This window comes from Pogoniulus pusillus, chromosome 6 (genome assembly GCF_015220805.1).
Source record: "Pogoniulus pusillus isolate bPogPus1 chromosome 6, bPogPus1.pri, whole genome shotgun sequence".
NCBI classification, from domain to species: Eukaryota; Metazoa; Chordata; class Aves; order Piciformes; family Lybiidae; genus Pogoniulus; species Pogoniulus pusillus.
This window is the reverse complement of record NC_087269.1, coordinates 28195679-28670906: the sequence shown is the minus strand read 5'-3', so window position 1 is coordinate 28670906 and position 475228 is coordinate 28195679. Positions and strand designations below refer to the sequence as shown.

The 475228-nt window shown below is 51.9% G+C and overlaps 13 protein-coding genes and 1 non-coding gene across 22 annotated transcripts; 8 read left to right on the top strand and 6 right to left on the bottom strand.

The window, feature by feature from the left end:
* Nucleotides 1–26615: 26615 nt before the first annotated feature.
* On the bottom strand, nt 26616–74774 carry PALD1 (phosphatase domain containing paladin 1). 2 transcript variants are annotated; one of them, XM_064145051.1, is made up of 20 exons: nt 74648–74774; nt 56447–56644; nt 56208–56310; nt 55337–55516; nt 55099–55263; nt 52589–52749; nt 52364–52439; nt 50512–50660; nt 50329–50425; nt 50126–50230; nt 42132–42227; nt 41801–41935; nt 40155–40271; nt 39887–40066; nt 38347–38544; nt 37871–38011; nt 37405–37476; nt 37087–37227; nt 34230–34385; nt 26616–26970 (listed from the first exon to the last, which is right to left on the bottom strand). In XM_064145051.1, the coding sequence occupies exons 2-20, from the start codon at nt 56632–56634 to the stop codon at nt 26821–26823; spliced, it is 2610 nt and encodes an 869-aa protein (XP_064001121.1). In that variant the 5' UTR covers nt 56635–56644; nt 74648–74774; the 3' UTR covers nt 26616–26820. The 2 variants fall into 2 exon arrangements, with proteins under 2 accessions (XP_064001121.1, XP_064001122.1); XM_064145052.1 differs by lacking the exon at nt 74648–74774 and adding an exon at nt 68423–68442.
* A 6169-nt stretch (nt 74775–80943) lies between these two features.
* On the bottom strand, nt 80944–85048 carry EIF4EBP2 (eukaryotic translation initiation factor 4E binding protein 2). The gene is made up of 3 exons (XM_064145050.1): nt 84874–85048; nt 83966–84142; nt 80944–83873 (listed from the first exon to the last, which is right to left on the bottom strand). The coding sequence occupies exons 1-3, from the start codon at nt 85010–85012 to the stop codon at nt 83842–83844; spliced, it is 348 nt and encodes a 115-aa protein (XP_064001120.1). The 5' UTR covers nt 85013–85048; the 3' UTR covers nt 80944–83841.
* Nucleotides 85049–85183: 135 nt separating this feature from the next.
* Nucleotides 85184–85255, top strand: TRNAE-UUC (transfer RNA glutamic acid (anticodon UUC)). Its single transcript has one exon. It is a non-coding gene; the product is annotated as a tRNA-Glu (tRNA).
* Nucleotides 85256–87310: 2055 nt separating this feature from the next.
* LRRC20 (leucine rich repeat containing 20) lies at nt 87311–101109 on the top strand. 3 transcript variants are annotated; one of them, XM_064145659.1, is made up of 4 exons: nt 87311–87455; nt 88156–88305; nt 91783–91950; nt 100882–101109. In XM_064145659.1, exons 1-4 carry the CDS (start codon nt 87374–87376, stop codon nt 101031–101033), a joined length of 552 nt encoding a protein of 183 aa, XP_064001729.1. In that variant the 5' UTR covers nt 87311–87373; the 3' UTR covers nt 101034–101109. The 3 variants fall into 3 exon arrangements, with proteins under 3 accessions (XP_064001729.1, XP_064001730.1, XP_064001731.1); XM_064145660.1 differs by lacking the exon at nt 88156–88305 and having other exon boundaries at nt 87336–87455; XM_064145661.1 differs by lacking the exon at nt 91783–91950 and having other exon boundaries at nt 87336–87455.
* Nucleotides 101110–103080: 1971 nt separating this feature from the next.
* Nucleotides 103081–109025, top strand: NPFFR1 (neuropeptide FF receptor 1). The gene is made up of 4 exons (XM_064145658.1): nt 103081–103247; nt 105937–106233; nt 107688–107787; nt 108136–109025. The coding sequence occupies exons 1-4, from the start codon at nt 103205–103207 to the stop codon at nt 108929–108931; spliced, it is 1236 nt and encodes a 411-aa protein (XP_064001728.1). The 5' UTR covers nt 103081–103204; the 3' UTR covers nt 108932–109025.
* Nucleotides 109026–110616: 1591 nt separating this feature from the next.
* On the top strand, nt 110617–126595 carry PPA1 (inorganic pyrophosphatase 1). Its single transcript, XM_064145049.1, has 11 exons — nt 110617–110725; nt 110912–110976; nt 114474–114527; nt 115679–115798; nt 118846–118932; nt 119220–119346; nt 120792–120919; nt 123417–123502; nt 124187–124256; nt 125238–125277; nt 126275–126595. The coding sequence occupies exons 1-11, from the start codon at nt 110662–110664 to the stop codon at nt 126304–126306; spliced, it is 873 nt and encodes a 290-aa protein (XP_064001119.1). The 5' UTR covers nt 110617–110661; the 3' UTR covers nt 126307–126595.
* Nucleotides 126596–127756: 1161 nt separating this feature from the next.
* On the top strand, nt 127757–135511 carry SAR1A (secretion associated Ras related GTPase 1A). The gene is made up of 7 exons (XM_064145048.1): nt 127757–127863; nt 128341–128415; nt 129524–129643; nt 130301–130366; nt 132247–132350; nt 132968–133099; nt 134320–135511. Exons 2-7 carry the CDS (start codon nt 128358–128360, stop codon nt 134434–134436), a joined length of 597 nt encoding a protein of 198 aa, XP_064001118.1. The 5' UTR covers nt 127757–127863; nt 128341–128357; the 3' UTR covers nt 134437–135511.
* A 1056-nt stretch (nt 135512–136567) lies between these two features.
* TYSND1 (trypsin like peroxisomal matrix peptidase 1) lies at nt 136568–138755 on the top strand. Its single transcript, XM_064145045.1, has 4 exons — nt 136568–137768; nt 137851–137984; nt 138062–138247; nt 138342–138755. The coding sequence occupies exons 1-4, from the start codon at nt 136744–136746 to the stop codon at nt 138551–138553; spliced, it is 1557 nt and encodes a 518-aa protein (XP_064001115.1). The 5' UTR covers nt 136568–136743; the 3' UTR covers nt 138554–138755.
* Nucleotides 138756–139593: 838 nt separating this feature from the next.
* Nucleotides 139594–146242, bottom strand: SPOCK2 (SPARC (osteonectin), cwcv and kazal like domains proteoglycan 2). Of its 2 annotated transcripts, XM_064145046.1 has the most exons (11): nt 145984–146242; nt 143880–143888; nt 143705–143750; nt 143302–143416; nt 143112–143214; nt 142913–143021; nt 142716–142835; nt 142409–142627; nt 140629–140691; nt 140348–140485; nt 139594–140253 (listed from the first exon to the last, which is right to left on the bottom strand). In XM_064145046.1, exons 1-11 carry the CDS (start codon nt 146182–146184, stop codon nt 140108–140110), a joined length of 1269 nt encoding a protein of 422 aa, XP_064001116.1. In that variant the 5' UTR covers nt 146185–146242; the 3' UTR covers nt 139594–140107. The 2 variants fall into 2 exon arrangements, with proteins under 2 accessions (XP_064001116.1, XP_064001117.1); XM_064145047.1 differs by lacking the exon at nt 143880–143888.
* A 2556-nt stretch (nt 146243–148798) lies between these two features.
* ASCC1 (activating signal cointegrator 1 complex subunit 1) lies at nt 148799–220586 on the bottom strand. 2 transcript variants are annotated; one of them, XM_064145042.1, is made up of 10 exons: nt 220509–220586; nt 216643–216758; nt 213324–213426; nt 210456–210553; nt 207140–207318; nt 197726–197862; nt 189991–190110; nt 186068–186192; nt 181101–181180; nt 148799–149402 (listed from the first exon to the last, which is right to left on the bottom strand). In XM_064145042.1, exons 2-10 carry the CDS (start codon nt 216746–216748, stop codon nt 149286–149288), a joined length of 1065 nt encoding a protein of 354 aa, XP_064001112.1. In that variant the 5' UTR covers nt 216749–216758; nt 220509–220586; the 3' UTR covers nt 148799–149285. The 2 variants fall into 2 exon arrangements, with proteins under 2 accessions (XP_064001112.1, XP_064001113.1); XM_064145043.1 differs by having other exon boundaries at nt 213324–213423.
* On the top strand, nt 220290–227289 carry ANAPC16 (anaphase promoting complex subunit 16). Its single transcript, XM_064145044.1, has 4 exons — nt 220290–220387; nt 222352–222509; nt 224617–224691; nt 226507–227289. Exons 1-4 carry the CDS (start codon nt 220332–220334, stop codon nt 226620–226622), a joined length of 405 nt encoding a protein of 134 aa, XP_064001114.1. The 5' UTR covers nt 220290–220331; the 3' UTR covers nt 226623–227289.
* A 5755-nt stretch (nt 227290–233044) lies between these two features.
* Nucleotides 233045–234689, top strand: DDIT4 (DNA damage inducible transcript 4). Its single transcript, XM_064145040.1, has 2 exons — nt 233045–233181; nt 233519–234689. The coding sequence occupies exons 1-2, from the start codon at nt 233085–233087 to the stop codon at nt 233992–233994; spliced, it is 573 nt and encodes a 190-aa protein (XP_064001110.1). The 5' UTR covers nt 233045–233084; the 3' UTR covers nt 233995–234689.
* Nucleotides 234690–238424: 3735 nt separating this feature from the next.
* Nucleotides 238425–269523, bottom strand: DNAJB12 (DnaJ heat shock protein family (Hsp40) member B12). Of its 2 annotated transcripts, none has more exons than XM_064145038.1 (9): nt 269370–269523; nt 260083–260257; nt 258680–258825; nt 253692–253877; nt 249472–249551; nt 247850–247959; nt 244043–244215; nt 241981–242132; nt 238425–240375 (listed from the first exon to the last, which is right to left on the bottom strand). In XM_064145038.1, exons 1-8 carry the CDS (start codon nt 269500–269502, stop codon nt 242011–242013), a joined length of 1125 nt encoding a protein of 374 aa, XP_064001108.1. In that variant the 5' UTR covers nt 269503–269523; the 3' UTR covers nt 238425–240375; nt 241981–242010. The 2 variants fall into 2 exon arrangements, with proteins under 2 accessions (XP_064001108.1, XP_064001109.1); XM_064145039.1 differs by lacking the exon at nt 269370–269523 and adding an exon at nt 262301–262321.
* A 6979-nt stretch (nt 269524–276502) lies between these two features.
* Nucleotides 276503–474398, bottom strand: MICU1 (mitochondrial calcium uptake 1). Of its 3 annotated transcripts, none has more exons than XM_064145034.1 (13): nt 474220–474398; nt 453390–453554; nt 428002–428185; nt 409276–409438; nt 387060–387103; nt 366434–366499; nt 364971–365085; nt 342434–342516; nt 335895–336092; nt 307861–307998; nt 292540–292648; nt 283151–283240; nt 276503–277383 (listed from the first exon to the last, which is right to left on the bottom strand). In XM_064145034.1, exons 2-13 carry the CDS (start codon nt 453551–453553, stop codon nt 277223–277225), a joined length of 1515 nt encoding a protein of 504 aa, XP_064001104.1. In that variant the 5' UTR covers nt 453554; nt 474220–474398; the 3' UTR covers nt 276503–277222. The 3 variants fall into 3 exon arrangements, with proteins under 3 accessions (XP_064001104.1, XP_064001105.1, XP_064001106.1); XM_064145035.1 differs by lacking the exon at nt 474220–474398 and adding an exon at nt 453744–453821; XM_064145036.1 differs by lacking the exon at nt 366434–366499 and having other exon boundaries at nt 474220–474397.
* Between the last annotated feature and the right edge of the window lie 830 nt (nt 474399–475228).

Sequence of the window (475228 nt, the reverse complement as noted above, 5' to 3'; positions counted from 1 at the left end):
ACCAGTAATATCAGTTTCATAGAATCAAGCAGGTTGAAAAAGACCTCCAAGCTCAGCCAGTCCAACCTAGCACCCAGCCCTGTCCAATCAACCAGACCATGGCACTAAGTGCCTCAGCCAGGCTTTGCTTCAACACCTCCAGGGATAGCGACTCCACCACCTCCCTGGGCAGCCCATTCCAATGCCAATCACTCTCTCTGCCAACAACTTCCTCCTAACATCCAGCCCAGACCTCCCCCAGCACAACTTCAGACTGTGTCCCCTTATTCTGTTGCTGCTTGCCTGTCAGAAGAGACCAACCCCACCTGGCTACAGCCTCCCTTCAGGGAGTTGTAGGCAGCAATGAGGTCAGCCCTGAGCCTCCTCTTCTCCAGGCTGCACACCCCCAGCTCCCTCAGCCTCTCCTCTCAGGGCTGTGCTCCAGGCCCCTCACCAGCTTCCTTGCCCTGCTCTGGACACATTCCAGTATCTCAACATCTCTCTTGCATTGAGGAGCCAAGTCCTGTTCTTCAGAATGGGTGCTGCCAAAACTTTGTCCTGGAGCTGCAGAGGAGGGTGAAGATCTGTGTGGCAGGGTTAGCTTTTGGAGAGAGAGGGGGAGACTGAGGTCTTGTTGATCAATAATTCCCTGTAGATAAAGCCACGAGATGTCTCCAGCCAGAAAAAGAGATGAATAAGCTTACTTCAACTAGAGGAAAAGAAATTCAAGTTGGAGAAACACATTTCTCTGTTTCAGCCCTTGCATGCTTCTGTTGCTTGGTGCAACATGTAATTAATCACAAGAAGTGATCTGCAAGAGATTCTTTGCACAGAAGATAGAAGAAGAATTTGTGCTCCAAGCATTTTAGGTGATTTGGGTAGGTATGCACCCATTGGAACATTAAAGCTGGAACAAGTCCTTGTTATGACTAAATAAACGCGTGGCAAATAAAGAGCATGCTTTAGAGAATCACAGAGCAGCAGGGGTTAGAAGGGACCTCCAGAGATCATCCAGTCCAACCCCCCTGCCAGAGCAGGATGCCCTAGAGTAGGTCACACAGGAAGACATCCAGGTAGAGTTTGTATGTTTCCAGAGAAGGAGACTCAGCAACCTCTCTGTGCAGCCTGTTCCAGGGCTGCAGCACCCTCACACTGAAAATGTTTTTCCCTGTGTTCATGTGGAAGTTTGAATCATAGAATCAGCCAGGGTTGGAAGGGACCACAAGGATCAGCCAGTTCCAACCCCCCTGCCATGGGCAGGGACACCCTACCCTAGAGCAGGCTGCACACAGCTTCAGCCAGCCTGGCCTTAAACACCTCCAGCCATGTGGCCTCAACCACCTCCCTGGGCAACCCATTCCAGCCTCTCACCACTCTCATGATCAACAACTTCCTCCTCACCTCCAGTCTGAACCTCTTCACCTCCAGCTTTGCTCCATTCCCCCTAGTCCTGGCACTCCCTCACAGACGAAAAAGTCCCTCCCCAGCTTTTTTGGAGGCCTCCTTCAGATACTGGAAGGCCCCAAGAAGGTGACCTGGAAGCCTCCTCTTCCCCAGGCTGAACAGCCCCAACTCTTTCACTCTGTCCTCACAGCAGAGCTACTGCAGCCCTCTCAGCATCTTCCTGGCCCTTCTCTGGACACACTCCAGTATGGCCACATCCCTCTTGTAAGTTCCTGTGCTTCAGCTTGCACCCCTTGTCCCTTGCTCTATCATTGGGCATCACTAAGCAGAGTTTGATACTGTCCTCCCAACACTGCCTTTCACATCTTTACAAACACGAATGAGGTTGCCCCTCAGTCTCCTCCAAGCTAAAGAGCAGCCCCAGCTCCCTCAGCCTTTCCTCAGCTGGGAGATGTTCCACTGCCTTCACCATCTTTGTGTCTCTGCTCTGAACTCCTTCAAGTACTTCCCTGAGATTCTTTTTGAACTGAGGGGCCCAGAACCTGACACAATATTCCAGATGTGCCTCACCAGGGCAGAGTAGAAGGGGAGAAGAACCTCCCTCAACCTGCTAACCACTTCTAATCCACCTCAGGATGCCATTGGCTGTCTTGGGCACATTGCTGGCTCACAGTCATCCTTCTGGCCATTAGGAGCCCACAGGTGCCTCTCCTCTGCACTGTTCTCTGACTTGTGAAGAACACTTTCACAAAACATCACTTAATTACTTTTCTGCTGAGACAAGCCTGCTTCTTCACCCACATGATGCATGAACTCACCCAGACCCTCCAGACCATTAGTGCTCTCCCAGTCTTGACGAAGAGTTGGCTTCAGTGGTGTCAGTCTGGCCAAAGGATGATGGCCATGAGCTAACATGCAGCTCCCCACCGTGTTGACCTTCCAAAAATAATGAAGGGACAAGGTGCAGTAGGCACAAACTAGAGCTCAGGAGGTTCTCTCTGAGCAGAGAGGGAAATTCTTTGGTGTGATGGTGCTGGAGCCCTGGAGCAGGCTGCCCAGATAGGTTGTGGATTCTCCTTCTCTGGAGAGATTCCAAACGTACCTGGACATTGTGATCCTGAGCAAGCTGCTGTGGGTGACCCTGCTTTAGTATGAGGTGTTAGACTAGATGATCTCCAGAGGTCCTTTCCAGCCCTCACAGTCCTGGTGATGCTGTGATGCTGTAACACCACCCCAAGTGGGGCAGAACCTACATAGAAGAGACCTGGGGCTGACACACACACCCCACCCCTGCCTAGGCTGCAGGGCGGGCACCCTGACATCCCAGCTTCCTCCCCCCATCAACACATCCACTTGTGCTGCTCAGGAGCCCCTCAGCACTCCTTCTCTACTGCAGCTGAGGTGGACAACTCAAGCAGCCACCTGCAACCCCTCTGCTCCTGCTGTGGTCCTTGCCCTCCCATCCTTCCCCATTGCTTTGGCCCTTCTGTTCTCATCTCTGTCTCCTTCCCGCTCCTAGTCTTTAACTCTGCTTGACCCTTCTCCTTGACTTTAGGCTTAACCTCTTCTTTTCCATTTGGAGCCTTTTTTTCCTGTTTGGCTTTCCTTCAGTGCTGTTTTATCTCCAGCCCCCATTTGTTTCATCAACAATATACTTAGCAATTCCACGGTGTGCTTCAACAGGCTCTTCAGCCCTGAAGTCATCAGTGACAGTTGTTTCAGGGACATTCCTATTTGTTAGGTGACCTCTAGGTCTGGGAAGGAGCAGCTTTTCTTTCTAGCTTCTAGAGAAGAAAGCTGCCAACAACTTTTAACCCCCCCCCCCCCCAAATCAGATTGTTTTCCCTCTGGAAGACTCCAGTCTGTCTTACTAAAGCCTGGTGGTAACCAACCTCTGCCCATCTGGAACTTAGTGTGATCAATTTCTACTCTTCCCAGACAGAATCTTGAATTTGAAGGCTGGGAAAATCTTCACACTAGGCTGGAAGGATTTTTTTCAATAGAAAAAAATACTTAATTGGGTCTAATTTTTGTGTCTTTGTAGGCACTGGTGGTTTTGCTCAGCTGTGTGAACCTCCTGGAGGGGAGGGCAAGGAGGTCTAATAGAATCATAGGAAACACCACCAATTACCTAAATTGACTTTTTTCCCTACCCATAATATCCTGAGTTTAGGGGCCAGGAGCTCAGGATCTATTGGAGCAAGAAGAAAGGATGTGTTTCCAGCCATCAGTCAGCACATTTCTTCTTCTTCTTACTTGTTAATCATAGAATCAACCAGGTTGGAGGACACCTCTAAGCTCATCCAGGCCAACCTAGCACCCAGCCCTGTCCAATCAATCAGACCATGGCACTAAGTGCCTCAGCCAGGCTTGGCTTCAACACCTCCAGGCACAGCAACTCCACCACCTCCCTGGGCAGCCCATTCCAATGCCAATCACTCTCTCTGACAACAACTTCCTCCTAACATCCAGCCTAGACCTCCCCTGGCACAACTTCAGACTCTGTCCCCTTCTTCTGTTGCTGCTTGCCTGGCAGAAGAGACCAACCCCACCTGGCTACAGCCTCCCTGCAGGGAGTTGTAGGCAGCAATGAGGTCAGCCCTGAGCCTCCTCTTCTGCAGGCTGCACACCCCCAGCTCCCTCAGCCTCTCCTCACAGGGCTGTGCTCCAGGCCCCTCATCAGCTTTGGTGCCCTTCTCTGGACACATTCCAGCACCTCAACATCTCTCTTGAAGTGAGGTGGATGAGCATTCCAGGCACAGATAAGATGGGCATCAAGGAACAGCCAGGGTTCTACCCCTGCCTATCCCAGGTGCAACACCCATGCACGCATGGAGAAGGGGGAAGGTCTGCAGTGGTGCTTGGTGGTGAAAGAGAAGCCCAAAGTCTCTCGCAGGGAGCTCAATCCTACTCACCTCCAGCTGCCCATCAGTCCCTCAGCATCTCTGCTGAATCGAGGAGCCCAGAGCTGGGCACAGCACTCCAGGTGTGGGCTGAGCAGTGCTGAGTACAGGGCCAGCATAACCCAAAGCCCCTCACAGGGAGCACAATCCCACCCACCTCCAGCTCCCCGAAGCAGAGGCAGCAGCCAGCTGTGGGTGAGTGAGCATGACCTCATCCCTCAGACACGCAGAGCTGCCATCAGATTAAGCCAGAAAACAGCTTCTGCCACCACGGTGGAGGCAAAGGGAAGAGAAAAGCCCACTGGGCATCTTCCTCTCCCTCCCCAAAGTAGGCTTCAGCTTCATCTCCTGGCCCAAGCAGCGAAACACACATACAGAGACACACACACAGAGCCCTTTTTCCAGGATTTCAGCTCTTTCCAAGGATATTTATAGACTTGCTGCTGGAAGACCACCAAGGAAGGTCACAAAGATACTGTGCTCACCCGGGAGAAGAGGAAGAGAAGCAGAAGCCCTGCTCTTAGAGGCAGAGAGCTGACAAGCACATCATCTGGTCTCCGGCTGCCCCAAGGCAGGATCATTCCTGCCAGATCTCTCCCTAATCCAAGCTTTAAGACCTCCAAAGAAGGAGGGAGCCTCCACGAGCCCTCAGGACATTGGTTGGGTGGGGTTTTTTTTTTGGTTGTTTGGGTTGGGTTTTTTGCTTTTCTTATCTTGGAAAGTTTTTCCTCCTGTTTAATCCGAGAATTTCTTGCAGCTGCTTACACCGAGGCGGTTTTGTGCTGCTTACTGGGGTTTTCCTGCCCTTCCTACAGCCTTTTCCCTACACAAAGGTAGCTGCTGTGCCCCTCCATAGCTTCCTCTGTTCTCCTCTGACCTCCCCTCATTCAGGTCAGCCCTTTCCTGAGCTACTGGTGCACCCTGAACAGCCAATTAGCTATTCTAATCCTACACAAAGGTCTGGGGATATGACTTAGAAGTTTCTGGTCTCTTCCTCCAGAAGTGTGAAAGCAAAGCCCTGCTTGTCTGCTTTGCACACTCTTTGGGTTCCTTTGCACACATCCTGGGTTTTGTGCACACCCCTTGGGTCCCACCTGCACTGCTGGGACCAGCTCTGGAGTCCGCAGCACAGGAGTGACATGGGCCTGGAGCAGGGCCAATGGAGGCCACAACAATGATCATAGAATCATAGAATCAAGCAGGTTGGAAGAGACCTCCAAGCTCAGCCAGTCCAACCTAGCACCCAGCCCTGGACAATCAACCAGACCATGGCACTAAGTGCCTCAGCCAGGCTTTGCTTCAACACCTCCAGGCACAGCAACTCCACCACCTCCCTGGGCAGCCCATTCCAATGCCAATCACTCTCTCTGACAACAACTTCCTCCTAACATCCAGCCTAGACCTCCCCTGGCATAACTTGAGACTCTGTCCCCTTGTTCTGTTGCTGGCTGCCTGGCAGAAGAGACCAACCCCACCTGGCTACAGCCTCCCTTCAGCAATGATGGGAGGGCTGGAAGCCCTCTGCTGCCAGGGCAGGCTGAGAGATTTGGGGTTGTCCATCCTGCAGAAGAGAAGGTTTCAGGGAGACTTTCTGGGGGCCTTTCAGGACTTAGAGGGGCAGATCAGAAAACTGGGGACAGACTTTTGAGCAGGACAAGGGGTGATGGTTTCAAACTAAAGGGGAGATTCAGGCTAGAGAGAAGGGAGATTTTTTTTCCACTGAGGGTGGTGAGACACTGTCTCAGGTTCCTCAGAGAGGTGGTAGATGTCCCCCATTCCTGGAACCATTACAGGTCAGATTGTTTGGGGCTGTGAGCAACCTGCTCTGGTTGTGATGTCCCTGCTGGCTGCAGGGGCATTGGACTAGGTGACCTTCAGAGATCTCTTCCAACCCAAAACAGCCTGAGATACTTTGAACTGCCCCAATAGGAGGTCCTGTCCTCTTCCCATCACTAGCCACTTTGCAGCACTCAAAGACTGCCAGCCTCATTGCTTCCTCAAGCAAGGCCACCATCCCATGAGCACATGGCATGAGGCCATTCCCCCACAGTCAGGGATCCCTGGAAGCAGCTGGACAGTGCAGCAAGTTGGGGAAAGTTCATGAAGCATGACAACAAGAACCCTCTGAAGGGCAACAGATTCCCACACAGAAGCAAGATGGGAGCTGAACCCAAACCCTGCCGGGGTATAGATCCTCCTGGTGGCACCCAGGCAGCTTTCACTGAAATCAGAGCCCTGCACCCAGCCTGTTTCAAGGGGAAGCATCTCCTACTCATCCCACCTAACTTCTTGCACCTTCAAGAATGGCTTCTACCCTGAGCTGGCCTTCAGGCACATCTCCTTGCAGAGCACTCCATTGCAGCTGCATCTCCAACTCATCCCACCTAACTTCTTGCACCTTCAAGAATGGCTTCTACCCTGAGCTGGCCTTCAGGCACATCTCCTTGCAGAGCACTCCATTGCAGCTGCATCTCCAAACTCCTGCAAGGTATCTGCCTTGGCAACCCGACTGGGAGGTTTTCAGGGGCTGGGAGCCCCTCCTCAGCCCCCTGCCCACCCAGGGTTCAAGAGGCAAGCTTGGGAAATGAAACTGTAAAGCTGAAAAAGGAATAAATGAGCCAGAAAGTGGAAGTCGACACCGGGCTGATGGGAGACACTGAACTGCAAGTGAAACAAGGTCAGGGAGATTTATACCGACAGCCTTGGACAGCTTCCAGCCCCTACTGTCGGCGGCAAAGGCTTGGAAAAGAGGAGGGAAAAAGTTGCTCTCCTTCTAAGAACCTCACAGAGAAAGCTCCACTGGCATGGTGGGGTCCTGGCAGTAGGAAAGCAACAAGTAACTCCCCTAAAATCTTTCTCTTCTATGTGCAGTGCAACCTGGAGCCCAGCTGTGGCAGATGTTGACCTCTGGGGCAGCAGGACCAGGGGGGAGTTCAGGCATTCAGCATCACCTCAGTTTAAACCAGGCAGCTGCCCCCAGGCAAACCAGACACGTGGGTGAGGCAGAAAGCTATTGAACTGCTCCTCCCCAAAACCCCTGTGCCTAGAGGCTGCTGGAACACTGATGTGTTTCCAAGAGAAGCACATATCCCATGTCCTCGGGACCTAGCTGGCCACTAAAGCCTCTCCATGCCAGCATGTGGCCATGCTTGCACCACCCACCACCAGGGAGGCACAATGCTGGTGGCATCATCACCTGCATCTCACCAGCATCAGGAGATCATCCTGTCCTCCTAAGGCTCATCACTGGGGATCAGTGAAGGAGTTGAGCTGTGCCTGCCAAAATTACACACGCTTCATTCACCCATCCATGCATCCAGACAGACAACCCCTGCCTGCTCTCTTGCCATCCCCATCCCTTCCCCTTTATTGACAGCCCTATTAAGGCCCAACACAGACTAGGTTAGCTTTGTCCAGCCTCCCTCCAGATATGTCTTGCCCTCTCTGCACATTGACTACCTTATTCATGTCTAATTCATCCTCTTGCTAGAATTAAGCTTATTGGTGTGGAAACCCCAAATCTCTACCTTTTTTTTTTTTTGCCTCTTCATAGAGTCAGAATCAGAGAATCAAGCAGGATAGTAGAGACCTCCAAGCTCAGCCAGTCCAACCTAGCACCCAGCCCTGGCCAATCAACCAGACCATGGCACTAAGTGCCTCAGCCAGGCTTTGCTTCAACACCTCCAGGCACAGCAACTCCACCACCTCCCTGGGCAGCCCATTCCAATGCCAATCACTCTCTCTGACAACAACTTCCTCCTAACATCCAGCCTAGACCTCCCCTGGCACAACTTGAGACTGTGTCCCCTTGTTCTGTTGCTGCTTGCCTGGGAGAAGAGACCAACCCCACCTGGCTGCAGCCTCCCTTCAGGGAGCTGTAGGCAGCAATGAGGTCAGCCCTGAGCCTCCTCTTCTGCAGGCTGCACACCCCCAGCTCCCTCAGCCTCTCCTCACAGGGCTCTGCTCCAGGCCCCTCACCAGCTTCCTTGCCCTTCTCTGGACATGCTCCAGCACCTCAACATCTCTCCTGAATTGAGCAGCCCAGAACTGGACACAGCACTCAAGCTGTGGCCTGAGCAGTGCTGAGCACAGGGGCAGAAGAACCTCCCTTGTCCTGCTGGCCACACTCTTCCTGAGCCAGCCCAGGATGCCATTGGCTCTCCTGCCCACCTGGGCACACTGCTGCCTCATCTTCAGCTGCTATCTACCAGCACTCCCAGGTCCCTCTCTGCCTGGCTGCTCTCAGCCACTCTGTCCCCAGCCTGTAGTGCTGCTTGGGCTTGTTATGGCCAAAGTGTAGAACCCTGCACTTGGCCTTGTTCAATCTCATCCCGTTGGCCTCTGCCCACCCATCCAGCCTGGCCAGGTCCCTCTTCAGGGCTCTCCTACCCTCCAACAGCTCCACACCTGCTCCTAGTTTGGTGTCATCTGCAAACTTTCTGAAGCTGGACTCAATCCCCTGGTCCAGACCATCAGTAAAGACATTCAGCTGAGCTGCTGAGCACTTCCCAGTTCCCCTGGGCCATGCTCATCCCTTCAGCCAATGCTTATCATTCCGGCATGACCCTGGCAAGCCTGCAAGCACTTTAAAGCGAATCCCACTGAGCCCCAGCTCCTCTTTCAGCACTTTCAGCTTGAGTTGGCAAGAATTAATTTTTCATTTGTGTAGGGCCAGAAGCACCTCGAGCTCACAGAGGGATGGTAAAAAAAAAAAAAATCAAAAAGAAGAGAGAGAAATTCAAAGCCCAGATTGTTTGTTTGTTATTCTTGCAATATTCAAGCAGTCAAATGTGAGAAAGAATAAAGTAATTTCAAGCCTGGGGGACCATAGTTTGCTTATGCTTTTGGTTGGACTTGATGATCTTGATGGCCACACCCAAAGAGTGGCTGTCAGTGGCTCCATGCCCAAGTGGAGGCCAGGGACAAGCAGAGTCCCTCAGGGATCAGTCCTGGGAACAGTCTTGGTCAACATCTTTGTGGGTGCCATGGACAGAGGCATTGAGTGCAGCCTCAGCAAGTTTGCTCATGACACCAAGCTGTGTGGTGCAGCAGACAGGCAGGAGGGCAGGGATCCATCCAGAGGGACCTGCACAGGCTGCAGAGGTGGGCACAAGCCAACCTCAGGAGCTTCAACAAGACCAAGGGCAAGGTCCTGCAGCTGGGTGGAGGCAATGCCAAGCACAAATGCAGGCTGGCAGGGAGTGGCTGGAGAGCAGCCCTGAGGAGAGGGACTTGGGGGTGCTGCTGGGTGAGAAGCTCAACAGGAGCCAGCAGTGTGCACTTGCAGCCCAGAAAGCCAAGCAGAGCCTGGGCTGTAGCAGCAGAAGTGTGGCCAGCAGGGCCAGGGAGGTGATTCTCCCTCTCTACTCTGCTCTGCTGAGACCCCACCTGGAGTACTGCATCCAGTTCTGGAGCTCCCATTGCAAGAGGGATGTGGAGATGCTGGAGTGTGTCCAGAGAAGGGCCAGGAGGATGCTGAGAGGGCTGCAGCAGCTCTGCTGTGAGGACAGACTGAAAGAGTTGGGGCTGTTGAGTCTGCAGAAGAGGAGGCTCTGAGGTGACCTTCTTGTGGCCTTCCAGGATCTGAAGGAGGCCTCCAAAAGAGCTGGGGAGGGACTTTTTAGGCTGTGAGGGAGTGCCAGGAGTAGGGGGAATGGAGCAAAGCTGGAGGTGGGGAGATTGAGCCTGGACATGAGAAGGAAGTTGTTGAGCATGAGAGTGGTGAGAGGCTGGAATGGGTTTCCCAGGGAGGTGGCTGAGGCCCCATGGCTGGAGGTGTTGAAGGCCAGGCTGGCTGAGGCTGTGTGCAGCCTGCTCTAGGGTAGGGTGTCCCTGCCCATGGCAGAGGGGTTGGAACTGTCTGATCCTTGTGGTCCCTTCCAACCCTGACTGATTCCATGATCTTAGAGCTCTTCTCCAACCATAATGATTCTGTGATCCTATATATAAAAGATGCTTTGCATGACACATGAGACCTGATGGGGCTGGGAGGGCAAGAATCAGGGGGCGTGGGGGAAAGAAAGATTTATGGTTCTTGGAGGTCTGGTATTGAGCCTATATGCCTTTTATTTTTAGTTTTCCAAGCCCTTGGCTCTGCAGAAGCATCTTAATTACTGTTCTTCAGCTCTAAAATGTAACACAGATGCTCTCTCTTCGCAGAGGTCCAACCATTTCCTCAGCAAGGGGGGGTTCTGCTCAAGGGGTACATCATAGAAAGAAAAACATGGAAATAATAACAGTAATAAGAACAAGAATAGTTATTATTATTGTTGTTATTATTATTATTAAGAGCCATTATTTCAGAACTATTTGTGGTGGCCCTTGCCAGCACATGCCTCCCCAGCACTGCTTTCACCCCAAGCTCAGTTTCTTCCCATGCACCTTCTCCTGCTTATAGAACCATAGGATAAGTCAGGGTTGGAAGGGAGCACAAGGATCAGCCAGTTCCAACCCCCCTGCCATGCCCAGGGACACCCTACCCTAGAGCAGGCTGCACACAGCCTCATCCAGCCTGGCCTTGAACACCTCCAGCCATGAGGCCTCAACCACCTCCCTGGGCAACCCGTTCCAGCCTCTCACCACTCTCATGATCAACAACTTCCTCCTCATGGCCAGCCTGAACCTCCCCACATTCAGCTTTGCTCCATTCCCCTGGAGAACCTAATAAGTCCCTCTCCAGCTTTTTTGTAGCCCCCTTCAAATACTGCAAGGCCACAAGAAGGTCCCCTGGGAGCCTCCTCTTCTGCAGACTCAACAGCCCCAACTCTTTCAGTCTGCCCTCACAGCAGAGCTGCTGCAGCCCTCTCAGCATCCTCCTGGCCCTGCTCTGGACACACTCCAGCATCTCCACATCCCTCTTGCAATGGGGGCTCCAGAACTGGATGCAGTACTCCAGGTGGGGTCTCAGCAGAGCACAGCAGAGGGGGAGAATCACCTCCCTGGCCCTGCTGGCCACACTTCTGCTGCTGCAGCCCAGGCTCTGCTTGGCCTTCTGGGCTGCAAGTGCACACTGCTGGCTCCTGTTGAGCTTCTGGTCCAGCAGCACCCCCAAGTCCCTCTCCTCAGGGCTGCTCTCCAGCCACTCCCTGCCCAGCCTGCATTTGTGCTTGGCATTGCTTCACCAAATATAAACCCTCTCATGCCCCCAGCCCCAAAACACTCCATTTTCACTGACAGTTAGGGGGATACTCTTGAGCTGGTGCATGGCAAACTGATGTCTGTAGGACTTGGGTACATCTGACATTTTCTATTAAGCAGAGCTGGCACTGCTGGGTGGAGAAAATAAGAGAGGAAAAAAAGGGGTTTTAAAGTAAAACACAGCACTGAAGCTTCTTGATGGTGTGGGGCTGTGGCAGGTCCCATGTGCCAGCGGAATATTGGCTCCTGGGCGCATTTTCCCCTTATCCCCTGGATGAAAAGCCGTCAAGACACGTGAATTTAAGCTTCCAAGCATTTCTGCTCACCCAGAAGAGGAGGGAGGGGGGAAAAATAAACCCTTGGCAAGGTAAGAGGAGCCTTGTTCGCTTTCCCTCTGCGCAGCCCAAAGAGGGGTCCCTTTGCCGGGGCCTCCCTCTGATGGAAAGAGGCAGAACTAGAGAATCTGGCTGGGAAGAGTTGTAACTGCTGCACATTTTGGAGTCAAAACTCCAAATCTATCAATAATCTTAACGAGACCATAAAATCACCTGGTTGGAAAAGACCCTGAGATCATCAAGTCCAACCATAACCTAACACAAGGAAGAAATTCTTTACGGTGAGGGGGTGGTGAGACAGTGGAACAGGTTGCCCAGGGAGGCTGTGGATGCCCCCTCCTTTAGAGGTCATAGAGTAATAGAATCAACCAGGTTGGAAGAGACCTCCAAGATCATCCAGTCCAACCTATCATCACAGAAGCAGCCAGGTTGGAAGAGACCCCCCCCAAGATCATCCACTCCAACCTATCATCATAGAATCAACCAAGTTGGAAGAGACCTCCAGGGTCACTGAATCCAATCTATCAGCATAGATTCAACCAGGTTGGAAGAGACCTCCAGGGTCACTGAATCCAATCTATCATCATAGATTCAACCAGGTTGGAAGAGACCTCCAGGGTCACTGAATCCAATCTATCAGCATAGATTCAACCAGGTTGGAAGAGAGCCCCCAAGATCATCCAGCCCAACCTATCATCATAGAATCAAGCAGGTTGGAAGTAACCTCCAAGCTCATCCAGTCCAACCTAGCACTCAGCCCTGGCCAATCAACCAGACCATGGCACTAAGTGCCTCAGCCAGGCTTGGCTTCAACAGCTCCAGGCACAGTGACTCCACCACCTCCCTGGGCAGCCCATTCCAATGCCAATCACTCTCTCTGCCAACAACCTCCTCTAACAGCCAGCCAGCCTAGACCTCCAGTGGCACAACTTGACACAGGTGTTCAAGGCCAGGCTGGATGAGACCTTGAGCAACCTGGTGCAGTGGAAGGTGTCTCTGCCCATGGCAGTGGGGTGGGAACCAGGTGATCTTTGCAGTGCCTTCCAACCCAAACCATTCTGTGAGTCTATGGACCTCCCTGTACATGGGCCATGAAATAAAGGGGTCTCACCAGTTGGCTTATTCAGAGGGAGCTCCCCAAGGGGATTGTGGAGATGGGATGTGGTCCTTGACCACTTTGTCACACACACAGCCCCAGCCACTAGGCAGTGAATTAGTGCATTTGTTTCTCATATAGATTTATATTACTGTTCTGAAAGGAGCTAGTTTGGCTTACTCTGGAGGGAAGCAACTGCTCTAAGGGTCCCTGTGGATGAACATGATACAGTTCTCTGCCAAAATACTGCTCATGAGAGGGAAGCTCCATCCCAAAGCAAAGGCTGATCATGGAATCACAGAATGGTCTGGGTTGGAAGACACCTTTAAAGGTTGTATAAATCACAGAATCACAGAATGTTAGGGGTTGGGAGGGACCTTGAAAGATTATCTAGTCCAGCCCCTTGAAAGATCATCTAGTCCAGCCCCAAAGATGACAAAGTCAGCTTGTCCAACCTCCCTTGAAGCACGCAGGGACATCCTACCTGAGGGGTGGTTGTGGCCAGGGGGAGGTTGCTCTCTTCTCTCAGGTGGCCAGCACCAGAACAAGAGGACACAGCCTCAGGCTGCGCCAGGGGAGATTTAGGCTGGAGGTGAGGAGAAAGTTCTTCACTGAGAGAGTCATTGGACACTGGAATGGGCTGCCCGGGGAGGTGGTGGAGTCGCCGTCCCTGGGGCTGTTCAAGGCAGGATTGGACGTGGCACTTGGTGCCATGGTCTAGCCTTGAGCTCTGTGGTAAAGGGTTGGACTTGATGATCTGTGAGGTCTCTTCCAACCCTGATGATACTGTGATACTGTGGTACTGTAAAGATCCTCAACTGGATCAGGTTGCTCAGAGCTTCATCAAGCCTGATCTTTAATGTCTCCAAAGATAGGGCTTCTGCCAGCTTCCTGAGCAACCTTTTACACTGTTTAAAAGAGAGGTGTCAGGGCCACGAGGATGCTGAGAGGGCTGCAGCAGCTCTGCTGTGAGGACAGACTGAAAGAGTTGGGGCTGTTGAGTCTGGAGAAGAGGAGGCTCCCAGGTGACCTTCTTGTGGCCTTCCAGCATCTGAAGGGGGCCTAGAAATAAGCTGGGGAGGGACTTTCTAGGCTGTGAGGGAGTGCCAGGACTGAGGGGAATGGAGCAAAGCTGGAGGTGGGTAGGTTCATCCTGGCTATGAGGAGGAAGTTGTTGAGCATGAGAGTGGTGAGAGGCTGGAATGGGTTGCCCAGGGAGGTGGTTGAGGCCCCATGGCTGGAGGTGTTTAAGGCCAGGCTGGCTGAGGCTGTGTGCATCCTGCTGTAGGGTAGGGTGTCCCTGGGCATGGCAGGGGGGTTGGAAGTGGCTGATCCTTGTGCTGCCTTCCAACCCTGACTGATTCTATGATTCTAACTTTTATCCTTGTTTGGATGGCATCCTTTATAAATGCAAACAATCACAGGTTAATTACATCTCATGTCTTACCTCTCCTACCAGGACAGGCTGAAGGAGCTGGGGTTGTGCAGCCTGGAGAAGCCAAAGCTCCACAGAGACCTACCAGTGGCCTCCCAGTACTTGAAGGGGACCTGCAAGAAGGCTGGGGGGGGGGACTGTTTACAAAGGCCTGCAGTGATAGGACGAAGAACAATGGTTTGAAACCAGAGGAGATTTAGATCAGATGTTAGGAACAAGCTCTGCACCACGAGGGTGGAGGAACACTGCAACAGGTCGCCCAGGGAGGTGGTGGCTGAGCAAAGAACCCCCATGCAGCACATCTACTGCAGAGAAAAACCTGAGAAAGGGGACAAGCAGCATCTACCAGACCCTCAGAGATGGGCAGCCAAATAGAAGCATTTAAACACCACCCCCTCCCCAAGCTCATCCACTGAAAAACCAAATCTCATTAGCCAGTAGCAGAGCACAGCTACAAAAATGGCCATTGCCACGTTACCCTCACACTGCAGCCAAAAAAAGAGGGGAGGGGGGGGGAGAAAAGCCATAAAATCACTCACTTACTTTTACAACCATGGAGCTCGACTCCCAAACTGCCAAAAAAAAAAAAACCAACCCAAACCCCAAAGTTCTTTGATGAGAAGCCAGAGTATTTTGGCACGCAGGAGCAAGTGTCTCCTTCGCTCTGTGCTCAAGGCTTCCTGAGCAGCGCAGACAGAAACAGGAGCAGAGCTGCAAGCAAAAGGTGCTCCCAAGCTTGGATGGGGGAAGGGGAAGGCAAACATCACCTGGGAACAATTTGCCACTGATGCCCTTAGAGCTACAGGTCCCAGTGAGAAGGGAATAACTTGGGGGGGGGGGGGTGTGAGGGTGGAGGACCCTGATTTCCCTGAGAAAATGATGTGGCCCAGCCTGGTGCAGCCTTTAAATTCACTCCTACAGGAATACAGCTATAAAATAGAGATGTGTTTGCCTTGGCACAGATAAGAGACCTGTAAGGACTGCGTGTTGAGGCAGCTGGGGGCACCTTTTCACAGAAGCAGACAATCCCAGCATGGATCACAGGATGTCAGGGGTTGGAAGGGACCCAAAGAGATCCCTGAGTCCAACCCCCCTGCCAGAGCAGAACCATACAGGATCACAGAATGTCAGGGGTTGGAAGGGACCCAAAGAGATCACTGAGTCCAACCCCCCTGCCAGAGCAGAACCATACAGGATCACAGAATGTCAGGGGTTGGAAGGGACCCAAAGAGATCACTGAGTCCAACCCCCCTGCCAGAGCAGGACCATACAGGATCACAGGATGTCAGGGGTTGGAAGGGACCCAAAGAGATCACTGAGTCCAACCCCCCTGCCAGAGCAGAACCATACAGGATCACAGAATGTCAGGGGTTGGAAGGGACCCAAAGAGATCACTGAGTCCAACCCCCCTGCCAGAGCAGGACCATACAGGATCACAGGATGTCAGGGGTTGGAAGGGACACAAAGAGATCACTGAGTCCAACCCCCCTGCCAGAGCAGGACCATACAGGATCACAGGATGTCAGGGGTTGGAAGGGACCCAAAGAGATCACTGAGTCCAACCCCACTGCCAGAGCAGAACCATACAGGATCACAGGATCACAAGACATTAGGGGTTGGAAGGGACCTAAGGAGATCATCAAGTCCAACCTCTCAACCAGAGCAGGACCATGGAGGATCACAGGATATTAGGGATTGGAAGAGACCCAAGGAGATCACTGGGTCCAACCCCCCTACCAGAGCAGGAACATAATCTAGCTCAGGTCACAGGGGAACACATCCAGACAGGCCTTGAAAGTCTCCAGACTCCACAGCCTCTCTGGGCAGCCTGTGCCAGTGCTCTGTGACCCTTGCACTAAAGAAGTTCCCCCTTGTGTTGAGGTGGAACCTCCTGTGCTGCAGAGGATCAGAAGGGACCTCTGTAGATCATCTAGACCAACTCCCCTGCTAAAGCAGGGGCACCCACAGCAGGGTGTGACCAGGGTCACAAAGTCCAAATGGACTGGGGCTCTCTCCAGGCAAGTAGACTCCACAGTCTCTTAGGGTAACATGCTCCAGGGCTCCAGCACCCCCAACAGCAAAGAATTTTTTTACTTCTGTTCAGGTGGAACCTCCTGGGCTCCACTTTGTGCCCATTGCTCATTGCCCTGTCTCTGGGCACTACTGAAAAGAGCCTAACCCCTTCCTATTGCCCTCACCCTTCAGCTCTTAGAATCATAGAATCAGCCAGGTTGGAAGAGACCTCCAAGCTCATCCAGTCCAACCTAGCACCCAGCCCTGGCCAATCAACCAGACCATGGCACTAAGTGCCTCAGCCAGGCTTTGCTTCAACACCTCTAGGCACAGCAACTCCACCACCTCCCTGGGCAGCCCATTCCAATGCCAATCACTCTCTCTGACAACAACTTCCTCCTAACATCCAGCCTAGACCTCCCCAGCCACAACTTGAGACTCTGTCCCCTTCTTCTGTTGCTGCTTGCCTGGCAGAAGAGACCAACCCCACCTGGCTACAGCCTCCCTGCAGGTACTTGTAGACAGCAATGAGGTCAGCCCTGAGCCTCCTCTTCTCCAGGCTGCACACCCCCAGCTCCCTCAGCCTCTCCTCACAGGGCTGTGCTCCAGGCCCCTCACCAGCTTCCTTGCCCTTCTCTGGACACCTTCCAGCACCTCAACATCTCTCTTGAATTGAGGGGCCCAGAACTGGACACAGCACTCAAGCTGTGGCCTGAGCAGTGCTGAGCACAGGGGCAGAAGAACCTCCCTTGTCCTGCTGCCCACACTCTTCCTGAGCCAGCCCAGGATGCCATTGGCTCTCCTGCCCACCTGGGCACACTGCTGCCTCATCTTCAGCTGCTATCTACCAGCACTCCCAGGTCCCTCTCTGCCTGGCTGCTCTCAGCCACTCTGTTCCCAGCCTGTAGTGCTGCTTGGGGTTGTTGTAGAACCCTGCACTTGGCCTTGTTCAATCTCATCCCATTGGCCTCTGCCCACCCATCCAGCCTGGCAAGGTCCCTCTGCAGGGCTCTCCTACCCTCCAACAGATCCACATCTGCTCCTAGCTTGGTGTCATCTGCAAACTTTGTGAAGCTGGACTCAATCCCCTGGTCCAGATCATCAATAAAGATATTGGACAGGCCTGGGTGCTAGGTTGGACTGGATGATCTTGGAGGTCTCTTACACCCTAGTTGATTCTATGATTATGATTATGATTCTATTCCTGTGCTCAAAGCCCTGAATGAGAGCAAGAGGAGAGAAACTGAATTCTAAGACTGCCAACTAAGGGGTCAGAAACCTGTAGAAAATGAGTTTTCAGGAAAATCACTGAAATCCATCAAGGCAGGTTCCTTCCATGGATTTTCCTCAGCCAACCAAAGCTGGGCTAAATAGAAGCAATCAAGAGGTGAAAATAATGAAGTCTTGTTTCACTCCCTGAACCTCACACTAAGCAATTTCCAGGGAAAAGGGTCAACTAGCAAACCCAGGCAATGGAAAACAGTATGTGTATATATATATATATATATATATGTATAAAAACACCTTTGAGTTTCTTTTTCCATCAGCATTTGTGTCCATAGACCCCCTTGTTGATCCCTCCCCTGCTGCTCCTGGCAGAGAACATAGCCCAGTGAGGCTGGAGGGTAGCTCATTAACCCTAGCTTAACTAATAGCTACTTCTAAAATATACCTTCATATGTATACTTTATACAGACTGTGTATTCTGTAACTATACTGCATCCAGTTCTGCAGCCCCCATTACAAGAGGGATGTGGAGATGCTGGAGTGTGTCCAGAGCAGGGCCAGGAGGATGCTGAGAGGGCTGGAGCAGCTCTGCTGTGAGGACAGACTGAAAGAGTTGGGGCTGTTGAGTCTGGAGAAGAGGAGGCTCCCAGGTGACCTTCTTGTGGCCTTCCAGGATCTGAAGGGGGCCTCCAAAAAAGCTGGGGAGGGACTTCTGAGGCTGTGAGGGAGTGCCAGGACTAGGGGGAATGGAGCAAAGCTGGAGGTGGGGAGATTCAGCCTGGCTGTGAGGAGGAAGTTGTTGAGCATGGGAGTGGTGAGAGGCTGGAATGGGTTGCCCAGGGAGGTGGTTGAGGCCCCATGGCTGGAGGTGTTTAAGGCCAGGCTGGCTGAGGCTGTGGGCAGCCTGCTCTAGGGTAGGGTGTCCCTGGGCATGGCAGGGGGTTGGAACTGGCTGATCCTTGTGTTCCCTTCCAACCCTGTCTGATTCTTTGATTCTAACTTTTATCCTTGTATGGATGGCATCATTTACTACTGCAAACAGTCACAGGTTAATTACATCTCATGTCAACCCTGGTTCTGTGATTCTGTGTTTCTAACATGCATGTATATATCTATATATTCTATATGATATACTCTATGTAATGTACTTGTCATGCCCAATGAACTTGGTGGCTTTCTGCAATGCTGTTATAGCATCAGTGGACAAGGGAAGAGCAACTGATGTCCTCTACCTGGATTGAGCAAAGGTTTGACACTGTCCTGCATGACATCCTGGTCCCCACATTGCAAAAGTATGGCCTTGAGGGGTGGACCACTCACTGGAAAAGGAACAACCCCCAGGGAGTTGTGATTGACAGGTCAATGTCCAAGTGGAGACCAGTGGCAAGTGGCACCCCTCAGGAGCTGGTACTGGGACCAGTGCTGTTTGACATCTTTGTGGACAGTGGGATGGAGGCACCCTCAGCAAGTTTGGTGATGACACCAAGCTGTGTGGTTTGCTTGACACACTGGAGGGAAGGAATCCATCCAGAGGGACTTGGACAGGCTGCAGAGGTGGTCTCAAGCCAACCTCATGACTTTGCCTTTGGGGGCAAGGTCCTGCACCTGGATCTGAGAAATCCCAAGCACAAATACAGGCTGTGAGAGGAGTGGTTCAAGAGCAGTTTGGAAGAGAACAATTGGGGGTGTTCAGTTGATGATGAACTGACCATGAGCCAGCAATGGTCCCTGGCAGCCCAAAAGGCAGCTGTGTGCTAGGCTGCATCCAAAACAATGAGAGCAGCAAGACAGGGAGGGGATTCTGCCCCTCTGCTCTGCTGACATCCCACCTGGAGCACTGAATCCATTTCTGGTGCCCCCAGCATAAGAGGGACATGGAACTGCTGGAGTAGATCCAGAGGAGGACCACGAAGATGAAGAAAGGGCTGGAACACCTCAGCTATGGGGACAGGCTGAGAAAGTTGGGACTGTTCAGCGTGGAGAAGAGAAGGTTCCAGGGAGACCTTAGAGCAGCCTTCCAGTACCTGAAGGGGCCTACAAGAAAGCTGTGGAGGGACTTTTTACAAGGAGTTGTAGTGACAGAATGAGAGGGAATGGATTGAAGCTTGAGGAGGGCAGACTTAGACTGGACATGAGGAAGAAATTCTTTCCAGTGAGGGTGGGGAGACATTGGAACAGGTTGCCCAGGGAGGTTGTGGATGCTCCCTCCTTGAAGGTGTTCAGTGCCAGACTGGATGAGGCCTTGAGCAGCTTGGTCTAGCCCATTCCAATGCCAATCACTCTCTCTGACAACAACTTCCTCCTAACATCCAGCCTAGACCTCCCCTGACACAACTTGAGACTCTGTCCCCTTCTTCTCTTGCTGCTTGCCTGGCAGAAGAGACCAACCCCACCTGGCTACAGCCTCCCTTCAGGGAGTTGTAGACAGCAATGAGGTCAGCCCTGACAGGTTTCATTTCTTGTGTGTCGGAGAGAATGAAGTTTCTGCCTTCCTGTGCCCCATGTCCCAGCTTCTTCCCTCACATTGGGACCCACCCTGGGCTCTCTCCTGCCTTGCACTGAGAACTCCATCTGGAGGAAATGCCTCCCACAGCCACTCAGAGACAGAATCATAGAATCAACCAGGTTGGAAGAGACCTCCAAGCTCAGCCAGGCCAACCTAGCACCCAGCCCTGCCCAATCAACCAGACCATGGCACTAAGTGCCTCAGCCAGGCTTTGCTTCAACACCTCCAGGCACAGCAACTCCACCACCTCCCTGGGCAGCCCATTCCAATGCCAATCACTCTCTCTGACAACAACTTCCTCCTAACAGCCAGCCTAGACCTCCCCTGGCACAACTTGACACTGTGTCCCCTTGTTCTCTTGCTGCTTGCCTGGCAGAAGAGACCAACCCCACCTGGCTACAGCCTCCCTGCAGGTACTTGTAGACAGCAATGAGGTCAGCCCTGACAGGTTTCATTTCTCGTACATGAGAGGGACTGAAGTTTCTGCCTTCCTGTGCCCCATGTCCCAGCTTTTCCCCTCACATTGGGACCCACCCTGGGCTCTCTCCTGCCTTGCACTGAGCACTCCATCTGGAGGAAACGCCTCCCACAGCCACTCAGAGACAGGTTTCATTTCTTGTGTGTGAGAGGGAGTGAAGTTTCTGCCTTCCCAGCCTGGAGAAACAAAGACATAAATACAGCTTGGTTGATTTTTTTCATGTTCAAACACATTCCCATCTCCAAGGCTTCCTTTTTTATATCTCCAGGCAATTGCTTTTGCCCTGTGCTGCAAATCACTTGTTAGGATGGTGGGAAAGTGGAAAGAAGTCTTTGAGCCCCTCGGTCCAAGGGATGCAAAGCTCCAGCCTTCATTACAAGGATTAAAGGAGCTGGGATTGCCTAAGCAATTAAAATCCCTGCCTAATTAAATCGGCTCTATTAGGGAGGGCTTCCAAGGGCTGCTGCTGGAGGCAGGAGAAGGGGATGGGACAGAAAGCAAAGGAACCTGAAGGCTGCAACAAGAGAGTGGTCAAGACCTGGAAGAAGTTGCCTGGGGCAGTGCTGGAGCCTTCATAGGATCAATTGTCAGGGTTGGAAAGGACTTCAAGTATCAGTCAGTTCCAGCCCCTGCTATGGGCAGGGGCACCTCACACTAGATCAGGTTGCTCAGAGCCCCATCCAGCCTGGCCTTAAATACATCTAGGGATGAGGCTTCCACCACCTCCCTGGGCAACCTGTTCCAGGGTCTCACCACCCTTATGGTGAAGAACTTCTTCCTAACAGCCATTCTGGATCTACCCACTTCTGGTTTTGCTCCATTTATCATAGCAGGGAGTTAGAAGCTGTATAGACCTGGCAGTGCTGGGCTAACCTGATGGCCTGAAAGGTCTTTTTTTCCAACCACAAGAAGACTCTTTGATGTCTTTAGTAGGGCAGAAGAAATGGAGAGGCACTGATGGGAAGAAGCAGGTGCTCCTTTCAAAAAGGAGAGTTAAAACCACCATCCACAGGCTCTGGCAGTGTGTTGGTTGGGCTTACTGCCAAAGTCTGAGCTGTTGACAATAACATGGCAGGCAGCCAAAGCACAGCTCCTGCTCTTCGAGTCTCTGCTGTTCCTTCACCTAGTTCAAATCCAGCAGCCTCTAAAGCCAGATTCAGCCTCTCAGGCATCAAGTCAGACCCTCAATGATTCAGACTTGCTAGAAGGTACTTCCAAAGCCTTTTTGGCCCCAGCGAAGGCACAGGCTAGGATGAAGCATTTGGTAAAGAGTGATTCAAAAGAGGATTTAGGGGAGGGAGCCTCTGGTACACAAGAGAAAGAGGAGGAGAAATACAGCCTGAAAGACTTTGCCAACATACTCAGTTCTCAATACTCTGATGAGAAAAGCTTTGTGAGATTGGCTGCCAAGAAGGAGGATGGCTCCAAGGAGTTTAAGAGTGCACTTAGGAAAGTTCTGTTTCTAGGCCAGGGACAAGCAGGACAACCAGAGGAAGAGGAGGAGGATGATAATCAGGATTCCAGTGATCCCCTCAAAGAGGTCAGGGAAGTTAGAAAGGAATACTCAAGGGAATCAGGAGAGCAAATCCTATACTGGCTGGTAAGATGCTGTACTATTGGTGCAAATGCCCCACAGACAGCAGACAAGTCTGCAAGGCAGTTAGGGTCACTCACCAAGGAGAGTGGAGTGGACAAATACCTAGCAAGTCCTCTTGGCAAGGTTAGCTTGTGGACAGTCTTCCTGTTGGCTGTGGCTATGAGATATCCTTCCCGAGATGTCTCTTTAAGAGAGATGTTGAGATGCTGGAAGGTGTCCAGAGAAGGGCAAGGAAGCTGGTGAGGGGCCTGGAGCACAGCCCTGTGAGGAGAGGCTGAGGGAGCTGGGAGTGTGCAGCCTGCAGAAGAGGAGGCTCAGGGCTGACCTCATTGCTGTCTACAACTACCTGAAGGGAGGCTGTAGCCAGGTGGGGTTGGTCTCTTCTGCCAGGCAAGCAGCAACAGAATAAGGGGACACAGTCTCAAGTTGTGGCAGGGGAGGTCTAGGCTGGATGTGAGGAGGAAGTTGTTGTCAGAGAGAGTGATTGGCATTGGAATGGGCTGCCCAGGGAGGTGGTGGAGTCACTGTGCCTGGAGGTGTTGAAGCAAAGCCTGGCTGAGGCACTTAGTGCCATGGTCTGGTTGACTGGACAGGGCTGGGTGCTAGGTTGGGCTGGCTGAGCTTGGAGGTCTCTTCCAACCTGGTTGATTCTATGATTCTATTCTATGAAACACAGCAAGCCTCCCATAAACAGGAGATGATCTGCCATGGGCAGCTAAGAAGTGGAACACAACTGAGCAGAGAATTAAGCTTCTGAAGGAGTTTGCTGTGAAGGAAGTGCTTTATGGAGATCATGGCACACATGAGGCTGATGACATCCCTCTTGGAACAGGTCTCACAAAGAAGCTTATTAAGCTTGCTCCTTCATCCTATGCTACCATCTTGGCCAGCAGGTCTCTATCAAGGAGTGATAACAGAAGGGCTCTCAGTGCTGGTGAATTCACTGACCAGCTGAAGCAGGCAGAGCTTGTCACATTCTGCCCTGGTCTCTGCTGTAAAAACGGTGATTTGCAGATTGCCAAGTCAACCATCCCACTGCAGCAGCAGCAGCAGCAGCAGACTGTCCCAACACTGAAACACTCAAGGCAGGGACAAAACATTCGGGCAGGCATTTCTGCAGTCAAAACACCACACCAAAGCCCATGGGCAAGTGAAAAGGAAAATGAGTGAGGGACACCCCTTGGGAACCTGCCGTCTGCTGCAGGAGCTGCCCCAACGTGGAAGGAAAAGCAAGCTTGGCCATTTCAAAAGGGGGAAGGAAAAGGAAAAAAAAGGGGGGAAAACAGAGCTTTTTGAGCTTTTCTTGCCTTTTTTTTTTTTCTCTCCTTTCCACCCTCCAGAGCTGAATTCCTGCCCGCCTGTGCCTCTGCCTGCTGGCAGCGGATGAAAGCAGCTGCTGGGACAGACAGAATGTGCGCTCTCGCTTTTGTGTTCCCATCCCAGCTGATCCAGCTGGCTTACCAGCCAGCCCAGGCTTGGCTCTCCAATCCACACCAGCCAGGCCCCCTCACCCCCTGTCCATCCCCCCTGCACACCACGAGGGAAGGAGGGCACTGGAGCCCTCGTTTGCATCTTGCTTGCATTATGACTTTTGACATTTCCTCCTTTCCCTTAAAAATAAAAACAAACAACATTAAACAAATCACAGAGTCCCAGCACGGTGGGGGTTGGAAGGGGACCCCTGGAGATCATAGAATCAGCTAGGGTTGGAAGGCACCACAAGGATCAGCCACTTCCCACCCCCCTGCCATGGGCAGCCTGGCCACAGCCTCATCCAGCCTGGCCTCAAACACCTCCAGCCATGGGGCCTCAACCACCTCCCTGGGCAACCCATTCCAGCCTCTCACTGCTCTCATGCTCAACAACTTCCTCCTCACAGCCAAACTGAACCTACCCACCTCCAGCTTTGCTCCATTCCCCCTAGTCCTGGCACCCCTGGAGAACCTAAAAAGTCCCTCCCCAGCTTTTCTGGAGGCCTCCTTCAGATCCTGGAAGGCCACAAGAAGGTCACCTGGGAGCCTCCTCTTCTGCAGACTCAACAGCCCCAACTCCTTCAGTCTGTCCTCACAGCAGAGCTACTGCAGCCCTCTCAGCATCCTCCTGGCCCTTCTCTGGACACACTCCAGCATCTCCACATCCCTCTTGCAATGGGGGCTCCAGAACTGGATGCAGTACTTCAGGTGGGATCTCAGCAGAGTGGAGCAGAGGGGGAGAATCACCTCCCTGGCCCTGCTGGCCACTCTTCTCCTGCTGCAGCCCAGGCTCTGCTTGGCTTTCTGGGCTGCAAGTGCACACTGCTGGCTCAAAAGAGATCATCCACTCTAACCACCCCCTCCCCCTTTCTAAAGCAGAGGCACCCACAGCACTGTCCAAATGGGGTTGGAATCTCATCCAGAGAAGGATTTGTGTAGCCTGGGCATTGCCTGAATGGGCTTTTAATTAAGGTGTGTTTGGTGCTTGGAGAGATGGAGGGGTGAAGGCAAGGAAGGAAAAGGAACTCTGGTACTTCCTTAGGGTGATTCCCACTCCTCCTACCCTTAACCAGGAGGCAAAAGAGGAGACAGTAAGAAAGCAATAAATAAGAGAAGAATTACAGGAGTCTGTAATGATGAAGCAGAGGCTGCCCAGGGAGGTGGTGGAGTGCCCAGCCCTGGAGGTGCTCCCAAAACGTGTGGCCCTGGCACCTGAGGGCAGAGTTTAATGGCTGTGGTGGGGTTAGGTTGATGGCTGGAGTCAGTGGCCTTGGAGGTCTGCTCCAGCTGAAACAGTGCTAGGATTCTCTGACTGGGTGCAGGAGCTGCCTGTAGGCTGTGCTCCTGGAGCAGAAGCCACAGGCCTCTCCTCTGCTTTCTTGCTCTCTCCAGGGCAAGTCGGGCAGGGATGGGAAGGAGAGGCAGACGCTGCACCTGAGGAGCCTGCAGTACCTGGAGCGCTACATCTACCTGATCCTCTTCAATGCCTACCTGCACCTGGAGAAGAAGGACTCCTGGCAGCGGCCCTTCAGCCTCTGGATGCGTGAGGTGAGGCTCTCCCTGCAGCTCCTGCCTCCCCCTCGTGTTTGCAGGGTGCAGGAGAGCACACACCTGCAGGACGGCAGGGCTGGAAAGGAACCTCTGCAGATCATCCAGTCCAGCCCTGCCAGCTAAAGCAGGGGCACCCACAGCACAGTGGCCAGGTGGAGCTGCAGTCTCTGCAGAGAAGGACACTCCACCACCTCTCTGAGCAGCCTGCTCCAGGCCTCCAGCACCTGCACACCAAAGGGTTCCCTCCTCTTCAGGTGGAACCTCCTGGGTTCCAGTTTCTGCTCACTCTGCCTTGTCCTCTCACTGGGCACCGCTGAAAAGGGTCTGGCCCCATCCTCTTGCCCCCCGCACTCCAGCTGGTGATCAGCACTGATCAGATCCCCCTGGAGCTGCCCTTCCTCAGGCTAAACAGCCCCAGGATGCTCAGCATTTCCTCCTCACAGAGGCGCTCCAGGCCCCTCAGCATCTTTGTAGCCTCCACTGGGCTCTCTCCAGTAGTTCCCTGAGGAGCCCAGAACTGGACCCAGCGCTCCAGGACTGGCCTCTCTAGGGCACAGTAGAGGGACAGGAGAACCTCCCTCGACCTGCTGGCCACACTCTCAAATGCACTCCAGGATCTCATTGGCCTTGTTGGCCATGAGGACACATTGCTGGCTCATGGGGAATTTGTCCACCAGCACTCCAAGGTCCTTTTCTGTGAAGCTGCTCCCACATGTGGCTCTCACAGGAAGCCAGGTGGCTTTCCACTGGAGATGAGTGCTCCCCCCTACCCCAAACCTGCTCTTTTTTCCTCTCTGAAGTTCCCCAGGGTTTTACTTGGGTCTGCTGGCTGTGTCTGCAGCGTCAGGGCTTAGGAGGCCACCATCCAACCTCAGTAGGCCCCTCTGCCTGGACTGGTGAGCTTGGCTAGCTGTTTAGCCTGGAGAAGAGGAGGCTCAGGGGTGATCTCTTTGCTGTCTGCAATGAACTTGCTGTTCACCTACAATTGCAGGCCCTTCTCTGCAGCGCTGCTTTCCAGCAGGTGACCCTCTCCTCTGTACTGGTGCAGGGGGCTGCTCCTCCCGAGGAACAGGACTAGAGCATGACTGCTCTTGTTGAACTTCACGAGGTTCCCCCCTCCCCAGCTCTTCATCCTGTCCAGGTCTCCCTGAGTGGCAGGGCAGCCTGACAGGTTGTCATCTGCTCCTCCCAGCAAACTGGTTGAGGAGGATACAGAGCTCTGGCTCCAGCTGTGCAGAGAGCAGCAGACACAGAGCCCTGTGTGTGCACAGGGCCTGCTGGGGTAACAGCCATACACTGGATGATTGTTTTTGGGGGTGTTTCTGCTCTAGGTTTAGGGAGAGAGTGAGGAAGGTCTCAAGAAATCCATCCCAATAATTCCATGCACCTGCCAAACCCAGGCATTGGCATCCCAGCATTCCAGAGCAGCTTCCCCCATCCCAAGTCCCCCCCTTCACGACTCTGCACCTGTCTCAAAGGATCCACTTTGTAACTTACAAGACTTTTATTGCATCCCAAAGATTCCCAGACATTCCCAGGCTCCGAGGCAGTTCCAGGGCTTGCCCCTCCCTCCCCACACCCTCCCCTCCCACCAAACATTTTTGGGCAAACAGTCTTTGTCCTCTCTCCCCTCCCCACCCCCACCCCAGCAGGAGAAGGCAGCAGGGAGGCTCTCAGCACCCCCACCCTACCCAAAGTCCCCGCGGAATGGGCGGGAGGTGCCAGCCTGCGCTTGCCAGCGGCCCCGCAGCGTGCTCAACTCCTTGCCCTCCAGGCTCTCCAGTTCTGGGAAGCCCAACTGGTTGAGGACTTCATAGATGCCAGCCACTGCAGCCACCTGAAAAGAGAGGGACATGATTTAATTCCCCCCCCCACCAGGCTCCATCATTCTCCTGGGTAAAGATCTTGGAGTCGTGTTGGTGGGAAGAGACCTTTCGGATCATCTAGTCCAGCTGTTAGGTCAGCACTGTCAGGTCACCACCAGACACAACGTGAAGGACTCAGGTTGGGAGAGACCTCAGACATTAACCCACCCCAACTCCCCTGCCATGGGCAGGGACACCTCTCAGCTAGACTTGGTTGCCCAAGACCTCATCCGATCTGGCCTTGAAGATCTCCAGGGAAGAGGCATCCACAAGCACTCTGGGCAACCTATTCCAGAGTGTCCCCACTAAAGAACTTCTCCATGAGCTTCAGTCTGAACCTACTCTCCCTCAGCACATCTACACAGCTTCTAAATCCAGGGCTGGGGACTTCACCACTGTCCTGGGCAGCCTGGTCCAGTACTTGGCCACTCTTTCAGTAAAGAAATTTTTCCTGCCATTCAACCTAAACCTCTCCTGATGCAACTTAAAGCCATTTCCTCTTGCCCTATCACTTGCTCACTGGGAGAAGAGACCAACCCCCACCTGGCTGCAGCCTTCTTTCAGGTAGCTGTGGAGAGTCAGCCTCCTTTTCTCCAGGCTAAACAGTCCCAGCTCCCTTAGCTGCTCCTCACCAGCCCTGTTCTCCAGGCTCTTCACATGCTCCAGCACCTCAATGTCCTTGGAGTGAGGAGCCCAAAACTAAACCCAGTATTTGAGGTGTAGCCCTACCAGTGCAGAGTACAGGGGGCAATCACTGCCCTATTCCTTCTGGCCACACTATTGCTGATCCAGCCCAGGATGCTGTTGGCCTTCTTGGCCACCTGGGCACACTCTGGCTAATCTTCATCTGCTGGCGACCAACACCCCCACATCCATTTCTGCCAGACATTTTCCAGCCACTCTGCCCCAAGCCTGGAGTGCTCATGGGGTTGTTGTGACCCAAGTCTGCACTCACTTGGCCTTGTTGAAGCTCATCCAGTTCCCTGCGTAAAGCCTCCCTACATTCAAGCAGAGAGATGCTTCCACCCAACTTGGTGCCACCTGCAAGTTTACCTCGTGGGTTCCTCAATCTCCTCATCCAGATCATTGATAAAGACATTAAAGAGAACATGACACAGTGGGAATCATAGAATCAGTCAGGGTTGGAAGGGACCACAAGGATCAGCCAGTTCCAACCCCCCTGCCATGGGCAGGGACACCCTACCCTAGAGCAGGCTGCCCACAGCCTCATCCAGCCTGGCCTTAAACACCTCCAGCCATGGGGCCTCAACCACCTCCCTGGGAAACTCGTGCCAGCCTCTCACCACTCTCATGCTCAACAACTTCCTCCTCACCTCCAGGCTGAATCTCCCCACCTCCAGCTTTGCTCCATTCCCCCCAGTCCTGCCACTCCCTCACAGCCTCAAAAGTCCCTCCCCAGATTTTTTGGAGGCCCCTTCAGATCCTGGAAGGCCACAAGAAGGTCACCTGGGAGCATCCTCTTCTGCAGACTGCACAGCCCCAACTCTTTCAGTCTGTCCTCACAGCAGAGCTGCTCCAGCCCTCTCAGCATCCTCCTGGCCCTTCTCTGGACACACTCCAGCATCTCCACATCCCTCTTGCAATGGGGGCTCCAGAACTGGATGCAGGACTCCAGGTGGGGTCTCAGCAGAGCAGAGTAGAGAGGGAGAATCACCTCCCTGGCCCTGCTGGCCACACTTCTGCTGCTGCAGCCCAGGCTCTGCTTGGCTTTCTGGGCTGCAAGTGCACACTGCTGGCTCATGTTGAGCTTCTGGTCCAGCAGCACCCCCAAGTCCCTCTCCTCAGGGCTGCTCTCCAGCCACTCACTGCCCAGCCTGCATTTGTGCTTGGCATTGCCTCCACCCAGCTGCAGGTCCTCAGCTTCTCCCTACACCCAGGTACCCACTGGCAGCACCCCCAGCTCCCCTCCAGCCAGGGTTTATTCATGTTCTAAGCTGCTTCCTCACTCCTGGGGTCAGCCGGCGCGGGGTTTGTTGGCTTTGGCACCCTCCTGCCAAAAAGCTACAATGCTGCCTTGTCTGAGCTGCAAGCGCCAGGATTATGCGGCGGGAAGGGGCGCTCCGGGGGTCAAAGGCTCCTTGTATCCAGGGGCTGGGCACGCTTCCCCCAGCTCCAGCTAACGGGGAGGAGGGCCCAGGGGCTGGATGGAAACCCGAGCTGCAAAGATGCAGGAGGGAGGGAGCTCCATCTAAAGATGCTCTGTCGAATGGAACTGCATTGAGGGGCTGGCACCTAAAGGGGGCTCCACCTGCAGGGGCTCACGTCTAAGGGGGCTCCATCTGCGGGGGCTCACATCTAAGGGGGCTCCATCTGTGGGAGCTCCATCTGCAGGGACTCACATCTAAGGGGGCTCCATCTGCAGGGACTCACATCTAAGGGGGCTCCATCTGCGGGGGCTCACGTCTAAGGGGGCTCCATCTGCAGGGGCTCACATCTAATGGGGCTCCGTCTGCAGGGGCTGGCATCTAAGGGGGATCCATCTGCCTGAGCTCACATCTAAGGGGGCTCCATCTGCAGGGGCTCACATCTAAGGGGGCTCCATCTGCAGGGGCTCACATCTAATGGGGCTCCATCTGCAGTGGCTCACATCTAAGGGGGCTCCATCTGCAGGGGCTCACATCTAAGGGGGCTCCATCTGTGGGAGCTCACATCTAAGGGGGCTCCATCTGCGGGGGCTCACATCTGCGGGGGCTCACATCTGTGGGGGCTCCATCTGCAGGGGCTCACATTTAAGGTGGCTCCATTTGTGGGAGCTCGCATCTAAGGGGGCTCCATCTGCAGGAGCTCACATCTAAGGGGGCTCCATCTGCAGGGGCTGGCATCTTAGGGGGATCCATCTGCCTGAGCTCACATCTAAGGAGGCTCCATCTGTGGGAGCTCACATCTAAGTGGGCTCCATCTGCAGGGGCTCGCATCTAAGGAGGCTCCATCTGCAGGGGCTCACATCTAAGGGGGCTCCATCTGTGGGAGCTCACATCTAAGGGGGCTCCATCTGCAGGGGTTCACATCTAAGGGGGCTCCATCTGCAGGGGCTCACATCTAAGGGGGCTCCATCTGCCTGAGCTCACATCTAAGGGGGCTCCATCTGTGGGAGCTCACATCTAAGGGGGCTCCATCTGCAGGGGTTCACATCTAAGGGGGCTCCATCTGCCTGAGCTCACATCTAAGGGGGCTCCATCTGTGGGAGCTCACATCTAAGGGGGCTCCATCTGCAGGGGCTCACATCTAAGGGGGCTCCATCTGCCTGAGCTCACATCTAAGGGGGCTCCATCTGTGGGAGCTCACATCTAAGGGGGCTCCATCTGCAGGGGCTCACATCTAAGGGGGCTCCATCTGCAGGGGCTCACATTTAAGGTGGCTCCATTTGTGGGAGCTTGCATCTAAGGGGGCTCCATCTGCAGGAGCTCACATCTAAGGGGGCTCCATCTGCAGGAGCTCACATTTAAGGTGGCTCCATTTGTGGGAGCTCGCATCTAAGGGGGCTCCATCTGCAGGGGCTCACATCTAATGGGGCTCCATCTGCAGGGGCTGGCATCTAAGGGGGCTCCATCTGCAGGGGCTGGCATCTAAGGGGGATCCATCTGCCTGAGCTCACATCTAAGGGGGCTCCATCTGCAGGAGCTCACATTTAAGGTGGCTCCATTTGTGGGAGCTCGCATCTAAGGGGGCTCCATCTGCAGGGGCTCACATCTAATGGGGCTCCATCTGCAGGGGCTGGCATCTAAGGGGGCTCCATCTGCAGGGGCTGGCATCTAAGGGGGATCCATCTGCCTGAGCTCACATCTAAGGGGGCTCCATCTGCAGGGGCTCACATCTAAGGGGGCTCCATCTGCAGGGGCTCACATCTAAGGGGGCTCCATCTGTGGAGGCTCACATCTAAGGGGGTTCCATCTGCGGGGGCTCACATCTGCGGGGGCTCACATCTGTGGGGGCTCCATCTGCAGGGGCTCACATTTAAGGTGGCTCCATTTGTGGGAGCTCGCATCTAAGGGGGCTCCATCTGCAGGAGCTCACATCTAAGGGGGCTCCATCTGCAGGGGCTGGCATCTTAGGGGGATCCATCTGCCTGAGCTCACATCTAAGGAGGCTCCATCTGTGGGAGCTCACATCTAAGTGGGCTCCATCTGCAGGGGCTCGCATCTAAGGAGGCTCCATCTGCAGGGACTCACATCTAAGGGGGCTCCATCTGCCTGAGCTCACATCTAAGGGGGCTCCATCTGTGGGAGCTCACATCTAAGGGGGCTCCATCTGCAGGGGTTCACATCTAAGGGGGCTCCATCTGCAGGGGCTCGCATCTAAGGGGGCTCCATCTGCCTGAGCTCACATCTAAGGGGGCTCCATCTGTGGGAGCTCACATCTAAGGGGGCTCCATCTGCAGGGGTTCACATCTAAGGGGGCTCCATCTGCAGGGGCTCACATCTAAGGGGGCTCCATCTGCCTGAGCTCACATCTAAGGGGGCTCCATCTGTGGGAGCTCACATCTAAGGGGGCTCCATCTGCAGGGGCTCACATCTAAGGGGGCTCCATCTGCAGGAGCTCACATCTAAGGGGGCTCCATCTGCAGGGGCTGGCATCTTAGGGGGATCCATCTGCCTGAGCTCACATCTAAGGAGGCTCCATCTGTGGGAGCTCACATCTAAGTGGGCTCCATCTGCAGGGGCTCGCATCTAAGGGGGCTCCATCTGCAGGGACTCACATCTAAGGGGGCTCCATCTGCCTGAGCTCACATCTAAGGGGGCTCCATCTGCAGGGACTCACATCTAAGGGGGCTCCATCTGCGGGAGCTCACATCTAAGCGGGCTCCATCTGTGGGAGCTCACATCTAAGGGGGCTCCATCTGTGGGAGCTCACATCTAAGCGGGCTCCATCTGTGGGAGCTCACATCTAAGGGGGCTCCATCTGCAGGAGCTCACATCTAAGGGGGCTCCATCTGCAGGGGCTCACATTTAAGGTGGCTCCATTTGTGGGAGCTCGCATCTAAGGGGGCTCCATCTGCAGGGGCTCACATCTAAGGGGGCTCCATCTGCAGGGGCTCGCATCTAAGGGGGCTCCATCTGCAGGGACTCACATCTAAGGGGGACCCATCTGCCTGAGCTCACATCTAAGAGGGCTCCATCTGTGGGGGCTCGCATCTAAGGGGGCTCCATCTGCGGGGACTCACATCTAAGGGGGCTCCATCTGCAGGGGCTCACATCTAAGGGGGCTCCATCTGCAGGGGCTCACATCTAAGGGGGCTCCATCTGCAGGGGCTCACATCTAAGGGGGCTCCATCTGCAGGGGCTCGCATCTAAGGGGGCTCCATCTGCAGGGGCTCGCATCTAAGGGGGCTCCATATGCAGGGGCTGGCATCTAAGGGGGCTCCACCTGTGGGAGCTCACATCTACACAAGCTCCATCTAAGGTCACTGGCACCTATAGGGGCTGCATCTACAGGGCTTGCATTTAAGGGGCCTCATATCTGCGGGGGCTCCATCTGTGGGGGCTCACATCTAAGGGGACTCATATCTACACGAGCTCCATCTAAGGTCACTAGCACCTATGAGGGCTTCATCTACAGGGCTTGCATTTAAGGGGCCTCATATCTGCGGGGGCTCCATCTGTGGGCCTCACATCTAAGGGGACTCATATCTACACGAGCTCCATCTAAGGTCACTAGCACCTATGAGGGCTTCATCTACAGGGCTTGCATTTAAGGGGGCTCACATCTAAGGGGGTTCTACCTATAGGGCTTGCACCTATGGAGGGGCTCCATCTACAGGGCTCCAATCTAGGGGTTTGCATCTAAGGGATTTCCTTCTAAGTGGTTTGCATCCAAGAGGTCTCCATCTAAGAGAGTTCCTTGTAAGGGGGCTCCATCTAAGGGCTTGCATCTGTAGGGGCTTCACCTACAGGTTTGCATCTAAAGGAGTTCCTTCCAAGGGGCTTGCATCTAAGGAGGCTCCATCTCAGACACAACATTTAAACCCATGCACCTCACATCCAGCCACCAGCAAGCACCACACATCCCCATCAACTCCCTGCCCGTGCTGCTGGGCAATGTAAACACTGACATAACTGAGATGCCAGGACAGGACAGGCACTGGCCACCCCCTCGCCCTCACTGCAGCCCCTCCCCGGGGAGATGGGGCAGAGGGAACAGGGAGCAGAGCTGGTGGCCACCTCTTTCATCTCCTGCCCAGCAGCTCAAACACGCCAGGATGAATTAGTGGCGCTGGTGGAGGCGGGTGAAGGGATGAATATTTTCCCACACAGGCAAAATCCAGGGTGAGAAAAACTCATCTCTGCAGAATAACAACTACAAAAACAATAGAAAGCAGGAAACTGGGGCAAATATGGGGTCTCACAACAACCTCCAGTTCCATTTTTCAGCTGGTGCCTAATTCTCTCAGTCACCCAGCACCAGCATTTTTATCCTCCTGTGCACTCCAGCCCCTGTGCCACCCACCCCAGCAAGATAAGGCAAAGCAGGGCTGCTTTTAATTCTTCTTGTCTTTCCCTGCCCTGTTTGGCCATGATGTGGTATTTTTAATATGCTGCCAGGAGACCAAAGGTGGATGGGATTGGGTGGAAGGAATCATAGAATCAACCAGGTTGGAAGAAGCCTCCAAGACCTCAGCCAGCAGGTCGAGGGAGGTTCTCCTGACCCTCTACTGTGCCCTAGAGAGGCCAGTCCTGGAGCGCTGGGTCCAGTTCTGGGCTCCTCAGGGAACTACTGGAGAGAGCCCAGTGGAGGCTACAAAGATGCTGAGGGGCCTGGAGCGCCTCTGTGAGGAGGAAATGCTGAGCATCCTGGGGCTGTTTAGCCTGAGGAAGGGCAGCTCCAGAGGGGATCTGATCAGTGCTGATCACCAGCTGGAGTGCAGGGGGCAAGAGGATGGGGCCAGACCCTTTGCAGCGGTGCCCAGTGAGAGGACAAGGCAGAGTGAGCAGAAACTGGAACCCAGGAGGTTCCACCTGAAGAGGAGGGAACCCTTTGGTGTGCAGGTGCTGGAGGCCTGGAGCAGGCTGCTCAGAGAGGTGGTGGAGTGTCCTTCTCTGCAGAGACTGCAGCTCCACCTGGCCACTGTGCTGTGGGTGCCCCTGCTTTAGCTGGCAGGGCTGGACTGGATGATCTGCAGAGGTTCCTTTCCAGCCCTGCCGTCCTGCAGGTGTGTGCTCTCCTGCACCCTGCAAACACGAGGGGGAGGCAGGAGCTGCAGGGAGAGCCTCACCTCACGCATCCAGAGGCTGAAGGGCCGCTGCCAGGAGTCCTTCTTCTCCAGGTGCAGGTAGGCATTGAAGAGGATCAGGTAGATGTAGCGCTCCAGGTACTGCAGGCTCCTCAGGTGCAGCGTCTGCCTCTCCTTCCCATCCCTGCCCGACTTGCCCTGGAGAGAGCAAGAAAGCAGAGGAGAGGCCTGTGGCTTCTGCTCCAGGAGCACAGCCTACAGGCAGCTCCTGCACCCAGTCAGAGAATCCTAGCACTGTTTCAGCTGGAGCAGACCTCCAAGGCCACTGACTCCAGCCATCAACCTAACCCCACCACAGCCATTAAACTCTGCCCCCAGGTGCCAGGGCCACACGTTTTGGGAGCACCTCCAGGGCTGGGCACTCCACCACCTCCCTGGGCAGCCTCTGCTTCATCATTACAGACTCCTGTAATTCTCCTCTTATTTATTGCTTTCTTACTGTCTCCTCTTTTGCCTCCTGGTTAAGGGTAGGAGGAGTGGGAATCACCCTAAGGAAGTACCAGAGTTCCTTTTCCTTCCTTGCCTTCACCCCTCCATCTCTCCAAGCACCAAACACACCTTAATTAAAAGCCCATTCAGGCAATGCCCAGGCTACACAAGTTCTCTTCTCCCAGCTTCTCATCACTGAGAGAAGCATGCAGTTATATCAAAATCACCCATTCCAATGGGATGGATGGAGCAGGCAAGTGGGATATATGAACTGCTGGCAGTGATCAGAGACTGCTCTTCAGGCAGGAGGTGTGGGGATAGGTGTGGGGAGAGCAGAGAATTCCCTCCTTATCCTGCCAGTGTGAGGTGGATAGACCCAACCCAGAAACAGGATATGGTCCAGGAACACCCATGGGCTGGTCCTGAGCACCAAGCACCAGGAAGAGGGACGAGGAGGTCATGGGATTTGTACTGCAATGCAAACCACAGCAGGAGCAGCTGCTGAGACTCCTTGGTCAAGGTCATCCTTCTGGGACCCACAAGGCTGAGCATCACTAGGGTGGGAGAGCCACCAGGGAGCAGAATTAAATCTATGATCAGGCAGCAAGGGAGGTTTTAACTCCAGAGTACCAAAGGATGCAACCAAGGAGCTGAAACTTTCCACCAGCCACGTGGCCACCTCCCAGCAATGCACAAGAAAGGTGGGGAGGAATAAAATAACAAGATTTATCCCAAACAATGTCAGTTCCCAGCACCTCATCCCATGGATTTCAGTTCCAAAAGCCCTCTGACAATCCCATAAATCAGGAGGGAAAGTCCAGGAAGATGTGGATGCTACCAGGCGATTAAGTGATTTTGGGCTATCAGATAGTGCCAGGACTAGGGGGAATGGAGCAAAGCTGGAGGTGGGGAGATTCAGCCTGGCTGTGAGGAGGAAGTTGTTGAGCATGAGAGTGGTGAGAGGCTGGAATGGGTTGCCCAGGGAGGTGGTTGAGGCCCCATGGCTGGAGGTGTTTAAGGCCAGGCTGGCTGAGGCTGTGTGCAGCCTGCTCTAGGGTAGGGTGTCCCTGCCCATGGCAGGGGGTTTGGAACTGGCTGATCCTTGTGGTCCTTTCCAACCCTGACTGATTCTATGATTCTACATGCTTTGGGTTTCCTTCTCCCAGTCAATCAATTATGGCCATTAACTGAAAACAGAGGTTGGTGGCAGTTGTGGGCAAGACTGGTGGAGATGTGGAGGGATGCCAGCCTGGGCATAGAAGATGCCAAGCCCCAAGCTCAGCTCTTCCAGGGCCCAAATCAAAAAGCTGCATAGCTTCAGAAAACCCAAATTGACTAAGAATTCCCCTTGCTTCCCTGCATTGACTCCACAGAAGCTGTCACAGAAAACACAGCTGAAGCCCACAGGCTCAGCTGGCTTTGGGGATGTCTCCTGCATGGGCACGGGTGAGTGTCCTTGTGAGGGTAAATCCCTTTCCCAAGCTCAGAGGAGCTGGAGAAGTCTTCAGGGCTTGAAGTGCAGCAGCATGGACCAGGACTGCCCTCTGCTGGCTGAGCACGGCTGGATGGGCAGGATATGAGATGGGATTTGGGATGCCGAATGGTGCCAGATGGGCATGATGCTGGGTAGGATGCAGGATGGGGGAGTGAGATGCAGGATGGTACCAGACAAATGGGATGCTGGGCGGGAAGCAGGACGATGGCAGGTGGGCAGGATGCTGAGTGGGATACAGGATGGTACCAGATGAGCAGGATGCTTGGTGGGAGGCAGGATGGTGTGGGATACTGTGCGGGGTGCAGGACAGTGCCAGATGGCAAAATCCAGGATGGCACCAGGCAGGTGGGGTGTTAGGTGGGATGCAGGATGCCAGCAGATGAGCAGGATGCTTGGTGGGATGCAGGATGGTGTGGGATACTGGGTGGGATGTAGGACAGTGCCAGATGGGCGAGATCCAGGATGGCACCAGGCAGATGGGGTGTTAGGTGGAATGCAGGATGCCAGAAGATGAGCAGGATGCTTGGTGGGATGCAGGATGGTGTAGGATACTGGGTGGGATGTAGGACAGTGCCAGATGGGCGAGATCCAGGATGGCACTAAATGGGCGGGATGTTGGGTGAGATCCAGGATGGCACCAAACAGGAAGATGGTGGATGGCATCAGGCAGCTGGGACACAGGATGCTGAGTGGGATGTGGGATGGCACTAGACAGGCAGGATGGTGGTTGGGATGCAGGATGGCACAGGATGCAAGGCAGCAATGGATGACCAGAACCCAAAGAGGCCTGGTACCTCTGAGGTAGCATGCCAGAAAGCTTCAGCCCAGGAACCCATCCAGCTCCAGCAGGGCTTGTCCTGGCTGCCAGCTGCATGCCTGGTGGCCCCGAGGCAGCGAGGGAAGGGCCCTGCTCACCTGGCGGTAGGTGCAGATGATGATTTCTCGGAGGTGGTAGTGCATGGGTGTCATGGTCTCACTGACTGTGTCCAGGGCCATGTCCACCTCCTTCTTCATCCGGTGACCCTCAGGCAGGAGCTGGACCACCTTCATCACCACCTACAGCACAGGCAGAAGCAGCAGGGGCTTTACCAGGTGCCTTCACATCTCAACTCCATTGTTCTGTCATTGCTCAGCAGAGGACTCAGCCCCACCAAACAAGCATCTGTGGCTGAGGTATGGAGGAGCAGGCTTGGAGTGGGACCCAACAGAACAGAATCAGGCCCATGGACTTACCTCAAACTCCCCTTTGGTATACTTGGCATCAGGCACGCTCACAATTTCCTCCTCGCTCATCTCAGGGAAGCTCTGGGATGGTCAGAGAGGATAATGCTGTGAGGGGCTGGACAACCCTGTCCCCACTGCCCTACAGCTGAGCTGAAAGGCAGAGCCCAACCCCAACCCACCAGGACACAAAGCATCCTCCAACCTTCTCCCTGCATGGGCAGAGAAGGCCCAAATGTTATGCCCATCTGCTCTGCATGGAGGTTCATCCCTTTAACCTCTTGGTCCTAGGGTAGGACCTTGTGAGGACAAGGTAAAGACCCACCAGGGATGCACCCACAGTGCTCCTGGAGCTTGTTGAGGGCTAGGCACAGCAAGAAGCCAACAAAGAGATGCCCACAGCCCACTCTGGTCCTCCCCACACTCCTTCTAGCTCTCCCACAAATCCTCAGGCAGAGCTGCAGACCCTGGTACCCACATTGAAGTGCCAGAGGGTGAGGACTGCAATGACCATGGCCGTGGTGGTCCTGCCCCGACCGCTGGAGCAGTTGAAGACAAAGGCAGCCCTTGAGTCCTCAGCCAAGGCACTCTTCATCGCCTCCAGCAGCCAGTCAAAGTCCTGCCAAGAGGGAAGCCAGTGAGTTCTTATGGGTTCAGCCCACCATGGGTCAGCACAGGCTGCCCACCTCCCATCCCCAGCCTACAGCCTCCTGGCTAGACTCCCCACTTCCTTGCCACTGGATCCAACCCAGCAGCTTCCTCTCCACTCCTACCAGGCTGGAGGTACCCAGGGTCTCCAAGCAGCATCTCCCTGGGGACCTTCTTTGCCCCAGCAAGCACCAGTCCTGGACACACCACCACAGTCCCAGGGAGGGGTGGCACCCCAAGCACCCAAGTGACATTGGAGGGATGGCTTGGGAAGGAGGCAGCAGCAGCATCCCACCCCCAGGGTACCTGCTCCTTGGGAGCGCAGAAGTCAGGGATGGGGATGCGGCGATAGGTCAGCCCCTGGTAGGAGTTCTTCTGCTGGCTGAAGATCTCCTGTGTGGTCAGGCAGCTCTTGAACATCTTCATCTGCTTCTCTGATTCCAGGTACACCTCCAGCCACTTCTGGCACTTCAGCAGGTCACCCTTCAGGGTGGCCTCTAGTTTCTGCGGAGGATGGAGAAATCCTCACCATAAGACCATGTCCCTCAGCACCACATCTACAAGGCTCTGGAATCCCTCTAGGAATGGGGAACTCCACCACAGCCTGGTCCAGAGCTTGATAACACTTTTGGGGAACATTTCTTTCCTCAAGCACCCCTGGTACAACCTGAGGCCATTTCCTCTTGCCCTGTATCACTTGTTATTTGGCAGAAGAGGCTGATCCCCATCTGGGACTTGTAGAGACCAGAATGTCTCCCCTCAGCCTCCTTTCCTCCAGACTAAACAGCTGTCCCTCACAAGTTGTGTGCTCTAGAACTTGGCCAGCTTCACTGTCCTTCTTTGGACATACTCCAGCACCTCAATGTCCCTCTCAAACACTTTGCAGCCCACTCAAAACCTTACTTCAGGTCTTGGCCACCACTTCTGCCTAGCACCCCAGTCCCCAGTGTGCTTGATGGGAGCCTGAAGAGCATCATCTCCCACCACACCAGGCAGCTCCTTCACGCACTTATTGGCAGCCAAGCTCCTCCACCACTTACATCCTCTGGAAACCCAGCTGGGAACATCTGCTCTCCTTTCCCCGGGTGCCTTTTCCCCTCCCTTTGAAGCTATCAGTTCTCCAGGGGACAATGTCCCCTTTGGTCTGCTTTTGCAACCTCTCACACAGTGACAGCCAAGTCAAGAGGACTCCTGGATGTTTGCAGTGTGAGAAGAGCAGGTCAGCCATTTCACAGTATCACAGTATCATCAGGGTTGGAAGAGACCTCACAGATCATCAAGTCCAACCCTTTACCACAGAGCTCAAGGCTAGACCATGGCACCAAGTGCCACGTCCAACCTTGCCTTGAACAGCCCCAGGGACGGCGACTCCACCACCTCCCCGGGCAGCCCATTCCAGTGTCCAATGACTCTCTCAGTGCAGAACTTTCTCCTCACCTCCAGCCTAAATTTCCCCTGGCACAGCCTGAGGCTGTGTCCTCTTGTTCTGGTGCTGGCCACCTGAGAGAAGAGAGCAACCTCCTCCTGGCCACAACCACCCCTCAGGTAGCTGTAGACAGCAATAAGGTCACCCCTGAGCCTCCTCTTCTCCAGGCTAAACAATCCCAGCTCCCTCAGCCTCTCCTCATAGGGCTGTGCTCAAGGCCTCTCACCAGCCTCGTCGCCCTTCTCTGGACACGCTCAAGCATCTGAGCCAAGCACAGCATCTGAGACAACCATGGTGCCTGACTGACCAAAGAGAATAGAACCACCCAAAGCAGCTCCAGGGCACGAGTGACTACCAAAGCCTGTGGACACCACTCATGCAGGTTCCCAGCAGGGAAGACCTTGATGGGCAGGAGCTCACCTCCAGCTGCTGGGGTGAGGCAGCAGGCACAGGGATTAGCTCCTCCAGGTGCCCAGGCTCTCTCAGGGTATAGATCTGCTCGTTGGCTTCCAGGACAGCTTCTTCCCTCAGGCTGATCCAGACGATGCGGGAGTGCTTCCTCTTGGCGTCCGTCAGGTAGCGCAGCACGCTCCCCAGGCTCTAGGGGAAGGGGTGGGCCAGGGTGATGGGAGAGCACAGGGAGCCCCCTGCGGGTGACCTTGCCCACCACAGGGTGCCTGCCCCTCACCTTGGAGCTGGGCTGCGCCGTCCCATAGATGGGCATCTTGGGCACGCGTCGGAAGTTGGCCACGCTCATCTCCTTGGCGGTGCTCAGCACGTCTGGGCAGAAGCGCTCGTCCGCCACCTGCCGCGGGGCAAAGGCTGGGCGAGGGCTGCACCCCACGGCGTGGCACCTGCCCCCTCCCACCCACTCTGGCTTTGCGAGAGGGTTCCCGGCACGCCGCAACCTCTCGACCACGGCCCCCACAGAGGAGACCCTTACAACATAGGATCATAGAACTGCTTTCATAGAAGCAACCAGGCTGGAAGAGACCTCCAAGCTCAGCCAGGCCAACCTAGCACCCAGCCCTGGCCAATCAACCAGACCATGGCACTAAGTGCCTCAGCCAGGATTTGCTTCAACACCTCCAGGGACAGCCACTCCACCACCTCCCTGGGCAGCCCATTCCAATGCCAATCACTCTCTCTGACAACAACTTCCTCCTAACAGCCAGCCTACACCTCCCCTGCCACAACTTCAGACTCTGTCCCCTTCTGTTGCTGCTTGCCTGGCACAAGAGACCAACCCCACCTGGCTACAGCCTCCCTTCAGGGAGTTGCAGACAGCAATGAGCCCTAAGCCTCCTCTTCTGCAGGCTGCACACCCCCAGCTCCCTCAGCCTCTCCTCACAGGGCTGTGCTCCAGGCCCCTCACCAGCTTCATTGCCCTTCTCTGGACACCTTCCAGTATCTCAACATCTCTCTTGAATTGAGCAGCCCAGAACTGGACACAGCACTCAAGGTGTGGCCTGAGCAGTGCTGAGCACAGGGGCAGAAGATCCTCCCTTGTCCTACTGGCCACACTCTTCTTGAGCCAGGCCAGGATGCCATTGGCTTTCTTGCCCACCTGGGCACACTGCTGGCTCATGTTCATTTTAGTTTCAAACCATCACCCCTTGTCCTGTCACAACAGGCCCTGCACAAGAGATGGTCTCCACCTTTCTTAATGTCCACTATAGAACCCCACAAGAGATGGTCCCCAATTTCTTAGTGTCCACTGTAGAACCCCACAAGAGATGGTCTCCACCTTTCTTAATGTCCACTATAGAACCCCACAAGAGATGGTCCCCAATTTCTTAGTGTCCACTATAGAACCCCACAAGAGATGGTCTCCACCTTTATTGATGTCCACTATACAACCCCATAAGAGATGGTCCCCATTTTCTTAGTGTCCACTATAGAACCCCACAAGAGATGGTCCCCACCTTTATTGATGTCCACTATACAACCCCATAAGAGATGGTCCCCACCTTTCTTAGTGTCCACTATAGAACCCCACGTGCCCATCCTTGCAGAGGATGCCAGCAAGACACAAACCTAAGACCCCAGCAGGGTCCTGCAGACCAGAAGACTCAGCATCTGTCCTACAACAAGGAAACTTCTGTGTTCCCCCACCCCACCAAACCATTTTGAGGGTGAGCATGCCAGAAAGGTACCATTCCCAGCCCTTATCAAAAGTTGCTCTCCAGCTCTCCTGGAGCCCCTTCAGCTACTGGAAGTCTGCTCTGAGGTCTCCCTGGAGCCTGCTCTTCTCCAAGCCCAGCAGCCCCAACTCTCCCAGCCTGTCTCCAAGGAGCCCCCAGCCCTATCCCTGCACCCAGGATGGGTACTCACCAGCACCCGCGTCCCCTTGGCGACGAGGTCCCCGGTGACGGTGAGCTCTGAGGAGTTCATCTCCGCCTGCAGCCGGTAGAGCTCCGGGTGCCGGCACATCCACCTGCTGAAGCTGAGGGCAAAGCCCAGGGGGTACTGCCGGCGGGGGGCCGGGGTGGGGGACGTGCCGTCAGCTTGGGCTCGCACCCCCTGCCTGGACACAAGCCATCACCCCACCACAAAACACCTCTGGAAACACGAGAGATGGACCCCCCCTCCCCTCCCGCTGCCTGAGGAAAAGCCAAGTGCCAGAGCCGAGGAGGAGCTCGGGGTCGGTGGGGATGGTTTTTACCTGCTCGTGAAGGTAGTAGTTAAAAGCAATCAAGTAGAAGTAGCGCTGGAGGCTCTGCAAAGTCCTCTGCAGGAAGTACTCTTTGGTGCTGCTGCCCTGAAAGCAAAAGCAGGCGAGATGTGTGGGGACAGAATCACAGATCGCATTGGGTTGGAAGGGACCCTTGAAGTTCATCTTGTCCTGCCATCAGCAGGCACAGGACCCTTGAAGTTCATCTTGTCCTGCCGTCAGCAGGCACAGGACCCTTGAAGTTCATCTTGTCCTGCCATCAGCAGGCACAGGACCCTTGAAATTCATCTTGTCCTGCCATCAGCAGGCACAGGACCCTTGAAGTTCATCTTGTCCTGCCATCAGCAGGCACAGGACCCTTGAAGTTCATCTTGTCCTGCCATCAGCAGGCACAGGACCCTTAAAGTTCATCTTGTCCTGCCATCAGCAGGCACAGGACCCTTGAAGTTCATCTTGTCCTGCCATCAGCAGGCACAGGACCCTTGAAGTTCATCTTGTCCTGCCATCAGCAGGCACAGGACCCTTAAAGTTCATCTTGTCCTGCCATCAGCAGGCACAGGACCCATGAAGTTCATCTTGTCCTGCCATCAGCAGGCACAGGACCCTTAAAGTTCATCTTGTCCTGCCACCAGCAGGCACAGGACCCTCAAAGTTCATCTTGTCCTGCCATCAGCAGGCACAGGACCTTTGAAGTTCATCTTATCCTGTCATCAGCAGGCACAGGACCTTTGAAGTTCATCTTATCCTGTCATCAGCAGGGACAGGACCCTTGAAGTTAGAATCATAGAACCAGTCAGGGTTGGAAGGGACCACAAGGATCATCTCATTCCAATCCCCCTGCCATGGGCAGGGAGACCCTATCCTAGATCAAGTTCATCTTGTACTGCAATTAGCAGAGATATTTCCAACTAGATCAGGTTGCTCAAGGCCCCATCAAATATGACCTTGACTGTACCCAGGGATGAGGCCTCCACCATGTTCCTGAGCAACCTGTTCCAGTATTCTACCACTCCCATTGCAAAGAGCTTCCTCCTGATGTCCAATCTAAATCTGCCTTGCTCCAGTTTCAAACCATTGTCCCTCACCCTACCACTCTGAGCCCTATAAACAGTCCCTCCCCAGCCTTCCTGTAGGTCCCCTTCACACATGGAATTGCAGCTCTAAGGTCTCCCTGGAACCTTCTCTTCTCCAGGCTGACCAGCCCCAGCTCTCTCAGCCTGTCATCATTGCAGAGGTGCTCCCTCTGATCATCTTTGTGGCCCTCCTCTGGACCCAGTCGAGCAGGTCCATGTCACTGTTGCTGTTGGGGACCCTAGAGCTGGACACAGTACTCCAGGGGAGGTCTCATCAGAGCAGAGCAGAGTGGCAGAATCACCTCCATCAAACTGCTGGTCACACTTCTTTGGATGCAGCCCAGGATGCCACTGGCCTGCTTGGCTGCAAGTGCCCATTGCTGGCTCAAGTTCAGCTTCTCACCCACCAGCACCCCTGAGCCCTTCTCTGCAGAGCTGCTCTTAACCTCCTCATTCCCCAGCCTGGATTGATATTGAGGGTTGCCTAGACTTAGGTGCAGGATCTTGTTGAGCCTCATGAGGTTCTCCTTAGCCCACTTCTCCAGCCTGTCCAGGTCCTTCTGGATGGCACCCAGCCTCTCAGCCATGCCAACCACACCACTCAGCTTGGTATCCTCAGCAACCTTGCTGGAAGGTGCCCTCAGTCTTGCTGTTTGTATCATTGGTGAAGGTATGACCAACACCAACTGGCCCCACAGCCCCCAGCAGCCCAGGATGCTGGAGGACAGCCCTGCACATACTTGTTTGGGGATGACTTAGAAGAGACAGTCTTTTTTGTCTTCTTTTATGGAGCAATCTCTGGGGAGAAAGAGGCTCAGAAATGCCACTTCAGTCCCTCAAAAGCTTTTTGCTAACTTCACCAACTTGTTTGACTGAGAAGAAACCACTTCAGACGAGAAGTAGAGAAAGACCTCCAAATCCCAAGCTGGAATAAAGGTTTTTGGGTGCTTTGGGGTTGTTTTGTTGTTGTTTTAATGAAACATTGCAAGTTTTCTATATTAAATGATGCTTCAAGACATAAATTTGCCTTTCAGCTCAAACAAAACCTTCCCTTTAGCCCAAGGACACACTGGGAGCAGTTCCAACCAGACCCAAGGAGCATTGGAGGGTTTATCTTGCTGTCCCCTGGAGATACAACGTCCAGATGCTTCCGGCCGACTCAAACCCAAGGGGACAGAGTTGGTTAACTCCAGGTCCTGCCCTCACTCCAGCCATCTTCAAGATGCTGGGGTGGTGGCATCCCTGGGGAGAGAGGTTCCTGTGGCAGCAATGCAAGGAGCTGGCTGGATACATGACCTCTCAGCCCCACGCTGTGGGTGACACAAGGAGTGGCCAAGAACCTCTCAGAAACCTCCTCATCTGCCTTCAAAGCTTAGTGGGACCCTCAGGACCCACTCCAGTGGCAGCATCTCAAGGAGGGTGGCAGACCCTGTGATGATGGATGATCAAATAATATCAAGATGAGCTTACTGAACAGAGACACAAGGCACATGCCCTGTAATAGTCTGCATTTCCAGGTGTCTCCTCTTTTCCCTCATCCCCAGGAGCATCATTTACATTAGATGCTAGGAAAAGGTTTGAGGATAGTGAGACACTGAAACAGTTGCCCACAGAGGTGGCAGAAGCCTCATCCCTGGAAATATCCTAGGTCAGGCTGGACAGGCCTCTGAGCAACCTCCTCTAGTTGCAGATGAACCTGCTGACTGCTGCAGGGGTTCAGAACGTGCCTGGATGACATCCTGGGCAACTTTCTCTAGGTGAACATGCTCTGGCAAGGGGGCTGCACAGACAATCCCCAGAAGTCCCTTCCAAACTCTATAACCCTATGATTCTGTGGCTAGATCACTTTTAAACAGTCCCATCCAACCCAAACCACTCTTTGATTTTGTCATCATGACCCTTCTGTACTGGCTTCAAGATCACAGAATCATGGAATCAGTCAGGGTTGGAAGGGACCACAAGGATCAGCCAGTTCCAACCCCCCTGCCATGCCCAGGGACACCCTACCCTAGAGCAGGCTGCACACAGCCTCAGCCAGCCTGGCCTTAAACACCTCCAGCCATGGGGCCTCAACCACCTCCCTGGGCAACCCAGTCCAGCCTCTCACCACTCTCATGCTCAACAACTTCCTCCTCACAGCCACTCTCAATCTCCCCACCTCCAGCTTTGCTCCATTCCCCCTAGTCCTGGCACTCCCTGGCAGCCTACAAAGTCCTTCCCCAGCTTTTTTGCAGGCCCCCTTCAGATCCTGGAAGGCCACAAGAAGGTCACCTGGGAGCCTCCTCTTCTCCACACTGCACAGCCCCCCTCTGAGCATCCTCCTGACCCTTCTCTGGACACATTCCAGCATCTCCACATCCCTCTTGCAATGGAGGCTCCAGAACTGGATGCAGTACTGCAGGTGGGGTCTCAGCAGAGCAGAGTAGAGGGGGAGAATCACCTCCCTGGCCCTGCTGGCCACACTTCTCCTGCTGCAGCCCAGGCTCTGCTTGGCTTTCTGGGCTGCAAGTGCACACTGCTGGCTCATGCTGAGCTTCTCACCCAGCAGCACCCCCAGGTCCCTCTCCTCAGGGCTGCTCTCCAGCCACTCCCTGCCCAGCCTGCATTTGTGCTTGGCATTGCCTCCACCCAGCTGCAGGACCTTGCCCTTGGTCTTGTTGAAGCTCCTGAGGTTGGCTTGTGCCCACCTCTGCAGCCTGTCCAGGGCCCTCTGGATGGATCCCTGCCCTCCAGCCTGTCTGCTGCAGCACACAGCTTGGTGTGGTCAGCAAACTTGCTGAGGCTGCATTCAGTGCCTCTGTCCATGGCATCCACAAAGAAGTTCTCCTCCTCATCATCATCACCATCATTTCTATGATGCTATCTCTTCCCAAGGATGCAAGCTTGAAGCTCCAGGATTTTCCATCGTTCACAAACCACTCCAACCCTGCCTTGGGACACAGGCTTGTACATCTGAGCATTCCATTCAACCAGTGAACCCACAACACCAGCACCACTGTAGGAGCATCCAGCACAGGATCCATGAGCATCGCCAGAGGGACCATCAGGACCCCTCCCTAGGGTGTCATGGAAAATCCTATAGGATAGAGATGGATAGATAGAATCATAGATTAACCCACGTTGGAACAGACCCCTAAAGGCCATCTATTCCAGTTCCCCTCCAGTGAGGAGGGACATCTTCAACTAGATCAGGACACCCAGAGCCCCATGGAACCTCACCTTGAACATCTCCAGGGTGGGGGCCTCAGCCACCTCCCTCTGCAACCTGTTCCAGTGTTGCACTACCCTCATAGTGAAGAGCATAGAAGCAGAGAACCATTTTGCTGGCAAAGACCTTAAGATCATCGAGTCCAACCTTAAATGAACATCTCCCTGTACACAGCTGTCAGACCACATCCCTCAGCCCCTCAGCCAAGCATCTTCTAAACACCTCCAGGGGTGGTGCCTCCACTGCTCCCCGTTCAGTTTGCCCTCAGTCTCGTAGAGCTGTGGACATGTAAGGATGAGCCTGGGCAAGGAGGGGTTTGCACATCTCTGGCACTCTGTGGCTGACTCAGGAATGTTTACTTCTCCTCCGTGAGAGAAATCCGGCCCCTGCTCATTCATCACCAGGCAGCACAGAGGGCTTGGCTCCAGCAACTCAAAACAAAGCCTGAGAAGATGGAGCTGTCCTGGGGGCTCTTCTTCCTGAGGGATTGAGTTCCTGCTGTGCAAACCAGTCCTAAGCTCCCACCTGAGGCCTTCCCCAGAAATAGGGTTTCGATGATCATAGAATCACAGAATCAGTCAGGGTTGGAAGGGACCACAAGGATCAGCCAGTTCCAACCCCCCTGCCATGCCCAGGGACACCCTACCCTAGAGCAGGCTGCACACAGCCTCAGCCAGCCTGGCCTTAAACACCTCCAGCCATGGGGCCTCAAACACCTCCCTGGGCAACCCATTCCAGCCTCTCACCACTCTCATGATCAACAACTTCCTCCTCACAGCCAACCTGAACCTACCCACCTCCACCTTTGCTCCATTCCCCCTAGTCCTGGCACTCCCTCACAGCCTAAAAACTCTCTCCCCAGCTTTTTTGGAGGCCCCCTTCAGATGCTGGAAGGCCACAAGAAGGTCACCTGGGAGCCTCCTCTTCTGCAGACTGCACAGCCCAAACTCTTTCAGTCTGTCCTCACAGCAGAGCTGCTCCAGCCCTCTCAGCATCCTCCTGGCCCTTCTCTGGACACGCTCCAGCATCTCCACATCCCCCTTGCAATGGGGGCTCCAGAACTGGATGCAGTACTCCAGGTGGGGTCTCAGCAGAGCACAGTAGAGGGGGAGAATCACCTCCCTGGCCCTGCTGGCCACACTTCTCCTGCTGCAGCCCAGGCTCTGCTTGGCTTTCTGGGCTGCAAGTGCACACTGCTGGCTCACGTTGAGCTTCTCATCCAGCAGCACCCCCAAGTCTCTCTCCTCCAGTTCTTTATCCATCTAATGGCCCACCCATCAAACCCATGTGTCACCAGCTTGGAGATCAGGATATGATGTGGGACAGTGATGAGTGATCTGCTGGCATTTGAGCCATGGAGAGTTGGGGTCTGTGAGGCTCCAGCTCAGCATCCCCTGCCAGGATGCACATACCCCACATCACCACCACTCAGGAACTTCCATGTCCAATTTTCCTCCCCACCACAGGGCAGAAGCCCATACTCCACCATGACTTCATTCCTCCATGCCCAGAAAAGTTCATCCTTCCCCACTAAAAAAATCCCATTAGGGAGAGCTCCACCAGCTCACCCAGCAAAGCCCCCTCAGCACCACCTGCAGCCCCTCCAGCCCTAAACAAGTCAAGGTTACTTTTTGTATCCAAGGCTAAGCATCAGCCTCTCTCCCCTCCTCATCCTCTCCTCCTCCAGGAGATTTTCCTGGCCCCTGGCCATTGTTTAACCTGCTCTCGCTCCACAAAGACTTCAAATAAACTCTTCCCATTGCTAAGTTACCTCAGTCCCACAGCCATTTGTTTCCCCACCATCCTGGATGACACACAGCTGCTTTCCTCAGCCAGGAAAAATCAGGGAGAGGCTTCAAGGCAGTGGGGTAATCCCCCTACCCCACAACCAAACTTTCCCCTCTCTGTGCAAAAAAAATACCTGCCAGGGTATGAGCAGCACCAAATATACCCCAATTCACCCTAAAATGGGACAGAGAGGGTAAAATGTGGGATCAAACACCCAAAAAAGTGACAGTAAACACTTTCTTTGCCCATCACTGAATCATTTTCGTGGTGCTTTCCTGTTCCACCTGGTACCATTATCACCATCCCAGCATCTCCACTCCACACATTCAGTGGTTAACTGGGAAAATGAATCCTCAAAGAGGTTGGGAATTACAGAATCATAGAATTGTCAGGGCTGGAAGGACTTCAAGGATGAGCCAGTTCCAACCCCCCCCCTGCTATGGGCATGGACACCTCACACTGGACCAGGTTGCTCAGAGCCCACATCCAGCCTGGCCTTAAACACCTCCAGGGATGAGGCTTCCACCACATCCCTGGGCAACCTGTTCCAGCGTCTCACCACCCTCATGGTGAAGAACTTCTTCCTTACAGCCAACCTGAGCCTACCCACTTCTAATTTTGCTCCACTCCCCCCAGTCCTATCACTACTCGACCCAGGTGCAGGGTCAGTACTTCCACCTGAGCACACACACCTCCTTCTGAGCATCCAGACCTCCATCTGAGCTTCCACACCTCCATACCTCCATCCACCCACCCACACATCATCTGGTGAGAAGCTGCTCAGCTGGGACAGAGAAAACTATATCTTTCCAGCATGGAAAACCATCCTGATGGCGTCTCAAATCAAAGAGGAGTGGGTAAAAATAGTCCTACAGACAGAAAAACCTGACTTTGAGTGACTGTATTTGCAGGAAAGCCTCCAAGCAACAATCCCCCTCCCAGCTCCCAAGGACTGGTATGGATTTTCCAGTTGTAGAGCTGACAAAACCAGGGCATGGCATATTTTTTCCCCTAAAGTCAAAGACAAGAATCATAGAATCAATCATAGAATCAGTCAGGTTGGGAGAGACCTCCAAGCTCATCCAGTCCAACCTAGCACCCAGCCCTGGACAATCAACCAGACCATGGCACTAAGTGCCTCAGCCAGGCTTTGCTTCAACACCTCCAGGCACAGCGACTCCACCACCTCCCTGGGCAGCCCATTCCAATGCCAATCACTCTCTCTGACAACAAATTCCTCCTAACAGCCAGCCTAGACCTCCCACAGCACAACTTCAGACTCTGTCCCCTTCTTCTCTTGCTGCTTGCCTGGCAGAAGAGACCAACCCCACCTGGCTACAGCCTCCCTTCAGGGAGTTGTAGACAGCAATGAGGTCAGCCCTGAGCCTCCTCTTCTGCAGGCTGCACACCCCCAGCTCCCTCAGCCTCTCCTCACAGGGCTGTGCTCCAGGCCCCTCACCAGCTTCCTTGCCCTTCTCTGGACACCTTCCAGCACCTCAACATCTCTCTTGAATTGAGGAGCCCAGAACTGGACACAGCACTCAAGCTGTGGCCTGAGCGGTGCTGAGCACAGGGGCAGAAGAACCTTCACAGAAGAAGTGGTGAAGCCCAAAGCAGACAGATTCCTCCCTGCAAACCTCAGCCTGCTCAATGTTAAGGCTCTTCAAGGGGAAAACAAACAGCTCCACAGGCTTCCAGGTGTCAGGTCTCTGGGAAATTTCCAGTTCTCAGGAAGCTTTGGATTTGCAGAATTTACATTCCTCTCCTGCCCGTGAGAAAACAGCTCAAGAAATGAACTCACCACAGAGGGGGTGGACGAGATGACCTTTAAAGGTCTCTTCCAACCCAACCCATTCCATGATCCTGTGACCCCAGGCAGGCAGCTTGCATCCAAATGGATCCTCTGATTAACCTACCTGGATCTGATAGTCCTCCCCGATCCCTTCCAGCTTCTTCTTGTACTCGTAGATGGCTTCCTTCATGTCGTGCATCTCCGAGCAGGAGGCGATGGCACTGTCCACCTTGTGAGGACCCAGTGGAAAGCCACTCAGTAAACCCCAAATCAAGCAGGGGACCGACTTCATCCCATTTCACTCACCCCATTAGCAGCCCCCCTTACCTCCTCAACTATCTGCTGGCCTTTGGGGACCACCTCAGTGAAGGTCTGGATGACCCGAAGCCTGTCCCTGGGAGATGACTTGGGCAGGTGGGAGAGGCTAGGATGGGAGAAGAAGAAGATGAAGATCAAAACGGCCACAGTGGTACAGACATCTCGCCCTAACTCAGAGGATGCCTCACGTACTCAGGCTTCTGTGTGGCTCCTCGGTGGTGGTGAAGGACAAGTGTGCCCATGGCCATGGCCAGATTGGTCCTCCCCACGCCAGTCTGGCAGCCAAAGAGCAGCGCCGGCGGAGGTCTGTTGGGATCCCGCAGCAGCAGGCTGGGGCTCTCCTAGGAGGAAAAGACAGAGGGATGAGCATCCTAGGAGAGACAGGCCTGCCACTGGATCGGGGTAGAGGTAGTAGCCTTGCCAACGTGCCATGTGGGAGGGTGGCATCTCCCTTTTTCTCAGGGGACAGGGTGGATGAAGCAGGACAGCACAACTGGCAGTCCATCCATTGCATCCTCCTGTTCCTTGCCCACTCCACCTGCCAGCAGCTGCCCACCCTAGCAGAGGGCCCAGGACTTCAGGAGAGGGGAGAGCCAGGCTTACTCTATTCAAGATGTTCCCACCAGCAGTCTGCAAGCTGTTGAGATTTCATCTCCCAGGCTAAAAAACGAGGCCCTTCCATCAAAAGCCTGTGTGCCAAGTCCACATGATTTCAGGATCCTAAGGAACCTGATCTGGTTGCAGATGTTCCTGCTCACTGCAAGGGGTTGGACTAGATGACCTTTAAAGGTCCTTTCCAACCTAAATCACTCTGTGATTTCTCCCAAAATCATTTAGGGAAGTGAAACTTCCACAGGGATAATGGGAAGTGGGGAGTGATGGTCACCTCCAGCCAGGAGTAGGGACAAGTCATTGGATAACTCTCAGGGAGGTGGTGGAAGCCTCATCCCTGGATGTTTTTAAGGCCAGGCTGGACGTGGCTCTGGGCAACCTGATCTAGTGGAGGGTGTCCCTGCCCACAGCAAGGGGGTTGGGACTAGATGATGCTTGGGGTCCTTTCCAAGCCTGACAATTCTGTGATTCTGTGAATTCTCCAGCAGGGTCTTCAGAGATGGGAATGGGATGCATCCAGAGGCACAGGCATGCTCTAACTGGCAGCGTGAAGCCAAAGCAGGATCATAGAATCACAGAATCAACCAGGTTGGAAGAGACCTCCAAGCTCACCCAGTCCAGCCTAGCACCCAGCGTTGTCCAGTCAAACAGACCATGGCACTAAATGCCTCAGCCAGGCTTTGCTTCAACACCTCCAGGCACAGCGACTCCACCTCCCTGGGCAGCCCATTCCAATGCCAATCACTCTCTCTGACAACAACTTCCTCCTAACATCCAGCCTAGACCTCCCCCGGCACAACTTGAGACTCTGTCCCCTTGTTCTGTGGCTGCTTGTCTGGCAGAAGAGACCAACCCCACCTGGCTACAGCCTCCCTCAGCCTCTCCTCACAGGGCTGTGCTCCAGGCCCCTCACCAGCTTCCTTGCCCTTCCTGGACACCTTCCAGCACCTCAACATCTCTCTTGAATTGAGGAGCCCAGAACTGGACACAGCACTCAAGCTGTGGCCTGAGCAGTGCTGAGTACAGGGGTGGGCAGAAGAACCTCCCTTGTCCTGCTGGCCACACTCTTCCTGAGCCAGCCCAGGATGCCACTGGCTCTGCTGCCCACCTGGGCACACTGCTGCCTCATCTTCAGCTACTCTCTACCAGCACCCCCAGGTCCCTCTCTGCCTGGCTGCTCTCAGTCACTCTGTCTCCAGCCTGTCGTGCTGCTTGGGGTTGTTGTGGCCAAAGTGCAGAACCCTGCACTTGGCCTTGTTCAATCTCATCCCCTTGGCCTCTGCCCACCCATCCAGCCTGGCAAGGTCCCTGTGAAGTTTCCCTCAGAAGATGCTGATGGGAAAGTCACACTCCCCTATGTGACAGACTCATGAACAGGAGCAAATCCCAACCCAACGTGGCTTCACAGATTGGATGCTTTTCCTCCTCTCACCCTGAGGAAGTGGATGAAGGCATCAAACTGGTCCTCCAGCGGTGCTCCCTCAGCAGGCAGGGGCAGCCGGTGGTACCTGCCAGGCACAGGGACAGTCCATGTGAGGAGGACAGGGCCACAGCAGGGGCTTTGTCCCCACCACAGCAGAGGACACAGGGCTTAAGAGCATATCAAGAGCCCAGCTTGCAAAAGCAAAGCCACTTGGGGAGGAAGAAGAGGCAGCACCTGTAGGCGGGCAGGAGGAAGATAGGTCTGCGGTAGACCTCCTCCGTCACCTGGATGTCCTCCTCACACTGCACCCGCACGGTGTGGGGCTCGTCCCGCAGGCGCTCAATGTCGTTGTAGATGTAGTAGACTCTCTCGCTCAGCTGAGCGAAGTCATGGATCTACGTGGAGATGGGGAACTCCCATCACAACCCATGGAGCGCCCGCAACCAAAACCCATGGAGTGCCCGCCACCAAAACCCATGGAGTGCCCGCCACCAAAACCCATGGAGTGCCCACCACCAAAATCCATGGGGTGCCCAACACCAAAACCCATGGAGCGCCCGCCATCAAAACCCATGGAGCGCCCGCCATCACAACCCATGGAGTGCCCGCCACCAAAACCCATGGAGTGCCCGCCATCAAAACCCATGGAGTGCCCGCCACCAAAACCCATGGAGTGCCCGCCACCAAAACCCATGGAGTGCCCGCCACCAAAACCCATGGAGTGCCCGCTCCAAAACCCATGGAGTGCCCGCCACCAAAACCCATGGAGTGCCCGCCACCAAAACCCATGGAGTGCCCGCTCCAAAACCCATGGAGTGCCCGCCATCAAAACCCATGGAGTGCCCGCCATCAAAACCCATGGAGTGCCCGCTCCAAAACCCATGGAGTGCCCGCCACCAAAACCCATGGAGTGCCCGCTCCAAAACCCATGGAGTGCCCGCCATCAAAACCCATGGAGTGCCCGCCATCAAAACCCATGGAGTGCCCGCTCCAAAACCCATGGAGTGCCCGCCACCAAAACCCATGGAGCGCCCGCCACCAAAACCCATGGAGCGCCCGCCACCAAAACCCATGGAGCGCCCGCCACCAAAACCCATGGAGCGCCCGCCATCACAACCCATGGAGCGCCCGCCATCACAACCCATCGAGCGCCCGCCATCACAACCCATGGAGTGCCCGCCATCACAACCCATGGAGTGCCCGCCACCAAAATCCATGGGGTGCCCAACACCAAAACCCATGGAGCGCCCGCCATCAAAACCCATGGAGTGCCCGCTCCAAAACCCATGGAGTGCCCGCCACCAAAACCCATGGAGTGCCCGCTCCAAAACCCATGGAGTGCCCGCCACCAAAACCCATGGAGTGCCCGCTCCAAAACCCATGGAGTGCCCGCCACCAAAACCCATGGAGTGCCCGCCACCAAAACCCATGGAGTGCCCGCTCCAAAACCCATGGAGTGCCCGCCACCAAAACCCATGGAGTGCCCGCTCCAAAACCCATGGAGTGCCCGCCACCAAAACCCATGGAGTGCCCGCTCCAAAACCCATGGAGTGCCCGCCACCAAAACCCATGGAGTGCCCGCTCCAAAACCCATGGAGTGCCCGCCACCAAAACCCATGGAGTGCCCGCCACCAAAATCCATGGAGTGCCCGCCACCAAAACCCATGGAGCGCCCGCCACCAAAACCCATGGAGTGCCCGCCACCAAAACCCATGGAGCGCCCGCCACCAAAACCCATGGAGCGCCCGCCACCAAAACCCATGGAGCGCCCGCCATCACAACCCATGGAGCGCCCGCCATCACAACCCATGGAGCGCCCGCCATCACAACCCATGGAGTGCCCGCCACCAAAATCCATGGGGTGCCCAACACCAAAACCCATGGAGCGCCCGCCATCAAAACCCATGGAGTGCCCGCTCCAAAACCCATGGAGTGCCCGCCACCAAAACCCATGGAGTGCCCGCTCCAAAACCCATGGAGTGCCCGCCACCAAAACCCATGGAGTGCCCGCTCCAAAACCCATGGAGTGCCCGCCACCAAAACCCATGGAGTGCCCGCCATCAAAACCCATGGAGTGCCCGCTCCAAAACCCATGGAGTGCCCGCCATCAAAACCCATGGAGTGCCCGCTCCAAAACCCATGGAGTGCCCGCCACCAAAACCCATGGAGTGCCCGCTCCAAAACCCATGGAGTGCCCGCCACCAAAACCCATGGAGTGCCCGCCATCAAAACCCATGGAGTGCCCGCCACCAAAATCCATGGAGTGCCCGCCATCACAACCCATGGAGTGCCCGCTCCAAAACCCATGGAGTGCCTGCCACCAAAACCCATGGAGTGCCCGCCATCAAAACCCATGGAGTGCCCGCCACCAAAACCCATGGAGTGCCCGCCACCAAAACCCATGGAGTGCCCGCTCCAAAACCCATGGAGCGCCCGCCACCAAAACCCATGGAGCGCCCGCCACCAAAACCCATGGAGCGCCCGCCACCAAAACCCATGGAGCGCCCGCTCCAAAACCCATGGAGTGCCCGCCATCAAAATCCATGGAGTGCCCGCCACCAAAACCCATGGAGTGCCCGCCATCAAAATCCATGGAGTGCCCGCCACCAAAACCCATGGAGTGCCCGCCACCAAAACCCATGGAGTGCCCGCCACCTCACAAGCCCTCCAGCCACCTTTGACCGAGAGGGACGTGTGCGCCTCGGGTGGCGCTGGGGTGATGACCGTCCCCCATCCCACCTCACCTCTTTACGGATGGCCAGCTCCAGGCTCTCTGCCCGCACTCCCTGCTGCAGGCACTGCAGGTTCTCATGAAGGTTCTCCTTGCCCCGAGGGGTGTAGGGCACAAAGTCCCCCTCCAGCCGCAGGAAGACCACAGGCTCCTCGCGGACACAGAAGAAAACGCATTCCTGCCAAGACAGGGGGAGGCTGTGCCAAAGCTCTTCGACCTTTTTCCACCCCAATTACCACCTTCCCACCAACCTTGTGGCCTTCTCTCTGCAGCTTCTGCAGCACAAGCTTGAAGCCATTGAGGCTGGGTTGTCCCATTCCGAACACAGCGTAACCTCCTTTGGCTTGTCGGAAGTTGGGAGCCCCACAGCTGCCAGTAGTGTTCAGCACATCCAACTTGCCATACACGTCCCTGACCATGAAATATTTCCCCTGCAAAGCAGGACAACAAGAGACAAGATAGGAAAGAAGTGGACTCGGGCAAGTAGGTGCAGCCATGAAGAAGAAGTGGCTTTTTTTTAGCTCCAAAGAAACAGAAGGAACCCAAAGCCCAGGGGGAAATGCGTTCAGCGTGGAGTGGCAGCGGCAATCACAGAACCACTGCATGGGGGAGGTTGGAAGGGACCTCTGGAGAACTCCCACTCCCATTCCTTCTGCTAAAGCAAGGTCACCCACGGAAGGATCACAATGTCCAGCTGGGTCTAGAATCTCTCCAGAGAAGAACACTCCACAACCCCTTTGGGCAGCCTGCTCCAAAGCTGCAGCACCCTCATACCAAACCATTTTCTCCTTCTGGTCAGACGTAACCTCTTGGGTTCCACTTTGTGCCCACTGCCCCTTGTCCTGTCACTGGGGTCACCACTGAAACGAGTTTGGCTCCATCCTCTTGCCCCCCATACTTTAGCTATCGATCAGCATTGATCAGATCCCCTCTCAGGCTGCTCTTCTCCCAGCTCAACAGTCTGAGGGCTCTCAGCCTTTGCTCCTCACAGAGATGCTCCAGGCCCCTCAGCACCTTTGCAGCCTCCACTGGCCTCTCTCCAGTAATGCCCTGACTCTCTTGAACTGGAGAGCCCAGAACTGGTCGCACTACTCTAGATGTGGCCTGAGTGGTGCTGCTCACCTGCACAAGGTAGTGTTCTAGCGTGGCCTCAGAAATGCGTCCCACCGTGTAGTTGGCCTTCAGCAGGTCATCGTGGATCTGAAACTCCTCTCTGCAATTGTACCTGCCAAAGGACAAAATAACAACTTGGGTAAGGAAAAAACAGAAACCTAGGTAAGGATTAAAACCTCCCCAATGTTTAGGGAAGAGGGTGCAGAAAAGCAGAGGTCTGGAGCCACAAGTGCTCGCCAAGGACTTACGTGATGACCACAGGCGCCACTTTGTTGGTGATGATGGACTTGGCCTTGCTGTTGTGAAGCCCCAGGGTCTGGAAGGAGTGGATGCTGAGAGAGTGCTGGTCCTCCATGCTGCTGTCTGCTGGTGCCCCACTCTCTGGAGGGGATGCTGAGACTGCCTGCTGTGCCGCGCTGGCCGTCGTACCCATCATCTGCGGGCGGCTGCGGCACGACGGGGAGGGCGGTGGCGAGCAAGGGGGGCAAAACAAAGCAAGGAGAGAAAGAGAGGGCTGAGGGGTTGGCTTTGCAGCCACTCCTTTTTTAGGAAGGAAAAAGCCCAGGCAGGCCCCCACCCCACCACTGGCAGCTAGGGAAGAGACAGAGGGGTTTGAACTAGATGATCTTTGAGGTCCTTTCCAACTCAGACCATTCTATGGTTCCAAACTCTCTGCACTTCCCCTCCTGGCTCCTGCAAAGGGTTTTCTTCCTGCCTGCCTGTCATGTGGCTCACTCCATTCAGGAGGGAGCAGCCAAAAATGGAAGTGAGAAAAAGGAGGGGGGGGGGTGGGGGGGTGGGAAAAGGCAGAAATTTGGATCCAGCCCCTCCGAATCTGCTGAGTCAGCAGGTGGCACTGTGGAGGGACACTGTTGGCCTCACCCTCTGCTTTCCCAGTGCCCATAAACCACTCCAGCGGCCCTCCCTGTGTGGAACACACTTGAACAATGAGTAAATACTGCTAAATATTTACTAATTTAGTAAGGCAGGAGCTGCCCTGTGTGCCTGGGGAAGCCAGAGAGGCTCCAGGAGGTTGCTCCCAGGTCCAGGCTGCACACACATGCCAAGGAGGAACAACTGGGGGAGAGGTGAAGCACCCACATATGATTTCATGGCTTCAGAGGTTCAAGGAGGGAAAGTGTCCCCCAGGCAGCAATAAATAACCCTGCAGAGCTCAGGAACCCCCTTAGAGGCAGATCAGGAGCTTGAAAGCAGCAGGATGGGGAATCTCCTCCAGCTATTAATGAGCAAATCCAGAAAGTGGATTAAAGCAACCACCTATTCCCATGCTGGAATTCCCCTCTACCTTACTGCAGGTGGAGGATCCCAAAAGCAAACCCACTCTCCCCAACCCCCAGGGAGCTCCTCCCTAAACAAGGATGAAAAGCTGAAGGGTCAGCTCAGGGCACAGGGGGGATGGCAGCAGCCAGGAGCACCCCACCACACTCCATTGGTCCAGGACAATGTGGTGACTGTCTGCTGGATCCTGGTAACCTAACAAAGCAAGAGATGGCAAAGGGGTAAGGGGAAAAGAAAAACCCTCAGCCTAACCCCCTGCTGAGACAGTCCCCAGTAAAATCTCCTTTGTATTGGTGCTGGACTGGGAATAACCTGGCAGCACACAAAGGCAGACGGTACCTGCTCGACGGCGATGCTCAGTGCTGGGAAGCTCAGGGTGGCTTGAGCCCAGCCCTCCAAATTTCTTTCTGCTGCCTCACAAACAGCCCAGGAGTGCAATCCCAGGGAATGCCATGCCCCCAGCAGCTGCAAATGCTTCCAGCCAGGGGGAAAAGCCTCCGGAAAATGTGCTATTTCGAGACGGCCGTGCCCAGGCACAGATTTTTCTTTCCCCTCCTCCCCATCTCCCTTCCCTGCTCTGCAGAGGACTTGTTGCTCTGGCGTGAATTTTCTGCACCATTAGGCAGCCTGGTTTCTTTTAGAGGCAAGAAAAGGGGCAGTGATAGGGGGGGAGGGAAATAAAACTGACTCAGCTGTCTCATGGCAGTGCCATTTCTTCCAAGTCCTTTAAGGCTTTTGTTGCACATAAACACTGTCGGGGCAAAAATAAAGCAGAGGAAAAAAATAGAGAGAGAGAATCACAGAATGGTTTGGGTGGGAAGGAACCTTGAAGCTCACCTAGTTTCAACTCCCCTGTTGTTGTCAGGGACATCTCCCTCTAGACCAGGTTGCTCCAAAGCTTCATCCAACCTGGCCTTGAACACCTCCAGGGAGGGAGCATCCACACCCTCTCTGGGCAACCTGTTCCAGCGTCTCACCACAGGCTCACAGGATGTTAGGGGTTGGGAGGGACCCAAGGAGATCATCCAGTCCAACCCCCCTGCCAGAACAAGACCATACAGGGTCACAGGATGTTAGAGGTTGGAATGGACCCAAGGAGATCATCCAGACCAATCCCCCTGCCAGAGCAGGACAATACTATCTAACACAGAGCACAGAGGAACACATCCAGACAGGCCTTGAAAGGCTCCAGAGAAGGAGACTCCACAACCTCTCTGGGGAGCCTGTGCCAGTGCTCTGTGACCCTTACAGTAAAGAAGTTCCCCCTTGTGTTGAGGCTCTAAAGAATTTCTTCCTAATCTCCAGTCTAAATCTGCCCTCTTCCAGCTCAAAGCCTCTGCCCCTCATCCCAGCACTACAAGCCCTTGTAAGTAGTCCCTCCCCAGCTTTCTTGTGTTTCAGAGCAGACACTCTTGCCTTTGGAGAGCTCAACCTGTGAACAGGAGCCAGGAGGCTTTTTTTTCCCCTCTCCTTTATTTTGCCCAGAATTGGTGCATCTGTTCCAAAGCAGCCATGTGAGCTGCACTGATCCCACTGGCTCTGCTCCAGCATCCCCATGCTGGGGGGGATGGAGGCTCATGCAGGCACCCCAAATTTTTAGGCAGCCTTCTGTATTTCTTTCATCCTTGTCCCCACCATCAGCAATCTTTACCCTAAATCCCCCAGGGATTATTTTCTCTGCCCCAAAACCACATCACAAATAAGAAGGCATAAAAGAGGCTGGAGAGATTTGGAAAGGGGCCTTTCAAAACCACAAAATGAATGGAGAGAGGAAATGGCCTTTCAGCTTCTTTCCCTGTCTCTGGGCTGGGCAGCAAAAGCAAGAAAAGTCCCCAAATTCCCCCAAATGAGTGCTCTGGGTGACCATGGTAACTGCTCTGAAAAGCCATGGGGAAAAGGGGGAGCTTCAGTGTTACCAAGTTTGGGGAGCAGCTGCTTACTGATACTGCTGCATCTGAAGGGAGCATGGGGGGCTTGAACCCTCTCAGTGCCTGACCTGAGAGCTGGCACATAAAACAGGATGAGTGGAGAAGCAAAACCCTACCCGAAGAAGCAGACAAAATGATCTTGCCTGGAAATTCTTCGGAGCCCTGCAGAGGGACCTTGCCAGGCTGGATGGGTGGGCAGAGGCCAATGGATGAGATTGAACAAGGCCAAGTGCAGGGTTCTGCACTCTGGCCACAACAACCCCAAGCAGCACCACAGGCTGGGGACAGAGTGGCTGAGAGCAGCCAGGCAGAGAGGGACCTGGGGGTGCTGGTAGAGAGTAGCTGAAGATAAGGCAGCAGTGTGCCCAGGTGGGCAGGAGAGCCAATGGCATCCTGGGCTGGCTCAGGAAGAGTGTGGGCAGCAGGAAAAGGGAGGTTCTTCTGCCCCTGTGCTCAGCACTGCTCAGGCCACAGCTTGAGTGCTGTGTCCAGTTCTGGGCTGCTCAATTCAAGAGAGATGTTGAGGTGCTGGAAGGTGTCCAGAGAAGGGCAATGAAGCTGGTGAGGGGCCTGGAGCACAGCCCTGTGAGGAGAGGCTGAGGGAGCTGGGGGTGTGCAGCCTGCAGAAGAGGAGGCTCAGGGCAGACCTCATTGCTGTCTCCAGCTCCCTGAAGGGAGGCTGTAGCCAGGTGGGATTGGTCTCTTCTGCCAGGCAAGCAGCAACAGAAGGGGACACAGTCTCAAGTTGTGCTACGGAAGGTCTAGGCTGGCTGTTAGGAGGAAGTTGTTGTCAGAGAGAGTGATTGGCATTGGAATGGGCTGCCCAGGGAGGTGGTGGAGTTGCTGTGCCTGGAGGTGTTGAAGCAAAGCCATGGTCTGGTTGATTGGACAGGGTTGGGTGACAGATTGGGCTGGATGAGCTTGGAGGTCTCGTCCACCTATGATTCCAGTCAACTAGACCATGGCACTAAGTGCCTCATCCATCCAGAATCATTTCCTTAGGAGAAGAGACCTTTAAGGTCATTGTCTCCAGCCATTCTGCTACTTTACCAAGGCTGCTGCTAAATGATGTCCCTCAGCACCACATCTCTGCAGCACTGAAACACCTCCAGGGATGGGCATCCAACCACTTCCCTGGGAAGTTTCTCCCAGTGCTTGAGAACCTTTTCAGGGAAGAAGTTTCTTCTAACAGCCAACCTAAACCTCCCCTGGTGCAACTTGAAGCCATTTCTTGTCCTGTCAATTGTAGCTAAGAGGATCCTGACCTCCACCTCGCTCCAGCTTCATCTCCAGGAGTTGCAGGGAGCCATAAGGTCTCCCCTAAGCTCCCTTTTCTCCAGACTAAACCACCCCTGTCCCCTGAGACACAGGACTTGTGCTCTAGATCCTTGACCCTTCACTGACCTTCCCTGGATCCACCTCAGCACCTCCATGCCTCTCAATGAGGACCCCAAAACTACACCCACTACTCAAGGTGTGGCCTCCCCAGTGCTGAGTACAGAAGGACAATCCCTGGTCCTTCTGGGCACACTCAGCCAAGGGGAGCTGAGTTTACCTGAGGGCAGACAAGTCAGTGCTGAAATCCCAACCAGCAGTCCCAAGGGATTGATTGTCAGGCTGGAAATGCACAGCCCTGGCTGGTTTCCAGCCACACTACTCCAGTGGTGCAGCATCCACCCACAGAGCAGATGTGCAACATCTCCCTGTTGTCCTGGCTCTACACCTCGTTTCCACAGGGGATCCCTGTGGAAAGGAGGTCCAGGGAGGTTCTCCCCCTCTACTCTGCCCTGGTGAGACCACACTTGGACCACAGTGTGCCCACTTTTGGGCTCCTCAGTTCAAGAGAGACAGAGACCTGCTGGAGAAAGTCCAACAGAGAGCTACAAGGATGACTGGGAGACTTGAACATCTCTGCTGTGAAGAAAGGCTGAGAGACTTGGGGCTGCTTAGCCTTGAGAGGAGAAGACTAAGAGGGAAACTTGTTGATGTCAGGATATCAGGGAGTGACAGGACTGGGGGGAATGGAGCAAAGCTGGAGGTGGGGAGGAAGTTGTTGAGCATGAGAGTGGTGAGAGGCTGGAATGGGTTGCCCAGGGAGGTGGTTGAGGCCCCATGGATGGAGGTGTTTAAGGCCAGGCTGGATGAGGCTGTGTGCAGCCTGCTCTAGGGTAGGGTGTCCCTGCCCATGGCAGGGGAGTTGGAAATGGCTGATCCTTGTAGTCCCTTCCAACCCTGACTGATTCTGTGATCTTATGATTCCACATGAGGAGTGGGTGCCAAGAGGAAGCTGCCAGCCTCTTTTCAGTGGTGCCCTGTTACAGTACCATGGGCACAAGCTGGAACACAGCAGGTTCCACCATCCCCTGACATCACACTGCTTCACTCATGTCTGCACACACAGGATGAGGTGGGTGGGGGAAACTCTTAACATCAGGTGGAAAATGATTCTGCCTGTGGAAAAGTTGTTTGTGGTGTTGAAAGTGTTCTTGGTGGCACCAGCCTTGATGGAATTTGAAAGGGATGAGATGTGAGGCTGCAGCATCTCTCTTAAGAGGAGAGGCTGAGAGCCCTGGGGCTGTTCAGCCTGGAGAAGAGCAGACTGAGAGGTAGTCTGATCAGTGCTTAGCAAGAGGAACTTTAGGAGGAAGTTCTTCACAGAGAGAGTGATTGGCATTGGAATGGGCTGCCCAGGGAGGTGGTGGAGTTGCTGTGCCTGGAGGTGTTGAAGCAAAGCCTGGCTGAGGCACTTAGTGCCATGGTCTGGTTGATTGGACAGGGCTGGGTGCTAGGTTGGACTGGCTGAGCTTGGAGGTCTCTTCCAACCTGCTTGATTCTATGATTGTCTCCCAAACAGAGACACAACAGAGCATTCAGCTCCGAGAAGTGACCAGGCAAGTGAGATAGGAGCCCCAGGAATCAGTCTGACAGTCCATTGAGGGGCTCAGGATTAGCCCATAAAATCATGTTTGTTTCCCAGCAGTTGAACATAGCTAGGAAAGACTCAGCAAATGCTTAGGCAGGCAGCTTACCCTTATACAGAAAACCAGTAATTTTCTTATTTGACTTAAAAGAACTTTGCTGCATCCAATGTCTGCCTGGCATGTTAAAATTGGAGTCATTCCCCAAAAAATCAACAAGGCTGCTGGGGTTTGGCTTTGTTTCGCTGCCACTACGAGAAGTCAGGAGGCTCAGATTCAACCCACGTGGATTTTATGATGGAGTGAGCTGGGACAGCTTTACTATGAGGGGGGTGAGACACTGGAACAGGTCGCCCAGAGAAGTTGTGGATGGCCTGTGCCTGCAAGTGTTTAGACCAGGCTGGATGAGGCTTTGAGCAACGTGGGCTAGTGGGAAGTGTCCCTGCCCACGGCAGGAAGGCTGGAACTAGATAACATTTAAGGTCCTTCCCATCTCAAGCCATTCTAGTATTCTGTGATTCCACAACAAGTGAGTTTTCATGGAGTTTCATAGAACATTTCATAGCATGACCAGTTGGAAGAGACCTCCAAGCTCAGCCACTCCAACCTAGCACCCAGCCCTGTCCAATCAACCAGACCATGGCACTAAGTGCCTCAGCCAGGCTTTGCTTCAACACCTCCAGGCACAGTGACTCCACCACCTCCCTGGGCAGCCCATTCCAATGCCAATCACTCTCTCTGACAACAACTTCCTCTTAACAGCCAGCCTACACCTCCACTGGCACAACTTCAGACTCTGTCCCCTTCTTCTCTTGCTGCTTGCCTGGCAGAAGAGACCAACCCCACCTGGCTACAGCTCCCTTCAGGTACTTGTAGACAGCAATGAGGTCTGCCCTGAGCCTCCTCTTCTGCAGGCTGCACACCCCCAGCTCCCTCAGCCTCTCCTCACAGGGCTGTGCTCCAGGCCCCTCACCAGCTTCCTTGCCCTTCTCTGGACACCTTCCAGCACCTCAACATCTCTCTTGAATTGAGGAGCCCAGAACTGGACACAGCACTCAAGCTGTGGCCTGAGCAGTGCTGAGCACAGGGGCAGAAGAACCTCCCTTGTCCTGCTGGCCACACTCTTCCTGAGCCAGCCCAGGATGCCATTGGCTCTCCTGCCCACCTGGGCACTCTGCTGCCTCATCTTCAGCTACTCTCTACCAGCATCTCCAGGTCCCTCTCTGCCTGGCTGCTCTCAGCCACTCTGTCCCCAGCCTGTAGTGCTGCTTGGGCTTGTTGTGGCCAAAGTGTAGAACCCTGCACTTGGCCTTGTTCAATCTCATCCCACTGGCCTCTGCCAGGCACTGATCCTTGGGGAACACCACTGGCAGCACTTCCCTTGCAAGATGTTCCATTTAGGAGTTTCCTTGCCTGCATGCAGAGACAACCTCCCCTGCACAGCACAGAATCATAGAATGGTTTGAGTTAGAAACATCCCCAAACAGGTCAGGCTGCTCAGAACCCCAACAAACCTGATTTTGAATGTTCCAGGGGATGAGGCTTCCATCACCTCCCTGGGCAATCTGTTCCAGTGTGTTCCATCCCTGCCCCCTCCCTGCATCTTCTCCCCAGGGCACAGAGAGACCCCTCCAGAGATACTCACCAAGCCAGCCCATCCCCTTGCCATCACTCATAGCCCTAAGCTCAGGGACTTAAAAATCAAGCCTGGAACAAGTGTGGCTTGCTAACAAAGAGCCCATTTTCTCCCAAGCCACAAACACCAGAGACACCCAGCAAGGGCATATGCCACCAGAACAAGCCACCACTGTTCTTCTCCAGGTGTTTTGCCTAAATTCAAAGCTCCAGTAAGCAGCTGGTTAATTGTTCCTAACGAGGAAGCAGAGTCTATGGGCATGCAATAGATAAATGCTTCCCTTCCTATGCCCATCCCCCTTGGTCAGGCACTGGAACGCTCTGCCGTGGGAGGTGGTGGAGTTATGGTCCCTGAAGGTGTCCAAGAAGCTTGTGGATGTGGCTCTTTGGGATATGGCTTAACAGCCACGATGGTCTTAGGCTGACAGTTGGACTTAGAATCATAGAATCAAGCAGGTTGGAAGAGACCTCCAAGCTCAGCCAGTCCAACCTAGCACCCAGCCCTGGCCAATCAACCAGACCATGGCACTAAGTGCCTCAGCCAGGCTTTTCTTGAGCACCTGATGTTGACTTGATGATCTTAGAGGTATCTTCCAACCACAGCCATTATTCTTTGTCCCACCAAGCCCAAGGGTGGATGGGGAACTCCAGACTGCACCAGAGTGCTGCTCAAGCATCCCAAGAGACAGCATGCAAGCTTTGTGGCCTCTCCCACGTAAATCACAGCAACATCCAGTGCTCAGCCCCCCCCCCCCACCTCCTCGCCTCCCAGAGCTGCTCCTCTCCCTCGCCATGCAGCACAAGGGTTATTCCCGTGGCCAAGGACCTGGCAAGGACTCAAAGCCAGAGCAAACAATGGACTAAATATAGAGGGAAGCAGCCGGGCTGCAGCTGCAGGATGCATCTGCCCCAGCTGCTGTGATGAGGAGGAAGCCTGCACTTGCCTGACCGCCTCATTGTCAGCAGGAAATCAATCCAAGAAATCTCCCTCTGTGCATCCCCAGGTGATGTTATCTGGGGCTTTCTCCTATGTCTTTATATGTTTGGTTGCACTTTATAAGAATCACAGAATCACCTGCTTGGGAAAGACCTCCATGTCCAACCATAAGCTAACACCTCCCAGCACACAATGGTCAGACCACGTCCTGCAGCACCTCATCCAACTGTCTTTTTAACACCTCCAGGAGCTCCATCACTTCCCTGGGCAGCCTGTTCCAGTGCCTGGTGCCAAGACTAGGGGGAATGGAGCAAAGCTGGAGGTGGGGAGATTCAGGCTGGACATGAGGAGGAAGTTTTTCAGCATGAGAGTGGTGAGAGGCTGGAATGGGTTGCCCAGGGAGGTGGTTGAGGCCCCATGGCTGAAGGTGTTTAAGGCCAGGCTGGATGAGGCTGTGGCCAAGCTGGTCTAGGGTAGGGTGCCCCTGCCCACGGCAGGGGGGTTGGAACTAGATGATCCTTGTGGTCCCTTCCAACCCTGACTGATTCTATGATTCTATGACCCTTTGAGTGAAGAAATCTTTCCTGATATCCAGCCTAAACCTCCCCTGGTGCAACATGAGGCCATTTCCTCTCATCCTGTCACTCATTACATGGGAGAAGAGACCAACCCATCTAAGCTACAACCTCCTTTCAGGTAGTTGTAAAGAGATACAAGTGGCAGAGAGTTGTAATGCAAAGCCCTTTGGGGAGCAGCAGCAGCAGTCACAACACCCTCCAAACGCATCCATCCCTTCCTCAGCTGCAGGGCAGCTTTTGGCACCCAGCCAGCACGGATGCATCCATGAGGATCCAGGGGGGGGCAGGAAACACCAGAGCAAGCCGGCAGGAAGCCTCAGCGCTGCCAGAGGGGCATCAGGGAAGCCTGGAGGAAGCGCTGGAGCTGAGCTCTCCTGCTCCAGCATGCTCTTTAACCTTCTTTTTCTAAACCCAGTGAGAATACAAATCAGACAAAACCAACAGCAGAGCTGGAGATATCCCAGAGCTGAGGCTGCGTGGGAAGCAGGCTCCTGTTGTTCCAGGTGATGCTGGGAGGAAGCAGCTCAACCTATCAAAAAAAAAACAAACCCAACTCTCTATACTAAAACAAAAAGGAAAGATGAGAAGAAATGTGTAGAATGGTTTGAAACACATCCTTCACCCACCAAGGGTGAAAGAAGGCCAGGGAGCAATGCCACCCAAAATCACAGAATCACAGGATGCTTCAGGTTGGAAGGGACCCTCAAAGGTCACCTTGTCCAACTCACCTGCAGTGAGCAGGGACATCTCCAACTATATGAAGTTGTCCTGGGCCTCATCAAGTGTGACCTTGAATGTATGGGACCTCCACCTCATCCCCAGGCAACCTATTCCAGTATTTAACTACCCTCACTGCAAAGAGATTCTTCCTGATGTCCAACCTAAATCTGCCCTGCCCCAGCTTCAAAGCATTGTCCCTCATCCTATCACTACAAGCCCTTCAAAACAGTCCCTCCCCAGCCTTCCTATAGATCCCCTTCAGATACTGAAGGCCATGATAAGGTCTCTCTGGAGAGCCTTCTCTTCTCCAGGCTGAACAACCTCACCTCTCCCAGCCTGTCTTCATGATACTTTAAAACATACCTTAAAAAACAGAATTGCTTTGGTTTGAGAAGACCTCTAAGATCATCAAGTCCAACCATCAACCTCACACCACCATAGCCATTAAACCATGTCCCAAAGGGCCACACATGCACATCTCTTCAATACCTCCAGGGACAGTGACTCCACTACCTCCCTGGGCAGCCTGTTCCAATGCCTGACCACCCTTTCAGCAAAGAATTTTTTTCTGATCTCCAACCTAACCCTCCCCTGGCACAATTTCAGGTCATTTCCTCTCATTCTATCACTTGGTACTAGGGAGAAGAGACCAAGCCCCACCTCACTGCAACCTCCCATCAGGGAGCTATAGAGAGCTATGAGGTCTCCTCACAGCCTCCTTAAAACCAACCCCAAAGCACTTTGCAACGGGGAGGAAAAGGCTCTGGAAAAGGCATTGCGAAGCCAACTTTGATTCTCCAAGCCTTGATTGGTTTATGATGACTTTTAAAGGTACAAAAAAAATCCTCAGTGTTGATGGCCAAAACTACAACTAACTACACAGCATTTCCTAGAGAGGTATTTCCCAATGGGACTGAGATCCCTGCTGTCCAGCCTCTGTGCTTCACACAGCATAGAATCATGGAATCAACCAGGCTGAAAGAGACCTCCAAGCTCATCCAGTCCAACCTAGCACCCAGCCCTATCCAAGCAAATAGATCATGGCACAGAATCGTAGAACCACAGAATCAATCAGGTTGGAAGAGACCTCCAAGCTCATCCAGTCCAACCTAGCACCCAGCCCTATCCAAGCAAATAGATCATGGCACAGAATCATAGAACCACAGAATCAACCAGGTTGGAAGAGACCTCAAAGCTCAGCCAGTCCAAACTAGCACCCAGCCCTATCCAAGCAAATAGATCATGGCACAGAATCGTAGAACCACAGAATCAACCAGGTTGGAAGAGACCTCAAAGCTCAGCCAGTCCAGCATAGCACCCAGCCCTATCCAAGCAAATAGATCATGGCACAGAATCATAGAAACACAGAATCAACCAGGTTGGAAGAGACCTCAAAGCTCAGCCAGTCCAACCTATGACCTTTAGTCACTTGATTCAAAAGTCCTTAAACCCAGGGAAAGCTGCTGGAGCCATGGATATGGGGGAGAGAAATGCAACATCCAGGCATCTGGCTGTAAGCTGGAAGAGGAGAGATTTAGATTGGATACAAGAAATTCTTTAGAGTGAGGGTGGTGAGACACTGGGACAGGTTGCCCAGGGAGGGTGTAGATGCCTCCTCCCTGGAGGTGTTCAAGACCAAGCTGGATGGGACCTTGAGCAATCTGGTCTACTGGAAGGTGTCCCTGCCCATGGCAGTGGGGTTGGAACCAGATGACCTTCGAGGTCCCCTCCAAGCCAAACCACTCTATGTCACCCCAAAAAGGTGAGTGTGACTCTACACCCCACCACAAAGGTGGCCACCAACAGGGAGTATGCAAGTGCTGGGTGGGAGGTACCAGAGTGGCACCAGGGCTGCCACCACACCTGTTTTCTAGTGCATTAATCGGCAGTGTTAAATTTTCCTCATTAGGCAAAGCCTGGGGGATGCAGTGCAAGAATTCATAGAATCACAGTATCAGTCAGGGTTGGAAGGGACCACAAGGAGCAGACAGTTCCAGCCCCCCTGCCATAGGCAGGGACGCCCTACCCTAGAGCAGGCTGCCCACAGCCTCATCCAGCCTGGCCTTAAACACCTCCAGCCATGGGGCCCCAACCACCTCCCTGGGCAACCCATTCCAGCCTCTCACCACTCTCATGCTCAACAACTTCCTCCTCACGGCCAGCCTGAATTAAGATACAAACTCAAGCGTCTCATTAGCAGGATACAAACCGGAGGACACTTCTTGGGCTGAGCCACCTCAGCTTTGCCCAGAGACCACCTGCAGCTGCTAACAACAGCCCAGGTGCAGTTTGACCTTTTTATGAGCATCTACCACACCCACCTTCTGCCCCACCCCCAAAGAAAACCTAAAACCTAACCTGCTCCTTTACTGCATAAAGACAGAGACAGACTGACTTGCTAGTCACAGGCTCACAGGAGGTTAGGGATTGGAAGGGACCCAAGGGGTCTGAGTCCAACCCAACCCCCCTGACAGAGCAGGACCACACAATCTAACACAGAGGAACACATCCATACATGCCTCGAAAGGCTCCAGAGAAGCAGACCCCACAACCTCTCCGGGGAGCCTGTGCCAGTACTCTGTGACCCTTACAGTAAAGAAGTTCCCCCTTGTGTTGAGGCAGAACCTCCTGTGCTGCAGCTTACACCCATTGCTCCTTGTCCTATCCCAGGGAGCAGTGAGCAGAGCCTGTCCCCTCTCCTGGCCAGCTCTCAGGTACTTATAAACAGTTATCAAATCCCCTCTCAGTCTTCTCTCCTCCAGACTAAGCAGCCCCAGGTCCCTCAGCCTCTCCTCATCAGGCAGTGCCCCCCAGTCCACTCATCATCCTCGTAGCTCTCCATTGGACCCTCTCCAGCAGATCCCTGTCCCTCTTCAACTGGGGAGCCCAAAACTGAACACAGTATTCAAGATGGGGTCTACACCAGGGCAGAGCAGAGGGGGAGGAGAACCTCCCTTGCTCTGCTGGACACACTCTTCCTAACACACCCCAGGATCCCATTGGCCTTCTTGGCCACAAGGGCACATTGCTGTGCCATGGATGTTATCCACCAGGACCCCCAGGTCCCTCTCCACAGGGCTGCTCTCCAGCAGATCACCTCCCAGCCTCTACTGGTGGAGTTTATTATTCCTCCCCAGTCCCCTGGGTGCTGCTTGGCAAGGCCAGGAAGTGGCCGAGGGACAGGCAGGAGATGCTCAGGCTGGCCAAGCAAGGGATGTTATGGGTGGCATTCAGCAGGAAGAGGAACAAAGCCCTAATTTGCAAGCTCCAGCGCTGCGGGCTGTGCCGGCAGCCTGCTGCCAGCGGTTTCAAGGTCTGCGAGCATGCTTACTGAGGAGTTTCCTTTCAGGCGTGCAAAGAGACAAACAAAAAGCCATAAAGGATGGAGATAAAGGCCGGGGTCATCTCCACAGAGACGCCCATCCTGTAGAGGAACCTTCCTGCAACACCAGGTCCTCCCCTCCTCATTGCGGCCCCACGCCCAAACCCTCTCCGCCAAATGTTCACTCACACACACACGCATCACTCCCACGCACACACACACGCATCACTCCCGCACACACACGCATCACTCCCACGCACACACGCATCACTCACACACACACACACACGCATCACTCACACACACACACACATCACTCCTACACACACACGCATCACTCCCACGCACACACGCATCACTCACACACACACACACACGCATCACTCACACACACACACACATCACTCCTACACACACACAGGCATCACTCCCACGCACACACGCATCACTCACACACACACACACGCATCACTCACACACACACACACACGCATCACTCCCACGCACACACACACGCATCACTCCTACACACACACGCATCACTCACACACACACACACACGCATCACTCACACACACACGCATCACTCACACACACACACGCATCACTCTCATACACACACACGCATCACTCCCACGCACACACGCATCACTCTTACACACACACGCATCACTCACACACACACACACATCACTCCTACACACACACGCATCACTCCCACGCACACACACATCACTCTTACACACACACGCATCACTCACACACACACACGCATCACTCACACACACACATGCATCACTCCCACACACACACACACACGCATCACTCACACACACGCATCACTCACACACACACACACGCATCACTCACACACACACACGCATCACTCGCACACACACACGCATCACTCACACACACACACATCACTCACACACACACGCATCACTCACACACACACACATCACTCGCACACACAAACGCATCACTCACACACACACACGCATCACTCACACACACACACACATCACTCTCACACACACACGCATCACTCGCACACACACACGCATCACTCACACACACACACACACATCACTCTTACACACACACGCATCACTCACACACACACACGCATCACTCTTACACACACACGCATCACTCACACACACACACGCATCACTCACACACACACATGCATCACTCCCACACACACACACACACGCATCACTCACACACACGCATCACTCACACACACACACACGCATCACTCACACACACACACGCATCACTCGCACACACACACGCATCACTCACACACACACACATCACTCACACACACACGCATCACTCACACACACACACATCACTCGCACACACACACGCATCACTCACACACACACACGCATCACTCACACACACACACACATCACTCTCACACACACACGCATCACTCGCACACACACACGCATCACTCACACACACACACACACATCACTCTTACACACACACGCATCACTCACACACACACGCATCACTCACACACACACATGCATCACTCCCACACACACACACACACGCATCACTCACACACACACACACGCATCACTCACACACACACACGCATCACTCGCACACACACACGCATCACTCACACACACACACATCACTCACACACACACACATCACTCACACACACACGCATCACTCACACACACACACATCACTCGCACACACAAACGCATCACTCACACACACACACGCATCACTCACACACACACACACATCACTCTCACACACACACGCATCACTCGCACACACACACGCATCACTCACACACACACACACACATCACTCTTACACACACACGCATCACTCACACACACACACGCATCACTCTTACACACACACGCATCACTCACACACACACACGCATCACTCACACACACACATGCATCACTCCCACACACACACACACACGCATCACTCACACACACGCATCACTCACACACACACACACGCATCACTCACACACACACACGCATCACTCGCACACACACACGCATCACTCACACACACACACATCACTCACACACACACGCATCACTCACACACACACACATCACTCGCACACACACACGCATCACTCACACACACACACGCATCACTCACACACACACACACATCACTCTCACACACACACGCATCACTCGCACACACACACGCATCACTCACACACACACACACACATCACTCTTACACACACATGCATCACTCACACACACACACATCACTCGCACACACACACGCATCACTCACACACACACACGCATCACTCACACACACACACACGCATCACTCACACACACGCATCACTCCCACGCACACACACAGGCATTACTCCCACACACACACGCATCACTCACACACACACACACAGGCATCACTCCCACGCACACACGCATCACTCACACACACACACAGGCATCACTCCCACGCACACACGCATCACTCACACACACACACACATCACTCACACACACACACACACGCATCACTCACACACACACGCATCACTCCCACGCACACACGCATCACTTTCACCTCCTCCTCGCAGGTTTCGTGCTCCGATGCCACCAAATTTCACAGCCTCTCACGCCACTTCCACCTCCTCCTCACAGGAGGTTTTGTGGTATCACCCCAGCAAATTCCACCCCCACCCATACCACTTCCATCTCCTCCTGACAGAAGGCTTCACGGTGTGACCCCCATAAAATTTCACACCACTCCCACGCCACTTCCATCTCCTCCTGACAGAAGGCTTCATGGTGTGACCCCAACAAATTCCTCCCCCTCCACGCCACTTCCATCTCCTTCTGACAGAAGGCTTAATGGTGTCACTCCAGCAAATTCCACCCCCCACCCATACCACTTCCATCTCCTCCTGACAGAAGGCTTCACGGTGTGACCCCCATCAAGTTTCACACCACCCCCACGCCACTGCCACCTCCTCCTCACAGGCGGCTTCACGGTGTGAGCCCCACCAAATTTCCCCCCGTGCTACTTCCACCCCCGGCGGCCCGGCCTGAGGCTAAGCAGCAGCCAGGGGTGCCCCCGGGTGGGGGTGCTGGGGCGGCAGCCGCACCGCAGCGTCCCCGCTCGCACGCCGGGGCGGCTGGGTGCCAGGAGGAGCTGGGGCAGGGCGCTCCGGGGGAAGGCGAGGGCTGTGATTTTGTGCTATTCATAGCTAACCACCAGCCCGCTTCCCGCCGGGAACGCCGGTGGAGCGGCGGGACGGCTCCATTTCCAAGGGCGGGGGCTGAGCCTCAAAGCCCTGCTTCTGCAGACCGCACCTTCTCGGCGAGACAAGCAGCACCTCGCAGCTCACCGAGCACCCACCGGGCACGCTTCGCCCCTGGCACGCCTGGGCAGCCCCAGGCTCGCTCTGCCGGGGCTCTCCTTCTGCCCCCAGCCCCCAGCTTTAAATCAAAGCCAAATCAAGCAAGTCCCAGGAGGGGATCTGCTCACAACCAGAGACCTGCCGGATATTTTTAGGCTCGGTGTCATTCGTGCAAAGACATAATCACTTCCTGCCTCTCAGGAAGGAAATGTCCCACCGCCGCTGCCTGCACGCCTGCCTGCCTGCCTGCCTGCCCGCCCGCTCCCTCCTCGGGCAGTGCCTGCCTGCCCCCTGCTCAGCACCCACCCGTCTTGGCAGGCAAAGGGTAGGAAACAGGACATAGCGTGGGATGGCCACAGTGCCAGGGAGAAGTGGTGTTCGTGCCAGAGAGAAGAGGTGTTCGTGCCAGAGAATTGATGCACCAGGGAAAGGGTTAGAGGAAGAGGTCCGGAAAAGTCCAGCAGCCATAGGAAATGCAGCCTGGATGCAGCTTCTGGAAGTTTTCAGCTCCAGCAGGGCAGGAGCTCAGCAAGAGCAGGCAACCTTTCCAGCTAGGGCATGCTCTTCATCCCAGGTGGCCTGGCACTGAGAATGACCATGTCCTACACAGGGCATGGATGTGCCAGTGCAGGTTTCCTTCTCCTTCTGGGCTCCCCAGACTGGAGAGACTCCAGAGCTAAACTCCAAACCCCAGCATGCAACCCAAGCATGGGTAGCTCCTCATCTTCTTCCACCTTCATCCTCCACAGGGAGCCACATCCTGCAGCTCCCTTTTGCACAACCAGCTTCCCAAATTACTTTCGGGGGTGTAAGGGAGGTAGCCAAGGGATGCAAACCTCAAAACTCACTTTGAGGCACTCAAGCCACAGCAAACATTCTGGCTCAGACCCTGCAGGGCTAGCTTCCAGGCAGCAAGAGAGACAGAAAAGTTCCTTTCAATAGGAAAAGGGACTGCAAAGGCACAGAAGTTGTTGGGGGGACGAGGATGCTGGGCCCCAAAAGTAGTTCTCTCTTTTCTAGAGGTCTGAAGTGCAGCACTGGCTGCAGATAAGACACACACACACAGGGTTTTCAGCACCTCATGGCCGTGCTGTGCACAGGGTTTGTGTTCCTGGGACAAAATAAAGCTTCATTCCCATCACCTTCCCCCACTTTGGCTTGGGGTGAGAGGACCTCTGCCCAAAAAAGCACCCCATGGGAGGGAAGCTGCTTCCATCAGCAGCACCTTCCCCCCCGGGAAGGGAAGGGCACCCCCGAGGTACCACCCAGCTCCATCCCCTTCTTCACTCATCCACCTGGGAAATGAACTCTCCCCACACCCGGGGAGGGGAAGAGCAAGGCATGGTTTGTCCCGGGATAGGAGGAGTGGAGTGCTTGGTCCCAGAGGGTCGAAATTCCCGTTCCGCGGTCGAGGGGGAATGCTCGGGCAGGGGTGGAGCATGCTTGGTCCTAGCGAGGGGGAAATGCCCGGGGCGGAGGGGATGCCGGGCCGTGGGGGAGGGTGATGCTCGGTGCCGGGGGGTGGGGTTGCCCGATGCGGGGGATGCCCGGTCCCGGAGGAGGGGATGCTTGCTTTCGAGGAGGGAGGATACACGGTCCCGGGGCGGGGGGTGGGAGGGTGGGGGGGACGCTCCGTCTCAGGGTGGGGGTGCTTGGCTCCGGGGAGCTGGGATGCCCGGTCCCCGGGGGTGTTGGTGAGGATGGAGAGAGGTCAGTACCTTGAGTGGGCTCCAGACTCAGCTCCCACGCCGGGCTGGCCGCGTCGTGGGTCGGTCCATGGGGGCGGCGGGAGCAAAGCCCCGCGGCCGCCCCGACCGCCGGAGCTTCGGCGGGGGAAGAGGCGGAGGTGGAGCCGGAGGAGGGGCAGCTCTGCCGCCCGGCCCCACCACGCCGTGCCCGCCCCGCACCGCCCCTCGCACCGTCCAGCCCCCCTGGCCAGAGCACTGGCCCCCGCAGGGTCCTTCTGGCTCGCAGCAGCCAGCACCCACAGCACCCTTCCCGTTGAAGCCCACCCTCACTACAGCACCCATCCGCCTGGGGACCCTCTGGCACGTAGCATCCCCCAGCCACAGCGCTCATCCCCTTAGGGACCCTCTGGCATGCAGCGGCCCCCACCCCGTTGAAGCCCACCGCCAGTCACAGCAGGACCACCATGGACCTCCCAGAGGAGGGAGGGATGTCTGTGGTAGGAGCCAAGATGAAGGATGCTGCTGCGTCCGGTGTGAAATGGTCTCTGGGGAACCCCTGATTCCCTTCTTTGTGGTGTCAAGGGTGATCACAGTACCACAGTATCACAGTATCACCGAGGTTGGAAGAGACCTCACAGATCATCAAGTCCAACCCTTTACCACAGAGCTCAAGGCCAGACCATGGCACCAAGTGCCACGTCCAATCCTGCCTTGAACAGCTCCAGGGACGGCGACTCCACCACCTCCCCGGGCAGCCCATTCCAGTGTCCAATGACTCTCTCAGTGAAGAACTTTCTCCTCACCTCCAGCCTAAATCTCCCTGGCGCAGCCTGAGGCTGTGTCCTCTTGTTCTGGTGCTGGCCACCTGAGAGAAGAGAGCAACCTCCTCCTGGCCACAACCACCCCTCAGGTAGTTGTAGACAGCAATAAGGTCACCCCTGAGCCTCCTCTTCTCCAGGCTAAACAATCCCAGCTCCCTCAGCCTCTCCTCGTAGGGCTGTGCTCAAGGCCTCTCACCAGCCTCGTCACCCTTCTCTGGACACGCTCAAGCATCTCAATGTCCCTCCTAAACTGGGGGGCCCAGAACTGAACACAGTACTCAAGGTGTGGTCTAACCAGTGCAGAGTACAGGGGCGGAATGACCTCCCTGCTCCTGCTGACCACACCATTCCTGATGCAGGCCAGGATGCCACTGGCTCTCTTGGCCACCTGGGCACACTGCTGGCTCATGTTCAGGCGGGTATCAATCAGCACCCCCAGATCTCTCTCTGTTTGGCTGCTCTCCAGCCACTCCGACCCCAGCCTGTATCTCTGCATGGGGTTGTTGTGGCCAAAGTGCAGCACCCTGCACTTGGAGCTATTGAATGCCATCCCATTGGACTCTGCCCATGGAAAGCTAAGGTCCAGGACTTGCTTCTGCAAGTGCTCAGCATGACTTTGAAAAGCAGACAGAACTGAAGCTCACAGAGGAATACACACTTTCTGCAGTCTTGGTGGGCATGGTGGAGAGGGTATAGATAGACCTGGCATCTGAAACATCAGCATAGCTCCAGCCCTCCAGGTCTCTTTGCAGTTCCCCTCCCCAGCTTGGGCCACTCAGAACCTGCTGCCCACTCATGCAAGGTCACAGAATCACAGAATTGTCGGGGTTGCAAGGGACCTCAAGGGTCAAGTGCCTGCCATGGGCACTTTCCACTAGATCAGGTTGCCCGAAACCACATCCAGCCTGGCCTTAAAAACTTCCAGGGATGGAGCTTCCACCACCTCTTTGGGTGACCTGTTCCAGTGTTTCACCACCCTTATGGTGAAGAGCCATGGCGGGTTCCTGTGATGGCTCTTCCTGCGATGGCTCTGCCAGTACCAGCATCAAGGTCTGCTCACCTTCTGCTGGTTTCCATCACAGCACAGAGCAAAGCCATGAGATGACTGCAGGCTTCCCTCACTGCCAACAGTCATTGCACTTACTCTGCTGCCATGAAAAGATGCTGGTTTAACTAAAAATCCATAAACCCCCAAATCTTTCAGCTCCTAACCACCTTTGCCCATTCCATTTGAGTTGACCTCTGCACCTTCAGAGGGCTCCATCTAGGAGGACCCACGTCCGAGACCTCCAACTCCCCAGCACTACAACCTTACTCATACCCAGCATCATCCCAGGGAGGCACCACCAAGGAAAGGTTTATGAGACCCCACCAGATGGAGAAAAAAGTGGATGAGGGTGTTGAGACATTCACCAGAGCCAGGAAGGAGAGCCAGGAATGTAAACGGAGCCTGGAGGCTGTCCGAAAATGGTAAGGGCTGGAAAGCAGTGCTGTAAAGTTTGTTCAGTGGGATCCTAGATACTAGCCAGGCTCCCAGCCTTCAGCTCAGCCAAAATATCCTTTCCTGCACTGTGCTGCTTGATCCTGCAGTCCAACATCCCAAGGCAGAGCCCAGCAGCTTCTGGTGTTTAAACTCCACCGTGAAACTCAAAATCGAGACCTAAAAATCCACCCAAGGCTTCACTCATTCCACTGCACATGTAATTCTCCTGGGTTAGCTCTTTTGCCTCTGGCCAAAGGGACATCTAGAAACTCCTCCTGCCTGAAGGAACACACCAAAATTCAAGGTTCTGCATGCACCCTCACCTTGCTCCACAAGCTTTACAAGCCAGGATTAAGAAAACCAAAAGCAGCACATAAGTTCAGGAGGAAACCAGTTGCTGCTCCCTGAAACTCAGCTGGACTTGGACTTGATAGCTGGACACCAATGATCTTGGAGGTCTTTTCCGTCTGAAATGATGCTGTGATTCTATGAGCCAGTGGGCGAAGAAGAGAGGACCTCCCCAATGCTCCAGCAGCATAGTTCTCTCTATCATGCACCTCTCCTCTGTTCATACACTTCAGAATCCACTAACATTTCAGAGTGAAACCACAGAAACCCATCACACACTGCACTGAGACAGAAATCCCAAGAAATCCTTCTCCTCTCCCTTTCCCTTTCCTCCCCATCTCTCCTGTCCCTTTTCCCCTCCTCTCCTCTCCTCTCCTCTCCTCTCCTCTCCTCTCCTCTCCTCTCCTCTCCTCTCCTCTCCTCTCCTCTCCTCTCCTCTCCTCTCCTCTCCTCTCCTCTCCTCTCTTCTCCCTCTCCCGCTCAATTTTCTTTTTTAACTCCACAGTCTTTGGGGTGCTCCTGAATAGAGACTTTGGGTAAGGAATGAGCCAGAATTTGAGGAGAAAATCCAGGACAGAGCAGCCATGTAACATGTTCAATATTGTTATTGATGATCCAGACCAGGAGATTGAGTCCAGCATTTGCACGTTTGCAGATGACACCAAGCTAGGAGCAGCTGTGGAGCTGTTGGAGGGTAGGAGGGACCTGGGCAGGTTGGATGGGTGGGCAGAGGTCAATAGGATGAGACTGAACAAGTGCAGGGTTCTGCACTTCGGCCACAACAACCCCAAGCAGCACTACAGGCTGGGGACAGAGTGGCTGAGAGCAGCCAGGCAGAAAGGGACCTGGGGGTGCTGGTAGAGAGTAGCTGAAGATGAGGCAGCAGTGTGCCCAGGTGGGCAGGAGAGCCAATGGCATCCTGGGCTGGCTCAGGAGCAGTGTGGCCAGCAGGACAAGGGAGGTTCTTCTGCCCCTGTACTCAGCACTGCTCAGGCCACACCTTGAGTGCTGTGTCCAGTTCTGGGCTACTCAATTCAAGAGAGATGTTGAGGTGCTGGAAGGTGTCCAGAGAAGGGCAAGGAAGCTGGTGAGGGTCCTGGAGCACAGCCCTGTGAGGAGAGGCTGAGGGAGCTGGGGGTGTTTGGCCTGCAGAAGAGGAGGCTCAGGGCTGACCTCATTGCTGTCTACAACTGACTGAAGGGAGGCTGTAGCCAGGTGGGGTTGGTCTCTTCTGCCAGGCAAGCAGCAAGAGAAGAAGGGGACAGAGTCTGAAGTTGTGGCAGGGGAGGTGTAGGCTGGATGTTAGGAGGAAGTTGTTGTCAGAGAGAGTGATTGGCATTGGAATGGGCTGCCCAGGGAGGTGGTGGAGTTGCTGCCCATGGCAGTGTTGAAGCCAAGCCTGGCTGAGGCACTTAGTGCCATGGTCTGGTTGATTGGATAGGGCTAGGTGATAGGCTGGACTGGATGATCTTGGAGGTCTCTTCCAACCTGGTTGATTCTATGATTCTATGTGTGCCTAGTCCAAAGGAGAAGGTTCCCTCACTGCCTTCTGCATCCCTCCTCCTAAATTCCACTTTTTCTCTCAGGATCATCCTGGAGAGGTGCATAAGGAACAAGAGAAGAGTTATCATCATCATCAGGTCAACAGCAGAGCTGCTGCTGCAGTATGCACCCATATTCATGGATGGTGACAGCAGGACCATGCCAAGTACATCCAAGCTAGGAGTGTGTAATGGGACCCCAAAACTCAGATCCCAGCTTCACCCATGGGACTTGACATGAACATGGATGGTTTGGGAATGTGGAGCACTGCTGTGGTATTTCGCAGCTGGAGCCTGCATCCTGTAGTTCTGAGCACATCAGGGGTGGGTTTATAGAATCACACACTAGTTTCAATTGGAAGAGACCTCTAAAGGTCATCCAGTCCAACCCCCCTGCAGTCAGCAGGAACATCTGCAACAGGAGGAGGTGGCTCACAGCTTCAAACAACCTGACCTGGCATGGTTCCAGGGATGGCACATCTACCACCTCTCTGGGCAACTTGGGACAAGATCTCACCACCCTCAGTGTAAAACATTTCTTCCCTCTCTCCACTCTGAATCTCTCTCTTTCAGTTTAAACAAGGGGATGATCTCCCCTTGTCCTATCTCAACAGGCCCTGCTAAAAAGTCTGTCACCAGCTTTCTGACTATCTCCTTTAAGCACTGAAAGGCCACCAGAAGGTCTGCTTTGAGCCTTAGGATCCTCACAGCAGCAGGCTTCCAGCACTTGCATCACTGCTGTAACCTTCTCTGACCCTGTTCCAACAGATCCATGTCTTTCTTGTGCTAAGGATTCCAGAGCTGACCCCAGCACTGCAGGTGGGGTCTCAGCAGAGCAGAGAAGCAGAATGCCTTCCCTCCACCTGCTGCCCACACTGCTGGGTATCAGCCCAGGACACAGCTGTCTCTGGGCTCTGGGAACCCAGTGCCAGCTCATGTCCAGATTTTCCTCCACCAGCATCCCCAAGTCCTTCTTCTCAGGGGGCTGCTCTCCAGCTGTTCATCCCCCAGCCTGTGCTGATGTGGTGGAAGGTCAGTTGATATCAGGGATTGTTCCAACCTAGGTGCAGAACGTTGCCTTGTTGAACTTCATGAGGTTACACCAATCCAACTTCTCCAGTTTATCCAAATGCTGGCATTTTGCTGAGACTCCTACCAAAACTGGACCTCTGCAGGCAGGTGGAGGGGACACCCTGCTCCCCCTCAACTTCCTCCTATGGTGGAAAAGGCTTTTGAGGCTCGGCCCCTTCCCATGGAGTGGAGAGTGTAAAACCAGGGGAGGTCTAGGCTGGATGTTAGGAGGAAGTTGTTGTCAGAGAGTGATTGGCATTGGAATGGGCTGCCCAGGGAGGTGGTGGAGTCGTCGTTCCTGAAGGTGTTGAAGCAAAGCCTGGCTGAGGCACTTAGTGCCATGGTCTGGTTGATTGGATAGGGCTGGGTGCTAGGTTGGACTGGATGATCTTGGAGGTCTCTTCCAACCTGGTTGATTCTATGATTCTACCAGGCTGAACTTGCTATTTGGTTTAAAATTCAAGTGACAACTGCCCTGGACCAAGACAATTTGTGACAACTCATGTGGGAAATTGTTGGGGGGGGTGTTGTGAATTAACCTCAGCTTAACCTCAGGGGTTTATTTAGAGTCTGGCATGGACATGTGCCATGGTCTAGTTGACTGGACAGGGCTGATAGGTTGGAACTGGATGAGCTTGGAGGTCTCTCCCAACCTGGTCAATTCTATGATTCTATGTCTGAAGCAGAACCTTCTTTAGCACCTCTTCACTTTGATGCCCAGGCCTATAAAACAGATCTTCCTGCCCAGGAAATTTTGCAATAGAGTCAGCCCCTTAACCCAGGGTGGTTGGTTCTGCTTCTGTCTGTTCTCTGGTCTTTATAACACCAACTTCTGCCAGGCAAGAGGCGAGGGCTTGCTCCCAATTTAGAGTCCTGGCTCTGGAGTTATTTTTTTACCAGCTTGGGAATTTGGAATGTATCTAACCTAAAGAATTTAGTAAAGGAAAAAGTGAAAAATAACTAAAAGAGAGAGTTGGCCATGTGGGGGGTGAAGCCCAGAAAAGATAGGATTGGAGAATGCACTTTGTGCCCCAAAGTCAGTCAGAAGAAACCTCCAGCAACTTAATAGAACCAAGATCTTTATTATCTCACTGTAACAGCAACCACCGGCGAGAGCTTTTCTCCTCCCAAACACCTGTTTGAAGACGGTGAAACAAACCCAATTCTGTACCCTGACTAGCAGAGGAGCTGCCCCAGCAAGGCCAGGCACTCCCTCCCTGCTCTTCAACCCCGAGCCCTGTTAGAAAACTGGGAGAAAGTGGCTGGGATGGGGAACGGAGGCAAAAGATCAGGAAAGGGGGCACGGAGGGAAATAAACAACAAACCCACAAAAACCAAACAGGTGGTTTCCTTCCAGCTCCTGTCCCTAAGTTGCATTGTCCTTAGGTATTTTCTTCACTTTCTGGCTCGCAGAGCAGGTTTCCCACAAACCAAGTTGGCCGCATCCGAAGGTCCCCTGCACCTGCGGTGGTCATCCCTGCTCCACAAAGGATATCCTCACCCCCTCGCCCTCCATCTGAGGGCCTCGCAGACCTCCTAGGATCTTTCAGCTTTAAAGGAAAATATATTTATTTCTATATAAGATATATCTCTGTCTACCACCCACCCACCCACCCACGCACGCACACACACGCTTCGACTGGCACTCACTCGTGCGCCTAGGACAGCCGGCTACGTCTTCACGTCGCATCCCACCCAGCGCTGCTCGTCCCAGGGGGAAAGCTGGGAGAAACACCTCCCTCCATTGGTTGTTTTCTGGGTTGTTTGGGGGTTTTTTGCCTTTTCCTCCTAAAACGAGCAGCAACCACCTAGCACCACTCCTTGTTGTTGGCAGATGGGCGCTCACACCCAGCTGACCTGCGCCTGACGCACCTAGAGGAATAAATTACCGGACAGAAAGTGCACAAAGCCTGCGCTACGGATGCTGATGCGGGGCGGATCCATCCCTGGCATGCAGAGCCATCACCCCAGCATGCAACGGGTCCCCAGGGCTGGGTACCAACCCTGGTGAGGGGGAGCAGGCACTCAGGTGGGAGCTTGATAAAATGGCACTTGAGAAGGTCATAAAAGGTGTTGATGGCACTCAATAGGTAGTAAAAGAGATGTAAGGTGGGGGAGGTGGTGGGTTTGAGGCGCACAGCATGGCACTGCTGCGGTGTCCCCAACCAGGCACTCCCTCACCAGATGTTCCTCTTTAAGAAGAGTCACACCAAAAGTAGCGGGGGGAGGGTTGAGATACAGGATGGCAGTGACATGCCAGGCTGGCAAAACTGCCAGCAGCAGGAAATTTATCCACAGCAGCATAACCCAGCAGAGAAAGCTGGTGGATGATGGCACTGATGCCAGCATCCTGCAAGCAGAGTGACCCAAAGAGCAAGCAGGCACTGGCACCCTTGCAACTGGAGCACCTTGGAAAACAAGTGGATGATGGCACCAGTGCTGGCACCCTGCAGCTGGAGCACTCCAAAAAGCACATGGATGACAGTACCAGTGCTGGGACCCTGCAACTAGAGTGCCCTGAAAAGCACGTGGAAGACAGCACAGGCACCCTGCAACTGAAGCACCTTGAAAAAGAAGTGGATGACAGCACCAGTGCTGGTACCCTGCAAGTGGAGCAACCCAAAGAGCAAGTGGCACCAACACTGGGACCCCACAAGCAGAGCACCCTGAACAGCAAGCTCACAACGACACTGATGGCAGCATCCTGCAACTGTAGCGCCCTGAAGAGCAAAGGGACAATAGCACCAACGCTGGGACCTTGCAAGCAAAGCACCCTGAAGAGCAGGTGGATGACGGACACTGACAGCAGCACCCTGCAACCAGAGCACCCTGAAGAGCAAGTAGACTATGGCACCAACGCTGGCACCTTGCAAGCAAAGCACCCTGAAGAGCAGGTGGATGACAGGCACCGACAGCAGCACCCTGCAACCAGAGCACCCTGAAGAGCAAGTGGACAATGGCACAAAAAACAGGATCCTGCAAGTGGAGCACACCAAGAGATGCTCCCACCTGCAGCACCACATCCCTGCAGCATCCTGCATTCCCCCCTGGGCTATTCCTGAGACATCCGATGGTGCCAAGGGATTTTGCTCCTGCATTATTCACATTTTAAAAGGCGAGGGGGTGGGAGAAGGTTTAAAAAACAAAGCACTTTCCCAGAGATGCTTGTCCCCAGCCCCAGAAAAATAAAGAAGCATTGTGGGTAAAGTGCCCCATTTTAGTACCAACAGCAAAATAAAAACAAGGGTGGGGGTTTTTTTTGTAACCTATGGCTCCAAGTCCTGGCTGGTGGGTCAGGGATACATCCCCTGGTTGAAAGGCCACAACGGAATAAATCCGGGTAGGAGAGACGCAGAAGCACTGCCCGACGCTGTTAGGGACCAACACAGAGCCCCAGAGCACCAAAGGGAAGGGGCTGCCAAATCATCCTCCACCAAATGCCAGCAGGTTCTGGAGGATCTGACCTCCCCAGGGTGCAAACGGGCACTTGGAGTTTAGAAGTGACCCCTTCTCCCTCCTCCCAAGGGGCTGCCTGAATTTTCCAGGAGAAGGGGTGAACAGGGGGGATGCAGCTCTGGATCACCAAGCTGCCAGCTAGAGGAGGTTTGGGGGAATGGCAGGGGCGTTTGTGGAGCTTGGAGGGAGCGTGAGGCATCAAAAGAGGCAAAGGGATGTTTTAAGAAGCCTGGTGGAGATCAGGCTGCTGGTGGGTGGAGGAGGAGGAGGAATAGGGCTGGATCTGGAAGGGCTCCTATGGTCGGCACGCGCTGGGACCAGTCACCCATTAGAGAGGGAGTGAAGCCAGAGCCACACTCCCCAGAAAAAGTGGAGGGGATGCAGGTAGGGAGGAGGGTGTGGTGGGGACTGCTGCCACCTCCGCCTCGCCAGGACGGCTCCTGCTAAGCCGAATGGGGGGTGCACAGGTCTGGGGAGTCGCCACTGCCGCTCCGTGGTTCCCGCTCAGATGTCCATCTCGAACTGAGCATCGTCCCCTAGCAAGGAGGAGAGAAGTGTTAGGAGGAGAGGATCAACCCCCCCACCCCAATTCCCTGCCCCCATCCCAACTCCGGCAGAGGTCCCTTACCCACGGACGGCTTCCCCTCCTGGTGGTTCAAGCTGTTGGCGTCTGCTTTGGGCTCATCACCAGCCGAGCCGGGGCTGGTGACGCCAGGTATATCGGGGAGGTGACAAGGCGGTGTCTGAGCCATGGGCGAGTTGCGACGGTCCAGCAGGAACTTGCGGTCGTAGATGATCCGAGTGCCTGGAAGCAGGGTACAGAGGCGAGAAGGATGCAGCCTGGCGGCACGTGTTTTCCCAAGAGAGTCTCCCAATCACCCTGGCCAAGGACCCATGCTGCAGCCCCAAGGATAAGCGGCCGGGGGTGGGGAGGGTTGTGTGAACCGCCACCGCCACGCTGCCTGCTCTTATCTGGGCACAGCGGGCGATAGTTCGGCGCTGGATAAACACCCCCAGCGGCACCTGGCTACCAGCTGCCCACGGGCTGGGCAAAACTCATGGTAGGGATGGGGACGCATCCCGGAGGCGCCACCCCGAAGTCTTCCCCATGTCCCTGCACCCCCCGGCCACGACTGAGCAATGCTCCCACCCGGAGGGGTCAACGCAGGATGGTGTAGAGTCCCCCTGCCCTTCGTCACCAATATCTCCAGAGGCATCCAGCCGCGCCGGTGTCACCCCGCTGCCACCCCGGGACTCGCTGTCTCTTGCCCTCCCCGGGACTCGCTGTACCCCCCGTTACACCCCGGGAACCCCCTAAACCCTTCCCCAAACGTCCACTTTGAGGACAACAAACAGGAGGCGCTTTCTGTACACCACAGACAGACACGATCTGGTCGCGACCGAGGAGCGAGAGTAGCGATACCCCCGCGACAGGCGGAGTTCAACGACCCGTACGGGCGGTTGGAGAGAATATCCCCAGCGCGGCCCCGCGGCCACCGCCCCGCCAAGGCCTCGGTTCCGGCTCCGGGCTCTTACCTCCCGGTGTGGTGGAGAAGAGGGTGCCGCCGGGGGTGGTGCAGTAATCCGAGGGGAGCTGCGCCGCGTCGCTGAGGGTGACGGTGCGGGTGGGGATAGCCCGGCTCTGGCTGGGCTGGCGACCGCCGGCGGACGACATGGCCCCGCGCTATTGTCCCCGCGGAGGCGGTGCAGAGCAGGCACCGCCCCCGTCCCGTCCCCGCCGTGGTTCCGCCACCTCCCACCGGCCACCCCCCGCGCCACCGCCGCGCAACCCCTGACGCGGCGGCCGCCAGCAGGGGGCGGGCGAGAGGCGCCCTGCCTGCGCCTTTCCCACGTGGTCTAGGGGTGAGGATTCCTGGCTTTCACCCAGGCGGCCCGGGTTCGAGTCCCGGCGTGGGAAGAACCCTTTTGGGAAGCGGCGGGACGTGCAGCGGGAAGAGTACTTTTGGGAGGAGGAGGAGGAGACGGGATACACACACACGAGCGGTGCAGGAAGTGGGCTGTGTTAAATGGCCTCTCCACCAAAATCTTTTGCCTGAGTGGGCAGGGAAAGAATGTGGATGTATCCCCATACCCCCAGAACCTTGGGAATCACGAACCCCCAAGGCTTCGCCATCCTCAGACAACTAGGCTGCTCCCCTTGTGATAAAGTACCAGTTAAGAAGGCTGGGGATCCTGTGCACTGAAGGCCATCAGGAAAAGGGCATGTATACTCCTATTCCAAACAAATCATCAGGGAAAGATGGGAAACTCACCCAGAGGGCCACGCCAGACCCAGATCACTGGGGAAAGAGGATCACTGCAAAAAGGATGCATCCCCATGTCCCACATCAGGAAAGGGGATGCATCCCCATATCCCACATCAGGAAAGGGGATGCATCCCCATATCCCACATCAGGAAAGGGGATGCATCCCCATATCCCACATCAGGAAAGTGGATGCATCCCCATGTCCCACATCAGGAAAGGGGATGCATCCCCATATTCCAAATATAGCATCCTGGAAAGTTGGGAATCCTGTGCCCTGAGATCCACACTAATGAAAGGGAAAGTGTGAAATCAAAGCATACAGGTGAAGGACCCCTAAAGTTGCACAAACACAGGGCCCCAAAGGCCAGATGTGCATTCTTCATTAAGGAGCAATAAGGTATGTCTGCCATAAGCAGCTCCTGGCCAAGCTGGCAGCTCATGGCTTGGACAGATTCCCTCTGATATGGGTCAAGAACTGGCTAGAGAGCTGGGCCCAAAGAGTGGTGGTGAATGGTGCCACATCCAGCTGGCAGCTGTCACTAGTGGTGTGCCCCAGGGATCAGTGCTGTGCCCAGTCCTGTTTGATACCTTTATTGATGATCTGGAGCAGGGGATTGAGTCCAGCATCAGTAAGTTTGCAGATGACACCAAGCTAGGTGCAGGTGTGGAGTTGTTGGAGGGTAGGAGAGCCCTGCAGAGGGACCTAGACAGGATGGATGGGTGGGCAGAGGCCAAAGGGATGAGATTGAACAAGGCCAAGTGCAGGGTTCTACACTTTGGCCACAACAACCCCAAGCAGCACTACAGGCTGGGGACAGAGTGGCTGAGAGCAGACAGGAGGAAAGGGAGCTGGGGGTACTGGTAGATAGTAGCTGAAGATGAGGCAGCAGTGTGCCCAGGTGGGCAGGAGAGCCAATGGCATCCTGGCCTGGCTCAGGAGCAGTGTGGCCAGCAGGACAAGGGAGGTTATTCTGCCGTCCCTGTGCTCAGCACTGCTCAGGCCACACCTTAAGTGCTGTGTCCAGTTCTGGGCTCCTCAATTCAAGAGAGATGTTGAGGTGCTGGAAGGTGTCCAGAGAAGGGCAGGGAAGCTGGTGAGGGGCCTGGAGCACAGCCCTGTGAGGAGAGGCTGAGGGAGCTGAGGGTGTGCAGCCTGCAGAAGAGGAGGCTCAGGGCTGACCTCATTGCTGTCTCCAGCTCCCTGAAGGGAGGCTGTAGCCAGGTGGGGTTGGTCTCATGTGCCAGGCAAGCAGCCACAGAACAAGGGGACAGAGTCTCAAGTTGTGGCAGGGGAGGTCTAGGCTGGCTGTTAGGAGGAAGTTGTTGTCAGAGAGAGTGACTGGCATTGGAATGGGCTGCCCAGGGAGGTGGTGGAGTTGCTGTGCCTGGAGGTGTTGAAGCAGAGCCTGTCTGAGGCACTTAGTGCCATGGTCTGGTTGACTGGCCAGGGCTGGGTGCTAGGTTGGACTGGATGACCTTGGAGACCTCTTCCATCCTGGTTGATTCTGATTCTATGATCCTTTAGGTCCCTTCCAACTCCAATAATTCTATGCTTCTACAATCCCCCATATCCTAAGTGAAAAGTTGGGAGTCACACAGCTGAAGAGCCACGGCAGCCCTGGCACAGCCTCCCTCTGTCCCTCCCTGGGGAATGCTGATGGCTATTTTTAGCATCCCTCTCCAGAGAGGCCAGAGCAGACAGACGGTTCCCCCTCGCAGCCGTGGATCCCCCTGGCCCAAGCGTGTCCCCGGTGGGACCGGCTGCCCGCATGCAGAGGAGGATGGGTGAGGCGGTGGCCCGGGTGGCCAGGAAGGTGAACGAGACAGTGGAGAACAAAGCAGATTCCCTGGGTAAGCTCAGCGCTGCGGCGTGGCTCCTGCTGGGGGCCTGGAGAAGGATCAGGTGTCTGGGAGCAGGGCTCTGAGTTTCAGTGCTCTGGCTCTTAGCAGAACCAGACCTCCGGCTGTTGGTTACCCCTCTGGGCACTGCACCCAAGGCTCCTGCGCCCCTGGGGATGGCTCTCAGCTCCTCAAAGGCGTCTCAGACACACCAAAGTTTGAGTGGGCTCCCAGCAGGAATCCTGTGGGATACGCCCCAGGGACAAAGTCCTTCTTTGCAAGTAACCACAGGAGCTTGATTTCTCAGGCTGCCTGGTTGGATCTCTGGGTTTCTGCAGTTTCCTTGTTTCTAGCTAACATCCAAGATCCATCAACAGCAGGAGGTGAAAGTGGCTCATTTCCATCCCAGACCTTGGGTATCAACCAGCTTAGGCAGAGGCAGAGCTTCAGTACTCAGCTTCTCAGTGTCCTCCTGAGTGAGCTCTGGGCAGGTTGGAGAGCTGAGTGGAAGAGAACCCCATGAAGTCCAGCAAGGACATGTCTAAAGTCTTGCACCTAGGGAGGAATAGCTCCCTGCACCCGTACAGGTGAGGGGCTGACCTGATGGAAAGCAGCCTCAGAGAAATCACTAAGGGGTGGAAACCGAGATGGAAAGCACTGCTCCATCCCAGCCTGGGTACATCCTGTGGTGCTTTGGTCTCTCTGGGAGCAGATCTGGCCAACTGCAAGCTGATGACCTTCCCTGTTGGCATCTACAAAGCCATGCGGAGCGTCACCGAGGGCATCCACCGCATCTCCCTGGCAAACAACGAGCTGAAGTCTATCACTAGCAGATTCATCGCCACCTTCAGCCAGCTGAGAGGTAAGGGACAGCCCCACAGCTTCACAATAACCACTCCCAAACCCTTTGGGGCCCAGCAAAGGCCCCTCCAGGTTACTGCAGAGGAGACAGCACCAAAGAACCTCCTCATCACAATTCTGGCTCCTCTGTGCACATACTTCATTCCAAGCACTAGGTTCAGCCCCCCAAAATTCACTTTTCTTTACCCTTGCTGAAAAAGGACACTGGTTTTGCACTCCCCCATCTGCCCAAAGCCATACCACCTTTCAGCAGTGCAGGACCTCTCATCATTCTTCAGCTCCCTCCAAGGATGGAGTTGGGGAAGAAAGGGGGCTGGCGAGGCAGCAGTAGTGTTTAAGGCTGCAGATGGCACACTGGCTCACTGCTGGCTAACTAGCTCCACATCATAGGGCCGTCAGTGAGAGTTGCTCATCACTTCCCATTCCCTGCAGATGGGGACAGTGAGAGTTGCTCACTTCCCATTGATGGCAGGAGATGGGGACAGTCATCGGTCCATGGCTGGTGCCACTGGGATACAGCCCCGTGGAGACCAGCAAGTAACAAGCCACAAGACAAGAGGAAATGGCCTCAGGCTAGACCAGGGGGAGATTTAGATGGGACATTAGGGAATATTTATTTCCAGGCTGTTCAGGGCAAAAGTGAAATCTCCACCCTGGAGAAATTTCAAAGCTATGTGGATGTGGTGCTGAGGGAAATGGTTTAGTGGTGACCTGGCAGTGCTGGATTAGTGGTTGGACTGGATAATAGAATCAATCAGGGTTGGACTGCTTGGCTCTCCTGGCTGCAAGTGCACATTGCTGGCTCATGTTGAGCTTCTTGGCCACCAGCACCCCCAAGTTCCTCTCCTCAGGACTGCTCTCCAGCCACTCACTGCCCAGCCTGGATTTGTGCTTGGCATTGCCTCCACCCCAATGCAGGACCTTGCGCTTGTTGAAGCTCCTGAGGCTGGCTTGTGCCCACCTCTGCAGCCTGGTCAGGTCTTAAAGGTCTTTTCCATCTAGAATGATTCTAAGGTTCTGTGGCTAAAAGATGCTAAAAACATGGTCATGTCATACTCCAGTAAGGTGGCTTTGAACACTGGGAACTGCATCAGGGCTTTGCCTGCTTGCAGCAACATCTGGAGCTCTGGCAGGTTTTAAAAGCTTGTATGTTTAAGAAACACCACCACCTGACTCTGGTTCTTCAGATCTGCCTTTTGCAATTTCCTTATGGGTGATAAAATGCTTCTTGTTAAAACAAGAGCAGCTTGATTAGCAGTGACTGAAGAGTCAGCATGTGCCCAGGTGGCCAAGAAAGCCAACAGCATCCTACCTTTCAGACAGTGTGGCCAGCAGGACCAAGGAGGTGAGCATCCCCCTCAACAGGGTACTGGTGACACCACACCTCAGATCCTGCCCTTCACTCCAGGCAGGACAGTGAGGTCCTGGAGCATGTCCAGAGAAGGGCAGCTGTGATGGTTTGGGTGTTACCCACCCACACTTAAGAAAATCACCCAGACTAGACTCAGCTGAGATGGAAATTAGAATGGAGCTTTATATTTACAGCTTAGCACAACATGCAGGCAGCTATACACAAATACATACAGTCATATACAAATTAAAGTAACACAGAAACACAACAGCCCTCCCAGAAATCATAGTCCCACACTTCCACCTCCTTTCCACCCCTCTGCCTTACCCCAGACTTTGCTTTATGTTCAAGGTGAGTTTGGAGAATTGGCCAGGGAGGTTAGGAAGCAGAAGGATTAGATAGCAGGTTAGAAAGAGAAGGAAGGCAGCCAGAGCCAGAGAGCAACTCAACTGTGTTATCTATGTTTGTGTTCTTGTTTTTATCCATCTCAGCAAGCCTATGAGTGCAGTAGCCATTACCACTATTTCCTTTTCACAGCTTATCATCTAATTCTTCTCACCAAAATATTCCAGCTGGCTTCAAATTAGCACAGCAACAAAGCTGGTGAAGGGTCTGGAGCACAAGTCTTATGAGGGAAGTGGGGTTGTTCACCCTGGAGAAAAGGAGACTGAGGAGAGACCTTCTGGCTCTCTAACTCCTTGACAGGAGACTGAAGCCAGGTTGGTTCCAGTGTCTTCTCCCAAAGAATAAGCAACAGGACAAGAAGAATCGGCCTCAAGTAGCATTGAGGGAGGTTTAGGTTGCACATCAGAAGAAACTTCTTCACTGAAGGGGTTCTCAAACACTGCAACAAGCTGCAGAGGGAGGTGGTTGAATCACCAAACCTGAAGGTGTTTAAAAGCCTCAGACACTTGGTGCTGAGTGATATGGTTTAGCACCAGCTTTGGCAGAGAGAGATAACTGCTGTACTGAATGAACTCAAAAGGTCTTGTCCCATCAAAATGATTGTGATTCTTCACTGAAAGGGTGTCTGGGGAGGCTTCTGCTATTGTGCTGAAGCTGGAACATCATCCTTAAAACTCCCTCGGGCTGGAGAAAAGAAACATGTGGAGCAAAAGAAGCTCTGAGGGTTAAAAGGTCTCTTTTTCCCAGCCAGGGCTTTGTTGCAGCAGTGAGAAAAACCACTGTGGTGATGAACATGCTGAGCCTCAGCAGGGCTATTCAAAAGGAAGAGATGCCCCAGGGCTGGGGACAGCCTTGGTCTCTTTTCCCAGCAAGGGATTTGTTGCAGCAGTGAGAAAAAAAAACACTCTGGTGATGAATGTGTTGAGCCTCAGCAGGGCTATTCAAGAGGAAGAGAGGAAGAGATGGCTCAGTGCTGGGGACAGCCCTGGTCTCTTTTCTTAGCAAGGGCTTTGTTGCAGCAGTGAGAAAAACCATTTTAGTGACGAACTTGCTGAGCCTCAGCAGGGCTGTTCAAGAGGAAGAGATGCCCCAGAGCTGGGGACAGCCTTGCACCAGCCTGAAAGAGGCAAGACCTATAAATACCAGGTATTAGCAGGGACAGGTCAGCTTGCAGAGGTATTTATAGAGCAGAAAGCCCTGTGTCACTGGAGAAGGACACTGGGAGAGCTGGATTTGGGTTCCCATTCCCAAGGCTAACAGCCATTTGTGCAGGAATGTGGAGCTGATTTCTGGAGTGGGAAAAAAAAGCATTACAGAGGTATTTTTACCACGCTGGCTATTCCTCAGAAGGGGTTCAGGCACATGAAGATAGAACTTTAAGCCACAACAAATATCCACTGCACCAATTTCACTATGAAATACTGCTTCTTTCTACAGCTTGCAAAATGCTGCCCAGGTTCCATTAGGAAATCCCAAGGAAGCCAGGAAACATCTTGCTCCAAAAAGCCATATTCACAGCAACCAAAAGACCGATGGAGATGAGCAAAACCACCAAAAATCCCAATTTTGGGAGCAGAAATCCCAATCTGGGGAGCTGAAATCCTATTGCTGGGACCTATCACCTCACGGGGGGAGGCAGACTGTAAGCTAAGCTGTGTGTTGGTTTCATATACAGAGCACACTTAAGTCGTTCTTAACTGTGATTATTTATTTTCCCATCAGAGCTCAATCTGTCAGGCAACTACCTGCACCGCCTGCCTGAGGAGGTCACCTCCCTGCTGCACCTCCAGGCCATCAACCTCTCCCGAAACAGATTCCGACGTTTCCCTGAGCCCCTGGCGGCTGTCACCACCCTGGAGACCATCGACCTGGAAGAGAATGAGATCACAGGTGAGAAGGATCTTTGTCGGTGAAGGGAAGAACACCTTTGTGGGTGCCATGGACAGAGGCATTGAGTGCAGCCTCAGCAAGTTTGCTGCCCACACCAAGCTGTGTGGTGTAGCAGACAGGCTGGAGGGCAGGGATCCATTCAGAGGGACCTGCACAGGCTGCAGAGGTGGGCACAAGCCAACCTCAGGAGCTTCAACAAGACCAAGGGCAAGGTCCTGCAGCTGGGTGGAGGCAATGCCAAGCACAAATGCAGGCTGGGCAGTGAGTGTCTGGAGAGCAGCCCTGAGGAGAGGGACTTGGGGGTGCTGCTGGACCAGAAGCTCAACAGGAGCCAGCAGTGTGCAGTTGCAGCCCAGAAAGCCAACCAGATCCTGGGCTGCAGCAGCAGAAGTGTGGCCAGCAGGGCCAGGGAGGTGATTCTCCCCCTCTACTGTGCTCTGCTGAGACCCCACCTGCAGTACTGCATCCAGTTCTGGAGCCCCCATTGCAAGAGGGATGTGGAGATGCTGGAGTGTGTCCAGAGCAGGGCCAGGAGGATGCTGAGAGGGCTGGAGCAGCTCTGCTGTGAGGACAGAGTGAAAGAGTTGGGGCTGTTGAGTCTGCAGAAGAGGAGGCTCCCAGGTGACCTTCTTGTGGCCTTCCAGCATCTGAAGGGGACATCCAAAAAAGCTGGGGAGGGACTTTTGAGGCTGTGAGGGAGTGCCAGGACTAGGGGGAATGGAGCAATGCTGGGGGTGGGAAGATTGAGAGTGGCTGTGAGGAGGAAGTTGTTGAGCCTGAGAGTGGTGAGAGGCTGGAATGAGTTTCCCAGGGAGGAGGTTGAGGCCCCATGGCTGGAGGTGTTTAAGGCCAGGCTGGATGAGGCTGTGTGCAGCCTGCTCTAGGGTAGGGTGTCCCTGCCTGTGGCAAGGGCTTGGAACTAGATTCAGACCTGACTGCAGATATGAGGCCCAAGGATGCTGGGTTGAGATATCTGCTGCCTACCTGAACATTTCTGAGAGCAAATAGGTGCCATAGCACTAAGAAATCCCCTAAAAAGAATGAGATCAAAGGAATGATAGAAGCTACTCATCCCTCAACCCAGCAGCAGGTGGAAACTTTTTGATGCACAAAGCTGAAGCCTTTGGAGTCTCCCAAGAGCTGGGCTCAAAGGACAGCTGCTGCACGTAGACAAAAGGGGACTTGTTTAAAAGCAAGCTTTCAAGAAGGCCAGGCTGGAGCATCCCACAGCCCACACAGATCCCCAGGGAAGCCAACATCAAGTCCACACAATTTTGTCTTTTTTATCTGGGATAGCTTCAGCTGCTGCTGGGAAAGCTGCTCCCTGTAACACAAGTTTTATTAACAGAATCAGCTGTTCCCTCTCTCTGCCTGTAAAAACACAAGAGATTAAACACCACTTCCATGAGGGAAGAGCAAAAAGACATGGGTCTTCCTCATCCCTTTTTTTCCTCTCCCACTGTCCAGACAGAGCTTAGATCCCTCCATCATTTTTTGAGCTGAACTGGACAGCTTCAGCCAGACCTGGTCTCCCAACCAGCATATTTCCCACTCACTCACTCCATCAGAGAAAGGAATAAGCTTTTATTACTGTTTCCTCCCCACTCCAATTCAGAAAGGAAAAGCTGCACCAAGGGTTGTGCCCAAATGGGTTAGCCCTGGGTGGGGAAGGGGTGGCTGGAGAAACACAGCTGTTAGGCTTGGTCACCTCCCACCCAGCTCCCTCCAGCTGCTCGTATCAGACTCAGGAAAAGCACTGACAAGGTAGAAATCAACAGTTTTGAGCTGCTCAAATGTTTTAGGGACATAATGCAGCAATGACCACAATGCTGGCTGGCTGCAGAAATTTCCAAGGTGAGCTTACTTGAGGAATTTTCAGGAAAGGGGAAAGACAGAGAGAGTGGGAAATCAGGAGAGTCACAACCCATTTTGCTAAGGAAGCAGAAGTCTGGGCAATCACAGCTCTTCCCAAATACCTCCCAAGTTCACCTGCACAGCAGATTGCATTTATTATCATAGAATCAACCACGTTGGAAGAGACCTCCAAGCTCATCCAGTCCAACCTAGCACCCAGCCCTATCCAATCAACCAGACCATGGCACTAATTGCCTCAGCCAGGCTTTGCTTCAACACCTCCAGGCACAGCGACTCCACCACCTCCCTGGGCAGCCCATTCCAATGCCAATCACTCTCTCTGACAACAACTTCCTCCTGACATCCAGCCTAGACCTCCCCTGCCACAACTTGAGACTCTGTCCCCTTGTTGTGTTGCTGCTTGCCTGGCAGCAGAGACCAACCCCACCTGGCTACAGCCTCCCTTCAGGGAGTTGTAGACAGCAATGAGGTCAGCCCTGAGCCTCCTCTTCTGCAGGCCAAACACCCCCAGCTCCCTCAGCCTCTCCTCATAGGTATTGCAACCCATTTTGCCAAGGAAGCAGAAGTCTGGACAATCACAGCTCTTCCCAAATACCTCCCAAGTTCACCTGCAATGGAGCTTGCATTTTTATCCATATGGGGTTTTGTACATATTGATTTATCAGTATGCTTTTATTTATCCTCCCACCACTGGGGAATGAAAGTTAAGGAGAGTTCAACAGCTTGAATTTAACTGGCACCAATGTAGCTTGCCCTTAACAACTGAAACAGGATTTGAGACCTTCATACCTTTTTCCACCCAAGAGACCTTAGCCCAGGCTGTAAGAATCACAGAATCAGTCAGGGTTGGAAGGGACCACAAGGATCAGTCCTGCTGGGACCAGCTCAGTGCCCCAACAAGCCTCCTTCTCCTCCTTTGCTTAGGCAGCCCAAGGCACTGCAGTACGTTAGCTTAATTATTATTTTATGCCATTATTGTTCTATGCCATTGTTATCATGGAATCATGGAATCAGTCAGGGTTGGAAGGGACCACAAGGATCAGCCAGTTCCAATCTCCCTGCCATGGGCAGGGACACCCTACCCTAGAGCAGCCTGGCCACAGCCTCAGCCAGCCTGACCTTAAACACCTCCAGCCATGGGGCCTCAACCACCTCCCTGGGAAACCCATTCCAGCCTCTCACCACTCTCATGATCAAAAACTTCTTCCTCATGGCCAGTCTCAATCTCCCCACCTCCAGCTTTGCTCCACTTCCCCTAGTCCTGGCACTCCCTGACAGCCTCAAAAGTCCCTCCCCAGCTTTTTTGGAGGCCTCCTTCAGATCCTGGAAGGCCACAAGAAAGTCACCTGGGAGCCTCCTCTTCTGCAGACTCAACAGCCCCAACTCTTTCAGTCTGTCCTCACAGCAGAGCTGCTCCAGCCCTCTCAGCATCCTCCTGGCCCTTCTCTGGACACACTCCAGCATCTCCACATCCCTCTTGCAATGGGGGCTCCAGAACTGGATGCAGGACTCCAGATGGGGTCTCAGCAGAGCACAGTAGAGAGGGAGAATCACCTCCCTGGCCCTGCTGGCCACACTTCTCCTGCTGCAGCCCAGGCTCTGCTTGGCTTTCTGGGCTGCAAGTGCACACTGCTGGCTCCTGTTGAGCTTCTGGTCCAGCAGCACCCCCACGTCCCTCTCCTCAGGGCTGCTCTCCAGCCAGTGCATTTTCTTTTTTCCTTCCCTCTCCATGCATACAACTCACCCACTAGAGCTGGCTAAGGAGCCTGTTTCAGCAGCAGAGTCACAGGAGAAGCAACAAAATCTCATAGGGAGCAGCTACTATGTTCTGGGAGAAGCTCTTGAGATATGCTATCTCCAGAGGGAGCTGAAATCTCATCCAGATGCTCTTCTCCAACATCAAGCCAGCACACTAAGAACCCACCTCCCTAATGCCAGAGCTGCATTTTGCTGCCTTTTATAGTTTAGGGCCCAGGTTGCCCCACTTAGCCCAGTAAGGAGTTGAGAATCTGCTCCAGATAGAAGACCAGCAGATGAGAGAAGGATATTCTCCAAGTTATAGGTGGGTAGACAGAGGTTGGGGGTGAACTGAGGCTGTCTCAAGCAGTATGAAGCTGGTTTCTGATGCTGTTATGGCCATGTACCATTCCTGGTTCTGCCTGCCCTCTTCTGCCCCATCAGTGATGCTGAGGGAGTTGATTGCAGAGCTGCAAAGCAGATTTCAAAGCACCTCCTGAAAGAGAACTGAGTCACCTAGCACAGTGCATTGAACTGGAGATGGTAGATAATGTTTTCCAGCCAAAGGGAAACAAGAGTAAAAGGAGATTAATTAATGCCAGCCTGGAGTCTGTGGGCTCTGAGAAAGGAGACATTTAGTGCCAGGAGATGCCCTCTTCATCTCAAGTAGCTCCTAACTCTGGAGTGTAATTATCTGCATGTTAATGTCAGTGCTTTTAACTCTTTTGCTGATGATTAGAGTTAGCTCAAATTAGAATTTTCAGCTCCCAAGTCCAGGGGGATTTATTGGTGCCTGAAGCTTCAGTTTCTCTTTCCTTTATTCCTGGATCAGTGGTTTAATGCAAAAAGGGTGAAACAACATTGGGGACCACAAGAAAGGCTGACAAAGTCACTACTGGGTTGATTTTTGTCCTTCTGAGAGCCGGAGAAGCACTCCTAATTTGGGCTAGCAGCATGGAAAATGCATCTCTGTTAACAGCTGCAGAGGAGCCAGCCCCTGGGCTTCCACCAGGAGGTTTGCAGGAGGCTGGCAGGAGCTGGTGGCCACTAAAGGCTGCGAGTCATGCTAAAAGCTGACTGGCAAATGGCTCTGTTGAGCTGAGCAGGGTCCTTCCTGATTCAGGCTGCTGTGGCTTCAAGACCCTCAGGGCTGTTAGGGTCCATTAACCCCAGCTCCTCAGATGCCTCATCAGACATGAAAATCTGTCTCCTCAGATGCCTCCTGATACCCTGGCAGCTGTTTCATCTGGAGGAACTGAGCTTTCCACTCGTTATCAGATCCTCGGTTGAGAGAATTGCTCTTTGCTGCTTTAATTATGAAAAAGCTTCTTTTTATTCCTTCCTTTTGTTTTTCCTGGCTTCACTGGCAAAGCCAGCATGGATAATTCAGGCTGAAATGTGACTGCCTGATCCTTTGGGTTGCTTCTAGAAGAGTCTGTGACTTCCATGACATGTCCCTCTAGGTGTAGACTGCACTGCTTATCTCTTTGTGCTGCCAGCGAGTCACTGCTCCTCACCTGGACACAGCTGCAGAGCTGAACTCTTCTCACCCTGGGCAAGGCTTGGTCCCTAAAATACTCTTCCTTAGCTCCCTAGGAAGTGTAAGCCAGGGGGGTTTCATGACTATGCATAGCCTTAGGAGATCATTACACAGGAAGATCTACCAAAAAGGAGTCACTTTTGTGCATCGAGGCTGAGGGGTGGGGAATAAAATGTAAAATGACAGAGGGGAGGGAGTGGCAGTGACAAACCCACCACAGACAGCAGCATGAACAAAAACCCACGGGAAGCTCAGCCTGGTGAGAGGCCTGCTGTTCAGAATCATAGAATCATAGAATCAAGCAGGTTGGAAGAGACCTCCAAGCTCAGCCAGTCCAACCTAGCACCCAGCCCTGGCCAATCAACCAGACCATGGCACTAAGTGCCTCAGCCAGGCTTGGCTTCAACACCTCCAGGCACAGCAACTCCACCACCTCCCTGGGCAGCCCATTCCAATGCCAATCACTCTCTCTGCCAACAACTTCCTCCTAACAGCCAGCTCAGACCTCCCACAGCACAACTTCAGACTCTGTCCCCTTCTTCTGTTGCTGCTTGCCTGGCACAAGAGACCAACCCCACCTGGCTACAGCCTCCCTGCAGGGAGTTGCAGACAGCAATGAGCTCAGCCCTGAGCCTCCTCTTCTGCAGGCTGCACACCCCCAGCTCCCTCAGCCTCTCCTCACAGGGCTGTGCTCCAGGACCCTCACCACCTTCATTGCCCTTCTCTGGACACCTTCCAGCACCTCAACATCTCTCTTGAATTGAGCAGCCCAGAACTGGACACAGCACTCAAGCTGTGGCCTGAGCAGTGCTGAGTACAGGAGCAGAAGAACCTCCCTTGTCCTTCTGGCCACACTCTTCCTGAGCCAGCCCAGGATGCCATTGGCTCTGCTGCCCACCTGGGCACACTGCTGCCTCATCTTCAGCTGCTATTTACCAGCACTCCCAGGTCCCTCTCTGCCTGGCTGCTTTCCAGCCACTGTGTCCTCATCCTGTAGTGCTGCTTGGGGTTGTTGTGGCCAAAGTGCAGAACCCTGCACTTGGCCTTGTTCAGTCTCATCCCATTGGCCTCTGCCCACCCATCCAGCCTGGCAAGGTCCCTCTGCAGGGCTCTCCTACCCTCCAACAGCTCCACACCTGCTCCTAGCTTGGTGTCATCTGCAAACTTAGTGATGCTGGACTCAATCACCTTGTCCAGATCATCAAGATGTTTTCTTTGGAAGAGACCTCAGGGGTCATTGAGCCCAACCATTAACCCCAATGCTGCCAACTCACCACTAAACCATGTCCCTCAGCACCACATCTCCAGAAAAAAAAGAGGAAAAGTAATATGAGTCTTGTAGAACCATGAGCATGGCAGAAAACAGCACTGCTTTCTGGAGGGCAAAGCAAGAAGCCATAGAGGTGTTGGGAGGCTTTTCATGCTTTCATGGTTTAAAATCACAGCATCATCTGCCCAGCTGTAAGTGTATGACCACAACTCTGCTCCAAATACTGTCAGAAGAAATCAGAGCTGGGGATAGTAAAAGTGTGTTTGGTTTTTGGTTTTTTTTTTTTGGGGGGGGGGGATCATTTTGGTGGCCAAATTAAAACAAAACTGTTTTTGGTAAGCTCAGGCAGGTGGGTTTGTCAAGCCCAAAATAGTGTGATTTGCAACAAAAAGCTAAATCTGTCATCTTTTAGTGGTCTTAATGGTTAGGCTTTCTCATCAGTCTCACAGACTCATCTTGGTTGGGAAAGACCAACCAAGCCCCAACTATCATCTAACTACCGAGCCTGATGCTAAACCATGTCCCTCAGCACCACATCTCTGTGTCTTTTAGACACCTCCAAGTTTGGTGACTCAACCACCTCCCTGGGAAGCCTGTTCTAGGGTCTGGGAAGCCTGTTCTAGGGTTTGAGAACCCTTGCAGTGAAGAAGTTTCTTCTGCTGTCCAACCTAAAACTCCCCTGGTGCAACTTGAGGCCGTTTCTTTTCGTTCCTCTGCTCCTGGTGGTGTCACATTGGGACCATTCAGCAGCCTTGTGCTGTTTTCCAATGTAAATGTTTTCCTTTAGAAATCCTTCCTGGAGGAAAACATCTGAATTCATGGAAATTGCAACAGAGGAGGCATGCCCATTGGTGGCTAAGAGCCATCTGGCAGCCTGTCCAACAAGGGCAAAGAGCATGTGCTCTCTCATTGCTCTGGTGAGGAGGGCTCCTGGGCATTGCAACACTGGGAATAAAACAAGGGGATCACAGGCTCACAGGATGTCAGGAGTTGGAAGGGACCCAAGGAGATCAGTCCAACCCCCCTGCCAGAGCAGGACCTCACAGGATCACAGGATATTGGGGGTTGGAAGGGATCCAAAGAGATCATCAAATCCAACCCCCCTGCCAGAGCAGGACCTCACAGGCTCACAGGATGTTAGGGGTTGGAAGGGACCCAAGGAGATCATCGAGTCCAACCCCCCCTGCCAGAGCAGGACCACACAATCTAACACAGAGCACAGAGGAACACATCCAGACAAGCCTGGAAAGTCTCCAGGGAAGAAGACCTCACAACCTCTCTGGGGAGCCTGTTCTGTGATCTGGGACCCTTACAGTAAAGAAGTTCCCCCTTGTGTTGAGGCAGAACCTCTTTTGCTGCAGCTTATACCCATTGCTCCTTGTCCCATCCCAGGGAGCAGTGAGCAGAGCCTGTCCCCCCTCTGTGTCCCTCCCCTGCCCCGAGCAGCCCTCAGGTGTTTATATACACTTATCAAATCCCCTCTAAGTCTTCTCTTCTCCAGACTAAGCAGCCCCAGGTCCCTTAGCCTCTCCTCATCAGGCAGTGCCCTCCAGTCCCCTCATCATCCTTGTATCCCTCTGCTGGACTCTCTCCAGCAGATCCCTGTCCCTCTTAAAAGGGGGAGCCCAAAACTGAATGCAGTACTCAAGATGAGATCTCGCCAGGGCCTTTGAATTCCAGTATACACTCCAGCAGGGGTTTGGTAGTACTGGGAGAACTGGAGGGCAGTGTCTCTCACACTGTTTGCACATTGCCAAGACATCTTCTTCAGTAGTTGTATTATATAATCTGCTGTGATGATGATGATGATGATGATGATGATGATGATGATGATGATGAGGGGCAGGAGTGAGGTTTGCCCTGGGCTGCCCATCAAGCCATGGTTTTCAACCCTTTTTGCTGTTATGAATTCCCCAGCAGCAAATGTTAGGAGGGAAAAAGGGAGGAAAAGGGGAAAGGGGAAAGGAGGGAGAGAGGAAGGGCAGAACTACAGAATCATAGAATTGTTTAGGTTAGAAAAGACCTCTAACATCATTGAGTGCAGCTCTCAACCTACCACCACCATGGCCATTAAACCATGTCCCAGAGCTGCAGAGTGTAAGAAAGTCTCTCCTCAGCCTCCTCTTCCCCAGCCTAAACAACCCCAGTTCCCAAGCTGCTCCTCACAACCCTTTGCCAGCTTTATTGCCCTTCTCTGGGCACACTCCAGCACCTCAACATCTTTCTTGTAGTGAGGACACTGGAATGGGCTGCCCGGGGATGTGGTGGAGTCGCCATCCCTGGGGCAGTTCAAGGCAAGGTTGGACGTGGCACTTGGTGCCATGGTCTAGCCTTGAGCTCTGTGGTAAAGGGTTGGACTTGATGATCTGTGAGGTCTCTTCCAACCCTGATGATACTGTGATACTGTGATACTGTGAGGGGCCCCAAACTGACCCCAGTGTTTGAAGCTCAAGCTGCCCAGTGCCGAGTGGAGGGATGGATGCTCACCCTTGGGTGCTCTCTTTTGCAGAGGTGCCAGTGGAGAAGCTGGCCACCATGACAGCACTGAGGAGCCTCAACCTCCAGGCAAACCCCGTCGCTCCCGAGCTGCGGCTGCTCGTCCGACCCCTTGTCCCCTTCGACCTGCTGCTGTCACCAGAGAAGCCCATCCCCAAAGCCTGAGAGGCTCTTGGGGTGCCGGGGCGAGCTCTGCTGAGGGATGGCTACCTCTGAGAGTGGTTTGGCTTGGGGCAGCCTCTGCTGTGCTGCTGTCTTTGGCCCAAACGTGCAGTGATGCATCCAGTCCCTTTACTTTTTTTCCCTAATAAAAAGCAAGCAGCAGAATTCCTCTGCAAAGGGATGGCTCCACCAGCCCCTGAGCCGGGGAATCATCGCATGGGGAGGAAGCAGAGCTGCCATGCTTGGGTAAAAGTGTGGGAGCTGGATGCTCAGCTGCATTCCACCTGCCTGGGCCCTGCAGGGGAGCTTGAAGAAAGAAGGCAGAGGGACCTAGACAGGCTGGATGGGTGGGCAGAAGCCAATGGGATGAGACTGAACAAGGCCAAGTGCAGGGTTCTACACTCTGGCTGCAGCAACCCCAAGCAGCACTACAGGCTGGGGACAGAGTGGCTGAGAGCAGCCAGGAGGAAAGGGACCTGGGGGTGCTGGTAGATAGCAGCTGAAGATGAGGCAGCAGTGTGCCCAGGTGGGCAGGAGAGCCAATGGCATCCTGGCCTGGCTCAGGAAGTGCAGCCAGTAGGATAAGGGAGGTTCTTCTGCCCCTGTACTCAGCACTGCTCAGGCCACAGCTTGAGTGCTGTGTCCAGTTCTGGGCTGCTCAATTCAAGAGAGATGTTGAGGTACTGGAAGGTGTCCAGAGAAGGACACTGAAGCTGGTGAGGGGCCTGGAGCACAGCCCTGTGAGGAGAGGCTGAGGGAGCTGGGGGTGTGCATCATCCAGGCTTTGCTTCAACACCTCCAGATACAGCAACTCCACCACCTCCCTGGGCAGCTCATTCCAATGCCAATCACTCTCTCTGACAACAACTTCCTCCTAACAGCCAGCCTACACCTCCCCTGGCACAACCTGAGACTGTGTCCCCTTCTTCTCTTGCTGCTTGCCTGGCAGAAGAGACCAACCCCACCTGGCTACAGCCTCCCTTCAGGGAGTTGTAGGCAGCAGTGAGGTCAGCCCTGAGCCTCCTCTTCTCCAAGCCAAACACCCCCAGCTCCCTCAGCCTCTCCTCACAGGGCTGTGCTCCAGGCCCCTCACCACCTTCCTTGCCCTTCTCTGGACACATTCCAGTACCTCAACATTTCTCTTGAATTGAGGAGCCCAGAACTGGACACAGCACTCAAGGTGTGGCCTGAGCAGTGCTGAGTACAGGGGCAGAAGAACCTCCCTTGTCCTGCTGGCCACACTGTTCCTGAGCCAGCCCAGGATGCCATTGGCTCTCTTGGCCATGGATGTCCCCAGAAGCATTCACCCACTTCCTGGATGCTGTGGGTCTGGAATACCTGTTGCTTTCTCTTTCAGGCTGGAGAGCTCAGGATGGGGGCCAAGGAAGGATGCTGGCTTCTTGGTGGCAGGGAGGCCACTAGTGGGTGTGCTGGTGCCCCTCGGCAGCTGCCTGCCTGCAGAACGAGTCCTGGGAGAAACCGCAGGCGTTATCTCCAACTGCCTTGGTTAAACACCTCCTGTGTTTGCTCCTTCGTGGTGTGGGCTGGCTGGGGGCTGCCAGAATTTGTTGATCCTGGAAATATTTGACTTCTAGATTTGCCCAAGCCCTACTTTGGGAAAAGATCATGGTGAAAGGGGGACTGCTGATGTTGGCACGGGTGGAGGAGCTGAAGCCAGAGCCACTTTGGCCTCGGACCAGCACCCCTAAGGACCGTGCTGCTTTCCTCCAACGCCTCGGGGGGGAATGTGTGTCCTCGCCACTTGTACTGGGGCTCTCGGCAGGTCTGCGCACACGGGACGGGCAGGAGCACTGCTGGGGACACCAGCCATCAGCCAGCAAGTGCCGGCATCGGTGCGTGGACCTTAGGGGTGACAAGGAGTATGCAGAGCCCTACCCTCCCCAGAGACCACACCCACTCCGGCTCTGCCCTTGCCTCCCGTGGGTTGTTCCTCCCCCACACCCCCCGTGCAGCCTCGGTACCCCGGTATCCATGGCGATGGGAGGATGTGTTCCCCCCCCCACCCCGTCATCCCCCTCCTCCTCACCGCTGCAGCCGCCAAGCAGCCGCAACCAGCGCGGCAGCACCGCTATAGCGGCACCGGGGCTTAGCCCTGTGCTGGGGGGCACCGGGGGAGGACCGGGGACGAACTCCCCCCGCACGCCTCCCCCCTCATGCCAGCGATGCAGTCCCTGGAGCCAGCCCGGGCTAGCGGAGGTGAGTACCAAGACCTGATTTATTTCATTTCACCCTCAAATAAAGGCGTTCAGCTCCCCCCCCTCGGACCCCTATTCCACCAGCCCAGCCTCACCCTGAGGTGGCTTCCCACAGCCAGGCAAGGTGGACTCCCATCTCCTTGTCATCCACATCTGGTCCCCCACTGTCCACTCGTCACCGCAGCCGAGACGTACCGAAGATGCCTCGCTCCATCCATTCACCCACCCGGCACTGACCCAGGCACTCGGCAGCCCCTTCTTTTCCTTTCCTCCTTGAAACCGCCTGGAATTCTTCATCCTCAGGACACCCACCTCCCACTAATGCCGCAAGATGTTGCAGCCCAAAGTCCGCCAAAGTTTCGGGTTTAATAACGCAGGGTTTGGGCAATCTCATGAGAGCCTTTGTTACCACTTCTGCTAACGCAGCCAGTTCGTGTGAGCGGACCTGATGCCAAGCGGCTGGAGCATCGTATCCCAGCAGCTCCGAGCTTTCTTGCCTCTTCCAGAGGCTCCTTCTCCGGTGTTGGCTCTGCGAACCCTCCCCAACAGCTTTCTGAAGCCCTGCTGGGAATGTGTGGGCCGAATCCTGCACCCAGGACAGGGCTGTAGCCTCGGGGAAGCTGGTGGTCCCAGCACCTGGAAAGAACAGCTCAGCTGAGCGTTTTAGCTGAGAACATCCCCCCGACTCTGTGCTGGGGGGGGGCGACACTGCCGCCCACCACCAGGTGGCTTTGCAGTGCTTTCTCCAAGCAGGGCTGACCCACAGGCAGTTAAGCGGAGCCTTAAAGACAGAAATTGCCTTTTCTTGCCTTCAACCTGCAGCTTGGCTTTGACCAGAGTAAGTCCTGTCACCACTGCGGGCATTCTCCCGTATCCCTGCTAGCATAAAGGCAGGAGAATCCTGACTGCTGCTCAGACCTGCTACCCTCACTAAATCGCTGGTGACAAAATGCCACCTCCGCCTCCATCAGGAGCTCTTAGGCTCTCAGGTATCATAACTGCATCTAATTATTGCTTCAGAGCTAAGAGGAGGGAAAGGTCTCCTCTTCACAAACCCATCTCCCTCAGGTCCTGTAGCTTTGTTGGGCTGAAGAAGATTTTAGGGCATGCAAAACAGCAAAGGAGAAGCAGCAGCAGACACCCAGGAGCTGGGATGCTCCCAGACTGGCCATGCCAGGGATCACACAGGTACAGCTCCCACACAGCTGGAGCATGGTGATGTCAAATTGTGGATTTGTCTTGCTTGCTTCATCCTTAAAACCAAATTCCACGAGGACAGGAGGTCTTCTGGGCTCCTTTAATTCCTCACAGAAATCATGACAGGAATAAGAATGCTATAAAGTAACAATGGTATGGAACAATATTGGAGGCATAAAACAATAATTGTGTATAATAACAACTGTATATAATATTAATAATGGTATGAAATGATAATACAGGTCACAACATGAATAGGTGAGGGGTCAGCAACTGATGTCATTTACCTGGACCTGAGCAAGGCCTTTGGCACTGTTCCACACCACATCCTGGTCTCCAAGCTGGTGGCACATGGGTTTGATGGGTGGAGCACTGATGGATAAAGAACTGGATTGATGGACACACCCAAAGAGTGGCTGTCAATGACTATGTGGCAAAGTAGAGGCCAGTGACAAGCAAAGTCCCTCAAGGATCAGTCCTGGGAACAGTCTTGTTCAACATCTATGTCAGTGCCATGGACAGAGGCTGGGCAGGGAGTGGCTGTAGAGCAGCCCTGAGGAGAGGGACTTGGGGGTGCTGCTGGGTGAGAAGCTCAACAGGAGCCAGCAGTGTGCACTTGCAGCCCAGAAAGCCAAGCAGAGCCTGGGCTGCATCAAGAGAAGTGTGGCCAGCAGGGCCAGGGAGGTGATTCTCCCCCTCTGCTGTGCTCTGCTGAGACCCCACCTGCAGTACTGCATCCAGTTCTGGAGCCCCCATTGCAAAAGGGATGTGGAGATGCTGGAGTGTGTCCAGAGAAGGGCCAGGAGGATGCTGAGAGGGCTGGAGCAGCTCTGCTGTGAGGACAGACTTGGAAGAGTTGGGGCTGTTGAGTCTGCAGAAGAGGAGGCTCCCAGGTGACTTTCTTGTGGCCTTCCAGGATCTGAAGGAGGCCTCCAAAAAAGCTGGGGAGGGACTTTTTAGGCTGTGAGGGAGTGCCAGGACTAGGGGGAATGAAGCAAAGCTGGAGGTGGGGAGACTGAGGCTGGCCATGAGGAAGAAGTTGTTGAGCATGAGAGTGGTGAGAGGCTGGAATGGGTTGCCCAGGGAGGTGGTTGAGGCCCCACAGCTGGAGGTGTTTAAGGCCAGGCTGGCTGAGGCTGTGTGCAGCCTGCTCTAGGGTAGGGTGTCCCTGCCTGTGGCAAGGGTGTTGGAACTGGCTGATCCTTGTGGTCCCTTCCAACCCTGACTGATTCCATGATTCCATGATAACAATGGCATAGAACAATAATGGCATAAAATAATAATTGAGCCAACGTACTGCAGTGCCTTGGGCTGCCTAACCCGAGGAGGATAAGGAGGCTTGTTGGGGCACTGAGCTGGTCCCAGCAGGACACATCCAGGCCAGGCTGGGCACTGACATAAATATGAAACCTCACCTCTGAGGGCATTCAGAAGCAAAGAGAATAATCACTTTATCTTCTCCCAACTCTGTTCTCCTGCCTTCCCTTCTCCAGGTCCTTCCAACAGCAGCTGGCCCAATTCCACTACAAGTGAGAACAGTCTCCTGAGGGAGAACTACACCTTCTCAGCTTACTACCAGCACTCCTCCCCTGTGGCTGCCATGTTCATCTTGGCTTACACCTTCATCTTCCTCATGTGCATGATCGGCAACTTCCTGGTGTGTTTCATCGTGGTGAAGAACCGCCAGATGCGCACAGTCACCAACATGTTCATCCTCAACCTGGCCATCAGTGACCTGCTGGTGGGCATCTTCTGCATGCCCACCACCTTGGTGGACAACCTCATCACAGGTGAGTAGGGTAGCGGAGAGGCAAGATGCAAGGTGGGCAGAGAAGGAAGTGGGGAGCATCACCCACCTTCTGCCCTCCATACATGAGGCCATCCCATGGGTACTGAGGATGAGGAGGGCAGGTGGTGGCCACTCAACCACATCTGATGGAAGGTATCAGTTCATTCAAAACTAGTATTTGGGGAGGGGAAAGGGAGGGTAAATCCTTTTTCAATCGAGGTTTTGGACATTCTAGGCAAAATGAGTATGATCTTAATGCTGCATTTACATATTAATTTGAAGTTCAGCCATTCCCCACCAAACAGCACTGGGAAAAACTCTCCTTCTTTCATTGATCTTCTCCCATGCTGGCTCAGCTCTGCCCATTGACCTTCCAGAAGATAAAAGACAACATTGACGTGGTTGGCAGAGCTTAGGTGTGGTGGTAGCTGAGGTGGGGGGCAGAGTCTGTATTATTTATTTATTATGGGGTGTAGTTTATTTATTGCCCTCCCTCAGCACTGGAGTCAAGAAAGAGGGTGAAAGTCCTTCTGACTGAGGAGCCCAAAGTTGATAACATCTCAAGCCCTGCATAAAAATAGGAGAAATTACAACCACCATGCTACTTGAGTGTCTAATATTACAAATTTGGGGGCTTTTCCTCAAGCATCTGTGCTGCTAAAGGCCATCTTAGAATCACAGAAGCATAGAATCAACCAGGTTGGAAGAGACCTCCACACTCAGCCAGTCCAACCTATCCCCCAGCCCTATCCAGTCAACCAGACCATGGCACTAAGTGCCTCAGCCAGGCTTTGCTTCAACACCTCCAGGCACGGTGACTCCACCACCTCCCTGGGCAGCCCATTCCAATGCCAATCACTCTCTCTGACAACAACTTCCTCCTAACAGCCAGCCTATACTTTCCCCGGCACAACCTGAGACTGTGTCCCCTTGCTCTGTTGCTGGTTGCCTGGGAGAAGAGGCCAACCCCCACCTGGCTACAATGTCCCTTCAGGTAGTTGTAGACAGCAATGAGGTCACCCCTGAGCCTCCTCTTCTCCAGCCTAAACACCCCCAGCTCCCTCAGTCTCTCCTCATAGGGTTTATGTTCCAGGCCCCTCACCAGCTTCCTTGCCCTTCTCTGGACACCTTCCAGCACCTCAACATCTCTCTTGAATTGAGGAGCCCAGAACTGGACACAGCACTCAAGGTGTGGCCTGACCAGTGCTGAGTACAGGGGAAGAATAACCTCCCTTGTCCTACTGGCCACACTGTTTGTGATGCAGGCCAGGGTGCCATTGGCGCTCTTGGCCACCTGGGCACACTGCTGCCTAATCTTCATATAAGCCAGAAATGCAGACACTCTTAGGAGCCCCCTCAAACCAACAACATGGTAGATGGAGACATCTAGAGGAAGCTGCTGATGGACCCAGCCGAGCAAAAAGCACCTCCAATCTCCATGGTGTCTCCTTGCAGGTTGGCCCTTTGACAATGTCATGTGCAAAATGAGCGGCTTGGTGCAGGGCATGTCCGTCTCTGCCTCCGTTTTCACGCTGGTGGCCATCGCCATGGAGAGGTACAGTGGTGTGGGGATGAATGGATGTGGGGACAAAGCCTTCTCCATCATGTTCACTTGTCCTGTGTGGTGTTCCATCATGAGGAAATCTCCTAGGGGCATCATGAGCATGACCCATCTCTCCAGGAGGATCACTGACCTGTCCATAGAGCATCCCAGCAAGGTGCCCTTTGCCACCCCAGGCTGCAAACATCAAAGCAGGAGAGACCCCAACCTATCTCTGCCACGAAAAGTCTTATGTAAAAAGCAACCCACCCTACTCTCCCTTCCCACCCTTGGGTCCTGGTCACCCTCCCTCTCCAGAGATGTCCCACCAGGTGCTTGAAGCTAGGTTCTGCTTCCCTACAGGTTTCGATGCATTGTCCACCCCTTCCGGCAGAAGCTGACATTGAAGAAAGCCCTGGTGACCATCACTATCATCTGGGTGCTGGCCCTGCTCATCATGTGCCCTGCTGCCATCACCCTGACTGTCACCAAGGAGGAGCACCACTTCATGGTAGACACCTACAACAACTCCTACCCCCTCTACTCCTGTTGGGAAGCCTGGCCTGAGACAGGGATGAGGAAGATATACACCACTGTCCTCTTCTCCCACATCTACGTGGCCCCCCTCGCCCTCATTGTCATCATGTATGCCCGCATTGCCTTCAAGCTCTTCAAGTCAGCAGCACCTGCCCGTGGTCCAGAGGAGCAGGAGGGGAGGAAAGTCTCCCGGAGGAAGGCCAAGGTCATCAACATGCTCATCATTGTCGCGCTCTTCTTTACCCTGTCCTGGCTGCCCCTATGGACATTGATGCTGCTGATGGACTACGGACAGCTGAGTGAGGGCCAGCTCCACCTGGTCACTGTCTACGTCTTCCCCTTTGCTCACTGGCTGGCCTTCTTTAACAGCAGTGCCAACCCCATCATCTATGGCTACTTCAACGAGAACTTCAGGCGGGGCTTTCAGGAGGCCTTCAGGGCCCCTTTCTGCTCACCCCACCACCACCGCCAGCCCTACGCCCCCAGGAGCCATGGCCGCAGCATCCTCTTCGCCACCCGCAACCGCGTCTTTGCCCAGGCCCGGACCAGCGACTCTCCACCCGCTTCCGAGTCGGGGCTGCTGGCCCCACGCCACACCAGTGTCCACGCGTGGGATGGCTGAGCTGCCGCTGTCGCGAGCGGCCACCTCGACGTGGGCTTGTGGGATGGGGAAGGGGGAAGGGTTTGCCATGAGGCACTCAAATAAAGGCTTGGACAGGTGTACTTTGTGCTGCTAAAACATTGGCTGAATGGCCAAGCCCAGGCTGGTGGCGAACGGAGCTAACTCCAGTCGGTGACCAGTCACAGGCGGTGTCCCCAGGGCTCAGTGCTGGGGCCAGCTCTCTTAAGCATCTTTATCAATGATCTGGAGGAGGGGATGGAGGCAGCCTCAAGTTAAGTTTGCAGATAACACCAAGTTGGGTGAAATTGCTTGGGGGGTAGGAAGGCTCTACAGAAGGATCTGGCCAAATCCAACAGGATGAGGTTCAACAAGGCCAAGTGCTGGGTCCTGTGCTTGGGTCATGACAACACTCAGGAACGCTCCAGGCTTGGGGCAATGCGGCTGGAAAGCTGATCAGTGGAAAAGGACCTGGGGCTGTTTGACAACAGCAGTCTGAAGACGAGCCAGCAGGTGCCCAGGTGGCCAAGAGGGCCAACAGCATCCAGACCTGGCTCAACAACAGAGCAGGGATTGTTCCCCTGTACTCACCACTGGTGGGGTCACACCCTGAATGCTGGCTTGTTTGGGGCCACTCACTATAGGATCTCATTGCTGTCTACAACTCCCTGAAGGGAGGCTGTAGTCAGGTGGGGTTGGTCTCTTCTGCCAGGCAAGCAGCAACACAACAAGGGGACAGAGTCTAAAGTTGTGGTGGGGGAGGTCTAGGCTGGATGTTAGGAGGAAGTTGTTGTCAGAGAGAGTGATTGGCATTGGAATGGGCTGCCCAGGGAGGTGGTGGAGTTGCTGTGCCTGGAGGTGTTGAAGCCAAGCCTGGCTGAGGCACTTAGTGCCGTGGTCTGGTTGATTGGAGCAGGGTGAGTGCTAGGTTAGAGTGGCTGAGCTTGGAGGTCTCTTCCAGCCTGATTGATTCTATGAAGGACATTGAGTTTCTAAGGTAGGTCTAGAGAGGGGCAGTGAAGTGCCTGGCACACAGATCTGGCGAAGAGCAGCTGAAGGACCTGAGGTCGTTCACCCTGGAGAAAAGGTGACTGAGGGGACACCTTCTGGCTCTGTAAGTCCCTGCCAAGAGGCTGGGGCCAGCTTAGTGTCAGCATCTTCTCCCAAAGAGTAAGCAGCAGGACAAGAAGAATCTGCCTCGCTAGCACCAGAGGAGGTGCAGGCTGGAGAGCAGGAAAAATCACTTTACTGCAGGAGTGGCCAGACCCTGAAGCAGGCTGCCCCGGGGCAGAGACGGAGTCCCCGGCCCTGGAGCGATTTCAAAGCCGGGTAGAGGAGGCTCTGGAGGACACGGTTCAGTGGCGTCCCGGCAGTGGTGGCTCAGCGCTTGGACTCGACGATCTCAGAGGGCTCTCCCAACCCAAACGTCTCGGTGACTCGGGCGGCGCTGCCGCGGCGCCATCTTGCTGAGGTGGCAGCCCCACGCCGCGGGAGCCAGCGCCCACGTGGCGGTCACAGCCCCACGGCCGCCCCGGCAGCGGCGGCAGCAGCTACAGCGCCTGCGCAGTGCGCCCCCCAGAGGCTGCAGGGGGTGTGGCGCCGCGCCTGCGCAGTGCGCCCCCCGGCGGCTGCAGGGGGCGGGTAGCGCCGCGCCTGCGCAGTGCGCCCCCCGGCGGCTGCAGGGGGCGGGTAGCGCCGCGCCTGCGCAGTGCGGCAGCCGGCGGGCAGCAGGCATGGCGGGGTACAGCGTGGAGGAGCGCGCCGCGCCGCACAGCCTGGAGTACCGGCTCTTCTTCAGTGAGTGCCTGCCGCCCGCCCTCGGCCTCCTCGGCCTCTGGGAGACTGAGGGAGGGGAGGGGAGGCTTTTCCAGGGGAGCGGTTTGAGGTGCGGCTCCTCCCAGCCTCACCTGGGCTGCCCCTCAGGTAGGGCCTGGAGGGTGTCGCACTCAGGGAGGGTCTGACTCTGTGCCTCTTGCCTTGCAGAGGATGCCGCCGGCCGCTACATCTCCCCTTTCCACGATATCCCTATCTACGCGGATGCCAGCAAGGTGAGAGGGCAGAAGGACCAGTACGGCAGGTGGCTGATGTAGTCTCTCAGGAGGTCTGGGCCATGAGCATGAGTGTTGGGTCAGTGGCTCTGTAGGCCCGGGCTGCCCGGGGGAGGCTCCCGGTGCCTTGCGCCGGCCCGGGCTGCCCGGGGGAGGCTCCCGGTGCCTTGCGCCGGCCCGGGCTGCCCGGGGGAGGCTCCCGGTGCCTTGCGCCGGCCCGGGCTGCCCGGGGGAGGCTCCCGGTGCCTTGCGCCGGCCCGGGCTGCCCGGGGGAGGCTCCCGGTGCCTTGCGCCGGCCCGGGCTGCCCGGGGGAGGCTCCCGGTGCCTTGCGTTTCCTCTCAGCAGGAGCACCTAAAACATTGCCAGGTCTTGCAAAGAATTGATTCCCTTTCCTCTTAGTCCCAGCCTCAGGAAGAATGATGTAGGAGAAAAGGATGGACCATCCCATTCTCATATTCGTGTTTGAGATACAAGTGGCTCTCTGGAACTGCCTGTGAGGTCATATGAAAGGGTTTTGGGTTAAAAGAATCAACTGAACCATTCAGTGAAATATCTATATCCACTCCTATTTCTGTGCTTCATGGTATTTCAGGCTTAGGTTTTGACTGCAGTGAGGCTACTTTATGCTTGCAGAATCAGCAGCTGCTGACCAGAGGATATTAAATTCTGGCCGTGGCAGCTCCTGGGAACCTCTGGCCTCGGGAGAAGTGCAGATGGGGAACCTGCCACAGGCAGTGCTGCAGGGCTTTCGCATCCTTCCAGCAGCTAGTCAAATTAGGCTGCTCTGAATCACTGTCTGAAATACCCCACGAAACCAAAGCAGCTCTACTTCAGTTTTCACTGTGTGCTTTTGCAGTGGAAGCTTAGGCTTTGTGACTCTTCCTGACCTTTGTGGCTTGTCTCTCTTTTTCTTTAACACATACTAAAAAGCTCTTCAGCTTGAGAAATGTAGTGGTGAACTGTTTGAATGTTCATGCTGCTGTTAACCGGGAGGTGGAGAGTGGATATGGGAAAGGAAAAATGAAGGGGAAAAAAAGTATGTGAAATTGAAAGCTGAACGTCTGAAAAGTAGCTGATGGAGCTTTGAAGTGTCAGAATATGCCCTGGGAAGTCTGAGATGGCTTTTGCTTGCTCAGATGGGGACAGATGGACTGTAATGATCGAGGACAGCAGCAAAGCAGTTTCTGCAGCTGAGTGGGAAAGCGGATCTCAAAAGCAGGTGTCTGAAAGGTAACTGGGTCGAGTAAAATCCAGCTAAGACTGTGCTTTGCAAACACTGACACGACAGGAGAGGAAAGAGCAGAAGAGTGTGTATAGGGGTGAGGAGGGTTTCCATGGAGTGGGAATGATAAACAAGGGAGATTTGGCTACTGGTGTGCCTTCGGGCACTCAGTGCTGCTTGCTGGAGTCCCTCTGGGGCTAATGCTGTTGGGCAGGTCATTAAGACAAGCAAGTAACCACTGAAGGTCACAGCCCCTGAAGTTACACAATAGTGCTGATCACATTTAGACCTCTGTCTGTGGCTGGAGTGTCTGCCTGCAGAGATTTTGCTCCTTTTTTAGCTGGTTTGTTACCAGCTGTGGTAGGGAGCCCAGTTTGGAGCAAAAGGTTATCTTACTCTGTCTAGGCTCCTTGATCTTTATCCTTAAGACACTGAGAGGATTGCAGGGTGGTGTTTTTTTGTTTGCTTGGGCGTTTTTTTCAGTCTAGGACTGGAGTGTGCTGACCTTATCTGTACCTGTGCGTCTTGGTATGGCAAAGGAGTGACCTTGAGCTACCTGCTGGATGTCTCGGGCTGTCGGTGGCTGTGGTGGTTTGGGGGTTTTCCCCCCACACCTCAAACCAGCACTGCAGGGAAAATGCAAGCCTTGGGTGCACCCCCAAGTCACCTTTCCTTACCTGCAAAGCAAGCTCTGATTGCCTCAGTCCTTTCCTCGAGCTACTTATAAGTGAAATCAGTGTTTTTATCTCTAGACTAGAAATGAAAGGTGAGCCGCTGCAATTAAAGGGATGTAATAAGCTTCTGTTAGGGCAGGGTATGGGCAAAGTCAGTGATGTAACAGCACACGTTGCAGAAGAGCAATCCAATTATGGTGCAATACAGGTACAAGGGATTTTTGCAGTGTAATGCTGCTTAAGGTGGGGATTAGAAACCTTGTTGAGGCTAAGGAGCATGGTTTGACTTGCCATTGTGTCTTCAAACACCAAATGTTAGGGTTTGAGCATAGAAAAGATCAAAGAGGAGACTGGCATTGAGCTCTCAAGAGTCCTCTCAGCCCAGCTGGAGTCAACAGGAGATGTTTTCAAGCATCACCTGTAATCTGAAGAATTAAAGACGTGGTTTTATGTTTCTCTCCCAGACTCACACCGTGCTGCTGAGGTCTGTTTTGATAGGAGTGTCAGCTTGGAGGAGCTTGAGCATCTTTCCTTGCTTCAAGAGAGACTGGAATACTTGGGAGGGATGTTCTGGGTTGTTCAGGGCAGTTACCCACTTTATTAAATAGGTGGCTTACTCCTGTAAGCCTTGGCCCTTCCATATTGCCAGGGTGGCTGTTCCTGGAGCATTACATTCTTTGTGTTTTAATAAATATAACTTAACACCTAATTTACATCCAAGATGTCTTTGGTTCACTTAAAGCTGGGAATGTGATGGAGATGTTCCTAGGTGGCAGCTGCTAGAGTGTGGGTAACCTCAATCTAGCTTCTGCTGGTGTCTTTCATGTAACTCAGCTTTCAGTTGACATGGAACTGTCTGCAAGGCCAATGGCAGCCTGGGGTGCATCAAGAAGAGTGTGGCAAGTAGTTCAAGGGATGTTCTTCTCCCCCTCTGCTCTGCCCTGATGAGGCTACATCTGGAGTACTGCATTCAGTTCTGGGCTCCCTTGTTACAGAAAGACAGAGATTTGCTGGAGGGGGTAGAGCAAAGGGCTACAAAAATAGTGAAGGGACTGGAACATCTCACTTATGAGGAGCTTTTTGTAGTCTGGGAATGAGCAGATTGAGTGGAGATCTTGTCAGTGCTATAAATGCTTAAAGGGTAAGTGTCAGGAGGATGGGGCTTTCAGTGGTGCCCAAGGACAGGAGAAGGGGCAATGGGCACAAATTTGAACATAAGAAGTTCCATCTAAACATGAGGAGAAACTTCTGTAATTTTAGGGTGCCAGAGCCCTGGGACAGGCCACACAGAGAAGGGGTGGAGTCTCCATCACTGGAGACATTCAAAACTCATCTAGGGTAGGGTGTCCCTGCCCATGGCAGGGGGGTTGGAACTAGATGATCCTTGTGGTCCCTTCCAACCCTGACTGATTATATGATTCTAACTCCTACTGTTCTGTGACTTCTATCAGCTAAACAAAAACTGGTACTGGAAAAAGAAAAAAAAACAAAGGAAAAATGCTATGAAGTGTCTGTATTTCCTGTCTAATTATTTGTGTTTCCCAGTTTCAAATGTGGTCTTGAGATTCCTTCCTGTTCACTGCTGTTTTGCTTTCTTCAGAACGTGTTCAACATGGTTGTGGAAGTACCACGATGGACAAATGCTAAAATGGAGGTAACAATACAACATTTCTTAGCTTATGTGCTTGAGCTGCCTGCTCTGCTAATGCTTGGCTTTGCTGGTTCTCTCCTCACCCCCACCACCTAAAGCAGAGTGGTTTCTAACTTGTCCTGTAAATACCTGCTTAATGATAAGGCCCTAGTGTGGAGGCTGAGACTTGCAGCAGTTGGAATATCTCCATATTTATGGAGTCGTCATAGAATGGCTTGGATTGGAAGGGACCTTAAAAGTCATCTAGTCCAACCCTTCTGCCATGGGCAGGGACACCTTCCACTAGATCAGGTTACACTGAGCCAGCAGTGTGCCCAGAAAGCCAAGCAGATCCTGGGCTGCAGCAGGAGAAGTGTGGCCAGCAGGGCCAGGGAGGTGATTCTCCCCCTCTGCTGTGCTCTGCTGAGACCCCACCTGCAGTACTGCATCCAGTTCTGGAGCCCCCATTGCAAAAGGGATGTGGAGATGCTGGAGTGTGTCCAGAGAAGGGCCAGGAGGATGCTGAGAGGGCTGGAGCAGCTCTGCTGTGAGGACAGACAGAAAGAGTTGGGGCTGTGCAGTCTGCAGAAGAGGAGGCTCCCAGGTGACCTTCTTGTGGCCTTCCAGTATCTGAAAGGGGCCTCCAAAAAAGCTGGGGAGGGACTTTTGAGGCTGTGAGGGAGTGCCAGGACTAGGGGGAATGGAGCAAAGCTGGAGGTGGGGAGATTGAGAGTGGCTGTGAGAAGGAAGTTGTTGATCATGAGAGTGGTGAGAGGCTGGAATGAGTTTCCCAGGGAGGTGTTTGAGGCCCCATGGCTGGAGGTGTTTAAGGCCAGGCTGGCTGAGGCTGTTTGCAGCCAGTCTGATCTAGGCTGGCGTGTCCCTGCCTGTGGCAAGGGTGTTGGAAGTGGCTGATCCCTGTGGTCCCTTCCAATCCTGACTGATTTTATGGAAGTCTCTTCCCACCTGGTCTTGAACGACTCCAGGAAGGAGGATTACTGAAACTATATCCCAGGAGGTGGCAATGGAACAGGAAATAGAGTTGTCCAATATCTGCTGTTAGCCCCAGGTCAGCTCCTGACCTCCTGCTTTGTCAGCCAGCAGCTAGTTTTGTTACCTACATAAACAATATTTCTTTTTCATATTGACATAAGACTGTGTAACTTTTCTTTCAGATTGCAACAAAGGATCCCTTGAACCCCATCAAGCAAGACGTGAAGAAAGGAAAGCTGCGCTTCGTAGCCAACGTGTTTCCCCATAAGGGTTATATCTGGAATTACGGCGCTATCCCACAGGTAACTGCTCCTGGGGGCTCATCCTCTCGGCTGGGGAGGAAGCAAGCTTTTGGCTTTGAAGCAGAGAGAGACTTGTAGCTAATGCTGTGCCCAGGGAGGATGAGCAGTTGCTGCTGGTAAGGTACCTGCTGTGTCGCTCCTGTCTTTGGCCTCTCAGCACTTTGGTGGGATAGTAGCTGGCAGGTCCCTGTCTTTGGTTAGTGGAAGGTGTCACCACAGAAGGAAGATGAATCATAGAAGCAGTCAGGGTTGGAAGGGATCACAAGGATCATCTTGTTCAACCCCCCTGACATGGTCAGGGACATCCTACCCTAGAGCAGGCTGGCCAGAGCCCCATCCAGCCTGGCCTTAAATACCTCCAGCCATGGGGCCTCAACCACCTCCCTGGGCAACCCATTTCAGGCTGTCATCAAGGTTGATGAAAGTTCATCACAGTAGGCAACTAGCAATGCAATGCCTTCAGTTCCTTCTTGGTGAAGGATCCTATGAAGATCATCTCGTTCAGACTCTCTTGCTGTGGGCAGGGACACCTTCTGCTAGACTAGGTTGCTCAAGGCCTTGTCCAGCCTGGCTTTGTGTGGTGGTTTGGGTGTTACCTGCCCCCCCCACACTTACGTAAAATCACCCAAACTAGACTCAGCCACTGGAAATTGAATGAAGTTTTGTACTTACAGCTTAGCACAATATACAAGCAGATATTTACAATCTATACAGCTATAGACAGAAATGTACAAGTTAAAAAGTAGTGCAGAAACACAACAGTCCTAGAAAACAGAGTCCCCAGGAGGGGCTCTCAACCTCCTTTCCACCTTCTTCCCACCTCTCTACCTTACCCCAGACTTTGCCTTAGGTTCAAGGTGAGTTTGGAGAGTTGGCCAGGGGAGTTAGGAAGCAGGATTAGTCACACAGATGGCAAGTTAGAGAGAGAGAGAGCAGTGCAGCCCCAAAGACAGGCAGAGACTCTGTTATTTATGTTTGTGTTCTTGTTTTTACACATCTCAGCAAGCCTGTGAGTGCAGTAGCCATCACCATTGTTTTGTTTTCACAGCCTATCATCTAATTCTTCTCACCAAAATATCCCAGCTAGGCTCAAACTAGCACACCTTGAACACCTGCAGGGAGGAGGCAGGATTTTGGGGTACAGCCCTCAGGCTGAATCTTCACAGAAGATTCTTTTAAGTTGTTGTAGACTCTAGATTTGGACAACGACGATCTAAAGAGATCTGAAGAATTTACCTTTCCCATTTCTGCCTATCCTACTGTTTATGGTCTAAACAACACAACTAGACTAAGGCATAGACCTTCTGGATGATGGTAGATACCCTGACCTCAGTGATGGCTTTGAGAAGGGCTCTCAGCCGTCCAGAGACTGTGTGAGGCATGTGTCTGCATCTGCACAGGCACAATTTGTCTGAAGCAGCTGGTGTGCTAGGGACAACAGGCAGTGACACCTGGACATGTGTCTGGATACATCATGAGATCTTGACTGTCCTAGTGGTGTCCTGGCACGCATAGATTTGGGAAGAGCATTCTTTCTTTTGCTATCTCACCATCCTTAGAGGGAGATGCTCCTTAGGTGCTCATAGGCACAGTGTCATAGAATCAAGCAGGTTAGAAGAGACCTCCAAGATCATCCAGTCCAGCCTATCACCCAGCCCTATCCAGTCAACTAGACCATGGCACTAAGTGCCACATCCAGTCTTTTCTTGAAGACCCCCAGGGATGGCGACTCCACCACCTCCCTGGGCAGCCCATTCCAATGCCAATCACTCTCTAGGAAGAAATTCCTTTTAACATCCAGCCCAGACCTCCCACAGCACAACTTGAGACTGTGTCCTTTCACTCTTGACCAGAAGCTTGTTTCAAGCAGCTTACTGTTTTTGGAGACATAGCTCAAGTGTTTTCTAGAATCCTGTCTTTCATCATCTTCTCCCCACTCTAGGTGAGAAGCACAGTGACTCTGCATGCTTGTCACTGTTCTAGCATGACAGCATGTCTTGAATTCCTTAATTAAACGGAAACAATACACCCTGTCTTGTCTCCACCTCTGTCAGGCTGCTATCTGGAATTCAGGAAGTGTCTGTTAAGCCATGACTGAGGAGAGGAACAGGCAGGCAGCCAAATTACTAAGTGTTCTTTATAGATGTGAACTTCACCTTTATGTAGCCGTGTGCCAGAAGAGGAAGTCTGGAAAGCTCTTGGGAAATGTGGTGTTGGTGGGAAGGAGAAGCATAGCCTTGGCAGGAGAAGACCTTTCAGCTTGAATTCGAGCCACATTTGCAGGTACATAAAGACCTGAAAGCCAGCATCCAAGTGAGCCATCATCAGTATCATGGAGGCATCTGTGTGCCTGAAATCATAGAATTAAGAAGGTTGGGACAGACCTCCAAGCTCAGCCAGTCCAACCTAGCACCCAACCCTGGCCAATCAACCAGACCATGGCACTAAGTGCCTCAGCCAGGCTTTGCTTCAACACCTCCAGGCACAGCGACTCCACCACCTCCCTGGGCAGCCCATTCCAATGCCAATCACTCTCTCTGCCAACAACTTCCTCCTAACATCCAGCCTAGACCTCCCCAGCCACAACTTGAGATTGTGTCCCCTTGCTGTGTTGCTGCTTGCCTGACAGAAGAGACCAACCCCACCTGGCTACAACCTCCCTGAAGGTAGTTGTAGACAGCTATGAGGTCAGCCCTGAGCCTCCTCTTCTCCAGGCCAAACACCCCCAGCTCCTTCAGCCTCTCCTCATAGGGTGTGTGTTCCAGGCCTTTCACCAGCTTCATTACCCTTCTCTGAACATGTTCCAGTACCTCAACATCTCTCTTGAATTGAGGAGCCCAGAACTGGACACAGCACTCGAGATGTGGCCTGAGCAGTGCTGAGCACAGGGGCAGAAGAACCTCCCTCGTTGTACTGGCCACACTCTTCCTGATACAGGCCAGGTTGGAAAAGACCCCTGAGATCATCAAGTTCAACTGTCAATAAAGCTGCTTTTTGTTTCCTCTTGAGAGCTCTTAGCCTTGTGCGTGGGGTTTGGTGTTTTGCAGACTTGGGAGGACCCAGGTCACAAAGATGAGAACACTGGCTGCTGTGGAGATAACGATCCCATCGACGTGTGCGAGATTGGAAGCAAGGTAACACACTCCCAGGGCTAACTCTCTTTGGAAAGAGAATTGATATCTCTGCAGTCACTTATCCTGAGGAATGATTCACTTCCCACCTCCTCTGCCTTAAGAAGGTGATGGCTCCCTCTGCTACTTGCTGAGGTGGTTGATGATTTCTTGCAGCAGAAGCCAAGGCTGATAAACAGCAGCTAATTCTGTGGTAGCCCACTGCTCCTGAACTCTCACAGCTTGTGCCCTTTCTTGTTGTGCGTTCCTGCGATGCAGCAGCACAGACAAGAAGGTCTTTGTCCTTACAGGTCTGCTCTCGAGGAGAAGTCATCAAAGTGAAGGTGCTGGGTACACTGGCACTGATTGATGAGGGAGAGACTGACTGGAAGGTAATTGCTATCAACGTTGAAGATCCTGAAGCAGGCAACTATAATGGTAAGTACCAGGAGTGAGGAGCAGGCTTTTAGTGCTCCTCTTTCTCCTTTGAGAGCCTGCAGGAAACTTTTGAGTCAGGATATGGACTTGTTCCTTCTGTGCCAGGGCATTAATTCCTGGAAGAACAGCAGGACAGGGTGTTACCAGTCCCACAGCAAAACATTTTACTGCTCATTATCCCAAATTGTCAGTCCTCTCCCAAATTGTCAGTCCTCTCCACTGCCTGGCATCTCAAAGAAAGTGGCTGTACAGCCTGTCCTCTTGAGTAGAAGGAAAGAGTTTGCCCAGTGAGTCTAATCTAAGCTGTCTCAACATGTCCATGCTCATGGGGATGCTTGGGATATATTTGGAAGATGGAAAACTGACTTTCCTGTCCAGGTATCGACTCTGTGTCTTAGAATCATAGAATCAACCAGTTTGGAAGAGACCTCCAAGATCATCCAGTCCAACTTGCTGCCCAAGGAGGTGGTAGAGTCACTGTCCCTGGAGATGTTTAAAAGGAGGCTGGGTGAGGCACTTAGTGCCACGGTTTAGCTAATTAGAAGGTGTTAGGTGATAAGTTAGTCAGGGCTGGAAGGGACCACAAGGATCAGCCAGTTCCAACCCCCCTGCCATGCCCAGGGACACCCTACCCTAGATCAGCCTGGCCAGAGCCCCATCCAGCCTGGCCTTAAACACCTCCAGCAATGGGGCCTCAACTACCTCTCTGGGCAACCCATTCCAGCCTCACCACTCTCATGCTGAACAACTTCTTCCTCACCTCCAGGCTGAACTTACCCACCTCCAGCTTCACTCCGTTCCCCCTAGTCCTGTTGCTCCCTGATATCCTGAAACGTCCTTTCCTAGCATTTTTATAGGCCCTTTCAGATCCTGGAAGGCCACAAGGTCGTCACCTGGGAGCCTCCTCTTCTGCAGACTCAACAGCCCCAACTCTTTCAGTGTGTCCTCACAGTAGAGGTGCTTAGGAGATGTTGGACTTGATGATCTTGAAGGTCATATTTCTGTGACAAGGGGCAATCGTTTGAAACTGGAGCAGGGTAGATTCAGGTTGGACATCAGGAGAAAGCTCTTCAGAATGAGAGTGGTGAAATACTGGACAGCCAAAGACGTGGTGGAGGCCCCATCCCTGGACACATTCAAGGTCAGACTTGATGAGTCTCTTAGCAACCTGATCTAGTTGGAAATGTCCCTGCTGACTGCAAGGGGTTTGGATGAGATGACCTTTGAGGGTCCTTTCCAACCTGATGCATTTTGTGATTCTGTGATCGAGTTCATTAACCCTTCCCTACCAAGCCCACCACTGAGCCATATTCCCTGGCACCACATCTGCAGGGCTTATAAACACATCCAGGGATGGTGACTCTACCACTGTGGACAGCCTGTCCAGTGCCTGAGGAACTTCTCTTACTTGATCTGGCTAACAAACCTTTTTTTCACTTGTCTAGATATCAATGATGTCAGAAGATTGAAGCCTGGATATTTAGAAGCTACGGTGGACTGGTTCAAAAGGTACAAAGTGCCTGATGGAAAGCCAGAAAACCAGTTTGCTTTTAATGGCGAGTTTAAGGACAAGGTAGGATGGTTTTGCTCATTATTGTCAGCAAATAAGTAAAGGCACCCTGCCTGAAAACTGAGTTCAAGGTGTATGGGGACATGAGTGAGTGGTGGATTTCTGTGGGGTTGCTGAGAGCTGTTTTCATTCTTTCTGCTCCTTTCAATTCTGCCTGCTTCCAGTTCAGGTATACAAGAAGGAAAAGCACAGGGCAGTAGTCCTGCTGCTCTTGGATACCTGGAGGTGTTCAAGGCCAGGTTGGATGAAGCCTTGAGCAACCTGGTTTAGTGGGAGGTGTTCCTGACCAAAAAAGAATCCTGTCCCGGGTTTGGGCTGATCCCTCCCCCGGGAAGAAAATTCACAACACAAAACCCCCTTCTTTTTGAAAGTCAGGGAAAGATGAAATTGTATTTTCTTATAGTATAACAATGTAAAGAGAGATAATAACTAGAGAAGGAAGGAAGGAAAAAAAACCAATACAATAACCTTAAGGGAGATGGGGGAGGGGTCGAGCAGCGGCGAAGCAGCAGAAGCAGCAGTAGCCAAAACAGCAGCCGGGGAAGATAGGCGAAGCTGCAGCAGCAGAAGCCAGCGGGAGAAGGGGCAGAACAAACTGTGCTTCTAGACATTAAGTTCTTGATGCTCCAATGAAATTATATTAATTTATCTATTGTTGCCATTTATGTGGCCTATCCCTGGAATGTTCATCTCTCCCCTATGTCTGAGCTAGAGGATCAGCTCAAACGGCCACACCATGGCAGAGGGATTGAAATTGGATGATTTTTAGGGTCCCTTCCAACCCAAACTATTCTGTGGCCTCCATGTGGGATCACTTCAGGATTGGGAGCATCCATATCAGTCAGGATGGGAAACACCATGTTTATTTGTTCCTACACTGGAGTAAACAGTGCTTGGCATTGCTGTTTGCTTACTGGTTTTGTTCAAGTTCATCCTGGTAAGCCAAAGTCAACTGCAGGAGTTAAAGAGCTTCTTCCCTCAGGTATAAAGTGTTTCCTCACACCCTTTGAGCAAGGCTTTGCCTTGGCAGTTATTCCTCCTCTTCTCTGGAATGGGTCAGGTAACTTGCTGCTTCTGAACAACTTAAACTCTTCTGCTGCACCTTCCTTCTGCCAGTCCTGGTGGGCCTGGAGTGAGTCTGTGAGTAGACTCAACTCCATGGCTCCAGAACTGGTGCAGAGGAGGAAAAAGAAGGGGTAAAGTGGGCTAAATTGGAAGTCATGGAACTTGTCCCATGTGGTCAGATGGGCTGTCCCTCAGGTTGGGTGAAACCAGAATCAAGGCCATGGTGGAAAACGAGGACAAAGAACCTTGGACATGTTCCTACAGTATTTTATTTGGCTCCATGCAGGATATCTATTGCTGCTGCTCCTGCAGCTTCCTTCTCCAGTTGGCAGGTGAAGGTCTGAACATGCACTGCTGCTTTCTTAAGGGAAAAAAAAAACACTACAGGCTTGAAAGCAGCTGCACTGTGAAGTGAGAGGCTAGACTGGGTGTGTGTCCCTGTTGATCTTGCTGAATGATTAGCTTGTAGTGGAAGAAAGCTCACAGCTGGGTTGAAATCAGCTCACTGCTGGAGACAAACTGAGTGGAAGGAGCAGCAGGGTGGAGGTGCTTTTACAAGATAGCACTGGCCCAAGACCAGAGTATCTGTGTTTGATTTCTTTTGGCCTTGATGGGTGACCTTGGTGTGCCCTCCCATCTCAAAACTAAAGCTGATGTGACCAGCAGGACCAGGGCAGTGATTGTTCCCCTGTGCACAGCACTGGTGTGGCCACACCTTGAGCGCTGGGTTTGGTTTTGGAACTTTCCCTATATAAGAAAGACATTGAGGTGATGAAGCATGTCCAGAGAAATTCAATACAGCTGGTGAAGGGGGAAGAAAAGGTCTGGTGAGGATCAGCTGAGGGACCTGGGGTTGTTTACTCTGGAGAAATAAACTGAGGGGAGACCTGGCTCTCTACCACTACCTGTTAGGAGGCTGGAGTGAGGTAGGGGCTGGTCTCTTTTCCCTGGTGACAAGTGATAGGACAAGAGGGAATGGCCCCAAATTGCACCAGGGCAGGTTTAGATTGGATATTAGAAGAAACAACTTCACTGAAAAAGTTCTCCAAGACTGGAACAGGTGCCCCAGGGAAGTGGTTGAATCCCTATCCCTGTTTAAAAGCCACAGAGATACTGTGCTGAGGAACATTGTTTAGCACCAGACTTGGTAGAGTTAGAATGCTTGGGTTTGATGGTCTTAAAGGTCTTGTCTAACCAAAACAATTCTGTGATGCTAAACCAGTTTGTGTTGTAAAATCCTCTGTTGTGCACTGGGAGGTTGCTGCTGTTCCCAAAAGAATCGGTGGTGGAAGAGGTCTCTGAGTCCCTTCCCAGGCCAGACACTGTTTAAAATCAGCTTCAAACACAAGCCTGTGTTTGCAGGGAGCTGATGGTGTGGAGCAGGTGTTCTGGTGCTTACACATAATGTGATGCTTGTCCTTGTCTTCTGCTGCAGGATTTTGCTGTGAGCGTCATCAAAAGCACTCACGAGCACTGGAAAGCTTTAATAGCAAAGAAGACTGATGGAGGGGAGATCAACTGGTGGGTTCATGGCTGTGGTGGAGGCTGCATGGTCCTTTCCCCAAAACAAATTGCCCTGAAGTCCCTTTTCCTCAGTGCTGCTATGCTTTCTGTTAGCTGATGGCTGTCTCCTCCCACCTTTCCCCTTTGACTGGAAGGTCTCCAGAGAAGGGCCACGAGGATGATCAGAGGGCTGGAGCACCTCCTCCTACGAGGACAGGCTGGGATTGTTTAGTCTGGAGAAAAGAAAGCTCTGAGGGGACTTTATTGTGGCCTTCCAATATCTGAAGGGGCCTGCAAGAAAGCTGGGGAGAAACTTTTTAGGCTGTTGAGTAGTGACAGGACTAGGGAGAACAAATCCAAGCTAGAGGAGAGTAGATTTAGATTAGGCATTAGGAAGAAGTTCTTTACCATGAGGGCGGTTGAGACACTGAACAGGTTGCCCAGGGAGGTGGTGGAAGCCTCATCCTTGGAAGATTTTAAGGACAGGCTGGGTGAGGCTCTGAGCAATCTGATCTAGTGAAAAGTGTCCCTGTCCGTGGCAGGGAGGTTGGAACTAGATGATCCTTGATGTTCCTTCCCAACCCTGACAAATCTGTGATTCTGTGACTTGGCAAGTAGATCTGTGATTCTTGTCATTCCATGATTTGATGCTCTTGGGGGAGAGGTTTGTCTTTCACCTCACACACAGCCCCTCTCTTGTAGCACAAACCTGACGGTGTCTGACAGCCCTTTCTGCTGCAGTCAAGAGTGTGCAAAAGCTACTGTGGATGCAGTAAGTACAAACTGAGTGTCCAACCCCCAACCTTTAGTGTGTCCCAACCCCCAGGATGATTTGTGTGGTACCAAAAAATGCCCTCACTGTGTGAACACAGAATGTTTGGGGTGACTGAGCACAGCACCTGTTTCTGCTTAAATAGGATGGATGTGGAGCCAGCCAAGTGTGCCTCAAGAGGCTTCTCCTTGCCTTAAGTCATCTAGGAGGTGGAATCCAAAAGAGAGTTTGCATGAAGAGCTAAACTTCTGAGCCCCACCTTGGCTGTCAGCTGTCCAGTGTTTTAACTATTTGGCCTTCCAAGAGCTTCACAGCTCTCTCTGAGATGAGAAGGTCTTAATTCCTGAGAGTCTTGCAGCCAAGTACCATGCGTCCTCTGCGGTGAGAAGCTCCAAGTTCCTAGTGTAGTCCTCCTATCCACTCTGAGGACTTAACTGTGTCTCTCTAAGCTTGTGAAGTACCAGTGTCTTGGTTTTAAAAGTGCTTGAATCCTCTGGTGGTAACCAAATTGCTTTAGGTTTTGAAAGCACAGCTCTTAAGGGAGGATATCACCCACTGAGGACCCTTCTCTGCCTTTGATTGTTAAACATCAACTGAAAAGCTCCTCAGAGGAGTTTTCAAGAGTCCTTTGTTCTTTTCTGCCATCAGACTACAAGTTTAAATAAATCAAGCTGCCTACAGCAAGGCAGAGGCTGGAGTGGTAACTGCTTGTGGTGAGAAGCAGGTGGCACTGCAGCCTGTCCTTGGAGCAGAATACCTCTGGCATGTAGGACGTCTGTGGAATGAGGATATCAGGACTTGTGCTGCTTGTGGAATTGTTTATTCCCTCACAGCTGACTAGTGGTGGCTGCCACAGACCAATTTATGCTGATTAGATCTTAAACTCTGCCTAGGAAACACTGGTGCAGCTCTAAATGAGCTTCAGGTGTAAGGTTAACCTCCATCAGCTGCTCCTCCCTCCTAATACACCTCTCGTTTCAGGCACCACCCTGTAAAGCTGCCAACCCCATCCCACCTGAAGGTAAGTCTCAAACCCCATGTTTAGGTTCCAATATTGAGCAAAGGCTTCCTTGTAGGAATTCCCAGTAGGAAAATGGGGGTCTTAGCTGATAGTTATGGCTCTATCACTAGGAGAAACAATGGGCCTTGTTGGATCTTAAGTTGTGTCAGTGCTGCAGTTGGGTTCCTGAAGAACTTCTGTTGTGGCCATGCTTCCCTGAGGCAAGTAAGCGAAAGATGTCCTTGTCCATGGCATGGTGGTTGGAACTAGATGATCTTTAAGGTCTGTTCCAATCCAAACCATGCTATGGTGCTCTAGTGGTAGGTCCCATAGTTCACTCTAGAAGAGATTTGTAGCAGAACCTGAAAGAGCAGCACTGCAGAGGACTGAAGTGCAGTGATAGGAGGAGTACCGGTTTAGTTCCTCCAAAACGGGTTCCACAGTGTCCTCACAGGCAGCAGTCAGTCGCATGCTCAATGTTTCATTTGTTTGCTGACCCACCTGTAGGAGATCTGTCACTGAATAAGTGTCCACTGAGAGCTGGTAATGAGCCTTCGGATGCCTTACCTGGCTGCTTTCCTTCCACGTGAGGTGGCAACAAGCACACAGAGTTTATACACTGCTGTGATAGGGACAAGACCCAAGAGTAAGGTAGCAGTGATGATGAGAACCCATAGAGGTGTGACAAAGAGGAGCTAGGCTGCCACTTCCAATCTTCTCATGGATAATAAACCTGCAGAGAAGTTCACATCTTCTGTGTAGGCATGGAAGTTGGAGGTAAAATGACCTCAGCCAGTGGAGCTAGCTCTGACCTGTTGTCCGTGCCTGAGCTGAGTCACGCGTGGTGACTTCTTCAGGAAGACAAACATGTAGACAGCCCCACAGGAACCTGTTGAGTTGTTACAGGAGTGGGAGGATGCCCCTGCAGTGGAGGTGATGTGTGCAGTGCCCTATGACTACTTAGTGAGTGGCTAACAGAGGACTAACCCCCTCTGGCACTTTGTTCTGCCTCACACAGTTGACAAGTGGTTCTACTACCAGAAGAACTAAGGCAGTGAGGCAGCTGTGACCTGCCCACCAAGGAGTAACCAGAATAGACCAGAAGATTTAGCTTCAGTGTCAACCAGAAGACCTTGCCTGCAACTTTGCCGATACAGAATTCCTTGTCTAGCAGTGATGTGTCTGCTGCATCGAGGTCTGGTGGAGCCTAGAAGACTTAACTTATCAAGTGGAAGCACCCTGCTCATGCGTGGCTGCGTGGTGTGCTTTGTAAGTGTGGCAGAAGGTCGCTCACCTGGTACGTGTCTGGATGCTAGAAATAAAAACTACTGACACCAAAGGCTGTGGGGCTGCCTGTCCTCCCCCTCCCCACTAAGGGATGGATGTGGACCCTCAGGTGGAGCTCTGCTGGGGGGTAGGGAAAAGATTTGGTTTTGCTTAGGAAGTGTGAATTGACAGTGAGGTGAACTGGGCAAAGGACAGCTCAGAGTGACAGTGACGTTCTGGTTGGAGGCCTAGTGGTGTCTCCCAAAGGTCAGAACTGGATCCAGTCTTGGTCAGAATCTTCCATCAATGACCTGGATGAAGTGTCCCCTCAACCAGTTTGCTGGTGATACCAAACTGTCAGGAGAGGCTGACACACTGTCATGCTGTGCTGCAGTTCAACCCGATCTGGAGAGCTGGGCAGAGACAAAGTGCAGAGTCTTGCACATGGGGAGGAATGACCCCCTGCACCAGTACAGGTGAGGGGTGACCTGCTGGAAAGCAGCTTTGCAGAAGGACCTTAGCGTGCTGGTGGACAAGTTCCTCATGAGCCAACAGTGTGCTCTTGTGGCCAAGAAGGCCATTGGTCTTTGGGTGCATTCAGAAGAGGGTGGCCAGTCAGGTTACATTTCAAGTACTGAGACCAGTTCTGGGCTCCCCAGTTCATGAGAGACAAGGAAGTGGTGCAGGGAGCTGAAAGGAGCACTTTTGCAGGGGCCTGGAGCATCTCTGAGGAGGAAAGGCTAAGAGCCCTGGGGCTGTGGAGCCTGGAGAGGAGCAGCCTGAGAGGGGATCTGATCAGTGCTCAGCCAGAGCTAAAGGGTGGGGGGCAAAAGGATGGGGCCAGATTCTTTCCAGTGGTGCCCAGTGCCAGGACAAGGGGCAATGGACACGAATGGAACCAAGGTAGTTCTGTCTGAACAGGAGCAAATACTTGCTCTGAGGGTGCTGGAGCAGGCTGTCCAGAGAGCCTGTGCAGTCTGCTCTGTAGAGATTCCAGCCCCGCTTAGCCCTCGCAGCGCTGTGCAGCCTGCTGTGGGTGAGTGCTTTAGCAGAGCGGTGGGGCTGGATGATCCCTGCGGGTCCTTTCCCAGCCGCCCTGCCTCGATGCCGGCCCGCCCGGGGCCGCTGTTCCACACCGGCGCCGCTGGGGGGCGCGCTCGGGGCGGGGCGCGGCCTCGCGCCGTGCTGGCGTCAGACGCATGCGTGACGTCAGGAGCCAGCGCGGCGAGGCCGCCGGGCCGGAAGTGGGCGGTGTGCGGAGGGCGACGTATTTCCGGCGGGGAGCTGGCGGCTGCCGCGGCGGGGAGTCGGTGTCGCGGCGGCCCGGGAACGGCGGCGGTGGTGAGCGGCGGCGGGGAGCGGCCGGCCCCTGGAGTGAGGCCGGGCGGGGCCGGGCCGGGCGATGGGCGGGGGCGGGGAGGGCCGGTGACACGCAGGCAGGGCGGGGGCTAGGCCGCACCGCCCGCCCTTGAGGCCGCAGCCGGGACCGCCGGGACCTGGGCCCCTCTCGCTGCCGCGGGCCCCTCGCCGCTCTCCCGGGCGGGAAGTGGGCTGGAGGAAGCTCTGCTGCTGACGCCGCGGAGGGCTGGCGTGGTCCCGCGGTTGCCGCCTCCCCTGTTCGCCACCGGGGAGCTCGCCCGAGGGGCGTTAGCCACAGCCCGGCGGAAAGCCTCTGCCTCCTGCCCCTCTGCGTTCGGTTTGTCAGCCAGGAGAAGGGAGTGGGACCCGCGCGTGAGTGGCAGCGTCCCACGGAGGGGGGCACATGTAGCAGGCTTCTCTCAAGCACGGGCGCTTGTAACTCTGGCTTTGTCCCCGCAGGCGACCAATCTTCAGCGATGTCGTTCATTTTCGAATGGCTCTACAACAGCTTCAGCAGTGTGCTGCAGTTCCTAGGTAATGCTGCTCCTTAACAGCTCAGCTCAGGCCACGGCAGCTGCCCTCGGGTCAGTTTTGCTTGTGCTAGTTGCCAGGATCTCTTAAACGTCAGCGATTAAAGCCTGTCTCTTTTTGAACATGTGATGGCTCTGATCGATATAAAGTTTGGTGGGAAGGCTGCAAACCAATGAAGGGATTTTTACACTGAGAGGAGAAACGATGAGAATCACTTGGAGGTGTTTGGCACCTCCTCAACCTTTCTCTTGATGTTTAGAAGCATGAGAGCAGCTGGGTTGATTCCAAGGCCTTCTTTAGAGCAGCACCCTGCCCTGGGTAGACAAGCTGCCCAGCCAGGGAGGGAATCACATCCTCCTATTGCTACCTGGGCTCCCCACCTTCACCAGCAACTGGCTGGCTTGCTTCTCCCCAAATTATCCTTTCCTGCACCATGCTGCTCACTGTGGCATGCCTGGGGCCCTGCTGGCAATCCAGGTTGAGGGCTCTGTGGAAGTCTTGGCCAAACCACTGCTTGGTTGAGGGCAACCTCACCAGCAGCCAGCAGACCTTGACTAAGGTGTGAGTGATAGCAAACCTCCTCCTGCCAGTGAAGGCCCTTGTTGAGTGTGGGGTGCTCTCTGTCCAGGGATCCTCGTGATGGGTAGAGAAGGATGAGGAAAAGGCATGCTGGAAAGCATAGTGAACTTCCCTATGGCAGATGTGTGCTTGGAAGGCTTTATCTACAGCAAATGATAACATTGTGTCATGCTTTGCTCTTTTTCTTCAACACCTTGTTGCTGTCCTTGATGAATATCCCATTTCCACATTAAAATACTCCTTAGGGGTGACAGACTGATCCATAACCCCTTGCACACTCTTCTGCTGAGGTGTATCTGAGGAAAGAAATAGGAGCTTAGAAACGGTCTGCTCTTGTAGATATCACCTTGTGTTGCCTGGGTAAAAACCAGTTCAGACTGTGCTGTCTTTTTTCCCTGCAGTTCTGTATCTGTGCTGGAACTCCTTTAGCCACCCAGGTGGCAGCATGGCTCTGGGAGAGAGGTTCCTGTTTGACTTCTCCTGCCAAGATAACCCTGCTGGAGTTTTTCTTGCCTCTTTGTTTTCCTTCCAGGTTTATACAAGAAGTCTGGCAAACTCGTGTTCCTGGGCTTGGATAATGCTGGCAAAACCACTCTGCTGCATATGCTCAAAGACGACAGGCTGGGCCAGCATGTCCCCACACTACATCCCAGTAAGTCTGCTGCTGACCAAGCCCCACCTGCCTCCTGGTGGGGGTTTTCCTTCCTTGACTTTGGAAACAAAGTGTCTTTTGAAAGACTCCACCATGATGCTGGTAGGGTTTGGTGATAGCTCTGTGGTGGGGTTTAAGAGTCTTAAATCTTAAACTCTTTAATAAGATTAATTAATAATGTTTATATTATTAATTATATAATAATAATGTTATTAATAATAACATTAATTAATAATATTACTGAAAAATCCATGGACTTTTAAGAGTCTTAAAACTGACTCTGAGGGTGCAGCTGCCCATCTGTTACCCAAGCTGAAGTATATTTATGTTTGCTCCTCAAATATAAAATGGAGAGCCCCAAAAGTGGTGTGGTTAATTAATATCATGTGTCTGTCTCGGGGAGGAAGTGAGTTCCTAATTCCAAGTGTTACAAAAATTGGAGAGTAATGAGCTTCTGCTCAAGTGGGGAGGTGGGAGAAATTCTTTTCTCCCTCTTAGGCAGCTGTTTCAGTGAGCAAATGCTAAAGGCAGTTCCCAAGATCTTCAGCCTGCCTTGCACGATGACCTTGTGTGACCATAACGTGAGCCCACCAGAAGTTGTGGCCATGGTGATGTCCTCATTTCCCTGTCCCACAGCCTGTGTTTTTGCTTTTACAGCATCAGAGGAGCTGACAATTGCTGGAATGACCTTCACAACTTTTGATCTGGGTGGACATGAACAAGGTAAATGTGAAGTTGCAGAACCAAATGGAGTTCCTTTTTTTTGATTCCTTGCCATCTTCTCCAGCCACCTTAAAGAGATCCATCAAGAAAAAGGATACTGAACAATGACAGCAATTGGCAGTACCTAATTATTTGCTGGCTCAGATGAGTTACAGAGTGGTATGAGGAAACAAACGTCCTGGCTCTGGCATTCCAGTACTTAAACACTTGAGCTTTGTTTTGGCAGCTGAGAAACAAAAGTGCTGCCAGTTCCTGTTCTGCCACCTGAAATATTTTTGGCTGTGGAAGTCTTGAGGGTTGTAGAATGATGGCTGGATTTTTAGGTTTAGACTTTCTAGGAGATAGAATATTTTTTTCTGCCTTTTTGATTATGATTATTAATACACAAAAACAGTGGAAGACAAAGATGGAGGCTTTCTGAATTACCCAACTTGTGGCCTCAGGCAGACCCTTCCCCAGGCCTTGCACTGCCATGAGGAGATCATAACCAAGAGAGTGGCTCCTTTTTTTGGGGTGGACTTTTCCTCTTGCTCCAGATAATGTTTTCTGTGTGGCTTCTGTAGATTTGAAGTGACACAGACCTGTTGGGGTGGGTTCAGAGGAGGCTGTAAAAATTATCTGAGGGCTGAAACTCCTGTGCTGTCAGGATAGGCTGAAAGAGTTGTTCAACCTGAAGAAGAAAAGGCTCACATGAGACCTTCCTGTGCCCTTCCAGTACTTAAAGAGGTCCATAGGGATCTTGACAGGCTGCAGAGGTGGGCACAAGCCAACCTCAGGAGCTTCAACAAGACCAAGTGCAGGGTCCTGCATCTGGGTCGAGGCAATGCCAAGCACAAATGCAGGCTGGGCAGGGAGTGGCTGGAGAGCAGCCCTGAGGAGAGGGACTTGGGGATGCTGCTGGATGAGAAGCTCAACAGGAGCCAGCAGTGTGCACTTGCAGCCCAGAAAGCCAAGCAGAGCCTGGGCTGCATCAGGAGAAGTGTGGCCAGCAGGGCCAGGGAGGTGATTCTTCCCCTCTACTCCATTTTGCTGAGACCCCACCTGGAGTACTGCATCCAGTTCTGGAGCCCCCATTGCAAGAGGGATGTGGAGATGCTGGAGTGTGTCCAGAGAAGGGCCAGGAGGATGCTCAGAGGGCTGGAACAGCTCTGCTGTGAGGACAGACTGAAAGAGTTGGGGCTGTGCAGTCTGGAAAAGAGGAAGCTTCCAGGTGACCTTCTTGTGGCCTTCCAGGATCTGAAGGAGGCCTCCAAAAAATCTGGGGAGGGACTTTTGAGGCTGTCAGGGATTGACAGAACTACGGGGAATGGAGCAAAGCTGGGGGTGGGGAGATTGAGCCTGAAGATGAGGAGGAAGTTGTTGATCCTGAGAGTGGTGAGAGGCTGGAATGGGTTTCCCAGGGAGGTGGTTGAGGCCCCATGGCTGGAGGTGTTTAAGGCCAGGCTGGCTGAGGCTGTGTGCAGGCTGCTGTAGGGTAGGGTATCCCTGCCCATGGCAGTGGGTTTGGAACTGGCTGATCCTTGTGGTCCCTGCCAACCCTGACTGATTCTATGATTCTAGGCCTAAAAGAAGGGTGGGGTCAGACTTTTTAGCAGGGCCTGTTGTGACAGGACAAGGGGCGATGGTTTGAAACTAGAAGAGGGAGGTTCAGACTGGATAGAAGAAAGACATTTTTCATGCCAGTGGTGGTGAGATGCTGATCCAGATTGCACAGAGGTGGTAGGTGCCCCATCCTTGGAAGCATTCCAGATCAGGTTGTTTGGAGCTGTGAATAACCTGCAGTAGTTGTAGATGTCCCTGCTAACTGCAGGGGCTTGGACTAGGTGACTTCTAGAGGTCCCTTCCAACTCAAAACCAGTCTGTGATTCCATGTGTTCCAGCTCGCCGGGTCTGGAAGAACTACCTGCCGGCCATCAACGGGATCGTCTTCCTGGTGGACTGCGCAGATCACTCACGTCTTATGGAATCCAAAGTGGAGCTTAACGTAAATACACTTTTTTCCTCCCCTTTCCCAAGACCTCTGAAGAGCTAAACTTTGAATCGTGTTGTTCTTTCTTTTTGAAAGCCTTGGTGCTTTGGATTTCCACTCCCAGTGCACCATTTGTGGTAGTGATGTGGTGTCCAAAGTGTGTGCTCAGAGGAATTTGCACATCATAGAATCAACTGGGTTGGAAGAGACCTCCAAGATCATCCAGTCCAACCTAGCCCTGTCGAATCAACCAGACCATGGCACTAAGTGCCTCATCCAGACTTTTCTTGAGCACCTTCAGGGACGGTGACTCCACCACCTCCCTGGACAGCCCATTCCAATGCCAATCACTCTCTCTGGCAAGAATCTCCTCCTGACATCCAGCCTGTACTTCCCATGGCACAACTTGAGACTCTTCTAGAATTGGAGAAGCCTTTGCTGTGGGTGGGGTGTGGGGCTCTTGAGCAGCCTTTAAAGAAGACTTTTAACAGCCCATGGATTTAGCTTAGAGAGACCTCTCCAGAGAGACTCCTCTTCCATAGTCCTTGTGGGTCACAGGACTGAAACAAAAAGGTTTTATTGAAGTTATGAATGTCTGCCTTGTTCTAACTCTTCTCCCACCTTTCCTGCAGGCACTAATGACAGATGAAACAATATCCAATGTGCCAATCCTTATCCTGGGTAACAAAATCGACAGACCAGAGGCCATCAGCGAGGAGAAACTGCGGGAGATCTTTGGGCTCTACGGACAGACCACGGGAAAGGTGGGGAGGTGTCCAAGTCTTGGGTTGTGTTGCTAGGGCTTGGTTTGCAGAATGAGGCTTTGTCTGGAAATGAGCTGAGCTGTTACAGAGAGTTTGGCTGCTATACTGTCCAAGCTGAATCTTCAGTAGCCATGATACTTGGGTGAGGCTTGATACTGCCAGAATTGTGGAGAACATAGAACCTCTACAGCAGTTGGGGACTTAAGTGTTGAGCTGGTATCTGGCTCTTCTGGCTCCATTCCTCTCCATTTCCATTTAGTTACCCATCAGATCATCTTTTCAGTGGTTAAAAACAGCACAGTGAAGAGAGAACTGATTAGAAAAGTGCTGGATGATGGTTGTCAGACACCACGAGGCCACTCTTGGCAGGCACTGGCAGTTGCTTCTTGTGTCAGGCTGCCAAACCTTGCAAGTACATTGGGTTGTGCCTCCAAAGTGATTTGTGTTGGTGTTCTGAGGGACTAGTGTTCCCAGCATCTGTTCTCCTGCTCTGCTGGTCCTGAACATCCCACGGGATGGGCAGTTCCTTGGATAAGAGGAGCTTCCTTGGCTGAGGGGTGCTCTGGGGCAAGAGGAGCTTCCCTGGCTGAGAGGTGCTCTGGGGCAAGAGGAGCTTCCCCGGCTGAGAGGTGCTCTGGGGCAAGAGGAGCTTCCCTGGCCGAGGGATACCCTTAGGCAAGAGGAGCTTCCCTGGCTGATGGGTGCCCTGGGGCAAGAGGAGCTTCCCTGGCTGAGGGGTGCTCTGGGGCAAGAGGAGCTTCCCTGGCTGAGGGGTGCTCTTGGGCAAGAGGAGCTTCCCTGGCCGAGGGATACCCTTAGGCAAGAGGAGCTTCCCTGGCTGAGGGGTGCTCTTGGGCAAGAGGAGCTTCCCTGGCTGATGGGTGCCCTGGGGCAAGAGGAGCTTCCCTGGCTGATGGATGCCCTGGGGCAAGAGGAGCTTCCCTGGCTGAGGGATACCCTTAGGCAAGAGGAGCTTCCCTGGCTGATGGATGCCCTGGGGCAAGAGGAGCTTCCCTGGCTGATGGGTGCCCTGGGGCAAGAGGAGCTTCCCTGGCTGAGGGGTGCCCTGGGGCAAGAGGAGCTTCCCTAGCTGAGGGGTGCCCTGGGGCAAGAGGAGCTTCCCTGGCTGAGGGATTTCCTTGGCTGCAGGGTATGGGTGCGGGTGACTCTCCCCAAGGCTGTCAGGACCAAGACCTTGACTCCTCTTTGGGTTCCCCTAGGGCAACGTGCCGCTGAAGGACCTGAACGCGCGTCCCATGGAGGTGTTCATGTGCAGCGTGCTGAAGAGGCAAGGCTACGGCGAGGGCTTCCGCTGGCTATCGCAGTACATTGACTGACACCTGGACGGACACAAAAGGGTTTTACTTCTGGACTGATCCCGCTCGCAGCTTCCTACGGACTTTTCTATTAGGACACGGAAGGTTTTCCGACCGCGTTGACCAAGAGACTCCTGTTTTTTTTGGGCTGCCCTCTGGCACAGTGGTGACACAACTCTTTTCCGCAGGGGCAAGGGGGGAGACCGCCGCCGCCCCACACACAACGGAGGGGCGCGGAATCCCCGCGTCCCCTTCGGTTCGGTTACGGCGGGGCCGGGGGGGAGTCAAACTCCGCGCCGCGACAGCTGAAAAAGAGAGCCCGTCTCACCACTGTGGTCAATTGACTTCAAAACTAAAAGGAACAACAGCAACAACAGCAACAAAAAGCAATTATATTTTTTAAAAGAAAGTCTTCATGTAAACGGTGTCCCTTTAACTTTTTAGTTTAACATCCATCATCTCCTTGAGTCCAGGGTAAGGGTTTGTCGTTGGTTTTTTTTTGGTTTGTTGTTTGGTTTGGTTGTTTTGGGTTGTTTTTTTTTTTTTTAAGGACATATTTAACGATATTTAGGTATTTCACAAACGATTGAACCCAGCTATCACCATATTTAGAGAGTCCTCCAGAAAAAAAAAACGTAAGCCTTGGGGCTTTTGCCCAGCCGGCCGGTGGGCAGCTTGCACTGTGCTACGCTGACCGATGCGGCGGCGGCGCCCGAGGCTGCCGTCGGGACTGACGCGTGGCCATCCCGGCTTCCGCGGGGGTCTTGGGGATGAGTCGGAGAGGAAACGTGCCTCTGCTCTCAGCACCAGCAGGTGGTGACCGGTGCTTGTCCCCAGTAGGATGGGTTTGGTCCCTTCCCTGCACTGCTGGGCTGGACCCCTCCGGTGAGAGCGTGGAATCTTCTCGCTTGTGAGAACCACGAAGCTGTTCTGGTGGTTGTGGCATGGCGGTGTTTGGCGTGTGAATATCATGAGGCTGTTGATTAGACTGAACTGGTTTCTTTTATACTCAGATCTATTTTTTCTTTTGTCTGAAGTTTCATTACTGTCTGGCACTCATTTTCAGTTAAATAAAGACCTGACTTTCTCCTCCCAAGGAGTCCCAATCCTCACTCGTAAGTATTGATGGCAACGTTGTGTGGGTGCCGTGGCTTCAGGACAGACCTGACTACCAGGGTTCTTCACTGAGGTGGGCTTGTAGGGCAGCTGGCTTTAGGACTAAGCCTTCCCACCTCCCTCGCTCGTAGCCAGTGGGTGGAGGGAGGGAGTCCTGTGCCTCTGCTCTGCTGTGACCCCAGCTGCAATGCTGAGAACTCAAGTTCTCAGCACAGGAGTGACATGAACCTGTTGGAGTGGGGCCAGAGGAGGCCACAGTGATGCTGAAAGGGCTGGAAGCTCTCTGCTGTGAGGCCAGGCTGAGAGAATTGGAGTTGTTCAGCCTGGAGAAGAGGGCTCTAGGGGCACCTGATGGCAGCTGTCCTTCACTTTAAAGGGAGCAATTGGAAACCTGGGGACAGACCTTTTAGCAAGGCCTGTTGTGACAGGACAAGGGGTTTGAAACTGAGAGAGGGGGATGCAGATAGGAGAGAAAGGAAATGTTTTCTACTCAGGGTGGTGAGACACTGGCCCAGAGTACCACCAGAGAAGTGGTCCCGTTCCAGGCGAGGCTCCCCGGAGCTCTGAGCAACCTGCTCTCGTTGGAAAGGCCCCCACTGGCTGCAGGAGTGTTGCACTGGGTGACCTTCGGTGAGCCCTTCCAACCCGAACCAGTCTGAGAGTTTGCGAATCCCGCATCGGGGACCCTGATCCAAGACTGTCACTCCGTCGACACCCCCCTGTGGCCGTTGGCGGGGCTGTTCCCTGCGGAAGCGTGAAGGCAGCCGGGGAGGAAGCCGAGCCGGGACGAAGGGCTCGCCGGCAGCGTGCTGAGGGGCAGGCGAAGCCTGTAGCCTTCGGGAGGCGCTAGGCACACCGCGCCCGCCACGTCGCTCTTCCTTCGCCGCCCACGGTGAGGGCTCCGCCACTCCTGCCGCAGCCAATGGGTTGTGCGCGACATCCCTCGGCAGCCAATGGGGGGGAGGGAGGGGTCAAAACAGGCGGCGCTAGCCAATGGGTGAAGGGGGGCGTGGAGAGAGGCGGGCGGGCGGCAGGCCGGGGGTCGCCGTGCCGGGCGGTGCGGGGCGGCTGTGCTGCGCGTCGCGGTGCGTGGGTTCGCTGCGGCGCGCATCGCTGGCGCCCTGCGTTACGCTGCGCTGCCTTAAGCCGCGCCGGGTTAAACTGCGCCGGCCCCGCGCTGCCCCGCATGCAGCCCGCCCCGCAAGTGCCGCCATGGCGGAGGAGGAGCAGGCCTGCTGCGTGGTCAGCGTCTCCGGCCCGCCCGACGCCCCCGAAGCGGCAGCCGGGCCCTGGAGCTGCAGCGGGGTGATCCTGAGCCGTGGCCCCGGGTTGGTGCTGTGCCAGGGTGCTGTCTTCGCTCCCTTCCTGCGGGACGGCCCCGCCGCCTGGGCCCGGCCCCACGCCCTCCTGCCCGACGTCCTCCAGCCCGGCCTGCGCCTCCTGGTCCTGCAGCCCCCGGCCCTCGACGCCCCGACGGCACCGCGGGACCCGTCCGACCGCTTGCAGCAGTACGAAGCCCGGCTGCTGGCCCTGGTGCCCTGCGAAGCCTTTCAGCGGGCCCTGGCACGGGCCTTCGGCACAGCAGAGCCGTGGCATTTCGGCGGCGGGGAGGAGGCAGGGGACGAGCGGGCTGCCCTGCACTGGTTCGCCTGGTTGCGGGTGCCCGGCCTCGATACCCCCGGGGGCAGCTGGACAGCGCGGGCCAGTGCTAGCTGCCTGCGGAAAGGCGAGGGGCTGCTGGCCTGCGGCTCACCCTTCGGCGTGCTCTGCCCCGACCTCTTCCTCAACACCCTGAGCAGAGGGGTGGTGAGCAACCTGTCTGGGGAAGAGAACGCCCTCGTCCTCACTGATGCCCGATGCCTGCCGGGCACCGAGGGCGGTGGGGCCTTCCTGCCCTCGCCCGACGGGCCCCGTTTGGTGGCCGTCATCGCTGCGTCCTTCTGCTGGAAGGGTGCCGAGTGGGTGGGGCTCACCCTGCTCTGCTCCCTCGCCGCCATCCTACATAGCAGCGCCGGTGCCCTGGGCGAAGCTGGCATTGCGGTGCCGCCGTTGCCAGCGCAGGTGGCTGCAGTGCAGGCAGGAAGCGGGCAGGACCCCCTGGGCTGGGTGGTGTTGGTGGAGTGTGGGACGACTTGGGGCTCGGGGGTGCTGTTGGCCCCGCGGCTGCTCCTCACCTGCCGGCATGTGGTGGAGGCGAATTCCCCGCTCCGTGTGACGCTGGCAGCCAGTCCTGGCCGGTGAGTGCGGCTGCCTGTCCCTCCCACCTCGTCCCCTACCCTGCATCGCCCCGCTGTGACCTCTCACAACCTATGTCCTTAGGGCTGCCACTGCCCTCAAGGGCCGCGTGGTGTTCACCACCGAGGAGACGTCGCCCTTCGATGTGGCGGTGGTGGAGCTGGAGGAGAGCGTGCCGGGGCTCCTTCCCCCGCGCCCAGCGGACACCTTCCTCCCCGGTAAGCGCACTCGGGGGCCTGTGAAGTGATAGGGTAGGCGGCTCACCCCCTCACACCCACCTTCCTCCTTCACCCAGGAGAAGAGGTGAGCGTGGTGGGCTTTGGGGCGCTGGGGCGGGCATGCGGCCCCTCGGTGACGTCGGGGATCCTCTCGGCGGTGGTGGCGGTGGCCGGGCGCCCCGTCATGCTGCAGACCACCTGTGCTGTCCACGGCGGCTCCAGCGGTGGCCCCCTTGTCTCCTCCCGCAGCGGACGCCTCCTGGGTAAGCCAGAGGTTCCCCCGTGGGTGGGGTGGGTCCCCCTGAATGTCCTCAGAGCCAGCCCTGCTGACCGAGGTGATGTTCCTCTCCCCTCCAGGGATCGTGGCCAGCAACACCCGGGACACCAGCGTGGGAGCCACCTACCCCCACCTCAACTTCTGCATCCCAGTCACCGTCTTGCAGCCGCCCGTGGCGCGCTACCGCCGCACCGGCGACCCCACCGCCTTCGCCACGCTCAACTGGGCAGGCGAGGGGGTGCGGGCAGCATGGCGGCTCCAGCGGCAGCCAGGACCCCCCAGCAAGCTCTGACCCACGTCCTGGGGGGCTCGCACCCTGGACAGACCTGCCACATCCCTGCTGGTGTGAAGGCCAAGCACCTGTACCCCACAGGTACAGGGGTGGAGGGCATGGCACAGTGCCTTTGCCAGCTGCTGCTGACCCTGAACTGGCGAGGTTTGGGGTGTTTGCTTTATTTCGTTTGCTCCCTGGAGCCATAAATGCTATGAGGTGAGGTCCTGGTGTCCAGTGGTGCCAAGCAGCTAGGGTGGCAAGGAGGTATTTGCCCTGTGTTCCCCCTCCCTGGGGCAAGGGGGTGTCTGAAAGTCAGTTTTGGGGTGAACCTGTGTGTGAGAGGCAGCTGCACACTGCTTGTGGAGAGGAGGAGTGTCAGACCTGTTTGGGGTGGAGTGGGTTGTGGGGAAGGAATGCTCTGGATCAGTGTAACACATCAGGAGGGGGTCATGGGGTGGGGGTGTCCAGACAGGGGTAGGGGTTGATGGGTCTGGGGTAAGGAGAGGGCAGGGTTGATACCAGAGCCTTCAGTCAGGTTGCAAGGGTGTGGTGGTTAGGGTCAGGGTCTTAGGAAGGGTCATATGGGGTGGGGGCAAGGGGAAGTGTGCCTGAGAAGAGCCTGGATTGGGTGTGGGTTGGATTTTGCTGGAGCAGAGAGAGAAGGAGACTGTAAGGGATGAGCTGGACCAGGGCTAGCATTGGGGTCCTGCTTAGGGAGTGTGGATGGGGACAGGTCAGGTCTGTCCTGCTACACAGCGGTCTTGGCAGAGGCAGGAGCATGTGAAGGGTCTCATTTGCAGGTTGGAGTCCTGGAGAGCAGGGGCATAGTTGGGGCTAGGACCTATTTCAGGGTTGGGAGGGGGAATATGACAGCTCCAGCCCTCAGGTCAGTCGTGGGGGAGTGTGTGTGTGTGTGTGCGCAAACCAGCACACCCCTGCCCTCCCTTGGGGGACCAACAGCCACAGGGCACTGCCAGCCCCTCCCAGCACCCCGTGCAGGGCCAGTGGGTGCAGGTGGAGCAGAGTGGGGCGATGGGGGGGGAGGGGCAGGAACGAGCTTTTGACACAGCACTGGGTATTTATTTCACAGCCGCTACACAACGCCGGGGGCCGGGGCGGCCGCGCAAGCACAGCACAGAGATGGGGGGCGGGGAGGGGGATGCGGGAGGGGGTCGGGGGGTAGCTTATCTAGATGGGGGGGGGACGACTTTTAGTTTTGTTTTCCTTTTTTTTCGTTTTCCCACTTTTATTAGCGCCGTTTGCCCGGCTGAAGACCAGGCAGCAGCAGCAGCACACTAAGGCCTACACGGCTCTACCCCAAAGAAAAAGAAAACCCAAGCTCAAATTGGCACAAGCGCGGCCCCCCCCTCCACCCCCTCAACCTCCCCAGCCCCACTTGTCCCCTCCCGGGGTGAGCATCCCAATGCCCTGTCCCCCACGGGGCCGGGATGGGGATGCACCCACCCCCTGCCCTGCCACACGGGCAGCAAGGGTGGGTCACGGGCACCCCTAGCCTGGAGGGGGAGCGGGGCTGCTGCCTGGCCGTGCCACTCGCCGGGCGCTCCTGCTGCTCTACCAGATGTAGCCGCCGTCGTCACCCTCGCCCGCTTCGCCCTCCTCTTCCTCGCCTTCCTCGCCCGCCTCCTCCGGCTCCTTCTCCTCCTCATCCTCCCAGCCCACGCTGCTCCCGAAGTCACCCGAGAACCCCGTCGCCTCCTCTGTGGGGGTGAGGGGCAGAGGTTGGTGGGTGGCTGCTGAGGCTGTGACCCCCCCTCCCCAGCTGTGGGCGGCTCCCCCTTGCCAGCCGCTCACCGCAGTCGGGACTGCCATGGCTGCGTGTGCCTGTCAGCTCCACGCCGTGTTGGTCCACACACCAGCACTCCCCGCCGCCCGGCTCGCACTGTGCCCGCCGGTAGTACCCATCCTCATCACAGCTGGGGATGAAGGTGCCTGTGGGGAAGCGATGACACCCCCAAAAAAAAAAAACAAACCCATGCAGTGCAAGAGACCCCCAAGAACTCCCCACCCTCAGCCCAGCCATGCAGGGTGTGGCTGGCGACAGGGGGTCCCAGGACCCCCCCCCCTCCACTCACCTGGCTTTTTTTTGGTTGCTTCTTGGATCTGAATCTTCTCCAGCTCCCTCAGACAGGGTGGCTCTGCAGCAACACCCGCCCCGTGCTCTTAGAGTGGATGAACAGCCCCTCCATGGCAGCCAGCCCCTGCTCCCATCGCGTCCACACCTCCCTCCGCGCCCCGGACCCTGTATCATGCCTCTCCCCACAGTGCGTTCTCCAAAATCCGTGGTGAGCAGCTCCCTGGCACTATGATGTGCATCCCCCCCAGACCCTGCAGCATGCATGCCCTATGGTGTGCACCTCACCCCATCCCATGGTGAGCAGCCCCATGACCCCACCCCTCGCTCCAGTGTGCCATCTCTTCCTGAACCCCCACAGTGACCCCAGTGTGACTCCTCCCAAGTCCCACAGTCTCCGTCCCTCCCAGCGGTGTGGACCACCCCCTTAACCCTGCAGTGTCCTCCCATGGCAAGTATCCCGTCCTCACTCTGACACTTCCCTCTTGATGGTGTACAGCCCTGAACCCTGTGGGGCACATCCTATGGCATGCACCACCCCCACCATGATCCAACAGTATGCAGCCACTGTTACCCCTCATCATGTACACACACACACCCCACCCGTCCTATGGTTTGCTTCCCCTTGACCCCCCCCAGTCTGCATCCCCACCCAGACTCAGTGCACAACCCACGGCATGCAGCCCTCCCTAATGTTTGCAGCCCTCACCATATCCCATGGCGTAGAGCCCATGGCAAACGTTCCCCATCCCAGCCCCACAGCATGGATTCCCTGTGCCCCTATGGCATGCATCCCACCCCACCATCAGATCCCATGGTATCCACTAGCGTGCGCCTCCTCCAAGCTGCTGTGCACCTCCTGTGCACCCCATGGCATGCAGCCCTCCCCGCCCCATGGCATGCATCCCCATGCCCCATGGCGTGCACATCCCCAACCCCATGGCATGCATCAACCCATGTGCATCCCTGTGTCCCCATGTGTACACATCCCCAACCCATCCTCATGATCCTATGGCATGCATCCCTGCACCCCCATAGTGTGTACACCCCCTCAAGCCCATGATGTGCATCCCCATGATCCCATGGCACACATCCCTGCGCCCCCATGGTGTGCATCCCCGTGATCCCATGGCACACATCCCTGCACCCCCATGGTGTGCATCCCCGTGATCCCATGGCACACATCCCTGCACCCCCATGGTGTGCATCCCTGTGATCCCATGGCATGCATCCCTGCACCCCCACGGTGTGCACACCCCCTCTAGCCCATGGTGTGCATCCCCATGATCCCATGGCATGCATCCCTGTGCCCCCATGGTGTGCATCCCTGTGATCCCATGGCATGCATCCCTGCACCCCCACGGTGTGCACACCCCCTCTAGCCCATGGTGTGCATCCCCGTGATCCCATGGCATGCATCCCTGTGCCCCCATGGTGTGCATCCCCGTGATCCCATGGCATGCATCCCTGCACCCCCATGGTGTGCACACCCCCTCAAGCCCATGATGTGCATCCCCATGATCCCATAGCACGCATCCCTGCACCCCCATGGTGTGCATCCCGTGATCCCATGGCACGTACACCTGTGCCCCCATGGTGTGTGCCCCTCTGACCTCATGCTGTGCATCTCCATGACCTCATGGCACGCGTCCCTCACAGCGTGCATTCTCCCCACCATGGTGTCCCCAGTCCTCTGTTGTCCACTCCCTGACACCCCCCTCCCCCGCCCCGGCAGGTCCCCCAGGCCCTTGGGGTGCCCGCAGCACCGCGCCCTGACGCACTTTCCCTCCAGAAGCAGAAGCACCACTCGGGCGCAGAGACGCGGCCGTCCCTGGAGGTGTCGCAGGAGTTGAAGAAGGCGCGGATGCAGACCTCGTACTTGTCCAGGTTGATGGCCGCCAGCTCAGCTGCCTCCAGGAAGAGGTCCCCACTCGTGTCCAGCCGGGCAAACATCCATCCCACCGCCTCCTTGCAGCTGGCCGCCACGCTCCTCTCCAGTGCTGCAGGGCAGGATAAGACCCGTGGGTGCCCGCCCTGCCCTGGGGACAGCACCCTCTGTGCCCTGGTCGCTGTGGTAAGGGCACATACCAGTGGTGGGGCTGGCAGGGAGGCCGCCGGAGCCGTTCTGCTTGGCGTTCTCCCGCAGGAGCTGGAACCAGTCACGCAGGCGGTCGCCCAGGTCAGCCAAGTCCTGCCCAGTGCATGGCTCTGGGAGATCCAGAGAGGGTGGCGTCAGGTCAGGCAGAGCTGAAAGACACCTTCCTGGTGTCCCTCATTCCTCTCACCTTGCTTTGCATCACTGGTGGGACCGTGGGGGGTTGGACAGGGGCATTGCCCCTCGCACCTCACTGTTAGCTGCTTGCTGGCCAGGCACGCCTGCTGCTCCAGCTTGCACTGTGGCAAGGTGGCAGCAGGACGTTGGCAAGGAGGGGGACACACAGCACCATGTCCCCCGTCCCCACATCAAGATGCCACCATCCTTACCGCCGAGCTGTAGGTGTGGCCATCAGAGCCACAGACGGCAGCGAGTGGGGTGGCGTGGCAGGGCTTGCAGCTCCCGTGGCCCTTGGTGCCCAGTGGCTTGATCCTGTGCAGGGGGACAGCACTTAAGACCCCAGCCGAGTGTGTGCCCCCCCACGCCACCAGCTCGGTCCTGGCCCCACCACCCTCCTACCTGTGCTCCAGCTTCTTGCGGCTGATGCACATGGCGCGCTGGTAGCCCTGCGCCACGCACACCTTGTGCCGGCTGCACTTCACTTTCTGGCAGGGGTCCTTGGTGGTGTCCAGGGCTGGGGGAGGGCAGAGAAGGGCCGGGGCAGGTGGGGGGGCAGACAGGGAGCCCCCAGGGGACCCCTGGCAGCGCTGGCCACCAGCCGGCCCGGCACAAAGCAGCATTGAGGCTGCAGCTGGGCCACTGCCCCGGCAGCAGCTGCCGCTTCCCGGCACTGTCCCCAGCCGGAAGGAAAAAGCCGGGGGGGGAGTGGGGGGGAGGGGGCGTGCGGGCAGAAAGTGTCCTCCCTCCATGCCAGCTGGCACCGAGCCCCCTGTGCCCTATCCCAGCTCTGTCTCAGTGGTACCTTCATCCCCAGGCTGGTTGTCCTCCCAGCTCTTGATGTAGTCATCCTGCAAAGTGGGAAGAGCCTGGATGAGCAGAGCGGGCAGGAGAGGTGACACCGGGCCAAGTGTGCCACCACCCAGCTCGGGGTCACCCAAAGCAGGGTGAGGCAGCCCTGGCAACCTCTCAATGCTCACCTCCACCTCCTGGAAGCATGACAGTGAGATGGCCCGGCCGACATCGAAAAAGAGAGAGAGAGAAAAAGAGAGCAAGAGTACCCACCATCAGCTCCAGGGCAGCCCAAAGCCGCCAGCCCACCCCGACCTTTGGAGGTGCCCAAAGCTCTTGTCACCAGTCCTAGATGTCACTGGTGCCCACCACCAGTTTGACTCTAGACCCGTGATCCTGCAGAGCCTTTACACAGGAGAAACCCTCCCCCACTGTCTCTCGGCTGCCTGGGAAAGGCAGAACAGAGGGACAGGAAGAGGCGTTGGGTGGAGAAGCCCGCGGGAAGCCCAGCAAGGTCCCGCCGGGATGCCCGTGGGGTGATGCTGCTGGTGCTGCTGCCCCAGTTTTCCAACAGCGAGCCCAGAAGGAGCAGGCTAAGATGGATGTCACTGCCTGGGGAGGCAGAGCTGCTCCCCCGAGGGCCCCGAAAGCATCCTGAGGGTGGGAGGGAGCAGCAAGCACCGGCTCCCTGTCGGCAGGCAGCATCGCTCGCCCCGCAGGATGCTCTGGGATGGGTGTCGGGGTCAGGCCACCGCGGGGAGTCGGGAAGGGGTTTTAAAGGGCGGCAGCGGGACGGTGCCCGCGGCTCCGGTGCCCGCGGCTCCGGCGCGGCGGCGTTCACACCGCAGTCCATAGCCCGCGTGCCCGTGCCGTGACTAGCAACACTGCGGCGCCCGGCGGCTCCCTGCGGCGCGGCTCCCGGCGGGGCCACCGGCCCCCTCCCGCCGCACGGCGGGTCCTGCCGTGTCCCTGCGCCTGCCCCCCCACCCCCAAACCCCACAAATCCATGGGATTTGCTTATTAATCCGCACTAGCCGCCGGCAGGGCCGCAGCCCTCCTCACCGCCCCCATCCCCGAGGCTGGCAGCCCTGGCACAGCTGGGTGGGCCCCACGCGTGTTGTTAGCACCCAGGGATGGAAGTCTCTTGACCCTGAACCCCCTCACCAAAGATGTCCAGAATGGTGGGGGGCACATCTGCACGCGCTCCCTGCTTGGCTCTCCGCAGCTGGCTGAGGTCCCAGGTGCCCAGGCTGGCACTGGCCAGCCGGGTATGCTGCCGGTGGGGGCGTCTCCAGGGAGGTGTTTACCCCATTCCTTAAGCTCTCACTCATGCTCTGCCCCTCTAACTGGTTTATTTGGGTGCCCCTCTACCTCCCGCCCTGCCCCGCGATGGGGCACATCTGGCAGCACATTGCTGCTGCCAAGGAAAACCTGAGCACGCCTCGGAACAAAGACCAGAGGGACTGACTCGGGGTGGAGTGGAGGTGGCTCGGGGTGTGCCCACTCCCTGCAAGTCCCCCAGACCCACCCAGGGTTGGGGCTGCAGCGCTGTGCCCCGGCCCTGGGCGACAAGAGTTGGGGGTAACGAGGACGCGCTATGAAATCGAGGGTTGGCACTAAGTGCCATCGAGGCCATCATTAGGGGCTATGTAAGAGCGAAGGCTTGGAGGATGCTGAGCCCAGCGCGCCAGTCACCTGCCACTGCTCCGGCGCCGTCTGCGTTCTCGTCCTCCCTGCCTTGAGTGTCCCCATCCCTAGGGACCACCACCCCACCGGTCCCACAGGGCTCAGGATGGTGCCTGTGCCCCGACCTGCGCGGAGCTGTCGCTAAGGGGCTGAGGCCGTGGCACAGGCCCTGATGCGGTGCACAGGGTGAGGGTGCAGGGGACAACACCCCCAGGTGCCCTAGCCGAGGCTGGCATCAGAGCCAGGCTGCTGACCACCGTGGCTTTGGCATCAGCCGCACCAGCTCTGGTGAGAGGCGGGGTGGCATCAGGAATGGTGGCGTCGAGCGTGGTGGCACGGGGCACGGTGGTGTCGGTCACGGTGGCCTTGGCTGGTCGTAGTGACCAGCCCCCGGGGACCGGGACCTGCAGCCGCCCTGGGCGGGTGGCAGCGGAGCGCGGGCAGCACCGAGCATCCCCGGCCTCCTGCCACGGGATCGGCAGCCGGGGGCCGGGACGGAGGGAGGGTCGCGCTGCGGCAGCCGCAGCGGTGGGGCGGGGAGGGGTGTTCTCGGTGCCCGTCGGCGCGTCCCGCGTTTCCCCCGACCCCAGCCCGCCGCAGACTCACGTCTCGGAAGCGATTCCAGTGCTTGATCCTGCCGCCGTACTGGGAGATGGAGGAGAGCCACTGCTCGTCCTCCATAAAATTTCCGGGGCTCTCCCCCGCCGCGGCGGGCCCGGGGCCGGTGGCGGGGCCGGTGGCGGCGGCGGCGGGCAGGAGCAGGGCCAGGAGGGCCAGCAAGGCGCGGCGCCCGCCGCAGCCCCGCATGCTGCCGCAGCGCCAGGGGGGAGCGGAGCGGGCCGGTGCGGAGCGGTGCGGTGCGGCGCGCACGGGGAGGCGCCGGCGGCGAGTGCGGCCGCGGGGCGGCACCGGGCGGCACCGGCGGGAGGGCTCGGGGCGGGGCCTCCGCCGCGCCCGCCGCACCTGCGCGCCGGCACTGGGGCGGGGGTGCTGCCAGCACCGTGCCGCACGGCACCGCACGGCACGACAGCAGCCCCGCGCCACCCGTCCCCATCCCGCATCCTCGGCCGCTGCCCTGTCCACATCTTTCGTCCCCTCTCCCCATCCCGCAACCTTCATTCCGCAGCTCTGGTCCACCGCCGTTCTCCATCCTGCATCCCTCACCCCGCAGCCTTGGTCCGTGTCCTGTCTCCATCCTGTATCTCTGGTACATCCCCTGTCCCCACTCCTCTTCCCTCACTCCACATCTCTGGTGTCTACTTGTCCTACATCACTCATCCTGCATACCACAGCCCCTGACACACCCCCATCCTGCACTCCTCATCCCCGATGAATCCCCCGTTCCCATCCTGCATCCCTGGTCCCTGCCGTATCCTCTTCCCGTATTCTGCATCCCGCATTCCCTGTCCCAGCAGTCCTCCCTATCCTGCACCCCTAATCCTGCACCCCTGGTGCCCACCTTGTCCCTATCCTGCATCCTCCATCTCTGCCACATCCATTTTCTACCTTCCCCCAACAGCTTGCATTCCCAGTCCCAACCACATTCCCATCTCTGCCCCTGTCCCCAGCCTGATCCTGAATCCTTGGTCCTTACCCTGCGTCCATCCTGCACCCCTGGTCCCTGCTGTGTTCCCATCCCATAGGCTCCACTCCTGCCATGCCTCCAACTTTCATCCCTCACCCCACCAAATCCCGGCATCTTTGCTCCCTATCTCCCAAACCTTCCATTCAGGACATCTCCAGCTGCTTAGGTTTGGTGATGGTGACAACTCACCCCAGCTGCAGCTGTGAAGGGGCAGCAGTTCAACACCTCTGCAGTCAGCAGGGACATCTGCAACTGGAGCAGGTTGCTCACAGCCCCTAACAACCTGATCTGTAATGGTTCCACAGATGCAGCTTCTACCACCTCTCTGGGCAACCTGGGCCAGGGTTGCTTCTCCTGTCTCAATCCCCTTCTTTTAGTCTAAACCATCACCCCAGGCCCTAACTACAGTCTGTCCCCAGCTTTCTGACTGTCCTCTTTAAGCACTGGAAGACCACAAGAAGGTCTCCCTGGAGCCTTCTCTTTTCCAGGATGAACAACTCCAACTCTCTCACGCTGACCTCACAGCAGAGGGCTTCCAGCTTTCCCCTCATTGCTGTGGCCTCCTTTGGCCCCAGTCCAACAGGTCCATCTCTCTCCTCTGCTGAGGAGTCCTGCAGGTAAGGTCTCAGCAGAGTGAAGCAGAGGGGCAGAATCCCCTCTCTCATCGTGTTGGCCACACACCAGGGAGTTGGTGAGGGCTCAGTCGTGAAACCAGGTGTGCTATGGTGCCCACCTTAGTGAAGAACTCAGAATTGTAGGTGACAGAGGAGGAAAGCAGGTATGACAGATGAGCCACCCATGACCTGTTACGGGAAACTTGATGGAAAACCCAAGTGCCAACAGCACCCCAGGACCTGTAGCACTCAAAGCAGAAGCCTTCCGAGGTGCATCCCCTCCTTCCTGCTGCTGACAGCATGGCTGGCAGCCATGTGAGCAGCTCTTGGGTCAGTTCTTCAGGCAGCTGAGATTTGCCAAGTACCTCTTCAGATGGTAGAAAGATGACAGCAACCGGTGTGAAGTGCTCTCAGCACCTCCCTGCACTGGGCTGCTCTGTTCACCCAGCAAACCCTCCCCCTCCTCCTCCTCCACTTGGAGAGCACAAAAATGCATGACTGCAAGGAAATGCAGACAAAAAGCTCAGTGGTTGGAACTGGGTACAAGTGCGGGCTCCAGGGTAAAGGGCAACTGGGAAAAGCACCGAGGAGTTTGATTTCCTGGCAGGCTTGAAAGCAGAGAGGGGCAATTTGGTCTTGGAAAGAAACGTGGCATTGGATCGGGGGGGAAAAAGGGAAGGCACTCTGGATCCTGCCCATCTCCCACCGCTGTCAGCACACAGCCACGCAGCCAGCTCGCTCTGGAAGCAGGGAAGGGGATGAAAACCTCTGAAGAATGATTGTCAGTCGAAGTGGATGCTGCTGAAGCAGCCCCATCCCTAGCTAACAGGCTCTCCACCTCGATGGCAGCACGATTCCACCTTCACAGGAGCAACCAGCAACGGCAGCCACCACCACCTCCACACTGCTGCAAACCAGCTAGGCACAGGCATCATCCCTCTTTCAAAGTGTTTATCCTGGGGTGAGTTGAAAGCCCATGGGGCTATTCCTACCAAAGGTGGAGACTTCCAAGATAAACCAGTTGTCTTCAGATCTCTGAAGGCTTCACAATGGTATCAAAAGAGTTCTGTGCTTCCTTTCATGGAGAAACCACCCACGAGGCTGATGATTTTTGACAAGCTCCAAACTGGTCACTGGAATAGACTCCTTCCCATAAACATTTTCTTGGTTGGGTGCTGGAGGTTTAATTACAGGAAGTAGCAATACAACAGGAGATAAATGCTTTGCTTTTGAAGGGGAATTAATTTATTTGGAGCTCTACATCACAGAGGAACGCTGCTGGAGATCCAAGCAATGCCTGACCTCACTATCGTTAAATCATGCTCCGGGAGGCTCCTGTGGATTTTCTTTGTTTTAAGACCTTCTTCCTCCTGAAACAAAGCCAAGCTTCAACACTGGTGATGCCCCCCCCCCCAAAAAAAAAAAAGCCACCTGCACCAGTTCTTCTAGTTGTTTTCTTGGAAAACAAACAGGCCACAGGCATCAAACAGGCAATTTGGTGACATTTTGGTTGCCAACAGTAAAAGGAGGCAGAAGGAGCTGCGTGTAGGAAGAGCCACAAGAGAATGGCACCGTTCTTGGCTGCTGTCAAGGAGTCACAAGGCATCCCTGCTTGGAGTCCCCAGGTTGCCATACAAACTTCCTGTTCTATAAACACATCTCACTGGCAAATCAGGTGTTTCTGCTGGCAGAATGGACCTGCTGTGGCCTCAGGAGAAGGTCAGCTGCCCAGATGTCGCATAGTAGCCAGAGGCATCCGAGGAGAACCTCTGGGAAAGATGTACCGAGTCCAGCTGCACCTCTCCAAAGTAGAAGTTCTCAAAGAGCTGAAAGAGAAGAGAAACCATTTGAGTGACACCTAGAGATACATAGCAGCTGGTCCACAGGTTTCTCTCATGAGCTGGCTCTGCAAAAAGCCTTTCATGATACTGCTCTTTATGTGATTTTTGGCCCTGGAGCACTTCCCTGTCTCTGCAACTGGGGAGCACACAGCTGGACCCAGCACTCCAGAGGTGGCCTCAGCAGGGCACAGCACAGGGGCAGCAGAAACTCCCTTGCCCTGCTGCCCACACCCCCAGGACACCACTGGGGCCTTTTTGGCCACCAGACCACATTGGTGGCTCCTGGGCAACTTGTCCCCCAGCACGGCCAGTTCCTTCTCCTCAGAGCTACTCCCTGTCCATCACCTGGTGCTGCACTGGCTCAGTTTTGGGGGCTGAGAGGGGCACAGAGAAGCTGATGGCATCCATGAAGTGATGCTGTTGATAGCTCCATGAGGACATCCTCACTTCCCACTTTTCCAAGCACTGGAACCAGCCCAAACACCCCAAAACTGTAGATGCGTCAGCACTTAGCCTTTAGAGCACGCAGGGTATATCAGCACCTCACTGTATCTACAGCAGTAGCTGCTCAAACCACCCCTTCCTTGCTTTGTGACTATGTCTTTTAGGGAGCTCAGGGAGGCTTTGCATCACTCAGGGGTGGCTCTTGAGGTGGCAAAGAGCAAGGGCTGAGGCCAGGTTGTTTCTCACCAATTCAGGCCACAGGATGTATGACTTAACAGTGCAGGCTCAGTCCTAATTCCAACAAGCAGGCTGGAGGCTCGAGGTTCTTCATCCCAGCGCTGACCCAGCTTTGCTCAACAAACCCTTCTTTGTTCTGCAAAGACTTGAGTGCGAATTAATGACAGCAAGCCAACTCTGGGTCCCCGAGGGCCTGGCTTTGCTGATTAATCCAATCCATGAAGCAGACCCAAAAAAATGACATCAGAATTTCTTCCAGGGAGGTCGAGCAATAATGCTGGACATGACCGAGAGTGTAAAGTGCTCCTCACGTTCCATTAAGAGGCAGGAAATTGCTCCACCTGGAAGCATCAATTGTGCCCTAGGAAAAAGCTTTTTGATGCTAATTTCGAATGAGAGCACTGCGAGACACCGAGGGCCTGAGCAGTGACATCTCTCCACCGCGGAGATGGCCAAAATGTCCACTCCATCTGCCTCCTATTGAATTCCCTCTCTATCCCTGCAGGCATCGGCTCAAGACAGTCTCTCAAACCCTCTCCTGCTGCCGATGGATGGATTAATTACAACGTGTCCTCCTAGAGCCAATGGTGCATCAGCTCCTCCATCCAAAGCCTAAAGACCTAGTTAGCATCTGAAAGGCTGCCCTTCACCTCTTCCAAAAGGCATTTGGCTCTGCCTGGCACCGGTTTGGGCGCGTCTGCTCTTTTGTTGGTTCTCCCAAGGGTATTCCGCTTTGCAAATAACCCTTTCTCACCAGGGCAGCAGGCAGGTTTCTTTCAGGAGAACCGTTGAATTCCCAAAGGTCGGGACTGGACTCGACCTTGTTCATCATCTTCATCACTGAGCCGGATGAGGTGTGCCTTCAGTTTGCTGATGATACCGAAGTGGGAGTAGCTAACACTCCCACTGCTGGATGTGTTCCTCTGTGCTCTGTGTTCGATAGTGTTGTCCTGCTCTGGCAGGGGGATTGGACTCGATGATCTCCTTGGGTCTCTTCCAACCCCTAACGTTCTGTGAGCCTGTGACACTCCACCAGGCTGTGCTGCCATTCTGCAGGACCTGGGCAGGCTGGGGAATTCAGCAGAGCAGAACCTCATGAAGCTCAACCAGGGCAAGTACAGTGTCCTGCACCTGGGGAGGAACAGCCCCCAGCACCAGTACAGGTGAGAAAAGCAGCTCTGCAGAGAAGGACCTGGGAGTCCTGGGGGACAACAAGTACACCTTGAGCCAGCAATGTGCCCTGTGCCCTCACCGCCAAAGCAACCAATGGGCTCCTGAGGTGCATTCAGGAGAGTGTGGCCAAGAGAGTCAAAGGAGGATCTCCTCCCCTTCTGATCTGCCCTACAAATGCCACATCTGGAGTATTGGGTCTAGCCCTGGACTCCTCAGTCCAAAAGAGACAGGGAACTATCAGAGCAAAGAGGCTACGAAGATGCTAAGGGGCCTGGAGCATCTCTGTGAGGGGGAAAGGCTGAGAGACTTGGGGCTGCTGAGCCTGGACAACAGCAGACTGAGGGCAGATCTGATTGGTGTTCAGCAAGGGCCAAAGGATAGGAAGCAAGAGGATGGGGCCAGTGCCCAGTGACAGGACGAGGGGCAGCAGGCAATGGAATCCAGGAAGTTCTATCTTAAGAAATGTCTTTGCTGTGAGGGTGCTGGAGCCCTGGAGCAGGCTTCTCAGAGAGGCTGTGGGGTCTCCTTCTCTGGAGAGATTCCAAACCTGCCTGGACATTGTGCTCCTGGGCAACCTGCTGTGGGTGACCCTGCATTAGCAGGGAGATTGAATGCAGAGGTCCCTTCCAACCCCCACCACTTTGTGATTCTCTGCTTCTGGTTTCACTGTCACTCCTCCAGAAAGGAGAAGTTCCTTAGGGAGTGCACTTCACTCCCTATCTTCGAAGATGAGCAAGCAGGGCTTCACCCAGTGAGTACCACCGAGTGCTACACGCCACAGACCAGCCCCCAGGATGAATTCAGGCCCAGCTCCAGGCTGCCAGCTCATCCGGGCTGCTCTCCACTCAGGATTTGGCTGAGGCCAGCAATTCCTCATCAACAGATGACAGTCAGAACAGCACCTCGGAAGAGAAGGGGTATTTGTGTGCGCCGAGCCAGCTCTCAGCCCTGGCTGGTTTGCTCTGAAAAGGCTGCAGCTGCAGCTGCAGCCCACCTGCCAGGGACCACCTCCTCTTCCCCAGACCTGCCAACGCGGCAGCACAGGCAGCTGACCCCCAAGATGCTTCTGCCAAAAAGCATCTGGGTGAGCCCAAACGTCACCGAGACCTGGGTTTCTCTGCACCAGACCATTCAAGCCACAGAGCGCCTGCCTTGGGGCAGCTCATCTGCACCTCCCTGCAGCTCGCCCTGCCTTTGGGGTGCCTTTGTCCCTCGAGACTTCAGCACAAGGACTTACTTTGCACAGGGCCTGAAATAATTAACTGCTAATCACTCAGTCTCATACTCAGCCACAAGAGAGGTCAGGCAGGTCCCCATCACGGCAAGAGGCCCCTCCACAGCAGCCTGGCTTCAAGGGACACGCAGCTGCTGGAAAGAAGCTGTTGTAAAGGAGCATCTCAAAGATGGAGAGCAGGAAAAGAGAGCAGAGAAATGACTGGGGCCATCCAAACTCCATTTTATACAATTAAAGATTTATACAATGAAAGATTAATTACATTCCTGAAAGCCTGTGTAGCTCATGTTAGAGGACTTAGGATAAAATGCCTCATTAATAAGAGATGGTAGTAAAAAGGGCTTGGTCTCCTCTCTTGCTTTTGGCTGATCTGAGAAGGAAGGGTGATTTCTAGCGCTCCAGGGCTTGCTGCAGTGCCTGCCACCAGCGTGTCCACCCACTCCAAGCTCTAACACACATCTGTGTCAAAAGGGACACTCCTGTCCTCCGCAGAGCGCTCTCCACCCAGGAGGAATGGAAATCCCCTCCATTTCTAACCAGGGAGTGGGAGGTACACCAGGCAGTATGAAGATACTGGGACTTGAAGAGGATTTCTCAAAGGAGAAGGGAGATGAGATGCATTTATTGCTGTAGAAGGAATCACAGAATCACAGAATCCTAGGCTGGAAGAGACCTCAAGGATCATAGAATCATAGAATCAACCAGATTGGAAGAGACCTCAAGATCATCCACTCCAACCTAGCACGCAGCCCTGGCCAACCAACCAGACCATGGCACTAAGTGCCTCAGCCAGGCTCTGCTTCAACACCTCCAGGCACAGCGACTCCACCACCTCCCTGGGCAGCCCATTCCAATGCCAATCACTCTCTTCTGCCGACAACTTCCTCCTAACATCCAGCCTAGACCTCCCCTGACACAACTTCAGACTCTGTCCCCTTGTTCTGTTGCTGCTTGCCTGGCAGAAGAGACCAACCCCACCTGGCTACAGCCTCCCTTCAGGCAGTTGGAGACAGCAATGAGGTCAGCCCTGAGCCTCCTCTTCTGCAGGCTGCACACCCCCAGCTCCCTCAGCCTCTCCTCACAGGGCTGTGCTCCAGGCCCCTCACCACCTTCCTTGCCCTTCTCTGGACACCTTCCAGCACCTCAACATTTCTCTTGAATTGAGGAGCCCAGAACTGGACACAGCACTCAAGCTGTGGCCTGAGCAGTGCTGAGCACAGGGGCAGAAGAACCTCCCTTGTCCTACTGGCCACACTCTTCCTGAGCCAGCCCAGGATGCCATTGGCTCTCCTGCCCACCTGGGCACACTGCTGCCTCCTCTTCAGCTACTCTCTACCAGCACCCCCAGCTCCCTCTCTGCCTGGCTGCTCTCAGCCACTCTGTACCCAGCCTGTGGTGCTGCTTGTGGTTATTGTGGCCAAAGCGTAGAATCCTGCACTTGGTCTTATTCAACTTCATCCCATTGGCCTCTGCCCACCCATCCAGCCTGGCCAGTCCTTCTGCAGGGCTCTCCTACCCTCCAACAGCTCCACAGCTGCTTCTAGCTTGGTGTCATCTGCAAACTTACTGATGCTGGACTCAATCCCCTCATCCAGATCATCAGTAAAGATATTGAACAGGGCTGTGCCCAGCACTGATCCCTGGGGCACACCACTAGTGACAGCTGCCAACTGCATGTGGCACCATTCACCACCACTCTCTGGGCCCAGGTCATCAGCCAGTTCTTGATCCATATCATGATGATACAAAACTGGTTGGGGTGGTCAATAACCTCATCAGGCTGTGCAGCCACCCAACGAGATCTGGACAGGCTGGAGAGCTGTGTGAAGGCAAACCACAAGAAGTTCAGTAAGGACAAGTGCAGAGTCCTGCATCCCAGGAGGAGCAACAACAGGCACCAGTACTGGTTAGGGGCTGCCCTGCTGGAAAGCAGCTCCGTGGAGAAAGACCTTGGAGTGCTGGTGGACATCAAGTTCTCCATGGGACAGCAATGTGCCCTTGTGGCCAAGAGAGCCAATGGCATCCTGGGGTGCATCAGGAAAAGTGTGTCCAGCAGGTCTAGGGACGTTCTTCTGCCCCTCTACTCTGCCCTGGTGAGATCACACCTGGAATATTGTGTCCAATTTTGAGCTCCCCAGTTCAAGAGAGACAGGGGCCTGCTGGATAGAGTCCAGTGGAGAGCCACAAGTATGACAGGAAGACTTGACCATCTTCCCTACAAAGAGAAGCTGAGAAACCTGGAGCTGTTTAGTCTGGAGAAGACTGAGAGGAGATCTGATCAATGTCTATAAATATCTGAGGGATGGGTGTCAAGTGGCTGGGGACAATCTCTTCTTGGTGGTCATCAGCAATAAGACAAGGAACAATGGATACAAACTGGAACATAGAAGGTTTCACCTCAACATGAGAAGAAATTTTTTCACAGTGAGCGTGACAGAGCACTGGAACAGGCTGCCCAGAGAAGTTGTGGAGCAGCAGCTGGTAGGAGCAGACTGCTGGATGTTAGGAGGAAGTTGTTGGCAGAGAGAGTGATTGGCATTGGAATGGGCTGCCCAGGGAGGTGGTGGAGTTGCTGCGCGTGGAGGTGTTGAAGCAAAGCCTGGCTGAGGCACTTAGTGCCATGGTCTGGTTGACTGGACAGGGCTGGGTGCTAGGTTGGACTGGCTGAGCTTGGAGGTCTCTTCCAACCTGATTGATTCTATGACTGTTCCCATTGGGATGAGGAGCAGTCAGTTCAGGTCTGTGCTCTGCTTTCCATTTAGGAATGCCACCCTCACAGGTGGAGCACCCACACTGCCAATGACTGCTCCTGCCCTCTGCCCAGGGCTCTGCACAGACACCTGCCTGCCTGTGGGCTGAAATGCTCGCAAGGGCAGAGCAGCACAAACGCAACTACTCCGAGCTGCAGGCTGAGTGAACACCATGGGAGTCTTCTCAGAGAACAGGAACTCAGCCCTGTGCAGGGCTTCATCCTGACCAAGCCTGCCCAGCAGCTGTTCAGTGCCTGCTATCAAAAAGTCTCTTCCACTTCTCTGGAGACTTTCAACCCCCACCTGGATGCGTTCCTGTGTGAACTACCCTAGGGGATCCTGCTCGGGCAGCCTGCCCATCAGCCCCTCTTGCCTCGCACAGCTTCATGCACATTGGACCAGAAGGTCAATCAGAAGGTCCCAGCAGACACTGCCTGGGTCAGGGGCCCTCCATTTGCACGCTGCTAGAAGCCAAGCTAAAGCCCTTATACCAAAGCACTTTGTATTCCCTTGGCTTTTTAAGTCCTACCACCCGTCGTGTGTCCGAGGCTCTGTGTGTTTCCCAGGGAGAATGCTGCTAGAACTATTGATTTTTGGTAATGTAGCTGTACTTTCTGAGAGTAAACATGCTACAAGATTTAGAGGACAACCACTGCCTCTTTTTTATTTTCCTCTGCTCTTGTTTCAAGCCAGCTTCTTTATCAATGCTTCTTTGCTCCCTGAGGCTTTCCACGGCAGAAGCCACCCAATGCCAGGCATGGAGATAACAGATCTGCCACTGTACAGCAGAGATTTCCCTGGGGCAGTGAGGAAGGAGACCCTTCAAACATCCTCCTGCCAGACCCCTGCAACACCAGGAGCTGGCTTCCCATCCGGCACTCAAATCCCCTGAGGGCTCAGGAAGAGATTTCAACAGGCCAAGCTTCTACTTTTGACTTTCACTTCTATTTATCTTGGGGAGAAGCCAAGCAGAACCAAGGAAGATATAAATATCTCTCCCCTCTCCCCAGCCACCTCAGAAACGCTCTGGTTTTGGAGCAGGCCTGTAGCACAGCTGATGAAATGCCTCCTAGAACAGCTTTTCAGCAGTTTCTTTTATTCTGGGCCAGGAGGTTGTTCTGCTTCACACACAAATGCTGGTAACACTATGACCTGCCTAGTGATGCTATCATAGAATGGGTTGGGTTGGAAGGGACCTTAAAGATCATCCATGAAGAAAGGTTGAGAGACCTGGGGATGTTTAGTCTTAAGAGGAGAAGTCTGAGAGGAGATCTTCTTGATGTCTATGTGAGGGCTGAGTGTCAAGATGAAGGTGCCAGGCTCTATTTGGTGATGCCCAGCGAGAGGACAAGGAACAACAGGTACAAGCTGGAACACAGGAGGCTCCACCTTAAAACAAGAACATGCTTCTTTACAGCGAGGGTTCTGGAGCACTGGAGCAGGCTGCCCAGAGAGATTGTGAAGTCTCCTTCTCTGGAGACTTTTAAAACATGTCCAGAGAAGGGTCACAAGGATGATCAGGGCTGCACCAGGAGGTGTGGCCAGCAGGGCGAGGGAGGTGATTCTCCTCCTCTGCTCTGCTCTGCAGTACTGCATCCAGTTCTGGAGCCCCCATTGCAAGAGGGATGTGGAGATGCTGGAGTGTGTCCAGAGAAGGGCCAGGAGGATGCTGAGAGGGCTGGAGCAGCTCTGCTGTGAGGACAGAGTGAAAGAGTTGGGGCTGTTCAGTCTGCAGAAGAGGAGGATCCCAGGTGACCTTCTTGTGGCCTTCTAGGATCTGAAGGAGGCCTCCAAAAAAGCTGGGGAGGGACTTTTGAGGCTGTGAAGGAGTGCCAGGACTAGGGGGAATGAAGCAAAGCTGGAGGTGGGGAGATTGAGAGTGGCTGTGAGGAGGAAGTTGTTGAGCATGAGAGTGGTGAGAGGCTGGAATGGGTTTCCCAGGAAGGTGGTTGAGGCCCCATGGCTGGAGGTGTTTCAGGCCAGGCTGGAAGAGGCTGTGTGCAGCCTGCTCTAGGGTAGGGTGTCCCTGGGCATGGCAGGGGGGTTGGAACTGGCTGATCCTTGTGGTCCCTTCCAACCCTGACTGATTCTGATCCTATGAAAACCCACCTGGATGTGTTCCTGTGCAGCCTGCCCGAGGTGATCCTGCTTTGGCAGAGGACTTGGATTTGATGATCTCTAGAGGTCCCTTCCAACCACTGACATTTTATGATTCTATAATTCCAACCCCAGTGCCATGGGCAAGGACACCTCCCACTAGACCAGGCTCCTCAAGGCCTCATCCAGCCTGGCTTCAAACACCTCGAGGGATGGGGCAGGAGGCACCCACGATCTCCCTTGGCAACCTGCTCCAGTGCTTCATTGCTCCTGTCCTTCCCACAAGGTCCCACCTTCCCCCAAAACACATGGAGGGAGCACAAGAAGGCAGGGCTCAGAAGACCAGCAGCAGTGAGGAGGGAGGTGGCAGGAGGAGGAACACGATGCCCTGCAGGGGGACCGAAAGCTGTGTCATTTGATTGGAGCAGGACGTCAGGCTCAGCAACAGCCCAGTAATTCCACAAATCCAAACACACTGAAGGATTTACATCCCCACTGCCTAAAGAATAAATAAAAGGCTGGGGGTTGGGACTTGTAGTGTTGGTTTGGGTTTGTTTGGGTGTTTTTTTTCCCCCTTTTTAAGTATTATACATGAAAATGAAGCCGATGGAGGTAAAGGTCAGCTCAGGAAGCCAAGCTGTGCAAGTGACTGACTCCCACCATGGGAATAGCACTTACCAGGCTAAGTGCCCTCTGTCTTCCCTGCTGCCTTCCCAAATTGAATTAGCACTGAATGAGGAAAGAGCATTGTTAACTCTTAACCCCAGAGCCAGTACCTCTAAGCAAACCTGCCAGAGACGTGCTCTGCCTTTCGAAGCACAGCCAAAGGTGCAGGGAGTGCTCAGTGAAGATGTGCAGGACATGGCAGCTGCCATGGGCAGGACATGGGCGCCTAAAGAGCAATTCCTCATGGGAATCACAGATTCATTTTGGTTGGAAGAGACCTTTAAGATCACCAAGTACAACTGATAACACAGCACTGCCAAGTGTACCCCTAAACCACATCCCTCAGCACCACATCTACACGGCTTTGAAATCCCTGCAGGGATGGGGAGTCCACCACTGCCCTGGGCAGCCTGGGCCAGAGCTTCCCAACCTTTCAGGGAACAAACTGTTCCTAATGGTCAAACTAATCTTCAGGTTGTGGCAGGGGTGATTATCACAGAATGTCTTAGATTGGAGAAGCCCTTCAAGCTCATCCAGTCCAATCATTAGTTTCACACTGACAAGTCCTTGACCAAACCAAAGCCCTCAGCACAACATCTCATCACTAGGAATTGCTATGCTTGGAAAGGACCACCAGCATCAGCCAGTCCAACCTGCATCCCAGTATCCTTAATCACTAGACCACAGCCTCTTGTCCCATCACTTATTACTGGGGAGAAGAGATCAACCCTCACCTTACTACAACTTCCTTCCAGGGAGTCATATATCTGCCCTCAGTCTTCTCTTTGCCAAGCCAAACACCCCAGCTCCCTCAGCTGCTCCTCACCAGACCTCTTCTCCAGACTCTTCACCAGCTTTGTTGCCCTTCTCTGGACATGTTCCAGCACCTCAATGTCCTTCTTGTAGTGAGAGGCTCAGAACAGAGCACAGTATTTGAGGTGTGGCCTCATCAGTGCCCAGTCCAGGGGGACAATCCCCACCCTAGCCCTGCTGGCCTCACTATTGCTGTTATAATGCAGGGAGCTGCATTCCAGCACCTGCAGAGGACGACAGGGACTGCAGCCTTCTCCAAAAGCCACGAGTGGGATATGGAGATATGGATTAACCCATATTTCACATGGCAGCCTGCAAATTACTGTGGGTTCATGTGTACGCAGGATCCTCCTTCCTCTCCCTTCTGGAGGGCCAGGTGCAAGGGCACAACGTTGCAGGTAAGAGGCAGGCAGCCTTGTGGTAGCTCCCACAGCTTTTCTCCATTTCTCCCCCAAAAAATCACTTATTCTGAGCCAGGAAAAGGCAGCAGCACACCTGTCATTTCTAACACCCTAATTTCTCTCATTTAAGACAATTCTGCTCAGGTGCTGGAAACCCTTCTTCTTCCCAGCTCCCTTCCCCTCTATTAGCCACAAATTACACAGCAGGGGTGTGACAATCATTTTTCTGGAGGCTGAAGACTTGTTTGGGGGAGAGGAAAAAAAATCATACATCAAACCACTCACTTCTTGCAAACCTGAGCCACATAGCATAGAATCACAGAATGGTCTGGGTTGGAAGGGACCTTAATGATCATCCAGTTTCAACTCCTCCTGCCATGGGATTGGAACTAGATGATCTTTAAGGTGCTCATCCACAGAAATGCTCATCCAAACTTCAGCTCCCAGAACTAAAATGACTTTTTACCATAGGCAGAATATGAGATCAAACACTCTGATCTGCTTTTCCCCACTCCACTTTTTGACTCAGCCTGTAGAACCATTGAATCATGGAATGGTAGGAGTTGGAAGGTACCCCTGGAGAATCCAATCACTCCCTGACAAAGCAGGATCACCTAGTGCACAGGAACACAACCAGGCAGGTCTTGAAAGTCTCAGGAGGAGGAAGGGGAGGATAGAAGGAGAAGGAAGGGGAGGAAGGAAGGGAAAGGAAGGGGAGGAGGAGGAAGAGAGGGAGGGAGGGAGGAATGGGGAGGAGGGGGAGGAAGGAAAAGGAGAGGAAGGAAGGGGAAGAGGAGGAGGAAGAGAGGGAGGGAGGGAGAGAGGAAGGAATGGGGAGGAGGGGGAGGAAGGAAAAGGAGAGGAAGGAAGGGGAAGAGGAGGAGGAAGGGAGGGAGGGAGGAAGGAAGGGGAAGGAAGTGGGGAAGGAGAGGAATGATGGAAGGGGAAAGAGAGGGGGAAGGAGGGGAGAGGGAGCGAGAGAGAGAGAGGGAAGGAGAGGGGGTGAGAGAGAGAGGGGGGAGGAGGGGAAAGAGAGGGAAGGAGAGAAAGAAGGGGTGAGGGGGGAAAAGGGGGAAGAGAGAAGGAGGGGGAGAGAGAAGGAGAAGGAAGGAGAAGGAAAGAGGCAGGAGGCGAGAGAAGGAGAAGTGCTTCAGTTTTACTGCTGTGCTGTAGAAAGAAACGCAAAGGAGGCCAGTTCCTGGAGGAAGCAGTCAAAACGTGCGTCTAAGCGAAGCTGTGCTCCTGAGTGAGAGCATTTGTCAAGCAGCCATCCCTGGGGGACTCGCTTCCCACAGCCGAAGTCCCCCTCCAGAGTGAGGCAGCTCCTTTGCGCTCAACGCCGGACCTAGGAGCAATCAATCAGGCTGCTAAGCCAGGGCTCGCTGAGCCCCGGTGCCCAAGAGCAAAGACAAGCTGCTGCGGCTAGATCGCCCGCCACGGGCTCAGCAAGCGTGCAGGAGCAGTCACGGATTCGCCCGGAGATGCGCTGGGCAGCGGCAGGGCAAAACCAGCCCAGGCAAGGGAAGGGAGGGAGTCAGAGGTGTTTAACACCTCCTTCACGTAAGCGCTGGCTTGTGCTCAACGCTGCCTTGGCCTGCACTTTGCCGCTACCATCGGGATTATTGATCGGCTCCTTCAAGCCTTATGCCATCTACGGTAGCCAGCCAAGAAAAAAGGACCCACCCTGAATCCCTAACAACCTCTAGCAGCGCTCAGAAACACGGGGGTGAGCACTGGTGCCTCACGATGAGACAGCATCGCCAAAGCGCAGCGTTACCGGAGGATGCAACGCACAAACCTACACAGAGCGTCTGTGGGGACCTTGCTTGAGAGTAGAATCGTTGAGTCAGTCAGGGTTCAGGATGTGCCTGGATGCCATCCTGGGCAACCTGCTCTAGGTAAACCTGCTCTGGCGAGGAGGCTGCACTAGATGACCTCCAGAAGTCCCTTCCAACCTCTATAACCCTATGGTTTTGTGGGTCGATGACCTTGAAACGGTCCCATCCAACCCAAACCACTCTACAGTTCTGTGATTGAGATGTAGCTGGCTTCAAGATCATAAAATCAGTCAGGGTTGGAAGGGACCACAAGGATCAGCCAGTTCCAACCACCCTGCCATGCCCAGGGACACCCTACCCTAGAGCAGGCTGCACACAGCCTCAGCCAGCCTGGCCTTAAACACCTCCAGCCATGGGGCCTCAACCACCTCCCTGGGAAACCCATTCCAGCCTCTCACCACTCTCATGATCAACAACTCACCTCCAGGCTCAATCTCCCCATCTCCAGCTTTGCTCCATTCCCCCTAATCCTGGCACTCCCTGGTACCCTAAAAAATCCTTCTCCAGCTTATTTGTAGTCCCCCTTCAGATCCTGTAAGGCCTCAAGAAGGTCACCTGGGAGCCTCCTCTTCTGCAGACTCAACAGCCCCAACTCTTTCAGTCTGCCCTCAGAGCAGAGCTGCTCCAGCCCTCTCAGCATCCTCCTGGCCCTTCTCTGGACACACTCCAGCACATCCACATCCCTCTTGCAATGGAGGCTCCAGAACTGGATGCAGTATTCCAAGTAGGGTCTCCTACCCAGGTGAGCTCCTGCCTTAGGGTAGGGCTGTTAGAGATCCACAGGACAAAAGTGACCCTGCTGAAGCAGCACTGAGAAGGAGGGTGAGCAGAGGCATGGCCTGGCAGCAGCCTGTGACCAATCAGTGTGAGAAACCCAACAGGGGCTCCTGTTTTCCATATCTAGAACGAGCATGGGAATTAGTAACAGGATCACAGGACATTAGGGGTTGGAAAGGACCTCCAGAGATCACTGAGTCCAATCCCCCTCCCAGACCAGGACCATAGAATTTAGGGCAGGTCACACAGGAACACAAACAGACAAGTCTTGAAAGTCTCCAGAGAGGAAGAGTCCACAACCTCCCTGGGCAGCCTGTTGCAGTGCTCCATGACTGCTAGTTTGAAGCTAGCTGGAATGTTTTGGTGAGAAGAATTAGATGACAGGCTGTGAAAAGCAAACAATGGTGATGTCTGCTGCACTCACAGGCTTGCTGAGATGGATAAAAACATGAATATAGATAACAGAGCTGCTCTCTGGGTCCCAGCCCTTTTCTCCCTAACCTGCTGTCTAACTAAGCCTTCTGCTTTCTGATTCCCCATGTCGATTCTCCAAACTCACCTTGCACATAAGGCAAAGTCTGCGATAAGGTAGAGGGGTGGAAAGGAGGTGGAAGGGTGGTTGGGAGTCTCTCCTGGGGACTCTGGTTCCTGGGAGGGCTGTTGTGTGTCTGTATAATCTTTTTAACTTGTCTATTGATGTCTATAGCTGTATAGATTGTAAGTACCTGCTTGGATATTGTGCTAAGCTGTAAACATAAAGCTCCATTCTAATTTCCAGCTCTGCTGCATCCAGTCTGGGTGATTTTCTTAAGTGTGTGTGTGGGAGGGGAGCAGTTAATGCCCAAAACATCACAATGACCCTTATAGTAAAGAAATTCCTCCTCACGTTGAGGTGGAACTTCCTGTGTTGTAGTTTATACCTCCTGCTCCTTGTCCTACCACAGGGTGCAACTGAGAAGAGCCTGTCCCCTCTCCTCCTGACCCCCAACCCTCAGATATTTACAATACATTGATCAGATCCCCCCAAAGTCTTCTTTTCATCAGACCAAAAAGCCCCAGGTCCCTGAGGTAGGGATCTTCTGGTGGATAAACCTGAGTTGTGGGAAGGACAGCTGGGGATGAGATTGCTGTCACTCCTGCTGTGCACCAGCAATCCCCTCTCCTCTGTTCATCTCGGGTTGAAGGTGTTTATCCACCAGAAGATCCCTTCCAGGAAGCATGTGAATGGGCTGAGCACCACTTGTCCCTTCTTCCACGGGAGGCAGGAAGATCACTTCTAACTGTGACCTGTCCTGTGGTAGGATGTCCTGTTAAAGGACAAGGAGCAACAGATACAACCAATAGAGCAAGGGGACACAGTCTCAGGTTGTGCCGGGGGAAGTATAGGCTGGATGTGAGGAGGAAGTTGTTGGCAGAGAGAGTGATTGGCATTGGAATGGGCTGCCCAGGGAGGTGGTGGAGTTGCTGTGTCTGGAGGTGTTGAAGCAAAGCCTGGCTGAGGCACTTAGTGCTATGGCCTGGTTGATTGGCCAGGGCTGGGTGCTAGGTTGGACTGGATGATCTTGGAGGTCTCTTCCAACCTGGTTGATTCTATGATTCCATGAATCTGGAACACAAGAAGCTCCACCTCAGCATGAGGAAAAACTTCTTTTCTGTAAGGGTTCAGGAACGCTGGAGCAGGCTGCCCAGAAAGATTGTGGAGACTCCTTCTCCAGCAACTTTCAAGACGCATCTGGATGCATTCCTGTGTGACCTGCCCTGGGTGATCCTGCTTGGGCAGGGAGGTTGGACTCAAGGCTCTCCGGCAGTGCCCCCTCACGCCTGCCGTTCCGTGGTTGTGTGCCAGGTGACCCAGCGCTGTGGCCGTGCAAGATCCCACCGGGAATCGGTGTGCAGCGGCAGCCAGCAGCGCGGAGAGAGCTGAGAGCAGGAGATTAAACTGAAGCTTCAGAGGAGCCGCAGGCTTCACAGCTTCATCTGCTCTGCACGCAGCGACAGCAGTCACCAGCTCAGCCGGTGGCAGCCGCTACCCCCGGCGTGGCCTGATCGGGAGCAGCCGTGAATGAAGGAACGAACTGGGAGAGCCGGTAGGGATGGGAGGTTGTTTTCCGTGGGAAATCAGCATGTTACGGTGCTGTGATCCCCTGCAGGGAAGGAAAGAAGCAAACAAAATCCCTGGAACCTGCTGACAAGAAAAATTAAGTGGTGCTCCTGGAGAGATGCCTCAACACGGAGCGATGAAACCTGTTTGTTTGCAGACTCTCTGCACCTGCCCCTGGACATGGAGCAAAGCTGGAGGTGGGTAGGTTCAGACTGGAGGTGAGGAGGAAGTTCTTCATCATGGGAGTGGTGAGAGGCTGGAATGGGTTGCCCAAGGAGGTGGCTGAGGCCCCATGGCTGGAGGTGTTTAAGGCCAGGCTGGCTGAGGCTGTGAGCAGGCTGCTCTAGGGTAGGGTGTCCCTGCCCATGGCAGGGGGGTTGGAACTGGCTGATCCTTGTGGTCCCTTCTAACCCTGACTGATTCTGTGATTCTATCTATATTCCTGGTGGGACTCACAGCAGAGCATGACCTCAGCACCCCAAATCCTACCTGCACTACGCAGGAGGGTTGGAACTAGGTGATCCTTGTGATCCCTTCCAACCCTGACTGATTCTATGGTTCTATATTCCTGGTGGGACTTGCAGCAGAGCATGACCTGCACTACGCAGGAGGGGCGGAGTCCAGACAGGACCAGAGACCACGCTCCAGTAAACATCAGGCTCTTTTTCCATCTCATAAGGGATTATACATTTGAATTCATGCTTGTACAACGTGTCCACAGCTTGGGATGGAAAATGCCACAGAAGAGCAGAGAACAACTGCTCTTCCAAATCATCTGGCCAAAGCACAACTGCGGTACGCATGCCAGCTACAGCAGGGAAGGGACCAGCTATTCAGCAAGCTGCTCTGTTACAGAGCAGATACCAGCCACAAGCAAAAGGGATAAGGCACTGACAGCACAAAACATGGATGAATTAAAGAATAAAAAGATGCATAAATGTGAAAGTAATCCTCAGAAACACTGAGAGAGTCTTCTTGGGAGTCCAGTGAACTTCAGCAAACTCTCTCCATCAGATCTCTTCTGATTAACCTCCTTTGCTGCATGAACCACAGCCTCTTGGGATCCCATCTATCTGCTTACCATGCCTCAATCCTGTGGCCTCCCACACAGACCTGCCAGAGCCTCTGAGGTCTGGGGAGCATCTCTCTTGTTCCTCAGCAGGCTGGCTTGTGCTTGCAAGTCAGCAATGGAAAGCTGACAGTAAAAGTTTGTCCAGTTTTGGGCTTCTCAATACAAGAGAGATGTTGCGATGCTGGAACATGTCCAGAGAAGGGCACTGAAGCTGGTGAGGGGCCTGGAGCACAGCCCTGTGAGGAGAGGCTGAGGGAGCTGGGGGTGTGCAGCCTGCAGAAGAGGAGGCTCAGGGCTCATTGCTGTCTCCAACTGCCTGAAGGGAGGCTGTAGCCAGGTGGGGTTGGTCTCTTCTGCCAGGCAAGCAGCAACAGAAGAAGGGGACACAGTCTCAAGTTATGCCAGGGGAGGTCTAGGCTGGATGTCAGGAGGAAGTTCTTCACAGAGAGAGTGATTGGCATTGGAATGGGCTGCCCAGGGAGGTGGTGGAGTCGCTGTCCCTGGAGATGTTCAAGAAAAGCCTGGCTGAGGCACTTAGTGCCATGGTCTGGTTGACTGGATAGAGCTGGGTGCTAGGTTGGACTGGATGATCTTGGAGGTCTCTTCCAACCTGGCTGATCCTATGAAAAGAAGGACCTCAAGGGCCAGGCTGACTGTGCCCCATTTCAGCAGTGCAGATTCATTCTACCAACACCTCCCTGTTGACCACTGCGATGGTCCACAGCAGGCTGTTACCTCCACAGAAGCTGCTCCAGTTCACAGGCTGGAGCAGGAGCTGGCAGAGCTCCTCCTTCCTTATGCTGAGAAATGCATCAAAACATTTTCCATTTACAACCTAAACTCCCCCCAAACTACGACAGACAATCTCTAAACCTAACCCCTTGGTGGCTCCCAGAAGATGAGATACAACTGGGCAGCATGTCAAGATCTGTGGAGCTTGGTCAATAGATTCCCCCCCACCTCCCTTTTCCATTCTATTTTCAACATTCAAAATATGTTTTCTGGAACAATTTGGTGCCAAAAAAGAAATCTCTGATTCCTGTATTATTCAGTCTGGACACCACTCTGCCAATGATTATCTGTCAGAGGTTTAATTGTGCTTGAAAGTTTGCCAGCAATAAAGCAGGAGAAGGGGAGGAAAAGCAGGTAGACAGGCACTCATCCAGAGAGGTGGCTCCTTCCTGGCATTCCCCACCTCCTCTCCCAGTCAGCCACTCCTTCATTCCCATGGCTTTTTAAGGACCACTGGCCAGGCATCCAACACCCTCCCTTACTGCAGAGGTGCTACGAGATGAAGGTGTTGTGCACAGCCACCAAGGCGAGGGTGAGGGAGGGCAGGGAGGGGGCAGCTGTCACCTGGGCTCTCACTGTGAGCACGCTGCCTGCACCAAGGCCTCAAAGCTCAGCGGGTGTATGTGGATCAGCTGTTCTCCTCTGCAAGTGTGCAGCTGGCCCTGGAGTGTCTCTCCATCACCAATATAGCATCAAGTCCTTCCACTCAGCCTGAGAAACAGCCCTTCCCCTCTCATTTTCCTTCAACCTCTGGCAGGTTTGAACTGGTGACGGCAGAGGCTCTTTCACCTCATCTCCCATAGGAGGAATAACGCATGCAGACTTCAGGAGAGACAAAAGCTGGCAAGAAAAGCCCCAGTGGCCTACCTTTTGGAAGCAGAGCTACAGAACATCTCTGTGAGGAGGAAACACTGAGAGACATGGGGCTATTTAGCCTGAAGAAGAGCAGCCTGAGAGGGGATCTGATCAATGCTCATCAATAGCTAAAGGACAGAGGGCAAGAGGATGGAGCCAGGCTCTTTCCAGTGGTACCCGGAGACAGGACAAGGGGCAATGGGCACAAACTGGCACCTGGGAGGTTCCATTCTGTGGTGTGAAGGTGCTGGAGCCCTGGATCAGGCTCCTCAGAGAGGCTGTGGAATCTCCTCTGGAGAGATTCCAACCCCACATGGCCATTGTGATCCTGGGCAAGCTGCTGTGGGTGACCCTACTTTAGCAGGGCAGTAGGACTGGATGAACTCTCACTATGCTGGGATTCCATAATGAAGCACTAACTCCTTTATCATCATTTGCATTCTTCTCACTGCTTCTCAAGTCATTTATACCCACACACTTTGCCATGAATCACTAAGACCTGATATTACAAATGAGCAGGCACCCTGGGTTAGCACAAGCTGAGCACAGGATTTGCAAGCCTGGGGTATCTCCCTTACTGCACAGGAAAAGCCCTCCCAATTAAATCCCTGGTGCCAGCCCTCAGAAAGCAATAACAATATCATAGAATCATAGAATCAGTCAGGGCTGGAAGGATCCACAAGGATCAGCCAGTTCCAACCACCCTGCCATGCCCAGGGACACCCTACCCTAGAGCAGGCTGCACACAGCCTCAGCCAGCCTGGCCTTAAACACCTCCAGCCATGGGGCCTCAACCACCTCCCTGGGCAACCCAGTCCAGCCTCTCACCACTCTCATGATCAACAACTTCCTCCTCACAGCCACTCTCAATCTCCACACCTCCAGCTTTGCTCCATTCCCCCTAGTCCTGGCACTCCCTCACAGCCTCAAAAGTCCCTCCCCAGCTTTCTTGTAGCCCCCTTCAGATCCTGGAAGGCCATAAGAAGGTCACCTGGGAGCCTCTTCTCCAGACTCAACAGCCCCAACTCTTTCAGTCTGTCCTCACATCAGAGCTGCTCCAGCCCTCTGAGCATCCTCCTGGCCCTGCTCTGGACACACTCCAGCATCTCCACATCCCTCTTGCATTGGGGGCTCCAGAACTGGATGCAGTACTGCAGGTGGGGTCTCAGCAGAGCACAGTAGAGGGGGAGAATCACCTCCCTGGCCCTGCTGGCCACACTTCTCCTGCTGCAGCCCAGGCTCTGCTTGGCTTTCTGGGCTGCAAGTGCACACTGCTGGCTCCTGTTGAGCTTCACATCCAGCAGCACCCCCAGGTCCCTCTCCTCAGGGCTGCTCTCCAGCCACTCACTGCCCAGCCTGCATTAAGTACCACCAGTGTAGGAGCAAGAGGCTCATATGGAGTTCAGGGAGAGAGGTCCTGGGTGTATAAACCAGGAGGTTTCTTCTTTGTTTTTTTTTGTTTTATGAAGCCACAGTAAATGGCAGGTAAATGCCAAGAAGCTTTTTGGTAGGTTCACAAATCCAACCTCATAGGTGTTTTGTGTCTATTTCCCACAGTAATCACAAAAGCAACAGCCTGAGGCAAGGAACAAAAGAGATCATCATCTCCACCACCCTCTGCTTCCCCAAGGCAGGAAGGGCTCACCGGTGGCAGATCCTGGATTACCATTTCTGCTCACTCAAAGCAATCAGGACCCCCATTTCTCCAGCTCCTCTAGAGCAGTGCTCCATTATCCTTTCCCATTACAAGGATTTTCCTAACACCTAATCTCTTGCTGCAGTTTAAGCCCCTTATTTATTGCCCTGCCGTCAGAGCATGGGGGGCAGTGTCTCCACTCCTGGCAAAAGCTTTCATGTGCTTAAAGTTTTCCCTTTGTGCTGTCCTCCTGCTTCCCTTTAGTAGCCTCTAAACAACAACTTCAGCCTCAGCTTGTGGACATTTTCTACCTCTCTATTACTTTACTGCTGCTCTCTGGGTTCTTTGCACCCAGCCACAGTGCCCTAAACTGGACAAATGCCTCAGCTAGGGGCTGAGAGCTAAGCATAGCACTCAAGAGGTTTACTTTACATTTACAAAGAGACATTTGTCTCTTTCTCTTACTTCCACAGGCCAGCTCTCAGACAGCTTGCTCTCTGGAGCAATCCTCCACCACACAAACCCTGGTTCACAGGGTTGGTATCAAGGCAGTTCTGCAGCCTGCACCAATCCTCACCGCTCCCTCCTGGGCCAGTCCTGGTTCACATCTACCCATTTGTTTGTGCCTGATTTCTCAAGCTCATTTGAAGCTCTCTTGTCTCCCACCGTTCTCCTGCCTCTTCCCAAATGGCTTTCACCTGCAGACCTAGGGGGAGCATGTTTCACGCTGCCCATAACTCCCTTCTGACCTGCATGGGTGGGCAGAGGACAACGTTTCCAGCTGAGCTCTGTCAACATGGAAGCAGCTGATCCCCTTCTCCTCCAACTGCTGCCACATGAAACCTGGGCTCTTTGTAAAACTGGAGCAAAGCCACCTCAGCTGCCAGGGGGTGATGCAGCAGTGGGGAGGGTGACATTCAGCCAGAGCCTAAATCTGCCAGGCTGGCTTTCTTGCAAAGAAACTAGTTTGGGCCAGGTGCAAGCCTTTGTTCAGCTGAGATCCTCTCCCCCTCCAGGGTTCTCCTCCTTCGTGAGCCAAACCTAGCGGTGCTCCTGCCGCTGCCAGGCTGCAAAACCTTAGCTCAGGGGTTTGGGTCCGTACCCCCCCTGCCACAAATCCATGGAAATGCACACGCTTGAGGGAAATCAAGCCCTAGTTGCTATGGTGAGAGGCAATCTGCAAACTAAGAAACAAAAACAAGTGGGACATTTGGAGGTTACCAGATTTTTCTGCACATCTTTCAGACAGGAATAATAAAAGCCACCCCACCCTCCTGCATGTTCAGTGCTCTGGTAATTTAGAATCAAAGAATCATGGCATCAGTCAGGGTTGGAAGGGACCACAAGGCTCAGCCAGTTCCAACCACCCTGCCATAGACAGGGACACCCTACCCTAGAGCAGGCTGCACACAGCCTCAGCCAGCCTGGCCTTAAACACCTCCAGCCATGGGGCCTCAACCACCTTCCTGGGCAACCCATTCCAGCCTCTCACCACTCTCATGATCAACAACTTCCTCCTCACAGCCACTCTGAATCTCCACACCTCCAGCTTTGCTCCAGTCCCCCTAGTCCTGGCACTCCCTCACAGCCTAGAAAGTCCCTCCCCAGCTTTTTTGGAGGCTTCCTTCAGATCCTAGAAGGCCACAAGAAGGTCACCTCAGAGCCTCCTCTTCTCCAGGCTCAACAGCCCCAACTCTTTCAGTCTGTCCTCACAGCAGAGCTGCTGCAGCCCTCTCAGCATCCTCCTGGCCCTGCTCTGGACACACTCCAGCATCTCCACATCCCTCTTGCAATGGGGGCTCCAGAACTGGATGCAGTACTCCAGGTGGGGTCTCAGCAGAGCAGAGTAGTGGGGAGCATCACCTCCCTGGCCCTGCTGGCCACACTTCTCTTGATGCAGCTCAGGATCTGGTTGTCCCTTCAGGCTTCTCAGAGCCTCCTACCCCTCAAACAGGAGGGATTTACAGTATCACTTGTTTAAGGAAATTAATAATCAGGCACTGCATTTCTCCACAGAAGCCTCATCCCTGTGGCTCCCAGCACTGTTAAGAGTAAAAATGCAGCAACAGTTTTTGAGAGCTTCAGTTTTGCTGCAGAGATGCCAGGAGGCTTGAGACACATCTGGGAATACTAGGACACGGAGCTCCCTTCATCAATGTGACCTACTCACTATGCTCACCATACCAAGAGGAGGAGCCCAGCTACAGAGCCAGCAAATTAATTTGGACAGACCCAGGAAATTATCCTGCAGCAGGGTCATGGCACCTTTGGGATGAACTGCCTGCTTTTGCTAATCGATGTGCTGGGCTGGGGGGGAGTTCTGCACTTAATGTGCTGGGTCCTTGTATCTATTAAGGCATCACTATAATTCAACCCCTGCCAGACTCACTGAGAAAGATTCTCCTCTTAAGACCAAAGAGGTGATGATGTTGTGGTTGGCTAGTGGCAGAACAGCCACCTCAGGGACACGAGAAGGTGGGATGCTGATGGGGTGGGAGGCAGAGAATTCACAGCATGAATTCATAGAATCAACCAGGTTGGAAAACACTTCCAAGCTCATCCAGTCCAACCTAGCACCCAGCCCTGCCCAATCAACCAGACCATGGCACTAAGTGCCTCAGCCAGGCTTTGCTTCAACACTTCCAGTGACAGCGACTCCACCACCTCCCTGGGCAGCCCATTCCAATGCCAATCACTCTCTCTGACAACAACTGCCTCCTAACAGCCAGCCTAGACCTCCCCTGCCACAACTTCAGACTGTGTCCCCTTGTTCTGTTGCTGCTTGCCTGGCAGAAGAGACCAACCCCACCTGGCTACAGCCTCCCTTGAGGGGCTTGTAGACAGCAATGAGGTCAGCCCTGAGCCTCCTCTTCTGCAGGCCAAACACCCCCAGCTCCCTCAGCCTCTCCTCACAGGGCTGTGCTCCAAAGGCAGAGGCACACAGAACACCTGCAAAATACCAAGAATGGGGACTTGCAGCCCACAAGGCCAGTGGCAACCTGGGCTGCATGAAAAGCAGCATGACCAGCAGGTCAAGCAAGGTGATTCTGCCCCTCTGCTCTGCTGAGACCTCACCTGGAGTACTGTGTCCAGTAGTACGCAGGAAGGACATGGACCTGATGAAGCGAGTTCAGAAGAGGGCCACGAAAATGATCAGAGGACTGGAATGCCTCTGAGACAAGGACAGGCTGAGGGAGCTGGGGCTGCTCAGCCTGGAGAAGAGAAAGCTTCAGGGAGACCTAATAGCAACCTTCCAGTACCTGAAGGGAACCTACAAGAAGGCTGCAGAGGAACTGCTTGCAAAGGCCTGCAGTGATAGGATGAGAGGCAATGGTTTGAAACTAGAGAAGGGCAGATTTAGACTGGATGTGAGGAACAAATTCCGCACCATGGGGGTGGAGGAACATTGTAACAGGTTGCTCTGGTAGTTGAGGCCCCACCCTCAGAGATATTCAAGGTCAGGCTCAAGAAAGCAACCTGGTCTAGTGCAGGGTGTCCATGCTCACTGCAGGGAATGGGATTGGATGACCTTTGGAGGTCCCTTCCAACTGAAACCATTCTGTGCTTCCATGAAAATGGTTGAGCTGCTGGGCTGGAGGAGACTGCAGTGGTGCAGACAGTCCTGCCTGGAAGGGACAAGAGGGTCCAGAAACTTCATAATCCTCTCTTCAAATCCTTCCTCTTCTGGCACTCGCAGTTCCTGCTGAAACTATTCAGAGAGGTGCTGAGCACCTCTGCAAGAACCAAGAGGCTGCTCCATTTAATGGCAGGGTCAGCAAACAGATCTTTGTCACACACAGGCAAGTCCGCACGAACCTTCTGCTCTTCCTGCACCACCTTCTCCTCAGGGCCTCTGCATCTCAACCTCCCTCCAGACCTCCACCACCGTCTCACTGCTCTGCTCCATGGCCCAGACACTCCAACAAAGACATTTTTCCTCTGTTGTCTCGTCTGATTTATTCAAATGCCACTTCAGATTCCTGCTTCACTGAATGCAAATCATCTGAAGATGCCTTTTTTCCCCCTCTCTTTCCTGCAGAATATCAAGAATTTTATTCCTAGGAAAGCCTTCTCACAGCAACCTCAATTCAATCTCCTTTTTACCTCCCCCCTACCACCCCAAGATCATACAAATGGCTGATCTCCAATCTCATCTGCTCAACTGTCACATCTTCCCATCCCACTGCTGCTCTAATTGCACGCTGCTGAGCCCCCTCGATGGCTTCAGCATCCCTCAATAACGGCAAGATCAGACCAAAGGCAAAAGCCTTCTCCTCTGCAAAGCAGCATCCCAGCCCTTTCATTTCTGCTTTTCATTCTTCTGCAGAAGCCAGGCAAGGAGAGCACTGCCTTACTTCTGACACAGGGCTGCTGCACCACAACCTCTTCTTCAGTCTGTTCTTACCTCAGTGGATTTTTGTTCAGCATTCTTAACTCTAAACTTTCCAAGCAGCCACCTCCTGTGAGGCACTCGTGCTGGATGTCATTCCTGCCTTGGATATGCACTTTTATCACTTTGCTGAGGGTAACATGTGTGCCCAGGTGGCAAAGAGAGCCAGTGGCATCCTGGCTGGCTCAGGAAGAGTGTGGGCAGCAGGACAAGGGAGGTTCTTCTGCCCCTGTACTCAGCACTGCTCAGGCCACTCCTTGAGTGCTGTGTCCAGTTCTGGGATCCTCAATTCAAGAGAGATGTTGAGGTGCTGGAAGGTGTCCAGAGAAGGGCAGGGAAGCTGGTGAGGGGCCTGGAGCACAGCCCTGTGAGGAGAGGCTGAGGGAGCTGGGGATGTTTGGCCTGGAGAAGAGGAGGCTCAGGGCTGACCTTATTGCTGCCTACAACTCCCTGAAGGGAGGTTGTAGCCAGGTGGGGTTGGTGTCCTCTGCCAGGCAAGCAGCAACAGAACAAGGGGACACAGTCTCAAGCTGTGCCAGGGGAGGTCTAGGCTGGCTGTTAGGAGGAAGTTGTTGTCAGAGAGAGTGATTGGCATTGGAATGGGCTGCCCAGGGAGGTGGTGGAGTCACCACCCCATCCCTGAAGGGGTTCAAGAAAAGCCTGGCTGAGGCACTGAGTGCCATGGTCTAGTTGCCTGGCTGAGCTTGGAGGTCTCTTCCAAACTGGTTGATTCTGTGATTCTATACTTATCCTTTTCTGAACACCAGGCAGTCTTGGTCTCACCTAATGCTGATTCTTTGGCCCTTTGATTTCACCTCAGCTGAAAAAATACACCCAGAAAAGACTCTGTCCCTTTAATTTCACTGAGGAAAGTTACACAGAAAGGTCCTGGCTACAAATGGCTGCAGTGCATGAGGAGCACTCTTCACAAAGTCATAGAATGGCTTCATTTGCAAGGGACCCTAAACACCATCCAGTTCCAAGCTCCCTGACATAGGCAGGGACTCCTTCCAGTAGACCAGATTGCTCAAGGCTTCATCCAATCCAACCTCAAACACCTCTAGGGAGGGGGCATCCACAGCTTCCCTGGGCAACCTGTTCCAGTGTCTCCCTTAATGTAAAGAGTATCTTCCTAAGCTCCAGTCTAAATCTGCCCTCCTCAAGCCCCTCAGCCTATCACTACAAGCCCTTGTAAAAAGTTCCCCCCAGCTTTCCTGATGACTCCCTTCAGATACTCAAAAGCTGCTCTAAGGTCTCTCTGAAGCCTTCTTTTCTCCAGGATGCACAGTCTCAACTCTCATAGCCTGTCCTTGTAGGGCAGGTGCTCCAACACCTTGATCATCTTTGTGGTCCTCACTTGGTCCTGTTTCTTCAGGTCTGTGTCTCTGTTGTTTTGAGGGTCCCAGAGCTGTACACAGTGTTACAGGTGAGGTCTCACCAGAGCAGAGCAGTGTGGCAGAATCACCTCTCTTGACCACACTGATTTTGGTATAGCCTAGGACACCACTGGCCTTCTGGGCTGCAAGTGCACATTGTTAGGGCCTCATGTCCAGCAGCACCCTCAAGTCCTCCTCTGCATGGCTGCTCTCAATCTCCTCATTCCTCAGTCTAGGTGGAGTACCTAGGTGCAGAACTTTGCACTTGGACTTAACTCAGAATTACAGAATCAGTCAGGGTTGGAAGGGACCACAGGATCAGCCAGTTCCAACTCCTCTGCCATAGGCAGGGACACCCTACCCTAGAGCAGGCTGCACACAGCCTCAGCCAGCCTGGCCTTAAACACCTCCAGCCATGGGGCCTCAAACACCTCCCTGGGAAACCCAGTCCAGCCTCTCACCACTCTCAGGCTCAACAACTTCCTCCTCACAGCCACTCTCAATCTCCACACCTCCAGCTTTGCTCCATTTCCCCTAGTCCTGACACTCCTTCACAGCCTAGAAAGTCCCTCCCCAGCTTTTTTGGAGGCCCCCTGCAGATCCTGGAAGGCCACAAGAAGGTCACCTGGGAGCCTCCTCTTCTGCAGACTCAACAGCCCCAACTCTTTCAGTCTGTCCTCACAGCAGAGCTGCTCCAGCCCTCTGAGCATCCTCCTGGCCCTTCTCTGGACACACTCCAGCATCTCCACATCCCTCTTGGAATAGGGGCTCCAGAACTGGATGCAGTATTCCAGGTGGGGTTTCAGCAGAGCAGAGGGGGAGAATCACCTCCCTGGCCCTGCTGGCCTTACTTCACCTGATTCTCCTCAGCCCACCTCTCCAGCCTGTCCAGGTCCCTCTGTCAACCTGTCTTAAACTGAAATACTGCACATTCCTCACCCAGCAAGACAGAAACAATAGCAGAGAGCACTACTGGATTTGTTTGCTACGATCAGCTCTCTTCTTGCCCCAGTCTATCAGTGAGCAAATGCACCTTCCCCCTGCTCCATGTGAAAGCAGACATGGTCCTTCCAGAAGAGAAGCAGCCTCACTGAATTAAATCTTGTCCAACCTAGAAGCGCCCCCCGGGCAGTCCTGCAGCACAGGCTCTCTGCTGCTGCTGCTGTACCAGGGCATGGCAGCATGTGTCACACAGCCTGGACTGATCCAGTTCCCAGCCTTCCATCCCAGCTTAGAGTCTCCTCTAATGCCCTAAGACATAAGATGCACAGCTTCGCGCTCTCGTCCCTCAGTAGCTGCTCCCTCAGTCTTTAATCTTGTAAGCTGTTAATGCACAGATCTCCTCTAAGCAGCTGGGTTTGTCTTTTTCTGCACTCAAAATTTGCTTTTCCCTTCTCTGAATGTGTGCAGAAGCCACTCCTCAAGGCAAAAACGATTCTGTTTTTAACCCAGTGAAGGTCCAGGTGGGTTTCCTCCTACTACAAACCTTCCTGTCCTTCAAAAGCATCAGAGGGACTTCTGGCAGGCTCTACCTTCGCTATTCTCTGTGTTTTTATTTATTCCCCACAGCCTTAGTTTTTAAGGAGAGATAAATAAAAGGCTGGAGGCAGCCAAGCCTCATGTCCGGAGATGCAGGCAGCTGCCCCGGCCGCCTCTGTGCCAGCACCGTGCCACTCGGCCAGCTGCGATGCAGGGCACGAAGCCACCACCCGGGATACAGGCAGAGGCAAGGCAGAGGGGCTGCCAAAAAAATGCATCTCCCCAAGGGCCAGCTGCCTGCCTAGCCTGACCCTGCTCTCACAGGAAAGGAGCTGCTGCTGTCTTTCAGCTCTGCTCTCCAGACAGAGCCATTAAGGTTGTAAAAGTCATAGAATCACAGAATCAGTCAGGGTTGGAAGGGACCACAAGGAACAGCCAATTCCAGCCCCCTGCCACAGGCAGGGACACCCTACCCTAGAGCAGGCTGCCCACAGCCTCATCCAGCCTGGCCTTAAACACCTCCAGGCACGGGGCTTCAAACACCTCCCTGGGTAACACATTCCAGCCTCTCACCACTCTCATGGTGAAGAATTTCCTCCTCATGGCCAAGCTGAATCTCCTCACCTCCAGCTTTGGTCTATTCCCCCAGTCCTGGCACTCCCTGAGAGCCTAAAAAGTCCCTCCCCAGTTTTTTCGTAGGCTCCCTTCAGATACTGTATTCTAAGATCACCAAGTCTACCCTTCTACCCAGCACCTCTGTGACCACTAGACCATGTCCCAGGAGCCACATTTGCTTGTGTTTGAACACCTCCAGGGATGGAGACTTCACCACCTTCCAGGGCAGCCTGCTCTGATGCCTGACCACTCTTGCAGGAAAGGAATTTTTCCTCATATCCAATCTAACCCCTCCCTCATGCAGCTCTGTCCACAGTCTCCTTCTCTAGAGGATGTAAACTCAATCACAGGAACCTCTACATCAACATGAGTAAAGCCTTCTATGGTGAGGGTGACAGAGCCCTGGCACAGGCTCTCCACAGAGGTTGTGGAGTCTCCTTTTCTAGAGATCTCCAAGACCCACCTGGATGCATTCCCATGTCACCTGCCCTAGGTGATCCTGCTTGGCAGGGGGGGTAGGATTTGATCTCTGGAGGCTCCTTACAGCACCTATCATTCTGTGACATGAAGTGGTCTACAAAGCCTGCTTGGGTCTAGACAAGCACACAGCATTTAGTGGTTTTGTGGGAGACACAAACCCCTCAGCTGCAGGGTCATGAGCTCCCTTGGGCTTCCAGCAGCAGCTAGGCCAGGGAGCCTTTCTCAGGGATGCTCTTCAAGCCAGAAGTAATTTAAACTCCCGAAGGCAACTCATCCTACAGGATCTATTTTCTGAGGTGTGTGGGAAGGTACCGGGGCCCTCACAGCCATTTATTAGTACAAACAGGAGTGGATGTTTAACTCTGTGGAATGGGGAGAACAAAGGATTATTAACTAACGTTGCCATTAGCTGAGATGAGAGCAAAACAGCAGCTGGAGCCCGGGCTGAGGCGGGCAGGCCAGCAGCAAACGTGTGCTGCCAGCGCATCTGCACACGGGCATGCACCAGCTCCCGCCCTGGAGAGCCTCGGGTTGGAACAGTGGAACCACAGCCACAGCCATGCCAGCCTGCTCTGATGGCTCAGCTCCTGGCTCTCTGACAGGCAAAGCCTTTGGCCTGACGGTGCTGGGCAGGATGGAAACAAAAAGGATGCAACTCAGGTTTCCCAGCTTGATGCCCTCTTACCAGTCACTGTGCTCTGTCGGCTTTCCAAGTGTGGGCACTGCCACCCGACACAGCTATAGAATAGTAGGATCACAGAACTGTTTCAGCTGGAGAAGGTCTTTAAGATGAAGTCCAAATGCTCTCTAACTCTAACACAGCCTTCCCTCAGCCTACTCTACCACCCCCTATCACCATGTCCCTCAGCATCACACCTCTGACTCTTTCAAACACCTCCAAAGATGCAATCACTTCCCTGGGCAGCCTGTTCCAGGGTCTGGAACAGGTTTTTTCAGGTTTCTTCTAAAGTCAAATTTAATGTTCAAGTTGCTGGAGGAACTTGAGGCAATCTCCTCTCATCCTTATCACTTGTTACTTAGGAGAAGAGACCAACACCCACCTGGCTTCAATCTCCTTTCAGGGAGTTGTAGAGAGCCTGAAGGTCTCCTCTCAGCTTCCTTCTCTCCAGGCTGAACAACACTCAGCCATCCCTTACCAGCCCTGGTCTCCAGATCCTTCACACAGCTTCCCTGTCCTTCTCTGGACATGCTCCAGCACCTCAGTGTCCCAGAACTGAACATGAGATTTGAGGTGTGGCCTCCCCAGCGCTGTGTCCAGAGGAGCAATCCCTGCCTTGCACCTGCTTGTCACAAAATTCCCAGTGCAGGCCAGGATGCTGTTGACATCCCAGAGTCCCTCTACCTGGAAACATGTCAAGGGGACAGCACCCAGAAGCCAGTTCATAGAATCATCCAGGTTGGAAGAGACCTCCAAGCTCAGCTGGTCCAACCTAGCACCCAGCCCTGTCCAACCAACCAGACCATGGCACTGAGTGCCTCAGCCAGGCTTTGCTTCAACACCTCCAGGCACAGCGACTCCACCACCTCCCTGGGCAGCCCATTCCCATGGCAAGTCACTCTCTCAGTTGTCTAACTGCAGCCACCTTAATTAAGAGCCCATCATTTAGATCCTGTCACAGAAGTTAATGCAGCTTCTCTGCAAGAGGGCAGCCTCCCCGAGCAGCAGATAAATAATGTATCTCAGAGGGGGGGCTGGGAGGGAAGTGCTGCATCCTTGCAAGGTCATGCTAGAATGCATCAGTGGCTGGCTGAGGCTGGGCTCCTCCGGTAAGAAGCCTGGAGCTATTTATGACTCATGTAATTAATTAATGCCAATGGGCGTTTGTTCTGCTGCGGGCACGTGGGAGACCAAAGGGAGACAGGAAGGGAGCAGGTTAGGAGATGCAGTGGAGGTGGAGGGGAGAAGGATGACATTTCATAGAATCATAGAATCAGTCAGGGTTGCAAGGGACTGCAAGGATCAGCCAGTTCCAACTCCCCTGCCATGGGCAGGGACACCCTACCCTAGAGCAGCCTGCCCACAGCCTCAGCCAGCCTGGCCTTAAACACCTCCAGCCATGGGGCCTCAACCACCTCCCTGGGAAACCCAGTCCAGCCTCTCACCACTCTCATGATCAACAACTTCCTCCTCACCTCCAGTCTCAGTCTCCCCACCTCCAGCTTTGCTCCAGTCCCCCGAGTCCTGGCACTCCCTCACAGCCTAAAAAGTCCCTCCCCAGCTTTTTTGGAGGCCCCCTTCAGACACTGAAAGGCCACAAAAAGATCACCTGGGAGCCTCCTCTTCTGCAGACTGAACAGCCCCAACTCTTTCAGTCTGTCCTCACAGCAGAGCTGCTCCAGCCCTCTGAGCATCCTCCTGGCCCTTCTCTGGACACGCTCCAGCATCTCCACATCCCTCTTGCAATGGGGGCTCCAGAACTGGATATAGCAAGACATGTTTGAAGTAATCACCAACAGTTCAAACAGCCAGTAGCTCTGCCAGTTACACCAGTACAAAAGCACAGGTGCTGGAAGGGACCTCTGGAGACCATCGAGTCCAAACCCCCTGCCAAAGCAGGATCACCTAGGGCAGATCACATAGAAATCCATCCAGATGGGTCTTGAAAGTCTCTAGAAAAGGAGATTCCACAACCTCTCTGGGCAGCCTGCTCCAGGGCTCCATCACCCCCACAGTAAAGAAGTTTCTCCTTACATTGAGGTGGAGTCTCCTGTTTGTGCCAACTGCCCCTCAACCTACCACAAGACACCAGTGGAAAGAGCCTGGGCCCTTCTTCTTGACCCCCACCCTTCAGATATTTATAAGCATGAATAAGGCCTCTGCTCAGCCTGCTCTTAAAAACACACCACCTTGTATTGCAGAGAGCATCAAGAACATGAAGTGGCCACCTGAGGTCAGGCAGTCATGTTTTGAAGCATCACCAGACCCACAGACCCTCAGACCCAACGGCATGGTCCACTTGCGGTGTGACCAGAAGAGGGAGGCATCATTTATGTCTTTCCAGTCGAAAGTGAGTTTGAGGAGCATCAAGAAAGAGTTGAAGGTTTGATTTCATGTCTCTCAAGTCTGAGGACAAGTTTAACAGATGCAGAAGAAAGGAGCAAAGGGCAAAGCACATCGTGGGTGTGTACCCTGACAGGTGAGCCACTGCAGGCACTCAGGGCTGCCACCACACTCCACCTCCCCTTTCTGGAGCCAGCTCTTGGGCACTGGGGAGCTAAGCAAAGCTCCCAGCTCACAGCAGGGAAGGAACCAGTCGGTGGCTTCCCTGCTCCAGTTTGCAATGCTGCAGTCTCACACCGACCACTCAACATGTGGCGACGCTGAGTCATGACACTGCGCTTGCACAGACCGTTCGAGGACAATGAGAGCTTAACCTAATTTTGTCCCTTTGTTTGTCCTCTGCGCAGAGGAGATCAATCAGTTCCACTCTCTGCCTTCACATCCCCCTGCATCCAGCGCCTCACTCAGCACACAGCAAAACTGCTAACACAAACACAGTGCGATCCTTTCCCTCCTTTGCTGCCCTAAAGTCCTTCTGGGCTGCCCTAGCTCCCACCCACAGCCTGCATCCTCTCTCACATATTTTTGTTGCCAGAAGATCCTCTGTCGGTTCCCAAACGTATTCGGGCATTGTCCCATCTCCCTCTTAGCAGAGCTGCCTGCAACAAATCTCCTCACACAATGAGGATTGCAGATTTGCTTACAAAGCAGAGTTGTTTTCCATATTGGCTTCTCTGTGCTTGCCTCTTCTCCCTGGACACTTGCAGGGGCCAAGTGCCACAGCATCAGTCTGACACTGCCATCTGGATGATGAGCAGCAGAGGCTGTCTGCAGTCTCAACCCTGGGAGGTTGCAGGATGCTCTCCTTTGATCCTCACCTACCCTCTACAGCCCTGGGAATCTTTCTTTCTACCTTTTGACTACTGCCAAAGCCCCTCAAGACTCCCTGCTCCTTTTTACTGGAGAAGAACTACTCAAATCGATAACAGATTAAAAAAAAGAGAAACAAACCAAAAGAATCAAAAAGTGAAGTGAAAAGGCAGCTAGCTTGAGTTTCACAAACACACATTGAGTGAGTAGAACCAGAGCAACAAAGTACTGCTTTCTGGTGGGCTGAGAATCCACACGAGCCTGAGTCTCCAGGGTAAACCAGGAGCACAGTAAACGACAACACCAACACCCACTTAGCATTCGCGCTACATGTTCCTGCTCCCAGCCTCAGCAGCTTTAGGACTGCTCCTGCTCACTGCTGTAACACTCCCAATTATGAGAGATCTGGATTGTTTATCTCCTAAACAGATTTCCTCCCCCAACCCCTATCCCAGGAGATCTCATAAGCCTAAGACAAACGTAGTCTTGAAGAGGTGTTCCACCTCCTCTTGGCTCTTTGAATATCCAGAGCTGGTTTGGATTTCCCTAACAGTCTCACACTGACCTTGAGGATGTTTCGGCCATCGAAGGACTCCCTCTCCTTGAAAGATGATTTACCAGGCATTGGATTGCTTCGTTCTTCAGCTGTCAAAGAGAAAAGCCACCACCAGAATGAGCTTCAGATGGGAGAACTGTGTGTGCTGTATTTCAACCCTCCCCACACACACGCTCTCTCCCTCCCCAAAGTCAGCTGCCAGCTAATAAACCGTCTTGGCCCAGTTCTTGGTGCACAAAAAAAAATCACTCCCAACTTTGATTTTAAAGATAATGATGCTGAACACACAGGGGTTGGTGCCTCTGCTGGGACCACCTGGATTACCTGCAGGAAAGACCCTACACCATGGCCAGCAGGGCAAGGGAGGTTATTCTTCCCCTGTACTCAGCACTGGTCAGGCCACACCTTGAGTACTGTGTCCAGTTCTGGGCCCCTCAATTCAAGAGTGATGTTGAGGTGCTGGAGCATGTCCAGAGAAGGGCAACAAAGCTGGTGAGGGGCCTGGAGCACAAATCCTATGAGGAGAGGTTGAGTGAGCTGGGCCTGTTTAGCCTGGAGAAGAGGAGGCTCAGGAGTGATCTTATTACTGTCTACAACTACCTGAAGGGGCATTGTAGCCAGGTGGGGGGTGGCCTCTTCTCCCAGGCAACCAGCAATAGAACAAGGGGACACAGTCTCAAGTTGTGCCAGGGTAGGTATAGGCTGGATGTTAGGAAGAAGTTCTTCACAGAAAGAGTGATTTGTCATTGGAATGGGCTGCCCAGGGAGGTGGTGGAGGCACCATCCCTGGAGGTCTTCAAGAAAAGCCTGGCTGAGGCACTTAGTGCCATGGTCTAGTTGACTGTCTAGGGCTGGGTGCTAGGTTGGACTGGATGATCTTGGAGGTCTCTTCCAAACTGGTTGATTCTGTGATTCTGTGATTACCCAAAGATACTGCTAGAGACATTCTGCCGTCTCATCTTAGAATCATAGAATCAGTCAGGGTTGGAAGGGACCACAAGGATCATAGAATCAACCAGGTTGGAAGAGACCTCCAAGCTCAGCCAGCCCAACCTAGCACCCAGCCCTGTCCATCAACCAGACCATGGCACTAAGTGCCTCAGCCAGACTTTTCTTGAACACCTCCAGGCACGGCGACTCCACCACCTCCCTGGGCAGCCCATTCCAATGCCAATCACTCTCTCTGCCAACAACTTCCTCCTAACATCCAGCCCAGACCACAGCACAACTTCATCTAGTTCCAACCACCCTGCCATGGGCAGGGACACCCTACCCTAGAGCAGCCTGCACACAGCCTCAGCCAGCCTGGCCTTAAACACCTCCAGCCATGGAGCCTCAACCACCTCCCTGGGAAACCCATTCCAGCCTCTCACCACGCTCATGCTCAACAACTTCCTCCTCATGTCCAGTTTTGGATACTCAAATCCTCTACTTAGTTCTGCATCCTTCACTACAAGGACATTGAGCTGCTGGAATGTGTCCAAAGAAGACTAATGAAGCTGTTGAAGGGTCTGGAGAGCAGATCTGTTGAGGTGCAGCTGAGAGAACTGGGGTTATTTAGCCTGGAGAAAAGGAGGCTGAGGGGAGACCACAATGCCCTCTGCAGCCAGCTGAAAGCAGATTGGAGCCAGGTGGGGGATGGTCTCTTCTCAGTAGCAAGTGCTAAGAGGAAATGGTCTCAAGTTGTGCCAGAGGATGTTTAGGTTGGATATTAGTAACAATTTCTTTCCTGCAAGAGTGGTCAGGCATTGGAACAGGCTGCCCAGGGAAGTGGGGGAGTCACCATCCCTGGAGGTGTTCAAACAAATGTGTGGACATGGCACTTTTAAGACCTGGTTTAGTGGGCATAGTGGTCTTGGATTGATGGTTAGACTTGATCACAGAGGTGTTTTCCAACCTTAATGACTCTAGGATTCTATGATCTGCTTCTCCTCCTTGGCTGACTTGAATCCCACATCCTGCCAGGGTGGGAGTCAGCAGTGTGAGTGCTTGCATGACCTGGAAGGGCACCAAAAACCAGACGGAGCAGAGGAACACGGTGCCAGGAGCGATCCAGACAGCACCTATCCCAACCTCTGCTGCCAGCCTGGGGAAGCACAGGCGTGCAAGTGTGTCTGCTTCTCTGCAGGGTGGGCAGGCAGCCACACACAGACATTAAGAATAGCAGCCCAGGCCTGCAGCCAAATGCCTACGTCTCAGATCCGTTTCCCCGGAGCATGCCTGGATTTTTACATAATCCTGCTCTTTCCACAGGACCTCTGCCTCACTGGGTGAATATATTCAATATTCCTTTTTCATCTCCAGCATGGACTATGAAGTCTCACTCACACCTAGCAAGCTATTCAAATGCTGTCCTGAATACAAAGTGATTTCTATAGCTACCTGGTTAACGCTCTCACCACTGTGTCCGCACGGCTCACACGCCTCATGGGGCTGGGCAGAATAGAGACACATCATGCCCAAGGCAGCCGCCCTTGTGCCTCCCCAAAGAGAGAGACAAGAGCATTCTGGCCTCCATTTTATCACAGAATTGATTTGGTTGAAAGAGACCTTTAGGATCATTGAGTTCAACCATTAGCCCAACACTGCCATGTCACCACTAAACCATTTCTCTCAGCACCAACATCTACAAGGCTTTAAAATCCCTCCAGGCATGGAGACTCCCATCACTGCCCTCAGAAGCCTGGTCCAGAGCTTGCCAACCTTTCTGGGGAAGAAATTGTTCCTCATGTCCAACCTAAACCTCTCCTGGTGCAATTTGAGGCCCCTTTCTCTTGTCCTATCACTTGATACTAAGGAGAAGAGACTAATCCCCACTTCACTTCAGCCTCCTTTCAGGGAGTTGTAGAGAGCCAGAAGGTCTTCCCTCAGCCCCCTTTTTTCCAGACTAAACAATCCCTGGTCCCTTAGCCACTCCTCTCACAAAATGTGTGCTCTAGAACCTTCACCAGCTTCATTGCCCTTCTCTAGACACACTCCAGCACCTCAATGTCCTTCTTGCAGTGAAGAGCCCCAAACTGAACCCAATACTCAAGGTGTGGCCTCACCAGTGCTAATTACAGGGGGACAATTGCTGCCCTCCCCCTGAGGCCACACTATTGCTGATCCAGGCCAGGATGCTGTTGGCCTTCTCAGCTACCTGAGCACTCCTCCAGCTCACGTTCAGTTTGCTGCTGACCAACACCACCAGGTCTTTTTCCACCACCCAGCACTCCAGCCACTTTCCCCCAAGCCCAAGGCATTGCACGTGGTCATCTTCACCAATTTTCACATCCAAGGCTCCTTTTTCTGTGGTTTCTGCTACCTGAACATGCTTATCTGACTTGAGTAGCAGTCATTCCCAAAGCCTGCTGTCAGGTGCATGGAAAAATCACAACACAAACCATCTGCTGTCACCACTGTCTGCACAGAGACTCGCAGAGGCCACCAACCTAGCAGCACTGAGCAGAAGTCACCAGGCCAGAGAATGCTGTGAGAAGCTTTAGTGCACTGCTGCTCAGGCTTGCAAACTACAATGTGCCAGAGCACTTGCAAGTCTGCACATGCAGAAGGAGGCTGTAATGTCCTGCCCCTCCCTCAGTGCATCTGAGGCTGCTTCACAAAGTCTGCAACAAGAACGATGCAGACATCTCCTGGCAGAGACAGCAGACACTGTGCACTCAGTGAGAGCTCAGATTCCACCCCATGACTGTCTGAATCTGATCTCATGGAACTGCAGAATGCACTGGGTTGGAAGGAACCTCTAAAGGTTATCTAATGCAAACTCCCTGCAGCAAGCAGGGACATCCCCAACTAGATCAGGTTACTCGGAGCTCCATCAAGCATGACCTTGAAAGTCTTCAGTGCTGGAGCTTTCATCACCTTCCTGGGCAACCTGTTCCAGTGCTTCATCACCCTCACAGCAAAGAACTTCTTCCTGATGTCCAATCTAAATCTGTCCTTCTCTAGTTTAAAACCACTGCCCCTTGTCCAATTGCTACATGCCCTTGTAAATTAGTTTCACAGGGAAGGAGATGAAATCCTGTTCCCAAATCAAGGGGCAATCTTCAACTTGACCAAAGAGGACCAAGTTTTCATCTCGTTTCAACGGCAGCACAGCACATTGAGCTGCAACCGTGTTTCAGTTCAACCTCAGGTACTCCCTGGACCTTTCTCTCCTCAGGGCTATTCACTATGGAGAAGAGAAGGCTCCAGAGAGTGGCCTTTCAGTACCTGAAGTGGGATACAGGAAAGCTGGAGAGGGGCTTCTTACAAAGACTTGTAGTGATAGGATGAGCTGGAAGAGGGCAAATTCAGACTGGATATTAGGAGAAAAACTTTCCAGTGAGGGTGGTGAAACACTGGAACAGGTTGCCCAGCTTATGGATGTCTTCTCCCTCGAAGTGTTCAAGGCCAGTTGGGATGAGGCCTTGAGCAACCTGGCCTAGTGGAAGGTGTCCCTGCTCATGGCAAAGGGGGTTGGAACCAGATGATCTTTAAGATCCCTTGGGGTTGGTCTCTTCACCCAGGCAAGCAGCAACAGAAGAAGGGGACACAGTCTCAAGTTGTGCCAGGGGAGGTCTAGGGTGGATGTTAGGAGAAGTTCTTGACAGAGTGATTGGCACTGGAATGGGCTGCCCAGGGAGGTGGTGGAGTCACCGTGCCTGGAGGTGTTGAAGCAAAGCCTGTCTGAGGCACTTAGTGCCATGGTCTGGTTGACTGGACAGGGCTGGGTGCTAGGTTGGACTGGATGAGCTTGGAAGTCTCTTCCAACCTGGTTGGTCCTATGATTCTATGATTCTAAGACAGGATGAGGTACTTAGTGCCATGGTCTAGTTGACTGAATAGGGATGGGTGCTAGGTTTGACTGGGTGAGCTTGGAGATCTCTTCCAACCTCGCTGATTCTATGATTCCACCATTGGCATTGCAGGGCCACAAAAGCATTTCCTGATGAGCAGTGATTACACATTCATCAGTAAGGGTGAGGGATACACACCACTGGGATCTTTCCTGAAGAGAGTGTTCATGACTGTAGCATGCAGTTTCACTCTGTCCCACTCCTTAAGCATCAGGCCAGAGGCTATGAACCTTTCCACCAGCTGATCAGCAATCACCTGCAATCTGGGAAGGCAAAAAACAAAGAGGAAAAACAGAGCAGTGCAAACCAAGGAGAAACCTCTGCATTGTCAGCTTTTCAGCCAGGGAGGGCAGCATGTGTGAAATGAAGTCTCTGCACACACACACACACGCAGAAAGGGAGCTTGTGATAGAAAGCAAACAGAGCCACCAGGATTCGGCTCTAAGGCAAAAAGTTCCCTCTGCTTTGCAAAACCTCCTCAGTGATGGCTTCTGCTGCAAATGTTCCATGGACAGGGGCAGATTTAGCACTGCAGAGAGCTTGCTTGCACTGACAGATGTTATTGAGACTCACAGGATTCATCTTTCTAATGCCAACAAGCACAATGTGACTCTCCTTGCAACTGCTGAACCCTGCAGATTCCCACAGGACCTGCTCTGCTCAGGGACTGCACTGGGCTGGAGCTGGGACCCTCTCTCTCCCAAACAAGTAACCCAGTTCCTGGGAGAGCTCAGAATATGGTGACACAGGACATAAACCCAGACAGCATATCCTGGTGAATGCTCCAGCTCTGGAGCAACTAAGAAGCAGACTCAAAGGACTTATTGCCACCTTCCTGTCTGGCCTCAGTCAGAGATGAAAGCAGCCATGGCTGCCAGGGTCTGTGGGCAGACCTGTCCTAGGATAGGCAGGAGGACGAGGCAGGTGATGAGAGCAATGAACTGACATGCCCTATGTCTAAAGAGCTGAAGGAACTTCCAGGCTGCTGCTCTCCCCTACAAAATGTCTGCAGTGCCCCAGCCTTACCAAGGCTGTGCTAGAACAAGAGCTTCCTGTCCCCAAAAACACAGCAAGAGAGTCTGTGCATAAGAATTCAGGCTCCTCTCACAGCATCCAAGGGATTAGACAGCTTTCTGCTCCACCAGGTGCCACCTTTCTGGCTTCTCAGCTGCAGCTGCAGAGGCAGAGTGTGGCCTCTCTGAGGCTGGCCCCCAGAGCCTAGGGCTGCCACGCTCCAGATGCCAGCTCCTACCCCATGGCTGCTTCTGTGCCACCTCTCAAGGGCTGCCAGCTCCACTGCAACGATTTCAGAGGCCTCTGAAACTACCAATTCTCAGGGTTTTCTGCCCCTTTCTGGCCATACAACAGGGACTGTTAAAATGAGCAATGACAAAGATTAAACGAAGATCATTACGGACAATGCTAAAACAAATTAAGGGAGAGGAGCTGAAGGGAAAATGGAGCTTTATTACCTTATAAAGTTAATCAAGGAAATAAAACAAATTAGAAGGAATTATAATGGAAATTATTTGCCATGTGGGAGGTATCAGAGCCTGATCCCTCTCTCTCAGACTGAGCCATTCTAAATGTGCAGCAGGGCTTGCCAACCCCCCGATTCTGTCTGCAGTTATGCAAGCTAGGTCAGGGTAAATCAAATCTCCTGCTTTATAGCTTTAAGCTGATCAAGATCATCCAAAGATCAGGAAGGAACTCCACCCCTCAGCCATGCCAGGAGCTACACAAAGCTAGCAAGAGGTCTTGCATGAGACAAGAAGGCACACACCTCTCTCCAGCACCGAGATGCAGCAGTCTGATCCAGCACAGCAAACCACATGGCTGCTGCTCTCAGCCTTGCAGCTGGGAAACTCTGCTTTCTACCTGCCTTTCTCATCTCCCTGAGCAGCCAGCAAAAGGTGCATGGAGCTGCTCAGCAATAACCCATTCAGCAGATCAGAAAACAAAGCACAGTTTTCTGGAGGAATCACCATTTGTCCCCTCTCTATAATCACCTGGAATCTCAGAGGAAGCAAAAGAAGCTTTCACTGCTCTCCAGCAATGCAAACTCAACCTACTTCCCCCTCTGCAAAGCTAAATGTTTTCTGGATGCTTGCTAACAGTTAAGGAAATATATCAAAGCAGAAGTGCCAGGTGAATTCATTTGCAGGTGCAGGCAGGAGCAGCCTGGGCCAAGAATAAAAGCTTGTAATCATTTGGCCCTCTCTGAGCATGCTGCCAAGCAAAAAAGGTGTTGAGAAAGAACAGTCTGACAGCCTCCAGGTGCTATGGAAAGCACAAGATCTGTGTTTGGTCACAGCCTCAAATAACAGACCTCTGTGACGGACAGAGGAGACATCAGCCCTTTCCCAGGGGGATGAGTGGGAGTTGTGTTTTTGAAAGGCAATGTGGATGTGAAGAGCTCTTTTCTCTCCCCTGCCAAAACCAGTTCTGCCACCCCTAATGCACATCAGCACTATGGCTAAGCAGGCTCTCAGCAGAAGGGATAAGGCTGGCATCCGAAGCAGCTTGCAGTGCTAGTACCAACAACTCAAGCTGTCTCCAGGCACAGGCAGACATCACTGCCATGCTTTAGGCCCTGCTTATGCTCTACAGAACTCCTCTGCCAGCTCCTTCAGGTTGCAGACTTATTTTCAGGTGCCAGCAGACTCTCAAGCACTACACCTCAGGGATGATCAGAGCTCGATGACTCAGGAGAAAAGAAGTCCACACCTCAGCTCTCAAGAGGTGACACTTCAGCTGCTTTCCACAACAAACCAAGTGCAGGGCATTTGGGTCATCCAGTATCTGCCTCTATCTCATCTTCCTGAGCACTGCTGCCTTGTTTCTCCCTGCACCTCTCTTCTGTCTCCTGGCTCATCTCTGCCTTGGCCTGGTTCTCCACCTGCCCCATTTGTTCTGCCTTACCTCTTTCAGGGTAGCACAGACTTCAAAGCAGAAGAGCCAAGAAGAGGAAAAGATTTCAGTTCCTACTGCCTCCCAGCAATTCTCACATCTTCGTTTTCCCACCCATTTCCTTATCCCACTTCCGATCTCTCACTTCAGCACAGCTTCCAGAGTGTGGTTTCAAGCAGGAGCTCCCCACCTTGGCTCCCCAGCCCTTGGGGAAAGGAGATGCCAGAGCACGTCCTTTCTTCTCTGAGCCAGCCCCTGCCTGCAGCCTCCCTCCTCCAGCTGCACGGCTCTGTGCTCCCCTGCTTGCTCCTGCTGTCTTCTAGCAACAGGAACAGACACAAAAGGGCAGCCCTGTCAGGAAAAGACAAGACTAAGGCTCAGGGAAGGAAGGCTCAAGCTCTTCTGGCTACCCTTCTACCACTTCTGCACCCACCTCACAACCAGTAGCACAGAGTACAACAGCTTTTATGTTTCCCCAGTCTTCCAGTACAGCACTGTGAGAAAGGATGGTGCTTGCTGGTAACTTGTCAAAACTAGGACAGAGGGAGGTTGACCAGAAGCCACAGCACTGTTTGTAGAGCTAAAGCCACCAGCCACAGTGCAGAACAGCACAAACACAGGAGCTGACACACCAGCCAGGCTTCAAGAGCTCACACCAGCAGCTCAGAAGACAGACATCTATTTCACACCTAGCCTGCTCCATGCTGCTGACAGACATAAACCCCAACTCTGTAACCAAGTCATGCTTTTCTGAGGACCTTCTGGTCCTAACTGGGTGTTAAGAATAATTAAGTGCTGCAGAATGTGCCAGGCTGTCCAGATTAATCTGGACTGCAGGTTGGGAACTAGACAGCAGAGGCCAAGTTGTTCTACCTTCTCAGTCATCTCAGGAGCATCTCCTTGGCCATCTTATCACCTCGTGAGCCACGACACCATTATTCAATCTGACAAACTGCTACAGAGACAAATGACATCTTTCAGCTGCACCACCAGTGACTGATTTAAAGAGCAAACACATCACTGCCTTAACCAGTTTAGGAAGCAAGAATGACTTCATCTTCCTGAGTGCTGGCCCAAGGACTGCTAGCAGTACCCACCAGCTTCAGAGGGCCTCTCGGGCACACCGCTGTGGCAAATCGAGGGGCACTCACCTGTCTGAGCCATCCTTCATGTGGACTTTGGCATAGAGGACATCAATCATGGCAGGATCATCGTTCATGTACTCCACTCCTGCCACCTCCACAGTCAGGGGCTTGCCTCCAGCAATTTGGCTAAAATGTAAGAAATCCCTTATGTTACAAAACTGAAACAGAGAACCACAGAACTATTTGGGTTGGGAGGGACCTTTAAAGGTCATCTAGTCCGACCCCCCCCCCTGCAGCCAGCAGGGACATCTGCAACCACAGCAGGTTGCTCAGAGCCCCAAACAACCTGACAAGTGACACAGAACATCACACACTTGCTTTTGATAGGCATGGTGCACCTCATGGCACCTCACTAAGTATTTGGTTTAACTAAAGGAATGATAGCAAACACATTTTTTTGCTATACTTAAACCCAATTTTGATTTTAAGTGGGAATTAAATGTTATCTAGAACATATGGGGCAGAGAACTTCTCTTTCCTGTATCTTTTAGGTTGTTTGCACTGAAAAAAAAAACCCACAACACAAAAAAGCCTCCCTGATCTCTACAGCACCAAAGAACACAGAATCATAGAATCAGTCAGGGTTAGAAGGGACCACAAGGATCATCCAGTTCCAACCCCTTGCCAGGGGCAAGGACACCCTACCCTAGAGCAGCCTGCACACAGCTTCATCCATTCTGGCCTTAAACACCTCCAGCCATGGGGCCTCAACCACCTCCCTGGGAAACCCAGTCCAGCCTCTCACCACTCTCAGGCTCAACAACTTCCTCCTCACATCCAGGCTGAATCTCCCCACCTCCAGCTTTGCTCCATTCCCCCTAGTCCTGCCACTCCCTCACAGCCTAAAAAGTCCCTCCCCAGCTTTCTTTTAGTCCCCCTTCAGATCCTGGAAGGCCACAAGAAGGTCACCTGGGAGCCTCCTCTTCTGCAGACTCAACAGCCCCAACTCTTTCAGTCTGTCCTCACAGCAGAGCTGCTCCAGCCCTCTCAGCATCCTCCTGGTCCTTCTCTGGACATGCTCCAGCATCTCCACATCCCTCTTGCAATGGGGGCTCCAGAACTGGATGCAATACTCCAGGTGGGGTCTCAGCAGAGCAGAGTAGAGGGGGAGAATCACCTCCCTGGCCCTGCTGGCCACACTTCTGCTGATGCAGCCCAGGCTCTGCTTGGCTTTCTGGGCTGCAAGTGCACACTGCTGGCTCCTGTTGAGCTTCTCATGCAGCAGCACCCCCAAGTCCCTCTCCTCAGGGCTGCTCTCCAGCCACTCACTGCCCAGCCTGCATTTGTGCTTGGCATTGCCTCCACCCAGCTACAGGACCTTGCACCTGGTCTTGTGGAAGCTCCTGAGGTTGGCTTGTGCCCACCTCTCCAGCCTGTCCAGGCCCCTCTGCATGGCATCCCTGCCCTCCATCCTGTCTACTGCACCACACAGCTTGGTGTCATCAGCAAACTTGCTGAGGGTGTACTCAGGGTCACTGTCCATGGCACCACAGCTGCCATTACCTCCTTAGCCCAAGAAAAGCTGTGAAAACATTTAAATTTATCCATTCAGAGGTCTAGACAGACACTGAAGTCAGTTTGTCACTGTTCACAGGACATCTCAATGCAGAGATTTCTGTTTCAGAAGATTCACTAGCAGTAAAAAAATTGTTCCAGTTCTCATTCCTGGAGGGCTCCTGACTTGCCTGGGAAGACAGAAGATAGCAATCACAGAATGAAAGAACCATAGAGTGGTTTGAGTTGGGACAGGACTTTTAAAGCATTCTGTAGGTCCATTGCTCCACCAGCTCTACACATCAAGGTGCTTTTAAAGGCCAATTAGTCCAACCTCTCTGCAGTTGGCAGGTTGCTCACAGCCCCGGAGAACCTGACCTAATGGTTCCAGGGATGGAGCATATACCACCTACCTCTCTGGGCAACCTGGACCAGTGTCTCACCACCCTCAGTGTAAAACATTTCTTCCTTCTATTTAGTTTAAAACCATTGCCCCTTGTCCTGTCTGTCCCCAGCTTTCCTGTAGACCCTTTTAAGTACTAAAGGTCCCCAGTAAGGTCTCCTTGGAACCTTCTCCAAGCTGAACGACCCCAAGTCTTTCAGCCTGTGCTTGTAGGAGAGGTGGTCTAGCCCTCTGATTGTGTTCATAGATGGTTTGGATAGTTAGAAGGAGCTGCAAATGTCTTCACAGATAGCACTGGCACTGAAGTTCTGTGCTTCTCAAACAGAGTTAAAGCAAACACAGAGCTTCAGTAGAAGACACACTGACAGCATTGTACACATGTAGAACATAAACTGTTCTGCGTGTTACAGCAGCAATGCTCCTTCTCACTCCTCATGAAAATGCCTCAGGAAGAGCATGAAGAATGGTTGGACAGAGAGGAACCTTATGAAGCTCAGCCAGGGCAAATACAGAGCCCTCCATCTGGGGAGGAATGACCTCCTGCACCAGTAAAGGAGAGGAGCTGACCTGCTGGAAAACAGCTCTGTGGAGAAGGACCTGGCAGTGCTGGTGCACAAAAAGTTCATCACGAACCAGCAATGTACTCTTGTGGCCTAGAAGACCACTGGGGACCTTGGGGTGCATCAAGAAAAGTGTGGCCAGCAGGTTGAGGGAGGTTTTCTCCTCTTCTGTTCTGCTCTAGCAAGGCTACATCTGGGTCTAGTTCAGGCCTCTCCAATTCAAGAAGGGTGAGAAAAGCATCACCTCTCCAATTCAAGAAGGGTGAGGGGGAAAGGCTGAGAGACCTGTAGCTGTTCAGCCTGGAGAAGAGCAGACAGAGATCTGTCAATGCCAATCAAGAGCTAAAGGCTGGGGGGCAAGGGTGGGGTGAGACTCTTTTCAGTGGTGCCCAGCAACAAGGCAAGGGGTGATGGGCACAAACTGGAAGCCAGGAGGTTCCAGCTGACCATGGGTAAGAATTTTGCTGCGAGGGTGCTGGAACCCTGGCTCCCCAGAGAGCTTGTGTGCCAGCCCTCCTTTGACACAACGTCCCCAGCTTGCTGCTTTTCACCAGGAAAAGCACTCCTCACAGAATGCAGCTTTGAAGTGCATTTCAACACCCACTTAGAAGGGCTGGAAGCAAACAGAGCTGGTTTCAAACACCAGCTCCGGCTCCTCTCGCAGGAAGGCAAAACCCAAACCACGTGCTGGATACGAGATGCCTTCCCAGACCTGCAAACACACTGTGAAGTGTTTCTGCTTCCAAACACTCCACCTCCTTGCCTCTGCCAGCAGAACATGGCAGGGAGGCAGGGTGCTGCAGCAAGAGCTCCCTGGGAGCAAGCGCCGCTGACACAGGGAGCGTCTGGGCAGCACAAGTCCTAAATGCCAGCTAACAAAGGCAGCCTGACTTTGCTCTAACCGTGCTCACTTCTCTTCAGCTTGCCTTTCAGACTCTCAGCCAAGCATCCCAGGCGTGATTTCCCTTTCCAGACTGTTTACTGGGAGAACAGCATGAGTGCTCTGTGGGGCACATCATAGTGTGGGCACTAAAGCCAGGTCTAAAAGGGCACAGCTTCCCTCACATGGCACTGCCTGCGTTTGGCAAATGCAATGAAAGCCAACTAAGGTTCATGTGGGTGTAAGAGAGCCCAAATTAATTTCCAAAGGATATTTATTTGGGTGTGGCAAGAGAAATCATAGAATCATTTCAGTGGGAAAAGATCTTGGAGATCATAGAGTCCAACCATTCTCTAATTCTGCCAAGGCTGGTGCTAAACCATGGCCCTCAGCACCACATCTCTCTGGCTTTTAAACACCTTTGGGGAGGGAGATTCAACCGCCTCCCTGGGCAGCTTGTCCCAGTGTTTGAGAACCCTTTCAGTGAAGAAGTTTCTTCTAATGTCCAATCTAAACCACCCCTAGTGCATTTTGAGGCCGTTTCATCTTGCCCTGTCGCTTCTTGAGAGGTCTGGCAAACATGGCCTATGAGGAGTGGCTGAGGGAGCTGGGGGTGTTTAGTCTGGAGAAGAGGAGGCTGAGAGGGGACCTTACTCCCCTCTGCAAAAGGAGGTTGTAGTGAGGCTGGAGCTGGTCTCTTCTCCCCAATCCGTAATGACAGGACAAGAGGAAATGGCCTCAAGTTGCATCAGGGGAGGTTTGGGTTGGCTGTTGGGAGGAAGTTGTTTCCTGAGCAGGTGGTCAGGCACTGGAACAGGCTGCACAGGGAGGTGGTGGAGTTGCCATCCCTGGAGGTGTTTCAAAGGAGATTGGATGTGGTGCTTGAGGCTGTGGTCTGGTGATGAAGGCTGCTGGGATAAAGGCTGGACTGGCTGATGCTGGTGGTCCTTTCCAAGCAGAGTGATTCCTAGTGATGAGATGTGCTGAGGGCTTTGGTTTAGTCAAGGACTTGTCAGTGTGAAATTAATGATTGGACTCAATGAGCTTGAAGGGCTTTGGCAATCTAAGATATTCTGTGAATCTGTGATTCTTACCTGGGAGAACAGAGCGACTGTCACCTGGCCAATGTGGTGCTTATCCGCAAGATGGGTCAGAAGGAGGAGCCAGGAAATTACAGACCTGTCAGCCTGACCTCAGTGCCATGCAAGATAATGGAGCAGAGCATCCTGAGTGCAATCACAGAGCACCTACAGGGTGGCCAGGGGATCAGACCCAGCCAGCATGGATTTATCATAGAATCAACCAGGTTGGGAGAGATCTCCAAGCTCATCCAGACCAACCTAGCACCCAGCCCTGGCCAATCAACCAGACCATGGCACTAAGTGCCTCAGCCAGGCTTTGCTTCAACACCTCCAGGGATGGCAACTCCACCACCTCCCTGGGCAGCCCATTCCAATGCCAGTCACTCTCTCTGGCAAGAACTTCTTGGAACATCCAGCCTAGATTTCCCCCAGCACAACTTGAAACTGTCCCCTTGTTCTGTTGCTGGTTGCCTGGGTGAAGAGACCGAGGAGAGGCAGGTCCTGCTTGACCAACTTGATCTCTTTTTATGAGCAAGTGACCCCCCCGGTGAACGTGGGGAAGGCTGTGGGTGTGGTCTACCTGGATTTCAGCCAGGCCTTTGATACTGTCTGCTATAGCAAACTTGTGGCCAAAGTGGCAGCCCATGGCTTGGACAGGGGCACCTAGTGCTGGGTCAAGAACTGGCTAGATGGATGGGCCCAGAGAGCGGTGGTGAATGGTGCCACATCCAGTTGGCAGCTGTCACTAGTGATGTGCCCCAAGGATCAGTGCTGGGCACAGCCCTGTTCAATATCTTTATTGATGATCTGGAGCAGGGGATTGAGTCCAGCATCAGTAAGTTTGCAGATGACACCAAGTTGAGAGCAAGTGTGGATCGGCTACAGGGTAGAAGGGCTCTGCAGAGGGACCTTGCCAGGCTGGATAGGTGGGCAGAGGCCAACAGTATGAGATTGAACAAAGCCAAGTGCTAGGTTCTGCACTTTGGCCACAACAACCCTGTGCAGTGCTACAGGCTGGGGACAGAGTGGCTGAGAGCAGCCAGGCAGAGAGGGAGCTGGGGGTGCTGGTAGAGAGGAGCTGAAGATGAGGCAGCAGTGTGCCCAGGTGGGCAGGAGAGCCAATGGCATCCTGGGCTGGCTCAGGAAGAGTGTGGCCAGCAGGACAAGGGAGGTTCTTCTGCCCCTGAACTCAGCACTGCTCAGGCCACAGCTTGAGTGCTGTGTCCAGTTCTGGGCTACTCAATTTAAGAGAGATGTTGAGGTGCTGGAAGGTGTCCAGAGAAGGGCAAGGAAGCTGGTGAGGGGCCTGGAGCACAGCCCTGTGAGGAGAGGCTGAGGGAGCTGTGGGTGTTTGGCCTGGAGAAGAGGAGGCTCAGGGCTGACCTCATTGCTGTCTACAACTCCCTGAAGGGAGGCTGTAGCCAGGTGGGGTTGGTCTCTTCTGCCAGGCATTCAGGGACAAAACAAGAGGACACAGTTTCAAGCGGTGCCAGGGCACATTTAGGCTGGACATTAGGAAGAAATTCTTGTCAGAGAGAGTGATTGGCATTGGAATGGGCTGCCCAGGGAGGTGGTGGAGTCTCCATCCCTGGAGGTGTTTAAGAGGAGGCTGGATGAGGCACTTAGTGCCATGGTTTAGTTAATTAGAAGGGTTAGGTGATAGGTTGGACTTGACGATCCTAGAGGTCTTTTCCAACCTGGTCAATTCTGTGATCCTGACTCCAACCTCCTTTCAGGGAGTTGTAAAGAAGGTCACCTCTCAGCCTCCTTTTCTCCAGGCTGAACAACCCCAAGTCCTCCTCACCAGACCTGCTCTCCAGACCTAAAGGTTACATCCAAGTGTTGATTCCCCCTCCGCTAAAGGAAACAGAGAGTAAAGAATCATAGAATCACAGAATCATAGAATCAAACAGGTTGGAAGAGACCTCCAAGATCATCCAGTCCAACCTAGCACCCAGCCCTAGACAGTCAACTAGACCATGGCACTAAGTGCCTCATCCAGTCTTATCTTGAAGACCCCCAGGGACGGTGCCTCCACCACCTCCCTGGGCAGCCCATTCCAATGCCAATCACTCTCTCTGTGAAGAACTTCTTCCTAACATCCAGCCTATACCTACCCTGGCACAACTTGAGACTGTGTCCCCTTGTTCTATTGCTGGTTGCCTGGGAGAAGAGCCCACCCCCCACCTGGCTACAATGCCCCTTCAGGTAGTTGTAGACAGTAATAAGATCACCCCTGAGCCTCCTCTTCTCCAGGCTAAACAGGCCCAGCTCCCTCAACCTCTCCTCATAGGATTTGTGCTCCAGGCCCCTCACCAGCTTTGTTGCCCTTCTCTGGACATGTTCCAGCACCTCAACATCTTTCTTGAATTGAGGGGCCCAGAACTGGACACAGTACTCAAGGTGTGGTCTGATACCTCAAGATTTTCTCCACCTCTGTTCAACCAACTTGGGTGGCATCTGGCACCTTCCAAATACTGCAGGCAGAGCCTTCTCCTGCAAACATAATGTGCACTGAACAGCTGAACAACTGGAGCCATTATTTTAAAGGCAGAGGTACAGATTTGGGCTGTGTATCAATTCCCACAGACATCAGCTGGCACAGCTTGGCTAATTCTTCATGCACCAAGGCAACAAATAAATAAGGCTGGAGGATCCCTGTGCAAAAGGCTTTGCAGAAAGAAATAAACCAATCCCTCAGGCCATCTCCAATTCCTAAGCTGGACAGAGATAAGTTAATTACAGTGTCATTCAACCACATTTATGGTTAAAGCCCTAACATCTGCAACTCAGTGTTAACAGGCAGCCAGAAAGCCCTGCTCCTGGAGCAGCACAGAGTGATTACTCGCACAGCTCATGCTGGCTTCCCTGCACACAGCTCCCCACCTCAAAAAAATCAAGGACACCTCAAGAAGTCAAGGACACCTCAGCATCTGCTGTGAGGTGGGAGGGAAGCAGCCTGCCGAGGCCCACTGCAAGCAACACAAGGCAGGACATTAATGGGAGCTCATCCCTCCCTCGGCAGCAGGCAGCGGTAAAAAATGCCCATCCAAAAATACCAGGGAGGCACGTGAGAAAATGAAATGAGCAGAGCAGGTCTGCAGGGAGAGCTGAGGGCTGGAGCTGAGCTGCAAGATGTTGCTAGACTCTTTGGGACCGCTCGCTGATTCCTACTGCTCCCACTTGAAAGCTTTCAGCCTCTTTCTAGAGTTGAGACAGACTACTGAGCTGCTTTTCTCTCTGCTGTCCCTTGTCAAAGACAGCTTGCTGCTTTTCCTCCACACCAGTCCTCAGAGATGACATCTCTTTTTTTCTCACTTACTCCACAAAGTCCTCTTTGCATCGCTGCAGGAGGTCACAGGCTTTCTGGATCTCTTGTTGGTTCAGCAGTACCAGCGTCCCCAGCGTCAGGTGCAGCTTGGCAGGGTTCTGGAACAGGCTGCTGCTGACCCCGTGATCCTACAAAGCAGGCAATCCATCACCTATAGGTGCCTTATCTCACAAAGGCACACAACCCTCGCTCCAGCAGAGGGATGAATACAACAGAAGACAGGTACCAAGCCACTGACATCAAAGCTTTTATCTCTGCATGGCTGGTGGGGTTGGTGGGGAGTCAAAGTTGAAAGCAGGGAACAAGGTTTCCCAGGCTCTGCAAGCAGGCAAGGTGCAGCCCCACCACCACACACACGCTCCCCATCTGCCTTTTCATCCAAGCTGCTGAGCAGCAGCCTGGAAGCTCATTAAGACAGGCTCTAACTCAGGACCCAGGAACAGCAGCTCTGCCTTGCACAGGATTTGGAGAGGAGACTCGCAGAGCTGTCAAAGTGGCAGCTGCCATCAGCAGTGAACTCAGCATCAGGCAGCAGAGATTTAAAACTCGAGTTAAGTCCATTTTTTTTTGTGCTTAATAAAGCTGGAACCAGCTGCAGTGACAAGCTCTAAACGCTAAATCCTGTCTAAACACAGGTTGCATCTCCCAACACAAGCACAGCTAATACCAGCCCTGATAATTACATTTTTTTCTTCTTCCCATGTGCCCTATAGCATGCCAAGATGAATTAAGTTTAAACTCCCTTTATAAGAAGAGGGACGTGTTGTTGCTGGGGATGAACCGTTCCCAGGTGGAGCAGTGATTACATTCAGCTTTAAAAGGTGGGGGGAAGGCTCTTTTATTCTAGGATATTTATAACAATACCTTGAGGATGGTTAACACACCCATATTAAAACAATTATTTCCATTTGGTGGCCATTTCCCACCAGGGCATGAAATAACCTCCACTTTTAACTGCAGAAGCAGCCAACGCCCCTGTCAGGCCACCAAAGCCCTTCTCAGTCTGAAAACTGAGAATGGCAGCTTTGAAGTTGAGAGCTGTGCTTCAGAGTTTGAAACAAACCCTTTCAGATGGTCAAACACTGCAGTACCTCAGCCTGGCAGAGTTGAATCCCCTACATCTCAGCAGGGATGATACTGTGATACTGTAATTTTTCATCCATACTCTTCTCTACAGCAGTGATTATGGACTGAAGGTGAGCAAGTCAGCAACACAGATATATCACAGTATCACAAGGTTGGAAGAGACCTCACAGATCATCAAGTCCAACCCTTTACCACAGAGCTCAAGGCTAGACCATGGCACCAAGTGCCACGTCCAATCTTGCCTTGAACAGCCCCAGGGATGGCAACTCCACCACCTCCCCGGGCAGCCCATTCCAGTGCCCAATGACTCTCTTAGTGAAGAACTTTCTCCTAACATCCAGCCTAAATCTCCCCTGGCACAGCCTGAGGCTGTGTCCTCTTGTTCTGGTGCTGGCCATCTGAGAGAAGAGAGCAACCTCCCCCTGGCCACAGCCACCCCTCAGGTAGTTGTAGACAGCAATAAGGTCACCCCTGAGCCTCCTCTTCTCCAGGCTAACCAATCCCAGCTCCCTCAGCCTCTCCTCGTAGGGCTGTGCTCAAGGCCTCTCACCAGCCTCGTTGCCCTTCTCTGGACACACTCGAGCATCTCAATGTCCCTCCTAAACTGGGGGGCCCAGAACTGAACACAGTACTCACAGCAGCTGTGGGCTGGCAAAGCATGGTGGTCCCCAGAAGAGAGAGCAGGTTCATACCTTCCACTGCTGCTAATGACTTCATTGCTGACTGAATCATAGAATGAGTTGGGTTGGAAGGGACCTCCAAAGGTCATCCAGCCCAACCCCCCTGCAGTCAGCAGGGACATCCTCCACTAGATCAGGTTGTCACAACCCCATCAAGCCTCACCTTGAATATCTCTAGGGCTGGAGCCTCAACTACCTCCGTGGGCAATCTGTTGCAGTGTTCTCTTACCTTGATGGTGCAGAACTTTCTCTTAACGTCCAACCTAAATCTCCTCTTCTGTCATTTCAAACCATTGCCCCTCGTCCTATCACTGCAGGCCTTTCTAAACAGTCCCTCTAAAGCCCTCTTGTAGGCACCCTTCAGGTACCTTCAGGTTGATTTAAGGTCTCTCTGGAGTCTTCTCTTCTCCAGGATGAACAGCCCCATCCCCCTTAGCCTGCCCTCACAAGAGAGGTGCCCCAGCACCCTCATCACTTTCATGACTCTCCTCTGGGCCTAATCCATCAGGTCCCCAAGTTGTACCATGCTGGTAGTAGCAAGGCAGGCTGCAAACCTCAGCACCATGCAGCAGAATCCTGAAACAAGCAGAGAGTAACTACATCAGGTACATCAATCAGGAGCAGAGCAGATAGGGATGGCTCCAGCTCACCCCTCCCCACCTTCCTTTCACCTCTGCAGTGGAAGTCTTGTGGCTGCTTTCCATGCACATGCATGACAGGACATGCCTTCTCTCTGACAGCCTTTTTCCTCCAACAGCATCTGTAGCCAGAGAACATTTGGCCCACCAACAAACAACAGCCTGGATGACAGGAGCTGGGAGAAAAGTCTGACTCGTCCTGGCCATGGACATCCATCTGATGTCACTCCCACAGCTGATGTACAGTAAGGAGAAAGTAGTTCACAGAAAGCAAAACCCTCCCTTTGCTTTCTGCCTCAGCACAACTCACACTGTAAACCCCAACCTGCCCTAAAAGCAGCACTGTCCCCTGAGCTTTCCATTGGTGTGTGCTGACAGACAACAAAGTGATGACTCCCTTCACAAGCCATGCTGCCACTGCTGGGGAGATTAGCAGGGAAGAGCAGTACACAGTGATCAGGCTAAGACCTAAGTAATCTTCCTGGTTTATTCCCTAGTAATTCAAACAGCTCCTAAAAAGCCCTGCTTAGACCTCTCTCTCTGACAGAACAGCAGATCTCACTTCTCCCACACATAAAGCAGATGCTATATCAGAGGTAAGGCTCCTCGGAACAGGCAACACTATAGAGGGCATCTTAGCAGCCCATTGTGGCTGGAGGCTGCTTGTTGAGATGTCAAAAAGCCTTGAACTCACTTATTCTAATCCCAGATTATGATAAGAGATCAGCCACCACTATGTCACCTCATGAGAAGTCACCCTGTCCTGTGCAATCAGTCCTCTGACACCTCAACCACCAGGACCACACAACAGCAATGCAGAGCTCAGGAATATGTTCATAGGGAAAAATCACCTCATCCTCCAGGGAGAACAACCCCAAGAGACATGGGCATAGAACCACAGAATGGTTTGGTTCAGACCTTCTGACCCAAAGATCATCACTTTAATCACAGAGTCATAGAATCAACCAGGTTGGAAGAGACCTCCAAACTCAGCCAGTCCAACCTAGCACCCAGCCCTGGCCAATCAACCAGACCATGGCACTAAGTGCCCCAGACAGTGTTTTTTTTAACACCTCCAGGGACAGTGACTCCACCACCTCCCTGGGCAGCCCATTCCAATGCCAATCACTCTCTCTGACAACAACTTCCTCCTAACAGCCAGCCTAGACTTTGCCTGGCACAACTTCAGACTCTGTCCCCTTGTTCTGTTGCTGCTTGCCTGGCAGAAGAGACCAACCCCACCTGGCTACAGCCTCCCTTCAGGGAGTTGGAGACAGCAATGAGGTCTGCCCTGAGCCTCCTCTTCTCCAGGCTGCACACTCCCAGGTCCTTCAGCCTCTCCTCACAGGGCTGTGCTCCAGGCCTCTCGCCAGCTTCATCGTCCTTCTCTGGACACGTTCCAGTATCTCAAGTTCCTCTTCCCCTGGTCTCCTCCCTCATGCAGTGGGAAACAGGCATCCCGAGAATCACAGAATTTCTCAGATTGGAAAAGCCCTTCAAGCTCATCCAGTCCAATCATTAGTTTCACACTGACAAGTCCTTAACTAAACCAAATCCCTCAGCACAACTTCTAATCACTATGAATTGCTACGGTTGGAAAGGACCACCAGGATCATCCAGTCCAACCTTCATCCCAGCATCCTTCATCACTAAACCATAGCACAAGTCACAGGGGCTTGTGGCAAGCAGGGGCTTCCAGCCCTAAGGAAAACAGAGCACCAGATGAGGGGAGAGGTGAAGTGTCAGAGCAGGGAATCCCCAGACTCCACAGGGGAGTCTGAGAGTAGTGCATCTGCAGGAACGCACTGGTACCAGACTGCCATCTCTCTGAAGATTGAGCCTTGGTTTCCTAAGGCTGCACTGCCCTTCACACACCACTCAGATGTGACAGCTGCCCATTTTAATTTGTGTCTTCCCCTGATGTGGTTGTGAGAAATCCAACTCATTTCCACTCAGCCTTAAAAAAAAAACACCTTTTTTTCCCCTCTCTCCTGCTTCTTCCAACTTCTACCTTTGCTCTCCTCCTTTAGAAGGAGCACAGAGAGGGGTTTATCTGGAGCCTTTGCATAGCCCAAGCACATTGCTCCTTTAAATCTGAGGCCTTGAAGTAGGGCAACCACAGACCACAACACACTTCAGACCTTCTACATGCTCAAACTCCTCAGCTCTTCCTTGTTGGCTGCATCTTCCTTATTGCCTTAAGAGCTTCCAGTGTTAATAGCATCATAGCATGGTTTGGGTTGGAAGTGACCTCCAAAAGTCCAACACCATTGCAGACAGCAGAGACATCCTCTGCTAGATAAGGTTGCTCACAGCCTTGTCAAGCCTGACCTTGAATACATCCAGGGATGGGGCCTCAACTACCTCCCTGGGCAACCTGTTGCGATGTTCCCACATCCTCATGGTGCAGAACTTGTTCCTAACATCCAATCTAAATCTGCCCTTCTTTGTTTCAAACCTTTGTCCCTCGTCCTATCACTGCAGGCCTTTGTAAACAGTTCCTCTGCAGTCTTCTTGTAGCCCCCTTCAGGTACTGTCAGGCTGCTATTAGGTCTCCCCAGAGCCTTCTCTTCTCCAGGCTGAACAACCCCAGCTCCTTCAGCCTGCTCTCATAGCAGAGTTGCCTGCTGTTTACAGACAGCTTTATGGAGTTTTGGTTTTTTTTCTTCCTAACAGGAGCTTCTGGGGGCTTCTTCCTTCCTAACAGGATACTGTGTGCCAGCAATATGCCCTCTCCCACTCTGATCCACAAAGGAGCAAGCCAGAAAAGCAGCAGCTCCTCAGAAGTGACTGAAGAGCTGCAGGCTGAAAGAACCCCTCCCACTTTCTGTCCCTTCCACTCTGAGACTGAATATCTCATTAGCAATGTCTGATATTTACAGGTCACCACATACTCCAGCAATCACATTTCTTCTCCCTGCTACATCTGCAGCCTGTTAAGTGTTTGCACAGCTCTGAAAGCCTCAACTGTGATTTTTCATGGCAAGATTCCTGCAAAGTCTCTTCCCTTTTCCACCTGCATACTCCTCATGCTTTCAGTCAGACAAATGCTTTCAGTCCTCCACATTCTGACACAAGACTGTGAGAGGAGACTTGCAAGGTCATCCAGATCCTCCCACTGCACCACATCAGTAATGAGCCTGTCCAGGTGAGCCACCTCCTCGTATTTATCTTAAATTAGCTTGAAAAGAGCCTCCCCTCAGCCCTGCTACACTGTCTGGCAGCCCTGACTGTATCCCAAGCATAAACACCTGAAATGTTCCCTATTTCACCACAAGGTTCATTTTATAAAAGGTCTTAAAAGACAGACAGAGGAAAAAAAAAACTTAAAGTTAAAAAGCATTCACCACATAACTCTATGCTATAAAATATAAATGAATGGTTGTCATGGTAACTGCTTCAGAGAGAAACAGAGTCCCTCACAAATGCTCAATGGCCAGAAGAAATCCTCACACACACATACACACACACACACAAATCCCTGGTCCTTTCCCCTTCCTCATTGTTGCTACCAAGCTTCATTCAAAGCTTGGCTTTTACCTATTTCTGCAACATTTCGCACCAGGAAGAGAAGCGAAGCTGCTTCTGGCACTGAAACCTGCTCAGCTTTTCTCCTGGCATCCTGAGAAATCCCCTTGCCTTGGCTAAATCTCTGAGCTCCCCTATTGCTCTGTAGGGCACAGTTTGCAATGACTGTCCTTCATTCCTGATGTGCTTTCCAGTAGACCCTGCTGTGAGATGAAGTGGTATCGGAGCGGCACTACCGGCTGGCGGAGCGACTGAGACGCACACGGTGCTGCAATGGACTCCTGCAGCTAACGAGCTGAGATGTATCCAGACATCCTTCTGCTGGCACCAGGAGAAGGAAGGCAAGGAAAAAAATAAAGCAGCAGAAATGCACCAGAAGGATAGGATCACTTAGGCTGGAAAAGTCCTTTAAGGCTGTTGAGTCTGACCGTTGACCCAGCACTACCTGCTCATGACTAAACCATGTCCCTCGGCACCAGGTTTTTCAGTCCCTCCATAGATGATGAGTCAACGACCTCCCTGAAGCAGCCTGGTTCAGGGCTTGACAACCCTGTCTTTCAGGGAAGAAACTGTTCCTAATGTCCAACCTACACTTTCCCTGGTGCAACCTGAGGCCCCTTCCTCTCACTCTAACATCTGCTATGTGGGAGACCAAGCCCTGCCTCACTCTGACCTCCTTTCAGGGAGTTGTAGAGAGCCAGAAGGTCTCCCCTTAGCCTCCTCTTCTCCAGGCTAAATAATCCCTCCACTACTCCTTACAGGACTTCTGCTCTGGGCCCTTCACCAGCTTCGCTGCCCTTCTCTGGACATGCTCCAGCACCTAAATGTCCTTCTTGCAGTGAGGGGCCCAAAAATTAACCCACTATTCGAAGTGCAGTCAAAGGTCCTACTCTTAGGTCACATAGAGAACAAGAGCCTGAGGGGAGAACTCACTGCTCTCGACACTTCCCTGCATGGAGACTGGAGTGAGGCTGGGGTTGGTGCCACACTGTCTCACAGACTTTGATGGTATTAGGAGGATCCACACCTGGGTGCTGGTTCTGAGCACAGCTCAAGCCTGAGGTTACTGCAAGCCAGTAGTAGCTTTTAGGCTGAACTGTGTCCCCACCTGCACATCCATGCTGCAGGATCCCTGACATGAAGCAGAGCCTAACAGGACTCAGCGCCACCCAGACACAGAACGAAAACTGCAGGAGAGACAAAGTCAGGCAAGAGGAGGAAACACTAACATGAGTAGCCTGGGCAGCACTGGTCTCAGTGCTTCTCTGACTGAGCTCAAGTTTCTGAGGCTTTCTAGGACAAGCAGCATGTGAAGGTTTGCAGATATCTCCAGGCAGCTCCTTCTGAATGTGACTGACAACACTGGGGAAAGCACCAAAATCAATCTATGAACATCCTACCCAGGGATGCAAACTGATACTCAAGAGTGAGCAAGAGACAAACAATGTGACAGAGACAGATCAGGAGGGGTCTGGAGAGCAAGCAAGATCACCAGCTGAGGTCAGTGGAGGGCTGCAGAGATGCTACCAAGCCAGCAGGCAGGAAAGATGAGTGCTTTGCAAGAAGAAAAGCCAGTCCTGCATGAAACCAGTGTGTTGAAGGATTAAGGAGACTGGATGAGAACACGAAGGACAGCATCAGCTGCAGAGGTGAAGAAAAGAGGCCACATCTGAGAGACGTGACACTGAAAAGCTTTGCCTGACACAGAGGCAGCCTGGAAGCCAGACGTACAGCATGACAGTGAGGTTCCTGCCCTGTGCAGGCAGGAAGGTTTGGGTTTGCTGTACACAGGGAAGAACAAGACAGACCCACAGGACCTGCTGGCATAGAGGGAGGAGGAGGATCAAGCAAAGTTCAGGATGCCAAGGCTGCAAGCAGAGCAGGGCCAGATCTTGAGGGAGATCAAGTGAAAGGTCTGTAACAGTAATAAGCTCAGGTAGACAGGGATAAAGGGCATGAGAAACATCAGACCAAAAAGCAGTGGTCTCAGTCCATGGCCAACAGGATGAACAGCCATTGGCAGAGCTCTGTGCTGAGGTCAGAAGCCCCTCGAGAAGCAGTTTCTCTGCCTGTAACTTCGGTGTGTCCCCACACAAAGACCGGAACAGGAAACCAACAGAGGGAGCCAGGCCACCACTGAAGTCAGCCTGAGGTCCAGCACTCTTTGTCCAACCAAGCTTCCTCAGGGTGATGTTTCCACCTGCCTACCTTCAAGGCTTCCCTGAATAAAGGCAAGCTTTAATAAAGGCAGAGGCTGCTGGCTACTGAGGATAAGTGACAGAGACAGTGACATCCTCTTGGCCTGAAGAGAAGGCATGCATGGCACTGCACTGATTGCTGATCCCTAGACCTGCTGGCCACTCTCAGTATTTAACACCAGGTGGAAACCTGAGTAATAAAGAGCTCCTCAGATGGGCAGAAAAGAGGGACCTAAATTAGAACTGCCAAGAAAGACAACATTGCAAAGCCAGCTCACTTCTGCTCTTGGAGAGGAGACAACTGATGTGCAAGTGACCATGAAAACAGGAGCAAGAACTCAGTGTCTTTCCCAGATAGCACATAATTCACACCCACAGCATGAAGACACAGGAAAGGAAAGTTCTTCAGCTCTGCTATTGGCAAAAGTCTATTTTCCCCTTCAAAAGGCACAAGCAGAAGTGATGGACATGAAGGTAAGAGTGCCAGCCCACAGAGCCTTGCTGGTGTGTGCAATCTAACCTGCAGCAACCACGCAGAGGAACTCTTTTCTCTTGCCTAGAGATGTCCTGCCAGCAGACTGAGAGGATGTGGTAATTTAATAACATCATTCTCTCTCCTCAGCCTGGCCCTGTGCATTGCCACACCACTTCTGGCAAAGCAGAAGCACTCTAAACTAAAGCAGAGAATACAGAGCTTCCACTTCAGTCTGCTCCTCACTTCCTCGCTGCTCTCACGGCAAGATCTGAAGGCAGGTAGGAGGGACTGTCAGCACAAAGTCTCCTGAGGAAGGAGGGATGAGATTCGATTTGCAGGTTGGTACATGCTGCCAAGTCATTCCTCACTTAGCTGCAGTAATGACATCCCATCTCCCCTCACTGGCAGGAACCAGAAGAAAAGTGACATAGAAGCAGCAGCAAACTCATGAAGCCCTACCTGGTTTCACGGGAGTGTAGAAATCATCTAAAATGTAGCAAAGGTCACTACATTATTTAGTGGCTTTCCTACTGGAGGCAAAAAAATCCCTAGCCCTCTTCTGAGTCTTAGATATGTTCCTACCTAGGAAAGTCTCTAAGGAGAAAAAAAATTGCTAACAACTCCTAAGCCATTCCACTTTACAGAAGATTTCACAATGGCTCCACCAACTTCAGGAACAGGCCTGTTAAAAAATGCACTCTTAGGAAAGAGAATAGAGTGGAGTCCCTCAAGGTGAACACCAAAAAGCCACCTCAACGGCACTCTGCTGAAAGGGTTTTGATTCTCCTGTGGATCCTTACCTTTGAGCATTTCTCCAACACCTCCTCCTTGAACTGCAGGAACTTCTCTTGGATGGTGGGCTGGTTGAGAGCAAAGGACAGGAAGTGTGTGAAGGGCTGTTTCTTACGGAAGCTGTCCAAGAGAACATCGATCCGCGTGCGGGCGGAGATGACACCGCTGCGATGCTGCCCTGTGATCACTGCAAGGGAAACAGAGCAATGCCTGTCTGGTTTGCACGAAGCTGACACCTACTGCTCATGCTAATTAAAGAGTAATTATCTTTATTACATCATAGAATCAACCAGGTTGGAAGAGACCACCAAGCTCCTCCACTCCAACCTAGCACCCAGCTCCATCCAGTCAACTAGACCACGGCACTAAGTGCCTCATCCAGGCTTTGCTTCAACATCTCCAGGGATGGCAACTCCACCATTGTCAGGGTTGGAGTGGGTCACTGCTGTCTACAACTAGCTGAAGGGAGGCTGTAGCCAGGTGGAGGTTGGTCTCTTCTGCCAGGCAAGCAGCAACAGAACAAGGGGGGACAGTCTCAAGCTGTGCCAGGGGAGGTTTAGGCTGGATGTTAGGAAGAAGTTGTTGACAGAGAGAGTGATTGGCATTGGAATGGGCTGCCCAGGGAGGTGGTGGAGTCACTGTCCCTGGAGGTGTTAAAGCAAAGCCTGGATGAGGCACTTAGTGCCATGGTCTAGTTGACTGGATAGGTCTGGGTGCTAGGTTGGACTGCATGATCTTGGAGATTGATGATCTGTGAGGTCTCTTCCAACTTTGGTGATACTGTGATACTGTGATACTGTGAGATCTCTTCCAACCTGGTTGATTCTGTGACCTCAAGGATCATCTAGCTCCAACACCCCTGCCATGGGCAGGAACACCTTACACTAGATCAGGTTGCTCAGAGCCTCGTCCAGCCTGGCCTTAAAAACCTCCAGGGCTGGAACTTCCACCTGCTGGCTTAATAGACCAGGTGGTGATTTGACATCGTATTGACCTGTGCACTTAAGCAATAGTGGAGGACACTGTGAGGGTAAGAACATTTCACCCAGGAGATGCCAAGAGAGAATTAGCACAGCCTGTCCAGCATCTCCTCTCTACTGTTAGCGCAGGGCTCTCTGAAGAAACGTTAGGCATTAAACCCCCCAAACCTTCAACAGAGAAATGGAATCTATAGAATGGCTTGGGTTGAAAAGGGCCTCATGAATCCTCTAGATCCAGTCCCTCTGCCATGGGTAGGACACCTCCTGCTAGATCAGATTGCTTGAGGTCCCATCCAACCTGGCACTGAACACTTCCAAGGTCAGAGCCTCCACAATGTCTCTGGGCAACCTGTTCCAGTGCCTCATCATCCTCATGGGGAAGAATTTCCTCCTAATGTCTAGTCTCAACCCAGATTCTTCCAGTGTAAAGCCATTCTCCCTTGTTCCCTTGTCCTATCACTCAATGTCTTTGTCCAAAGTCCCTCTCCAGCTCTTCTGTAGCCCACTTCAAGTACCGGAAGGCTGCTCTAAGGTCTTCCTGGAGCTTTCTCTTCTCCAGGCTAAAGAACCCAAACTCTCTCAGCCTGTCTGCACATGAAGGATGCTCCAGCCCTCTGATCATCTTTGTGGGTCTCCCTAACAGTCCTTCTTGTGTTGAGGGCTGCAGAACTGGACACAGCACTGCAGGTGGGATCTCAGAAGAGTGGAGGAAAGGGGAAGAATCCCCTCTGGCAGTGAGTCTCCCATCAGACTCCCTGCTTGACAGAAAATGCATGACACAGCTGCGCTTTCCTCCTTTCCTCTGTAAAGACAGGACGATGCCATCAAAAGTATCCCCTCTGCTCTCAAGAATATCAGCTCTGAGTGCATAAAAAACAGTAAGCTCAGCAGCTCTTCAGAGCATTCAAGTCCTCAGCAAGGCAGTCACAGTGGAAAAAAAGAAAAGAAAGGCTATCAAAGATCGAGATTGCCTGTATCATTTGTGCGTGCACTTCAAGGCACCAAACAGAGAACACTTCAGCTTGAAAGGAAAGAACTGCAAGGAGCTTCCTATTATTACATGTTTTCAGCATCTCTCAACCTTCCTCATAGTCCTTCACACTTCTCAGGAAGAAGTCAAGATCCACTTCTTGACAAGCACTGCCACGTTCCTGTGCAGCACCACAGCTTGATCCCCCTCACTACTCGTACTTAACCAATCTAACCTCGCGCCGTGCTAGTTATCACAGAGCATGCACGAGGGGCCCTCCAGGTAAGACCTCACCTGGATTATTGGATCTAGCTCTGGTGTCCTCAACACAAGAAGGGTATAGACCTGATGGAGCAAGTCCAGAGGAAGGCCATGAAAATGATCAGAAGGCTGGAGTACTTCTCCAAGAACAGGGGTTGTTCAGTCTGGTGAAAAGAAGGCTCTGGGGAGATCTAACAGCAGCCTTCCAGTACCCGAAGGGGGCCTACAAGAAGGCTGCAGAGGGACTGTTCAGGAAGACCTACAGTGATAGGATAAGGGGAAAAGTCTTGAAATGAGAGAAGAGCAGATTTAGATTGGATGTTAGGGACAAGTTCTGCACCATGAGGGTGGGGGAACACTGCAGTGGGTTTCCCAGGGAGGTGGTTGAGGCCTCATCTCTGGAGATATTCAAGGAGAGGCTTGACAAGGCTGTGAGCCACCTGATCTAGTGGAAGATGTCCCTGCTGACTGCAGGGGCGGTTGGACTAGATGACCTTTGGAGGTCACTTCCAACCCAAACCATTCTGTGTTCCACTGAGGCAGAAACCTTCCTGGGCAAGCCCTTAGAAGCAACACCTCCTCTCTTTGTAAGTCACTAGAAGTGGTGAGAAGGAACATACGGTACAAGGAAGCCTGTTTACACTCTCAGGATCAAGTGACAACACCAGGAAGGCAGCAACATCATCAAAATGCTTTTCCAAGAAGATGCTGAAGTTGATTTCAGCATAAATATTCATCAAGGTAACCTTTTCTGAATGTACATTACATTTTCTTATTTCAAAACCAGAAGAAAACAACCCAAACCCCAACACACCCAAACCCAAAGTTCTCAAGCCAGTCATCAAGGCCCAGAAGTGACTTGAGGGAGACTATTCATAGGCTTCAAATAGACTTTCCTTCTCCCTCCCAAACCCTCACCCTGCTTTATAAGGATTTACAGACAGAAAAGCTAAACTCAGGAGAAGAGTGATTTTCCCAGGGCCATACAATGAGTCAATGCCATGTCAGGGGCAGGATGAAAAGAAGACTCCTCCTGTACCCTCTTCCCACTCAAACTGTGTCTAGTCCAAGAGTTGGTGAGATGACTTCTGTTCTGTGCATCTTCTAACTCACCAATTTCTCCTTCCACTCCAGGCTTGGGAATGCTGATGGAGGTTCTAGTCTCTGTTTCTAGTCTCTTCCTGGTTTCCCCTTTTTTCCCAATGATGTACCTGGACGAATAAAAGTACAAGAGAGTCACTGACACAGTGTCCAGCCAGCAGATTAACCACACCACAGATAAACCAGGGTCTGAGGCTGCCCCAGGCAGCTGGGTCACAGAGAATCACAGACTGGCAGAGCTTGGAAGAGGACTCTGGAGATCATAGAGTCCAACCCCCTTGCCAAGGTAGATTTGCCTAAAGACAGTCACACAGGAACATGTCCACATGGGTTTTGAAAGTCTCCAGAGACAGAGACTCCACCACCTCTCTAGGCAGCCTGCTCCAGTGTTCTATTACTCTTACAACCAAGAAGTTCCTCTTCATGTTTACATGGAACTTCATGTTCAAGTTTGTGCCCAGTGCTCCTTGTCCTGTCACTGGGCACCAACAACAAAAGACTGGTCCCATCTTCCTGACACCCACCCTCTAAATATTCAATAGCATTGATGAGATCCCCCCTCAGACTGCTCTTTACCAGCATAAACACCACCAATTCTCTCAGTCTTTCCCCATCAGAGAGATGTTTCTGTACCCTCAGAACCTTTCTAACCCTTTTCTGTACCCACTCCAGCAGATTCCTGACCTTCTTGAACTGGGGAGCCCAAAATCAGACACAATATTCCATCTGTGGCCTCACCAGGGCTTACTAGAGAGGAAGAAAAACCCCAGAAGATCCTCTCTGACCTAGTTGCCACACTCTTCTTGATGCACCCCAAGATGTCATTAGCCCTCTTGGCCACAAGGCCCTCCTAGACTGGGTATCTGTGTGCTAGAGGGATGCACACACGCAGCTCCATAGGCTGGACTCATCCAAAGCGCAGAGGCTACACCCAGGACTCCACACATGACCAGCCCACGAGCATGGGATGATGTTGAACTGTGGCTCACAACTAGCTTAAGCTAAAAAGTTGCCTGGTTCATGGCAGCTATGCACAGCACACCCTGCCACAGCTTTTACATCATCTGGAGGAGAACTAGAATCATAGAAGCATAGAACCAACCAGGTTGGAAGAGACCTCCAAAATCATCCAGTCCAACCTAGCACCCAGCCCCGGCCAATCAACCAGACCATGGCACTAAGTGCCTCAGCCAGTGTTTTTTTGAACACCTCCAGGGACAGCAACTCCACCACCTCCCTGGGCAGCCCATTCCAATGCCAATCACTCTCTCTGACAACAACTTCCGCCTAACATCCAGCCTAGACCTCCCCCAACACAACTTCAGACTGTGTCCCCTTCTTCTCTTGCTGCTTGCCTGGCAGAAGAGACCAACCCCACCTGGCTACAGCTTCCCTTCAGGGAGTCATAGACAGCAATGAGGTCAGCCCTGAGCCTCCTCTTCTCCAAGCCAAACACCCCCAGCTCCCTCAGCCTCTCCTCACAGGGCTGTGCTCCAGGCCCCTCACCAGCTTCCTTGCCCTTCTCTGGACACCTTTCAGCACCTCAACATCTCTCTTGAACTGAGGAGCCCAGAACTGGACACAGCACTCAAGGTGTGGCCTGAGCAGTGCTGAGCACAGGGGCAGAACCTTCCTTGTCCTACTGGCCACACTCTTCCTGAGCCAGGCCAGGATGCCATTGGCTCTCCTGCCCACCTGGGCACACTGCTGCCTCATCTTCAGCTACTCTCTACCAGCACCCCCAGCTCCCTCTCTGCCTGGCTGCTCTCAGCCACTCTGTCCCCAGCCTGTAGTGCTGCTTGGGCTTGTTGTGGCCAAAGTGCAGAACCCTGCACTTGGCCTTGTTCAATCTCATCCCCTTGGCCTCTGCCCACCCATCCAGCCTGGCAAGGTCCCTCTGCAGGGCTCTCCTACCCTCCAACAGCTCCACACCTGCTCCTAGCTTGGTGTCATCTGCAAACTTACTGATGGAGGACTCAATCCCCTGCTCCAGATCATCAATAAAGATACTGAACAGGACTGGGCCCAGCACTGATCCCTGGGGCACAGCACTGGTGACAGCTGCCAACTGGATGTAGCACCATTCACGACCACTCTCTGAGCCCAGCCCTCCAGCCAGTTCTTGATCCATATCAGAGTGAATCTGTCCAAGCCACAAGCTGCCAGCTTTGCCAGGAGCTGCTTGTGGCAGATGGTGTCAAAGGCTTTGCTGCAGTCCAGGTAGACCACAACCTGCCCCACACTCACCAGGCAGGGAACCTGATCATAAAAAGAGCTCAGGTTGGTTGGGCTCTTTTTTTCTGCTTTGTGCTTTGCACAAGGTAGTCATTTCCCGGTGTCCAAACACACAACAGAGCACTTCTCCTCTCCATCTCAGCAAAGCTATTCAACCAATAAAGCTGTCAAAAATAACTAGATAAAGCTTTGAACACCACAGGCTTCCAAATAAACACCAGAGATTTGAGTCAACATTCAATTCCAGTCGTGTGTGTGCTTTCTCTCAAAGCTTTCACCAACTCCCCCTGCCAGGCTGCTCGCCCCAGTTCTTTCTCCCTTTCTCCCACCCTCCCTGATGCTTTTATGTTCAAGGGAAGAAATGCTCAAAACCTCTCCTGCCAGCAATAAAGCACCACCTGCTGTCCCTGTCACCGGGAAGGCAAGGAGTCAAGTGAGGCACAACTGCAACTAGAAAGGCTCTAACGATTTTCCATCCCAAAAGCTAAAATCCACATCCACCAAACACAGTAAGTTGTGGAGATCTCACATTTGCCCCAACCTCAAAACAAATATTCTGTGCTCAAAACAAACATTCTGAGCTCAACCATCACTTGTTCCACAGCCAGCAGCTACTCAAATAAACCAGAGACACACAAGGCTCACTTGTATAAGGGGCTGGGAACCTCCACTCTGCACTGGAAGCCTCTCTCAGTCTCTTCCACCACAAAGGCATCGCAGGGTTCATCTGAGCAGTCGCCAGGGCCTACTAGAAGGAGAAACAAAAAGCAAACAATAGACCTTGTACAACCTCTGTGAAGCTTGGCAGAGCTTTATGTAGGACACATCTCACATTCACCTTCTCCCAAGGTTAAATAGAGGAAGGGACTCATCTCCATTGTGGCTAACTGCTTTTGATTTCACCTGACTGCCAGCTCTGGGCAACATAATGACTGCTTCTAAATCCATCAGGCTGGGAGGCAGAGGAAAGCTGTAGTTACAGCCCAGGTTTGCTCTCAGCTGGAAGTTGTGCAACTACCCAGTGGGAATGGTCTCTTCTCCTGGCAGGGTGGAAGCCATCAGCCCATTCAGAGACCTGAGCAGGAATTTAATGCCGCAGAAGAACACGAATAGAAGGTGAGGATGGGGTCAGGAAAAAAACAGAACAATTCTTCCACCCTTAGCATGGAGAAATAGGTGCAAATTTCATCCACAGGCCACTCAGATGGGACTGCTGGGACCAAACATGACTTCCAGAAGAGGCCATGGTTTCTGTCTCCCCTCCAGCACACCCACAGATCACAGAATCACAGAAGGTTAGGGGTTGGGAGGGACCTCTGGAGATCATCCATTCCAAGGCCCCTGCCAAAGCAGAATCTCAGAATGTTAGGGGTTGGAAGTGACCTCTGGAGATCATCCATTCCAAGCCCCCTGCCAAAGCAGAATCTCAGAATGTTAGGGGTTGGAAGGGACCTCTGGAGATCATCCAGTCCAAGGCCCCTGCCAAAGCCGTATCACCCAGGTCACACAGGAATGCATTCAGATGGGTCTTGAAAATCTCCAAAGACTCCAAAACCTCTCTGGGCATCCTGCTCCAGTCCTCCAGCACTCTCACAGTAAAGTTCCTCCTAACGTCGAGGTGGAATCTCCTGTGTTCCAGCTTGCACCCATTGGTCCTTGTCCTACTACTGGGCACCACTGAAAAGAGCCTGGCACCTTCATCCTGACCCTCACCCCTCAGATATTTATAGACATTGGTCAGATCCCCTCTCAGCCTTCCCTTCTCCAGATTAAACAGCCTCAGGTCTTCAGTCTTACTTCATAGGAGAGATGTTCAGGTTCCTCACAGATCTCCACTGGACTCTCTCCAGCAGATCTCTACGTCTCTTGAACTGGGGAGCCCAGAACTGGACAGTCTTGCAGGTGTGGTCTCACCAGGGCAGAAGGGGAGATGAACCTTCTGGACACACTTTTCTTCATGCACCCCAGGATGTCATTGGCTCTCTTGACCACAAGGGCACATTGCTGGCAGACAGAATTTGCTGTCCACCAAGACTCCAAGGCCTTTCTCCACAGAGCTGCTTTCCATCAGGAAAACCCCTGGTCTGTACTGGTGCCCACTGTAATTTATCCCCAGATGCAAGACTCTACATATGTCCCTTTTGAACTTCAGGAGGTTCCCCTTTGCTCAGCTCTCCAGCCTGGCCAGCCCAACGAGGTCACAGCCACCCCTGCAGCTTCACATCATCAGTGAACTTGCTGAGGGTGCACTCAATGCCCTCACCCAGGTCATCGAGGAAGACACTGAACAAAACTGGACCCAGTACTGGTCTCTGGACTCTGTTGTTGATCCAGTTTCCAATCCACCTCATGGTCTAATCACCTAACCCCCTCCTCCCGAGTTTAGCTACAAGGATGTTGCGGGAAATGGTATCAAAAGCCTTGCTGAAGCCAATGATGAATTTGGATGGCAAGCAGTTTATTAAAGCTTTGTTCAGTCCACTGAAAAGCAGAGTAGGAGGAGAAACAGGACACAACAGTGACAACCCTTTCCATTTGACAAATAACAGCCGAGCTCTGCTGTGTGCAGGACAACTCACACAGAGCCACAACAAACATGCAGGCAGAAAGAGAAAGGAAAAGGCATTAGAAGGGGCAGAATTTTGTAACACTTTCCAAAAGCTACATTGTAAGAGGCCAGTTCTTCAAGGGGCAAACACTGCAAGGATAGAGGATCTCCAGTGAGCAGCTTCCACCCCTGCAAATAATTGAGCTGCTGAAAAGAAAAGCACTTTAGGTTGGACATTAGGAGAAACTTCTTCCCTGAAAGGGTTCTCACAGCCTGGAAGAGGCTATCTCTGGGGGCAGGAATCCCTATGCCCAGAGGCGTTTCAAAGAGGCAGAGATGTGGCGCTGAGGGACACGGATTAGCACCAGACTGGGTAGAGTTAGGGAATGGTTGGACTTGATGATCTTGAAAGTCTTTTCCAACCAAAGTGACCCTGTGATTCAGGAACCTCAGGAGAGCACATCTATGGGGATTTCTTCTTTTTTTGCCCTCTTTACTGGAGAGCCTTCACAGCCACAAAACATTACTGACAGTCAGCAGCACAGTCACCCAAACCCACATTAGGTCACCAGCATTATATCCCCTCTTTGGTCAGCAGAATCACCAGAGACCAACATAAGGCATCTCCCCCATCCTTGAACACCTCCCTCTACCACACAGGCAGGTCCTGGGAGTGCTGGTGAATAGCAAGTTATCCATGGGACAGTAATGTGCCCTTGTGGCCAAGAAGGGGTGCATCAAGAAGAGTGTGTCCAGCAGAGCAAGGGAGGTTCTCCTCCCCCTCTACTCTGCCCTGCTGAGACCACATCTTGAGTACTGCATTCAGTTTTGGGCTCCCCAGTTGAAGAGGAACAGGGATCTGCTGGAGAGGGTCCAGCAGAAGGCTAAGAGGATGATTAGGGGACTGGAGCACTGCATGACCAGAAGAGGCTGAGGGACCTGGGGCTGCTTAGTCTGGAGAAGAGAAGACTTAGAGGGGATTTAATAAATATTTATAAACATCTGAGGGTTGGGGGTCAGGAGAGGGGGTACAGGCCCTGCTCACTGCTCCCTGGGATAGGACAAGGAGCAATAGATGGAAGCTGCAGCACAGGAGGTTCCACCTCAACAAAAGCAGGAACTTCTTTACTGCAAGGGTCCTAGAGCATTGCAACAGGCTGCCCAGAGAGGCTGTGGAGTAGTCTCCTTCTCTGGAGACTTTCAAGGCCTGTCTGGATGTGTTCCTCTGTGATCTGTGCTAGATTATGCCCTACTCTGGCAGGAGGGTTGGACTTGATGATCTCCTTGGGTCCTTTCCAACCCCTGACATCCTGTGATCCTTGAGTACATAAAAACATCAGAGCAGACACCAGGAGCTGCCTAGGCACCCAATGTTGATGGTCTCCTCCTGCCAGCACCACAGCCACCACTCCTTACCTGCAGAGAAGTCCTCCTCCTCGTGCTGGTAGGTCTGCTCTTGAATGACATTCTTCCTGTACACACGTTCCCCAATCCTTATCAGGGTGGGCCGCAGGACATCCATCCTGCTCCTCCTAAGGCAAAACCAGAGATGACTTTGCCAGCTGACACCAAGGAGAGGTCAATGTTGCTGTTTCCTCATGAATAAATTGTAAGAGGCATCAGGGGACCTCTGAGGGGCTCAGCAGTAGAAGGAAGTTTCTACCTTCCAGAAGAGCAATGACTTCTTCTATGCATACATATGAGAGACTTCTGACCTTTCCAAACTTCACCTCACTCATCTTACCTTAGGGCAATAAAGCTGCTGAGGGGATTGGAGAGTAGGTCTTATAGGATGGTTTTGCCTGAAGAAGAAGAGGTGAGGAAAAACCTTCTTGCTCTCTACAGCTACCTGAAAGGAGGCTGGAGTGAGGCCAATGGTAGCTTCCTCTCCCAAGTAACTAACAACAGGACAAGAGGAAATGGCCTCAAGCTGCAGCAGGGGAGGTTTAGGTTGGATATTCAAGTATCCAACCTTTCAGTATCTGAAGAGAGCCTACACAAAAGATGGGGAGGGACTTTTTAGGCTGTCAGGGAGTGCCAGGACTAGGGGGAATGGAGCAAAGCTGGAGGTGGGTAGGTTCAGGCTGGACATGAGGAAGTTCTTTACCATGAGAGTGGTGAGAGGCTGGAATGCGTTGCCCAGGGAAGTGGTTGAGGCCCCATCCTTGGAGGTGTTTAAGGCCAGGCTGGATGAGGCTCTGGCCAGACTGATCTAGTGTAGGATGTCCCCGCCCAAGGCAGGGGGGTTGAAACTAGCTGATCCTTGTAGTCCCTTCCAACCCTGACTGGTTCTATGATTCTACAATATTAGGAAGAACTTCTTGACTGAAAAAGTGGTCAGGCATTGAAACAGGCTGCCCAGGGAAGTGGTGGAGTCACCACCCCTGGAGGTGTTTGAAGAACAAGTAGATGTGGCACTTTGGGACATGATCTAGTGGTCATGGAGGTTTTGGGTACAAGGTAATGATCTTAGAGGACTCTTCCAACCTTAATGATTCTATGAACTTACAGTATGCTCTTTGTCAGCTCATGAAGTAGAATCAAAGGGATATAGGAAGATTAAACAATGTAAGACACCCAAGAGGGTACATCTGACCCTGCAAGGAGGCCAGCAACTGATCATCACTCTCTCTGAAACTCTCAGGTTTTAGCTAAACTCATTGTGGCCTCCAGGATTCTGAATGCTTTCACCTTGCTGTTGTCCATAGCTGTAGCCTCTTGCAAGGATTCCCTTTCTACACAGACCTCTCCCAAAACACTCCTCCACCAGTTTCTCAAATCCCTAAGGAGTTTTTCAAACCCATTTCCCTAGGTATGCTCAGGAGGCTGCTGAGGAAGGGAAAGCAAGGGCTTGGTGCTGGCTGGTGTGATCAGTCATACCTTCTGCCCTTCACCCAAGAGCACTGTGGTATAGATTGCATCGGGTTGGAAGGGACCCTCAAATGTCATCTTGTCCAAGCCCCCTGCAGTCAGATCTCCAACTAGATCAGGCTGCCCAGGGCCACATCAAGTCTGATCTTGAGTGTCTCCAGGGATGGGGCTTCAACCACACCTCTGGGCAGTCTCATCCTATTGGCCTCTGCCAACCCGTCCAGCCTGGCAAGGTCCCTCTGCAGGGCTCTCCTATCCTCCAGCAGCTCCACAGCTGCTCCTAGCTTGCTGTCATCTGCAAACTTACTGATGCTGGACTCAATCCCCTGCTCCAGATCATCAATAAAGATATTGCACAGGACTGGGCCCATGACTGAATGCTATCAGAAACAGGGGACACTGAGATAAACTCCTTATGGTGGAGAACATTTAATGCTCCACTGGTAGTCATCTGTCAGAGACTTCAAAACTTCAATACTTGGAATTTCTCCACGCACAGAAATTGTTAACAGGGAAGGAAGATCTTAGTTTTCCTTGATTTTACAACAGAAATTTCTGCTCTGCAGAAAACAAAGTCTCCAAAACCAACAAAAATCCTCTTTGACAAAAGATTTAACTGCCTGCTACAGCAGAACCTGACAGGAAAAAAGGGACGAGTTTGCCTTTGAAGATGCACTTATCCTGAACTGGATTTATTACGTGGAGTGACAAGAATGAGGCTCAGGCTTCAGTTAAAGCCCCACCTGGTGAAACGACTCACAGACACGTGAACCTACACTGAAGTAAAAAGACTTGCCTCTAGTTCAAGGCAAGAAGTGCAGAGTTCAAGAGAACCTTGCAGAGAAGATGGCTCCATACACGTGCAGAAAGGTCGATGCTGCTGCGGTGGGCGAGGGCAGACACAAAGCAAGCTGAGGCTGCAGCCAGAGCGCAGGATTAGTGATGAGGCAACTCAGGAGGTTCACTGAGGCCAATGCAAGGTCCTGCACCTGGGTCAGAGCAAACCCTAGTATCAGCAAAGGCTGAGGAATGAAGGGCTGGAGAGCAGCCCTGTGGAGAAGGGCTTGGGGATTCTGGGGGGGAAAAGCTGGACGTGAACTGGCATCGTGTGCTCACAGGCCAGAGCCAGCTGTGTCGTGGCATGAGCCCCAGCAAAGTGGGCAGCAGGTGGCGGGAGGGGATTCAGCAGAGACCCCACCTGCAGTGCTGGGTCAAGCTCCGGAGTTCTCAGCACAGGAAAGACATGGAAATAATTCAAGGGCTGAAACCAGTCTGCTGCGAGGCCAGCCTGAGCGAGTTGGGGTTGTTCAGCCTGGAGAAGGCTCTGGTGACCTTCCAGTATTTAAAGGGGCTGATCAGAAAGCTGGGGACAGGCTTAGCAGGGCCTCTTGTGACAGGACAACGGTTTTTTAACTAAAATAGGGAGATTCAGACGAGAGAGGAGGAAACGTTCTCCACTGAGGGTGAGGAGACAGTGACCCTGGTTGCCTAGAGAGGTGGTAGATGCCCCATCCCGGAGCCATTCCAGGTCAGGTTGTTCGAGGCTGTGAGCAGCCTGGTCCAGTCGCAGATGTCCCTGCTGACTGCAGGGGGATTGGACTGGATGACCTTTAAAGATCCCATCCCCCTCAAAGCACCTGTGACCGGGCCAGGCTACGGGGGAAGGCGCCCCTCGCCCTCTAGGGCGAACGGCAGAGGCAGCCGCCGCCCATACCGAGCGAGGCGGCGAGGCGCCGGGCGCAGGGAGCCGCCGTGCGGGGCGCAGGGAGCCGCCGTGCGGGGCGCAGGGAGCCGCCGTGCGGAGCGCAGGGAGCCGCCGTGCGGGGCGCAGGGAGCCGCCGTGCGGGGCGCAGGGAGCCGCCGTGAGGGGCGCAGGGAGCCGCCGTGCGGGGCGCAGGGAGCCGCCGTGCGGGGCGCAGGGAGCCGCCGTGAGGGGCGCAGGGAGCCGCCGTGCGGGGCGCAGGGAGCCGCCGTGAGGGGCGCAGGGAGCCGCCGTGCGGAGCGCAGGAAGCCGCCGTGAGGGGCGCAGGGAGCCGCCGTGCGGGGCGCAGGGAGCCGCCGTGCGGAGCGCAGGGAGCCGCCGTGCGGAGCGCCGCGCCCGGGGCTGCCCCGCGGCACGCAGACGCCGCAGCCGTTGCCAGGGGTTACGGACCCCCCCCCCCCCCCCCGGGCCCGCCTCTCGCCGCCGGAAGTCGGAAGGGGCCCCGCGCGGCTCGCGTCGCCCCCACCCCAGCATGCACCGCGAGCGCGATCACGCGCGCCGCCTGCGCCAAGCCGTCCGGACGCCCAGGTGAGGTCCGGAGGGGCCGGCGAGGCCCGGGGACGGGAAAGCAGCGTCCCGGGAGGAGAAGGGCGCGGTACTGAACGGGAGCGGGGCAGGATGGAGGGTCTGGCGACGGACAGTCACTCACCGCGAAGCAGCTCGCTGCGGAAGGCGGGGCGGGGCCGCGGCGTGGGGAGGCGGGGCGGTCTGCACACAGAGGCGGGGCGGGGCCGTGGCGCGGGGAGGCGGGGCCGTGGCGCGGGGAGGCGGGGCCGTGGCGCGGGGAGGCGGGGCCGTGGCGCGGGGAGGCGGGGCCGCGGCCTGGGGAGGCGGGGCCGCGGCCTGGGGAGGCGGGGCCGTGGCGCGGGGAGGCGGAGCCGCGGCCTGAGGAGGCGGGGTGATCTGCGTAGAGGCGGGGCGGTCGGCGCAGGCGCAGTGGCGCCACAGAGGATGCTGCCCCCTTGAGGCGCAGTGCCGCTCGGCCCCGCGGGACCCTTTGCGACCCCCTCACAAGATGGCCGGGGGCGGTTACAGTCCGAGTCCTTGTCCTGTCTGTGCCCCAGCCTATTCTGGTTACAAGTCATGCGGCTATACCTGCGCACCCGCCTGTTTTGCCAGGCCTGGTCGGCACGACGTTAGCGCGGACCAGCGTCTCGCTTCCCTCACAGGCAGCGCCTGCCTGGCTGTGTTGAGGAAGGTGTTGCTGGACATAGCAGACCTAACATGAAAAGTTCGTTTTATCCAGCTTCTTGCGAGCGGCCGAGCTGGTTTGTATTACACTAAGTGAGACAGCCTTAGGCTTACCTATGAACAGATTGCGGCAGCCTTTTAAAGCCACGTTTCCTCCACTGAATCCCTGAGTGCTTTCCAAACTCTCTGCAGCACTTACAGAGTCTATAGAAGTGCATTAATACAGGTAGGGTAATAGACGTGCAGAAAAAACAAATACTGGCCCAGAGATGGTAATTGCCTCATCCATGGAAACATTATGGGTCAGGTTGAGCACGCTTGGAGCATCCTGAAGATGTCCCTGCTTACTGCAAGGGGATGCAACAAGATGATCTTTAAGGTCCCTTCCAACCCAACCCATGCTATGCTGTAAGTGTATTAAATGGGCAGGATAATGCTTAGAAGTGGCTTGGAGCAAGTGCTGGCACAAGTGCCAAGTGACATTTTTACTGTCAGGGATGCATGTGATAAATTAGATGTACTCCATCATGACAAATATGGCAGCAGATACCCCTTAAAAACAAGGCTGAGGAAAGGGTATGCAAGAGAGGATCAGGCTTCTGGTGTTCAGCTGCTGCTGGTTTAGGTCATATATAGTGTTCTAAAAGCAAAAGCACATCTGGAGTGATGCAGAGAGCAGTTGCTGCAGATTAGGTGGAGCAGCAAGGCTTCGTGCAGGATGTGGTGCTGGAACTGGCAGTCCTGCAGGCTTCCAGGTTTGAGGAGGCAGCAGAGTTTCTCTCGGTGTTTGTGATCCTGGAAACAAAGCAAAAAAAATGGAGTGGGGAGGAGAAAAAAAACAGGTCTTTTTTAAGGTCTTTTTTAGTGACCCTGGGGAGCGGGAAAAGCGCCAGGCAGCTGAACGCCAGTGAATTGAGGCCAGCGACCTGTGCCAGGTTATTTTTATGCACGCTCCCAACTCCCAGCATCCAGCTGAATTCCCATGCCCCTTTGTCCAAGGGGTCAGAGCGTGGGTTACCTTCAGATTCTGGGTGCCACCACCTGGTATGACAGCTCACTGCAGCCGTCCCTGCGGCAGGCACAGGCAGCCTCTCCCACGCACACGGGGCAGCCTGGAACCAGCAGCCCTTTGAGGCTGTGGACCACAGAGTGGAGGCGGCAGCCCAAAGCTGCACTCGCTGTCTCTTCCTGGACCTTGCCTTCATCTGCCGTCAGATCCGTGTGTGGTTGCTGGCTCTGAGCCCTGGGAAACTCCGAGCCGCCCTTCCTAACTCTGCTTTCCTCCCTTTTTGTTCTCTTAGGCTGGGAGGAGGTGAAATGGCAGCCTCCTCTTCATCCTCTTCAGCTGGCGGAGTCAGCGGCAGCTCAGTAACAGGATCGGGGTTCAGTGTTTCGGACCTGGCGCCGCCCCGAAAAGCCCTCTTCACTTACCCCAAAGGAGCTGGGGAGATGCTGGAAGGTGATTGCTCCTGCCCTTTTCCTTCCATGCTCCTCCTGCTCTTGTTGAGTGGAGTTGTTGGCACTCCACTGCCTTTTCAGATTTTAGCTGGCAAAAGCTGGAGGGAGGAAGGAAGCACCAAGGCTTGGGTAGGTCTAGAGGTCCCTCCCACCAGTTGTTCATAAGGAAGTGATTTTTCTGGCAGTCACCTGTTTTTTAGCTCCATGACACCACTTCAGACAAGGAAGTGCTCTACCTGACAGTGTTAATTGCTTATTGTTAGCTATTCCTTTGAAGTCGGGCGGGAATTAATATAAAGATAGCTGAGGTAGGAGTATTTTTCTTGGCAAAACATGTTCTGAGGTTGGTTTTGACTGGACCAGTACAGGAGGCAGCTTGTACCCCTGCTGGCCAGGAAACGGAGGGCGGCTTGCATTTGCCTTCAACCCAAGTTAAAACCTCACCCTTGCAGTCTGTGAGAGGATAAATCAGGATTAGGCCTTTCTTTTAATCCTCTGAGGCCGAGCACGTTCTCCTTTTGGGCTCGCTCTTCTCAGGACCTTTTTCCAGGGCCACCCACAGAGGATTGAGACTCTAACCTTGTGTTTGGGTGCCCAAGACCTGCCACCCACTTCCTCAGGGTTGCTTGAAAGAGAGAGGACCCAGGCACTGTGTGCCTGGGTTCTACCCCTGTTCTGGGTGAGAGAGGAAGGGCGGCTCCTCCAGATGACAGGGTTAAGCCAGGGTCGCTCTGTCTGTCTTGCTTCCCTTGAACTTCCTGTGTCACCAAGCTGCACGTCTGTCTGTGTGAGCCTGAAGTTCATTGAGGTGGCCAGGACCAAGGCTCAGGTGGCTGAGCAGCTCAGAAGTGACACGGCAGCACAGGGCAACTGGGAACTGCTCGCTATGTCGTTTAAGGACTGTTTTTATTACACATTAGAGCCCATATGCCAGTCTATTGAAGCAATTATGACTAAAGGCTTGCTCATAGAACTTAACGAGCCCTCAAAACAAATTAAAATAATGAAGCACTTGGTGTTACCAAATAGACAAGCATCTGTTCCTCAGCAGGACAGCAGCCTGGCTGGGGAGTTGCAAGAGGGTGAAGGGAATGCTTGCAAACAGCACAGAGCAGCACCACCACAGTGTCTCAGCAGCTTGCGAGAGGATGCTTCAAGTACAGCAGAGCTCTGACTCTTCCCTTCTTCTCTAGGGTTCAGCTGTGGATTAAGACTTTCCAGGGCCAGGGCTCACTTTCTACCCTGAAGTCTTTGAAATGGTGTTTCTCCTAGTTTTTATGGCACAAAGCTTTCAATTACTTGCGCTTTGGGGTTGACCTTTTTTTACCAGTATACAGCAGTTTGCCTGCCCTGTGTGTAAGCAGCAGCAAAACACTTTCCCTGACACAGGAGGCTTTAGGTTAGCTTTATCACTTTTCAGATAAAAAGTGATACACCCATTCTTTTGTCAGGCAGCTACTGGGGAGGGGGGCAGCTCCCTACCAGTTTCCTCTTCAGAAAGCCCCACTTAAGTGACTGACTTTTGGTGTTACTTCAATATCAGACTTGTTCTGAAATACACCCTTAGGTATTTGTTTTATTTTCTTTTTTTAAAGGAAGTAGTGTAACCTATGCCAGCACTTGGCACACAATTCCCTGTGTGTTCTAGATTGATTTCTGAGCCACTCGTGTGATCAATGCCTGACACAAATGGCAGCATACACTATTTGAAGTCTTTTATGTGGGGTTTTGCTCTACACCTGTGGGAAATCATAAAGCATTATAAGGACGCAAGCGTCTGAGGCCCGAGGGAGTCAAAGACAGCCATAATATTAGCCAGCTTCTCCTTAGCTTACCTTCTATTTAAAATAGACTGAAATGGCTTGTCAGAGGGGATGTAACAGAAGATCAGCTGGGATGTCTCCCAGGGAGCCAGCCGAAGCCCCCGGGCAGGATTAGAGAGCGAGGTCGCAGGGGCCAGAAGCCGAGGCGCAGCACATTCGGCACAGGGGAGGGTGTGGGAATGGAGCAAGTGGGGAAACCCCATACCTCAGACACAGAAATAGAAGGTCGGCGGCACATAGCCTTAAAACTCTCAGACTAAAGCACCTCTCTTTTGCTGTTTACAGATGGCTCTGAAAGATTCCTGTGTGAATCCGTCTTCAGCTATCAGGTTGCGTCTACATTAAAGCAAGTGAAGCACGGTAAGCACCCAAGCGCCGTCTGTGTTAACTGCCTGTCCATCGGGGAAAGATGGGTAGGGGAGCATGGAGAAAAAGCTGACAGCTTGCTGGGTGCCAACCACAAAAAAGCAGAGTGGCCTTTTAAGTTGGCAGATGAACGCCAAGTCAGGCCATCGCCGAGTCCTTTTGCAAGCCCTATGCAAAGCACCGGGAACCCGCAGAGCCTGGGTGGGAACAGGCTGTGCCTTTCAGAAGCTTGTTTTTCCATCGCTGTTGAGCCGCGCTGCCTTCACCAGAGGTGAGGCCAGAAGAGGAGGTTGTGGGCAGGAAACGCCCACGCTCTGATCTCTTGGCCTAGCGCTGACTGTCTCTCTGGCCCGGGGCAAAGAGACACTTGATTCCACCTTTCTTTCTCTGCTGAGCCCTTGTGACACCAGCAGGGTCAAGCGAGGTTTTCCAGAGGTGGACATGCAGGTGCCTGGCGTGGCATGATGGGGCTGGCTCCACTCCCTACCTCCCCAAGAATGAGCCTTGCATCTTGTTTGAACTCCAGCTTCTCTCCTAGAGCCTCTGCCTGCCACCCAAGTGCCTGAGCCATGGGCTTGACTGTCTTTTGCTCTCAAGACACCAGGCAGAGCTCAGCACCTCCACTGCTTGAGGGTCACATCCTTTCTGCTCCCTGCCTCTTGTCAGCTAGAATGGCTACTTCCACGTGTTGTCTCAGACCTGAGAGGTTTCCTGTCCTCCCGCAAGGGCTGTCAGGAGGAGGTCTGAGGGTGTGCAGCAGCTTGCAAAGCCACGATCCTGTGTTTCTGAACCAAAAACCAAGGCCAGACTCCAGAGCTATTGTTCCCACAGCTCCAGTGCTAATGCAGCTCTAGCTGCTGGCACCCTGATAAGCACCAACTGAGACTGGTTTGTGGAGCAGCCACCAGTCGCCTCCCTGTAGGAAAGGCTTTAAAAGAAAAACAAACAACAAAAAAAACCAGTGGAGGTCATAATTTTTTGGCTTGTTTGTTTGACAGTTCCCAAAAGCACTCACTTGCAGGAGTGAGAACAGTCCTTCTTAAAAGCAGCCACTGCTGCAGTCAGCATAAGTTGCACGCACTTTATGTTCCACTCTCATTGGCAACTTGGCTCACACTGGGATGTTTTTCCAGAAGGCTGCTGTTAAACCTCCAGCAGAGCCAAGAGAAGGGTTGCTCTCAACTCTCTGCCACTGCAGCTCATTTAACTGGAAATGGAGCCTTGCGTGCCCAACGTACAACTGGCTCTAAATAAAGCTGAGAGGAATGAGTTGTCTTGGGGATCCCTGGAGAGGCAGCTCACCTCCCCGCCAGGACGTTTGTGTCATTAATGTTGCTCTGGTTGCAGAGCTGCCATCATCCACGTTCTCCTCAAAGGACCTTCATTAACATGAGGAGTTTCTTGCACTGCACCCAGCTCTACCATGGGCTAACCAAGCTCTCTCTGAACTTCTCTGTTCTTTTGCACTATAAATATTTATGCTAAAGAAATGAGCTTCATCCTGTTTTCACCCCCACGCGCTAATGGGCCTCGTGTTTCCCTGTTGGGACTTGAATTTAGATGGCACGGGCAGGGATGAGTAAATACATATTAAGGCTGAGGCTGAAGAGCCTGTCCCTGCTCTCTCCTGCAATCTGGTGAGGTCTCACCATTTGCACAGGGCGGTCATGTCAAGTAGGTTTGTATTCAAATGGGCTCTGTGGGTTTTGTTCTGCCCTGCTCCCCACTGACAGCTGGGAATTTGCGTCTAATTGAAGGGTTTAATTGCCCTGGCACTGCGAACCACACTTACCTTTGAACTTCATGCAGATCAACAAGTCGCACGGATGGAAAAACTAGCCGGGCTGGTGGAAGAGCTGGAGGCAGATGAGTGGAGGTACAAGCCGATAGAGCAGCTCCTGGGATTCACTCCTTCTTCAGGCTGAGCATGGCTGGATGGCTGCTGTTGGGGAGCAGAAGAAAAAACATTCTCTGGCCTGGTTTCAAAACACACCCGCAGTTATCAGGATGCTGACAGCTGCAGCGGCACAGCTGGGCTTTTGGGAGTGGAGATCCCCAATAAAGCTGCCAGGAAATGGAAACGATGGGATTCTTTAGTCCCCTGCAGTGGTGCAGGCTGGCAGGGCTCCGTTTCTGTAACTTAAGAGCTGGGATCTTGGAGAATCACCAGAGGAGGGACGATGTACAGTGTGGTGGTGGGAAAAGCCACCCAGTAACTGGCCTTTCCTGGTTGATTGGCAGAATGGGAAGCCCATCTTGTTGCCTCTCAGGCTAGACCTCTGCATACTAGAGATGCAACACCCTGCCAGAAATGCTGTTCCACCCTGGCTGCTCTTTTGGGGGTAAGCATGATGAGATCTGTCCTGAGTCAGTTGAGAGGGGGGGATGTGGAGAATTTCCTGGTGGCATCTTGTGTATCACGAGAGCTGTTCTCCCTCCACTGCTGTTTCTCTTGTCTCTGCACAGCAAATGCTGGTAGGACACTGCTCTCTGATGCAGAAGCTGTATCTTTAATATGCTGAACCTCTATTTTCCCCTTCTTTGTTATGTATTAGCTTGCTCTGTGATAATAAAATAATTCTGCCTTTGAAACCATTTGTCCTTCCAAAGCTTGGTGCAGGGGGTCTGATGAAAGAAACAATCAGCTGTTGGGTAGGTAACAGGAGGATTAATGAAGCTCAGAGGCAGCCCAGCTGTTACAACCGTCAACTTCAGTTCAATTTAAAAACCCCTCTGAGAGGAACCAAACCTCACATGCTTTATGCTCAGAAGTGGATTGATTCAAATCAGGTTCTAATCCTGGTTTAACTCTGCCAGCAGAAAACCCTCGTTTAAATCCATCCATTTTTAGTCATCTCGGTTTTCATTTGCACGTCGCTCCTGTCCTTCTGAGGGACTGAATTCCCATTTTCTCCTATAATCATTTCAGTGTGTTAATTTTTCCACTGATTAGAGCCTTAACACCAGGGTTTTGCTAGCTAGCAGGGAGAAAGGCTCTGCATAGTACATCCAGCTTTATGCTCCAGATGCCTAGTTCTTCCATTTCCAACAACTTATTTACTAGCTAAGTTTATTTTCACTTGCTATTTCAGTCCAGCCACATCTGGATCAAAACACGTTTCAGTCCATCCCTGTCTTCCTTCTATCACCAACAGTTTGTGCGAGCTAAAACTAAAGGGGGAAAGTTCTGCATTTGTCTCTGCTCATGGAATAATTCTCTACCAGCATCAGCTTTTTGTCATCCAGAGCCACCCACTACCCAAAAGCCAGCCTCCATCTGCAGAGGCAGAACCCGGTTCCAGCTCCACACCCGTGGAGATGCGCGCTGCGGTTTGTGAAACCGCACAGGGATGGCCGTTCACACGTAGAGCTAGGGCTCGGACGAGACGTGTCCCACGCCACCTCCCCTGTGCACGGCCCGGAAAGCAGCCTCCCTGGCTCTGGAGAGCTGCCAGCCCCGGCTCTGCGGGGCCTCCTCCTCAGCCGGTATCACTTAAACACAACCGCATTCCCTGCTAAAACTCCCATTACTGTGAAAAGAAGGGAGCGTCGCAGTTGTCAACTTGTTAGTTTGGTTTGTGTAATCTCTTTTTAATCCTGCTTGCTCAGAACTTAAGGCCAAACTCACCACAAATAACCCTCCCCATACCGCGACGATGTGGTGGGGTCTGGGGAGCGAGTCCCTCAGAGTCCCACCCCCTTCGCCCACCCTACGTGCCGCAGCTGGCATAACCAGCTCCAGAAAGAGCTTTTCCTTTTGGCTGCTCGGCCCGAAACTTTCCAGCTCTGCCAGGCCTCCTGGGACTCTGCCCACAGGATGCAGTGCCCAAGCCTTGCCAGATCTCACTGCGTGCCCAAGGGTCCCAAACACAGCAGGGCTGAGAGTTCCCTCGGGCAGGCCCCTCCTCGCCCCCCTCCCGCTCCTTGTTTTCTGGATAGAGCAGGAGTAGGGAACGTCCCGGCTCTGTGCTGTACACGGCTTGTTTGTATGTGTGCCCAGCCCCAAAATAACCGCGTGTGCGAGAGCCATGGGGAGGAAGTGAAAAGTTCACCATGTACAGTACTACAAACGCAAAAACATGTTGTTGGCCCTTCCCTCCTGCTCAGTAAACACTTTATGGAAGGCAGCAAAAAACAGAGGGATGGCTGCGTGGCAAAGTAAAAACGCCCCTGTGCTCCCCATTCCGAATGCACTCACCCTGCCCCTCCCCGGCTGCCCTATTCCTGCTCTGTGGAGGGGGAAGGCAGCAGTAGCTGCTCCTGCCGAGGGGGTTCAAAGCGCTGTGCTCCCCACCTCGGGTGTCTGCGGCATCGTGGGGGCTATTGGGAGGCCACAGCTGGGAGCGGGGCAGCAGGGGGGAGGGAGACGTCAGCTGCGAGCAGAAGTTGATGGAGGGAGGGAGGGGAAATAAAAAAAGCGCTGAACAAAGAGCGCTGTTGAGAGCTGCTGGTTGGTTTTCCTGCGGGTGCGCGGCGCAGAACGCTGTGTACCGGAGCGCCAGCCCCGCTCGCACCTCCCCTCCTCAGCCTGGGCGCTGGGGACGGTGCCAAGGCACGCGCTCGCCATGGTGCCCGGCCAAAACACCCGCCCGGGGAGAGCCTCGCCCCCACCTCGTCGAGGGAGTGGAGGACGGCACCCAAAACCACTAATGTTTCCCTGGGAATGGGGCAGAAGCATCCGCGGGGAGGTGAATTGTGCAGCCCCTAACGCTGCAAATGCCACGATGCCAACCTGGCGTTCGGTGCCTCAGCTGCCCAAACTCATCCACTATCCCCCTCCTCGGATGAGCGCTCCTGACCCTGTTCCCAACTCCTGCACCTCGCGGGCAGCCTGCCTGCAGCTGCTTGTCCCGGGGGTGAGAGATGGGCCCGAAAGGTTTGGCTGCAGTGGAGACCTGCCCAGCTGGTGGCATGCCAGGGCTTGCCACAGGAGCCCACCTAGCCCGTGGCCTTCAGCTCGCCGCTTAGAGCTGGCCACAGACTCGGAAGATGCAATGGGTCACCATTCATGTGCCCATCACCCCATGGCAAAAGGACACCCATACTGCAAGCACTTAGGGAGCACCCCAACAACTGCAACTTCGCCTCCAAAACTGCAGCTTCCCCGCAACTCTGCCCCTTTGCTGCCTCCCCATGTGAGCGCTTGGAGGCAGAGGGTCACACACACCAGCCCCTGTGCCAATGCTGGACGGCCATCCTGTGCCAGGCTAACACAAACATCTACTGAGGCTTTTCTGGGCTACTGAGCTGCTGGGAACCAGCCCGAAGAAAGGGACTACCCCGTGGCCAGTGGCAGCTACCCCATGGGGCAGGAATTTGACTCCTGCCATACGTGGGGTATGGCTCGCATTGACGTGCGCTGCGGCACTCACTAAGGCCCCTGCTGATCTCCTCCCTTCCTCCTTCGCCCCGGCCCCCCTCCCTCTCGCAAGCCTTGCAAAACCGCTGAGCTCAGCACATCCCAGGCAGGGGCCCAGCCAGGACCCTCCCCAAACAGCCGGCCCCTCTTAACGCTGCAGCTTAACCCTTTGCAAAGCCAGCCAGGCTGGAAATCAGAGACATCTAGCAAATCTCGTAATGTGGGTAGAGAAGGCAGCGCCGGCGGGGAGGGGGGGGGGGGAGGGGGGGGGGCGCTGTCCCATAAGGCACAGCCAGCTGGGAACGAGCTGCCCACAAAGTTTCATCCATCATCCTAAAGCCCCCCTCTGCTCTCCCCAGAAAGGACAGCAGGTCACAGTAGGGAAAGATGTGCTCCTTAGCCACAAAGAATCACACTTGGCCTATGCCAGCAGCAGTACCCAGGGAAGGGAAGTGCAGAGATTTACTAGCACTGTATTTAAACCTTTGCTTTCTAGCCCCAAACCATTTCTAGAGGCTCTGCTGCAGAACAGTAGCCCTGGTCAGAGTCTCTTTGGGGAAGAAAAAGGAGCTGCAGGCCCTGGGATGCCAGCAGAACCGTGAACACATTGCATCGCTTTGGGACTCTCTCTCAAGAGCTCAGAAATGCCATTCCACTTCAAAACTCACCATCACACCAGTCTGTTCACTCCCCTGCCTACCCCACGATGTTATGGCAAAGAAAGAAAAATATTTATGCTCCAGCTTCAGAATCCCAGGTTATTTTTAGCAAGGTGCCATCCCTGTGGCACTTTACCTCTTTTTCAGTTGTTTGACATTTTCCCCCTGTTTTGACCCCGTACCCCAGCAGTTCCTCATCTATTTTCAGCCTCACCCAGCAAACATTTGTACCAATGACTTGGTGGTTGTGGGGAGGGAAGAAAAAAAAACAGGAGCTAGATTTTGTTGAAAACAAGATCCTAAGCACCATCTGGCCACATGTGTGTGTATATTTTGCTGTATTGCATGGCGACTGTGGAAATATCCCTGGGTATTTTTAACAGACAGGGTTGGGGGTTGTTCATTTTCATCCCCAAAAGCAGTGCCACAGGCACAAGCCAGGGCTTATTCCCAGCTCCCCACACATTACACCGCTCCCTGGGATGCTACCTGCTCTCCCAGCTTGTCCCTCTGCTTCCCAGATGGTGACAGATTCAAGCCTTGCTTCTCCTTTTACCTCTCTAAAGCAGTTTCCCCACTGCTACAGGAACTGGTGGGGTGTCTGGACCCTCTCCATTCATTATTCCACAGCTCTGGGGTGGGAGAACTGGAGGCTGCAGGCGGTGGGCACAACGCTGGGGGCCTGTCCACTTGCTCACGTTTGCTGTTGGCTGTGTTTATGGCCAGGCTGTTATCAATCTCTGCTTAGGAAGGACAGTACCCAAGATAGCTCACATAGTGACTTCAGAGCTGCTCGGCTCCTCCGATAAAGCTGCCGGCGGCGCTGCAGGAGGACAAAGAAAGCCCTTTATCGCCAATTCATGGGCCTTCAGCGCTCTGCTCCTCAGGGTCTGGCTTTGGAAAGGTCACGTACACAGGGGCCAGCGAGGCAGGGACATGCCTCCAGAACAGAGGACAGGGTGTCACCCCCATTTGATGAGACCACTGGAGAAGGCAGAAGGGAGTTACCCGTCAGGCACTGAACAAAATCCCCTGTCCCAGCCTGGTCATGCCTTGCTCTTGCCCCCTCAGCACCCTCCAGTTAGTAGTATGTTCCACTCCAACAGCTCTTACCGTGTAAGAAGCCCAGACAACACCAGCTAATGGGGCGCTGACACCTCAGTCACCTGCAGCACCTCTGGCCTCAGGCTCTTGGTTTGTAACCATAAGCAGGGCAGCACCCTGCCCATGGTCCACACCTGGGCTGCCTCTGCCACTGGCAGCAGGATCAAACCCTGCTGGTGCTCGCCACCTGGAAGATGAGGGTGAGCAGTAGCCACACTGAAAACACCACCTATGGAAACCACCATGGCCCCTCACCTGCTGTCTTGTTTTGTGCCAGCTAGGTCCTGCTTCTCAGTTCAGAGAAGAGTCCAGAATCAGTGGAGACAAAGCACCAGCTGGCCTTGACGTGTGTCCACCTTGCCACTGCTGCTCCTGGCACAACCTGTCTGAGGCCAAGCAGCAAGGCCTGGCCCTGAAGGTGCCTGTGACGAGGCCCAGGCTGGGCACTGTGCCAGGGTAAGACCCAGGCCCAAGCCAGTTATCTCAGGGTGGCCAGGGCTGAGGCCCAGGTCCTGAGCTGGAGTGTGGGCATGAGGCCCGGGCCAGCGCGGGGGAGGAGGCCAGGGCCCTGAGAGGCTACACTGTGGGAATAAAGGCCAAGCCATGAAGGGGTGCTAAGTGGGTAAAGTCCAGCCCCTGAAGGGCTGCTCGGTGGGGATTAAAGCTCAGGCCTTGGCGGGGGCACGTGGGGTGGGGTACGGAGGAGTTGTAGGGGCAAAGCCTCAGCCTTGAGGGGGTACAAGAAGGGGTGAAGCCCACGCCTTAAGGGCCGCACGGAGGGGTAAGGCCTAGGCCTTGAGGGAGCACATGGGGTGAGTTCCACGGGAGTTGCGGGGGGGGTAATGCCCAAGTCCTGGGAGGGTACATGGAGTGCGCACAGCCTGTGCCCCGAGGGGTTGGCGAGCAGCCGGGGACGCTCGCCAGGCACTGCCGAGAGCCGCAGGCAGATTGCACCAGCCTAGCCTGGCCCGCCCCAGCCCTCCTGATGCAAGCCCCAGCGCCGTTTGCAGGTCCCGGGCTGCGTCCGGATCGCGGCCGGGCCGAGCGGAGCCGAGCGGGGCCGAGCGGAGCCGAGCGGAGCCAAGGGCAGCCGAGCAGCAGGGGCGGCGCCTCCCGCTGTCACCGGGCAGGAGAGACGCCGCGGACGTGCCCCGCGCTCCCATTGGCCAGCGGGGGCTGGCGGGGCGGGGCCTGCCGCACGGGCGCTATATAAGGCGGCCGGGAGCGTCTGGCGAAGGAGAGCTGAGCTGACAGGGTGGAACGCGATGCCTGGGCTGTGGGAGCGGCTGGCGGGCAGCGAGCGGGGCCGCCTGGAGACCTCCGACTGCGAGTCGCTGGGCAGTGCCTCCGGCTCGGAGGGAGGTGAGTGGAGGTCCCGAAGAAGCCGGGGGAGGGCCCTTGCTGGGGATTCCTGGAGGACCGCAGGTCTCTTCCAGCCTGGTTGATTCTATGACCCGGGGTCCCTCTGAGGGACGGTAGGGGGCTGAAGGGCCTGGGGTCCGTCTAAGGGACAAAGTTGTTATCCGTGAGGGGTTTGGAAATGGCTAAGAGTCCTGGGGGCTGGGTGGTGGCTGCGGGTCCCTCTGAGGGACAAGGTATGTCCCCCCGTAACCATAAGACTCGGGTCTGTCCCCGCAGCCCAGCCCAGGCCACCCCTCCCTGCGACCTGGTGCTGACCTGCTTTCTCGCTCTTCCACAGATGCTGAATATGCTGAAGGGATCTCTCTGCCGGACCTGGACCTGCTGCATGACCCTGAGGATGAATTGCTGTGTGCCAACCTGATGGATCTGGTCCAGGCTACGCTGGGCAGAGCCCCGCTAGGTGCCAAGCGCTGCTCCCGGCTCCTCATGCCGGCCCAGCTCCTGGCACAGGTGAGAACAGAGCTGCTGCGCCTGGCCTGCAGCGAGCCCTGTGGGCTGCGTGGGGCCCTCCTCGACCTCTGCGTGGAGCACGGCAAGGCCTGCCACGATGTCGGGCACATCACTGTGGACCCTGCCGTCGTGCCCACCTTCCAGCTCACCCTGGTGCTCCGGCTGGACTCCCGCCTCTGGCCCAAGATCCAGGGACTGTTCACCTCCGGGCCAGCTTTCACACCACTGAAGCTGAGCACGGGCTTCAGGGTCATCAAGAAGAAGCTGTACAGCTCGGAGCAGCTGCTCATAGAAGAGTGCTGACGGCCATGCTGGAGGAGAAGCGACTTACCCAAGTGCTTTGGAGGAGCCAGTGTTAGAGCGTGGCGGCTCCTGGCAGCCGCTGTAGTTTAGGCTAGGCTGGAGTAGGGCTGTAGGTGGAAGTAGTTTGGACAGGTGAAGGTCCCACAGGGGTGCCTGTTTTTGTCAGGGGGTGTCCCTGATGTGGAGCAGACCGTGACTGCAGCAGAGGTCGCTTCACACTGTCGATGATTGTGGGATTATTGAGGTGACCAAGCTCCTGGTCGTGGCAGCAGGGCTGCTGGGGGGGGCAAATGGTCTTCTGTTGGCTGATTAATCATGATTGGGTTTTTTTTGTAACAAGGATTGTAATCAATGAGATTCTGGGGAGGGGTCGTGTGTGGGAGTGAGCGATGGCTGGGCTGGAGGCTGGATCAAAGACAAGCACCCACCACTGGCAGATCTGTGTGGGCTGCTGGCGGGGGGGGGGGGGAGCAGCGTCTGAAACCACACTGTCTTTGATCGGGAGAATGGTGGGAGAGGGGTGTGCAAGGTGACCCAGGGATGGAGGGCAGGACCCCTTGCCGTGATGTGCCACGGGCGCTTCGTTGGTTACAGTTTACACTCATACACTTGATGTTCAAGTGCAAGACTTCCTATGCAATCATGTTGGGCTGGGTTTTTTTTACTTTTCTAATAAAACTTGTCTTAATTGATAACCTGCTGCCTCCCTCTCTTTGTCATCCTGGGCTGGAGAGGGATGATGCAACTGCTCCCGGCTGGCTTCCTTGAGGAGCCCTTTCCCTGGCAGGGCAGCCCCTGCGGTGGGAGCTGGAGGTTTGGGGAACGGGGAGGTGGAATCCCACTCTGCCCGCTCTTAATTGCAGGCCACGGGGATGTGACTCAGGGGGAGCTGAGTCAGGGGCCCCGAGCCAGCCAGGTGCCTGCTCGTGCCCAGGGAGGAGCACCCTGAAACCACAGCGAGAGGCTGCTGCGCCTCCCTGGCAGCTACAAGGAGGGGCTTTGGGCAGGAAACCAGGGGAATCGGCTAAAACTGTGAAGGAGAGAGCTGGGAAGGGTCACACCTGCCAGGGCAGCACTCCGCAGCTCTACAAACACTGCCAAAACGAGACCAATTACTCAAGCCTGCAATTAAAGGCTCTCGGAGAAAAGGCTTTCACTACAGTGTAATTAAGCTACTTGGCAAACGAAGAGCCCATGGAAGGTGTGGGGGAATAAAACCAGCCTAGAGAAAAAAAAACCCTAAACATTTCCATTCAAACCCCAGTTTGTTCTGGCTTCTCTTGCAGGTTGTTTTTTTTTTGCCCTTTCTGGACAGATAGTGACTTTTTAATGACAGTGTTACACTCAAAAAGTTGTTTCTGCATAGCAAACCACATAATTGCTCCACAACTTAGCATCACAGAATCAGTCAGGGTTGGAAGGGACCACAAGGATCAGCCAGTTCCAACCCCCCCTGCCATAGGCAGGGACACCCTACCCCAGATCAGCCTGGCCGCAGCCTCATCCAGCCTGGCCTTAAACACCCCCGGGGATAGGGCTTCACTGCCTCCCTGGGCAACCCATTCCAGGGTCTCACCACTTCAAGCTGAGGCTGCTCACCCATGTAAGTACCACCTAGAAGCAATCAGAGCAACCAGCAGGGCACCGCTGGAGCACACCTTTACAACCCGCATGGTGCAAACTGAGGGCTTGGGGCGATTCTCAAAGGCTCATGTGCTGGAGCATTCCCCCCATCACATGACCCACATCCCCTATGTCAGTGTCAGCCACACCATTGCCCTGGGGGCTCGTCCCCTAGCAAAACCACCAGCAACTCACCCAGGAGTTACTGAGGGGGGCTTTGGGTGAGGCAGTTAGAGGAGCAGCAGGTGCTGGCACCGCTGGCACAGGACAGCCCCTGCTGCCGTGCCCCTCAGCTGCGGTGAGAGATTTATGGTGTGGTGACGGCAGCGACAGCTCCAGCCGTGGCATCAGCCCCCTGCTGAGGCATTTTCTGTCTCGAAGGTCTATTTACAGCACCATAAATATCCATCTTTTGTGTGCACCCAGCTCCCAAGCACACGGAGGGGATCACCTCACGTCTCACCGTGCTGCCAAAGGCAGCGGTGGGTCTGCTTCATCCCCTGCCAGCCTTTCTGGGGGCAAGACAGGGACTCTGCACCATGTCACTTAACCAAAGCTTTGCAGAGAACACCAAGGAAGCAACAACAGACCAAAAAAAATCCACCACAACCCTCCACCAGGATGCGTGGGGCCTCTGAGCAGTCCCTTGGTCACAGTCCCAGCCATGAGCGCCATCAGGTGAAGTTCTGTTTCTATTCATAGCAAAATGGCCTTTTGGTGACAAATCTGGGGGGGGGGGGAATATCAACGTCCCTGGGGTTTGGTAGCTCCCTGGACGGTGCCAGAGGTTTCTAGCGAGGCTGTATTTAGCCTCTCCTGGGGCAGGGTTGGGAGGGGAGGCAGAAGGATATTTTGGGATCCAGGGAGGCAGTGATAGGGCTATTTGTGGCAGGCAGCAGCATTGATCTGAGATTCCTGAGTGCTGTTGTGGTGGTGAGGAAAAGGAGATTTTTTTGGGGGGGGGCTATCAGCAGCAATAAGACAAATGAGGATTTAAATGCCAGGGTAATGCTAAATCCCTCCTGTTTTGCTACCAAAAAGGATAATGGAGAGTGGTAGGGTCCTCTTCACTCCTTACCTGCTGGAGAATGCTCCTGGAGCACCTGCCTTCCTCTGCTGCCACTCTGCCTCCTGCCCCATTAAAAAGCTCCACTTAAGGAGCTGCTGGGTGGGGAAAGGAGCTAATGAGCAGCTCAAGTCACCTGCACCTTTGGTGAGCAGGCAGGGATCAATACACCAAAATGCAGAGTATCTCCCATTGCTTCAGGTGTGGAAGGACCCAAAAGGTAGCAGAGCCACCCTAAAAACTAAAGTCAGGTACAGGGGTGCACCTGATTGCAGAATTAAAGCCCCAAAGGTAGCACTGGGCAGGAGGCTACCCAGCATTGGTCTATGCTGGACTCTGCCAGCTGGTGAGTTGGGGCAGGGCTCACAGCTGGTGGGAACAAGGTGCAGAGGGGAAATGGAAGTGCCATGATGCCTGGCCTCAGAGAGTGGGGGAAAAAAGGAAAAGAAAGGAAAAAATCCCCAAATCCCCACAGCCTCCAGCCTTTTGGTGCATGGGGCTGGGGAGAAGAACCAACAGGGTCAAACCTTGCTCTCTGCTGAGACCTCACCTGGAGTACTGCATCCAGTTCTGGAGCCCCCATTCCAAGAGGGATGTGGAGATGCTGGATTGTGTCCAGAGCAGGGCCAGGAGGATGCTCAGAGGGCTGGAGCAGCTCTGCTGTGAGGACAGACTGAAAGAGTTGGGGCTGTTGAGTCTGCAGAGAGGAGGCTCCCAGGTGACCTTCCAGTATCTGAAAAGGACCTCCAAAAAAGCTGGGGAGGGACTTTTTAGGCTGTCAGGGAGAGCCAGGACTAGGGGGAATGGAGCAAAGCTGGAGATGGGGAGATTGAGACTGGATGTTAGGAGGAAGTTGTTGAGCATGAGAGTGGTGAGAGGCTGGAATGGGTTTCCCAGGGAGGTGGTTGAGGCCCCATGGCTGGAGGTGTTTAGGGCCAGGCTGGCTGAGGCTGTGTGCAGGCTGCTGTAGGGTAGGGTGTCCCTGCCTGTGTCAGGGAGGTTGGAACTGGCTGCTCCTTGTGGTGCCTTCCAACCCGGACTGATTCTATAAACCTGCCCCAAGTGCTGTGAAGAAAGCCTTTTGTTTTCCCAGAGTGGGGGGATTTGGGGGAAAATAGAAGACCCATTTGGGAGCATGGACCCCAAGTCTGACTCTGGAAGCAGGTGGTCTCCCTTGCCTTGGGCCAGCAGCTGGGGGTTACTGAGCTGCTGCGACTGGGAAGTGTATCTGAGCTGGAGTTTCTGCCCAGGACAGAGAGCCTGAGCCTTCCTGTCCTTCCCAGACACGGACCCTTCCACAGGGCATCTTAAAATGCTGGGATGATGCCAGTGGGATGAGAATAAAGCATCTCCCAAAAGGCCTCAGCTGGAGGATGCAGAGAACAAAGGCGGTGCTTTGATGGGAGGGGAGGAAGGTGAGGCTACATCCTGCTGGGAGCATTCCCGGTGACACCAGTTTGAAGCAAAGACATCCTGCTGAGCAGCCAAAGTCACCTTACTGGGACCCATGGCTAACTCCGAGGCACCACCACCACCTCTCCATCTTCTCTCTGTCCTTCCTTCTCACACGCTGGGGAAGCCCTGCAGCCTTCCACCATGCTGGAGCTGGACAGGGTGGCAAAGACACCAAATTTCATTCACAGAGCAGCTACACAGACACGAGAAAGGCGGCGTGAAGGAGCTGTACAACCAGAGCTGGCTGTGGTCAGGATCTGTGGGACAGCACCAGAGCCAGAGCCTGTCATCTTATAAACATTTATTTATAGATGTACAACTGGTAGAATTAATTCTAGACAGAGAGGTACAGCCCCTGTCAGCATCCCTCAGGATCAACGCTTCCTTGCTCCTCACTAGCCACGGGTGGCTATTGGGAAAAGAAAAGAATCAGGAGGTTTTGGTGTGCAGGCTCTGGGTGTTGTGTAGGACACCCAGCACCTTCTGTGAGCCCCATTTTCAGTTAGCCCCTTCCCCATGCCTGTGCCTCTCTGAAGAGTGACTTCTACATCATAGAATCCCACCCAATTCCTTCCAAAAGGAATTGCTTAATAAAAACCCCCTTCCAATCAGGTGTGAGTGGTGGTGGCTGTGGGGTAAGGTTTGCAAGTTACCAGGAGGGCTGATATTCTGCTAAATAAACAAACAGCTGAAAACAGAACACTTGGATTCCTAACCAGAGAGAAAAACAAAACCACCTCACCCCTCAGCTCTCTTCCAGCCCTGGCCACCCCACCTGGGAGTCACCGTGCTTTTGAGTCATTCCCCCAAGCGTGCTGGGAGATGGTTCTCACTGGAAACGGCTTTAGACAAAAACGTGAGCTGCAGAGTACCCCAAAACAATAAAATAAATCCAGTTTATCCCATGGCAGGTAGCTCTGCCAGTGCCAGCTTTGCTTTAAAGTGATGGCTCCTAACCCCCCGCTCCCTCCTGCCACTCTGCCACCCGTCCTCCAGCAAGAGATGTGCTGCAGAACTCAGGTGGGTGCCAAGGAGAGCTTGGGCTGCACTCTGCCCTCTTCCCCCCCAAAAACTTCTTTCAACAGAAGCAGTAGGAAGCTCCTTTTCTTAGGAATTTGCAGTATTTTACAGGTCTCCTCTAGGAAGCATCAGGGACAGGGTGTCAAGGCCACAGCCACACTGCAAACAGGAGCGCTGCTGGGTGGGTGAGGACTCCCCAGCCCAGGCTGGGTCAGACAAAACCCCTGCAGAGGGAGGTGGTGGGCGGAAAGGCCTCTTTACAGCACGAGTGCCCGGTGATTACGAGGCAGAATTAAAGCAGGCTCTGCAAAAAAAAATGAAGTTCCGTGCACAAATTGACCCAACGCTGAGCAAAAGCCATCCAGGACAATCCTTCCCCTCAGCGAGTGCGACGCCGGGGCTCAGCTGACTGCCAGCACTGCAAAAGCCCCGCCGCAGAGCCGGGCAGAGCCGGGCAGCTCCCCGCCGGCCCCCAGCCCCCCCTTCCGTTTCTCTGTCACCTCCTACAGATGTGGAATTTCTTTGCTTAACCCCCTCAGAGGCTGGCACTGGCACATCCCACGCCGCAGAACGCCGCTGTCCTCCAGCAAGCAAAGCTACCGCAGCTGCCAAGGGAGGCTGGACTCAGAGTTGGGCAGGAAAGCGCTGCAGGAGCGAGACACCTCCCTGGGAAGGGATCTTCCCTGCTTCCTTCTTTGCCAAACTGGACAGAAAACGAAATAATTTAATCATCCAACCCCTGCATAGTTTAAAAGTACAACGTATATACAGCTATAAATTAACTCTAAATAGATTATATTTTTCTTTTGAAAGTTGTGTCAGCAAATCGTCCAATTTCTCTCTCTCTCTCTCTCCCCCCATCGGCAGCGACCAAGCCTGGTGGCATAAGGGTCTCCTTCTGCCTCGGGGCTTCTGCAGTTAGTTTAGTGTTACGTTTCCCACTCTGTGTGGGTGATGGGATCCCGGGAGCAAGGAGACTGGTTGGGAAGGGGAAGGAGGAAGATTGGGCAGCAGCCTGATTTCCTGCCCCGCTCGCTGCCCGGGACGGCAAGGTCGAGCAGCGGAGGCAGGCGGAGAGAAGGGAGGTGTCACTTTGTGCGTCGCTTAAGTTCTCCAATTCCATTTTTGAAGATAAAAGGTCTGATTCGTGGTAAATGTCAAGTCTCTGTCACCTCAGCTCAGCACGCTTCACCAAAAAGTCTTCAGGCATTTCAAGTCTGGGGACAAAAGCAGGAGCGGTGTCAGTCTCCGGACAACTGCACGACACTGGACTTCCCCCTTCCTTCCCTTCCCCCAGGCAAAGCTTCTGCAGGCACAGGGTTTTCAATCCCTCTTTCCAGCCCCCGGCTGCAGCAGAGAGGGAATTACAGCAAAGCAGGTGATTAACGCAGGCCTCCCTGTCAAAGAGGTGCACTTAGCAAAAACACAGAGCAGGCCTATCAAGATAAGAAGGGTTCCAAACCTAAAGCCAAGCCAGAGGATTTGCTTGAAAGGCCAAACTTTCCTTTTGCCAAGGAAAATAGGAACCAAAGGACAACTCCCCCGCTGAAACCTTCCTTGTGTCTACAAACCAACCACCAGATGTTTGATGCCCCCAAGAGGTCCCTGCAAGCCTAAATGGTGTCCCTGCAACTCGCATGCTTCACCTCTGGTTTCTTTCCTACAGAACCCCCCTTTTTTGTGGGAGGAGTGCCCTGCTATGTTTCAAGGACACCCCAGCAGCATCTGGTAGGTGACAATGAAGCAGAAATTAAGCTGGATCAAAAGGGTCCAAACTCTGTACCAACTATTTGTCATTATTTCTGTGCAGTTGTCCTGTGACTCAGCACACCCTGAGCTATGGGGCTTGCCTTAATCCAAGCTGTCATAGAATCATAGAATCAACCAAGTTGGAAGAGTCCTCCAAGCTCATCCAGTCCAACCTAGCACCCAGCCCTATCCAATCAACACAGAATCAACCAGGTTGGAAGAGACCTCCAAGCTCATCCAGTCCAACCTAGCACCCAGCCCTATCCAATCAACACAGAATCAACCAGGTTGGAAGAGACCTCCAAGCTCATCCAGTCCAACCTAGCACCCAGCCCTATCCAATCAACATAGAATCAACCAGGTTGGAAGAGACCTCCAAGCTCATCCAGTCCAACCTATCATCCAGCCCTATCCAGTCAACTAAACCACGGCACTAAGTGCCTCCAGTCTTTCCTTGGACACCTCCAGAGACAGCCCTGAGCCTTCCAGCCTGCCCCTCAGCTGTTTGATTCTCAGTTTAAGGCAGGAAGTCACTTCTCCAACCTGCTGTGAACTCTGGCCATTTGCTTTGTTCTCCTCGACTGTCGTGGGAAGGCAGCAGGGGGTGGGAGCAAGGAACATCTGTTTGGTAGGAGCCTGTTCTGTCATCAGACTGCTCCAAGGGCCAGGGAAAAACAGCTTTTTCAGTAAAACAGACAATAAAGCAACCAAAAAAAGGCTCATTCAAACCTGGCAGCTGGCTGCTATGGCTGCTAAAGCCTTCCAACCAGCTGCTGGATTGACAAAACCTCATCTGAGTCTCTCCAACACGACCGGGGCTTTTGATCTGTTCCTAAAGACCCAGCACGGGCAGCGCTGGAGAGAAGAGGGAGCGTGGAGAGAGCTGAGGCTGCCGAGGTGCAAACTCAACAAACCCAGCGTCCCGAGCAGGCAGCACTGGGGCTCGATGGAACGGGCTGCATTCCCTGGGGAGGTGTCTGCATCCAGAGGAGGCTTGTGCAGATCTGTGTCTCAAAGAGAGACGTGAGTACGGAAAGCACCGTGGCACCGGGGGGAAGCGTCACCGGGCGTACTTAGAACTCTGCCGAGCGGGCCGGCGGGGACTATCCGTGCAGAGAGGCCTGAACGTCTGACAGTCTGCTGCAGCTGGGGGTGCCCATCTTCTGTGCCCGCTGGTACAGATCCGAGTCTCCGAAGTAGCGTGCCCGATACAGCAAGCCTTCCTCTGCAAAGGGAAACGCCAGCGTCATGCACCTCCGCTGGAAAGAGACCCACTCACCCCCCGGCCACGGCCCACCACGGGCTCTGCAGGCAACGCCAGGCACCTCAGCCCCTTCCAAAGGAAGCACAGCAGGAGGCTGGGGAATCACAGAATCAGTCAGGGTTGGAAGGGACCACAAGGATCAGCCAGTTCCAACCCCCCTGCCATGCCCAGGGACACCCTACCCTAGAGCAGCCTGCCCACAGCCTCAGCCAGCCTGGCCTTAAACACCTCCAGCCGTGGGGCCTCAACCACCTTCTTGGGCAACCCATTCCAGCCTCTCACCACTCTCATGCTCAACAACTTCCTCCTCACCTCCAGGCTCAATCTCCCCACCTCCAGCTTTGCTCCATTCCCCCTAGTCCTGGCACTCCCTGACAACCTGAAAAATCCCTCCCCAGCCTTTTTTGTAGGCCCCCTTCAGATACTGGAAAGCCACAAGAAGGTCACCTGGGAGCCTCCTCTTCTGCAGACTCAACAGCCCCAACTCTTTCAGTCTGTCCTCACAGCAGAGCTGCTGCAGCCCTCTCAGCATCCTCCTGGCCCTGCTCTGGACACACTCCAGCATCTCCACATCTCTCTTGCAATGGGAGCTCCAGAACTGGATGCAGTACTCCAGGTGGGGTCTCAGCAGAGCACAGTAGAGGGGGAGAATCACCTCCCTGGCCCTGCTGGCCACACTTCCCCTGAAGCAGCCCAGGATGTGGTTGGCCCTCCCGGCTGCAAGTGCACACTGCTGGCTCCTGTTGAGCTTCTGGTCCAGCAGCACCCCCAAGATCCCTCTCCTCAGGGCTGCTCTCCAGCCACTCACTGCCCAGCCTGCATTTGTGCTTGGCATTGCCTCCACCCAGCTGCAGGACCTTGCCCTTGGTCTTGTTGAAGCTCCTGAGGTTGGCTTGTGCCCACCTCTGCAGCCTGTCCAGGTCCCTCTGGATGGATCCCTGCCCTCCAGCCTGTCTGCTGCACCACACAGCAGCAGACTGTCTCTTTAGGACAGGACAGACGTAACATCTGCTGACAGCTCACCCAGCCCAGGGAAAGCCTGATGGGACCTGCCTCTAGTCCAAGCAGGCACATGAGGCAGCTTATACAAAGGTTACCCCAGCAGCATAGGCGAGAGGAAAATCAGAGGCTCAGAGCTGGGTGCATTGGCCTCATTTAGCACCAGTCAGGGCTCTGACAGCCCTTCCTGCATACCAGGAGCTCAAATCTTAGCCTGGCTGCTGCTCCCAGAACTGTGATCAGCACCTGCTCAGAACAGGAGGGCAGAGAGGTCAGGTCAGCCCCAGGACTTGGCAGAAGAGTTTGCTGACCTCACCACACTGCTGCCTGGCTAAATGGCCAGGTCATCTCTCACGCTGCCTGACTGGGCAGCCCTCCCTCCTAACCCTGCATGCCTTCAGCAGTGTGCAGGGCTCTGTTAGCGCTGCCAACGCAGCCTTCTGAGCAGGGATGGAGGACACCACGGGCAGGCAGCAGGCTTTCAGACACGCTCCTCAGATGACTAAAGTATTACACAGAGCTGTGAGGGCCTCCTGAAAATCAGACAGCTGCAGCCTTTCCCCCACCCCTCCCTTGGAAATCAGAGATACCCTCCTGACAGAGCAGGGGAAACCTTCGGGGCACAACTCCTGCCTGACCAGTTCTACAGCAGCATTCAAAACCAAGCCAAACCAAACCAAACCAAAAAAAGCCCAGGTAGGAGATCTGTCACCAAGTCACAGAGAGGGCAAAAAGAGCTGACAACACCGGAAATGTGCTCGCACCACCGTGAAGGGTAGCTTTAGCAGAACTCAGCCCCCAGTGAGAGACCTTCCTGGAGTCAGACTCCCACAGCAGCCAAGCCCCTTGGCTCCTGAGCCCACACTACTCACTCTGCTGCTTCTCTTTCCAGCAGTTATTTCGAAGGTTGGCAATGTAGTCATCCTCCACGCTCCTCTCAACGTTCTTCAGGTTGGTGCCCGTGTACTCGTCTGCAAAGTTCTCAGAGACGTAGTAGGGGACTTTCAAGTGCTCTGTCACTCTCCTGTGTGTGTGACCCACAGACCTAGTTCAGGGAGAAGAGGCAGAGCAATGTAGGGCAAGCTTCAAGGGCAGAGCACAAAGCTCCCAGCTGTTTATCGTGCAACGACAGCAAACTGCTGAAGACAGACATCGCTGCTGTGTGTCCAGACAGGAAGCAGAAGCGTTCTGGTGGAACAGAAATGCCAGCACAGGCAGAGAAAACCTGCCAGGCCTCTAGCTTAGGTGGGCAGAGCTCCGAACGCAGACATAACTCTGAGGCAGATTGCCCCAGGCCTAAACCCACTTAAAATAAAGTGTTCCTTAAGAGTTTTCAGCACTAATTAAATCTCCCTGCAATTTCCTCGCTGACGACACCACCAGCTCTTGTTGGCGGTGAGCCCCAAGGATGCCTGCGAAGCTTGAAGGCCGAAGCTCATGTGGTGTGGGATGTGGGTAGCCGGCGAGGGCAGAGCAGGGGCTGGCTCCCAGCCTCCCTAGCAACCTTCACCCAGGTCGGTTGAACTCAGTCCCCTCTGCCAAGACCTATCTGCTAACCCCAGGAACGTCAGCTTCCTCTACCACATCACATGCTGCAACCAACACTGCTGCTGCTGCAGGAACAAAGTCAGCCTTGCTCTGAGCTCCAGCCTGCACCAGCTCATGTAGAAAGCACTTTCTAGAAGGAAATCTCTTCTTACCCTGCCTCCTGTGGATTTGCATTTCAGACAGAGCCCTCTATTTTCCCCAATGCTCCAGCAGACCTAGAGATACTCACTGGGGTGTGTTTGCAAGCTGGAACACAGGGCCCGTGCCCAAACCATGCTGGATTGGTCGGGAACGGCTCCATCTGGAGACGTGCCCAAAGTTCTCCCATAATAAATACCAGCTGGCTGCTGTATGAGGAGCAAGCCTGATCCTTAAGCCAGGTACAAACATTAACTCATCTGCCTCGCCCTTCAGTCTGTTATCAGGGTTTACAGGAAAGATTCAAAGACTCCTGCATGTTTCATCGAGGTCTAGCTACTCAGGGACAAGCACCGGGGAACCAGATAGCTTGGACATGACCAAAAGCCTCTGCTGGCATTCATTTTTTGAGACAGTGCCTGCTGGCAGAGACACCACCTGAAAGAAGCTCAGCTTGCTATTTTACCTGTCAAGACAGAATCACAGAATTATAGAATCAGTCAGGGTTGGAAGGGACCACAAGGATCAGCCAGTTCCAAACCCCCTGCCATGGGCAGGGACACCCTACCCTAGAGCAGCCTGCACACAGCCTCAGCCAGCCTGGCCTTAAACACCCCCAGCCATGGGGCCTCAACTACCTCCCTGGGCAACCCAGTCCAGTCTCTCACCACTCTCATGCTCAACAACTTCCTCCTCACGGCCAGCCTGAACCTACCCATCTCCAGCTTTGCTCCATTCCCCCTACTCCAGTCGCTCCCTGACAACCTGAAAAGTACCCCCCCAGCTCTTTTGGAGGCCTCTTTCAGACACTGAAAGGCCACAAGAAGGTCACCTGGGAACTTCCTCTTCTGCAGACTCAACAGCCTCAACTCCTTCAGTCTGCCCTCACAGCAGAGCTGCTCCAGCCCTCTCAGCATCCTCCTGGCCCTGCTCTGGACACACTCCAGCATCTCCAAATCCCTCTTGCAATGGGGGCTCCAGGACTGGATGCAGTACTCCAGGTGGGGTCTCACCAGAGTGCAGTAGAGGGGGAGAATCACCTCCCTGGCCCTGCTGGCCACACTTCTCCTGATGCAGCCCAGGATCTGGTTAGGCCTCCAGGCTGCAGAGCCCTAAGCTCTCCCAAAGCTCATATTCCTCCTCTGCATATAAGTGAGCCACTAAGGCTACGTACAAAGCATGCTCTCCAAGGAGGGGGTATTTAAGCTTGCAGAGCTCCAGCAGCACGCTGGGCTGTAAAGCATGCAAATAAAGGCAGGACATGGTGCAAGAAAGCTGCCACTTGAAGTGAGACATGCAATTAAGTCGGGCAGATTGCATGAGGTGCTTTGGGAGAGCAGGGTGGCACAGTCAAGCCCACAGCCAGACAGCCCTTTCAGCAGAAAGTGACTTTTCCATGGAAGAGATTTAACAAAGGCAGCGGAGTGAGAAATGGTTCTTTAGGACTCTGCCTCTCTCGGTGACAGCTTCACTCTGAAGAAGTGGCTTTAAAATCTGTGTGGCACTGAAATTTCACCAGGTTCAGAAGCTTCTTGCCTCCTGTGAGCTCCATCTCTCTGCTGAACATCAGCCAAGCACAGCATTTCCTTTCACATCAGGCAGCTAGAGGGGCCCGGCTGCCTGCGTGCGCTAGCGAGCAGCACCGCCTGTCGGCATCCTGTGCCTTTGGCTCCCACGCTCATCCCATCTGAGCTGCCTCTGTCACTCGGCAAAGATGACAAAGGACTGCATCAGCTCAGTTGCCACTCCTGTCCACATCTTGACTTGGGAATCAGTTTGCTTGCCTCAGGAAACATGACGAAGGACTGCTTCAGCTTAGATGTCACTCCTGTCCACATCCTGACTTGGGAATCAGTTTGCTTGCTGCTCCCCAAGCATGCAGAGAGGGACAGTGCAGGGAACAGGGAATCAAGCAGCAGAAAAACACCTGGAGGTCAGGGCTGACTTTCCTCTGACAGCAGACAAGGCCGGAAGCAAATCCCTACCCAGTTAAAATGAATGTCTCCTCCACTGAACATCCTCTCACCTCTCAAACTGTCTCTTCACCAATAGAAAACCAACTGGTATACATAGACAGTGTTTAATTTTATAGCCCTAATATCAACTGTAGAGTCTCAACACCCTTTAGCCTCTCAGAACAGCCCTTAACTGTGCATTCTTCACAGCCACTCCATTTTCCCAAGCACTACTGTCACAGTCTCTGTCCCAGACCCAAAAGCTAAGCTGGCTTTTACAGTGTCTAATGTCAAAAGTTGTCCCCTGTGAAACTGAGCAGGGCCCACTGCCTGCAACCAAGTCTTTAAACACAAAGGAACTTCCACTCTAGAATAAACACCAAGCTCTTGTCGAGGGTGATGCAAGCAGGCAGAAATCAAGCCTGTTTACCCACGCTTTGTTGGCACTGCGGAGTGAGTAAGAACAGAGTCATGCCATTTGTCAGCCAAGGGAGCAATCTGGGCATTTCCACAGGGTCTGCACCCAAAACAGTTTCACTTTCACATTGTGAATGTCCTGCCACAGCTATTTCATGTCAAGATTAGAGTTCAAAAGTATGGGATTTCTCTGGGAGTGCCTTTTGCTCTCCGTGAGTTTTTCATTCCTTCTTCTCTTCCTCTGCTGCACTGTACCAGGTATAAACTGAGGCTTTCAAAACCAAATCAGTTCTTTGGATGGGATCTTAGTGCTGGGCTACAGTCCCTCAATATCATTTGGTCTGCCCCTTTGTGGCACAGATACACTCAGCTGTAAGTTATGGGGTGCAGAAGGTCCCTATCAAAGAACATCCTCCCTACAACCTTTCCCACACTTTCCAGCTCAAGATGTCTCATGAAGCAGGAGGCTTTCAATGATGGGCAGGGCATCTGGCAGCAAGATGAGATAGAGCACAACAAAGAGAGGAAAAGCAGAGAGCCTAGATCCCTACCCCATCACCCTCTCTGCCCTCCAGAACCAACCCCCCACCCTAGTCAGGTACCAGAGTAACAGATACTAACGGCCTGTGGCTCAAACTGTAGGGTGGGCTGGAGACCATCATCTGGCTGAGAGCAGACACAATGATCAGGATGAGGATAGGCATCAGCTGGACAAACAAGCCAAGGCCACCCTGAAGGAACAGAAACACACAGTGGAACATCACCCATAAACTTAGAATCATAGAACTGTTGGGGTTGGAAGAGACCTCCGAGATCATCAAGTTCAACCATTCACCTAGAGCTCACAATCTCACCACTGCTGCTAAGTCACTACTGCTAAACCATGTCCCTCAGCACCACATCCATGTGTCTTTTAAACACTTCCAGGGATGGAACTCCACCACCTGCCTGGGCAACCTGTTCCAATGCCTGAGAACCTTTTCTGTGAAGAAATTCTTCCTAATATCCAACCTTCTGCACAGGATGCTGTAGCACTGCCCTCTCTCCCTCCCATCCCTAACACAGCCCAAATTATCCAGCTTTTCAAAGCCATTTGGCTTAGGAGGCCTCCCAAAATAACTGAGGGCAGCTGATGTTATAAATTGCTCTGCTTGGTTAATTGAGCATCACAGAATTGAAACACCCCATCTTCAATACTGGAATAAAAGGGAGGATGAGTTCAGGCTGGGAGGAGCCAGGGAGTATCTGTGTTGTCTGAAAAGGGGCTTTACCTTTTGACAGTATAGAATCACAGAATGGTTTGGGTTGGAAGGGACCTCCAGAGATCATCTAGCCCAATCCCCCTGCAGTCAGCAGGGACACACTCCACTAGATCAGATTGCTCGCAGTCTTTTTGAGTCTGACCCTGAATAGCTCCAGGGATGGGGCCTCAACCACCTCCTGGGGCAACATGCTACAGTGTTCCACCATCCTAAGGTGAAGAACTTGTTCCTGACATCCAATCTAAATCTGCTCTTCTCTCATTTTGAACTACTGCCCCTTGTCTTGTCAGTGCAGGCCTTTGCAAACAGTCCCTCTGCAGCTTTCTTGTAGCCCCCTTCAGGTACTGGAAGGTTGCTATTAGGTCTTCCTGCAGCCTTCTTCAGGCTGAACAACCCCAGCTCCCTCAGCTTGTCCTCATAGCAGAGGCGCTCCAGCACCCTGATCATTTTCATGGCCCTCCTCTGGACCTGCTCCATCAGGTCCACGTCCTTCCTATGTTACAAAGTGCTGTCCTTGGTTAATTGAGCATCACAAATTATACACATCCCATCTTCAATACTGCAACAAAAGAGGGGGGATGAGTTCAAGTTGGGAGGAGCCAGGAGCATCCATATTGTCTGAAAAGTGGATTTACCTTTTGAAGTGTGAGAATTAAATCAGAGAGAAGATGTTTACTCTGCGCTAACCACAGGTAACACCTCTCTGGTGCCATCTTTACTTCAAGGCAGCACTGTTACACCATTGTTTTCCCCATGGGACAACAGCTAAGAGAGCTCTGGGAGAACAACCACCAGTAAACAAATCCACAGCTTGGGGTAAATGGTGAAGGCAGCAGCTCCTTTCCCACGACTCCAGCTTTCTGTTCGAGGGGTGGGAACCAGCAGGGCTGTTTCACAAGACAGCCCCAACAACGAGCTCACAATTCCATGTGCTGGAAAAACCTTTAGACTCTCAGTCTCTCTGACCTGTTCTCCACTTACATCACCCTGGTGTTCTCGCCTGTCCTGCCTCTGATGGTAGGTATATCGCATCCTGCCGTTGCTGTAGACATGAACGTTACCTAGGGACAAAAGAAAACTGTCAGGCAAAGCTCAGAGAACATCAGACAGTGCTGGCTGCCCAGGAAGGAAGCACAAAGGGTGACCACCTTCCACGTCAGCCTCGCCAATAAAAGCACAACAGAAAGCCGCTGAACTGTGTGCAGCAGTTTCAGCTATGAATGTTGTCAGCAAGGGCTCCATCTGCAGTTTGCTTCAGGCCATGCTCAGAAAAAATATAAGGATCATGGAATCACTAAGGTTGGAAAAGACCTCTAAGAGCATCAAGCCCAATCTTCGACTCAACACCTCCATGACCACTAGACCATGTCCCAAAGTGCCACTTCTACTCTTGTTTTGAACACCTCCAAGGGATGGTGAATCCACCCCTCCCTGGGCAGCCTGTTCCAACGTTTGAGCACTTGTTCAGTAAAGAAATCCTTCCTAACACCCAACTTAAACCTCCTCTGGCAGAGCTTGAGGCCATTTCTTCTTGTTCTGTTAGATACTTAGGAGAAGATGCTAGCACTGGCCTCACCCCAGCCTCCTTTCAGGTAGCTGTGAAGAGCAGTAAGGTCTTCTCTCAGTCTCCTCTTTTTTCAGGGTAAACAATCCCAGCTCCCTCAGCCTCTACTCACCCCACCTGAGTCCCTCAACAGCTTCATTGCCCTTCTCTGTATCCACTCCAGCACCTTAGTGCCTTTCTTATACAGCAGTGTCCCAACTGGACGTGCAGCCTCACTAGGGCTGAGAACAGAGGCACCACCACTTCTCTACCCCTGATGGCTGCACAGACTGTAAAGGACTCTAGGCTGTGCTCACACTTAGACCTGCAATGCTGTTCCCACTGCTCTCAGTTCAGCCTACTTCCCACAGCCAGAAGCATGCCAGCCAGCTCAGAGCTGAAAGGAGGACAGCATGGCTGCCTGGCAGGGCTGCTTCCAGGCTGGCTGGAGCTGGGATGTCTCAGTGAAATGATCATTTGACAGAATTAGGCTGCTCCTGAGACCTCTGCATCTGTCCTAGTGCATGGTCAGCAGCCCCTGACTCAAGCCACTCCATCATATTGTCCTGACAGGGATGGCTGTAGCTGCAGGGTGAAGATGAAATGGGGCTCCAGAGGAGACTGATAGAAGAACTCACACTAAAAGACTATTCATTACCTGAAGCCAACATTTACAAATGAGCTATAGAAGTCACAGCTGAAAAAGGAGTATCCCAAAGGTCTACTGAGCAGATACATTTGAAGGCAAACTGGTGGTGGGCATATAGGGATCATATGAAAATTCAGGTTGGAAGTGACCTCAGGTGCTCCAACTTCCCGCTCAAAGCAGAGTCAGCTCTGCAGAGAGAATATCTTCTACAGGTTTTCTTGCTTCTAACTCAATTTACTTGAGATTAAAACGAATGACAGCAAGAAAAAAAACCCACCCTGGCAGCATTTCCACCTAAAATCATCTCTTGTATGTTTTAAATGTCAAAACTATAGCTGAAAAGGGAAATGAACTGAGAAAGTCATCCTGAATTCTCTTGGGACAGTGAAGAAAGGGAAAAAAAGGCTAAAGCAGCAACCTGCTGGTTTTACTGGAGTAGCTTTACCTCTCTGACAGGCAGAATGCAGACACTGCAAAAGGCTTCAAGATCATAGAATCATAGAACCAGCCAGGTTGGAAGAGACCTCCAAACTCAGCCAGCCCAACCTAGCACCCAGCCATGGCCAATCAGCTAGACCATGGCACTAAGGGCCTCAGCCAGGCGTTGCTTCAACACCTCCAGGCACAGTGACTCCACCACCTCCCTGGGCAGCCCATTCCAATGCCAATCACTCTCTCTGACAACAACTTCCTCCTAACATCCAGCCTAGATCTTGCCCGGCACAGCTTGAGACTCTGTCCCCTTGTTCTGTTGCTGCTTGCCTGGCAGAAGAGACCAACCCCACCTGGCTACAGCCTCCCTTCAGGGAGTCATAGACAGCAATGAGGTCTGCCCTGAGCCTCCTCTTCTGCAGGCTGCACACCCCCAGCTCCCTCAGCCTCTCATAAGGTTTGCGTTCCTCTCTGCAAGCACAGTTAATGTACTGATTCTCATGCATTAGATAGGAAAGAGCTACCAGAGTAAATCTTCTCAACTGAAACGAAACTACTTCTTTTTCCAAGTTGGCAGGGGTCAAATAACCACTGCCAGCCAAGTGTGACCAGAGTAAATATAAGAGAGTCTTCTAAACCTGTATCTTTCCCATCAGAACTGAGCAAGTGAAGGAACAGCCACTTGGTTCCTCCCTGCTACCCAAATTTCAGACAGGAGACAGATTCAATCTTAAATCCAAGAGGTTTAAAACATGCTGTAGAAAGAGCATTTTCCTCTTTGTTTTACGTGACACAGTGGGAAGAAGGAAGTGGACAATGATCTCAGAGAAATTGCTTCAGCTGCATGACAGAGCAGATACAGGTCAAGAACAAGGCCCAGGCGTGACCACAGTTTGTTCTGATGAGAAGGTTTAACTTCTAAAACCACCAGGCAGAGAAGCCTTCTGCAAAATAGGATCATTTCTACAACTAGCCTTGAAACAAGCCAGTCTTTGTCCTGATGTTCACCCCAACCTAACGACAGCTAACGTTGGCAGCAATGCAAACAAACTCCTGAATGTGGGGAGAAGTCCAGCTCTGATGGCATTACCTGCTGGATGCAGAGTTCTCCAAGCACACATCTGACCAATTTAGGTGTTTGGGTTGTGTGTGATGGAGAACTCTCATTAAACTCAGTAATCCTTGCACTACTGCAGTGCTGCTCCCTCAGAGGGATGTATAGAATCACAGAATCAGTTTGGTTGGAAAAAGACTTTTAAATTGTTGAGCCTAACCTCTCTCTAACTCTACCAAGTCTGGTGCTAAACCATGTCCCTCAGCACCACACCTCTGACACTTTCTAACACCTCCAGGGATGGGGATTCAAACACCTCCCTCGGGAGCCTTTTCCAGTGTTTGAGAATCCTTTCAGGGAAGAAGATTCTTCTAATGTCCAACCTGTGGGCCTGCAAGACTGCAGCCTGTCTGCTGGTGCAACTCAAGCCTGTTTCCTCTTGTCCCATCACTTGCTCCTTGAAATTAGAGACCAACACCCACCTGGCACCTATTTCTTAGAATCATAGAATCAAGCAGGTTGGAAGAGACCTCCAAGATCATCCAGTCCAACCTAGCACCCAGCCCTGGCCAATCAACCAGACCATGGCACTAAGTGCCTCAGCCAGGCATTACCTGAACACTCCAGGGGCAGCGACTCCACCACCTCCCTGGGCAGCCCATTCCAATGCCAATCACTCTCTCTGACAACAACTTCCTCTTAACAGCCAGCCTAGACCTTCCCTGGCACAACTTCAGACTCTGTCCCCTTGTTCTGTTGCTGCTTGCCTGAGAGAAGAGACCAACCCCACCTGGCTACAGCCTCCCTTCAGGGAGTTGGAGACAGCCATGAGGTCACTCCTGAGCCTCCTCTTCTCCAGGCCAAACACCCCCAGTTCCTTCAGCCTCTCCTCACAGGGCTGTGCTCCAGGCCCCTCACCAGCTTCCTTGCCCTTCTCTGGACACCTTCCAGCACCTCAACAACTCTCTTGAATTGAGTAGCCTAGAACTGGACACAGCACTCAAGGTGTGGCCTGAGCAGTGCTGAGCACAGGGGCAGAAGAACCTCCCTTGTCCTGCTGGCCACACTGCTCCTGAGCCAGGCCAGGATGCCATTGGCTCTCCTGCCCACCTGGGCACACTGCTGCCTCATCTTCAGCTACTCTCTACCAGCACCCCCAGCTCCCTCTCTGCCTGGCTGCTCTCAGCCACTCTGCCCCCAGCCTGTAGTGCTGCTTGGGGTTGTTGTGGCCAAAGTGCAGAACCCTGCACGGCTCTCCTGCCCTTCAACAGCTCCACACCTGCTCCTAGCTTGGTGTCATCTGCAAACGTACTGATGCTGGACTCAATCCCCTCATCCAGATCATCACTAAAGATACTGAACAGGACTGTGCCCAGCACTGATCCCTGGGGCACACCACCAGTGACTGGTTTCCATCTGCATGTGGCAGGGAGCTGAGAAGAGTGAGGTCTCCCTCCCCTCTGTCTCCATTTCCCGGGCCCAGGTTGGGTCCTATTGAAGAGATTCAAGTTTAAGCTGCTTACTAGAAGGAAAACCACCACCAAAAAACATGTTGAAGAGGTCCTCGGGTGAGATGTCTGCCTCGAAGCCGCGGTGGAAATCTGAGTGACTGTGGCCATGGCGAGCAGGGTTGAGTTTCTCATCTCCAAACTGGTCATACTGCTTCCTCTTCTCCGGGTTGCTCAACACGGCGTACGCGTTACCGATGGCTGCAATATTGACAACAGGGAAGCAATTAGCTTCTCTCTTCTGAAGATAACACACATCTAGCCCTGCAGACTGTCACCACCTGCCTTTCCCACTACACAAACAAGGTGCTCAGCTACCCACCTCTTTCATCAGGCTACCTGGTGTGCTCCTCTGGCAAACACGGGCAGAAGGAAACAGCACTGAGCAGCTCAGTGAAAAAGGCCTTCATTAAGTCAAACGATGGCATAGAATGGTTTGGGTTGGAAGGGACCTCCGAAGGTAGAATCATAGAATCAACCAGGTTGGAAGAGACCTCCAAGCTCATCCAGTCCAACCTAGCACCCAGCCCTGTCCAATCAACTAGACCATGGCGCTAAGTGCCTCATCCAGGCTTTGCTTCAACACCTCCAGGGACGGCGACTCCACCACCTCCCTGGGCAGCCCATTCCAATGCCAATCACTCTCTCTGACAACAATTTCGAGCCTAGACCTCCCCTGGCACAACTTGAGACTGTGTCCCCTTGTTCTCTTGCTGCTTGCCTGAGAGAAGAGACTCAACCCCACCTGACTGCAGCCTCCCTTCAGGGAGTTGTAGACAGCAACGAAGTCACCAGTTTACCAGTGGATCACAGAATGGCTTGGCTTGGAAGTGACCTCCAAAGGTCATCTAGTCCAACCCCCATGCAGTCAGCAGGGACATCCTCCACTAGATCAGGTTGCTCACAGCCTTGTGGAGCCTGGCCTTGAATATCTCCAGGGATGAGCCCTCAACTACCTTCCTGGGCAACCTGTTACAGTAGTCCTCCACTCTCATGGTGCAGAACTTGTTCCTGACATCCAATCTAAATCTGCTCTTCTCTCATTTCAAACCGTTGCCCCTTGTCCTATCACTGCAGGCTTCTGGAAACAGTCTCTCTACAGCCTTCCTGCAAGCCCCCTTCAAGTACTGGAAAGTCACTATTAGGTCTCACTGGAGCCTTCTCTTCTCCAGGCTGAACATATATGACTGGTATGAATTTGACCCCCAGAGAAAACCTCTCAGATGAACAAAACTCTGAACTGGGAAGGAAATACAGGTAATAGAGCAGCTGCCTGTTTCACTTCATTAAACTACTTGCTCCTTTGGAACAAACAATGCTTAAACCATACAGTTGTCTGAGTTGGAAAAGACCTTTAAAACCATTGAGTCCAACAAATCCTTCAGCTGTAAGCAACTGTGTAGAAAAGCAGGACTTCAGTAGACAACTTTTACTCCAAAGCAGCCTAAAACCAGAACTGCAAAGAAGTGAAATACTGATCACTGAATGTAAGAAAGAGGCTTTAAAACCTCCCACAACAGCTGGTGAGGAAATGCTGGCTAGAAGTTGTGTCTGTCAGCTCTGAATCTCAGGCTTTCCAGAAGTAAGATGCATAATTACAAGGGCTGTTAACCAGTGCCTGTGATGGTGGAAATGTACTGGGACTAAACCCCCACCAGTTCTCCAGGCTGTTCTCCTTCCCACCTCAGCACACTTGAAGCTTTCTAGCTGCCTGCCATCCTCCTATTTCTGTACTCGTCTATCTGCAAGTTCCAGTTTATCACATCCCTCTGTACCAACCATCCCCAGAGCCTCCCTGTGTGACTGCAAAGCTTCTCTGCTCCCTGTGTCGCAAGGAGACGAAGCTGTTTGTGGCAGTAGTGGCCTGGTGTCTGAGGCAGGAGCAGGAATGACAGACAGGGCAGATATATGGCTTTTGGAGGAGGTTAACTCCAAGAATCAACATTTACCCCATGGTCAGATTAAGCTGCATGGTTTCTTCTTGGACTGGAGATGTAGAGAGTGAGGGATGTAATGTCATGGAATCATAGAATACTTCTAGGTTAGAAGGAACCTCAAAGATCATCTAGTTCCAGCCTCCCTGCCATGGACAGGGACACCTTCCACTACATTAAGTTGTTTAAAGCCCCACTCAACTTGGTCTTGAACACCTCCAGGGAGGGGACATCCACAACCTCCCTGGGCAACCTGTTCCTGTGTCTCACCACCCTGGAAGAGGTTGTCAACATGCTTGTTCTCCTTCTTGGTCATAATTAGTGCACACAGAGCAAACACTTCTCCAAGCAGGCAAGGAAGCTGGATGACAAGGAGTGACTCCTGGCACGTTAGTTTGTTCTTTCCAAACTGTGTGCTTGAGCAATGAAAATGGCCCTGCTCAGGGCTGCCTGACTGCCTGCTGTCAAAGCCCAAGAAACACCTCACTCCAAATCAGGATTTCAGCCCAGAGTTCAACTCTTTTCCCAACATCAGCCAAAGGTAGTGAGGCAAATCTAATTCATTTAAATAATGGTTTAGTTTGGAAGGGACCTTAAAAATCACCTCCTGGCCACTGGCAGGGACATCTCCCACTACACCAGTTTGCTCAAGGCCTCATCCAACCTGGCCTTGGACACCTCCAGAGAGGAGCCATCCACAACCTTCCTGGGCAACCTGTTCCAGTGTCTCATCTGCCACAAGCCAGACTGCAGCCAGCTGCACCTGTAGACTGAGACGAGGTCTCAGGACAGCAACACTTTATCAGCTGTCTCTGGGAAGATGAATGCCAAGAGTTTGGCTAATACATCATCACTAAGAAAAAATTAACTGAGACTCCCCATAGCAGTGCACGCTTCCCCCCTCAGCCTCTGGAAGCAAACAGCTGGACTTCAGCGAGCCCTGCAAAGGAGGAGTTCACCCAGCTTGGAGAGCCAAGGAGGCAAGGCCTGGAGCAGAGATAACGTGAGAGCAGATAGCTCTGCAGCGGAGGATAAAGGGCACCTTGCTTAACACACGACTTCTGGCACGTACCCCTTGTCAAAGCCCTTGGCAAACACCATGATTTCAGATTAGAGGTGAGGAAACATGCCTTTGTTGGGGACTGAAGGCTGAACTATGGAGCAGAGGCTTTCTGCACATGCAGTGTGGATAGACATCTGCAGATGCCTGCCCTTTCATCTGGCCTCCACGTCGAAATGGGCTCCCCCTGCTCCAAGTAGCTGGGGGCAGCTCATTGTTTGCTCACTGCAACACACTTAGTGCTTGTGGATTTAAGTCTGAAAAGGCTTGAGCAAACCTTCCATGAGACTTTTACTGCTGAATGTCTACTGGAAGCTTACCCAATTACTCTTATCGATATGTTCAGCCCAGGTTAGCCTTGCTCCCTGCTCCAGCAGAAGTCTTATGCATCTCACTCCTGTGATGGCCAGAACCAAACCCATCAAACCATTTACACTAAGTACTTACCAAACCATTGAAATTAAATATTTAAATGAATTAAGACCACAAAACCTGTGCTGTACAATTGGCACCCACAAGTTCTGTGTTGAACTCAACCATAATAATCAAACTGCCACAGCTTGAAGGGAAAACTGCACAGAACCCCAGCACGGGGTGGGTTGGAAGGGACCTCTGGAGATCATTCAGTCCAACTCCCCTGCTAAAGCAGAGCACAGCAGCCTCACAGCTAAAAACTTTCTTCTTCCATTCAGATGGAACCTCTCCTGGGTTCCAGTTTGTGCCCATTGCTCCCTTGTCCTCTCACTGGGCACCAATGGAAAGAGTGACCACATCCTCTTGCCCCCCACCCTTTAGCTCTTGCTGAGCACTGATCAGATCCTCCCTCAGGCTGCCCTTCTCCAGGCTAAACAGCTCCAGGTCTCTTGGTCTTTCCTCCTCACAGAGATGCTCCAGGCCCCTTAGCATCTTTGTGGCCTTCCACTGGACCCTCTCCAGTATTTTCCTGTATCTCTTGAACTGGGGAGCCACTACTCCAAATGTGGCCTCACTAGGGCAGAGCACAGGGAAGGAACTTCCCATGACCTGCTGGCCACACTCAAATTCCAAGAAGGATGTTCCAGGCAATAGCATTTCTCCTGCTTTAAGACATCCATCTTTAAGACATCTTACTTCCCAGGGAACACCCCTGCTGCATACCCCCTCCATAGAATCTGACTGTCAACAGCAGGACTCCAGCTCCTGGCCACCATTTTTGAGTTCTGGCTGGGCTCCCTTGTACAGCTGGTGAAGTTTTGCACTACAAGTCTTCACCTAAGGTTTCTCTCCACAGATTCCATCAATAGGCTTTTGCAAGGTTCAGGTACTGAGCCCTTGCTTAGCAACCCAAGGGCTGCCTGGCTGCCTGAAATGCTCAATATATGGAAGAGTCCAAGCACCACTTCTGCACAAGTTTCCTGCCATTGGGCCTGCCCAGCAATGTTTCTCTCAAGGGATTCACGGACCCAATGGCTGCCTCTGGTGCTGCACAACTTACTGGGTTTCTACTGGATTTGTCAGTAGACAGAGGTGCACCCCAACACCTGTGCTGGGTGGCTTCATGACTTGGAGCTTCTCCCTGCTAGGTGAACGCTCCTGAATTAAAAGAAAAGGATGGTTAACATCCCAAGGGAATTTCCTCCTGAGCAGCATGGTGGGAGGCTGAAGTGACACACAGGAAGAGCTGCTCGGAGACAGGGAAGGAAGGCTGCTTCTCCTTGTCCCACTGGCAGAGCTGAACCTGAGCAGCATGCTGGGAGGCTGACGTGCCACACAGCAAGAGCTGCTAGGATAAAGGGAAGGGAGGCTGCTGCTTCTTGTCCTGCTGGCAGAGCTGAACTCTAGCTGTGTTTATTATTTTAAGCTTATACTTTGTGCATGACACAACAAGCTCAGAAGAGACAGAATTTTACAAAGAGCTTTATTTTGCTCTACCTGACTCACAAGGTTGTTTTTATGTGTCACTGCCAGGCCAGCTCAGCACCATCACCTGACAGCTGTGGGCAAATCACCAGGCTGCAAACGTTCTTTACCTTTAAATGCCTCTGTAGCCCCTGGTGCGTGGTTCTTATCTGGGTGAAACTTCAGTGCAAGTTTCCGGTAAGCCTTTTTCAGGTCCTCGTCAGAAGCTTCTCTGTTTACTCCCAGAATTTCATAGTAATCTTTGCATTGCTTTACCCTGCCAGTAGAGAGAGATGACATGAGACAGTTCAGTTCTAGCTGTGAGAACCAACCACTCTGTGTTGAGTAAGTGAGCTCTGCAACCCCTCGTGCAACACAGTTTTGCTCAGTGAACTCTGGTTTACCCAGCTCTGGTTCCTCAGCAGGTGACCCAGTTTTGTTCACAGGCTGGTTCCTGCTGTGCCAGCACTACAAGCACACAAACACCCTGACAGAACCAGTTGAGCCAGTGGAGATAGGAGGGCCTCTGCACAGGGAAGGGTATCACCCACAGAGGAATGCTACTGAGCTTCAGATTCATCACGCTCACGTTTTGGAGGATATTTGGGAGGGACTGCAAAGGGCAGGCCATGATCTGAAGGCTAGCTGGGCTTCTTTCTTCCCCTGTTAATCCACAGACCTAAACAACATCAGCTGAATTCCAGAGGAAGAAAGAAGGAGCTGCTCAGGCCTGTGTGCACAGCCCAGCTCATCCTGGGTACACTCACAGCCCAGCAATGGCTTCTCCTCCTCACATGACCTCGGTGAGACAGCAGGCTGGGTCTGTGGAGAGGTGGATGATGTAACAAGGCCCATTAGCCAGAGCAGCTCTTCAGATGATGCCCACAACCTTACACAGTCTACTGAGTGACAGTTTCAGTCCTTCAATTTCCAGTATTTTGAAATGGCAGAAAGCAATAAAAAACACCCAGAAACAGGGTTTGGGAAGCAGGAGACTGGAGAAACATATCCTGGGGTTTGCCAGCAGGAGCTTCAGAAGAACATCTAACAAAGTCAAATGTCCTGCAGTAGACTTCTGCTCTACAGGGCTCTAAGAGAGACCAGAAGCAGAATATCCTGAGGAGAGAGGAAGAAGGATATATCCTGTCACTTGCTGCAAGACAACATCTTAGAGCAGGAGGAGTGCTGAGGAGCACAGGGAATGTTCCACAGCACCGCTGAAAAATGCTACACTGAAAATTATCCTGCAGCCCATGAGGAGAACACATCCAGAATGATGCTTTGGACCTCAGCCAGAGCAAGGCCTGCATGCTTACAGCTTCCCTTGTGCAGGGAAGCTCATCTCATCCCTTGCAGACCCGACCCCGCTGCCTCCCAGCACTGCTGCAACTATACATCCTCCCAGGTATGTTTTTAACACCCTGCCAGCTAGAAATCACTCAACATGCTTCAAACCTTTAGAAGCCTGTAAAACCCAGAGCAGTGCCATGTGGTAAACAGCAGGGGTTAGAGCCATGGGGAGCTGTGCACGCACCTCTTCACTGCATCCACCTGGTCCTGAGTGTAGCCCTTGGGGGCCTCCCCACCAGCCTCTCCGTTGGCCGAAGGGAAGTCTCCGCTCATCTTCCTGAAGTGAGGATTTGTGGACTCCTTGGACTGGGACTGGCCATTGGCTGACTGCTCGTTCTTGTTCAGTGATTCAAGCAGAACTGAAATCAGAAAAAGATGCAAAGAGATGTTAGGAGATTGCTAAACTCAATCTGCTCCTCCAACTCTCCCATGAGGAGGCTCCCAGTTGACCTTCTTGTGGCCTTCCAGGATATGAAGGGGGCTACAAAAAAGCTGTGGAGAGACTTTTCAGCATATCAGGAAGTGACAGGACTAGGGGGAATGGAGCAAAGCTGGAGGTGGGTAGGTTCAGGCTAGCCGTGAGGAGGAAGTTGTTGAGCATGAGAGTGGTGAGAGGCTGGAATGGGTTTCCCAGGGAGGTGGTTGAGGCCCCATGGCTGGAGGTGTTTAAGGCCAGGCTGGCTGAGGTTGTGGCCAGGCTGATCTAGGGTAGGGTGTCCCTGCCCATGGCAGGGGGGTGTGGGACTAGATAATCCTTGTGGTCCCTTCCAACCCTGACTGATTCAAACTTTCACCTTTTCACCCAATAAACCTATAAGTTCCTGCTACGTCTTGCCCAGGTGTGAGGGCTGCTGCTCAAGATATTGCCTAACCTTCACAGTCTCGAGTTGCACCAGGGGAGGTTTAGGTTGGGCACTGAGAGAAACATCTTCCCTGAAAGTGTTATCAGGCTGCACAGGGAAGTGGTGGAGTCAGGATCTCTGGAGGGATTTCAAAGCCATGGAGATATGGTGTTGGTAGGCACAGTTTAGGGTAGACTTGGCTGTGCTGGGTTAACAGTTGAACTTTATGATCTCAAAGGCCTCTTCCACCAAAATGATGCTATGGTTAGAATCATAGAATCAACCAGGTTGGAAGAGACCTCCAAGCTCAGCCAGTCCAACCTAGCACCCAACCCTGTCCAATCAACCAGACCATGGCACTAAGTGCCTCAGCCAGGCTTGGCTTCAACACCTCCAGGGACAGCGACTCCACCACCTCCCTGGGCAGCCCATTCCAATGCCAATCACTCTCTCTGACAACAACTTCCTCCTAACATCCACCCTAGACCTCCCCTGCCACAACTTGAGACTGTGTCCCCTTGTTCTGTTGCTGCTTGCCTGGCAGAAGAGACCAACTCCTACCTGGCTACAGCCTCCCTTCAGGGAGTTGTAGACAGCAATGAGGTCAGCCCTGAGCCTCCTCTTCTCCAGGCTGCACACCCCCAGCTCCCTCAGCCTCTCCTCACAGGGCTGTGCTCCAGGACCCTCACCACCTTCCTTGCCCTTCTCTGGACACCTTCCAGCACCTCAACATCTCTCTTGAATTGAGGAGCCCAGAACTGGACACAGGGCCTGAGCAGTGCTGAGTACAGGGGCAGAAGAACCTCCCTTGTCCTGCTGGCCACACTCTTCCTGAGCCAGGCCAGGATGCCATTGGCTCTCCTGCCCACCTGGGCACACTGCTGCCTCAGCTTCAGCTCCTCTCTGCCAGCATCCCCAGCTCCCTCTCTGCCTGGCTGCTCTCAGCCACTCTGTCCCCAGCCTGTAGTGCTGCTTGTGGTTGTTGTGGCCGAAGTGTAGAACCCTGCACTTGGCCTTGTTCAGTCTCATTCCATTGGCCTCTGCCCACCCATGCAGCCTGGCAAGGTCCCTCTGCTGAGCTATTCTACCCTCCAACAGCTGCACACCTGCTCCTAGCTTGGTGTCATCTGCAAACTTACTGATGCTGGACTCAATCTCCTGGTCCAGATCATCAATAAAGATATTGAACAGCACTACACTTCCACCCAGTTGGACAGCCTGAGAGTCACAGCAGATCCCCAAAGCTGCACATCCTTGTCCTCTCTCATTTTTTTTACTGTCCATGACTGTCCTTAACAGCAAAGCATTTCCACACTTGTTCTCTAGCACATTCTAAAGCATATTCTTCCTCTTTATCTTCTGCTTTTGAGAGTCTACTGTGCCGGGCAAATTATGTGACAATGGCCTATCTTTAGAGAGCCCAGAAAAGCACACCGTGGGCTGCCAGTCACACCAGCACACTCCCCTGTCGGGGACGGGGAGCTGCAGCGCTGACAGCTGGCAGCAGGCAGGACCTGCACCACATGAGTCAGAAGGGATCTTCGTTCTGTACTATCTCACCTCCCTAGTCCATGCGTGTAGAGGCAGCTGTGGAAATCATTTCCTCTCTTCAGTTAATGAATGGCATTAATTCGGTTTTCCTCAAGGAGGGAGTGCGCCTCTGCTGGGTCACAGGCTCACAGGATGTCAGGGGTTGGAAGGGACCCAAACAGATCATCCAGTCCAACCCCCCTGCCAGAGCAGGTCCACACAATTTAGCACAGATCACACAGGAACACATCCAGACAGGCCTTGAAAGGATCCAGAGAAGAAGACTCCACAACTCCAGGGAGCCTGTGCCAGTGCTCTGTGACCCTTACAGTAAAGAAGTTCCCCCTTGTGTTGAAGCAGAACCTCTTTTGCTGCAATTTACACCCATTGCTCCTTGTCCTATCCCAGGGAGCAGTGAGCAGAGCCTGTGCCCCCTCTCCTGATCCCCAGCCCTCAGATAGTTATAAACATATATCAAATCCCCTCTCAGTCTTCTCTTTTCCAGACTAAACAGCCCCAGGTCCCTCAGCCTCCCCTCATCAGGCAGTGCCCTCCAGTCCCCTATTCATTCTTGTAGCCCTCCACTGGACCTTCATCAGCAGATCCCTGTCCCTCTTAAACTGGGGAGCCTCAAAATGAATGCAGTACTCAAGACAGGGTCTCATCAGGGCAGAGTAGAGGGGTGAACTGCTCTGGATTATCACCTTCTCCTCACAAGGCTCAGATGCTGTTCCCCCAGGAGGAGACCAACATTCAGGCCTGGCCTAACTGCACAGGCAATGGCACTGTGAAATCAAGTGAGGATTCTTCAGGCATCTTTCCCTCGTCTGTTGAAGGCCAGGCTGGATGAGATCTTGAGCAACCCGATCCAGTGGTAGATGTCCCTGCTCACTGACAAACTTGAACACAGGTTTCACCTCAACATAAGAAGAAACTTCTTTACAGTGAGTGTGATGGAGCACTGGAACAGGCTGCCCAGAGAGGTTGTGGAGTCTCCTTCCCTGGAGACTTCCAAAACCCTCCTGGATACATTCCTGTTCAGGCTACCCTAGGTGACCCTGCATTGGCAGGGAGGTTGGACTCGATGATCTGTGGAGGTCCTTTCCAACCTCTAACAACCTGTGATTTTTTGGCTGACTCACAGAATGGTTTAGGTTGGAAGAGGCCTTTAAGATCATCTAATTCCAAACCTCCTGCCATGGGCAGGGACATCTCCCACTAGAACAGGTTGGTCACAGGCTCACAGGATGTTAGGAGTTGGAAGAGACCCAAGGAGATCATCGAGTCCAACTCCCCTGCCAGAGCAGGACAATGCTATCTAACAGAGCACACAGGAACACATCCAGACAGGCCTGGAAAGGCTCCAGAGAAGGAGACTCCACAACCTCTGGGAAGCCTGTTGTTCAAGGTTTCATCCAACCTGTCCCTGAACACCTCTAAGTAGAGGGCATACCTGGGCAACCTGTTCCAGTGTCTCACAATCACTGCCTGCTGCATTAAGGTAGGACTAGATGATTTTCATGGTCCCTTCCAACTCCAAGCATTCAATGATTGTATCATTTCCCTGCCAGCTGCAGAGCAATATCTTTTTGAACTTTTTTGTCCTTCTTTAACCCCATATCAGACCAATCTCTTCACACCTACAGTTTCTAGAGTATTTTGCACCCCCATGAAAGAGAACATAGAATCAGTCAGGGTTGGAAGGGACCACAAGGATCAGCCAGTTCCAACCCCCCTGCCACGGGCAGGGACACCCTACCCTAGAGCAGCCTGGCCACAGCCTCATCCAGCCTGGCCTTAAACACCTCCAGCCATGGGGCCTCAACCACCTCCCTGGGAAACCCATTGCAGGCTCTCAGAACAGGGAGAGGTAGCCTGATTAAAACCAGACGTTACTGACAAAGGCATCGGTAACTTGACGAGCTTGCAGCCCTTTATCCAGAGTCTAGAACCAAGAAGGACATTTCATCTCCTCCTGCAGATTGCACACTACAGACCTTGCACTATGGCAGGTATCGTGTTCTTTATGCAAGTACAAACAAGGCTTGCAGGCCAAGAGACCAGCTGAGATATCCTATCTGCTCCACTGAGATTGGAGGGGCAAGAAAAAAGCCTCTTGGTAATCCAACAGCCAACACAGGCAAGAGTTACGAGGTGAAGGATGAAAATAACAGGATGCTAATGAGCCCTGGATGAGATTTTGAGTTTGGGGGGCTTCAAGGATATTTTGCTTTCAGAAAAGAACAATTTAAATCCTTTCCTCACTCATATTTACACCACTAAAGAATTCACAAAACTTAAGTGTTTCCTCCTTCCAAAGCTGGAAGAAAACTTCAAACACTTTTAAGCCTCATCTCATGAGGCTGTCCTTCTTTTCCCACCTCACTCCTGCTAGGTTGGATTCAGCTCCCTACAGCTTGCTGTGAGGTTTTTCACAGAATGTCTCAGATTGGCAAAGCCCTTCAAGCTCATCCAGTCCAATCATTAGTTTCACACTGACAAGTCCTTGACTTAAACCAAAGCCCTCAGCACATCTCATCACTAGGGCTCGCTATGCTTGGAAAGGACCACCAGCATCAGCCAGTCCAACCTTCAGCCCAGCAGCCTTCATCACCAGACCACAGCCTCAAGCACCACATCCACTCTCCTCTGGCGACTCCACCACCTCCCTGGGCAGCCTGTTCCAGTGCCTGACCACCTGCTCAGGAAACAACTTCCTCCCAACAGCCAACCTAAACCTGCCCTGATGCAACTTGAGGCCATTTCCTCATTAGTAACTGGGGAGAAGAGACCAGCTCCAGCCTCACTACAACCTCCTTTTAGGTAGCTGCAGAGGGGAGTAAGGTCCCCTCTCAGCCTCCTCTTCTCCAGACTAAACAGGCCCAGCTCCTTCAGCTGCTCCTCATAGGTCATGTTTGCCAGACCTCTCCCCAGCCTTGTCACCCTTCTCTGCACCTGCTCCAGCACCTCAATGTCCCTCCTGTACAGTGGTGACCAAAACTGGACATAGTACTGGAGGTGTGGTCTCAGGAGTGCATGATTGCCTCCCTACTCCTGCTGCTCACACCATTGCTGATCCAGGCTAGGATTGGTAGCAAGGTAGAAACCTTTTTGGTAGCAAGGTTCCTCAAACCGACCACAGAAGCCCACATCTGAGCAGAGCTCAGCCCCGTTTTGCTCCACAGACCCTATCCCAAAACCACTCTGTGCAGTTAGAGCACATTGCAAGCTCATAAGCTACTGAAACAGAGACTGCTGAGTTAGTTTTCAGTTTAGCCAGCTCAGCTCTCCACCAGCCATGTGCTCTGGTTCACCATTCCTTGCTTATTAGACAACAATTGTTCAACTTCTGTTAATTTTTCCAAAGGTCCTGCTTAAGGGCAACCAGTAGGACCCTGTCCACACCAGCATGCCCAGCTATGTTTGCACAGGGCAAGACTCTTGCTGAACTCCCCTTGCAAAACCCCTTGCTGATCCTGTGACGACACCTGTAGGACCCAGCCAGGGTCAGAGTGTGAAGCTCTGCAAGGTCCATGGGGTGGGCAGTTGCCAAACCTGATGTAATTCATGAGGAAGAGATTTTCCAGGGTTACACACAAACTACACAAAGACTCAATGACCACTGTGCAACCGTGGGATTTTCAATGCCATTTCCCAACTACAGACCCAAAGTGCAGGGGTAAGCAACTGATAGGATGCCTCAGACGGCAGCTGAGACACCAAACTTGCGCCAGCAGCTTGGCTGGGTCTGGCCACAGATTGGCACACTGCTCATTCACACCAACCTGCCCTGCTGCCCCCCTTCCCTCTGCTTTCCTCCCCCGTGCTCCAGTTCTCTAACAGCCCACTGCAAGTTCTGGCTGAGCCAGGCCACAGCATTAGGCCAAAATCATAGAATCAAGCAGGCTGGAAGAGACCTCCAAGCTCATCCAGTCCAACCTAGCACCCAGCCCTGGCCAAACAACCAGACCATGGCACTAAGTGCCTCATCCAGGCTTTGCTTGAACACCTTTAGAGACAGCGACTCCACCACCTCCCTGAGCAGCCCATTCCAATGCCAATCACTCTCTCTGACAACAACTTCCTCCTAACATCCAGCCAGACCTCCCTCGGCACAACTTGAGACTGTGTCCCCTTGTTCTGTTGCTGCTTGCCTGGCAGAAGAGACTGAAAAGGGGCAGGTTCTGCTTGGCCAACCTGAACTCTTTTATAAGCAGGTGACCTGCCTGGTGGACATGAGGAAGGCTGTGGGAGTAGTCTGCCTGGATGTCAGCAAGGCCTGTGACACTGTCTGCCATAGCAAACTCCTGGCCAAGCTGGCAGTCTTGGACAAGGGCACTCTGGGAGAAGAGACTGACCTGGTGATGCTTTAAATCACAAACTGGTGCTTGCTGTCACTTTTCTGAAGCATGCCCCAGCAGAGCTCCTCAGGAAGAGTAAATCTTGCCAAGCATCTGCTATTTCACACCTGTTCCTCCAGAAATCACTTTTCCCAAGGGAGCTGGGGTTGTTTAGCCTGGAGGAGGCTCAAGGGCTGACCTCATTGCTGTCTACAACTACCTGAAGAGAGGTTGCAGCCAGGTAGGGGGTTGGTCTCTTCTCCCAGGCAAGCAGCAATAGAACAAGAGGACACAGTCTCAAGTTGTGCCTGAGGAGGTCTAGGCTGGATGTTAGGAGGAAGTTGTTGGCAAAGAGAGTGATTGGCATTGGAATGGGCTGCCCAGGGAGGTGGTGGAGTCACTGTGCCTGGAGGTGTTGAAGCAAAGCCTGGCTGAGGCACTTAGTGCCATGGTCCGGTTGACTGAATAGGACTGGGGGATAGGTTGGACTGGATGAGCTTAGAGGTGTCCTCCAACCTGGTTGATTCTAGGATTCTGCAGAAGCAGAAAATCTGAGCATGAAGGAAAAAACAGATCACACACAGAGGCTGATATGTGGTGTTTGAGAGAAGGAAAGAGGCCTCCTACAACTGAAGAGAGGATTACAGAAAGCCTTGAATTATCTACAGGATCAAAAGGGTTCGACAAGCTGGAAAACACAGCCAAAGAATACAAAGAATTAAAACTTAGATAAAGATCAGCCAAAAGGGAGACATAAAAAAGTAATCTACAGCTCTTTGTACAAATTTCTGAAGGGGGAGAAGACACAGGATGGTGTTTGGCTGATTCTACGAACCACTTCCCAGCTTTTTTTTTGGTGACACAGAATGATTAACGTTGGAAGAGACTTCAAGTCCAACTGTTCTACCCAAAAGTTCCATGACCACCAGACCATGTCCCAAAGTGCCACAATCACTTCTTTTTTTTTTTGCAACTTGTTAATCATCTACACACCATAAAGCTTCCAGGAAACAAGATCATTCCCCAAACCCCATAAAAGTGGTAGAAGGTCTTCAAAGGATTGTTTTTTAATGTGTGCTGAAATGAACTGCAGTAGCTGTGCGGTGGTAATCGGTAGGAGTGCATCACATAGAATCACAGAATCAGCCAAGTTGGAAGAGACCTCCAAGTCCATCCAGTCCAACCTAGCACCCAGCCCTGCCCAATCAACCAGATCATGGCACTAAGTGCCTCAGCCAGGCTTTGCTTGAATGCCTTCAGAGACAACGACTCCACCACCTCCCTGGGCAGCCCATTCCAATGCCAATCACTCTCTCTGACAACAACTTCCTCCTAACATCCAGCCTAGACCTCCCCTGGCACAGCTTCAGACTGTGTCCCCTTGTTCTCTTGCTGCTTGCCTGAGAGAAGAGACCAACCCCACCTGGCTACAGCCTCCCTGCAGGTAGTTGTAGGCAGCAATGAGGTCAGCCCTGAGCCTCCTCTTCTGCAGGCTGCACAACCCCAGCTCCCTCAGCCTCTCTTCACAGGGCTGTGCTCCAGGCCCCTTGCCAGATTCATTGCCCTTCTCTGGACACCTTTCAGCATCTCAACATCTCTCTTGAATTGAGGAGCCCAGAACTGGACACAGCACTCAAGGTGTGACCTGAGCAGTGCTGAGCACAGGGGTGGGCAGAAGAACCTCCCTTGTCCTGCTGGCCACACTCTTCCTGAGCCAGGCCAGGAGCCACACTACGCCTGCTGAATGGAATAGCCAGGGGAAACCAGCACACGCCGGAGTGTGTCAGCTCAACTAAAGTCTGTTTGCCTGCCCACAAACTATGTGAAGCTGCTGCCCGCCAGGCTCAGGTGCTGAGGAGGGCATTTTGCAGTCATGCCCTGGCCCAAGGTGCTTGCACCTCTGTGGGTGGGGCCGAGCTGCTGGACAGGCCAAACGCCGCAAGAGGAGGAGAGCGGAGAGAGAGGAGGAAGGGAGAGAGAGGAGGAAGGGAGAGAAGGGGAAGGTAAGTGGGACAGCCCAAGCAAGAGATGGGTGCCGGTGCCCAGAGAGGTTGTGGAGTCTCCTTCTCTGGAGGCTCCCAAGACCTGTATGGATGCGTTCCTGTGTGACCTGCCCTAGGTGGTCCTGCTCTGGCAAAGGGGTTGGACTCGATAATTTCTCAGAGGTCCCTTCCAACCCCTAACATTCTGTGATTCTGTGACGAGGGAGAGGCAGAAGGAAGAGACGGACGAGAGGCAGCGGAGGTTAACCAACCCCACAGAGCACTTCGGCCTTGCCAAGCTCCTTCGCTCCCCACTCAGCCAGTGCCCCGCAGCGCCCCGCAGCGCCCCGGAGCAGCCGCTGCCCCCCGGCGGGTGAGGGACACGGCAGCAGCGACAATCTCCGTGCCGTCCCCGTGCAGAGCCTCTCTTCCCCCCGCGTCCCCACGCCCGCCCTGCCTGACACACGTGGCCGCGGCTCGGTGCGAGCAGGTACGACCCGGCGGCAAGCTGCTACAGCCGGCGCCGGGCTGTCGCCCCGTCCCCGCTGGCAGCCCGAGGGCGGCCCCGGAGCTGGGCAGCCCCCGGTGGCGGCGGGGCCGTGCCCCCGGCCCCACGGACTCGAGTACCCGGCAGGCCCCGAGGCGCGCAGGCCGCAGGCGCAGCACAGGTCAGAGGTCAGGCGGCGGCGGCGGCGCAGGCCCCGGGGCGCCCCCTCCCCCCCCTCCGGCTCTCCCGGCCCTGGCCCGTTCCTCACACCCCCCTCGCCCAGTGCTCACCGCGGACCCGTGGCGAGGGGTACAAGCGCTGCGCCTTCTCCAGGAAGCGGCGGGCCTTGTCGGTCTGGTTGGCCCTGGCGGCGGCCAGCGCAATGCCGATGCACCGCTCCGCCTCGTCCCTGTTCGACTCCATGGCGGCGGCGGCGGCGGCCGGGGAGGCGGGAGGGGGCGCGGGGGGCGGGGCCGCGCGCAGGCTGATGGCGTCACGGGCGGCCCGGGCGGGGGCGGCGGCGGCGAGCCGGGAGCGGGCGCGGCTCGGCCTGCCCGGGAGAGGAGGGGAGAGCAGCCGGGGCTGCCGCCGCTGCGCCGCCAACGGAGGCGGCTGTAGCCCAAAGCCCCCGAGCCGGAGCGGTACCGGGGTGGGGCATCTGCTTCCCTGCGGAACCCGGGACAGTGTCTCACCGCACTCGGTGTGGTCTGAACCCTCTCTTTCGGTTTCCAGCCGCCGCCCCTTGTCCTGTCACAGCGAGCCCTGATGACAGGTGTGTCTCCAGCGTTGTGATCGACCCCTGTAAGCACTGAAAGGCCACGAGGAGATCGCAGAACCCTGGAATCAGGCAGGTTGGAAGAGGCCTTGGAGCTCATCCAGCCCGACCTGTCGCGCAGCCCTGCCCAACCACTAGAGCATGGCACTGAGTGCCTCAGCCGGGCTTGGCTTGAACGCTGTGAGCACTGCCTGCAGTTTGGGGCTCCCCAGTGGAAGAGGGACAGGGATCTGCTGGAGAGGGTCCAGTGGCAGGCTACAAGGATGAATAGGGGACTGGAGGGCACTGCCTGATGAGGAGAGGCTGAGGGACCTGGGGCTGCTTAGTCTGGAGAAGACTGAGAGGGGATTTGATAACTGTTTATAAGTACCTGAGGGCTGGCCAGGAGAGGGGACAGGCTCTGCTCACTGCTCCCTGGGATAGGACAAGGAGCAATGGGTGTAAGCTGCAGCAAAAGAGGTTCTGCTTCAACACAAGGGGGAACTTCTTTACTGTGAGGGTCACAGAGCACTGGCACAGGCTCCCCGGAGAGGTTGTGGGGTCTCCTTCTCTGGAGCCTTTCAAGGCCTGTCTGGATGTGTTCCTCTGTGTGCTGTATTAGATAGTCTTTGTCCTCTGGCAGGGGAGTTGGACTGGATGATCTGTTTGGGTCCCTTCCAACTCCTAGTATCCTGTGATCTCCAGGGATGGCATCTCCACCACCTGGGCAGCCCATTCCAACGCCAATCAGTCTGTCAAGAACTTCCTCCTAACATCCACCTTAGACCTCCCCCAGCACAGCTTGAGACTGTGTCCCCTTGTTCTGTTGCTGCTTGCCTGGGAGAAGAGACTAGCCCTCACCTGGCTACCCAAAGCCCTCTCTGCAGACTGAACAACTAAGTTGCCTGTAGTTGCCCAGCTCTGCCTTGTTTCCCTTTGGAAAGTGAGGGCCATGTTGCCCCTCTTGCAGTCACCAGACTGCCACGACTTCTCAAATAGGTGAGGGTGGCCGAGCAGGTCCTCAGGACACTGCTGAGTCCCAGGGACATGTGCATCATCTGGTGCACTCGACGGTCTCAAACCTGATCTCCTACACTGGGCAGTTCTTCATTCTCCTGGTCCCTGCCTTTGCTTTTTGTCACTGGAGTGGTGTGGATGGAGCAGTGGCAAAAGACTGAGGCACTGGAATCATTCTGAGTACATCAGCCTCCTCCGTGTGACTGGCTAGGTGGATAGTGGCACCATGTTGATTGGAGAGGGCTGGGTGCTAGGTTGGACTGGCTGAGCTTGGAGGTCTCTTCCAACCTATTTGATTCTATGATTCTATGACTTAAAGGTCCAAAGGATGATCTTAAAGGTCTTTTCCAACCGAAACAATTCTATGCTGTTATGTCCTGAGTAACCAGGTCCCCCATTTCCTTCTGGGGAGGATCCCAGCCTCTCCCTGGTCTTCATTACCAACATATATAAAAAAGATTTTCTTTGATGTCCCTGGACAGATTTTATTCTGTCAGGGCTTCACCTTTCCCAACCTGATCTCTGGCTGGGTGGTCAACTTCTCTGTGTTTTTCCCAGACTACCTCTCCTTACTTCCACCCTCTGCAGGCTTCATTGGGCTTGTTCAGCAGCTCATTGTTCATCCATGCAGGCCTCCCTGGAGTTTTTGCCTGACTCCCTTTTCTAGGATGCACCATTTCTGAGCTCAAAGGAGGTGATCCTTGAATATTAGAATCATAGAATAGAATCATAGAATCAGTCAGAGTTGGAAGGGACCACAAGGATCATCTAGTTCCAACCCCCCTGCCATGGGCAGGGACACCCTGCCCTAGATTAGTCTGGCCAGAGCCCCATCCAGCCTGGCCTTAAACACCTATTAAGCATCTTTCTTGGACCCCTCTTGTCTCCAGGGCTTTATCCCATAGTATTCTAGCAAACAGATTCCTGAGTAGGCCACTGTCTGCTCTCCTGAAGGCGAGAGCAGAAAGCTTCCTGTGGACCCTCCCTTGCTGCCCTCAGGATCTTGAACTCCACCACTTCATAGTCACTGCAGCTAAGGCTGCCTTGGAGTTTCATAATCATCATCAGCCCTGCCTTGTCAGTGAGGTCTAGCACAGCATGTCTCTAGATTAGGTCCTCTGTCATTTGGAGAAGAAAGTTACCTTTTGTGAATCCCAGGAACCTCCTGTATTGCTTTTGCCCTGCTGTGTTGCACTTCCAACAGTCATCAGAGTGTTTGAAGTCTCCCATGAGAACCAGGGCTTATGAACTTGTTCTTATCTGTCTATAGATGGCCTCATGCACTCAGTCTTCCTGGTCAGCTAGCCTGTAGGAGACCCCCACTGATCCTGCCCTCCATTTAATCCTGACCCATAAGCTTCTCATCCATCTTGGGGTGCCACCTGCTCCTCATTTTACCTACCTGTCCTTCCTAAGAAGCCTGTCTCTTTCAATCCCAACACCCCAGAAGCCATCTGATCCTGCCCTCCATTTAATCCTGACCCATAAGTTCTTGGTGGGTTCTCATCCATCCTGGGCTGGAGCTCCATGCTCTCCAGATGGTTAGTAACACAGAGGGTGCCACCTGCTCCTCATTTTCCCTACCTGTCCTTCCTAAGAAGCCTGTCTCCTTCCATTCCAACATCCCAGGAACCATCCCACTGTGATGCCCATGAGAAGGCAGCCCTGCAGGTGTGCTAGTCCCTGCAAACAGAGGCTGTTACAAAGGAGAAAGCCTGACTGTGAACACACAGCAGAAATGTAGGTGATGGCTGAAACTGCTATAAGGATGTTGGGGAGGCTCTGATTTGGAACATTCAGGGTTTCTTTTGCTTCCTGTCATTTCCTTGGCACCGGAACCCCCTAAATTTAGGGTTGCCCATGTAAGTGAGGCAACCCCCAGTGCCTTGCTTTGAAAGGAGACCTTGGGATGGGAAGATAAAGCTTCCTCAGGAGTTTTATAAGAGAAGACTGTTGTGGAAGGCCAAAATCACAGGATCACAGATCACAGGATGTTAGGGGTTGGAAGGGACCCAAGGAGGTCATTGAGTCCAACTCCCCTGCCAGAGCAGGACAATACTATCTAACACAGATCACAGAGGAGCCCAGGGGCCTTAAATAGGCCTAAACATGCCCTGACTTGCCCAGACATGTTATCTGCTCTCCCTCTCTCCTGCTGTTGGGGGAAGCAACCGCAGCAAAGGAAGACAAAATGCCTTGGTGCCTTCCAGTCTCCTTCTCTCCCAAACTATTTTATAGGGTGCCTTCATGTGTTTATACACTTGTTGAGTTCTACTCTAAAAAAGTAAAAGTAAGCCCTGACTTCACCTACTATGGTTAAGCTTGGCAAACTACCATTCTAAGTGGCTGATCTGTAGCCAAAGAGCCATTAGTCTCAGGATGCACTGACAGAAAGAGAGGAGCAGGTAAAGACAACGTGCTCTGCCTCAGCGAGTTTCTGCCTCATTGCTCTCTGCCTGTGGCATCCTGCCACGCTCTGCTAAGCTGTAAGCTAGCTCTGCTACAAAACAACAAGCTCTGATACTTCAGGTTTGTCTACCTGGAAACTGCCTTGTCTAGGTTTACCAGAGGACTGGCATTAACTGCTCCACAACAGGCTTGCTTAGCCAGTGCGACGTTGTGCCAGTCTGCACATCCGCAAGACCTCCTGCCTGCCCCTCTACAAAGCTCTGTGCTGAATCTGGAGTACAAGAGGAACCAGCATCAGGTCAGAGAATGTCTAACTCTCTCCCAGCACCCTTGTTAGAGCCTAGGAAGAATGAGAAGCCTCAGCTGCTATCAAGACACCAACAGAACTCCCTGCAAGAGTTTGGATGCTGTCTGGAAGCTGTAATTAGTGCCGGGAGTCTGGAAAGATTATATTCTGTGAGTGAATAATTAAAGGCTCTTGTAATTGAATCAAAGCCTTCTGCCTTAAGCAGAAAGGAGCTTCTTGAGTCCCTCCAGTGGACAAGTAGTATAATCATCTGCAAGAACCTCTTTCCAGTCACAATAGTTTAATGTTTGTTGTATTATTGCTAGTAGTGTTCTGGATTTTGCCTTTTCCTATGTGTAATGTTTTCCTGACCATTACAAAGAACCTATAATTAAAAGTACTGGGCAGGGGTGGGAATTCTGAGCAGCAAAATTAATAAACAGTATGAATTATAGAATCAGTCAGGGTTGGAATGGACCACAAGGATCAGCCAGTTCCAACCCCCCTGCCATAGGCAGGGACACCCTACCCTAGAGCAGGCTGCACACAGCCTCAGTCAGCCTGGCCTTAAACACCTCCAGCCATGGGGCCTCAACCACCTCCCTGGGAAACCCATTCCAGCCTCTCACCATTCTCATGCTCAACAACTTCCTCCACACAGCCAAGCTCAATCTCCCCACCTCCAGCTTTGCTTCATTCCCCATAGCCCTATCGCTCCCTGAGAGCCTGAAAAGTCCCTCCCCAGCTTTTTTGGAGGCTGCCTTCAGATCCTGGAAGGCCACAAGAAGGTCACCTGGGAGCCTCCTCTTCTGCAGACTGAACAGCCCCAACTCTTTCAGTCTGTCCTCACAGCAGAGCTGCTTCAGCCCTCTCAGCATCCTTGTAGCCTTCTCTGGACATGCTCCAGCATCTCCACATCCTTCTTGCAATGGGGGCTCCAGAACTGGATGCAGTACTCTAGGTGGGGTCTCAGCAGAGTGGAGCAGAGTGGGAGAATCACCTCCCTTGACTTGCTGGCCACACTTCTCCTGATGCAGCCCAGGATGTGGTCGGCCCTCCTGGCTGCAAGTGCACACTGCTGGCTCATGTTGAGCTTCTCAAATTCCCCCAAATCCCATCATTTGGACAAATCCTATCTTGCAGCTACACCTTACCGTTACAAAGATTCCTTCTCCTTTTCAGGTGTCCTGCTTTTCAGCAGCTCCTTGCACCTGGGTCCATGCCTGGAAAGGGTTGAAGGGTGGAGAAGCTGGCCCGAAAGCTGCATCAGTGAGCGCTGAAGCAGTGCCTTACAATTGGCGGTGCCATGCACTGATCTTGGCTTTCACAGCAGAAGCTGTTTGATGGACTGAGTCCTGCGTGAGGTGCAACAGGCTTCACGTGGGTCCAAAGGAGAGAATTTCAAGACAGGTGACATTTCCGTGGAGGTTCCACAGCTGCACCTTAAGATCCTCACTGTTTGATGTGAGGTGTGTCACAGCACAGAGACTGACACCTGATCAGAGCATACTGCTGGCAGGCAAACTGCAGGAGAGGAGGGAGACAACAGTAGATGGACTGATTCCAAACAGCAGCATCAGTATGTGGCCAAATTCATTCCAGTGGTGCCCAGAGACAGGACAAGGGACAACAGGCACAAACTGGAACCCAGGAGGTTCCAGCTGAACAGAAGGAAAAACTTCTGTGGTGTGAGAATGCTGGAGCCCTGCAACAGGCTGCCCAGAGAGTTTGTGGAGTCTCCTTCTCTGGAGCCTTTCAAAACCCACATGGACATTTTCATCCTTCACAGCCTGCTGTGGGTGACCCTGCTTTGGCAGGGGGACTAGATGATATCCAGAGGTCCCTTTCAACTCCTACTATTCCATGATTCCATAATACCTTAGTACCAACATATCCCAGAAGAACTTTATCCCCTCAAAGAAAGTCTGGAGCTTGTGGCCATCCCTTTAAGCACCCCCAGAGAGTACTCCTCCCTGCAAACATAGCAGCTCCAGCCATTCCAGCACTGACTTCTGGGCTTCATTTTCCTGGCTCTGGGAAATCATCACATTTTTTTTCCTCCTCTTTCCAAAATACTTTGTCTCCAGTGACTCACCACCAGCCTTAGGTGCACACCCGAGGCACTTAATCACAGAATCATATTGGCTGGAAAAGATCTTTACAATCATTAAGTCCAACCCTTCTCAATCTCTACCAAGGGTGCTGCTTAAACCATTTCCCTCAGCACCACATTTATATATCTATTAAACACCTCCAGGGATGAGGATGCAGACATCTCACTGAGGAGCCTGTTCATCAAAGGGATGAGATTTAGCAAGGCCAAGTGCAGGGTTCTGCACTTTGGCCACAATAACCCCAATCAGCACTGCAGGCTGGGGACAGAGTGGCTGAGAGCAGCCCAGCAGAGAGGGACCTGGGGGTGCTGGTGGATCGTAGGCTGGACATGAAGCAGCAGTGTGCCCAGGTGTCCAGGAGAGCCAATGGCATCCTGGGCTGGCTCAGGAAGAGTGTGGCCAGCAGGATAAGGGAGGTTCTTCTGCCCCTGTACTCAGCACTGCTCAGCCCACACCTTGAGTGCTGTGTCCAGTTCTGGGCCCCTCAATGCAAGAGAGACGTTGAGGTACTGGAAGGTGTCCAGAGAAAGGCAAGGAAGCTGGGGAGGGGCCTGGAGCACAGCCCTGTGAGGAGAGGCTGAGGGAGCTGGGGGTGTTTGGCCTGGAGGAGGCTCTGGGGTGACCTCGTTGCTGTCTCCAACTCCCTGAAGGGAGGTTGCAGCCAGGTGGGGTTGGTCTCTTCTGCCAGGCAGATTATTTCAGAACCCTTTCAGGAAAAAAGTTTCTTTTGATATCTGACCTAAGCCTCCCCTGGTGCACTTGAGACCATTTCCTCTTGCCCTATCGCTTGTTAGTAGGGAGAAGAGACCAACACCCAGAATAGATGAACCAAGAGCTACGCTGTTGTGAGCAACACCTTTATATGGTACTTGACAGAAAGGACAGCACTCAGCACACTACACTGTTCAGCCCCTTCCCCTTACAGAAAAGCAATTCCTCTCGAGGAGGACTCCCAGTTAAAACAGACTTCCTGCAGCAGGTTGCTTATACAAGGCAGGATGGACAGCTGAGCCAGCTGCTCCACCAACTTCTACCTGCTCTTACAGCATGGGCAGCACCTCAGCTCAAGCAGCCCCTCCGTGTGCACACTAATCCAATCCACTCCACTCCCCTGACAGTCTCAGGGAGCATTCAACATCTGGCCAAAATCTGGGGTCTTCTCACACCTTGGCTCTGCTCCTAGGTGCCACCAGTAGGACCTATCCAAGAATCCCACATCTCCTTTCTTAGGAGTAACCTGGGAATTAAAATACCCCCCCTGCCCTTCTGTGAGAACATGAAAGAGAAGCGATTTGGGGGCAGCCTCACCAGCTTGCTCGATGCGCCATGAAGCAGAGGTGGTGGCAGTTAAGTCCTTTTCTTTTTTTCCTGAGAGAGAGGAATATTAAGGGGCCAGCAGCAAGCAGAAGCTGAAAATGCAGCAGGCTTTGATTCCTAACTGTGATGTACAAAAATCCATTACGAACAGTCTGGGCTCGCCAGAGCTTGCTGCCGTCCCGCAGGTGCCCTCGGCAGCAGTGGCAGGGCCAAGCCAGGGAAGCTGGGTGCTCCTCCCTGACCCTGCTATGGCTTGGGCATGGTGAAGTCCCACGCTGTCTCCTGGGCACACTTCCACATAGCCCTCATGAGCCGCGTGAAGCCCATGTCCTTGGGCTTCTCCAAGCCTCTCATGAGGCGCTGCTTCATTATGGCCACAAATTCCTTGTTGCTCAGCTCGCCGTTCCCTGAGAGAGGCAAGTAAACTGGATTAGAAACACCACATACCAACAGCAATCTCCTCTCCACATGCACTGACTTCGAAAGGGCAGAAGCCACCAGAGTCAGAACTTGCAGAGACTGAAATCACATTTGGCTTCAACTTCCTAAAACATCCTGCTGAGCAAGGGCTGCCCAACAACAGTGAATAGTTATGGTTGGAAAAGACCTCTAAGACTGAGTCCAGACTGAGTCCAGCCATCAACCCTACACCACCACACCCACTACACCACATCCCAGAGCACCATGACTACATGTTTTTGGAACAGTGCCAGGGATGGGGACTCCACCACCTCCCTGGGCAGCCTGTCCCAATGCCTGACCACTCTTGCAGGAAAGAAACTTCTTCATGGTCAACCTATTGATGATAATGCTCATCTTTATTGATGATCTGGAAGAAGAGATTGAGTCCAGCATCAGTAAGCTAGGGGCATGTGTGGAGCTGTTGGAGGGTAGGAGAGCCCTGCAGAGGGACCTTGGCAGGCTGGATGGGTGGGCAGAGGCCAATGGGATGAGATTGAACAAGGCCAAGTGCAGGGTTCTGCACTTTGGCCACAACAACCCCAAGCAGCACTACAGACTGGGGACAGAGTGGCTGAGAGCAGCCAGGCAGAGAGGGACCTGGGGGTGCTGGTAGAGAGTAGCTGAAGATGAGGCAGCAGCGTGCCCAGGTGGGCAGCAGAGCCAATGGCATCCTGGGCTGGCTCAGGAAGAGTGTGGCCAGCAGGACAAGGGAGGTTCTTCTGCCCCTGTGCTCAGCACTGCTCAGGTCACCCCTTGAGTGCTGTGTCCAGTTCTGGGCTCCTCAATCCAAGAGAGATGTTGAGGTGCTGGAAGGTGTCCAGAGAAGGGCAACAAAGCTGGTGAGGGGCCTGGAGCACAGCCCTGTGAGGAGCGGCTGAGGGAGCTGGGGGTGTTTGTCCTGGAGAAGAGGAGGCTCAGGGCTGACCTCATTGCTGTCTGCAACTGCCTGAAGGGAGGCTGTAGCCAGGTAGGAGTTGGTCTCTTCTGCCAGGCAAGCAGCAACAGAACAAGGGGACAGAGTCTCAAGCTGTGCTGGGGGAGGTCTAGGCTGGATATTAGGAGGATGTTCTTCCCAGAGAGAGTGATTGGCATTGGAATGGGCTGCCCAGGGAGGTGATGGAGACGCTGTCCCTGGAGCGTTCAGGTAAAGCCTGGCTGAGGCACTTAGTGCCATGGTCTGGTTGACTGGCCAGGGCTGGGTGCTAGGTTGGACTGGATGAGCTTGGAGGTCTCTTCCAACCTGCTTGATTCTATGATTCTAAACCTCCCCTGGTGGAACTTGAAGTCATTTCCTCTTGCCACATGACTTGTTCCTTGGGAGAACTGACTGATCTCCACCTGCTCCAACCTCCTTTCAAGGAGTTGTAGAGAGCAATGAGGTCTCCCCTCAGCCTTCTCTTCTCCACACTAAACAATTGCAGTTCTCTCAGCCACTCCTCACCAGCCCTGTTCTCCAGGCCTTTCTTCAGCTTCAGTGTCCTTCTTCAGACATGCTCCAGCAACTCAATATCCTTACCAACCCTGTCACCCTGCTTAGCCTGGCACCATCACATCTTGCAGTGCTTGGAGTTTTGAAACATGAAGACAGCAAAGCAAATTCAAAGGCAATGCCCATGTGCCTGGAGGAAACTCTCCACTTTAAGTGATTTAGGGAGGAGCACTGATTTTCTTAGTGGGGTGGAAGGGAAGATCCATTTATCTAGTGAGGTTACTAAGAATTGTGTCAACTAAATTTAGGTTAAAAATAAGATTATAGTAAACTGGGGCAAGTTTTATTCTGTAGCTGCTTAACCACTAATAAATTCCAACCTCTGGGATTTTTATTTAGGGCTGCTGTCCTGGTTGATCAAACAGGACAGCAGCAAGCCTGATGTGACCAAGAGCTTGATGCCTGTCTGTTGAGGGGCTGACACCTTCTGTCACGATCATAGAATGGTTTGGGTTGGAAAAGACCTCTAAAGGTCATCTTGTCCAACCCCCCTGCAGTCAGCAGGGACATCCTCCACTAGATCAGGTGGTTCAGAGCCTTGTTGAGCCTGCCCTTGAATATCTCCCAGGATGGGGCCTCAAGTACCTCCCTGGGCAAACTGTTGCAGTGTTCCACCACCGTCATGGTGCAGAACTTGTTCCCAACATGCAATCTACATCTGCTCTTCTCTCATTTCAAACCACTGTCCCTCATCCTATCGCTGCAGGCCTTTGTAAACAGGCCCTGTGCAGCTTCCTGTAGGCCCCTTCAGGTACTGGGAGGTTGCTATTAGATCTTCTCCACACTGAACAACCCCAGCTCCCTCAGCTTGTCCTCATAGCAGAGGTGCTCCAGCACCCTGATCATCTTTGTGGTCCAGATCCTTCCTGTGTTGAGGGCTCCGGACATGGCAGCGTGCATTGAGTGTTATGTCCACAGCATGTACCACACACATCCTGACCTTGTTTTGCTCCCCTGCCTGTGGTGCAGAGGTGATAACAATTAATTTAGCTTCTAGGGAGCAGCACAGGACAGAAACTCACCTCTGGGCACAGAAGAAGGAACACCAGCCCTAAAGAAACAAGCCCACCAGTGCTATCAGTTAACTCCAGCTCAAAGGAGAGAGAATCTCTGGCTGAAGAGGGTAACCACATCATTATATTTCATTGACAAGTTTCCTCATATGAGAGCTTTATTTTATTCCCTGCTTCACATCCCAGTGCAAATCTGGGCTCAGAAATTCCAGCAACCTATCAAGGGCTGGATAGGCTGGATGTTAGGAGGAAGTTGTTGGCAGGGAGTGATTGGCATTGGAATGGGCTGCCCAGGGAGGTGGTGGAGTCGCCGTGCCTGGAGGTGCTCAAGAAAAGCCTGGCTGAGGCACTTAGTGCCATGGTCTGGTTGATTGGACAGGGCTGGGTGCTAGGTTGGATTGAATGAACTTGGAGGTCTCTTGCAACCTGCTTGATTCATGATTTTAAGGGGTGAATAAAATTCCCTCTTGGGATGCAGGCTTTTGATGTATGTATGGTAATGTCTGTACAGAGCAGAAACACAAAGAGCTCTGTGCCTGCTGTTGCATTTGCTTCCTTCCTCACAGGGACTCCTCTGGCACAGCCTTCTCCCTCCACAAGTTTGCTATCAAAATATTGAGGAGATTCTCCTGAGAGGATGCAAATGGAGGCTATGTGGCTATGCTTCAGTTTGATCTCCAGCCTGATTAGCTGCTTTGAGGATTCTATCAGCAGCTGGCACTGAAGCACTGAGGAAAATAAATTGAGTGATGCAACCTCAGAAAGGTGGAGCTGAAACCAAGAGAGACAACAAGGAATGAAAACCAAAAAGGTTTCTTTTTTAATCTTCATATTTCTATTAGAAAGCAAGCAACTGGCTCCTTATTCACTAGAGCTGCCAGGTCCCAGCAACTGCTGCAGCAGCAGAATTTTGCTGCTTTCCAAGGCTGAATTGCTGCCATGGTGGCAAAGACTCCACTAATTGTCATTCAGTTGACCCAAAACTGCCCCAGTGTGGCAACAAGCTACCCCAAAGTGCTTGCATCCTCTACAGGCCAGCAAAGCAGGAGCTTGTTGGCAGATTAAGCTGGGAATCCCAGTAATTGAGCTGATATTTGTGGAGGACCCTGAGGTTATCAAACTACCAGGTAGGCTTATTTCCAACACTGGAGCACAACAGCTCATGATGTTAAGGAAAACTGAGCTTTGTGGGGGAAAACTCAGCTGTGTAACACCCTTGCATGCCAAACATTTGCATCTAGTGCTTTTAGATCAGCAGTGAGAGGCTCTATAGAGGGATCTAGCCAGGCTGAATTGATGGGCCAAGGTCAATGGGATGAGGTTCAACAAAGGCAAGTGCTGGGTCCTGCACTTGGGTCACGACAATCCCACATATGCTCCAGGTTTGGGGCACAGTGGCTGGGCAGTTATTGGCCAACAGCTGTCTGAAGATGAGCCAGCAGGTGCCCAGGTGGCCAAGAAGGCCTGCAGCATCCTGGCTTGGATCAGCAACAGAGCAGAGATTGTCCTCCTGTACTCACCACTAGTGAGACCACACCTTGAATACTGGGTTGAGTTTTGGTCCCTCACTACAAGGACACTGAGGTGCTGGAACATGTCCAGAGAAGGGCAATGAAGCTGGATCTGGAGAAGAGGGCTGGTGAGGAGTGGCTGAGGGAACTTGGGGTGTTTGGCCTGTAAAAGAAGAGACTGAGGGGAGACCTCAGTGCTCTCTACAACTCCCTGAAAGGAAGTTTGAGCCAGGTGGGGATTGGTGCCATCTCCCAAGGAACAAGTGATAGGGCAAGAGGAAATGACCTCAAGTTCCACCAGGGGAGGTTTAGGTTGGACATTAGGAACAATTTCTTATCTGAGAGAGTTGTCGAGGCCTGGACCAGGCTGCCCAGGACAGTGGAGGAGTCACCATCCTTGGAGTGGTCTCAAAGCTGTGTAGATGCAGTGCTGAGGGGCATGGTTTAGCAGTGACCTGGAATGCTGGGTTAATGGTCAGACTGGATGATCTTAAAGGTCCTTTCCAACCTAAAGGATTCTGTGGTTCCATGACTCTGGAAGCCACATTCCACCAGATACCCATAGTAGAAGGACAAGAGCATCAGTACAGGCCCACAGAGGAAGTGCAGATGGTAGCATGGAAAGAAGAGCCAAGACCATAGCAAGCTTTCATAGCTGGCATTTGTTCTTTGTATTTCTTTCCCTGGACTGACCCTTCCAATAGTGGTGTTCCCCAGGGATCAGTGCTGGGCCCACTCCTGTTCAGTATCTTTACTGATGATCTGGACAAGGGGATTGAGTCCAGGTGGTTTGCAGATGACACCAAGCTAGGAGCAGGTGTGGAGCTGTTGGAGGGTAGGAGAGCCCTGCAGAGGGACCTGGCCAGGATGGATGGGTGGGCAGAGGCCAATGGGATGAGATTGAACAAGGCCAAGTGCAGGGTTCTGCACTTTGGCCACAACAACCCCAAGCAGCACTACAAGCTGGGGACAGAGTGGCTGAGAGCAGCCAGGCAGAGAGGGAGCTGGGGGTGCTGGTAGAGAGTAGCTGAAGATGAGGCAACAGTGTGCCCAGGTGGACAGGAGAGCCAGTGGCATCCTGGCCTGGCTCAGGAAGAGTGTGGCCAGCAGGACAAGGGAGGTTACTCAGCACTGGTCAGGCCACAGCTTGAGTGCTGTGTCCAGTTCTGGGCTGCTCAATTCAAGAGAGATGTTGAGGTGCTGGAAGGTGTCCAGAGAAGGACAACGAAGCTGGTGAGGGGCCTGGAGCACAGCCCTGTGAGGAGAGGCTGAGGGAGCTGGGGGTGTTTGGCCTGGAGAAGAGGAGGCTCAGGGCTGACCTCATTGCTGTCTACAACTAGCTGAAGGGAGGCTGTAGCCAGGTGGGGTTGGTCTCTTCTGCCAGGCAAGCAGCAACAGAACAAGGGGACACAGTCTCAAGTTGTGCCAGGGGAGGTCTAGGCTGGCTGTTAGGAGGAAGTTGTTGTCAGAGAGAGTGATTGGCATTGGAATGGGCTGCCCAGGGAGGTGGTGGAGTCACTGTGCCTGGAGATGTTGAAGCAAAGCCTGTCTGAGGCACTCAGTGCCATGGTCTGGTTGATTGGCCAGGGCTGGGTACTAGGTTGGAGTGGATGAGCTTGGAGGTCTCTTCCACCTGGTTGATTCTGTGATTCTTTCCCAGCCTGGCTGAGAAGAAGAGGTGGAGCTTGGGGTCACTTACCATCACAGTCGAAGAGCGCAAACACCACATCACACACATGGTCAGAGAGCTCCACCTTGGCCACCGTCCTGGCCACTTGCTGCATGGTCACTGCAATAGATAGAAGGGCAGAAGGTTAGTAATGTGTGCTGAGCAGCAACCACAGCAGATGCAGGCAGAAGAGCTGAGAGGTTTCGTTCCTCCATGGAAAAATGCCTTTACTGCTGTGTCCTGTTCAAAGAGGCTTAAAATGAGCTTCGCCCCCAGCCTGTTCAACACACGCCTCAAAACCAGGCTCTTCAAAGCCTTCAGCTTCCTACTGCAACACCACTGGTGAGCACCTGTGTGCCAATACCTGCATCTGCAAGATAAGCACTAAAAAGGCCTGGATGAGATCTTCTGCTCCCCTCTTGGGTTACAAAAGTAGAACTACAACAAAAAACAGGTGGGAAATCTCTCCTGATGGGCTTGATCAAAAGGGCAGCTCCTGTTGACAGCTGGAATCATTTTTGTTTGGAAAGGACTTTTAAGATCACCCAACCTCAGGAGCTTCAACAAGATGAAGTGCAAGGTCCTGCATCTGGGTTGGCGCAATCCCAGTCACAAATGCAGGCTGGGCAGTGAGTGGCTGGAGAGCAGCCCTGAGGAGAGGGACATGGGGGTGCTGCTGGACCAGAAGCTCAACAGGAGCCAGCAGTGTGCACTTGCAGCCCAGAGGACCAAACAAATCCGGGGCTGCATCAGGAGAAGTGTGGCCAGCAGGTCGAGGGAGGTGATTCTCCCCCTCTGCTCTGCTGAGACCCCACTTGGAGTTCCTATTCCAAGACGGATGTGGAGATGCTTGAGTGTGTCCAGAGCAGGGCCAGGAGGATGCTCAGAGGACTGGAGCAGCTCTGCTGTGAGCACAGACTGAAAGAGTTGGGGCTGTTGAGTCTGCAGAAGAGGAGGCTCCCAGGTGACCTTCTTGTGGCCTTCCAGGATCTGAAGGGGCCTACAAAAAAGCTGGGGAGGGACTTTCGAGGCTGTGAGGGAGTGCCAGGACTAGGGGGAATGGAGCAAAGCTGGAGGTGGGGAGATTGAGCCTGAAGATGAGGAGGAAGTTGTTGATCATGAGAGTGGTGAGAGGCTGGAATGGGTTTCCCAGGGAGGTGGTTGAGGCCCCATGGCTGGAGGTGTTTAAGGTCAGGCTGGATGAGGCTGTGTGCAGCCTGCTCTAGGGTAGGGTGTCCCTGCCCACGGCAGGAGGGTTGGAACTGGCTGATCCTTGTGGTGCCTTCCAACCTGACTGATTCTATGATCCAGTCCAACCATTCTGTAGCCCTACAAAGGCTGGTACTGAACCATGTCCCTCAGCACCACATCTCTGTGTCCTTTAAGCACCTCCAAGGATGAGGATTCAACCATTTCTCTGGGGAGCTTGTTCCATTTTTTGAGACCTCTTTCAGTGAAGAAGTTTCTTCTGCTATCCAGCCTAAACCTCCCCTGGAACATCTTGAGACCATTTCCTCTGCTCCTATCATGCATTGTGAACCCAAGGAAGCTGGGAACAATACAAACTGGTTTTCCTGTTAAGCAACCTAGGGCAAGTAATTGCAGAAGGAACCTGTTCACCCTCTCCCTGTTAGAGGCTCTGCAGTGAGCAGAGCTTAACCTTGCAATAAAATAAAGAGTTCTAACAATGTATTTCTGTTCTCTCAGCCCCAGACTGGCAGCTGAGAGCATCAGCAAAGCAGCAAGCAGGAGTTTTATCCATGCCTCTAGAAAAGAACAATCATTGGAGCTATCAATCTGGCAGGGTTCTGCAGTGGATTTTGCTGGATACAAGTTAAAACCCAAACCCTCACTGGGTGGTTTAGCTGTTTCCCTGCAGGTGTTCATGTGTGTCTGCCTGCCTCTGGTCTCCTTTTGCCAGCTGCCAATGGAATGAAAGACACAAGGCAAGAGCATCTTGCTTGTCACTGTCAGGGTTGAAACACTCTGCTCCCTTGCAGATGCTTGATAAAACAGAAGAGTTTTGCATGAACATTAGAGTATTTAAAGGTAAACTGCTTCTCCATAAAGCCTGACTTGAGGAAACCCCATCCAGAGAGGCTCTGAGCCCACAGCAACTGGGGTGGACATTTCAAAGATTCACAGAATGGTTTAGGGTGGAAGAGACCTTAAAGATGATCTGGTTCCAACCCCCCTGCCATGGGCAGGGACACCTCCCAGTAGATCAGGTTGCTCAAAGCCTCATCCAGCCTGGACTTGAACACCTCCTGGGAGGGGGCATCCACAACCTCCACGGGCAACCTGTTCCAGTGTCTCACCACCCTCAGTGGAAAGAATTTCTTCCTCATCCCCAGTCTAAATCTGCTCTCCTCAAGCTTCAATCCATTCCCTTTCATCCTGTTGCTACAAGCTCCTATAAAAAGTCCCTTCCTGGCTTTCCTGTAACCCCCTTCAGGTACTGGAAGGCTGCTATGAGGTCTCCTTGGAGCCTTCTCTTCTCCAGACTAAAGAGCCCCATCTCTGCAGCCTGTTCCTATAGGGGAGGTGCTTCAGCACCATCTTTCACAGCAGAGCTTCTTCCCTCAGCAAGGCAACAGAGGAATGTGGTGAGACAAAAATCAGATGGAAAGCAATAAATCCCTGCTCTGATTGCATCCACAGCATTCTCCTGGGTTCAGGCACTCTGGTCCTTTTGCCTGGGAGTTCTGTGTCAGAACCTCAGAGTTCTGTGTCAGAAGGGATCAAAGTACCAGTCTGTACCATATCTGGATTGATGTGCAACTGCAAAAAGTGTTACTAATAAGATCTCAAGCTTTGTGAATGTTCAGAGTATTGGTTCCTTCCACTTCATTTCTGCTCCCCTGAGCGAGGTTTGGAGTTTTGGGGAGGAATCCACAGCTACCATCAGGCTCTTTTCCCTTATAAAATCCCTCCTTTTGCTAAATAAGCCAGGAGAAAACTGAATTTAACCAAAAGATGGAGTAAAAGAATATATAGAACCTCCAGGAGGCACCTGCTGGTTGCCTGGTATTCTTTTTGAGTTCAAATCCTTTCCTACATGAGAGGTGTAGCTTTGGCCTGCAGTTATTACTCTGTTCTGTCACTCTAAGTTAGGATACAGCTGCTGTGAGTCCTGCTGGCAGCCTGGTTTTGGGAGCTAAGAGGCAATGGAATCGTTAAAGTTGAATTAATTTTGTTCCCCAGCCTGACCCTTGCCAACTGAGCTGTGGGGAGTCCACACATCTCTCCCGTGCCAACTAGGCTGAAGAACATATCATGCCAGAGCTCCCAAATGAATCTGGATAGCAAAGCAAATAGAGGAATCAGTGTTTCAGGTCCAGGGACAGCCACAACCTCCATGCATGCCTTTCCTTTTGTCTCTGTCCCTTTGAATACACAGAGATTAGGCAGCAAGATGCAACGGGAGGGGAGGAACAAACTGCAGCACAAGCAAGCAGGCACATTAGGTGGCAGCAACCCCCAAAAAAGGGCTTTAAAGGTCCAGCATTTAACTACAGAACCAGAGAACCCTGAAACTGTCTCAGCTGGAAAACACCTCCAAGATCATTGACTTGGAGCAGATTGCCCAGAGTCAGAATCATGGAATCAACCAGGTTGGAAGAGACCTCAAGATGATCCAGTCCAACCTAGCACCCAGCTCTGTCCAGTCAACCAGACCATGGCACTAAGTGCCTCATCCAGTGTTCTTCTGAACACCTCCAGGGATGGTGACTCCACCACCTCCCTGGGCAGCCCATTCCAATGCCAATCACTCTCTCTGACAACTTCCTCCTAACTTCCAGCCTAGACCTCCCCAGCCACAACTTGAGACTGTGTCCCCTTGTTCTGTTGCTGGTTGCCTGGCAGAAGAGACCAACCCCACCTGGCTACAGCCTCCCTTCAGGGAGTTGGAGACAGCAATGAGGTCAGCCCTGAGCCTCCTCTTCTCCAGGCTAGACAGCTGATATGGGAAAAAGGGATAGAGAACATAGAGTTTAAGACCCTAGTTAAATCATTAACTGTTTGAACACTGATATTAAGCATCATCAATCAGATAAGCCCAAAGGAGGTGGATTAAGCTTGAGAGGGTCTTGAGACACTCTCATGGAGAAGAAGAATACTGTATTTGAAGATGAGAACATTGGAGACTCCAGCCAAGAATGTGACCCACAACTGATGCCAGGTGGATGAAAGGTAGGGAGATCAGCCTGAGGAAGACATCAGCCTTCCTCCTAAAGACTCCAAAAGACGTCCACCAGGTGGCAGTGAGCATGCACGAAGAGGTGGAACAGTATGGAAATGAGTTCCAGGAACTCTCCTCCTATTCCCAGAACTAACCCTACCCCTGTACTGAATATGTATGATTTTGTGGCATAAACATTCTACCTGAACAAGGTGAAGGTGTGCAAGGGCTTTGGAGGATGACCTCCTCTTGTCAGCCAGTGCTGATTAGAAACATATCTTTCCTGATAACACTCTGCCTGTTGTGAGGTCTCACCCTCCCTAACTCACAACCCCAGTGCCCTTAGCCTCTTTCTGATAAAAGGAAAGCTGGACTAATAAATAACCTGCATGGGTTTAAACTGGCAGAGGGGAGAGTCAAACTAGATGCTAGGAGGAAGTTCTTTACAGTAAGGGTGGTAAGACACTGGAATGGGTTGCCTAGGGAGGTTGTGGATGCTCCCTCCCTGGAGGCGTTCAAGGCCAGGTTAGATGGGACCTTGAGCAACCTGCTCTGGTGGGAGGTGCCCCTACCTATGGCAGGGGGTTGGAGCTGGATGATCCTTGAGTTCTCTTCCAACTTAGACCATTCTATGATTCTATTCTATGTTGTTCCACAGGTTATTAAACCTCAGGGTTATGATCCTTTAGAGAAGAGGAAGCTCCTCTAACTTTAGCACAGAAAACAGGTTGTCAAGCTATGGCTGTTAGGTTTCACCCATTCCTCCCACTCCCAAATTTTAAATGGCCCTTCTGAAATGATAACAACATTTGCAGCAATTTACTCTAGACACAAACTGCCCTCTTCTCCTCCTTGTGGGATGAGTAATTTTTCACATCTGTTGGATTTTAATAAGCAGCCCAGTGAAAGCTTGACTTCTGGAAGATACACCCCATGTACTGCTGATCTGATGCGTGGCTGCAGTATCCAGAGGGCACAGAGATGGAAACAGGTAATATGGACAGTTCAGGCACAGGAGCACACAGAGCCCTGCTGCAGAACCCAGCTTGCTTTGCACCTTTGTGAGGACCACAGCATATTTCCTGCCCAGAGCACCTCTGGGCTGAGCAGCATGGAAGGGAGTGAGGGGAGACTCGTGTCAGCTGCCAGGATATCCAGCTCCCTGGAGAAATTCAAGGTGAGGCTTGACTGGGCTCTGGGCAACTTGATCTAGTTGAAGATGTCCCTGCTCACTGCAGGGTGGTTGGACTAGATGACATTTAGAGGTTCCTTCCAACCCAGGTGACTCTGTGATTCTGTGCTATTTGGAGGATAATCCTCCTCTTCTGCCTGAGGAAATCCCTCCTGATAGCCAGAACCCAGGGACAGCCAAGCCCCTGAGCGATTTGATCCGTGTCCTGCATGCCACCAACCCTACTCAAGATTTACTTACTCCAACCAATACTCCTAGCTCAGTAGCTGTGGCTCAAGCTTATTAATCTCACATAATTACAACAGCAAGCACTGATTTACCAACTACAGACAGACATAAATACTCCACAAGTGCATGCTGCAGGATGGGGCAACTGCAGACAGAGTAATTGGAATTGCATCCTGGGCTGCATCCAAAGAAGTTTGTCCAGCAGGTGATTCTGCCACTCTCCTCTGGTGACACCTCACCTGGAGTGCTGTGCCCAGCTCTGGGGCCCCCAGTGCAAGAGAGATGTGGACCTGCTGAAGTGAGTCCAGAGAAGGGCCACAAAGATGGATCAGGAGGAACACTTTCCTGCAAAAACAGGCTGGAAGAGTTGGAGCTGTTCAACCTGAAGGAGAAAAGGCTTCAGGGAAACCTAATAGCTACATTTCAGTATCTGAAGGGAACCTACAGGAAGGCTGGGAAGAGACTGTTTAGAAGGGCTTGGAGTGACAGGACTGAAGGGCAATGGTTTGAAGATAGCGCAGGGCAGACTTAGGATGGACATTAAGAGGAAGCTCTCACAGTGAGAGTGGTGAAATACTGGAATAGGCTGCCCAGGGATGTGGTTAATGCCCTGTCCCTGAAGACATTCAAGATCAGACTGGATGGGGCCCTGGGAATCCTGCTGTAGTTGGAGGTGTATTCAAAATCAGACTGGATGGGGCCCTGGGAATCCTGCTGTAGTTGGAGATGCATTCAAAATCAGACTGGATGGGGCCCTGGGAATCCTGCTGTAGTTGGAGATGCATTCAAAATCAGACTGGATGGGGCCCTGGGAATCCTGCTGTAGTTGGAGGTGCATTCAAAATCAGACTGGATGGGGTCCTGGGAATCCTGCTGTAGTTGGAGATGTCCCTGCTGACTGCAGGGGTTAGACAAGATGACCTTAGAGGGTCCCTTCCAACCTGATGCAACCTCTGAATCTGTGACTTGCTGGGCTGCTACCTCATGGAGGTGCTGCAAGAAAGGCCTCTGAGCAGCAGCAGCAGCAGCTCCATACTGCACAGTCTTTCTTTTAAATGAAAGGAGATCCCATCAGGTTCTTTTACCTCTAAGTCTTAAGATAGCAGTGATCTAAATCAAAGAGCACAGATGATTTCCCCTCAAAAGGCAGACAAGGAGCAATGTGACATGTTTGACTCCCTTTGCAACTCCATTCCCCCCAAACCTATTAATGCCTTAATATTCCCTCCAGAGCAGCAATTGGAAGAACAGCTTACTTCTGAAACATTTCATCTTGCAGCTGCCTAAATACATCAGCTTTAGCTTTTCAGGAGACAAGAGTTTCTTCTCAGCCTAAAAATCTTGTAATCAGCTTGCTATTGTTTTAGTTTATTTCTTTTAATATCCCCACAGCCTGAGCATTAAAAAAAAACAACCAAACAAAACAACTCCTTTTAAGAAAGGGGAAGCAGGGACTAGTGACAGATCTGGAGCCCCCATTACAAGAGGGATGTGGATGTGCTGGAGAGTGTCCAGAGAAGGGCCACTGGGTTGATCAGAGGGCTGGAGCAGCTCTGCTGTGAGGGCAGACTGAGGGAGTTGGGGCTGTTCAGTCTGCAGAAGAGGAGGCTCCCAGGTGACCTTCTTGTGGCCTTCCAGGATCTGAAGGAGGCCTACAAAAAAGCTGGGGAGGGACTTTTCAGGATATCAAGGAGTGCCAGGACTAGGGGGAATGGAGCAAAGCTGGAGAGGAGTAGGTTCAAGCTGGCTGTGAGGAGGAAGTTGTTGAGCATGAGAGTGGTGAGAGGCTGGAATGGGTTGCCCAGGGAGGTGGTTGAGGCCCCATGGCTGGAGGTGTTTAAGGCCAGGCTGGCTGAGGCTGTGTGCAGGCTGCTCTAGGGTAGGGTGTCCCTGCCCATGGCAGGGAGGTTGGAACTGGCTGATCCTTGTGGTCCCTTCCAACCTGACTGATTCTATGATCTTGGCAGCAGAACAGTGTCATGTCTGAGAACATACCTGATATGGAAAGGAAACATGTGATGAGATGAAGGATATGAATTGGCCTGATCAATAAACCATACTTTTACCAAGCTCCTCAGGAAATATCAGCTCTGAGGTTTACTCAGACAGCTGCGTTAGCCGTGTGCACTGTCTGGATTGTGAATGATCTGAAGAGAGCCTGGACAAGCTTTACTGGGGCTTCAGCAGGGTTCTAGCACTTCCTCTCCTTCCCTCTAGCATGCCTGGGAGCTCCAGAGGTGCTTGGATGACTTGGATTATTGGCTGCATCAGGAGAAGTGTGGCCAGCAGATCAAGGGAGGTGATTCTCCCCATCTACTCCACTCTGGTGAGACCCTACTGGAGCCCCTGTTACAGGAAAGACATGAATGCGCTGCAAGGTTTCCAGAGAAGGGCCATGAGGATGATCAGAGTGCTGGAGAGACTCTTCTATGGAATCAGACTGAGAGAGTTTGGGCTGGTCAGTCTGGAGAGGAGAAGGCTCTGAGGAGACCTTATTGTGGCCTTTCAGTATCTGAAAGAAGGCTGGGGAGGGACTTTTTAGCATGTCAGGTAGTGACTGGACTCAGGAGAATGGAGTAAAACCAGAAGTGGGTAGATTCAGACTGGCTGTTAGGAAGAAGCTCTTCACCATGAGGGTGGTGAGACCCTGGAACAGGTTGCCCAGGGATGTGGTGGAAGCCCCATCCCTGGAGGTCTCTAAGGCCAGGCTGGATGTGGCTCTGAGCAACCTGATCTAGTCTGAGGGGTCCCTGCCCATGGCATGGGGGTTGGATATGGACAATCCTTAAGGTCCCTTCCATCCCTGACAGTTCTGTGATTCCATGATCTGGCCATACAGCTCTTACTAGAATCAGAGATTTTGAGATCATTGAGTCCCTATTATTTAACTCTTGCTGGTGCTAAACCATGTCCCTCAGCACCACATCTCTGTCTTTTTAAACACCTCCAGGCATGGGGATTCAGCCACCTCCCTGGGCAGCCTGTTCCAGTGTTGGAGAACCCTTTCAGTGAAGAAGTTTCTTCCAATATTTAACCTAAACCTCCCCTGGTGTGACTTGAGGCCATTTCCTCTTGTCTTCTGTGTGTGTGTGTCTGTAGAAGAGGCTGACCCCCACCTGGCTGAAACCTCCTTTCAAGGGAGTTGTAGAGAGCCAGAAGGTCTCCCCCTCAGTCTCCATTTCTCTATCTGTAGGCAAAGCCTCTAATTTCAAGCAAAGCTGAAACAAAACAAGCATTGAACACTTCCTAGTATCAGCTCCACCACTGGTTAGTGCCTCTGCTGCAGGAATCATGGAAACCTCTACAGAAGACAGAGCTTGCAAGAGTTGTTCCTGGAATCCTGCTTGTCCTTGGCAACAATTTCAAGTACTTTCTAAGAGGAGAGAAAAATGTCCCCTTCAGGAGACAGGGATGAAGAAGAAACACTGGTGTGCCTCTGGTACCTGAGCCTGTGGTACACTCACTAGGTCATCTTGCCTCTGCACATACCAGTCCTGAATGATCCTGCAGAAGATACCACCATGATGTGTGTGGGTTCAGCTAGATGACCTTTAAAGGTCCTTCCCAACCCAAAGCATTCTATGAGATACCACTGACTTATCAGTCACCATGAAACCACTGCTTACCAACCTGTTCAGGCTCTCCATTTCAGCCTTCTTCCCCCTGTGCCTAAAACCAGGTCAAGTATAGAACCTGAAACGCCTCTTCAGCCATGAATGTAGCAAGCCCAACCTCTCTGAATTTTCACTGGTCACCCTGAGCCTGTTCATTGTCTTCCCAACTCCCAGCCCCTCTCCACCTCACAGGTTTGAATACCTTTATCAAGCGATGCTCCAGCCATGTGGTAGAAGCTCAAAGCTGTGTCCACGTCATTTATGTTCTTCAGAAACGTGAAGAAGTTCTCTACCTCTTCAAATGTCAGCCCCTAGGACAGAGAAAGGAGAGTTGTATGGTGATGGGAAAACAAGATTGAGACACTACTTGGTTTATGAAGGACAAAGTGACTCACCAGCCCAGAGCCAGAGGGGAATTTGTCTGCACACTCAAAACTCCCCTGCCTTGGCTCTTGAAGATATGGTTCATGACCTGTACCTTCATGAACTGCCTCTGCTCTCCTCCTCATCTCACCAGTGGTGTGACAAGAAGGGACTTCCCCATGCACTGTCAGAGGCCAAAAAAGCATTTCTCTGGCCTTGCTCCACAGCTCACTCTCTCCCTGAAGAGACACCCCAGAAGCATGTGGCTGGGATGCAGAGATCACCAGAAGCAGGACCATCTAAAGCCTGCACACTTGCAACAACCATAATGAAATAGCTCACATGCTGCAAGACCTCTCCCAAGAGACTGAGGCATCCCTAGGGCAATCCATGTTTTACCCAGTGTTTTAGAAGGTGACACACCTCACACGGGTCCCAGATAGCTTTGCTGCTGGGGCCAAGATTGCAGCAGGAATGGGTCATTGCCTGCTTGACTTTCCAGCACAGTCACCCAGAGCTTGGCTCACCCTGGCACAGGTGAGCTTGTGCTCAGTGAGCAGAACCCACAGCCACATACTCAGGTAGTCAGAGAAAGACTCCCTGAGTGCCCCCCCAGGGCCAGCACCACTGCATCCCAGCACAGCCAGTGGGCTGGAAGAGGATGAGCAAAATGCTCCTCTGTGCCCCAGTCTGTCCCAGCATACCAAGAGAGCTGACAAACACTGCTCTGAGACGCCCTCTTGGTCACACTACACCACACAACATTTTCCCCTTCTACTCTGCCCTGGTGAGACCTCATCTTGAATACTGCATTCAGTTTTAGGCTCCTCAGTTGAAGAGGGACAGGGATCTGCTGGAGAGGATCCAGCAGAGAGCTACAAAAATGATTAGGGGACTGGAACACTGCCTGATGAGGAGAGGCTGAGGGCCCTGGGGCTGCTTAGTCTGGAGAAGAGAAGACTGAGGGGGGGTTTAATAAATGTTCATAAATATCTGAGGGCTGGGGGTCAGGAGGGGTGGGACAGGCTCTGCTCACTGCTCCCTGGGATAGGACAAGGAGCAGTGGGTGTAAATTGTAGCAAAAGAGGTTCTGCCTCAACACAAGGGGGAACTTCTTGACTGTAAGGGTCACAGAGCACTGGCACAGGCTCCTCAGAGAGGTTGTGGAGTCTCCTTCTGTGGAGACTTTCAAGGCCTGCCTGGATGTGTTCTTCTGTGACCTGAGCTGGAGTGTGTGGTCCTGCTCTGGCAGGGGGGATGGACTCAGTGACCTCTTTGGGTCCCTTCCAACCCCTGACATACTGTGAACACTGTTTTATTGACCCATTCAGCATCACTGCTGAGACATGAAGAACACTGAGGTGCTGGAGTGTGTCCAGAGAAGGGCAACAAAGCTGGTGAAGGCTTCAGAGAACAAGTCTTATAAGGAGCAACTGGAACCTGGGGTTGTTTAGTCTGGAGAAGAGACTGAGGAGAGACCTTGTTGCTTTCTACAACTCTTTTAAAAGAGATCAGAGTGAAGTGGATGGGGGTTGGTCTCTTCTCTCTAGTTTCAGGGAATAGAATGAGAGGAAAAGGCCTGAAATTGTGCCAAGAGAGGTTTAGATTCAAGATAGAAAAAATTCCTTTCTTGCAAGAGTGGTCAGGCATTGGAACAGGCTGCTCAGGGAGGTGGTAGTGTCACTGCCCTTGGTTTCAAAAAACATTTAGACAAGGCACTCTGGGACATGGTTCAGTGAGCATGGTAGTGTTGGGTTGATGGTTGGACTCAATGATCTTAGAGGTATTTTCCAACCTTAATGATTTTGTGATTCTAAGAGCTGCAGCCTCCAAACTCCCCCCCCCAAACCCCTCTCCTATGAGGACAGACTGAAAGAGCTGGGGTTGTTCAGTCCAGAGAAGAGGAGGCTTCCAGGGGACCTTCTTGTGGTTTTCCAGTATCTGAAGGGGCCTACAAAAACGCTGGGGAGGGACTTTTGAGGCTGTCAGGGAGTGCCAGGACTAGGGGGAATGGAGCAAAGCTGGAGGTGTGGAGATTCAGCCTGCATGTGAGGAGGAAGTTGTTGATCCTGAGAGTGGTGAGAGGCTGGAATGGGTTTCCCAGGGAGGTGGTTGAGGCCCCATGGCTGGAGGTGTTTAAGGCCAGGCTGGCTGAGGCTGTGTGCAGGCTGCTCTAGGGTAGGGTGTCCCTGGGCATGGCAGGGGGTTGGGACTAGATGATCCTTGTGGTCCCTTCCAACCCTGACTGATTCTAGGATTCTATGATTCTCCCACCACAGCCACAGCTTGAAGCCAAGGTAGGAAGCAACAAAAAAAACATCAGCAGTCAGCTGTCCCCTCTGGGAGAGGTAAATCAGCTTGTCCACCTAAAAGTCCCACCTGCATAACATGGTGTGGTTTCATGGTCTGGATGGAAGAGCAGATGTTCAGTGGGTGCTATGACAGCTGTAAATGTCTATGATGTAACCCCACTGGGACTCTTCCTAACAGCTTTAATCAGGGAAGGAGCCACCCATCTCTGAAAGCACACTTAAAAACAATCCTCTCAGATGGACGTGGTGCCTCTAGAATTGTCAAGCAGAAAAATGTGCAGCTTGTTCCTCTCTTTGCTCTCACTACATGGTTGTGCTCTGCTGATGTGCACCACACGCTGAGAAGTGCCACAGCAGGCTCTCTCAGCCCTGGATTCATGGATCCAGACCAAGAAAGGATGAGATAGCAAAATGCACACGTGGATAATGGACCTGGAAAACAAATCCCCAGTTGCTGGACTGGGAGCTTGCTTAAAATGTGTATCTGGTTTGCTTCCTGTGAGGCCAGGCTGAAAGAGCTGGCATTGTTCAGCCTGGAGAAGGAAAGGCTCCAGGGAGACCTTTTTTGTGCCCTTTCAATACTTAAAGAGATCTACAGGAAAGAGGGAGACAGACATTTTAGCAGGGCCTGTTGTGACAGGAGAAGGGATGGCTTTAAATAAGGTCTCCCCTGAGCCACTTCCTCTTCTCCAGACCTCTGGTGCCTCAGCTGCTCCTCACCAGCCCTGTTCTGCAGACACTCCATCAGCTTTGCTGCCCTTCTCTAGCCATGCTCCAGCACCTCAGTGTCCTCCTTGGAGTAAAGTGGCCAAAACAACCCAGCACTTGAGGTGTGACCTCACCAGTGCTGAGTACAGGGGGACAATCGCTGCTCTGCTTACGCTGGCCACGCTACTGCTGATTCAAGTCAAGATGCTGTTGCCCTTCTTGGCCACCTGGGTACACGGCTGGCTCATCTTCAGCCAGCTGTCAACCCACATCCCCAGGCAGAAACATGTCTCTGCAACAGGCACCTTATAACAACTCAAACATCTGCAAAAAATGGGGATTTTCACCCGGGAATCCTAGAGACTGCCACCTTCACAGAACCCTAGAGACTGCCACCTTCACAGAACCCTAGAGACTGCCACCTTCACAGAACCCTAGAGACTGCCACCTTCACAGAACCCCAGAGACTGCCACCTTCACAGAACCCCAGAGACTGCCACCTTCACAGAACCCCAGAGACTGCCACCTTCACAGAACCCCAGAGACTGCCACCTTCACAGAACCCCAGAGACTGCCACCTTCACAGAACCCTAGAGACTGCCACCTTCACCGAACCCTAGAGACTGCCACCTTCACAGAACCCCAGAGACTGCCACCTTCACAGAACCCTAGAGACTGCCACCTTCACAGAACCCTAGAGACTGCCACCTTCACCAAACCCCAGAGACTGCCACCTTCACCAAACCCCAGAGACTGCCACCTTCACAGAACCCTAGAGACTGCCACCTTCACAGAACCCCAGAGACTGCCACCTTCACAGAACCCCAGAGACTGCCACCTTCACAGAACCCCAGAGACTGCCACCTTCACAGAACCCTAGAGACTGCCACCTTCACAGAACCCCAGAGACTGCCACCTTCACAGAACCCCAGAGACTGCCACCTTCACAGAACCCTAGAGACTGCCACCTTCACAGAACCCTAGAGACTGCCACCTTCACAGAACCCTAGAGACTGCCACCTTCACAGAACCCCAGAGACTGCCACCTTCACAGAACCCTAGAGACTGCCACCTTCACAGAACCCCAGAGACTGCCACCTTCACAGAACCCTAGAGACTGCCACCTTCACAGAACCCTAGAGACTGCCACCTTCACCGAACCCCAGAGACTGCCACCTTCACAGAACCCTAGAGACTGCCACCTTCACAGAACCCTAGAGACTGCCACCTTCACAGAACCCCAGAGACTGCCACCTTCACAGAACCCTAGAGACTGCCACCTTCACAGAACCCTAGAGACTGCCACCTTCACAGAACCCTAGAGACTGCCACCTTCACAGAACCCTAGAGACTGCCACCTTCACAGAACCCCAGAGACTGCCACCTTCACAGAATCCTAGAGACTGCCACCTTCACAGAACCCCAGAGACTGCCACCTTCACAGAACCCTAGAGACTGCCACCTTCACAGAACCCCAGAGACTGCCACCTTCACAGAACCCTAGAGACTGCCACCTTCACAGAACCCTAGAGACTGCCACCTTCACAGAATCTCCCAGATTGGAAAAGACCTTCGAGCTCATCCAGTCCAATCATTAGTTTCACACTGACAAGTCCTTGAGCAAACCAAAGCCCTCAGCACATCTCATCACCATGAATCACTCTGCTTGGAAAGCACCACCAGCATCAGCCAGTCCAACTTTCATCCCAGCAGCCTTCATCACCAAACCATAGCCTCAAGCACCACATCCACTCTCCTTTGAAACACCTCCAAGGATGGTGACTCCACCACCTCCCTGGGCAGCCTGTTCCAGTGCCTGACCACCTGCTCAGGAAACAACTTCCTCCCAACAGCCAACCTAAACCTCCCCTGATGCAACTTGAGGCCATTTCCTCTTGACCTATCATTAGTAACTTGGGAGAAGAGACCAGCTCCAGCCTCCTTGTAGGTAGCTGTAGAGGGCAATAAGGTCCCCTCTCAGCCTCCTCTTCTCCAGACTAAACAAGCCCAGTTCCCTCAGTTGCTCCTCATAGGTCATGTTTGCAGGATCATCCAGGTCACCTAATCTAACCCCACTGCAGTCAGCAGGGACATCCTCCATTAGATCAGGTTGCTCAGAGCCTTGTTGAGCCTATCCTTAAGTATCTCCAAGGATGGGGCCTCAGCTGCCTTGCTGGACAACCTGCTGCAGTGTTGCACCACCCTCATGGTGCAGAACTTGTTCCTGACCTCCAATCTAAGTCTGCTTCTCTCTCCTTTCGAACCATTGCCCTTCTGTTCCGGAGCACTCCAAATTCCTTTCTCCTCCCCTGGCCACCGAGGGTTTGAATGGGGAGGAGAAGGTGGTGAGAAAACTGCTTCCCCTCCCCCCACACCCTGCAGGCTTGGAGGGGGAACAGCAAAAGGTGCCTTTCCACACGTGCACTGACCCGTGGGGAAGCCCAGGCTGGTGTCAGGCTGGAGGTTGGCTGGGTTTTGCACCCAGTATAAATGGCAAATGGACACTTCATCTAGAACAGCATAAACAGAGCAAGGGAGAAGGTGCAAGGGGGTTCCTGCCTTGACAGAGCTCCCGAGGGGACAGGTTCCTGCTGTGACAGAATGCCCGTTTGGGACCATCCCTGCTTTTGGACAGCTCCTACCCTTTTACATGGCTCTCAGTCTTACACCGTCCCTGCCTTTGTGTGGTTCTCTCCACTTCACTCTGGTATGGGTCAAGAACTGGCTGAGGCCCTGGGCCCAGAGAGTGGTGGTGAATGGTGCCACATCCAGTTGGCAGCTGTCACGAGTGGTGTGCCCCAGGGATCAGTGCTGGGCACAGTCCTGCTCAATGTCTTTAGTGATGATCTGGAGCAGGGGATTGAGTCCAGCATCAGTAAGTTTGCAGATGACAGCAAGCTAGGAGCAGGTGTGGAGCTGCTGGAGGGTAGGAGAGCCCTGCAGAGGGACCTGGACAGGCTCGATGGGTGGGCAGAGGCCAAGAGGATAAGATTGAATAAGGCCAAGTGCAGGGTTCTGCACTTTGGCCACAACAATCCCAAGCAGCACTACAGGCTGGGGACAGAGTGGCTGAGAGCAGCCAGGCAGAGAGGGAGCTGGGGGTGCTGGTAGATAGCAGCTGAAGATGAGGCAGCAGTGTGCCCAGGTGGGCAGGAGAGCCAATGGCATCCTGGCCTGCATCAGGAACAGTGTGGCCAGGCTGGAAGAGACCTCCCAGCTCATTGAGTCCAACCTAGCACCCAGCCCTGTCCAACCAACCAGACCATGGCACTAAGTGCCTCAGCCAGGCTTTGCTTCAACACCTCCAGGTCCAGTGACTCCACCACCTCCCTGGGCAGCCCATTCCAATGCCAATCACTCTCTCTGGCAACAACTTCCTCCTAATATCCAGCCTAAACTTCCCCTGGCACCACTTGAGACTGTGTCCCCTTCTTCTGTTGCTGCTTGCCTGGCAGAAGAGACCAACCCCACCTGGCCGCAGCCTCCCTTCAGGGAGCTGTAGCCAGCAATGAGGTCACAGAACCACAGAAACATTCGAGTTGAAAAGACCTTCAGGATCACCAAGTCCAACCAGGCTAAACAACCCCAGCTCCCTCAGCCTCTTTCTGATAAAAGCAAAGCTGGGCTAATAAATAACCTGCATGTTCTTCCACAGGTTATTAAAACTTATGAATCTTTTGAGAAGAGGAAGCTCCTTTAACTTCAGCACAGAAAACAGGTTGTCAAACTATGGCTGTTCCATGTCACCCATTCCCCCCACTCCCAAACTTTAAATGGCCCTAAAGTTATGAACAGCAATGAGGTCACCCCTGAGCCTCCTCTTCTCCAGGCTAAACAACCCCAGGTCCCTCAGGAGCTTACAGCATCAGGAGGCAGCCAAGCCACAGAGAAATCCAGCAAGGGATCATCACTGAATACCTGCCTCACCTCTGTGAGTAAAGCCTGCTGTTGCCTTAATTCTCTGCTCAGCCTGACTGATAATGGGGTAAAGCTGTGTTTGTAACTTAGCCTTTGCAATTTCCTGACTTCCTACATCTCTAAATTTGTCCCTAACATCCCTTTGAAGAACTCCTGCTCAAATTAGAATCTGTAAATAAACCTGAACTAGTTTTGTATATAGTTTGGGGGCAGACTTTAATCAGGAAAATAAAACAATTCTAGTCTTATAGTTCCTGACTTGGCCACATATAATTCCCCCTCTCCATGATTCCCTTGTCCTATCACTATAGTCATTTGTAAACAGTCCCTCTGAAGCTTCCCTGTAGGTCCCCTTCAAGCACTGGAAGGCTGATATTAGGTCTCTCTGGAGCCTTCTCTTCTCCAGGCTGAACAACCCCAGCTCCCTCAGCCCGTCCTCATACGAGAGGTGTTCCAGCTCCCCTCAGTCATCTTTGTGGTCCTCTGGACTTGCTCCATCAGTTCCATGTCCTTCCTGTGTTGAGGGCTCCAGAGCTGGATGCAGCACTTCAGGTGAGGTCTCACCAGAGCAAAGTAGCAGAGCTTTATCGTTTTGGAGGCTTGCAGGGTTGCTTTGTGCAGAATCAATGAAGACATTTGGCAGCTTTCACAGCTCATAACCTAAAGCATTTCCCAGGTAAACCTGCCAGGTGGGTTTAGTAGAGCCAAACCACCCAAGTCAGGTGGGTTTGGTAGAGTTACTTCCACTCCACTCCCACTGTCACTATCAAAATAATTTCCCTCTCACTTCCTTCAGGAAGCAATAGCAAGGCCCAGCCCCTGGTGCTTTTGGTGTAGAGTAAGTTAGTAAAGAGCACAGACCATGATACCTTCCTGCTATAAAAGCAGGCTGGTGAAGCATGAAGAGAAGGGATCTGGGGGGAAAGAATTCTTCCTGCAAACCATGTTTTCATCATAAACTCCTTTGGCACTGCAAGGTGTTCAGTGACTGGAAAGCACAGCAGGATAAATGAAGTGGCTGGGTGGCTTTAATCACAGGCTCACAGGATGTTAGAGGTTGGAAGGGACCCAAAGAGATTACAGAGTCCAACCCCCTGCCAGAGCAGGACAATGCTATCTAACACAGAGCACACAGAAACACATCCAGACAGGCCTTGAAAGGCTCCAGAGAATAAGACCTCACAACCTCTCTGGGGAGCCTCTTCCAGTGCTCTGTGACCCTTACAGTCAAGAAGTTCCCCCTTGTGTTGAGGCAGAACCTCCTGTGCTGCAGCTTACACCCATTGCTCCTTGTACTATCCCAGGGAGCAGTGAGCAGAGCCTTGTCCCCTCTCCTGGCCAGCCCTCAGATACTTACAAACCCTTATCAAATCCCCTCTATGTCTTCTCTTCTCCAGACTAAACAGCCCCAGGTCCCTCAGCCTCTCTTCATAAGCCATGTCCTCCAGTTCCCTAATCACCTTGACAGCTCTCTGCTGGACCCTCTCCACCAGATTCCTGTCCCTCTTCAACTGGGCAGCCCAAAACTGAACACAGTATTCAAGACAGGGTCTCAGCAGGGCAGAGTAGAGGGTGACACCAGGTTGCTGAAGGGAGAACAGTGGAGAGTAGCAGCTCCACTCCCTTTTTACAGGGTGAGAGTAAAGCAGAGCTTGAAAGCAGCTGCTTGCCCTGCAGATGTCTGGATTGCAAAGAGAAAGCAGCAACAACAGTGTTGAGCTTCTGCAGTTTCAAGTGGGAGAAGGTTCTCTAGCTTAAGTAGCCAATTCATTTAAAATGACAGCTTCGCAGGTGCATCCCCCAGGAAGCTCTCCAGAAAGCTCAAAAGGCATTTAACATGATTTGGGTCATGGTGGGGTTGTTTCTAAAGGCATGAAGGCCTACAAGAAAGCTCAGGAGGAACTTTTTACAAAGGCTTGTAGTGATAGAATGAGAGGGAATGGTATTAAAATGGGAGGACAGATATGAACTGGAGATAAGACATTCTTTATGGTGAGGATGGTGAGACACTGCAACAGGCTGCCCAGAGAGATCATGGATGCTGCCTCCCTGCAGGTGTTCAAGGCCAGGTTGGATGAGGCCTTGAGCAATTCTTTGGTCTCACTGCACATGACAGGAGTGTTGTAACCAGATGATCTTTAAGGTCCCTTCCAACCCCAAACCATTCTATCATTCTATGAGTTGAACTACACAGCTGCACCAAGGTGGTCCAATAAAAGCATCTAAGTGTATTTATAGAATGACAGAATTAAACAGGTTGGAAAAGACCTTTGAGATCATCAAGTCAAATTTGGCTTGATGGCCACACCCAAAGAGTGGCTGTCAATGGCTCCATGGCCAAGGGGAGGCCAGTAACAAGCAGAGTCCCTCAGGGATCAGTCCTGGGACCAGTCTTGTTCAACATCTTTGTGGGTGCCATGGACAGAGGCATTGAGTGCACCCTAAGCAAGCCTGCTGATGACACCAAGCTGTGTGGTGCAGCAGACAGGCTGGAGGGCAGGGATCCATCCAGAGGGACCTGGACAGGCTGCAGAGGTGGGCGCAAGCCAGCCTCAGGAGCTTCAACAAGACCAAGGGCAAGGTCCTGCAGCTGGGTGGAGGCAATGTCAAGCACAAATGCAGGCTGGGCAGGGAGTGGCTGGAGAGCAACCCTGAGGAGAGGGACTTGGGGGTGCAGCTGGGTGAGAAGCTCAACATGAGCCAGGAGTGTGCACTTGCAGCCCAGAAAGCCAAGCAGAGCCTGGGCTGCATCAGCAGAAGTGTGGCCAGCAGGGCCAGGGAGGTGATTCTCCCCCTCTACTGTGCTTTGCTGAGACCCCACCTGGAGTACTGCATCCAGTTCTGGAGCTCCTGTTCCAAGAGGGATGTGGAGATGCTGGAGTGTGTCCAGAGAAGGGCCAGGAGGATGCCCAGAGGGCTGGAGCAGCTCTGCTGTGAGGACAGACTGAAGAAGTTGGGGCTGTGCAGTCTGCAGAAGAGGAGGCTCTGAGGTGACATTCTTGTGGCCATCCAGGATCTGAAGGGGGCCTCCAAAAAAGCTGGGGAGGGACTTTTTAGGCTGTCAGGGAGTGCCAGGACTCGGAGGAGTGGAGCAAAGCTGGAGTTGGGGAGATTGAGACTGTCTGAGAGGAGGAGGTTGTTGAGCATGAGAGTGGTGAGAGGCTGGAATGGGTTGCCCAGGAAGGTGGTTGAGGCCCCATGGCTGGAGGTGTTTAAGGCCAGGCTGGATGAGGCTGTGTGCAGCCTGCTCTAGGGTAGGGTGTCCCTGAACATGGCAGGGGGGTTGGAACTAGGATCATCCTTGTGGTGCCTTCTAACCCTGCCTGATTCTGATTCTATCACCCAGCACCATCTAATCAATTAAACTATGGCACCAAGTGGCACATCCAATCTCTTTTTAAACACTTCCAGGGATGGAGACTCCACCACCTCCCTGGGCAGCCCATTCCAATGGCAAATCACTCTTTCTGCAAAGAACTTCCTAACATCTAGCCTAAACCTCCCTGGCACAGCTTGAGGCTGTGTCCCCTTGGTTTGTCACTGGTTGGCTTTTACAAAGTGCTGCAGACGACAAATCCACAGGGATACAGTCTGCCAAAGCACCCAAGAATAAAAAGAACACCATGAATTCTCAAGAAAATATCATCTGGTATAAAAGACAATGTAAAGTTGGGCAAGCAGGCTGGATTCTCCATGAGCTGAAACCTGATGAAGTGGAAGATTTCAGTACCTTATTTCTCCAGCTCTGCAGAAGAATTAACTGCCAGAATTAACTGCCAGAATGAACTGTCCTGGCTGCCAAAAGGCTTATCTGCCTCTGGTGCAAGGCAGCTGGCTCCTCTTGCTTTCTTTACAGCTTCTTAAACCATTAAATATCTTGTAATTGCTAACAGAAAGGACATTTTGCTTTAGGGTTTGGAATGCTTCACTGCCCCAGCTCTAAGGAATCCTGTGTTTCCCACCAGGTGGTGGAGTCGCCATCCCTGATGATGTTGAAGCAAAGCCTGGCTGAGGCACTTAGTGCCATGGTCTGGTTGACTGGACAGGGTTGGGTGCTAGGTTGGACTGGCTGAGCTTGGAGGTCTCTTCCCACCTGCTTGATTCTATGATTCTATAATCCTGTTTCTTCCAAATGTCATTGTGTGTATGTGTGCTATTCCCCAGTTTCTCTCCTTGAAAGTCCTTGGAATAAATAAAGCAAGCTTTGCTCTGCATCCAGTTGTCTCTAAATAGAAACACAATCTGGCTGATCTAGGGATAAAGAATAAGGTAAAACGAAAAAGTTCTTCCTCTGCACCAGACACCAGGGTCTTGGCTTAGACGTGGAAGGAAGAAAACATCTGCTGTAAGGAAGCTGCCAAAATAACTTCCCCTGCCTAATTCCTCGCACACTCAGACACTACTCAATAATACATACATATAGAATCATAGAATCAACCTGGTTGGAAGAGACCTCCAAGATCATCCACTCCAACCTAGCACCCAGCTCTGTCCAATCAACCAGACCATGGCACTAAGTGCCTCAGCCAGGCTTTGCTTGAACACCTCCAGGAACGCTGACTCCACCACCTCCCTGGGCAGCCCATTCCAATGCCAATCACTCTCTCTGGCAAGAACTTCCTTCTGACATCCAGCCTAGACCTCCCCTGGCACAACTTGAGACTGTGTCCCCTTCTTCTGTTGCTGCTTGCCTGGCAGAAGAGACCAACCCCTCCCTTCAGAGAGTCGTAGACACCAGTGCTGAGTACAGGGGCAGAGTAACCTCCCTTGTCCTGTTGGCCACTATTCCTGCACCAGGCCAGGATGCCACTGGCTCTCTTGGCCACCTGGGCACACTACTGACTCATGTTCAGCTGCTATCTACCTGCTATCTTCTGGTGGAAGAGCAAGAGAGTGGGAAGGGTTCAGAGCTGCAGCTCAAAGCACTGGGAGAGGAGACCAACTCCTACCTGGCTACAGCCTCCCTTCAAGTAGTTGTAGACAGCAACACATATCTCTAAGCAACACATATCTCTCTAAGCAGCACATCTCTCTCTAAGCAAGACAGCAACACATCTATAAACCCAAGTAACAGCAAGAGAATCAAGAGTTTGGGAGCACTAAACCAGAGTTGATCTTTTCTGTTAGATACACATCACAGTTCAGTATTTTTTTTTCATGAGAAATCAAATGATTCCTGTTAAAACTGAAGGGGAGGTATTGGACAAGCAGCATCTCACTCAAAGGTCAAATAAAATCAGTATAACCTTGAAAATACCCATGGTTTTATTCACGTGCTTGAGAAGTGACATTTCCAACTATGAATGGTTTGGGTTGGAAGTGACCTCAGATATCATCTACTCCAACTTCCTTACCATGTACAAGGATGCCCCTCAACTACACATTTTGGCTCAAGGCCTCATCCAGCCTGGCCTTAAACATCCCCAGGGAAGAGGCATTCACAGCCTCCCTGGGCAATTGCTTTTAGTCTTACCACCCTTGCACTGATAATTTCTTCCTAAGATGCACTCTAAACCTCCTCTCCCTCAGCTCCAAACCATTCCCCCTTGTCCCTGTTGCCATACACCCTTATGAAAAGTCTCTCTCTGCGTCTCAGCTCCAGTGACACACTGACACCATCTATGAATAGCAGGCTATTAAGTATTGAGCCTGTTTTCCTACAAAACATGGGGGGCTGCAAAACCCCTGCTCCTTCCAGCACCCCAAGCTGCAGGTACCACAACCTGCAGAAGCGTGCACAGAAGAACCTGCACAACCTGAGAAGTGAGGCCAGCAGGGCCTCCAGGATCTGAAGGGGACCTCAAAAAAAGCTGGGGAGGGACTTTTTAGGCTGTGAGGGAGTGCCAGAACTAGGGGGAATGGAGCAAAGCTGGAGGTGGATTTACCTTTTGGAAATTACAGCATCCATGTTAATAGGGAAAAGGCAACACCCTGACCAGGATGGATCACTGCACTCCCATCTCTTCCATCTCCCTGCTGCTGGGGAAGGATTTATCTTACAATCATAGAATGGTTTAGGCTGCAAAACATCTCCAAGATCAAGTCTGCACCTGGAGTACTGCATCCAATTCTGGAGGCCCTATTCCAAGAGGGATGTGGAGATGCTGGAGTGTGTCCAGAGAAGGGCCACGAGGATGCTGAGAGGGCTGGAGCAGCTCTGCTGTGAGGACAGACTGAAAGAGTTGGGGCTGTTGAGTCTGGAGAAGAGGAGGCTCCCAGGTGACCTTCTTGTGGCCTTCCAGGATCTGAAGGGGGCCCCCAAAAAAGCTGGGGAGGGACTTTTGAGGCTGTCAGGGAGGGCCAGGACTAGGGGGAATGGAGCAAAGCTGGAGGTGGGGAGATTCAGACTGGCTGTGAGGAGGAAGTTGTTCATCCTGAGAGTGGTGAGAGGCTGGAATGGGTTTCCCAGGGAGGTGGTTGAGGCCCCATGGCTGGAAGAGTTTAAGGCCAGGCTGGATGAGGCTGTGTGCAGCCTGCTCTAGGGTAGGGTGTCCCTGGGCATGGCAGGGGGTTTGGAACTGGCTGATCCTTGTGGTCCCTTCCAACCCCGACTGATTCTATGATTCTAACTCTTGGCTCACTTCTGGTTTCCTCTTATTTTTAACTGTTTGGTATTATTTACAGCTAACAGATCTATTATTTCCTTCAGCACACCCAAATTCCCCTCCAGCACCAGTGAAAGAGGGAGAAAACAGGTGGAAAAAAAGACACTGAGTGGCTTCACAGAAACTGAAGACTCCTGCATTATTTTTGACACCAGTTAAGGCAACAAAGGAACAAAAAAGTACTGGAGTCTGGCCAAGAGTGGTGTTTTATAACACAGTCTACCTCTAAACCAGTTAAGAAATAAAGACTAATTCTGCAATGCCACTTTCTGTTAGGGGAAAGTGGCTCTAAATCAGTCAGACCAACCCAAAAGGCAGCCAAAGACTTTCCACCCACTCTCATTTTGTCAAACCCCTTGTTTAAAACTGAGTTGATAAAAGAACAACCCATCCTTATAGAGGAAGCTAACAAAGTCTAACACTGAATTAACTCAGAAGCTCACATTTGTTTTACCTGACCCAAACATAGCCTTTCTGAGCAGGTGCATCATGTCAAGGACTCTCACTAAATTACTAAGTGCAGGGTCTGCACCCTTGTTTCTCTCTAAATCATAAGCAAGTTAAATAACTTGTCATTTAAGTTGCTAACTAAATAATAAACTGCCCAACTGCAGCAGCTAATTAATCCAAGGTTGAGCCAGCAACCAGAAATATGTCTTCCATGTTTATCCTGGCTGCAGGCCCAGGGCTGTTGTTCAGTGGATTTACCTTTTGGAAATTACAGCATCTATGTTAATAGGGAAAAGGCAACACCCTGACCAGGATGGATCACTGCACTCCCATCTCTTCCATCTCCCTGCTGCTGGGGAAGTATTTATCTTACAATCATAGAATGGTTTAGGCTGCAAAACATCTCCAAGATCAAGTCTGCACCTGGAGTACTGCATCCAATTCTGGAGGCCCTATTCCAAGAGGGATGTGGAGATGCTGGAGTGTGTCCAGAGAAGGGCCACGAGGATGCTCAGAGGGCTGGAACAGCTCTGCTGTGAGGACAGACTGAAAGAGTTGGGGCTGTTGAGCTTGCAGAAGAGGAGGCTCCCAGGTGACCTTCTTGTGGCCTTCCAGGATCTGAAGGAGGCCTCCAAAAAAGCTGGGGGGCGATTTTTGAGGCTGTGAGGGAGTGCCAGGACTAGGGGGAATGGAGCAAAGCTGGAGGTGGGGAGACTGAGAGTGGCTGTGAGGAGGAAGTTGTTGAGCATGACAGTGGTGAGAGGCTGGAATGGGTTTCCCAGGGAGGTGGTTGAGGCCCCATGGCTGGAGGTGTTTAAGGCCAGGCTGGATGAGGCTGTGGGCAGGCTGCTCTAGGGTAGGGTGTCCCTGCCCATGGCAAGGCGGTTGGAACTGGCTGATCCTTGTGGTCCCTTCCAACCCTGACTGATTCTATGACTCTAAGTCCAATTGTCAACCCAACACCACCAAGGCCATTAACCTATGGCCCCAAGTGCCATGCCTATGTATTTTTTTGAGCACCCTCAGGGATGGGGACTCCACCACCTCTCCGGGCAGCCATCTGCACAGTCTTCTTCAGAGGGTGGCAAACAAATGTTTGTTTGTTAGCACAGCGCAGCATGGCTGCCTTTACCCCAACTACCCAACTCTGCCACCCATTGCACTGACCTCCCCATCTTGGAAGTGCTTCTTGAGCTGCTTCAGCATGACAGTGAGCTTCTTGGACTGCACCCCGCTGTAGGCCAGCAGCATGCTGCCGAACTGCCGCTCCGTGATGCGTCCCTCCACCGGGTCATGCCGCTCAAACTGCAAGAGGGGAGAAACAAGAGGGAGGTGAGAACAAGATCACACAGCAGAAAGCTCCATCCAGTGGCAGAGCATAAAAAGGCCCTGCAATAAGAAATGAGCATTGCAGGAAATACTCATGAAGAAGAAATCGTCAAGCATTTCATAGAATCATAGAATCAAGCAGGTTGGAAGAGACCTCCAAGATCATCCAGTCCAACCTAGCACCCAGCCCTATCCAGTCAACTAGACCATGGCACTAAGTGCCTCAGCCAGGTTTTGCTTGAAGATCTCAAGGGACAGTGCCTCCACCACCTCCCTGGGCAGCCCATTCCAATGCCAATCACTCTCTCTGCCAACAACTTCCTCCTAACATCCAGCCTACACCTCCCCTGGCACAACTTGAGACTGTGTCCCCTTGTTCTGTTGCTGCTTGCCTGGCAGAAGAGACCAACCCCACCTGGCTACAGCCTCCCTTCAGGTAGTTGTAGACAGCAATGGGGTCAGCCCTGAGCATCCTCTTCTGCAGGCTATACAACCCGAGCTCATTTGGTTCCCCCAAGACTGTTTCCATGTTTCCTCACGTGCCGCTGCTTTGGCAACCTAGAATCATAGAATCAGTCAGGGTTGGAAGGGACCACAAGGATCATCTAGTTCCAATCCCCCTGCCATGGGGACCTCTGCAAGAAGTCCTCACATCTCACCCTCCTAGTTTTATCTTGCAAGGAGACAGCATTTGTACAGCTGGTCTTGGAATGAGAAGATGATTATCTTAGCTTGGAACCAAGCTAAAATCTCCACAAGTCTACAAGTACCTGAAGGGAGGCTGTAGCCAGGTGGGGTTGGTCTCTTCTGCCAGACAACCAGCAACAGAAGAAGGGGGGACAGTCTCAAGATGTGCCAAGGGAGGTGTAGGCTGGATGTCAGGAGGAAGTTGTCAGAGAGAGTGATTGGCATTGGAATGGGCTGCCCAGGGAGGTGGTGGAGTTGCTGTGCCTGGAGGTGTTGAAGCAAAGCCTGGCTGAGGCACTTAGTGCCATGGTCTGGTTGATTGGCCAGGGCTGGGTGCTAGGTTGGAGTGGATGATCTTGGAGGTCTCTTCCTATCTGCTTGATTCTAAGCAATAAAAACCTAAACACAGCCAATTGAGCACAGCTCACGCTTTGTCTCTACTTGGAGATGAAGAAGGGTGAAAAGCCCCCAGTGCTTTTTCCTCCTGACAGAGTCAATGAAGAGAATTAAGATCTCCCAAGCATCTGAAAAAGCAGGAACAACAACCTTCTTCCTGGGGCAACCACAATCCTTTGTCTTCATGCATTTGCTGTTACTGTGGAGGTTCTGTCTCTTGTCCTTCGGGGGAGGGTAAAAGAAACAACCCAAAGCCCACAAGGATGGGATGCAGGGCAGGGCACATGCAGATTTATTACAAGCAAGAAAAATTCCCACAGCCTTTTTTCCCCTTTCCTGTATCTCACAGAAAGGAGAAGCATGGCCAAGGCGACTGCCCCACTGGTGTCACCAGCGCAGGATGGAGCACTGGTGGGGAAACTGGAGAGGGAACAGGAGGCTCGTACCCCACTCCGAATGGCATCCTGAGTGGCTGTGCACACACCAGAGATGGTCGGTGAGTGCAACGCTGCTGAAGCAGCTTCCACCAGCAGCCACTTGGTGCCAGCAGCGGCTTCTGCATGCAGGCATGGGTAAGGATAGAGTAAGGAAGGAAGCAGAGCGTGCTCTGCTGTGCCTCCTACGAGCCAGGCTGCCTGAGGTGCTGAAGAAATCAGCCTAAATAGAATCACTGTGTTGGGAACGAACTAAAAGCCAAGATGATGTGCAAGGAAATCAAAAGTGGGCTAAGAAGGGGAGAAAGTATGGCAAGAAGTATAGGAGGGTAAGAACTACAGAATCTGCAAGGTTGGAAAAGACTTCTAAGATGATCAAGGCCAATCTTCTGCCCAACACCACCACCAGGCCCACTAAACCATGTCCCTAAGTGCTGCATTTACTCATTTTTAAACACCTCCAGGGATGGTGACTCCACCACCTCCCTGGGCAGCCCATTCCAATGCCAATCACTCTCTCTGACAACAACTTCCTCCTAACAGCCAGCCTAGACCTCCCCTGGCACAACTTGAGACTCTGTCCCCTTGTTCTCTTGCTGCTTGTCTGGCAGAAGAGACCAACCCCACCTGGCTACAGCCTCCCTACAGGGAGTTGGAGACAGCAATGAGGTCAGCCCTGAGCCTCTTCTCCAGGTCAAACACCCCCAGCTCCCTCAGCCTCTCCTCACAGGGCTGTGCTCCAGGCCCCTCACCAGCTTCTTTGCCCTTCTCTGGACACCTTCCAGCACCTCAATACCTCTCTTGAGTTGAGTGGCCCAGAACTGGACACAGTACTCAAGGTGTGGCCTGAGCAGTGCTGAGTATAGGGGAAGAATACTGTGTCCAATTCTGGGCTCCCCAGTTCAAGACAGACAGGGATATACTAGAAAGTGTCCAACAGAGGCTACAAGGATGATGAAGGGACTGGAACATCTGTCTGATAAAGAAAGTCTGAGAAACCTGGGGCTGTTCAGTGTGGAGAAGAGCAGCCTGAAAGGAGATCTTAATGTTTATAACTATCTGAAGGGTGTGTGTCAAGAAGCAGCAGTCAGGATGCTTTTAATAGTGCCCTGCACTAGGACAAGTGGCAATGAATACGAACTAGAACACAGGAGGTTCCACCTCAACACGAGGAGAAGCCTCTTTACCGTGAGGGTGACTGAGCACTAGAGCAGGATGACCTCAGAGGTTGTGGAGTTTCCTTCTCTGGAGACCTTCAAATCCCACATGGAAATGTTCCTGTGTGACCTGCTCTGGGTGATCCTGCTTTGGCAGGCAGATTGGACTCGATCTCCAAAGGTCCCTTCCAGTGCCAACCATTCTATGATTTGAAAGGCCACCCATCATCTTAAACATGTGCTGTATACCCCTACCCCCCAGAAAACCTTCCTCAGACAGAAGGAACATCTTCACAACCCTGAAATGTGAGTAAGCTTCCTCCCACCTTGGCTTTCTGGCCAGATAAATCAATCTGCTCTCTTCTCCTCGACACATGGAGGAGAGGCTTCATCGCACGAGGGGAGTGGGAAGCAAACACAGAGCCCATTCCCTCTGCTTCCACACCCCCATAACTGCATAACCTTATAGTAATGCAGTACAGGGATCCACCATGAAACAACAGATCCAAAATCACTCTGCTTTCAGACTGCACTACTTCCCCCCACCCCCCCCCACTAACTCATCCACCTCCTCCAGCGGGAAATCAAATAGCAGCTTCAGAGAAGCATCCAGGCAACACAGAGATACCATCAGGAGAAACAGCTCCATTAACAAAATCCAAACAAGCTGCAACTTCTTAAACACAGGCACTGGTTGTCTTTCATCACTCCTCCTGCCACCACCAGCTGCACAGCTCACTGCGGGAAATGAAGCAGTTTGGATGGCTAAGAAGCCATCTGGCATGGACAGGAGGAACTCCTCTGGGTATTCCTTAAGCATAGAGATAGGGCATCACAAACGACACTGCAGACTGGGACCATGAGAAACAACAGTAAAATGAGGAATCACAGAATGGTGGGGGCTGGAAGATACCTCTGGAGATCATTTAGTCATAGAATCAGTCAGGGTTGGAAAGGACTACAAGGATCATGTAGTTCAAATCCCCCTGCCATGCCCAGGGACACCCTACCCTAGAGCAGGCTGCACACAGCCTCAGCCAGCCTGGCCTTAAACACCTCCAGCCATGGGGCCTCAACCACCTCCCTGGGAAACCCATTCCAGCCTCTCACCACTCTCAGGATGAACAACTTCCTCCTCACAGCCAGTCTGAATCTCCCCACCTCCAGCTTTGCTCCATTCCCCCTAGTGCTGGCACTCCATGAGAACCTAAAAAGTCCCTCCCCAGCTTTTTGTAGGCCCCCTTCAGATCCTGGAAGGCTACAAGAAGGTCACCTGAAAGCTTCCTCTTCTCCAGACTCCAATGCCCCAACTCTTTCAGTCTGTTCTCATAGCAGAGCTGCTTCAGCCCTCTGAGCATCCTTGTGGCTCTTCTCTAGACACACTCCAGCATCTCCACATCCCCCTTGCAATGGGGGCTCCAGAACTGGATGCAGTACTGCAGGTGGGGTCTCAGCAGAGTGCAGTAGAGGGGGAGAATCACCTCGACCTGCAGGCCACACTTCTCCTGGTGCAGCACAAGATCTGTTTGGTCCTCTGGGCTGCAAGTGCACACTGCTGGCTCCTGTTGAGCTTCTGGTCCAGCAGCACCCTCAAATCCCTCTTCTCAGGGCTGCTCTCCAGCCACTCCCTGCCCAGCCTGCATTTGTGCTTGGCATTGCCTCGACTCAATGCAGGACCTTGCACTTGGTCCTGTTGAACCTCCTGAGGTTGGCTTGTGCTCACCTCTCCAGCCTGTAAAGGTCCCTATGGATGGATCCCTTCCCTCCAGTATGTGTGATGGAGGGAAGGGATGTCCAACTCCACTACTAAAGCAAGGCCACCCAGAGCACATTGTCCAGGATCGCAATGTCCAGGCAGGGTTGGAATTTTGCCAGAGAAGACTTCACAACCTCACTGAGCAGCCTGCCCCAGGGCTCCAGCACCCTCAAGAAAGGCTACTCCAGCGGAAGGTTTTGGGTACAAACAGCATTGTGCCCCTGCAAGCACAGACCAAACGCTCAGGAGCAATTACAGGGTAAGGGCTGGATTGCCCCTTCCAGCCCAGGCTGCGTGTGGTGGGACATGTGGCCTCCACTGGAAAGAAAATGTAAGATGAATTAAGGTGTAGGATGATTTTAACCTGCCCCCAGGACATACTTCTCTCAGAACAGGGTCAACCTTAGGTACTAGACACTCCTCAGGGGAAGACTTCCAATTGCAGTTGAATCTCCTCCCTCTCATCAAATTTATCATAGTCAGTAGCATTAACGTGGAAATTTCTACCTAAAGCCCTTTTGCTGGAACTCTGCTCAGAGACTACAAAAAACCTGCTTAAAAACCATTCAGCACTGCTGTCACCAGACAGAACTACACACGAGTGCAACACTGCCTCTGTGATTGCACCACACCTCTCAGAGCAGGCTTAGCATCCCCCTACAGCCACCAATGGACGTAAACACTTCACACCTTGGGATCCTTCTCCTTCCTAACCTCACATCACACTTCTCCTCTTCACACTGAAGGGTGGATTTTGTTATGCTGGCTGAAGAAGACTGTTCAACTAACCACCATACCCTTCTGATGGCTGCACTCAGGCCCAAATGCCATTTAGCACCCACCAAAAAGAGCAAGAGCCTTAAGGCTCATCGACATGAGACGGAAGCCTCCAGCTGTAAAACAACACAGCACCATGCAAACACAGCTCAGACTTTACCTACAGCAACTCCAAAAGAAAAAGCAGTGGCACCTCCCATGCTGTTTGATGATTGTCTCTGGGATGCCCTGGTGGAATCACTTCTGGAATGCTATCTCCAGTTCTGGGCTCCCCAGGTCAAGATGGTTTCACAGTACCACAGCATCACACAGTATCACAGTACCATCAGGGTTGGAAGAGACCTCACAGATCATCAAGTCCAACCCTTTACCACAGAGCTCAAGGCTAGACCATGGCACCAAGTGCCACGTCCAATCCTGCCTTGAACAGCCCCAGGGACAGCGACTCCACCACCTCCCCGGGCAGCCCATTCCAGTGTCCAATGACTCTCTCAGTGAAGAACTTTCTCCTCACCTCCAGCCTAAATCTCCCCTGGCGCAGCCTGAGGCTGTGTCCTCTCGTTCTGGTGCTGGCCACCTGAGAGAAGAGAGCAACCTCCTCCTGGCCACAACCACTCCTCAGGCAGTTGTAGACAGCAATAAGGTCACCCCTGAGCCTCCTCTTCTCCAGGCTAACCAATCCCAGCTCCCTCAGCCTCTCCTCGTAGGGCTGTGCTCAAGGCCTCTCCCCAGCCTCGTCGCCCTTCTCTGGACACGCTCAAGCATCTCAATGTCCCTCCTAAACTGGGGGGCCCAGAACTGAACACAGGACTCAAGGTGTGGTCTAACCAGTGCTGAGTACAGGGGCAGAATGACCTCCCTGCTCCTGCTGACCACACCATTCCTGATGCAAGCTAGAATGTTCTGGTGAGGAGGACTAGATTACAGGATGTGAAAGGGAAACAATGGTGATGTCTGCTTCCCTCACAGGCTTGCTGAGAGGTACAAGAACAAGAATCCAAACATGGATAACTCACTTCTGCTGGGGGGCTTGGAGCTGCATTTCTTTTTCTAGCTTCTCTACCATTTCTCTGATTAATCCACTTTGCTTCCTAACCCCCTGGCTGAACCTCCATTCTTCCTTGGGACTGGGGTAAAGTTGAGAGGGGTGGGAGAAGGTTTAAGGGCAGTTGGGAGCCCCTCCTGTGGACTCAGGTTTCTGGGAGGGGTGTAGTGTTACTATGTCACCTTGTATGTTTCTGTATATAACTATATACTGTAAATATCTGCTTGTATACTCTGCTAAGCTGTAAATAGAAACTTCATTCAATTTCCAGAGCCAGCTGAGTCTAGTCTGGGTGATTTCCAAAGTGTGTGTGGGGGGGGACAGGTAACACCCAAACCATCACAGATGGAGAGGGATATACTTCAGAGTGTCCAACAAAGACTATGAGGATGAAAAGATTGGAAAATACCTGATGAGGAAAGGCTGAGAATCTTAGAATCAAGCAGGTTGGAAGAGACCTCCAAGCTCAGCCAGTCCAACCTAGCACCCAGCCCTGGCCAATCAACCAGACCATGGCACTAAGTGCCTCAGCCAGGCTTGGCTTGAATGCCTTCAGGGATGGTGACTCCACCACCTCCCTGGGCAGCCCATTCCAATGCCAATCACTCTCTCTGCCAACAACTTCCTCCTAACATCCAGCCTAGACCTCCCCTGCCATAACTTGAGACTGTGTCCCCTTGTTCTGTTGCTGCTTGGCTGGCAGAAGAGACCAACCCCACCTGGCTACAGCCTCCCTTCAGGGAGGTGTAGACACCTCTGAGAGTCCTGGAGCTCTTTAGTCTGGAAAAGACTGAAAGGGACTCTCATCAATGCTCATAAGTGTCTGAAAGGTGGGTGTCAAGAAGCAGCAGCCAGGTTCTTTCCAATGGTGCCCTGTGACAGGACGAGTGGCAATGCATACAGACTGGAACCCCTCAACATGACGAAAAATGAGGATGATGAGGGGTCTGGAGGGCACTGCCTGATGAGGAGAGGCTGAGGGACCTGGGGCTGTTTAGTCTGGAGAAGAGAAGATTGAGAGGGGATTTAATCAATGCTTATAAATATCTGAGGGCTGGGGGTCAGGAAGGAGGGCACAGGCTCTGCTCACTGCTCCCTGGGATAGGACAAGGAGCAATGGGTGTAAGCTGCAGCAAAAGAGGTTCTGCCTCAACACAAGGGGGAACTACTTTAATGTAAGGATGCCAGAGCCCTGGAGCAGGCTGCTCAGAGAGATTGTGGAGTTTCCTCCTTTGGAGACTTTCAAGACCCACCTGGATGCATTCCTGTGTGAGCTGCTCTGGGTGATCCTGCTTTGGCAGGAGGATTGGACTCCATCTCCAGAGGTCCTTTCAAATGCCTACCATTCTGTGACATAATCCTTTCACCAGCAGCCTCAGGATGATGGGACAGGGCAAATGAGATCAATCTGGGCTTTGGGACTTGAATTGATATTCTCTGGACTTATCCCATGATGGGAACAGCAACTACAAGACCACAGGGACAAAGAGATGTCCTGCAGTGCCTTTTCTGCTGCTATAGCCCCACCTCTCGCTGCCTGAGCTCACCTGAGAGTTACAGCTTGGGTTTGCTATTCCACAAACACTGGGAAAGAAGATGAAACATGGTCAGATCAGTTTTAAAAGGGATATTGAATACAAATATCACAAAGTCCAGTGTTCCTGCTGGGCAAGAATCAGGATCTTCAACTTACTGGGGTTTTATTTTCCAGAAACAGAATCATAGAACCATTTTGGTTGGAAAAGACCTTCAAGGTCATGAAATCCATCTATTAATAATACTCCTAAGAACTGTGAACGTGGTGAAGATGTTCTTGAACTTCAAACTAACTGCAGGATTTAGGTTGTGGGTGCTTCCTCCTCCCTGGAGGTATTCCAGGTCAGGCTGGATGAGGCTTTGAGCAACATAGTCTAGTGGAAGGAATCTCTGCTCGTGGCAGGGTGGTTGGAGCTGGATGATTTTTCATGTTCCTTCCAACCCAAACCATTCTATGAATCACAGACTCACAATGTTAAGGGGTTGGAAGGGACCCAAGGAGACCATCGAGTCCAACCCCCCTGCCAGAGCAGGACAATACTATCTAACACAGAGCACACAGGAACACATCCAGACAGACCTTGGAAGGCTGCAGAGACTTAGCAATCCTAGCAATATGAGTTCTATCCATGCTGGCCAAGCATTGGAACAGATTGCCCAGGGAGGTGGTGGAGAATTAACCATCCCTGGAGGTGTCCAAGCAATGTGTGGATGTGACACCTGGAGACATGGTTTAAAGGCCATGGTGGGTCTTAGGTTAAAGATTGGACTTGATCATAATCATAGAATCACCCAGGTTGGAAGAGACCTCCAAGCTCAGCCAGTCCAACTTATCCACCAGCCCTATCCAGTCAACTAGACCATGGCACTAAGTGCCTCATCCAGGCTTTGCTTCAACACCTCCAGGGACGGTGCCTCCACCACCTCCCTGGGCAGCCCATTCCAATGCCAATCACTCTCTCTGTGAAGAACTTCCTCCTAACATCCAGCCTATACTTTCCCTGGCACAACTTTACACTGTCCTCTCTTTCTATTGCTGGTTGCCTGGGAGAAAAGGCCACCCCCCACCTGGCTACAGTGTCCCTTCAGGTAGTTGTAGACAGCAATGAGGTCAGCCCTGAGCCTCCTCTTCTGCAGGCTGCACACCCCCAGCTCCCTCAGCCTCTCCTCACAGGGCTGTGCTCCAGGCCTCTCACCAGCTTCCTTGCCCTTCTCTGGACACGCTCCAGCACCTCAACATCTCTCTTGAACTGAGGGGCTGATGATCTTAAAGGTCTCTCCAAATGAAAGAATTCTATGATTCTTTCCCCTTCAAACACTTTCATTAGCAAAACATCCAGCCCTATTTCAACAGGTTCTTAAAGTTCTTCTCCTAAAAACCAACCAACTCCAACAAAATGAATCCCCAAATTAAAAATACTAATGAAGTGGAACCCAAGCAAACTAAAATTTCTAAGAGGGCATCTGTAAAAATAAACCTGTGTGCATCACTTCTTATTTCCAATTGGGATAACAAAAAACCCCACCCATCTACAAGGGCTTCTGGATGGAGCTGACAAGGGCTTATGGAGCAAAGCTGGAGGTGGAAAGATTCAGCCTGGATGTGAGGACAAGTTGTTCAGCATGAGAGCTGGAATAGGTTGCCCAGGGAGGTGGTTGAAGCCCCATGCCTGGAGGTGTTTAAGGCCAGGCTAGATGAGGCTGTGGGAAGCCTGATCTAGGGGATCTAGGGTAGGGTGTCCCTGCCCATGGCAGGGGTGTTGGAACTAGATGGTCCTTGTGGTCCCTTCCAAGCCTGACTGATTCTGTGGATGGAGAGAAAAGGGTTAAGGGATGATTTCTGAGCTTTACTTACGGTAGTTAAACAAACATCAGTGAGAGAAATATTGCTCATACTACTTCTGCTGGCTTAAGTGTTAGCTGAAAAAGGTGACCTGTTCTGAGAGCTGTGGTGTGTGTAATAAGGAACCAAAAGGGTCTGGCAAGTGATGATTTGCTGGGTAATATTCAGATTCACAACATAAGACCCTTTAAAGTGGTATTTGCTCAAAGCTGCATTTGACAGGCTGTGATACATTATTTATCTGCAATCTACTGCAGCCCTGGCTCTATTTGTTCTTCTGGAGAAGCAAGCTGCCAGGCTCTCTTGTCAAGTTCCATATAAAACCATGACAAAGGAAGGGGGGAAAAAAAAGGAGGGGAAAACACCATACATCTTCCCAGATCCCAGCAACTTTCTTTGTCCAAAACCAATAACATATTTGGGAATAAGCTGTAGTGTTTGCACAGGCACCAAATTACTGCCAAGAGAGAAAGAAAAGCAAAAGTTTCCAAAGGCTTTTAACCTGGAAAGATCAAAGGTCTTAATTTTGTTATTGTTGCTGTTAATTATGTTGAAAGGTTCCAGTGTGTGTGGAGCTAAAGTTCTGGGTTCTGCAAAGCAGAGGCCAGCTTGCTTCAGTTACAGAAGGGCTGCTGGATGGGGTCAACAAAGCCTGCTTAGATTACTTGGGACAAACCTGGATGCCTCCTATGAACAGGTCACAACATGAAGAGATAAGGGGTGAGCAACTGATGTAATTTAGCTGGACCTGAGCAAGGCCTTTGGCACTGTCCTCCACCACATTCTGGTCTCCAAGCTGGTGACACATGGGTTTGATGGGTGGAGCACTGGATGGATAAAGAACTGTTTGATGGCCACATCTAAAAAGTGGCTGTCAATGGCTCCATGGCCAAGGGGCGGCCAAGGACAAGCAGAGTCCCTCAAGGATCAGTCCTGGTACCAGCCTGGTTCAACATCTAAGTCAGTGCCATGGACAGAGGCATTGAGTGCAGCCTCAGTGAGTTTGCTGACCACACCAAGCTATGTGGTGCAGCAGCCAGGCTGGAGGCCAATAATCCATTCAGAGGGGCCTGGACAGGCTGCAGAGGTGGGCACAAGACAACCTCAGGAGCTTCAACAAGACCAAGGGCAAGGTCCTGCAGCTGGGTGGAGGCAATGCCAAGCACAAATGCAGGCTGGGCAGGGAGTGGCTGGACAGCAGCCCTGAGGAGAGGGACTTGGAGGTGCTGCTGGATGACAAGCTCCACAGGAGCCAGCAGTGTGCACTTGCAGCCCAGAAAGCCAAGCAGAGCCTGGGCTGCATCAGCAGAAGTGTGGCCAGCAGGGCCAGGGAGGTGATTCTCCCCCTCTACTGCGCTCTGCTGAGACCCCACCTGGAGTACTGCATCCAGTTCTGGAGCCTCCATTGCAAGAGGGATGTGGAGATGCTGGAGTGTGTCCAGAGAAGGGCCAGGAGGATGCTGAGAGGGCTGGAGCAGCTCTGCTGTGAGGACAGAGTGAAAGAGTTGGGGCTGTGCAGTGTGGAGAAGAGGAGGCTCCCAGGTGACCTTCTTGTGGCCTTCCAGGATCTGAAGAGGGCCTCCAAAAAAAGCTGGGGAGGGACTTTCTAGGCTGTCAGGGAGTGCCAGGACAAGAGGGAATGGAGCAAAGCTGGAGGTGGGGAGATTCAGACTGGCCATGAGAAGGAAGTTATTGAGCATGAGTGGTGAGAGGCTGGAATGGCTGGCAGCTCATGGCTCGGACAGATTCACTCTGATATGGGTCAGGAACTGGCTGGAGGACTGGGCCCAGAGAGTGGTGGTGAATGGTGCCACATGCAGTTGGCAGCTGTCACTAGTGGTGTGCCCCAGGGCCCAGTCCTGCTCAATATCTTTACTGATCATCTGGATGAGGGGATTGAGTCCAGCATCAGTAAGATTGCAGATGATACCGACGTAGGAGCAGCTGTGGAGCTGTTGGAGGGTAGGAGAGCCCTACAGAGGGACCTTGCCAGGCTGGATGGGTGGGCAGAGGCCAATGGGATGAGACTGAATAAGGCCAAGTGCAGAGTTCTGCACTTTGGCCACAACAACCCCAAGCAGCACTACAGGCTGGGGACAGAGTGGCTGAGAGCAGCCAGGCAGAGAGGGACCTGGGGGTGCTGGTAGAGAGTAGCTGAAGATGAGGCAGCAGTGTGCCCAGGTGGGCAGCAGAGCCAATGGCATCCTGGGCTGGCTCAGGAGCAGTGTGGCCAGCAGGACAAGGGAGGTTCTTCTGCCCCTGTACTCAGCACTGTTCAGGCCACACCTTGAGTGCTGTGTCAAGTTCTGGGCTCCTTAATTCAAGAGAGATGTTGAGGTGCTGGAAGGTGTCCAGAGGAGGGCAACGAAGCTGGTGAGGGGCCTGGAGCACAGCCCTGTGAGGAGAGGCTGAGGGAGCTGGGGGTGTTTGGCTTGGAGGAGGCTCAGGGCTGACCTCATTGCTGTCTCCAACTCCCTGAAGGGAGGCTGTAGCCAGGTGGGGTTGGTCTCTTCTGCCAGGCAAGCAGCAACACAACAAGGGGACAAAGTCTCAAGTTATGCCAGGGAGGTCTAGGCTGGATGTTAGGAGGAAGTTGTTGTCAGAGAGTGATTGGCATTGGAATGGGCTGCCCAGGCAGGTGGTGGAGTCTCTGTGCCTGGAGGTGTTGAAGCAGAGCCTGGCTGAGGCACTTAGTGCCATGGTGTAGTTGACTGGACAGGGCTGGTTGATAAGTTGGACTGGCTGAGCTTGGAGGTCTCTTTCAACTTGGCTGATTCTATGAACAGTAGGAGAAAGGAAAACAGGAAGGACGCAGCCTGCACCATGATGCAGAAGCTGCTCTGCAATGCTGGACAATGCAGAATTGGGCTGCCAAAGAAAGCCAGTCTGGAGCTGGACAAGCTGTCCAGAGAAGCACACCATGACCACCATGAGCCAGATCAGGGCTGAGAAGCTCCTTGCCCACAGTGCTGCAGCAGCTCCTGCCTCAGCGTGCAGCTACAGCAGCTGCACTGCGCTGGCACACTGCCTGCTGCTGATGGCAGCCCCTGCTCCACTGGGGGCAGGCAGGCAGCACCAACAAGTCCTCAGCTTTGGAAGCCACTTCTGAGCCACGTAAAACTAGGCAGAGCATTCTAATTATTTAATTGCCCATTAACTCCCTCCCCTGCCTCATTGCCTGGACTCACACCTGGGTTGTGCAGCTGGGGCAGGTCAGGGAAAAGGCTCCCAATGCAGCCAGCAGCAGCTTCCTTCTCTTTCTTACCTTAAAGCCACAGGAAAGAATCATAGAATCAGTCAGGGTTGGAAGGCACCACAAGGATCATCCTAGTTCCAACCCCCTGCCATGGACAGGGACACCCTACCCTAGAGCAGGCTGCACACAGCCTCAGCCAGCCTGGCCTTAAACACCTCCAGCCATGGGGCCTCAACCACCTCCCTGGGCAACCCATCCCAGCCTCTCACCACTCTCATGCTGAACAGTTTCCTCCTCACCTCCTGTCTGAAACAAAAAAGGAGCTATTTTCACGTGAGAAAATTCCAGTCTTCCCAACTCTTTCCCTGCTAGCACATTCCCTCTGCTCTTCTAGAGCAGCTTAATTGAATCTGTGGCAGCCAGGTTAAAAACATACACTTGTCAGTGGCAGAGTAATCCCAGCAGAGCAAGTGTTTGATGGAAGCTTTCTGAGGTTTCAGTGATCTTGGCACACCACTGCTGCCCAGGAGGGCTGGGGAGGGAGGAATCTTTCTCATCACCAGCAACTTGCTGTGCTTTAATGAGCAATTAAAAAAAGGTTATGCAAAGATAGCTGCACCTTAAACATCTTCATGAATCAAAATCATTTCTTGCCAGCTCTGAGAAGATCTGTGCTTTGAAATTTCATGCAGTGGGGGAATGCCTACTGACACCTTGCCAGGCTGGAGAGCTAAGCAGAAAGAAACCCTATGAAAGTCCACAAGGGCAATTGAAGAGTCCTGAACCTGGGGAGTAACAAACCCCTACACCAGTACAGGTGAGGGGGTGGCCTGCCAGAAAGCAGCTCTGTAGAGAAGGACCTGGCAGTGCTGGTGCCCATGAGCCAACAATGTGCCCTGATGGCCATGAAGGCAAATGGGATCCCAGAATGCAGTGAGTGTGGCCAGCAGGTCAAGGAAAGTTCTTCTCCCACTCTACTCTGCCCCAGTGAAGCCAGCTTTGGAACACTGAGTCCAGTCCTGGGCTCCCCACTTCAAGACAGGCAGGGAACTAACTCCTAGAGAGTCCAGTGGAGGCTGCAAAGATGCTCAAGGGCCTGGAGCATCTCTCTGAGGAGGAAAGGCTGAGAGACCTGGGGCTGTTCAGCCTGGAGAAAGGCTGCCTGAGAGGTGATCTGATCAGTGCTGCTCAATAGCTAAAGGACAAGTGTTGGAAGGATGGGACCAGACTTCCTGCAGAAGGGCCCAGCCACACAACAAGAAGCAACAGGCACACACTGGAACCCAGAAGCTCCATCTGAACAGGAGAAAATTCCTTGCTGTGGGGCTGCTGGAGCTCTGGACCAGGATGCCCAGAAAGTTTGTGGAGTCTCCTTGTCTGGAGAGATTCTAAACCCACCTGGGCATTGTGGGTTGTTTAGCCTGGAGAAGAGGAGGCTCTAAGCTGACCTCATTGCTGTCTACAACTCCCTGAAGGGAGGCTGTAGCCAGGTGGGGTTGGTCTCTTCTGCCAGGCAAGCAGCAAGAGAACAAGGGGACACAGTCTCAAGTTGTGCCAAGGGAGGTCTAGGCTGGCTGTTAGGAGGAAGTTGTTGGCAGAGAGAGTGATTGGCATTGGAATGGGCTGCCCAGGGAGGTGTTGGAGTCACTGTGCTCTGCTGCGACCCCACCTGGAGTACTGCATCCAGTTCTGGAGCCCCCATTGCAAGAGGCATGTGGAGATGCTGGAGTGTGTCCAGAGCAGGGCCAGGAGGATGCTGAGAGGGCTGGAGCAGCTCTGCTATGAGGACAGACTCAAAGAATTGGGGCTGTGCAGTCTGCAGAAGAGAAGGCTCCCAGGTAACATTCTTGTGGCCTTCCAGGATCTGAAGGGGGCCTACAAAAAAGCTGGGGAGGGACTTTTGAGGCTGTCAGGGAGGGCCAGGACTAGGGGGAATGGAGCAAAGCTGGAGGTGGGTAGGTTCAGGCTGGACATGAGGAGGAAGTTATTGATCATGAGAGTGGTGAGAGGCTGGAATGGGTTGCCCAGGGAGGTGGTTGAGGCCCCATGGCTGGAGGTGTTTAAGGCCAGGCTGGCTGAGGCTGTGTGCAGGCTGCTCTAGGGTAGGGTGTCCCTGGGCATAGCAGGGGGGTTGGAACTGGCTGATCCCTGTGGTCCCTTCCAACCCTGACTGATTCTGTGATTCTAGAACTGTTTGTCCATGTGGCAGAAGTTGGATGCCTGCTACAAGAATTGCTCATCACAAATTTCCCAAGCAGGGATTTCAGAATGCTGGCATTGTGCAGGACTCTACCTTAAGGAGCTGGCTGACATTCTCAGCCAAGTCACCACAAGAAGCCTCTTGGGTATGAAACATTTCAGTTCTCACTGTGATTAGTAAATCACATTGTCCACACTTTCATAGTCAGTGTGCTTGAGTGTCCAGGGGAAGGTGGAAAACACACAGACCTAAATCACAGAATGGTGAAGGTTGGAAGAGACCTCTGGAGATCATCCAGTCCAACCTCCTTGCTAAAGCAGGGTCATCCACAGCAGCCTGACCTGGATCACCATCTCCAGATGGGTTTGGAATTTCTCCAGAGAAGAAGACTCCACAACCTCTCTGGGCAACTTGCTCCAGGGCTCCACAGCAAAGAATTTTTAACTCCTGTTCAGATGGGACCTCCTACATGCAGCTTATGTCCCCTGCCCCTTGCCCTGTCACTGGGAATCACTGAAAACAGTCTGGTCCCATCCTCTTGACCTTTGCTCTTTAGCTCTTGCTCAACACTGATCAGATCACCTCTCAGGCAGCCTTTCTCCAGGCTAAACAGCCCCAGGTCTCTCAGCCTTTCCACCTCACAGAGATGGCTCCAGGCCCTTGAGCATCTTTGCAGCCTCCACTGGACTCTCTAGGAGCTAGTTCCCTGCCTGTCTTGAAGTGGGGAGCCCAGGACTGGACTCAGTGTTCCAAAGCTGGCTTCACTGGGGCAGAGTAGAGTGGGAGAAGAACTTTCCTTGACCTGCTTAGTGCATTCTGGGATCCCATTGACCTTCTTGGCCAACAGGGCACATTGTTGGCTCATGAAGAGCAATGGGTGTAAGTTGCAGCACAGGAGGTTCCAGCTCAACACAAGGGGGAACTTCTTGACTCTAAGGGTCACAGAGCACTGGCACAGGCTCCCCAGAGAGGTTGTGGGGTCTGCTTCTCTGGAGACTTTCAAGGCCTGCCTGGATGTGTTCCTCTGTGATCTGTGCTAGATTGTGTGGTCCTGCTCTGGCAGGGGGGATGGACTCAATGATCTCCTTGGGTCCCTTCCAACCCCTAATACTCTGTGATACTGTGAACTTGTTCACTCTCACTCCCAGGTCCTTCTCCACAGAGCTGCTTTCCAACAGATCATCCCCTCACCTGTACTGGTGCAGAGAGTTATTCCTTGCCAGGTTGTTCCACTTCATGATGTTTCCCTTTCCCAACTCTCCAGCCTGTCCAGGTCAGTGTCTCCTCTGATTTTTGTCAGCTAACCATAAGATAGCAAACACCTCAGTAACAGCTCTGCAATACCAAAACAAATCCACAGAGTGTTCAGAGATGATTCCTGACTCTCCCACTTCACTGTAAGCAGGAAATCCAGCACCAGCACAGGACCCTGTGCTGAGCTTGCCAGGCATGAGCTAGTGTTGATCTAAATGAGGCTTACACAGCCAGGTAACATCACCCAGTTGATGCAGCCACACAGTTGCAGTCCCAGCATGTTCACAGTGATGTCCCCAGCCTCTTGCTCATCAATTCTGAGATAAATTTGGCTCTTGTCTTACTGAGTTGTGCAGCATCAACAAAGCATCTACACTGTGTAACTTATCCCTTCCACTTGGTGGACTCAGTGACACAAAGCTTCACACACACTCCCATGCCAGCATCATGAATCTAAACATCACTCTTGGCATTTTATTTGCAGCTCTGCTGCCTGCAGGAGCACAGGGCTCAGTGCACTGCTCTGCAGGAGCCTGGAGGTGGATTAATACACACTTCATACACCACAGGAGCCCACTGGTGGTAGAGAGTGAAACCCTCTGTCACTACTAATAATGCAAGAAACAGAAATTCCAATGAAATTCTCAAGTAGCTTCTCCTGCAGAGCTGCTGCAACAACCACATTGAAGTCACCTGGCTGAGATGCAGGCAAAGCAGCAGCACACCCCACAGTGTTCTCTCACCAAGCATCATCATACAACAGTTCAGCTTGGAAGGGACCTTAAAGATGATCCAGTTCCAATTCCCTCTGCCATGGGCAGGGACACCTTCCACTAGAGACTAAGTTGCTCGAGGTCCTGTCCAACCTGGCCTTGAACATATCCAGGGAAGGGGCATCCACAACCTCCTTGGGCAACCTGTGCCAGTGTCTCACCATCCTCACTCCAAAGAATTTCTTCTAATCTCCAGGCTAAATCTGCCCTCCTCAGGCTTCAATCTGTTGCCTCTCATCCTATCACTAAAAGCTCTTGTAAGAAGTCCCTTCTTGGCTTTCTCATAGGCCCCCTTCTGGTACTGGAAGGCTGCTCTAAGGTCTCCCTGAAGCCTTCTCTTATCCAGGCTGAACAACCCCAACTCTCAAAGCCTGTCCCCCATAGAGGAGGCTCTCCAGCCTTCTAATCTTCTTGCTCTGGACCCACTCCAACAGTTCCAAGTCCTCCTTATTCTGGGATCACCAGAACTGGACACAGTACTCCAGGTGAGGTCCCACCAGGGCCAAGCAGAGGGCAGAACCACCTCCCTTGTGCTTCTGGACACACTACTTCTTATGCAGCCCAGCAGACAGCTGCCTTCTGGGCTGCAAGCAACCACTGCAACCTCATGGTAAGTTTTTCCACCAACTGACACCCCCAAGTCCTTCTCCTCAAGACCCCTCTCAAGACACTCCAGCCCATATATGTCACTAGCATTGTGATGGTTGCTTTCATCAGTCCACAGAACACCCATTCCAAATGAGGAGGTGGCAAAAGCCATCCCTATGTGTTTGAGCAATGTCCCAGTGATACTCACAAGCAGTTGAAGCACCTCAGTGCTACTGAGTGGGACAATGTCTTGTCCCACTCCTGTGAGCTTCAGTGGCATGCTTCTGGACCACTGACACTTTTAGTCTGCTCACAGCAGGATGCTCTCAGGGTGCCTGCTTGGTGTCACTGCCCTTAACCTACACATGCACGTGCAGCCTGAAGGGACAACCAGATCATGGGCTGCATCCAGGGATAAGGCCTCAACCACCTCCCTGGGCAACCCATTCCAGCCTCTCACCACTCTCATGCTCAACAACTTCCTCCTCACCTCCAGGCTCAACCTCCCCACCTCCAGCTTTGCTCCATTCCCCCGAGTCCTGGCACTCCCTCACAGCCTCAAAAGTCCCTCCCCAGCCTTTTTGGAGGCCCCCTTCAAATGCTGGAAGGCCACAAGAAGGTCACCTGGGAGCCTCCTCTTCTCCAGACTGAACAGCCCCAACTCTTTCAGTCTGTCCTCACAGCAGAGCTGCTCCAACCCTCTCAGCATCCTCCTGGCCCTTCTCTGGACACACTCCAGCATCTCCACATCCCTCTTGGAAGGGGGGCTCCAGAACTGGATGCAGTACTCCAGGTGGGGTCTCAGCAGAGTGGAGTAGAGGGGGAGAGAGAGGGCTCTTGGCACCTCACCCACCAGCACTCTCCCTTCTTAATGACAAAAGGGACTGAAATTAAACCTGTCTTGTATTTAAGCTGGACTTCCCCTGGTGCACACTTAAACCTTTTGCTCCCTGCTGTCCTTAATGACTGATGACAATTCCTTGCTTCAGTCCTCTTTCTGGTGCCTTCTGATGTTTGCTGAGACAGTTACAACTCCCTCCTGTCTCTTCCAAGCTGCACATGCCAGGGCCTCCTAGCTTGTTCCTATTCTCCAGAGGTTTTTTTCCATACTAACATCCCTCTCTGAATTCTTATCAAGTCTTTGGCTGACATTGGACCAAAACTGCATGGCAGCTGCTCCTCAAACCCTGAGACAGCACAGTCAACTTGAAAGCTTCACATGACCCTTTCTGCTCACATGCCAAGACAAAAGCAGGCTCTGCCAGAAGCTTTGCATTCTATCACAACCATGATGAGCTGTCAGAATCGTTTCATCTGCCTGCCTAGAAACTCCCAGCTGACACATGTATACATTGGGCTGTTGACTGCAGAGTTCCCTGACATGAATCTGTCCATGTTGGTTAGATGTATGGAAGCCTACAAGGAAGCTGGGGAGGGACTTTCTACAAGGACTTGTAGTAACAGGATCAGGGGCAATGGATGAAGGAAGGAGATTTAGCCTGGAGATGAGGAAGAAATTCTTTACAGGGAGGGTGGTGAGACACTGGAACAGGTTGCCCAGGGAGGCTGTGCATGTTCCCTGCCTGGAAACATTCAAAGCCACATTGGATAGGCCCTTGAGCAACCTGGTCTAGTGGTAGGTGTTAAATATCATCTAGTTTCAACCTCTCCTGACACAGGCAGAGGGTTTGAAACTAGGTGATCTGTAAGGCACTTTCCAATCCAAACCATCCTGTGAGCCAATTTTCAACTGGAGATGTCACAACATTTAGCCACCCACACTGCCTTCATGGCTGTCCACCACAAAGTCATGGTCATCAGCCTTATTTCTAGTCCCAGCCACTTCTAATACATTCAGCACAAAAGAGGGACTGCATGGATTTGTGGCTATAAACCTGATAACTCCTCTCCTCTTGGCAGTAAATCCATTAAGGTTTTGTCCATTCCTGACTGTAGCAAGGGCATTGTGGGGGAAGAAGCCTCAATGTCAAGTTCCTCTTCCCTTCCAGAGCTGAGGTTACTGACTGTCAACATACCTTGAGGCTAGAATCAGGGGAAAACAACAGTGACACAGCCCTCAGTCTCTGATAGACAGCTCCAAGACACTCCCTTCTGCTGATCCCTTAGTGCCCAGTCTCCTTCTGGCAACTGGGATTGACCACGAAGAACAGGTTCAAGCTGAACTTGGTATCTAACTGCACAAAGAGACAATCAGGCACCAGAGCATTACTGCAAGAGGCCTCCCTTTGCTAAACACATCTGGGCCTCCACTGCCACCTCCCAAGTCTCTCCATTTCACAGATTTGTCTTCCAGCTACACAGGCAGTCCATAAGCACATATTTGGTTGTCTTAGCAGAGAAGAAGTTCCTAAGCAACACATCAGAAAACAAACCAACCAAAAAAAGCCAAGCTGCTCTGGATTTTAATTTGGTTGCTTAAAATGGGCTGTTTCTTAACTGTATTTTCAGGTTGTTAATATTCCTCTCCTGCTCCACTTCTGTGCTTGACCTGTCCCCTCTCACTGCTGCCACTGGTTGCACTTCATCACCCCCAGGGCTTGGGCTGCCTCCCTTCCCACGATATGGTTCATGGTGGGTTCTAACACTTGGGATGGGATAACTCAGATACCAACTACCTCAGCAGTGGAAGTCAAAACAGGAAGGCACTAACAGACTCAAGCTTTGCCCCAGATAAGATTGGAGAGCATTGGAAGTGACCTCTGAAGCCAGAGTATTTGGTAAGAGAAGGTTTGGATCCAAAAGATGAAGCCAGAATTAGGCTCAAGTTGCACCAGGGGACATTTAGGTTGGGCATTAGGAGAAACATCTTCACTAAAAGGGTTCTCAAACACTGGAACAGACTCCCCAGGGAGCTGGTTGAATCCCCATCCTTGAAGATGTTTGAAAGAGGCAGAGATGTGGTGCTGAAGGACATAATTTAGCACCAGACTTGGTAGAGTTGGAGGATAGTTGGATCAATGATCTTCATTTGGGATGCATCAAAAGAGTTCTGACCAACAAGACAAGGGAGGTGATTCTCCACCTCTGCTCTGTTCTTGTGAGACCCCACCTGGAGCACTGCATTCAATTCTGGTGCCCCCAGCATAAGAGGTACAAACTGCTAAAGCAGGTCCCGAGGAGTGCTACAATGATGATCAGAGGGCCGGAGAACCTCCCTAAGGGGACAGGCTGAGAGAGTTGAGGTTGTTCAGCATGGAGAAGAGGCTCTGGAGAGACCTTGGAATGGCCTTCCAGTACTCAAAGTAGGGTACAAGAAATCAAGGGAAGGTCTTTTTGCAAGGGCTTGGAGTGACAGGACAAGGGGCAATGGATCAAAGCTGGAAGAGGGCAGATATAGACTGGAGATTAGGAAGAAATTCTTTACAGTGAGGATGGTGAGACCCTGGAACAGGCTGCCCAGGGAGGGTGTGGATGTCCCCTCCCTGGAGGTGTTCAAGGCCAGGTTGGACAGGGCTTTGAGCAACCTGGTCTAGTGGAATCTGTTCCTGCCCATGGCAAGGGAGCTGGAACTAGGTGAGCTTTCAGGTTCCTTCCAACCAAACCCATTCTAAGAATCTATTATTCTTAAAGGTCTTTTGCATCCAAACCCATTCTGTGATTCCATTCTATGACTCTCTAGCAAGATATATGCAGAAGGAGGAGCAACCATCATCCCTTTTCAAGTAAACTAAACCAAGCAGCAACCATCTCAGCACTGATCATGGAAACAGGAGTTTCCAGGCTAAAGAAGATACTCTTACATCATCTGTCACAGAACTGACACAGAGAAGCAGCAGTTTTCTGGATGACAGCAACAGCCTGTGATACCTTTGCCACATTCTCACAGCATCCCATTTTGCTTCTTTTTTCTTCTAACCCAGATTTTTACCTTCTACTAGTCACAGACTCATAGAACCATACAAGTGTTTTGGCTGAAAGAGACCTTTAAGAACATCAAGTCCAACTGTAACCCCAGCACTGACAGGTTACCACTGAACCATATCCCTCAGCACCGCATCCACGTGGCTTTGAAACCCCTCCAGGGATGGGGACTCCACCACTGCCCTGGGCAGTCTGTTCAACAACACAACAACTCTTCCAATGAAGGAATTAACCAATCCTACCCTTAATAGCAGAGCCAACTTGTTTGCATGTTCCTTTGAGGAGTCTCTCCCCTTCCTGCACATGCTTTCAAGGTCTAGTGCTTGGGAGGGATTACTCCTGGAGCATCCTTAATCCTTGGGTAAAGAACAATGTGTGAAGATCCCTGTGTTAAAACACAAGGGTAGATAGCTGCACAGGGATATGACTCTTCAGTCTGTCTGGTGAGCTCCTCCATGGGAAGCTGCATCCCTCTACCTCAAAGTGTAGACCCCACATCATACCAGACTGAGAAGTGGAGTTGCCTAAAGCTGTGGAGCACAACACAGAATCATGGAATCATTAAGGTTGGAAAAGACCTCTCAGATTGTCAAGTTCAACCCTGGGGGTCCTGGTGGCTAACAAGTTAACCATGGCACAGCAATGTGCCCTTGTGGCCAAGAAGGCCAATGGGATCCTGGGGTGTATTAGGAGGAGTGTGTCCAGCAGATCAAGGGAGGTTCTCCTTCCCCTCTGCTCTGCCCTGCTGAGACCTCATCTTGAATACTGTGTTCAGTTTTGGGCTCCCCAGTTGAAGAGCAACAGGGATCTGCTGGAGAGGGTCCAGCAGAGGGCTACAAGGATGATTAGGGGACTGGAGGGCACTGCCTGATGAGAGGCTGAGAGGGGATTTGATAAATGTTTATAAGTATCTGAGAGCTGGCCAGGGGTGGGGGGGACAGGCTCTGCTCACTGCTCCCTGGGATAGGACAAGGAGGAATGTGTGTAAATTGCAGCAAAAGAGATTCTGCCTCAACACAAGGGGGAACTTCTTTACTGTAAGGGTCACAGAGCACTGGCACAGGCTCCCCAGGAAGATTGTGGGATCTCCTACTATGGAGACTTTCAAGGCCTGTCTGGATGTGTTCCTGTGTGCTCTGTGTTAGATAGTATTGTCCTGCTCTGGCAGGGGGGTTGGACTCGATGATCTCCTCGGGTCCCTTCCAACCCCAAACATCCTGTGAGCCTGTGAACCCACCACCACCGTGTCCACTGAACCACATCCAGCAATGGCATCTCCCACCAGGGGGGGCAGCTCCCCACCTACGAGGCGTAGGGTTGGATCAGTACCTGCTTGACCAATTCAGCAGAGAACAAATGCCCTCCCAGAGAGCTGTCAGGGAAACAATGTGCTATAGAAATCCCACTGCAGGCAGCTTGGCAAATTCATTCTTTCCTAAGGTCTTACACCACAGGCAGAGAGCTCACTGCCAGCAGAAAGAGACCTGGGGAACTCAAACAAGCCTAAATATGGAGATGAAATCATTGCTATCAGCAGGTTTTGGGTTGCCTTTCAGAGATGACATAGATGTGGAGAACAAAGGACTAACAGATCTTTTCTTCACGCACTTACAGAACCATAGGAGAAAAAACTGTAGGTTGGAAGAGACCCACGAGCTGCCTGGGACTCCTTTTGGGCCACCAAAGAGGCAGGAACATCTAGGACAGACACTAGGAAGCAGAAATAGCATAAACAATTATGGCAAGTCCTATCCATCTTCCCAACTTGCAAAGTGCTTTTCACTCAAAAGAACAACAACAAAAGCCCAGTACTGCTTCTCATATCAGGACTACCTAAAGGGAGGCTGTAGCCAGGTGGGGTTGGTCTCTTCTGCCAGGCAAGCAGCAACAGAAGAAGGGGACACAGTCTCAAGTTGTGCCAGGGGAGGTCAAGGCTGGATGTTAGGAGGAAGTTCTTGCCAGAGAAAGGGATTGACATTGGAATGGGCTGCCCAGGGAGGTGGTGGAGTCGACGTCCCTGAAAGTGTTCAAGAAAAGCCTGGCTGAGGCACTTAGTGCCATGGACTGGTTGATTTGGCAGGGCTGGGTGCTAGGTTGGACTGGCTGAGCTTGGAGGTGTCTCTACCTGGTTGATTCTATGATCTAATTGCTCCATAGAAACATAGAATCAGTCAGGGTGGGAAGGGACCACAAGGATCATATAGTCCCAACCCCCCTGCCATGCCCAGGGACACCCAACCCTAGAGCAGCCTGGCCACAGCCTCAGCCAGCCTGGCCTTAAACACCTCCAGCCATGGGGCCTCAAACACCTCCCTGGGAAACCCAGTCCAGCCTCTCACCACTCTCATGATCAACAGCTTCATCCTCACAGCCACTCTCAACCTCCCCACCTCCAGCTTTGCTCCATTCCCCCTAGTCCTGGCACTCCCTCACAGCCCAAAATTTCCCTCCCCAGCTTTTTTGGAGGTCCCCTTCAGATCCTGGAAGGCACAAGAAGGTCACCTGGGAGCCTCCTCTTCTGCAGACTGCACAGCCCCAATTATTTCAGTCTGTCCTCACAGCAGAGCTGCTGCAGCCCTCTCAGCATCCTCCTGGCCCTTCTCTGGACACACTCCAGCATCTCCACATCCCTCTTGCAATGGAGACTCCAGAACTGGATGCAGTACTCCAGGTGGGGTCTCAGCAGAGCACAGTAGAGGGGGAGAATCACCTCCCTGGCCCTGCTGGCCACACTGCTCCTGCTGCAGCCCAGGCTCTGCTTGGCTTTCTGGGCTGCAAGTGCACACTGCTGGCTCCTGTTGAGCTTCTCCTCCAGCAGCACCCCCAAGTCCCTCTCCTCAGGGCTGCTCTCCAGCCACTCCCTGCCCAGCCTGCATTTGTGCTTGGCATTGCCTCCACCCAGATGCAGGACCTTGCACTTGGTCTTGTGGAACCTCCTGAAGTGGGCACCTAGGTCCCTCTGGATGGCATTCCTGCCCTCCAGCCTGTCTGCTGCTTGTTCATAACAAGAAACACGCAAGAATATTTTGGTAAGGAAATAAAAGGAGGAACATCAAAATGCTCAGGGCTTTGTCTGATCTAATTGCTCTGAGAACCTTTCTGCTTGATCATAACAAGGAACATGCAAGAATATTTTGGTAAGGAAACAAAAAAGAAACAATACCAGTAAGAAGAAAGTGGCTTCAGAGATTCAGAAACCTTGCTCCACTTTCACAACCTGCAGAAGAAAACAACTCTCCAGGGTATCAATTGCAGAAATGCCTGGATCCTCAGCCAAAGGGAAAACAGCTTTCAAAAAAGGTCTTGAAGTCAGTTTCTTTTGAAAGGGTTTGAGAACTGACAGAGGCACTCGGGGGCTGCCTCAGCCCCAGGAGATATTCTTCAGACCTGCTCACAAGGCATTTTCCCAGGGGTTATCTGGAGTTCAGACAACCAGCACAAGCGAGATTTTGCTTTCAAATTAACATCCCAGCTGCAGACCATCTACTAATTTTGCCAAGCCAGTGCAGGGGGAGTGATGAGGGTAGAAGAGTTCAGCTGAGCCCCTGGCAGATCTGCCACCAGCTCTTTGCCACACCACGAGAAGGATCCAGAGATGATCTGCATGGGCAGTTGAGCATGAGGCTAATGAAGGACTACTGTGCTCATATCATAGGCTTAGGACACATAAACCAAGCTGTTAGAAATCATCTCTGTGAGCTACTTCATAGAATCACAGAGTGTTAGGGGTTGGAAGGGACCTCTAGAGATCACGGAGTCCAACCCCCCTGCCAAAGAAGGATCACCTAGGGCAGGTCACTCAGGAACGCATCCAGGCAGGTTTTTAATCTCTCCAGAGAAGAAACCTCCACAATCTCTGGGCAGCCTGCTCCAGGGCTCTGTAACCCTCTCAATAAAGAAGTTTCTCCTTGTATTGGGGTGGAGCCTCCCATGTTTGAGCTTGCAGCTATTGTTCCTTGTCTTATCACTGGGCAGCACCAAAAAGAGCCTGGAACCTCCATCCTGACACCTATCCCTCAGATACTTATAGGCATGGAAAAGATCCCCTCTCAGCCTTCTCAAGACTCAACAGCCCCAGATCTCTCAGTCTTTCTTCAGAGGAGTGAGGTTCAAGTCTCCCAGTCATCATTGCAGCTCTCAGCTGGACCCTCTCCTGCAGATCCCTGTCTCTCTTGAACTGGGCAGCCCCAAACTCGACACAGTATTCCAGGGTGGTCTGACCAGGGCAGAGTGGAGGAGAACCTCTCTAGACCAGATGGACTCACTTTTCTTGATTCACTCCACGATTCCATTGGCCCTCTGCTTCTCCATGCAGAACTTGCTGTCCACTAGGACTCCAAAGTCTTTCCCCACAGAGCTGCTTTCCAGCAGGGTAACCTGTACTGGTACCCGCAGCTATTCCTGCCCAAATGCAGGACTCTACACTCATCATCCCTACTGAACTCTGATATTTGATGCTGTATAGTACAGGATTTCCCAGTGCCCCCTCTCATGCTCTTCTGACTTGCAGAGGGTCAAGGTAAATACCCAGAGGGATGTCTCTGCTCTGAGTTCTCAGGTTTAAGTGTCTCAGTTCATTAGAAGACTCCCTGCAAAAGAAACAACACAAACCCACTAGAAGCTTGTGTGAAAAGCTTCTTAACTGTGAGCAAACACATCAAAAGTGAATCAGGGAGAGAAAGGTGGGACATCAAAAGGGAGAAATGCAGCAGAGGAGAGAGGCTGTGTTGCATAAAATGGAGCACAAAACTAGGCCTGTATTGCTTAAATCAATGAAAAGGATGAACAAAAATCAGGTGCTCTGGGATCACAGAATGCTTCTGCCTGGAAAAGGTCTCTAGGACCATGAAGTCTACCCATTCTCTAACTCTACCACGTCTGGTGCAAAGCCATGTCCCTCAGCACTGCATCTCTGCCTTTTCAAGACACCCCCAGGGATTCAACCACCTCCCTGGGGAATCTGCTCCAGTGTTTGAGAAGCCTTTCAGTGAAGAAACAGTTACCAAATTCAGCATCTTAGAATCACAGACTCATTAAGGCTGGAAAAGACCTCTAAGATCACCAAGCCCAACCTTCTACCCAACACCTCCATGACCACTAGAACACATCAGGAAGTGCCAGAACTGCTCAGTTTTTGAACACCTCCAGGGATGGTGATTGTTCCACCTCCCTGGGCAAAGAACTCAGGAGAAAAATAAGTCGGGCAGCACTGCTGCCTTTGCATAGGTCATACCTTCAGGTAAAATGAGTAGCAAAACTGCTAAGCACAGCATGGGGCTGTGCTCAAAGGTCCTGCCAGGAATTCGGTAGTGATGTGTCCACAATCTTATGTTACCAAGACATAAATACCTTGCAGTGCCCTCAATCAAGAATTAAGTTGTTATAAAAGGCAACTAGCAGTCACCAGGAAGATGCACATTTGAGTGAAATCAACAGAAATCAGGTTCATACTAAACTCTTGTCCTTCGGGAAACAGCTCAGTCATTAGGACCAAGACAAACCTTCTTCAGTAAGGCAGCAACAGACCACTCCCAACCTCTGTACTCTGGGTTTTTTTTTACCTAAAGCATCTCAGAATCATCTTCACTGGAAGTGCCAAGGTGCTGGCAAGGCAAGTACCACATGGAAGCACACATGCTCAGGGCATGTTTGCTGCTGCAACACTGCAAGAGCAGATATTGACACATCAAAGACATTCCTAGGGAGTGCCACAGGCACTACAACGTTCATCTGAAATGTAACAGCAGGTCTGATTCGTTCAGCACTTTGAGCTGCAGCTCTGAACCCTTCCCACTCTCTTGCTCTTTCTCCAGAACATAGTAGGTAGATAGCAGCTGAAGATGAGGCAGCAGTGTGCCCAGGTGGGCAGGAGAGCCAATGGCATCCTGGCCTATCTCAGGAAGAGTGTGGCCAGTAGGACAATGGAGGTTCTTCTGCCTCTGTACTCAGCACTGGTGTCTACAACTACCTGAAGGAAGGCTGTAGCCAGGTGGGGGTTGGTCTCTTCTCTCGGGCAACCAGCAAGAGAAGGGGACACAGTCCCAAGTTATGCCATGGGAGGTCCAGGCTGGATATTAGGAGGAAGTTGTTGGCAGAGAGAGTGATTGGCATTGGAATGGGCTGCCCAGGGAGGTGGTGGAGTCGATGTCCCTGGAGGTGTTGAAGAAAAGCCTGGATGAGGCACTTAGGGCCATGGTCTGGTTGATTGGGCAGGGCTGGGTGCCAGGTTGGACTGATCTCAGAGATCTCTTGGACTGATCTCTTCCAACCTGCTTGATTCTATGGAACAACCTCATGGGACAGAGTCCATGCTGCACTGCTCAGCCCATACATAAAAGGAAGGCAAACCTCCAGCTTCAGAATATCATGCTGCAGCTTGCGCTGGAAGTCCAGGAAGTGGGAGATGGTCAACTTCCCCTTCAGATCTGCCCCAAAGAAGTAGGTTGTCAGGGCAGAGTTGAAGCCAGTCTTCAGGGTGTTCCCCGTTGTGGAGCGGTCTCTGTGGCGCATGCCCATGCTGGTTTGGGAGCGAATGATGCTCTGGACCTGAAAAGGAGGAGCAGGAGATTAGCAGCAAAAACATCACTTGGACTGCCACAAGTCAAGTAACAGTACCACATACTCCAAACTCAGTCACATCATCCTTAGCATGATACTGAGGAGATTGTGGTGACTCTGAGGAGGAAAGGCTGAGAGACCTGAAGCTGTTTAGCCTGGAGAGAAGCAGCCAGAGTGGGAATCTGACCAATGCTGGTCAATAACTAAAGGCTGCAGGGGCAAGAGGATGGGGCCAGACTCTTGTCAGTGCCAGGACAAAGGGCAACAAGCATAACCTTGGATCCAGAAGGTTCCATCTGAACATGAGGAAAAACTACTTTGAGTTTTATGTCCAGTTCTGGGCTCCTCAATTCAAGAGAGATGTTGAAATACTGGAATGTATCCAGAGAAGGATAATCACAGTATCACAGTATCATCAGGGTTGGAAGAGACCTCACAGATCATCATGTCCAACCCTTTACCACAGAGCTCAAGGCTAGACCATGGCACCAAGTGCCACGTCCAATCCTGCCTTGAACAGCTCCAGGGACGGCGACTCCACCACCTCCCCAGGCAGCCCATTCCAGTGCCCAATGACTCTCTCAGTGAAGAACTTTCTCCTCACCTCCAGCCTAAATTTCCCCTGGCACAGCCTGAGGCTGTGTCCTCTCGTTCTGGTGCTGGCCACCTGAGAGAAGAGAGCAACCTCCTCCTGGCCACAACCACCCCTCAGGTAGTTGTAGACAGCAATAAGGTCACCCCTGAGCCTCCTCTTCTCCAGGCTAAACAATCCCAGCTGCTCATAATGAAGCTGGTGAGGAGCCTAGAACACAAACTCTATGAGGACCACCTAAGGAAGATGGGGGTGTGCAGCCTGGAGAACAGCAGACTCAGAGGTGACCTCACTGCTGCCTACTACTCCCTGAAGGGAGGCTGTAGCCAGGTGGGGTTGGTCTCTTCTGCCAGGCAAGCAGCAACAGAACAAGGGGACACAGTCTTAAGTTGTGTCAGGAGAGGTCTAGCCTGGATGTTAGGAGGAAGTTCTTGACAGAACAACCAGGTTGGAAGAGACCTCCAAGATCATCCAGTCCAACCTATCACCCAGCCTTGTCCAATCAACCAGGCCATGGCACTAAGGCTTTGCTTCAACAGCTCCAGGGACAGCAACTCCATCACCTCCCTGGGCAGCCCATTCCAATGCCAATCACTCCTTCTGCCAACAACTTCCTCCTAACATCCAGCCTAGACCTCCCCTGCCACAACTTGAGACTGTGTCCCAGTGTTCTGTTGTTGGTTGCCTGGGAGAAGAGACCAACCCCCATCTGGCTACAGCCTCCCTGTTTTTCCACTGCAAGGAAAATCAAGCTGAGTCGGGGGCAGGGATGGAGGGTGGGGGTGTGTAAACAACAAAACAATTACAGAAGCAAGGCTTTGGGGGTTTTGTTTTCTTTTAAAAGCCCTCAGTGACGTGAGGAAGGATTTATGGCACTGTAAATAGCAACTCCTTGTTTGGCTCTGTGCAAGTTCTCTTCTGCAAGCTCTGCGTGTGCATTTCAGAGACAAATATTTATAAAGTGTCTGAAGCAATGCAGCTGATGACCAGCTTGGAAAATGGCTCCAGTATCTGCAGAAGAAGAGTGTTTACCACTCAGCAGGTTATTGGCTAGAGCATCTTTCCCTGGGTGCTATTTAGATGGCATCCTACGCTCCTCTCCTTCTCTCCCCATCCATAACGAGTTTTGGACAGTTTGAAAACCCATCTGTGGGCACCAGAGCCGAAACTATTTGGCTGGTTCTCAGTTTTTGGACCAAGAAAAGCAAACAAAAAAACATTGGAAGTTATCTTCCAGTCTACCCCTACAGCTCATCAATCAAATAGGGATGTAAAGCACAGCAATGCTTCACTGTCTGTTGGATATATTTCAGCCTAAGTGTTTGTGATCCACCTCATCTTCTGCAGCAGACAAGGAGGGGGTAAAGAAAGAGGAGAAAAAAATGTAAAAATCAATGTAAATAGTTACTGCTTGGAGAAGAAATCAAAAAGTAGCACTGCCTGTGAGTTTACTGCCCTTCAGAGAATTGTAGAATCCACCAGGTTGGAAGAGATCTCCAAGCCCATCCACTCCAACCTAGCACCCAGCCCTGCCCAATCAACCAGACCATGGCACTAAATGCCTCAGCCAGAGAGTTTTTTGAACACCTCCAGCAATGGTGACTCCACCACCTCCCTGGGCAGCCCATTCCAACGCCAATCACTCTCTCTGACAACAACTTCCTCCTCACATCCAGCCTAGACCTCCCTGGCATAACTTGAGACTGTGTCCCCTTGTTTTCTTGCTGCTTGCCTGGCAGAAGAGACCAACCTCACCTGGCTACAGCCTCCCTTCAGGCAGTTGGAGACAGCAATGAGGTCAGCCCTGAGCCTCCTCTTCTCCAGGCCAAACACCCCCAGCTCCCTCAGCCTCTCCTCACAGGGCTGTGTTCCAGGACCCTCACCAGCTTTTTTGCCCTTCTCTGGACACCTTCCAGCACCTCAACATCTCTCTTGAATTGAGGAGCCCAGAACTGGACACAGCACTCAAGCTGTGGCCTGAGCAGTGCTGAGCACAGGGGCAGAAGAACCTCCCTTGTCCTGCTGGCCACACTCTTCCTGAGCCAGGCCAGGATGCCGCTGGCTCTGCTGCCCACCTGGGCACACTGCTGGCTCCTCTTCAGCTACTCTCTACCAGCACCCCCAGATCCATTTCTGCCTGGCTGCTCTCAGCCACTCTGTCCCCAGCCTGTAGTGCTGCTTGGGGTTGTTGTGGCCAAAGTGTAGAACTCTGCACTTGGCCTTGTTCAATCTCATCCCCTTGGCCTCTGCCCACCCATCCAGCCTGTCCAGGTCCCTCTGCAGGGCTCTCCTACCCTCCAGCATATCCACACCTGCTCCTAGCTTGGTGTCATCTGCAAACTTACTGATGCTGGACTCAATCCCCTGCTCCAGATCATCAATAAAGGTATCAAACAGGACTGTGCCCAGCACTGATCCCTGGGGCACACCACTAGTGACAGCTGCCAACTGGATGTGGCACCATTCACCACCACTCTCTGGGCCCAGCTCTCCAGCCAGTTCTTGACCCATATCAGAGTGAATCTGTCCAAGCCATGAGCTGCCAGCTTTGCCAGGAGCTGCTTGTGGCAGGCTCTCAAAGGCTTTGCTGAAGTCCAAGTAGACTACATCCACAGCCTGCCCCCCATTCACCAGGCAGCTATCATGATCATAAAAGGAGATCAGGTTGACCAGGCAATGTCTTCACACGTCTAATAAGGAACCAAACATGACATGGGGTTGAACTTGATGATCTCCTTCGGTCCCTTCCAACCCCTAACATCCTGTAATCCTGTGACACCTGCATTTGTTCCTTGCTGTCACTGCATTTTCAGCAGGCAGTTTAATCATTCTTCCCTGCTGTTCAAGTCATTTATCCCTGCCCTAGGACAATTGTAACTGCTGGAAAACATCTTTTGAGTTGTTAAAATGTTATCAGCTGTGGAGTGCTGTGTTCATGCACTATGCAAAGCAGAAAAGAAAAAGTCATTTCTCACTTGAGAAAAGAAGAAACTTGGAGGTTTTCATACCTAAGTCCAACGTTTGTAGGGAGGCAGTGACAAATTTGGACACCAGTCTGCAGCCAGCAGGTCAAGGAAGGTTCTCCTCTCACTCTACTCCAGATGTAACCTCCCTAGGACACTGGGTGCAGTTCTGGACTCCCCAGTTTGAGAGTGACAAGAAAAGACTGGACAGAGTCCAACAGAGAATGACAAAGATGTTGAGGGGCCTGGAGCATCTCTGTGAGGAGGAAAGGCTGAAAGCCCTGGGGCTGTTCACCCTGGAGAAGAGCAACCTGAGAGAGGATCTGATGAATGCTCAGCAAGAGCTAAAAGGTGGAGGGCAAGAGGATGAGATCAGACTCTTTGCAGTGGTGCCCAGTGACAGGACAAGGTGCAATGGGAACAAACTGGAACCCAGGCAGTTCCATCTGAAGAGAACACACTTTTCTTTTTTTGCTGTGAGGGTGCTGAAGCCCAGGAAAAGGCTGCCCAGGGAGGTTGTGGAGTCTCCTCCTCTGGAGAGATTCCAAATCCACCTGGACATTGTGATCCTGTGCTACACACTGTGGGGGCCTATGCTTTAGCAGGGCAGTTGGATTGAACGATCTCCAGAGGTCTCCTCCAACCCTTCCTTCTGTGAAGGACAAGAACAAGACTCCTGGGTTTACATGACAAGCTGTCACATGAAGGGACAGGATATTGGAGATAAACACACTCTGTTCTCCTCCTACTTCAAAAGTTCACATCTGAAAACATCCAGTTCAGCAAACACATGACACAGCTCTGGAGTAAACTCCTCATCATGACATCATACCCACAGGTGATAATTTCAGAAGGAAGACAGCAAAAGATTAGAAAGGGAGGAACTAATTGACCAGACCTGCTCTGCCACAGGCTCTTCCCATTTACAGCAAGTGACCCAAGTATGACCTCCTGCAGGCTCTTCTGAAGTTAACTGGTCGTTCAATCAACCCCTGAGTAAGAGTTGGTAATGAGATTACTCAAGGCTGCTCTGTTCTCAGTTATCAGCACACAGCTTTTCACCTCCAAACACAGATGTCCTCCAGCAGTAACAAACCCACAAGGGCAGGTTATTTTTTATTAACCTGTCTTGTTTCCTTTGCCCAGAAGCAGCAGCATCCACTTGCCCATTACAAGTACAGCCCTGAAGGACAGAAGGTCACAGAAGTGCCACACAAGTGCTAGGTACAGTGGTGCATCTCCTCTACCTCGTTGTTAACAACAGAAGTGGTCACTCTCTACTACTCCTCAAAACAATGTGGCCAGCATAACAAGGGCAGTGACTGCCCTCTGGTACTCAGCACTGGTGAGGCTGCACCTCCAATCCTGGCTTCATTTTTGGGCTCCTTGCTGCAAGCACACTGAGATGCTAAAGCCTGTCTAGAAAAGCTGGTGAAGCATCTGGAGAACAGGTCTGGTGAGGAGCAGCTGAGGGAGCTAGAGTTGTTTACTCTGGAGAAAAGCAGGCTCAGAGGAGACCCTGTAGCTCTCGACAACTCCTTGAAAGGAGGCAGGAGTGAGGTGGGAGTTGGTCTCTTCTCCCAAGGAACAAGTGATAGGACAAGAGACAGCCATAAGTTGTGCCAGGGGACATTAGGGTTAGACATTAGGAAAAATTGCTTCCCCAAAAGGGTTGTGAAGTCCTGTAAGAAGCTGCCCAGGAAAGTGGTGGAGGAACCACATTTAGAGGTATTAAAAAGTTGTGAAGAATCAAAGAATCAAGCAGGTTGGAAGAGACCTCCAAGATGATCCAGTCCAATCTATCACCCAGTCCCATCCAGTCAGCTAGACCATGGAACTAAGTGCCTCAGCCAGGCTTTGCTTCAACACCTCCAGGCACAGCGACTCCACCACCTCCCTGGGCAGCCCATTCCAATGCCAAGCACTCCCTCTGCCAACAACTTCCTCCTAACATCCAGCCTAGACCTCCCCTGCCACAACTTCAGACTGTGTCCCCTTGTTCTGTTGCTGCTTGGCTGGCAGAAGAGACCAACCCCACCTGGCTACAGCCTCCCTGCAGGGAGCTGTAGACAGCAATGAGGTCAGCCCTGAGCCTCCTCTTCTCCAGGGCAAACACCCCCAGCTCCCTCAGCCTCTCCTCACAGGGCTGTGCTCCAGGCCCCTCACCACCTTCCTTGCCCTTCTCTGGACACCTTCCAACACCTCAACATCTCTCTTGAATTGAGGAGCCCAGAACTCGACACAGCACTCAAGCTGTGGCCTGAGCAGTGCTGAGCACAGGGGCAGAGTAACCTCCCTTGTTTCACTGGCCACACTGCTCCTGAGCCAGGCCAGGATGCCATTGGCTCTCCTGCCCACCTGGGCACACTGCTGCCTCATCTTCAGCTACTCTCTACCAGCACCTCCAGGTCCCTTTCTGCCTGGCTGCTCTCAGCAGGAATGACGAAAACCTTGTAGAAGAAAGGAGGACCAAAATCTTATGACATCAGCAGAGTGAAAAAAAATCATTATCTACTTTGGAGGTGACATTTTATAAAGATTCCTCAGTGACCAAGTCAGAGGGAACAAGAAGTTTATACTTACAGTTCTCCTGGTTCAAGGAAGAACCATGCCTTGAAATATCCAGGTAAGAAAAAAAGCAGCAGCAGGGCCTCAGGCAACACAACAGAGCAGAGAGACATAAATCAGCACTAACCCTAAATATAAATGCCAGTGAGGTCAGAGTGGAGTGCTGCCCACACAGCATTAAGAGGAGACCCTGCTGTTCAACTTGCCTGCTCAAACTCTTCCATGTCCACCTCTCCGTCACCGTTCAGATCAAACATCTTAAAGGCGATTTCAAAATTCCTCTGGGGAGCTACAAGAGAAAAAAGACAACAACAACATAATAAAAAAACTCCACAGTAAAAACCAGAGAGCAGTTAATGAAGGTACCAAAGCTCAGTAAAAAAGGCAAAAGTTCAAAATTACTCTATCCAAGAGGAACTTGCCGTAATCCTTGCTATCTTAATAGGCAAAATCATAGAAACACAGAATCAGTCAGGGTTGGAAGGGACCACAAGGATCATCTAGTCCCAACTCCCCTGCCAAGGGCAAGGACACCTTAGCCTAGATCAGCCTGGTGACAGCCTCATCCAGCCACGGGGCCTCAACCACCTCCGTGGGCAACCCAGTCCAGCCTCTCACCACTCTCATGCTCAACATCTTCCTCTTTGTGTCCAGTCTGAATTTCCCCACCTGCAGCTTTGCTCCATTCCTTCTAGTTCTGTCACTACCTGACAGCCTCAAAAGTCCTTGGGCAGGCTTGATTCAGTTGGAGCTATCTGTGCTTGGTCCTTGGGCAGGCTTGAGTCAGCTGGAGCTATGAGTGCTTGGTCCTTGCGCAGGCTTGAGTCAGTTGGAGCTATGAGTGCTTGGTCCTTGGGCAGGCTTGATTCAGTTGGAGCTATGAGTGCTTGGTCCTTGGGCAGACTTGATTCAGTTGGAGCTATGAGTGCTTGGTCCTTGGGCAGACTTGATTCAGTTGGAGCTATCTGTACTTGGTCCTTGGGCAGACTTGATTCAGTTGGAGCTATGAGTGCTTGGTCCTTGGGCAGACTTGAGTCAGTTGTAGCTATCTGTACTTGGTCCTTGGGCAGGCTTGATTCAGTTGGAGCTATCTGTGCTCACTACAGTGGGATTGGACAAAATGACTTTTGAGGGGCCCTTCAATAGCAATGCAATCTGACAAACATCAAAGAGGTTGCCCAAGGAGGTGGTGGAGGCCCCATTCCTGGATACATTCAAGGTCAGGCTTGATGAGGCTCTGAGCAACCTGATGTGGCCATTCGAGCTGAGTTTCTAGCTCAGACATAGGGGAGAGGTGAACATTCCAGGGATAAGCAACTATGGATAAGTGATTATAATTTCATTGGGCATCAAGAGCTTTATGCCTCGAAGCACAGCTTGTTCTTTCCCCCCTTGCTGGCTTCTGCTGCTTGAGCTGCTCCTGCCTGCTACCTTCCCCGCCTGCTGTTTTGGCTGCTGCTACTTTTGCTGCTTCACCGCCGCTTGACCCCTTCCCCATCTTCCTTAAGGTTGTTGTATTTTTTCTCTAGTAGCTTATTTCTCTTCATACTGTTCAACTATAAGAAATACAGTTTCATCTTTCCCTGACTTTCCAAAAAACTCCATGTTGTGGTGAGTTTATTCTACTGGGGGAGGGATCCACCCTAATCTGGGACACCTGATTTAGGTGGGAATGCCTCAGGTTACTGCAGGGCAGTTGGACATGACCTTTAAAGGTCACTTCCAATTCAAACCAGGCTATGATTCTCTAAAAGCTTTGCTTGGCATTTTAAATGCCCTATTAAAATTCAGCCACTTGATTTTTTTGTTGCTCTGAGGATGGCTTTTTCCCACCCAAACCTGGCCAGCAGGACGCAACTCTCGGGTGAGGCTGATCCTCTTTTAACCTCATCTGTTCCAATCAACCTCTACTATTCCTGCTACATGCTCAAACAGTAATGAGCTTCTGAAACTAACTCTCTGCATTAAGGCATCCCCTAGATGAGGGTGGGAGGGGAAAACCACTCAGACAAAACGATATTAAGATGGAATTAACTGAGATGCAGCGGGTGCATTAGTGACAGCTTCAATTTAAGGCCAGGAGGCTTTTACATCGTGTTTTCCCCTTGGTATCATCAAGTGCAGAACTTCAGCATGAAAAGGCTCAGCCAATATGTTAATGGGATGACTTTTCCCAGTCACTTGGTGCTTTACACAGACATATGACAACATTAAATGCAGTGACAGGAACGGCCTGTCGCTGCCTGCCTGATATATTGGGCACATGGAGCCATACCATCATCGTCTCTGGGGTTCTAATTTCCTCCTGCCAATTCTCCAGGCTCTGAATTCCAAAGACCACGTGCATAAGTCACATCTCCTGTGACCACAGCCACTGCCAGCAGCACGTGGTTGAATCATTCTCCCTTCCATGTACAATCCTGCAGCAGAAACTATGCCTCCACCCAGCTTCTTCATCCTGCCTGTTGGGCAGAAGAGACCTTTGCTGGCCATCCCTTGTCAGTTTGGTGTTAGTTGAGCTGGAATCAAGGTGTCCAGCAGTCCCCATACCAACCTCACCCAATTGAGGATGCCCCTGCAGACTGCAGGAGTTTGGACTGAATGACTTTTAAAAGCCCCTACCAACCCAAACCATACCATGAGCCTTATGAACTTCATCAAGAAAAGCCTGGATGAGGCACTTAGTGCCATGGTCTAGTTGACTGCATAAGGCTAGGTGATAGGTTAGACTGCATGATCTTGAAGGTCTCTTCCAACCTGGTTGATTCTATGATTAGCTCTTCACTGATGCAGTCTAAAGGGTTTTCTACAAAAGCCCTTCTCTGTATCCTTCCCTCCCTCCTCTTTCCCTCCTTCCTTCCACCATTTCCAATGATTAATACCTCATTTCCTTGGAGAGCAACACTGTTAAGCACCTTCCAACTAGCCTTTTAATGTTTCAACAACACATCTAACTTTATTCAAATTGCAAGCACCAGATGAAAGCCTGGACAGAATTTCTCTTTACTGGCCCCTCAAAAATCAAGCATCAAGCAAAAGAGTTGTTTCCTCTCTAAGGTAATAAGGGACAATATCAACCTTTAATCTAGTTACCAGATCATACTATGTCTTGAGTTAGAAGGGTCAAAGGATTATAGAATCACTGGAGGTTGGGAAAGACCTCTAAGACTGAGCACAACCATCAAACTAACGTCATCACGGCCACTAAACCATGTCCCAGAGTGCCATGTCCACATATTTGTTGAACGCCTCCAGTGATGGTAACTCTACCCTGGGCAGCCTGTTCCAATCACAGAATCAAGCAGGTTAGAAGAGACCTCCAAGATCATCCAGTCAACCAGACCATGGCACCAAGTGCCTCAGCCAGGCTTTGCTTCAACACCCCCAGGGACAGCGACTCTGCCACCTCCCTGGGCAGCCCATTCCAATGCCAATCACTCTCTCTGACAAGAACTTCCTCCTAACATCCAGCCTAGACCTCCCCTGCCACAACTTGAGACTCTGTCCCCTTGTTCTCTTGCTGCTTGCCTGGCAGAAGAGACCAACCCCACCTGGCTACAACCTCCCTCCAGGTACTTGTAGGCAGCAATGAGGTCAGCCCTGAGCCTCCTCTTCTCCAGGCCAAACACCCCCAGCTCCCTCAGCCTCTCCTCATAGGGTTTGTGTTCCAGGCCCTTCACCAGCCTTGTTGCCCTTCTCTGGACATGTTCCAGCACCTCAACATCTCTCTTGAATTGAGTGCCCCAGAACTGGACACAGTACTCAAGGTGTAGCCTGAGCAGTGCTGAGTACAGGGGCAGAAGACCCTTCCTTGTCCTACAGAATATCTTAGATTGGAAAAGACCTTCAGGATCCTCAAGTCCAGTCATTAGTTTCACACTGACAAGTCCTTGACTAAACCAAATCCCTCAGCACAACATCTCATCGCTTCACTACGAATTGCTATGGTTGGAAAGGACCAACAGGATCAGTGCCTGACCCACTCTTGAGGAGAAGACATTCTTCCTCATCTCCAATTTAAACATCCCCACCCCTCCTAAAAAAAGAACAACTCAGAATCTCCTATTTCTTCCCCCATATTCTCTGCCCTAGCCTATTCCTAGCTTGGAAAATCTGTTACTTCTTGTTAGAAATTGGTGTTTTGGTTGGTGCTTCCCCCCCTTTTCTTTAAGGAGACATGTACCCACACATCCCACATGTTGAAGACAGAAAGCAAGATGCTTAGCTCACCCTCACAAAGCCTATCTCCTTCCTCTCCCTTCTCTAAATAGACATTTTCAAGAGCAGTTTATCAAAGCTCCAGAAGAGAGCATAATTTGCAAGATGCAAATGAACACTCCAGTAGCAAAAAAGAAACATAAATCAATCTGCAGGGTCATCATTTTTTAAGGACAGTGAAGGAAAAGTGGCTTAAAATTAGCAAATTTAATTACTTCATTCCTTTAGCTATTAAGTGATACTGCCTGTTTCCTCCTCTGCTCTGCATAGCTAACTCCAATTACTTGTAATGACACTTAAGTCCAACAGACTTGAGTCAGAGCCAGGGAGAGCAGAGGGCACTGAAGACAATTAGCTCACCCTGCTCCTCTTGGGTGTCATGCTTCTGACTAAGGTTTACTGGGGAAGATTCATCTTGACAGCTGCTGGCCCCCCTCTGCCCACCCTGCTCCTCATCTAAGTGGTGCTTACATCAGCCTGTACAACTACCTAAAAGGAGGATGCAGTGAGGCTGGAGCTGGTCTCTTCTCCCCGGTTACTAATGACAAGACAAGAGGAAATGGCCTCAAGTTGCACCAGGGGAGGTTTAGGTTGGCTGTTGCGAGGAAGTTGTTTCCTGAGCAGGTGGCCAGGCACTGGCACAGGCTGCCCAAGGAGGTGGTGGAGTCAACATCCCTAGAGATGTTTCAAAGGAGAGTGGATGTGGTGCTTGAGGCTGTGGTCTGGTGGTGAAGGCTGCTGGGATGCAGGTTGGACTGGCTGATGCTGGTGGTCCTTCCCAAGCAGAGTGATTCCTAGTGATGAGATGTGCTGAGGGACTTGGTTTAGTCAAGGACTTGTCAGTGTGAAACTAATGATTGGACTGGATGAGCTTGAAGGGCTTTGCCAATCTGAGACATTTTGTGATTCCGTAGAACCTTCAATTCTCTTCTTCCTCTTGGACTTACAACCTTTCAGAAGCTTGCATGCCATGAAGAGTGTGTCCAGGAGATCAAGGAAGATTCTCCTCTCCCTCTACTTTGCCCTGGTGAGACCCCACCTCAAATACTGCCTTCAGTTTTGGGCTCCCCTGTTTAAGAGGGACAAGGATCTGCTGGAGAGAGTCCAGCAGAGGGCTACAAGGATGATGAGGGGACTGGAGGGCACTGCCTGATGAGGAGAGGCTGAGAGCCTTGGGATTTTTTGGTCTGGAGAAGACTTAGAGGGGATTTGATAACTGTTTATAAACACTTGGGGGCTGGCCAGGAGAGGGGGGACAGGCTCTGCTCACTGCTTCCTGGGATAGGACAAGAAGCAATGGGTGTAAGTTGCAGCACAGGAGGTTCCACCTCAACACAAGGGGGAACTTCTTTACTGTACGGGTCCCAGAGCACTGGCACAGGCTCCCCAGGGAGGTTGTGAGGTCTCCTTCTCTGGAGATTTTCAAGACCTGTCTGGATGTGTTCCTCTGTGCTCTGTGTTAGATAGGATTGTCCTGCTCTGGCAGGGGGGTGGGACTTGATGATCCCCTTGGGTCCCTTCCAACCCCTGACATCCTGTGATGAAAGAGCAGGTACTGGTTTGAACAGCTAAACTTAGCCTTTTTTCCTCCTCATTTCTTCTGCCACAGATTTGACCATTAATGACTGCAGCTTCTCTAAATTTCCCCATGGCCTCCTGTGGTGGGAAGTCCAAATTATGCCTAGACCACATATCCATCACATGCCCTAAACACCTGCCCAAATACCCATTTTGGCCACCCCTTCCTGCTGCTTCTTCCCGGGTGGAAGAAGCAGGAAAGCAGACAAAAGCTTTGGTGCCTCCCAGTCTATCACAGACAGCCTCTTTGGCCTTGTTTTGCAGCTTGCTTTGTTTTGTGACAAACCCAGGTCACATTCCTAGGCCTGTGCATCTCCCTTTTTTGGAGGAATGTCTCTGGATTGCTTCTAGGGGTGGTCTTACCTGTGGCTATTGATCAAAAAGGCTGGCCAAAATGCTTAAAACCTGTGCCAGTGTGAAGCTAGCTAGAGCATTTTGGTGACAAGGATTAGATAACAGCGCTGATGTCCACTGCACTCATAGGCTTGCTGAGAGGTATAAGAGCAAGAATCCAAACAAGAATCTAATCCAACCTCCTGGAGTCAGCAGGGACATCTGCAACTACTGCAGGTTACTCAGAGCCCCAGACAATACAACCTGCAAGAGTTCCAGGAATGGGGCATCTACTACCTCTCTGGGCAGCATGGGCCAGGATCTCAGCACCCTGTAAAATACATAAGGCAGCTGTCACTAGTGGTGTTCCCCAAGGATCAGTGCTGGGCCCAGTCCTGTTCAATATCTTTACTGATGATCTGGACAAGGGCATTGAGTCCAGCATCAGTAAGTTTGCAGATGACACCAAGCTAGGAGCAGGTGTTGATCTGTTGGAGGGCAGGAGAGCCCTGCAGAGGGACCTGGACAGGCTGGATGGGTGGGCAGAGGCCAATGGGATGAGATTGAACAAGGCCAAGTGCAGGGTTCTGCACTTTGGCCACAACAACCCCAAGCAGCGTTATAGGCTGGGGACTGAGTGGCTGGAGAGCAGCCAGGAGGAAAGGGACCTGGGGGTACTGATAGATAGTAAGCTGAAGATGAGCCAGCAGTGTGCCCAGGTGGCCAAGAGAGCCAATGGCATCCTGGCCTGCATCAGGAAGAGTGTGGCCAGCAGGACAAGGGAGGTTCTTCTGCTCCTGTACTCAGCACTGCTCAGGCCACACCTTGAGTGCTGTGTCCAGTTCTGGGCCCCTCAATTCAAGAAAGATGTTGAGGTGCTGGAAGGTGTCCAGAGAAGGGCAAGGAAGCTGGTGAGGGGCCTGGAACACAAATCCTATGAGGAGAGGTTGAGGGAGCTGGGCCTGCTTAGCCTGGAGAAGAGGAGGCTCAGGGGTGATCTTATTACTGTCTACAACTACCTGAAGGGGCATTGTAGCCAGGTGGGGGGTGGCCTCTTCTCCCAGGCAACCAGCAATAGAACAAGGGGACACAGTCTCAAGTTGTGCCAGGGTAGGTATAGGCTGGATATTAGGAAGAAGTTCTTCACAGAGAGAGTGATTGGCATTGGAATGGGCTGCCCAGGGAGGTGGTGGAGGCACCGTCCCTGGAGGTCTTCAAGAAAAGCCTGGCTGAGGCACTTAGTGCCATGGTCTGGTTGATTGGATAGGGCTGGGTGCTAGGTTGGACTGAATGATCTTGGAGGTCTCTTCCAACCTGGTTGATTCCATGATTCTAGGCTCAATCTTACTCTTCTAGTTTACACCATCACCCCTTGTCTTGTTGCTGGAGGCTGTGCTAAAAAGCCTGACCCCAGAATCACAGAAAGATGCAGGTTGGCAAAGCCCCTCAGGATCACCAAGTCCAACCTATAATCCTACTCAACAAGATTCCCCTTAAACCATGTCCCTAAGCACCACATCCAAACCACCCCTAAACACATCCAGGGTGAATGACTCCACCACCTCCCTGGGCAGCTCACTGCAGTCCCTGACCACTCTCTCTGTTAAAAACTTTATCCAAATGTCCAATCTAAACCTCCTGAAGTCTCACCTTGAGGCCATTCCCCCTTCTGACTCCAATTACTAGTGACAAGAGCACAGCAGTCTCTGCATAATGTCCCTTCAGGTAGCTGTAGACAGCAATGAGGTCTCCCCTCAGCCTCCTGTTTCACACTAACCATCCCCAGCTCCCTCAGTCGTTCCTCATAAGATTTATTCTCCAGGCCCTTCCCCAGCTTCGCTGCCCTCCTCTGGACCTGCTCCAGCACCTCCACATCTCTCTTGTATTGTAGTGCCCAAAACTGAACACAATACTCGAGGTGTGGCCTCACCAAAGCAGAGTACAAGGGGACCCCAGATTTTTTACCAGCCCCTCTAAGCACTGGAAGGCCACTAGAAGATCTCCCCAGAGCCTTCTCTTGTCCAGGTTTAACAACCCCAACTCTCAAGGTGGCCTCACAGCAGAGGGCTTCAAGCACTCCCATTATTGCTGTGGCCTCCTCTGGTCTCACTTCTACAGGGCCATGTTTCTCCTGTGCTGAGGACTCCAGAGCTATATCTGAGTCCTCTCAGATCCCCTCCCTCCCCCTGCTGCCCATGCTGCTGAGGGTCCACCCAGGACATGGCTGGCTCTGGACTGTGAGCACACAGTGCCAGCTCATGTCCAGCTTATCACCCACCAGCACCCAACTAACCTGGGAGTTCACGCAAAGGGGTTTTGCAGAGACCTTTTCCTTGACTCATTTCTTCAAGTATTTGGGAAGAGAAAGGCAAAAAGCAACTCCAGAGCCACAGGCAGCAGTGTCCTGAAGACGAGCAGCCTTCACCAGACAAACAGATGGTGAGCAGCAGCACTGACCACGCTGAAATAAACCCCACTCCCTCCATCAGCATAGAGCCCTAGGGAACCTCCAAGGGATTAGATGGGTTGATTAGGCCTCTTTAAGTCAATTATGGGATTTTTAACTATTTTAAATTATTTAACAGTCCAATTTGCAGCACTCCATTGCTCTTTATTGCCATCTCTACTCTCCAGAAGCAATGCATCCCAAAAGCCAATAAATGCTCACTGAGGAGGAAAGCCACATTTTACTAGTTTTGCTCTCCTTGGCTTTCATGACCTTTGGGGGTCCCTTCCCACCCAATGCCATCTGTGAAGCTGTAATCTCACGAGGTTCAAGAAGGCAAAGTGTGAGGTCATGCATCTAGGTTGGGCCACCCCTCAATATAGGCTGGGAGATGATGAGATGGAGAGCAGCCTTGCAGAAAAGAACCTGGACCTCCAAATGCAGGTGGATGAGAAGCTGGACATGAGTCAGCAAAGGGGACCTGCAGCCCAGAATGCCAATGGCATCCTGGGCTGCATCAAAAGAAGTGTGACCAGCAGAGAGAGAGAGGTTATTCTGACCCTCTGCTCAGAACTCACCTGGAATACTGTGTCCAGCTCGGGGGCTCCCAGAACAACAGAGAGGAGGCCACAAAGATGATCAGAGGGTTCACAGGCTCACAGGATGTTTGGGTTTGGAAGGGACCCAAGGAGATCATCGAGTCCAACCCCCCTGCCAGAGCAGGACAATACTATCTAACACAGAGCACACAGGAACACAGAGGGTTGGAGCATCTCTCCTGTGAAGACAGGCTGAGAGAACTGGGGCTGTTCAGCCTGGAGAAGAGAAGGCTCCAGAGAGCCTGTGTAGATGCATTCCAGTATCCAAAGGGGACTTCAAGGGAAGCTCTGAGAGACCTTAGAGCTATATTTCAATATATGAAGGGGACTTACAGGAAGGCTGGGGAGGGACTGTTCAGAAGGGCTTGGAGTGATAGGACAAGGGACAATAGTTTGAAACTGGAGCAGGGGAGAGTTAGTTTGGACATCAGGAAGTTCTTCACAATGAGGGTGGTGAAATACCATAACAGGTTGCACAGGGATGTGGCTGACTCCCCATCTCTGCAGACATTCAAGATTAGACTTGATGTGGCCCTGGACAGCCTGATCTAGTTGGAGGTGCCCCTGCTGACTGCAGGGGCTTTGGACAAGATGACCTTTAAGGGTCCCTTCCAACCCAATGCAATCTGTGTGAATTTGTGTGTTAAACCTATGACTGCTTCTTCCCCATCCATCCCACAACTAAGAAAAATCCATGTACAAAGCCCATAATACCCTAAAACTGCCCAAAATCTATCTTCATAATCAGCCCAGCATTAACACAACCCTCCTAGAGCAGAGGAGAGTTTTCATCTCAAGGTAGCTATTCAAGCCTTGCAGCTATAACCATACTTTGTCTTTTCTTAAGGTCATAACATGAACAGGAACTTACTTTTCTCCCTCCAGCCAAACATGAATCAAGACTTCTTTCTGCTCCCTCATTAATTTACATGGATCAGCACACTTATTACTCTGTCTGGCTCGGCACAGTGGTGTTTTAGCCAAGAAGTGCTTCTATACCTGTACAAAATGGTCCATTGCTTGACTGAAGAAAAGAACTGGGGTCAGAAACAAGCACCCCTTACTAGACCACAGCCAGCAGCCCAGCACTGGTCTCCAGTTCACTTTTACTGCACCAGTAACAGGGAATGATAGAATCAGTTAGGGTCAGAAGGGACCACAAAGATCATCTAGTTCCACCCCCTCTGCCATGGGCAGGGACACCCTACCCTAGAGCAGACTGCCCATAGCCTCAGCCAGCCTGGCCTTAAACACCTCCAGCCATGGGGCCTCAACCACCTCCCTGGGCAACCCATTCCAGCCTCTCACCACTCTCATGATCAACAACTTCCTCCTCATGTCCAGTCTAGATTTCCCCACCTGCAGCTTTGCTCCATTCCTTCTAGTTCTGTCACTACCTGACAGCCTCAACAGTCCCTCCCCAGATTTTCTGTAAGCCCCCTTTAGTTCCTGGAAGGCCACAAGAAGGCCACCTGGGAGCTTCCTCTTCTGCAGAATCACCTCCCTGGCCCTGCTGGCCACACTTCTCCTGATGCAGCCCAGGCTCTGCTTGGCTTTCTGGGCTGCAAGTGCACACTGCTGGCTCCTGTTGAGCTTCTCATCCAGCAGCACCCCCAAGTCCCTCTCCTCAGGGCTGCTCTCCAGCCACTCCCTGCCCAGCCTGCATTTGTGTCTGGGATTGTGCCTACCTAGATGCAGGACCTTGCACTTGGTCCTGTTGAAGCTCCTGAGGTTGGCTTGTGCCCCCCTCCCCGCCTGTGCAAGTCTCTCAGGATGGATCCTTTCCTAGAGGGAAGAGGAAGATGATGCACTTCCATGAACTGCATCTCCAGCAAAGCTGACAGGTCTGCAGAACAGGGCTGCTGAGGAGCTGTGGGAAGTGAAGTTGTTTAAGCTGAAGAAGAGGGCCAGGGCAGACCTCACTGCTCTTTACAACTCCTTAATAGGAAGTAGGAGGAAGTGGAGGGCATAGAATCCCAGAATGCTAGGGATTGGAAGTGACCTCTAGAGATCAAGTCCAACCCTGCTTGGCAAAGCAGGGCCACTTAGGGCAGATCACACAGGAATGCATCCAAGCGGGTTTTGAAGCTCTCTAGAGAAGACAACTCCATCACCTCTCTCTGCAGCCTGTTCCAGAGCTCTGTCACCCTCACAGTAAAAAGTTTTTTCTCATGTTGAGCTGGAATGTCCTGTGAGTTTACATCCATTGCCTCTCATCCTGTCACAGGGTATCACTGCAAAGAGCCTGGCCCTATCCTCCTGACAGCCACCCTTCAGATACTTGCAGACAATACTAAGGTCTCTTCCAGCCTGGCTGATTTTATCATTCAGCCTTCTCTTAATCAGAATAAACAGCCCCAGGCCTCTCAGCCTTCCCTTACCGAAGAGACATGTAGACATGGCACCCTGGGACATGGCTAGTGGGCATGGTGGCACCAGATGATCTTAAAGGTATTTTGCACCTTTAAGGACTCTCTGATTCTGTTTCCATTAAAGGCACATTTTTGGGGTGTTATTTCCCAACAACACAAACCAGATGACATTGGCTGGACCATTACACCCCTGGCTCACCACTGCAGCTCCACACATGGAAAATGGAGTAGGAAGTGGCTGGTAAGGAACTTGCCATCATGCAGAGTGAAAATACCACCACTACTGGTAGTAAGTCCTAAACAACCCAGACCAAATGAAATGAAGGTTTTGTTAGCTCTTCACTCTGAATTCACACTGGAGGCTCATGTGCTTGAACCCAGCCCTACTTGAATACCACGCTCTAAGGTTCTGAGCTGCACAAAGAGTCATTTAGAGCAGAAAAGACTTTAAAATCATCAGGTCCAACCCTTACACCCACACTGCCACCAGTGAGGGGTGCTTATGAACCAAAAAGGCTGTGAAATTTTCACATCAAATCCTGTATTTTGGTTTTAATGTGAAATGGACACCTCAGTTTCAGAGATTTGGGAGATGGTGACAGGCACCTTGGCTGCAGTACAAGGCCTACCTTTCAACAGCTTCTCATGGGCCACCACATAACTCACTGAGCCTGGCTGGAAATCAAGACTCACTCTTAAATATCTCTCTGAAGTAAGGATCTGGAAACAAGCTGTGGAAATGGCAGGTCTAGACAAAAGATCATTAGAAGCTGTGCTCCTCAGGGAACCCATGGAGAAAAAGGATACCCCAAACATTTGCAGGTTCTGGCATAGTGCTATGAGCAATGCAATATTACATTCATAGAATCAGTCAGGTTGGAAGAGACCTCCAGGATAATCCAGTCCAACTTATCAACCAGCCCTGTCCAATCAACTAGACCATGGCACTAAGTGCCTCAGCCAGGCTTTGCTTCAACACCTCCAGCCACAGTGACTCCACCACCTCCCTGGGCAGCCCATTCCAATGCCAATCACTCTCTCTGACAACAACTTCCTCCTAACATCCAGCCTAGACCTCCCCCAGCACAGCATGAGACTGTGCCCCCTTGTTCTCTTGCTGCTTGCCTGGCAGAAGAGACCAACCCCACCTGGCTACAGCCTCCCTTCAGGGAGTTGTAGGCAGCAATGAGGTCAGCCCTGAGCCTCCTCTTCTGCAGGCTGCACACCCCCAGCTCCCTCAGCCTCTCCTCACAGGGCTGTGCTCCAGGCCCCTCACCAGCTTTGTCACCTTACTCTAAACACCTTCCAGTACCTCAACATCTCTCTTGAATTGAGGAGCCCAGAACTGGACAGAGGACTCAAGGTATCCTAATTCCAGAGAAGTAATACTGAGCACGTTTCTGGAACTTCTCACCATCAGTGCTACATACTCAGCAGTGTGCCCCAGGCAAACTTACTGTACTCTGTGAGATAAAAGGTTGGTAAAGATCCATCCACCCATCACACTGTACAACTGCAAGGGATGAGATGATGAACACAGAAAGATCAAGTGAAGACTGTAGGTGGAGAGACTGGTAGGGCATATCCCATGCCCTGCCACTGGTTTCAAACCAGAGAGGTCAAACTCTGCTTGTAGACATCCCAATCTGGCAGCTGTGGGAAATTCACCCCTTTTCAGTCCTTCAGCATGGCCACCAACAGGTAGAAGCAGGATGCTGAACCAGAGTGTCCTCAATCAAACATGAAGCAACTACACTTATGTTGGGTCAAGCCAATCCCAAGCACAAATGCAGGCTGGGCAGTGAGTGGCTGGAGAGCAGCCTTGAGGAGAGGGACTTGGGGGTGCTGCTGGATGAGAAGCTCAACAGGAGCCAGAGTGTGCACTTGCAGCCTGAAGGGCCAAGCAGAGCCTGGGCTGCATCAGGAGAAGTGTGGACAACAGTTCAAGGGAGGTGATTCTCCCCCTCTATTGCACTCTGCTGAGACCCCACCTGGAGTACTGCACCCAGTTCTGGAGCCCCCATTGCAAGAGGGATGTGGAGATGCTGGAGTGTGTCCAGAGAAGGGCCAGGAGGATGCTGAGAGGGCTGCAGTAGCTCTGCTGTGAGGACAGACTGAAAGAGTTGGGGCTGTTCACTCTGCAGAAGAGGCTCCCAGGTGACCTTCTTGAGGCCTTCCAGGATCTGAAGGAGGCCTCCAAAAAAGCTGGGGAGGGACTTTTTAGGCTCTCAGGGATTGACAGAACTATGAGGAATGGAGCAAAGCTGGAGGTGGGGAGACTGAGACTGGCCATGAGGAGGAAGTTGTTGAGCATGAGAGTGGTGAGAGGCGGGAATGGGTTTCCCAGGGAGGTGGTTGAGGCCCCATGCCTGGAAGTGTTTAAGGCCAGGCTGGCTGAGGCTATGGGCAGCCTGCTCTAGGGTGGAGTGTCTCTGAGCATGGCAAGGGAGTTGGAACTATATGATCCTTGTGGTCCCTTCCAACCCTGACTGAATCTAAGTTGGGATGTTCCTTGGAAGAGGATCACTGTGCTGTTCAGACACATGCTGGCGATCCCACACTGAAGGAACTGGGCTGGCAGCAAGGTTTTGAAGACATCTCTGCATCATATAGGGTGGATGAGATGGATGCATGCAGGTAAATGCAAGCTCTTTGAAGTCTGAAGACAGAATTAACATGGACAGGACCACAAACAAAAACATTGCTACAAACTCAAAGCAGCATTATACTTCTTTTTTCTTGTAGAAATGAGCCCCATGGCACTTTGTGCTGCTTTGGAGGATGAAAATGGCACTGGTAAGATGAAAGATCTCACTCGTGGCAGGGAAGGAGGCTGAAAACATCCACGTCTACCAGGAACACACATTCAAAATGGCCACACTGCAAGGAGAACCTGGAGATCACATTGCCTGTGTGCAACAGTGCAGGAGAGTGTGACATGCCATCTCCATCAAAGGGACATGAACAGTGCTCAATATCCAGCCAGAAAATGATTTCCAGATCTGGATGGCTTGGGATTTATTTCCTATGCAGGGCAAAGTTCAAAATGAATAGAGGTGAACCCATCCTAGGCAAGAAGCCTCTTGCCCCCAATAAAGGGCAAGCACACTGTGCAGGAGACTGAGGTAGAAGGAGCTGCAGGTCTGCTGCAGGAGCTCTGGCAAGAGACTAATGACTTTGGTTTGAGCCAAAGCTATTTAACCCTCCTTCCAGCAGGAGTAAATCCAAGCACAGCGACAGTCCAATTACAGCAACATCACCAGCTCCTTCTCCTAAGGCCCAGCTCCCTTCACTGCCTCTTAATCAAGCTGGCATTAGCAAGCCTGGACAGCAGACCAAGTGTGCTTTGAAACCAAAGTTCCTGCTGATGGAAAAGCTCTCTCTCTCCTTCCCTCACCTGTCCTGCAAGATCAAAAGTTAAAACCTCTTTGGTCAGGGAAGTGATGCCTTTGCTTTCCTGTGAAGTTGTGCCAGAGGAGGTTTACACTGGGTTTTAGGAAAAAACTCTTTATAGGATGAGTGGAACAGGCTGCCCAGGAAGGTGGTGGAGACACCATCCATGGAGATGTTCAAGAAAGTTCTTCACAGAGAAACAGTCCTGAGTTGATTGTTGGATTCAATGTTAATGGTCTTCTCCATAGACTTACAGAATCAACCAGGTTGGAAGAGACCTCCAAGCTCATCCAGTCCATCCTAGCACCCAGCCCTGTCAAATCAACTAGACCATGGCACTAAGTGCCTCAGCCAGGCTTGGCTTCAACACCTCCAGGGAGAGCGACTCCACTACCTCCTCCCTGGGCAGCCCATTCCAATGCCAATCACTCTCTATGGGAAGAGCTTTCTTGAATGTCTCCATGGATGGTGACTCCACCACCTCCCTGGGCAGCCCATTCCAATGCCAATCACTCTCTCTGACAACAACTTCCTCCTAACAGCCAGCCTAGACCTCCCCAGCATAACTTGAGACTGTGTCCCCTTGCTCTGTTGCTGCTTGCCTGGCAGAAGAGACCAAGCCCACCTGGCTACAGCCTCCCTTTAGCTAGTTGTAGACAGCTATGAGGTTGCCCCTGAACCTTCTCATCTCCAGGCTGCACACCCTCTGCTCCCTCAGCCTCTCCCATTGGCATTTTGCTTATCCCATACTTTGCTCATCTTCCCACCTCTGCCCTAAAACACAGGCAGTGCCCAAAACCACTGCAACTGTGCTGTATCCTCAAGACCACTCAGCTCCAGCAAGCTTCCCTAGAAGGCTGATTTCCTGAAGCAGTTAAATGCTATTTTATTAGTGCATTTAAAAATACACTTTCACAGAAACACAGCAGCTGATGAGAACAGACAGTGCTAGAGTCAAAAATTGCTTGTAAATAAAAATGGTGACAGACTTCCTTTCCTGTGCAATATGCAAACAGCTCTCCACGAGCAACACACAGATGAAGCCTCCAGCCCTCTCCCTCCCCAGCAGCTGCCACAGGGTTCACATTTCAGAGAACACAACTGAAGTGAGTGCCATCTGAAGCTGCAGAGACAAATGAAATGAAAAGCTCTGGCAAAGGGCTCTCAGAGCCCAGTGATGCTTTCATCAGAGCCAAAGGCTGCAGGAACAAGTCTGTGATTCTCCAGGCTACACAAAGATGGAATCACTAAGGCTGGGAAAGATCTAAGTTCATCCAGTCCAACCATCAACCCAAAAGCACCATGGCCACTAAACCACATCCCAAAGGGTCATGCCTGCACATTACTCTGGGGATGGTGCCTCGACCACCTCCCTGGGCAGCCTGTTCCAACACCTGACCACTCTGGCAAAAAAAACCCAAACAACTACAAAAATCTCTCATCTCCAACCCAAACCTCCCTTGGAGCCATTTCAGGCCAGTTCCTACAGCTCTGTTTCTTGATACTGGGGAGAAGAGGCCAACCCCCACCTCACTCCAACTTCCTTTCAGGGAGCTGTAGAGAGCTAGATCCCAAGGAGCACAACACCACAAAGCCTGCTGGGTTTCTTGTTTTCAGAGACTAGCAATGATCTGTTTTGAGTTCAGTAAGCCAGGCGAGATCACGATTGACCTCCCTTCATTTCTTCTGAGCACAGCAGAGGAGAATCTCTCTCCCCACTCTCTCCAGAGAGATTGTGGAGTCTCCCTCCCTGGAGGCTTTCAAAGCCTGTCTGGAAGTGTTCCTCTGTGAACTTTGCTAGATTGTGTAGTCCTGCTCTGGCAGGGGGGTTCGACTCAATGATCACCTTGGATCCCTTCTAACCCCTAATATCCTGTGATCCCTGCCTCCTATTCCCACATCCAATCCCACACTACCCTTCTGTTTGTCTTCCTTTAATAGGCAACACACCACTTACCTTTCTCAGAGAAACAGTCAGGGTTGGAAGGGACCATAAGGATCATCGGGTCCCAACCCCCTTGCCATGCCCAGGGACACCCTACCCTAGAGCAGGCAGCCCACAGCCTCAGCCAGCCTGGCCTGAAACACCTCCAGCCATGGGGCCTCAACCACCTCCCTGGGCAACCCATTCCAGCCTCTCACCACTCTCATGATCAACAACTTCCTCCTCATGGCCAGTCTCAGTCTCCCCACCTCCAGCTTTGCTTCATTCCCCGTAGCTCTGTCAATCCCTGAGAGCCTAAAAAGTCTCTCCCCAGCTGTTTTGGAGGCTCCTTCAGATGCTGGAAAGCCACAAGAAGGTCACTTCAGAGCCTCCTCTTCTCCAGATGCAACAGCCCCAACTCTTTCAGTCTGTCCTCACAGCAGAGCTGCTCCAGCCCTCTCAGCATCCTCCTGGCCCTTCACCAGACACACTCCAGCATCTCCACATCTCTCTTGGAATAGGGGCTCCAGAACTGGATGCAGTACTCCAGGTGGGGCCTCAGCAGAGCAGAGTAGAGGGGGAGAATCACCTCCCTGGCCCTGCTGGCCACACTTCTCCTGATGCAGCCCAGGCTCTGCTTGGCTTTCTGGGCTGCAAGTGCACACTGCTGGCTCCTGTGGAGCTTCTGGTCCAGCAGCACCTCCAAGTCCCTCTCCTCAGGGCTGCTCTCCAGCCACTCACTGCCCAGCCTGCATTTGTATTTGGAATTGCATTGACCCAGATGCAGGACCTTGCACTTAGTCTTATTGAAGCTCAGGAGGTTGGCTTGTGCCCACCTCTGCAGCCTGTCCAGTTCTCCCTGGATGGCATCCCTGCCCTCCAGTGTGTAGTGGCTTTTAGCTATTTGATGTATTTTATAGCTCGCTCTTGTGCAGATACCTCCTTAATGCTCAGGTTATTTCAACAACTTCATGAGGAAACCAATATTGAAATGTCAGGTTTGAGATGTGCTTTCCTCAATCTATTTCATTTATTTCCCAGGGAAGAAAAACTAATCAGGAACTACTGGATTCCTGCAAATTAATATTTACTGCTAGGAGGGTAAACCAGTGTGGCATAGAATTTTCCATCTAGCCAGAGGGCAAGGTTGATCTGGGAGGTCTATTTCCATAAAAGAAAAGGCTTTCACAATGAAACCAAAATCCTTCCTCTGGGTCCTCACAGTTTGATGGTAGGTCCAGAGAGGTTCCTCCACCTTCAATGTCTATTCTGCAAACTCCTCAAATAACTGGAAGCCAACCAGTAAGTCACAGGACACAGAATCACGCAATGTCTTAGTTTGGAAAGCCCTTCAAGCTCATCAAGTCCAATCATTAATTTCACACTGACAAGTCCTTGACTAACCCAAACCCCTCAGCACATCTCATCACTGGGAATCACTGTGCTTGGAAAGGACCACCAGCATCAGCCAGTCCAACCTTCATCCCAGCAGCCTTCATCACTAGAAGCACCACATCACCTCAAGCACCACATCCACTCCTCTTTTAAACACCTCCAAGGATGGTGACTCCACCACCTCCCTGGGCAGCCTGTGCCAGTGCCTGACCACCTGCTCAGGAAACAACTTCCTCCCAACAGCCAACCTAAACCTCCCCTCATGCAACTTGAGGCCATTTCCTCTTGTCCTATCATTACGGATTGGGGAGAAGAGACCAGCTCCAGCCTCACTGCAGCCTCCTTTTGGGTAGCTGTAGAGGGCAATAAGGTCCCCTCTCAGCCTCCTCTTCTCCAAACCAAACAAGCCCCCCAGATCCCTCAGCTGCTCCTCACAGGCCATGTTTGCCAGACCTCTCCCCAGCCTCATTGCCCTTCTCTGCACCTGCTCCAGCACCTCAGTGTCCCTCCTGTACTGTGGTGACCCAAACTGGACACAGTACTGAAGGTGTGGTCTCAGGAGTGCTGAGCACAGGGGCATGAGCACCTCCCTCCTCCTGCTGCTCACACCACTGCTGATCCAGGCCAGGATGCTGTTGGCCTTCTTGGCCACCTGGGCACACTGCTGGCTCATGTTCAGCTGCTGGCCACCAATACCCTCAGGTCCTTTTCCACCAGGCAGCTCTCCAGCCACTCCTCCCCCAGCCTGTAGGGCTGCTGGGGGTTGTTGTAGCCCAAGTGCATGACCTGGCACTTGGACTTGTTAACCCTCATGCAATTGGCATCAGCCCATGGCTCCAGCCTGTCCAAATCCCTCTGCACAGCCTTTCTACCCTCCAGCAGATTGACACTTCTGCTTAATTTGGTGTCATCTGCAAACTTGCTGAGACTGCATTCGATCCCCTCCTTTTTTCTTCTTTTCTTCTCTCCCCAATCTTTTTTGAAAGCTTCTGCCTTGCCCACTCACCACAGCACAAACCACCCAATTTCATCTCCTCTTTTTACTCGATCCCCCAGTATCTGTGAACACATTAAAAAGTCTACAACCAAGTGGAATAAACCCAATTCTTCCCACTCAGCTCTCCAAAGCAAGGCTGGCTGCTACTCCAGCACAAGGTAATCCCTTTTATTCTCACAACAAAGAAATTAAACCAAAGCAAGAACAATTTCTTTTGCTGCTGCCTGCAGAAGCACATGAAATTAATTCTGTGCCCTGTGTACTTGATGAGGAGGTTGTTCACCACCAGCACAGTCATCAAGGGCACAAGAGTTTTCTAAACAAGCTCCAAGAAAGCAGTACTATGGGTTTGTGAGGTCACTGTCATTTGTAGAGATGAAAAGCCTCCCCAAGTGAGGCTTTCACCAATACCTTAGGTATTTGGGCACAGGTGAGACTAACATAAGAACAGAACAGCAAAAGTATTCAATCCTGAGAGTCAGGCAAAGAAAACAAACTAACAAAAAACAGATTAAAATCATAAAGCAAGCACTTTGGCTTGGACTGACAGTGTTTGCCTTCATGATATGAACATTTCACAAACACATCTTCTCACTACATTCAACTGGTAACAGACAAGACCTTGAACACTGCTTCCCCCTTGTAACAGATCCTCCTAAGTGCCATGGTTGGTAAATGAGATGCCTCTGGCAGTTGCCTGTGTGTACAGCATGCAAGAACGTGGGGAAAAAAATGTCAAGGTCTTAGAATCATAGAAGAGAATCAGTCAGGTTAGAAGTGACCACAAGTATCAGCCAGTACCAACCCACCTGCCATGCCCAGGGCCACAGCCTCAGCCAGCCTGGCCTTAAACACCTCCAGCCATGGGGCCTCAACCACCTCCCTGGGAAACCCATTCCAGCCTCTCACCACTCTCATGATCAACAACTTCCTCCTCATGGCCAGTCTCAATCTCCTCACCTCCAGCTTTGCTCCATTCCCTGACAGCCTAAGAAGTCCCTCCCCAGCTGTTCTGGAGGCCCCCTTCAGATGCTGGAAGGCCTCAAGAAGGTCACCTTGCAGCCTCCTCTTCTCCAGACTGAACAGCCCCAATTCCTTGAGTCTGTCCTCACAGCAGAGCTGCTCCAGCCCTCTCAGCATCCTCATGGCCCTTCTCTGGACACACTCCAGCATGGCCACATCCCTCTTGTCCCAGGGGCTCCAGAACTGGATGCAGGACTCCAGGTGGGGTCTCAGCAGAGCAGAGGGGGAGAATCACCTCCCTGGCCCTGCTGGCCACACTTCTCCTGATGCAGCCCAGGCTCTGCTTGGCTTTCTGGGCTGCAAGTGCACACTGCTGGCTCCTGTTGAGCTTCTCGCTCAGCAGCACCTCCAAGTTCCTCTCCTCTAGCCTGCTCTCCAGCCACTCACTGTCTTGTTTGCTGCCAAGTAGGCACCATTATCATTTCCAACAGGGCTGAAAAAGTGGCATTTCTTTTGGCTTTCCTGTTTGTGATGTATCCCATTCCAAAAGGGAAGAGGAGCTCTGCAAATAGGTTTGCAGCCTGCTCTCTCCGTGAGGAAAGTCCAGAAGTGCCTTTTGACGTTACCAAAGGCATCAGTTTCACTCCTTCTTGCCAACACAGCAAACTTTTAACTGCCAGCACTTCCAAGAGCAGAAGACTTTGGTGGAACAGATTAGCAGATCACAGAATTATCACAAATGCAAGTCAAGTATGGCAGGGTGAAAAGACAGAAGGTATCTAATGATACTTGCTGAAATGTAAACAGTTTTACTTCTCTCCTCATTGGATTACATTGCACACAAGCCTGAGCTTACCCCAGTGGAAGTACAGCTGGAGAAGAGACTTTGAACAGTCTTATAATCAGTGAAGATCTGAAAAGCAGTACTCCTCCCAACACAAGAACATCACAATATTGTATGCAGTTTTGGGCTCCCCAGTTCAAAAGAGACAGGGATCTGCTGGAGAGAGTCCAAGACAGCTATGAGGATGACTGTGGGACTTGAATAACTCTCCTGTGAGGACTGAGAGACCTGGGCCTGTTTACTCTTGGGAGGAGAAGGCTGAGAGGGGAGCTTATCAAGGTCTATAAATATCTAAGGGGTGCATGTCACGATGCAAGTGCCAGCTCTTTTTGGTGGTGCCCAGTTATAGGACAAGGAACAATGGATATAAGCTGGAACACAGGAGGTTCCATCCCACCATGAGTAGACACTTCTTTAATGTACTGGTGCTGGAGCCCTGGAGCAGGGTGCCCAGAGATGTTCTGGAGTCTCCTTCTCTGGACACTTTCAAGACCCACCTGGATGCATTCCTGTGTGACTTGCCCTAGGTGATCCTACTGTGGCAGAGGGCTTGCATGGGATGATTTCTGGAGGTCCTTTCCAGTCCCCAACACTCTGTGAGTCTATAAACAGAGCTCAACAACCCATCTCCATTTACTATTTGTAAGAGCAGGAAAAATAATTGCCACATTTGAAAAATCACAGCATCACAGAATTTCTTGCATTGGCAAAGCTCTCCAAACTCATTGAGTCCAATCATTGTTTTCACACTGACAAGTCCTTGACTAACCCAAACCCCTCAGCACATCTCATCACTAGGAATCGCCATGCTTGGAAAGCACCACCAGCATCAGCCAGTCCAACCTTCAGCCCAGCAGCCTTCATCACCAGACCATAGCCTCAAGCACCACATCCACTCCTCTTTTAAACACCTCCAGGGATGGTGACTCCACCACCTCCCTGGGCAGCCTGTTCCAGTGCCTGACCACCTGCTCAGGAAACAACTTCCTCCCAACAGCCAACCTAAACCTCCCCTCATGCAACTTGAGGCCATTTCCTCTTGTCCTATCATGAGTAACTCCAGCCTCACTACAACCTCTTTTTAGGTAGCTGTAGAGGGCAATAAGGTCCCCCTCAGCCTCCTCTTCTCCAAACCAAACAAGCCCCCCAGCTCCCTCAGCTGCTCCTCATAGGCCATGTTTGCCAGACCTCTCCCCAGCCTCATTGCCCTTCTCTGCACCTGCTCCAGCACCTCAGTGTCCCTCCTGTACTCTGGTGACCAAAACTGGACACAGTACTGGAGATGTGATCTCAGGAGTGCTGAGTACAGGGGCATGATCACCTCCCTACTCCTGCTGCTCACACCATTTCTCATCCAGGCCAGGTTGTCATTGGCCTTCTTGGCCACCTGGTCACACTGCTGGCTCATGTTCAGCCAGCTACATGAGAACTACACCTCCAGAAGCCATCTTTCTGCTTATCTCTCTGAACGTCTCCAAGCTAAATCTAAACCAAATGAAGCAAGAGCTATTATTCGCTCATCTCGAGGTGTAAGTGATCAAGAACTCCTTTTAGGGAAATGTATGCAGACAACAACAGCAAACTCATTTTTTGTAAACCTTCAAAACTGAAAAAAAAAAAAAAAAAAACAACCAAGAAAGAATCAATAACTGCAGAGAAAAAAACACCTCAGGGTACTTACTGGAAAGGACAGTCGTGAGGAAGATGTAGTCGGAAAAAGAAATGAGCCCACATTCTCCAAGCGCATAAAATATGCTGTCTTCATCAGCAAACTTCTCCCTCTCCTGGGATAACTTCTGCTTGTTCACCCCCAAAAAGAGAAAACACAGCAAGCAATTAAAGAGAGAAATGGGAGGCTTTGTTTCTATCCTAAGCACCAACATACACACACATACCCCTCTGCATTTATACTCAGTGGACCTTTTCCAGCCTTCGAATCTGTCAGAAATGCTCTGCAAAGAGCTTCCCCCAGCTCAAACGTGGGATAAGGAATTGCATGGTATTAATCAGTTGATTTAGCCTAGCTGAAAGAGGAATAAAATTGTGCTTAGAACTGACTGAATCTTTGAGAGATTAGTTAAGAAAATCAAGGGATGTGCTTTTTTAAACACAGGATTCAAAAGGAAATGATTATCTTTCATTAAGAGTGTTTGAGAGTCATAGAATCAACCAGGTTGGAAGAGACCTCCAAGATCATCCAGTCCAACCTAGCACTCAGCCCTATCCAGTCAGACAGACCATGGCACTAAGTGCCTCACCCAGGCTTTTCTTGAACAAGACTCTTTAGTTATGCTCTTATAGCAGTAGCTAAGAAAACTAATTCATATGATCAAAGTTATCAGAACAAGGTCGTTACCAGGAGCACACGGCTCAGGAGTGAGATGAGCAAGCTCAACAAGAGGACTAGGACTGATACCAATCTCAGTCTCTCCTTTTCTTGCTTCGGTTCTTTCTCAGCACCTTGTTTTAACAGAAAACACTAAGTAGTTCATCAGCTCATCTGCCTTACAAAGCTAAAAATCCTAGCCCCTTTTGATCTGCTGAAGACTTCAAAGACTGAAAAGGATCCGTACAACTGTTAGGAGCTGCACACTGAAATCCACACTAGTGACCCGTTTTGAGAACACAGCAAGAGGAGGCACACACACACACGCACACAGAGTGAGAAAGAGAGAGGAAAAGGAAATTACTATCAGGAGAAGTAGGCATGGATGGGGTTATTCTACAGAAACCAGGTCATGCAAGCACAGAAGCAGGGTGAAAGCAAGGCTGAACGTAGGAATGGCTTTAGGGCAAACCACCGACAAACACCACCACACGAGGGGCCAGCTACACAACTGGCCCCCACCGTTACCTCTGTCTAGCGAAGATCCCATCATATACAAGATAAAGGAAAGAAAACTGGTTAACTGACAATAAAACAAGCAGGCACAAACATAACATCAAGTTGAACGGTTAGACTTGCGAAGGGCAAGAAAGTTTCGAAGCAACCAGGTGGTTGCTTTGGACACTGCTAAGAAGCCTAAGTAGACATCCCAGCAAGAGTTAGCACGTAGCCTCTCCACGTCAGACCCACTGTCTGCAGCTGATGTCTCTCATCCACCTCAGGTTTGGGGGTTTTGTTTTTGTTGAGAGAGAACTCACCATTGTGTGTGGCTGCAGAGTGGGGATGAGCTCAGCTAATAATTTAGTTGAAAACTTAACCCGTATCTGGCTCGGAAACCACAAGAAAAAGAGACAAAAACAGTCACAGAGATGACCAAAAATGACACTTAGCAGGGAAAATAAGTTCAGGCCTAAAAATCTCTTCCCAGTAGCTCTGCCTTCACCATCTGGAGAGTGTGAGGAATTCAGTAAGAGCTGAATCAACACCAGCCAACAACATGGCATTCACTTCATGCATGGTAACTGTCACTTATGCTTAGGGGAGACCACGTTGAAGTAGCAGTTACCAGAGAAAACAAGAACAACTCCACCTTTGCTTTCCTTCCCATCACAATGGCTCTGAAGAACAATTATCCTTTACAGAATCATAGAATCAACCAGGTTGGAAGAGACCTCCAAGATCATCCAGTCCAACCTAGCACCCAGCCCTAGCTAGTCAACTAGACCATGGCACTAAGAAGCATCAGTGTAAGTCAAGTCTGGGTTATCTTTCATCTGAGGGGAGAACTGCAGAAGAAAGCAGTTTTCTGCAGCTGCTGCCAGCTGCATCTCACCTGCTGCTGTGATTTATCATCTCTTCCTCTGCCTGCCTTTAGCAACCTTCATCATAAAATAGCTACTAGCATTCTGTTTTAGGATCTGTGCTACTGTGAGCCTAGCTGGGATATTTTGGTGAGAAGAATTAGATGCTAGGCTGTGACAAGGGAACAATGCTGATGGCTACTGCACTCATAGGCTTGCTGATATAGAGAAAAACAAGAACATAAACATAGATGACAGAGTCTTTCTGACTTTTGGAACTGCATGAACTTCTCTCTCCCTAACTTGCTGCCTGACTAATCCTTCTGCTTCCTAACCCCCCTGGCCGACCCTCCAAACTCACCTTGATCATAAGGCAAAGTCTGGGGTAAGGTAGAGGGGTGGGAGGAGGGTGGAAGGGTGGTTGGGAGCCCCTCCTGGGGACTCTGGTTTCTGGGAGGGCTACTGTGTTTCTGTATTGCTTTTTAACTTGTCTATTTCTATCTGTAGCTGTACATATATTGCAAATATCTGATTGTGTATTTTACTAAACTGGAAATATAGCTTCATTCATTCAATTTCCAGAGTGGCTGAGTCTAGTCTGGGTCATTTTCTTAAGGGGGGCAGGGCAGGTAACACTCAAACCATCACAGGATTCCATTAAAAAGTTCCTCAGATTGGTTTGTTAATTTTTAAAGGTTTCTTTTCTGTACTTAAAATTCACAGTCGGCACCAAACAGCTCCAAATATTCCTCATGAGCTGAAACCCACATCCACAGACCAGCAATAAAACTTAGCTGCTCTCTGAAATACAAAGGTGGAGACAGATGGGAGGGAGAAGCATTTACTCATTCATACCTCACTATGAGCAAACAAAGTAAAAGACTAATACTTCTTTCTCTTAAGCACCTACTTGTCAGAACCCTGGGGAAGGGTAAACATACTCAAGGACTGTGGTGCTCAACCCACCTCCAGTTAATGGGAAAGGGAATTTCTCCCACTGCTCTCAGGAGAAAACAGAAGCTGACCCAATGATGAGGATTCTCAGACTGCCAGCACTAGGAGGACAGAGGTTTAAAACATTTCACAGCTATCCCACACTTTTCCCCTGCTGGCTCATTGAGGAGCTGTGTGTTTTGATAACTTTCCACAAAGCAGTACATGGGAAGCTTGTCTTGCTATGGGAAAGGCTGAAAGCATCCTTCTCAGGGGTTCTTCCCCACCATCAAACATTGTATTTCATGGAATGATGTTAAAACCCTCAGGAAAAAACAAACAAAACATTGAAGGAAAAAGCCAGTAGTATAATTTTACCTACTTCACAAAACATGACATGGACTGTTGTGATCCCTCCAAATTCAAAGCGGACTGACCTGGAGTCAATTTTCAGTAGCACCTAAACCCACTCTCTACAGACCTCCACATCTTAATTCATTCCACATGCTCTCCCATCCCTTTTACACAGAATCAGTCAGGGTTGGAAAGGATCACACGGATCAGCCAGTTCCAACCCACCTGACATGGGCAGGGACACCCTACCCTAGAGCAGGCTGCACACAGCTCAGCTGGCCTGGCCTTAAACACCTCCAGCCATGGGGTCTCAGCCACCTCCCAGGGCAACCCAGTCCAGCCTCTCACCACTCTCATGATCAACAATTTCCTCCTCATGGCCAGGCTCCATCTCCTCACCTCCAGCTTTGCTCCATTCCCCCTAGTCCTGGCACTCCCTCACAGCCTAAAAAGTCCCTCCCCATTTTTTTTTGTAGGCCCCCTTCAGATCCTGGAAGGCCATGAGAAGGTCACCTGGGTGCCTCCTCTTCTGCAGACTGAACAGTCCCCACTCTTTCAGTCTGTCCTCACAGCAGAGCTGCTCCAGCCCTCTGAGCATCCTTGCGGCCCTTACCCAGAGAAGTAATGCACAGGATGAGGAAAACATAGGGAGAAAAAGTCCTCTTCCAAGCATCCATCCTTTTAGAGACATATCACCTTCACACATTATTTATCCACAAGATTTCAGGATAACTGCCACATTTCCTACCTTTTTTGGGTATGAACACCACCTAATCCTGAAAGTACTCAGTTAAACCAGTCAAAAGTCTTCCATTTAAGAACTTTTTTTCCCTGAGTTAAACCCATTCCCAAAACCACAGCAATTACTTAAGAACATTCAGCACATCCAACAAAAAAAACACTCACAACAGCATCCACAGGTGAGCAAGCCACAGGAAATACTTTATAATTAGGCTGCATCTTTTCATCTTTCATCAGGCAGTAGATTCATATTAAACAGGCAGACAAATGAGCAGACACCCAAATTAACATGTGAGAAGAAAAAGAAATCCAAATACATCCTTGCTTTTGGCACAAGCATGGATGTGTGAGTTCAGTGAAGCGCCACCAGTCTGGTCTCAGTGGAATAAACACTGAGCAGGCACTCAGGCAGGTGTTCTTGCAATACCAGACATCAACAACAGGTGAAAAAACATCATGTAATTGCCCTTCAGAATTCTAAGTTTGGTTTGCCCTTTCCAGTTTGGGCTCCAAACCCAACAGGCAGCACTAGAACACAGAACCACAGAATTGTTTTGGTTGGAAAAGCCCTCTAAGATCATCCAGTCCAAATGGCAACTTACCACCACGGCCATCAAACCATGTATCCAACCAGGTTGGAAGAGACCTCCAAGATTCTCGAGCAGCACCAGGGATGGTGACTCCAATTCCTTGGGTAACCTGTTCCAGTGCCTGACCACTCTTGCAGCAAAGAAATTGTTCCTAACGTCCAACTAAGACACTTTGTGGTGCAATTTCTGGCCATTTCCTGACATTCAGGAAATTTCAACATGGGTGAACACCTCAATGACCAAATTCTCCTGAGTCTGTGTGCTGTAGGAAACCAAACTGTCATATGCAGGCAGCTACCTGGCCGTGGATTACGTGCTGGTTGCAAGCAAAACAGCCAAAGGCAGATCACAACCTTCACCTATTCTACCCCACAACTGATTTACTGTTGGAGCCTCCTTCAAGCCAAACAAAACTCCAAGGTTACAAAGGATTTGGGGGGGAAAAAAAAAACCCTCACTGAGTCCTTCCATTACTTGCCAAACACTAATTTACTGCTGGAGGCTCCCTCAAGCAAAACACAACTCCAAGGTAACACTGGAGTTGTTGCCAGAGAGAGTGATTGGCATTGGAATGGGCTGCCCAGGGAGGCAGAGGAGTTGCCACCCCTGGAGATGTTCAAGAAAAGCTTGGCTGAGGCACTTAGTGCCATGGTCTGGTTGATTGGACAGGACTGGGTGCTAGGTTGGACTGGATGAGCTTGGAGGTCTCTCCCAACCTGGTTGATTCTATGATTCTAAAGGATTTGGGGGGGGGGGAGGACACAGACCCCTCACTGAGTCCTTCCATTACTTGCCAAACACAACTTTGGATTTAAAAAATTGCTCTGCCAGGGCTGAAGGAAAAGTGAACTTCTGCTTGATTATGAAATCTTACTACTGTGTTCTGAAAAGCTGATGAAAGGAGGCATTTCTGCAGAGGAAGGGCTGCCCTTCTGCAAAGACAGAGGACAGGAGGTGCTGGTGTTTGCTTTGCATTTCTAATGCCCGCGTAGAAAAGCCTCATCAGCTAAATCTTTGCAGCTTAGCTTCATTTTGCATTTCAGAAGGGACTTAATGAGCAGCATTTAATTCGCCACTTCGGGAAGGAGACGTTCTTGGGAAGTCACTTAGAGCTGACAGTTTGTGTTTCAATCTAGAGGAGAAAATACACTTTGGGCACATGGATTCACAGCACTTGCACACACAGATCCCCCCCCGCCCTTTGTACCTATAGGCACCAAAGCTTCAGGAAACGATCAGCCTTACGGTGTGACCACTCAGACAGTGACTTAACACCTTCCAAAAGGACAACGAAAGAAATATCCATATGCATGCAAGATAATGAGCATTTCCCCAGAACCAGAAAACAGTCAATCAGGAAGGAATTTGAGATGAAGCATAACCACCTTATACTGACAAACTCAATTTCTTCCTTCTTAAAAGAAATACTTTAAGGCTAACCTATGTGAGCAAATAGAGAACCATGAATGTTTCAGTGAAGTCACCTTGCTGCAAAGCAATTCTCTTTCAGTCTCAACCGACCACCTTCAGTTATGTAAAAGCATTTAAAAGACAGTTATTAATGTCCTTCTCTCATGGGTCGCTGTAGGCATGTAGGAAAACAGGTTAAATTGCTGCACATTCAGTAGGAAAAAGAAATGTTCTCTCTGGGCTTCCAAAAACATTTGTCTTACAGGTTGGCCTCATGTAGGTATGGCCATTTGAGACAGATTTCTAGCTCAGACATAGAGGAGAGGTGAACATTCTGGGGATAGGCCAAAGAAGGGCAACAAGGGATTAAAGTACTATAATTTCACTGGAGGATCAAGAACTTTGTTTAGAAGCACAGCTCAGACCTTCCCCTTGCCGAATTTCTGCTGCTATCTTAGAATCAACCAGGTTGGAAGAGACCTCCAAGCTCATTCAGTCCACCCTGGTACCCAGCCCTATCCAGTCAGGTAGACCACGTCACCAAGTGCCTCATCCAGTCTTCTCTTGAACATCTCCAGGGACAGTGACTCCACCACATCCTTGGGCATTCCATTCCAATAGCAAATTTTCCCCCACTGCTGTTTTGGCTGCTGCTGCTTTGCTGCTTCACTGCTGCTTGACCCCTCCCCCATCTTTGTTAAGATTATTGTATTACTCCAATAGTTTATTCCTCCTTATACTGTTATATTTAAACCATAAGAAATACAAATTCATTTTCCCCTGACTTACAAAAAAAAACCCCAAATACCTGTGTTGTGGTGAGTTTGTTCTACCAGAGGAGGGATCCAACCCTAACCCAGGACAGTAGAGAGTTTCTTTCCTTCTGAGTTTCTGACTTTATAATGTAAACCTAAGCCTCCACATTATCCTGGTTTTCATACAGTCACAGAATGATTGGGTTTGGAAGGGACAGTGAAGATAAGGTAGTTCCAAACCCCCTGCCACACACAGGGGCACGTTCCACTAGACCACGTTGCTCAAGGTCTCATCCTACCTGGCCTTGAACATCCCCAAGGAAGGGGCATCCACAGCTTCCCTGGGCAACCTGTTCCACTGTCTCACCACTTTCACTGTGAAGAATTTCCTCCTCATCCCTAGTCTAAATTTCACCTCCTCAAACTTCAATCCTTTCTCTCTCATCTCATAGCATCAACCAGGTCAGAAGAGACCTCCAAGCTCATCCACTCCAACCTAGCACCCAGCCCTGTCCAATTAACTAGATCATAGCACTAAGTGCCTCAGCCAGGCTTTGCTTCAACACCCCCAGGCACAGTGACTCCACCACCTCCCTGGCCTCCAATGCCAATCACTCTCTCTGCCAACAACTTCCTCCTAACATTCAGCCTAGACCTCCCCTGGCACAACTTGAGACTGTGTCCCCTTCTTCTCTTGCTGCTTGCCTGGCAGAAGAGACCAACCCCACCTGGCTACAGCCTCCCTTCAGGTAGTTGTATAGCTAGAAGCCTCTGTAAAAAGTCCCTTCCCTTTTCTGTTTACCAGTGAAACCTCTCTGTAAAGAGGAAGAGAGTCCCAATTAGGAACATTGAGCAGTGCACACAGACATTATGTGCTATTGGTCCTGCTTGCATGTGACTTGATACCTTGGCCTTAGAATCATGGAATTGTTTTGATTAAAAGAGACCTTTAGGACTATTGTGTCCAACCATTCAGCCTGGAGAAGGAGGCTCAGGGGAGACCTTATTGCTGTCTACAGCTACCTGAAGACAGGTTGGAGCCAAGTGGAGTTGGTCTCTTCTCCCAGGCAAACATGGACAGAACAAGACAACACAGGCTCAAGCTGCACGAGAACAGTTTTAGGCTAGATCTTAGGAAGAAGTTCTTCACAAAAAGAGTGATTGGCACTGAAATAGGCTGCCTGGGAGGTGGTGGAGTCACCACTCCAGGAAGTGTTTAAAAGGAGGTTCAAAGAAGAATTTAGTGTCTCAGTTAATTAGAAGATGTTAGGTGATAAGTTGGACTTTATGATCTCAAAGATCTTTTCCAACATGGTTAATTCTGTTGATTAACCCAGCACTGCCAGCTGGCCACTGAGCCACATCTGTCAGCACCACAACTAGAGGGCTTTTCAAGGACACCCACCTATGCCACAGGCAGCCTGGTCCAAAGCTTGACAGCCCTTTTGGGGAAGAAATTTTTCCTGCTATCCAACCTAAACCTCCCTTGGTGCAACTTGAGGTCATTTCCTCTTGTCTTAAATAGACAGCATCCCTATAAATAAAAACCCCCAACTATTAGGAATCCTTCTGGGAATGGGAAAATAAATCTTTTTGTACAATTTCTTGAACAACTCATTTAATTAATGTATTTGAAATACCCTTTAGCACCTACCACACATTGTTTAACATCTTTGAAACTATTAGCTAGCATCTGCCACCTCCTCAGTGCTGTGCAGCATTTAAATATGCACTGGCACAGCTTCTACTTGCCCTGGTCCAGCAGAACAACAGAGCTGGTAAACATCTGAGGAAATATATATTGAGGCACTCACTGCTAAACATGTTTGCAGCAGATGCTCTGTATTAGTCTATCACACAAGCTAGGGGAAAAAAAAAGGGAAAACCCTTAAGAAATAGAAGTGGAAGCTGCAGGCAGAGCAGCCTGCTACGGTAACTAAAAATATGAGTGCTTTGAACTCTGTTGGCATCGAAATGCTGAGCTGGAGGCTCTGAAAAGAGGGAGGTTGTTTTTTTTTTTTTCATTTTTGCTCTTTTTCCCTTTGGAAAATAGAAACTTTAAAGAAGCCAAGTCATGTATTTAGAGATTTCATGACAACTCATATGGGCACCTTGCTACCTGCATTCAGGCAACTGCAAGAAAGAAAAAGGCTTTCAGAAGCAGATTTGAAAATGGAGCCTTTCAGACCAGTTCAAAATTGAGGTTGAGGGGAAAGGTAGGGAAGGTCACTCTGTGCTATGAAATGAGGGAAAAAAATAAAGGAATTTGGGGAGAACTCAAGAATGCAGAGGATCTGCAAGTGAGCTTTATAATGTAGATGCAGAGTAAGTCATTTTAGATGCATTAAGATTGACCTTTTCTGTATCATAGAATCAACCAGGTTGGAAGAGACCTCCAAGATCATCCAGTCCAACCTAGCACCCAGCCTTATCCAGTCAACTCGACCATGGCACTTCTTTAAACAAGAAAATGTCTAAGGGTTGTGATGAAAACAGAGCTCTCTGAAACTCATAAATCTCTTTTGACAGTGGAAAAGTTCACAGCATCATTCTGAGTGGCTCGAGATAATTTACTGTGAAGCCTACGCACTAAGAGAAGCAAACACAAACAGATCCTGCATGGCAAATCCTGGTGAGGGAGTGTCAGCAACAGAAAGTTATTCAAATTCACTGCTGGCAGAGAAAGATTGCAGCCTGTGGCATTTCAAGAATCTATTTATTTTAATCAGGAGTTTATTAAAAGCTATGATTTGGGGGTTATTTTATCTGTATATAAAGATGGAGAAACAAATCTTGTACAATGGGTTGGGAGGGATCTCAAAGGTCATCTGATTCCAACCCCCCTGCATGCAGGCAGGGACACCTTTCACTAACACAGGTTGCTCGAGGCCTTATCCTACCTGGCCTTAAACACATCCAGGGAAGGGATAGCCACAACCTCCCTGGGCAACCTGTTCAGTGCCTCACCACCTTCACTGTAAAGAATTTCTTGTAGAATCATAGAATCAGACAGGGTGGGAAGGGATCAGAAGGTTCATCTAGTTCCAAACCCCCCTGCCATGGGCAGGGACACCCTACCCTACATCAGCCTGGCCACAGCCTCAGCCAGCCTGGCCTTAAACACCTCCAGCCATGGGGCCTCAACCACCTCCCTGGGCAACTCATTCCAGCCTCTCACCACTCCCATGCTCAACAACTTCCTCCTCACCTCCAGTCTGAATCTCCCCACCTCCAGCTTTGCTCCATTCCCCCTAGTCCCATCAGGGGGAATGGTCCTAAGAACCTCAAAAGTCCCTCCCCAGCCTTTTTGCAGACCTCCTTCAAATCCTCCAAGGCCCCAAGAAGGTCACCTGGCAGCCTCCTCTTCTGCAGACTCAACAGCCCCAACTCTTTCAATCTGTCCTCACAGCAGAGCTGCTCCAGCCCTCTGAGCATCCTCCTGGCCCTTCTCTGGACACACTCCAGCATCTCCACATCCCTCTTGCAATGGGGGCTCCAGAACTGGATGCAGTACTCCAGGTGGGGTCTCAGCAGACCACAGCAGAGGGGGAGAATCACCTCCCTGGCCTTGCTGGCCACACTTCTCCTGATGCAGCCCAGCATCTGGTCAGCATTCCTGGCTGCAAGTGCACACTGCTAACTCATGCTGAGCCTCTCTTCCTCATCTTCAACCTAAATCTGCTCTCCTCAAGCTTCAATCCATTCCCTCTCATTTGGCTGCAATAAGCTCTTGTCAGGCCTGGACATGGATGAAGTTGTTCTGCACCCTCTATCCTTCCAAATTTGATTATGACCAGAGATGAAAAAAAAAAATAGGCAGCAATGCTAACTACAGGTGGTCTCCTGAGACTGGAAAGAGAAATCTGCATTCCCTCCCTCCAGCAAGGCCATCAATATTCATCACCTCTAAGAACCAAGCGGCCCCTGGAATGCAAGGCCAGCATTCTGAACAACCAAGGAATCAAAACAGGACACAGACTTGCCCCGACTGTTGGCAGGCAGCAGACCCACTCATGCAAGGGAGAACCCCCTGCTGGAAAAGCAAATAGGAAATGCCTTGGAAAAGGGACAGTGATGCTCCCCTCCCACTGTGCTCAGTCCTCCGCAGGGTCAAGGAACCGTGAGCTGTAGGACCACGCTGGCATTTGTCATGGAAATTCGATGGGTGAGGATTCAAATTAGGTCCCTGATGCTCCAAAATCGTGCCTCTAAAACGTGTTGGCTTTTGACGCCTTGGAATTTAAATGGCTGTTTAGGTCTTCAGCTGAGAAGCAGGATGTTATTTGCCCTGGTCTCAGCCCACATTACCAAGATGAACTCACTATGTTGGTAATGCATGCTGCTTGGTTTGTCAGGCAAAAACCTCAGAGTACAGGGGGGAAATTCTGTGTCAAAAGCAAGTGTTAAGCATTAGCTCAGATGAGGAGGTTGGGGCCATACACTATACTGATCAACCATCAAGTGAGGAAAGAGACTGGGGGGAAAACCCCATAGAATCACTTAATCAGCATCATCATGACAGGTGTCAAGAACTGAATTTAGATACCAAACTAAACTGAACTAAAAATCTTCCCTTCCACTCTCACTCCACCTTTCTTCATTTGCTTATCCCATAAACACCTCCTTTTCTAGAGTCAGTGACATAAAGCATCTCCTGAAACATTGCCTCCTACCCTGCTCAATCCATTCTCTGTGCCTCTCTCTTTCTCCTTCCTAACTTCAGGTTACCCAAGGGCAGGGATTTCAGAGCTCAGTTTTGTATTCCTTACTTATTAAGCATTAACCTAACATAAACTATTAAAGGAAGGCAAAAGTCATGCTGAAAATGAATTTTTCACTAAAATATCACAGAGACCTAATTAAAGGCACTTAGTCATCAAGGATGGACAGAGTTTTCAGAGGCCAGTTTCGTATTCCTTCGCTATCAAGCATGAAGCTAACACCAATAAGCTCTCCAAGAAATCAAAGCCCAAAATGATCCTAGAAATAGACTTTTTGACTTGAAATATACAAGACCTTATTAAGGCCACTTTGTCACCAAGTTCCTTACTTCTTGGGTAATTTCCCCTATGGATTTCATTCAAGTCAAAGCTAAGAGGGCAAAGTGTTTTAGAGGATGTTTCCCTCTTTACTTACTAATACTGAATGAACCTCCCTCTGCTTTCTAGTTCCTCTCCCTAAAGAGCATCTTCTGAACTGTGACATCTGATTATCTTTTCAAACATTCCTTAAGAGCATTCACCCTACCTGATTGTCTAACTTGAAAAACTCAAAAACCTTTGCAAAAAGAACCTTCCCCAAACTCAGACCCATTCAAATACAGGAGGTTTCCTCAGCCAGATGCCTGCCCCTTCTTACAGGCTAAGACTAACTTCTGGCCTCTGCTGGTAAATGCCATTTTCCAGCAGACCCAGCCCTATCCCTGTGTCATAGAAGCAGAGAATCAGTCAAGGTTGGAAAAGACCACAAAGATCAGCCAGTTCCAACTCCCCTGATATGGCCAGGGACATCCTCTCATAGATCAACCTGGCCAACCCATTCCAGCCTCTCACCACTCTCACGCTGAACAACTTCCTCCTCACTGCTAGGCTGAATCTCCCCACCTCCAGCTTTGCTCCATTCTCCACAGTCCTGATAGCCTAAAAAGCTGCCAATCAGTCAGAAGCCTCAGACACAGTGCAGATAGGAGGACAGGGAAACAACACCTTTTAGCTTTGCTGTAAGGTGCTCCTGTACAAAGCCATGTATTAACGGCTAGCCTGAGGACTACACTCTCAACAAGCCAAATTCCAGTCTTCCAAAACCAATCCTTTGGGCCAGGGATCAAGACAAGGATTTGGAACGATTGATTAAAGGAGCAGGGAGAAGAGGTGAGCATACACTGTCCCTTTTATATGAAAAAAGTGCAGATTATGAGGTCTGAAGCACAAACTCAAAGCACATGCGGTCTGCTTTGTACCTGCCAGAAATCCTGGTGGAAGAGGAGAGGGTTAGAAAAGGGAAGAAAACGAGGGAATGTTTGGTTACACCAAAAAAAAAAAGTCCCCAAACCATAATTAAAATCAAGAGAGAAGTATCAGAGCTGAGAGGCACACCCTCTGGGTACCTAGAAACCACAATACCAAGAGGACATAAAGCAACAAGAGCGTTTTTAGTAGCGTCTGCCAACGTGAACCCTGCAAAAAAGAGCGACAGAATTAGTGGCACAAGGAGCTAACAGCAAAGAAAGCTCTGTCAAAACCAAACTACACCCCAAATGTTTGGTAGAGGAGGTGGGAAAGGATAAAGTGTGTTCTGAACATGGATGTAAAGTAACCTAGGAGTCCACAAGGATGTTTGTGTACCACTCATTTAAGTGTTCCATGGTTTGGATTGGAAGGGACCTTAAAGATCATCTAGCTCCAACCACCGTGCCATGGGCAGGGACACCCTCCACTAGATCAGCTTGCTCAAGACCCCATCCAAATTGGCCTTGAGGAGGGGGCAATCACCCTGGGTAATCTGTTCCAATGTCTCAATACACTCTTTTAAAACATTTCTTCCTAATATCCAGTCCAATTCTCCCCTCTTCAGCTTTAAGCCATTGGCCCTTGTCCTACCACAACAAGCTCTTATAAAACCCCATCTCTAACTTTTCTGCAGGCCCCCTTCAGGTACTTGAAGACCACTATAAGGTCTCCCTAGGGCCTTCTCTTCTTCAGGCTGAAGAAGCAATCAAGTATTTTCTTTGATGAAATGTTATTAAGAAGCAATTCATTGTTCACACAGGTCCCAGCAAACAGGAAAAAGCGGTGAGGAACACAAAAGTAATGCAAAACTGCTAAGTAAAGCAGGTGGGAGGGCCAAGTTTGGGCTGGAAGGAGAGTCAGCAAGCAAAGAAACCCACAAGTATTGATGGAGATGTCAGCAGAGAAGGTCAAGAAGAGAAAAAAATCAGGTTGACTCAGCTCAGGTTTGCTGATTATCTGCAACAAACTGCTTCCACAAAGGCCAAGATGATCTCCCACCAGGCTGCTAATATGCTTTTGAAGACAACAGAGGAACTTCCACACAGCCAAGTTATTATCTATGTCAGAAGATGCTTTCTGGGTATTAAACAACCACCTGCATTAAAGTGAGATCAGAAGATGGAAGAATTTAAAAGGTGGAACTCTGAAACTGGACACTGACATTTTACATGATTATGGATCGGGACAGGAAGCCATAACCTAGACTTAACAGCTTGAACTGCTGACACTGGGGACCTATTGATGTCAGACACTCTTAGAACAGACACCAGCAAGACCTCATATAGTTAGATTTAGAGGACTTCTTACCTGTTTTCACTGAAACTAAGCTAGAGGAAGTGCTGAGCATCATCTTGGTTAACAGGCTCAGTAAATCACCATCAGGAGCAATTTACACAGCCATTTACTGAACTGCAATAGCCTGCTTTTGTTAAGGGAGCATTCGGAGTTGCATCCCTCTGCAGGAAGGATTGGGAGGCACTTAAAACATCACAGCAGCTCAGAGCTCTGACACAGCGTTTGGCTCTTGAATGCCAGCAGGACCTTGAGCTTGTCTCACTTGCTGTAAGCTCAAGACTTCGAGCACTCTGGAGGAAGCCTAAAGCTCCAGCCTTAGTCCATACACAAAGCAAGTGACCTCAAAAATCCAGACCAATAAACAGCAGCTCCTTTCCCTGCCTCTTTCACACCCAACAGTAAAAATCTACAGGCTCACAGGATGTTCGGAGTTGGAAGGGACCCAAGGAGATCATCAAGTCCAACCCCCTTGCCAGAGCAGGACAAACCTACCTAACACAGAGCACACAGGAACACATCCAGACAGGCCTGGAAAGTCTCCAGAGAAGAGACCCACAACCTCTCTGGGGAGCCTGTTCCAGTGCTCTGGGACCCTTACAGTCAAGAAGTTGCCCCTTATGTTGAGGCAGAACCTCCTGTGCTGCAGCTTACACCCATTGCTCCTTGTCCTACCCCAGGGAGCAGTGAGCAGAGCCTGTCCCCCCTCTCCTGACCAGCTCTCAGATACTTATAAACATTTATCAAATCCCCTCTAAGTCTTCTTTTCTCCTGACTAAAAAGCCCCAGGTCCCTCAGCCTCTCATAAGCCATGTCCTCCTGTCCCCTCATCATCTTCCTAGCCCTCCACTGGAGCCTCTCCAGCAGATCCCTGTCCCTCTTCAACTGGGGAGCCTAAAACTGAACACATTATTCAAGATGATGTCTCACTAGGGCAGAGTAGAAGGGGAGGAGAACCTCCCTTGATCTGCTGGACACAGTCTTCCTAATACACCCCAGGATCCCATTGGCCTTCTTGGCCATAAGGGCACATTGCTGTGCCATGGATGTTATCCACCAGGACCCCCAGGTCCCTCTCCACAGGGCTGCTCTCCAGCAGATCACCTCCCAGCCTGTACTGGTGGAGTTTATTATTTCTCCCCAGATGCAGGACTCTGCACATGTCCTTGTTGAACTTCATCTGGTTCCTCTGTGCACAGCTCTCAGTCTGTCCAGGTCTCTGCATAGCTGCACAGCCTTCAGCTGCATCAGCCAAGCCCCCAGCTTGGCATTGTCAGCAAACTTGCTGAGCAGACATTCTGTGCCCTCATCTATGTCACTGATGAAGATGCTGAACAGGACTGGGCCCAGCACTGATCCCTGAGGGACACCCCCTGTCCAGCTGGACCTGGCACCATCCACCAGAAAGAAGCTGGTCCATTTACCTGCAAGTCCTTTCCATGAGGATCCTGTCTGAGAACAATTTTTCAGTCTCTTCTGTTCCCAAGATGCTCTTTAAGTCATCTGGCAAGAAATAATTCCACTGAGATGGCTCTCAGCAACTCTTCTTTAGGGGACACACATCTCCAGTCACAGAGCCTTGGCAGATGAGTGTAGTTTAAGCTAATCATTGTACTGGGCCACAAGGCAAAGATGCATTACAGGCTGGAAACAAACTTCAAACGTTTTGTTGGCCTTTACAGAAGCCATCCCAAGTATTTGCCTTCATTTTGCAGTTGGCTCTGCACTACTCCACAGCATCCCCAAGCATGTAGAGGTGGAACTATAAAGGTTGGCAGGAAATGCTTAATTCATAAATTTAATTAGAGGGCATTGAAAGCCTCTGTAATTACTTACTGCAGCAGTGGTAGGAGAGTAAAGCTGTTGCTGGTAGCTCCAAGCCTTTTGTTCCTGGGGAGTACTTTTGTTCCTATGGAACCATATCAAGAAATCTTTCCCAGAGGAGAACAAAAAGAGCAAGTGTATTCTGCATTAAACTAACAAGCCACCCAGGGTGAAGGTTTTTTCCCCCTCAATAGAGTGGAGGTGTCTTGAAAGCACCACATTTTAACTTCAGAGTGAGCAGCTCACTGTGCAAAGGCAGACCTATGCTGTGCATCTACTACAGCCATTTTCTGCCTCAGCTCACACCTTCCCACCTGGCTGCACCACTGAAAGCTCAGCTATGGGACATCTGCGAGCTTCCCTGCACTGGCTCAGCAGGATGGAGACTCCAGCAAAGGATGCAGGAGGCAGGGTGCAATTTAGCTCTAAGCAGGGCAGACAGGCAGCCCATGATTCAGAGGAACACTGCTGACAGCAGGGCTTGTTTTGTTTGAGAGATGAAGCTTGTCAATCATTAATGCCTAAGCCAAAAACCACAAAACCCATCCCATCAAGTTATCAGAGAGGGCACGAAGGGAGAAAAGCCTAAACAAAAATCCATAACACAGCTTCTGTAACATCAATGAAGCTAGTTGTGCTAAGATCACAGGATGTTAGGGGCTGGAAGGGACCCAAGAAGATCATCGAGTTCAACCCCTCTGCCACAGCAGAACAGTATTATCTAACACAGCACACAGAGGAACACATCCAGACAGGCCTCGAAAGGCTCCAGAGAAGGAGACCCCACAAACTCTCTGGGGAGCCTGTGCAAGTGCTCTGTGACCCTTACAGTCAAGAAGTTTCCCCTTGTGTTGAGATGGAACCATTTGTGCTGCAGCTTACACCCATTGCTCCTTGTCCTACCCCAGAGAGCAGTGAGCAGAGCCTGTCCCCCCTCTCCTGGCCAGCCCTCAGATACTTATAAACAGTTATCAAATCCCCTCTCAGTCTTCTCTTCTCTAGACTGAAAAGCCCCAGGTCCCTCAGCCTCTCCTCATCAGGCAGTGCCCTCCAGACCCCTCATCATCCTCATAGCCCTCCACTGGAGCCTCTCCAGCAGATCCCTGTCCCTCTCAAACTGGGGAGCCCAAAACTGAACACATTATTCAAGATGATGTCTCACCAGGGCAGAGTAGAGGGGAAGGAGAACCTTCCTTGATCTGCTGGACACACTCCTCCTAATACACCCCAGGATCCCATTGGCCTTCTTGGCCACAAGGGCACACTACTGTGCCATGGTTAACTTGTTAGCCACCAGGACCCCCAGGTCCCTCTCCTCAGGACTGCTTTCCAGTCCTGTGGTACGCATTGGCTCAGTGACATCTTATCCATCACTAAGTGTGATGCAAGCAGTGAGCAGTGGAACAGCACAATGCCTCAGCTGGAAAAAAAAAAATCAAATGAGCAAAGGACAAACCCCCATCACTCTCAAAAGTCTCCTTTCTGAAGATATAACAAAGACTATGCAGAATGGGAACAGCACATCTTAAAACAGAACTTGTCCTAAGCAGAGTTATGCTCTTCAGCATGGCAGGACTAAAGAAAGGACAAGATGAGATTATCTTACAGAAGAGGTCAAAAACACATTTGCTCTCCCATCTCCAGCATCCAAGAGAAGGAGAGAGGCACATGCAAAATGTAGCAGATTAGCAGCTGTGGTCTGGACAACTTCAGGTCACAGCCTCCTGAGCTACACATCGGAATTACTGAGTTATTAAGGCTGGAAAAGACCTCTAAGATCAAGCCCAACCATCAAACCCAATGCTACCATGACCACTAAACCAGGTCCCCAAGCACCACATCAAAACATTTGCTGAATATCTCCAAGGATGGAACATCTCCACCACTTCCTTGGGCAGCCTGTCCCAATGCCTGACTGCTCCTTCATTACAGAAATATTCTCTAATATCCAGTTTAGATTCTGTCTGTTCCCACATCACTCTTGTCTTCAGAGGGATAAACACTCCCCAGTGTTTAGACCAATGACTAATTTTCCTTCTCCTCTGAATGAATGGTAACCAGTGCCTCTCTTCCACTGCTTTACAGAGCATGTCTGCCTGGGGAAGAAACCACCACACTTAGACAAAAATGAAACCAGGGCCAGAGTTGCCTCCCTGCAAGAGCAGCCCAGCACCAGGTCAATGGAAAGTATGAGTTCACACTGGCTAAGAGGCTTTCCTGGATGAATGTCTCCAGGGTTTTTGGTCTTGCAATGGAGTAAAGAAAAAGCATTTAGGCTCAAATTACAACAGCACTGTTGCCATTAATAAGGCATTAACACTGACCTCCCTCTCCATAAACTCTACAAATTAGCACTGGGAGGAAGGAGAGGCAGGAAGAGGAGGGGGGGAAGAACAGAAGTAGGTACTGCCTTCTTACTAAGGTGTTGAAGCACAAGCACAGCAAGATGCTTCAGAAATCTGACACAATGACAACACAGAGGCAACATCACTCCACAAATTCCTCTGGCAAGATCAGTGGGACAGCCAGTTAACTGCTCTGATGGCAGTTTTACACAACTATAACTGGTTCTGTGTAAAGAGCAGCTCCTACATCTGCTTACTGATGCTGGAGCATTTCCATCTCAAACATACACCCTCAAAATTCCCACTGATACTTTCAATGCTGTCCTTGAATGTGGAACTAAAAGGCAACTGACTGCACAGCTCTTAACTGGATCTCCTTCTAAATTACTACTTCCATGTGAGCCTGGTAGACAGCTTTGCTTAGAACTCACATTCACAGTCTGCCTCGGGTTGGAAGGGACCCTCAAAGGTCATCTTGTCCAACCCTCATGCAATCAGCAGGGACACCTCCAACTTGATCAGGCTGCCCAGGGCCACATTGAGTCTGGTCTTGAATGTCTCCAGAGATGGGACCTCAACCACATCCTTGGGCAACCTGTTCTGGTATTTCACCATCCTCATTGTGAAGAGCTTCCTCCTGATGTCCAACCTAAATCTATCCTGCTCCAGTTTCAAACTGTAGCTCCTTGTCCTTCTAAAGAGTCCTTTCCTAGCCTTCATGTAGGTCCCCTTCAGATACTGAAACTCAAGGGAATTATCTTTGCTTGGAACTCAAATGAGTCCTCTTTTCCACTCTCCAGCCAGGATCTAGCCTGCAGATCAGTACTTTCCAGTACCACAGCCTGCTTGTCTCTGACTGCTCAAAATACTCCTTTTACCTTAAAAACAAAGAGGAAATTTCCAGTGAACAAGCCTGCTACTTTGTGAGCCTGTACCACAAGCCTCATTACCTCTGTGTGACACCTGTAAGGATGCTTAAGGGAATAAGGACCTCTTACCCTGCTGCCTGAGCTCCTCAGCTCCACCAACGCACAAAGCAAAGTGTTGAGAGTCATCTCCAGATAAAGGCTGCTTTGATGACCCAAGAGTAGAATAATGACCTAAGTGAAACCAGGTAAGGAGGAAGAGATGCAAAAGGGTTTTATCCCTCAGGGGCTACTAAGCAAGCAAAGCTCAGACAAGTGAGGTCACCTCTGCAGTGGCTCTGTTGGTGCTCAACTGAAGACAGGGTTACTTTCTACACTGAAGCCCAAAGCAAGCAATAAAATGAGAACAAGATGCTCTCAGACAGGGCAGTCTACTGCCAGCTTCTTTCATTACCAAGGCAGGTCCAAGGCCCACTTATTTTCAACTCCCCTCGAATTATCTTCTCAACTGGACATTACCGCTGCCCTAACAGCCACAGCCAGATTTAGCCAGTCCCAAGGTGTCTTTAAGCAGCCAGCCAAGCAAACAAGAACCTCTATTTCTTCATTTGCAACAGAGCAAACTGCTTCCAGGGTGTTATTAGACTGCAGAAAAAGATTGCTCCAGGGAAGAAGACAACAATAAAATGTCCATTGAAGTACCTTAATTCTGCTGCCTCACTTTCAGACTACCCAAACCACAGCACACAGACATCCAAGTGCTGCACCAACATCTGTAGCTCAGACAAAACACAATTTCACTCTGCTACAGATCAGGGCAAAAGGTGGTTAGTGCAAAAGACAATGGCTATTTGTTCTCCACTCTCTGCCAACAGAAGTTTTCATTGCTCTGAATACAAGATACTAAGAGCAGCCACCAGGAGTAGTACCTTCAGCACTACCCATGGTTTTTCAACGCTCCTGAATGGTGACTGCCTCCATCACATCCAAACTGGCTGAGGGGTGCAAAGGAACAGAAAGCTTCAGTTCAGCAAAGGGACTTTCTGCCTTTGGATCTTCTAAGCAGCGTGACAGGGACTGACTGCAGAGTGCTTGGGAACAGAAGAACGATTAGCAAAACCAGTGTGGGCTTCAGTATTTCTTCCTTACAGACTAATCTTGTTTATGTAAAGCCTAGGGGATGAGTGTGATAGCTTGACAAGATAAAATGATGAAAGTGAGGGGATGCAAAGCAGGCTGTCAGAAAGCAGAGGGAGAAACATTTGCTATTTTGCAAGGAATATGTCTCCTTTTTTGCTGTGGTTTGGTTAGGGCATCTCTAATCATGAAAAGCAGTCATTGGGGTTTGTGGCAAGGGAAGAAGAAAACAAGTGCTCACAAGGAGCTTTGTAGTTTGAGACATCAAAAGTACCTGCCAAAATACTACCTTCCAATTGCCTGTTTGCAAGCACAGCGTTGCTCCGCTGCCTGGGTAACCTGAACAGTTGTACACCGCTGGTGACAGGGACCACAGGTATTTGATTACTTTCTGTCTTTACCTGTCCCTGCTAAACACAAAACAAGGCAAGGAACTGCACGTGCTCAGCCCACTCTTTGTTTATATGAAGCTTGAAATCTGGTTTTGCTAGCCGTGAAGCTTTCTGGAAACATCACTCAGCAATGAAAGGATGGGAAGCTGACCTCCCACTCTGGGAAAACAGGAGGCTGACTTACAGATGATGCAAGTGAAAGGAAAATATTGCTAAAAGCTGAAGTGCCCACGGTGATACAACGAAAAATGAAGGAACCTGCAGTTATCTTGATCAGGAAGTCTTTCTGAGCTGCTGGGCATAAGGCCAGGATCACAGAAGGACAGGGGTTGGAAGGAACCCAAGCAGACTGAGTCCAACCCCCCTGCCAGAGCAGGACAATACTATCTAACACAGAGCACACAGGAACACATCCAGACAAGCCTTGAAAGGCTTCAGAGAAGGAGACTCCACAACCTCTCTGGGGAGCCTGTGCAAGTGCTCTGTGACCCTTACAGTCAAGAAGTTTCCCCTTGTGTTGAGATGGAACCATTTGTGCTGCAGCTTACACCCATTGCTCCTTGTCCTACCCCAGGGAGCAGTGAGCAGAGCCTGACTCCCCTCTCCTGGCCAAGTCTCAAATATTTAGAAGCATTTATCAAATGCCCTCTAAGTCTTCCCTTCTCGAGACTAAAATGTCCCAAGTCTCTCAACCTCTCCTCATAAGCCATGCCCTCCAGTCCCCTCATAAGCCTCATGGCCCTCCACTGGACTCTCTCCAGCAGATACCTGTCCATCTTCAACTGGGGAGCCCAAAACTGAACACGGTATCCTGCCAGAGCTGCTTTTACCATGCCCCTCAATACCAGTGAGATTTATGGTGCGCTTAAGTGGATCTCTGATTTCCCCAATAACAGGTAGGATGCTGCATGGTTCCATTTATGCAGACAGATCAGAGCATGCTCAACATTTTACTAACATCTATCATGACAGCAAAAACACCCAGAACAGTTGTGGATCACCGTAGGAAGGCGCCAAGGTTCAAAAGGAAAGGGAGTGAGGCTGTTGGATGGGAGTGGAGTAGGAAACATATGCTTGGAATGCAGATAAGATTAGAGGGGATTCCTTCTTTTAGGAAGCTGGAGATGAGTCTGGAAGGGAATTATCAATTGAGTTTACCCTGACAGTGCAAAGTAGAGGGATCTTATAGTCATAAATGCATAGCAAGGATATGTGATTACAGCCTTTAATTTCCAGCCCTACCAGACAAGGGACAACATTTTGCCTGTAAGCATGAAAAAAAGCTCTATCTCATGGAAAAAAAGCACTGAAATGCTACAAAAACAACAACAAAAAACCTTCAGAAGAGAATATACTTCAAATATTTCCTGTAACTCACATCCAGATTAAAACAAGGCCATTGAATAACAGACACTTAAGAGTCTAACGTGCTCACCTTTCCATCGTAGCGCTTCACGATGAACTGATCCAGGCCCAGGTCTGAAAGAGAAGAAAAAAAACAACCCACAACTAAATAAAGGTATCTGAAAATCTGTTCTTAAGAGCAAAAAAAAATGAGCATTTCCTGGATTTTCTGTTTGAGCAAAGCCCACAGAATCAGAACAGGTTGGAAGGCACCACAAGGATCACCCAGCTCCAAACCCCTTGCCATGAGCAGGGACACCCTACCCTACATCAGCCTGGCCACAGCCTCAGCCAGCCTGGCCTTAAACACCTCCAGCCATGGGGCCTCAACCACCTCCCTGGGAAACCCAGTCCAGCCTCTCACCGCTCTCATGCTCAATAACTTCCTCCTCACGTCCAGGCTCAATCTCCCCACCTCCAGCTTTGCTCCATTCCCCCTAGTCCTGCCGCTCCCTCAAAGCCTAAAAAGTCCCTCCCCAGCTTTTTTGGAGGCCCCCTTCAGATCCTGGAAGGCCACAAGAAGGTCACCTGGGAGCCTCCTCTTCTCCAGACTGCACAGCCCCAACTCTTGCAGTCTGTCCTCACAGCAGAGCTGCTCCAGCCCTCTCAGCATCCTCCTGGCCCTTCTCTGGACACATTCCAGCATCTCCACATCCTTCTTGTAATGGGGGCTCCAGAACTGGATGCAGTACTGCAGGTGGGGTCTCAGCAGAGCAGAGTAGAAGGGGGAAAAATCACCTCCTTCCACCTTGTAATAACAACCCCTTGTATCAGTATAGGTTTGGGACTAACCTGCTGGAGAGCAGTCAAGGGGAGAAGGAATTGGGAGTCCTGGTGGATGGAAGGATGGCTATGAGCCAGCAGCATGCTCTTGTGGCCAGGAGGATCAAAGCCATTCTGTGGTGTATTAGAAAGGCTGTGGCTAGCAGGTCGAGGGAAATTCTCCTTCCCCTCTACTCAGCCCTGGTGAGGTCTCATCTGGAGTATAGTACCCAATTCTGGGTCTCCAAGTTCAAGAAGGACAAGAAGCTGCTTGAGAGAGTCCAGTGCAGAGCCACAAAGATGATTTAAGAAGTTGAACTCAGCACTGCTCAGGCCACACCTTGAGTCCTGTGTCCAGTTCTGGGCTCCTCAATTCAAGAGAGATGTTGAGGTGCTGGAAGGTGTCCAGAGAAGGGCAAGGAAGGTGGTGAGGGTCCTGGAGCTCAGCCCTGTGAGGAGAGGCTGAGGGAGCTGGGGGTGTTTAGCCTGGAGAAGAGGAGGCTCAGGGATGACCTCATTGCTGTCTACAACTCCCTGAAGGGAGGCTGTAGCCAGGTGGGGTTGGTCTCTTCTGACAGGCAAGCAGCAACAGAACAAGGAGACACAGTCTCAAGTTGTGGCAGAGGAGGTCTAGGCTGGATGTTAGGAGGAAGTTGTTGTCAGAGAGAGTGATTGACACTGGAATGGGCTGCCCAGGGAGGTGGAGTCGCAGTCCCTGGCGGTCTTCAAGCAAAACCTGGATGGGGCACTTAGTGCCATGGTCTAGTTGACTGGATGGGGGGGGTGGGGTGCTAGGTCGGACTGGATGATCTTGGAGGTCTCTTCCAACCTGGTTGATTCTGTGATTCTATCAGTAAATCCAATCTCTCATACCATCACACAATGTTTTTTTTCCTGCCTCGAGGAAGGGGAAACTAAAACCACACCTCCAGCCTTTGCAGAGTTGAAGCAAAGAGCTCTCAACCCAGTCTGCAATGCCTGGCAGGCTGTACATACACTGCTGAATGCATACTTATATAAGCAAGACAACAAAGAAAACACTCAGGAAGAGAATTATCTGAGCTCTGCAACCCAGAACTCAGGGAGATGCTCCCTGAGAGATTATACAGAACCCAAAGAACTAAAACTGAGCCCTTCTAATAACTTAAACAGAATCACAGAAACATTCAACTTGGAAAAGACCCTTAGGATCACCAAGTCCAACCACTAACCCTACTCAACAAGGTTCACCTCAAACCATACCCCCAAGCACCACATGCAAATGACTTCTAAACACAACCAGAGTTGGTGACTCCACCACCTTCCTGGGCAGCCCATTCCAATGCCAATCACTGTCTCTGAGACTGTGTCCCCTTGCTCTGTTTCTGGCTGCCTGGCAGAAGAGACCAACCCCACCTGGCTACAGCCTCCCTTCAGGTAGCTGCAGAGATCCATGAGGTCTGCCCTGAGCCTCCTCTTCTCCAAACTGCACACCCCCAGCTCCCTCAGCCTCTCCTCACAGGGCTGTGCTCTAGGCCTCTCACCAGTCTTGGTGCCCTTCTCTGGACACATTCCAGTATCTCAACATCTCTCTTGAATTGAGGAGCCAGAACTGGACACAGTACTCAAGGTGTAGCCTGACCAGTGTTGAGTACAGGAGCAGAAAAACCTCCCTTGTCCTACTCACCACAATGTTCCTGAGCCAGGCCAGGATACCTTTGGCACCTGGGCACACTGCTGGCTCATCTTCAGCCTACTATCTACCACTACCCCACTACACCCAGGTCCCTTTCTTCCTGGCTACTGGTCCAGCCACTCTGTGCCCAGTCTGTAGCACTGTGTTAAGAGACCAGCACCAACCTCTCTACTACATCATTTCAGTAGCTGTAGACAACCATGAAGTCTCCCCCCAGCCTCCTCTTCTTCAAACTAACCATCCCCAGCTCCCTCAGTCACTCATCATAAAACTTATTCTCCAGGCCCTTCCCCAGCTTTGCTGCCCTCCTCTGTCCAGCACTTCCACATCTCTCTTGTGTTGCGGTGCCCAAAACTGAACCCAACACTCGAGATGTGGCCTCACCAGAGCTGAGTACAAGGGGACAATCACCTCCCTCTCCCTCCTGAATGCAGCATTTCTAATCCCAGTCAGGCTGCTATTGGCTTTCTTTGCCACTGGGCACACTGCTGGCTCATATTCAGCTGATTGTCAATTACAACCCCCGCATCCCTTTCTCTCAGACAGTTTTCCAGCCACACTACCAAGCCCACAGCATTGCCTGGGGTTATTTTGGGCCAAGTGCAGGACCTGGCATTTGGCCTTGTTGAAGGTCAGACCATTGACATTGGTCCATCCATCCAAGTCCCTCTGCAGAGCCTCCTTGCCCTCATGCAGGGAGGGAAAGCATGAGCAGATTTTTGGTTTGCTCAAGTATAAAAGCCCTCAGCAGAGTTACAGCTCTGTTTATGGTAATTATCAGATCCTCATTTCTATCTAAATAAAAAAGAAAGAGATGGGGAAAAAACTTCTCTAAAACCAAAATAAAAGCTTTCCCATGCCTGGTGGACCACCTGCTTGTGCAGGAAGACAATAAACCTCATCCCTACCACTGCAAAGGTTCATATTGGTTACGGTACAGAAAATGGATTAGTAATCACTCCAGGATGACCTCTTCAACCTCTGGGAACCAAAGCAGCTAAAATTCCTCCCTCACCCATTCCAAAGGTCAAGACAATTGTCAGAGAGCTTTCTGGATGTGTGAATATTCAAGCCAGAAAGCACATTCTCTGTTTTTTGCAGCTCACAGTGGAGTGAGAATAGCCTAACAAGAGACATTTTCCAACTTTCATCTTCAGTCCTCGAAGCTGTAGGTGTAAAAGCAGGACAGTAAGTGCTGCCACACTGGGAGGCAGGATTCACTTGATACATGTGCCTCTTTTACCAGCCACGTTATCAGGCTGGAGCTTGGCCCTGACCATCCATCTGGCTGCTGACCGCTATGCTGAGCTTAGCTTGATGTCCATGTGTCATAATAAAGTCATTTCTCAGTCATACCTCCTGTTCCCATGCCAGGAAATAGCACTGCAAGACAGATTGCTGGCAGCCCAGCATCACACACGTGCTCACAGAAAGCTAGTAAAGGACACTGCTTAAAAATAGCAAGGGAAACCATGTCTCAATAGCACACTCACCCCCTTCAGCTGGACACTGGGACTCGGAGAGCAAACAGGTTTCAAAGGAGATCCAAAATCAGTGGTGGGTGAGTAGCTAGATATGAGCCAGCACTGTGCACTTGCAGCCCAGAAGAACAGTCACATCCTGGGCTGAATGAAAAGCAGTGTGGCCAGCAGGTCAAGAGAGGTCATCATGCCACTCTGCTCCAGGACTCCAGCTCTGTGGCTCACAAAACAAGAGAGAGGTGGACCTGCTGGAGTGGGTCCAGAGGAGGGCTACAAAGATGATGAGAAAGCTGGAGCACCTCTCCTACGAAGACAAGCTGAGAAAATAGGGATTGCTCAGTCTGGAGTAGAAAAGGCTTCAGGGAGACCTTAGAGATGCATTCCAGTATCTGAAGAGCACCTATAGGAAGACTGAGGAGGGACTGTTCAGAAGAAGGTGTGGTGATAGGATAAGGAGCAATGGTTTGAAATGGAGTAGATTTAGGTTGGACATCAAGAGGAAATTCTTCACAATGAGGAAGGTGGTTGAGGTCCTATCCCCACAGACATTCAAGATTAGACTTGATGTGGCCCTGGGCAGTCTGATCGAGTTGGAGGTGTCCCTGCTGACTGTAGGGGGATTGGATAAGATGACCTTTGAGGACCCCTTCCAACCCAGTGCAATCTGTGAATTGCTCATGAAGAGGAGCAGCAAGAAAAGATGTACTAGTAATTATTTCCTTTCATACAGATATATAATATATACATAGGGGAAAAAAAGGATTATTAAATATAGACTGGTGAGGCCAAGGCTTGACTGCTGTGTTCAGTTTTGGGCTCCTCACTCCAAGAAGGACAGTGAGGTATTGGAGAAAGGCAGTGAAGCTGGTGAAGGGTCTGGAGAACAGGTCTGGTGAGAAACACCTGAGGGAACTGGGGTTGTTTAACCTGTAGAAGAGAAGGGGAGACTTCATTGTACTCTACAACTACCTGAAAGGATAATGGAGTGAAGTGGGGGGGTGATCTTTTCCTCAAGTAACAAATCATAGAATCAACCAGGTTGGAAGAGACCTCCAAGATCATCCAGTCCAACCTAGCACCCAGCTCTGTCCAGTCAACCAGACCATGGCACTAAGTGCCTCAGCCAGGCTTTGCTTGAACATCCCAAGGAAGGGCGACTCCATCACCTCCTTCAGCAGGGTGATAGGACAAGAAGCAATGACCTGAAGTTGCACCAGAGGAGATTCAGGTTGTACATAAGAAAAAATTCCTTTCCTGCAAGAGTGGTCAGGCATTGGAACAGGCTGCCCAGAGAGGTAGTGGAGTCATTGTCCCTGGAGGTATTCAAACAATGCATGGACATGGCAGTCAAGGACATGGTTCAGCAGGTGTGGTGATGCTGGTTTGATGGTTGGAATTGATAAAATGTTTATAAATATCTGAAGGCTGGCCAGGAGAGGGGGCACAGGCTCTGCTCACTGGGATAGGACAAGGAGCAATGGGTGTAAGCTGCAGCACAGGAGGTTCTGCCTCAACATAAGGGGGAACTTCTTTATTGTAAGTGTCACAGAGCACCAGAACAGGCTCCCCAGGGAGGTTGTGGGGTCTCCTCTGGAGACTTTCAAGGTCTGTCTGGATGTATACCTCTGTGATCTGTGCTAGATAGTATTGTCCTGCTGTGGCAGGGGGGTTGGACTTGATCTCCTTGGGTCCCTTGCAACCTCTAACATCCTGTGTACCTGTGATCTTCTCCAACCTTCAGGATTCTAGATAATACATAATCTATACAAGTCTGTATGAACATACACAAAGTTATTAAAACCAGTCAGAAGGCACCCAAAACAAGCAAGTACCAGTACCTGTGCTAAAGGAAGAGGCTAGTAGTATAAACTTGGCATTCTCCACAGATAACGTGAGGTGGGCAAAAGGGGAGGCAATAGGAGTAATGGCTGGAGGTGACTAAAATGCATCATGCGAGTTAATAGCAACAAATTACAACAATGGAGTCAGAGAAAGCAAAACACACTGATGAAATCAGTTCTCAGTCCAGAACAGCTTGCCTCCAGGCTGGGCTTCTGCTCAGCTACATTCACTTAAGCATGGAGTTCTTTGTTTCCATGTGTTCCCTCAGTAGCTAAGGCATGGAACGTGAAGACCCAGGATAAAAAAAACCACAACCCATCTGGGTACCCTGAGACTCTTCCTGCAATGGACCTTGACTTATATATGGCTTTTGGGTAACTGCATCACAACCCTCATGCCTGGTGTAGAAGCTGCCAGGTCTGTCCTCAAGCTTAAGAGCTCCAAGCAATTCCTTATTTGCTGAAGGCAGTGCCCAGAGCACCACAGCAGGCACAGAGATGTAGCTTTCATCACCTCTATCCACATGAGGCACCAACACAATTGTATCTGATGAGAAACAAACATACAACTTGGGTTCGTGCATGTTTCCAAGATGGGAGGAGAGACATTTATGTGTCAGTGCAGCACAAAAATTTGTCACTTCTGCTGCTGCCTGCTTCCATGGCACTGTATCAGCACTGGCAGGCAGCAGTACTCATTGCAAGCAGCAGTACAGTGGCCCATATCAGTGTTCCACACTCGCTGTTCCTCCTAGCCACAGACAATGATATCCTCTGCTCTGCTGCACAAACTGAGCTGCACACTGAAGTCCCTCCATAAAATTCTCCTGTCTGTAGCTCCCCACAGAGTAAGCTAATCCCAAAGCTGAAAAATTGTATTTATACCTTCAAAGCACACAATTTTACTCCACACATCTCCCCCTTTTCTAATACATTTTCTTTTTTATGGACTTGCAATCACAGAACTGTTTCACATGGAAAAGACCTCCAAGGTCGAGTCCAACTGCCAACCTATCACCACCGTGGGACCTACCTGGGTGTTTGTTCACAAGTCTTCAAAGTTGACAAAAGAACCAGTAAGGGAAAAAAAAGAAGAGATTGTTCCCTGATGCCTGTAGTAGTTGTAGAAAGGGCAAAAAAAGAACCCAAAGATTATATAAAGAACAACAGGGAGAAGGTACTTGAGGGTCCTGGTGGTCAGAATGATGACCATGAGCCAACAATATGCCCTTGTGGCCAGAAAAGCCAATGGCATCCTGGGGTGGATTAGAAGGGGTGTGGTTAATAGGTTAATAGACATCCCCTGCTCTGTCCTGGGGAGGCCCTATCTGGAATATTGTGTCCAATTTTGAACCACTCAGTTCAAGAAGGACCTCAAGGAACTGCTTGAGAGAGTTCAGAGCAATGCCACAAAGACCTTGAAGGCAGTGGAACATCTCCCTTATCAGGAAAGGCTGAGGGAACTGAGGCTCTTTAGCTTGGAGGAGACAGAGATGACCTCAGCCATGTTGATAAAGATATGAAGGGCAGCATTGGGAGAACAGAACCAGGCTCTGCTCAGTTATATCTACTGACAGGACAAGGAGCAATGAGTGCAAGATGGAGCAGAGGAGGTTCCATGTGAACATCAGGATAAACTATTCACTGAAGGTGACAGAACCCTGGAACAGGCTGCCCAGAGAGGTTGTGGAGTCATCTTCTCTGGAGATATTCAAAATGAACCTGGATGTGTTCCTGAGCATCTTGCCCTAGGTCTGGCAGGGTGGTTGGATCAGATGATCTTTTGTAGTCCTTTCTAACCCCCAAGGTTCTGTAATTCTGTGCTATAAAAAAATCACCCAAAAGCTTTTTCTTCCAAGAGGTTTACAATAGAAACTCTGCATCTGCATAGATCACATGGAAACACTGCATGACTGGGGACAATCACATCTGAAGAAGGCAAGGAAAGAACAGCAGAGTTGTAAGAGCTGGCATTCAGGCAGTGTGCAAAGTGAAAGCTACCACAGGAGTGTTTGTAAGTGATAGACTCATAAAATAAATATCCCCTGGCAGGGCCATTGCTGACGAGCTGCAGGAACAGGAGCAAATGGGCACATTTAACAGGTCAAAAGAGCTCTCCCACCTCCCACTGAAAAGCAGAGGCTGAAATATTGCTCTCTCAGAAATGGATTAAAGGGTTTCCTTCACAAGAGGTAACAATGAAATCCATAAATAGTTTCAGGAGGATACCTGGCTGCTTCACAAAGCCTCTCCAGGACTGAAAGCAGCGAGACAAGCACCACAGCTACTCCAGGTTGCACAGCAACCACTCAGAGCATCTGGGCTCTGGTGCTTGGTTGTGCTCAAATCCAGAGTTCTCATTATGACCTGCCCCAGAATAAGCCTTTGATTTACACAAAACACTACTACACCTCACCTTTCACTACACATCTGCCCTAGTTAGACCACATCTGGAATGCTGTGTACAGCTCACGAGAAATGGGGAACTACCACCTTCAGCAGAGGACTACAAGGATGGTTCACAGGCTCACAGAATGTCAGAGGTTGGAAGGGACCCAAGGAGATCATCGAGTCCAACTCCCCTGCCACAGCAGGACCATGCAATCCAGCACAGATCACAAAGGAACACATTCAGACAGGCCTGAAAAGGCTCCAGAAAAGGAGACTCCACAACCTCTCTGGGAAGCCTGTTCCAGTGCTCTGAGACCCTCACAGTGAAGAAGTTCCTCCTTGTGTTGAGGCAGAACCTCCTGTGCTGCAGCTTACACCCATTGCTCCTTGTCCTATCCCAGGGAGCAGTGAGCAGAGCCTGTCCTCCACCTCCTGACCCCCAGCCCTCAGATATTTATAAACGTTTATCAAATCCCCTCTCAGCCTTCTCTTCTCGATATTTATAAACGTTTATCAAATCCCCTCTCAGCCTTCTCTTCTCCAGACTAAGCAGTCCCAGGTCCCTCATACTCTCCTCATCAGGCAGTGCCCTCCAGTCCCCTCATCATCCCTGTAGCCCTACACTGGACCCTCTCCAGCAGATCCCTGTCCTCCTTCAACTGGTAAAGGCAGGGGAGCATCTCTCTCACAATGAGAGGCAGAGAGACTTAGGGCTGCTTGGTCCAGAGAGGAGAAGGCTGAGGGGAGACCTTATCAATGACTAAAAATATCTGAAAGTTGGCTGTCAGGAGGATGAGGCCAGTCTCTCCTTCCATGATACCCCAAGACTGTAAATCCCACCTCAACATGAGAAAAAACTTTTACTGTGAGGGTGACAGAGCCTTGGAGCAGGCTGCACAGAGAGGTTGTGGAGTCTCCTTTTCTAGAGAGCTTCAAAACCCACCTGGAGATGTTCCTGCGTGACCTGCACCATGCTTTAAAAATGAAAACAGCTCAAAAGAAACCCAAATTACTTACACTCACTGCCTGCCACAACGTGGAAAAAGGGTACTCTTACACTGGAACAAGTCTTCTACAAGGACAGCCTGAGCAAGCTGGAATTGGTCAGCCTGGAGAAGAACAGGCTCCAGAGAGACCTAATAGCAGCCTTCTGGTACCTGAAGCTGCAGAGGGACTGTTTACAAAGGCCTGCAGCAATAGGATGAGGGCAATGGTTTGAAAGGAGAGAAGAACTGACTTAGGTTGGATGTTAGGAACAAGTTCTTACCATAAGGGTGGTGGAACACTGGAACAGGTTGCCCAGGCAGGCAGTTGAGGCCCTACCCCTGGAGCTACTCAAGGTTAGGCTTGACAAGTCCCTAGGACAAGAAGCAATGGGTGTAAGCTGCAGCAAATGCGGTTCTGCCTTAACACAAGGGGGGACTTCTTTACTGTAAGGTCCCAGAGCACTGGCACAGGCTCCCCAGGGAGGTTGTGGGGTGTCCTTCTCTGGAGCCTTTCCAGGCCTGTCTGGATGTGTTCCTCTGCGCTCTGTGTTAGATAGTATTGCCCTGCTCTGGCAGGGGAGTTGGACTCCATGATCTCTTTGGGTCCCTTCCAACCCCTAACGTCCTGTGAGTCTGTAAAGGCTGTTGAGCAACCTGATCTGACAGAGGATGTCCCTGCTGACTGCAGGGGGCTTGGACTAGACAACCTTTGGAGGCCCTTTCCAACCCAAACTGCTCCATGATTCCACTCAGCAGAAGAGCCACACACTCTGTGCTTTCATTACTTTCTTTTTGGGCTGAGGGTGAATGGAGAAGAAATGACACCTGCAAAAAGCAAACCCACACAATAACCTGCTGCTCCTCTTGTTCAGCACTAATCCAATCTAAAGGCAAACCCTTATTATGTTTCCATTGATCAACAAAAACACACATTCCACAGATGCACAAATTGCCACACTTGATAAATAGCTAAACCATCAGTCAGCTCTTCCTGGCATCCTGGACATAAAGGCAGCCATGGGCAGCACATTACAGATTGCAGTTTGAAAACCTATTTAACAAAGGAGCTTTCAGAAGAATGATTATATTCTGCCAAAAACACAGCTCAGGTCAACTGAGAAGCCAGCTGATTTTCCTCTGGGATGCCTGCAGTTTTCCACTGATAGAAAAACCTTCTCAGCTTCTTCCAATCTTTGTGTCTTTCTCAGACTTGTCACATTATCAAGTGGCTAACAACTTCTTATTATCAGCTATCAAGTGATTATCATTATCAACTGGAAAACAAGTTAAGCATGGCACAGCAATGTGCCCTTGTGGCCAAGAAGGCCAATGGGATCCTGGGGTGTATGAGGAAGAGTGTGTTCAGCAGACCAAGTGAGGTTCTCCTTCCCCTCTACTCTGCCCTGCTGAGACCTCATCTTGAATACTGCCTTCCATTTTCATAGCATCAACCAGGCTGGAAGAGACCTCCAAGCTCAGCCAGTCCAACCTAGCACCCAGCCCTATCCAGTCAATTAGACCATGGCACTAAGTGCCTCATCCAGTCTCCTCTTGAACACCTCCAGGTACAGTGACTCAGTTGAATAGGGACAGGGATCTGCTGGACAGAATCCAGCAGAAGGCTATGAGAATGATGAGGGGCCTGGAGGACATGGCTTGTGAAGAAAGGCTGAGAGACTTGTGACTTTTTAGTCTGGAGAAGAGAAGACTTGGAGGGGATTTGATAAACGTTTATGAACACCTGAGGGCTGGCCAGGAGCAGGGAGACAGGCTCTGCTCACTGCTGTCTGGGACAGGGTAAGGAGCAACGGGTCTAAGTTGCAGCAAAAGAGGTTCTGCCTCAACAAAAGGGGAAGCTTCTTGACTGTAAGGGTCACAGAGCACTGGCACAGGCTGTCCAGAGAAGTTGTGGGGTCTCCTTCTATGGGGACTTTCAAGGCCTGTCTGGATGTGTTACTCTGTGCTGGATAGTATTGTCTTGCTCTGACAAGGGGGTTGGACTCAATGATCTCCTTGGAGCCCTTCCAACCCCTATCATCCTGTGAGCCTGTGATTATTTGGGTGCCATTTACTCATCATCTGCTTTTGCCCTCGTATTCCTTGATATAAAACCTGGATTCTTTCTCTTGCAAGTGGAGGAGCAGAAGGGCTATTTACCAAGGCTGAAGCAGAGCCCATTAATCAAGCATGCAATATGCTGCGTTGCAGAAGAAAATGCTGGCCCAAGTTACCTGTCCAGAGCTGTAACCCAGCTTCTGCTGTTTGCATTTTCTCCTGAATTCCAAAAGTAATCTGCAAGCAAACAATGAGCTGCCTGAGATTTCTCAGGGGGCATCACTCTCAGGTTTGTGTTAAAACTGAGAATTTTTCTGTGCAAGGAACCACTTTGTGCTTCTCTACCTCCCCCAGCTCCACCAGGCAAGTCAGTCTCTACGAGATGCACATTCATGACCCAATTGATCTGCCATACCAACTCATCAACTGCACTGAAGCTCTAATTATTTGTTTCTTCTGACATCAACTTGAATGTAAATGCTCCTCTCACTTGCTCCTCAGGTCTCTCATCTTTTGATCATGTTTTTTGCCCAGTAATGATCTATTTTCACACACAAACACCAACATTCATTCAGCCTTGTGGTTCAGGATATAACTGCAACGTTGCCTCTCCCTCTCAGAATCACAGAATCAACCAGGTTGGTAAAGACCTCTAGGATCATCAAGTCCAACCTATTACCTAACCTTTCTAATTCCAGGTGAGAGCCCAGAACGGGTTGCCCAGGGAGGTGGTTGAAGCCCCATGCCTGGAGGTGTTTAAGGCCAGGCTGGATGAGGCTGTGTGCAGCCTGCTCTAGGGTAGGGTGTCCCAGCCCATGGAGGGGACTTGGGACTAGATGATCTTTATGGTCTCTTCCAACCTGACTGATTCTATGATTAACAGCATCCTCATGGCTTCTTGCAGGACAACAAAACAACTGGAAGGAAAAACCTTCCATGGCATTTCCAAGAGTTCAGATATTTGAGTTGTTGCATAGCATGGTGGAGCTAGAAGGGTTTCTTTCACATGCAGGAGTTAGGGGTAACCATGAAGGTTAACACTGGGATTCAAGAGGAAGACTGGTTTGGATAGAAGGTGTCTTCACTACAGCATGCTGTGACAAGCTATGAAGCTTTTTTTACTTCTTTTAATCCTTACTGCAAAGGCAGAAAGTCCTGAAACCAGCTGAGAAGCAGCTCCTGTTCAGTCCAGGATGCCCTGAAGTGCTCACTTTCCTTGGGAAAACGGTCTGTGCAGAATAGATATGGAGAAAGTTGGGGGAACTGAGGAAACTTGGAGACTAGGCAAGAGAAGAAGACTGGGTAAGCCACCAGCAAGCAGGTCCAAACACATGGAAACATTCATTCAGGCCATCAGCTAGGTAGGGCTTGTGAGAGTCTAAATCCTCTCTCCCTCGGTCATCCACAAAGATAAAGATTGGAGTGTCTCTCTTTAATCAACAAAGATATGATCTCTCCCTTGTAAATCAACAAAGATAAAGATTACCTTCTGTGCTAGTTTGAAGCTAGCTAGAACATTTTGGAAGGAAGAATTAGATTACAGGCTGTGAAAGGGAAACTATGGTGATGTTCACTGCACTCACAGGTTTCCTGAGACAGATAGGAACAAGAATGTAAATATAGATAACAGAGTTGCCGTCTGGGCTTTTAGATTAACTGCTCTCTCTCTAACCTAACCAGCCATCTTTGTGACAAATCTACCTGCTTCCTAATCCCCCTGGCTGACCCTCCAGTTATCCTTGGGCACACAGCAACCTCTGGGCTAAGGTAGAGAGAGGTGGGAGAAGGTGGAAGGGCAGCTGAGAGACCCTCCCGGGGACTCAGGTCTCTGGGAGGGCTGTTGTGTTTCTGTATTACCTTTTAACTTGTCTATTTGTCTCTAGTTGTATGTATTGTAAATACCTGCTTGTATATTGTGCTAAGCTGCAAATACAAAGCTTCATTCCATTTCCAGAGCTGCTGAGTCTAGTCTGGGTGATTTTCCAAAGTGTGTGTGGGGGTGGGAAACACCCAAACCATCACACTTTCGTTAACCTCCTGGCTCAGACGAGGTGCCTGGGCAAAAGCTCAGAGATGCAAATCAACGGACAGTGCCTCTGTGGAAATTTCCAGACCTCAGCCTGGCTTGAATGCCCAGGATCTGTATATCTTATGTCAACTACTCTGAAAAGGAAAGGTTTGCATGTATTCAGGGTATGGGCAGGCAAACAGCACAGAGAGGAAGCAGAGGTCCTCCTGGCTGCTGCCACCAAACCCCTGTGAACGCATGAATACAAAGGAAGAAACCCTGGGGAGCTGCACCTTGACATCCATCTAAAAAGACATGAGCAAAGTCTGCCCAAGTGTGGACCTCCAGGTGTGCACCTCCACCAGAAGAACTCCTGACAAACTCCAGAGAAGATCCCTGGGTCATCACAGAATGAACCAGGCTGGAAGAAACCTCCAAGTTCAGCCAGTCCAACCTAGCACCCAGCCCTATCCAGTCAACCAGACCATGGCACTAAGTGCCTCAGCCAGGCTTTGCTTCAACACCTCCAGGCACAGTGACTCCACCACCTCCCTGGGCAGCCCATTCCAATGCCAATCACTCTCTCTGACAACAACTTCCAACTAACATCCAGCCTAGACCTCCCCTGACAACTTGACACTGTGTCCCATTGTTCTGTTGCTGGTTGTCTGGGAGAAAAGACCAACCCCACCTGGCCAGCATCTCCCTTCAGGTAGTTGGAGACAGCAATGAGATCAGCCCTGAGCCTCCTCTTCTCCAGGCTAAACAGGCCCAGCTCCCTCAGCCTCTCCTCATAGGGTTTGTGTTCCAGGCCCTTCACCAGCCTTGTTGCCCTTCTCTGGACACATTCCAGCACCTCAACATCTCTCTTGAATTGAGGAGCCCAGAACTGGACACAGCACTCAAGCTGTGGCCTGAGCAGTGCTGAGTACAGGGGCAGAAGAACCTCCCTCACCCTACTGGCCACACTCTTCCTGAGCCAGGCCATCCACTCATCTCTCTCTCTCCCCCCCAGTTTGTGACTGATGGTAGTATAATCCCTGTTCCTTTCTTTCCCTCCTGCTTCTCTATTTCTTTATTGTTCCCTCTCTCTCCCTTTCTCTCCCTCTGTTTTGTTCAACTATATCCTTTAATAAACAGTTTTGTGGTGCTATCTGGTCTCATTTGCACCTTCATTTCTCAACATGGAAATCTCTGAGAAGAGAGCTTGCTTCTCTGGGCAGAGATACTGTTAATCTCTGTTCTCTGTATCTTGACAGGGCTACAGAGCAATGTGCCAGCAATGACCTGCAAGTACCAACCAGCCCCAACTCCTGCTGAGTGCCATGGGTTCATGAGCCTTTTCCAGGCAAAGATCACCTGTCTTTGAAGAACTGCACCATCTCTAAGTGGGATTCTGCAAACCCTTCCCACCAGACATGCATTATTTTTAGCTGGCTGGGGTACCAAGCAAGGGCCAGGGTACCAAGCAACCATCCCTGTTCATCCAACCTTGAAGCAGAGCAACCTCTCAGCTACCAGAGAAGGTGGGAAGAAAAACACAACAGAGGACTGCAGGGAGCAGATATCACTGCCCACACTTCTGTTAGCACTTGGACTTTCCAGATAGCACCTAAAGAAACAGTTCTGATGTTGTCTTAAAGCAGCTTCCAAGCTGAATGCCATTCTTCAGCTTATACTGCCAGACACCTTCCAAGCTCAACGTGAACACATTGCCCCTTAAGTACATCTTGTCTAATGGAGAATGCAACAGCAGAAGTTTTCCTGAAGTACTAAGAAAGAAGCAATCCACAGGAGCTAATGATTTGGCATTCATTCTGCCCAAGCCAGCAAAATGCAGCTTGGAATTAAATTGACACTTCATTATTGACACAATAAATCAAATGTTCTCCTGTGTAATCCATAAAAGTAAACCAGGCATGAGATACCTCACAGCAGATTAGCTCTCAGCTACTTGATTACTCCACACCACTCCCACTCTGCAGCATTCTCCCCTCCATAAAAACAGCAGGTACTTTAGCAAGAAGTTATTCACCAAAATGATGACCAGCAGTATGAGCACACAGAGTATCCCCTGTCCTCTTCACCTCTCAGGATGCTTATGCAAGACTGCATTAATTCACTGGAAAGCTACTGCTTTGCAGCACAAATCCCTCAAATACACCTCATGGAAAACCTTGGCCTTACTGTGGCTGTATAAAGTAATCCCCAAGTCAGCTCAAGCATCTCCTCATTACAAGGAAAACAGTAAAGTGCTGGAGCATGTCTGGAGAGCAGCTACACTGGTGAAGGACCTTGAATACAACAGAATGGTTTAGGTTGGAAGGGACCTCAAAAATCATCTAGTTCCAACCCCACACCATAGGCAGGTACACCTCCCACTAGAACAGGCTGCTCAAGGCCTCTTTTAACCTAGCTTTGAACACCTCCAGGCAGGGACCATTCAGAACCTCCCTGGTCAGCCTGTTTCAGTGCTTCACCACTCAACCAGTAAATAAGTTCTTTCTAACATTTAGTCTAAATCTCCCCTCTGCCAGTTCAAACCCATTACTTTTTGTCCTGTCATTACAAGACCTTGTAAATAGTCCCTCCCCAGTCTTTCTGTAGGCCCCCTTCAGGTACTGGAAGGCCACTCTATGGTCTCTTCAAAGCTCTGTCTTCTCCAGGCTGCAGAGCCCCATCTCTCACAGCCTGTCCTCATAGCACAGCTGCTCCAGTCCTCTAAGCATCATACAAGTCCTGTGAGGAGCAGGTGAGGGAACTGGGATTGTTTAGTCTAGACAAAAAGAGATGAAAGGGAGACTTCTTGTCCTCCCTGAAAGGAGACTGGAGCAAGGTGGGGTTGGTCTCTTCTCACAAGTAACAAACAATAAGAAGAAATAGCCTCAAGTTGCAGTGAGGGAGGTTTAGGTGGGACATAAATAAAAATGTCTTCACTGAAAATGTTGTCACTGCTCAAGGCAGTGGTAGAGGCCACATCCCTGGAGGGATTTCAAAGCCACATAAATAAAGTGCTGAGGGACAAGGTTCAGTGATAAATTTGGCAGTGCTGGTTTGGACTTAATATTAAAAGTTATTTTCCAATCAGAATTATTCTATGATTAACCAACTGAGCTAGCACAATCACAGCTGGCTACATCACTACCTTAGGGGGATCCCTACGGAGCTCTCCAGGCTACATCACTGTCCCAAAGAACATCCTAGGATGAAAGCAGGATGCTCCAGACAAGGCAGAGGACTCACCAAAGTCATGAGTAAGACAGAAAGCACTCCCAGCATTTACCTGCTAATCTATAGCTAAGATTATCCTGCAAGTCCAAAGTACCAAATGGTTATGAAGTACAGAAATAGAAGTGCCAGCAGGTAGCAGTCTTGGTCCTCCTGTAACTTCTGGGGCTGAAATCAGACCTATCGTCTCTTTTCAACCACCAGCTTTGAAAGCATTTGGGGGAAAGTTTATGCCTGGTTGGAGAGGAAAACACAGTCAAGTCAAACTGTTTGTTATGTATTAAAAAAAACACTTACTGTGATTGCCATGGGGTACAGCACTCATAAGCAACACCCACCCTGGCAGCAGCTTTGTCTAGAAGCAAGTCCATGATGGTAATGGCTCTCAAGACAGATTTTCAAACCACTAAGATCTATGAAGCCCATGCTCCTGCTTTGCCTACTGATGGGCAACCAAAGCTCAATTTCCATCTCATTCCACCCTACAACAGCACCTGTAAGTACCACCAAGGGCAGCACTGCAATTTTCTTCCTTTGCAGGCTTCTTTGTGTCACTGACTAGCAGCGTTTTGGGGCACTTAAGGGCAAGACAGGCTTCACTGGGGACCACTTCAGCAGCTCACGCAGCCAGGATAATGATGGTTACAATGGTAAGTTGGTGGTTAAAACTGACAAATTATTTCCCATTAGTCACTTTAGCTTGTTTCCAAAGCAGACATTTTCTGAGCAATCTTCCAGTTGTTTCCAAAACGTTTCAAAACACACCAAGCAGTCACAGAATTGCTTAGATTGGAAAAGACCTTCCAGATCCGTGAGTCCAATCATTAGTTTCACACTGTCAAGTCCTTGACTAAATCAAATCCCTCAGCACAACATCTCAACACTTTGGCCCTTGCCCCTCTCTCCAGTGCTGTGACTGGTAGCAAGTGACTGGCTGCTGGCAAGGAGGGAGTTGTGTTTTAGGTGAAAGCAAAGGATCAGCTACGCTTTTGCTTGGAAGGTGATATGCTGAGACTGCCGCCAAGCTGTGTATTGCTGGGGAGACAGGCACAGACTCTCCTCTGTTCCTTTTACAGGCCACATCTGTGTTCTCCAGGAGTCTGGGGGAATGAAAGGTGTAACCTTTTGCTTAGGCCTTGGGAGGTTCCAGAAATGGCAGTTTGGTTCTGTGTGCCTCCCTTTCTGAAGTCCACTGCTGCAGCTGTCCATGAGCATGCTCACAGTCAGAGGGGAAACCCAAGCACCAGCCTTCACCTGAAGGCTGCTGGCTAAGGAGTGGCACCAAACTTTCTGCAAGCCTCATACCCTGCAGTTACTCCAAAATGAAAATCCAGGAGTGCCAAGTAAAAGCAGCATCACTGCAGTTACAGGCAGGCTGGGATGTTTACCTGAGCTCTTGGAGTCCTTTACACAGAGAAACAATTTTGTTAACTGTTCTCTTTCTCTGCGACATGCTGAGACATGACAGAATTTCTTGGACTGGCAGAACCATTCAGGCTCATCCAGTCCAATCATTAGTTTCACACTGACAAGTCCTTGACTAAACCAAAGCCCTCAGCATATCTCATCACTAGGAATCGCTATGCTTGGGAAGGACCACCAGCATCAGCCAGTCCAATCTTCAGCCCAGCAGCCTTCATCACCAGACCATAGCCTCAAGCACCACATCCAATCTCCTCTGAAACACCTCCAGGGATGGTGACTCCACCTCCCTGGGCAGCCTGTGCCAGTGCCTGACCACCTGCTCAGGAAACAACTTCCTCCCAAAAGCCAACCTAAACCTCCCCTGATGCAACTTGAGGCCATTTCCTCTTGTTCTATCATTAGCAACTGGGGAGAAGAGACCAGCTCCAGCCTCACTGCAACCTCCTTTTTGGGCAGTTGTAGAGAGCAGTAAGGTCCCCTCTGAGCCTCCTCTTCTCCAGACTAAACACCCCCAGCTCCCTCAGCTGCTCCTAATAGGCCATGTTTGCCAGACCTCTCCCAAGCCTCATCACCCTTCTCTGCACCTGCTGCAGCACCTCAATGTTCCTCCTGTACTGTGGTGTACAGAGTTAGCCCTCCGGGGAGTGACCTTAAACCTGAACCCAGGTGTCTTGACCCCTCCCCAAGGACAGGTCTGAACACCACCAGGTGATTCATGGTTAGCCCACTCCCCCTTCCTGTCTGAAGGTCTAGAAAAGCAGGGAGTGCAGAGAGAGAGAAGAGTAAGTCTCCCCTGCTTTTTTTAATAGACCTTTAGAGAGGAAGGGGGAGTGAGCTAACCATGAATCACCTGGTGGTGTTCAGACGCACTCCTGGGGAAGGCTCAAGGCCACCTAGGGGCAGGTCCAAGGTCACTCCCCCTGGAGGGTTAACTCTGTACATGTGGTGACCAAAACCAGACACAATTCCCTATTCCATAGAAGCAGCAAACTAGAACCATCAGTTTTGAAATGAAACATCACATATTTGGTCATTTTAAGCTGGTTGACAAAAATCAATGTAACTGCATGGAAAACTCACACTCGAGCAGGTGCTACTGCTTTTCAAAGCATCAACAGCAAGAGCTTCACACGGAGAAGATGCTGACACACAAATTTAGTCACAGAATGGGTTGGAAGGGACCTCCAAAGGCCTTCTAGTCTGACTCCCTTGCACTAAGCAGGGACATCCTCCACCAGATCAGCTTGCTCAGAGTCTTGTCAAGCCTGACCTTGAATATCCTTAGAGACAGGGTCTTAGCTCACTGGGCAACATGTTCCAGTGTCCCACTACCTTCATCGTTGTGCTAGTTTGAGCCTAGCTAGAATGTTTTGGGGAGAGGAATTAGATGACAGGCTGTGAAAAGCAAACAATGGTGATGTCTGCTGCACTCATAGGCTTGCTGAAATGAATAAAAACAAGAACATGAATATAGATAGCAGAGTCGCTCTCTGGGCTTTGTGGGCTGCACCTCCCTCTAACCTAACCTGCCATCTTTGTGACTTATCTACCTGCTTTCCTAATCCCCGTGGCCAACCCTCCAAACTTCCCTTGAATATAAGGCAAGACCTGGGGTAAGGGAGAGGAGTGGGAGGAAGGTGGAAGGGTGATTGTGAGCCCCTCCTGGGGACTCAGGTTTCTGGGAGGGGAGCTATGTTTCTGTGTTAAACTTGTATATAACTGTACCTATTGTAAATACCTGCTTGTATATCGTGCTAAGCTGTAAATATAAAGCTTCACTCAACCTCCAGAGCTGCTGAGTCTAGTCTGGGTGATTTTCCACAGGGGGTGGGGGGGCAGGGAACACCCTAACAGCACAATAGTGCAGAAGTTGTTCCTAACATCCACTCTAAATTCACTCTGAGAGTCACAGAATCAACCAGGTTGGAAGAGACCTCCAAGATCATCCAGTCCAATCCACAAGACCATAGCACAAAGTGCCTCTTCTCTAATTTCAAACCCTGGCCCTTCATGCTATTACTCCAGGCCTTTGTAAACAGTCACTCTAGCCTTTTTGTAGGGTCCATCCAGGTACTGAAGGAACAAACACTGCCTTCTGGTTATTGCTCATACTACTTCTTCATTCAAGATGAAACCACATAATTAATATAGGAACTGCAGGCATTTTCAGAACCTGATAGAAACCTAATTCTTAACTCACCATCATGCTTTTAACACTGAAGCCAGGACTATGTTTCCTCCCTTCCTGAACACACTTGATGCTGTTGTTCTCTAAGCACAAGTGTAGATGGCATTTATTTAGCAGCTGTCATGCAAGATATCCAAACAGTTCCACACTTTGCACATAAAACTCCTCTGTCAAGAAGTTAACATCTGGGGGCTGACAGTCTTCATTAATGCCTGCAGACAGGAGTTTAAATTGGACAAAAGCCTCTTTTGTTCTTTGAGGTGCACTGCGGGAGGCCAAGAAACCTGATCTCCCACAGCTCACCCCAAACATCAATGTTCTCCAGAACAGGAGACAGGCAAAACCCTCCTGCCTTCCCTCTAAACCCAATCTCTGACCAAATGCTCAAGACACTGCTTTCCAGAAAGAGAGAAACAAAGCAGCTCTCCTGTCTGCTGCTTGTCAAACTGCAGACAGCAACCACAGCTGATAAGGTTCCCTGCAATGCACAGAGATTATGAACCTGGCAGAGGTGAGCTGCACCCTGACCAGCAGCATCACAACTCAGGTGGGGACAGAGGACTGCCTGGAGCCTTACATTTCTACAATTTTCCTTGCTAAACTAATCTTCTACAAATAGATCTTAAAGTGTTTGAGTTGAAGGCAATCTTCCAGTCTTTTTTTTTGTGGATGGACAGCTGGAGATGAGCTGGCATCATGTTCTCATAGCCTAGAACCAGCCATGTCCTGGGCTAACCCCCAGCTGTGTGAGGAGCAGAGGGAGGAAGAGGATTCTACCCCTTTGCTCTGCTGAGCCCACACCTGCAGTGCTGGGGCCAGCTCTGGAGTCCTTAGCACAGGAGAGACAAGGGCCCTGGAGTGAGGCCAGAGGACGTCACAACAACGATGGGAAATGTGAAAGTCCTCTGATGTGAGGCCAGGTTGGGATAGTTGAGCTTGTTCAGCCTGGGGGAGACAAGGCTCTGAGGAGACCTTAACTTCCCATACTTAAAGTGGCTGATCACAGCACTGGGGGCAATCCTTCCAGCAGGCTCTGCTGTGCCAGGATAAAGGGTGATGGTTTGTAACTAAAGGAGCAAGACTAAGACTAGCAAGAAAGAAGACATTTTTGACACTAAGACACTGTCACAGGTCACCAAGACAAATGGTAGCAGTGTCATCCTGGGAACCTCTCCAGGGCAGGCTGTTTGGGACTCTGAGTAACCCACTGTATCACAGAACCAGCCAAGTTGGAAGAGACCTCCAAGCCCATCCAGCCAAACCTAGCACCCAATCCTGTCCAATCAACTAGTTAGTACACCATGGCATTAAGTGGCTCAGCCAGGCTTTGCTTGAACACGTCCAGGGACAGCAACTCCACCACCTCCCTGGGCAGCCCATTCCAATGCCAATCACTCCCTCTGACAACAACTTCCTCCTAACAGCCAGCCTAGACCTCCCCTGGCTCAACTTCAGACTCTGTCCCCTTTCTCTCTGGCTGCTTGTCTGGCAGAAGAGACCAACCCCACCTGGCTACAGCCTCCCTTCAGGGAGCTGGAGACAGCAATGAGGTCAGCCCTGAGCCTCCTCTTCTCCAGGACAAACACCCCCAGCTCCCTCAGCCTCTCCTCACAGGGCTGTGCTCCAGGACCCTCACCACCTTCCTTGCCCTTCTCTGGACACCTTCCAGCACCTCAACATCTCTCTTGAATTGAGGAGCCCAGAACTGGACACAGCACTCAAGGTGTGGCCTGACCAATGCTCAGCACAGGGGTAGAGTAACCTCCCTTGTCTCACTGGCCACACTGTTCCTGAGCCAGGCCAGGATGTCATTGGCTCTCCTGCCCACCTGGGCACACTGCTGCCTCAGCTTCAGCTACTCTATACCAGCATCCCCAGGTCCCTCTCTGCCTGGCTGCTCTCCAGCCACTCTGTCCCCAGCCTGTAGTGCTGCTTGGGGTTGTTGTGGCCAAAGTATGGGACCCTGCACTTGGCCTTGTTCAATCTCATCCCATTGGCCTCTGCTCACCCATCCAGCCTGGCAAGGTCCCTCTGCAGGGCTCTCATGCATCCCTGCTGACTGCAAGGGGATTGGAATTAGAGGTCCCTTCCCATCCAAAGCAGTCTACAGTTTTATCACACGTTTACAGATTAGGAGAGTAGACCCTGGAGGATTTATTCTTTTTCCCTGTACCAGTGCCACCCCTTACAGCACAGACATCACTTACTTTCTGGTTGCTTTTCATTGGGTGTTATGGACCTGACGAAGTCCTGCGGCGTCATGAACACCTCTGACTCTCCATGCTCGTTTATCACTTTCAGTGTCGCAAAGTATCTGAAGATTTTGTCCGGTGTGGAGTAGGCTCTGATCCTGTTCTCATATTCCATCACCTAGAAACGAAGTTAAACCAGCATGAGATGTGCATGGTTCACAAAATTGTGGAGTTTGGAAAGGATCACTGGAGACCATCCAGCCAAAAGTCCCCTGCTAAAAGCAAGGTCACCCACAGCAGGTTGCTCAGGATCACAATGTTCAGAAGGGGTTGGAATCTCTCCAGAGAAAGAGACTCCACACCCTCTCTGGGCAGCTTGCTCCAGGGCTCCAGCACCTCTTGCTGAGGTGGAACTTTCTGTGCTTCAGTTCATATCCATTGCCCCTTGTCCTGTCAGTGAGCACCAGTGAAGAGGCAGGCCCCACTGCCTTGACACCCATCCTTAAGGTATTTTTAGACAGCGATCAGATCTTCTCCAGGCTAAGCTGCCCCAGGTCTCTCAACCTTTCCCCATAAGAGAGATCTATTGGAGGGTAGGAGAGCCCTGCAGAGGGACCTTGCCAGGCTGGATGGGTGGGCAGAGGCCAATGGGATGAGATTAAACAAGGCCAGGTGCAGGGTTCTGCCCTTCAGCCCCAACAAGCCCAAGCAGCACTACAGGCTGGGGACAGAGTGGCTGAGAGCAGCCAGGCAGAGAGGGAGCTGGGGGTGCTGGGAGAGAGTAGCTGAAGATGAGGCAGCAGTGTGCCCAGGTGGGCAGGAGAGGCAATGGCATCCTGGGCTGGCTCAGGAAGAGTGTGGCCAGCAGGACAAGGGAGGTTCTTCTGCCCCTGTGCTCAGCACTGCTCAGGCCACAGCTTGAGTGCTGTGTCCAGTTATGGGCCCCTCAATTCAAGAGAGATGTTGAGGTGCTGGAAAGGGCAAGGAAGCTGGTGAGGGGCCTGGAGCACAGCCCTGTGAGGAGAGGCTGAGGGAGCTGGGGGTGTGCAGCCTGGAGAAGAGGAGGCTCAGGGCAGACCTCATTGCTGTCTACAACTCCCTGAATGGAGCAGCAAGAGAACAAGGGGACACAGTGTCAAGTTGTGCCAGGGGAGGTCTAGGCTGGAGGTTAGCAGGAAGTTGTTGGCAGAGAGAATGATTGGCATTGGAATGGGCTGCCCAGGGAGGTGGTGGAGTCACCATCCCTGGGGGTGTTGAAGCAAAGCCTGGGTGAGGCACTTAGTGCCATGGTCTAGTTGATTGGGCAGGGCTGGGTGCTAGGTTGGACTGGATGATATTGGACATCTCTTCCAAGCTGCTTGATTCAATGATTCTAAGCACAGCATTGAAGGCTTTGATTCATGACTTAGAAATGAAGCAAAAAAGAAGTCTTGGAGAGCTGGAAGAGACCTCTACTTTCAACCTGAGTCTTGGGAAAAAACTACTTGGAGCCAGAGCTGGTTGCTCAGCCAGCAAGCCTCAGTTTTTCCCCTCTTTATCATGTTGGCCAAATGCTGCACAAAAGTTCTTTACTCACTCCTCTCCCCACCAATCTGCCACTTGCTAACTCTGCCAGTAATGATTATGTTGTGCCTAGAACTACTTTCCCCAAGACACAACTGGAATTAATCAACAAGAAAGCTTTTAAAAACAAAAATCACACCATAAGGCCACAAGGGAGGGAAAGGGCACAAAGACCTCTGCCTCCTAATGTATTACAACAGAAAACTTTCCTTGTTAGTTCAGCTTTTTCTTCTTGCATTATACACCATGTTTAACATCTTGAATGTACTTGAAAACCTTCAGTACTTCTGGCCAAGAGCCACAGGAGAAAAGAAAAAAGCCACCAAATAACCCAACAATCTGCTGGAAGAGAACAGGCAAGATCAAGGGTACTCTCAAGGCAGCTGTAGATCATTTAAGGCTTGGGTAGTGTTTTGGCCTTGCTCATCAGCTCAAACAGCTTCCCCATCCCCCATGTTTATCAGGCAGAAAAAACCCTCTCTAGTTTTTCCTTATTTCCAGCATAAAACAAACCAAAGGCTCTTTCCAGCATAAAACAGACCAAAGGCAAGGAACCAGGAGTACAGAAAGCCTGTCTCCTCCATGTTTGCTCCAGCTCTGATCTCCAGCTAATGCATCCACAGAAAACATTATCTGTCATCTCAATACCTGAAGTGTTCTCCCCACTCTTAACACCACCATAGCTTTCCCATAATTCAGAGATGTCCTTGCATCAACCACTACTACCAGCTCCCTCTTTCCTGCAGCCACCTGCACAGTTTTTTATCCCTAGTCCTTTTTGCCGCTAGCCTTTGCACCTAGAATCAACAACCCAACCCTGAGTTTACTGCTACCGCCCACAAAGTCCTCCAGGGATAAGGGAGATGGCTAAGTCACAGGTTACAGAAGCAGAGGATAGCAGGGATTGGGAGTAACCTCTGGAGGTCATCAAGTCCAAGGCAGGTTCATCTGAAAAGCTGTTGTCAGCTGAACCACAGTAGAGAACAGCATGAACTTTCTCAACTCTTGATAGCTGCATCTGTCTGTCTACAGGTCCCCCTGGCAGGCAGTAACTTACTAGGCCACAGTGACTTTTGACTTGTGATTGTAGGTTCATATCTCATTACTTCCTGTAGCATGACCTGATCTCATGAATAAACATCTTGATCAGCCAAAATACTTTAAGTATTAAGTTCAAGCATGACAACTAAAACCAGCTACATCAAAGGCAAGACCAGACCCAAGAGCAGACCCAGCAGACCATGACCAGCAGCTCCCTCCATCCAGGACACACAGCCTGCTTTCTAGCTAAAACTCTTGTTACTTCATATTTTCCAAGCCTGGGGAAGATCTTCTTGCAAGGCACAATCAAATGCTCTCTTTCAATGCTGCTTTTTCACTCAGCAACTCCACTAATGCAACAGAGACACTGACACTTCTGCCACCAAAACCAGGTTTCATTTTATCCCATTAAACTTGACATCTGCAGTGCAGATTCTCTCCATGTCTGTTTAATGGTCTAGCTCAGATGTTACTGACAGGCCTGTTGCTGTCAGGAGTTTCTCTCCTCGTTTTTGGAGTGTGATCCTTGTTGGTCCTTGCCTGACATCTTCATGAAGGCTCCACCCTTACAATCCATCAACTTGACTGCCCTTTTTCTTATCCCCAAGTTCAGGGTATTCCTCAAGGCCTCTGCTTTATTGATGTAAAATAGTGTCTATTTTGTTTTGACTGTGGGCATAGCCATTTTCCAACACTCTATTCAGATACAAGCTACATCCTCAACTCCATCACAATCATTACTTGCAACAGAACCTAAGCACGCCTTCCCTAGATCATGACACTCAGACATTGAGATCACCTCCTGGAAGAAGCAGTGGGTTCCCCTACACTAGACAGGTTTAAGGCTGATATTGACAGAGTGCTGGGCAACCTCATTTCAACTACTCTACCACCTAGAAGGTTGCTCCCAAAGCCATGTGAAGAGACTCCCAAAAGCTTATTAACACCACCAGCTGTACAAAGATCTCCTGCTTCAGCTGTGCTTCAGCACAGCTACTCTGCATACACCTGTAAACACAGAGGTTGTCCCCATGCAGTCTGTGCTTTCACAAGGTGACAGAAGTGGTTTGGGGCTTCCTCCCGACCAACAAAACCATCTGAATGCCTTCCTAAAACCAGGACCTAAGTACGCAGCAAAAGGAAAGCTGACCCTCTCATGTTGCGTTAAGCACCCAGGCAACACCAGACAGCAAAGTAGGCAACTAAAGATGTGTCCTGACCTTCACAGAAACACAGAATCACTCAGGGTTGGAAAGGATCACAAGGATCATCTAGTTCCAAACCCCCTGCCACAGGCAGGGACACCCTACCCTAGAGCAGGCTGCACACAGCCTCAGCTATGGGGCCTCAACCACCTCCCCGGGAAACCCATTCCAGCCTCTCACCACTCTCATGATCAACAACTTCCTCCTCATGGCCACTCTCAATCTCCCCACCTCCAGCTTTGCTCCCTTCCCCCTAGTCCTGGCACTCCCTCACAGCCTCAAAAGTCCCTCCCCAGCTTTTTTGGAGGTCCCCTTCAGATACTGGAAGGTCACAAGAAGGTCACTTCAGAGCCTCCTCTTCTGCAGACTCAACAGCCCCAACTCTTTCACTCTGTCCTCACAGCAGAGCTGCTCCAGCCCTCTCAGCATCCTCCTGGACCTGCTCTGGACACACTCAAGCATCTCCACATCCCTCTTGCAATGGAGGCTCCAGAACTGGATGCAGTACTCCAGGTGGGGTCTCAGCAGAGCACAGTAGAGGGGGAGAATCACCTCCCTGGCTCTACTGGCCACACTTCTCCTGATGCAGCCCAGGCTCTGCTTGGCTTTCTGGGCTGCAAGTGCACACTGCTGGCTCCTGTTGAGCTTCTCATCCAGCAGCACCCCCAAGTCCCTCTCCTCAGGGCTGCTCTCCAGCCACTCACTGCCCAGCCTGCATTTGTGCTTGGCATTGCCTCCACCCAGACGCAGGACCTTGCACTTGGTCCTGTTGAACCTCATGACGTTGGTTTGTGCCCACGTCTCCAACTTGTTCAGGTCCCTCTGGATGGCATCTCTGCCCTCCTGCCTGTCTGCTGCACCACACATCTTGGTGTGGTCAGCAAACTTGCTGAAGCTGCACTCAAAGCCTCTGTCTATGGCACCCACAAAGATGTTGAATAGGGCTGGTGCCAGGACTGATTCCTGAGGGTCTCTGCTTGTCGCCGTCTTCCCCTTGGCTATGGAGCCATTGACAGCCACTCTTTGGGTGCAGCCATCAAGCCAGTTCCTTGTCCATCCAGTGATCCACCTATCAAACCCATGTGTCACCAGCTTGGAGACCAGGATGTGATGCAGGACACCTTTTGATGCCAACTCTGCCACATTTGGCTGAAGACAGCTGATCTCCCATCTCCACAAAAGCTTAAAGCAGCTGCTCAAGCCCACTGCAGTACAAGAAAACAGGCATTACCTGATAGGAGGTTGGAGTTTCAGATCCAAAAGGGAACATGACTGCACACAGCTACTCAAAGTTTCATGCTAAGTTATCCATCTGCATCCTTGAGAGTTCAAGCAATTAGCTGTAACATGCACGAAGCTACAATTTTCAAGACAAACACAGTCTTGAAAAACTAGCAAGGACTCTGCTAGTTTGAGCCCAGCTGGGATACTTTGGTGAGAAGAATCAGATGACAGGCTGTGAAAAGTAAACAATGCTGATGGCTACTGCACTCATAGGCTTGCTGAGATGGATAAAAACAAGAACGTAAAAATAGAGAAGAGAGTCTCTCTCTGGGCCTTTTGAGCTGCACTTCTCTTTCTAACCTGCCTGACTAATCCTTCTGCTTCCTAACCTCCCTGGCTGACCCTCCAGACTACCTAAACATAAAGCAAAGTCTGGGGTAAGGTAGACGGGTACGAGGAAGGTGGAAGGGTGGTTGGGAGCCCCTCCTGGGGACTCTGGTTACTGTTGTGTTTTGGCTTTGCTTTTTAACTTGTACATTTCTGTTGTGTTTTGGCTTTGCTTTTTAACTTGTACATTTCTGTCCATAGCTGTATATATACTATAAATAACTGCTTGTATATTGTGCTAAGCTGTAAGCATAAAGCTTCCTTCAATTTCCAACTGGCTGAGTCTAGTCTGGGTGATTTTAAGTGGGGGGGGGGGGGTGCAGCTAACACCCAAACCATCCCAGGGACATCAGCCCTGAATAAATCAGCCTATGCCAACAAAGAGTTGAACCTGAAGTACTTGTTTAGTATCTTGCAGGATGCTTTCAGCACTTTTCTTCCTCAAACTTTCCAACAAGAAGTGAGTAAATGCAAGAACTACTTACTCCTTCCCTTTTGCCTGCAGCTGAACTCACAATTACCTCACTTTCATTGACATGAACTCATCAGCTGGCAAAAACTAATGCATGTGCTAGAATTCAGCCTTCTGACTTCAACACTACATTCAGTGTGAAGCCAGGGCAAAAAGGGAACAGCGAAGACCCTGCAAATGAGAACAACTCATTGATTCCTCTCACTTGCTCCCTGTGATAGGACAAGGAGCAATGAGTGCAAGTTGCAGCAAAAGAGGTTCCACCTCAACACAACTTCTCTACTGTAATGGTCACTGGAACAGGCTTCCCAGGGAGGTTGTGGGATCTCCTTCTCTGGAAACTCTGAAGACCTGTCTGGATGTGTTCCTCTGTGCTAGATAGCATTGCCCTGCTCTGGCAGGAGGACTGGACTCCATGATCTCCTTGGATCCCTTGCAACCCCTAACATCCTGTGATTGAAGCCTGGGAGCTAAACACATCGTGGGTGATAACATGGGCGTCCTGTTCTTACTGTGCAAATGTGATGATAAAAGCACATTTGGGAGTACACACATCATGTGAGATATTTTCTCCTCAGTGCTTCAGAAACATCTGGAAACAAAAATCATCCCAGACAAGTCTTTCCTCCTCCTGTGACCTCTTGCACCTGTCCTTCATCATAAAACCATCTGCGTTGGAAGGAACCTTAAAGATGATCTCATTCCAACCTCCCTGCCATCGGCAGGGGCACCTTCCACTAGACCAGGCTGCTCAAGGTCTCATCCAACCTGGCCTTGAACACCTCCAGGGAGAGGACACCCACAGCCTCCCTGGGCAACCTGCTCCAGTGTCTCACCACCCTCACTGCAAAGAAATTTCTCCTAATATCCAGTCTGAATCTGCTCTCTTCCAGGTCAAAGTCATTGCCCCATATCACTACAAGCCCTTGTAAAAACTTCCCCCCAGCTTTCTCAAAGCCCAAACTCTCTCAGCCTATCCCCATAGGAGAGAGAATTCTGGCATTCTGATCACCTGTGGGCCTCCTGTGGACCAACTCCAACAGTTTGAAGTCCTTCTTGTGTTGGGGACACCAAAATTTGATGCTGTGGAGAACAACCAAAAAATCTGAGCCTGCCTCCTAGAATCAAAGCCTCACAGCACATGAGGCCTCCAGAAAGATTCTGTGGCCAAAAGGGAAAAGTTGCATTTTGGCATTTATTAAGGTAATGTCTACTGGAGACAGAAGATCAACAAAAAATCCCCACTGCTCTACAAGAGCAAAGCTGCTCTCCAGACAGACAATGGTTATGCTAAGCCTCTGGTTAACAGGAAAAAAATTAAATCCCATGTAGACATGAAAACAAAGCTCCAAATTAACATCACAGTTCACTTCCAGAGCATCACCAGGGTCTTCCTGAGCATGTGGCAGAATAGAATCAGGGTTGGAAGAGACCACAATGATCAGCCAGTTCCAAACCCCCTGCCATGGGCAGGAACACCCTACCCTAGAGCAGCCTGCACACAGCCTCAGCCAGCCTGGCCTTAAACACCTCCAGCCATGGGGCCTCAAACACCTCCCTGGGAAACTCATTCCAGCCTCTCACCACTCTCATGCTCAACAACTTCCTCCTCACAGCCAGCCTCAATCTCCCCACCTCCAGCTTTGCTCCATTCCCCCTAGTCCTGGCACTCCCTCACAGCCTCAAAAGTCCCTCCCCAGATTTTTTGGAGACCTCTTCAGATCCTGGAAGGCCACAAGAATATCACCTGGGAGCCTCCTCTTCTCCAGACTCAACAGCCCCAACTCTTTCAGTCTGTCCTCACAGCAGAGCTGCTCCAGCCCTCTGAGCATCCTCCTGGCCCTTCTCTGGACACACTCCAGCATCTCCACATCCCTCTCAGAATGGAGGCTCCAGAACTGGATGCAGTACTCCAGATGGGGTTTCAGAAGGGAATCTCTGGCAGCTCAGCTACACCACACACATCTTAGCTGGGTGAGCTAATTAGATTCAGGTTCTTTGGGATTCCTTCTCGACTGCATGCCAAAACAAAGTCTCAGCACGACCAGCACTCCCAAGGCAGCATACCTGCAGGACACAGTGAACGCTGCAAGTCAATCCTAATAAAGCAGTCCCCATGCTGCATGCAGACTCTTGGAGCAAACTAATTAACAGTTCAGCCCACTCACATTATGTATTGTTGCTCATTAGCTTTCCAACTACAAAAGCCCTCCAAACAATATTCTCCTTTCCTTCCCTTATGTAGGCAGGACCAATACAGTGCACAGGCAGCAAAACACCACATGCCCTGGAAACAGCCACAGGCCAGCCCAGCCCCAGCAAATGCTGAGTGATTTGTATTTCAGCTCACTCTTCACTGAATCACTACCCAAAACCAGCAATGTCATGCCTAATTTATTATATCACAACTAATCATCATCTTCATTAAAAGCAGCATTAGGATAACAAACAAGTGCTAAACACTTTCAATGAAGCTTATTTAGGATACTTTTCCCCCACGAAGGAAAACCCCACAGGATTTTCAATTCATTAGGGGAAGAGCTGGAAAGGGTTTTTACTGTGGGTGGTGTTTGTTTTAAGAAACATACAGAATGAGTCAGGAGCTTCTGAGGTGCTATGCAACCGATTAGGGGAGCAGCACATCCTGGGAGCAACCCTGATTTTGAATCAGGAGCTGGGGCACACCTTCCTCTGTCATCTGAGCTGGAAACATTCAAGCATACCTCCTAGGATGACTCACTAGGGAAACCACTAATCAAACACCAAGCCCACAACGGAGCTGTTCAAACAAACAGTCTCTGGCATCCAGGAGACTACCAGGTCCATCCTGAATTCAACAAAGCAAAAGAAACATTGATATGGAGGTCACAGAAGGTACATTTTGTCCCAAGGCTGGAGCCAAAAGGTCTGATGTTGACAAAAAGATTGTGAAGTTTGTTTTAAGCAGTGCTCTCTCTGCTGAAATTGCTGCTTCTGAGTAGGAGGAAGGAAAACTGTGGACATAGAAGGGATCCAGGCTGCACATCAATCCCACAGAGCTCTCAGGCACTCCTCCATGACTGGCTCAAGTCTTATTTGGAAAGTGTGGACACATTCCTCCCTGCCTATTACAGGATGGAAGGAACTGGTCAGCACAGGCACATCTCCCAACTGAAATAAAAGTCCTCACTAGCAAGCAGAGATTCTCTGGCTTCCCTAGCTAGAAACAGCCAGCCACACAAATAATTACCTTTGCTCTATCAACTCTTTGCTCTTCAGAGTCTGGACAAAGGTGAATTGTTTCTTTTCTCTTTGCAACTTGTCTCCAGCTCCTGACAGTGGGAAAAAGCAACTCTCTTCTCAGAGTGGTTCTAGCAAGGCTAACAGTTTTCCTGAAGCTGCCAGGAGTACCTAACACCAAGTTGCCAAGAAAATTAGCAGAAGCCAAGAATTTATTTTCCTGGACAACTCTGAGCATCTCAGCATAGTACCTTACAGCATAACTTCACCAGCATGTCACAACAGCCAAAGTTTGTGAGCCCCAAGCACCATGAGGCACTTGAAATGTCAAACTGTTTCATCTCTGCTACCCAAGAATGGGTTATGATTCAGCAGCTTCCAAAGCAACAGCTCTTCATTTGTAATGAAAAGCCGTTAAGCCACTCACTATGACTGGCCACAATTTAACAGCTAATGAGATGCAGCCTCCAGGATACTGACTTAAGAATAATTATCACAAGCAAATCACACAGAAAGGAATTGCAAAAAGCACATACTCCCATTCTCTTCTTTGGCACTGCCAAGGTATTAAATCATCAAACACAGCCCAATAAAACTGCCATCCAGACAGGCTTCAAGAAATAAAATACTGCTGTCTGCCTGCCCTCTCTTACAAAACTTTCCATAGAATCATAGAACTAACCAGGTTGGAAGAGACCTCCAGGATTAGCCAGTCTAACCTATCCCCCAGGCCTATCCAATCAACTAGACCATGGCACCAAGTGCCTCATCCAGTCTCTTCTTGAAGACCTCCAGGGATGGTGCCTCCACCACCCCCCTGGGCAGCCCATTCCAATGCCAATCACTCTCTCTGCCAACAACTTCCTCCTAACATCCAGCCTATGCTTTCCCCAGCACAACTTGAGACTGTGTCCCCTTGTTCTATTGCTGGTTGCCTGGGAGAAGAGACCAACCCCCACCTGGCTACAATGGCCCTTCAGGTAAGTGTAGACAGCAATGAGGTCACTCCTGAGCCTCCTCTTCTCTAGGCTAAACAACCCCAGCTTCCTCAGCCTCTCTTCATAGGGTTTGTGTTCCAGGCCCCTCACCACTTTCCTTGCCCTTCTCTGGACACGTTCCAGCACCTCAACATCTCTCTTGAATTGAGGAGCCCAGAACTGGACACAGTACTCAAGGTGTGGCCTGCCCATTGCTGAGTACAGGGGCAGAATAACCTCCCTTGTCATACATCCTGTAGTAACGCTGGCTGCGGAGAGTAGCAAACTAGTTGTCAGACAGTTCTGAGGAGCCCCAAAACCTCTCAGGACTGCCCAACAGTTGAGGCACATCACAAGTTGACAACATATTTAATTATTCAAGCTCTCCTCCTGTTGAAAAAAAAAGCATAGAATCATAGAAGCAACCAGGTTGGAAGAGACCTCTGCCACAGAGGGAGATTTTCAGCCCGCACTCCTGTTTGGCGGAAAGGAGAAATTCATTGGGGTGAGATAATTTTCTGTTAACATACAGATTGATTAATCTCAATATTCTGAACTCTCACCACCCCCAACCACTGTATATTAATGTTTGATACACGCTTATGAAAACATTCTAGGATAATATATGTACAGAAACTTAATGAACTAGCAAACAGTCAAACTATAAACAGAGAGAGGAGTTGTCCCTGCAGCTTAATGCCGCTCGGGGTCTTTATGCTATTTGCCCAGCAGAGCGAGCTGGAACTCCTTCTGCTCTACAGCAGAGGTAACAGATATTCATAGAGGTACTAAAGCTTTCACTCAACTCTTAATTATTAATCACCCTCCGGGGCCACATCACAGCCCATACCAATGTCCAATTCTCCAGGGTCTCTGCCTGTGGACTCTCAGGCTGGAATCCTCCCAGCTTGAGGGGAAAGGAAAAATCTTCCCCGCTTCCACAAAAATAGGTTTCTGACCTTGCTCTCCTTGCTGAAGAGGCAATCTCTGCCTCTGGTGCTGCTAGCTTCTTCTGGATGCTGTGTCCAGAAGTTCTCAGCTGACAGGATCTCAGGAGCAAGAGAAGAATATCATGCTGTCTCTGGCACAGTTGTCACAGCTAGTGTGCAGACAATTCAAAGCCTGCTTCCTGGTTATCCCAGCAGCAACAGCACTTATCAGGCAATGATAGGCAGCAGGCATGCAGGATGTGCAGCTGCTGGGAGTCTGAGCTCCGTAGGTAAAAGCAATACAGGATCTGGTCCTCGTAACTCAGCAGAGTGCAGATGTGCACAGCTGGCTTAGGAGACTATAGGCTCCACATATATATATTATAGGCAGGCTTAAGCGAGCTCTGCATCTAAGGTGCTGATTGATACCCACCTGAACATGAGCCAGCAGTGTGCCCAGGTGGCCAAGAGAGCCAGTGGCATCCTGGCCTGCATCAGGAATGGTGTGGCCAGCAGGAGCAGGGAGGTCATTCTGCCCCTGTACTCTGCACTGGTTAGACCTCACCTTGAGTACTGTGTTCAGTTCTGGGCCCCCCAGTTTAGGAAGGACATTGAGATGCTTGAGTGTGTCCAGAGAAGGGCGACGAGGCTGGGGAGAGGCCTTGAGCACAGCCCTACGAGGAGAGGCTGAGGGAGCTGGGATTGGTTAGCCTGGAGAAGAGGAGGCTCAGGGGTGACCTTATTGCTGTCTACAACTACCTGAAGGGTGGTTGTGGCCAAGGGGAGGTTGCTCTCTTCTCTCAGGTGGCCAGCACCAGAACGAGAGGACACAGCCTCAGGCTGCGCCAGGGGAGATTTAGGCTGGAGGTGAGGAGAAAGTTCTTCACTGAGAGAGTCATTGGACACTGGAATGGGCTGCCCAGGGAGGTGGTGGAGTCGCCGTCCCTGGGGCTGTTCAAGGCAAGACTGGACATGGCAATGGTGTCATGGTCTAGCCTTGAGCTCTGTGGTAAAGGGTTGGACTTGATGATCTGTGAGGTCTCTTTCAACCTTGTTGATTCTGTGATAGTGTAAGGTATGCAGACAGGTAAGCTGCAAATGAGTCAAAGCATGAGGCCTGGGCCTCTGAGCATCGGAGCCATGCAGTAGCATCCGAGCTGGGGCAGGGCTGAGCAACTGAGCACTGCAAGTGAGGGCCAGAGCACTTTGTTTATCTACGCCCCCCTATTAATTGAATGTGGGCCGAGATTAACGGCTCTTTTGGCCACTAGAATGACCAATGAGGTTGGCAGTCAGCCAAATCTTACCATAATGGCCAGAAGCTACTTGCCTGGAGTTTCTCAAATATGGACATCACATGGGCTCAGGCCAGGGAAACACAAGCTGGACATGTGGGGCTTACACAATCTGTTTACAACCAGGGGTCCTAGCAGAAAAACAAGTCCAGGGAGGCATAGGCATAAATAAGCCTCTTTTTGGGCCTACAGGCCCTCCACAACAACCTCCAAGATCATCCAGTTAAACCTAGCACCCAGCCCTGTCCAATCACCCAGACCATGGCACTAAGTGCCTCAGCCAGGCTCTGCCTCAACACCCCCAGCCATGGCAAATCCACCACCTGCCTGGGCAGCCCATTCCAATGCCAATCACTCTCTCTGCCAACAACTTCCTCCTCACATCCAGCCCAGACCTCCCCCAGCACAACTTGACACTGTGTCCCCTTCTTCTGTTGCTGCTTGCCTGGCAGAAGAGACCAAACCCACCTGGCTACAGCCTCCCTTCAGGGAGTTGGAGACAGCAATGAGGTCAGCCCTGAGCCTCCTCTTTTCCAGGAGAAACACCCCCAGCTCCCTCAGCCTCTCCTCATAGGGTTCACGTTCCAGGCCCTTCACCAGCCTTGTTGCCCTTCTCTGGACACCTTCCAGCACCTCAACATCTCTCTTGAATTGAAGAGTCCAGAACTGGACACAGCACTCTAGGTGTGGCCTGAGCAGTGCTGAGTACAGGGGCAGAAGAACCTCCCTTGTCCTGCTGGCCACACTCTTCCTGATATAGGCCAAGATGCCGTTGGCTCTCTTGGCCACCTGGGCACACTGCTGCCTCATGTTCAGATACTATCTATCAGCACCCCCAGGTCCCTTTCCTCCTGGATGCTCTCCAGCCACTCTGTACCCAGCACTGCCTGGGGTTGTTGTGGCCAAAGTGTAGAACTCTGCACTTGGCCTTGTTCAGTGTCATCCCATTGGCCTCTGCCCACCCATCCAGCCTGTCCAGGTCCCTCTGCAGGGCTCTCCTACTCTCCAACAGATCAACATCTGCTCCTAGCTTGGTGTCATCTGCCAACTTACTGATGCAGGACTCAAACCCCTCGTCCAGATCATCAATAAAGATATTGAACAGGACTGTGCCCAGCACTGATCCCTGGGGCACACCACTAGTGACAGCTGCCAATTGGATGTGGCACCATTCACCACCACTCTGAGCTCTGCCATCCAGCCAGTTCTTGACCCATATCAGAGTGAATCTAAGCCATGAGCTGCCAGCTTTGCCAGGAACTTCTTGTGGCAGACAGTGTCAAAGGCTTTTATGCAGTCCAGGTAGACTACATCCACAGCCTGCCCCACATTCACCAGGCAGGCAACCTGATCATAAAAGGAGATCAGGTTGGTGAGACAGGACCTGCCCTTCCTAAACCCATGCTGGCTGGGCCTGATCCCTTGGCCATCCTGTAGGTGCTTTGTGATGGCACTCAAGATGACCTGTTCCACCACCTTGCCTGGCACTGAGTTCAGGCTCACAGCTCTGTAGTTTTCTGGCTCCTCCTTTCGACCCTTCTTGTGGATGGGTATCACATTGGCAGCTTCCAGTCTTCAGGACCTCTCCAGTGAGCCAGGACTGTTGGTAAATGGAGAGTGGCTTGGTCAGCTCAGCTGCCAGCTCTCTCAGCACCCTAGGATGGATCTCATCCAGTCCCATGGACTTGTGATGATCCAAGTGGCTCAGCAGGTGCGATACTTCTTCCTCATGGATTTCAGGGGGACTATACTGGTCCCTGACTCCATCTGCCACTTCAGGAGTCCAGCTGTCCTGGAGACAACCTGTCCCACTACTGAAGATTGAGGCACAGAAGGTGTTAAGCACTTCTGCCTTTTCCTCATCCTTTGTCACTGTATTCCCCCCTCTATCTAACAAGGACTGGAGGTTGTCCTTGCCCCTTCTCTTGCCATTCATACATTTATAGAAACATTTTTTATTCTCCTTGACAGCAGTGGCAGCCTAAGCTCTAAATGGGCTTTTGCCTCGTTTTTTTTTTTCTACAAGACCTAGCAACTTCCTTGAACTCTTCCTGGGACACCTCCCCTCTTTTCCAAAGGAAATATATTCTATTTTTTACCTTCAATTCCTTCAGCAGCTCCCTGCCCATCCAGTCTGGCTGCCTCCCTCGTCTGCTCATCTTCTGGCACAATGGCACAGCTGCTCCTGTGCCTTCAGGAGTTCTTTCTTGAAGTGGGTCCAACCTTCCTGGACCCCTTTATTTTCAAGGGCTGTTTCCCAAAGAACTTCCTGAGTTAGTTCCTTACATAGGCTGAAGTCCAGTGTGGAAGTTTCGTTGATGCCCCTCCTGGTTTCTCCATATATTGAAAACTCTCTCATTTCATGGTCACTGGACCCCAGGCAATCTCCAACCACCACATGCCCTACCAGCCCCTCTCTATTTGTGAGCAGCAGGTCAAGCAGGGCTACCCCCATGGTAGGCTCACGTAACAGCTGGGATAAGAAGTTGTCTTCCACACACTCTAGCAACCTTCTAGACTGCCTCTTCTCCATGGTACTTAAGTCCCAGCAGATGTCTGGTAGGTTAATGTCACCCACAAGAACAAGGGCAGGTGATCTTGAGGCAGCCTCCAGTTGCTGAAGGAGTACTAAATCAACCTCTTCTTCCTGATAGGGTGGTCTGTAACAGACTCCAACCAGGATATCAGCCTTGTTGGCCTTCCCCTTAATTCTCACCCGTAAAGACTCAACTTAATCATCCTTGATTTCTACCCCCACAGCAACCAGAGCATCCCTAATACACAGAGCTGCTACTCCACCTCTTCTCCCTTGCCTGTCTCTCCTGAAGAGTCTGTAGCCATTGGAGTATAGCACTCCAATCATATGAGTCATCCCTCCACGTTTCAGTGATGGTGACAACATCATAGTTTCCCTCCAGTACCAAGGCTTCCAGCTCCTCTTTTTTGTGACCCATACTGCATGCATTAGCGTACATGCACTTCAGCTGGGTTGCTGCTATCACCCCTGGTCACCAGCCTACCATCCTCAAGTTCCTCTGATTTATCTCTAGTGCTGTCCTGTTTAATCCTCTCCCCCTTCTCGTTTAAAGCCCTCTCAACAAGCCCAGCCAGCTCATGTGCCAGGGTCCTTCTCCCCTTCCGTGTCAGTTGTAACCCATCTGTTGCTTGCAGACCTGTGGCAAAATGAAGTTCTCCAATATCAAAGAATCCAAAGGTTAGTCGGAGGCACCAACCTCTGAGCCACTGGTTAATCAAATACACTTTCCTATTCCTCTCTGCATTCCAACCTGTGACTAAGGGTGAAGATGGAGAGACTACCTGTGCCCCCGCTCCCTCAACTGCTTTTCCCAGTGCCTTGATGTCCCTTTTGATAGCTTTTAGCCCTCTGGTATCAACCTCATAATTTCCTGCCTGTATAACTAACAAGGGATAGTAATCAGAGGGCTTCACTACAGTAGGCAGGCTCCTGGTAACATCCCTGACCTGGGCCCCAGGGAGGCAGCAGACCTCCCTGTGGAAGGGGTCTGGCCAGCATATGGGGCCCTATGTTCCCTTCAGAAGGGAATCCCCAGTAACAATTACCCTCCTCTTTTTCTTCTGGGTACCTATTCTGATGAGAGGGGGCAACTGATTTGCTTCAGTTGCCCTCCCAGCTGGTGATGCTTTTCCCTCCTCCAAAACCACCTCACCCTCAACCTCTAATGCCCTATATCTGTTGTGTATGGGAGCTGAGGATGGGAGGATGGCCGGAAAGGTTTACTCTGGCATCCATTCTCCCTTGTTACTTGGTTCATCTGCCTCTGGTAAAGGGGACTGCAGAGCATGGTGCTGTAGGTCCAACTCTCTTTCACATTCCCTTTCAGCCTCAAGCCTTTCCACTTCGTCTTTGCGATCAGCCCCTAGCTTAGACTATTAATGTGCTCACACCTAATGCAGCCAATGCCTCTGCCTCCCTTGATTTCAAGTGCCAGGCTCCAACACTCCTCACAGCCAGTTGCCTGAACACCTGCACTCCTACAGGTGGGCTCTGTTTGGGTGCCCACAGTTTTACAAGTAATGGTAACGCTCTGACCTAGTTTGCACCATGTCTCCTGTTCTTTGAAGCCCAATGGCAGGTAGTCAGTAGTTAGTTTGGGTGGGAAGGGTTTGGGGGTGGATTTCTTTTTTTCCTCTCCCCGGCACAGGCTGCAGGCTGGGCTCAGCAGGTTTGGCTCTTGCCAAACCATGGCACTAAGTGCCTCATCCAGGCTTTGCTTCCACACCTCCAGGCACAGCAAATCCACCATCTCCCTGGGCAGCCCATTCCAATGCCAATCACTCTGACAATGACTTCCTCCTAAGGTCCAGCCTAGACCTCCCCCAGCACAACTTGAGACTGTGTCCCCTTGTTCTGTTGCTGCTTGCCTGGCAGAAGAGACCAACCCCACCTGGCTACAGCCTCCCTTCAGGTAGTTATAAGCATCAACAAAGTGACACAAGCTAATCATGGCACAGCAACGTGCCCTTGAGGCCAACAAGTCCAGTGGGATCCTGCGGTGTATTAGGAAGAGTGTGTCCAGCAGAGCAAGGGAGGTTCTCCTCCCCCTCTACTCTGCCCTGCTGAGACCTCATCTTGAATACTGTGTTCAGTTTTGGGCTCCCCAGTTGAAGAGGGACAGGGATCTGCTGGAGAGGGTCCAGCAGAGGGCTATGAGGATGATGAGGGGACTGGAGGGCAGGGCTTATGAGGAAAAGGTGAAGGACCTGGGGCTTTCTAGTCTAGAGAAGATTAGATTTAGAGGGGATTTGATCAATGTCTATAAGTACCTGAGTGCTGGCCAGGAGAGGGCGGACAGGCTCTGCTCACTTGGTCCCTGGGATAGGACAATGAGCAATGCGTGTAAGCTGCAGCACAAGAGGTTCTGCCTCAACACAAGGCAGAACTGTAAGGGTCCCAGAGCTCTGGGGAACAGGCTCGCCAGAATGGTTGTGGGGTCTCCTTCTCTGGAGCCTTTCAAGGCCTGTCTGGATGTGTTTCTGTGTGCTCTCTGTTAGATAGTATTGTCCTGCTCTGGCAAGGGGGTTGGACTCGAGTATCTCCTTGGGTCCCTTCCAACCCCTAATACCCTGTGATCCTCTGACACCAGAAACCATAAATCAGGTGAAACCACATTCCAATAAATGGAGAAATTCAAGTGGGCCTTTCCTATAACGTTTCCTTCTATGTTTATACTCTGCTTCTTCCCACATACACTGCATGTTCACAGGTGAATGGGTGGACCCACTGAGACATATACTGGATGCTGTTGATGGTTTTAAAGCTATTGCATTGACTTGTGTATGTGCTTTCAGCCCATCAGGCCAATAATATCCTGGCCTGCATGAAAAGAAGCATGGCCACCAGGTTAAGAGAGATAGTTCTGCCCCTCTGCTCTGCTGAAAGCTCACCTGCACTACCATGTCCAGCTCAAGAGCCCTAATACAGGCAGGATGTGGTCCTGATAGGAAGTTTTCGAAGGGGCACAGAAGTGCTTCACAGGGCTAGAGTACATCTTCTGCACGGATAGGCTAGGACAGCTGGGGTTGTTGGGCCTGGAGAAAAGAAGGCTCCAAGAGACCTAAAGGCAGCCTTCCAGTGCCTGAAAGAGGCTTACAAGAAGGCTGGAAGGGGACAGTTTAGAAAGGCCTGCAGTGAGGGGGTAATGGTTTGAAATCAGAGAAGACTTAGATTGGATGTTAGGAGCAAATTCTTTACCGTGAGGGTAGGGGAACACTGGAACAGGTTGCCCAAGGTGGCAGTTGAGGCCCAAAGGTCCTTGAATGGAGATATTCAAGGTCAGGCTTGATGGGACTGAGCAACCTTATCTAGTTGGGGATGTCCCTGCAAGGGATTTGTACCATGTGGCCTTAACACATCCTTTCCAACCCAGCACATTCTGTAATCTTAACAGACAAAGGCAGGAGCCTCGGTTGCTCCATCGGTCACTTCTCAGATAGTCAAGTACACTGGGATCACAAAAGACCTCTGTTTCAGAGGATCACTGTACTGTGCTTCCCAAAGAAACTAGTTTCAACCCGAAGAATCAAAGGAGGATGCCCACAAAAAAAAAAGGTTCAAACCCAGTAAGATCCCTTAAAAATGAAGGCAAGTACAGAGCAAAACCACACAGAATGCCAACATGGTAGGGGTTGGAAAGGACCTGTGAAAAGAATCTAGTCCAACCCCCTGCCATAGGAGGTTCACCAAGAGCAGGCTGCACAGAATAGCATCCACACAGGTTTTGCATGAGGAGGAGACTGCTACCTCTTTGGGCAGCCTGTTGCCATGTTGTCTCTACCAAAGCCTGACTCTATACCCCTGCTGCACCACAAGCAGCTCTTCTGCAATTTTCCCCCCCTTTCTTCACTGCTGTGCACTGGCCGCAGGTGTAACACACCCAGGATTCATACCTTACGGTCCCTGAAGCCAGAACGCTTCTTCTTCTTCCCTTCTGGCTGCGCCTCCTCATCACCCGACGCAACAGCCTTGCCACCCTCACTGCTGCTGCTCTCCTCCTCCTCCTGCTGCTTCACCTTCTCGCTCGCCTCCGTCCTCGGATCATGTTTTACAGAGGATGAGTCTTCTGCATAGGCCCTGTACAAGGGGCAAGGAAATACCGCTTTAGAGACATCGGGCAGAGTGCCAAGGCTACCAACCCAGCCCTGCGGGGCAGGCGTCTGCTACAGTTCAGAACAGAGGATTGCAAAACAAAAGCAGCGTCCAGTCTCCCTGGGATGTTGTCTGCTTTCCCCTGCTGTAATTGAATTTCCAGCCCACTTCTCTCCCCTAAAACCCAAGCCAATCATGATGCTAAGTATTCCCACTCCCAGACTGCCAAAGCAAATCAGTGGGTGAGTTATCTCCCAAAAGCCACATATGCAGGAAAGACTGGGAAGGGCAAACCAAACCTCCTCTACTGCTAAATTCCATCCACACTCCCCCCAAAAGAGATTTATATCAAGTGATGGGAATGTTTTTCACCATCAACACTGCAGGATTCACAAGAAAAACACCTTTTTGTTTCAGCTCAGCTGATTTATTTTCTATCACCAGCAGGTGACAGGTTGTTTTATTTCCCCCTTCCACCAATGACTCTTCTGAACGTCAGTGAGACAGGATTTGTGACAATGAAAACTGGAGCTGTTTATCTTCAAACTCAAAGTGCAACTCCGCCAGAGCAAAGGGCCCCTTCTCCTTTGCTGTTCCAGAAGTCTTCAGCAACCCTGCTTGTAGATCAAGACAATGCTCAGAATCACTCCATCCAAGATAAGAGCAAATCATAAATTGCAGCTGGCAGGAGGATGGTCAAATGAAAAGTAGGATAAATCCATAAGCAAAACAGTCTGTAGCTTTCCTACACTTGTAAAGCAGTTTGCAAGAACCACAGAACTGTTGAGGCTGGAGGAGACCTCTGAGATCATGTTGAACACAAGCTTGCAATTCCATGACCAGTACCACTAAACAATATCCCTCAGCACCACATCCACACATCTTTTAAACACCTCCAGTGATGGGGACTCCACCACCCCCACAGGCAGCCTGTCCCAATGCTGGAGAACCCTTTCAGTGAAGAGATACCTCCTAATATCTGTGATAGTTTGAAGCTAACTAGAATGTTTTGGTGAGAAGAATTAGATAAGCTGTGAAAAGGAAACAGTGGTGATGCCTGCTGCACTCAGGCTTGCTGAGACGCAGAACAACAAGAACACAAACATAGGTAACAGAATTGTTTGCTCTGTCTTTGGAGCTGCAATTCTCCCTCTCTAACATGATTCCTGCCTGACTAATCCTTCTGCTTCCTAAACCAGCTGGCTGACCCCTCCAAACTCACCTTAAACATAAGGCAAAGTCTGGGTTAAGGTACAGGGGTGGGAGAAGATGGAAGGGTGGTTGGGAGCCCCTCCTGTGGACTGTGGTTTCTGGGAGGGCTGTTGTGTTTCTGTATTGCTTAACTTATCTATTTCTATACATGGCTGTACATACTAGAAATACCTGCTGGGATACTGTGATAAGCTGTTAATACAGTTTTAGGCATTCAATTTCCAGAGTGGCTGAGTCTAGTCTAGGTGATTTTCATAATCACCTAGGGGCGCAGGTAACACCAAAACCATCACGAAAATCCAACTTGAACGACCCCTTCCGGGCATAGTTTTACAACAGAAATACAGAATGCAAGGGATTGGAAGGGAGATCCAGAGATGATGCTGAGATACTGAAAGATGTCCAGAGAAAGTCAACAAAGCTGGTGAACGGCCTGGAACACAAACCCAGTGAGGAGAGGTTGAGAGAGCTGGGGGTGTGCAGCCTGCAGAAGAAGCAGCTCAGGGCTGACCTCATTGCTGTCTACAACTCCCTGAAGGGAGGCTGTAGCCAGGTGGGGTTGGTCTCTTCTGCCAGGCATGGAGCAACAGAAGGGGACAGAGTCTCAAGTTGTGCCAGGGGAGGTCTAGGCTGGCTGTTAGGAGGAAGTTGTTGTCAGAGAGAGTGATTGGCATTGGAATGGGCTGCCCAGGGAGGTGGCGGAGTTGCCATCCCTGGAGATGTTGAAGCAAAACCTGGATGAGGCACTTAGTGCCATGGTCTGGTTGACAGGATCGGGCTGAGAGAGAGGTTGGACTGGATGATCTTGGAGGACTCTTCCAACCTGGTTGATTCTATGATTGAGTCCAACCCCCTTGCAAAGCCTGTCACTTGTTGCATGTGAGAAGGGACCAGACAGAGCTCAGACTACATTAACATCAGTGAAACCATCATCTCTTAAGCACATACAGGCTGGGGAAGGAGTGGCTGGAGAGCTGCCCTGCAGAAAGGGACCTGGTAGCCATCTGGCTGAACATGGGCCAGCAGTGTGAGCAGTTGGCCAAGAAAACCAACAGCATCCTGGCCTGTAACAGAAGTGGTGTGAGCAGCAGGAGTAGGGAGGTGATCATGCCCCTGTACTCAGCACTCATGAGACCACACCTCCAGAACTGTGTCCAGTTTTGGTCACCACAGTGTAAGAGGGACATTTACTTGCTGGAGTGGGTGCAGAGAAGGCTTTTGGTTAGGTCAAGGACTTGTCAGTGTGAAACTAATGATTGGATTTGATGAGCTTGAAGGGCTTGGCCAATCCAAGCCATTCTGTGATTCTGTGATGTCTCAGCATGTCACAAAGAAAGAGAACAGTTAACCAAATTGTTTCTCTGTCTAAAGGACTCCAAGAGCTCAGGTCAACATCCCAGCCTGCCTGTAACTCCAGTGATGCTGCCTTTACTTGGCACTCCTGAAGTTTCATTTTGGAGTAACTGCAGGGTATGAGGCTTGCAGAAAGTTTGGTGCCACTCCTTAGCCAGCAGCCTTCAGGTGAAGTCTGGTGCTTGGGTTTCCCCTCTGACTGTGAGCATGCTCATGGACAGCTGCAGGAGTTGACTCGAGAAAGGGAGGCACACAAAACCAAACTGCCATTTCTGGAACCTCCCAAAGCCTAAGCAAAAGGTTACACCTTTCATTCCCCCAGACTCCTGGAGAACACAGATGTGGCCTGTAAAAGGAACAGAGGAGAGTCTGTGCCTGTCTCCCCAGCAATACACAGCTTGGCAGCAGTCTCAGCACATCACCTTCTAAGAAAAAGCGTAGGTGATCCTTTGCTTCTACCTAAGTAAAGCACAACTCCCTCCTTGCCAGCAGCCAGTCACTTGCTACCAGTCACAGCACTGGAGAGATGGGGAAGGGCTGAAGAACTCAAATCCTTCCACAGTACTGGTGGGAATCAAAACCTTTACTATCATACCATCAGTCAGGGTTGGAAGGGACCACAAGGATCAGCCAGTTCCAACCTCCCCGCCATGCCCAGGGACACTACCCTACAGCAGGCTGCACACAGCCTCAGCCAGCCTGGCCTTAAACACCTCCAGCCATGGGGCCTCAAACACCTCCCTGGGCAACCCATTCCAGCCTCTCACCACTCTCAGGCTCAACAACTTCCTCCTCATGGCCACTCTCAATCTCCCCACCTCCAGCTTTGCTCCATTCCCCCTACTCCTGGCACTCCCTCACAGCCTCAAAAGTCCCTCCCCAGATTTTTGTAGGCCCTTTCAGATATTGGAAGGCCACAAGAAGGTCACCTGGGAGCCTCCTCTTCTCCACACTGCACAGCCCCAACTCTTTCACTCTGTCCTCACAGCAGAGCTGCTCCAGCCCTCTCAGCATCCTCCTGGCCCTTCTCTAGACACACTCCAGCATCTCCACATCCCTCTTGCAATGGAGGCTCCAGAACTGGATGCAGTACTCCAGATGGGGTCTCAGCAGAGCACAGTAGAGGGGGAGAATCACCTCTCTCCACATGCCAGCCACACTTCTCCTGATGCAGCCCAGGCTCTGCTTGGCTTTCTGGGCTGCAAGTACACACTGCTGGCTCCTGTTGAGCTTCACATCCAGCAGCACTTCCAAGTCCCTCTCCTCAGGGCTGCTCTCCAGCCACTCCCTGCCCAGCCTGCATTTGTGCTTGGCATTGCCTCCACCCAGATGCAGGACCTTGCCCTTGGTCTTGTTGAACCTCATGAGCTTGGCTTGTGCTCACCTCTCCAGCCTGCCCCTCTGCATGGATCCCTGCTCTCCTGCCTGTCTGCTGCACCACACAGCTTGGTGTTGGCAGCAAACTTGCTGAAGCTGCACTCAATGCCTCTGTCCATGGCACCCACAAAGATGTTGAACAAGACTGGTGCCAGGACTGATCCCTGCAGAACTCTGCTTGTTACTGGCCTCCACTTGGCCATGGAGCCACTGACAGCCACTCTTTGGGTGTGGCCATCAAACCAGTTATTTATCTGTCTAGTGAAGCACCCATCAAACCCCTGTGCCACCAGCTTGGAGACCAGGATATGGTGCGGGATAGTGCCAAAGGCCTTGCTCAGGTCATCAAGCCTGTTCTTTATCTATCACAGAATAGTTTAGTTCAGAATGGACCTTAAAGAACATCTGTTTTCAACCTCCTGCCATGAGCAGGGACACACTCCACTAGACCAACATGCTCTGTCTGGCTTACTCTGGAACGAACAGAAGAATAAATACATAGAATGAATCATGTTGATAGCAAAATAACCTTTGCTCTTACTGTGACAGCTACTTCAGCATAGTACCAAAAGCACTTGAACAACCACCAAGAGATCAACATCAGAATCATAGAACAGTTTTGGCTGAAAAAGACTTTTAAGATCAAAGTCCAACTACTCTAACTCTACCAAATCTGGTGCTATACTGTTTGACTCAGCACCACATCTTTGCCTCTTTTAAACACCTCCAGGGATGTGGACTCAACCTTATTGCTTTGAAATGCAATAACCCACAGCACTAGAGCTGGGTTAAAGCACTTCAGAGGTTTCTAGTTCATTCTGGGACAAAACACAGCTCCCATCACAAGGGTTTCATTTCATAATACACAGAAGTGCTTGGTGAACAGCAGCACTAAGCACATCTTTACACACAGAAGGGCAACACTGGCCTTCCCTTAATGAACAGGTCATGAGCCCTTACTTGCTAATGTGTTTTCTGAAGTCTTGAAGTACCACAGAAACTTAGAGGTCAGAAGGGACTTCAAAAGATGATCTAGTCCACTCCCCCTGACAGAGCAGGATCACCTAGATTATCACCTGCAAAACCTCCACTGCACCAAACTTCTGGAGATAGGATACAAACTTGAGTCCTCTATAAGCATCCTAAAGACAGGGAAATTATTTCCCCAGAAGAGCCAGGCAGCTGATCTGCCTCTTGGAACCTGAAGTCCACATTGGCACCTCTCCTGTAGCCTTTCCTGAAAGTTTTATCAGCACTGGCACACCCTCAAGGAGTTGTGGCTTTGGCTGATGTGCAGTTTGCTAGAATAAGCTGTTGCCAGCTGAGGCTACACCAGCAGTGCTGACAAGGAAAGCCCTTGCGTAGGCAGGGACCAGTCTTAAGTAGCTCTGAGAGAGCCTCTTGAGAAAAAGTGCTGGGGACAAAAAAGCAGTAGGAAATCGATTGCTTATCTACACAGCTAAGCTATTCCATATTCAACATGCCAGAGAAGAGCTGCATCAGGAAAGATTAGCTCTTACAATGCTTGACTGGCAGCTAGCAAACCAGGGAAGGGAGAGATGAAATTGAAAGCCAAACATTTCTAGCAAAGCCTACTCATTCCTCCCATCCATCACCCTGTCAAACCAGCAGGCTACAAGCATACAGATGCAGGCTGTCTGAACATAACTGGCTTCCTCCCTCTAATAAATGCAGGTAATTAGAATCAACCAGCATGGAAAAGACCTCCAAGATCATCCAGTCCAACCTAGCACCCAGCCCTCTCAAATCAACCAGACCATGGCACTAAGTGCCTCAGCCATGTTTTGCTTCAACACCTCCAGGGATAGCAATTCCACCACCTCCCTGGGCAGCCCATTCCAATGCCAATTACTCTCTCTGCCAACAACTTCCTCCAAATATCCAGTCTAAACCTCCCTTGTCACAACTTGAGTTAGCTGTGCTCTGCAGTTAGCTCACCATCCCATCACCAGCATATAAGCAGAATGAGCTATGAGAATAAAAGCACACTTTATAACCTGCTTCTCAAGCAAGGGGTTGTTCAGCCTGGAGAACAGAAGGCTCTGGAGAGACTTAATAGCAGCTTTCCAATACCTGAAGGGGATTACTGGAAGGCTGCAGAGGGACTGTTTGCAAAGGTCTGCAGTGACAGGACGTTGGGCAATGGTTTGAAATTAGAGAAGAGCAGATTTAGATTGGATGTCAGGAACAAGTTCTGCACAATGAAGGTGGTGAAACACTGCAGCAAGTTGCCTGGGGAAATACTTCAGACCCCATTCATAGGGATACTTAAGATGAGGCTTGACAAGGCTCTGAGCTACGTGATCAGGGTTGCCCTGCTCTGAACAACCTGAAAGGTGTCCTTGTTCACTAAGGGGAGGATTGGATTAAATGACTTTTGGAGGTCCCACTCTGTGGTTCCTCACCTTCACAGTCCAAACTACTCAAAGAATTATTCATTGAAGGGTCAGCTGTCCAGGTACACCTACTACTCTGCATACTTAACATCCTGCACAAACACTCTGTTGAAATGCTTGGCTTCCAACACATGCAGCTTCCACACTGTGCCCACATAAAGGAGCCTTTCAATGCAGATGCCAGAGTAGGGCTAGAGAGGCACCACAGCTTCAGAAACATCCACCTTGCAGGACTGCCATCAGCAAGGGAAAACTCTCTACCTCCTTGTAAGATGAGACTGCCTTTCCAGTGGCATGCCTGTCCTGCACAAAAGAGAAATGAAAGTACAAAGACTCCCTTCATTGTCTGCCAAGGTGAGCTGCCAGCAACTCTCCAGAGAGCATACCTGCCACAGGTCCTTTCTACCATGATTCATGCTTCAGCCCTCCCAGTCTTTCCCCACCCCTGCCCCAACAAATTCAATTTGAGGCAGAGATTGTATTTCCCAGCTACTTACTAATCTCTTTCAATCCTTGGAGAAAGCCAACAATAAGCCTTAGATGAGGTTTAGCAACTTCAAAGAAAACACTGAAGAGGAGCACTCTCACTTAGCAAACTGTTCTTTGAGCAAACCAAATGCATGTAACTGTAGGACAAACATCCGGGAAGGGCCCTAGGACTCACACCAGGAACTGGCACAAGGTTCTGCAGTTGCAGGTCTTCCAACTCAGGAAACCACAGTCCCTCCCTTGGAAGTGTTTTTCTTCACTGGGTGACAGAAGCAGAACTGTGCTAAAATAACAAAGCTCTGCACAAGAGGTAACAGTGCTTGGTTATCCCAATTCTGAAGGCAGAAGAAAAGTATTTATCTATCAGATGCTATTTCATCTCAGGAGGAAATGCAGGTCATCTAGTAAAGAGTTGGCCACTCAGGAATCAGCAAAGACTCTGTTGCTGAACAGGAAGCAGCAGACAGCACTCCTGCTTGACTAGTATGTGCTAGATTGAGCCTGGCTGGGATATTTTGGTGAGAAGAATTAGACAACAGGCTGTGAAAAGGAAGTAATGGTGATGGCTACTGCACTTACAGGCTTGCTGAGATGCATACACACACAGACATAGAGAACAGTTCTCTCTCCAGGCCTTTTGGGCTGCACTTCTCTCTCTAACAGAAGTTGCTGCCTGACTAATCCTTCTGCTTCCTAACCCCCCCGGCTGACCCTCCAAACACACCTAAAACATAAGGCAAAGCCTGGGGTAAGGTAGAGAGGTGTGAAGAAGGTGGAAGGGTGGTGGGAGCCCCTCCTGGCAACTCTGGTTTCTGGGAGGGCTGTTACATTTCTGTATTACTTTTTAACTCCTACCTTTCTGTCCATAGCTGTATATATATAGTATCTGCTTGTATATTGTGCTAAGTATAAAGCTTCATTCAATTTCCAGCAGCTGAGTCTAGTCTGGAGGATGTTCTTAAGCATGGGAAGGCAGCTAACACCCAAACCATCACACAGATGTCTTCTTCAGTTGACTAGAGCTGCCTCTCTCCCTGTGCATTAACATTTGGAGACATCCAAATGAGGTTTAAAAGCCACTTACGATTTTAAGCTTTCATATTGACAAGCAAAAGCAAGCTTGGACCCAGCACTCATAAGAGTAGGCAGCCTCCAGGGATCAGGAACAGGTTCAGTGAGGTTACTTAGCTCAACCCCTCTCAGCAAGTAAATTGATGAGCTGAAACTTGAATAAGAAGTTAACCAGGACTGATGAAGATCCACTGCCCTATTTTTCAGGATGTTGCTCCACTCTGAGGACTTTTTACTACGCAGATTCCTTCCTCACCTTTCATGGCACTGACATAAATTAGCAGAAGGAATATGTGGCAAAAACTGCAATGAACATACACCAAGTAAGATAGATTCTGGAGATGAATGTGAACAATTAGATGCAGGAGACAGTTCTGGATACCAGCCACAGCCTAAAATAGGTTGAAGAACATAAGGAGACAGCAGCATAATCTGTGAGATGTGTGTGTCCTTCCTTTCACCCCAGCCAGAAGCAGCAATGTCCCCCCAAGAAATACTTCCAGCTACTGATGGTGCAATCCAAGGCAGAGCTGGACCAATAAAAGATCTGACAGGCAGCAGCAGCAAGGGTCCAGGCCACAATGTGGGAAAAGACTGGCCTATATAAATCAGACTGCTCTTTTCCATCTTTCTTACAGGACAGTGAAATAACCTATCAACCAGCTGCTGCAGGACTCATCTCTCAGTCCAGCACGGACAGGACACAATGCAGGACATGCCTGAGGATGTCCTAAGGGAAGAGACTTAAACCCAGGTGAAGGAGCAGCCTGTGCTCAGATGACAGAGAGGCAGCACACAACATTCAAGGCAGGAGAACACTGCAAGCAGCTGTCAGGGGAGATTTATTCCATCACTGCTCTCTCCACCACCAGCAAACTGCTAAAAATAGGTGAGACAGCTGCCTGTCAGGACAAGCTGGGAGGCACCCAGCCCTGTCTTGGCAGCAGATTAGCTGATTTCTCACGCTCCCTCCTACTCTCCTCTGCCGCAGCCCAGTTTAGGCACTGGCACCAGTGCGTGGGTGCAGACCAGAGCACGAGGACCTCTGCTTCAAACCCCTTGAAGGGGACTGCTCTGAAAAAGATGAACCTGAACACGTTTAGCTCAGTCTCACCAGCTAACTTGGATCATGTTGGATAAGATGCTACTCCTTAAAGATTATTTTCTGATGGCCTGCAGAAGAAAGCAATTGTGTCATGAAGGTCACCAAGTCTAATGACACAGGCTGAAGGCATCTTACTGACATTATCCTGACATCCTCCAACTATAAACCCTTTCATTCCTGAATCCAGGAGACAGCACTTGCATTTCCAGAGATGACCCTAGCTGAGGTATGGGACTGTACTCCCAAGCTGCAGCACAATCAGATGCATGCAGCTGCAGTGCACAGAAAGAATCAAGTGCAGAACCACAAGTCTCTGCTCCTCAGCTCCTACAGGCAGTGCTCACTTGGGCTTCTCTTGATCCAAATCATATTTGGAAGGCTGACTGGCTCAGTAGCATTTCTTCCCCCACAAAAACAGCTGCAGCTCCACTTGTGCTCCTGGGCACAAAGGTAGCACAGTAGTGCTACAGAATTGTTGTGGTTTGAAAAGTCTATCAAGATCATTGAGTCCAACCAGCACCTAACTCAAGTTCAGTGCTCAACCATGTCCCTCAGCAGCTCATCTCTGCGTATTTTAAACATCTCCAGGGATAGAGATTCAGCCACTCTCCTGGAGAATCTGTTCCAGTGTTTGAAAGCCCTTTCAGTGAAGATGTTTCTTTCCAAACTCCAACCTAAACCTCCCCTGGTGCAATTTGGTGCTATCACTTGTTCATTGGGAGAAGAGACCAACATCCACCAGGCTCCAATCTCCTTCTGGGCAGCTGCAGAGAGCAAGGAAGTCTCTAAACAACCCCAGTACTCTCAGCTGCTCCTCAACAGACCTGTTCTACAGACCTTTCCCCAGTTTCATTGTGCTTCTCTGGACCCACTCCAGCACTTCCATGTCCTTTCTGTAATGAGAAGCCCAAAACTGAACACTCAAGATGTGACCTCACCAGTGCCAGATACAAGGGGACAATCAATGTCCTGCTTCTGTGTGCCACACTAACACCAGGCAGGATGACCATACCAACACATAAATACCTTAGCTGGCATCCTGTTCTCAACCCCTGGTGAGGTCCAGAGGAGACCAAGCTCACTGTTGTCTTCTGCTAGCCTTTTTCAGGAAAAAAAGAGAGCCAATGGCATCCTGGCCTGGCTCAGGAAGAGTGTGGCCAGTAGGACACAGGAGGTTGTTCTTCCCTTGTACTCAGCACTGGTCAGGCCACACCTTGAGTGCTGTGTCCAGTTCTGGGCTACTCCATTCAAGGAGGAGAGGCTGAGGGAGCTGGGGGTGTGCAGCCTGCAGAAGAGAAGGCTCAGGGCAGACCTCATTGCTGTCTATAACTCCCTGAAGGGAGGCTGTAGCCAGGTGGGGTTGGTCTCTTCTGCCAGGCAAGCAGCAACAGAACAAGGGGACACAGCCTCAAGCTGTGCCAGGTCTAGGAGTTCTAGGCTGGATATTAGGAGGAAGTTCTTGCCAGAGTGAGTGACTGGCATTTGAATGGACTGTCCCATTTTGGGCTCCCCGAAAGGGAGGTACAGTCACTGTCCCTGGAGATGTTCAAGCAAAGCCTGGCTGAGGCACTTAGTGCCATGGTTGATTGGAGAGGGCTGGGTGCTAGGTTGGAGTAGATGAGCTTGGAGGTCTCTTCCAACCTGGTTGATTCTACGAATATTTTAGGTTGGAAGAATAAAGGAGGCAAAGCAAAGCCTTTGATGCCACAAACTAGTTTTGGAGTACACTCAAAATGAGAACTTCCCCATTTTTGATGCCTATTTTTATGCCTACACACTTGGGAGTTAGTATAAGTCTGGCCTTATCAGTCTGATATTATGAGCCAAATGCATAGAAATAATTAAGTCTAACTTAGAATGACAACTGCTGGGTATTCAAAGCTTATACCAACAGGTGAGAAGAATGCTAGAAAATACAAGTGAAAAACCTCCCAAGTTTAGCTCAGAAGAAAGAAAGAGCTGCAGAAATAAAGGAAAAGAAACAAGGCAAAGAAAAGCTAAGCACACTTCATCTAAAGTGGAAAGGTATGTAGGCTTTAAGATGCCTTCTAGAGGAACAAGCAAGACCCCTATGGATTTCCCAATTCCTTTTAACCCTAGTCTTGAGCTACAGCAGAGAGAAAGGGAAGATCATGAGAGGTCAGGCAAAGACAGAATGTGATGGTTTGGGTGTCACCCACCTACAACACTTTGGAAAAAACACCCAGACTAGACTCAGTCGACCTGGAAATTGAATGAAGCTATACTTAGAGCTTAGCACAATATATAAGCAGATATTACCAACACATACAGAAACATACAAGTTAAAAAGTAATACAGAAACACAACAGCCCTCCCAGAAACCTGAGTCCTAAAGAGGGGCTCCCAACCACCTTTCCACCTACTTTCTAGAGCTCTTCCTTACCCCACACTTTGCCTTATGTTCAAGGTAGTTTGGAGGGTCAGCCAGGGAGGTTAGGAAGCAGATGGATTAGTTAGGCAGGTTAGAGAAGTGCAGCCTAAAAAGCAGGTTAGAGAAGTGCAGTATCTCAGAGAGAGACTCCCCTATGTATTTTTATGTTCTTGCTCTTATCCATCTCAGCAAGCCTATGAGTGCAGTAGCCATCACCACTGTTTCCTTTTCACAGCCTCTAATCTAATTGTTCTCACCAAAATATCCCAGCTAAGCACAAACTAGAACACAGAGTGCACAGGCTCACAGGATTTTAGGGGTTGGAAGGGACCCAAGGAGATCGAGTCCAACGCCCCTGCCAGAGCAGGACATTACTATCTAACACAGAGGAACACATCCAGACAGGCCTTGAAAGGCTTCAGAGAAGGAGACTCCACAACCTCTCTGGGGAACCTGTTCCAGTGCTCTGAGACCCTTACAGTCAAGAAGTTTCCCCTTGAGTTGAAATGGAACCATTTGTGCTGCAGCTTACACCCATTGCTCCTTGTCCTACCCCAGGGAGCAGTGAGCAGAGCCTGTCCCCCCTCTCCTGGCCAGCCCTCAGGTGTTTATAAACATTTATCAAATCCCCTCTAAGTCTTCTCTTCTCCAGACTAAACAGCCCCAAGTCGTTCAGCCTCTCTTCATCAGGCAGTGCCCTCCAGCCCCTTCATCATCCTTGTAGCTCTCCACTGGACCCTCTCCAGCAGATCCCTGTCCCTCTTCAACTGGGGAGCACAAAACTGAACACAGTACTCAAGTTAAACACATTGCAGCCTTCAAATGACAAGTGGAAGACAAGAGGTGACCATTCCTGGCACCACTCTTTGCACTCCAGCCTGGGATGCATTCACACAGCTGCCAAATTTGGAGAATTTGGCTTCATGCTGCTAGGCCAAAAGTCCCAACAATTGAGTCTGCAAGTCAAGGAGGGAGCAATTCCCTGCTATGTCTCATTAATATCAATTAAAAACTGTTCTGCTCTAGCAAACCCTGCAGTATTTAACAGCATCATTCCCTTCCCAGTGCAGTCCCTCAGCCCTTTTGGCAGCCTGCAAACAGATGGACTGTGTCACATTAAACAAAGCCTCCTCAACCTCACAAGCCTTTTGTTCTCTTCAGCTGCCCCCATGAGCAGCAGTAACATATGATCCCATATCTGGTCTAGACACCAAAAATAAGAGCCCACAGCTTCCACCAGCAAGTCTCAGCAACAGCCACCTACAGGACAGCGAGTTTATTAAAGACAAAAATAACAGAAGCTCCCAAGGTCAGACTAAATTCTGGTTTCCCACTTACATTAATAAACATTATGCCCATCCTTGGTTGTCTCCCTTGCTTCCTCCCCACAGATAAAATGATGGAATTCTTTTGGCTGGAAGAGACCATTGAAATCATTGACTGCAGCCATCAACACAAGACCACCATGATCACTAAACATTTCTTGAGCACCTGCAGGGATGGGGACTGCACCACCTCCCTGAGCAGCTGTCTTGGTTCTACTTTAAGCCTCCCAGAGACTCAGATATAGTCAGTAAAACAAATAACACTTCATAGGATGCCTTTCCCTCTTACCCCTTTTTTTCAAAGAAAGGGAGTTAGATGGAAAGAGGAAAAGCTAAAACACACCCAAATAATCTCACTTCCATTTGGAAGTTAAAGGAGAAAACTTGAACAATCAATGAAAAATATTTGAGATAAGTAACAAAGAAGGTATGGGGAAGAGAAAACAAGATAGAAAACACATATATACAACCAGATTGATGGCAATGACATGGATGAGGGGACAGAGTGCTTGCTCAGCAAGTTTGCTGACAGCACCAAGCTGGGAGGCTTGGCTGATAGAGCTGAAGGCTATGAGGCCATCCAGAGAGACCTGGATGGACTGAGAGTTGGGCACAGAGGAACCAGATGAAGTTCAACAAGGACAAGGGCAGAGTCCTGTATCTGGGGAGGAATAATAAACTGCAGCAGTAGAGGCTGGGAGGTGATCTGCTGGAGAGCAGCCCTGTGGAGAGGGACCTGGGGGTCCTGGTGGATAACATCCATGGCACAGCAATGTGCCCTTGTGGCCAAGAAGGCCAATGGGATCCTGGGGTGTATTAGGAAGAGTGTGTCCAGCAGAGCAAGGGAGGTTCTCCTCCCCCCTCTACTCTGCCCTGCTGAGACCTCATCTTGAATACTGTGTTCAGTTTTGGGCTCCCCAGTTGAAGAGCAACAGGGATCTGCAGACCCACCCCTGGGGAGGAGTCAGAAGGACCTAGGGTCAGGGTCAAGACCACTCCCTCAGGAGGGTTAACCCTTTACAGCAGCCTGTTCCAACATCTGACCACTCTTGCAGCAAAGAAATATTTCCTGATCTCCAACCTAAAGCTCTCCAGACAATTCCAGGCCATTGCCTCTCATTCTATCACCTGGTACTAGGGAGAAAAGAACAACTCTCACCTCACTCCTACCTCCTTTCAGGGTGCAACAAGGTCTCCCCTCAGCCTCTGCCAAACTTCACAACCCTCAGCTGCTGCTCACCACACCTGTTTTCCAGACCCTTCACCAGTTCTGCTACCCTTCTCTGGACACATTCCAGCAGCTCAACAGCCTTCTTCTAGAGAGGGGCCCAAAACTGAACTTGCTATTTGAAGTGTGGCCTCACCAGTGCTGAGTACAGAGGGGCAACCACTGCCCTGGTCCTGCTGGCCACACTACTGCTGATCCAGGCCAGGTTGCTGGTGGCCCTTAGGGCCACCTGGGCACACTGCTGGCTCATGTTCAGCTGGCTGCTTACCAACACACCCAGGTCATTTATGATGGGCAACTATCCTGCCACTCTCCCCCATGCCTGGAGTGTTCATGAGCTTGTTGTGATCCAAGTACAGGACCTGGCACTTGGCTCTGACTCAACCTTTGGCTCAGCTTGGAGAAGAGGAGGCTCAGGGCTAACATTATTGCTGTCTACAACTCCCTGAAGGGAGGCTGTAGCCAGGTGGGGTTAGTCTCTTCTGCCAAGCAAGCAGCCAGAGAACAAGGGGACACAGTCTCATGTTGTGCCAGGGGAGGCTGGATGTTGGGAGGAAGCTGTTGGCAGAGAGCAGTTGACATTGGAATAGGCTGCCCAGGGAGGAGGAGCTGCCATCCCTGGAGGTGTTGAAGAAAAGACTGGGTGAGGCAGTGCCCAGAAAACATCTGGGCCACTGAATAGCCTAGAAAAGTGACAGCTGTGACAAAGCTAGGCCCTGAGGTGGTGATGCTTGATGATGACAGTGGCACTTAATTTCCAGATCAGGAGCTAATCAAAATTAAGTGATGTTTACCATCTCTGTACTTCCTCCTCCAAGCAAGGAAATTGTTCCCCATACTCCACTCCCAAACAATATGACTTATTGGAGAGAAGTTGCTCTCCAGAGAGCTGCTGGAGGACAGTCAGGGCACTCTTGGGACTGAGGGTGAGGTGAGTAGGTGTTGTCAGTGACCCTGTGCCAAGGCCTTGGCCACCAAATGCCATCTGTATTTTTAGACAAAAAAGAAGATATTAAAAAGCTATTTCTAGTGACCTTAAAGGATCCAGATTTCAAACAATGCTTCTCCCCTTAAGTGACAAAGAATTCAATGTGTGGTCTTCATAAATCATAGAATCTGAGATGGTCAAACCATAGAACCAACCAGGTTGGAAAAGGCCTCCAAGATTATCCATTTCAACCTAGCACCCAGATCTGTCCAGTCAAACAGACCGTGGCACTAAGTGCCTCACACAGGCTTTTCTTGAACTCCTCCAGAGGCAGCAACTCCACCTCCCTGGGTAGCCCATTCCAATGCCAATCACTCTCTCTGACAACAACCTCCTCCTAACAGCCAGCCCAGAGCTCCCCTGCCACAACTTGAGACTGTGTCCCCTTCTTCTCTGGCTGCTTGCCTGGCAGAAGAGACCAACCCCACCTGGCTACAGCCTCCCTTCAGGGAGTTGGAGACAGCAATAAGACCAGCCCTGAGCTTCCTCTTCTCCAGGACAAACACTCCCAGCTCCCTCAGCCTCTCCTCACAGGGCTGTGCTCCAGGACCTTCACCAGCTTCATTGCTCTTCTCGGGACATGTTTCAGCACCTCAACATCTCTCTTGAGGAGTCCAGAACTGGACACAGCACTCAAGGTGTGGCCTGAGCAGTGCTGAGTACAGGGGCAGAAGAACCTCCCTTGTCCCACTGTCTGCACTCTTCCTGAGCCAGCCCAGGATGCCATTGGCTCCGCTGGCCACCTGGGCACACTGCTGCCTTATCTTCAGCTACTACCTACCAGCACCCCCAGGTCCCTCTCTGCCTGGCTGCTCTCAGCCACTCTGTCCCCAGCCTGTAGTGCTGCTTGGGGTTGTTGTGGCCAAAGTGTAGAACTCTGCTCTTGGCCTTGTTCAGTGTCATCCCATTGGCCTCTGCCCACCCATCCAGCCTGTTCAGGTCCCTCTGCAGGGCTCTCCTACCCTCCAACAGCTCCACAGCTGCTCCTAGCTTGGTGTCATCTGCAAACTTACTGATGCTGGACTCAATCCCCTCATCCAGATCATCAATAAAGACACTGAACAGGACTGTGCCCAGCAGTGATCCCTGGGGCACACCACTAGTGACAGCTGCCAACTGGATGTGGCACCATTCACCACCACTTTGGGCCCTCCAGCCAGTTCTTGACCCGTATCAGAGTGTATCTGCACAAGCCATAAGCTGCCAGCTTTGCCAGGAGCTAGTTGTGGCAGACTTCAGCAAGCAGATCAATGCATCTTCAAGCTACAAGAAAAAACCTTGAGTGCAGCGAACCAAAGGATGATCTTTAGAGTCTGTCAATTCCCACAAAAAAATCAAGAAAAAAAAAACAGGGAGCAGAAGTCTCAACATAATAACCTCACATGGATAATACCTGTAGGGTTTTTTTTCCCCTCCTTCAGGTTCAGTGATACCTGACACCTTTACAGCTACAAGAAAAATCACAGACAAAGAGGCAGAAACCTTTTATGTGGGAGAGGCTGTGGCCAGGTAGGGGGTGGTCTCTGCTGCCAGGCAACCAGCAACAGTACAAGGGGACACAGTCTCAAATTGTGCCAGGTCTAGGAGGTCTAGGCTGGATGGCAGGAGGAAATTCTTGCCAGAGTGAGTAATTGTCATTGGAATGGCCTGCCCAGGTGGAGTCACTGTCCCTCAGTGCCCTCAAGCAAAGCCGGGATGAGACACTTAGTGTCATGGTCTAGTTGATAGGATGGGTCTGGGTGATAGGTTGGAGTGGATGAGCTTGGAGGTCTCTTCCAACCTGGTTAATTCTATGAGTCTATACACATAAGATGGAGCAAAAGAGCCCATCGCGAGGCCAAGGAGCTGCAAAGTTATTAGTTATGTCTAGACACAAATAGGTTGGTGACCAAGTTCCTTATCAAGCATCTTCCAGACCTTCCATCCTTAATTATTACCCCTAACATATTTGGGTACAAAATATTTGGGATATGTAAGTATATTTGGGGTAAGAAATTAAGCACAACTTAAAACTTCCAATCAGGTAAGACTCTGCTTACAGAGGTCCTTCTGTGCTCCTGGAAGGTACAAGCTACATCTAACCCCTCAATTCACTGACAAGCTTTAGCAATGACTTGCCAATTTAAGCACTGTCAGATGCCTACTACCCACAGGCTCAGCCAAGAAGGTTTGTGACATAAACCCCCTATCTATGGTCACCTAACAGCTGCACACTGGTATCTGGAACTGCAGAAGGACAAAGTGTTTTACAGGACTATCAGGAACAGAACCTTTATTTATACACTTGGAGCTTGCTGCAACCTGCGAGGTTCAGTACTGCTCATCTATTAATGCCTCATTTAGATGAGCCAATGTCTGCACTGAGATTTATTCCAATTAATTAATTCAGCTCATTATACCGATGCCCAGATACTTAACAGCTTCCATGGAACGCCTCAGAGCTTAAGTTATTGCTTGGAAGAAATAAACTCCATCAGTCTTCTAAGCTCAGTTATTTGCATTGCTGAAGTGTTCTTCAGCACAACTATTCCTGCCAGGTGATTATTTAGATGAGATATAGTCTGCCAAAACCAGTCAGCAGGAGCTCAAGGAGGCCAGGGAAGAGAACAACGCCAATGCTCATCTGCAACATGCAGATGTAACATGAAGGTCCCACCAACCCACCTCCTACCTCACAAGGATGCAATGTAGGTATTGCCTACATTGTTTCATACAACCACAGCACTTTTTCTACATGCATCTTTTCACTCCTTGGCTTCTCTACCTTTGTCTGGGCTTCTTTACCCCACATACTATGATACCACTGACTTCTGATGTGGCTCAAAGCACATCCTAGAAAATCAATCTGAAACACACAGGTTTCAGGCTACACATCACAGTCAGAACCCACTTGAGAATCATAGAATCAGTCAGAGGTGGAAGGGACCACAAGGATCACCTAGTTCATAGTACCATAGTATAGTATCATAAGGGTTGGAAGAGACCTCACAGATCATCAAGTCCAACCCTTTACCACAGAGCTCAAGGCTAGACCATGGCACCAAGTGCCACGTCCAACCTTGCCTTGAAGTGCCCCAGGGACGGCGACTCCACCACCTCCCTGGGCAGCCCATTCCAGTGTCCAATGACTCTCTCAGTGAAGAACTTTCTCCTCACCTCCAGCCTAAATCTCCCCTGGCACAGCCTAAGGCTGTGTCCTCTTGTTCTGGTGCTGGCCACCTGAGAGAAGAGAGCAACCTCCTCCTGGCCACAACCACCCCTCAGGTAGTTGTAGACAACAATAAGGTCACCCCTGAGCCTCCTCTTCTCCAGGCTAACCAATCCCAGCTCCCTCAGCCTCTCCTCGTAGGGCTGTGCTCAAGGCCTCTCACCAGCCTCGTCGCCCTTCTCTGGACACACTCAAGCATCTCAATGTCCCTCCTAAACTGGGGAGCCCAGAACTGAACACAGTACTCAAGGTGTGGTCTAACCAGTGCAGAGTACAGGGGCAGAATGACTTCCCTGTTCCTGCTGACCACACCATTCCTGATGCAGGCCAGGATGCCACTGGCTCTCTTGGCCACCTGGGCACACTGCTGGCTCATGTTCAGGCGGCCATGGGCAGGGACACCCTAACGTAGATCAGCCTGCACACAGCCTAATCCTGCCTGGCCTTAAACACCTCCAGCCATGGGGCCTCAACCATCTCCCTGGGCAGCCCATTCCAGCCTCTCACCACTCTCAGGATCAACAACTTCCTCATGTCCAGGCCAAATCTCCCCACCTCCAGCTTTGCTCCATTCCCCCAGTCCTGGCAAACCCTGACAGCCTGAAAAGTCCCTCCCCAGCTTTTTTGGAGGCCCCCTTCAGATCCTGGAAGGCCACAAGAAGGTCACCTGGGAGCCTCCTCTTCTGCAGACTGAACAGCCCCAACTCCTTCAGTCTATCCTCACAGCAGAGCTACTCCATCCCTCTGAGCAGTCTCATGACCCTTCTGTGGACACACTCCAGCATCTCCACATCCCTCTTGGAATAGGGGCTCTGGGACTGGATGCAGTACTCCAGGTGGGGTCTCAGCAGAGCAGAGGGGGAGAACCTCTTGTCCATTTCCATGCTAAGCATTGGCAAGACTGAGGTCACATACAGGCATCACCAGAAAAATGCCTTTCAGAAAGGTTCACCACCATCAGAACCACAAGAAACATACTCTGAAATAGAAAGCTTGTTGTTGTTAAGAAGAACCATAGACTATCGTGGGGTGGAAAAGACCTTTCAAAGCTCGTCAAATCCTGCCCTCCTGCAGGCAGCGGGGACATCTGCAACCAGAGCAGGCTGGCTCAGAGCCCTAAATGACCTGACCTGGAATGGTTCCAGGGATGGAGCACCAACCACCAATGTGGGCAACCTGGGCCAGTGTCTCACCACCCTCAGTGTAAAAAACATCTTCATCTCTAGTCTAAATCTTCCCTCTTTCATTTCCAAACCATCACCCCAGTTACAGATGACAAACGCAGTGCTACACCCCACATGGCAGTGCAAGAGATTTGGGCCATTTATATAAAATCAACCAGGCTGGAAGACCTCCAAGATCTTTGAGTCCAACCTAGCACCCAGCCCTATCCAATCAACCAGACCATGGCACTAAGTGCCTCAGCCAGGCTTTACTTCAATGCTTCCAGGCACAGCAACTCCACCACCTCCCTGGGCAGCCCATTCCAATGCCAATCACTCTCTCTGACAACAACTTCCTCCTAAAATCCAGCCTAGACCTCCTCCAGCACAACTTCAGACTGTGTCCCCTTGTTCTCTTGCTGCTTGCCTGGCAGAAGAGACCAACCCCACCTGGTCACAGCCTCCCTTCAGGGAGCTGCAGACAGCAATGATGTCTGCCCTGAGCCTCCTCTTCTCCAGGCCAAACACCCCCAGCTCCCTCAGCCTCTCCTCACAGGGCTGTGCTCCAGGCCCCTCACCACCTTCCTTGCCTTTCTCTGGACACCTTCCAGCACCTCAACATCTCTCTTGAATTGAGGAGCCCAGAACTGGACACAGCACTCAAGGTGTGGCCTGAGCAGTACTGAGCACAGGGGCAGAAGAACCTCCCTTGTCCTGCTGGCCACACTCTTCCTGAGCCAGGCCAGGATGCCACTGGCTCTCCTGCCCACCTGGGCACACTGCTGCCTCATCTTCAGCTACTCTCTACCAGCACCCCCAGGTCCCTCTCTGCCTGGCTGCTCTCAGCCACTCTGGCCCCAGCCTGTAGTGCTGCTTGGGGCTGTTGTGGCCAAAGTGTAGAACCCTGCACCTGGCCTTGTTCAGTCTCATCCCACTGGCCTCTGCCCACCCATCCAGCCTGTCCAAGTCCCTCTGCAGGGCTCTCCTACTCTCTAACCGATCTACACCTTCTCCCAGTTTGGTGTCATCTGCAAACTTACTTAGGGAATGCATGATGCCTTGATGCAGGTTAATAAAAAGGTACACAAGGCCTTAACACCTCCAGTCATGGGGCCTCAACCACCTCCCTGGGAAACCCATTCCAGCCTCTCACCACTCTCATCATGAACAACCTCCTCTTCACAGCCAGGCTCAATCTTCCCACCTCCAGCTTTGCTCCATTCCCCCTAGGCCTGGCACTCCCTCACAGCCTAAAACATCCCTCCCCAGCTTTTTTGCAGGCCTCCTTCAGATATTGGAAGGCCACAAGAAGGTCCCCTGGGAGCCTCCTCTCCTCCAGACTCAAAAGCCCCAACTCCTTCAGTCTGTCCTCACAGCAGAGCTGCTCCAGCCCTCTGATCAACCCAGTGGCCCTTCCCTGGACACACTCCAGCATCTCCACATCCCTCTTGGAATAGGGGCTCCAGAACTGGATGCAGTAGTCCAGGTGGGGTCTCAGCAGAGAGGGAGAAACACCTCCCTTGACTTGCTGGCCACACTTCTCCTGATGCAGCCCAGGCTCTGCTTGGCTTTCTGGGCTGCAAGTGCACACTGCTGGCTCCTGTTGAGCTTCTGGTCCAGCAGCACCCCCAAGTCCCTCTCCTCAGGGCTGCTCTCCAGCCACTCACTGGCAGCCTGTATTTGTACTTGGCATAGCCTCAACCCAGACTTCTCTTTGTGGCCTGTAAAAGGGCATTTTACAGTGATACTTGGCTTAATCCATCCCTGTACCCAAGCTACAGGTTTCACATAATTACTTTTTAGAATTAATTACATTTACTGCTACTTATTGTAGTAACTTGGGATATTAACTACCTGAATAACACAGGATGTGATTATGAACCATTTTGTTCACTTACACTTCAATTCCACAGCACTATGACCAGCAGGATGAGGGTGGATATTCTGCCGCTCTTGTGGCACCCCAGCTGCAGCACTGTCTCCAAATCTGGTAAACCCAGCATAAGAGGGATATGGAGCTGCTGAAGTTAGTGCAGAGGAGGCCACAAAGATCAGAGGGATGAAGAACCTCCCCTATGGAAAAAGGATGAGAGATTTGGGGCTGCTCAGGCTGCAGAATATGCATCTCTGGGGAGACCTTAAAACAGCCTTCCAGTGCCTGAAAGGTAACTACAAGAAAGCTGGGGAGGGACTTCTTACAAGGGCTCCTGGTGACAAGACAAGAGGCAATGGAATGAAGCATGAAGAGGGCAGATTTAGAATGGAGATCAGGAAGAAACTCTTTACAGTGAGGATGGTAAGACACTGGAACATGTTTCCTAGAGAAGCTACAGATGCCCCCTCCCTGTAGATGGTCAAGACCAGGTGGGACAAATCCTTGAGCAACTTGGTCTACCAAAAGGTGTCCCTGCCCGTGGCAGCGGAGTTCAGACTAGCTTATCCTTCAGGTCCCTGCAACCCAAACCATTCTGTGGCTCTATCAATCTATTAATCACCCAATTTATACCAGGTGAAAGTCAAAGAAGAGGAGGGATGAGGGACTATACTTTTATTTAAGTACAATATTAAAATGCCTAATGCAGTTTGTTTGAAACTCCACGAGTGACAGTATGAAGCTTTTTTCTGCACCAAGCTTAAGTTTTGTTCCTCCTGTACACCAAATAATACCTTAAGCCTTAATGTGCTTCTTTTTTTACAGTTACCAATGTTGAAGAGCTATTTCATGGCTCATGCAGGAAAAAAATACACATCCAGTTGGCAGCTGTTGTTAGTCGTGTGCTCCAAGGATCAGTGCTGGGCCCAGTCCTGCTCAGTATCTTTAGTGACTATCGAGATGAGGGGATTGAGTCCAGCATCACTAAGTTAGCAGATAACACCAAGCTAGGAGCAGCTGTGGAGCTGTTGGAGGGTAGCAGAGCCCTGCAGAGGGACCTGAACAGGCTGGATGGGTGGGCAGAGGCCAATGGGGATGAGATTGAACAAGGCCAAGTGCAGGGTTCTACACTTTGGCCACAACAACACCAAGCAGCACTACAGGCTGGGGCCAGAGTGGCTGAGAGCAGCCAGGCAGAGAGGGACCTGGGGGTGCTGGTAGGTAGTAGCTGAAGATAAGGCAGCAGTGTGCCCAGGTGGGCAGGAAAGCCAGTGGCATCCTGGCCTGGCTCAGGAAGAGTGTGGCCAGTAGGACAAGGGAGGTTCTTCTGCCCCTGTACTCAGCACTGCGCAGGCCACACCTTGAGTGCTGTGCCCACTTCTGGGCTTCTCAATTCAAGAGAGATGTTGAGGTGCTGGAAGGTGTCCAGAGAAGAGCAATGAATCTGGCAAGAGGCCTGGAGCACAGCCCTGTGAGGAGAGGCTGAGGGAGCTGGGGGTGTTTGGCCTGGAGAAGAGGAGGCTCAGGGCTGACCTCATTGCTGTCTACAACTCCCTGAAGGAACGCTGTGACCAGGTGGGGTTGGTCTCTTCTGCCAGGCAAGCAGCAAGAGAACAAGGGGACAGAGTCTCATGCTGTGCTGGGGGAGGTCTAGGCTGGCTGTTAGGAGGAAGTTATTGTCAGAGAGAGTGATTGGCATTGGAATGGGCTGCCCAGGGAACTAGTGGAGTCTCTGTGCCTGGAGATGTTCAAGGAAGAAGTGGATGAGGCACTTACTGCCATGATCTGTTTGACTGGACAGGGCTAGGTTGGACTGGATGAGCTTGGAGGTCTCTTCCAAAATGGTTGATTCTATAAATCCTCCACATTCTCTTTAAGACTTTGCATCTTTATAAATGACAACAACAGCAAAGAATGGAAAGCAAAAACAAAACAACTAGGAACAACTCAGTCTCATCACATAGCTAAGGACTGGGAATATCACAGACTGAACTACCCCAAAGAGGCTGCTCCTTCCCTTTAATCAGATTTCTGTCTCTATTCTCAGCTGAGCAAGGTCTAGGAACAGCCAAGTACTTCACTCCTTACCTAGCATTCCACCCACCAGTAGCTGCTCTTCAATGCAGGAAGCACCTTCATCCTAAGTCACAGCTGAGGACTGACAATGTGGCTGGTTTTAAGAGCAGGAGGTGAACCTGCGGCAGAAGGGAGATAGTAACTTGGTGGGTTTGGGACAGCTCCACACAGGACACAGTGTCCTGTACACTTCACAATCATGCTGAGGTATTTTAAGGGTGAGAAGCCCTGCTCACTTCCTTGCCTGAGAAGAGGTCTTATCCTGACCATTCCTGCAGAAGTATCAGGTCCTGTGGATAAAGCAGCACTACACAATACAGACTACTCGCAAAACGCAGCAGCAGATGACTCTGTACTGGATCATGTGTTCTCTCTTCAGTCTGAGCAACTCCAAGCAGATACCAGGGTTTGACAGCTCTAGAAACAGCCAGAGCAATTATCATCATCTGCCTTCCATTGCACTGAAATTAGACCCCTCTAGTACAGCACAGAGGCAGCAATAAATCATCTACTTTTTGAAAGGAAAAAAATCACTGCTTCTCAGCATGGTACAAGTGGAAGGGACCTCTGGGGATCATCTAGTCCATCCCTCCTGCTAAAGCAGGGTCACCCACAGTGAATTGCTCAGATCTGTGCCCAGGTGGGTTTTGAAGCTCTCCAGAGAAGGAAACATTTTTTCAGCAGAGAGTTCATTTCAGACTGATCTAGGTACCCTGATCTAGGGTAGGGTGTCCCTGCCCATGGCAGTGGGGTTGGAACTGGATGGTCCTTGTGGTCCCTTCCAGCCCTGACTGGTTCTATGACTCTCATTTGAGCCACAAGCTTGAGTGACACTGCTGGTGCCACCCTGCTCTCACACTTCAAGGCAAAAGAAGGCAATCTTCAGCTTATTTCCAACACAGCACGGGCCATGGGGTCAGCAGGGGTGATCTCAGGCAAGAGCAAACCTTTCCTTTATCCCTGCAGTTATAGGAACAAGCTTGGAGTCTCACAGGCCATAGGCAGGTGTGCACAGACTGTGGTTCTTAAAAGCCTCCTAAGCCCTGCATGCAGCCATCTCACCACCAAAAGATGGAGCATCCCCTTCTCTCCTGCTGTGTTTTATGTAAGCAGCAGTCAGCATAACACAAAGAACACCAGAGCAGCATCTCCTGGCCAAGTGTCCTGTCACTAGCTGCTCTCCCAGGAGCTAAAAGCATCATGTTTCCACCCAGCTTAGTCAAAACAACTCATTTCCCTTTGCACAACACCGCATACCCACACAGCATCACCAGACAGGAGGAAGGCAGGCAGCAAATCTCACCAAGAGCAAGCAATCCATGTGAGGACAGTAGGAAGAAAACTCTTCAGGACCAAGCTTTGTTGCATCTGACAACTCACAGCAGCAAAGAAGCTCCACAAGGAGTCAGCAAAAGCCATCCCTTCCATCCAGCAACAACAGGACTAACAAAAACAAGCCCAGCATGGTTGGAAGGTTCTTGAGGAGATGATCTAGCCCAACCCCCATTGCAAAAGCTAGGGCACCCATGACAGGTTGCTCAGGACCACAATGTCCAGGTGGTTTTGGAAGCTCTCTGAAGGAGGAGACTCCACAACCTATCCGGGCAGCCTGCTCCAGAGATCCAACACCCTCAGAGCAAAGAAGTTTTTTCCTCCTGTTCCGATGGAATTTCTTGGGCTGCAGTTTGTGCCCACCGCCCCTTGTCAGTGAGGCATGGTGACAGGAGAAGACTTTGACCCCATCCCCTTGCTCCCCTACTCTTTAGCTCTTACTGAGGATTAAAAACATCCCCCCTCAGGCCACCGTCCTCCAGGTTAAACAGCCTGTACTACCTGCAGGTGCTTCCCACGGGGCAGTAGCAGCATGAGGTCTTCAGAGAGAAAATGCCATCCCCGGCCCACCGCACATTACCTCTGCCAAAGGAACCTGGCACTGGCTGTCGCCGCAGTCGTCCCGACGAAAGCTGCTGCCACCACGAGCCGGCGCCTGGCCGCAGGGTGCTGCGCTGAGCCCTGGTAACGCCGCCCGACGGCCGACAGCCCTGCCGCCACCGGGACCAGCCGCAGGCGGAGCATCCTGCGGAGTAACAACAGCATGTCAGCACAGCAACACACACTGCCAGTTAGGGGCCCTCCCGTCGGCCAGAGATGTGCTCAGGGCTTTGCTTTTAACCCCTGAAGCAAGGAGACAGAACGTAACTATCACAAGCGTAGCTTCTCCAAAACAGCATAACCTAGTAAATAATGCACTACCAGCGTTGCCCACCTGGCTGACACCTCACTGTCACATCCCAGATGATCTTCCAGCTCGTCTCAAAGGTCTTCTCAGCCTTTCCCCAGGACACTTGATGAACCAGAATTATTTGTGCTCTCCCGCTCCAGCGCCCAGGCAGAGAAGATGCAGATAGAATGAATCACAGCATCACAAAACCATAAAATCAACCAGGTTGGAAGAGACCTCCAAGATCATTCAGTTCAACCTACCACAAAGGACCTCTGGAGCTCATCTAGTCCAGCCTCCCTGACAGAGTAGCTTTATCTAGAGCAGGCTGCACAGGACAGCATCCAGCCAGGTTCTGAATCACAGAATCAGTCAGGGTTGGAAGGGACCACAAGGGTCCACCAGTTCAGATGCCCTGCCATGGGCAGGGACACCCTACCCTAGATCTGGCTGGCCACAGCCTCATCCGGCCTGGGCTTAAACATTTCAGAGATGAAGATTACACCACCTCTGAGCAGCATGGCCTGATCATAGAATCAAGCAGGTTGGAAGACACCTCCAAGATCATCCAGGCCAACCTAGCACCCAGCCCTGGCCAATCAACCAGACCATGGCACAAAGTGCCTCAGCCAGGCTTTGCTTCAACACCTCCAGGCACAGAGACTCCACCACCTCCCTGGGCAGCCCATTCCAATGCCAATCACTCTCGCTGCCAATGACTTCCTCCTGACAGCCAGCCTAGACCTCCTACAGCACAGCATGAGACTGTGTCCCCTTGTTCTGCTGCTGCTTGCCTGGCAGAAGAGACCAACCCCACCTGGCTACAGCCTCCCTTCAGGGAGTTGTGGACAGCAATGAGGTCAGCCCTGAGCCTCCTCTTCTGCAGGCTGCACACCCCCAGCTCCCTCAGCCTTTCCTCACAGGGCTGTGCTCCAGGACCCTCACCAGCTTCCTTGCCCTTCTCTGGACACCTTCCAGTATTACAATATCTCCCTTGAACTGATGAGTCCAGAAATGGACACAGTACTCAAGGTGTGGCCTGACCAGCATTGAGTACTGATGCAGAATAAGCTCTCTAGTTCTGCTAGCCACACTGCTCCTCATGCAGGCCAGGATGCCTTTGGCTCTCTTGGCTACCTGGGCACACTGCTGGCACATCTTCAGCTACTATCTACTGGTAACGCCAGGTCCCTTTCTGCTTGGCTGCTTTCCAGCCACTCTGTCCCCAGCCTGTAGCACTGCTTGGGGTCATTGTGACCCAAGTGTAGCACCCTGCACTTGGCCTTGTTATATCTCATCCCATTGCTCTCTACTCACCCATCCAGTCTACCAAGGATGTTCCACCACCCCCAAAGTAAATAAGTCCCTCCTCATGTTTAGATGGAACTTCACATTTCAAGTTTGTGCCCACTACCTGTTGTCCTGTCAAGAGATAATCCCTGATCTTAGACACAACTACACAAAAAAGAAGCCATCTAGACAGACACCAAGTGAAAGCTGTATTCTAAAAAGTAAATGAAAGCAAACCAGAAGCAAACCTACGAAAGAAAGCCCATCCCAGTCATTTTAGATTGACCCAAGAAAACCCTACACTTCTTGAATATTTGTTTTTAGCTACCCTGGAGCAAAACATTTAGATGGAACTTTAAAAAGACAAGTTTCAACATGTCAAAACTCATAAAATCCTATCCATACCTCACTACACACACACCAGTAGAGAGGCAAATGGAAAACCGAACTACCAATGTAAACACCAGGAGCAAGGAACATGAACTGCAGAGATGTGACCTCAACACAGATGCCAGCCACAGTGGACAAAGCTGGTTCTTCAGTGTTGTGAGCTGCCAGAACAGCAAGTAACAGGATCACAGAATGTTAGATGTTGGAACGGACCCAAAGAGATGCTCGAGACCAACCCCATTGCCCAAGCAGGACAATACTACCTAACACAGTGCACACAGGAACACATCCAGACAGGCCTTGAAAGGCTTCAGAGAAGGAGACTCCACAACCTCTCTGGGGAACCTGTTCCAGTGCTCTGAGACCCTTATAGGAAAGAAGTTCTCCCTTGAGTTAAGATGGAACCATTTGTGCTGCATCTTACACCCATTGCTTCTTGTCCTATCCCAGGGAGCAGTGAGCAGAGCCTGTCCCCCCTCTCCTGGCCAGCCCTCAGGTACTTATAGACATTTATCAAATCCCCTCTAAGTCTTCTCCAGACTAAGCAGCCCCAGGTCCCTCAGCCTCTCCTCATCAGGCAGTGCCCTCCAATCCCCTCATAGTCCTCGTAGCCCTCTTCTGGACCCTCTCCAGCAGATCCCTGTCCCTCTTCAACTGGGGAGCCCCAAACTGAACACAGTATTCAAGACGAGGTCTCAGCAGGGCAGAGTAGAGGGGGAAGAGAATCTCCCTCAATCTTAAGTGTTGTTTTCCTGTATCTTTCAGTGAAATAGAAGTTTTCTTTCCAACTGATGGGAACTCAATTTTCTAGTTGTGAGGTCAGCCTGATGGGAACAGAATGGTAGAAGGATCACAGAATGATTAAAGTTGGAAAAGACCTTTAAGATGATTGTGTCCAACTATTACACAACTACCATGACCACTAACCTATATCCTGAATGCCATGTCTACACATTTCCCGAACCTTTTCAGGGGTGGTGACTTCATCTCCCTGGAAGCCTGGACCACTCTTGCAGGACATGTTCCTGTTATCCAACCTAAACCTCCCCTGGCACAAATTAAATGTGTTTCCCTAAGCCTATCCCGAGCTGCTTGGGAGAAGAGACCAATACCAGCCTCACTCTATGCTCCTTTAAGGCACTTGTAGAGAGCAATAATCTCTCCCGCTACCCTTCTCTTCTCCAGACTAAACAACCTCATCTCCCTCAGCTGTTCCTGCTATGACACCCTCCAAATCCCAAGGCCTCCAGACAGATTTTAAGTGGAGAACAAGGGCACAATTTCACCTTCCATTCCCCATTTTTGTTCCTCTATTCAAATGTTCCAGTCAGTACAAAACCAAAGAACAGAAAACCAAAGTCGCATCTCTATTTGCTTTTGCAGAGCACGATGTTGTTGTGCTGAAACATTAGGTCCCAACAAGGGGAACCTTGGGACCATTTTGTGCAATGACATCTCCTGTGCAGGCTGTGTTTACCTCATTCCAGCTGAAAAGGCTGACCTCATTACTGTCCACAACTACCTGGAGGGAAGCTGTAGCCAGGTAGGGGCTGGTCTCTTCTGCCAGGCAAGTAGCAACAGAACAAGGGGACACAGTCTCATGTTGTGCCAGGTCTAGGATGTTTAGGCTGGATGTCAGGAGGAAGTTGTTGGCAGAGAAAGTGATTGGCATTGGAATGGGCTGCCCAGGGAGGTGGTGGAGTTGTCGTCCCTGGAGGTGTTGAAGCAAAACCTGGATGAGGCACTTACTGCCATGGTCTAGTTGATTGGAGAGAACTGGGTGATAGGTTGGAGTGAATGAGCTTGGAGGTCTCTTCCAACTTGCCTGATTCTATGATTCTAAGAGATCACCCTGTCTCATTACACCCATCAAAGCTACACACAGCTCAAGATTTCATCACTTGAACTGGTGAAGTGAACTTTGGTAGGGGAAGAGAAGAAGCAGAAGGAAAATGGCACATAAAATATTCAAGCAGGTAGTTTTGAAAACCCAGAGCTCAACATACTTTAAGGCAGGAGATGGTGGAGATGTACCTGAAAACATCACAGCAGAATCAAGAAATACCACAGGGTCACAGGATGTTAGGGGTTGGAAGGGACCCAAGAAGATCATTGAGTCCAACCTCCCTGCCAGAGCAGGACAATACTACCTAACACAGAGCACAGAGGAACACACCCAGACAGGCCTTGAAAGGCTCCAGAGAAGGAGATGCCACAACCTCTCTAGAATGCCTGTTCCAGTGCCCTGTGTCTCTTACAGTAAACAAGTTCCCCCTTCTGTTGAGGCAGAACCTCCTTTTTGCTCCTTGTCCTGTCCTATCCTAGGGAGCAAGTGAGCAAAGCCTGTCCCCCCTCAAATATTTACAAGCATTTATCAAACGCCCGCTAAGTCTTCTCTTCTCCAGACTAAAAAGCCCAAAGGACCTCAGTCTCTCCTCATAAGCAATGTCCTCCTGTCCTCTCATCATCCTCATGGCCCTCTGCTGGACCCACTCCAGCAGATCCCTGTCCCTCTTGAACTGGGGAGCCAAAACTGAACACAGTATTCAAGGTGAGGTCTCAGCAGGGCAGAGCAGAGAGGGAGGAGAACCTCCCTTGCTCTGCTGGACACACTCTTCCTAATACACCCCAGGATCCCATTGGCCTTCTTGGCCACAAGGGCACATTGCTGTGCCATGGTTAACTTGTTAGTCACAGCACCCCCAGGTCCCTCACCCCAGCAGTGCGGGGGGGGGGAATAAAAGCAGTGCGGGGGGGGGGAATAAAAGCAGTGCGGGGGGGGGGGAATAAAAGCAGTGCGGGGGGGGGGGGGAATAAAAGCAGTGCGGGGGGGGGGGAATAAAAGCAGTGCGGGGGGGGGGGAATAAAAGCAGTGCGGGGGGGGGAATAAAAGCAGTGCGGGGGGGGGGAATAAAAGCAGTGCGGGGGGGGGAATAAAAGCAGTGCGGGGGGGGGAATAAAAGCAGTGCGGGGGGGGGAATAAAAGCAGTGCGGGGGGGGGAATAAAAGCAGTGCGGGGGGGGGAATAAAAGCAGTGCGGGGGGGGGGGAATAAAAGCAGTGCGGGGGGGGGAATAAAAGCAGAGCGGGGGGGGGAATAAAAGCAGTGCGGGGGGGGGAATAAAAGCAGTGCGGGGGGGGAATAAAAGCAGTGCGGGGGGGGGAATAAAAGCAGTGCGGGGGGGGAATAAAAGCAGTGCGGGGGGGGGGAATAAAAGCAGTGCGGGGGGGGGAATAAAAGCAGTGCGGGGGGGGGAAGAAAAGCAGTGCGGGGGGGGGGAATAAAAGCAGTGCGGGGGGGGGAATAAAAGCAGTGCGGGGGGGGGAATAAAAGCAGTGCGGGGGGGGGAATAAAAGCAGTGCGGGGGGGGGAATAAAAGCAGTGCGGGGGGGGGAATAAAAGCAGTGCGGGGGGGGGAATAAAAGCAGTGCGGGGGGGGGAATAAAAGCAGTGCGGGGGGGGGAATAAAAGCAGTGCGGGGGGGGGAATAAAAGCAGTGCGGGGGGGGGAATAAAAGCAGTGCGGGGGGGGGAATAAAAGCAGTGCGGGGGGGGGAATAAAAGCAGTGCGGGGGGGGGAATAAAAGCAGTGCGGGGGGGGGAATAAAAGCAGTGCGGGGGGGGGAATAAAAGCAGTGCGGGGGGGGGAATAAAAGCAGTGCGGGGGGGGGAATAAAAGCAGTGCGGGGGGGGGAATAAAAGCAGTGCGGGGGGGGGAATAAAAGCAGTGCGGGGGGGGGAATAAAAGCAGTGCGGGGGGGGGAATAAAAGCAGTGCGGGGGGGGGAATAAAAGCAGTGCGGGGGGGGGAATAAAAGCAGTGCGGGGGGGGGAATAAAAGCAGTGCGGGGGGGGGAATAAAAGCAGTGCGGGGGGGGGAATAAAAGCAGTGCGGGGGGGGGAATAAAAGCAGTGCGGGGGGGGGAATAAAAGCAGTGCGGGGGGGGGAATAAAAGCAGTGCGGGGGGGGGAATAAAAGCAGTGCGGGGGGGGGAATAAAAGCAGTGCGGGGGGGGGAATAAAAGCAGTGCGGGGGGGGGAATAAAAGCAGTGCGGGGGGGGGAATAAAAGCAGTGCGGGGGGGGGAATAAAAGCAGTGCGGGGGGGGGAATAAAAGCAGTGCGGGGGGGGGAATAAAAGCAGTGCGGGGGGGGGAATAAAAGCAGTGCGGGGGGGGGGAATAAAAGCAGTGAGGGGGGGGGAATAAAAGCAGTGCGGGGGGGGGAATAAAAGCAGTGCGGGGGGGGGAATAAAAGCAGTGCGGGGGGGGGAATAAAAGCAGTGCGGGGGGGGGAATAAAAGCAGTGCGGGGGGGGGAATAAAAGCAGTGCGGGGGGGGGAATAAAAGCAGTGCGGGGGGGGGAATAAAAGCAGTGCGGGGGGGGGAATAAAAGCAGTGCGGGGGGGGGAATAAAAGCAGTGCGGGGGGGGGAATAAAAGCAGTGCGGGGGGGGGAATAAAAGCAGTGCGGGGGGGGGAATAAAAGCAGTGCGGGGGGGGGAATAAAAGCAGTGCGGGGGGGGGAATAAAAGCAGTGCGGGGGGGGGAATAAAAGCAGTGCGGGGGGGGGAATAAAAGCAGTGCGGGGGGGGGAATAAAAGCAGTGCGGGGGGGGGAATAAAAGCAGTGCGGGGGGGGGAATAAAAGCAGTGCGGGGGGGGGAATAAAAGCAGTGCGGGGGGGGGAATAAAAGCAGTGCGGGGGGGGGAATAAAGCAGTGCGGGGGGGGGAATAAAAGCAGTGCGGGGGGGGGAATAAAAGCAGTGCGGGGGGGGGAATAAAAGCAGTGCGGGGGGGGGAATAAAAGCAGTGCGGGGGGGGGAATAAAAGCAGTGCGGGGGGGGGAATAAAAGCAGTGCGGGGGGGGGAATAAAAGCAGTGCGGGGGGGGGAATAAAAGCAGTGCGGGGGGGGGAATAAAAGCAGTGCGGGGGGGGGAATAAAAGCAGTGCGGGGGGGGGAATAAAAGCAGTGCGGGGGGGGGAATAAAAGCAGTGCGGGGGGGGGAATAAAAGCAGTGCGGGGGGGGGAATAAAAGCAGTGCGGGGGGGGGAATAAAAGCAGTGCGGGGGGGGGAATAAAAGCAGTGCGGGGGGGGGAATAAAAGCAGTGCGGGGGGGGGGAATAAAAGCAGTGCGGGGGGGGGGAATAAAAGAAGTGCGGGGGGGGGGAATAAAAGCAGTGCGGGGGGGGGGAATAAAAGCAGTGCGGGGGGGGGGAATAAAAGCAGTGCGGGGGGGGGGAATAAAAGCAGTGCGGGGGGGGGAATAAAAGCAGTGCGGGGGGGGGAATAAAAGCAGTGCGGGGGGGGGGAATAAAAGCAGTGCGGGGGGGGGAATAAAAGCAGTGCGGGGGGGGGGGAATAAAAGCAGGGGGGGGGGGGGGATAAAAGCAGTGCGGGGGGGGAATAAAAGCAGGGCGGGGGGGGAATAAAAGCAGTGCGGGGGGGGAATAAAAGCAGTGCGGGGGGGGAATAAAAGCAGTGCGGGGGGGGAATAAAAGCAGTGCGGGGGGGGAATAAAAGCAGTGCGGGGGGGGGAATAAAAGCAGTGCGGGGGGGGGGAATAAAAGCAGTGCTGGGGGGGGAATAAAAGCAGTGCTGGGGGGGGGAATAAAAGCAGTGCTGGGGGGGGAATAAAAGCAGTGCTGGGGGGGGGAAGCATAAATGAGAAAATTTATCAGCAAACCTCTCGTGGTTTATGTTTTAACATCAGGAATTAGGCTTCTGACATGGGGCTGGGGAGGTGGGATGGAGGTGGCAGGCCGGGACAAAGCCACAGCAGGTCTGTCCCTCATGACAAACTCCACTGCTCCCAACCAGTGCTCCTCAGCATCTTCCAGCTCACGTACCAAACCCCAAGTTCACAGTCAGCATCTCCCTGCTCTTTGTTCCTTTAGAAACCAACAGAATCAGATTTCACCTTCTCATGGCACAGGAGCAGCCACCAGCAGTTACACTCCACCTCTCAACAATGGACCAGTCTGTGATGAAAAACAGCTCCTTACACATTTGAAATCATTTCCATCCTACGTGAAACTCATGTTCCCATTTCACCTCCGGGGAGGAATTCCTGTCCCATATGCAGACCAGAATCTGCAAGCATTATTTTCCCCAAGAAGCTGATGTTGCCCTTCCTTGGCTTCCCCATCCTAATTACAGCTTCATAAGGTGTCACAGATCAGAGAAGTGTTGCTGGGATCATTTAATCAGTCAAAACAAAACCCCCAAGCCCCACGGTGCTCACTTTTAAGCTTGAAGGGATTTTTACAACACTGCAGATTGTTGGCTTTAGTGCTGCAGAATGTTTGTCCTGTCTGAGCCCTAAGAAACACGAAATTATCTGCTTTGTCCAAGTAATCCCCTGCTTTGATGGGGATGGGATATCCACTCAGGCAATGTTCACTTAGCAATTACCTGAGAGTGCCAAAAGCCAGGTAGTTCCCATAATAACCCTGAACTAATGAGGATCCCTACCTCAGAACAAAAATACACCACTTAGGCAGGTGAATTTTTCATGGTTTCCATCTGCAGCTTTATAGCCTCTCATGATTTTGAGAGTGTTTTTTCTCTTTTAATCAAAAGCACCACTATATTGGCTGTGTTCAGTTAAAAGCTGCAGGCACTTAAGGCAAGATCACTCCAGAAAGCTGCTGCTCATGTTTAAAAGATTAAAAGTAAGCATCTGGCTCTAAGTGCCAAGCCAACCTCATGAAGGTTAACAAGTCCAAGTGCAAGGTCCTACACCTGCATTGGGGCAATCCCAAGGACAAATATAGGGTGGTAAAGGAGTGGCTCAAGAGCAGTCTGGAGGAGTTTTGGGGATGGCAGTTGATGACCAACTCATTATGAGCCAGGAATCATAGAATCAACCAGCTTGCAAGAGACCTCCAAGCTCATCCAGTCCAACCTAGCACCCAGACCTGTCCAATCAACCAGACCATGGCACTAAGTGCCTCAGCCAGGCTTTGCTTCAACACCTCTTCCAACCCTGACTGGTTCTATGATTCTAAATCAAACTCTCCCAGCCCAAACATTCAAGAAACTATGGAAAAAAAACCCTACAAAAACCAATGGAAAGTTCCATCTCTCACCCTAAACTCCCATGAAGAGATCTGTCAGCCCATCCTGTTACCTGGCTCTCTCAGATCACTTCAGCATCACACCTTTTGTACCCCAGCTCTATGGCTGGAACTGTGCTTCTACCCCAGCTGCTGTAGCAGCTCTCATGGCTATCAGGTAGCAATCAGGACCTCCCCCTTGTGTACATGTAGCTGGCAGGATAGAAGACCGTAAAAGCCTCACAGATATGTAATTAAGTATTAGACATGTCACTGTCTTGGTCATCCAAGAAAACCACAACCCCATAAGGACTTCAGCAAGGCCTCTGACACTGTCCCCCACAGCAAACTGCTGGCTAAGCTGTCAGCCCATGGCTTGGATGGCAACACTCTGTGCTGGGTTAGGAACTGGCTGGAGGGCCGGACCCAGAGAGTGGTGGTGAATGGTGCCACATCCAGCTGGCGGCTGTCACTAGTGGTGTCCCTCAGGGGTCAGTGCTGGGCCCCATCCTCTTTAACATCTTCATAGATGGCCTGGATGAGGGCATGGAGTCAGTCATCAGCAAGTTTGCAGATGACACTAAGCTGGGGGCAGATGTGACTGAGTTGGAGGGCAGAAGGGCTCTGCAGCAGGACCTTGACTGCCTGGACAGATGGGCAGAGTCCAATGGGATGGGGTTCAATAGCTCCAAGTGCAGGGTGCTGCACTTTGGCCACAACAACCCCATGCAGAGATACAGGCTGGGGTCGGAGTGGCTGGAGAGCAGCCAGACAGAGAGGGATCTGGGGGTGCTGACTGATACCCGCCTGAACATGAGCCAGCAGTGTGCCCAGGTGGCCAAGAGAGCCAGTGGCATCCTGGCCTGCATCAGCAATGGTGTGGTCAGCAGGAGCAGGAAAGTCATTCTGCCTCTGTACTCTGCACTGGTTAGACCACACCTTGAGTACTGTGTTCAGTTCTGGGCCCCCCGGTTTAGGAGGGACACTGAGATGCTTGAGCGTGTCCAGAGAAGGGCGACGAGGCTGGTGAGAGGCCTTGAGCACAGCCCTACGAGGAGAGGCTGAGGGAGCTGGGATTGGTTAGCCTGGAGAAGAGGAGGCTCAGGGGTGACCTTATTGCTGTCTACAACTACCTGAGGGGTGGTTGTGGCCAGGGGGAGGTTGCTCTCTTCTCTCAGGTGGCCAGCACCAGAAGGAGAGGACACAGCCTCAGGCTGCACCAGGGGAGATTTAGGCTGGAGGTGAGGAGAAAGTTCTTCACTGAGAGAGTCATTGGGCACTGGAATGGGCTGCCCGGGGAGGTGGTGGAGTCGCCGTCCCTGGGGCTGTTCAAGGCAGGATTGGACGTGGCACTTGGTGCCATGGTCTAGCCTTGAGCTCTGTGGTAAAGGGTTGGACTTGATGATCTGTGAGGTCTCTTCCAACCCTGATGATACTGTGAAATCACCACTTCAAAGCCAACATCTGAGAGACATTGTTCAAATTGAGGACAGTCAGGTTGCTCTCCTTGAAGAAAAGGAAATTTTTCCAGCAGCACTATGCATTCTGGCTTGCTGTGGATCTTTTGCTGCCCCGAACAACTACTCTGCTTCACAGGAAGACTCAAACAGGCTCCACACTTCTCTGCAGACTTTCAAAACCTGCCTGGATGTAATCCTTGGCAACCTGTGTTTGGGTAGCCCTGGTTTAGCAGCAGGGTTGAATTGGGTGATCTCCAGAATTCCCTTCCAATCCCTACCATGCTGAGTTTCTTTCCTCCTTGACATGTCCAGAGCAGCACCAAGCCAACTCTGGATTTTTGCGAGTGCACAAAAGCATAGAATCAGTGAGGGTTGGAAAGGACCACAAGGATCAGCCAGTCCCAACACTCCTGCCATAGGCAGGGACACCCTACCCTAGAGCAGGCTGCCCACAGCCTCAGCCAGCCTGGCCTTAAACACCCCCAGCCATGGGGCCTCAACCACCTCCCTGGGAAACCCATTCCAGCCTCTCACCACTCTCATGATCAACAACTTCCTCCTCACAGCCAGGTTCAGTCTCCCCACCTCCAGCTTTGCTCCATTCCCCCCAGTCCTGTCACTGCATGAGAGCCTAAAAAGTCCCTCCCCAGATTTTTTGGAGGTCCCCTTCAGATCCTGCAAGGCCACGAGAAGGTCACCTGGGAGCCTCCCCCTCTCCACACTGCACAGCTCCAACTCCCTCAGTCTGTCCTCACAGCAGAGCTGCTCCAGCCCTCTCAGCATCCTCATGGCCCTGCTCTGGACACACTCCAGCATCTCCACATCCCTCTTGCAATGGGGGCTCCAGAACTGGATGCAGTTCTCCAGGTGGGGTCTCAGCAGAGCACAGTAGAGGGGGAGAATCACCTCCCTGGCCCTGCTGGCCACACTTCTCCTGATGCAGCCCAGGCTCTGCTTGGCTTTCTGGGCTGCAAGTGCACGCTGCAGGCTCCTGTTGAGCTTCTCCTCCAGCAGCATCCCCAAGTCCCTCTCCTCAGGGCTGCTCTCCAGCCACTCACTGCCCAGCCTGGATTTGTGCCTGGCATTGCCTTGACTCATATGCAGCATCCTGATCCAGTAGCCCATGTAGGAAAATTCCTCACCCATTTCCACCTCAAATCCTGACTGTCAAGTTACAGAATCATAGAGTGGTCCAAGTTGGAAGGTCATCCAGCAGAAACTCACCTGCAGTGAGCAGGGAGATGCTCCACCAGATCAGGTTGCCTGAAGGCCTATCAAGCCTGACCTTGACTGTCTCCAGGGACCGGATCCCAACCACCTCCCTGTGCAACCTGTTCCCATGTTCCACCACCCTCATGGCACAGAGCCTGTTACTAACTTCCCATCTAAATCTGCTCTTCTCTAGTTCGAAGCCATTGCCCCTCATCCTGTAACTACAGGCTGTCATAAATGGTTTCTCTGCATCCTTCATGTAGTTCCCCTTCAGGTACTGGAAGGCTGCTATTAGAATCATAGAATCCAACAAATTGGAAGAGATCACCAAGATCATCCAGTCCAACCTAGCACCCAGCCTTGTCCAATCAACCAGACCATGGCAGTAAGTGCCCCATCCAGGCTTTGCTTCAGCACCTCCAGGAACAGCAACTCCACCACCTCCCTGGGCAGCCCATTCCAATCACTCTCTCTGCCAACAACTTCCTCCTAACATCCAGCCTAGACCTCCCCCGACACAACTTGAGACTGTGTCCTCTTGTTCTGTTGCTGGGTGTCTGGCAGAAGAGACCAACTCCACCTGGCCACAGCCTCCCTTCAGGTAATTGTAGACAGCAATGAGGCCAGCCCTGAGCCTCCTCTTCTCTAGACTAAACCATGATAGCTCCCTCAACCTCTCCTCATAGGACTTGTGCTGGAGCCTTCTCTTCTCCAGGCTGAACAACTGCAGCTCCCTCAGCCTTTGCTCATAGCATAGGTGCTCCAACCCCCTGGCCACTTCTGTGGCCCTCCTCTGGACCTGCTCCATCATTATTCCTTACCCCTGCTCAGCAAAGCCAGCAGGTGATGAAGCAGAGAACCAGCAGTAGCTGAGCACAGGTCTCAGCTCCCTGCTCTTCTGTCTCTACCTTCTCAAAAGGATTATTGGTAAGAAAATATTGCCATGGGGAGAAAAGTGTAAGGAAAAAACAATACACAAGGCAAAGGGCAAAGCTGTTGAGAAAGAAGTTACACCATCAATGCTAATACAGAGGAACTTAATCTGATATGGAAACCAGAGGGAACAAAACCTCCTAGCATCAAACCCTCCTCCAAAAAAAAAGTAAAAGAGGAATTTTGACTTCCCCCTGCAGCTCTCCACACTTTCAATTTACAAACTGCTACAGGGAAGGGAGATTTGTACAAGAGTCATTCATACAGAGAGGTGAATTCCAGCTACCAAGGTTCCTGGATCCACTCCTTCCCCCAACCCCAAGACAGACTGAACCTCTTCTCCTTTTTCCTTCCCCTAACTGCAACTCCCCACCTTACCCAATGCAATTTTCAGATCAAGGATTCCTCACATGACTGAAGTTATTAGCTTACTACAATGCATAAATCAGTTTTCAGAATGAAAATGCTGTCTAGCAGCAAAAGTAATTTCACCTGAAGTAATCAAAAATGGGGCAATATTTGATCACATTTATTTCACTGGAGAGGGGAACCACATTTGTTTCAGAGCGCTACTCAAATTGATGGAGAGTCCACAAAGCATCAATCCATCACATGCTGGCAGGTCTTTAGCAGAAACCTGCTGAAAGCCACAGCCTGGTGATTTCTTCTTAAGTGTAATTCAGCAGTTCATAGAGTGGTTTGGGTTGGAAGGGACCTTAGAGATCATCTAGTTCCAACCCTTCCTGCTATAGGCAGGGACACCTTCCACTAGACCAGTGGAATGTTTAACCTGGTCTTGAAGACACACAGGGAGAGAGCACCCACAACCTTCTTGGGCAGTGTCTCAACATCCTCACTGTAAAGAATTTCTTCCTATTAGCCAGGCTAAATCTCCCCTCTTCCAGCTCAAAACCATTGCCCCTCATCCTATCACTACAAGCCCTAGTGTGAAGTCCTTTCCTGGCTTTCCCGCAGGCCACCCTCACATCCTGGAAGGCTGCTGTAACATCTACCTGGAGCCTTCTCTTTTTCAGGCTGAAGAGCCTCAATTCTCTCAGCCTGTCACCACGGGTGAGCTTCTGCAACCTTCTGATCATCTCTGGGGGCCTCCTCTGGACCTGCTCCAACAGTTCCATGCCCTTTTTTTGCTGGCGGCACCAGAACTGGCTTCCATGCTCCAGATGGGGACTCACAAGAGCAGCAGTAGAGCAGACAAATCACCTCCCTCAACCTGCTGGTCACCCTGAATTTGATGCAGCCCAGGTTGCAGTAAGGGTTTCACATCTCATGAAATCCTCATCCCTGGAAACACACTTCCCAACTAGGTTTGGCCTGGATCTTAGGGAGAAGCTCTTCAGTACAACAGTGGTGAGACCCCGGGCAGCCTATTCCAGAGAGGCTGTGACTGCCCCCTCCCTGGAGCTGTTTAAGGCCAGGTTGGATGAGACTTAAGGTAACCAAGTGTAACTGAGACATCCCTGCCTGCAGCAGGGCATTGGAGTACACAACCTCCAAGGTCCCTTCCAACATAACCCATTCTGTGATTCTTAACAGACACCGAGTCTGGCTGTGATGGTGTTTTAAGATCAGCTTTGTCTGTACTACAGACAAAGCACTCTCAATTAGGAAGCTTCATATTCATTCATGGCTCTCATGGTTTAAGCAGTGTGGCTTGTCTTAAAACACAACCTTCTTTCTTGTTGTCTCTGTCAGTATCTGGAGTTTCATTTCTAAGAGTTACAAATTCTAACAGTAAAACTCAAGAGATCCTGAAGACTCAGGGGAAAAAAACAGAACACCCCAGATAGTTAAAAACTATCTTAAAACCATTCCTTTCTGACACTGATTTGTTTTGTGATGGGGAAAGGAAGGGTCACAGGCTGGCACAGGCCACAGGGACAGAAAGCAAACTGTTCAACAAGTCAGAGGCTGCTTATGCAAAGTGTTTAACGCTGTTTAAACCAGCAGAGGCAGCTGCTCTGCCTTCAGCTACACATTCCCACCTTGTGCCAGCCCCAAGAGGAAATTACCAGTTATAGGATCAGTGCTTTGGTTTGTCCTGCCATCTCCTACCCCACAGCCACTGCAGTGTCATCTCAGACAAGAGGATCACAGAATCATAGAAAGTCAGGGTTGGAAGGGACCACAAGGATCAGCCAGTTCCAACCACCCTGCTATGCCCAGGAACACGCTACCCTAGAGCAGGCTGCACACAGCCTCAGCCAGCCTGGCCTGAAACACCTCCAGCTATAGGGCCTCAACCACCTCCCTGGGCAACCCATGCCAGCCTCTCACCACTCTCATGCTCAAAAACTTCCTCCACACAGCCAGCCTCAATCTCCCCACCTCCAGCTTTGCTCCATTCCCCCTAGTCCTGGCACTCCCTCACAGCCTAAAAAGTCCCTCCCCAGCTTTTTCAGAGGCCTCCTTCAGATCCTGGAAGGCCACCAGAAGGTCACCTGGGAGCCTCCGCTTCTCCAGACTGAACAGCCCCAACTCTTTCAGTCTGTCCTCACAGCAGAGCTGCTGCAGCCCTCTGAGCATCCTCCCAGCCCTTCTCTGGACGCAGGTTGGAAAGGCATCTAGTCCAACCCCTCTGCAGTCAACAAGGACATATGCAACTGGAGCAGGTTGCTCAGAGCCCCAAACAACTTGACCTGGATTAGTTCCAGGGATGGGGCTTTTACCACCTGTCTAGGCAACCTGGGCTAGGGTTTCACACCATCAATGGAAAACATTTTTTCTCCTCCTCAACCTAAATGTCCCATGTTTTAGTGTAAAACCATCACCCCTTGCCCTGTCACAAGGCTCTCAACAGCTTCAAGCCACAGCAAGACTGCAATGAAAAGCTGCTTTGGACAGAGATTCAGAGTGCTGGAAGGTGTCCAGAGAAGGGCAGCAAAGCTGGTGAGGGGCCTGGAACACAAACCCTATGAGGAGAGGCTGAGGGAACTGGGGTTGTTTAGCCTGCAGAAGAGGAGGCTCAGGGGTGACCTCATTGCTGTCTGCAACTACCTGAAGGGAAGCTGTAGCCAGGTGGGGTTGGCCTCTTCTCCCACGCAACCACCAATAGAACAAGGGGACACAGTCTCAAGTTGTGCCAGGAGAGGTCTAGGCTGGATGTTAGGAGGAAGTTGTTGTCAGAGAGAGTGATTGGCATTGGAATGGGCTGCCCAGGGAGGTGGTGGAGTCACTGTGCCTGGAGGTGTTGAAGCAAAGCCTGGCTGAGGCACTTAGTGACATGGTCTGGTTGATTGGCCAGGGCTGGGTGCTAGGTTGGACTGGATGATCTTGGAGGTCTTTTCCAACCTGGCTGATTCTACAAAAGGAAACTTTGTGGCAGGTTTATGGGAAAGAACATGGACTTGGCACTCACAAACGCAGTAGCAAAGGTAAGCCAGAATTGACCAGCCAAGGACTTTTCAGGTAATGCTACACAAACTGCAGTACAACAAAGGATGATCTACGCAGTCAAACTGACTATTTTCTGCTTTATAGCATCTTAAATCTTTCACTAAGGGGCAAGCATACCAAAGACTCCTGGATGCTATGTGCTTAGGCAGACTGCATTTCAACTCAGGTTTCAGTAGCAGTCCTTGCATTGCTTCCTGAAAGTGTCAAATTTATCACCCAAAGGACATATAACCATCATTAAGAGGCAGCCATGTAACCTGCAACACGCCTCTTTTAAAACCATTCTGTCCTTAAGGAGGAGTAACACTTCTTCTAGGCACACAATGCTGGCTGCAACACTCAAAGACCTTGGTACAGGCTGAGGAAGCTGAGGCTGTCCATGCTGGAGAGAGAAGGCTCTGGGGAGCTCTCATAGCAGCCTTCCAGCACCTCAAGGGGGACTAGGAGAGGGCTGCAGAGGGACTCTTTACAAAGGTGATAGGACAAGGGGAAAACGGTTTGAAGTTAAAGAGCAGATTCAGATGGATGTTAGGAATAAGCTCTTTGCCATAAGGGTGGGGGAACATTGGAACAGATTGCCCAAGGAGGCATTTGAGGCCTCATGCCTGGAGATACTCAAGGTCAGGCACAGCAAGGCTGTGGGTAACCTGATCTAGTGGAGGATGGAATCATAGAATCAGTCAGGGTTGGAAGGGACCACAAGGATCATGTAGTTCCAACTCCCCTGCCACAGGCAGGGACACCCTCAGGATGCCCCTGTGACTGCAGGAAGGTTGGACTAGATGACCTTTGGAGGTTCCTTCCAACCCAAACCATTCTGTGAACTGTTTCTTACTGAATTATCCCAAAGAGCATTGCCCCCACTTTAAGTCACACCTACATCAAGACATTTTTCCACTTAAGTCCCAGCAACATCACAGCAGGAACACAGAGCATCTGGAAAATTAACAGCTAAGGAGTGGGTTTCTATTACACAGGCATCCTCAGCCCTGCTGCAATAACCTGCCTTAAAGTTCTGTGCACCAGTAAGGTCACTGAAAACTTGGTAAGCATCATATATGGTTTGGGTTGCCAGGGACCTTAAAGGACAGAGAACTGCTTGAAAGAGTCCAGCCCAGAGCCACAAAGATGCTGAAACAACTGGAACATCTCCCGTGTGAGTTAAGGTGAGGGATCTGAGTCTCTTGAGCTTGGAGAAGAGGAATCAGAAAGGTAACCACACTCACATTTACAAATATGTGAAGGGCAGTGTCAGGAGCACAGTTGTAGGCTCTGCTCAGTGACAGCCAGTAACACAACAAAGGGCAGTGGGGGCAAGCTGGAGCACAGCAGGTTCCACATGAACATAAAGGGAAATGCTTTCACTGTGAGGGTGTCAGAGCCCTGGAACAGGCTGCCCAGAGAGGTTGTGGAGTCTCCTTCTCTGGAGACATTCAAAACCTCTCTGGATGCATTCTGTGTGACCTATACTAAGTGATCCTGCTCTAGTGGGGAACAATCTTTTCAAGTGTCTCCCAACCCCTAAAATTAGATGGTTAAAAATCATCTAATTCCAACCACCACATCACCCTGCCAACTCCAGGAGGAATGAGATCCTAGCAAGTGGAATAACTTCCAACATGCTTTTGTAACAAACCCAACCTGATTGCTACAGAACTTAATGTGCTTAACCACAAAAATGGTTGTTTCCACATTCTCCATCTAAATCCAGCTGATGTTTTCCTCAAGTAACAGCAGAAGAGAGTAAGGCTCACAGGACAGTGCTTCAAAGGACTCAGAAATTTATTTTCACCTTGTCTGCAGGCAACTGAACAGTCTCTCCTCTGAAAACCCTACCACAGCTTACCCAGGAACATGACTTCAGTCCAAGAGGCACACCAGAAACCTATCCACAAAGACTAAGATACAGAGAGCTCCAGAGAGCACTGCACAGGGAGACAGACATTAATGATCAAAGCAAGGCACGCCATTCCTTTTCCTCCAGAGCACAAAAACTCCAACTTCTCCAGTTGAGGAAGGATAATACCACAAAGGTTGCCTCATTTGGAGAAGGAGCTGATTCCACATGCAAACAATTACAGGAGCTTAAGATCCACTGCTGAATACACACATCATACTCTAACATATCACTGAGTGACACAAGTTTTACCAGGATTGTTGTAAAGCACAGGACCCTCCATATCCACTTCTAGAAGCACCTCCATCAGCTGAAGAAACTGCTACCTGAAACTAGTGGCCACCACAACCTCCTCCAGAGTCCCAGAGAAGCAGGCAGTGATAATCCCAGCACACATTTCCCTTACACCCCTAAGATGGCCAAGAGATACTTGGATGCTCCAGACAGACAAGCACACACAGCTTAAGCATCTTCAGTTATCTTTAAAATACCCCAACCACAAGACTAAAATTATCTCCTTATATAGAAATATATTTTTACTGTGGGCATAGCAATAGTGAGTTGCACTGAAGGATGTTCACAGGATGACAGGATATTAGGGAATGGAAAGGACCCAAGGAGATTATCAAGTCCAACCCATCTGCTAGAGCAGGGCCATACAATCTAGCACAGATCACAAAACGCATCCAGACAGGCCTTGGAAGTCTTCAGGGAAGGAGACTCCACAACCTCTCTGGGTTAGGATGAAGTTTATTACAGTGAGGGTGGTGAAACACTGGAAGAGGTTGCCCAGGGAGGCTGCGGATGCTCCCTCTCCAGCAGATGTTCAAGGCCAGGTTGGATGAGGCCTTGAGTAACCTGTTCTAGTGGAAGGTGTCCCTGCCTATGGCAGGGGGTTGGAATTGGATCATCTTTGACATCACTTCCAATCTAAACCACTCCAACAGTCTGATAGCTTGGGAGTTTTAAAAACATAACTTATGGAAGTGGCACAACTGAGGTTGGGTTGACAGGCAGCTCAGACAACAAACTCCCTCCCATGTAAGCTTCACTCACCCTCCCCAACCACACCATGCTGCCCTAAGCTTTCCATCAGACAGCACAGCTTTACCAAACTGCAAAAAGGCAATCCATTTTCCTGCAGCTGAAGGAAGAGTGAATGCTTCAGAACAGTAATTCTGAAAAAAACAGATTTAGGATTCAACAGCAGCCAGGTGGTTATTTCAGCAGGGCTAAAAGCACCTGAGAGCAAGGCCAGAGCATGCTGTGAGTGCACAGCCCAACAGACAACAACTCCACCCTCACCTGTAGCTCAAGTGGCTGCTCCCAGCCTGGGGGCCAAATGGTCACAAAGAACACAGGGAATTATTTTTCACAGATTGCAAGGCTCTGCTCTAGGAACAAAAGACAAAAACAGACAATAAAGGTCATAACTCTTTGCTACCAGCATAGCCCTGCACACAACTTCTCTCCTTGCAGCCGTACTCTGTGCTTTAATGTCAGATATATCAACCTCAATTCTCACATCTCCAATTGCCCACAAATAAAGCCAAGGAGAGGAACAACAGTGACACAACTGATTAGACAAAACAGCTATCTAGGCTTTCACTTGCACTAATCCTGAAGCTGGGTTTCTAGAGGAGAAAGTGCCATGGTTTGGGTGTTACCTGTCCCACTCCCCCCCACGTGGAAGAATCACCCAAACTAGGCTCAGCTGCTCTGAAAACTGAATGAAGCTTTATATTTACAGCTTAGCACAATATACAAGCAGGTATTTGCAATACATGGAGTCACATACAGAAATATACAAGGCAAAAGGTAATACAGAAACACAACAGCCCTCCCAGAAACCTGAGTCCCCAGGAGGGGGTCCCAACCACCTTCCACCCCTTAACCTTACCCTACATCTTGCCTTACGTTTAAGGTAGTATGAAGGGTGAGCCAGGGGGGTTAGGAAGCAGGTGAATTAATCACACAGACAGCAGGTTAGGTTAGAGAGAGAGAAGTTCACCCCAAAGCCCAGACAGCAACTGCCTTATCTATATTTGTGTTCTTGTTCTCGCACATCCCCACAAGCCCACGAGTGAAGTAGCCATTAGCATTGGTTTTTTTTTCAGAGCCTGCAATCTAATTCCACTCACCAAAACATTCTAGCTCGGCTCTAACTACCACAGAAAGCCTCGAGGAATCTCACCCTCTCTGACCACCCCTCGTCAGCAAAGCCCCCTAAACACACGCGGACTGATGGTCTCTCCCAAGTAGCTAATTAAACCGAAGGCAAACACAGTGTACATAAATCAAGGCACGATAAAGATCAGGCCTTTCTACACTCCGCGCAGGTTATTAACCCGAACTCACCCTGAAGGGTTTTCCAAAGGCAAACTGCGTGTCGAGCACCCTTTGGCCCTTCAGTGTGAAGTTGGAGCCGTTTAATGAACCGCTATTAAGAAGAACTGCTTTGACATGAGCTGTAACACAGAGCAATAACTCAGATGGCCCGGGGAACGCCGCGGAGAGAGCTCCTGGGGCAGCAAGATAAACTCCAGCACAACTCGGGAACTCAGACTCAACTCCTCACCCTGCCGCAGAGCGCCTCAAAACACTCCTGGCTGCCCCTCTTTGCTTGAGGGCATCTTCCCTTCTCTTACAGCTCTCCCAGAAGGAAAACGCGGCCACACAGCTACAGGCCCCGTAGTTTATTTCACAGAGAAGGAACAGCAGGTCCGCAACGGGCCCCTGACAAGGGGAAAGCCGGAGGCAGCACCCCGAGCCCCACGCCAGCCGAGCTTCCCCGAGCAGCAGCCCTCCCTCAGCCCTGGGCCTGGACGGCCCCCTCGCTCAGTCAGTTCCACGGTGAGCACCCGCCTACCTGTCCGCAGCCGAGCCTCGGCAACCAGATGGTAAAGATGGGCCCGAGGTGAGAAGCCGTGCTCCGCCGGTGGCTGCGGGCGGTGGGACAGGACCGTCCCCACCGCCCGGCGCGACCCCGTCCTGTGCGCTCTGCGCGGCCCGACCGACAATAGCGCTTCCGCCCCAGAGGCCGCGGTTAAAAGGGCGGCCCAGTGGGCGGGGCATCCGCGTTGGGGCGGGGCCTGTGTGTTGGGGCGGGGCCTGGGGCCGGCGGGCGGAGCGCAGCGCTTGCGCGCCTGGGGCCGAGCGGCGCCCGGTACCGTGCGGCGCTCGCTGGTACAGTTCTAGCGGGTCTGGTGTCCCGGGGGGCTGTGCTTGGGTCTCAGGGGTTAGGTACAGGTCCTCAAAGGCCTTCGCGTAGGGGACACGTCTGGGTGACCGGTAGATAGAGTCTCCGGAGCTTCTGTATATACGTTCTGAAAGGACTGTGTGCAGTCCCAGAGGCCCTTATGTATGGGCTCCGAAAGGCTTTAGAGGCTGAGAACTGTACGAATACGTATTTATTTATCTAGGGTGAGACCCTGCCTCGAATTCTGCTGCCCCCATCCAAACAGGGACATGGAAGTGCGGGAGCAAGTCCAGAGGAGCTCCACAAGGGCGATTCGAGGGCTGCAGCACCTCTGCTATGAGGATATGCTGAGGGAATTGCAGGTGCTCAGCCTGGAGAAGAGAAGGCTCCAGGGAGACCTCAGATCTGTCTTCCAGTACTTGTAGGGAGTCTACAAGAAGGCAGGAAAGGGACTTTTCATAAGGGTGTCTAGGGCCAGGACTAGGGGGAATACTTTTAAGCTGAGGGACAATAGGTTTAAACTAGGTCTCAGGAAAAAGTTCTTCAGTTTGAGGGTGGTGAGATGAAATGGGTTGCCCAGAGCAGTTGTGGGTGTGCCAGGTTGGATGAGACCTCGAGCAACCAAGTCACGTTGAGAGGCATCCCTGCTCGTGGTGGTTGGCGTTGGAACAGAGGATTT

Coding starts and splice junctions, on each gene's coding strand:
- PALD1 (XM_064145051.1), bottom strand. CDS start 56,634: ATGATGGGTACGACGGCCAGCGCGGCACAGCAGGCAGTCTCAGCATCC. Junction 52,440..52,588: donor TTCCTCCTGCCCGCCTACAG/GTGCTGCCTCTT, acceptor TGTGCCTGGCAG/GTACCACCGGCTGCCCCTGC. Junction 40,272..41,800: donor CCAAGGGGACGCGGGTGCTG/GTGAGTACCCAT, acceptor GCCCCGCGGCAG/GTGGCGGACGAGCGCTTCTG.
- EIF4EBP2 (XM_064145050.1), bottom strand. CDS start 85,012: ATGTCGTCCGCCGGCGGTCGCCAGCCCAGCCAGAGCCGGGCTATCCCC. Junction 84,143..84,873: donor CTTCTCCACCACACCGGGAG/GTAAGAGCCCGG, acceptor CCCTGCTTCCAG/GCACTCGGATCATCTACGAC. Junction 83,874..83,965: donor GGAGGGGAAGCCGTCCGTGG/GTAAGGGACCTC, acceptor CCTCCTTGCTAG/GGGACGATGCTCAGTTCGAG.
- LRRC20 (XM_064145659.1), top strand. CDS start 87,374: ATGCAGAGGAGGATGGGTGAGGCGGTGGCCCGGGTGGCCAGGAAGGTG. Junction 88,306..91,782: donor CACCTTCAGCCAGCTGAGAG/GTAAGGGACAGC, acceptor TTTTCCCATCAG/AGCTCAATCTGTCAGGCAAC. Junction 91,951..100,881: donor GGAAGAGAATGAGATCACAG/GTGAGAAGGATC, acceptor TCTCTTTTGCAG/AGGTGCCAGTGGAGAAGCTG.
- NPFFR1 (XM_064145658.1), top strand. CDS start 103,205: ATGCCAGCGATGCAGTCCCTGGAGCCAGCCCGGGCTAGCGGAG. Junction 103,248..105,936: donor GCCAGCCCGGGCTAGCGGAG/GTGAGTACCAAG, acceptor TCCCTTCTCCAG/GTCCTTCCAACAGCAGCTGG. Junction 106,234..107,687: donor GGTGGACAACCTCATCACAG/GTGAGTAGGGTA, acceptor GTCTCCTTGCAG/GTTGGCCCTTTGACAATGTC.
- PPA1 (XM_064145049.1), top strand. CDS start 110,662: ATGGCGGGGTACAGCGTGGAGGAGCGCGCCGCGCCGCACAGCCTGGAG. Junction 120,920..123,416: donor ATGGCGAGTTTAAGGACAAG/GTAGGATGGTTT, acceptor CTTCTGCTGCAG/GATTTTGCTGTGAGCGTCAT. Junction 123,503..124,186: donor GATGGAGGGGAGATCAACTG/GTGGGTTCATGG, acceptor CCTCTCTTGTAG/CACAAACCTGACGGTGTCTG.
- SAR1A (XM_064145048.1), top strand. CDS start 128,358: ATGTCGTTCATTTTCGAATGGCTCTACAACAGCTTCAGCAGTGTGCTG. Junction 130,367..132,246: donor TCTGGGTGGACATGAACAAG/GTAAATGTGAAG, acceptor CATGTGTTCCAG/CTCGCCGGGTCTGGAAGAAC. Junction 133,100..134,319: donor ACGGACAGACCACGGGAAAG/GTGGGGAGGTGT, acceptor GGGTTCCCCTAG/GGCAACGTGCCGCTGAAGGA.
- TYSND1 (XM_064145045.1), top strand. CDS start 136,744: ATGGCGGAGGAGGAGCAGGCCTGCTGCGTGGTCAGCGTCTCCGGCCCG. Junction 137,769..137,850: donor CTGGCAGCCAGTCCTGGCCG/GTGAGTGCGGCT, acceptor CTATGTCCTTAG/GGCTGCCACTGCCCTCAAGG. Junction 138,248..138,341: donor CCGCAGCGGACGCCTCCTGG/GTAAGCCAGAGG, acceptor TCTCCCCTCCAG/GGATCGTGGCCAGCAACACC.
- SPOCK2 (XM_064145046.1), bottom strand. CDS start 146,184: ATGCGGGGCTGCGGCGGGCGCCGCGCCTTGCTGGCCCTCCTGGCCCTG. Junction 143,022..143,111: donor GCCACACCTACAGCTCGGCG/GTAAGGATGGTG, acceptor ACCTTGCCACAG/TGCAAGCTGGAGCAGCAGGC. Junction 140,486..140,628: donor AGCAACCAAAAAAAAGCCAG/GTGAGTGGAGGG, acceptor GCTTCCCCACAG/GCACCTTCATCCCCAGCTGT.
- ASCC1 (XM_064145042.1), bottom strand. CDS start 216,748: ATGGATGTCCTGCGGCCCACCCTGATAAGGATTGGGGAACGTGTGTAC. Junction 207,319..210,455: donor TGGAGTGGAAGGAGAAATTG/GTGAGTTAGAAG, acceptor TTTCCCTTGCAG/TGATCACAGGGCAGCATCGC. Junction 181,181..186,067: donor CTTCAGGAAAGATCCCAGTG/GTGTGTATCCCT, acceptor TCTCTTTGACAG/CTGAAGAACGAAGCAATCCA.
- ANAPC16 (XM_064145044.1), top strand. CDS start 220,332: ATGCACCGCGAGCGCGATCACGCGCGCCGCCTGCGCCAAGCCGTCCGG. Junction 220,388..222,351: donor CAAGCCGTCCGGACGCCCAG/GTGAGGTCCGGA, acceptor TTGTTCTCTTAG/GCTGGGAGGAGGTGAAATGG. Junction 222,510..224,616: donor AGCTGGGGAGATGCTGGAAG/GTGATTGCTCCT, acceptor TGCTGTTTACAG/ATGGCTCTGAAAGATTCCTG.
- DDIT4 (XM_064145040.1), top strand. CDS start 233,085: ATGCCTGGGCTGTGGGAGCGGCTGGCGGGCAGCGAGCGGGGCCGCCTG. Junction 233,182..233,518: donor TGCCTCCGGCTCGGAGGGAG/GTGAGTGGAGGT, acceptor GCTCTTCCACAG/ATGCTGAATATGCTGAAGGG.
- DNAJB12 (XM_064145038.1), bottom strand. CDS start 269,502: ATGGAGTCGAACAGGGACGAGGCGGAGCGGTGCATCGGCATTGCGCTG. Junction 260,258..269,369: donor CCCCTCGCCACGGGTCCGCG/GTGAGCACTGGG, acceptor TTCTGATTTCAG/TTCTGCTTGAATCACTGAAC. Junction 242,133..244,042: donor CTGGAAAGAGAAGCAGCAGA/GTGAGTAGTGTG, acceptor TTCCCTTTGCAG/AGGAAGGCTTGCTGTATCGG.
- MICU1 (XM_064145034.1), bottom strand. CDS start 453,553: ATGCTCCGCCTGCGGCTGGTCCCGGTGGCGGCAGGGCTGTCGGCCGTC. Junction 428,186..453,389: donor GCCAGGTTCCTTTGGCAGAG/GTAATGTGCGGT, acceptor CCCCTTGTACAG/GGCCTATGCAGAAGACTCAT. Junction 387,104..409,275: donor CAATGAAAAGCAACCAGAAA/GTAAGTGATGTC, acceptor CTTCTCTTTCAG/ACCTGGGCCTGGATCAGTTC.